The sequence below is a fragment of the Eumetopias jubatus genome, unplaced genomic scaffold, assembly GCF_037043125.1.
Source record: "Eumetopias jubatus isolate StellerSeaLion01/CBP00866 unplaced genomic scaffold, mEumJub1_p1.0 scaffold_17, whole genome shotgun sequence".
Classification (NCBI taxonomy): Eukaryota; Metazoa; Chordata; class Mammalia; order Carnivora; family Otariidae; genus Eumetopias; species Eumetopias jubatus.
Window position 1 is genome coordinate 41690046 of NW_028274823.1, and position 529330 is coordinate 42219375.

Here is a 529330-nt window from a genome sequence, read left to right on the forward strand (position 1 = left end):
TTGCTCTTTCTGAATTAATTGTACATTTTGCATTTTTAAAAATGATTTGTTTTGCTGGGGAAAACAATTCCCCAAGGGTACAGGGCTAACAGACTTTGGCACTGAGCCCTGTGTGCTCTGCTCAGTAGATTTTCCCTGAGGAAATCGGTGTCTTTCCATAGGGTGGCGATTTGGGGAAGACTCTTATTTAATGCATAGGATGGGGAGGCAGTTTTCTGCTCCTTCTGTTGTCATTGATAAAAGACGACTTGGTGTCTACTTCCTAATAAGCGCAGCTCGATTAGCTTCACACCAATTTAGAGTCTGATTGTTAAACGTTAATGTACTGGACCCTATAGTTTTAAATAGAATTAGAGATGTTTACAGCTTTGGTTAAATGCACCATGTATCTTCCACGTTAAACTTTATTACAAGTGTCCTCCATCAGCAAACAGAAAAAAAACTCATTATTAGCTGGTGCGTATGAGGGCCGTGGCCACGGCGGGCAGACCCAGATTCTGTTTTCCTTTATTACAGCCCGCTAGCTGGCAGGTGGGCATGATCGCTCCCTATGTGCAAAGATGGTTAGGACCCCAGACTCCCGGGTCTTGGGGGGGATCTGAGAGAATCCACGAACACCCAGGAATTTTTATGCAGAAGTTTGTGTTGCTTGTGTGAAAGCCTGATGCCCTCTTCACTTTTCTAAAGGAGTCCATGCTTCACATAAGATGGGACCTTTAGAGACTCTTTGCCAGGGTCCTAACGGCAAGGTCCCCTAGGAGCATCATGATGAAGTCTGTCACTTTACAGCTGGGGAAGGTAAGGAGTGGGAAGGGACCTGCTAGTTGGTGGCAGAGCCCGGTTGGAACCAAGCTTTTTTGTCGCCAAGCCTGGTGACCGTCCCCCCTCAATATCCCCACCCTAACCCCCCAATTCCACCACCAAGCTCTGGCCCCAGGCAGCCCACCAGTTGGAACGCTGGACATGGAGTCTCCAGCCCCTTCTCCTGAGCCCTATGTCTACCCACTAGCCCCCCTCCCCCCACCCCAGCACAGCCCGGGTCTCTCAGAAGCCAGTGTCCACGCCTGACCACATCATGAACACCCCGCGCCCCTCAACAGCTAGTCGTGCTGCTTACGAACACCACCGTTCAGCCCGTAACTAAGACAGGAAACCTGGCGTTGTCAATGGAGATGGAGGTCATGAACAGCAGCTGCAGACTTATTGCTGACTTTTGGAGAAAAATACCAGGGGCCAGGCACCGTACTGGGCACATTTTCTGTATTATCTCATTAAACCCATACCGTGCCGCCCCCATCTACAGACGAAAAAGCAGAGGGTCAGAGAGCTCAGCTAGCTTGCTCAAGATGGCAGAGCTGGATCATTATATCTCCCGTTTCACCTTTGCCCGCACCTGCCCCTCCCCTCCATCCACATGGCTCCTGCCTTCCACCACCTCTAGGCACCTCCCTCATGGGCCTCTGCATTCACACCCGACCTTCGCCCTGCCGTCTAACCCATTCTCCAAAATGCTGCCGGAGGGATGCTTCTCAAGTGCTGACTGCCTGCGCCACCACCCCACCCCCACCCCGCCCCGTCTAAAATACTGCTCACAACGGTACTCAGGATGAAGCTCAGCCTCCTAGAGCGGTCGAGGCCCCTCATGACCTGGCCCGGCCTCCCTTGCTGGTTCCACTACTGCTGGCTGCCCTCTCCCTTTACACCGTTTGCTCAGCCTAAGTGGGGCATCGGGGCTGCAAGAGGAGGCACGTCCAGCCGGCAGAGGCTGCACCAGCAGTTCTCAGAGCATGGGGAGTGGAGACCATGCCTCTGGCCACCGACTCTGCTTCCGCAGCATCTAGGGCCAGAGCCCCAGGACCAGGGAGCCCAGGCAGGGTCGCCGTGCTCCCCGAGTGTCACAGACACAGCTACTGGCTTTGGTGGCACAGTGGTGGCAAGCTCTGGAGCAACGTGCATTTAAGGCAGGAGAATAGGGAGACCTCTAGCTCTTGGGAGGTGCATGGGCTTTTGTCTACACTGGCAGGGTAAGCTTTGCCAGGACTGACCGTGGAGACAACCACAGGTAGGCTCCTCTGGGCCTTCTGTGATGTCAGTGGAGGGGCAAGCAAAGAAAGACGGGGCCTGCTCCTGGGCTGGGAGAGTACCACTCAAGTCACACGTCCCTGCAGAGGGACAGATCTTCTCTCGGCCCCAGCTGGCAACACGGGACTCCCAGTCGCCAGAAGCCGATGACTTGGCATCTAGGAACATGCCCTCTTTATAGAATGTTAGGACTTACAGGGCCCTGAGAGGTTGTCTGCTTAAACCTCCCCATCAGTGCCCCATCACTTTACAAACAAGACCATGACTTAAAAGGTCACAAATTTGACCCTTAGTGGTCATCAGGATCCCAACCCAGGGCTCACCTTCTTTCCATAAGTCCTTTCCCCCCAGCCTGTGTGCTTTCCCTCCCTGCCCCACCCCCAGAGGTCAGCGCATCCAAAGGTGACAGCTGACGGCTTCCAGCTGAAATGAGCAAGGTCAGTGTTGCAAGGGGGCGGAAGCATCAAATCCAGCAAGCTTAGCACCCCCACGGGAATTGCAGAGGGCAACACTCAGTGCCATAGATGTTTACTGAGCACCAAGTATGTGCCAGGCATCGAATGCAGAAGCCTGTACAAAGAAGCACAGCCGATGGGCAGATTATACTGACGGTGGTTACTGTTGGCAGGGTAGCCAAGGTGTGCTGGGCGCGGCTTTCTGGTGCTATGGGCCTCACAGCAGTCCCGAAGGAAGGTGGCAATTCCTGCTGTGTTATCACTGGCAGAAATGAGGGTCAGAGCATCTACGTCGCTTGCCCAAGGCTGCACCGTACATTGCAGAGCTGGATTATAAGTCACGGTTGCTCAGTGTCAATCCTGTGCTCTTTCTATTGTGGTCTGGCCCAGAAACACAAAGGAAATAATCCCCAATTGCCCTGGCAACGAGAAGGAGGAAAGGGTCAGGACAGGCTTTTTGGAAAAAGTGTCCATTTGAGCAGAGCTCCGTGGAGGGGCGAGAATCTGCCCAGAGGCAGAGGGCAGGGGGCTCTGTGGGCCGTAAATATCCCACTGCATGCAGAGCTCCTAGTGGGAAGGTGCATGGTGGGAGAGCGGTGGGGTCGGGGCGGGGGGGGCTCCTATCTGTCTCCCCTGGGGGACCGCGGTACACAGGAGCCAGGGCTGCCTGGGAAGGGAGATGGGCCATAGGCTGTTCAAGTGGGACTGCAAGCAGTGCACAGGCTGGGAGGGGTGCTGGGCGCTCTGCTTCCCCTCACAACCAGCAATGACGATCACCTATCATCACGCACAAACGGGCCAGTCAGGTTAGGAGAAAAGCTGCAGGAAAAAGATAATTTGGTACACCTGACGGATGGCAGAAAGAACAAAAAGATAACACTGCAGAGGAAAGGTCTTTACTGAAAGTCCCTAAAATTCTGGGATTCTGCCCATTCGCATCCCCAACGAAGGGAGTTGGTAGCCTGGTGACTTTCAGCTTTAGTGTGTTCTCTTATTTTGATAGATTTGGAATTTATGCACTTAACTGGCCACATGCTTGTTCCAGATAAGTGAGTAAAAAGGAGACCTTTGCTAATTGACCAGCTCCTCTGTTTACGGCCCGTGTGACCATGATTGTGGTAGGAAGGGAATCATGAGGGATCCATCCCGGGCTTGGGACTTCCTGTCCAGGGGGCGTGGTGGGGACTCACCACTTCCTCACTCCCCCAGTCCTTCTGGCCAGGCGCTTCTCCCCTCTCTTTGGCCAAGTCTGCACAGCAACACCGGGGCTCGGGGTAGGCAGCGCCTCCTGGTGGCCACGGCCGAGGACTTGCGGACCTCCCTTGCTCCCGCCTGTCCTTGGCCGGGACCTCTCCTCCGGTCTTCAGAGGCCGCTCCTTCTGCCTCGCCGCTGCATTCCCGCGCATGCTCGTCCTATTGCAACCTTCACCAAAATCCGCTCTTGGTCCTAGCATATTCACTCCCTTTCCCGCTCTCCTCATGCCTTCACTCCATTTGCAGGGAAAGCGGTTATTTCGTCGTGGGGCATAAACAGGCTAGGACCGGACCCGCACGTCCAGCCATTCTCTCTGGCTCAGGGGCCAGAGCCCAGATCAGAGCCTATAAATGGAGTTCTGTGTCTGGCGTCCTTTCTCCTCCCACACACTTTGTTTTCTTTTGCTGGTGTCCTGGCTTTTATCACTCTCAGTAGCATGAGCACAGGATTTAGTCAGAAGCTTGGGGTCCAAATTCGGAGTCTGCCTTTTAATTGCTGTGTGTCTTTGAGAAGCTATTTGAGCTCTCTGTTCTTCAGTGTCCTCCTGTGAAAAATGACCAGGGCCGACACCCTTTAAAGAGTTGCCTTCCTGTATGGAACAAGTGCGCCTCTGGAGGAGAGGGCAGGCTGGGCTCATCATCACCGCCCCTCCATGTGGGCCTCAGAAGACAGCGGGGAGGGGCAGGCATGTGGAGGGCTCCCAGAGGGGCTGCCCCCCAGGGGGGAGCCGCCCCAGAGCCCAGGGCGGGACGGGATGCTATGGCGCAGGGAGTTCTAGCCCCGAGGCTGGCTCTCCCTTCGGCTTGTTCCCACTTAGACTGAGGATGAAAAACGTCTACCGGTATTTGTTCGACCCACGTGAACATATGGAGCGCTAGGCCTGGGTGCAGAGTCATCTCCTTTCCTTGCTCCCAGGACCTTCCACGAGGTGCCAGCAACTGGCCTCCAGCTCCCGGCTCTGCTGCCTTAGCACATCTTCCTCCTCAGAGTGCTCACGGTTGGGGAACAGGACGAGGAGAGGATGGCTTTCTTCTCCCCAGGGCACAGTGGGTCCCACTCAGGGCAGCCCCTATCTGCTTTGTCACTGTGCTGTCCCTGCGACCTGTTGCAGAGCCTAGGACCCAACTGCTTCGCGATACCTAGGAAGGAGACGAAAAGTAGAGGACAGTGAAGGTATTTTGAAAACTAAAAAACGCAACCCACGTGGAGGGAATTTTTTTCCCTATAGATTTTATTCCTCCTGAAGGCATCCAAACCCTGTGCCCCAAACCTCATTATCCAGAGCTTCCACAACTCAGCAGAAAGACACTGCTATATTTGTCCTGTTGGCAGCCCCCTCTGCCAGTTTCCATCAAAGACCAGCCTGCAATCACATGCTTGCCGGGGGGTGGGGGGGCGCAGGTGGTGACGAGGCGGCTGTGGCTGGCTGCAGTCTGGCTGTGGTCCTGGCAGGGTGGGGGGCTTGGCGGGAACCCTGGGGTGTCGACCGCCTCAGAGGCCCACGGGGCTTCCTCTTTTGTGGGACAAGAAGGAGGCGGTACATTTTCCCTGGAAAACACTGGACCATGACGGCCAGGAGGCTGGCTCGGGGTTGGCCCCACCGCCTCAGAAACATCTGGAGTCAGAAGCCCAGAGCTGAGGGCTTGGGTCTGGGGGAAAAGTCCTTGCCTCCCTAGGAAGATGCCTGGCTTCAGTGTCTAGACGGGGGCAGGCTAATATGTAGAGGCTTAGGCAATATTTTATTTCCCCAGATGAAATCCCAACTCTGGAACCAGGTAGTGAGAGGAGCTTAGGCTTGTAAGTTGCTTACACTTTATAAAGGGTCTTCAGGTGTATTGTTTTTCTCCCCCAGATTCGACACCTAGTTTTCTAGTACTTTCTCTGGGGAAGGGCCAGGGTTGGTCGAATTTCCAGCCACTCTAGCCCTTCCCTTCTCCTTGACAAAAGCAGGGGTGTCAGCCACTGCCTCCCTGCACCCCCACCCGGCCCACCCTGTCCGGCTCCTTGTCCGTGTGGGGTAGCCTTTCATGCCCCCCAGGGACACCATGGCCCCGTCTGCCCTGCTGCTCACGCTGCCCAGCCAGCCTCGCTTCTCCTCCGAGAACCTCGGTGTGACCTTACAGCTCACCAACGGACATCATGCAGCAGAGAGAAATGGAACTTTTCACCACAGATGAGCCCAAGTAAGACCAACGTAAAATGGATTACTCTGCCTCCCATCACTTGAGCTTTCCCGCATGCCACCACACATCATCGACAGTGTCGATGGCCCCACTAGGATGCATGTTTCTTTACTTTTTACTTCTATTTGTTTTATTGTAATAAAATATACATAACATTAAATGGACCGTCTTAGTGGTTTGTAGTGAACGGATGCACTCACATGGTAGTCGATCATCTCTGCCATCCGTCTCCAGAACTTTTTCGTCTTCCAAAACTGAAACTCCAATCCCCTACCACCCCCGCCCTGAGTCCCTGGCCACCATCACTCTGCTTTCTGTCTCTATTTGACCGTTCCAGGTACCTCACGTAAGTAGCATCATTCAGTATTTGTCTTCTTGTGACTGGATGGCTCTACTTATTACCATAATGTCTTCAAGGTCTATCCGTAGAATGGCATGTGTCGGAGTTTCCTGCTTTACGAGGCGGAATACTATTCCATTGCATCTATGTTCCATGTTTAGCTTATCTGTTCATCCGTCCAAGGGCTCGTGAGTTGTTTCTGCTCTCTGGCTTCTGGAATAGTGCCACTGTGAATGTGGGTGTACAAATATCGGTTGGAGTCGCTGCTTTCAGAGAGTGAGTGCTTGCTCTGAAGCCTTTCACCATGACCCAGCGCAGGGCCTCACGCAGATGGAGTGCCCAACAGATACGCCCAAGCTGACTTGTTGCCACTTACCTCTTCCCTGGAGCAGTGGGTCCCATACTGCTGAGATGAAGATGCCTTTGGAAGTCAAGATTCCCTTTGGGGGACATTTGGAGATTGTGATACATTAAATCAATGATAACCAAGGATGTAATTTAGCAGTAAATTAGGTGTCTAATTTGTAGTTAAGAACATTCTATTTATTGAACTTAACCGTTGGGCGTGGGGCCGGTAAGTGGCTCGAATGAGAATGGGAGAAAACCTGCAATGTTTGGTTTTTACGGAGGAACGTTCCATAAGGTCATGCTTGCAGAGGGTAGTTTGAGATCTGCACCTGATTTGGATGCTCTCAGGAACACCAGGTGACTGATGGGGCCTCGTGAGGGTGCCCCGTACCCATCAGGCCTCCTGTGTGCTGATACCCAGCTCTCCTGTAAGCCAGCACCGTGGGTCAGCAGAGCCTCCCTCCCAGGAAATGCTGGTCTAAGTTTGTGGGCCCGAGTGGTCCAGCTGAGGCCACTCTTGTTTCTGCTCTTTGCGAGGATCCCTCAAGGCACGAGGGGCACAGGCCGGGGTAGGGTCAGGACGTGGTGGAGAGAGGCCTGAGCTGTCTGAGCTACAGGGAGCAGGGTTGGGCACTGAGTGATACTCCTCCCGTTCTTGAGTCTTACACGGTATTTCCCGCCACTTTCTTGCTGTTTCCAGCTTCTGAACCTCCCTGAAGATCGGTTTTCTCATCTTTGAAATGGACACGTTTCCTCTAGGGATGATGACCAGGCTCGATGAAGCCAGGACATTAAAGGGTTGGCGGACTCCCAGAGCGTGCCAAGTGCTCAGCACACGGGGGCTGCCGCTCGCCACCCTGCCGGCCCCCAGGGGCCCCCCTGCTCCGTCGCTGCAGGTGGCCCCGGCTCCCGTCTGCAGCATTCCCACAGTGCCGGCGTCCTTGGAGGCCCCGTGAGGGTGGGGCAGACTGTACGGGTAGTCACTGTGGAAGCACCATGTACAGAGGGTGGGGTCCTCGGGCCTCTTCCTGCTCCATGTGTCCTAGTGGCTGCCTCGGGCTCTGGCGGGGGCTGCGGCTGGGAGCCCCCAGCCGGCCTCTGCTCAAGCGACACTAATTGTGTCAGGGAGAACGGCTCACTAGAGTGGAAAATAGTCCTCATATATCTAGCTGAAGACGATAATGACCTTTTAAATAACAGAAGCAATTTTATTTCAATACCTCAATTACTCTGAACTCTGAAATGTCAAAGTGCTCGGCACTTTCAAAATAGCTTAATATAGACATTTATAGCCCTTAGACACAGCTAGTTTCTTATCTAACCTAATTATGTGTTGTACAGGAAATGGCGAGGCTCGCCATCTGTGTTATTTTTCACAGCGATCCCCACACACAGCCCCGGGCTCCGCCTGGAGTCCCATGGCTGGGTTCCTGCCCGGCCCGGGACACGCCGGCCCGGGAGCAGACGTGAGCGGGTCCCTGCTTGGGGGCAGGGGGCTAGGGGCCCGGCCTCAGCCCAGTGGGGAGAGGAGGAGGATGTGGGCCTCCCAGTTTGGGTAATGCCCACAGCGTTGCGGCCAGACTCCAGAGACGGCTCCCATGGACGTGAGATGCCACGGCCACAGGAACGGGAAGGAGTGGCCCACGAGAGCTGGTGGCGGTGGGGGTGAGCACGCTGCCTCTTCGGGTGGAGCCGGGGTGCTGAGACAGGCCAGGGTCACCTGGTCAGACTTGGCCAGACTGGAACCTCCTGTTGCTATTTTTTTAGAAGCCGCCCTCCCTTCTTCACATCTGCAGCGTACAGACCTCTGGCCATCCTGGGTGACGGGCTCCCTATGACCCTCCCCTTCATTTCTACTCTGCCCCGCCCCTGCTTCTCTCCATCACTCTGCCCCAAATCAAAGTCACCCCCCTCCCGCCCCCGTTGTTTCTTGGAAAAGCATGCTTCTGCTCCAGAGACTTGAACTGGCTTATCTCTGTGCTGGAATGTTCTCCCCCAACACCCACCTGGCTCACTGACTTGCCTGCTTCAGCTCTCAGATGTCACCTTCTTGGGGCAGTGATCTCTGGGTGCCCGGTCACGTGTCTCCTCCCCGCTTCCTTGCCCCTTTCCCACTTGCTTCTACTTGAAATGGCACCTTACTTACCAGGTATTTTCCTTATGTCTCTGCTGTTTGTCTCCTGGAGTGGAATGCAAGCTCCTTGCAGGCGGAGCTTTATCAGGCGCTGCTCCGTCTCCAGGGCCTTGACCGGCACTGGACACACAGTGATCACTTGGCGAAGAGTGTTCAGTGTTCAATGAATGAGCGGATGGGAGGCCAGGAGAACAGGCTGGAAGGTCCTGGGAGGAGACGGGCAGCCCACGGCTCTAGGCTGGTTGGCAGGCAGACACCGAAGGGCCAGCTTCGCCACTGAGCAGCTGTACAGGGCACCTGGCTAAGGGAATGCATGCCTTGCCCCGTAGACATTTCTACCCTCCAACAGGATTGGGTATATTCATGGACATTTCACAGATTTGGGAAATGAGGCTCAGAGAGGTCACGTCAGGTTCCTCGAGTTCCTCAGCTGGGACATTAGCCACAGTCTGTCCTCCTTCAAAGCCACGTCTTAGCCAGGGTCCGGTGTTCCCACCTGCTGGCCACGGCAGTGAGACTGCCAATCTTGGGAAGGTCCAGTTGTGTTTAGCTGGTTACCAAGTGTCCTGCCCGTTGCCCAGGTTCTGTCCCAAGAGGTGACCTGCTCCCGTTACGTTGCCCACTCTTTCTCTATATCTCTCACTCCCCTCTGTACCTCTGTCTTCCTTCTCTGTCATCACTGACCAGTGTCTGCTGGTCCACAGGCCACGGTAGCCCTGGCACAAGCAGATGGGGGCACCCCTCCAGAGCTCAGGCCCAGCCTCCCAGCTACGGAGCTGCTCTCCGCAGTGACCGCTTATTAGGACTTGGCAAGCCACTGGGAAAACATCTTTGTAGAACTTTTGAGGGTTCCTTTCAGTTCATCATTCATTTGTTCATCACACCTTCCTGGAGTGCCCACATGGGACCAGCCCCTCCTGGCAGTCGAGACAGACGTAAATACACAGGACATTATCTCTGATCTTTAGGACCTCACCGATGCTCAGGGGCTTGGTCAGGAAAGGGGACATTTCGCTCCCGAGTAATGGGCTGGGGTGGAGGCAACAGGGGAAGGGGCACCAGGGAAGAGTGTGGCTGGGGGCTGGTTGGGGCTTTGGTTCAGGTGCTCCCCTCCCCACAAACCTCTTCACCTACAACCAAGGTGGGATAAAGAGCCTTCCTTGGAGTCATTGTGGGAGGGTGCTGCCTTACCTGGGTCCACCCAGCCACGAGGTGCCCACTCTGGGTCCCTTGCAGGGCCGCGTGTCTCTGTCCCCTGCAGCAGGCCCTGGGCTCGGCACTTGTGCTCAGAGAGGAAGCAGGCACTGATAGTCTTCTACATTGGTGCTAGGACAGTTCAGGGGGAGGCAGACAGCACAGAAGGGCCCACCCCTCCCTGCGCTATGCACCACCCAGGTGACCCGTGGAGCACAGGGGAGAGAGAGCCACAATGCTTGGAAGGAAGGGCAGGGGAGGGACAGGGTGGGCCACATCTTAGAGTCAAGGAAAGGACATTGGGAGAAGCCCAGCAGGGCTCAGTGCTGTCCCGACAAGGACCTCCCGCAGCTCTTCAATATGATGCCGTGTTAGGCAGGGACACAGGCTACCCTGAATCCAGACCCCTCCAGCTGGCACCGGGCCCCCAGCCTCTCCCAGTCTCAGTTGCCTTAACTGTAAGACACGAGATAACATGAGACAACATGTATCTGGCTTTGCCCTCCGGCAACCAATTCTCTGAAGTGTGTCCCTCACTGTTCTGCCTTGAGTGTCCCCTGATGTCCCACTTCCTCATGAGCTGTGATCTTTTCATTTTGTCCTTGTCTGTCTCCATGACTGGACTATCAGCTCCCCAAGGGCAGGGACCTTAATCTGTCTTGTTTACCATTGTGTCGTGGACCTGAGAAGAGTCGATGTTGGAAAAGTAATTATGAATAGATGTGGAATGGGTTAGAAAGTGCCTGGAGGAGGGCATCACCCCCAGAGAATGGCTGAGCAATTCTTGCCAGCCACTTACTGACCCTGAGGGGTCTGGGTTCATGGGATCCTGGGGGCATGTTCTTTTGCCCCTGCGTGCAGTGCAGTGGCAGTGAATGCACATTTCCCAGGCTTTGAGTCTTCCCCAAAGTGCTGGGCCCGTGGTTGTAAATTAAAATAGGTTTGGGGGCCGGCCTGATGATGTGAACCTGATGCGGCTTGCAAAACCACAGCGAGAGGAGGCTGCAGGATCTGCTCCACACTGGAAGCACCATTCAAACCTCCCCAGGGCGTTCAGACTCAAAATAATGGTTCGCTCTGAACGGCCCAGACCTGAGACACCTGCAGGCTCTACCTGGCTCCTCAAACCGCCAGTTTCTGACCCTGCCCTGGTCCCAAGGCCCCAGAGATCCTCAATATGTGAGGTTGGGTGCCTCCTTCTCAAGGCAGTAGTGAATCACTATTCACTACTCTGAGCCGTAAGAGGCCAGGAGCACAACTGGCCGATCCCCTGTCACTGGTGAGGAGGAGCCTGCCCACTCTGCACCGTGGGACCCCAAAGTCCATAGGCTTCTCTAGCATGGGGTTCAAGTGAGGAGAGGGAATGCCCTTCCTTCATGGGCTTTCTCTGCTACGCAAAGGCGGGTCATTCAAATGGGATGACCCCTCAGTTCTTTCGGGAAGTTGCCTGGGGGTGTCATGTGCCCTTGGGAGCTGACTCTAGGGGTTCCCCTGCTCTAGCCTCCTGTGGGTGTCACCTTCAGCCCCTCAATGGCTCTCCACCTTCCTCACATTCTCTCACCAGGGCTCCATGGCCATCGGGGGTAGCTCATGCCCCTTGGCTCACTGAACCCCAATAGTGCTGTGTTTCACACAGAAATGGGGAGAAGACATCTCTCCCAATGTGGACCTGGCTTTGCTGCCTCCAGTCTTCCAGCAGAGGCCTTATGCCTAAAGTCTCTCCTTGTTCCTCACGGAAATGGCCGTGGGTACTTACCCAAGAGCAGGGTCAGTAAGTTGCAGCCCTGTTTTGATATAGCCTACAAGAGAAGAGTGATTTTTCCATTTTTAAATGTTTGGAAAAAAATCAAAAGAATAATAATACTTTGTGGTGTGAAAATTACATGAAATTCAAATGTCAGTATCCATAAATGAAATTGTGTTAGAACAGGCACACCTATCCCTTTACGTTACCTGTGCATGGTCTATAGCCGCTTTTATACTGGAAGGGAAGAAAGAGTTTATCTTTCTAGAAACTTCCAAACTGTTTTCCAAAGTGATTGTACCATTTTACATTCCCTCCCACTGTACAGGAGTTCCATTTCCTCCACGTCCTTGCCAATATTTGGTATGGTCATTCTTTTTAGTTTTAGCCATTTTTACAGTGTTGTGGCCTATTATTTGGTTTTAATTTGCATTTGCCAAATGAGAATGATATTGAGATCTTTTCGTGGGCATACTTGCCAGCCAGATACCTTCTTTGGTGAAGTGTCTGTTCAAATCCTTTGCATTTTTTTTTTTTTTACTCGGTTCTTTGTTTATTTTTTTTTCAATGAATTTTGGGAGTTTGAAATTTCATCTAGATACAAATCCTGGGACATATATGTGATTTGCAAATATTTTTTTCTCCATCTGTGACTTGTCTTTTATTTTGTTAACAGTATCTTTCAAAGAACAGAAGATCTTGAATTTGACAAGGTCCAGTCTACCTACATTTTCCCTAGTGGATCGTCCTTTCCGTGTTCTAAGAGACCCCGGACTGGGTGGTTGTAGGGGGACATGGAAAAGAGTTGTTGTTTGTCCTTTTATTTTTATGTAATTAGAAAAAATAGAGACTGTGCCTCAAACCTGTGATTTCACAGACATGAATGCTTAGAAGTTACAATTCACAGAACATGTAGAGTTAAAGACAACATTAAGGTCATTGCAGTTGATACAGATGGCCTAGAGAAATCATGAAGGTGGTACAGGAATGAGAAAAATTCTGGAAGCACTTGAATGAGGGGATAATGACCCAGCGAGGAGAGAGAAGACAAGGAAGGTGTTATTCTCTTAGCAGGCCCTGTGTGAGAAACCATGTTAATCAGCGTAATAACAATAGTAAGCCTTTCCCGAGCCCTTGCTCCGTGATAGGAGCTTACACGCATGATCTCATTGAATCTTCCAGCAGCCTGTGAGGTGGGGAATTGTCACTCCGACTTTACAGAACCCCAGGAAGGAAGGACAACCGGGGCAGAGGGGCACAGAGCCCAAGAGCTGCACGGAGTCAGAAAAGGTGATCTCACAATCTCTGCTCCCGCGGCCTCCAGGGTCCCGGACACCCGGTGCAGGGGGCCTCCTGAGACTTGTGCTCCAAGTAGGGAGGACCAACTTCCAGGTCCCAGAGTGCTGCTTTTTGAGGCAGTGAGTTCCTTGTTGCAGGAGGTATCCAAGCTAGTCTCTTCCAATACAAAGTGTTCAACCCATTTTTCTTTTGTATTCTTCCAGGAGCATTTAGGCCCACTCTTCATCCTTCCTGTTTTGTTGTGAGGTGGGGATGAAGCAGTCGGTCCCAGAAACCCAGGCACTGGAGAGTAAGGCAGGGTGCTGAGGCTCCGGGGCCTGGTGGCAGGCTGTTTACACCTCCATCTGTCCGTGACCCCCCAAGGAACAGGAGGCCGTGTGGTACTGCAGAGGGGGTGCTCTTGTCCGGAGCCCTGACCAGGTTCTGCCACTGCCCTGCTACACGACCTTAGTTACATCCCTTCCTTTTTCTGGGCCCTGGCTTCCCCACCTGTAAAACAGCAGAATTAGAGGTGCTGTGTGACCCCTGATGGCTACAGGCTCTTAGGGGTTAAGTTTCAGGCATCCGTGTCCAGACTCAGTCTCTCTCCGTCAGGCCCCAGCCTGGCTTGGAATACTCCGTGGTCCCTTGGGCAATGCTAGTGAATGAACGAATGAAGGAATGAAGGAATGAACAGACGAACGAGCAATTGCCTGGGTGGATAGTTAACGTAAGCCATCACTCTGCCGTCAGTGAAATCGCATCAGTGCCTACTGGCTGAGTGAAGAGCAGGGCACAGTGTGCCGGGCAGAGCGCTGGGCCAGGGGGACCTGGGGTCATGGCAGGGTGGGGGGTGTAAGGCGATCATTTCTGGCAAATGGCGATGGTGGGTCTTAGGCAAAGTCTGTATCAGCTGCTTTGCAGGCAGACAGCTCAGCCCTGGACCACACAGTGTTCCCTGAGCTTTCAGGGATTTGGGGGAAGGAGATAACTTGTGGAGAATCCTGTTTACTAAGAAGACTCTGAAGGTGCCACTGGCAGAGCAGCCCTAAGAATGAAATGGGAGCAACACACTCATGTGGGCAGACACACGCACGCACACAGGCACACGCACGCACGCACAGCTCGCACGCACACACGCACGCATACCCTGGATCTGCACATGTGATATGTACCCAGAACTTATTAAGGCAAAACTGATTTTGGCTTAGAGAGATTTGATTTTATGCTAAACAAATTTCATCAGGATTTTCATATGAAGAGTCTATTCCTCCCCAAATGTGCCCTGCTCGGATGCATGCTAATGTAACCAAATCCAATCTCAGTTCTCTGCAGGCCCGTGACTGGGTTCTCAGGACTTGGCTCCCAGCTGCTGGCTGAGCCTGGGGGAGGCAGCTGCTGTCCCAAATGGAGTCCAGAGCACAAAGGAACAAAACCAGAAGGTCAAGGTATGCTTGCCGAGAGTGAGGGCCAGAGGAAACATGGTGGTGGCACAAAGAACCCCTTGTGGTCCCTCCACCAGATTCTAGCAATTCACAGAAGCAATTCACCGTCATGCACTGAATATGATGGGCGTGTCGGGTCGTTGGGCAGGCCACCATTCTTCCTTGCCTCTAGGAGGTCCAGGGAGCAGGGCACGGGGACTTAACAAGTACAAATACAAGACATTCAGTTAAATTTGAACTTCTGATAAGCAATGAAAAGGTTTTAGGCTAAGTATGTCCCAGGTGAGCCCAAGCCTGTCCAGATAGAGAGGTGGGCACGGCTTGAGCCTTGCTGGGACCCACAGTTGGGTAAACCTGTCTCCCAGAGGGTTGATGCAAATGCACACCCTGATCTTGCGCTTTTGCAGACTGAACCGGAAAGCCCTGCCTTCCTCTCTGCAATTAGAGGGATGTCCATTGCACTGGATTCTCTTCCCTGGCTTCCCAGAGTTGGTAGAAATCCAAGGGTCAGGATGAGCATTACTGTGATGAATGGGTGGGAAAGCAGCATTTACTTGGAATGGTGAGCAGAGCTGAGGCTTTCCCAGGATGGGAGTGTGGGAGCCCTCTGCCACTGCAGTGGTGGGCTTGGGGGGTGGGGGCTGGTCTCACAGTTTTTTAAAATATTTATTTATTTATTTTGAGAGAGAGAGAGAGAGAGAAAGAGAGCCTGCGTGCACATGAGTGAGCAGGGGCAGAGGCAGAGGGAGAGGGAAACAGAATCTCCAGCAGACTCCCCGCTGGACGCAGAGCCCAGTCGGGGCTCGATCTCAGGATCCTGAGAACACGACCTGAGCCGAAACCAGGCATCAGATGCTCAACCGACTGAGCCAGCCGGGCGCCCCTGGTCTCACAGTAAGTAGTTGTCACGGGGAGGAGCTCAACTGGGCGAGAACTGGGCACAGCCACTGTCTCTGGCTAAGCCAGTGAAAGTGAGCGGAACATGGGGTGCCTGACCCCAGAGGCCAGGGAAGCCCCTCACCACCTGTCTTGAGGCTGCCGGGTAGGCAGCAGAGGGCAAACGACCTCCATCCCTGCCAGGTCCTGTCAATGTCTCCGAGTGGGCACTCTGGAGCCCTCATCAGCACGGCCTGGGAAACTGTTGAACATGCAGACTATGCCTTCTGCTCTAGGAGGGACCAGGTCACTGAGAGTTGGACTTGCATTCCAGGGTGTTCCTGAAGCAATGCTATCCTGCATGAACATCCCTGCTCCAGCCTGAGAAATCTCCGGGCGCGGGAGCGGGCTTCCCGTCATGCTCTCTCTGTGCCTCTCCCCAGCCCAGGCAGGGAGCATCCCTGAGAACAGGCAGAAGGGTTCTCTGTCCCCAGGACCCTGGCACAGGGCTGGGCTCAGCAAGAGAAGATACCGGTGAGTGACTGAATCTGTGATACATCGGAAGATGCATCATGTCAGGACAGGCAGTCTGTTGTCTGCTTCAGCCCTCCATAAAATAAACAGACACAACATTAATCTCATGACAGGCCATTCGGTAGACACCAGGATCCAATTTTACAGTTAGAGAAACTGAGGCTGCTGTTGGTAGGAAGTGGGAATGCTGGGGAAAGGGCTCAGGCTGCCGGGGCCCCGGGGAACTGCTCTTATTCATGATCCATCCTCAGATTCCAGTCTCCAGATACCGAGCTACATCCAGACTTCTTGGCAGGGCTCCTGGTCTGGGTTCCCCTCGTCACTGCTAGGTTTGGGGTGCTGGCAGGGGCCTGGATCCGCCTGACCCTCGCAGCTCAGCCCCGTCTGCTGGTTCTCCTGGTGAAATACAGAGGCCAGCAGAAGCCTGTCAGTCTGGACCCCGGCTGCTCCCGGGGCTCCCTCTCCAGCCCACCTGGGGCCTGCTCTGGCTGTCCTCCAGCATACTCGGCTTCTGACCCTGCTGGGGCCTGCAGCGGGGCCGGGTCAGCGGTGAGGGCTGGGATGGCGGGGGGTCCCTGGCCCCTCTGGATCTGTGTGCAGAGCGGCTTTCCTCCCCCAGCGCCAGAAAGCCGATCCCAGAGGCTTGCACCCGAGGCCCGGGGGGCACGTGGGGCTCTTGCTTTCCTAGCTCCGGGCCAGAGGCTGCTACCAGGCGCTCACCAGAGTCTCCCCGGACCCGGATGCTGGAGCGCGTGAACAGGGAGCCTTTCTCCTCCACTCCTCCTCTGCCTCCTGCTCGGGTGCACTGTGCCCACAGCTCCCACTGGCTCCCACCAGCTCCCACGGACGCTCCACTGCTGCCTGGGCCGCCTTCCCCCACACCGTCCCCAGACACGTCCTGGGCCTCGCCGGTCTCCTCCCGTCTCTTCTCACCTTCAGTCCCTTTCGCTTCCCCTCGCCAGCCCCCCCACCCCGCCATGGGGGCGCTGCTGCCGGGCCTACCGTCCCTCAGAGCTGCTCCTCGCCCCCAGGGCCACCAGCTCGGAAGGGCCTGCCACCACGGCTCATGCATTCATCTGTGCCGCCACGTCCATCAGCAACACGCGTGGAGCATCTTCTGTGAGCTGGGCCCTGGGGCATCCATCTCTGGGGTGGATGGACCATCTTTGCCCCCTCACTCCCGCTGGCCCTGCCCCACCGCCAGCCCACACTGGCGGCAGCCAGCCCCTGCAGCTCCTGGAAACACAGCCTCTCTTCCTCCCAGCCTCTGCGTGACCCACCTTCTCTCTTTGCTGGCTTGCTCTTTCTGGCTCCGGCCTGGCCTGCCCTGCGCCTTCACCGGTGTGGTCTCCTCTTCCTGCAATATCCTGTTCTCCACCTGCACACGGCTAAGTCACGTCTGTCCTTCCAGGCTTTGCTCTAAGGCCACCTCCTTCAGCCAGGGTCCTGGGCTGAATTGTGTCCCGCCAAATTCGTGGGTTGAAGTCCCAATCCCTAGGACCTCAGAATGTGACAGTGTTTGGAGATAACATTTCTAAAGAGGTAATTAAGGTAAAATGTCATGAGGATGGACCTTAATCCAACATGACTGGTATCTTTCTTTATAAGAAGAGGATGTTAGGACACAGACAGACACAGAGGGTGATCCATGTGAGGACGCAGAGAGAGACAGCCACCTACAAGCCAGGGAGAAACGCCGTGGAAGAAACAAACCCTGCCGTCACCTTGATCTTGAACTTCCAGGCTCCAGAACTGTGAAAAGTCTTTCCAGCCTGTGGCACTTTGTCCTGGCAGCCTGAGCAGACTACAACAGCCACAATATCGCCCAGGGCCTACCTTTGGGCACGGTGCATCTCTCTCTTTAGCGTTCCACCTCAAAGTCACGTTTGTTTGCATGGACATCTTAGCCCCAAGACTCCAACAGTAAGATCTGATGCCCTCCCCCACTTTTCCCAGGGATGTGAGGAAGCAAAAGGCAGTGTTCAGGATATGTTTGTCAAGTGAATGAGCAAGGCAGCCTTTGGGCCATCAGACCTTTCAGCCCAGGAAAATGCAATGAATGGTGTTTGGAAACATGACAGCAGGCCCAGCCTTGATATTTATGACCCTGCTTCTTGGCCTTCCTGGGGAGTGGTGCTCTCTGCTCTTCAATTTATGGTCCTTCGGTGCAGCCCCAGACTGACAAGGGGATTGCAAACAGGCTCTTTGCTAATAGCACATGCAGACAGTGCCGGGGCTGGTGTGATCCTTGGCCCTGGGGTCAGACACAGGCCCTTCTCATCCAGGGAGGGGCGCAACGGACCTCAGAAGCACCTCCTCCTCCATCTTGCCCTTTGCAAAGCCCTCGAAATTTACAGATAGATCACTCTTTCCTATCCATCCCTCACTCACCGTCTTTGGCATAGCTTCATGCCACCTCTATGTTCTTAAAATTTATCTATAAATCGACTCACTGCCCCCAGAGGCCGGATGACCCAGGCCATAAAACACTCCATTTTCTTGCCATCCCCAGGTCTGAGCTACGTTGGGTAGGGACACTCATCAGGGTCTCTCCAGGGCTTGCAGAAATATGGAAGGGATTGTGTTCCCTGGAGAGGAAATCTCAGGTAGGGGAGTTGTTAAGGAGCTTCATTACCCTAAATCCCCATGCACCCACCTGGACTTGACTTCATTGAAGAGGCAGTGAATTTCCTCTCAAGGAGCTCTGAAAGGCTGGGGGTGGAGAGAAGACACTGGAATAGAATGATGCCTTCGGTGCCCAATGACCGGACTGAGAGTGACCCATGCTCTGGAAGGCACTGGAATTCCTCAGAGGGGCTCCACTAACTACTTCACCTGCCATATTCTCCGTTGGAGGGCAGAAGTCACACAGCAGCCCAGATTCTTCCAGGATGAGCTCCAGCTCCAAATCGGCATGTGGACTGGGGCCCTTGACCTTCGTGTAAGGAGAGGCTCTGGGAAGAGCCTGCCAAGCCCAAGACTGTTGTGGGGTACAAAGACAGGGCAGGCATACCATGGTGGGGTGTCTCTCCCCCATCTCCCAGGCTGACATGGGCAGCCTCATGGCCACGTTCTGTGGCTCAGCCACAGAAGTAGGCCTCCTGGGTGTGGCCCCTCACTCCCCATGAGCCCCTGTCCAGCAGGCAAGCCTGCAAGACAGCCAGGTTCCATGGAGGGAGACAGGAAGGCCTGAGAAACACTCTGAGAGTGGGCTGTGCGTCCCTGAGGGCTTCTTGCCTTTCTAGGTATGGGAGGCAAACAACTGAGTGGAAAAGAGTGGCGATTTTATACTCACGAGCCCTCTTGCATCTGGAAAATAGTTGTTTTAATAAAGTAAAGAAAATCCAATATTTCCCATTAGTTTCTAGTAAGCGACCCAATTTTTCCCCCCACGTAATCAGCCCTCTGAAAAGGTGAGTCCTGTGAGTTCGTGGGCAGCCTGTGAGCAAGTCACGGTTTCCAGATCGCCACTCCCAGGCTCCCAAGGTGCTTTCCTTTTTATAGAGTGCGTCCTTGGACAATCCAAGGCCAAAGTCCCATGGGCCGTGGAGTGGTTCAGGGTGTGCAGCTCTGATGGCCAGGGGCCCCTTCCTCGGGGGAGACTCTCCTGAGCCCCGGGCACTGGGTCAGTCCACATTTGCGGGGTGCTGCTGCAGCTCAGGACACGTGCTGCTCGGCCAGACTTCCACCGTCTCTTTCTTCCTACCCTTCTGCAGACCAGCAGAATATTCTCCCCTTCTCATCGCCGACCAGGAGTCTGGTCTGGTTTCTTGGGAAGAGAAGGAATAGACAGGAGCGTTAGAGCCAAGGGTCGGCCCTCAGGCAACTGTGACACAGGGGGTTCAGTCCAGGACCCCGTAGGGCCTGCACCTGGCCTCCACCTGAGGCAGGGGGAGGGGCTGGGAGAACTGGAGAATGTTCTGACCCGGGGGAGGAGGACTTTTGAACTAGGAGGGTTGCGGCCTCCTTCATGACTACGGAGAGACACTCCAAGATGTCCAGGCTCCAAGTGGCAGGGTGAAGCCCAGACTTTTCTCTCCAACATCTCCAGGTGTGCCTGATGTCCCCCCAGCCAAACAAATGGCAGGGTTTCCCTCAGAGAGGTAGGGCTCTGGACCCTCTGTCCCTTTGCCCATGGCCCACCCTAGCCTACCTCACTTCAGCCTGGCTTCTAGAACACTTTGTGGGTCCCACCACCACGGACCCTGAGCCACCCACTCCAGGGCAGTGAGGGAAGAAGGGAAGCAGCTCTCAAAGGTCCATAGCCTCCTGAGGCTACACTTCGTAGTGTGTGGAATGGATTAATGACAGTAAGTACCACTTACTGCCACAGGGTAGCTGTGAAGAATAAAATACTGTCTATCAAGGGTGGTGTCTGACACTTGGCTCTTCTACACTGGCTTAGAGCTTTCAAAAGGCTTTTTTTTTTTTTTTTTTTTTTTTTTTTGTGGTGTAGGATCATCACTACACCAAATGTTATAATCGGTAGTGAGCCTCAGGAAAAAAGTCTCTCTATAGCATGAAACTACAAAGCCATATGCTTTTACCTTTTAGATTTCTTCATGAATTCATGGATATTTGAGAGAGAGAGAGAGAGAGAGAGAGGCAAGAACATGTGCGTGTTAAAAAAAACGTCCTAGGGCCCTACATGGGCACCTTGTTTGCCTCTTGTGCGTGGTGGGCCCTTCCAGGTCCCTGCAGTAGTGAGGTCACCTTCCAGGGCCAGGCAGCCTGAGACTAGAGCTGCGGGGGGCCTTTCCCAGGGGCGGCCCCGGCGCCCCCTGCTGGAGGCCTGAAGAAGCCAGGCCTTGGTTACCTGGACACGGCCAGAGCTGTCACCGCAGGGCTGGTCTTGCTGGGCTTCCCAGTCAAAGCAAGGCTGACATCCAGCTCTCGACACAGGGCAAGATTCTTCTCCCACCTGTGACCTGTGGGGGTCGTGCAAGAGAATCGTTCGAAACCCCGAGTGGGCTCACACACATGCACGTGTACGTCCACACGCAGGGCCACAAACACATACACACGTATTTATATTTGTGGTCAGCAACTTGTTAAATTGAGGGGGAAAATATATTTAATCTTGGCCTGTGCTGTTGCAAAAAGGGCCGTCCCAATTTAATTTGCAGGCTGTGATAGTTACATGTGCTGACGTGCTGCGGTACCCATTGTGTACCAAATTGGATTTGTGTATTATTGCTTTCTAAATTGCATGCCTAGTTCAGCAAAATTGTTCATCAGTGTTTACTGGCTTTATGCTTAATAAGATGCCCCACAATACCTTGCTGCCAGGATGTAATGCAGCCCGTAATTGCCTAGTAAAAATAAATTACATAAAGTCGGCATTATCAACTTATCTAAATCCTCTCACGCCACAACCAATAATTAAATGCTGAGAACGTTTTTTCAAAAAATATAACTCAATGATTGTTACTTCACTCATTTTAATGACTGCATTTGGGGACAGACAGTAATTCCTTCAGCATGGAAGGGTGAGATGGAGAGACATCGGCAGGGAACATTCCCACGAGGTCCCTCGGCAGCCGGGCGGGAAGATGCCGCTGGCCCAGCTGGGCCCAGATGGCCTCTTCTGTGCCCTGGGAAATGCATGCGCATTTTGTGTTTGTGCAAAAGTCCAAACAACAAGCCTTCCCCGAGCACTTTTTATGTACCAGATTGAGTCCAAATCTACGGGGCGATTCCTAAAATGAATTGTGCTCAACAGGGTTGGTCCTTGCTTCAAATGACAAATAAATGAATTCCAGGCAGAAATTAGATTTCATCTGTACACAAATGCAGCATTCTTAATATCTTCAAAGATCTCCTCTCTTGCCCCTTACGACATCTGAGGGATGCAGCGATATACACGCCAACAGGACACGTGTGCAAATATCTATGTGTCGTGCCCAATACTGTCGCTTTCCAGCCAAACCGTTTCGAACAATATTTTGAGAGCAGCAAGACCTCCACTGGCTTGGGTTTGTAAGCCTGCACATGGACTTGCTAGCTCCATACTGTGGCCCAGCCTGGTTTCCATGAATGTGTCTGCGCCCTCATGTCATTTCACCTGAATCCTCCCTTGAACTGTGATTACAACCCTGGCACGTAATTCTTTTTGACAGTGGTGACCTCAGGCAGGTCAGGGCAAACGGCAGGGGAAGGATGTGGACCTGGGCCTGAGGGGGCTCTTGCCAGCCTGAACCTGTCTTTGAGCTCCCTAATGTCATCAGCCGGTATATGGGGGGGGGAGGCTCTTTCAAGCCTGTGAAATTATAAGGACGACCTGCATTTTGTTGAGTAGATTCTTGCCTATGTCCTATTATTTTTCTGTCATCATGTTAGGATGTACAGGAGCACCTCCATCTCACGGAGTGGGGGAACTGAGGGACAGAGAAGCTGTTGGGGACAGAGCCAGGTCTAGAGCCTTGTCTCCTGCTTTTTTTTTAAAGATTTTATTTATTTATTTGACAGAGAGAGACATAGTGAGAGAGGGAACACAAGCAGGGGGAGTGGGAGAGGGAGAAGCAGGCCTCCTGCCGAGCAGGGAGCCCGATGCGGGGCTCGATCCCGGGACCCTGGGATCATGACCCGAGCCGAAGGCAGACGCTTCACGACTGAGCCACCCAGGCACCCGTCTCCTGCTTTTTATCTCATTTTCCATTGCTCTGGACCCCACCCCCAATGAGCACAATCTCAGCACAACTGCTGATCCTGAGTAGAAACCCATGAATACACTGGCACTTCCAGAATCAGCAGAATGTCTCTGAGGTGCCCTTTGTTCATCTGTCTTTCCATCCACACAGCATTCTTGTGCAGACATCCATTTATCTACCTTTTCTTCATTGGACCACCATAGCTCCAGAAACGGGCAGTGGCACGCAAGCCTGAATCGGATGCTCCCCGGCAGGTGTACCACAGACTTGTTCCTGGGCAGGCTAGAGAATAAGGAGCCTGTGCTAGCTCTCTTCCAAGACTGTGGCAGTCGGGGAGGAAGTCTGGCCCCTGCTCTCCAAAGAAGTGCTATCAGTTTCTTAGAATACACAAGCCCCACGCATTTTTCTTTTTACTCTGAGATGGGCTGATTCCCTGTAGTCCCAAAGGACCCTCGAGACACTAGGAATAATGAAGTGAATGTGGTTGTAGATCCTTGTGAGGTCACTGCTCTGGGTCAGCCCAGATTATTGACAAGTGTTTCCGGATGGCCCTATTTTGAAGGAAGGGAGTCCCTGTGCAGAGCCTGGGACCTAGTAAGAGCTGATCAGATGTCAGTGTATGCTTCTGTGAAGAAAGAACCATAAATGGATGACTAAATGACTCAAGGAGGTGTGGAGTAGTTCCTTGGGCACTAACTAACTAATTCAATGGGCACTAACTGAAAATGGCTACTCTTTTCAGAAGGCAGCCCTCAGCACTCTGGAAAATGCTCTCCCATGAAAGATCAGGGGTCCTGGGATGCAGTGCAAACCAGAGAGACTCATGATGACAGGAGACTCCACACTTCACGGTAACATGTTTCCTGTTGTCATACACACCAGGAAAGATGTCTCAGTCCTGGGCCCAAATCTTCGATGAAAACAGAGCTGAGAAAGGTTTGCTGCATTGGAGGAGGTGATGGTGGGGCCATTGGGACAGCTGTGGTACACGAGCAGGAGGTGATGGCTTTGATGGTGACCTTTGTGTCTATGGTCAGGGGGTGGTGCTGTCGATGGTGATGCATGGCAGTATCTGTGGTCGAGGTTAGTGTGGCAGTGTGAAGTGAGTCTGAGGCTGGTTGTGTCTGCTCTCATGGCAGAAGTGAAAACTGCAGTAGTCATATAACTTTGGGCAAGTTACTAAGCCTCTCTGTGCTTCAATTTCCTTATCCGTCACAAGGGTATCATAGTAAAATCTACCTCACACGGTTGGTGTGACAAATAAGAGAACGCATGGCAAGTGTGCACCATGGAAGCTGCTCCTGGTCAGCCCTCTCCCTCCAAGTTCTGTAATGGTGGCCATGCCAGCTGTGCTACCAGTGGCCATGACAGCAGAAGAAAGAGATTTCCCTCCTTTAGTACCATCTGCCACAACCCAAAGAGGGCTTTGGAATAGTTGTTCTCTTACTTTGGTGCACACCACACTTACCTGGGAACCCGCCGGATATGGAAATCTAACAACCCCCAATCATTTGCTGGGGTTTAAGGTAAGAACGGACCCAAATCTACATTTTTAATAAGGCTTCTGGGCAATGCTGATGCAGAGGACCCCCCAGACCCACTTTGAGGAGCTTGCCATGGGGTTGCGTGGGTTGAACCAGGATCCCCAGGGAAAGCTAGGGCACTATGGAACCACTTCCTCTCCCCAGGCATATGGCAAGGCCCCTCCCTGGCCCCTCCTTGCTCCTGTCTGTAGCCTGGCTGTCTAGGCAAGTAGGTATTTGGACCCAGGCCCTAGGCTGGGAAGTTTGTCATTGAAGAGTCATCCAGGCAGATGGAGAACATTAAACCAAGTTCTGCAAGGCATGTCCCCCCACCCCCACAATTCTGAAGCTCAGGAGGTGCTGACAACAACCATCACCACAGTTCACATGTCCAGGGAGCAGCCCAGAGCTCACTGGTCCCTGCATGATGGGGCCAGGATGCAACAGGACTTCTCCATGATGCTTCACATCTGCTAGGAGCTTGCAATAAACTGTGCTCTGTCCGCCCAACTTGTCAACATCCAGAGAGACCCGCTGGCTTCCCTGGGCTCTGTAGGCCTGAACGGCGCTACAGGAGGGGAAAGGAGAGGGAAGAATGAGCAAGGCAAGCGTGCCCCGCACCCTGAGCAGGGCAGGTACCTCTAGGGCTTGGAGGTGGGGCTGAGGTCTCCTCTGGTGCTGCCAGCCCGGGAACAGATGTCTTCATGTCCTCAGTCCTCCAAATCTGCCCAGAAAAGAGAAAAGGCCATGGCTGGGGAAATGATCCTGTCTGTAGGCTTGGGCCCATCCCATTCCCTCACGTCCAAGGGACTCTGAGGGAAGGTGGGGGAGCCTGGTCCCCTTTCACCTCCACTATTAGTGTATTCTCTGGGAAAGAGTACTTGGGCTTCAGCCGAGCACAGTTGCAGCTTGGATGGGTTCACTCTGCACTCCTGTGACAGGGCATCTGCCATCAACCTCAGCTCTATGGGTGACACTCAGCAGCTGGCTTATTGTCATTTTACCTAGCTAATGCCCTCTCATCCTGCTGCCGCCATCCCTGGAGGCCTCCCTCCCCACTCAGCAGCTAGGCTTCCCCATCCTCTGTGTCTGGCTCTTGGTCCCAAGCGCTCTTGTGAGCATCCTCAGGCTGACCACATATGGCTTCTTCTCACTTGCTGAGTCTGGAAGTTCCTTAGCCAAAGGACAAGGACCAGCCTCCCCTTAATGCTTCTGTGAGCTCCACACCAGGCCTAGCACCGCGCCGGGCCATCCCAGGAGCTCAATTATCTTCCTGGATGGATGAGTGCTGAGGGTATGAAAGACTCCCACTCATGACTTGGGGGCCTGTGAAAGAAATGCACCTGCTACTCAGACAGCCCAAGCTCCTCTGACTGACCCACAGCGTGGACCGCACCCCACCAAGCCCAGGCCTCGCTGACCTCTTCATGTTCTGGCTAGCCCAGGACGCCCTGCTCTCTTCAGAGACCATGTGCCCCTCAGAGCCCACAGATAAGGCTTCTTGAGGGGCCTTCCTCAGTCTTTTTTCTTGCTGTCATACAGCAAGCTTTCATACATATTTGTAGAATTCAATGGGCATTTTCTTGAATACCTTGTGGCATATTTGACATTTCCTTTCATAAACTGTGGAATTCAATTGACAGTTTCTTGAGTTAGCCTCTGAATGATTCCTTATCTTTCCTGTCAGTCTCAGAAAAATTACCTTGTTCTTCTCCTTGTGCTAATCCTCACACCTCAGTGTTTCTGTTTCCTTCTCTTCCTGGTTTCTTGCTGAGGGAGGATTCTCTCCCTCGCCATGGCCTTCCTAAGAGGATCCATGGCACTCTTTGATTATCCTGGTCATAGCATGCATTGCATACATGTAGTTTTTCTCTTCTCTTCTAGGATATGAGCATCTTAAGGGCCTATTACCATTAAGTTCTGTGTCCCCTATGGCTTGTATGAAGAGTTTGGCACAGAGCCAGGGTTAGGTGTTTAGATAGATGAATAGATGAACAAATATGTGGGTGGACAGATGGGTTCATTGATAAATGGATGGGTATATGGAAGCATAGAGCATTGGATGGAAGGATAGGAACAAAGGAATGAAGGGAGGCAGGGAGGGAAGAAGGAAAGGAGGAAGGAAGGAAAGAAGGAAGGAAGGAAGGAAGGAAGGAAGGAAGGAAGGAAAGAAGGAAGGAAGGAAGGAAGGAAGGAAGGAAGGAAGGAAGGTAGAGGGATAAATAGTTAGGCAGGTAGGTAGATGTATTACTGGATGGATGGATGAATAGATGGACATGTAGATGAATGAATGGATGGTAGATGGAAAAACGGATGGATGGAAGGATGCATGGATGGATGAATAGGTATAGAGATAAATAGCTGGATGGATTAGTGGGTGGATGGATGGGTGGATGGATGGATAGGCAAGTGTGTGAATGGATGGCCCAAATATTTCTTTTCAGCACTGGGCTATGTTCTTGTGCATTTGACCATTCGGCTTTCACACCTTGTGATAATAAGTGTTTATTTCATTACATGAGTATATGTGTATATAAAATTATACATACATAATTTCATTTATTTATTTATTTACTTTATGCCTGGAGGGAGACTTGCCTTTGCCCTCATTTGCTGCGGAGATCTGGTCTGGCCTGCCACCTGGCTTGAAATGCAGCCTATAGATTTAGACTCTTGGAAGAAGTGAGCAGAACAGAGAAAAACACTTTCTTGTACCATGCCTTCATTTTGCCCAAGACACACCTACCCGAACCATGCCGTCTTGACTCCCAGTGATGATGACATGGTTTGTGTCCCATGCTGGCCCCTCCAACATGCAGCAGCAGGTTATGGCTCCTTCAGGGCCCCAGGCGGTGGCGATGCTGGCCAGGGGTTGTCCGTTGACATTCCATAGAGACAAGTGGGCTCCCGCACAGGAGACAATGGTGCCCTGCAGCAGCGAGAGCCGGCTTTACTCCATGCTGGGCTCACTGCCTGCCCATCTGCCACTTGCTCAGCCAGTTTGTACATGCAATCACCCTTAACCTGCTATCTTCTGAAGACTATCCAAGCTAATATTGGACCTTCTAAGACACCTACTTCTTCCCAGATGACTCATCGGTCTGCTGTGTTTTCACATACTGCAAATTCCTGGCTATCTTCCTATTGCAATCATGTGTTTGGATACTGCTTTCCCTGACACAAGCTGACTGGCTCACCCTTTGGACTTCTCCCACAGCCCTCTCCCTGACCATATACTGACTGGCATAGAGTCAGCTTGGAGACTGCCCCTGGCTCTGGACATGGGACTTATACCTGGCTGGCTGGCCCTGTACCCATTAAGAAAATCTGGATATCACCTGGTGGAGGGCAAGGACAGAGGTTTGAATGATTGTATATGGCTCATAAAATTGGACAATGTCCCTCTGAAGGGAATTTCTGAGGAAAAATGTCCCCATTGAATCTCCTGTAATGGTTATGTCCAGAGTTTTCTTCTCAAGTCCTTGTCTATGTTATAGCCAATGGTGTAGTGGTCACTGTCACCGAGGTCTCATAAAACCAGCTGGAGCCATGCTTTTGAGCCTTGCCCTAACCACAAAAGGGATGTAGGCAACTCAGTGCCCCTCCATAGCCCCCTGGACTTGGTTCTGTCATGTCTTTTCCTGAATTGTTTGGTATAGAGTCTGCTTGAGGCCAAGGACCATGTTGATATATCTCTGCCCAGTACCTAGCACTGGGCCCAGCAGGCACTCAATTGGTGAACTCGGTTGGTTTCAGGACAAGTTGAAGTCAACAAGTTGTTGTCCTGTTGTAAGTCTTCTCTGAGGACTGAGGACATTATTCTTTATGGGTTTTATGCTCTCTCAGATCAGGGCTTTTTTCTTTCCTAATGCCTCCCCCAATTCATCTGTTCACCCACCATCCATCCATCTATCCATCTATCCATCCACTCTCTATCTGCCCATTTACCTATCCACCCACTCATTCTTCCAAATATCCATCCACCCACATACCTATTCATCCATCCATCCATCCATCTATCCACCTATCTGCCTGCCATCCATCTGCCTATTCATCCTTCAATCTCCCCATCCATTCATCTACCCATTTATCCATCTATCATCCATCCATCTGTCCATCCATCCATCCACCCTCTATCTGCCCATGTAACATTCATCCTGGATTCAGGCCTACCTGGAGACCACTTTTGACTAAAGTTGGTACCAGGAGCCTTCTTGAGCATCTCCCCCTCCTTCTATTATCCCCTTGCCCGGTCTATCCATGTGCTGGACTCCTGGGGCTTTTGTGAGCAGATGCAGAGGTTTTGAATCCTCAGGGAACCCCGTGCCCTATGATGGAGATTCCAGCCTGGGAGAAACTCCATATTGAGATTTAGATATATATTTCTCTAACTCTTTCTCTTCTGTCTCTGTCTCTCTCTCTCACACACACACATGTTCCTGACAGGCTCATCTATGGCAGCCAGCACCGAGGGACAAGCAGAAGCACTTCCTGCCATGGAGACCAGAAGCACCTGCTGAGTTAACACTGATTTGCAGTCAGTGAGCTGAATTAGTCAGTCAAGCCCAGCAGATCTCTTACCAAAGCCAACTTCATGCTTGTGCCAGAACAGACACTTCCCACCACCCCCACCACCCTGAGGGAGAGAAATAAAAAAGGAAAAAATAAAATCTAGACCCAGATGCTGCCCATGTTGATGGCTCCACTCTGTCTGGGTAAAGAATACTCCACACAGTCGGGAGCCTCTTCACATTCTTGGGTGGTCAGCCTCTCTTTGCCCCTGGGTTTTCTCTTGGGGCACTGCACCATGCTGCCAGGCAGGCTCCCAGACATTGAGAAGGCAGGGCCTTACTGAGACGTCACTGATGGCGAGAGCAGAGATGCCTTCTCGGTGGGTAGGCAGGCGGGCCACGTGGGTGAGTTGGTCCAGGTCCCACAGGATGCAGGTGCAGTCTCGGGAGCCACTCACCAGGAGGCTGAAAGGGACCGATGCTGCCAGGCACGTGACAGCCTGCGTGTGTCCGTACAAGGCCTGGAGACAAGAGGCAGAGCCACAGCTTCTGAGAGGGACTCTGAATCCAGCTACTTGGGGAGATATCTTGTCCTCCTTTTCTGGGTCCGAGAGGAGGAAACAGAGATTTGGGGTGATTCTGTGATTCCAAAGTCTGGGGTATGTGTGTGTGTGTGTGTGTGTGTGTGTGTGTGTGTGTGTGTGTCCATGCTGGCCTCTCAGCTCAGTTCCATCCATTCCTGGGAGTTGGGGCCCAGCCAGGGTGAATCTGCAGTCCTTTTATCATAACTGAAACAGAGGCCAGTAGCGCCCTCTTGCTGTGTGCTCAACTGCACTTGTCTTCCCTCTAGTCATAGGCAAGGACACTGATTTGCAAAGTGTGGCGTTCCAACCAGGTGCATAAGCATCATCGGGGAATGTGTTAGAAATACGAATTCTTGGGCCCTATCCAAGACCTACTGAATCAGAAACCCTGGGGTTGGAGCTCCAAAACATGGGTTTTCACAAGTCCTCCAAGAAATGTTTGTGCATGCTCAAGTTTGAGCATTACACCAAGGGAGCCTTGGAAACAAATATGCCTCTGCCCACTAAAACGGGAAGAAGGCAGGTCAGTCAGGTCATAGTGAAAAAAAATATGACTTTTCATGTGTGATGGGTCTGGGTTCATAGCCTGTCTGGCCAAGTGGCAGCAGGTGACTCAGGGCCCTGGTCTTGGCCCTCCGGTTGGCCTGCGCCAGGTCTGGCCTGGTTCATAGATGCCCACGTATCCAGATAGGGCCAGAGCCCTTGCTCCCCAGGACGTGTGCCAGAGGGGCTGGGGTGACCTGACACCCCTGGGCCCACTGCTGCTGCCAACAGTGTGGTTTCCATCACAACTGTCCCAGAAACTTCCAGGTAAGCCGGGATCTGAGAACTCCTGTGTGCGCCCCTGCTGGCGTCCTTTGGAATCCACCAGAGAAGTGTGGAGGTGGCATTCTGAAACATGATTACGCTGGCTTACCTAGTGGTAAACCTTCACCCTCAGGACAGATGACTGCTCACTCATTTGAGTCAATGAGGCTGAGCATCATTTTTCAAAGCTGTCACTTTGCCTGGTCACCGCAATTAAAAGTTCTGCCAGGGATTCCTGTTTGTTTCTAATAGGTCTTAATGTGGCACCAACCAGATGGTGCTGGCAAGGCTCTGGACGTGACCCACAGAAGATGGTTTGGGTCATCTTAGGAGACTGGAAACTATCTAAGTGAAGAGAAAAGCAGAGGCTTTGACCGGAGCGCTGATGACTAAGTTCTGACCTCAGGGGACACGTTGACTCTAAAGCGTGTAAGCCGGGGGACCCTGCAGTCAGGGCTGGGCATTCAGAAGGAGCTCTGAGCCCAAGTGCCTACATGTGTGCTGTCCATTAATGGTGTCAAGTCTGCTGCTTTCTGAGAGGAGGCCCTGGAGAGTGAGGGGGACCAGCCGGCATGTAGGCAGTGCCCATCCACCGTGAGGCACTCAGCCACCCCCTTCGGGAAAGGCTGGTGAAATCAGCAAAAGAGGACGGCAGATTTAAATGTGTTCTCTATTGGCTCTTTTGTTTTCTCAGAATACGGTAGTCCCCCTTATCCATGGGGGATGTGCTCCAAGACCCTCAGCAGATGCCTGACACTGTGGATAGTACCAAACCCTATGTCTACTGTGTTTTTTTTTCTATACATACATACCTATGAAAAAAATTAACTTATGAATTAGGCACAGTAACAGATTAATAGCAATAACTAATAATAAAGAAGAGTTACAACAACATACTGTAATAAAAGTTATACGAATGTGACCTCTCTCTCTCTCTCGAAATATCTTATTGGACACTGTACTCACCCTTCCTGTGATGTGATGATGTGAGTTGATGAGATGACATGAAGGGTACGACACAGGCACCGTGACACAGTGTTACACCAGTACTGACCTTCTGACAATGAGTCAGAAGGAGGAGCATCTGCTTGCAGGTCGGGGTTGACCGCAGGTAATTGCGACCATGGGAAGTGAAACCATAATAAAGGGGGGGGGAGGGGACTACTACAGTACCTGTCTATATGGCCAATTAAAATAACTTCACGATGTCATCATACCTAACTAAAGTAGCAAAAAATAAATAAAATAAAAACCTCTGGAAATAATTGCTCATGCTGGACACCTGTTTTGAGATGGGCACTCTGAGTCGTCGGTGACACGGTAAAACTATGGAGCCTCGATAGATAAAGCATCACGTCCCTGCTTGGTAATTCTACTTCTTGAAATTTATTTTAAAGAAACAATTAATCAGAAGCAAACAGCAATCTATATAAGTTGTTTTCTGCAGCACTATTTAAAACAGTTAAAATTTGCAAGTAATGTAATTGTTTAGCTTTAGAAGAAATGGTTTATTAAACTGTGGTGCACTGACATAATAAAACAATTGAAATGTAATTTTATGGAAATGGAATAATATGGAACAATTGAAATGTAAATTATAGAGACTGTGGAAAAGCAGAAACAATTTGATAGGCTGGGCGAAAATAGAATAAACATATCTACACAATGATCAGAATGGTATTAAATAGGTATATCTGGGGATGGCAGTATGCAACAAAACTTTTATAGGGATTAGAGAGAATTGTTCAACTTTGAAGTGAATTTGACATTTGTCTTTAATGTTGTAATATCTTTAAAAAATAAAACCCTCAAAAAACTGTCTATGAAACTACTTAATGATGATTTTGTCAACAAGCGGGGGACAGATCCCCTCACTGAGCAGCTGGTGGTCTGGGGGAGCCCCAAGGCCATGTCAGCCACCATAGGTAAATGAGAAAGTATTCTATTTTGCCTAAGAAATACGAGCATGTGGGATGGGATTCCCCATCCCTTTTCCTCTTGATTTATAACCAGGAGAGGATGATGAATGGCATTTTTATGCTGTCAATACCGGGGCTTTTACAGTTCATCTTTATTTCTGAAAGGGACCTCAGAGCAGCCGGGGGAGGCTGCTTCCCCGACTTCCCAAGGCCAGCTCTGCAATCAGGCTGGATCTCCGGCTATCCCCAGAGTGGTGCCTGGGAGAGGGGAAGGCTCCACAGAGTAATGCACTGTCTCTTCACTTAAGTCTGGAATTAGGATCCAGCCTCCTGACTGCAGTTCATAGAAAGGAGCAGGGAAACCCAGAACGATGTGAAAATGTGAAAAGGCAGGGTGCTCCGAGGCTGGCTTTGGAGGACCGCCTTGGAGAGTCTGGTGAAGGCAGCCTGCGCTTGGCCCACACTGCTGTCCCGGCCCAGCAGGTGCCACTGCTCCACAGGATTCATCAGCCCCCTCAGCACTGACTTCCTTCACCTCGTGTTCATGAGAGTCCACCGCGCACTGCCCATGCGCTGGGGGGTGGCTTGAAAAGCATCTAGAGAAACCCAGGATCAGTTCCAGTGAAACATGTGCAGTTTAGGAAATCTGGCCCATGGTGAGTTTTGTATGATTCGTTTGGGTTTTTGTTATCTTGGGTCTCTATGGCTAACTATAAAGCAGATATAAACACAAGTTGCACTTCAAGTTGAGGAGACCTAGTGGTACTCTCAGGCAAGTTCAAGGGTGCAAAAGCAGGAAGCGTGGGCTTAGAGTTAGATCGACCTAGATTAAAATGCAAACTCGCTCTTTCTGAGCTTCGGGTCTCTCCTGTGGAAGTGGGAATGATAGTGCCTGCTTTACAAGAGTAAACGAATGCACGCGTCGTAGTAAACGGTAAGGACACTGTACTTGTTCTCAGAGCAGCGGTGGGTCCTGAGGCAGGACCAGAATGAGACCATTGCCCCCTGCTTTTGCTCTAGTCCTGCATAACCACTTCTGTTCTGAAACAGCCTTTCCATTTCTGCCTCTAGCACCCGTCACTTAACTTCCTTGAACCTACTTTTTTTTCAGCAGTAAAGTTAGGATGATAATAGTACCTATTTGACAGGGCTGTTGAGAAGGCAAAATGTTCAGCATAAAATGTCCCTGGCACATGGTCAAAAACATGCTCTAGCGCAAGGAAACTGGTTTCATTGGCTCTGCGGCGCAAGCAGTGTCTCTCACGGAGGTGTGGGTCTCCATGGAGGCACCTGCCGTGCGGGCTTGTCAAATCCACTGTGGCCATGAAACCGTGGCCCTCTCATGGCACAGAGCCCTGTGCTGCCCCCAGTGCCTCACTGTGTTCTCTGCTCCTGAGGGAGGCAGGGCTTTCGGTGCTCAGGGAGTTGGGCCACACTAGGGTGCCGCACCCGCCCCAGGCACCATCCCCACCGAGGCACCATACCTGCTTGAGGTGCAGGCTTCTTGGGCGGCCTTTGGCTATGCTGAGCTCCCACACACACACCACAGCGCTGGTCCCAGAGGTGATGATCGTTGTGGGGGCTGGGCACACAGTACACAGACAGCGGCCCCAGGCAGCCAGGTTCTCGAAAGTCATTAGGATCTAGAGGAGACAAGCGGGATGAGCCCTGGTGCCCCGGCCAGCACAGCGCTGCGAGCCAGGACAGGGTGACACAGGGACAAAGGCAGGTCTGGATAGTGCTGGCTTGCCTGTGGGCCATGGGAACGGGGGGACATGTCACTTGTTTGGGAGGCTGGCTCTGGTGACAAAATCCAGACAGTCCAAGCCTGTGCCCAGGGAGCTCATACTCTAGGGATTGGGGAGAGACAAGCAAGCAGTAAGTCATGGGGACATTGTGAAAATCCCATGATTTGGGATTTTCATGGGAAGCACAGTGAGCCTCAGGGAGGCCAACGACAGCCTGAGGAGGTCAGAGACAGGTTTCAGGAGGGGCTGATATCTGGGACTAGTTTCAGGCTGCTTCATGAAGTGGTAGGGAAGGCTGGGGATGGAGAGACAGAGCTTGGTGGGCAGGGAGTTCATGCCATGTGATCAGTGGGTGGGAATTAGGGTGGGAGGGGAGGCGGGCTAGGCAAGGAACCTGGGAGGCTGCCAGGGCCCCAGCAAGAAGTGAGGTCACTGGATGGCCTGAGTCAAGGATGGAGGAAGACTAACCAGATGGTTGGCTTCTGGTACCGGCTGAATGCTCAGTGACTGTCCTCTGACTCCAAGCCATGACCAGGGCCAGAGGAACCCTGACTTCCCACCCAGGCTGAGTGAGAGTCTGAGTGGCCTCCATGTAGCCGAGTGGCAGAGAATGCTCTGAGGTGATGGCGTGCACTGAGAACTTGCAAGCTCCACTCCTTGGAACACAGGTTGGAGGCTTGGCCCACGAGGGCCCTGAGCGCAGCCGTACAAACCTCTCCCTCACAGGCAGGGGGCACGGCCGCATGGAGGCAGTGGGGTGTGGGCAGCTGTGCCTGCTTTGGGCCGGCCCATCCCCAGACTGCCTCTGCCCCAACAGACAGAGGCCGAGGGCCCTGCGCCTGCCCTGCATCCTGAGCCCGCCCCTACGCCCCACACCCACCCACCTTGTCGGAGCCATAGTTCCCCAGGCAGCAGCTGAAGTCATCAAAGCCCCAGCTGAAGGTCCTGTTCCAGAGAGGAGGCAGCAGCACCTTGTTCTTTTCCACGGCCAGGATGCTCTTCTCAGTAGGGACGATGTGGCCAATGGCTCCTTTGGGCGACTCGGAGCCTAGAGAGAAAAGGTACATATCTACCCCGCAGTTAGTATGGTGGAGCTTACACGCCAAAGGACAGCACCCCCTATCACTGGGCCCAGACAGGAGCCATGGCAGGTGACCCAGACTTGGCAAATCACCACCCCTGGCAGGAGCCGCTTGCTCGCCTAGGCACCACACCCGAGGGCCTTACTCCAGGGGCCGTGTCGGACCCTGGTCCTGAGCTGGGCCCTCCCCTGCCTTTGCACATACATGAAGCTCGCATGTGGCCACGCAGGTCTTCGTGTCTCTGAGGGCTGAGGCTGTCCGGGCAGATGACACAAAGCCACAGGAGCCTTGTGGGGGCTCTGCCCTTCCTGCCCCTCCCAGGCACCTTATCGAGCAGGGTGAGGTGTGCCAAAGACATCGTTCTTGAATTTGAAGGGAAAAAAAGGACACATCACAAAACCCCAACAAACCCAACCTTATAGTCCTTATACAACTCCAGAATGTTGCCCCATGCAGTGGGATTTCCCCAAAGCTGTGCAGCCCGCAGGTGGCAGATATCAGACTTTACACACACCGTGTCTCCAGGAAGCAGCCGGGCTGGAACTCCCACTGGGCTCTCTGCCCAGGATAGATGCTCTTGGCTTAAGGCCCGAAGGCCCACCTGGGTGCTCGGGAGCAACAGTGACTGTGGGTACCACTGAGGGGAGGCTGTACTTCCCTCAGGAAATCTGGGACTTCCTCACTTGGCTTTGGAGTGGGGAGGGGTGTGTGTGTGTAGGAAAGAGAGAGAAAGAAAGAGAAAGAGAGGAGTGTGTGTGTGTGTGTGTGTGTGCGCACGTGTGCGTGTGTGTGCGCTCACATATATGAAAGAAAGAGAGGAATGTGTGTCTTAGACAGACAGGTCAGTCTGTCAGGATCTAACAGAGGTGGTTCTGGACATTTCCAGAGCAGAGGCCTCCCCAGATTCCTTCTGTAACTAGAGACACAGCCATCTAAAGCCAGACCCCAAGACCCTGAAGCGTCTGTACCCCTGAACCTCCAAAGGAGCAATAGTCGCTGAAGGGACAACTCTGGGACAGGGCGCCAAACAAAGCAGAGCAGGCAGTCACCTTTGACTGTGACCTGGGAGGGCCTCAGTGCATGCAGGTTGTAGAAGAAGGGCTGTGGGTGGCTGGGCAGGCTCCCAGGCAGGACAGCATCCTTTCCAGGTGAAGGCTTGCCCACGGCGGTCCTGGCTGGGTGGGGTTTCGTAAAGAGCTGGAGAGACAGGGGACAGACAAAGACCACACAAGTCATTAGGGATGGATGGCCCAAGGCGGCGGCGTCCCCACGCAAGTCACAGCGGCACCTCTGCTCTGAGCGCTGCCTGGGCTGGGCTTGCTCCTGACTGAGATGAGCATAAAGAGAACTGTCTGGTTCAACCCTCAGATATTGCAGATGAGGGGCTTGGGGCTCAGAGAGGGGCAGCTACTTTCTCCAGCTCATGGTGCAGGACTAGCAGAAATAGCCCTCCTGGCTGCCAAACTGTCATCATTTCCACACTGCCTGGGACAGGATGACCTCATCGAGGAGCCCTGGTCCCTGGCAGAGCTGCCTCTCATATCATGGAGTCAGAATGACCCTCTTTCCTCTCTAGATCACATGTTTCTCCTCATTTGCTTGAGCTCTTTCTCATATATTTTTTTTCCTTTCCCTTGCAAACTCTCTGCAGGCACATCCATCTGGGCATCAACACAGAATTCTTTAATAGCATCCCTTCAAACATTCCAAAGAGCACAGGCAAACCCCATTAGTGGCCTTTTTTATTTTCATTTTTCTTAGATCTCTGCTGTCAAATCGTCCCTAATGCCAAGCTTTTTGCATAACCAGGCAAAACATGAAGTGCAAGGCCATGCTGCTGGCAGAATCTTGCTGCTGCCACAGAGGGCAGCTGAGGCCAGCTCTCCACCCTCCCCTCCCCAACGAGGCTGTTTTTTCCAGCCATCGGGCCCATGCTCCTCGATGGAAACATCCACCGGGTGCCACAATGGAGGGGTGAGAGCTGGCCCCAGCTGGCCCCAGGGGCAGAGGCGAGGCTCAGCAGGCAGCCAGGGGGTGGGTGGGTGGGGTTCTCACAGCGGTCTAGGCTCAGTGACAGCCCTTGATTACTGGTCTACCTAGTAAAGCTGGGTGGGTGATCAATACAAACAGAAATCAGAACAGTGATTTTTTTAAATGAGCATTAAACAAAGAATGTCCCTCCTTTGCACAGCAGAATGACTAAAGCACCACAGGCTAGAGGCCTGTCACAGCCTCGGCACGCACAACCCCCTGATGGCAAGTGCATGGTCCTGAAGTATTTTAATCCTGCCTCTAGTTGGGACCCCTGGAAGAATTCCAATTCTGATGATTACTTAGAAATATTTTTGTAAAAGCTAATATGCTACATCACTAAATAAAATCAGAATCTAAAATTGTGTGCACTCTGTGAGCATAGTGATGTGAAAATATTTTTTGCTTGTGGACAAGGGCGGTGAGTATATCACCCAGGACACAATCGGATGGGGGTAGCTAATATTTTGATTTAATTGCTTTATCTGGATTATTTCATTTCTCAAAGAAATGAAACCATTCGCTACCCGAGCCTCTTTCCTGAAATTCTCTCTTTCCTAAGAAGCATTTCCTGGCCAAACCCACATTTTGGATACATTGTCCATTCTCCAACTCACCCTTAGGCACTTCTCACATTGCCCTCCCCTGGGAACCGAGCAAACCTGGAGCATGTCACGTAAGACCAGGTAGAAAAGATGTTACTAGATTTGCACTGTGAGATGAGCCCATCCAAGCCTCATGGTTACATGTGGGTAAGGCTGCTGCCCAAGATGGCCCCAGAATTGGCTGGGCTTATGCACTCTTTTCCCAGCATGGCTCCTGACTTCCCAGGCTGAGACCCCAGCCCATGGGGCTATGCTAGTAGCCCAGATGGTTGTCCTTAGGAATAAAGCCTCTCCACGCTGAACTGAAGTTTGAGGGTCAACAAGGCTGGGATCAGTTAAATAAGCGCTCCTCTTGCCCACCATTCACCAGGATGTCACCATAAACATATAGCCTCATATCGCTACATGACAATCCTGATGCAGGATGGAGCCAGTGAAGCAAAAGGCCCATGTGAGACCCCAGCAACTTCCCCAGGAGCCCAGCGGGCAGAACTTAGATACTCTCCCACTGCTGGTGAATGGCATAGGCTTTGGGGCCAGCCAGATGGGGCTAGAGCTCTACCTCTGGCATCTGCAAAAGTGCATTTGTGGGCAAGTTACGTATTCAGCCTCTCTGGGCCTCAGCTTCCTGATCTGTAAAAGAATAATCCCTATACCCAGAGCTTATGAGGGGATTCGATGAGGGAATCATAATAGTAACTAACATTTGCAGAGTGCCCATCATATTTCAGGCACTTTCGAGCACTTAATGTCTCCATTTGTTGGCTCTTCACAGCAACGCTGAAATATAGACACATATATAGACAATTAAATCCTATGGATTTACTGTAGTGTCTGTCACATATATCAGAGGGGAATGTAGTCCTCATCATCATTAACGATGTCATCATCTTCATCAACATCAGATGGTAACAGAGGGGTAAGCCCTGATGTTGAGGGATGATGTAGGAAGACCATTTCCCCTCCCCAGTCCCCTCTTGTTCCTATCCAGGAGAAAATGTCCTCACTCTCACTCCCAAGCTCACAGTGCACACACTCTTTTGAGAAAGCAAGACCAAGAACATTGATGCTGTACCTGTTTGGGCACCTGTCCAAAGTTGCTGACAAACCCCAGGATGGTGCTCCTGATCAAGGGGTCACCGATGCTGCTGAGGTCCATTTTATCACCGTAGAAGTAGGGGTGGAAGGTATTAACAGCTTCCACTGCAGCTGACCCCTGCTGCTTGTACCCAAAAATGAGGTCTATCCAGTGGTGGAGGTTGGCACTGACAAAGTCACTTTCCAGAGCCTGGAACCAAAACCCAAAGAGCATGAAAAATGAAGGCCTCTCTTGGACTTGTGAGCCTTCTGCACAGATCATGAGGGGGCACATGCCTCAGGATGCTGGCTCTGCACAGGAAAGATGTGACATCTCACTGAGCTTGATGAGCACTAACTGGGCAGACATGTGGGCCATCCAATGACCATCCAATTCCCACCTCCAGCTAGTGGGAAGAGATCTGACTGCCCCCATAACCCTAGCTCATTCACTTCTCGCTATAACCGTGAGGTTCAGAATATCTATGTCTTGCAGTGATATCTAAACGGAAGGCTGAAAATCAAGTCTTGGGGTCCTGTTGAGATTGATATAAGAAAAAAGGAGAGCTGATTCTGACCAGAGATGTCAGGAGGTTGAGACTAAGTGTAGCAGTTAGGAGAACACTCTCTGGAGCAGGCTGGACCCCAGCCCTGCCATGGACATTTCTTAACATCTCTGTTCCTCAGTGCCTTCATCTTCTTCATCTATGAAATGGGGACAGTAATTGTACCTTCTTTGTGGAATTATGTGAGGTTTGGTTTGTGTCCATGCCTGTGCACAGTGAGCTCCATGTAACGCTAGCTACAATGATTACACTGAGCATCTACTAGGTGCCAGGCACTGGCTTGTAGTTTGATTTGTATCATCTCTTCCCATCCTTACCATTTCTGTTTCCTTATTATCACTCACCTCCTTTATTTCTTCATGTGGACTTGAGTTACTGTCCTTTATTTTAGCATGGAGAACTCCCTTTAGTGTTTTTTACAGGGCAGTTCTGCTAATGATAAATTGTTTTAGTTTTATATGTCCAGGAATATCTTAATTTCTTCTTTATTGAAGAATAGTTTTGCTGGCTATAAAATTCTTGGCTTATAGTCTTTCAGCACTTTGAATATTTCATACCACTGCCTTCTTACCTCTATGGTTTCTTGTTTTTAAAGAAGGTTATTTATTTGAGAGAGAGAGAGAGAGCATGAGCAGGAGAGCACAGGGTGGGGGTGGAGGGACAGAGGGAGAGGGAGAAGCAGACTCCCCACTGAGGAGGGAGCCTGGCACAAGGCTCGATCCCAGGACCCTGAGATCATGACCTGAGCCAAAGGCAGATGCCCAACCAACTGAGCCACCCAGGTACCCCACCTCTATGGTTTCTAATGAAATATTAACTATTAATCTTATTGAAGATAGCTTGTAAGTGATGAGTTGCTTTTGTTGCTTTCAAGATTCTTCCTTTGACTTTCCTTTTTGACAAATTATGATGTGTCTAAGTATAGATCTCTTTGAGTTTCTCCTACTTGGAATTTACTGAGTAACTTGGATGTATAAATTAATGCTTGGCATCAAAATTGGGATGTTTTTGAACATTATTTCTTCAAATATTCTTTGTGCCCCATTCTCTCCTTTCTTTCTGGTACTTCCAATTTGTGTATGTTGGTACGTTTGATGGTGTTCTACAGGTGCCTAGGTTCTGTTCATTTTTCTTCACTCATTTCTTCCTGTTTCTCACACTGGCTAATTTCAATTGACCTATCTTCCAAGTTCATTGATTCTTTCTTCCGCCTGCTATTGATCCCTTCTAGTGAATTTTTCATCTCAGTTACTGTACTTCTCAGCTCCACAATTTCTATTTGTTTCCTTTGCATAATTTCTATCTCTTTATATTTTCTCATTGTTATACTCTCCTTTAGGTCTTTAAACATTGTTTTATTTAATGCTTTGAATATATTTACAATAGCTGATTTAAAGTCTTTGTCTAGTAAGTCCAAAGTTTAGGCTTCCTCAGAGATATTTCTATTGACTGCTTTCTTCCCTCTGTATGAGCCATACTTTTTTTTCTTTACATGTCTCATAATTTTTGTGGAAAACTGGACATTTTAGATAATATGATGTGTCAACTCTGGAAATCAGATTTTCCCTTCTCCCCAGGGTTTGTTGTTGTTACTGTTTGTTATTGTTGTTTGTTTGTTTAGTGACTTTTCTGAACTAGTTCTATAAAGTCTATATTTTTTGTTGTATGTGGCCACTAAAACCTCTTCTCTGTTAGCTTAATGGTCATCTTATGATTGGATGAAGATTTCTTTAAAATGCCTAAAACCAGCTAGTATTCCAGTCTTTGCCTAGGGAGGGGCTTTGTGTGTATGTTAGGACATAGCTTCAGTGTTCAGCCAGGCAGAGGCTGCCTGGTAAAAACTCTGAGTTTACCTCAGATCCTGCTTGCACAGAGCCTCAATTTCAGCCAGAAGTGAAGCTTAGGACCTTAGGAGCATGAACACAGCCTTGTGCATGAAAGCAGCCCTACAGATGTGTGTGTCCTTCTAGATTTCAGGGATATTTAAAAAAAAAATTTTTTTATTACATTATGTATAGTCACCATATAGTACATCATTAGTTTTTGATGTAGTGTTCCATGATCCATTGTTTGCGTATAACGTCCAGCACTCCATGCAATACGTGCCCTCCTTAATATCCTTCACTGGGCTAACCCATCCCCTGGCCCCCTCCCCTCAAAAACCCTCAGTTTGTTTCTCAGAGTCCATCGTCTCTCATGGTTCGTCTCTCCCTCCAATTTCCCCCCTTCATTTTTCCCTTCCTTCTCCTAATGTCCTCTATGCAATTTCTCATGTTCCACAAATAAATGAAACCACATGATAATTGACTTTCTCTGCTTGACTTATTTCACTTAGCATAATCTCCTCCAGTCCCATCCATGTTGATGTAAAAGTTGGGTATTCATCCTTTCTGATGGCTGAGTAATATTCCATTGTATACATGGACCACATCTTCTTTATCCATTCGTCTGCTGAAGGGCATCTCAGCTCTTACCACAGTTTGGCTATTGTGGACATTGCTGCTATGAACATTGGGGTGCATATGGCCCTTCTTTTCACTACATCTGTGTCTTTGCAGTAAATACCCAGTAGTGCAATTGCTGGGTCTTAGGGTAACTCTATTTTTAATTTTTTGAGGAACCTCCACACTGTTTTCCAAAGTGGTTGTACCAACCTGCATTCCCACCAACAGTGTGAGAGGGTTCCCCTTTCTCCACAACCTCTCCAACATTTGTTGGATATTTTGAAGTTGTTTCAAGGCCTCCTAATAAGTAGCTCATTCCCTACTTTTTCCATTTAAGCTTTTTGATTAGTCTATTGTTTGCCCAATTATATCCACTGCCTCTGGCAGCCACAGTGTTGAACAATTGTCTCTGGTTTATTTTTTCACAAATGTCACCAAAGGGAAGGCTTTTGTACTATGCAGGCTTTGAGATCAAATAAAGACAGCCTTGCTGGTGGGGACTTTCAGGGAACCACTAACAGGTCAAATAATGACAGGATTCTGGATATGGGGCTTTGAAGGAGCTCCAACCCCATTCTTCTCCCTCCAATGACTGCTAGGTTGTTGGTTTCCACTGTTATTGTGGGCTGTTGGTTTTCAAAGCTACTATGGAGCTGAATAGGAGAAATGAGAATAGTGTAAGTTAAAACACCACAAAGTTTGCTGTCTTTACAAAGATTCAGCCATTTTTCTCAAAGGAATACTCCCCTGATTTTTCCAAGCCTCTGGTTAATTTCCCGAGTTCTGAAGAGTTTTTTTTTTTATGACAATCTTTGCCATTATTCTTATTGCTTTTATGGAGTAGAAAATTTTCAGAGATTCCTACTCTGATATTTTCACTGACATTGATCATTAACATCCGAACCCACTCCAACCTAATCTTTACTCCACCAAAAGAGGTCTCCCCACTGTTGTCACCACCCAGTTCCCCTGGGTCACACCCCTAACCTATATCTGATGGCATTGAATTTCTCTCCTTTGTAGCACTTTGTGCAGTTATAATTTCCTTGTTATTTGCGTGGTTATTTCATCAAGCTGCCTCCCCACTAGATCACTGGCATCTGCAGTCAAACCTGTAGAGTGAATCTGCTCACTCAGCCCAGGCCAAGAACTTTTCTGAGAACACCTTGGCAGAGAGCTGCTGCCACCTGAAGGTTAAGTTCACCTCTGGTCCAACTACTCAAGACCAGTGGGTTGTGGGAGAGATGCCTACCATTAATACATTTCCAGATGCAAGGATAAACCAGGGAAGAATTTTCTCCTTGCCAAGGGAGAAGAACAGAAGAAAGAATATAGCTTTGTTTTTACTAGTCAGGCCCACCCCAGATTTTTTTCTTTTTAGGTATAATTTACACATAATAAATTTCACCCTTTTTAAATGTATAGTTCAGTGTGTTCTGACAAAGGCATGCGATCATGTAACCACCACCATAACCGAGATATAGGACATTTACATCAACTCAAAATGTTCTCTTGTACTCCTTTCCCATCACCCCTACTCCAGACCTTAGTAACTACTGATCTGCCTTCTGTCCCCATAAGTTTACCTCTTCCAGAATGTCACATAAATAGAATCCCATAGATGTAGCTTTGAGTTTTGGCTTCTTTTGCTTAGGATAATGCTTTTGAGATTAATTTGTGTTGCTCCATGTATCAGTAATCTGTTTCTTTTTATTGCTAAGTAGTATTCCATTGTGTGGACATATCATTCGTTTATCCATTACCAGTTGCTGGACATTTGGGTTGTTTTCAGTTTTGGTAAGTACGAATAAAACTGATGCATATTTTTGTGCATGCTTTTCCATGGACATGTCTTTATTTCTCTTGGGTCAATATATACAAGTGGAATTGCTGGGTGATAAGGCAAATGCATCTTCAACTTTATAAGAAACTACTAATTTTTTTCCAAAGTGGCTTTTCCATTTTATTTTCTTACCAAAAATGTGTAATGAATTCTGATTCTCCCTATTCTTGCTTACTCTTGGTTTTGTAAATATTTAAAATTTTAGCCACTCTTGTAAGTATGTAATGTCATCTCCTGTGGTTTTAATTTATGTTTCCCTGATGACTAATGATGTTGCACGTATTTTCGTGGTTTATGCTAATGCATGTATTTGATCTAGGATATGTGTCCCAAGATGGCCTCTACCGCATCAAACTCTCTGGTTAAGAAGCCAAGTATTCCCCAGTCCTGGCAAATCTTTTGGCCAGTAGGAGCCCTTCAGAGCCTCCAGTCCCTCTCTGAGCTATACCTGAGCAGTATGATCCAGGCATGGCCGTGCCTACAGGGCCAGCGAAAGTCACTGACTTGACCTCCAGGGCATCCAAAAAGAGTGAATTTGCTTCCCCCAGTGATTCCCACAACAAACTGGCCCAAGGGCAAAGTCTAATGGAACTCTTGAGAGAGCCCAGAACACAAACTTTTTCCTGTTAACCTGGAGCATGGAGCCTAGCACCTTCTCTGGGTTCTCTAGACATAAGAGCCTCAGAAATGCTTGTCACTAGCCCTCTGCTTGCACAGAAAGCCTCCGTGGAGAAAATACTGAGGTCTTCATTCAGGATGCCAGGGCCTCGGATGTGACCCTGGTCAACTCACCTGTCTGTGCAGGCTGATGAATTTCCGAGGGTCCCCATCAGCCCAGAGAGGGAGTTGCACGTCTCCCAGTGCTGTCCCATCCTGCATGCAGCCTGAGTAGGGTAAGAAACAGCAGAGCTTTGGGTAAATGCGAGCCCAAACTGGGCTAGGAACAAGGGGGGATACATACTGTGCTATCTAGGATTTCTGATTCCAGGCAGATCAGGCTAAGAGCTATGTCCTGCACAGACTTCACTACTTCCTGCTTCTTCTGTCTGGTGTGTCCCTCCACGCATCTGCCTGGAATATTCCCACTTGGTCTCTAAGACTTTGACCCTCCACGAGGCCCTCCTTACTTCCCAAGCAGGTTTGTGCTTGATTCACAAGTCCTATAAGATGGCAGTGATGTGGTCATTGTTGTCTTCCACCCTACTATTCTGTGCCTTTTCATCTGGGTGCTTTCTATCCAGTGCTAGAGCAGTAAGGAGATAATCACACTAGCAGTAAGAGCTATCGTATTTTGAGCACCTAACTCTATGCCAGGGCACTATGCTAGGTGCTTGGCACACATCGTCTTATTGGATCTTCATTTAACTCTATAATTTATGCATTTTCTCTCCATTTTTAAAGTGAGGGCAGCAAGGGTTTTAGAGGCAGCTTCCCCAGACATTAGAAAGAGTCTGGGTCCAAGCCCGTCTCTCTCCTACCCATTAGCCGCACAACCTTGGGCATATTGCTTAATCTCTTTGGGATTCACTTTTCCTACCTGTTACCCACACTCACCCCCTCAGGGGCTGGAGAAGGATTAAAAGAGAAATATGCATAATGGGCTTAGAAAAACTCCAGGCACATGGTGGTTGCCCAATAAACATTAGTTACGGTCTTGCTTAAACCCTCCAGAGCCTTCATGGTGCAACTAGAATAAAACCTTCCCCTCCTCTCTCTGGCCTACAGGTCTGTGCCTGATACGGTTCTTCTTACTAGCCAGTCTCAGCTCACCTGTCACCAACTCAGGTGGTCCTTCCTGGAGACCAGAATAACACAGGGCCCTGTGAATCACTCTTGAACCATTCTCCTACCTTCTTTCTTCATAACAATTCTCAGCATCAGACAGTATTTCGCTTATATAAATATGTTTATATTTTCTCTCCCCTTCCTCCCTCCCTGTACAGAATGCAAACACCTTCAGCACAGTCGATTGCAGGAGGCCCAACTAAATCCCCAATGCCTAAAAAAGTTCCTGCATGCCCCTGTGTGCTGTTTGGAGGAAGAAGGAGGGCCCCGAGGAAGGGGAGCTCTGGGGCATAGGTGTGTGCTGGTGACAGTTCATGAGTGCCCTCCACAGGGTGAGTGATCCCTTCCCCCTGGGGAAAGCGGCCCACACCCTGCCTCAGGCTCTGACCACATAGCCCCTTCCACAAGTCACCCTGACGCAGCAGAGGCTCCCAAGGTCCACACCCAGACACCAGGGGACCTGCTTACAGGGGCCTCCTGAAATTGTTGTTCCTCTTGTAAACCAGTGAGAAGCCATAGTTCATCCTGAAGCACAGGAAAGAGGAAGAGGCACCAGCACCCCCACACAACCACCCTCAGATGCCATGCAGCAAGCAGTCTCCCCCAGGAGACCCAGAGAGTCCAAGTTGACCCATTTGTGGGCCATGGAGGAAAACGAGGCCCCAGAGGGGTCGGGGTTGGCCCCTGGTCCCGCAGCAGGGCAGTGCCAGACCTGGTTAAGAGCAGGTCTTCTCACTGCACATTGAGGCCTGGGGACCCTCACGAGATGGGTGGGACTGTGGCTCAGAGCCATCCTGGCAGCCCGGGGCCTCGGGTCCTTCCTTGGCTCCGACCTCAACATTGAGTGCCGCCATCAAGGGGAGACCTCACAGCAACCACTCTGGTTTGGTGAAGGGCCCGTTCACTTAGTTGCCCAGCAAAGGTACTGATAATGTTAGTCACTACCTGAGCTTCAGGGGAGTGATCCCTGCCTTGCCCAGCCCACCCCGGCTGCACCCCGGCCTCCACTCACCGAACTCCACGGCATTGCAGTTGACGAGAAACTCAGGCAGGTAGAAGAACTCTGGAGTCAGCTCCCTGACGTCACTCATGTTCTCTCTGGAGGCCGACTCCCATGCGTTCTTCACACTGTGGAACATTCTGTCTGCCACATCAAAGCTTCCGCCCTGTGAGGAAAAGGAGCCGATGTGATCACCTGCTTGTGGTGAGAAAGATGCGCAGGCACCGCCTGGGTGGGCCTCTCCTTGTCCATGGCCCCTGAGACGTGGGTTTTCACCATCCATTTACTCCCACATACGTTCGTTCACTGCTCTGTGCATGCGTGCCATGGTTTCTTCGTGCCTCTGGTCACTCGACCATTCTGGGGACCCTTGTGCTGAGGCTTCCCCAGAGGATACATGATGCACTGTTTATTCTCCATTTTAGAAATCCAGGCTCAGATCAGAGACAGGAAAAGCAGAGTCATTCATCCGACCATTCCCCACATCTGCTAAGGGCCCGCTCCGAATCAGGCACAGACCGGATACAAAGAACCCGCTACAGGACAGAGATCAGGTCAGCCATTCCATGTGGGATCGGGGCAAGTTCCTTGGAGAAGTGGCCCCCTGGTGAGTTTGCAAGCCTAGTGACAGAGAAGATGGCAGAGTGTTCTGAGCAGAGGCAAGGCCAAGGCCAGGAACAGAAGCAGAAGCAGAAGCAAGCAGGCTAGGTCAGGGCCCTGCGACATCTAACAAGAGAACAGGTCTGAGGATGAACAGCCAGAGGTACACCAGCCTCCCAGAGACAGGAAGCTGGCCCATGAAGACAAGATGTCTGTCCACTCTCCATGACCAGCCCTGGTTCCAAGGCCCATTTCCACAGGTGGCCTGATGCATCTCAAGCTTGGCAGCTAGGATTGGACCAGGTAAGACTTAAAACAAATTCTTTCCTTGGATTCTCTGCTCCTCTCATCCGGATCATCAAATCTCTTTAGTTGATGTTACCCTATTTATCAGGTGTCCTTGGGGGCTGGGAGGAGGAAGAAAGGTCTGGTCGGAGGAATGAGGGCGCTGGGGGCAGAGGGACTTCAGGAAAGAGGTTCTAAAGCGGGCTTTGGGTCTGTGTAAGTTTAGGGACACCCCCAAAACACCTGCCTGGGATTGGATACTTCACTTGTCCCCATCAAGGCCGGGCCTTTGTTCAATCAGAACTTGTCCTCCTTTTGCCAACTTCTGCAGAGTTCCCGTGGCCTGAGAACAAATGGGTAGTGCCCTCCTCTTCTCGGGGACTGAGGTTTCCCATCAGCATTTACCTAAGGAAGCTTTGGGGCAGCTGCAGGAGTGGATGAAGGGTAAAGAAGGGCCACAGCCTCCCCTTGGCAAGTCTGCCCCATGGTAGGCACTCTATACAGAGACGTTGGCTCTTAATCCTCACAGCAGGGGTGTCAGGAAAGAATTGTACTTCCATTTTGCAGACCAGAAAACTGAAGCTCCCCAAAGTGTACTGGTTTTCCCAAAGCTATCAAAGCAATCAATGGCAGAACTAGGTCAATCCCATGGATGCCCCTCCAAAGTATGCATTCTTTGCCCTTGTGTCAGTTTATTGGGGGAATCCCTGGGCCCGGGGCAAATGTGATCTCCCACGTGTGGGGCGAGAGGGGTCTCAGCTCTTTCTGCAAAGGGAGAATCTGCCACACTCCTGAGGCAGGCTACATTTGGACATCTTGGTGGGCCAGTCAGTTTTCTGAGTCAGACTTGAGGATCCAGGGAGGCCCATGGGTCATTCTCTGCACATGGATAGGGACACCGAGAAAGCCAGTTGCCCCTGGAGTTGCAAGAGAACACCCTACCTGGGCAGCTTAAGGATGTGGCTTTCCTCCAAGGTTGCTTTGCTCTTGGGTTGAAATTAGGGGATGATGCCCACCATCAGATTCAAATTGAAGTGGAAACAAAATAGGGGGAGAGTGTTTTTAAATAAATCTGCACCTAACAAGTGGCTCATTGAAACATATTAAGAGCTTTGCATATTTAATCTGCAGCCTGAGCCTTACATCTGCAGGAGATTGATGCCTTCTCGTCCTCCCAGATTCCTTTTGCAGCTTTTATGAGTGCTGATGGTAATCTCCTGAGAAACAATATGATTTGGTAATAAAAAGATTACCTGTATTAAATAAAAATAATATATACATAGGAAATATTGTTAGTGCTACAAATCTGGTTAAAGATATTACCACAAAGAAAAATGTTATTTTTTTCACGGCTGTCTAATGCATTTTAGCAAAAGTAATATCTTTAAAACTTAAGCCTGTATTATTTATAAAGGAAGCAATAACTGATTTTCCTATTTCCTATATTAATAAATGTATTTGCATACATTTGTTTCAAAATTAATGGGTTTTCTCACCTCTGCAATACAAAAGAAATGCCAAATTCCCTGGAAGAAAAAGTGGAGCTGCTTTGTTGCTTGTATTGTAAGCCTGTGGGTGGACACAGACCCTGGGGGCCTCCAGCAGTAAGTCTCCACCAGGACTCGATTCTCAGGAAAAGAAGGAAGGAGAAAAGGAAGAGAAGGCAGAGAAAAGGAAGGGAGAAAAGGAGCGAGGCAAGGAGGCACAATGAAGGTCTGCAGAGTGCCACCGTGAGGAAAGTCCAAAACAAAATAAAATAAAACCACAACAAAATGGAGTCTAGAGACTGGATGGAAACCAGATGATCAGAGAGAATTATGGAGCCAAGATTTGCTCCTTAATCTATTCTGCAGATATCCTCGAGTATCAAGAACAATGACTCCTAGGTGTATCCAATATGCTGAAAAAAATAATAGTGATATTATTATCAACGAAGGAACAACCTCTCGTTGGCAGAAAACTTTTCCCATGTGATGTTAAAAGGCTAGAAGACAAGGCAGCCAAGGTTGGAGGTTTCCGAGGCAAAAGGTACAGGCTTTGGATTTTATGTCCAACTGATATCACTCCTTCATGAAGAAGCCAGAAAGATATTCTGAATATTTAAGGGCTCAGAAACAATATAACCCTAAGTATCCTCCCTCAGTTCAAATACTTCCTAGAGGTGCAAAATTTTGCGAAGAGATGAATCAAAATTAAAAGCAAAATAACGGGGAGAGAAATGGCCAATAAGGACTTCTGTTGGACATTGGCAGGAGTTCAAATCAGAAGAAAGTCCATGATCATGGTACGTCTATTAAAACTGGAAATGGTCTTGAAAGGAATGTTCTGTGCCAAAGGCACTACTCCTATGTGCACCTGAATCCCTGGGTAAGCATTTCAAGAGCGACATTCTTAAACCCCTCTCCAGCACGGGTGGGGAAACTATGTTGAAAAAAAAAAAACACACTCAATTGTGGACCAAGACCTGCAGAGAGTACAGCAACTACATGTGCTCAAGGACACTTAAATATAGAGATTCGTACACTACGTGCTAGAAAGTCTGTTCTTCCTTTCCTGTGGGACTGACCCGAGTCAACCCACTGCCACATCCAGGTAATGGGATTGGTTTTATGAGGAGGCTGACAACCCATTGTCCTGGCGGATGTTCTTTCCGGTAATTTACAAGTATCCCATGTAACCCATCCACTTACAGGACCCTGTGTGCACATCAGTTGGTTTAAGCTGCTGTCCTCTGTCCTTCAAAGAGGGCACCCCACACTCTCCTCTGCAACCTCTGGGGTGACTGTTGTGGGTGTGCAAACATGTGTGAGCACGTGAGTGTGAGTGTGCGTGTGTGTGAATGTGTGCATGAAGTACCTCCTGCAGTGCCAGGCGTGCAGGAAGAGGTGCTCCAAGAGCCCCGCCCTGAAGCCCCTTTCCCTTGGCAGACTGGGAACTGAGGAGCTCAGGTGGGGGCCCGAACCTCAGTGTGCATGGAGAAGGTAACCAGGGGCTCTGAAGAAGAAAAAGAAAATTTAAAAGTTACTGGAAGCAGAAGGTGGGGTCTGGGGGGAAGTGGAGGTGGGGTCCTGGGACAGGGGCTGGAGGAAAAGAGCAAGCACATCATCTGGACAATTTTGAGACCCCCCCCCACCACCAAAGAAATAAAGGGGCCAATGTGTGCAGTTGAGAAAGAGCTGGGCTTGGCCCCTGGCAGGCTTCTTCAGAAAAGTGCCAGGCTCTAACACCCGACTTGGTAAGCTGAGCTGTCGGTCCAACAGAATTTGGGAAGCCTGTGTACCAGCTGGGCTGCCTTATCAGTCTTGCTCTCCATGGAGGGTGGGCTGACCCCCAAGTAGCCATTAGCTTTCCTTCCTGGAGGATGTGGACATTTACTCAATAGACAAAACCCACAAAGGTTTTGAAAAGCCTGCTGCCTACTCTTACGGGGAGGAGGGTGGACATATATGGAGCATTTAGAGACCAGCCAAAGGGCTCCTGTGCTGTAGCTCACCTCATCTTTACCACCTACTGAGGCAGGGGTTATTTTATTTTATTTATTTATTTATTTTTAAATATTTTATTTATTTATTCGACAGAGACACAGCAAGAGAGGGAACACAAGCAGGGGGAGTGGGAGAGGGAGAAGCAGGCTCCCCGCTGAGCAGGGAGCCCGACGCGGGGCTTGATCCCAGGACCCTGGGATCCTGACCTGAGAGGAAGGCAGACGCTTAATAACTGAGCCCTGGCAGGGGTTATTTTAAAGGAAGAAGAACAGAGGCCTGGTTATTCAACACTACCAATTAGAAAGTTCTAGAGCCAGGACTTTGTCCCAGGTCTGCCTGTCTTTATTACATGAGCCTTTTTGAATGCTCCTTGTTGTGTCAGCATAATGCTAATTGTGCCTTTGCTTTGGACACAGCTCCAGCCAGACCTCTGGCCTGGCATCCGTGGAGCTCCCACGTGGACCACTCAGGCCGTTCTCGGTTCTCTCTGCAGTTAGCATCTGTCTTACATGAAAACCAGCCATCTCGCCTCAGGTGGTTCAGAAAACCCTTCCCCACTGCTGGTAACAGCCGCCGTCACACGGGCTGCGACTTAATTAACACAGCACTTTATTTCAGGTTCTTATTAAATGTAACAGCAGCTGCAGCAGCACCGCCACTGTGCCCTCGCTGGGGCGCTGCCGCCTGGCTCTGCCCTGCCTAGGCGAGTCTCCTCGCCAGCCTCCCCGCCACTGTGCTCTTGCCGGGGCCGGGACAGGGGCCTGGGCTGTGGCCCCGGCCCCGGCGCGGCCTCCTGGGTGCTCTTGGGCCCCGGCTCCAGGTGGGCGAGATGCCCGAGAATGAGGCATGCCGGGAGCCAAACCTCTGGCGGGCTGCGGTCTCACACCTCCGTGGGGCGGGGGTAACAGCGCACGACCGGCTTGCGTCTCATCCCACGACTTGTGCATGTCACCGGCTCGGCTCGCGCTGCCCCTATGCCGGGTCTTCTGGACTGTGAGAGTCTATCATCGTAATACCAGGTTTGAGGCAGAAGATCAAACACGGGAACCATAGAGGAATGCAACGATTCCGAGAGCAGCCCAAAGTTAGTAAGATGCAAAAATGAAGGGACCACAGCACACCTTCCACCCAGGGATCAGAATGTGCTGCATGGCAATTCTAGGCCGTGTATGAGAGCCCCTCCTTCTGTCCACATCCCGCTCGGGGGGCAGGCCACAGTGCCCAAGGAATGCCGCGTATGCCTCTCGACAGTGCACCGGGCCACACCGGGTACAGCGCATAGACACATGGCTCTCTGCACCAAAGGCGATTCCTCCCACCAAGCCATTGAATGAGCAAGGAGGTCCCTCTGGCTCATTCACACTCATAGGCAAGAGGCAAAGCTTACTTCGTGCAGAATGGGGAAGCATGATTTCTGTCATGACTCTTGCATGCACACCTGGCTCCGGAAACACCCAACATTCTCAGTTCCCTGCTCTCCAGATAAATGAAATAAGAAGGGCTCATGCCTGGATTCTGCACCTTCTCCACCTTTCTTACTCTTCCCTACCCCATGGTCCACGCTGGGGAACGGAAGTCTAGTCTATCGAGAATATGGTGAGGCTCCTTTCCTTGTCACCACACAGGGGTGAAGCAAAGGTCTCTTAAGAAAGGAGGAGCCTGCCCCCTAGGAGATAGGGTGGGACAGAAGAAAGAGCCTGACTTCAGGAAGATGCCAGAACATTCCTAAGGAAGTCTTTGAAGACCCCACGACTCCCACAGAAGAGCCAGGTGCATTTCTCCCCAGATGTAGCCTTTTACCCATTCCCTTGGGAGCTAAATTTCATCTTTTATTCTAAGGAAAAAAGCAGAAGACTGTGGGGTTTTCTTATGACACACTAAAAGAGTCAGTAAAAATCACACATGGAGAGCCCAAATGATTTCAACACAGATGGGCCAACAGCCACAGATAGATTTGAACCAGGAAAAACTGGGAATCACATCAGACTTCAACACGGGAGTCAAAGGGCTGGAGCTAATGTGACTACATGTGTGCTACCCAAAAGCAGATAAAATTGGTTCTGACCATCTTGCACTGGTTTAGACCATTCAACCCAGTTTGGGGTGGTCATCCACGGATCAAACTAGCTAAAAAGAAAGCTCAAACTAGTTGTGACCAACTTCAGAGTGGCCTTAACCCAATATCTCTGTGGGTTTGCAGCACACCTGTTTCATCTGGCTCATGCCATCCTGGAATGCTTCTCTGCAGTCCAGACTGTCTTGAATTAGCTTAGCCCAGGGCGGACCAGCTTGGACAAGTTCAGGCTTGCTCAGGTTCGATCTGGCTGAGTGCAGGGAAAAGAAGTGAAGTAATAATGATTGATCACCTATGCAGTGTCAGGCCCTGAGCTAGGGGCTTTACCCACATTTCCTCATTTAATCTCAACAGCTCAGGGAGCTGTGCATATTTAGCCCTCATTTCCAGAGGTAAAATCACTTGCAGAAGATTCTGTATCTGTGAAGTAGCAGAGCTGGTGTATAAATCTCATAGCTGATGCCGTTTCAAGTTCACTCTGCCTCCTGTCCATGTGAGAGGACCCTTAGTAACAGGTAGAGATGGGGCTTTAGAGCATTAGACTGAAGGGACGAAAGAAAGCTTTTAAAGCATCCAGAACTGCCTGGAGGGAACGCCGTAGCGGAACGCATCACCATCATCATCGACAGTGATCATGGCTTCTTGTGGATTAATGAGCAACATCTGGATGGGATTCCTGGCACGGGCTATAGCTCTGGGACCATTTATTCTCCAAACCAAACTTACTTAAAATGCTTGTTGCCTAAGAAAGGCTCAGGGGAAGCACACTTATTATTTTTGAGTGAATTTCCAGGGAGAGGAGGTTATACAATGTCTAGACAATCCCTGCCTTTAAGGAGAGAGAACACTGTGCCAAGACACAGAAGACAGGAGGGATTTTGTTCCTAATCGGAGAAATCACCTTGACTTTGCCTACCCGTTCCCACCTAGGGCTCAGGAGTTGGATTTAGTGCTGACGTGGCCTTTGGTATCTCAGGGCCAAGGTCATCTGACCACAAAGAGTGGCCTTTTGGTGAGGTCAGACCAAAACCCCACAACTCCTGGAACATTCGCTCTTTCTTTTTGATGAACTTCACTATCGGAGTAAGTCTGTGCATATTCGTGGCCTGTTGCCCACCATGGCTCATGCCTTCCTCTTCGTAGGACACTTGTGAGGCCTGGAGCTGGTCAGGCCCTACACTTGGGCTGTGTGCTGCATTCACTTGGGGGTTGACTGAGGCAGCTGGCTGCAGCTGGGCTACCCAGTGGCTCTCCCCAGTCAAAAGCTGTGCCCCTGGGACAACCTGGGAAGCAGGATCCCAGTGATAAGGTCAGAAAGAAAAGAGAGAAAATAAACTTCTTGGCTGCCTGCAAAGGACTCCATCCCAGCAACCCCACGTGCCTTGGACAGTACCACCCATTCAGAGCCAGACTTGCTTACTTCACGCGGTGTAGGGCTGAGGTAAAACAGAAGGGGGGCCAGCTATATTTGAATTTCAGATAAACAACAAATAATTTTTTTAGGATAAAAAATTCACTGTTTATCTGAAATTCAAATATACCTGGGCATCCTGTGTTTTTATTTGTGAAATCTGGCAACCCTAAGCTGGCATAATGAATGGTCTCTTGGTTTATGGGTGGCTAAGTTGGTTAGTTTCTTTCTCTGGTTCAGCTATTCATTATTCAAACACTTAGTCCTTTTAAGCCTTTCAACTTGTACTTAGCATGGCTGTCTGCGTTCTGAAGTCACAAGTGGCACTCTTTCCCTCTTCCTTCTTTGGGTTTATTCTTCTAATTTCTGACCACCTACCTTCAAGGAAGTCTTCAAGCTTTCTGCTTTTCCTTCTCCACTAAAACCGACTTATGTTAAGTATTTTTCCCCCACATCTCTCATTCCTTATTTTTAGAGTCTTTCTGCAACACTGTTGGGCAGACATGCAGGTCACCGCAGGTCACTGATGCTGAGCAGCCTGCCTCAGCTGACTGCCCAGAATCCTGGAGCCAGCATCAAGTGGGAATCATTGGCTGAAGATTGGCTTTCTAGCCGGGAGATCCCTGCTTCACCCAAGCCCAGCCCTTAGTCTGTGAGATATAGTTGTGTGTGTGTGTGTGTGTGTGTGTGTGTGTGTGTGTGTGTGTGTGTGTGTATGGAAGGGAGCTCACCTGCAGAGAGCAGAAGGCCTGGGTATAGGGTGGCATCCGGACCAGGTAGGAGGTGACAATGATGGCCGAGGAATAGTGAGTACAGTAGTGGCACTGGACAGTCATGTCTCCTGCAATAAAAAGACATGTCTGGAGCGGATTTCCCACCTGTGCTGGGACAGACTGTAGACACACAGGCTCTACGATGCTCAAGCATGAGCAGCGGACACAAGCCCTGCTCAAGAGAGCATCTGCAGGCCAGTGGAGCCTTGGTTCTGCTTGCAGACGCCATTAAGATTTGGCCAGTAGCCACGGTGATGAAAAGCCCACTCAAGACCCTCAGCTGCACCCCCGAGTCCTCAGTTTTCTACTCCCAAAGATGTGGGCAGGGGCAGGCTCTGGGAAGGCTGTACTCAGGATTCGTGGGGAGACAGTACTTTGGTCTTCTGAGTTAAGGGGTATGTAGAAAGCCCCAGCGTGCCTACAATCCCACCAGCGCAGTCGGCAAAGGCCTGAACCAGCTCCCTGCAGCGACTGCTCAGCCATCTTGCCGCCATCCCCATGCCCAGCCTAAAGCCCTCCCTTGTGCCACGCAGGAGCTCTCTAAGTTGGTTGTTTGGGAGGTTGGTGGAGGAACTTGTACAAGGTCCCAAACGCAGTGGGCAGCTCGAATGCACGCCCAGGGAGAGATGGGAGATGGGAGAGAACGGTGATATCCCACGCTCCCCGGCCTGCCTCTGTGGAAGGAACCCAGCCACGCCTGGCAGCCAGAGGAACAGCACCTGGGCGGGGGACCCGAGAAGGGTCCTAATGATTGAGCTTCAGCCTCAGAAGGAAATAAGCAGGGCAAGGAGGGCCTGCCCAACCGTCCACATCCTCCCATCTCCCCTGAGCGAGTCTGAGTGCCAGCCCCACACAGCGCAGGGGTCCCGGGCTGTGCGGGAGGCAGCAGGAGTCTCCCTGTCCTGCTGAGAACGTGCTCGCCAAAAGCAGTGTCTCTGGGCCATGTAAGCCTTTCCAAAGCACAATGCCTCTGGTTCCCAAGGGAATTTTTCATGGTTCATGGATGCCTGCTCCTTCTTTTAAATTATATGCTTATTTCAAAGTATTTGAGAAAACCAATAGAGCTAGCATCAACTGCATGACAGAAAAATTTCCTTTTAAAATACGTTCATCAAAGTTCAGGAGTGAATAGACCTAAAGGAAAAAAAAATTAAGGCAATAGGAGTTCAAGTCGCACGTGAATGTGGCAAAAATTATAAATGTGATGTGCAGATGAACAAAGTTTGGGAAGTAGTTTCTAGAGTCAAGACAAATACAGGCTCCACCATTTAGAAGCTCTGATCTTGAATGCATTGCCTGAGCTCTCTGAGTTTAATTCCCTTCTCTTTGAAATGGACCGCTGTATTTAAGTCTGGCCTGTGCCTGGAATATACAGAGTGCTGAATGAATGTACTCCCTGAGTCTGGCGGCCCCTAGGTCTGGAGGTAGTAGCTCTTAGCATGGTAGTTCCCAGTCCACCCTGCACCTCACCACAGCCTTACTTAAATCAGAATTTCTAGAGGTGGGGCCTGGACATCAGTATGTGTAAAACCTGCTCAGGTGATTCTTCCATGCAGTCAGGATGCAGACCAGCAGACTAGAGGTATTCCCTATCCCAATATAATTGTGTCCACACTAGGTGAGAACCTAAATTGTTACCAACGACCATTTCAAGGCACTTGAATGAGCAACACTGCAGGGGAAAAAAAAAAAAAAAAAGTCAAGCTGGGATCTACCCACCTTCAGTCTTCTCAACTTCTTTAAACCTCTGGATGAATTTCAGCTTCCTTTCCTTGGTCTGAGCCCCCATAGGCTTTGAGAGATCACGGAAAGTCTTGGGGTTCGTCAAGTTCAATGTCTAGAAGGCAGACGTGTGGCTGGAGTTAACTCCCCTCAGACCCTCTTGTGCCCCAGCGAGACTTCAGGAGCCACGCTCTTTAGTTTTATGGTTCTCTTTATTGGTTTATCGTCGTTTGGTCTGACCCCCCTCCAGTGATTAGCAGGCGTGCGGGGGTTTTATGGCCCCAGAGCCAGTGATCCACAAAGACTTAATAAGGGAGAGAAGGAAAATAAGAGGAGGGGAAGATTGAGTTCACAGTGAACCTGTTCCAAGTTGACCCAAATCAGAACATCGCCACCGGTTACTGAAAAGAGACTTGGAAAAGAATCCCTGTTGTCAATGAGGTGCTTGGCTCCAGCCCTCATGGAGACAGCTGTATGCCTCAGGAGTTCATGGTCCTTGCCGGGAATCAAACTCTCTAGAAGTTAGAAGTCCTCTGTTCTGTTCGGGGAGGAAATGTGAGGAATGGCCTCCTTTTTCTGGAGCCCACTCCCTTCTGGGCAATGACAGCATGTAATGTCGCCCCTTCCTCTGTCCTGGGGAATATAATACAGAGCAGTGGAGACCTGAAGTTTTTAGGGCCAGGTGTCCTCGGAGATGTCTGCTTTTAGCAGAGATGTTCTACATTTTAGCAGAGGAGGTGTGTATCCCCCAGGATTTGTATGTCTGATAGAAAGTGTTTCTTTATACTTCTTTTCTTTTTCACCAACCGTGAACCGCTGCAGGCCCCCTGGGGAGGCAGGGCCTGTCCCCGTCTCAACACCTGCAGAACCGGGGGTGGGGGCAGAGTGAGGCAGGCGCTTCTCAGAGCCCTGTGACCGATGGCACACGTGGAGAGCCATCTCAGCCACTGCTGATTTTGCCAGGACAGAATGGGGCTTCCAACCTGCTACATCTCCTGATTTTCCAAAAGATATTGGAAATCCAGATTTTTAGGAGAAATCTCCTGCTTTTTAAATATGGGTAAGTAATCAAAATTTTGGGCTAAACAAAAGGGGCTGGTAAACCACCACTTTGCAACATGTGAGTTAAAGCTGGGATGTGCAGGTTTCATTTTTGAAATACCTCAGCCTCAGATGGATCATTAGGGAAATAAAAGGCAACATGCAGCTGGCGATAAAAGTTTTGTGTTAAATGTTTTCACTGGGGATGGGAGGTCACAAAAGACTGAGGCTCCCTCTCCCAAATCCTGAGTATCAGTCTTCCAAGCAGCCCTGGCTAGGCAGGACTGGCAAGGGCTGGTCTGAACCAGGACTTAGCCACCTTCTGTCCTTTACACACACAGCTCAACACCCCTCTTGATGGCCAGAGTCCAGGTGGTTGGGACGGTGCTTCATAACCAGGTCATTCCCGGCAATGTCATCCTGGCCTAGCTCTGTCAGCTTTCCTCCTCCCTCCCCTGCCTGCTGAGGTCCAGGGACAGCTAAAAGAGGGAGTGATCTGGCCTTGCCATCAGCCGCCCCTGTCCCAACATGTCTCAGTCCAGATCCTGAGTGAAATCCACACACCAACCTCTTGACTGCTGAAGTCAAGATACAGGGGGGTAGTTTGCTCTCTCTGGGTCTCTCTCTCTGTCTCTCTCCTATCCTCTGCCCCCCACCCCACACACGTTGATTCAAGGAATAAATTCCAGGGCCTGCTTCACTTGAACGACCAACATTTGTCCATGGCAGTGTCTCAGCAGATGGGTATCAGTTGCCTTGATAGTAGTAAGTCAGGAAGCCCTCTGGGGCTCCTGTTAGCAACTGTCCTCATCATGTTGATCATCCCACAGGTGGGGTCACCTTCCCACAGGTGGATCTGGACAGGAACCCAAGCAGCCAGACTCCAAAGACCTCCTCTGGGGTGAAGGGCCAAGCATGGAGCAGCCCTCAGGCCCAGGTGGACTGAACCTCATAGCAGAGGCTCTGCATGCTGATTTAGTATGCTCTGGTCTTCAGAGTCAGGAAGCCTCGGGACGTCTGAACAGCATCCATGCGAATACTATACCTGTGAGGTGTAGTCAGCCAGGACCCAGGGAAACACTGGATACTGCATATAGTCATTGTAGGTCCTCCCAGCCGCAGTGTTGAGGTGCATGAGATACTCAAAATTGCTGATGTCCCTTTTCTACCAGAAAAGACAAAGAGGAGATAAACCAAACACGACTGGCATCTTCCTAAGCACCATGGGGGTCCATTTCTCAGCCCTCTGCAGTCCTTGCTGTGTGGGTGAGAGCAGGCAGCACACACCTCCACTATTCCCCGTGCACCTTGCGCCCGAGCCAGGACAAAGCGGGGAGGCCACACTAATTCCAACGTGAACTGAAGCAAATATATTCAGGAAGCAAAGTTGGCCAGGAAAAAAAAAAAAAAAATACAGCTCAGCAGTCCAAAGCCAAGGATAAAGGCTTCTTTTGTTTAGCTGCTGGGTGTGATACTCAAAAGTTGATTAAAATAAGAGCATAAATGCTGTGGGTGAACTTACTGCTAACCTTTTTATGATTAAAAAAATAAGCTGATGGGGCACCTGGGTGGCTCAGTCGTTGAGCTTCTGCCTTTGGCTTAGGTCGCAGTCCCAGGATCCTGGGATCAAGCCCCGCATCGGGCTCCCTGCTCAGCGGGAAGCCTGTTTCTCCCTCTCCCCCTCCCCCTGCTTGTGTTCCTGCTCTCGCTATCTCTCTCTCTGTCAAATAAATAAATAAAATCTTTAAAAAAAAAAAAAGCTGGGCACCTGGGTGGCTCAGTTGGTTAAGCAACTGCCTTTGGCTCAGGTCATGATCCTGGAGTCCCGGGATCGAGTCCCGCATTGGGCTCCCTGCTCAGCAGGGAGTCTGCTTCTCCCTCTGACCCTCCCCCCCTCATGTGCTCTCTTTCTCTCTCATTCTCTCTCTTTCAAATAAATAAATAAATAAATCTTTAAAAAAGGATAAAATAAAAAATAAAGAAAAAAAAAAAGCCAAGGGGACCTTACAGTAGAAAGCAGCCCTCACCAAGAGACTGAATGATCTGTCTTCCTCTGGGAATTTAGGGACTTTCTTTTCTGTCCCCACCTATTGGGATAACACTCATTCTTAGGGCCTTAGAATGTAGAGTCAAGGTGGAATCAGGACTGTATTTGGGAAAAATCAGCAGGACCAAGGGGTGAATGAACAGTCCAGTATAGTTGTCACCTCTTATATAGGACCTATATGCTGTGCTCTCTCGCTTGGCCCTCTCGCTGGGAAAGGATTTTGGACAAGAGTGACCAGGAGTTAATTTCTTGTTGTCATTTGATCTCTATGACTGGCCCTTTTGGGGTCCCTGCCTTTCACTGAGAATCAGAGGCTAAATGTCCATTCATTCAAGCTGAGAGTCATGCATGTCTTCTCAGAAGAAGAGGTGAACACTGGAGCCCCTCTATACTGTGTCCATTTATACATATGTGTCTATCTGCATGGATGGAGCAAGTGCATACTCATGTACACACACACACACACACACACACACACACACACACACACACACACTACCCAGTTCCGGCTCCGGGCCTCAAGTACTACTTTCGATCACTAAGATCTTTTTAGGGAAATACTTGGGACATTTTGGTAAATTAAAAAATAAGATCCCTCCCAAGTCACCCACATGCTTTGTCTCTCCATCACTAGGGCCTGAGCTATTTCTGATTTGCCTTCCCACGGGGTTTCCTCAGACTTAAGAGTCCTCTACGGGGGTCACTATACCTGCCACCTCTGCAGCATGGTCCTGTCGGAGCCAGGGTATCTCCTGTGGGACAGAAAACGACGACGGTGACCAAATATCTCAAGGCACAAATGAGGAGAGAAGTGGGAATTTCTGGGGCTCTGTGGGACCAGGGCATCCAGCAGCTCTCCCAGTGGGGTGAAAAGATTATTATCTAAGCTCTGCCTGACCCCACACTACCCTCCTGAAGGTTAGGCTCTTGCAGTCACTTTTGCTGGAATATTCTACTGCTGCCTTATGTGTGGCCTGTGGGGAAGTCCTGGGGCCTTGCAGAAGCGGGCTCAAGCCTCACAACCCCACACCAGATTTCCCATAGCTATGCCTCAGCCTGCTTTCCCCATGTACATGTAATATACATGATTATAATATACTGACACGTGACTAAAATATATGGACGTAGTTTAAAAAATGTGGAAGGCCACAGAATAAAAGAGTCTCCAAACTATCACTCCTACTCAAGAAGTAGCCACAGTGAACGGTTTCCAGAATAGTTTTACCCCATGCCTGTCTATGTCCTTATATCGTTGTTGTTTTTTAACTGGCGATACGTGGCATAACCCCATCTGTGCTTTGTCACTGGCTTCGCAGCAGGGTGGAGTCAGCTCACATCGCTCTACAGCATTCATTTCTACAGCAGCAGGACCCCATTGTACAGATGGATCGGGACTGGTTGAGCCTGCCTCTGGGATGGGTTTGGTCCTCACAAATGACCCTTCAGTGACCAGCTTCAGACACAAATCTCTGGGTACTTGGGGAGTGTACCTGTGAGAGAAATTTCTGACAGCGGTTCTAGTGGGATAAAAAGTACGAGCATTTTCCAGTCTGCTACATATTGCCAAACTGTCCTCTTAAAAGGCTGTACTGATTTAGATTTCTACACATATAATTAAGAAATACAAACCAAACCAAAGAAATACCGTTTTTGACCAATGTGGTGGGAAAAAGTTTAGAAGGGCGACAAGATGTCATGCTGGCAAGGGCGCGGGGAGGGGTTTTTTCCACGTGAAATGCTGCTTCTGCTCAGCACGGATTTGTAGAGTCCAGTTCCTTGGCCTCTGTGGTATCCCTTGGTCCCTTTCCCAGCTCTGTTCCCCCCCCGCCCCCCGTCCCCATGAGACTCTCCTTCTGCTCTCAAGACCTTTGTTCAAGATGTTCCCCCAAACCCAACCACATCATGTCTCCTCTTTCCATCCCTTACCTCTTCCTTTGTCCCGTTCAGGTGCCCACAGATGCTACCCCACATGCATTTTATGTTCTACTCACGTGCACTGCGCCAGGGTCCTTCTGGCCTCCATCTGTCTGGACAAGGCCTGGCTGCCTAAGGGCCCTCGCGGGGGCAGTGCCCCTTCACCTTCCCACCACAGCACTGTCAGCCTATACTCTGTCTCAGGTTTCCCATCCCTTTTCATTCAGTTCTTTCCTTGGTAGGTTTTTTATAAACAGAATGCAGCTCCCAGGCTGGGGTTCACCTCTCCCCCACTTGCCACCCCCAGTAGAGAAATCATCTATTGCGTCCACTCTATCTAGGCAAACAATAGTTACAATGAACAGAAGCAAAACACAGTCAAGTTTATTGCTGTAGGTCGCAAAGGCTCAAGTGAAGATTTGGTTCTCTTGCTCAGTCTGTGAGCCTGCCACCTATCCCAGTTCTGGAAGGCAGGGTGCTTTGAAGGCTACAAACACGGGCAGAGCCCAGGCTGGAGACAGTGGGGGTCACCACCTTGGAAAGGACATGTGCTGAGCCTTCCTGAGGAGGTCGAGCTACAAGGATGTGGAGTTAGTATGGCAAAGCTCGCTAGTCTTGCTACTTTATTTTGTAAGTTTGACAGGGGAGCAGGAAATAAGGGAACAAAATGTACCTATTATAGTTCAGGAAATGAGAGACAGCCTGGGTCATTTTCCGTTTCAGAGAGGGTTCTAGAATTTTACTGGTGGCCTTTTGTGACATTGCCCCCAGGTGGAATGGTGTGCAGAAGATAGAGGCATGTCACCATCCCATTTCTCATTTCATCGGCTATGAGCTCCAAGGAAGATCCATCGTTCCCTTACTACCAGCAAAGGACACCGTTACCAGCAGTGCCAAGACATCTAACCAGAGGTGAGTCATAGTTTTCAACTTTTTATTTGTTTGTTTTATTTACGTGTTTGTTTTATGTTTCCATTTCCACTTCTGTCCTATTTCATTTGAGAATTTATGTGTATACTCCTACACAGATTTTTTCTTTTTTTAATTTATATATATATATATATTTATTTATTTATTTGTGTCCAGTTGACACACAGTGTTATGTTAGTTTCAGGTGGACAACACAGAGATTCAACATCTCTAGACGTTATGCTGTGCCCCCCACAAGTGTAGCTGCTGTCTGTCCCCATACAGCTCTAGTACAACATCACTGATGGTGTTCCCTACACTGTGCCTTTTACTCCCGTGACTTATTCATTCTGTAACTGGAAGCCTGTATCTCCCATCCCCTTCACTCATAGACCTAATAATAATAATGCCAATAATTATCACACGTTAAAGATTGCAAAGACTTTTTACCCGTTGTCTAATTTCCACAGTGACCCAAGAAAGCAGCCATTACTTCACATACAGATGAGGAAGTGGATGGGTGGGGCAAGGGAGTGGCGTCAAGCCAAGGGGAGTTCACCCCAAGCCGGCACAGAGCAGGGATCCGTGAGCCCCTGACACGCTGGGCTGTGCAAAGCATCCGCCCAGACTAAACCTTGACCCAGGGCCCTGACTCACAAGACAAGCTCTTTCCTCTGACGGGGAAAAGAAAACAAAAGTAAACAGAAAACAACAACAGCAAAAACCTTAGTTCTGGCTGACTTAGAAGGCAGTTACCTGACAAATTAGTAATTTGTGTACCTCTGGAGTTAAACAATGAGCATTAGTGAAGTCTCCCAAGTTATTACTGCATACCCATGAGATAAACATGAAGCTGTAGAGGCATTGAAAGTCTGGAAGGGTATAGAACAGGATGTTACCTCCAGATGCTGAAATTGAGCGGCTTTAATTCTCATGAGGTTTTACATATCTGCATTTTAAAATGTATTTATCTTCTTGTGCATTTTCTTCTGTAAAATATTGATTTTATTTTTGCTTATCTGTGTTTTATAATTTTCACATTATTTATTTTCTAATTTAAATGATGTACTTTTACGAATAGTCTAGTTAGAAATACACTGGGTCATAGGACTTCAGGTAACTTTTAATATTCTACTTATCTGAATTTGGTAATTATTTTAAATCCATTTATTGTCTAAATTAAATGACCTGTTTTCTTTTAGTTTTGCATTAAACAAAACAGTGGTGGTATCCATGTGTTTGAAGTTTTTGTGGTTAGCCATATTTTTATTTTTTAATTTCAACTATTTCCTTTTGCTTTTTTTTGTACTTTTCAAAATGTGTAGTGCTTGGATTCATTTTGTAGTTCAAATTATTTATTTGCTAATTATCTTACTTATTTCCAACTTGATTTGGGTAGTGCAATTTAGAGCATATTTATTTCTTCATTTCTATGTATGCATTTTCAAATTTTTCTACGAGGTTATTTTATTATTTGCATAATAGTTTTCATATGTAACTTTTTGCTGATCTTCTCAATTTCTGGGGATTTAATTTAAAGAAAAACACTGAACAAAAAGATGATAAATGTACAAATACATTTGTTGCAGCCCTATTCATGATAGCACCAAATTGGAAACAACAGGAAAAGCACAGTCCACCAGATTCAGTATTACACGTTCAATCGAAAGGTAGATTTTAGAAATTACACATCAGCATTTGACATAATATTAAGTGAGGAAAAAAAATGACTATGTAAACTGTATGGTTTTTACAGGCATTATGGTCATTCTGACTTCATAGCGTGAAAAGGGCACCAAGAGAAAACTGCAAGAAATAATTAAATTCAAATAAACAGATAAAAGAGAGCTCTCTCACAGATCAAAGAACTGAAAAAGCTATTTGGATAAACAACAAGTCGAGTGATAGTTCGTGGGACTCCCTCAATGCTTCATATAGAAGTAAGGTAATCTGTCCCTTAAAAGGGGCAAGCATAGCTGTTTCTCCCTGTTAGCAATGTCCACTTCTGGCGTGGCCAGGGCAAGCTGGCTCTGCCTGGTGGTGAAGTGCCCACCGCGCTGCTGGGGGTGGCCAGGAGGAAAGTCCCCCCCTGCAAGAAGCGGGAGGAGCCCAGGCCCGGGCGTCCCTGCCACATAGCGGTATCCTGGAGACACTGTCGCCTATTGTGTTCTCTCACCTTGCAGGCTAGCGTCAAGATTATGCTAATTAACTCCAGGTCCCATAGTCTCCTGTTGCCTGGTGACAAAGTTTCACAGTTGAGGAGGAGGAACCGGCAGGAACGGGGGTAAGTTTTTCTCTGGTGGTGACCTTGCATTTATCGATTTACTTGAACTCTGCCAAACAAACTCTGCTTTTTGCTCTCCTCCTTTGAGTAAGCAACTTTGGAAATGCTAGTTCTCTCGGTGTGCTTTGTTTACAAACCCCAGACATGAGCTAATTCATTATTTAGGGGAAGAGGAAGCTGGCCCAGAGCCCCAGGCTGGAAGGGCAACTAGCAGGGGCCCTAGCTGGGGACCCAGCCGGCCTTTCTTGGGTGCCCGGGGCCATGGGCCACCTTGGGAAAGACGGTGTGTGAATCTGTGGGGCTTTGCAGTCATGCTTGGGTCTCTTTCCAAAGTCTGTGTCTGGAGCATTTTGCTGTTTCACAAGCAGGGGGAGACTATGGAGTTTGAACTGCTTCTTAACCCCACCAGTGACTGACCCCCAAAGAAAGTGGAATGTGGGAGCTCTTCTTCACTCAGGAGGCTGGGGCCTAATGACTGCTGACTATGGTGGGGGTTGGGGGGCACAATCCATCTTTTGAGAAGTCTGGAGGCAAACCCTTGCCACAAGCTACCCTGAATGCTGGGACCCATTAACAAGCAGTCAAGTCCTGGGCTGGGCTGGGCCTTGCAAGGAGAGACTCTTCAAGAACAAACTAGAACACATGCCTTATGCCCCTATTTCCATGACAGGTGTAACAGGAAAAGGTAGGTGCTCCTACTCCCAGTCTTTGTGACTCTGGGCAAGCTACTTGGCCTCTCTGAGCCTTAGTTGCCATATCCATCCAGTGGAGATGAAAATCAATACATCAGTGGTTATAAGAATTACTTATAATGTCTGTAAAATGTCTAGCCTATAGTAGGTGGTCCATATAATCTACATACACTGAAAGCAGGAACTAAATTCAAATGTGTTAACAACTACGCAGTGTTATTGCTTTGCAAAGGGTCTGGCACATAGTAGGTTCTCAATATATTTATGAACCATATGGGATGTTATGTTATGTGAACCATGTCCTGAACACCAGCTCCTGCAGGATGAAATGGGGAGTCAGAAAGGTTAGGAAATGTGTACGAGGTCACATATCTAGGGAGAGACAGAGCTGCGACTGGTCTGTGACTCCCATGCCTTCTGGGCTTGAGCCTGAGCCTGCAGGGGAGACGGAAGTACTGGGACAGCCACTCCCCACTCTGCAGAGCACCTGAGCCCCACGGTTGTCTAGAGACCGATTTTTAGGGCCAAGTGCTTGGTGGCTCCAATTTCCTCTTGGGGACCCAAGGGTCTCCTACTGTTGCTGTCAAGAGGTGATGGTGACTTCATGCTTTCTCCCTCCAGCCATCACCTGGGTGATGGGAAAGTCAGACTGGGTGATGTTTCCTGGCCCCTGGTATCCCTAGAACAGAAGGTGTGCACAGAAACCTGCGCCCCTCCAGACAGGCATGATGGGCTCCCCGGCCGCACGATCCATCACCAGCCTTTCCATCCACTGCCAGTTCGATTCACTGCCAACTTCCATTTTCCTCCCAGTCTCACGTCACAGACCTCATCTCAGCCCCCAGAGCTAGGTCCAATAACACACACGCATGCTATCTTTGCTGCGATGGGTGAGTCTTAAGGATGGGGCTTGACCTGGTCTAGCATGAGAGTGCCACAGAATCTAGCTCTGTTGAGGCTAGTGTCTGGAAAACACGAGTCAGGAGCTTCCTTGTCAGTCCAGAGAGCCAAATTTATCACTGGACATTGTAAAATCAAATTTCATGGAAAAGCCGAGGGGCAGTTCAGCCCACAGACAAGACTGAGCAGATACTGGCTCTGCTTTGACCAGCGTGTGACTTTGACAGAGGACGTGCTCTGGAGGCTCAGTGCTTTATCGGTAAAGTGGGGTGGATGGACCAAGTGAGATAATACACATAACGCACTTGGACATAAAATTAGCACTCAGCACAAAAGAGGAACCATGTATAGAAAACGCCAGGCCTGCTAGAACGTCAGCCTGCGTTTTCTCTTTGACCCACACATGCAACCCAGACGACCATTCCTTTGATTCTGCTTCTACCACACATGGTAACTGTGCGCCATCCTTCCCCTCCACACCCTCTTGGTTTACACTATCTTTTGCTGCCTGCAAGTGGCTGTCTTCATCTACTCTTCTTTCTCTACCTCTGGAGACTTCCCAGCAGCCAGGGTGATGCTTCTAAACTTCTAAACAGGCCCTCCCAAGCTCTTTGTCTTCATTTTCTACCCCCTCCTTACTGGTCCTGCTCCAGCCCCCACGGCATCTCCCTTCTCCCCACCAGTAGGACTTTGCACCTGGTGCAACCCCCACCCCGGGGTGTTCTTCCCCAAATCCTCCTGTGTGGCTTAGTCCTAGTGTCAGCTCAAATGTCACCTCAGAGAGAACTTCCCTGACCTTCTTGGTCTAAATTAGGCCACCCCCTCCCCAATATTCGCTCCCTGATTCTTGGCATTCCCTTTGACGTCCACCAGGTTTTGATTTTTTGCAGAGCGTCTACACCAACTGAAATGTTCTTAGGTCTTTTTGTTTGTTTTTATCGATTGATTTGCCTCTCCTAAAAGAGGAGTTTCGTGAGAAGTCCAGCAATGTCTATCCTGTTCACTGCATCTCTTCCGGCCTGACCCTGACCTATAGAATGACTCAAATACAGATTGCTGAATGAATGAATGAATGAGCAAGTGAGTAGCTTGGGCTGTAGCAAGCTCTAGAGGTTAACAGTGGACAAAGGTATAATCATACCTTCTAATTGCTACTATGTTTTTTATCTTTTATTATTAATTTGTGTTTAAAAGGTTGCAAAGACTTTTGTCCTTGGGAATCCGCAAAGATTGTTCCACAAGTCTTACATCTGGTATTAATGACCAGTGGGGAGTGTCCTAGGGCTACTCACTGCAGGGAAGGGATCACTATGGTGCTGTTTGGTGGATCGACCAGCATGATTTACCATCACAAAGGCACTGACTGCGGGAGCCAGGTTACCACTCACTGAGCCGCTACACACTGGCCACTCAATGTATAGTCATCCCCGCATTTACTTTTCATAACAAGCTGCGCTTTTCTGACCCATTTTGCAGATCAGCAAACTGAGCTCAGGATTAAAATCAGGCTGGCAGTAAAGGTGGGGTGGAGCCCAGTTCTACTGGCCTCAAAGCGCCCGTGTTCCCTGCTGCCCGTGTGCCTGCCTTCTATTAAGTACTTTTATACACAACAGGAAGGAAGCAGACAAACTGGCTAATACCTGGTCACTAAGGTGCAGAGCTGCTCCATCCTAAACACAGTGCTGCTGCCTGCCTTGATCTTTCCTATCATGTCCAGCAGGTTACATCTAGCTGCCCAGAGTCAGAGAAGGGGTCTCTCTCACTGATGATAGGGCTGAATGCTTCAGTAAATAACTTCAGGTAAGCCCGATAAAGACTCAAGGAGGCATGGGAAATCTGAATTTAGGGAATATTTCTACAGAAAAAAAAATTAAGATTAGAAGCCACAGCATTTTCAAAAGACAGGTGCCTTACATACAAGCAATGAGCCCCAAACCAGCCTTTTGTGTCCCTTTAAAAATCAGCCCACGGAAAAAATAAATATAAATAAAAAAATAAAAAATAAAAAAAATAAATAAAAATCAGCCCACGGTCCTTCCAGTGGCCTTCCCCTCTGGATGGACAAACGTTAGCCACTGTTTACATAAATATCCTCCCCTACGTTGAAGCCTAGTTTGGGTCGCCAACACATAGAAGGCCATGTGGTTTGTGCATCACAGTCGTCTGTGGTGGGTCAGGGTTTTCAGTGCGGTGGAGGGCTGGCTGGCTCTGAGGGAACATCTCTGGAGGGAACGAGAATGGCTGCCTCCCTCCTTCCCCCACTCCACCACCCTCCCAGCATGGCCAAGCATGGGGCTGCCTCCGGCTTAGTTTGAATGTCTGCAGTTGGTGAGGCGCCTCTCGGGTGCTCCCCCACCTCCATCTGCCACTGTGGCTGGGCGAGTTGGGGTTCTCAACTAACAACCAGCACCACGGCTGCCATCCCGTCACCAAAGCTCCCCTTCACTAAGCACCTGTCACCCCCCCCGACCTTTTTCTCCCATACAACCCTCTCATCGCCCCACTCTACCTGAGGGAACTGGGGCTGGTGACACATTAGCAGGAAATAGGGAGTCAGGAGATGAGCCCAGCTGGTCCACCTCCAGGCCCGTGGCCCTCTATATGTGTGGTTCCTTCTCATCTTTGTCCAGCGAATATTTTCTCAGATGTCCCTCTTTGACTCAAATATGCTCACTATTTTAAAATCTCTTTCACACACACACACACACACACACACACACACACACACACACACACACCTATTTTAAACAGGGTGACATGAGTGGCTTTACAGAATTCATGCAATTGAAAAGGAAGTAGATGTGTGTGTGTTGTGTGTGCACGTGCATGTGAATGTGTTTGTAACTTTCTTTCCTGATTAGACATAGATTTTGTAGCCAATGCAGAGAACTTAGAAACTACATAGACATTTAAGAAAGAAAGTAAAAATAACCCAACACCATAATTTCCGGAGGGCATTTCTGCTAATATTTGGATGTTCTTCCATCTTTTTTCTTGAGGTGTTTGTGCATGCTCATGAGGGCACCGAGGTCATATGGGCACAGAATGTTTTCCTCATAACATTCTATCTCCAAATGTTTCCTTTCAGCATTTCTTGGAAAACGATGTTTTTATTTTGTTTTAGTTACTGTTGAATATTCATTTCATGCTGTGACTAGACAGTAAGTCATCAACTGTCCATTGTTAGATATATGGATTGTGTCCATTTGTTTTTATTATTTTAAATAGCACTGCCATAAACATATTTACACAGAACGTTTGGTTCTTATTTCTTGAAAAGAGGTTCTTAGCAGTGATATCTGAGCTGCCTGGTGAGCTGGAGTGGGGGGATGAGGGAGTCTCATCCCGAAGGTTAGCTGCATCTCCTCAGACCTCTTGCTTGATCCCATTGCTCTCATTCATTCCTACTTTTGGAAGCTTCTTTCCCTTTGGCCTAACCCAATTAAAACTTCATTTGTTGTCTTGCTAACCCGCTTCCCAGCCTCCCTGCACACTTAATCTCACAGCCAAAAATTTCATCATGCATTGTATCCATCTATTTGGACAAGTCTTCCTGTCCTCAAGGGTGTCCCACCCAGGGCTGGGTACACACTCGGTGACTAATATTTGGTGTGAAAGTGACGACTTTTCCCCACAGACCTCTCCCTTAAAAATAGTCTGCATGTTCTAGAAGCCCTTTCAAAGTAGGTGGGAAAACAGTGGGTCAAGAGGGATTCCACAGCAGTTGTTGAAAGCTGTGGAATCTGCAATGAAGCTGACCCCTTTCTGAGGTCATGGGAACTGAGATGACCTAGAATTCATTCATTTAACCAAGACTGACGGAGGGCCTCCTGCGTGCCAGGCACTAGGAGTTTAGAGTCTGTTTGGGGAGGAGAGCAAGGGACAGACAATAAAAGTAAGCACAACAAGTAAGCCTATTATAAAATAAGTTTTAGGTGATTACGCGTTATGGAAGAAAGTACAGCAGAGCAAGGAGGATTAGGGTGTGCTTGGGCTCAGTTTGCATCATTAATTGGGGGATCAGGGCAGGCTGAATTGAGACGTTAAATTTTACCCATAACCTTGAAGAAGTTGAACAGGTCAGTCAAGTAAATATCTGAGAGAAGAACCTTCCAGAACAATGAAAGAGCTGGAGTAAAGGCCATAAAAGGAGTTTGTGGGGGCAGGTTAGAGGAATGGCCGGGTTGGGTGGCGGATGTGGAGTGAGTGTGGGGGCGAGTGGTGGGGAGCCCCCTCAGGGAGGTGGTGGTGGGTTAGGCCATAGGCCCACTAGAAGGTGTCCAGCCCTTACTTGGGTGAAACAGGAGTCACTGGAGGGCTGTGCGCCAAGGAGTAACAGGGTGGGACTTGCTGTGGTAACAGAAATCCCCTGGCTGCTATGTCGAGAACAGATTGCATGGGGTGAAGACAGGTGCTAGGGGGCCACCGCAGAGGCCCAGTGGCAAACAGCAGTGGCTCAGCCCATGGTGGTGCCCAGGCATGTGATGGGAAATGGTAGGATTCTGGATTCACTTTGAGCACAGAGCAAGCAGCACGGAACCTAAGAGGAAAAGGGGTGTTGAATGTGATGCCACAGCTTGGGGCCTGACACACGAGATGCTTTTGCTGTCGGCCTGGCCAGAGGAGGCTGTGGGTGCAGCGGGTGGACAGGGAGCTCGGTTTTGGACACAATGTGTTTTGGTGTCTTTACATAGTACAAGTAGAAATGTTAAGGAGGCAGAAGGATACAAAAGTCTGGGATCAGTGGGCGAAGTCTAGTCAAGACACAAAAGTTGGGGAGTCCTTAGTGTATTTAAAGCAATGAGACTAGGTGAGATCACCAAGGTATGGGGTATAGACAGAGAAGAGGCAAGTGGCTTGGCCACGGCCCCCCGGGAACCCATGGCAGACACAGTTCTCATCCCTCCCTGCCATGTCTGGTTTACGTCCGGCCCCCTGGTGCTCCCACTCAGTGGGCTGCACGTAAGGGGTCCTGCACATGGTAGCCTCCTGGTGGATCCAAGACCCTATCTGAGAGCACACACTTCACAGCGAGGTACCAGCCCAGTACCACACTATGGCTGATGCCAGCCAGGAGGCTGGGTTTCCTCCTGTCTCAGGTAGAAATTAGAGAGGAGAGGGCACGGGCTTTTCTTTGATGGCCTTGGTGGAAGTGTAGGGACAAGCTTTCTCTCTTCGGTTTGACATGCCCTGGGGATTTTTCTCACAACAGCCAGAGCATCATTTGGAAAATAAGCCAGATCATGTCTGCTATCATTCTTTTTTGCTTATTTTGTTTTTTTTTTTAAATTGTGCCTCTGGCCTGCCTGCCTTCCTTTCTTCTCTCCCTCCTTCCACCCCCCTCCTTCTCCCCTGGGCTTGTCCCACCCCTCCCGTCTGCCACAGGGCCTTTCCATCTGATGTTTCCTCTATCCAGAACCCTCTCCCCATCTCCCTGGATCCTTGCTTCCTTCAGTCTCTGCCCAGATGTCTTCTTCTCAAGGAGGTCCTTCCTGGTCACCCTCTCCAGAAGCATATGCCCCCCTGCACCCCCCCCAAGCACCATCTCTGTTTCTTTTGTCTCAACGTTCTCCTCCTAGCACTCATTGCCACCTGGCATTGTACACTTCTTTGCTTTTGTTCCTCTCCTTCTTCATGTTGCTTGCTGTATAAAACCATGCCCATCCATGGCAGTTATCAGTTGTATATGTATATGCAGTTTTATATATATATATATATATATATATATATATGCAGTTAACCTATTGTTAATGAATGAATAAATCCAAAGGGCCACGGGAAGTTCAACTGTTCCCTTTATGGTTGATCTTTGGGGTTCCTCTTCACAGTATCTCATGGCTTCACAGTGGGAGGATTTATAGCCCCCTCGGAGCTGGGGGCCTTCCTACAGCAGATGGGGGCACCACATCAGGGTACCTGCCAGTGTACGCCTCTAGGGCACCCAGGGGTCCGTGCCATGCTCACCCTCAGCAAGTTCTCCCTGGGGCCAGACGGGGTACAGAAGAAATGCACACACCGTGGGGCACTTGTGAAGGATGAGCCCCATCTCTGCAATCTTGGGGGTCCTGTGCCTCAAGGAGCTATGTCGCCTTGTCCCCCAGGATAAAGTAATCTAAAGTTTGCGCCTGGCGAGGCAGAGATGCCATAGTAAGGACGCAGGGCTGTGGAGCCTGAATCAGATTTCTGCTCAATGGGAACCCTGGAGTCCTGGCTCCACTGTTGACCAGTTATGCTGTCCTGATGCCACTATTTCCCCCTCTCCCAACACACAAAAGTCACCACACAGGCCTCCAGGGCTCACTCACCCTCACCCAACCTTCAGAAGCAGCCACTTTCATGATCTTATTCACAGAAGGGGGAGCTGAAGCTCAGTAAGGCTCAGGGGACCGCCCAGGGTCCCCCGGATGGTAGAGGGGTCTAAAGCGCCTGTACTTTTCACCCTTCCAGGCTGCTTTTCAGAGCCCATTGCCTTACCTGCAGGGGAGGCCAAGGCTGTGAGGAGAAAATGCAATGACATCTATCTGGCAGTAGCAGTATTTAAATCACATTGGTTGAAATTGGATTAACGCTCATCTCTTGAGGTTTCCAGGTGCAAGGACTGACTGGTCCTTCCGCTTTCCTGTGTGTGGAGGTTGGTTTGTGTGTTTTGAATGCGTTCGCTGATGAACAAGGCATTTCTAGTCTGTTAAACTAATAATCTTAATATTTTATTTTAATTGTAAGGCACCTATTCCCTTTTGTTCCTTTAACAAATCCAATTAAAACACAGTACATTCAGAATTACAAAATAGATGCTATTAAACCAGTAAGAAATCATAATCTTTTGTTATTGGGCCATGTGACCCCCCTGGGAACTTTTGCTCCAAATAAAAGTTGAATTCTTATTATCCGCCAGGGGAAGGGGGCAGTTTGACAGATAACGACTTCCCAGCAGCACATGTGCAGAGTCACACTGGTGCTCAGGATGGAGAAGTAAATAATATTAAGGGTAGACAGAGCTATACATGCATAATAGCCCAGGAAGGTGGTTAGAGCTGTGTTGATCCGATTAACCAGATAACTGCCACATGGAGGGAACCTGATGATTTCCACACAGACACTCTGCTGCAGCTCTATTATCACGGAAAGAACGTTCCACCCAGAATAAGGTGAGCTGTGGGAACGTGGATAAACTACTTCATGCCCCGCTCTACCCCACGGCATCCTTATCTTGGGGTAGGAGGAAAATTCCCACCTCTAAGAAGAGTAGTGAGGACAGAATGAAATGGCAAAGGGAGGTGCCTTTGTGAAGGAGAAGGCACGATGTGCCTCTAAGGGTTGAGCATGCCTGTATGGGGTGGGGAGGGGGTGGAGAGCATCATATGACTGACATGTGGGGATGGCCTGTTGTCTGGGAAGATCGGACGTGCATCTTACAGGGGTTAGATTTTACAGTGAGCCCACACAGTGAAAATCAAACTTCTGGTGGTCTGCATACAGCCTCTCAGCGCCCCTACATAGCCAGCAGCCCCCCAGGGCAGAAGAGGGCCCCGAGTCTCTGGTGAGCACCTGGGGAAGGCGGTGGGCTAACATTCGCCAGCCATGCTGGATGAAAAACCTGTATCTTTACATTCTTGACACCTTCAGTGTGGCAAGAAGCTCACACCTGGGAGGCCTGGGGGATTAGTGTGGCTGAGGGACAACAGATTCCAAAGCCAGCGGCACACCTTTTTTGGGGACATGAGGGACAAGCAGCTTTAATTTCTGTTCCAGGTATATTTCGCGCGGGGAATGCTAGGATTCCAGAATGCCTTCTTCTCCTTGGAGTCAGGGGGCTGGCCATGTGCCCCCCAGGATAAGCATTTCCTACTGCTAGAGCAAAGTCAACAGTAGAAAGAAAAAAGAAAGGCAGCATAGTACAGCACGACGATCGTAAGCTTTGGTATCAGACATAACTAGGTTTGCTTTGGCTGTGCTGTGCTGTGTTACCTTGGGAAAGTCACTTGACTTCTCTGAGCCTCAATTCTCTTATTATAAAGACAGGAATGACACTTCATCATTGCTGTGCAGACAGAGGAAGGGCCCAGCCGCATGTCTGCAATTGTTACTTTGGTACCTGTCACCTGAGTGAATGATGTGGAGTGGATCTTCTGATCTTGATGTCAGAAAACTCTCACGATCATGGGGTCCCTTTAAGACCCCACACCTGCTGTCTGCATCTCTCTCCATCAACTCTGCCACGTGTCTGGTGGAGCTGTTTCTGTGAGCTCCACAGACATATTTCTGCTTCTAGTCTGTCCCTTATCCCTTTCCTAGCAATCTGTCCTTCTGTCCACAGGAAAGAGGGGCTCAACATAACACAGCTGGGGGCAGGAATGGAAAAAATAAAAGCACTTCATGTTTACACCCCCAGGGAGCCTATACTCCGGAAACCAGCTAACACTGTAAAGTAGACAAGCGCACAGTTCCTCACCCAGAGTGGGCACTGGACAAATGGCAGTTCTTTCCCCCAGCGCAGACTGTGCCCAAAGTCAAATATTAGTGCCTATTTTAGAGCCCTGGCCAGAGGTTCCAGACAGATGCTCTCCACAGACGGCCCCATGGTGACCACCCACATCTCCACCTGCCACCTGGCTGCTTATGAGAAGGTACAGCACATTTGGGGAAGGGGTGGAGGGCACAGGGAATGATTGGAAGCCATGTGGGCCGTCACGGCAGAGGTGAGGCTGGCCTCTTACATGTCCGGTGAATGGGTCTTATGAAAGTCAGGAGAGAGAATAAATGCAGTGCCTTTGGAATGAGTGATTCTATTGAAGGAAGTTTACATCATTTCCCCTTAAGAGACGGCCCACAAGCAAAAGATACTTCTCACTCGTACAGCATGAAGCTTGCTGTGAAGTTAGCTCCAAACACTGGCTGGGAAACAGCAGTGACTTTTGGGGTTTGGGTTCTATAGTGTGTCTATCCTGCATCTCAATGCATTAGTCAAAAGAGTGAAATAATTATTGTGAGATCACATTAGCAAGACGTTAAAGATATCAGATATATACAAAGTCAGTCTTAATTACAAATACAAAGACACATGAGTGCAAGGCACAAGATAAATTCTATTGTCATAGTGATGATAACACTCTTTACAACTAAAAAATGCCTGCAAATATTTTGATGGCATTAAAATATAGGTTGCCATTACATTTTTAATTTAGATATCCATGGGGTGTCCCACCATGCTGTTTGATTCACAATGACTAGATAGAAAAATTAATTAGAAATTAGAGTCAATCAACCGGTCCAGTTTTTCCAAAGTATAAAAACCAATTGTTCAAGACAAAAAGACCCAGTACACTTAAAAACTTCCTGTATTAGGGCTTCTCAGCTATTCATATGATACGAAATCTCTTATTTGTCTATCCATCCATCCATCTGTCCATCTGTCTGTCCATCCATCCATCTACCCATCTATCCATATTTATCAATTTATATCTCCTTCTCTGATTTCCAGCTTCCCTTGTGTGGGTTGTTGGTCCCATTCTGACATTTGAGGATTCTGTGAATTGATAGTATCAGACCATCTAACCAGTTTTTGTTGAATCAAAAGATCATGAGTTTTACACTTCTTTTGCCCACACTTGTTCTCCTACTCGTTGGGCAGAACTGGGCAGGATGCTGACCTTCCGAGTTGACTAAGGGAAGGGATATTCCTGGTCTTTAGGGGGCTTCTGGCACTGGTCCGCTTCCAGTGGTACTCAGCAGCTTAGGGGGTCCTCACGAACCCTGAGCAAATACAGTAACACCTGCTCTCCATAACCAAGAGCAAGGTCCCCAGGCAGGTAAGGTGGAAGATGTGTAAAGGGGGTGGGGGCTGATCATGCTTCATCTGGCCTGGGGCTGACTGGGGACCGAGATGTGCTGGGGAGGAGGTGGAGTGCGTTATCCTAGCCCCTGCTTTGCCTTGCCGGTAATTCACAAGCAGGCTCGGAGCCAAAGGGCCTGTTGGAGAGAAGCTCTTTAATGGAGAGGTAGTCTGTGGGCAGCTCCATGCTGCTACCTTCCCATCATTCATCAGAGCTGGAGGGCTTCTTATCAGGGTGTGGATGGGCTCTGGGGAGCAGGCTCAGCAGGGCTCACCTGGGTGGGTCTTGAGTCTATTGGAAGCATCCTTCTCATCCAGGGCCCCTCTAGGCCATGCTTATTGTGTTTGAGCTGAACTTTATCTTTGTGTGTGTGTGTGTGTGTGTGTGTGTGTGTGTGTGCGTGCTCTGCACTATTTTAAAAATTTTTTATTGTTATGTTAATCACCATACATCATTAGTTTTTGATGTAGTGTTCCATGAGTCATTGTTTGTGCATCACACCCAGTGCTCCACGCAGAATGTGCCCTCTTTAATACCCATCACCATGCTAACCCATCCCCCCACCCTCCTCCCCTCTAGAACCCTCAGTTTGTTTTTCAGAGTCCATCGTCTCTCATGGAGCTGAACTTTATCTTGAATGTAAGAAACTCTGGGGAGCTCAGGAGAATCAGTAACAATCTAGATTTTAGTTCTTTGAGCTTGGGGACTGGCCCTCTTTACTGCTCACCTGTGTAGCATCTAATAGGTCCTCAATTTACTTACTTGGTGAGTGAACAAATGAATGAATGCAGGAATAAGCGCATCGATTTGATTTAAATTAGTCCTGAAGGACTAACACAAGGATCATGAACAAAGGAAACTTAAATATTTGGTCAGGCCCATGGGATAGCATTGCCAAATAAAATACAGAACTATGCAATGTTTGGAGGCGCATGTATACTAAAAATCATCTGTTTATCTGAAGCTAAAATTTAGCTGGGAAAGTGTAATTTTATTTGCTAAATCTGGCAACTTACCATGCAGAAAAGTCACTGATAAACATTAAGATCAGAACACAGGATCCCTTGCTCTTGGCCCACCTTTCTTTAAATTAAGATTCCAACTCAAGTGCTGTAGGGTAGTTTCTCTGACACGCCACCTTGTGCAGAGGTGTTCCCTGTGCTGATACGCCCATGTACCAGAGCAATGAATGCCACGTGGTACATATCTGGATGCCCTTTACTGGGCAGACAGGGCTAAGTGGGCTACAAAAAGTCATGCTTTTGGAGGAGCATCCAAGTTGTTGCATGTATCAATAGTTTTGTCCTCTTTTCTGTTTCACAGCGTTCCGTGATAAGGATACGCCTCAATTTCTTTATCCATCCACCCACTGAAAGGTCTTTGGGTTGTTTTATTCTGGTTTTGGCAATCATGAATAGAGCAGCTATAAACACACATGCATAAGTTTTTGTGTGATCCTGAATTTTTGTTTTTCTAGGGTAATTACCTAGTTGGGGAAATGCTGGGTCACGGGGTAAGTATACAGTTCATTTTATAAGAAATTGCCAAACCGTTTTTCGGAGTAACATTCTGAATTCCCATGAGTGCTCTGGTTGTTCTGGTATCCTCACCAAATCTTTGTAATATATTGATTTTTAAGGGTTTTTTTGTTTTTTATTTTAGACATTCTACTAACTGTGTTGTGGTATCTGCTTGTGATTTTAATTGGCATTTTCCTAGCGACTAATGATGTTGAGCAACTTTTTGTTTGCCAACCATATAACTTCCATGGTGAAAAGTCTTGTTAAATCTCTTGGGCATTTTATTTTTTATTGTATTGTTTGTCTCCTTACTGTTGACCTTGAGCTCTTTATAGATTCTAGATAATAGTCCTTTGTTGGACATGTGATTTGCAAATATCTTCTTCCATTCCGTAGCTTGTCTTTTTATCCTTGATTTTTTTAACAGAGCGGAAATTTTAAATTTTGTGGAAGTCCAATTTGTCAATATTTTCTTTTAGGGATTGTACTTTTGCCTAACTCAAGCTTATGAAGATTCTCTTGTATGTTTTCTTTTAGATGTTTCCTGGTTTTACACTTTACATTCATATCTGTGATTCATTTTGAGTTTACCTGAGTTAATTTCAATAGTTTGAGATTATTCTTTTTGTATGTGGGTAACCAATTGTTCCAGCACTATTTGTTGGAAAGTTCATTGTTTCTCCATTGAATTCCTTTGAACTTTTGTCAAAAATCATTTGACCACTTGGCTATATTTGTGTGGCTCTATTTCTAGACTCTGTTTTCTATTCCACTGATCTATGTATGTGTCACTTCACCAATACCACCTGTTGTAATTACATGGTAAGTTTTAAAACTAGAAGCATGAATCCCTTAACTTTATGTTTTCTTTTTCAGAATTTTTTGGATTTCTAGTTCCTTTTCCTTTCAATATAAATTTTAAAATCTGTTCATTCATGTATACAAATAATCCTGCTGGAATTTGAATTGATCTTTAGACCAATTTGGATAGAATTGACTCTTAACGATATTGAGTCTTTCAACTCATGAACATGTTATATTTCTCTATTTATTCAGATCTTCTTTGCTTTATTTTGTCAGTGTTTTTTTCATCATAGAAATCCTGTACACTTTTATTACTTATGTGAAGTACACAAATGTTTTATTTTTTGGAGTTTATTATTTTTCAAATTTCAAATTCCAATTATTTATTGCTGGGAATATACAAGTTTTTTGTCTCTTTCCTTTCGATTTTATTGATTTCTTCTCTTTCTTTATTATTTACCCTATCTGCATGCTTTAGGTTTTTTTGCTCTTCTTTGCTAGTTTTTTGAATGGAAGTTTACACTATTGGTTTGAGACCTTTCTTCCTTTTTAAAATGTTCCTAGTATGAACATTTAAAGCTATAAATTTCCCTCTAATCACTGCTTTAGTTGCATACCATAAGTTTAGATATGTTCTATTTTCATTTTTCTTCAGTTCAAGACATTTCCTAATTTCCCTTGAGATTTCTTTGACTCACGAATATTTATAAATATGTGGTTTGTTAACTATTTGGAGATTCTCCAGTTATCATTCTCATATTGATTACTAATTTAATTCCATTATTTTCAGAGAAAATATTGCATTATTTCAATTTGTTTATATCTGTTAAGGTTTGTTTCATAACCAAGAATATAGTCCATATTTGTGAATGTTCCATGTGCACTTGGAAAGAATGTGTATACCGCTGCTAGGTAGAATTTTTTTTTTTTTTATTTTTTAGGTAGAATGTTTTAAGTGTTACTTAGATCCAGTTGATTGATGGTAATGTTCAGTTCTTCTATATTAGCAATTCTGATCTGGAGGCGATTTTGCACCCCAGTGAGGAGTTGGCTATGTTTAGAGACATTATTGGTTGTTACAACTAGTGGAGAGCTACTTGCATTTAGTGCATAGACTCTTCTGGCTTTCCGCTGCTAAATATCCTACAATGCATGGAACAGGGCTTTCCCCCATCACCGCCCCACCCCTGCTAACAACAAAGAAAATAAAGAATTATCTGGCCTCAAATGTCAATAGAGCCAAATTTGAGAAGCCCTGTCTGTTTTATTTATTATTGAGAGACAAATATTGATGTCTCCACCTCTAATTATAGATTTGTCCATTTCCTTTTTCAATTTTATCAGCTTTTGCTTCTTTTCTATCAAAGCTCTGGTCTTAAGTACATATATGTTTAGTATTTTTATACCTTCATGGTGAAGTGTCTCTTTTATCATTATGTGGTATTCTTTTTAATCTCAGGTAAATTTTCATGCTCTGAAATATATGTTGTCTGATGTTAATAAAGTCACTCCAGTTTCCCTTCAGTGTTTGCAGAGTATGTCTTTTTTCATTCTTTTAGTTTAACTTACTTTTGTTTATATAAAGTGGATTTCTTATAGATAGCATATAATTGGGTCTTGTTCTTTTATTATCCATTCTGATAATTATGCTTTGGGTTGGTGTGTTTAGGTCATTTTCATTTAATGGAAGTACTAACATGTTTGGATTTAGGTTACCATTTTAATAGTTGCTTTTGATTTGTTCCATTTCACCTTTTCTGCTTTCTTTTAGATTATTTGACTTCTAATTTTTTTTACAGTTTCGTTTTAATGCATATATTTCATTTATTCCTCTGTCTGTACATTGTTTTAGTGATTGCTCTGGAGATTAAAATATACATACTTATCTTTCCACAGCCTACTTAGAATTAATATTTTACCAAAGCAGTGTAAAAATCTTACCTACCATATAGGTCCCAATACCTCCCCCCATTATGTTGTAGTTGTCATATGTATTTCTTCTACCTACATTGAAAACCCCACCAAACAGTGTTATAATTTTTGCTTTCAACTGTCACACATATTTTAAAGATCTTAAGAGGAGAAGAGTAGTCTATTTATCAGATGTTTACCATTTCCATAGCTCTTCCTCTATTCCCAAGTCCAAGTTTCTTTCTAATATCATCTCCCTTTCATCTGAAGAACTTCCCTTAGCATTTCTTCTACAGCAGCTCAGCTATAGTAACAAATCCTTTTATTTTTCATTCATCTGAGAATGTCCTCATTTTGCCTTCATTCATCCAGGGTACCGTCATTCACTGTCTGCCTGACTGTTCCTTACTTTCAGCACTTGAAAAAATATATTTCCACTGCTTCTGGCCTCCATGGTTTCCAGTGAGGAACCTGCATCCATTCGCATTGCTGGCCCCTATAGATAATATGTATTCTCCGGCAAGTTGTGAATGTGAATTTTTTTGTTTTTAATTTTAAGCAGTTTGATTATATGTCTGAGTGTGGATTTTTTTAAGCTTATTTGTCCTCTTTGGAGTTCACTAAGATTCTTGCCTCTGTCATTTTTATTTCTTTTATCAACAGTTAAAAGTTTTTACCCATTTTTCCTTCAAATATTGTTCTGAACCACGACTTTTTCCTCTCCTTCTTCTAGGATAGACCTATCTATTGATATTGATATGTATGTATTTTAGCAGGCAATCACAGGCTACAAGTTCTGGCACACCTTCTGTAGATTCTGTAGACTATGATTACAGTGTCCATTCAGTTGTCAAAGAATTTTCTTTTTTTTTTTTTTTAAAGATTTTATTTATTTATTTGAGAGAGCGAGAAAGAGAGAGAGAGAGCACATGAGAGGGGGGAGGGTCAGAGGGAGAAGCAGACTCCCCGCTGAGCAGGGAGCCCGATGCGGGACTCGATCCCGGGACTCCAGGATCATGACCTGAGCCGAAGGCAGTCGCTTAACCAAGTCAAATATTATGAGCCACCCAGGCGCCCCAAAGAATTTTCAGTGCTATTCAAATCAGTACCTCTACCTGTACAGTGGTCTACCTCTCAGCTCAACGTTCAAAGCTTTTGGGTTCACAGTTTGGGATTAGGTACTAAAGATGCTGTTCAGGGTTTTATCCATGCATAGACATCTCAGGGTGTGTCCAGGAGTTCATATACAACGTAATTAAACGCCCTCCTCTTTAAATCACCTTTTGTGGCTCTAGGAGTGGTCTCCTTCCTTGGTCTTCTGAACAGAAATCTTGGGATTTTTATTTTCTAAATCTGCTATATACTTCTTGCCACTATTTCTGCCTCTGGGGCCAAGTGGCAGTAGGGTAGAGAGAAAAAAGCAACCTCCATGTCCTTGGGATTGAAGTTTGGTCAGAGACAATGGTTCTCCTCCCTCAGAGTTTTAGCTGTCTGCCTGACTAACTCTAGTGATACAGGATTGCCTGGGGCTCAGGCAGCAGAGGATGGAAAAAACAAACAGGGAAAACACCAGGAGATCTCCCTCATTCTCTATATGAACCCAGGAGACCCCCTTTCTTTGTTTTGGCCATAGAAAGGGGCTTTTCTTATAAATCTTTCCATCACCACTGCTGCAAAGTTGGTCTTATTTTGAGTTACTTTTCCAATCTGTCTGATACTGTTCATCATCTTATCCTCAGATATCTTTTTACTTTATCCTTCATCTTATCCTCAGAGAGCTGCTCCAGGAATTCTGTCTGGGACCTCTAGTTGCATTCAATAGATGAAACAGGGAAGAGTGCACTTATTCCATCTTAACTGTGGCTAGAAACCCAGCCTTCATTTTTAATCTGCTTTATCCTTTCTAGTTCCTCAATGTTGTGTGATATAAAAACTTCAATAGTGGTGAACACAGTACTGCCTTTGGTAACCAGCCAATTATGCCTGAATATGGTTAGTTCATTGTTTCTAAAGAACAGGTTCAGCTTTCAAGGCCTGCCTGAAGGGACATCAGTGCTGCTGAGAGCTAAGAATACTTTCACTGGTTTACTATGGAGATCGCCATCCCAGGAGGCTCTGATCTAGGACGACTTGCGTAGGGTAGGACCCTCTGACCTTAGCTAGAAATGGCAATAGCAGGATTGATAGTAAGCACCTGGAAGGTAATTTTTACCCACTTCCTTTTGATACTGAGGTTACTGTATGAGGAAAATGTGTGATGATAGACTCACATAGCCCGATTGCTGGTGCTTCATGTGTTTTGTAAAGTTGGTTCCTGATAAAGGGCCTGGAAGATGAACTATAGAAACTGCAGGGCATCTCTCCCACTCATCCCTGTGGGGAAATGGAGCTAATGCAAGCATCTGTCTCCTGACAGCATGCTTTTGTCCAGGGTGGGAGCTGGGTCCAAAATAGAAAATCAGCAAGCAAGAGTCACCACGTTTTAGAAGAGAGTCTCTAGAACAGGACAGGACAGTTTGCATCCTCTTTCTAGCCGAAGATCTGCCTCACTCCCAAGCCTCACTCTTCTTCTCTTTATAATGGAGACAATCCTATGGATCTTACTGGATTACTGGAGATTAAAAGGAGTATGTGCGAAGTTCCTGATAATAGTATTTAATAGTTAACATTAGTCAAGCTTTTACTATGTGCCAGGCACTGTTGTAAGCACTTTATAGCTTAGATAATTTACACTCCCCAAGAGCCTATAAGGGGGCTGTTTTCATAAATGAGAAAACCATGGCACTGAAAATTTAAGAAAATTCTTTAATGCAGAGCTAGACTTCTAAGCCAAGCATTCTGAGTCCAGAATCTACCCATGACTCTGTCCATTCTACTTCTCCATATGGCAGCAGTCATAACTAATGTTATAAACATAATCATACCTCTCAGTGCTGAGGTGTCTGCACTAGAATTGCAGTGTGAAGGATGTGAGGGAGGAAGTGTAGGGGGTAGGAAGTAGAAAAAGACAGCATTCTTTTACTGCCAGGCTCAACCCTGGCTCCTCCACACTCCTCAGCGAGGTGTGGGCACACATGTCCACTTGCGGGCTGAGTGAAAGACGCTCTTGTGTTGTTCCTGTTGCACTGCAGTGACAGCAGCTCAGGCCTGCCTGGTGCCTCTGGGTCCAGAAGGAAGGTGAGGAGAGATGTACTATGTAAGTCATTCTTAACTCCCACCAATTCCCTCCTATCTAGGCTATGCTGCTTCTGAGAACTCAGCAGTCCCACCCCTAGGGACTCATGGAATAACTGTAAGGAAACACTAGATTTTTGTGAGGGTCTGGGAAGTGACAGATAGCCAAGAACACACACACACACATACCCCTTGGTGGGGGAGGGGGATATGTTTGAGTCCAGGACAGTGGAGAGATTTATATGTCAGGGAATGGCCCAGCCAGAGGGGCATTGAGCATCCTTCAGCCGACCCTGCATCACCGAAGAGGACACTGAATTTGCTGAAGATCTTTGGCGAGGTGACTTCTGCTGATGCCCTAATGTCTGTCCAGGCATCTCTCTCCTTTAGCCACTAGCGAGTGAAGCATTACAACTCGGGGTGGGGGGGGGAGTCTAGTGCCCTCATGTCATCTCCTAACTAGACATATTTTCTCTTCTTGTCACAGTATATCTAGCAGTTTCTTGTGACTTTTCCCTCAAACTGATCACCAACCAATCAGAACAACACTCTTCAAACACACACCCTTACTAAAAGAACATGGCCAAGGGCAGGAAAGGCCCCAAGGGCAAGAAGATCACCCTCAATGTGGCCAAGAATTGTATCAAAATCACATTTGATGGGAGAAAACGCCTTGACTTGAGCAAGATGGGAATTACCAACTTCCCCAAATGTATCCTGAGACTGAATGATGTGGATGAGCTCGACCTTAGCCGGAATCTGATCAGAAAAATCCCTGAATCAATCTCCAAGTTCCAGAACCTGCGGTGGCTGGACCTGCACAGCAATTACATCGACAAGCTTCCTGAGTCCATCAGCCAGATGACTACTCTGCTCTACCTCAATGTCAGCAACAACAGGCTGACCACCAATGGGCTGCCTGTGGAGCTCAATCAGCTCAAGAATACCCGCACCTTGAACCTAGGCTTGAACCATCTGGACAGTGTGCCCACCACACTGGGGGCTCTGAAGGAGCTCCATGAGGTGGGGCTACATGACAACCTGCTGACCAGCATCCCTAAGAGCATCTCCAAGCTCCCCAAGCTCAAAAAGCTCAACACAAAGCGAAATCCCTTTCCCAAGGCAGAGGAGTCAGATACATTCATAGATACCATCAGGAGGCTGGACAACTTATATCTGGTAGAAGAGAAGGATCTGTGTTCGAATTGCCTGAAAAAATGCCGACAGGCCCGGGACAAGCTGAACAAAATCAAGACCATGACCACAACAGCACCGAGAAAGGCCATCTTTTCCAATCTGGTCTCACCTAACTCCATGGCCAAGGATTCCCAGGAAGACTGGAGGTGACCAGGGATCCTGACCCTGAGTCAGGAAGGGAAAAGGGAGGGAGAGAAGAAAGTAGGGAGTGGCATCTACAGGGAACTGTGGGATCCCTCCATTCTTGCAACAGCTCCTCCAGCCAAGCCCATAAAATACCTTTCCCTTCCTCCTTGGCTTGTGATTTTGTTGACCAAAGGCTTTTAGTTCTTTGCCTCTTCTCTCTTCTCTGCGTGCACATACCCACACATACAGGCACAATGAATCAGAAAAGGGCCATCCATCCCCTTTCTTCCCAGAATTCTCCTGCCTACAGCCCATGGCCAGGGCAGCCAACACTGCCGGCATGCTCTTAGTCACACTGTCACGCACTTCAGGACCGATTGCCAGCTCCCAAATGTGGAGTTGATTCTGCGGAAATGCTTTGATTCAGGGTTTTAGAGGTCAGGAATCTCAGAGCATGGATTGGTAGGAGGGCAAATGGACATTCAGTCTCGGGAAGGTGACAAAACTGAGCCACAGAGATGGGCAGATATTATCATTAAGTGTTGGCAGGTAATATCTTGGGCTGAAAGCAGTATTCTCTTGTCTGCACATGCACAATTTGTTCTGGGAGCTTTCTAGACTGAATATGCAAGCTCTTGACTGGCTGTAAATGAATGAGACTGCATTCCCATCTTATTATGTCCAATTCTTTTCCAGACTCTTGTGGGAGTAAGGAAAGAATGGGTGCAGGTATGGGTTGGTGCAGTCAATAAATAAATACCTTAGCGGGCACTGTGCTAGGTGCAGGGACTCTGTCTGGGGGGGTGGGGGGGGACTTGCCTTGTCCTGTGCAGACCAGTTGAAAGAAGACAGGACAGAATGTTATTGTCTGAGAAAGTTAGGAGATCAGGGCCAAGTGTATGCAGAGCTGGCCTGGCATAGAGAAAAGCCAAAGATTCTGGAGTTGGACAGATCTAGGTCCAGGACAGCTCTGCCTCTTTCTTTTCATTTCCCTGGACATCTTACTTAGCTTTGGTTCCCTCATCTGTAAAGTGGGAATAATACCAGACCCAACTGCAAGGGTTGTTGTGCATCTAAAGGAGATAGCACACAGAGTAAGTACTCAATAGAAGTCAGTTCTCTGTATGAACTAAAGCTTGGTACATCTCAAAGCTGAAATACTACTTTGGACAGTGTCCCTAGTCACACTAGATCTTTGGCAGAACTGACAGTGGTGGTGACAATTCTCATAGTAGCCGAGAACCTTCTCTGTACTGTTTACTCACACTCAATCATAACTTCATACTGCCTAAAAGGAAAGAATCAAGGAAGATATATTTAGGAAACTTTTTTTTTTCCTAATCAAGACTTTCCTATGTTGGTGGCAAGTTTTGTAGTGGTCAGTGGAAAAGCAGGGAAATCTGTTAATTCAGTGGGACTAGCTTGTTTCTTTTTCACATGAAAAAGCATAGCAGACAGCATACTTCTTCACTCCTCACTGCTTTCCTTTGTAATGCTTAGCTGTGACAACTCTTTCTCCAAAATCTCCGAAAATACGATTCAAAATTCCCTTTTCAGCTTTTCCCTTTATTAAATGTTTTCCATTATAAAAATAACAAAACCACAACATAGTTTTAAATATAACATCTTAAAGTATCCACAACTCTACAGTGTGAGCCAGCTATAATACTAACAGATTTCCTTACTGGTTACGTTTCTGTATGTATTTTTATATGCAGTTAAAATTACAGCATTTACCTCATTTTTATCCTGCTTTGAAATCTATGTTGTTACATGGTCTTAATAACCATAATTTAAAACATCTGCAAGCCAGTTGAACAAACACACATAAGTTACTATTGGGCATTCAAGTTGTTTCGTTTTTCACTAATAGAAATAATTTTGTGATGAAAGCCTATACGATGAAGACTTTAAAAACTATTTTGCATTATTTTCTTGGTGTAGCTTCATTATTGCAAATATGTTAAACAGTGTGTTTTTTATTTTTTATTTATTTTTTTATATGCAGGATGAGCCCAATGTGGTTTTTTAAAAAATTTTATTGTTATGTTAATCACTATACATTACATCATTAGTTTTTGATGTAGTGTTCCATGGCTCATTGTTTGCATATAACACCCAGTGCTCCATTCAGTACATGCCCTCTTTAATACCCATCACCAGGCTAACCCATCCGCCCACCCCCCTCCCCTCTAGAACCCTCAGTTTGTTTCTCAGAGTCCATCATCTCTCATGGTTCATCTCCCCCTCTGATTTCCCCCCCTTCATTTTTCCCTTCCTACTATCTTCTTCTTCTTTTTTTTTTTTAACATATAATGTATTATTTGTTTCAGAGGTACAGATCTGTGATTCAACAGTCTTGCACAATTCACAGCGCTCACCATAGCACATACCCTCCCCAATGTCCTTCACCCAGCCGCCCCATCCCACCCACCCCCCTCCACTCCAGCAACCCTGTTTGATTCCTGAAAACAGTGTGTTTTTTAAAATAATTTTTGATACATGCTATGAAATAGTTTACAACAAGATCACACATTTATGTATCTACAAGTAATATATTGGAGAATCTGTTTCACTGCATCCTGGTCAGCTTTGAGAGTATCATCCTTTACATTTTCCTCTTCATTTAATGTCTGAAGTGATTTACTAGAAGCCCTTCCCAAGATGAACGGAGCAGTTGTGTCTGTGAAGTACATGATGGGATGTCATGCCTTAGGCTCAGGAGCCACCACTAGTACATGGGCCCTTGAACATGTCCCTAAGGTAGCCATTTTGCTATTTTAGGTACTTCGTCTCTCACCAAGAAGTACAGAATCCATGCAGAGCATATGATCCAAACAGAGTGGTGGCCAGTTATTTGGATACTACCCATTTCCATTCCTCACCCCTGGAAACACTTTTTCTTTAGAATTAGTGTTCCCCTCTTAGTCACTCAAAGGATTGGCAGAGAACAGGAATTAAGAAAAAATGTCTCCCTGTGCTCCTAGGCAGGATCTTGTTCTGGACCATGAATTTGCCCCCTACTCCCTCTCCTGGTCTGTCACACCATACTTTTTCCATGGTGCTTTGTCCTCAACATCCTCCAGGCATTGATCCCGGATTCGCTGCCAACTGAGTGGTTGGTGTGCAAGATGACATTTATTTGCCATTTTTGGTCTAGGTGCTTTATAATGCTTTCATTCTCACAGCCATGTCTTAGGAAAGGGTTATAACTGTGTCTACCTTCACCGGGACTGATAAATAAATGGGCAGGGGGCTTTGATTTGCCACAGGAGATATTCATGTTAGACACCTTGTTAGTCAGGAAACCCTGGCAGTAGAATGAAGCAAAGAGTGGAGATAGAGATGAGTTAGGCATCGTCTTGCACATTTTCTTTCTTTTTTTCTCATCAAGGAAAAGGCTTGATGTTGACATTCCTTCATGCTCTAAAATACAGTCAGTTCTCTTTCCTGAAAATTGTATTAAGCCTAAAAACACTTGGTAGGAAAACCATGGGGTTTCGCTTTCCACAAACAGAACAAAAACCCTATTTAGGCTAACCCAGTCACTGCCCTCTCTGAAAGCCAGGCATGACCTAGGTGACCCCTCTGTGACCTCTGCCCTTGCTGTGTTTTGCCTCCATGACCTGGAGTAATTGCCTCAGTGTCTTGTGTCTCCATCCCCAGGATCCGTTCAACATCTCCCTAGAGTAGCTAACGGCAAAAACTTGAAGACTAATCAGCCAACAAGAATAAACCACTCTGAAGAAGAAAAGCCCTCGGTTAGGAGAAGAAAGAGAGTGGTAAGGGGAACATTCTGGAAGCCAGGCTCTCTGGTGCTGGCCAAGATACTGACTTGCTTCTTAAATTCACTCTGTCTCTCTTTGCTGTAGACCACCTGTGTGTGAAAATGACTTTGGGAAATATTTGGTGAATGTTTTTTACATATATAGAGGAAATGTTTAAGAAAATGATAGACATACGTCATAGAAAATTAAAGTTTTATAAGAAGACTTTAAGATTTAAAAGACTTACGGTTTTTATACTCAAACTGGTAAAGTCTCTATGCCAGTCCCCTTTGTTAAGTTATGTATGTATAATGCAATCCCTCAAGCAACTAAAATTTATACAAAAGATTCATACAAAGAAATATACTCAAAAATACTACAGATAAATCAAAGTAGAATTTTAACAAATCTTTCAGTAATGCACAGTTAGGCAAAAAGAAAAGAAAAGAAAAGAAAGCAGAGAAATGAACAACAGGGAAAAGTATAAACAGGGAAACAAAAAATAAAATGGCAGATATATATCCTAACATTTCAATAATTACATTAAATGTAAATAGTCTTCTTTATTTGTAATGGCCCCAAAATAGAAACAGCCAAATTTCTCTCAATGGGCAAATGATTAAACAAACTCTGGTATATCCGTATCGTGGAATACTATTCAGCAATAAAATGGAACATACTATTGATACATGCAATAATTTGGATGGATCTCAATAGCATTATTCTGAGTAAAGAAGGCCAACCTCCATGAGTCACATACTCTATGACTACATTTTTAGATCATTCTCCAAAGCACAAAATGATTGTGGTGAAAACCAGATCAGTGGTTGCCAGGCTTTAACACTGGTGAGAGGTGGTGGAAGGTGGGCAGGACCATAAAATGGTAGCACAAGAGATATCTCTGTGGTGCTAAAAACAACTGATTATGTTATAGTGGTGGTGGTGGTGGTGGTTATAGATTCTACCCATAGGATAAAATGACACAGAACTATGCACACATATTGTACCAATGTCAATTTCCCGGTTTTGAAATTGTACCATAGTTACATAAGACGTAACAACCATATGGGGGAAGTTAAGAGAAGGCTATATGGGGACTCTATGTATTATTTTTGCAACTTCCTGTGAATCTATAGTTATTTTAAAATAAAATTTTTTTAAACAACCTTGCAGCCTAGACGCAGCAAAAAACAGATCCTTGTACATCTTCCAAGTGCTAATTTATGAGTAAATATGACAAGCTGCAACCGTCCTGAAGAGCTAAGGCATTTCAGGAGAAAGAGCACATTAACCTCAGTTTGCCAGACTAATCTAAAATCATCCATTGTTGATTTTGTCCTTGAAGATGCTCTAAGAATAAAAAGAAAATGTATGGCTTCTTTACCCATGTTTCAGGTTTTCTGGTGGTGACTGGGCACAAGTAGCAAGTTGGGTGGGGGACCTTGAACCAGCGAGTCACTCTCTTCATAGTTCTGGGTTTTTACCCCAACACCTCCTGGCCCCATGGAAGCAATGTGACCAAGTGGAGCCGGAAGGACAGAGATGCCAGGCTAGGTGTAGACAGAGATGCTTAATTTCAGCTTCTACCTAGAAGTGGGTCTGAGGTCATGGCTAAGGGTATAGCAAAGAGGAGATGTGAGCCAAGAGAGATAAGAGTTACATGAACGGGGCCCGAAACCAAGGTCTATACATGATCCAGGTAGGGCTCGCTGCAGGTCACCAGACTCAGCTGCTCATGGCCAGTTGAGCCAACCATGTGAAACGTTCCTAAATGCTGGGGCAATGGTTATACCACCAGGTTGTTTAGTTCATCTCCGGTTCCAGCAACTCTGCTCTAGATGCCACGGTCTGGGTTGTGCAGTGTCTACAATTGCCTCCCCGCCCCCAGGGCTGTGCTTTCCCAAGAAGCACAAGGAGCACGTTTCTGCACGCAGTGATGAGGCTGAAGCTATCTTTATCAAAGTAATCGTGTACATTACAGATTCCTAGCCTCCCAGCTGGTCAACAGTGTTGATCCCTGGAAAGCAGGACTGAAGGAGCTGTCATAGGGAGAAGAGGTACTTGAATTTTAGCCTCCATGCTGCCAGCAGTGATGCCTCTGAGGGTGTGACTGATTGTCCTGAAAGACAATCATCTTATGGGAATTTATAACTTCTTATGGTTGGTTTTCTGAGCTCTTCGTCTTTCATTATTTTTCAAAGAGAATCTATAAAGGAAACTGTGACAACACTCAACTGTAAAACTCTGTGCCAAAAAATGCATTTCATTTTAAATGTTATATTTAAGTAAGCTATACAATTGAGAGAACATTTCAGAAACTACAAATACCCTGATATAGTCATGTCCCAAATATAAGCTCTGCTTCATACCTAACAGCCTACTCTAGCCCAGGGACACTTTGCCTTGATAACACAGCAAGGGAACATTTCAGAGATCACTATGGAAGGATGTCTCTGGCCCACTGAAAGGGGTGTGTGTGTGTGTGTTACTAGGTATTTATCCAAAGGATACAAACATAGTGATTTGAAGGGGCACATGCACCTCAATACTTATAGCAGCAATGTCCACAATAGCCAAAATATGGAAAGAGTCCAGATGTCCATCAACAGATGAATGGATAAAAAAAGATGTGGGATATATACACGATGGAATATTACTCAGCCATAACAGAGAATGAAATCTTGCCATTTGCAATGGCGTGGATGGAACCAGAGGGTATTATGCTAAGTGAAATAAGCCAGTCAGAGAAAGATAATTATATGTTTTCACTCATATGTGGAATTTAAGAAACAAAACAGATGAACATAGGGGAAGAGAATGAAAAATAAAATAAGATGAAAATTGAGAGGGAGGCAAACCATAAGAGGCTCTTAACTCTGGGAAACAAACTGAGGGTTGCTGGAGGGGAGGTGAGTGAAGGGGTGGGGTAACTGGGTGATGGACATTAAGGAGGGTACATGACGTAATGAGCACTGGGTGTTATATGCAACTGATGAATCACTAAACTCTACTTCTGAAATTAATAATACACTATACATTAACTAAATTGAATTTAAATTAAAAATTAAAAAAATAAAAGATGTGTGCTGTGTACAACAGAGATTTGCAAGAAGAACTAGATAGGCATCCAAGTTTTGTATTTCTCTGAATTTCTAAACTCTGGGCTCAGTATGAACTGAGAACATTGGGAAAAAATATAATGCTGGCATCCCAAAGAAATGTCTTCACAGAAATAAATCCAAATGGTAAGGCCTGACTTTTTCAGAGCATCAGTATAGAAGATTATATTTGACAGTGCTGTTTTTTCTTACCTTGTAAAAAGGGAACTTCCTTCTTTGGTACCCACTACCCTTTGGACAAGGACAAATTTGATATTCAGTGCCAAGAGAAAGTATTTTCCAGGAAAAAAAAAAAGTTCACAAAACCCCCTCTGCCTTGTTTTCTGTCACTGGAAAATTATATAACCCAGAAAAATTGTATTTTTTTTTTCTTAGTTTCAGGACAATGAGGTAGCTAGATCACTCCAGGTACCTGATCACATCTATTTTTTTCTCCTTTAAAGGAATTTTGGGGTCATTTTAAAATGATTGTTGTACCACCCCGACATCTAATAGTAAAACTTACGAGTCTCAGAGACAAAGAGAAAATCCTGAAAGCAGCTCGGGAGAAGAGATATGTAACCTACAATGGTAGAAATATTAGATTGGCAACAGACCTATCCACAGAGACCTGGCAGGCCAGAAAGGACTGGCAAGATATCTTCAGAGCACTAAACGAGAAAAATATGCAGCCAAGAATACTATATCCAGCTAGGCTGTCATTGAAAATAGAAGGAGAGATAAAAAGCTTCCAGAACAAACAAAAACTAAAGGAATTTGCAAACATGAAACCAGCCCTCCAAGAAATATTGAAAGGGGTCCTCTAAGCAAAGAGAGAGCCTAAAAGCAGCAAAGATCAGAAAGGAACACAGACAACATACAGTAACAGTCACCTTACAGGCAATATAATGGCACTAAATTCATACCTTTCAATAGTTACCCTGAATGTAAATGGGCTCAATGCCCCAATCAAAAGACACAGGCTATCAGATTGGATTAAAAAACAAGACCCATCGATATGCTGTCTGCAAGAGACTCATTTTAGACCCAAAGACACCCCCAGATTGAAAGTGAGGGGGTGGAAAACCATTTACCATGCTAATGGACACCAAAAGAAAGCTGGGGTGGCAATCCTTATATCAGACAAACTAGATTTTAAAACAAAGACTGTAATAAGAGATGAGGAAGGACACTATATCCTACTTCAGGGGTCTATCCAACAAGAAGATCTAACAATTGTAAATATCTATGCCCCGAACATGGGAGCAGCCAATTATATAAGGCAATTAATAACAAAAGCAAAGAAACACATTGACAACAATACAATAATAGTGGGGGACTTTAACACCCCCTGACTGAAATGGACAGATCCTCTAAGCAAAAGATCAACAAGGAAATAAAGACTTTAAATGACACACTGGACCAAATGGACTTCACAGACATATTCAGAACATTCCATCCCAAAGCAACAGAATACACATTCTTCTCTAGTGCCCATGGAACATTCTCCAGAATTGATCACATCCTAGGTCACAAATCAGGTCTCAACTGGTACCAAAAGATTGGGATCATTCCCTGCATATTTTCAGACCACAATGCTTTGAAACTAGAACTCAATCACAAGAGGAAAGTCGGAAAGAACTCAAATACATGGAGGCTAAAGAGCATCGTACTAAAGAATGAATGGGTCAACCAGGAAATTAAAGAAGAATTAAAAAAATTCATGGAAACCAATGAAAATGAAAACACAACTGTCCAAAATCTTTGGGATACAGCAAAGGCAGTCCTGAGAGGAAAGTATATAGCAATACAAGCCTTTCTCAAGAAACAAGAAAGATCTCAAATACACAATCTAACCCTACACCTAAAGGAGCTGGAGAAAGAACAGGAAATAAAGCCTAAACCCAGCAGGAGAAGAGAAATAATAAAGATCAGAGCAGAAATCAATGAAATAGAAACCAAAAGAACAGTAGAACAGATCCATGAAACTAGGAGCTGGTTCTTTGAAAGAATTAACAAGATTGATAAACCCCTGGCCAGACTGATCAAAAAGAAAAGAGAAATGACCCAAATCAACAAAATCATGAATGAAAAAGGAGAGATCACAACCAACACCAAAGAAATACAAACAATTATAAGAACATATTATGAGCAACTCTATGCCAGCAAATGAGATAACCTGGAAGAAATGGGTGCATTCCTAGAGATGTATCAACTACCAAAACTGAACCAGGAAGAAATAGAAAACCTGAACAGACCTATAACCACTAAGGAAATTGAAGCAGTCATCAAAAATCTCCCAAGAAACAAAAGCCCAGGGCCAGATGGCTTCCCAGGGGAATTCTATCAGACATTTCAAGAAGAATTAATACCTATTCTCCTGAAACTGTTCCAAAAAATAGAAATGGAAGGAAAACTTCCAAATTCATTTTATGAGGCCACCATTACCTTGATCCCAAAACCAGACAAAGATCTCATCAAAAAGGAGAATTACAGGCCAATATCCTTGATGAACATGGATGCAAAAATTCTCACCAAAATACTAGCCAATAGGATCCAACAGTACATTAAAAGGATTATTCACCACAACCAAGTGGGATTTATCCCTGGGCTGCAAGGCTGGTTCAACATCCGCAAATCAATCAACGTGATACAATACATTAACAAAAGAAAGAACAAGAATCCTATGATCCTCTCAATAGATGCAGAAAAAGCATTTGACAAAGTACAGCATCCTTTCTTGATCAAAACTCTTCAGAGTATAGGGACGGAGGGTACATACCTCAATATCATAAACGCCATCTACGAAAAACCTACAGCGAATATCATTCTCAATGGGGAAAAGCTGAGAGCTTTTCCCCTAAGGTCAGGAACGCAGCAGGGATGTCCACTCTCACCACTGCTATTCAACATAGTATTAGAAGTCCTAGCCACAGCAATCAGACAACAAAAAGAAATCAAAGGCATCCAAATCGGCAAAGAGGAAGTCAAACTCTCACTCTTTGCAGATGATATGATACTTTATGTGGAAAACCCAAAAGACTCCACCCCAAAACTGCTAGAACTCATACCAGTCAAGTAGCAGGCTATAAAATCAATGCACAGAAATCAGTGGCATTCCTATACACCAACAACAAGACAGAAGAGAGACAAATCAAGGAGTCGATCCCATTCACAATTGCACCCAAAACCATAAGATACCTAGGAATAAATTTAACCAAAGAGGCAAAGGATCTGTACTCAGAAAACTATAAAATACTCAGGAAAGAAATTGAAGAAGGCACAAAGAAATGGAAAAACGTTCCATGCTCATGGATTGGAAGAACCAACATTGTGAAGATGTCAATGCTACCTAGAGCAATCTACACATTCAATGCAATCCCCATCAAAATACCATCCACTTTTTTCAAAGAAATGGAACAAATAATCCTAAAATTTGTATGGAACCAGAAGAGACCCTGAATAGCCAGAGGAATCTTGAAAAAGAAAAGCAAAGCTGGCGGCATCACAATTCCGGACTTCCAGCTCTATTACAAAGCTGTCATCATCAAGACCGTATGGTACTGGCACAAAAACAGACACATAGATCAATGGAACAGAATCGAGAGCCCAGAAATGGACCCTCAACTCTATGGTCAACTCATCTTTGACAAAGCAGGAAAGAATGTCCAGTGGAAAAAAGACAGTCTCTTCAACAAATGCTGTTGGGAAAATTGGACAGCCACATGCAGAAGAATGAAACTGGACCATTTCCTTACACCACACACAAAAATAGACTCCAAATGGTTGAAAGACCTAAACGTGAGACAGGAGTCCATCCAAATCCTAAAGGAGAACACAGGTAGCAACCTCTTCGACCTCAGCCGCAGCAACTTCTTCCTAGAAACATCGCCAAAGGCACGGGAAGCCAGGGCAAAAATGAACTATTGGGATTTCATCAAGATAAAAAGCTTTTGCACAGCAAAAGAAACAGTCCACAAAACCAAAAGACAACCGACAGAATGGGAGAAAATATTTGCAAATGACATATCAGATAAAGGGCTAGTATCCAAAATCTATAAAGAACTTATCAAACTCAACACCCAAAGAACAAATAATCCAATCAAGAAATGGGCAGAGGACATGAACAGACATTTTTCCAAAGAAGACATCCAAATGGCCAACAGGCACATGAAAAAGTGCTCAACATCGCTCGGCATCAGGGAAATCCAAATCAAAACCTCCATGAGATACCACCTCACACCCGTCAGAATGGCTAAAATTAACAAGTCAGGGAATGACAGATGTTGGCGGGGATGTGGAGAAAGGGGAACCCTCCTACACTGTTGGTGGGAATGCAAGCTGGTGCAACCCCTCTGGAAAACAGTATGGAGGTTCCTCAAACAGTTGAAATTAGAGCTACCATTCGATCCAGCAATTGCACTATTGGGTATTTACCCCAAAGATACAAATGTAGGGACCTGAAGGGGTACGTGCACCCCAATGTTTATAGCAGCAATGTCAACAATAGCCAAACTGTGGAAAGAGCCAAGATGTCCATCGACAGATGAATGGATAAAGAAGAAGTGGTATATATACACAATGGAATATTATGCAGCCGTCAAAAGGAATGAGATCTTGCCATTTGCAACGACGTGGATGGAACTGGAGGGTGTTATGCTGAGTGAAATAAGTCAATCAGAGAAAGACATGGATCATATGACCTCACTGATACGAGGAATTCTTAATCTCAGGAACAAACGGAGGGTTGCTGGAGTGGTCGGGGGTGGGAGGGATGGGGTGGCTGGGTGATAGACATTGGGAAAGATATGTGCTACGGTGAGCGCTGTGAATTGTGTAAGACTGTTGAATCACAGATCTGTACTTCTGAAACAAATAACGCAACATATTTTAAGAAAAAAGAAAAAGAAGAAGACAGCAGGAGAGGAAGAATGAAGGGGAGTAAGTCAGAGGGGGAGATGAACCAGGAGAGATGATGGACTCTGAAAAACAAACTGAGGTTTCTAGAGGGGAGGAGGGTAGGGGGATGGGTTAGCCTGGTGATGGGTATTAAAGAGGGCACGTTCTGCATGGAGCACTGGGTGTTATGAACAAACAATGAATCATGGAACACTACACCAAAACAAATTGTGTAATATATGGTGATTAACATAACAATAAAAAAACGAAAAAAAAAAAAACGATCGTTGTACCTGCATTTAATTTCGTAGCAGTTTGCAACCCTTGGTGGAGGGTACAGAGAACTGTGAGTATAAGGATGTGTTTATTCACACGGACATTCTCACCAGCTGGCCTTCCCTGTCACTTCAGCCATTCTTTCTATTCCTCCGACTAGTCCTCCTCAGATCTCAGCAGAGCCTGCCTGTGGAGCTTTCTGGCTGCCAGACACTTAGCCGGCGAAGTGTCTAGCTGGCTTTCTGTGAGAAGCCCCTGGAGGCTTGCACAATCTTGTACACCATGAATATCTGATGATGCCACCATGCTTTCATCAGAATGTTCCAGTCTTGTACCACGGGGAGACACGGATGGATTACAGATCTCAGGTTCATCCAGGCTTTTGCAAGTACTTCCCACTTCGGATCCAGACCCACAGAACCTTCCTGGAATTCAGTTATGGAGACGGCCATTGTCTCCATGGGAATTCTAGGCAAAACTCTGGTACCCAAAAGCTCAGGTTTCCAGTATGTAGGGAATGGCCTGTAGAGGGGCCAGATCAGTTCTCAAAAGCTGGGAGCTGAAGATACAAAAACCTATAGCACAGGCCAAGACTCGGGCTAGTTTAAAACTCTCAGAACAAACTGCACACTTCTATCAGAGATGAGAAGCTCATGTTTCCTAGAATGTCCGAAAAGAAGAGGGGTATTTTTCAAGACTCATTGTGTGGATTGGACATTTCCCTTAGTTATCCAAATGGAAAATAATCAAGTTTGCTCAAGGCATGGGGCAATGGCCAGCCAACCCTCTGAAGGCTGGGGACCACTGTTGCCTTCCCTCTCTGAAACTCCCGAAGGTCCAGTGTGGCTGGTGGGAGAAGAGCTAGAGAGAAAGATGCACAAGGTCTGAGAGCACAGACAGCCACCTGTTTTTAATCAATTGTTCCATATACACGCCTACAAATACAGCATTATTACTAAAACTAAGCGAAGATACAGTATTTATTGAGCCACTACTATGAGCCCAAATCGGTTTGATCTCAAAGCCCAGTGCTGGCTGTTGCAACACAGTCTCACCAGGTCCCTGGCTGTTTGGGTGGTCCCAGAGTCTAGGACCAGTCCTCCCACTGGGGCTTCCCCATTTCATCAAAGCTCACCTTCCACAAGCTTAGATAAGCCTTTCTGTGGTGCATTATGCATTATTCCCAATTGACTCCAGAACTTTCCCATTTTATATATCCCAAGGCCCTCCATGCTTGGAGATATGCTGGGGCTGTGCCAGCAGGCGCAGAATGACCATGAAGATTCTGCTCCTATGGGCCCAGGGAGCCATCAGGGAAAAAATAAACAAAATGGAAATAAAATTAGCACAGTGCCCAGTCGTCCCACAGGTGCAAGGTGGTACACAGGTTGGTGTCTAGGGTCATCCCTATAAGGGAGTGAGGAGTAATTTCCACACCTGTGACTCATCCCCGGGCCAAGAATTCTCCTGACACTTGGTGGCCATTTTTGTACACATCCCCAACTTAGTGGCTGTAGCCACGGTTTATCTCCTCTTATGTATTCTTCCCTCTGCTTCTCCTTTGTCTGCTTCTCCTCCATCTGGGGCAGAAATTTAGAAGAGAAGCTTACCTGTGCAGACATAAGTATGTATGGTCAGGGCAAGGCGTCTCTAAGACTCTCAGAGCAACAGTATAGGAATGGACAGAGTGAGGTTCACAGCTGTGGGACAGACGGGTGCCCACTGAGTGATATCACAGGCATCGTTTATAAGAAAGAGGGTGATCTTTAGAGACAAATGGGGTTCAGCGAAGTGGTGTGTCAAAGTTGATGCAAAGAGAGAAAAATTCCAGAAGGAGAGAAAATGAGTGTCCAGCTCATGAGTGCTGTGGTGCCTGGGGAAGCTCTCCACATGGAGCAAGGGGATGGCCATCTGCTTTTGCTGGTCCCTCAGTATTCACCCTTCTTGTGATAATAGAGCCTTGATGATCTTAGGGAACCATAGCCCTGTCAGTCTGGTCTATGTTGTTGGTGGGACTGATCCTACTTCCAGAAGGTGGGTGGGCACAGGACACTGATCTGGCCTATGAAAACACTTGATTAGTTCTGGGATGGGCACTAACCTAACTTCAGCAAATGAATATCATTTTTGGGATTTTTGCTAAAATTAATGGGACAGAGCATTCCTCATGTGGTGGAATTCCTAAGTTATTGACTGGAGCTACTGGGGACATTGATGGCATTGTGCTTGGACAGCCTGCCAAGTACAGAGTCAACTCAAAGGAAATCCTCACTATGGGGTGCACACCTACAGTGTGCTGGGACTTATTGAGCCCAGAGATCCAGCCATGCTTGGAGCCAGACCTCTGTTGGTCTTCAGGTATATGAGGTGATGGATCTGCTTTTTGGCTTTGTTTAGTTTGAAGTGGCTTTACACGCCTGCAGTGAAATGTTGCAGAGAAATCCAAGTGGGGACATTAAACTTTACATGAAACATAACATGAGATCACCAGGGCTGATACGCACAACTGGGACTGTACCATTGTTGAACTACTGAAATATGCCCATTCTGGTTCGAAAACAGTTACCCCTCTTCTAGTGGCCCAGTGCTGCCTGGGCCTCCTGGGCCATCCCCTGTTATGCCCTGGACTTTCCCACAGTCTACAAACTAAAGGGTTATTGTCTGGCACAACAGGAAGCTTCTGCTGGCAGCTACTCCAACTGATCTTTTGAAGGTCATCAATAACCCCCCTGTTGCAAAATTCAATGGTCATTTCTTAGTTTTTCTCTTGCTTGGCCTACCAATAACATTAGATCACCAACACAGTTGACTACTGCCTCCTTGAACACTTTACTTGGCTTAAAGGACATCTTCCACACCTGCAGTCCCTCCTATCTTCCTGGCTACAAGTTCTCCATTTCTTTGGCTGGCTCCTCTCCATAGATTAACTTCTAAAGGTTGGCATAGCGCAAGGCACAATCCTCAGACCGCTTTTCCATGTGGACTCATTCTCTTGGTGATCTTAACCAGGCTCAAGGCTTTAAATACTATTCCAAGTTTCCATCTCACCTGGACTTTTCCCTTAAACTCTAAATTTATATACCCACTGGCCTACATGACACCTCCACCTTGATGTCTGGCAGGCATCTCAAAATTAACATGTCCCAAACTGAGCTCCTGTGTTCCACCATACCCCGAAGTAGTTTTTCCTGCAGTCTTCCCAATCCATTTTCCAATTGCTCAAGCCTAAATCCTTAGTCTTATCTTTAAGTCCTCTCTCTCTCTCTCTCTCTCTCACTCACGCACACACACACCACACCACACTTGATTTATCAACAAATCACAGCAGACATGGCTTCAAAACGTGTCCATAAAGAGAGCACTTCATACCATCTTTGTGCCCCCCCACCTCGATCCAAGCCGTCAGCCAAATCTCAGCTGCATTACTGCCAAAGCCTCCTAACTGGTTTCCCACTTCTGTCTTTGACCTACTGTGCTTATTCTTGACACAGAAGCCAGAGTGATTCTTTTAAAATATAAGTTAGGTCACAGCATTCCTCCAATACCGCCCACTTATTCAGAGTAAAAGCCAACGCCATTACCAGAAGCCCCGGAGGCTCGCATGAACTAGCCCCTGCTACCTCTCTCCCCTCTCTTCCCTGCACTCCAAGCACTCTGGCTTCAGCTGAGCCCACTGTGCTCCCCCTCTCCCCCCATGGCCTTTGGTTTGCTCTTCCCTTGGCCTGAAACGCTCCTTCCCTGTTACTCACATAGCTCCTTTCCCCACTTTGTTCATAGCTGAATCTAGATACTGCTTTCTTGGTGAGGGCTTCCCTTACCCACCCTAAGATTTCAATTCCTGCCTCTACCTACTTTGTTTTTTATACTTATACTTATTATCTAATATGCTTTGTATTTCACTCATTGAAATTGCTTCCTTCTACTTTCCTCAAGAAAATGTAAACTCAATAAGGACAGGGAAGATGTTGGGTGCTTTGCTTATTGCTCTGTCAAGCAGCAACCACCACATGTAACAAGCTACCGATAAATTATTGTGAATGACTTGGCAGTACCTGTTCCACAGTCATTATAAATACATATATTTTTATTATAAATACTTTGAATCTGCTGGGGACATCCCTCTCGACATAAACTCCTAGAGAAAAACCAGCAACCATTTCTTCTTCTCATTTCATTCTTAATTGAAATAAAAGCACTTACCAATCCTGAATGAGCCTTCCAGAGAACTGGGTACTTGTAAAGGGAGTGGAAGGAGGCTGTTAAGTATTTCATTCCCTGGCAAGGTACTCCATATCCCAGCTTCATAAGTTAATATCTGACTCACATTCCACCCTATGCTAACTGAGCTTCTCAGCTTTCGGAGAGTCCCCTGTAGGAAGGACAGAGCTGGGATTGCTCACAGCCCCCACATGGGGGGTCTGACACCAAGGCTGGGCCTGCATTGATACCACACCAGGCAACCTGCCCCGCCCACCATGGGCAGAGGGCTGATTCTTGCGTTTTGGTCTGAAAAAGCCACAGAGCTCATGGCATTTCAAGTCCCTTTGTAGAGGTTTAATTGGCAGAAGAAACCCCAGGAGGAGGACAAGAGTATGAGGATGGGCGAGAGCAAAATGAAGGGGAAGGTAGATAGATGTGCTCTTTGCATAAGTTCTCGACCATAGGATCAAACAAATGAAAACAATCAAAGCAAGGCCAATACCATGTCCAGAGAGCATGGCTTGACACCTGCCTGGGCCATTACCTTAGATTGAGGGGGTCCTCTGTGATGCCTTTCCCCTTCAAGCTGGGTTGGAAAGAGCAGAAGCTAAACAAAAAAGGAAATAATCATTCCAGCAGAGTCAAGACTCTTCCACCACCAGGGAGACATTTTTGGTGCCAGTCAAGAGGTAGGGTACATACTTGCCCCTCCCGCACCCCATCCTGTCCCCCAGATCATGAACACCAGACCCGGGTATACCTCTGCGACACACCCTCAGCACCCCCTGGCATTATACACTCTAGCCTTAATAAAAATGACAATAATAAAACAATCATTACAATAAAAATGATGCATGTTGGCAGGATGGGCCAGGCACTTGACAATTCCATTGCCAATTTCAGCAACCACTGAAAATGCCATTTAATTTAAGGCTCCTTGAAGCAGGGTTGGGTATGGTTAAACCAACATTCACTGCCGGAGCTATGGATATATAAAACTTCTAGATTAACTGTGAAAAACTGTGTTTAACACACAGAAATCACAGGAGAAATGGATGTGAGGTTCCACATTGCCTGTCTACTTCTTTGGTTTGGTTTAAAATGGAACTTGAAGAGATCCTTAGGAGACCATATAACAGCCCTCCTTGGAAGAGCCCACAGACAATGGAAATGTGCCCAGAGCTGGTGCAACAACCTCTCTGCAGGAGTCGTTTTCTCCACGCTGGCTCTGCCCTTTGGATCTGGCAGCTGGCCGTGGTGCCAGTTACTGGCCAGGGCCAACAGGAAGGCAAGGCTAGAACCTCTGAGCTCAAAATGGGGGAGTCAAATATCACCTCAGAACTCCCAGCCCAAAGTGAAGCTGAACCACCCCTTCTGTTGATCCGCCTTCTGTGTTTTCTGTCTACGGCTTTCCTTTCTGGCCCTTCTAGATTCTCCACAAATCTGTTTGTCTGTAACTTTAATAATGATGAAAAAAAATAACCATTAGTCTCAAAACACTTAAACACTAGCTTAAATTTCTTAGATTGATTCATCTATTGGGAGAAAGAAGTTAAACTAAAACAGCAGGCTTCTCTCTTTAAGAAAAAAAAGATGTTCCATGAAAAAGTGGGAAATCAGTTGTTCGGAATTCTTTCCAGCGAAATATGAAATTGGAACAACTAAAATTGGCAACTGGGATCAAAAAGAAAGATTAAGCCAAAAAAATTATTTGGAAAATTAAAAAAACAAAGCCAGAAGATTCTGGAAGGTCCATTAAACAGCCAGCTTCTTAAATGTGTTGTGTCCGCATAAGTTCTTCCCTCTTTAGTCATTACTGTCCTAAACTACTTCAGTCCGTGAAATGGAGCCTATTTCCCAGGATTTAGGGAAGGCACTTCTGCATCTTTCTCTGTACTTGGTTCCATGATTTAATAGCTCTGTAGGTCAGTAAGTCCTTCCTGTGTCTGACCTAAATCCTGCTTGCTGTGGATTTTGAGCACTGTTGAGAACAGTGTTCCTGAGAACAGAGCAGAGCCATCTCTGTTTTATAATCAGTTCATGATCATTTCTCTTGGAGGAAGATTTTCAAACCCTTACCTTTTGAAGACCTTATTCCGATCATTGTTGTGAAAGACAAGAAACTTGGAATATCCATTTTGGAAAAAGAGCTCCAGAGCGATGTCCTATAAAGAGAAACCCCTTTCACTGCTGCTGAAGTTGCCTGGAATGGAGAGACCCCAGGCCACAGAGCCACTAGCAATGGGTCGTTTGGTTCTCTGTGTCAGGCAACCCTTCCTGGTTGGTTCTTCCAACCTCCTCAGGGGGTACGAAGATCTTGGCAATGATGAAAAGGGGAGTCCCTGCAAAATGGGTAGGAGGGCAGGGGGCTTCAGACTTCCTTTGACTGAAGCAGGAAGCAAGAGCTCCACTCCCAGGATAAGCCAGGAACAGAGAGACGGAGGAAAGGGCCCGGTGATACCTTCAGACCCTTTCACTTCTGGGTCACGAGTTTGGCTTCCTGAACCAGAGAGTCACCCTATCAGAAACATTAGGGGAACCAGTTGGGTGGGTGCAACTTGCCATCTGGGCAGCACTGTGTGCCGACCCACGGACTTGCAGGCCCAGCTCTCTCTGCCCAGCTCATTTTGCAGAGCCAATTTGATGTGGCCATGCTGACCTAGCAAGGGTATTTTGTTAATGCCTAAATGAACTCTACATACGCTCCTCTCTTTTTCCTTTCTCGTCTCCCTCCCTGTCTTCCTTCTTTCTATTCCAAGCTGTGTAAATAACAGACTTGGAACAGCCACAGAAAGAGTCTGCATGGAGGATGACGCTCGGGGATGAGACGGGGTCAGGGAGAGGGTTCCCAGGCCTGGAGGCAGGGGTGAAGCCCAGGCATGGAGGCATAGAGGGGACGCTGCATCCAACAATAGTCAGGTCCTGCTTCCACCTGGCTGAAAGTGAGCTCTCCAAGTCCAGTTCTCTAGGCTCCTGAGCAGAGGCAAAGTATCTGTGATGATAAGCAAACCCCTCTGGCCGGGGGGTGGGTGCACAGAGGAGCCTCAGATATTTTTCTACAAATAGAAATCTAAATACTGTGCAAAACAGATGATCAAGATAGACATTATGGCTTCTCCTAGAAACCTTGAATAGCCAAGATCTGACTTTCTCCTGGGAGAACCCAAAAGAAATGGGGGCCTTGCTCACAAAGCTCTTCCCGCCCCCAAATCCCACCCTACTTGGCCATGCTCACATGCCCTCCTGCTTCTCCCTTCCACTACTGTCAGGCTAACCAAACATCTGGAAATCATCACTGTTTACTGAGGGGGACTGAGGGGGAAGAAACTCACTTACTGATACTTATATGCTACTACATATAACCTATAAGGTAGGCATAATCATAAAATAGTAATTTCGAGTACTTAGTGTGCCAAAAAATGTGCCGAATGCTATATATGTAATGGTGGAAGACACAAAGTGTGGTCGCTACAGCGGCAGAGCCACGGTCAGGATGAGGCCCATGCTGGCCACATTGCCCAGAACCCTCTGGGCAGGGCTTCCCCCAGCTGTCCCCTTCTCATCACTCTCCTTGCAAAGAAGCACACCAAGGCCAGGCAAGATGAGAACTAACACTTTGTGGGCAAAATCAGTGGACAGGGAGGAAGAGGGCTGGTCAGATTCTAGCAGCTTGCGGATCCTTTCTAGAATGAGCCCCCCTGAGCTTCAGTGTCAGAGAATCATAAGGACCCCCTCCCCTCCCTGGCAGGAGGATCACATGATGAATTACAGACCCAAAGACATTTACCAATAAAACACTCTTATGACTAGGTTGATTAGGGTCAAACACTGTCCCCCTGTTGGCCTTAGCAGAACAGAGACCTTCTAGAAAGGGTAGAGGAGAGATCAGGGCCCCTCCCCTCCTATAAGGGTGGTCTCTCATCTCTTCCTCTGCCTGCCACTGGGGAGGCCTCTGGACACAGATGCAGCTTTGTTACTAGTAAGGCTGGGCTGGGGGAGGCCAGATGTGTCTGAGGCCAGCAGGGGCTTCTCTCTTTGCAACTCAAGTGAGAAGCTTCAGGTTGTGCCTGCTGGTGGCACAGCCCTGCCTCTGAGGGGAATTGGCTCCATTAGCCCCTGGTGAGCCCTTGGAGGCACTGGCTGAAGCCCTGGGACCCTGGTTAAAGGGGACAATAAGGAGATCTCCAAACCACTTGGACCAGGAAATGCCTGGGAGTTTGGAGATGGGTTTGGCCATGGGGAGGGCAAAGGGCAGAGGCAGAGGTGGACCACACGCTCGGACAGGGCAAGCTGGCCCTTGACTCTCAGTCAACAGCTCTGTCATGAGGCAACGGAGCTGCCCTGTCCTGTATTCCAGAATCTCCAAGGCTGCTCTGGGCATGTCAAGGGGAAAATAAAGCAAAGAGGCTGGATCCTAAATGACGCACCAAGAGAGAGAAGGTTCCAACAGCCAAATAGCAGGAACTGGGGAAAGAGTGAAGCAGACGTCACAACTGCCAACCAGGAAAGCAGGCCCAACACAATTCACACTCACAGATGTGTCCCAAAGGGCACTGGGCGGTGCACAGGTGTGAAGGGGGTCACGGAGTGTGCCCCTCACATTCCGATGGGGCCTCACTAGCACCTGCACCACCCGTGCCATAAGCTGGCGCCCCCTCTTGCACCCTCCCCGCGGCATACCTGCAGTAGGAAGCGTGCCTGCCGGAGCTCCCTGAGGTCCCTGTAGCTGTGGCTCTGGCACGAGTAATGGTCAGAGGACCTGTCTTTGCTGCACATGTTGAAGATGAATGGATCACTGATGCTGGAAAGGAAACAGGACAAGCAGTGAGAGGGCGTGTGGAGGGCTCGTTCCCCTGATGGCCCCACGGCCCCGCCTGTGGTTCTAGAGACACTACTGACCCACTGACTCCTTCCTGAGCTCCTGCCTCTGTCAGCCCTGCCCTGGAACGGGATGGGGCACCAGTGTCACCAGGTGAGGGGACTGCCTCCAGGGCACACGGTGGCAGAGGGTGCAGGGTGTGAGTGTCAGAAGGTTCTCTGGGTACAGGGGTCCAACATGGGTCAAGGGGGTGGGGAAGAGTGAAAGACCCCAAAACACATGAGAAATTTCAGGCCAGAAGGCAAGGGCAGAAAGATGAAGAGCCTCCATAGAAAAGCCTGTGTTCAGTGTGGCTTCGGCAACATGGGGCCTTGGGTGGCCCAGCTACCCCCGAGCCCTAAAGACGTGTGCAGCGGGCTGAGAGCACCAGTGAGCTGGAGGACACTGGCCACAGCATTGGCGGTGGCCCCCAGAGCACTGGCCCCAAGCCAGGAGCCCTCTCAGAGGGCAGAATGACCCCCCTTGGGAAGAGAGGGAGAGGAGAGAAAGGGAGAATCATGAACTGGACTCAGATTCATCCCAAAGATGACAGTTTGTGCACTGGGAGTAACAGAAACACCTTTAGGGAACCAGATGAAGCTTTTCACCACCAATGAGCGGGGACTTAACAAAACTGATTTCAGTTATAGACTTACTTCTGAGTTATGTAGCAAATTTAAATTGTGGCTGCAAAGCTCTGATCAAATGCCCTTTAAGGACTGGCGAACTGGAGCGCACCCCCCAGCCCCGGCACTTCAACCCTCAAAGAAGCTTGTGTATCAACCACAGATCCAAAGAGCCAAGAGCTGGAAGAGCCCCTGCGTCCGCACAAGGCGGCAGGAATGGGTGAGAAGCTGGCATTCTGCCTCCTCCCCACCCCAGCTCCGAGGGTGGCCCTCCCCACCCGGCCTGCAGAGCAGGCCACTTAGGCCCCCATGTCATGCTTCCCAGGGGAAGCAGAGTCATGGGTGTGTCACACAGGTCAGCAGGACTTGTCCAATCACCGGTCAGTTGGGGTGGCCCAGCATCCGCAGTGCTCAGGGCTTGGACTTGTGCAGGATGCACATTTTGCCCCTGAAGGTAGAAGGGCAGGCTGCTCATGGAGACACAGCCTGAGCCTGTTGTTCAGCCTTCTGCACAGCCAGCCTTCCAGGATATAGATGCAGCCTTCCACAGCTCCTCCTGCCCCTTCTTAGAACAAGCCTCTCAGGTCCCTGCTCTGAGCCACAGAGCTATAGGATCGATCAAATACCAATGTGGCTTTGGTTCCGGATGCTTCTGCCTCGGTGCTTTAATTCAAATCTGCTGGCTAAGGCTTATGTCGCTCCGTCAGGGGCTAAGCTGAGCTTCCCCTGAACTTCTCTGACTCCCAGTGGGGCCATGGTGGTCATTCTGGTTCCTACCCTTAGCTCAGGTCAACCAGCATCGCAGGTCGAGGCACTGATGAGAATGACAGTGACACCTCCTCTGTGCTCCCGTAACCCCAGGCTTATGGGCACAACAGTAAACGTCGTCTCTACCTTAGCCACACCTCTCCTGGCAGACTATGAGTGAGTTCTCTGGGGCACAGACCCACGCGCATGGCTCTCCATCCTCCGCATCTTCCCTGGAGCTCTGGGCATGTTTGCTGAGGGGCTGGCAACTATCATGCCCTACAGCCTGCCAACCACGTCTGCTGTTTAACTTCATCCTCATAATGAACCCTTACAGAGTGTGTGTCATTATTATTCCCAGAGCAGAAATGAGGAAACTGCATTCCAAAGAGGAGAAGTGACTTTTCCAAGGTCAGGGGGAACTGGATTCAAACCTGGGTCCTCTGACTCTAAAATCCAAGCTCATTCACTAACACCTTTTCTCCTCTGAGGCAGAGAGGCTCGCTGGCTTTTACAGAGCTCTCTCCCTGCGAGCTCCCTCCTTTCAGCAAGCTCTCTGCTGACTGATCCTGCAACCTGGCATTCTGAGACATGAGGAAGAGTGCTCTGGAAAATGCTTTTAGGAAGGAGCTTTGAGGAGGAAATGCACTCATTTTTCTCCTACTTGGAGGGATTGAATAACCATATAGGGCAGGAATGCTCCGACAGACCCGAATGCTCAGGAAGACTAAACTCTAAAAAACATTATTGAGTTCACTAATGTAATCCAAACTGGAGTTCTGTCTTATGTAGTGTTAGTCACACACAGCTCTGACTGGGTTTCTTGGCCAATGCTGTGTACTGTGCATTAAGTCAGAATTCAAGCACCTAAGGTCAATGAATAGAAAGGAGGAGCGGATTCATGTTCTTCTTTAGGTACAGCTGTGGTCATAGTTTATAGGATGGTACTCACAGTGCTTTTGCCTGACAGCTATCATGACATACGCAAGTTTTCCAGAGTGGTCATAGTATAATTTGTAATATTCTTAACTAGGGAAACCACAGTAAACTAAGTGATAATCATATTGGTTGACCTGGTCTTTGAGAGTCAAAGTGGGGATTTCAGACTAAAATATTTGAAGTTATTTCTGAGGTTATCTGAATGTTGTCAGAATTTATACCTGTAATTTTAACCTGGAATCAACCACTACATCAAAAACTCTTTACCAGACTCAGCCCACATCTGACTTGCCTCTTTGTGTTTATGGAGTCTACCCCAGTGCCTGGCACAGTACAGAATTCTGGTAAGGATTTGTTGAATCGAATTCAACAAAGCCATGATGCTTCAGAATGGCTGACTGATGTGGAGAAAATACCTGATTATAAGCACCCTATCACAAAGAACCAGCTGGATGGCTTGGATTCCCACAGAATGAATCCAGTGCTGTACCTTGTGAGCTTGCCTGCCACTATTTTGGGTAGAGTAGTGTCCTCCAAGAGGGATATGTTGAAGTCCTAATCCCCCAGTACCTCAGAATGTGACTTTTTTTTTTTTTTTTTAGAAATAGGGTATTTGGCCCTAATCCAGTAGGACTGGCATCTTTAATTAAAGGGGAAATTTAGACACAGACAAACACACAGAGGGAAGATCTTGTGAAGGCACACAGAGAGAAGGCGCCCATGACTGGAGTGATGTATCTGCAAGACAAGGAAGGCCAAGGGCTACAGGGACACACAAGAGGCTAGAAGGAGCAAGGAAGGATCCTCCCCTAGAGCTGTGGAGAGACCACGGCCCTTGATTTTGGACTTCTAGCCTCCAGAACTGGGAGACAATACATTTGTTTTCTTAAGCCACCCAGTTTTTGGTACTTTGTTATACAGCCTTCGGAAACAAATATAGTCATTCTATTCAGGCAACAGGGGATCTCACTGAAGGCAAAATAAACCTTCTGGAAAGATTCTTACTTTCTGAGGAAAGTTCCAAAGTACACAAGTGCAATCAATGCTGGAGGATTTGCACTGTTCCTGAACTTTATCTGGGATATTTTTATGGTGCATCAGAGAGCCTCTTTCAAGGTCTAGTGCTCAACTATACTCAATTTGATGGCAGTCTTTTAGAGAGACATTTCAGGGTTGCGTTAGCTTTATTTTTAACTGGTTTATTTATGTATCTTCCTTAGTCTCCGTGGTCAAAATAAGACTTAATCCCCATTGATCTGACATGATCTAATAGCCAGTCTCTGAGAATCACATCTTCATGAGTGCTAGCAGTTTCTTAGGGCAGCAGACAAGACCTCAGATAGAAAGCACTGTCTGATTAACAAACACTTCTCTGAGGTCTGGTGACTAAAATTACTTAAGCAATTCCTAAATGATATTCCAGGGTAGTAATTTGTTCTCACACCACTCCTACTTGCATTCCAGAAAAGTACATCTCCAGACATGGGAAGTCTCCTTTGTCATTGCAAGTCAAGTGAATACATACAACCTGACAACGGGGCTTCTATTGAAAGTGCAGACAGAGTCAGTTTGATCATGATTAGATGCACCTCATAAACACAATTTACCTAATCAATAAGATCTTATCTAACACTAACTCGATTTAAACCAGAGGTCGAGAGTGAAGCAATGGATTCTACAAGTCATTACACGGGCATTCCATGCATAGAGGTAGAGTAGAAAGCTTTCATCAGCTCTCAGAAAGGCAAGTCTGCAGACCCATTGTCCATATTGATTAGTATCAATAAAACATGAGCAATAAGATGGGATGCATGTGCCAAGTATTAATTATGTTCCTCCTGCCTTGGAAAAGCACAGAAGACTCACAGCAATCGGTGAACATTTGGTATGAATAAAAGATGGAAATTAGCAGAAAGAAAAAGGCCAAGCATTTTAGAGCAAATCGAAATCAAGGGAGGGTGAGCTGACATACAATTCTTCCACACTCCTTAGACTCTTGCTTCCTGCCATAGGCTGGAAATGATATGACAACCAGGTGTTAAAATTCTTAGTTATTGGCAGGTTAAGACTCTGGGTTCTTCTGTTGATAGTCTATAATAGCGGTTCTCAAAGTGTGGTCCCAGACCAGTAGCATCAACATCAGCTGAGAACTTGTTAAAATCTCAGGCCCTACTGCAAACCTACCAAACTGGAAACTGAGGTGAAGATGGGTCCCAGAAGTCTGTTTTAACAAGCCCTCAAGGTGACTTGATATTAGTTTGAGAGCCACTGGGTTAAGAGGTTATCTTGTCCTCATTTGAACCTTCGCTAGCTAGAAAAATCAAGATGTCTTCATCCAAATGTATTCAAATGTGATGATCAAGAAGAAGCATATGACCTGACAACTGAACTCCTAGCAAAAGCGTAAACACAGTCACTTTGATTTTGAGTGGCTGTACTTTATAAACACAAGAGAATTAACCAATGAGAGCAACCTGAACCCAAATAGAACAAATATACTTGATTATAAAGAAGAACCTCTGAATTTCCTGCCAAAGACCTCTGGTATTAGTTGGTGTAAAAAAATGGCTCTTCAGCGCTGTGAATTGTGCAAGACTGTTGAATCATAGATCTGTACTTCTGAAACAAATAATGCAACATATATTAAGAAAAAAGAAAAAGAAAAAGATAGCAGGGGGGGAAGAATAAAGGGGAGTAAGTCAGAGGGGGAGACGAACCATGAGAGACGATGGACTCTGAAAAACAAACAGGGTTCTAGAGGGGAGGAGGGTGGGGGATGGGTTAGCCTGGTGATGGGTATTAAAGAGGGCACATTCTGCGTGGAGCACTGGGTGTTATGCACAAACAATGAATCATGGAACACTACATCAAAAACTAATGATGTAATGTATGGTGATTAACATAACAATAAAAAATGAAAAAAAATGGCTTTTCAAATTTCTACCCAAATCTCATCCATCCTTCCAAACCCAGATCTCAGCCCATGTCTTCCAGTAGCCCTCCCTCAGCACACTAGCCCCATGTCATCAAACATGAGCCCAGAAGAGTCCTCCCATGACAAATATTTTGTCCCATGAAAACAGTGTGCTCCAAATTCTTTCCAAAAGAACCTGTTTGTGCTGCCGAGTGCACTCGTGTGCCTCACTCAGCATGAGGGGCAGAGCCTGATGTTTCACACAGAATGAGCAATCAGTAAGCTGTTGAATGAGTAAGCTGATGGGACTGGATTCAATCACCCAAACAGCCTAAGGTGAGATCCCCCTTGTCTTGAGGTCCATTCCATATCACAAGAAACAGGAGGAGCTACTTCCTTGTTACCCACTCCAGATTTTAACTTTGGGAAACCACAGTCATGGATGCCTATGTCTTAAGGTTCTTCTGCTTTTTCTCATGGCTCAGTTTCAGGCCCAAATGAAGACCACAATAACACCGAGGTGGGAGGGCTGGGGGTAGGGGTGGCCAAGAAGGAAGTCAAGGCTCAGGGAAGAGTCTGCTAGAAGTCAGGAACTCACTTGGATAAGCAATGGCGGGTACAGTAGACATCCCCCACAGAAGAGAGTGTGAAGTTCTCGCAGATGTAGAAGTGCTGGTGGCCGAAGAGCAGGACCCCTTCGGAGACCAGATGGCCCTGCACGATCACCAGGGAGTACTTCTGTGTCACCTGGAGGGAGACAGCGTCAGTCAGTCTGTGTGCATGTGAAGCATGCCCATCATTCCTATGGAGGGCATGAGAGAAGGGACCAGCCGCCCACTGAGAGTTTGGAGGTGAGAGCAACACCTTGTTAGAGGGACAGAGCCACTGCTCGAGAGCTGCCCTGCTCTTCACAGTCTAAGTGGCCCTTCTATACCAAAAACACTGTTTTGTTATTTGAATTACCCAAGGCCACGCCCACCCCCACAAAGACACGTGGATGAGTATTTATGGCTGTACTGAACACATTGACAATCTTCCTCTCACTTTAAACCCCTCCACAGCCATGCAAAACATTCTGTAGTTAATAGTGAGGAGGGTTTTCAGGGTACCAAGCATCCCTCAGTTACAGAGGCAATGGAGATTGTTGGGGGGCCAGCTAAGTGGCTGAACCAGGACTGGAACAAGTCTATCCAGAACCACAAGTGTAAGACTGGCCCTGCTGTCTGCAAGGCCAAGGCTAGTCCAGGTATATGCAGAGGAGGCATGTGTTCCACCCAGATCCCTCCTTTCAGACTCAGGTTCATTCTCTCAGCAGCTGGAAATTCTGGAAGCTTTCCAAAATCACCTGTGCTAAAGAGAGTGCCTGGGCACAGGGCATGCCCCCTTCCTTGGCAGTCTCTACCCAACAACTGGTCCCTGCAGGGTAGGAAGAGTCACCCTGTTTCTCAATTCCACCCCACACCTCCAGCTTTCATGGAAACAACTGAGGCCTTGGCTGAGACTTCATCAGAGTTACACTTCTCCCTCTACATGACCCTGTGACTGTCACTCCCAGTGAATGTCCTACATGCACATCTCTGGCCCATAGCTGGGTTCCCAGGGAGCCTGACCTGTGTCTTGGTATGACCTGGAGTTCTGCGTGAAGTAAGGACTCAGTGGGTCTTTACGTGGAATAAATCCCTGAATAAGTGAGGGAATAAATGAATTCTAGATGACAGGAGCCCAGATGGACCAAGAGTAAGGCCAAGGCCAATATTTTCTCAGGTTAACTCTGTTCTAATTCCAGTTACACAAAAGAGAAACTGATTTTTTTTGTTTGTTTGTTTTACTTTCTAACATATAAGCATTGTAAACATTTTACACATACTAACCAATATAATCTTTACAATAAGGCAAGGGAGATTTTACCACTGGGGAGGAAAAAAAAAAAAAAAGAGTCTCACCAAAGATCAGTCACCTAGTAAGTGGTAGAGCCTGAGACTGAAGCTAAGCTCCCTACTCACTGTTGGGAACAATATTGGGACCACAGTGATGAAATCTGGAAAGCAGGCCTTGAATACCGGTTCTCCAACTCGTGCATCAAATGGGATAAGTCAAAGTCAGGGTTAAGACTTGAAAGTGAAGATTTGCCAAGGGTTTTTTGTTCCAAGACAAGCATTACCCACAGTCATCTCTGAATTATTTTTCCTAAGTGAGGACTAGCTAAGAGTCCTGGTACCTAAACCCCAAGCTTCCTGCAGGCAGCTGGCTCCCCTGGCCTCTCCTGCCTCCACCTTGTCAGTGGAGCTGGCCCTCAAACCACCTGCAGAGCCAGACCATGGACTCATTTCCAACTTTGTTCATTCATCCAGACAGTCACCTATTCAAAAGTTTGCACTCAGCACCTACTACGTGCCAGGCCCTGAACTGGGATTCGGAGATAGAGGGATGGATAAGATAAACAAGAACCTCGCCCTCATGGGGCTTAAAATCTAGGGGGGGAGACGGATAGGAAGCCTGCATGTCAACCAATAAACTATCACAAATTGGGATATATACTGAGAGGGAAAAACTAGGGTGATCACAACAGGGAAGAGAGAAGCTTAGAGGGGACGCTATTTTAGACAAACTCAGACCTGATGTACGGTATTGGGGCAGCCATGGAAAACTCAGAGAGCATTTGAGGGGAAAAGAACATCTAGTCCAGAGCCTAGAGGCAGGGAGGGCAGATCTGGGGAGCAGCAAAGAGGTCAGAGTAGCTGAGATGAAGTTGAGAAGTAGGCATGCTTAGATCTGGGGGTGGGGGGTTGGGGGTTGGACGTCTTGGTAAGGCCATTGGACTGTACGCTCCTTGCAACAGGAAGCCATGGGAGAGTTCAATTCCGAAAGAGGACACTGGCTGCTGGGTGCACAGTAGATCAGAAAGAGCCAAGAGTGGAGGAAACGTGATCAGTCATGTGGCCATTACTGTGGTCCATTGGAAGAATGATGACTTGGTATATGGCAGCAGAGACAAGTGGGAGGAAGGAGAGAAGTAGGGAATCTAAGCCAGAAGAGGTAGAATTAACAAGAACTGCTAACCAGACAAACTACAAAACCAATAATAACAATAATAATAGGAACAATTGAGGATACACGTCTACTCTGAGATTTAGGCAATTGAGTGGAGTCCTCCAGCTTCCCTGAGAGCCTTCCCCAGAGGCAAGCACCATCACCACTTTATTGTATTGAAGGATAAGCAGATGTGCCACCCCAAAATATGCCACTTTGTCATGACTATTTTGAGTCAAAGATACTTAAAAAACAGCAGGTACAGGAAGGGCACTCTGGTTTACCCTTTTTTCCCCTGAAAATAGGAGATAAAACTCCCGGGTGAAAAATGCCCTCCCTATATTAGGAGGAAAAGAACATTCTCAGCACCTAAGACAGATCAGACCTAGAGAAATATGTACAAATAAACGTGGTTGGACGAACCTCCTTTCAGCCTCCCTGTATACTTTGGTTAATTTTTCACAATTACTACACTGTGTTCAACTTGAGCACTTAGGCCTAATCACTTTTTGGGTTCTTCATTTTCCTGTGAAGACTCCCGTGTACCTGTATAAAAGTAAAATCTGTATTATCCTGTTGATCTGTCTTCTGTAACTTAATTCTCTGGCCTAGTTGGAGTCTAAGAGGTTAGGAAAAAAGTTGGACCTCTCCTACATTATATCCACCCAAAGAGATTCCGGGAGTACATAAGATGATTATACATATCCTTTTTATTTTATACAAATAGCATATTCATATGCTCACTGTTCTGCATCTAGTTTTTTCCCTTAATGGCCCACCTTGGAGACCCTTCCAAATCACTTTTTACAGAGCTGCTTCACTCTTATTAATAGGTACGGAGTATTTTCTTGCAAGGATGTACTAGAACTTATTCAACCAATCCCCTATGGATTCAGGTTGTTTTCAAATATCTGGATATTGCAAGCAATGCTGCAGTGACCATCCTTGGACATAGAACCCTTGGAACACACAGGATGGTGTGTTGAAAGATATATTCCTAGAAGCCAGACTGCAGATCAAGGGTGTGGGTATCTTAAATTTTCCTCTATTGCTGGACTGTTTCCCTGTAAGGTGGACCAATTTACACTCCCACCAGCACCATCAGGAGACTGTGATGCCAGCCTGTTTAAACTTTTCCCCTTATCCCTTTGTATAGAGGAGACCTCATCCTCAAGTTTGCACAGTGAGACGTAGACAGTCCCGGCACCAGTCCAGGCCTGTGTACCTCCAAGCCTCCCTCTCCCTGCAAAGCCCCACCCTCGTCCACCTTCTGTGGTGCCCACAGCAGGGGCGGGAGCACATTCCTATGAGCTTCTGGTGTTTTCCTTTGGGGAGAATTAAGTAACAACCAGAATAAACCAAACCACAAGAAAAATGTCTGGTGAGAGCTGGGTTAATAGCTTAAAAATTGATTCTGCTGGAAAAGAGTGGCATTTTAAAAACTAAAAAATGAACCCAAGTGAACTCTTACCTGCTCTTCCATTTAAAATTAGCCCTGGGGGGACTGCCTCCCAAGTTTACTCATGGTTAAGAAATCCCTCATGCCGTGATTCTATTGATTACTTTAAAAAAGAGAGGAACTTCTGCTTCAGAAGTAGAATTGTTTTGAGGTCGGCTAGATGATATATCATCACTCCTGGCAAGAAGATCACTAAGTATGTGGCCACACCTGGCCCCGTGTATGATAAGGAACAGATTGGCTGGAAATCCAAAAATCCCGGAGCTGAAGTTATAGGGGCAACAATTTGCTGGGACATTCCGTGGCAGCCCCTTGCCGGCATGTTCTCCTAGAGTCAGGCCTCAGTGTGCACATCTGCAAAAGGGGAAGATCCGGCTGGAGGTCCTCTGAAGCTCTTCCAGAATGATTAGTCTGCGAGTTAGTGCAATGCCCTAATTTGATGGGCAGAAAAAGTGAGATGCGGAGCCGTCCTATGAGATACCCAGAACAGAGCAGCTGCGTACATTTCCTTATATTTGTGTGCAAGATCTATTGCAAAGAAAGCTTTAGCTCCGCTCACATGGATCACATGTCCCTTTTGTACATCTTCTGCTTCCCTAGGCCCTGCTATCAGTGCATTCTGTTCTACTGGCATATGGAATAAGTATTCTAATTTTTCAAAAATGCACCGATTGCCACAAAAAAAGTTAAGTATAATAAGGAGAGAGACTATATAAATTCCATTTATGTTGGCTACCTGTGAACTCTGGCATCTAGATCACTTTTAAAAGGAGCATTTGGTCATACTAGTAATAAAAAATGTATCATAAAACAATAAGGAGATACTACTTTTATATCAATCTGGCAAATCTGAGAAGAAATAGAATGCGTGGACCTCTTTACAGCAGCTCATCTTTTCAGGCAGAGACAAGGAGCAGGGATGCCCCCTGCCTGCCCACAGGTGCCACTTCCACAGGCAAGCCTGCAAACAGCCAAGCCTCCCAGCCTTTCACGGCTGGCTCAGACGAGAACAAATGGGAAGGACAGAAATTGCCCTGGCATAATGAGAAATGTCCTGAGGACTGTTCAAAGCACAGAGTCTAAGGGAAACTGCATTTACTTAAGATTGCTCATTGGTAACTGACTGAAACTGGGGCACATTTCTAGCCAGCGCAGCTCTGAAAATTGCAAAACCTGGACTTGTGGATCTCGGGCATTTATTCAAAGACAATGAATGAGAATCACCTGGGCAGCTTGTTAAAGTTCATATTCCCAGATCACATTCCCAGATGTTCTGGTGCAGCCAGTACAGAGTGGGACCTGGAATCTGCATTTTAATAAGCAGCCTGGGTGGTTCTGATGCAGGTCATCTGAAGACCATACTTTGAGAAACTGACTCCCAGACACCAGCGAGGCTATGAAGGATGAGGTCTCATCTCTTATCAGCATATTGCTCATAACTCTTTCATTCGTTCATGTATTCATTTCCCAGGTCTGCACTGAATGTTTAGTGTGTGTCCCACACACTGGTAGGCTCAGAGGGAGACAAAGTACACCTTGACAATGCTCATGGTCTAACAGGAAAGAGACTCTCAACTGTCCCAGCATGGCATGGAGTGGGGGGGATACAAGCACTCAGGACACAGAAGGGGCTGTCTAGCCCAGACAGGGGTGAGAGAGGGAGCAGGGCTGACCTCCTAGAAATGGTCTCAGAGGACATGACCCAAGGCTGGGGTTAGGAGTAAAGGGGACAAAACCAGGGGAGAAGCATTCCAAGACACAAAGTCTTAAACTAGCTGGACATGTTTGGAGATCATAAGTAGTTGTGCACAATTAGAGTCAAAAGTCAGGTGTGAGTGTGTGTGTGTGTGTGTGTGTGTGTGTGTACACATAAGGGCTGGGGAGGGGGCAGTCCAGGGAGGTGCAGGGCCAGCTTGGGAGTGGCCTTGTGCACAAAGTATGCCAGCTAGAGTCACAGAAGGTGTTAAGTAGGGACATATACAGCTCTGCATCTTAGAAAGTCAGTTACGGCCATTCACCTATGGGAAGTTACCACCTAGAAAGGGTAACACACTTCTTCACTTTCTATAAAAGGCCTCATCTCAAAATACCTGGGAAGAGCTTGACACTGCTCTCTGCTGTCCAGAGCAAAAATAACTCCCTTTGCCCTGTTTCCTTGCAAGCAAACTCAAGCTAATATTTTACATTGAGTTTGTATAAAAAATAATTTTAGTTTTTCATGTAATTAAAGAGAATAGCAACAGCAAAAATACCTGCCACTTGAGTTCTGACTCTGGACTGGACTCTGGAAGCCCATTTGGCCAAGTGAAGCCTCAGCTCTAAGAGCACCTTAGGTGGCAGGGTACAAAGGGTCATCCCCAACAGCACAGTGGCTGACTCGGGCCCACAATTAAGATGCATTAAATATACCACTTCTCACGTCAAATGGAGCTATTTGCAGAGAAATGTGTTTGTGGTTCTGGGAATCATTAATCAATGACGCAAAGGTAGCACAGAGTAATTACCGTCCCAGGTATTGCTGGGGGCGATCAGAGCTCCCACGCAGCACAAAGGCATGAGTTAAGCTGCTGCCATTTTGGAGCCCCAGGCCTTCCTGCTTCGCCCTGGGGCCTCTGGCAGGGACAGGCCATCCAGAAGCCTGGAAAGAGGTTCCAACCTGGAGAGTCTCCTAGACTGTTCTAGTAAAGCACTTCTGAGGCAACAGGGGAGGAGAAACCGGGGGGCTCACTGTGGGGTGTTCAGCTTACACAATGGCTTGTCGGCGGCAGGTTTTCTGAGCATGGATGCAAACCCGCCACACAGCCCTGTTGAAGCCCCTGAGAAGCTTAGAGAAAGCACAGACCCAAAGGCTCTCATGGAGATGTCTGAATTAGGGGAGTCCCCAGCTTACAACCAATGCTGGCTACAAAATGTGTCCATACAGGCAGAAAGTGCCAGCCTGAGAAAGACAGAGGATACCACCCCCTCACTTTCCAAATATACACACACACCTGCCATGGGCAAACTTTCTCTCCTGTTGCTGGAACATGTTCAGGGGTCAAGGGTCAGTGGAACAATACCTCTTTCCTCACCATCCAGTTCCTATCCTTGACAATAAGGAAAGTCCACGGGGATGAAAGTCACGGTGGACCAGGGGCGAGGGCATGAGCAGTGCTCGGCACGCTGTGTCCTGGGCAGAGATGCCATGTGTGGTGAGGGGCCTGGAGGCCTGCCCGCCTGGGCCACTGCTAACCAGGAAGTTTACAAAAGAAGCACAACAGGGCCTGCAGCCAGCATCTCTGAGTGCCAATATGGGAGGGCAGTGGAGAGTTTAGTGTAGCTTGCTCAAGACAGTGAGCTGGGAGACAGTGGAAAACCACATGGCTTTCGAGTGACACAGATCCGAGATCAGATCCCAGCAAATTCAGTTAGCAGGCCGACTAGGCCCGACAGTCACCACCAGGGAAAGGGAAGTGACACAGCCACCCTCCCAGGCGTGACACTAGATGAAGTGCCGTAGGAAAGCCCACAGAGCAACAGCTCCAAACATCCAGCTAGTGACATTTTTGACAATTACAGCGACAAACAAAGAGCAAAGGGAGGCTCTGAGTCCAGTCTGAGCACTTGCCCTGTGCCCAGCTGCCCTCCTGAGCACGAATTGCTGGCATCGGCCTCCCTGGTGCTGCTGGTGGTGGATTTGCCGTGGAAGCCAGCCCCTGCTCAGTCATGCCCCACCTGCTCCCAGAGGGGGTCCCCCACTAGCCAGGTCCCCAGGAACCCAAGAGCAGGCCCAGGTTGTCGCTGCAGTCCATCTGCCCCTCCCTGAGCTCTGCACACCCGGCTGGCTCCCTCTTGACACAGCTGTGCTCTCCAGTTCGGCAGACCCTTCCCGAGCACAAATGCTTCATGTCAGCAAAGGGAAGGACAAGGGTAAGCGCAAGCCTGTCCCTGCCTGTAACGAAACCACAGGAAGCCTCAGCAGTAATGACAGCCATGTGCTGAGGCGGTGCTGGTGGCGGAGGCGGCAGAGTGTTTGGGCATGCACCGGACACCATGCAGAAGACAGCCTCGGCTACAGGCAGTGCGGAGTGGGTGGGCGTGGTCTGTGAGCGCCTGGCTGGTGGAGGTGGGGGGCGGGGGGCACGTCAGGGTGGGTCCATGCCTTCCACAGCCAGCCAGGGCCTGTTCCACGGAGAGCTCCTAGTCTAGACCTGACTCTGCTCTGCTGCCCCAGCATGTCCTTGGGTTCCTGAGGCCGGCTTCCTCGTGCTCCTTCCTGCCTCTCATGCTTCAAATTTAGGGACTCCCTCTGTTTCACCATATACCAATCCAGGCTCCAAGCCTGGCAACTTCCTTCTTTCTCACAAAATGTTGCATTTTGTGGTGGGTGCAGGAACTCCCACGGGGCCCCATCCCGGCAGGCCAGGTCTCTCATGGGCTCCTCTCTGATTCTCTGCCTCATTCTCCACCGTGGCAGCAGGATAACGGCCCCACTCAGGCTCCTTGAGTCTCACATCATGCCCAGACACCCACCCCTGCAGCACCTTGCCTCATAGGAGCACCCCAGGAGTCAGGCCCGGCTGGGGCCAGACTCCCCCACCCCCCACCAACCCCCACCATCAGGAGCCTGCCCCTATGCTGCCCTGGCTGCTCTCCTCCCACACCTCCTTCTCCAGGGAGCAAGTGCATCCAGTGGTTTGGTTCTACTGATCCTGGAGAAACTCAGGCTGAATTGGGAAATAACCTCTCCTGTAATTTACCATGAAACCAGAGGCAATAAGAACAACCCAGTGAAGTGAATCAAAACAACCTGTGAGGGTTCTAGAGGGGAGGGGGGTGGGGGGATGGGTTAGCCTGGTGATGGGTATTAAAGAGGGCACATTCTGCGTGGAGCACTGGGTGTTATGCACAAACAATGAATCATGGAACACTACATCAAAAACTAATGATGTAATGTATGGTGATTAACATAACAATAAAAAATTATTAAAAAAACAAACAACAACAACCTGTGCAAAGAACAAATGTCCAGATAATGGCAAGGAATCACCTTGACCTTACAACTGCTCAGTCTCTGGTTCTAAGGAGCTGACACTCGTCTGGGCCCCTACCCCCAGGCTGTCCCCTCCAGGCAAGCAAGGGATACACCAAGCGCTAAGTGGAAACAGGACTGCTCTCATTCTCAGCCCCTGCTGGGTTCGGCATGCTCTTGTCTGCACAGCCTAGAGATCCCTGCTACCACAACAAGCCACGTGTGGTGCTTCTGACAGCTTCCTGCTGTGTGACATGGAGACCAAGAAAGACTGAAGTTTAAGTACAAGACAGGGGAGGATGGGAGAACAGTCTCTTCTTGGTCCTGTCCTGCCTCTTGGGGGCTGGCAAAGTCAGTCACCTGTGGGCTTCAGGCTCTTGCCCCCCACCACCTCCAACACGACCCCTGAGGGAAATGCCACTGAGTAGGACAACCAGCAAAAATAAAACTCTCAGAGACCAGGACAGTTACCAAGGTCATCTACCTGCTGCATATACTGGGGCTAAGACTAGCTCTTGGCTGTGATGGTAAACTCCAGGTGTTGCCCTCAGCCCAGCCCAGTTAGGGCTGGAACCACCAGGCTGGCCTTGGGAAGTACATGGGAGCCAGGCCACCCACAGAAGCTCCCCTTGGAAGGTGAGGACATGGATTAGGTAGGCTATGGACCTGGAGTGATATTCCAAAGCGTCCCCTAAGAACCTTGTCCCTGATGTTCCCATCAGACACTAACGTAGGTGCTGCTTGAAAGAACCTGCAGAAGAAATTAAGGTATAGATCAGCCGACTTTAAAATAGAGAGATTGTCTTAGATGACCTGGTGGATCTAATGTACTCCCATGAGCCTTTAGCAGAAGAGGGCAGAAGAGTTGGCTGGTGGGAGAAATGTGATGACAGGGAGGCACAAGGGGGCCGGCAAGGTCTGAAGGGGGAAAGGACTTGACCTACAGTGGCCAGCGTTTGAGGATGGAGGAGGGGGCCACAAGGCAAGGGGTGTGGGTGGTCTCTAGAAGCTGAGAACGATCCCTGTCTGACAGGCAGCAAAAGAACGGGGACCTTAGTCCTATGGAAGCATTGGACCGAATTCTGCCAACATCTGCATAAGCTTGAAAATGGATTCATTTCCAGAACCTCTTGAAAGAAATGCAGCTTTGCCAACACCTTGCTTTCATCCCTGTGTGACTCCAAGCACAGGACCAGTGGAGCCTGTTGTGCTGGGCCTTTTGAGATAATAAGTGTATGCTACTAAGTTTCTGGTAGTTTGTTATGGCAGCAACAGAAAATCAATATACCCAGCAAAAGCAAAGCATTGCCATTGATCTGTTCTTATCAAAACGATGAAAATAACCAAAATGGACACATACGATCCAATATTTCCTTACCCTATCAAGAAAGTAGGAGGGGAGAGCTGAATGTGACATCTGCTTAATATGCATCCTTCCTATCATGGTTTCCCACCTTAACACTATAGACATTTTGGACTGAATACTTATTTTCTGGTGGAGGGCAGGACTGTCCTAAGCTTTGTAGGATGGTTAGCAGCATCCCTGGTCTCTGCCTACCAGAGGTCAATAGCATCCCTCCCCGCCAACTCATGAGCCTGAAAATGTCTCCAGACATTGGCAAATGTCGCCTGGGGGTAAAGCTGTCCCCTGCTGAGAATCACTGTTTTATATAATCTTTTAAGGGCATTAGACAAAGAAAAGTTTTTATAGAAAGAAAACATTAATCTCCTAGCTGTTTTTCAATTGATTACACATTTACTAAATAAGCATTTCTAAATGAACACACTATTATACTGATACATCCAAACCATTATCAGCTGTTTGTCCTCAGCAGCTGGGCATTATGAATACCACACAGTATATAAATGTATATGTATATGTATGGATGTTTTGATTTCCATTTTTAAATATTTTACAAAGTAGACATACTTTACTTCTATAATCAAAATAAAATGAACATGAATTTAACGGATCTTCATTCATCAGTGTTTACTGAATGTCTACTCCAGGCATGCCTGAGGTTAGGTACCCAGTGGTCCCTCTACTAAGGAGCACCAGTGCAGGGTGAGAGGCAGACAGCTGAAGTGGGGAAGATTAGTCTGTGTGCCTGGAGCAAGGGCAGGGGGTGATGCAGGGGGCAATGGAGACTGCAGGTACCCCAGGTCCCAGAGTGGGAAGCGGTTGAGATCGGCTTCAGAGAGTCAGCAGCCAGGGCGGTGCAGGTAGATGCACCAGCATGAGCGAAGTCATGGTAGCAAGGTGTGATAGGGACTGCAGATGTGCTCTATGCCTGGAAGCTTTGGGTTAAGCAGGTGTAAGAAGGATGACGCTGTTACAAGACTGTGTTGGTTAAACTGTGACTCCAGTCTGAGAGCAGCTAAGAAACTTGATAAAAGTGCTGCTAACCATCTGGCAATGCACTTCAATCTGGCCCCTTTCTATCCAACCCCTGCAAGGAGCAAATCCCAGCCTCACACCCCAGGGAGTCTCTGCAAGGAACCCGGCCCTGGAAAGGACATGCTTCATTTCTGCACCTGCTGATGTCCCTCACAGGCTCGCTGAGCTTGGCACCTGCTCCTGGAAATCCAGGCTGCTTACTCAGTGGCCCTTAGGTTGGATCCACTCTCATCCACCAGACTGGCCCTCAGCTCTCACACATTTCTCTCTGTGTAGTTCCTGCATGGCCTCTGGGCCACGCCCTGCCCGCTCCTTTGTTCTGCCAGTGCATCTCCTTCACTTACATCATGAATGGAAGAGTTAGTGGGTAAGACTCGGAGGCCCTTAAACCACCCAACCTTTAGCAAGGGAAGAGAGTTGGTCTTTAGTGGGCTACCTCACATGTGCCCAGCTCTGAGCAAGTCTCTTTGCTTCTATTATCCCATTTTAGCTCTACAAGAATTTTGTGAAATGGTCGCTCTATACTCCCTATTAAAATAAGAAAAATTGAGGCTCACAAAAGTTAGATAACATGAAATTTAGTATGTTGCCAAGTTGGGATTTGAGCTCAGGTCTGTTTCACTCTAAGACATAAGCTTTATCTTTCATCCCTTTCTTAGATTTGGGTAAGAGAAATCCTCTGCTGTGTCCATACTTTAGGGATTCCTCCGGCTCTTTTCCAGTCATAGCAGGGGGCCATGCGGTGGGTCCTTCAACCCCATTCCAGGCATCCTGCATCCAGACTGCAGACTTCCCTGCTAACTGTCCAGCCTGCCCCCTGGCCCGTGCACTCATCTTCTCCAGGTCTACCCTGCTGAGGGCTGACAAGGCCACAAGTATGCCCACCCCTAGGCCTGAGTGGGGGCCCAGGGGAGGCTGGTGTCAGGGTGAGAGTCTAGGCAAAGCCTGGACGTATAAGTTGAGTGTCCAAACACATCCACACCCAATGCAGGATGGATCCCTCAAGGTGGTCAGACTGCAGGCAGGGGCCCAAGGTGCCAAACAACAAGATCAAGAATTTTAAATCCGAAACTGGTCTTCCAGGTATTATAAAGGTCAGTGTTGGAAGGTAGACCATATTTCATGATAGTGTATTAGCTTGATTTAGATCTCTTTTTTTAAAGACTTTATTTATTTGACAGAGAGGGAACACAAGCAGGGGGAGCAGCAGGCAGAGGGAGAAGCAGACTCCCCGCTGAGCAGGGAGCCCAATGTGGGACTCGATCCCAGGACCCCAGGGTTGTGACCCGAGCTGAAGACAGATGCTTAACCAACTGAGCCACCCAGGTGCCCTTTGATATATATCTTTTTAAAACATCTCGATGCAGGGTTTGTCAGCTTCCATTTGTGCCCTTGCTCTGGGCCCACCAATTTAGAAGCATGCCTGCTCTTTTTGCTCATTTTTTTTTTTTTTTTTTTGTGAAGAGAAACATCACCTCCCATGTGAATGAAGAAAGCTTGATCTCATGTCTGATGATCTTTAAAGAAGAATCATGATGTGCTGTATTACCTTTTCATGATCAAGGAGCTCTTGTAAAATAACTTGTCTTTCCCGACACAGTTCCAAGAAATCTTCAGAGTGCAGACTTTCATGTAAGGCAGGGAAGAAGGTGAGCTGGGTGCAGTCCACCGCCAACTCCTCTCTCCCACTCTCGGCTTCCTTTGGTGTCAGCTCATCTGCAGCAGTATAAAGGGACACACGTTTTTGGCACGAGCCACCTGACCTCACGAGGGATGGTGCACAGCATGGGCCTGAGTCACCGAGAGAAACTGCAAGGTTTCAGGGCAGAGGTGAGTGGTGTGGATTTCAGCATGTCCCTCACTGTGTCTGAAAGTGGGAGTCACCTCTCTGACTCTGTGGTGCAGTCAACACACTGTTAGGTTGATTCACTCTGGAAGGTGTGCCCAGGTCTGGCTGCTCTGCAGCTCCAGTGTGACTACGGGGCACTACTTCAAAATTCACCCTTATTAATCAGTAGAGAAATTCCTTCTAGGGTCATTTAGAATCTGTTTCTTTCTGAACTTCACTTTATTCATTTTTTTAAAAGAGTGGGATTTTTTTTCTATTTTTTTCTAATTTATGGATGCACTATTATCTTAGTGTAAAAAACAAAACAAAACAAAACTTGGAAAACCCATGAAATTGTGAGAATAAATTTAAAATATTTGAGAAGTAAAACAAGTATCACTCATGCACCCAGATATAGTACTAATAACAACAGCTCGGATGTAGTAAGTAAGCTCTTTCTCTGTGCTGGATGCTTTTGATGACATTTTTTTCATCTACTCCTATCCGGTTGTGGATTCTATTTCAACCTCCCTTCACCATCAGGGAAAAGTGAAAGAGGCTAATTACTTTGCTCAAAGTCATATGGTCACAAAGAACTAGAGGCCGAATCTGAACTAAGTCTGTTTCTCCTCCCTGTTCACAATTTGAACAAGTTCTTCACTTCTAATATCTTTTCCAAACGTATATGTATATGCATGTGCATGTGTGTGCGTGCACACACACACGTGTGATTTTTTGACATGATAGGAATTATGCCGCATCTACAGTTTTTTTCTAGAAATTTTAAGAAGATTTTATTTATTTGACAGAGAGAGAGAGAGAGAGAGAGAGAGAGAGAGAGAGAGAGCACAAGCAGGGGGAGTGGCAGAGGGAGAGGGAGAAGCAGACTCCTTGCCGAGCAGGGAGCCCGATGCGGGGCTCAATCCCAGGACCCTGGGATCGTGACCTGAGCCGAAGGCAGACACTTCACTGACTGGGGCACCCAGGTGCCCCATCTTTTCTAGAATTTTTTAAGACTATATTACGAACACTTTCTCATTCCATTTAAAGCTCTTTGAACTCACCTAAAACGCCTGTATAACATTCTATCGTGTGGTTCTTTCATAATCACCTAATCCATCTCCAATTTTTTGGCGGCACAGTTTCTATTTCTACCATGAACGCACTGTGCTGTGATCGTGCGTGTGCACACCTAGACTGACTTCCCAAGCATGCACTCCTGGGCACAGACATTTGGGTGCCTGCTGAGCGCAGACCTACACGATTTCTGGATCCTACTCCCCCACCCTGTCCTCGATGTCTACTCGCCTAAAGGAGGCATATATGACTGCAAAGCTGAGGGGCTACTGGCCATTTTCTTTGTGCTAAGATGCTCACCTCTTTGAGCTCCTCCCCACCTGGGAGTCTCCCAACCGGATGAATGGAAGTGTCTGCTGCTTCCAGCAACAGCCACCACAGGCTTTTCCCTATGCGGGGAGAACACTGTATATATACAGACACCCAGGAAAGCACAGGGGAGAACCATAAGCCTTTCCTTCTTCTTCCCTGGCTGAGCTCCCTACTGGGGCAGGGGTCTGTATATCAGGACAAGGAGATTCAGCAGCCCATGCCCAGAGGACACCAGCACATGCTTTCCACCACCACAATCTCTGCAGACTCCCCCTCTGTTCTTGGAGCTGTGGGGCTTGGGGTAAAGAGAAGAGAAGCAAATGGGCATTACGACATTATCCCAAGTCCTATGCCACAGTGGGACCCCCAAATCAACCTGGAATCAGGGCCCAGCACCCTCACATCTGGGCGCTATTACTGCAGACTGGCAAGACAGCACACTCGATGCAAAATCCAGTACTCAGGTGCTAAATGAGACAAGTTAGATCAGCGCTCAGAAGTTGTCATTTGGTTAAGGATACCACACTAGCTACACCTCAGGAGACAATGAAACTCACAGACAGGGAGTGTTTGAAGAGAAAAGGCACGGTCTGGTAGAAACATAAAATCTGGAATAGAGTGCATATGTCTGTGTGTGTCTGCAGGTTGTATTTGTGTGTGTGTGTGTGTGCGTGTATGTTTGGATGTGTTCATGCCAAATGACCTCAGAAAATAAACCCTGGATTTCCAGCAAGCCAACTCAACCAAATTCCTCCATGAGAATTATACAAATAAAGAGTAAGTGTAAACATCAAAAATGATCCAAAGTATTTTTTTTTTAGCCTGGGAAATAATAATGACTATTATAGCTGTCATTTTTATAATCAGAATTCAGTGTAAAAAGTACTAAATATTTCTTTTACCCATTTTTACTTTAAAGCATTTTCCTCCCATGTATTTTGGGTCACATACTGAGCATGTATTTGTATTACTTGAGGACACTTTTAAGATCTCTCTGATATAGCAAATTGACAAGATAAAATTCTTACTGTTACAGCCTTAACATAAAATTCTTCGCCTAACAGAGAGCCAAGGTCTGGAATAGGTTCCTCCTCATTCTGGAGAGCACAGTAAGGAAAAGAGTCTTAGCATCACCTACTTTAGACTGGCAGCATTTTCTTCTTCAAAATATTAATTTCATATTAAATAAAACCAAGAAGTTGTTTAATTACGAATGAAAAATAGGTAAACTGATAAATGGAATACCTTGCTTTTCAACATCTGTTTCTGAAACATTGCCATTTCTGTCTTGGTTTTCCTGAAATAAAACCAGAGAAAAGAGAAATGAAATCCTGAAGACTACGGCTGTGCCCCCCACCCCATCACACAGACCCATAAACACACACACATGCACGTGACCCCCTGGAATTACTCATATACTAGAGTCTTAGATGCAAGTAGGGAGGGATGCTAAGTCCTAAAGGACCACAATAAAATGCAAGTATTCATGGTCCCGAGTCAAAGGGGAAAAAACCCACAATCTTCCATTAAGTAGGACTTACAGTAATTATCAAAGATGATGCCAAAGTGGGATTCAATAGCATCCTAGATGTCTGTGGTATGGGCCACCCTGGAGAGGGCACCAGGCACAGGACCTGGTGCTGGGCAGCCTGAGAGACTGGAGACCAGGTTTGCTAGCCAGCTTTTGACTTTGTCACTAGCAGAGAGGGCAGGATACTTATTTTTCCTGCCTCCACTTCCTAAGGAATGTATTGAGGGAAAAATACTACATAAAACCAGAGGTTTATTGATAGTACATTAAAAATTCAAGTGTCTACTGAATAAATGAAATATAATTTTTTCATTAAGTTTTATAAAGGATTTAAAGTGGATAAAAGATCCTGAGGTTACAGACTAGAGAATAAACCTGAATGTAGAACGAAATGGCTTGCATTCCAGCGTTTGGAAGGCTGCCTTTTAGAATATCTTGAATCAGAATTGTTCACCGAGGACGTGAAAGAACTATTGACAGATTTTTCCATATCCACTCCTAATCCAACTGGTTCCCCGTTCTTTAAAAGGCAACACTGTCAGTTTGACAACACAGAGTTCAAACTTCAACACAGCAAACTCCCAGGGACTACCTAGATTCCGTGGGTTGGGAATCCAATATGGCCTCAGTGCTGTTTGGATTACACAGGTCACGGGCTCAAGGTTGCAGAAATTGTCAAGTTCAAGATATTTCCACTATAAAACTCATTACGAGATTTGATTGTACAATAATGCCCATAGCAGTGCTGGTTATGACTGCTCCATGGTAAATGATTTGTACAAACAGACAATGGCCATCACTTGGCTCTTTGCAAACACTGATGTCCAGATTATCCCACTGGACTTTTGTGGATGTTGGTGTGATACTGGGTTAGTGGTGTCAATATGAACCACTCCACTAGTCATTCACTCACTCATTCACTTATTCAATTAGGCTGTAGTTAGAGCATCCTTTCTATGTACCAGGGAGAAAGAGTGTTTCTTTTCTTCTGTTAAATGGCATCAAAAATAAATTACAGCACTCCTACATTTAACTGTGCACATGATCTCTCCTGCCTGCCCATGCCAAAGCATTCCCAAAGCACTCCCGATGAAAGGAACATGAGAAGGAAAAGCAAAGGAGACACTTCCCTACACATTTCCTGCTTGGAAGCATCATTGTTTTGCTGCCTCAAACTCTTACCTTGAGCCTTTCTGGACTCAGGGTCTCCAGTGGAGACAAGCGTCTGATGCGTTTCCTCATGCGAGCTGGTCCTTCTCTCCAGTCCAGTTCCCACCTGGAGCAAAGTGTGGCTTCTGCCGTTTGGCCCCACAAGCCCAGCTCCCCAAAAAGCTGCTCCTGAATCCTGGCCCAGGCGTTGGCTGCCTTGATGTTGTTACATCTCTGTCTCTGGGAAGCAGAAGTACAGGGTCACTCCTATACACATTTCCTCATGGGCTTGGCCCCAAACCTCTGGGGGGTGAACAGACCAAGCCCTCTTAATTGTTCGAGAAAAATAACCCCCTCTAGGTGGCCCTGAGCACCCTGAGGGTGTGTAATGTACTCTGGAGCCAGGAACAGGCCAGGAAAAGAGATCAGTTTTTTAGCTTTGAGACCATTTAATCCAGGTTGGAGGAGGAGAAAACCATATGCTCTTTGGCCTTCAGAGCAATGTGACTGCTGGGTGCTGTGCAGAGCACAACTGGTCCCAAAGGTCCTGAGACTATTCGTCAGAGTAGACTGGACAGCTATTTTATAAACAGAACACAGAATCTCACCACAGTCCCTACTCTTCAAAATGGACAAGGAATTTTACCACAGACCCTATCCTTCAAAAATAATGCTGAGGATACTCCTGTCAGTGTCTGGACTGGAGGTGTGGGGGATTAGCAGATCTACCAACAATTGGTAGATTTGAACAGTCATTCCTGTCTCTGGACCTCAGATTTTCCAACTGACAAATAAGAGGTTTGGTCTAGATATTGTCTAAGGGTCTTTTAAATCCTAATATCATAGGACTCTAGAATGTTGAAGAATTCTAGAATGTTCATACAAGCCAAAACCTTTGATATTACTGAAAACAATCCCTTACCTACGAAATCTTCATAGTCTGCATATGTGACACTACATTGTCACACCTTCTGCTACAGTGTAACTCAAACCTTCTATAAAATACACCCCTAAACTGTTTTTGTATGCCACACTGAAGTTTTGGACCTCACCTGACAAGAGAACTTTGACACCTGTCAGTTTCAACAGTGGAATCAGCTTTGTCTGCAGGGTGAACTTTTCCAATTATTCAAATACTTAATGGTGTTTGCCCTATATTTTGATTTTAAGTTTTCAGAAAACTGAAAGGTGAAAGCATTAATGACAAGAAGCACGGATCTCATAAACTTAACATAAAGAGAAAAAAAAGTCATTATCATATATTAGGGCTGAGCCCCTCACCTGCTGTATCTCATTTCCTCTACCCAGTGGCACCATGAGTGAAACTTGAAACTTCTAAGAATTTCTATTATCCTCATAAAGAAATCAAGTTTGGGAGAGGAGAAATGATTTCTCCAAAGATCACCAGGTGATAGAGCTGAGATTCAAACCCAGTCCATTTGAATCCAAAACCTCTGCTTACGCCTGCCTGCTAGTTCCTTTCCCGAGGGCCTGAGGTCATTCTATTAACTCATGATTTCTGATGCTACTACTTCAAAGACTGGCATGGCAGACTTAGAGCTAGGCCCTATAAATCTGGGACATTTGGAACAGGTAAATCATTCTTGGAACTAGAAAATTCCCATGAAAAATATAACAGACAGGGTATCTGGATGGCTCAGTCAGTTAAGTGTCTGCCTTCAGCTCAGGTCATGATCTCAGGGTCCTGGGATCGAGTCCTGAGTCAGGCTCCCTGCTCAGTGGGGAGTCTGCTTCTCCCTCTCCCTCTGCTCCTCCCCCTGATTGTGCTCTCTTTCTCTCTCTCAAATAAATAAATAAAATCTTAAAATATATATATAACAGACAATAAAGTGCTTAGTCCATGGTCTTTGGCGTCAGATGAACCTGGGTTGTCATGATGTTTATGCTGTTCCCTAGTAGTCTAGGAAGCTGAAGCCCCCTCATCAAATGCAGTTAATAATATTATAATAATAATAAAACCATGGGTTTATGTAGGGCTTAAATGAGACAATATTTTCAAGAGTTTTATATGGTGACTTGCCTCATAAACAGTATTATTACTGTGAATAAAGCAAATCCTATTTCAAAGCAAGATCACTTTGTTTCTCCACAGTTCTTAAATTCATATCCAAAACAGTTACAGCATTTTACATAATACTCTGACTGGTTAATAAGGAACTCCAGAAAAATAATGTCTGTCCAAAGCCTTTTATAGGGATTAGGTTATACGAAATGAATACTCATTTGGGGAAAATATTTCAGCTCCCTGGAGACTGCTGCTGGGTTTGGAATAACCTATAGAGCTTCATAGAGGATGAACAATGGCAAGCAATGTTCACCCTGGCCTTAAAATTAGTCTTTTAAGAGTATCCTCTTCACCCCAAAAGATCTACCTACACAGCCTGGGGGTTCATGGCTGCCTGAGTCCTCATCACAGGGCAAATAAGTTGTCTGGAATACCTGTGGCCAGACAGATATGTGTCAGTGGTGAGACCCCTCAGAGATGAGTGATTGTTTAGTCCATGATAGAAATCTACAAGTAGTCCCAGGACAGAGGACATGAGATGTCCAAAGAGCAAAAGCCCTGAGTTCCCACACCTGAAAGGTGCTCTATGATGCCCATGGTTCTGCACCAGGTAAGGTCCTCTTTCAGTTTAAAGCTTGAGCTAAATGCCACACCCAGAGACTCAGAGGCAGGGTTTCTGGTATGTTAGAGGTAGCTATGATTTGGGGCTGAATGGAAACTTTTGGGTAGCATCGATGAGCTTTTCCTCTGGGCAACCAGCCCTTCCCTTCTTTTGGTCCCCCATGCTTTGGAGGGGCTGAGCCCAGCCCTGGCTTCAGGTTTGAAGGGCATCTAAGTCTGGCTAATCCAAGGGGTGGAGGATGATTATAGGATGGGCTAATGCGTATCATTCCCCGGGACTCGGAATGGGGCTCTCTGCAGTCCATCTGGAGCAGACGGTGCAGAGAGGTGGATGTATGGGTACACGGTCTGACAACCTGCCCCGAGCCAGGGTGCCTTTATGTGCATCAGCGGTGCCCCCTAAGGCAGAGGCAGCCCACAAGCATGAGTTCAGCAAGAAGACACGGCCTTTGTTTGTACAGTTAGTGGTTCCCAGGCTTTACATGAACGCTGCCTACTTCTAGGATGCACAGACTGAGGAGCAGAGTGTGAGGTCACCTCAGCTCACATGCTCCTCATCCATGTTCATGGGCGTCTTGATGTTGTAGGAATCTCATACATAGGTGTGTGGGTGTGTTGATGTGAATGTGGGGGGAGGTGTGGGAGTGTGTGAAATAAAGGAAGAGGGAGAGAGAGGAAGCTGACTGCTTAGAACAGAGCTTGAGTACCTGGATCCAGCTCTTCTTGAAGACTGCTTCCCCTAGATTTTTTAGTATGACATAATAGTTCATTTACTACCTAAGCCAGTTTGAGCTGAGTTCCTGATATTTGCATTTGAAAGAGCTATGACACTGCTGCTATGAACATTGTTGTGCAGGTGCCCCTTCAGATCCCTACGTTTGTATCTTTGGGGTAAACACCCAGTAGTGCAATTGCTGGGTCGTAGGGTAGTTCTATTTTTAACTTCTTGAGGAACCTCCACACCGTTTTCCAGAGTGACTGCACCAGCTTGCCTTCCCACCAACAGTGTAGGAGGGTTCCCCTTTCTCTGCATCCTCGCCAATATTTGTTGTTTCCTGACTTGTTAATTTTAGCCATTCTGACTGGTGTGAGGTAGTATCTCATTGGTTTTGATTTGTATTTCCCTGATGCCAAGGGATGTTGAGCATTTTTTCAATAGCCAAACTTTGGAAAGAGCCAAGGTGTCCATCGACAGATGAATGGATAAAGAAGATGTGATATGTCTGTGTGTGTGTGTGTGTGTCTGTGTGTGTGTATACACACACACATATATACATACAATGGAATATTACTCAGCCATCAGAAAGGATGAAATCGTACCATTTACATCCATGTGGATGGAACTGGAGGGTATTATGCTGGATGAAACAAATCAATCAGAGAAAGATAATTATCATATAGTTTCACTCATGTGGACTGTAAGAAACAGTGCAGAGGATCATAGGGGAAGGGAGGAAAAATTGAATGGGAAGAAATCAGAAAGGGAGATAAACCATGAGAGACTTTTACCTACAGTAAACAAACTGAGGGTTGCTGGAGGGGAGGGGGGTGATGGGATGGGGTAACTCGGTGATGGGCATTAAGGAGGGCACGTGGTGTAATGACACTGGGTTGTTATACGCAACTGATGAATTACTGAACTCTCCATCTGAAACTAATGAACTATATGTTGGTTAATTGAATTTAAATTAAAAAAAAAAGAAAGAGCTGTGACAAACACTTGATGGATATACAGAAACTGAGCAAGAAATGGCAACAGCCTGTTGGCCCCTAGAGAACCTAAGAGCGTGACAGATACTCTCACATACTAAAAGAAAGGTTACTTCTGGGATGGAAGACTTCTCGCAAAGAGCTTTAACCAGGAAAGCCTGGAATGTCTTAAAAACATCACAGAAAGAATGAAGCATTTCTGCACATTATGGTAAGGACTCCCCATAAGAACAGGACAGTCTGGGCATACAACAGAGCAGAACCAGAGCAGCTGGACCACAGGGAAGAGAACAAATATAATGTGGAAAAGGCAAAGGGGAATCTGGGCAGGGCCAGAGGAGAGGAAACAGTTTTTGCCAGTACTTCTGGAGTGACAAGAAACTGGGGAGACTGAATATTAGAATTGCCTGATTTACTGGTAATATAATGATGGGATATAATGATGCTTGGATTTACTTCCAGGGCATTGGGTAATGTGACCTTGTCATGCTGTGGGCTCCTGCCATCTGCAGAGACCTCTCAGTTGTGAGTAAAATGCCAAGGCAGAGAAATCTTACACCACCTATTACTGTGAGCCCTATGGGGCCAGAATCCCTGAGTCTCACTAGCACCACCCTCCTGGGGAGACCTCATTGAGTACACTTGGGAGAAGCTGTCCTTGAAGAACATGGCAGGTTTCACAAGTCTGATCTCTTTACAGAATCTGGACAAGGCTTTTTGGGAAGTGGCGTGGGGCCTTCACTGGGAAAATGTATTGCCCCTTATAAAAGCAGGGAGGATTCTCCAGACCCCATTATCTCTGGCAGAGGTGATTACCTCTGCATTCCTTTAAATGTTGAAACAATCTGTCTTAAATTTGGAAAGTATCCTTATGGATTATCCTCAAAATGCTGATTTTCTCAAAAATACCTCAAACAGTAAAACTCGACACAGCTTTATCAGGTACTCTCTGAACCCCATTCAGGCCCGCTGCTGAAAATGAGCCAGACCAATGTTCTAGAAGGCTGGATACTTTCCTTCTGGGCTCAGAGCCTCTGCTGAGGTTCTGTTCTTCCCCGCATGAACTTTCAATCTCAAAAACTCCAGCAGAAACTTAACAAAGTACCACACAGCGCATCTCTCCTAGCCATAAGCAAATCACCCAGGCTCTTCCAACCATAAGAAGAGAGATGTTCACACTCTTGACTGGATGCTGATTTGGACGTTTAAACAAACAACATCCTCTGTCTTGAAATGGAACAAGTGTGACAAGGATGTCCATAAATAAAGAATGCAATCCTAAACAATTCATCTTATATTTCCCCCCAAAACAATTGAATTTATTAGCCATGTTGCTTGTCCTGAAAGAAGTCAGTGAATACAAATGGCGGGACACTGGATATGCAAGGGTCTGCCCGAGGGGCACAGATAACATGCAAATAAGCCAGCAGGGCACCCATCCCACTGTGCAGTGCAGTCAGCAATGTTGGGGTTGGGGAGATGTCCCGGATGAGGCCCCTCTCCAGAATGAGGGTCTGTTTAAGACCAGCCTGTGCTGCCAGAGAAACCAGAATGCCTCGTGATCGCTTTGACAGTAGCATGTCCTGTAGTCCCCCAGACTCCTCTTCCAACCCCATCAAGTCTGATAAACTGCCCCCCTCCTTACAGAATAGCCACAGAGACTGTGTTGCTAACCTGCATGTTTCTGGGGCCCAGGCGGCCCATCTCATGAATCCCTAGTCCCAGGGCCATGTGGGGGCTCCTAAATGAGCTTATAGAGAGAGAATTAGACCAGGTAACTTGGCTTAAGTTGATCAGAGCCTATTTTGTTTCCCTGACATTTGGGCACCAATGTTTCACCCTTCCTTGGCCCCTCACTCCAGGCATAGCCCATGGTCCCTTACACCCTACTGCTCTTCTCTTTAGAGTAGAACATCCTAGTATTGACTTCATCACCTTGCTTATGGTTATTTCTCTACTCTCAGTCCGTCTACTGAGTTTTAAGAATCTTTCAGGCACAGCAGTGGCATTATAATCTCTGCTTTTCCTATACCTAGCATAGTCTTTGGAACAGAGAAATCATAAAGAAAATAATATATTTAGTCAGGTTTTAATACTATATGTTGTGCTCTATTATTAGCAACCATTTTTAAACAACATTTTGTTAACAACAACATTGACTAAAGATGAATTTCTTGGCCATTCCATAACCACACATGAATTCCCTTCCAGCTACTTTTGGGTGCTCTACACTTGTTCTTTAATCTTCACAGTTAGGCAGTATGATCCCGTCTTGGAGATGGGGACCCTGAGGTTCAGACTGCACGCATGGGAAGAGGCAGACCTGAGACTCAACCAGAGATCTCATTGGCATGACAGACAATGCTCTTTATTCTGACTGTCCAGAAATCACACCTAGAGAGGTGTTTTAACTATTTAAATCTGCCCTGATGAGTGGTGACCCCTTGCATTTCAGAGAAAATGCAAGAGCCCTAAGGTGGCAGTAAGCCCTATGTGCTCTGGTCATGCCTCATCTTCACCCTTGTTCGTCCCCAGCTCAGGTCACCCAGTCACTTCTTCTTCCAGTTAACTGGCCACATCCAGCTCTTTCCGGATCAGGACCTTCCCACATGTCCTCCCTTAGCCAAAAATACATCCTCAAAATACTTCAGCCCATCTTCCTCCTCCTTCAGATCTCAACTTAATGGTCACTTTCTTGGAGGGGGCCTCTGATCTGCCCAAGTTAAATTCTCCCCACATCATAATCTCTCATTGTACCTTTATTTGCCATGTCTCTTGCTTATCATAAGTAATAATGATCTATTTATTTGTGCAGCTATTTTATATCCCTCCATAGAGGTAGAGTGAAGCTACCAGAGAGTGAGGCCCATGTCTGTTCTCTGTACAATTGTGCCCCTAGCTTACAGCACAGGGTCTGAGGCACCCTGGGCTCTTGACACCTATTTACTAGTGGATGAATTAGTAGATGAGAGGACAAACATGCTACCTGTCTCCTCAGCTGCTCACAGCATGGGTCCAAATCCACTGCACAAGTCATGCAAGGAGAACTGAATCACTGCTGAGCAATTATTGACTTAGCCAACTAGAATTTAAACCAAAGGCCTTTCTGATTCTTTATTTCAGATTCAAGATAGATTCCAGTCTTCTGTGCAGAGAAAAGAGCTTGTTTATTACCTGCACATGATCTTTGTATAAAGATGCATATAGTTCCTGTCCTCTTCTTCTGTAGTTCTCAATACATGACACAAAATCCTGCAAAAGAGAGGAAACAAGTCACAGCTTAATGACAGTTGTGATTTTAGATGAGAACTTCTCTACTCTGACCAATTATCAGGGGAAATAACAGTTACAAGTTTTGTTGGTCAAATCAATCACAACCTCATAAATACAGACTTCACCTATGCTGATACCACACACACACACACACACGTCTACAGGTTACTTCCACTTCCAGCTATGATGACCTAGCTTATAACAGGTCAATCTTCCTCCCAAGAATAACTAGAAAAGTCATATTCGAATAATCTGCTTTAAGATAGCAGAGAGCTACCAAGAGAGCCAAGACTTCAGGAGTCAAGATCTTGGAGATAAGGAAAATTCACTGAGATGTGCCCAATGACCAATATCTATGATTTTTTTTGCCCCTGAGATATTTGCAATTTTGCAAATAACACAAAAAGTTGAGAAGTCAAGCAGAAAGTGATGGCTAAAAAGCAGAAAAGCTTAACAGGCTTTTGATCCTTTCAGGTGGCTAAGAAGACAAGAATTAGAATTCAGGCTCACCAAGACATGTAGGCCATAAGGGACCAAGAGTCCAGAAATAGGAGAATAAAGACAAGTAGGCCCAGCTTTCTGCATTGATGTTCTGTAAGCAGCTGCTGACTCATAAGCAGTGTGATTTGTAGAAACCAACAGGAGATGGGTTTTAAAGTGGGATTTCTGGGGAGCTGCACCATAGGAATAAAGGCAAATTGGAAATAGATCAGGTCTTAGGAAGCTGAAATCCAACTTCCAATGAGCTCAGCTTCTGAGTACACTATGGTGATCTGCCCCCACTCCAAATACATGCCTTCTCCTTTCTGGAGAAAGATCAAATGGAGAATTTTCATACGAAACGTTCAGTGGTCAAGCAGAAATTACCAAAAGGGCCCATAAAAAGGGCCAAGAGAAAAGCAGATAACAAAAAATACCCACATGTATCCAGGTATTAGAGTTATCACACATGGACCTTAAAATAATACAAGTAATATGGTCCAAAAAAAATGCAATATGAGACTTTTGCAAGAGATATGGAATCTATGAAAAATAACCAGATAAAAATTCTAAATCTGTGAAATGAACTAATTGAAATCAGAAACTCCATAGGTAAGTTCAACAGCAGAGTGGATACACCTGAACAGAGGGTAAGTGAACTTGAAGAAATATTCTTGCTAAATATGATGAGATAAAAATATGGACAATATTTAAAAATATGGAAAATATTTAAGAGATAAATACAGTTAGATACATATATAATAGACAAAGCATCTAGCATTATGTGGATTGGTGTCTCAAAAGGAGAGGAGATAAAATGGATCAGAAGCAATATCTGAAAAGTTAATGAGAATCTTCCCAAATAGATGAAAGGCATTGATCCAGATTTGAGAAATTCTATAATCCTGAAATAAGAAATATATAAGAAAACCACACATAAACCCATCACAAGGAAACTGCAAAAAAAAGACAAAAAATATTCAAAAAGACAGAAAAAACATTATATTATTTCTTTAAGAAGTGACAGTAAGAATTAGAGGCATTGAAACAATGAAACATTTTCAATTCCTGAAAAAAGAAAACCCTGATAAACTCAATTTCTACCCAGTGAAAATATCTTTCAAAAATAAAGACAAACTAAAACATTTTCAGGTGACACTGAATGTGTCACCAGTGGAACTCTACCAAGTGAAACACTGAAGGAGCTTTTTAGGTAGAATGAAAATAATTCCATATTGAAGTCTGAATCTTTGCAATGAATGAAAGACTATGGAAATGGTAAGTATATTAATATATCTAAATAAATATTGGCTGTTGGAAAATACTATAGGAATAATAATGGGATTTGAAAACGGGATTTGAAAAATGAAGAATTAAAATATATGAAAAAGTAACAGAAGATGGGCAGAGTAAATGAAATAGTGCTCTAAGTTTCTTCAATTAAGAATGAAGGGGGGGGAAATTGGAGGGGGAGACGAACCAGGAGAGGCTATGGACTCTGAGAAACAAACTGAGGGTTCTAGAGGGGAGGTCGTGGGGGGTTGGGTTAGCCTGGTGATGGGTATTAAAGAGAGCACGTTCTGCATGGAGCACTGGGTGTTATATGCAAAAAACGAATCATGGAACACCACACCAAAAACTAATGATGTAATGTATGGTGATTAACATAACATAATAACAAAAAAAAATAAAAAATAAAAATAATCTCTAAAGGCTGATACAAAAAAAAAAGAATTTGGAAGAAGGGTCTAATTTACATTAGACTCTAATAAAGCAAATGTGCATGCTGCTATAATTTCTAGGGTAACAACTAAAAACAAAATAAAAGAATATGTGACTTTCAGCTAATAGAAGGGAAGGACAATAACTTAAAGTAGTTGATAATATGTTGAAAGAGAAAAAAAGGAATAACTAACAGATATAAAAACAAAAAATTTTAAATAAGATGGACTTAAACTAAAATTGTCATTAATTACATTAAATTTAAATAGACTAAATGCTCCAAATAAAAGGTGAACACAGTCACATTGTATCAAAAAGTAAAACCTAAGTAAATGCTACTTACAAGAGACATTCCTTGAAAATAAGGACACAAAGGGTTGAAAGTGAAAAGATGGTAAAAAAAATAAACTGGAGAAACACTAACCAAAAGAAATCTGGTAAAGCTATATAAATGTCACTTGAAGTAGTCTTTTTTTTTCATTCTTTTTTTTTTCCCCCCACCTCCCTCCCCTCTAGAACCCTCAGTTTGTTTCTCAGAGTCCTTAGTCTCTCATGGTTTATCTCCCCCTCTGATTCCCCCCCTTCATTTTTCCCTTCCTGCTATCTTCTTTTTGATGGCTGAGTAAAATCCCATTGTGTGTATATATATATATACATATATATATATATATATATATATATATATATATATATATGCCATACCCCATACTCCATCTTCTTTATCCATTCATCTGTTGATGAATGCTTGAGCTGCCACTTGAAGTAGTCTTTAAAGCAAGAATTGTTACTAGGCACAAAGACGGATGTTTCATAACAATAAAGAATAAATACACTATGAAAGTATAAGTTCTAAATGTGAAACGTCTAATAACATAGCTTCAAAATATGTAATATATAGAACAACAGAACTAAAAGGAGAAATGAACAAGTCTACAATCATACAGGAAGATGTTAACTCATCTCTCAGTAACTAATAGAATAAGTTGACAAGAAAAACAGAGATACAGAATATTTAAAGAATATAATAAGCAAACCTGATTTAATCAATTGTTTTAAAAAATGCAGAAGATCAAATAATACAGAATACACAAATGGAATCACTACTGAAACCTGCCATAGGTTGGATCATAAAGCAAATGTAAAACAATTTCAAATGACTGAAATTACACAGAATATACTTTTAATAATTTTTATTTATTTATTTATTTAGGTAGTTAGTTAGTTAGTCACCATACAGTACATCATTAGTTTTTGATGCAGTGTTCCATGATTCATTGTTTGTGTATAACACCCAATGCTCCTGAACATAGTGGGATTAAGCCACAAGCAAATATATTTTTAATTCCCCCAAAATTTAAAAATTAAGCAATAATATTTTAAATAACCCATGGGTCAAAGAAGAAATCAAAATGGAAGTTAGAAAATACTTTAGCCTAAATTAAAATGAAAATATGACATAATGAAGCATGTATGATAGAGCTAAAACTTTTTTGTGGGAATATATGTGATCATCTATGGTATTATTAGAAAAAATAAGCATGTAAATTAACCATATATATCAAGAAATTTGAAAAAAAATTTAAACCCAAGGAAAATACATTTAAAATCTCCCCAGAAAGTCTGATTAAAAAAAAGGAAACAGGCAAAAATTACCAGGAGCAGGAATGAGAAAATGAGACATCATTCTAGATTCTACAAACATTTAAAGAACCATTATGAATAATTTTATGCTAATACATTTGAAATTTGGATGAACTAGACACACTTCCAGGAAAATATAACTTACCAAAATTGATACAAAAAAGAAATAGAAAGTCTGAATTGTGCAATATCTATGATAGAAATTAAATCTATAAATAAAACTCTTCCCACAAAGAAAATTTCAGGCCTGAGCATAAATAGTAGTTAGAGGATGGGAGAGAAAATTTAAGAAAAAATTTCAATTGAAATCAGCAATATGCAAAAGCATAATGTACCCCCACAAAATTAATACCAATCCTTCTTAAATTAAAAAAAAAAAAGAAAAATAGAAGAGGGAACACTTCCAAACTCATTTTATGAGCGTGGCATCATCTTGATACCAAAGCCAGGCAGACATCAGAAAAAAAGAACACCATAGGCCAATATTCCTGATGAACATAGATGCAAAAATCCTCAACAAAATACTAGCAGACAGAATTCAATAGCATATTACAAGAATAATACACCATGACCAAGAGGGATTTTTCCCTAGGATGCAAGGATGATTCAACATCTGGGAATCAACCAATGAAATACACCATATTAACAGAATGAAAAACACACACACACACACACAAACACACATAATCACCTCAAAAGACACAGAGAAAGCATCTGACAAAGTTCAACATTTACTCATGATAAAAACTCTCAACAAAAGAAGTATAGCAGGAATTTACCTCAACACAATAAAGGCCATATATGAAAAACCCACAACTAACATCATAATCAATGAGGAAAACCGAAAGCTTTCCCTCTAAGATCCAGCAGAAAGCAAGGATGTCTACTCTCACCACTTCTATTCAACATAGTACTGGAAGTCCTACCCAGAGTAATTAAATAAGAAAAAGAAATAAAAGACATCCAAATCAGAAAGGAAGAAGTAAAATTATCTCTGTCCGCAGATGATATAATCATATATGTAGAAAACCCTACAGACTCAACCAAAAAAACAAAAACAAAACAACATGTTAGAACTAATAAATGTGGTACACACACACACACACACACACACACACACACAATGGAATATTATGCAGCCATCAAAAAATGAAATCTTGACATTTACAATGACGTGGATGGAACTAGAGGGTATTATGCTAAGTGAAATAAGTCAATTAGAGAAAGATAAATATCATATGATCTCACTGATATGAGGATTTTGAGAAACAGGACAGAGGATCATAGAGGAAGGGAGGGAAAAATGAAACAAGATGAAACCAGAGAGGGAGAGAAACCGTAAGAGACTCTTAATCTCAGTAAACAAACTGAGGGTTGCTGGAGGGGAGGGAGATGGGAAGGGATGGGGTGGCTGGGTGATGGACACTGGGGAGGGTATGTACTATGGTGAGCTCTGTGAATTGTATAAGACTGATGAATCACAGACCTGTACCCCTGAAACAAATAATGCATTATATGTTAAAGGAAAAGAACTAATAAATGAATTCAGTAAAGTTGTAGCATATACAACATACAGAATTCAATTATGTTCTATATGCAAACAACAAACTATCTGAAAAGGAAATTAAAAAAATAATCCCAATCACAATAACAACAAAAAGAGTAAAATAAAATAAATGTAACCAAAGAGTTAAAAGACTTGTACACTAAACATTATAAAACACTAATGAAGGAAATTAAAGAAGACACAGATAAATGAAAACATATCCCTTATTCATGGATTAAAATAATTAATACTGTTAAAATGTTCATATTACCTAAAGTGATTTATGACTCAATTAATCTCTATCAAAATCCTAATGGCATTCTTTACAGAAACAGAAAAAGCCATCCTCAAGTTCATATGGAATCACAAAGACCCTGAATAGTCAAAGCAATATTGAATATGAAGAACAAAACCAGAGGCACCACATTTTCTGACTTCAAAATATATTACAAAACTACATTAATAAAACAGTATAGTATTTTTTTTTAATTTTTTATTGTTATGTTAATCACTATATTACACCATCAGTTTTTGGTGCAGTGTTCCATGATTCATTGTTTGTTCATAACACCCAGTGCTCCATGCAGAACGTGCCCTCCTCAATACCCATCACCAGGCCAACCCATCCCCCTACCCCCCTCCCCTCTAGAACCCTCAGTTTGTTTCTCAGAGTCCATCATCTCTCATGGTTCGTCAAAACAGTATAGTATTGACATAAACAGACACATAAACCAATGGAACAGAATAGAGACCCAGAAATAAATCCATGCATCTATAGTCAATTGATCTCCAACAAGAGTGCCAAAAATACACAATGGGGAGGTGGTGTCTTGTGTGTCAATAAATGGTGTTGTTAAAACTGGATATCTACATGCAGAAGAATGAAATTGGGCCCCTATATCACACCATATCCAAAAATCCATTATAATATGTGCAGAGACATGAATAGACATTTCACTAGAGAATATACAGATGACAACTAGGCACATGAAAACACGTTCTACATCATCATCCATTAGGAAAATGAAAATTAAAACCATAGTGAGAGAGGGGAGTGGGGAGGATGGGGTAACAGGTTGATGGGCATTAAAGAGGGCGCATGATGTAATGAGCACTGGGTGTTATATACAGCTGATGAATCACTGAACTCTACCTCTGAAACTAATAATATATACTATATGTTAATTAATTGAATTGAAATTTAAAAAAAAACCACGAAACCGTAGTGAGATATCAATATACACCTATCCAAACTGCTAAGATTAAAAGGTAATAACACCAAATGCTATGAGGATGCAGAGAAGTTAGAACCTTCATGTACTGTTGGTAAGAATGTACGATACAGCCACGCTGGAAAACAGGTCAGTAGTGTTTTTCAAAACCTTTGCAACTACCATATGACTCAGCAGTTGTGCCCCTGGGGATTTATCCCAATGAAATGAAAACTTATACTCACACGAAAACTGAAAAGCCATACATAAATGTTTATAGCAGCTTTATTCATAATAGACAAAAACTGGAAACAACCCAGATGTCCTTCAACAGGCAAGTGGTTAAACATATTGTGATGCATCCATACCATGGAACACTTAACAATGAAAAGGATGAATTGTTGGTTGTTGATACATGCAACAACAACCTGGATGAATCTGCAAAGAATTATGCTGAGTGTGAAAAGACAATCCCAAAAGGTCAGAGACTGTATGGTCCCATTTAAATAATATTTTGAAATGATACAACTATAAAAATGGAAAACATGTTAATGGTTATAAGCGGTTATGGGAATAGGGGGAAAGGTAGTGAGAATGGCCATCACAGGGCAACATGAAGGATTCCTGTGGTGATTGAAATGTTCCTGGTTGTGGTATTTACTGCAGTTTTGCAAGATGATACCATTGGGGGAGCTGGGTAAATGGTATATGGTATCTCTTTTCTTTCTTTTCTTTTTTCTTTTCTTCTTTTCTTTCTTTCTTTCTTTCTTTCTTCCTTTCTTTCTTTCTTTCTTTCTTTCTTTCTTTCTTTCTTTCTTTCTTTCTTTCTTTCTTTCCTTTCTTTTCTTTCTTCTTTCTTTCTTTTTCTTTCTTTCTCTTTCTTTCTTTCTCTTTTTTTCTTTCCTCTTGAGAGAGAGAGAGAGAGCATGCACAAGCCAGAGAGGGACAGAAGGAGAGGAAGAGAATCTTAAGCAGGCTCCAAGCTCAATGTGAATCCTGACACTGGGCTTGATCTCACAACCCTGAGATCATGACCTGAGCTAAAATCAACCCAAATCAAATTGTGGTAATACAATTTGAGCCACCCAGGCACCTTGGATTATCTCTTATAACTGCATATAAATCTACAATTCTCAGGATAAAGTTTAGCTTAAAAAAGTCATTGAGGGCTTTATCTTTACCATTCTAAAAAAAAAAAAATACTCATGTCCAGAATATATTAAAAACTGCTATAAATCAATAAGGAAGAAACCCCAGAAATACTCAATAGAAATTTTTAAAAAGAAAAAATTGAACGGACATTTAATTTTAAAAGATGTGCTAGGGACGCCTAGGTGGCTCAGTCGGTTAAGCGTCTGCCTCTGGCTCGGGTCATGATCTCAGGGTCCTGGGATTGAGTCCCACATTGGGCTCCCTGTTCAGCGGGGAGCCTGCTTCTCCCTATGCCTGCTGCTCCCCCAGCTTGCACTCTTTCTCTTTCTCTTTGATAAATAAATAAAATAAATCTTAAAAAAATAAATAAAAGCTGTCCTACTGGCCAACAGACATATGAGAATATGGTCAAATCATTTGTCATCTGGGGAACATAAACTAAAACCACAATGAGAATATTCAAAATTCAAATAGGCTAATATCATATTTTGATTATGATATGGAGCAATTTTGATTATGATATGGAGCAAATGAACTCTCTTACACTGTTATACTGGTACAACCATTTTAGAACATTGTTTGTTAGCATCTTAAAAAGTGAATATATGCATACTCAAGGAGTTAGAAATTTCATTCCTGGATATATACCCAACAGAGATTCATACACATGTATTCCTAAAGGCATTTAAAACAATGTTCATAACAACAGTGTTTGAAATAGTCCCTATTCAGTACTAGTCAGTACTATTCAGTATTTGAGTAGTCTGGGAACGATGCAAATGTCCATCAGTAATAGACTGGATACATCAATTATGTTATATTTATATATTGAATATCCTACAGTAATGGTTCTTAAAGTGGTCCATAAATCCTGGAGGTTCCTGAAACCCTTTCAGGGACTCTGTGAAGTAAAAGCTACTTTCAAAACACTGGGACATGTTTGCCTTTTTTTTTTTTTTCACTGTGTTCACTTTTGCATTGATCACCCAAAAGCAAAGGTGAGTAAAACTAGTATCATAATCTAAACCAAGGGGTTGGCAACAACTGTAGAATAATCACTGTGTGTATTCCTCACCACTAGGAACTCATAGCAGGAAAAAATCCTCACATAAGAATGTCATTGATAAAACAGTAGAAATTATTAATTTTATTAAATCTAACTTTTTAATACACTTTTTTAATAGTCTGTGTGATAAAATGGAAGTATGCATAAAGCACTTCTTCTGAATACCAAAAAACACGATAGTTGCTTTAAGAGAAAGCACTATGCAATTGTTAGAGTTAGAAGCTAAAATAGCTGCTTTTGTCACAGAACCTCATTTTTATTTGAAAGAATAACTCAAAGACAAAATTGCAGTTATTAAGACTTGAATGTTTGGCAGATATTTTCTTGAAAATAAACAAAGTAAAACTGTCATCTCAAATAAAGCAATCTGACACTATTTGCTGCCAAAGATAAAATTTAGTTTTCAAATCTTAAATATTAGAATGTTGGAAAACATGTATCTGCCTCTTTGAACTTAACAGTTTCCCAGTAGCTAAAAGTTTTTCTTATAAGATTGATGGTGACATGGTTTTTATCATGTTGCACAAGGAAGCATGTCAACATTAGGGAGACCTACATAACTCAGGGAGCCAATATTCCCAAAGCCTGTTAGGATGCATGTTACAAAATCATGTATGAGTTAAAATATCCATTCAAAGTTCAAAATAGATCAATACATTTTAATGTAACAGAGGACAAAAATTTCACTGATAAATGTTTCAACTAACCCTTCAGAAACTACTACTTGTTGAGTTTTGGTGTAGTATCAAAGAATGTCTACAATTTTCTGAAAAGGCTATTAAAATGCTCCTTTCTTTTCTAACTATGTATCTTCAAGGGGCTAGATTTTCTTCATATATTTCAACCAAAAAAAAAAAAATAGTACAACTGACTGAGTAAAGAAGCAGATACAGGAAACCAGCTGTCTTGTTACTAAGCCAAATAGTTATTAAAGAGACTTGCAAAAATATAAAACAATACTATTCTTTTAAAATTTTTTGTTTTGAAAAATAAAGGTATTCATTAAAAGTGTTATTTATGTTTAAATATAATGGGTTTATTACTGTTATTTTTAAATGAATTAATAAAGGCACTACTTTTTTAAATTTTGTTTTAATTTCTAATGTGATAAATATCAATAGATACAGTCGACATAATCAAAAGCTTTTTGGAGTCCTCAATCATTTTTAAGAGGGTAAACAGGTCCTGAGAATTACTGTGCTAACACTATGAAAATGAATGAATTACTACTTCATGCAATGATGTAGATAAATTGCACAAACATAGTGTGGAGTGAAATAAGCCAGAGAAAAGCATATATACTGTGTTATTTCATTTACAAAAAAGTAACAAGGTGAAAAACTAATGTACAATATTAGATGCCAGAATAATCCCTACTTTGGGGAAAGAGAGGACTAGTGATTAAGACGGGACGTGGTTTGGGAGTGCTTCTGGGTTGCCATTACTGCTGCATTTTTTTAATCTGGGCACTGGTCACATGTTCACTCTGTTAAAATTCTTAAATCTGTGTATTTGTGATTTGAACACTTTCTTCTATGTATATTGTATTTCGATAAGATAAAAAAATGTTTATCAGCAAAGACTCAAAAATATGAAAACAATACAATTTTAAAACCCCAGTTACAGTTTTGGAGTATGGGAATAGATGAGTCCTCTGTTTTCTTTTATTTCCTTTTTTTTTGGCAAAATTTTCTTTATTATTGCTGTTTACACATGTTTGTACACATTTATAAGTAAAGCAATCCTTATGAGCATCACAACTGACATAAAATGCTGACAAATTTGACTAATTTTACATCTAAGGCAAAAGCCCAGACTTCTTTCTAATATGATGCCTTGGAGACATGCAGCAGGAGAAGAGAACTCTTGGGGAACACTTGGACACAAAGCAGCTCCCATCAAATAGCACATGTGCTATCTTGCCAAAAAGGGGCGGGCCTTGTGTGGATGGCCCCAGAGAATTAAGTGGGACCAGCAAGGGAGTTTCAGGCAGGCAGACTTCAGGAAGGCATATGAAAAGATATCCAGATTTCCATGTTGCTCAGTGTTGCTAAATGAGAGAATGGGAGGTAGAAAGAGTAGAAGTCCAGGGACTTTGGTTCTTGACCCTTACTAGCCACAGTACATGGGCAAACCCACTTAAAGTTTTTGCAATCTGATTTACCATGTATAAGATGAGGTTCACGGTACCTCCTTTGACTATTCTGAAGAGATGTTATGAAGAGAGGATGAGACTGTAGGCTGAAAGTACTTTGTAAACTGAAAAGGGTCACCCAAAGAAACTATTTGTGGGTAGGTCATGGATAAGATCAGCTGCAAACAGTTGACCTAGATGGTCTCCTCAAACTTCACAATTAGATAAAATGCTGTATGAGCTAAGTTATAAATCAGCTTTCCTCTTCAAATAAATATCCCATCTACAATAGCTATAGCCCAGGGTTGTTTACATCCTTGCTCAGATACTTCATTTCTAATTTCAAATTTGCTCTCTATTGTTAAGTTCAGAAAATATTCATTGTTCACCTACTATTTTCCAGGCACTGGAGTACAAAGATGAACCTCATATCTGGTTTTATGGAGTTTAATGGAAGAGAAGGATGGTTATGAGCTGCCATGGCCAATGTTGAGCCAGCGCTCTGCATGGGACATGGTAACACAGGACCTAGTAAGCACACAGAAGAGGGGACCTTGTCCCGAATCATGTTCAGAGAAGGCTCTGTGGTTGAGACGTTGCTTTAGCGGTATCTTAAAGGAGGGTTTTAAATAGAAGTCTGATGTGGTCCATTAGCATTTTTGATAACTCACTCTTACGGCAATTTGAAAAATGAATTTAATGAAGGCAGGACTGGAAGTAGGGAGCCCTCTTAGGACACTACCATGACAGTGGGGCATCACGGGGTGGAATGAGTGAAGTGGAAAAGTCAAATTCGAGAACTATATGAAACATAAAATCGGTAGGAATTGGTGATTGTATGCGATGGTAAGAATTTCTCCAATATTTCCAGTTTGCCTAGTGAATTAAAATAGATAAACTAAACTAAGAAAAATTAAGAGTGATCATAAGAACAAGAGAAAGAGCAAGTGTAAATGATGTGAGGAGTTGCTGAATTTCAAGTGCTAGAGGTACAGCTGCACTTCCCTAGAATAAAGCTCAGGTGAGACGTCCAAGGTTGATATATTTGTGAGTCATGAGCAACCAGAGGCTAGGCAAACCTTGAGAGATGATAAGCTCCCTCATGGAGACTAAGTACAGAGAGGAAACCAATGAGACAAGGTACGAGACCTAGAAAACACTAGTGAAGTTCAGGTCAGGAGGAGAAAGGTTAGAGAGGTTTAAGAAAAATCAGAAAGAGATGTCATGGAAGCCAAGGGCCATGTAACCATAGTGAATGTACCAGAGAAGTCCTGTAAGATGAGGCCTGAAAATGTCCATGGGATGTGTCTACAGAATTGGTCGTTGGTAACTTCTGTGAGTTATTTCAGAGGAATGATGAGACAGCAACGAGTCAGCTAGAAATGTGGAGTTAAGACAGTGGAGTAGAAGGAGTATAGAGCAACTCATTCAAGAAACTTGACTCATGAAAAAGAGAAACAGAGGCGGAGCAGAGTCACACGATAAAAGGGGAAGAACATGACTCAAATGTATTACCAGGCTGCGGGGAGCTTGGCAGTAGGTGGGAGAAGGTTGAAAAGCAAAGGAAAATGTCCCTGATGGTACAGGTTCTCCAGATAAGCGAGAAAGGATAGGATTGGCAGCCCAACAGAGGTTGAACTCAACAGTTGGGAAGGAAGAGGCTCCTCATGCTCAGAGGTGAAAAGAAGGACCTAGCACTTTACACCTGACAAAGAAGTTTCCATATGCATTATCACATTTAATGTTTAGTCTTCTGACAAATCTGTATTGTGATTGTTCCCATTTTACAGAAGAGTAAAAGGGTAAGGGACTCCAACAAAACACTCCAAGGAAGTGCAGCACTGGAAGATGACTTCCTGGATGCTGCCATCATGTGTGTCTCCCTGACTCGCATTTCCACTCCTGTGTGTCTCCACAGTGCTAGGCAAATGTTACTTTCTTTTTGGCCTGTGAGACATTTCATGCTCTGGAAAGTTGTCATGCTCAGGATGTGGAGACAGGAGGTGAGCGATTTGGGTCGGTTCCAGGGCAGAGGCCCATCTGCCTGGGCAGCCGTGGATGTGGTATGTCAATCAGGGACAAATTCAGAGCAGAGCTCTGCATCGCTTACTGGAACTAAATAGCCTTTGCTTAGCAACTGCCTGTGTGTTAAAGAGCTTGGAAACCTCTGAAGTAGAACAAAGGGCCTCAGAAGGCCATCTGGAGATTTGAGAGGGATGCAGATCTGGTTTAGAGCCTGTGCCCCCTGCCCTCCCTCTGCCTCCTTAGGGAAGGGTTTGGCTACAGGATCCAGACCAGATCTTGGAATGGGGCATGGGGCACATCCTATTGGAGAGTCACCTGTAAGTGAGCTGACCTCAGCTTGGTGGGGTCCACCTTTGCCAGGGCACCCCTGGGGCTGGCCAGCTGCTGGTGATCCTCCTGGCCACAGTGCCTCACAGGAAGTACCCGCTGTCCACTGATGACGGTCGTTACACTTGTCTGTTTGAAGCATCATTAGCCTTGTAATCACAGCTATGTGGCCTCTCAAACACAAGGAAGGCCAAAATCTGAAGGCAGCCCCTCAGACCCTGCTCAGGAACTTGGGGCCAAGATTACAGTTAGAGGTCCTGGGCTCTCCAGCCGAGCACCACACATGCTGGGTCTGGGACTAAACTCTTCACCTGGGCTGTATCTACTGAGGGCTGATATGCTGCACATCTCTTTTGAATCCTCATCATTTTCATTGCTAGTAATTTCTTGCAAACTATTAAGATACGTACACGAATAGGTACTGACAAGATTTTCTACCATCCTATTTATAGTAGCACAAAATGACACAACATAAATATCAACACATGGAAGAATGGCTTATCCTCAATGAGAGAGTATTAGGCAGTCACCATAAATCATGCTCTCCCAAAGGACCACCACTAGCCCACATCACACCTTTGTGTCCCCTTTGGGCAGACACTGTTCCAGGCCTGGATGGATGACTTGAATAGTGTAACAAAGGCTGGATTTCAGCTTCCTTTTGCCACTCTGGCCAGATGTCTTTACTGCAGCCCAGGTGTCAAAAAAGATTTAATGATATGGAACCAGGTTTTTGATATATTCACATTTTCAAAAGGATGTCAGAAAATCATATGCTAACAATAATAACAATTAAATCTATGAATTTGCACAGAAAAGAAAACCTAAAAGAAAATACAGTATGCTAGTCCAATAGTGCTGTTTGCCAAATATTTCCAGTTCTCTCCTCCTGTAGGTACACGGCATGATTACCCTTCCTGCTACCTTTGAGCTATGTGATGCTGGGGAGAAGTGTGCAGAAGCTTGAAGGGCTCACGAGCAATTTGCTAAGTTCTTTTTTAATTGCCACAGCAACACTCAATGTTCTAGATGATGGCTGCTCCATGAGCCAGTGTCTCTGAGTGAGGACAAGGCATAGTAGACTCCTGGTCAACTCACACAGTACTTGCAGCACAAGTGAGAAACATGCCTTTGCTATTTTAGGACAATTAGATTTGGGGGGTGTTTGTTACTGCAACATAACATAATTTATCCTGAGTAATACACACTCCAAAAATGTTAGAATGATTACAGTGGGATGCATTAAAACACATAAAATTCATATGGCTTCATTTCTGTGATCAGTGAAAAAATATCAAGAGAGCTACAGTGAAAGCAAGTATGAGAGCAAATAAATACTCTCAGCAAAAAGCTGGAGCAATTTGAGCACAAGATAAATAACAGGCTTAATGGATTATAGCCCAAATTATAAAATAAATATGGGTGAGTCCCTCCTGATACAAATAAAAGATTGAAAAAATAAATAATAGGACAGAAGAATTTCAAATAATATATGTAGATGTTTCCCTCGCCAGGAGGTCACCCTTAAGGGTGGACTGACTTAAGGACTTGCTTCCAAAGAATCCAGTATGGGAGGGGAACAATAGGAACTCTGCAGCGGAGCAATCTGGCTGACACTACCATGACCATGTGATGATGTTACATGGGTGTCACGCGCCTCTGACCGGACACAATGTGACGAGAAGCACACTTCTTCTCTGTGATTTTCCTTCCAAAGCTCCACAACCCCAAGCTAATTATGAGAAAATATTAAACAGATCAAAATTGAGGCACATTCTACAAAATATCTGACCAGTACTCCTCAAAACTGTCAAGTTCGCGAAAAACAAGGAAAAGTCTGAGAAATTGTCACAAATCAGAGGAGCCTAAGGAGACATGGTAACCCAATGTAATGTGGTGCCCCAGACTGGATCCTGGATTTGTGGGAAAACTAGCGAAAGCAAAATAAGGTCTGGAGTTTAGTTACTAGTAACGCACCAATGTCAGTTTCTTCACTCTGACAAAGGCACCATGGTAATATAAGATGTTAACAACAGGGGAAACTGGGTGAGGAGTACATAACAGTACTGAATATGAACATGAACAAAGTATATGAAAGGTATTCCTAAGTAAAAAGTGTATTAGAAAATACAATGAAATTCTCACAACCTTTCCACCTAAACTCCATCATGAAACTGAGATGGAAGATATGAGTCACTGTTCTCCCAGTCGGACATAGTCCCACATTTCCCTTGGATGTAAACAACTCATTGTACTAAGTGTAATTCTCATGTTTAAAGACAAATAATTTTTGGTAAAACTTGCTCCCCCTAATTGCATGAGCCAACCACTTCATCAGACACTTAACAAAGAAATAGTAATTAATCCCCAAAGTGGTGGAAAAGCTGCCTGGTGGAAAATACAAGGATGGTACCAAATTCACAAAGTCATAAATGGTACTGTTCTTGATAAATAATATAAGGGAATTTTAAGAGTATCATTGACAACTTGATTTTCATTTCATGAACTTATTTTTAAACTTAACCCTATTTAACATGATTCCACTGTAATCAGTCTTCTTTACAATTTTTTGAAATTTCTAAGTATTCACTACTAATTCCACAAAGAAAAAGCAATAACCATGCTGTTTGATTTTAATGTCAAATCTAGATTCCTTTAACATCTGACTGTCTCTGGCCAAAGAAAAAAGAGACAGGTTTAAGTCAAACTCAGGTGAACTCCCATTCACCAAGGCAGGAATGAAACCAGATGTGGAAGAGACTCCCCCTCCCCTGGATCTCATGTTCTCATTGGTCACTCTCACTGTCACTCACCGCTCCCCTCTTCTCCATTGGTGGGGGCTGAGAGGACGAGAGATTTGATTAACAGTGCAATGTCACCGAGTGGCAGTGAGCAACAGAAGAAACTGGGTCTGTGTGCACACTTTGTAGTTAACATGAAACCATCATGAACAGTCTGCTCTTTCCTGGAACGCCTCCTCAGGGCTCCCATGGCAGAGCGGAAACCCTCTGAAAGCAGAACTCTGAATTACAGTGGCTTGTTTCCCACCAGCCCCTTTCCCCCGATTAGAATAATCTCCTCAGGGACACTGTCCATCTCTGTCCCCAAGGGCCAGGCAAACAGAGGCAACGATCAAAGTTTGAGAGACTGAAATGCAACTCATAGACCCTTGTCACTTTGCCGGCCGAATTCTCTGCAGCTGGTAATTCCCTGCCCAGAGTGAGACACTCCATGGGGTCAGGATTTAGGCGACCCTCAGTGTCAGTGGCAACACTTTCGGGTCTGGTCCTCATGCCCCTTGCACTTTAAACCCATCTGAAATTCAGTATTTTTCTGGTTGTGAAACATTCAATAAAGTTTTTCTGTTATGCCTTCTCTGTATAAGGCTGACACACATCTACCATTAAATATAAGTCCTTGGTGGAGACCTGGTTTGGGTTCCCTGACAAAAGCAATTAAATGCTTTCCCTGTTTGTGGTAAGCCATGTATAATATCTACATGTGCGCCCATCAAATGTTAGCAGACTGATAGGAAGAGGGGGCATATGCCCAATGAGCAAGGCACGGTCATGGTCAAGGGGTCTTTGCAGGATATCTACTCCGACGATTCGGGCCAGGAAATGCTCTTTCCTCCAAGTACCCAGATAATTGCACTTTTCTCTGCTATGGAGACATAGCCCCTGGATTCTTAATAAATGTCAAGCAATACTGGAGTAATAATCATATTTCCAGCAATAATGACAAACAACTCATGCTCAGAGTGGCTGAGGAGGGACCAGCTCACCACAGCTCAATTCATCTCTCGTTAAATTCACTCACATATTAATTTCTAAGATGAACGGTGGTTTCTAATTTGTCTTTTTTGAACTGTGATGTTTTTATTAAATTCAATTGTCCTGAGTACATGGAACATGACTACTTAAAAACAAACAAACAAAACACTCCAGTGTAGCAAAGGACAAAAGCTTTGGAATTGTAGGTACCGGGCCTTCTCAAGGAAGCCACCCTCCCTTCTCCTTGCCTCTTTCTTGGGTGTTAGGGCCCCCACAAAGTTCAGATGGATGGGAAGTGTGAGAAAAGAGATGTCTGCTGGTGAAGCCCCCAGTTTGCACTGCTGGGTTATGGTGGCACTGGTAAACTCATATGGCTTCTTTCTCTCCAGATGATGCCTAGCATGGAAGCAACCTGCACACAGCAACTAACATTTCAGAGAGAGAGAAAACAAATGGGAGCTGCAGTTTATAGGGAGGCTTCCTTCTTTCGGCTTTAAGAAGAGAGCCAAGGCCATTTTGGCCAGGACTACCCTGTCACTGCCCACCTCCAGAGCAAAACCCCTGGCCTGAGCCCTCAGGGGGGCCCTGGAGGCAATGGGGGCCCACAGCAGGAGTTACCTGAGGGCAGCCCTGACCTTATCCCTGTCCTCCTTGATGCTGTGCACACCTGCTCACCTCAGCTCTCTTGGGGGTCACACCCAGGACTGGCCAGTAGGCACCCACAGTGGGGCTGTATGCGGCTCACAGGTAACATAATCAACACCAACCCTTCCTTGTCCCTTAGGCTGGGTCCTCACACCTGTAGTCATTGTGAGGACAAAGAGAGCTGTGGCTATGCAGGGTCCCAGCCAGACTGGAGACAGCTTGGCAGGCTTTCAGAAGGGGCACGGTGTTTAAAGCCCAGGTTAAGCAGTTGGTCCTATGGGGGGGGTGGCTCTTCCAGGCAGACGGGCCCACATTTGCCCAACAGTACAGATGAGAGAAGACAGGGTGCGTTATAACAAAATACAGAAGTGGGTCTGACTTGCAGATGGTGTGGGACAGGGGCGAGGGGTGGGCTGAGAAAAGCAGCGAGATCAGGCTTCTGGCAGTGCAGTTGTGGGTCTGGGTCCTCTCCTGGACAGTGTGGGGGTACATGCTGGTTTTTGATCAGGGACAGGACAGGGTCAGATCGGATCTTTAAAAACTCACAGTGGAGGTGGCAAGGAAGTGCTGGGCGGGGCCATCTGCTTTGTTCTCCCTCTGTTCCTGTGCTCAGGCACTTCCACCTCTTGGCAGAAGCGTAACTGATGGGTGGGGACTAAATGTACGAACTATGTCGCCTCCTTCTCCACAAGGGCAGCCAGAAAGCTAGAGTACAGCATGGATGCTTGACTAATTCTTTATAGACTGCATGTTTATGATCTTCATTCCCTAGGAATTGGCTTTCTTCTTCTATTATTATTTTTCCTGATCTCATTTCTTTATTTTATTACATGCATTCTCATCTAAAGGTACCATAAATCCTCTGAGGAGTGAAGCAGGATATAAGTAAATACATGAAATTAAGTTAAGATAACCTGGATATGACATCCCACTAATGCCAGGCTAGCAGCTGAGCCACAAGGCAGATGGTCACAACTGTCCCTCTGCACCTGGAGGGGCCCCTTCCTCCCTACCAATTTCCCTCACAGCCTTCCTCCTCTCCCTCCTCGTCCTCCTCCTCCTCCTCTAGTTCAAACTCCTCCAAAAAGCCCAAGTGAGCCCCCCCCTCCTCTGGGCACCTCCTGAACCTTAACCCTTTGTTACAATGTAATGGTTTCACCCTCCTAGAAGACGGGACTCCCAGGTCAGAGACTGTATCCACTGGCCTTAAGCCAAGGGCCTGGGATATAAGAGGAAATCAATGAATGTGCATAGAACGTTGAAAGAGGGAATATCTGGAGAAGAAATGTGAGCTTAAAGATGAGAGAGACATGGAAATGTAGATGCAGATGGAGTCATAGACGCTGACATATTTTCTGATCCTCCAGAGAAGCTGGAAGGGCACATGACAACTGGTTCCTGCACCACACCGTCCTCCTGGACCACTCTCCCATTTGAGCTCCATGCTCCATTTATATACGGACTTCTCTCTCTCTCTCTGTTCTCCAATATACAAACTCACTTCCACCGTCAAGCCTTGGCACTAGCTGGGTTTGTTTTGGGAATCCACATTCCCCAGATGCTGGATGGTTCCTCTTTCCTCTCGACTTCATCATCGCTTCCAACCTACGGTGATCACAAGGCAGTCTCTAGCACATCATCTATTTCCTTCAGATTATGTCACACTATCTAATATTTTCTCATCTATTCCCTTTCGCTTATAGTTCTGTTTTCCCGAAACCAAGAGCAGACACCTCACCTGGCACCCCAGCCCATACAGAAGCTCCAAAACATAGAAATCCATGAGTCGGGGACCATCTCTAAGAACTGATCAGACACACGCTCATTCAATTGCACTTTTGTTTTACTCAACAACCTCAGCTACTCCCTTCGTCACCCCTAATTAGTAGATCAACCAGCACCCGAGGACCTCTGAACCTTTCTCCCAGGGCCCAGGACTGGACAGCCACGCTTCCTTCTGCTGTCCCCAACCTTCCCTCCTATGCCAGGCCACGGAGCCGAGTTGACACCAGCCCCCATCGGCAATAGCAAAGAGAAGAAAATTTCAGAACTTGCTGTTCTGAGACTTCGAAACACTTTTTTTAATTAACCAAAATGGTTTCTCATAATAGATGGGTCCCAGGGCGAGAAGGCGGCTGTAACTCACATGGCAGGCGCCTGGTGGCCAAGCTGGGAGCAGGCCCTAGCGGGTTGTGAATGGCAGCATCACCTTGGGAGGCCCCCACACTCCTCCTCTCCACGACCATCTGCCAGTTTCTCATTTATAGAGTTGGGGACATTTCTGTCTCATGAACTCAAAAGCATTTTTGCATTGATGAGTATATTTAAGTTTTAAAAACTCATATTTAGAGAAGTAAACAAAAATGTGTTTCCCCCATCCTTAGGTCATAATTTTTCAAAATTTCTTAGGATGTCGATACCTTCCCCTCAAACACCACATTAGTTTTTGGAATGCAGGTGTGTCTCACATTAGGAAATCTAATATACAAAAATCTGAACCTCAAAATAGATTCTTGGGTATAATTCGTCTTTAAAGTAAAGGACTATATTCAGTTTTCAAAAGGATTCAAACTAGGATTCCTTTAAATTGCCACACTCCTAAATTAATTTCAAATCTGTTTCAATTTACAAAATCTTGACCTATAGACATTTTTTTTTTCAGAAACCCATCTACTGTGATTCTTCTTAGATGCCATCTAAGTAGGGAGATCAATAAACAGCACAAGGATTCTTTAAATATGGGGTTCATGGGTTATTCATCTCTATATTTTTAGTGAGGAATGCTATGTCTATTCAATAAATTCATGTGTTGTTGAATGGCATGGGATGAGATATTTATGTACATTAAAATATTGGGTATTGAGCTGAAGACTTGGACCTCAAGTTACTTTGAAACAATCTTCAATGACACCCATCATAAATGGCATACGAACACAGCCTGATTTTATAATAAAAATAGTACAAAAGAGGGGTCCCTGGGTGGCTGTGTCAGTTAAGTGTCTGCCTTCGACTCAGGTCATGATCTTGGGGTCCTAGGATTGAGCCCAGCGTTGAGCTCCCTGCTCAGCAGGGAATCTGCTTCTCCCTCTGCCCCACCCTTCACTTGTTCTCTCTCTCTCTCTCTCTCAAATAAATAAAATCTTTAAAAAATACTAAAGAAGAGAAAGAAAGAAAATCAGAAAATAAATAGCAGAAGGAGAAGGAGGTGAGAAGATCTAGTTAACTTTTTCAGACTAGATGTTTCTGTTTGGATAGACATCTTTGGAGAAAGATGTCCCTAAAGACTTTTCAAACATAATTTAGATTCAATGCACCTTTCAACGGGCAGTGGTCAGGACCAGCTGTTGAGCATATTCCATTGATTTGTGGAACTTGCATAACCTCAGTGCCTGCTCTCTTGGAGAAAGTTCAAGCTATCATCTTGCTGCCAAAAGCAACTTTAGCCCCATTTCTTGTGAGGCTGAATGACCAGAAAAGCACTCAGGGGTGGCTTTGGCCTGCTCTCAGGTGGGAGAGCCCTTGGTGTCATGGTGCATTTGTGGAGCACGGTGACACTGCCACCCTTTCGTGCCAGTCACAGTTGAGGAAATGTGTGATTAGCAAGAGGCAGGACCACAAGCCAGCCATGGGATGAAGTGAGTTCCTGTTGGTATCAATTATTCATTTGTTGTGTGGACTTTGCATTCTTAAGAAGACATGATATGGCAGATCACATTTTAAGGTAAGTTTTAGGAATAAACAGTTGAGGGGAAAATTCTGATAGAGAAAATTCTATCTGTTCGCTGAGGTAGGTGCTTGCTGTCTACTTGAAGAAGGTCAGCATCATCTGATTTTAGCAGTGGGATCCCTCAGTCAGGCCAAGGTCTCTGCTAACATAGCCACTATCCTTTACATGAATGGGAAAAAGGAAGCCCCTTCTGGACTGACAAATGAGAATGAAGGCAGAGACCACCCCACAGCTCACAGCTTGCTAGCTGGAACAGAAGTCAGGGCCCACCCCCAAAACTGCCTATCTCTATGGAGAGCCCTGTGTGGGTTTCCTCTGGCATGATGTCACTGCTTGTCATAGTCCAGCCAGTCTCAGGTTCACCCACCAGTCCCTGTACCATGCTACCTGTCCCCTACCTGCCCCAGGAGACCAGCTTCTCTCTGCCTGGACTATAGGGATGTCGGCACCCATAATGATGAGCAGCTAGTGGTTCAGCAGGCTCTACTCATAGCCAACACTGCCATCGATCCTTTCACGAGAACAAGGGAGAACCTCTCTTACGCCACTGTATTCTCTCCACATTTATTTGAAATCTCGTTCACACAAAACTGAGGGGACTGGGTCTGGCAACACCTAAATCCATCCCTGGAAACATCATCCAGAAAGTGATTGGGGATGTTCAATATAATCAGCAGAGACTTTTCCTCCTCACTAAACAAATAATATCAGGTCAATGCTCAAATGGCCCAGTACCTTCATACTAGAAGATGGGGGAAGTGGCCATCCCACCCACTGAGCTCTGACAATAAACCATGAGCTTTAATAAAACATGGGCATTCCAGGATTTAATTGGGATTGTTTAAAAAATGAGAACCTTGGGGATTTGGGCATGGTGGCTTCTCTCCTGGGACCCTCTTTTCCAGCAAATGTCTGGGGACTCTGTGATGTTTCAGGAAGGGTCCCAATCTGATGAGGTTGCTGTATTTAGCACAACAGTTATAATATCTCATTATAATAAATTAAGTTATAATATTTCATCAGAAACCAAGGGGCCATCCTAAAAAGCCCAGAAATGTGAACTTGCAATCAAGGATGGCTGGACCACAAGTTTGCTCTGTGTGGCTTCCCTCTTTCCTGCGTAAGAAAGGGCCTGTGTGGGACCTGTGTTTAGCAAGCCACTGATTACATTCCCTGAATCTAATGTGACGGAAAGAATACATTAAAATACTTGACCTAAAACACCTTTAAAGGGAAAAGTCAGCTAGAGACTTAAGTGACAGAAAGTTTTTAGAAAAAAAAAATCAGCTGTGATTTTTTAAACACAAAAGACACAAACCAACGTATTAAATAAAATGATCACATAAGAGCAAAAGCACAAAGCACAGTAGCAAACCTATCAACTAAATACTCTGTGTCATGTAAGCACTCTAACCTGGCAATGATTCAAACACTGAGCAACAGAATGGCAACTTTAATATATACCATTAATAGCAAAATGTCTGCTTTTATTGAAGAAAAAAACAAAAACTATGTTGCTCTAAGCAGTTTTGAAATGAATATCTAATTCAAAACTTCCCCTGTGCATATAATTGCATGCTAATTTACATTTTAATTACTTCCTAAGAAATCAGAAGCATTTGTTGACAGTAGAACATAATGTCAACTTCACGGTGCACTGTTGGTGGATGCTTAATGAACTTAATTAGATAATTAGTGATGTTAATTATCCTTCTATTATGAAGATAAGGATGTCTCACAAATGATGCACTTGGTAAAGAAACATCATTAAAGGTATCAGTGTTTGCTTTGTTCATTTACTTCTATTTTTCAAACTCCTGTAACAAGGACTTTTGATAGACTAGTAACATTTAAGATTTCCTTAAAATGGAAAAAGAAAAGCCACTGTCTCCATCCACCCGTGACTGTCCTTCCCTCTTGTTCTGGATAGTAATGCTGTGTGGGTGATGTTGCTGCTCTTTCAAATCCTCTGCTGTCGGGACCTATCATCCACGTTCACTTCTCATACGGAGTTTCTTGATCCAGCCAACTCCTTCCTGGTCACCTCTTGATGATGATGTGATGAGTGGGTTCTAACATCAATTGTTTGAAGAATGGTGTGTGTGTGTGTATGTGTGCACGTGTGCGAGTATGTCAAAGAGACAGTGGAAATGAGAGACAGCACCCTGGTTGGGTGCCCAGACCACTTGAAAAAAACCTCTAGGGCAATTCATGCACGCATGTACACACATGTGCACAGGTGTTGCCCCAGCCTGGCTGCCTTCCCATGAGCCTACGATGCTGTGTCCCCGCCTCCATCCCCTGGATACCTTGCTCCCCTGGGAAGGTCCATTCTGGGTGTGGCATTGGAACACCTCTTCCTGCAAGACCAGGGCCATGATTCATGCTACGTAACTTCAGCATCAGTGAAAAAAGAAACTTCAGGGTTTGAGAAATAAGATAGTGGACCTCATCATTTTTTCCCTTTCTTGCTCCCTAATACATCTAACAACCAGAGAGTAACCAAAGTCCTTTCTGGAAATAATTCCAGTCCAGACATACCATGAAGAGCTCAAAGGCCAGGCTGGGGAGAGTAACACAATTTTTAGGGTCAGTTATCTCTGGAAAAGCATCAGGAGAAAGTAAGTCACTGGCAGCCTTGCCCACGGCAATTATAAAAACCAAGATTCCATTTAGCAGACGGCCTTAGTCACTGTGCTCACATCCATAGAGGGATTTACACTTTTCAAAGTCTCTTTTTAAATCATACTTGCATTTGTGTCCGAGCGGTTTTATTCCTCTCACACACAGTCCCATTTAATTACTTGCTCACTAGACTTTTCCCACCACTGAACACAGTGGGGTTTTCCAACAACACAGCATTGTGATTTCTCATCAAGTGCTTGATTTTAGGTTTTCTGAATCACTCTTCTCTTTCCTATGATTTCCGGTGGCTTTGTCCCTCCAGCTCCTCTCTTGATTTGCTGACAGAGGCTGTCTCCTTGCCCTTCTGCCATGCCAGTGAGAACGTACTATCAGGACCACACCCCTCTCTAGGTCCTCTGGCCTAATTTTAGAAGTCCTCATGTGTCTTAATTCCCCCCCAAATTTAGGCCACCTGCTTCCACACATTTCTCTTAAAGGCACATTCATCTCCTGGGAATATCCTTTCTCTCTTGCCCAAATCATCATGTTGAATTTACAACAAGTTTAAGTAAAACAGTCCCCATGACAATCTTCTGAATTTCAGATTTTTAAAATTTCTTACAGATTTTTGACGGAAACTCTCACAGCAGACAGACTCTGGGAACTCTGACTTCTGTTTCCACAGTTGCATTTTGACTTCCTCAGCTGCTACCTGCTATTCCACCACTGACTTTGCTTCATGTCAAAGCCGATTTCTTTCTATTTTCAAAAATCCCTTCTCAGCCCTGGGGCTCTCCTGCCCCATGAACCTTCCCCCCGGGTAAGTGACAGCTGAGGCTTCCTCCATAAGTGCCGTGCATGTCCTGAACTCAGAAGCGCCGAAGCACCAAAGTCAAAAGCATTGTGTCCTTGTCGGTCCCTCCCCTCCTTCCGGAGACAGGGGCACCAAGTTCTCTGAGGCTCATTGTGCCTTCAGCCTCAGCAAGACCAAAATCACACAGCAGCAGGAGACGAATACAAACATGCCAGAAAGAAAGACTAGGAACTGCTTGATCACTCCCCCAGTAACTGCTAAAGCCTTCCCATTCTGCACACTTGCTTCCCTTTCTGCAATTTTTATTTGGGTTTCATGATTTCTTTAAAGAGAAAATAAGTATACAGAAACATTTACGCATGAAATGATATGATGTCTGGGATATTGCTTCAAAATTATTCCATGCAGCGGGGAAAAGTGGGTAGCGATAGAGATGAGACAAGATTGGCCATGAGTCGAACACTGTGGACCTGAAGTGATGGATAGATACATGGGGATTCATCTTACTATTTTCTCTACTGCGGCATATGTTTGAAACTTTCCACAGTGATTTTTAAAAGAGATAATGGGTAAAGTGCTCAGAGTTGGATGGTCAAAAATGTCATTTCCCTTACCAGGGACCCGGGCCAGGGCTGTCCTTCATTCAGCTGTCACCCAGTTGCTGGCCTCAGCCAGCATCTCTTCCTCCACCAGGGGCAGGGCTGCTCTGTGTCTGAGCCTGGGACAGTGGGCCTGGGCACACAGTCAGGGAGGGAGCCAATGGCAAGTCCGCGGTCACCCTGCCCACAAAGGTGTCCCATCTCTGAGATCTTGGTTCCCATGCGTGGGCATGGACTGTCTTACAGGAGGCCCTAGTGTACCTGGTGGGCAGAGGGCTCACCCACGGAGCAGCCGTTAGAGACCAGGGACCTTGGAGCAAATGCATTTCGCTTTTGTGTCCTTGTCAGGCTAGGCAGAGAATTCCTGCCAAGAACTTGTCTTTGGTACTTTAGCAACTGCAGAGTGTCACCCCCGGCTGTGGTGATTTCTCATCCCTTCTATTAATTCTCGTACAGCCCTGGCTTCCCTACCTGGGCCATTTCCACTTTGAAGACAGCAACCGGAAGCTTGCTCGGCTATCTCCGAAAGCTGTAGAAACATGTGGACACCGGGCCTGGCCCTGCTCCAGAGGGTCTTACTCCTCTATAAGCCCCTCAGCTTTGCTTGGAGGCAGGAGTGTGCAACTCCCTCCTCAGATGGGGTCCACCTGGCCCCTGCATGGAAGAGCTGTCTGCACATGTACCACTGATCCCAGGAGGAAAATGGGGTAAAATCCTGCTCATGCTTTGCTGAACAAGACACAGGTCAGGCAGTTGCGCCCACCCAGCAAGATTCCTACCCTCTCATGGGCTAGAAGTGGGCCTGAACTCTCAACCCCCTTCCTCTGGCTTGTTCCTCCCATGCTCTGCAGATCCAAAAGAACCATGAGAATCACACGCCTCCCACACCTGCCACACCCCAGTGTCCTTTCTCCTCACTGTCTGATTACAAAGAGTCCAGGGCCTCTGTCTGTGGCAGCCCTCTTCTTTTGCTCAGCCCAGCCTTGGTTCAACAGAATTTTCTTGTGTGTTCTTTGATTTCCACTGCTCCAACCCCTGCCCCTGCAGCCTCCATTATCTCCCATCTAAATGATGCCACAGCCACCAGCCTGGCCCCTCTCAGCGGGGCTCTAACCTCCAATCCTACCCCTACAGACAGAAACGGACTGCTCCCCCACTACTTAAGCCCTCACTTCGGGCACATCTAGCATGAGCCATGGCGTCCTCCCTGCATCCCGGGGTGACCTCCATCATCCCCCTGCTCACAGGACTCACATCCCCTCATCCTCACGGCCCCTTCCCACCCAGCCTTTCATGTCCTGTCTGCCTGTTTTCTGTTTGCTAATGCTCTTTCTCTAAAAAAGAAAAAGAAAAAAGGGAAGACTGCCTACTACATACTTTGGAATAATTCTTCATTTACAGAAAAGTTACAAAGATAGTCCAGAGGGTTCCATCAACCCCTCACCTGCTTCCCCATAATGTTAACAACATACACTGCCATGGTGTGTCTGTCAGAGCTAAGAAGCCAGCAGGAGTTGCTGATGTTTTTTTCAACTTACTGTTAAAGAAGAAAGTCTAAAACTGGGTCGGCAAGTTGCACACAGTGCTGGGAAGAGGAATGACTGGCCGGGGTACACACTATGGGTTGCTCTAAGCTGAAGGGGGACATCAGGAGGCAGCTTCTGGGACAGCATCGTTGGTGTCTGGTGGCCTCAAGGGAGCCCAAGGTCCCAAGCTCTGTCTGACAGGCTGACCCCCACAGCCTTCATTCACCACAGGAGAGGCCATGACTCCACCATCTGATCCCAGAGGGGACCGTGATGGGGTCAGGAGAAGAAAAGGAAGAAGTAACATCCATCATACCAGCCTTGCCCCAAAGTTCAGCTAACCTGCCAAGAGGAAAACATTTTCCACTGAAAACAAAGATAGGTAAAAGGAATTAGGAATGGTACATCGTATGTCTCACTCCAAGGAGCAATTTATCAGTGCTACAAAGCTGTCAGCTGCTGACATGATAAGGAATAACATCAAATGAATAATGTTTCCTCCAAAACCAACTCCTTTAATTACAAGCCTCTTCTTTCCAGAAGAGAGACAGAAGATGAAGAAACACCAATTTCATGCACTTGTGCCTGAATAATGTCTCCATGCTGCTTTTTCCAGATGGCGACCTTCTCACTGGAGGGACTAATGATGTGGGCATATTTAGGCAAAAACCAATAACGGAGTCTTTAACCTTCAACAACAAAAAGCGTGTTGTACAAAATGTTCCTTGGGATACATTAGAAAATATCAATTACATTGCTCACTGAGGTGTAATCAGCTGTAATAATCAAAATTAATTTTTAAAAATAATTAAACAGACCCCAGGGCAGATAGTTGATGCTCTTCTCCTATGACATCACAGTCTACATATGTACCTGAGAAGTTGTGCCTTCTGTTAGCAACAAAGGCATCTCGCGAGGATGAGTGATGGATGCAGGATGTGAAGGCTGCTGAGTTTCATCTCAATGAAAAGAGGGAAAGCATTTTATTCCCTCGCTCCATACAGTTCTGCACACATTCTTCAAGAGCCTCTTATGTACCAGGCACTGTGCCCAGCCCAGAGCAAGTTACTGGTATAGGATGCTCCAAAGCAAAGACACAGTTCATTTTTAAAATTAAAACAGTCCACTTTGTTTCGAAACAAATTTGTCTTTTAAAAGTCCGCAAGATAATATGAGCTGAAGGAAGGATGACTAAATCAGATCGAAGAGGGACAAGGTTCAAACAGGAAGGCAGAAGCAGGGAGAGGGGTGTGTGCATGTACGTGTGTGCACATGTGCATGTGTTTTGCAGACATTTATGGCTCTGGGTATGTGCAGTTACAAGAGCTGGGCCACGGTTATCTCTCTGAGCTTCTGAGTGCCCAGATGACTGTGCCGAGAAATCTAAGTGTGACAGAGTGTTCATGAGTTGCTTTGGAAAGGCACAGGTCTTCCTGATGGTGACAGCTAAGGGAGATGTCACCCAGGGCTGCCCTCTCCCCACTTCAGTCCGGCCACACCGTCCTTTGCTGCCTTAGAACACCCCAGCACATGCCAGTCTCAGCACCTTTGTCTAATGGTCCCCTCTTTGCCTGACCACTCTTTCCGGAGAGTCCCTTCCTTATTTCTCTGTTCCCACGCCCCTTTCCAGAGAGGGCTTCTGACCACCTTCACGTAAATAGCCAGCCTCTCCCACTTACCCTGCTCCATTTTTCCTCATTGCAATTAACACCCTCCATATTTACAAATTATTTATCTGTTGATTGTCTATCTTTACCTCCTAAAATGCAGTCTCCATGAAAGCAAAGAATATGTCAGATTTTCTTTCTTCTGTAGCCTCAGTGCTTAGCAGGGTACAAAGTAAGTACTTAATAAATATTTGTTGAGTGAATGAATGAATGAATGAATGGAGACCTCAACTGATGTGGAAGACAGTATCTTCAGCAGCCTGCCTTCACCAAAGACAGCCAATTTAAAATATTCTTGCCTCCAGATCTCTCCATGTGAGCCCACAGCAAACTATTACAAGCCATTTGTAGACCTACAGGGCCTCAAACACTGCAATCTATTCCAGCTTCTTTCAGATGAACCATTTCTCAACCAGTCTCCCCAGCACTGAGAGGCAACAGAGCCATGCCAATGACAGTGACCTGGGAGGGGGTGGGGGACTGGCAAGAGGCACATCCCTAGCCCACAAGGGTTCCCACATAATGCATGCCCATGTCCAGCATCCCAGCTGTCGCTTCCCTAGCTTCCACAGCCAGACTGAACTGACCTCCTGGGGACAGAGCTGACTTGCTCAAGGAACGGAAGTTCCAGGATGAAGGCAGGGGAAGAGGGGCTGGACCCCCGCTAGTCAGGAGCAAGTGCTTGGGCACAGATGGGGATGCTCCAGCTTCTGGGGCTTGGCACAGCCATACCACCTGTGAGATGGTCCTCCCTTTGGCAAGGACTGATAAGGTAAGACGGAATTTCAGAAACTGTCTTCCATTTCTAAAGCCCTTGCAGTTTCCAAGGGCTTCCACAGGTTCTAGTGTAAACAGAACACAGTCCCAGTTGTAAGATCAGGAATTGAGGCTCTGAGAGGTCACAGAATTGCCCAAGGTCATGTGTGGCAGTACAGAGACAGGAGATCCTTTCTTCACACTGCCATTTCCTGGCTACAAAGCCCTTGACTTTTTTTTTTTTTTTTTTTAAGATTCAGTTTCCACATCTATATAATGGGGCTGATAATAGCTTCGTGATACACCTGTTACGAATCTAAATGAGTTGTTCACTCACTCAGTCAGCCAGTCAACAAGCTTACCGAGCAGGGTTTTCCACAAGCCAACATGCTGAGGACACAGCCTACCCTCAGTACTGAACACCAGGTGGTCACACAGCCCTGTCAAGTTCATTTTCTGTCTTCCGTTCTATGTTTGGTCTCTTTCCCCAGACGTCCTAAATCCTCTTCCTTCTGAAGCTTGGAAAGAGGAGAATCTCCTTCCCCTGCCCAGGCAGCCCTTACTCCCCTCCTCCCTAGTATCTGATGATAGTGCCCTCCCATCAGTCACTGGCCACAATGGACAACAGAGCCATGGGAACAGCAGAGCCCATATTCAGAGTAGGTGGTATTTGGAGTCAACCTCATTTTCCAAAGTTACATGGGCCGAGAGCTCCAGTTGTGTCATGTGTCTATCAACCATCTATCCCACCTCCCTGGGGAGCCCCTTCCCACAATTCCCCACAGTTTTCTATCCCATTGTGTAGATAAGGAGATAAAGATTCAGGGAAGTTAAGTAAATAGCCCAAGGTCTTCTGACCCTAAGGTCATGTCCATTCAATGACCATAAACTGCCTCTGAAAATAAGTCAGTGACCCCAACATTAGAATATGACAGATCGTGTTCTCCAAAAAGAGCCTCAGCAGTATTTCTAGTCCTACATGCTCTTGCAGAACCTTACCACTTCCCTACCAGAAGGTAGAGTCTATTTCCCTCCCCTTGAACTTAGGCAGAACTCTGTGCCTGTCTCGACCAAAGAAAAGCAGCAGAGGTGAATTTAGGTCATAGAAAGCAATGTGGCTTCCGCCTCTCTCTCTCTCTCTGTATCTCTCTGTCTCTCTTTCTCTCTCCTTCCCCCTTCTTTGGAAATTAGCCCTTGAAATCCAGCCACCAGGTTGTCAGAAAGCTAGGACACATGGAGAAGCTAGGTACATGTGTTCCAGCTAACAGTCTCAGCTGAGGTCTCAGACTAAAGTCAGGAGGAACCACCAGACGTGTGAGTAAATGAGCCTTCCAATGGTTCCAGCCAAGGCTCCAGACCTCATGGAGTAGAGGCACCTCCCTACCCGTTGTGTTCCAAATTCCTTATGACAGCATCCATGATCAGAAAAACTCATTGTTGGTGCTGCTGAATTTTAGGATGGTTTCCTATGCAGCTTTAAAGAAATGAATTTGAAAAAAAAACAAAAAACAAAAAACGAAAATTCAGCCCCACATAGTCAAGAGGATCCACCACTACATCTCCTGGTAAAGGTGCCAATGTTTCTGTCCCTCTTTGCTGAGCCCACACATACATCTCCTGCTGAGCTGCAAGCTAGGGCTCTCTGAGCATACCTGACTCAAAAGGAGAGTGGGAACAAGGACTGGTTTGGGTTTTAATGCCATAAGGAACACCTGCTCTTGGAGTTCAAGGGGAGCCCATATTCACTTCAAGTTAAAGCTAGCCTAAAACCTGGCTTCCCTAGATACAGTCTCAACTGGGAAGTCACATGCCTAACCTTCCATGCTCAGAAGAATATGGAATTGGATCATGTCCAGAAACAACAGAGAGAGAAGACATGACTTGTGGGGTTTGGAACAAATGCCTGATACTTCTCTAAGGAAAGGGGTCTGAGCTCACCTCTGTCTTGCACTCAGGGTCCTTGACCTGCCGCCCGGGCATCAGCCTCATGGCTGAAGACAAGCTGCCACTCCATGAAGACACTTTGCTGTGGTGTCCCACAGTCGAGCGACTGGTCAGCGACTTCTTCTCAGATGCTAGGAACAGGGAAGTAAAAATTGTCAGAGGTGAAGTTGAGAGGAGAGCACACACGATTTCTACAACTGGCTTGGCTTTCAAAGAGCCAGCCAGGGGCACAAGTCCAGTGAACCAACTCCAATAAGGAAAACAGCCCAGGCTACAAGCATACACTGCCATCTCCTGACTAAGACATAGAGGGCAGGTCACCAGACCCAGCTTAGACTCCTAGCTCTACTGACTCAAAGTGAGACGCTGGACAAATTAGCTAAATTGGGGATAATAGCATCTAACCTCGTTCTGGTGTTATGAAGAGTAAGTAAGATTATGTGTTCAAAACATAGGTCATCAAATATAGAGAATTTTCAATATGTTATTGTTGGCCAAAAAGAGAGCCATTTGTAAGCACTGAGGTCTATCTGACCACTTTATTCCCTATATGTGTATGGAGATAGATGTCCCATCTTATTAAACTTTTCCCTGAAATGGAATCTGACATTTTGACTTCAAATTACACATGTATACACATAGGCATGTGCATACATACATATTTTCCAGGGCTAGTTTGGAAAGCCAATGAAATAACAGTTCTATATCACCAGACAATGTGGGATGATACACATGGAAATAACTAACTCTTGAATCACTGTGAATTTTGTAATACTGGAAGACTTAAAACAAGTACATGAGCCATAGTTCAGGAGCAATGACCACTTTAAAAACAAAATTCCAGGTGGGTGGACTGGCTGGCTCAGTCGGTAGAGTGTATGACTCTTGATCTCAGGGTTGTAAGTTTGAGCCCATGTTGGGTGTAGAGATTCCTTAAAAATAAAATCTTAAAAAATTAAAACAACATTCCCATGCCTGCATTAACTAATATGAAGGGGGCAATGTTGAGTCACCAAAAGAATTCAAGGATCATTACTATCTTAGGGATGAAAACTTTCACTTGGAACATGAAGAACCTGGGCTCCAGGTCACTGTATGACTTGGTGCAAGGTTTCAAAGCTGGTAGGTGAATATCAGGGCAGTACCTAGAACCCTAAACTCTAGACTAGAACTAGAGTTCTGACATGGCATCCACTCTGTCTAAGAGATTACTAGAATCTGCTTGCATCTCTGGCTTTCCTTTCACCTAAGCGTTCATTCTTTGTGTGCAAAGATTTACAAGGTTTCAGTGACGTAAATCCCACCCACCAAAAGGATGAGAGAGAAAATCTGGTTGGAAAAGGCTCTGGGCCCTGAGTGGAACTTTGGGTAAGTCTGCATCTATGAGACCCAACAGTTCTGTTCCCTGGAGCCAAGTGGACAGAGACCTAAATAATGCTGCCAGGCCTTGAGCATCGTCTCCTCCCAGAGTGGGGTAATCTCTTCAATCTTCACTTCACTCTCTCCAGGTTTCACAGAGAGATCAATCTTGAAAGTGTCCTCCAGCTCCTGCCGCCTCTGTGCCATGAGCTGCTGCCAGAGGGTCCGCACCGTCTTTTGGATGTTGTGCTGGACTAACAGAGAGAGCATATCACACAGTCAGGATGGCCTTGGTGCCTCTCCCAGCAAGGGCCAGGAGATGGTGTATCATGGCTGCTTTTATTGAATCTTTCTTGAACATCACTCAAGCTTTGCAAGCTCCAGCCAGAAAACAGTCAATATGTAGACAATGCTACCAACTTCCATGTGAGCTGGCCTTTCCCCGACCCCTAACTGCCCACCACCAAGTCCTGCCTGCCTCAGATGTTCAGAGCTGGGAAATATTACTGATGGACACAGGAAGTCTCTTTCTCCTACCCCCCAAATTCATTAGATACCAAACAGAAAAAATACCTGTGTAAGCTCTAGGTAACTAAATACCACCTCCAATAGCTCCTTCTAACCTACCTTTTATGTCGGCTCCTCAAAAGAAAGGACACCAATCCCAAAACTATGCTTAGGGACCCAGGACCCAAGCCAGTCCTCATTCCTGACACTGAATCATGCTTCCCACCACCCAACAATCTCAGTGCCCTGGATTTGCCCAGATATGGACCAACCTATCATACCAGTTTTAACTGCTATGCCCTATAATTATAGTACCCTAAATGCCTAAATACCGTTGGATCTTGGACCACCGAGTCACTCCTCTAGTACCAGCCTCTATAGTCTATTTTTCTCACTCTAGGAGGATGGACATTTTTCTGCCCACTTTACTAGCCAAACCCAAAATATGAATGTCCATGTTGTAATTTACACTGTGTTGGAGTACACTTTAAACTCACAAGAGTTTTGGTGGCTGGAGCAATATGGCGGAGGAGTAGGAGACCTGGATTTCGTCTGGTCTCAGGAATTCAGCTGAATAGGGATCAAACCATTCTGAACACCTACGAACTCAACAGGAGATCGAAGAGGAGAGTAGCAACAACTCTCTGAACAGAGAAGCGACCACTTACTGGAAGGTAGGACGTGCGGAGAAGTGAATCCGAGGCGATATTCGGGAGGATAGACGGCGGGGGAGGGGGCCACCACCGGCCGCTTCTGGCAAGTGATAGAGCCACGGAGCACAAAATTGGACCTTTTAGAAGTCGGCTCCGCTGAGGGAGGTCGCTGCAGTGGCTAAGCAGGGGGTGGAATCCTCCCGGGACAGAGTGGTCTCAGGACCCTCGGCGTCACAGAAAGACCAGGGGTGCCTGAGTGCAGCAGAGCTCCCAGGTATCGGAGCGGGGAAGCCGGCTGCAGAGACGGAGCCCAGGCGTAGGCTCTCAGCTCGGGTTGCTATAAACTGTGATCCGCGGCCCAGTCGGGCCACTGCTCCCCCAGCAGGGACCCAACAAGCAGCAGAGCCGGGGAGACTCCCCTTCCTCCCCCAGGAGGAGCGGCGCGGGAGTGCACCGCAGGGATCTGCTGGGTTTAGAGACTCCACATGGGGTCGGGTGCCGGAGATAGAAACGCTCGGTCACAGGCCGGGTGAGCACGGAGTGCGGCCGGGGACCAGGGAGATGAGAGTGACTGCTTTTCTCTGGGGGCGCACTGAGGAGCGGGGCACCGAGTTCTCAGTTCCTCCGGGTGGAGATTGGGAGGCCACCATGTTCGCCCTGGTCCTCCAAAGCTATACCGAGAGCTTGCAGGGAACAAAAGCTCCTGAGAGCAAACCCGAGCAGCTTGCTTAGCCCGGACGGACAAGGGCGAGGCAATTCAGTCTCCGGCAAAGACATTTGGAAACCATGGCAACAGGCCCCTCCCCCAGAAGATCAGTACGAACAGCCAGCAAGCCAAGACCAAGTTTACCAATCAAGGAGAACGGGAGAACTCCAGCGCTAGGGGAATACTGCACATAGAATTCATGGCTTTTTTTTTACCATGATTCATTAGTTCATCAAAGTTAATTTTTTTAACTGGTTTTTTTCCTAATTTTTCTTTTTCCCTTTTTCAACCAACATCTTATCAATCCCTTTTTTAAAAAAAAAATTTTTTTTATTTTTCATTTTTAGAGTCATATTTTATCCCTTCATAGTAGTTACCCTTATTTTGGGCATATATATATAAGTTGTTCTCTCTTTAAAATTTTGAGATCCAGTTTCTTCTAACAGATCAAAATATACCCTAAATCACTAGTGTATGGCTTTGTCTAGTCTCCTGCCTGATCACATTCTCTCCCTTTTTTTTTTTAATCTTCCTCTTTCCTTTTTCAAACAACTTCTTATCTTATCAATTCCTTTTATAAAATCTTTTATAATTTTCATCTTTACAGTCATCTTCCATCCCTTCATTGTATCAACCCTTATTTTGTACATAGATAAGTCTTTCTTCCTTTAAAATTTTAGGAGGCACTTTTTTCTAACAGACCAAAATACACCCAAAATCTAGTGTGTGGCACTGATCTATGCACTAGCCTGATCATATTTGATCATATTCTGCTTTTTTTGTATTGTTCTGTTTTTGTTTTTATCTATTTTTCTCTTTTTTTTTTCCTCTTTCTTTTTTCTTTCTTTCCCTTTCTTTTCCCCTGGTTTCAGGTCTTTTCTGATTTGTATACAGTATATTTGCTGGGGATGTTGTTAACCTGTTAGCATTTTGTTCTCTCATTCATCTGTTCTCCTCTGGACAAAATGACAAGACGAAAAAAATCACCTCAGCAGAAAGAACAAGAGGTACTACCGTCAGCCAGGGACCTACTCAATACGGACATTAGTACGATGTCAGACCTAGAGTTCAGAATCATGACTTTAAAGATACTAGCTGGGCTTGAAAAAAGTGTGGAAATTATTAGAGAAACCCTTTCTGGAGAAATAAAAGAACTAAAATCTAACCAAGTCGAAATCAAAAAGGTTATTGATGAGGTGCAAACAAAAATGGGGGCACTAACTGCTAGGATAAATGAGGCAGAAGAGAGAATCAGCGATATAGAAGACCATGATGGAAAATAAAGAGGCTGAGAAAAAGAGAGATAAACAACTACAGGATCACGAGGGCAGAATTCGAGAGATAAGCGATACGATAAGACGAAACAATATTAGAATAATTGGGATCCCAGAAGAAGAAGAAAGAGAGAGAGGGGCAGAAGGTATATTGGAGCAAATAATAGCAGAGTACTTACCTAATGTGGGGAAGGAAACAGGCATCAAAATCCAGGAGGCACAGAGAACCCCTCTCAAAATCAATAAAAATAGGTCAACACCCCGACATCTAATAGTAAAACTTACGAGTCTCAGAGACAAAGAGAAAATCCTGAAAGCAGCTTGGAAGAAGAGATATGAAACCTACAATGGTAGAAATATTAGATTGGCAACAGACCTATCCACAGAGACCCGGCAGGCCAGAAAGGACTGGCATGAAATCTTCAGAGCACTAAAAGAGAAAAATATGCAGCCAAGAATACTATATCCAGCTAGGCTGTCATTGAAAATAGAAGGAGAGATACAAAGCTTCCAGAACAAACAAAAACTAAAGGAATTTGCAAACACGAAACCAGCCCTCCAAGAAATATTGAAAGGGGTCCTCTAAGCAAAGAGAGAGCCTAAAAGCAGCATAGATCAGAAAGGAACACAGACAATATACAGTAACAGTCACCTTACAGGCAATACAATGGCACTAAATTCATACCTTTCAATAGTTGCCCTGAATGTAAATGGGCTAAATGCCCCAATCAAAAGACACAGGTTATCAGATTGGATTAAAAAACAAGACCCATCAATATGCTGTCTGCAAGAGACTCATTTTAGACCCAAAGACACCCTCAGATTGAAAGTGAGGGGGTGGAAAACCATTTCCCATGCTAATGGACACCAAAAGAAAGCTGGGGTGGCAATCCTTATATCAGACAAATTCGATTTTAAAACAAAGACTGTAATAAGAGATGAAGAAGGACACTATATCCTACTTCAAGGGTCTATCCAACAAGAAGATCTAACAATTGTAAATATCTATGCCCCTAACATGGGAGCAGCCAATTATATAAGGCACTTAATAACAAAAGCAAAGAAACACATTGACAACAATACAATAATAGTGGGGGACTTTAACACCCCCCTGACTGAAATGGACAGAGCATCTAAGCAAAAGATCAACAAGGAAATAAAGACTTTAAATGACACACTGGACCAAATGGACTTCACAGATATATTCAGAACATTCCATCCCAAAGCAACGGAATACACATTCTTCTCTAGTGCCCATGGAACATTCTCCAGAATGGATCACATCCTAGGTCACAAATCAGGTCTCAACCGGTACCAAAAGATTGGGATCATTCCCTGCATATTTTCAGACCACAATGCTTTGAAACTAGAACTCAATCACAAGAGGAAAGTCGGAAAGAACTCAAATACATGAAGGCTAAAGAGCATCGTACTAAAGAATGAATGGGTCAACCAGGAAATTAAAGAAGAATTAAAAAAATTCATGGAAACCAATGAAAATGAAAACACAACTGTTCAAAATCTTTGGGATACAGCAAAGGCAGTCCTGAGAGGAAAGTATATAGTAATACAAGCCTTTCTCAAGAAACAAGAAAGGTCTCAAATACACAACCTAACCCTACACCTAAAGGAGCTGGAGAAAGAACAGCAAACAAAGCCTAAACCCAGCAGGAGAAGAGAAATAATAAAGATCAGTGCAGAAATCAATGAAATAGAAACCAAAAGAACAGTAGAACAGATCCATGAAACTAGGAGCTGGTTCTTCGAAAGAATTAACAAGATTGACAAACCCCTGGCCAGACTTATCAAAAAGGAAAGAGAAATGACCCAAATCAACAAAATCACGAATGAAAGAGGAGAGATCACAACCAACACCAAAGAAATACAAACAATTATAAAAACATATTATGAACAACTCTATGCCAGCAAATGAGATAACCTGGAAGAAATGGGTGCATTCCTAGAGATGTATCAACTACCAAAATTGAACCAGGAAGAAAGAGAAAACCTGAACAGACCTATAATCACCAAGGAAATTGAAGCAGTCATCAAAAATCTCCCAACAAACAAAAGCCCAGGGCCAGATGGCTTCCCAGGGGAATTCTAGCAGACATTTAAAGAAGAAATAAAGAGGAATTAATACCTATTCTCCTGAAACTGTTCCAAAAAAGAGAAATGGAAGGAAAACATCCAAACTCATTTTATGAGGTCAACATTACCTTGATCCCAAAACCAGACAAAGACCCCATCAAAAAGGAGAATTACAGACCAATATCCTTGATGAACATGGATGCAAAAATTCTCACCAAAATACTAGCCGATAGGATCCAACAGTACATTAAAAGGATTATTCACCACGACCAAGTGGGATTTATCCCTGGGCTGCAAGGTTGGTTCAACATCCGCAAATTAATCAACGTGATACAATACGTTAACAAAAGAAAGAACAAGAATCATAGGATCCTCTCAATAGATGCAGAAAAAGCATTTGACAAAGTACAGCATCCTTTCTTGATCAAAACTCTTCAGAGTATAGGAATAGAGGGTACATACCTCAATATCATAAAAGCCATCTATGAAAAACCTACAGCGAATATCATTCTCAATAGGGAAAAGCTGAGAGCTTGTCCCCTAAGGTCAGCAACATGGCAGGGATGTCCACTATCACCACTGCTATGCAATTCAATAGTATTAGAAGTCCTAGCCACAGCAATAAGACAACAAAAAGAAATCAAAGGCATCCAAATTGGCAAAGAGGAAGTTAAACTCTCACTCTTTGCAGATGATATGATACTGTATGTGTAAAACCCAAAAGACTCCACCCCAAAACTCCTAGAACTCATACAGGAATTCAGTCAAGTAGCAGGATATAAAATCAATGCACAGAAATCAGTGGCATTCCTATACACCAACAACAAGACAGAAGAGAGACAAATCAAGGAGTCGATCCCATTTACAACTGCACCCAAAATCATAAGATACCTAGGAATAAATTTAACCAAAGAGGCAAAGGATCTGTACTCAGAAAAGTATAAAATACTCATGAAAGAAATTGAAGAAGACACAAAGAAATGGAAAAACGTTCCATGCTCATAGATTGGAAGAACCAACATTGTGAAGATGTCAATGCTACCTAGAGCAATCTACACATTTAATGCAATCCCCATCAAAATACCATCCACTTTTTTCAAAGAAATGGAACAAATAATCCTAAAATTTGTATGGAACCAGAAGAGACCCCGAATAGCCAGAAGAATATTGAAAAAGAAAAGCAAAGCTGGCGTCATCACAATTCCGGACTTCCAGCTCTATTACAAAGCTGTCATCATCAAGACAGTATGGGACTGGCACAAAAACAGACATATAGATCAATGGAACAGAATAGAGAGCCCAGAAATGGACCCTCAGCTCTATGTCAACTTATCTTTGACAAAGCAGGAAAGAATGTCCAATGGAAAAAAGACAGTCTCTTCAACAAATGCTGTTGGGAAAATTGGACAGCCACCTGCAGAAGAATGAAACTGGACCATTTCCTTACACCACACACAAAAATAGACTCCAAATCGTTGAAAGACCTAAACGTGAGACAGGAGTCCATCAAAATTCTAAAGGAGAACACAGGTAGCAACCTCTTCGACCTCGGCCGCAGCAACTTCTTCCTAGAAACATCACCAAAGGCAGGAGAAGCCAGGGCAAAAATGAACTATTGGGATTTCATCAAGATAAAAAGCTTTTGCACAGCAAAAGAAACAGTCCACAAAACCAAAAGACAAACGACAGAATGGGAGAAAATATTTGCAAATGACATATCAGATAAAGGGCTAGTATCCAAAATCTATAAAGAACTTATCAACCTCAACACCCAAGGAACAAATAATCCAATCAAGAAATGGGCAGAAGACATGAACAGACATTTTTCCAAAGAAGACATCTAAATGGCCAACAGACACATGAAAAAGTGCTCAACATCGCTCGGCATCAGGGAAATCCAAATCAAAACCTCAATGAGATATCACCTCACACCAGTCAGAATGGCGAAAATTAACAAGTCAGGAAACGACAGATGTTGGCGGGGATGTGGAGAAAGGGGAACCCTCCTACACTGTTGGTGGGAATGCAAGCTGGTGCAACCACTCTGGAAAACAGTATGGAGGGTCCTCAAACAGTTGAAAATAGAGCTACCATACGATCCAGCAATTGCACTACTGGGTATTTACCACAAAGATACAAATGTAGGGATCCGAAGGGGTACGTGCACCCCAATGTTTATAGCAGCAATGTCCACAATAGCCAAACTGTGGAAAGAGCCAAGATGGCCGTCAACAGATGAATGGATAAAGAAGATGTGGTATATATATATATACAATGGAATATTATGCAGCCATCAAAAGGAATGAGATCTTGCCATTTGCAATGACGTGGATGGAACTGGAGGGTGTGATGCTGAGTGAAATAAGTCAATCAGAGAAAGACATGTATCATATGACCTCACTGATATGAGGAATTCTTAATCTCAGGAAACAAACTGAGTGTTGCTGGAGTGGTGGGGGGTGGGAGGGATGGGGTGGCTGGGTGATAGACATTGGGTAGGGTATGTGCTACGGTGAGCGCTGTGAATTGTGGAAGACTGTTGAATCACAGATCTGTACTTCTGAAACAAATAATGCAACATATGTTAAGAAAAAAGAAAAAGAAGAAGATAGCAGGAGGGGAAGAATAAAGGGGAGTAAGTCCTCTGGAATTTTATAGTAAGTCCACCAAGCTCTTAGTCTGACCAAGTCGCACAGAGTTGAAGAATGCAACCCAGAAATTACCACGGCCTATCCACTCTCCCAAAAATAAACAACAAATATAATGTACCATCACTCAAACTTGGGAAGTCTTCCTCTCCTTTTTCTCTCCCTTCTTCATTTGGAGAAAGAAAGACTTGATGATACGGAGTCATTCTAGGCTTGGGTTCCAATCCAAATCCTTCTGGATAACTAGGAGACAAGAGATTTTTCACTATGAACTCCACAGTTTCTTTGGGATCTTTCCATTGTTCTTTATTACAGATAATCATCCTCCAAACTTAGTACATATCAGCTGGTAAAACTTGTCTATTTGAGTTAAAGCAAACACCTCATGACAACTTCCATGACAGATATTATAACAATAACAATAGGAAAAATAGGAAAAACTCCTTTTTTTAAATTCCAGTCTTATTAAATCTAATCCATACTCCCAGCAGGTCCCCTGAACCTTCTCTTGGTTTCCCAACCATCAGAACTGGTCATTTGTTTTTGTAGATTCCCAAAATATTGAACTCTGCCTTTGTTTGGCACTGATCTCATCCCACCTGGAAGGGGCCAGGCCAGCTTCATGGGCCCGTGACCTGTGCAGTTGCACAGGGTCCACTCAGAAATGTTCCATGCTTGGGTTCTGCTGTCACTGTCTTGAAATCTTAATAATTTTTGAACAAGGCCCCACATCTCCATTTTTCCTGCACATGATGTAGTTGGTTCTAAGTGGAGGCATAGTGGTTTACATACTGTGTTCCCCATGAACCATGTGTTCTAGGGCTCCTAATCATGTTAACATCCACGTGCCTTCTTCTCTGGGCCCCTTCAGCCAACCAAGCAGAACACTCAGTACACGTTTGTGGATTGAACCAAAAATGACAAACAAGGAAATGAAAATATACCATCATATGAGAATGTCCGTTCTTTTTTTTTTTAATTTTGTTTTATTATGTTAGTCATTCTTGAAATTTCAAGGATAAAGTCCTTTTGGATTTGGAGGCCATTTAGCTATACAGAGGGATCTGAGAAAGGTGGAAATCCAAGCATACACATAAGTTGGCATTCCTCTGTTCTTACCTATGCTTCCAATATGGGTAGGCTTACTTCTTCAAACATGAGCAAGAAAGCAGAACTTCCCAATTTAACCCACCAAAAATGGATTCTTTTATTTCAAACAAATAAAATGACAAAGGCCTCCTCTGGGCTAGAAGGGTTTTCCAGTGATTCCCAGAGAGTTTTAGGACAAATCAAGTTGAGTTTTATAACATTCAATAGTCAGTTTGACAGGATTTTTGGAATTTTTTTCAAGTAATAAAACATAATTTATACTGGGGTTAAACAACAACAGTAGCAACAACAAGAAGACAAGAGCAAAGTATAATACCACATAGCCTTCCTTTCTTCTATGCTCAACATGGCTCTATTAATAAGAGATAACATTTGTAAGGAGTATGATGCCAAGGCACTGGTGATATAGAATATTGACAGAGAAAAAGAGGAAAGTGCATATATACAGAGAAATCTAACATATTTTCAAAATCTGGGCTTTAAGAAAAGAATTTAAATAAACTTAATTCAGGGGGTGCCTGGGTGGCTTAGTTGGTTAAGCGTCTGACTCTTGGTTTCAGCTCAGGTCATGATCTCAGGGTTGTAGGATCAAGCCCTTTGTAGGCCTCCACACTCAGTGCAGAGTCGGCTTGTCTCTCTCCCTCTGCTCCTCCCCCACCGCCATGCTCTCTCTCTCTAACAAATTAATAAAATCTTTAAAAAAATAAACTTCAGTTTATTTTTATTAGTATTTCTTATGCAAGTGTGCTTATGGATATCATTTTATATTATAAATTGTGTGCATATAGAAAATTATGCCTGGCTTGCATGATACAATTTATTACATATTTTCCCAGTCTAAGATTGCATTTATCAAATTTTAATATTTCTGAAATTGGGCTGCATCATAAAATCAATGTATATATTTAGTGTTGGGAGTTTTCTGCCCCTAAAATGAAATCAATAAGATATCTTACAACCTGAGAATTGTGGAAATGGGGTAAGTTATTATTCCATGATGATCCTAGTGGCTCAGTTACATGAAAAGATTTGAGGACAATCTACTATACTGTCAAACACTGCACATAATTTGGACAACCAGATAAACAAACAAACAAACAAACAAACTATATATATATATATATATATATATATATACATACATATACACAAATGATACATATATTCGAATTGACCCCAATCAAGTGTCCCTCTGAAGCTTGCTTTTCTGCATGGACCACTAAAAGGCAAGGAAACAACAAGCAGGAAGCTCTTACCTTCTCTCACTGAGCAGCAAAAAGCAATGCATGAGACACAGGAGGAAGCTGACGTTGGAATTATAGGTAGCAAAGATAATGTCCCAGTGTTCTTGTAGGAAGCCCAAGATGCTGAGAAGACTGAGGCACTCGGAGAGGGATTGCTGAGGCTTGGACAGGCAGTAAAGAATGACTTTATTTAAACTGCTGTATAAAGCACTGATGATAGTATCCCTTTGAGAAGAGGCATTCTCGATGACCTGTGTTGTAAACACACACACAGACACATATGCTTGTGAACACTTTGCGAGTTTTACATACTGACCCAGTTAACTATGAAAATGACACAATCTTAGATTCTGTTCTGTATTTCAAAAAAGTGATGTGATCTAAAATTAAAGTAGGACTACTTTCCTCTACCTTTGAGCTTCTATTTAAGTGAATGATCACTAAAGTAAATTCAAACATCTGGATTTATCAAATGCTTGTGTGGAAAAGAATTTTTTTAAAAATTAAAATAAAAATTAAAAAAAGAAATTAAAAGTTTACCATTAGCGTATTATAAAAACAGAAGGGAAATTCCTGAAATGCTTGTTACATGGTTGTGGTTGACCCTCAGTGTATAAGAACATGCTATTAATAGTGTCTAATTTTTTAATACATTATTAACTATTAATAGTAGTTATGTGTAGAGTGTTTACAATATTCCAGTTATCCTATTAAGCATTTTTGCATCGATTTACATGAATTGCCGCATTTAAACATCATAACAGCATGAAGTGAGCACTAAGATTATCCCACTTAAGGGATAAGGAGCCTGAGGCTCAGAGAGGTTAAGTGGTTGGCAAAGGTCAAACCCACCCCAGACACTCGAGTCATGCTCTTAACCACCATGTCATCTAAAGTAGATGGGAGGCCAACAAATTTTAGTACATGAGAAACTTAGAGGGGGGAGGCAGAAGGTCCTGATTCGTAGCCTTAACACCAATGGGTCCATCCATCTATTTGGCTTCATTGCTTCACTGTAACTAACAGATTAAAAAAAAAAGTCCTGGAGATCTAATGCACAGCACAGTGATTATAGACAATAATACTGTCTTATAAACTTTAAAGGTGCTAAGAGAGTAGATCTTAATTGTTCCCATCACAAAAAAGAAATGATAATTATGTGACTTGATAGAGGTGTTAGCTAACACTATGATGGTTATCCTGTTACAATCTATAAATGTATCAACTGTGGTATACCTTAAACTCACGCAATGTTATATGTCAATTATATCTCAATAAAAATAAATTTAAATTTTTTTTAAAGAATCCATAGTCAAAGATTATGTGCAAAATGTTTCATTCTATCAGAAAGATCATGTTAGAGATTGCTCTCTTAGAATTGTATAGCTAATATGTTAATACCTATGAATTTAAGTTTTATTTAAATCTGCTGGAAATTGGGATTCATGTTTTTAATCATCATCCTCTCCTGCTCCTCAGATGGGTCACATCTGTCAACCTGAAGTTAAGATTTGTGAGAGTCAAAGGCAGCGAGGAGAGAAGGATGGAGGATACATGCAGAGCGGCGTCTGGCCTAGCGCCCCCCTGAAGGCACATCAGCCCCAGGGGGTACCCACTCTTTGATGTTAGCTCTGAGTGTTTGCTTTGACCACTGGGTGCCGCTACTGACTGAATGTTTGCATCCCCCCAAAACACATACGTTGAAACCCTAGCTTCTCACTGTGATGGCACTTGGAGGCGGGGTCTCTGGGAGCTAAGTAGGTCATGAGGTCGGAGCCCTCATGGTGGGATGAGTGTGTCCTTCTGGGAAGAGACAAGAGCTTGTTTCCCTCTCTCTCTGCACTGCCTGAGGATTCAGTGAGGAGGTGGCCATCTGCAAACCAGGAAGAGAGCCCTCCCTGGACACCAGATCTGTGGGCACATTGACCTTGGAGTCCCCAGCCTCTAGAACTGTGAGAATGTCTGTTTTTTAGCCACGCAGTCGATGGTGCTGTCATCATGACCTGAACTAAGATGGGAGCTCAGCGGCTACTCTCATTTCTCAACACAACTTGCCGAGAATCTGATTTTAATCCCCTCAGAGCCAACAAGCCATATTTCTCCTGTCTTGGGGTTATTCTTGGGGTTATTCTTGAGGAAGCATCTGAATACGTTCTTTTCAGACTTGCCCGGAACTGTGCCTCAGCCAGACTATCACCCTAGGATAGCCCAGTCCTGGGGTCTGCGGCTGACTCCACAGACAGAAGTATTCTGGGGACACTGATGTCACCCTCTCTATGAAGAGGAAGGAGAGTGCCCTCCCCACCCCGGGTTCTGCTGCAGAAGGCATGCTGAGAACCACCGGCAGGAGTTACTGGAGGCAGAGTTCAGCTTTCCAGCAATCACAGACGCCCCACTGGTTGGGACCGCCTCGCACCGGCATGAGCTCCTCACACAGGGAGGGTTCAAGGCAAGAACGAATGGCCACTTACCAGGAAAAGTCTCTACAAGATGAGGACAAAGTAAAGGGTTCCCCTCTAGAATTTTGAGATTGTGTGATTCTGTGTGTGTGTGTGTGTGTGTGTGTACACGTGTACGATAAAAAAGGTGCACACGTGTATACACACACTTACATCTGAAGGTGTGTCTGTAGGCGTGCATTTGCTTGTGTGGGTGTGTATGTGGATTGACCCGGGGAGAGGACAGCACATGCAGGAATAATCAGACTACGGAAAAATACTCATGAAAATTTCAGGAAGGCCTAAATGTGACCCATGGAGGTGCATATTAAGAATGAAATGAAATAGGCCTTTTGGAGATAAGGAGATTTTTGGCCCTTTGTTGATGAGGAGTAACAATAACTAAGATTAAACCAACAATCACAATGAAAACCCAAAGGGGGAGTGTAGAGTCTAGGAGGGGACAGAGCGCAGCTGCCAGCACAGGGGGGCGCTGCTCCCACTCACTGAGATGGATCTCAAGTAGCCTGAGCTAAGAGCCCTGAAGTGCACTCAACACCCACCAGGTACTACCTGGGCCATACAGGTCCTCTTCCTTCCCGCCGCCCCCCCCCCCCCCGAGAATCTATTTCCAGGAAGGACAGCGGCTCCAACTGGACCAACTAGACAGCAGCCAGCAATGAATCAAACAGACACTTGGTGGGTCAGCAGGAGTTTTCTGCCCGTCCCCCCCGCCCCCCTGGCCAGCCCAGGGTTCTTACCACCACGATGTGGTCTGTGATGAAGAGAAGAATGTGTCTGGGGTCTGCCGAGAACATCCCACTGTACAGTTTCTCCACCAGCTTCTGGGTGAAGTGGGAGATGTTTGCAAGTGAAGGAGCAGCAGCTTCTGCATTTGGCTGAGGCTCTTTACTGCCTGGGGGTGAGTGAGAACACAGACCATGTCTGAGAAATCATCAGAGTCCAAATAGCCTTCTCTCCACAACAGTCCCCAAGCCCCTCACGGTAACCAACCACGACTTACCCACCTCCGTATACCCTGATGTAACCTTCTGCAGGCTCTGCTGCTGGAAAATGGGGTCTTATACACAGTAGGTGCACAATGAATACATGTTTTTCAAAGCAAACTGGTCTTGAACAATTTTGTCAGTGACATAAACTAAGTGGGGAGAAGGCACACCAGGGGCAGCATTTCTTCCAGGAGGCATTTGGAAGGGGGGTGGAGGAGAATTTAAGGCATAAGGTACTCGGGAAGGCTGTCATGGTGACCCAAGGCCCTGTCACTACAGGGAGCAGAGGATGACGCTGTAACGTTGATCTGTCTGTGCTCACCACCATGGCAGGCACTGTGCTCAGAGGGGGATGTGATGATCTCAGCTAATCCTTGTAACAACCTCTGAGTTAGCCACGGTTGCCATCCTTACTCACAGCTTCAGGCGCCTGCCCCGAGTCACACCGCTGTCTAGTGACAGACCCAAGAGCAGAACCGGGACTATCAGCTTATGCTTTTCACCATGCTACCTTACTGCCCTGCAGATGCTTCCCAAGAAAGACCAAAACTCAGGGTTGCCACACTGTGGGGCAAGGAAGAGTCTGGAAGACGAGCCATGTCACTAACGATTCTGTGGCTCAGAAACCATAGAGAGGAATTTATTGTAATCCTGTGGGGAAGGTATGGCTCCCTGGAACTAGGTATTCTGAAGGCAGCTTCAATCTCAACTTCTTAGGGACAATGGCAGCATCTTCATCCAGGTTTGTCTGTTGAAGAAACACTTGCTGTGGCCAGTCTTGGGTGCAGAGAACAAGATGCTGAGCAGAAGAATGTTAAATTCCAGCTGCCATCTTGACTTCCCTCAAGGGAAGAGGCCAATCCTACTGAAGCCAGAGGAGAACAGATTTGAGCTCAGAGGCTCTCTGTCTCTGAGTGGCCCAATGATGGCAGGCATGTCATGGAGAGGGGCACACATGCCTCCCCTGGAGCCTCTAGGCAGAGTCAGTGAGCTCTCATTGTGGATTCATGGAAGGACTGATGTGCAGGTGGAGGGTGGCTTCCATGGCCCTGCAGCACTGTGAACCAGGGGCTGTTTTTCCTGCTCAGCTTCCACAAGCTCTGGGTCATAAAGGAGGAGAAAGTCACCCCCACTCACCTCTGAGCATGGGCACGTTGCCTCCACTCAGCGTGTGAAATATTTCCATGGTGGAAAGCAGGACCTCAGACTGGAAGTCTCGCTTCTGTTGGCTGGTGGCATTGTCTGGAGAAGCCTGGAATCACACCGGGGACTAAAGAGTGGGCCACACAGCCATCACATCCACTTCGTGCCCGCTGAGCCTTCCTGTGTGGCCCATGTGCTAATACCACAGCTGCCGGGAGTGTGGGCTGCCCGCAGCTCACAACTGCCCCTTCTCCAGGGCATTGCCCTCTGCTGACAAAGTTCCCTCACCTGAGAGGTGACACCCACTTCCTGGGTGAAGGAGGCAAGTTGTGGAGGACCCACAGGCAATGACTACCAGGCAGGTACCTCAAGGTGGGGCCAACTCAGGCAGGCAGATAGCACGCCAAGTGTTCCCCTTGGGACCAGGCTATGGCGGAGACCATTTCTTAGCTTGCTTTTCCCGTCCCCCTCTGCTGCCTTTCTCTGCTTCTCCTGAGAGCACAGCCCCCAAATCACTTCCACAAAATCCCTGCTTCAGGCTCTGCTTCTAGGGACCTGGCAAAGCCCTGCCCTCATGCATTTATCCACATGCTGCTTGGTGAGCTCCTTGCCATGCAAGGGTCTGCAATTCCCACCACATCACTATAGTCCCAGGAGATGTTCTCAACCCCCAGCCGGCTGGCATCTACAGGCCTAGGTGAGTGCTCCAAAAAGATCCCGGGTCTCCCTGGGCATTCCCTGCCCTTGTGGTGCCCATGTCCTCCCAGACCTGCTCTCACAGCACACAATCCCAATACACCCTTTCCAACTCACCTCCAGGAGCACTTCCAGTGGCAGCCACTGTTTGGGGTTGGAGGCTACCAGCAAGAACTCCCTCAAGAGTAGTTGCATGAACTCCCTCAGCTGCTTCTGGGTAGGATGTGACTGGACAGGAGCCTGTAGACCCTCTGTGATGCCGTTGCCTTCGGCTTCAGTCCCAGGGCTCCTGGCATTCTGGGCAAGCTGAGTCATGGGCTCCTCAAAGGCAAGAGAACCCCCCCATGAGTGGCCTGCCCTGCCTCAGGGTGCTCTCGTGTCCACCTCTGAGGCGTGCACAGATGGGGTTCTCATCAAACCCAACATGTAAGGAAATCGAGGCTCTGAGGAGGAAGGTGGCTTTTCCAGAGTCCCATTGCTCATCAGGGGGCCTGCTGTGGTCTCTGAACACAAGGTAGGTGGGAGCCATGGAAAGAAGCTGAGCATGGAGCAAGAGAGGCCTGCAATAGTCAGTGATGAAGCCCAGGGTGTGAGCTCACGATCAAATGACGACCATGAGAAAGGCTCACGAAGACATGTGAGGCCACAGTGAGGGAACAGTGAGCATGGCAATGCCTGACAATGCCCCATGGGCTGTGTTCAGAGAGCCTGTCCCCACATCCTGGTGGAGCCCTCATCTTTACTGCCCGCCAGGCCCTGCTGATGTTGACAGACAGGACTGTCTGGCAAGACAAGGAGGACTTCCTCAAGTCCAGGCATCCAAGTCCCTGAAGCACCTTGGCCTTCACTTTCTCATTTTTATGTTTATAAAGATATGAGATCAATAAGGCAGGGGCTGCCAGCCCAGATTCCAGGGGGGACACAGGGTTGCTGAGGTACCGAATGACACACCCGAGGACATGCGGCTCCTGACTCCCGGCCCATGAACTTTTCATGCACATTCATCTGTCGGCACCTCCCTTTGCTCATTCATAAAATTAATGCAGCCGCTCTTAATTAAGCCATAAAATGAATTTAATGGCACCTAGGGAGGTGGTGACTGCATTAATTAGCTCCATGCGGCCTGGACTGGAAAGATGCCATTTATATTTACAGCAAATCAAAGCCTTTTGGCCAGCAGCCTTCTGCATAAGGAGGGCCTGTCGCAGTTTCTGTGCAACAAAGTCCTCTTGAAGCTGACTTGGAGCCAGGACAAGGCTAGGAGGTGTGGGGAGAAGCGCTTTGAAACAGGGGCCAGGAGTCCCAAGACAGGGTCTGGCTCCTCTGCAGTAGCTGGGGAGGTGACTTTGAGCCAGGCCTGCTCCCAGGCAGGAACTGTTGAGTGTGAGGAGGGAGAGCCCTGGGTCAGAGTGTGGGCTGCGGGCAGGCAGCCGGCTGGAACCCCAGCTCAGCAGATGGAGAGCCTGGCCTGCGGGCGTAGGAGCTAAGGTGGTGATCTGGACTAAGGATGTCAGGCCACAGACTTCAGGGTCCTGGCCCCCTCCAGAGGCCCTCATTTGGGAGATGATGAGGGGCAGCCTGCAGGATTGGCCTTCCTCCCTGATGGGCCTGGGGGCGCCTGGACTCTGTCCCATCCATCACCCCTCCGTGCTGCCCACAGCGACCTCCTTTGCTCTTTACTGCATCTTTTTTTTAATGCCTACTTTTCCAGTATGTTCCTTTAGTTTATATTAACCCACCAAACCATTTTATCTTTTTGCAAATCTTCTAGCCTTTATATTTAGTTTTTTCATTAAAACTAATTACTCCAATTTTATTTGGCCATTTAATTTTATTTTAAACTGATGGAAAGGACGCGGGCCTTGGGGTGAGAGAGTGAGGTTTCAATCTTGGCTCTGTCACTCATGAATCACGTAAATGCTGGCCTATTTCATTCTCTCAAACATTTTGTGAGATGGGTCTTACGGTCTTCACTAACTGCAGGAGAAACTGCTCAGCCCCACTTGGCCTCTCTGGATCTCACTTTCCCCCTTACAGAAACCACCTGCCTAGGGTGCTACTAGGGTTAGGTAAAGCACCAGGCTCAGGACTGTGGTAGGTGTTCAGTAGATGGCAGCTGTCACCACGAACACACTTCTAGAAAAGAGTAGCTGAATGAACACCTTGGTTCTATTCATTTGGTTGTTTAGCAAAGAATTATGGAGCAAATAGTGCATGCCCACACTGTGCTCAGCACGACTTCTAAACCTTCAGCACTGAGGGCCTTCTAACATGTTCCTTTAGCTATAGTTATGGATTTGCAGACATGCATCACTGGTTCACCCTCCCTGCTGGGGTCTCAGCTTCCTACTGCACCCTAGTAGGGGTGATGAGGGGATGTCTGCCCTTCCTCTCCTGCACCTGCCCTTCCCACTGTCCTTACCAGCTCCTCTCAGCTGCCGCATGCTCCCAGCCCACTGAGCTCCCTTGGCCTGTTGGGCCTCTCTTCCCATGGCCCACACTCACACCATGTTCTCAGGACCCAGTGGACCCTCTACCCTCCCAGCCTTGGCTTGTCTGGCTCTAAGCTGGGCCTCAGCAAACCCTCTGAATGCAAGGAGTCCCGAGTCATGGCCTGCAAACAGGACGAGGGGCGTGAGACCCAAAGACAGGACACTTCCTGTTCCCTGTCTCCTGTCTGGTGCATGGGCCACTGGTTTCCTGGGATGGAATTTGTGGGTTCATGTTAGCAGTGTGTGAGTATTCCATATAGAACTGGACTTGGTCTGCCACCAAATTTCTCATTACTCAGATTCCATGACAACTCAAAAAATGTCTGCATCTCAAAGATGAAAGTGACCCCAAGCTGCATCTCAGCCAAAAAAAGGAAAATTACCCACGTTGTTTACTTAATGTTTCAGCCAGGTTGCCTTAAAATGCATTTAAATTTGGGGTGGAATTTCACCCTTTGCCCTTGAAGCATAATGACACTCACCCCTGCTCTCAGTGGGCAGAGCAGTGACGTGTCCTACCTTGTGGGTTCCCAGAGGGAACGTGACTGCAGCCAACATCTGGAGGAACTCCGGGGCCCGCCAGGCAGGATCCTGGGGGTAGGTGCTGTGCACAAGGCCAAGGAACTGCAGCACGCTGGCCGGGAAAGTCCGTTCCCAGGTGTCATCTCCAGAGCTTCCTGAGGGCTGAAGGCACACTTCCTGAGAGGCCGTGCATGGGAACATGACTGGGGGCTGCAGAGGAGCCAAAGGATTTGAAGTCGAGGGCTTTCTGAGACAGTCAACAACACACCGAATTGTAGACACCTAAGTCTATGGATTAGCCCAGGATACTGGTCATCAGTTGGGAAAGGGTTTAATATGTGCAGGAATTGTTACAAGGGCTTCACACACATTCCTCTTCCCCCCTCACAATCACTCTCTACATTTACCCCTATTTCACAGATGGGAAGACAGAGGCGTGCAGAGAGGTTATATAGCTTGCCAAAGGTTACCTGACAGATAAGGGACAAAGCCAGGAATTGAACCCAGGCAATCTGGCTATAATGTGTGTGTGTGTGTGTGTGTGTGTGTGTGTGTGTGTGTGTGTGTGAGAGATATTATGCTAAGAAAGTACAGATCACACTTTTTGTTCCTTTTAAAAACAAGAATGTATTTAATTTTTATTATATACTCTTTTAGCATGTAATTAGGTGATGATATGCTTTTTTCTTTTAGCCACTTACCTATGACGAATTGCATCAATAGATTTTTTGCATTTTTGCAAAGAGATCACTGAGTCACTATGTTATTCTTTCAGTGCATGTCCTTATTCTGTTTGTAAATATTTTATTTATGATTTTGAGTGCATATTTATAAATGATAGTGGGCTGCAGTTTTCTTTTTGTTATATGTTTGTCAGGTTTTGATATAAATATTATGCTAGCTTTACTGAAAAAAAAACTGTTCTCCTTTCTTTTTATTCAAGAAGATGTTAAATCCATAATTCTTGTATTATTTAAGTTGTTCCTATGAAACTCTTGGGTCCCAATTTTTTTTTCATTATTGCTTTGTTTAGGCTCTTAAATGTCTCTTTGACCTTGTTTATATAATAGATATTTTATTCAGTTTTTACAAATAGTCTCTTTTAATTCATTTAATTTTCTGTATGATTATTTCTCCCTTCTTATTCTGTATTTGTAGAGTCATGCTGTCTTTACCCCGAACCCTCCCATTACCTAAGGAGCTGAGGACTTGTGGATTGATTTAAAGAACCAACTTTGGATATATTCTCCAGATTTTTTTTCTGTCTAGTTTTAAGCTTTTGATATTTGGCATCTTCATTTTTTTTTTGTTTTCTAGAATTAATGTGATTGCAGTTTTTAAAGACCTCTTGACTCAAATTTTTTAATGTCCATGTGGTTAAACTTTTTGTTTTTTATTGTTGTTATCCATTTCATTTTGTTTTGTCCTACTCAGAGAATATGAACTGTACACTTTCCTCCTTTGGCAAATTTACTCATGGTTCCATTATAGACCTAATGTTCAAGGAATTTTGAGGTTGGGTGCCTGAAAAAATGCATATTTGCTGTTTGCAGCATTAAGAGTTTGTTACCTTTCTAACCAGTTAATGTTATTTTTAAAAAGCAAGCAAAATGAATAACATGAAAGCATGTAAAATAAAGAAAATCTATAGTATGCTGAGAGAAGTAAAAAAAAAAAGAGAGAGAGAGAGAGACCAAGCATTTACATTATAATGTCAAACATAAAATGGTTATCTGGTATATTACAGATGTGACTCTTAAACTGGATTAAAGCCAAGACCCAACAGCTGGGGCTGTGAGGACTGGGCTGGGCACTCCTATACAAGATGGTGGGATGTACATTGGATGGAGGAACATGTATGTATAATGTCTAATGCAACCTTCCTGAGAAGTGGGTCCAAAAGAAAATACATGAAGGACACTTTGACCCACTATCCTACATCCCAGAATTCATACTAAGAATATCAAACTACAGAGAAAGGATATCTGCTCGAGAAAGTTTATTACAGACTTTTTGTAACAATGAACATTCTTAAAAACAACATAAATTTCCATGTACATGTATAGATAATTCCCAACAATATGTTGAGAAAAAAAGGCAAGAGGGGTTTATGTGGCTTAACCCTCTGTAAGACTATGGTATAATCTTAGGTGTCTGGAAGAACATTCCACTAAAGTTCACAGTGGTTATCCCTGCATGGGTGTGTTTCAGGTGATTTTTACTTTCTATTTTTCTCTTTTGTTTAAATTGTAAAGGGTAAGCATGCATCATTTTACAGAAGCTATAAGGTTTCCCCACACAGAATCAAGCCTCCAGTCAATGTTTGGGGTCTACAGAATGAAGTCAGAAGTTTTCAGTCTCCATGCAAATTCTTGTTGCTCTGGCTCACAATTACTCCCATTCACAGGCCACAAGGCCTTCACCCCCTCACACTTGCCTTCATGTCAAAAATGACCTCTCCACCTATCTCTAGTGGACCCTGAAGGCCTGAGTTAATGGCTGTCCATGTCATGTATGTAGTTGGTGGGCATCTGTCTTCTCTAACAGGTTTCTACCTCACAGCTCACTCATGTGTGAGGCCCACCTGTCACGGCAGAAGTTAACTCTTTGAGGAAAGAGGCCCCGTTCCACCCCCTACCAGCCCCTCAAGCGCCTGACCTAAAGCAGTTGCTCAGAAATGTTCCCCTGACTGAAGGCATTAAATCTCCCAGTGAAGAAACGCAAATATGTAAACAAATGAGAAATAGATGTCTTCTGGCAAGAGTGCTTAAACTCCACTAGGGACACTTCGGCTGGGTTTTCCACTGAGCACCCAAGTTATCACAAGGAACCCACCTTGCCTCTTCTATCAAGCATTCTGAATAACACTTGCTAATTATCAGCAAGAGAAGCTGCTGGAAAAAGTCAAGGTGACTCTTCCAAACTTGTCTTCCCATCAGAACCTCCTCATGAGATGTAGGGAATGGGTCTCACCTGGTTCATGGTGGCTTTCAGCATTTCCAGAAGCAGCAGGGCACCTTCAGTGCACAGCCCAGCCCGGAGGACTTCTTCATTGTGGTGCTTCTGCAGGAGCCACTGGAGCATGGTATCCAGGCTCTCCTGAAAGAGGGGGCAAGGGCTGTAGAGAGACATACGGAGGCACAACAAGGGGACTGGCTTTCCAGCCAGCACATCATGTTTCCCAGGGGGCCTGAGTGGGAAAGGCAAAACAGCACAGTAGCAGCCTAGGTGGCTAGCCCATGTGGAGACCTTCAGCCCCCTCAGTGGTGCATAAGGGAAATACACACCTCCAAGGAGATGCTGCAGACCCACCAGCAATTTACATCGAATTTAGCTCTTTCATTTGGTTTGAAATCACAACCAACTTTAAGGAATTTTTGTAAATGAGATTACAGAGGACATATGAGGAATTCAAAGTCTTTGGGGAAAGTGCCGAGTGTAGCAGAGGGAACACGGGGGTTGACCAGTGGGGCAATCTGACTTTGCCTCTTGAAAAGCTGGGCTTATGCAAGCTATTCAGCCTTTCAGTTTCCTTCTCTGTAAGATGAAAATTCCATTCTCTACCCCATGGGATGGTTATAAATATCAAGTGAAATAAAATATGTAAAACATCTATCACGGGTCCTGACATTCAGCAGATGTTTTTGTTCCCTATGATACATTCTTGGAGAAATAGAAATACAGTGTTTCAGTGAACCTAGCACAGCATATTAAGAACTTTATTTTGAAGTGTGATATCTAATATTATTAGCATATATCAAGATTTAGATAGGTCAAATATAAGGATGTGCAAGACAGGTAGATTTTCTAGCCTTCTATTTACAGAGCCATGCCCCTCCCCCAATTTCAACTCAGTGCAATTTAACTCAACTCAATTGAGACTGAGAAACAATTTCTGAATCTACTATTTTTCAGGCACCCAGGAAGGTAAGAAGTAGGGTCTGTTCTTGAGGAGCTCAGGGGCTAAGGAGAGAGGAAATCACGTAACTGTGTCAGTGCCATATAAGGGGAAGGTGTGCTAAGGCACACAGAAGGAATGAGTCCCCCTGTCTAGGGATCTAAGCAAGAGGTGGAATCTGAGCTGAGTACTGAGGGATGACCCCTCACCAGGCAGGTGACATGGGAGTAAGAGCTCATTAAAGGTACAGGGGAGGCAAGCACAAAGCAGCCGGTCTTATTGGAGAGGTGACTCAGGAGGTTCACAGCACAAAAGGCAGGCAAGCAAAGAAGCTGGTCAGGCACCCAATCACATAGGGTCTTGATGCCGGCTATGGAGTCTGAACCCGATCCCACAGGGGGGGAATCATGAAGCCTCGGATGTGGTGCAAATGAATGAGTGAGTGGGTGTATGGTGAGAAGGTATACGTAGTGAGTGTAGGCTCCTCTTTGGAGAAATTTGGCTAAAGAAGGACAGGAGGATGATGAATAAGACAGCAGTTGGTCAAGAGTGTGAGTCAATGGGGGCACCTTCTGGTTTTAGGTGGGACACAGTTCACTGTACATATGGCCTATGAGGAAAGATTCCATAGAAAAGGAGGTGCTAAAATACAGGAGAAAGAAGGGCCAACCACTGGTGAGGTCACTCAGGAAAGGAGCCTGGATCAGCCTGGAAGAGCTACCCTTTGCCAGTGGCAATAGAAAGAGGGTGATGAAGAGGGTCATGGCATAAACAGGGGGTGGAAAGTGGGGTGCCAAGGCAATGCCCCACTCTGGGGTCCTCCACTCCCACGGTGAGGTAAGTCATCTGAGCAAAGGGCAGCTTTAGGGCAGAAGACTTGAGAGTACATATGGTTTACACTAAAATGTAGGGGAATCGAGGGGCATGGCTAAGGTAAAGAGACATGTTTTTTCAGAAGGCATAAACTGAGGATCTAACTCTGTGGTGGCAGCAATTCCCCTCCCCGTGCCACCCCCATCATCACGTGACTTCTCTAGCCATGCCCAGAAGGAGAAAGCCTTAAAACACAGACCTGCTGGCAGGGAGGATGAGAGGCAGAGGCCCTGGAGCTCAGGGGATCTGAAGGGCTAGCCAAGGGGGTGGCACTGTGAGGGAAGGAAGTGGGTCAGAACACAACACAAGTTGGAGGAAGTGGATGGAGGTAGGGATGGAGAATCTTAGGGAACCGTCTTGGTCACATGGGATCAGAAAACCAGGGGTGTCACTCCCTCCCAGGGGCACTCCAAGAACCTACTTTGGGTCTATCCATCAGCTCTGTAAGTGGCGTCTGCAGGAAGAAGGTGGACACAATGAGGTAGACTTCCGGAATATGCACATGGTGGCCCAGAAAGTCCTTCAAGACGCGGAACCCAGGAAGCAGGCAGGGGCTCTGGTCAGGCATGGGGGACTGGCTCTTCAGGTTATCTATTGATCAGGTGGAAGGGGCACAAAATCCAACTGAGAACAATTGCTATTGTTTCTGGTCAATGTGGGGATTGGGCACACAAAGGAATTCCCTGCCACCTACCCATCCCATAGAAATGCCAGATAGAAATATATGTCATACATACATGGGCGTAAGAAAGTATTCAACAAGAGTTCCTTTTCCTATTCCTGACATACTCATTCATTCCTTCATTCATTTATTCAAAAACAGATACTTATTTAGTGTCTACCACCTTAGAGGAAGTAAGGCAACTTTATACTAGGCAATAGGGACATAGCATTTCAACAAAATATACAGAACCCTAGACCCTCATCAAGTACTTAGAATGTAGTGGGACGGAGGGACATTAAGGAATTAAATACCAAAATAAATATATGCTTGTGAACTGTGACAAGCGCCATAAAGAAAAGTAACTGGGGCAAAGAGAGTGTAACAGAGGCACCCTAATTCAGGTGGGACCCTCCTCTCCTGGAGGAAGTGGCATTTGAACTGAGACCTGAGAGATGAACCCACACCAGCCAGGAGAGCCTTGCTGGTGTTGTGGGTTGGGGGAAACATTTCAGGAAGAGAAAAAGAGCTCAGGAGATTTTGAGGAATGGAAGGAAGCCCCCAGCATCAGGAAAGCAGTGAGGACAAAAGAGGATCCTGACCAGGAAGTAGGAGGGGACTGGGGCTGATCGGGGTCAGGGGTCAAGGTGATCCTACTGCAAGAGCTGTGAAGGCCCCAAGCAGGAAGGAGCCTGCCAGGTCCTCACTCACAGCCCAGGATGAGGTGGCACCCCATCTCCTGGTAAAGGCCGCACACTCACCTATCATAATGTCCACGCCCTCAGAGCTGCGCTCCACCCAGGATCCCGCACAGAGACCATCTTTAAATTTCCCGCGGAGGGAGGGGCTCGCCAAAAAGTGCAGCAGCAGTTTCAACCCCAACACAGTTGTGCTGGGATGCACATGGCCCTGCACAAGGAGCAGGAACCAGTCAGGCCCCAGGTTCAGAAACAGCTCTTCCTTTATCCTGCAGGGGTCAATAAATGCAATAAATTATCTCTCAGTCTGTGAGCAAAGAACATGTCCAGAAAATACAAATAATGTCCAGCCTCACTTGTCACCTAGAAGAGGCAAATTCAGGTTAATCTGGATGTTTACTTAGTGAAGAACATGTTATATTTTTTAAAGAATGGTAAAATAAAATGCTGGCAAGGTTGCTGTTAAATGGCTGAATATGTTTATTAACAGCTGAAGGTAAATTGGCTAAACTATTCAAAGCAATTGAAAACTGTATCAACAGATGTACAAATGTTCAGGCCCCTTGATAGCCCTATCCACTAGTATTCATACTTACAGAGTCTGACTAGCCACCCATCTAATTATATCAGTACAGTCACATAAAACACATAATGATTAGTTAACTCCCTTTTCAAATCCATGGGTCAAAATTAATCTAAATGGAATAGTCCAATATTTATGCAACTTAGGTGGAGGAGCAAGATAGCAGAGGAGTAGGAGACCTAAATTTCATCTGGTCCCAGGAATTCAGCTGGATAGGGATCAAACCATCCTGAACACCTATGAACTCAACAGGAGATCGAAGAAAAGAACAGCAGCAACTCTCTGAATAGAAAAGCGACCACTTTCTGGAAGGTAGGACGTGCGGAGAAGTGAATCCAAGGCGATATTCGGGAGGATAGACAGAAGGGGAGGGGGCTTCCGTCGGCCGCTTCTGGCAAGTGATAGAGCAGCGGAGCACAAAATCGGAACTTTTAGAAGTGGGCTCCGCTGAGGGACGTCGCTCCAGTGGCTAAGCTGGCGGTGGAACCCTCACGGGACAGTGTGGTCTCAGGACCCTCGGGGTCACAGAAAAACCGAGGGATGCCTAAGTGCAGCAGAGCTCCTGGGTATCAGAGCAGAGAAGCCTGCTGTAGAGATGGAGCCGAGGCACGGGCTCTCAGCTCGGGGTTACCATAAACTGTGATCGGTGACAGTCGGGCCACTGCTCCTCCAGCAGGGACCCAACAAGCGGAAGATCCAGGGAGACCCCCTTCCTCCCCCGGGGAGGAGCGGCGCCAGAGCACACTGCGGGGATCTGCTGGGTTTGGAGACTCCATACGGGGTCGGGTGCCAGAGATAGAAACACTTGGTCACAGGCCGGGTGAGCATGCAGTGCAGCCGGAGACCGGGCAGATGGGAGCGATTGACTGCTTTTCTCTGGGGGTGCACTGAAGACCAGGCCCCGAGTTCTTGGCTGCTCCGGGGTGGAGATTGGGAGGCCATCACTTTCACTCTCGTCCTCCAAAGCGTTAGGGAAAGCTTGCAGGGAACAAAAGCTCCTGAAAGCAAATCCGAGCAGATTGCCCTGCCTGGACCGGCAAGGGTGAGGCAATTCCGCCTCCGGCAAAGACATTTGGGAACCAGGGCAACAGGGCCCTCCCCCAGAATATCAGCACGAACAGCCAGCCAAAACCAAGTTTACCGAACAACGAGAACGGGAGAACTCCAGCACTAGGGGAATACTGCACATAGAATTCATGGCTTTTTTACCATGATTCATTAGTCTTTCAAAGTTAATTTTTTTTAACTTTCTTTTTTTTTTTTATTTTTTCTTTTTCCCGTTTTCAACCAACACCTTATCAATCCCTTTTAAAATTTTTTTTTATTTTTCAATTTTAGAGTCATATTCTATCCCTTCATAATAGTTACCCTTATTTTTGGCATATATATATAAAGTTGTTCTCTCTTTAAAATTTTGAGATACAGTTTCATCTAACATATCAAACTATACCCTAAATCTCTAGTGTATGGATTTATTCTAGTCTCCTGCCTAATCACATTCTCTCCCCCTTTTGGTTCTTTCTCTGTTTTTTTTTTTTTTTTTTAATCTTCTTCTTTCTTTTTTCAAACACCTTCTTATCAATTCCTTTTTTAAAATTTTTTATAATTTTCATCTTTACAGTCATATTCCATCCCTTCATCGTATCTACCCTTATTTTGTACATATTTAAGTCTTTCTTTCTTCAAGCTTTTAGGAGGCACTTTCTTCTAACAGACCAAAATACACCCAAAATCTAGTGTGTGGCACTGATCTATGCACTAGCCTGATCATATTTGATCATATTCTGTTTTTTTTGTTTCATTCTGTTTTTGTTTTTGTCTTTTTCTTTTTCTTTTTTTTTTTCTCTTTCTTTTTTCTTTCTTTCCCTTTCTTTTCCCCTGGTTTCAGGTCTTTTCTGATTTGTTTAGAGTATATTTTCTGGGGACGTTGTTACCCTGTTAGCATTTTGTTCTGTCGTTCATCTAGTCTCCTCTGGACAAAATGACAAGACGAAAAAAATCATCTCAACAAAAAGAACAAGACGTAGTACCGTCTGCCAGGGACCTACTCAATACGGACATTAGTACGATGTCAGACTAGAGTTCAGAATCATGATTTTAAAGATACTAGCTGGGCTTGAAAAAAGCATGGAAGTTATTAGAGAAACCCTTTCTGGAGAAATAAAAGAACTAAAATCTAACCAAGTTGAAATCAAAAAGGCTATTAATGAGGTGCAATCAAAAATGGGGGCACTAACTGGTGGGATAAATGAGGCAGAAGAGAGAATCAGCAATATAGAAGACCAAATGATGGAAAACAAAGAAGCTGAGAAGAAGAGACATAAACAACTACTGGATCACAAGGGCAGAATTCGAGAGATAAGCAATACGATAAGACGAAACAACATTAGAATAATTGGGATCCCAGAAGAAGAAGAAAGAGAGAGAGGGGTAGAAGGTATACTGGAGAAAATTATAGCAGAGAACTTCCCTAATGTGGGGAAGGAAACAGGCATCAAAATCCAGGAGGCACAGAGAACCCCTCTCAAAATCAATAAAAATAGGTCAACACCCCGACATCTAATAGGAAAACTTATGAGTCTCAGAGACAAAGAGAAAATCCCGAAAGCAACTCGGGAGAAGAGATCTGTAACCTATAATGGTAGAAACATTAGATTGGCAACAGACCTATACACAGAGACCTGGCAGGCCAGAAAGGACTGGCATGATATCTTCAGAGCACTAAACGAGAAAAATATGCAGCCAAGAATACTATATCCAGCTAGGCTGTCATTGAAAATAGGAGGAGAGATACAAAGCTTCCAGGACAAACAAAAACTAAAGGAATTTGCAAACATGAAACCAGCCCTACAAGAAATATTGAAAGGGGTCCTCTAAGCAAAGAGAGAGCCTAAAAGCAGCATAGATCAGAAAGGAACACAGACAACATACAGTAACAGTCACCTTACAGGCAATACAATGGCACTAAATTCATACCTTTCAATAGTTGCCCTGAATGTAAATGGGCTAAATGCCCCAATCAAAAGACACAGGCTATCAGATTGGATTAAAAAACAAGACCCATCAATATGCTGTCTGCAAGAGACTAATTTTAGACCCAAAGACCCACCAGATTGAAAGTGAGGGGGTGGAAAACCATTTACCATGCTAATGGACACCAAAAGAAAGCTGGGGTGGCAATCCTTATATCAGACAAATTCGATTTTAAAACAAAGACTGTAATAAGAGATGAAGAAGGACACTATATCCTACTTCAAGGGTCTATCCAACAAGAAGATCTAACAATTGTAAATATCTATGCCCCTAACATGGGAGCAGCCAATTATATAAGGCACTTAATAACAAAAGCAAAGAAACACATTGACAACAATACAATAATAGTGGGGGACTTTAACACCCCCCTGACTGAAATGGACAGAGCATCTAAGCAAAAGATCAACAAGGAAATAAAGACTTTAAATGACACACTGGACCAAATGGACTTCACAGATATATTCAGAACATTCCATCCCAAAGCAACGGAATACACATTCTTCTCTAGTGCCCATGGAACATTCTCCAGAATGGATCACATCCTAGGTCACAAATCAGGTCTCAACCGGTACCAAAAGATTGGGATCATTCCCTGCATATTTTCAGACCACAATGCTTTGAAACTAGAACTCAATCACAAGAGGAAAGTCGGAAAGAACTCAAATACATGAAGGCTAAAGAGCATCGTACTAAAGAATGAATGGGTCAACCAGGAAATTAAAGAAGAATTAAAAAAATTCATGGAAACCAATGAAAATGAAAACACAACTGTTCAAAATCTTTGGGATACAGCAAAGGCAGTCCTGAGAGGAAAGTATATAGTAATACAAGCCTTTCTCAAGAAACAAGAAAGGTCTCAAATACACAACCTAACCCTACACCTAAAGGAGCTGGAGAAAGAACAGCAAACAAAGCCTAAACCCAGCAGGAGAAGAGAAATCATAAAGATCAGAGCAGAAATCAATGAACTAGAAACCAAAAGAACAGTAGAACAGATCCACGAAACTAGGAGCTGGTTCTCTGAAAGAATTAACAAGATGGATAAACCCCTGGCCAGACTTATCAAAAAGAAAAGAGAAATGACCCAAATCAACAAAATCATGAATGAAAGAGGAGAGATCACAACCAGCACCAAAGAAATACAAACAATTATAAGAACATATTATGAGCAACTCTATGCCAGCAAATGAGATAACCTGGAAGAAATGGGTGCATTCCTAGAGATGTATCAACTACCAAAATTGAATCAGGAAGACATAGAAAACCTGAACAGACCTATAACCACTAAGGAAATTGAAGTAGTCATCAAAAGTCTCCCAACAAACAAAAGCCCAGGGCCAGATGGCTTCCCAGGGGAATTCTACCAAACATTTAAAGAAGAATTAATACCTATTCTCCTGAAACTGTTCCAAAAAAGAGAAATGGAAGGAAAATTTCCAAACTCGTTTCATGAGGCCACCATTACCTTGATCCCAAAACCAGACAAAGACCCCATCAAAGGAGAATTACAGACCAATATCCTTGATGAACATGGATGCAAAAATTCTCACCAAAATACTAGCCGATAGGATCCGACAGTACATTAAAAGGATTATTCACCACGACCAAGTGGGATTTATCCCTGGGCTGCAAGGCTGGTTCAACATCCGCAAATCAATCAATGTGATACAATACATTAACAAAAGAAAGAACGAGAATCATATGATCCTCTCAATAGATGCAGAAAAAGCATTTGACAAAGTACAGCATCCTTTCTTGATCAAAACTCTTCAGAGTATAGGAATAGAGGGTACATACCTCAATATCATAAAAGCCATCTATGAAAAACCTACAGTAAATATTATTCTCAATGGGGAAAAACTGAGAGCTTTCCCCCTAAGGTCAGGAACGGGGCAGGGATGTCCACTATCACCACTGCTGTTCAACATAGTATTAGAAGTCCTAGCCACAGCAATCAGACAACAAAAAGAAATCAAAGGCATCCAAATTGGCAAAGAGGAAGCCAAACTCTCACTGTTTACAGATGATATGATACTTTATACGGAAAACCCAAAAGACTCCACCCCAAAACTGCTAGAACTCATACAGGAATTCATTCAAGTAGCAGGATATAAAATCAATGCACAGAAATCAGTGGCATTCGTATACACCAACAGCAAGACAGAAGAAAGACAAATTAAGGAGTCGATCCCATTTACAACTGCACCCAAAAGCATAAGATACCTAGGAATAAATCTAACCAAAGAGGCAAAGGATCTGTACTCAGAAAAGTATAAAATACTCATGAAAGAAATTGAGGAAGACACAAAGAAATGGAAAAACTTTCCATGCTCATGGATTGGAAGAATAAACATTGTGAGGATGTCAATGCTACCTAGAGCAATCTACACATTCAATGCAATCCCCATCAAAATACCATCCACTTTTTTCAAAGAAATGGAACAAATAATCCTAAAATTTGTATGGCACAAGAAAAGACTCCGAATAGCCAGAGGAATGTTGAAAAAGAAAAGCAAAGCTGGTGGCATCACAATTCCAGACTTCCAGCTCTATTACAAAGCTGTCATCATCAAGACAGTATGGGACTGGCACAAACACAGACACATAGATCAATGGAACAGAATAGAGAGCCCAGAAATGGACCTCAACTCTATGGTCAACTTATCTTTGACAAAGCAGGAAAGAATGTCCAATGGAAAAAAGACAGTCTCTTCAACAAATGGTGTTAGGAACATTGGACAGCCACCTGCAGAAGAATGAAACTGGACCATTTCCTTACACCACACACAAAAACAGACTCAAAATGGTTGAAAGACCTAAATGTGAGACAGGAGTCCATCAAAATCCTAAAGGAGAACACAGGCAGCAACCTCTTCGACCTCAGCCGCAGGAACTCCTTCCTAGAAACATCACCAAAGGCAAGGGAAGCAAGGGCAAAAATAAACTATTGGGATTTCATCAAGATAAAAAGCTTTTGCACAGCAAAAGAAACAGTCCACAAAACCAAAAGACAACCGACAGAATGGGAGAAAATATTTGCAAATGACATATCAGATAAAGGGCTAGTATCCAAAATCTATAAAGAACTTATCAAACTCAACACCCAAAGAACAAATAATCCAATCAAGAAATGAGCAGAAGACATGAACAGACATTTTTCCAAAGAAGACATCCAAATGGCCAACAGACACATGAAAAAGTGCTCAACATCGCTCGGCATCAGGGAAATCCAAATCAAAACCTCGATGAGATACCACCTCACACCAGTCAGAATGGCTAAAATTAACAAGTCAGGAAACGACAGATGTTGGCAGGGATGCGGAGAAAGGGGAACCCTCCTACACTGTTGGTGGGAATGCAAGCTGGTGCAACCCCTCTGGAAAACAGTATGGAGGTTCCTCAAACAGTTGAAAATAGAGCTACCATATGATCCAGCAATTGCACTACTGGGTATTTACCACAAAGATACAAATGTAGGGGTCCGAAGGGGTACATGCACCCCAATGTTTATAGCAGCAATGTCCACAATAGCCAAACTGTGGAAAGAGCCAAGATGGCCATCGACAGATGAATGGATAAAGAAGATGTGGTATATATATATATATATATAATGGAATATTATGCAGCCATCAAAAGGAATGAGATCTTGCCATTTGCAATGACGTGGATGGAACTGGAGGGTGTTATGCTGAGTGAAATAAGTCAATCAGAGAAAGACATGCATCATATGACCTCACTGATATGAGGAATTCTTAATCTCAGGAACCAAAGTGAGTGTTGCTGGAGTGGTGGGGGGTGGGAGGGATGGGGTGGCTGGGTGATAGACAGTGGGGAGGGTATGTGCTATGGTGAGCGCTGTGAATTGTGCAAGACTGTTGAATCATAGATCTGTACCTCTGAAACAAATATTGCAAGATATGCTAAGAAAAAAAAATAAAGAAGAAGATAGCAGGAGGGGAAGAATGAAGGGGGGGAAATCGGAGGGGCAGACGAACCATGAGAGACAATGGACTCTGAAAAACAAACGGAGGGTTCTAGAGGGGAGGGGGGTGGAGGGATGGGTTAGTCTGGTGATGGGTATTAAAGAGGGCACGTTCTGCGTGGAGCACTGGGTGTTACGCACAATGAATCATGGAACACTACATCAAAAACTAATGATGTAATGTATGGTGATTAACATAACAATAAAAAATTTAAAAATTTTAAAGAAAAAAATGAATTTAAAAATGATGAGTTTGGGGAATATAAACTTGCTAGAAGGGACTGGAGGGCAGGGAGGTGGGCAACCAAACTTCGGGGTTAATGGCTTAGCAAAGGACTCTGCCTCCTGGGAGCCAGAGAAGGGCCCATCTTTGCTGGGCAGTGTTCTCAGTGCCAGCTGTCAGACTAAGGCGTGAGGCTGTGGCCACTGGGCTAGGAGTCAAGAAACTGTCCTCTCTTCTATCCCTGCCTCTTTTGACTAACTTGATGACTTTGGCAGGGCTCTTGTTGAGCTCTGGTCATTTTTCTTGATGTTGATGATGGTGGTGATGATGATTGTAGTAATGATGGTGATGGTGATGATGATGATGATGGTGGTAGTGATGATGATAATGATGGTGACGGTGATGATGATGATGACAGTTGTAGTGATGATGATAATGATGGTCATGGTGATGATGATGATGATGGTGGTAGTGATGATGATCATAATGGTGATGGTGATGATGGTGGTGGTAATGATGATGATAATGATGGTGATGGTGATGATGGTAGTGGTGATAATGATGGTGATGGTGATGATGGTGGTGGTAATGATGATGATAATGATGGTGATGGCGATGATGATGATGGTGGTAGTGATGATAATGATGGTGATGGTGATGGTGGTGGTGGTGATGATGATGATGACGATGATGGCAGTGATGGTGAGATGATGATGATGACAGCACTTAGCTTATGAAGTACTTACAGTATCCCAGACACTGTGCTTAGGGCTACCCACATATTAACTTCCATCTTTAGCAGGCACTAATTTTATCCTCAGATAGATAAGCAGAAGAAGGCATAGAAGGCTTAACTAACCTCCCCAAGGCTCTGGAAGCAGAGCTGGGCTTTGAACCCAGGAGGTCCAGAGATCAGAGCCCCAGTGCTTAAGCACTACACTATATTCTCATTCAAAAAGAGGAACAAGGAAAGAGTTGGACTAGCTCATCTCCAGGGCATCTTCCAGTTCTACCGTGCTTAGATTCTAGGAATGCAGACTTTTAAAGCACTAGGCTTTAAAGTCTGTTTTACTGAAGAGTGACTCCCTACCCCATTCCTCTGTTTGCAAGGCTGTTTTACTGAAGGGTGACTCCCTACCCCATTCCTCTGTCCCCCAAACACACATACACACGAAAATGGCAACTCAGCAGGAGCAAGTATCTAGACTGACTTCCTCGCACTGCATTCTCGGAGTGAGAAACGGTGTCTGGCACACAGTAGTTGCTCAAGAAACAGTTGTTGAATGAATGACTCCAGAGTTGGACATAAAGCAGGCAGTCAAGGGGAGAGCGTTAATGCAATTTTGGGGTTACACATTGTTTTAAAGTTAATTGAAGGCAGATACTTCCTTTTCCAACTTGGAAAAGTAACTAAAAAACTGACAGTAAATAGCAGAAGAATTTGGCAAGCCTTTTCCTTGATAGATGTTATTTAGGCTAACCATTTCTCCATTCTATTGTCTGCCAAGTACAGGACATCAAAATCAGTAATTGTCACAACTGCCAAAACAATAACAATTACACTATAGCAATGGTGACAAAAGGAGCTTATTGTAATTATACCAAATCTGTTCTGAGTTACTCATGCCCATTGCACATTTGCATCAGAATATCTTAGGGCAAGGTCTGCTTTATTGGGTGGAGAGAATATAATTTTCTTTCTGACTGGTACAGGAAACACACTGCAGAAAACCGACTTGGAGATGCTAAACTTTTCATCAAGAAAAGGTTTTAATACTGCACCCTGTATGAGGCAACCTCATGCCAAATCGCTCTTCCTGGAGCTACTTACTCAGAGGACAGATGAAGTTGGGAGGAAGATATTACGCTGAACAGCATCTCCAGCAACTGGTTTCTGAGCCAGATTGTCTTTCCAGATGTTTGGCTTCCAGCTACAAAAAAGGGAAATTCAGATTTGAGAGAAAACGGATGTAAAGAGACATAATATTTGCTGCAGTAAGCAATTGTATTCACCAAATGCTTAGTTCACTCAGGAATTTAGGCATGGATGAGACTCGAAATTTTGGCATTCGAGTCTAGACTTCTATGCAATGCTTAAAAAGAATTTCAGGAAATGTTCCTAAAGTTCCGTTTAACCGGAGATTTTTTTGATGCTTCCCATCACCCCCCCCAAAAAAAATCCTAAAAATAAGGTCAAATTTATCTTCCAGTAGAAGAATGTTTTTTTCCATTATCATAGGCTGCAACATTTCTTGACCACCTACTACATGCTGGGAATTATGGGAGGCACTGGGAACAGAGTGGTGGAGATTTTTAGTACTCGATCTTAATTCCTGTTCTCAATGTGCTTCCAGGCTAGGCCTTCAGCATGCCGATGTCACACTAAAAACAGAGCTTGAATTGCAGAGTTCAGAATGAAGTCCATATAAGAAGGGGGGGTGACTAAATAAGCTTACTTTTGTCCCATTATCCATTCATTCATTCATTCCCTTGGTTAGCCAGTTATTTTACAAGCAATTCAGGGCACACAAACCATGCTGCAGAAATAGGACTGATGAGGCAGCTTGGAGAAGTGGGGTCAGATTTCTCTCTACTTGGATTCTGGCCCCAAAGGTCTTAATCTCTCTGAGACTCTGTTTTCTTGTCTGCAAAATGGGAATAGTAATTTCTACTATTCATTCAGGTTTGACCTAAGGATGATTTTTCTAGTTTGAGTAACACTGTCCAATAGAATCTTTTGCAATAAAAAGAATGTTTTATATCTCCCCTGTCTGATGCAGTAACCACTAGCCTCATGTTATTAGTGAGTACTTGGAATGTCACTAGTGTGACTAAGGAATTGAACTTTTAATTGTATTTAACTTCTATCAATTAAAATTTAAATTTAAGTGGCCACAGGTGACTAGAGGCTCCCATCAGATCTGGAGGGCCCAGGACAAAGTGGTCAGTAATGGTTCCCTTCACACGTGCCCTAGCAGAAGGAACATGACAGAGCTCTTGTTCGGCATCTGGTTGGGAGGAGAGAAACTCAAAGAAACAAATCACAAACCTGTGCATTAGAGTAAGTCCAAGGGTTTTAGAAGCAGAGGAGGTGACTTAACTGGCTTGGTGGGCCTGGGGAGGCATTTCTGCCTCCAGTGGGTGAAGCAGGAAGTGGGGTGGGACCAGGGAGGCATTTCTGCCAAGGGAACAGCACGTGCAAAGCATGGCTGAAGGGCAGAGCATCACACACTAGGATGTGGAGGTGCTTCAGAGTGCTGAAGTTGGGGCTCATCAGGGGAGCAAGGGTAGGAGAGATTCAACCAGGAAGGTAGGCAGGAACTGGATCATGAAGGATTCCACCTGTTGGCCTATAGGGAACTGAGTTTTATCCTGGAGGTCTTGGAAGCCATTCCAGGTTGTGAAGAAAGAATAATTTGATCTGATCGCAACCCTACTCATAAAAACTATGACCTCACAAGCCAGTACTTGGGAACAACTGCTCAGTTGTGGGTACCTTCCCCTTCCTTTGCCTCAGCCCTTCCCTCTACAAAATGGCCCCATGACAGGTGGCTCTCAGGGGTTCCATAAGGCTCATCCTGCTGCCTTCAGATTGGTGTCTGAAAGGTCTTCTCACCAGCCACTGAGGAGTCCAGGTCCCCATCCACGCAGATCTGCCTCTCGTTCACCGAAGAAGGCTTGAGGGTGTACACAACAAATAGCCCGATTCTTAATGCAGAGAGAGAAGGATACATTCAGTGGTGGGCTCAACCCATGTTTGCTCAACACGTATAAAGGTTTTGTACATAGATCCACCCAAATCAGCTTCAAGGGAGGGTTTGAGACGAATCATGTTATTCTGTCATCAATGCAATGTTTCCAAGGACTTCTAAAATCTGTCCAGATTCATCAGAGCAGTTAGCTCTGGCTCTGCCAGATCAACAGAACAGATATCAATGAGGATGGAAAAGGCTAAATACCATGCTACCTGGGACCCTCCTTTGGGAAGTCTGCAAAAAGCAGACCTATTGAGTCAATGGCTGATGAGGATGACTGTGCTCATGGAAATTCTCGAATTCTTGGCATAATGAGTGTGTCTGAGCACCAGGGAGCAGTGAGCACATAGCCCTGCTGGGGGTCTAGCAGACCCACCCCTTTTCTCAACTCTCTGCCCTGAACAGAACCTCTAGAAGGTTCCAAGGAAATGGAATCTGTCACTGCATTGAAGGGTAATGTTGCTGGGTCGAGTGTGGTCAGGAGAGAACTGGGGCCTATATTCTCTTGTGAAATAGTCCCAAGGCTCTGCCCATCCCCCTGGGAAGCCTGGCACAGTACCTGAGCAAGTCCTGGATGCTGAAGTGGCCCCTCAGCTGACAGCCCAGGATGGCAATGATGGTGGGGATCTTGGAGAAGGTGAGGCCCGGCTCATTGAAGAGGAAGACGAGCTTGGGTATAAGCTGTGCCTGGTGAGCAACTTCAGCATTCCGGGGTCCTTCCCTGTGAGCCCAGGAGAGAGGCAGTAAAAGCTTTTACTGGAATGAACCAAATTTGCTGTGTTTCTGCTAAAAAGGTTTCCTAGACTGGGCTTGCTCTGTGGCCCTCCGACTCCAAAGCTCTCTTGGCAACTCATCAAAATACTATCAGACACCCATTGAATATGTGTCTGCCAAGTGCCAGAGTTGCTCAGGGATGAGCCTCCCATGCCCTTCCACCCCCAGAAACTGCCTTCAAAGACAACCCCCAGTTATTGACTTTTAAATTCTAAGCCTCGGGGAAAACTAATGCCGGTCTCAGAAAACTCAGAACAAAGACAGCAGACTCGCGTGTGACCACGGAGCACTTCCCAACAGCCAGGAGCGCGGGGCCCTTGGTGAGTCTGTCTGGGTGTGTACTCTTCCTGCCCGCCCCAAACCACAAAGTGGATGAACACGCCACTGAGAGTCAAAGGGGAAAAAGACAGAATTCAAGCATCCACATCCTCCTTCTTAGGATAATCACAAATTCAATTTCCAGTAAATTCTCCACCCCCTCCCCCGCCAAAGATAAGTGTCCATCTTTTAGAAATAAGTACAGAAAGAAAGTGGGAAAGAAAAAAAGGAAGATGAAGGAGGGTGAATTGGGGTGGCTTGCTCCTTCTTGAGCTGTCCTGTCAGTACTAATAGGATAAATTCTGCCAAACTCCACATCCCTGATAGACACAGAGGCAGAACAAGCCCAGTTCTGTGTGTGGTTTGTATCCATCGGCCTAACATGGAAGATGTGCGCTCATCCGCCTACAAGCTCCCAGTGTGTTTTGCCCTCTTTCTTGTCACAGCACTAAGAGGCCTGTTTGTCTGTATTCCTTCTCCACGGGACTGGCCTTTTCTTCTTGAACTTCCAGCACTAAGAACTGGGTATGAAATGGAATGGGTTTGTAATAGACACCCAGTGAGTGACTGAATGAAAAGATGCTCACAAATATATTCCAAAACATCAAAGGTGCTAATGATAAGTTGAAACAGACCTCCATGAGGAGGCAGGTGGATGTGGGGGTGACCAGCCTGACAGGTGAGGAAGGAGATGGATTGCTATGGTGGCTTTCCTGCCTCCCTTTTCCCTTATTCTGATCCCAGTCCCTGGTTTTCTTTGGGGGCCTACCACGTTCTAACTCCCCTCTACCCTTTCCAGAAGTGAAGTCATGCCACATGACCCAAGATGGCCCAGTGAGACTCCATCCTATTGCTGAGACTAAGGAGGAAAAAAGAAGCCCTCTGTGTTGCCTGTGCTGGCCGAGGATATGCTCTGAGGAGCTGCACGGAGGCCATCTTGCCGTCTGCCCACATGAAGCCAGCACAGAAGAAAGCGTGGACAAGATGGGTGACAGGTCTAAGACGAAGCAGTGTGAGCGCCACCCAGGCACGTGGGAAAATCTGCCCCATTCCAATGTATGAGCCAATAAAATCCCCTTTCTCAACCTTCCTTTTGCCCTCCCTCCTCCCTTCCTTTTTCCCTCCCTTCCTTCCTTCCCTAAGTTGGTTTGAATTGTATTTCTACCACTTGCAACCAAAAGAGCCCTGAACAATTTAAAAAGTGACTTGGAGAAGTCACTTAGAGGGTAAGTGGGTTGAGGGGCAAATGGGACATAGAGAAGTGTTTTCGTTTGCGGAGCCCCTGAGAGGGTGCTAGCTGCAGAGCTGGAGAGTCCCCTCCTGGGGCCCAAATCCACCAGGGGAGAGACTTGCCCCACATATGTGAGCCACTGGGAAGGACACGGCCTCAGACTGAATATGTCCCCCCAAAATTCATACGTTAAAACCTAACCGTCAGTGCGACAGTATTCGGAGGTGTGGTCTTTGGGAGGTAAACAGGTCATGAGAATGGGGCCCTCATGATGGGATTAGTGCCTTTATAAAAGAGATGCCAGCGAGCCCTCACCCCTCCCACCAGGTGACATTATAGGGAGAAGACTGCTCTAAACCAGGAAGCAGGACCCTCACCAGACACCGAATCTGCCGGGGCCTTGATGTTGGACTTCCAGCCCCTAGAACTGTAAGAAATAAACTTCTGCTGTTTATATGCCACCCTGTCTATCATATTTTGTTACAGCAGCCCACATGGACTGAGACAGACGTGCTGCCACCTGGGAACACAGCGCTCTGGAAATGGGAGAAGGCCGTGGTTGCTGAGCCACTTCCTGTCCCACCCCCTCGGTTCCCCTTCTTGGTATGAAGCCATTAGTTCTAGCCCCCACCCTGCCAAAGCCTGTCCTACCTTGGTGATCGAAGGATTTCCGCAAGGTGGGAAAAGAGGGAGTGCTCCAGGTTGTCCGCTGTATTCATCCAGAGCTGGAGACAACAAGCACAGAGTGAAACCAAGACGTGTGTGAAGAAGGGACTCCATGCGGTGTGAGCAGTTACAGGGCTGAACGTGCTCTCCTTACGCTTGAAATCACTAACACCATTTAGCAGCTCAGGAATCAGACCAGCTCTCCCAACACCTAGAACTTAGAGGCTGCCTTTCCCGGGGGGAAGCTCGGACACCATTCCTCTCTTCCCCATCTCTGCTGCTGCCCAGTGCTTCCGTGGGAGTCGAGATTGGAACCAAGGACACCCGCCGTAACCTGTGTCTGGCCCTCAGCCCTGTAGCCCCTATAGCCACACACCAAATGCAGCTCATCCTCACTGGAGCCTGGAAGGCAAGTGCCAGTCTTCCCAAGTGAGAGATGAGGAAACAGAGGCTGAGACAGACCAGTTGAGGGACAGGTCCCACTCACCACCAGCAAGTGTTAGGACTGGAATGAGAAACTGAGTCTTGCCTGTCTGGTTTGATGCTACCGCGACCACGCACCCAACTTGTGCACACATCACTTTCTTCAGTTCCCTCCTTTGGGAAACGTGCAGCACAGCCCCCTCCCCTCCCACCTGGCCGCACTGCGAGCTGCACACTGAAGGGAATGCACTCAGATTCCAAGAGTGAACTTCATCACTCAGGTTGTTTTCATTCACAGTAGACAAAACGCAGCTGCTAACCGTCCTGTTGGGGCAAAGTGGATGGCGTGCCTTCAAGTCTCCTGTCTGTTCCCCTTTAGAGAGCTCTACTATTTCTTACTTGCAAATACTGACATTTCCTAGGGCCCAGAATGGAGAAGGTTCTGATGTGCGATTGTAAGAGTGCATTCAGGGAGCAGCTAAAAGAGCTCACACTTATATAAATGAGACCATTTTCTAGAGGCAAGAAGTGCCCTGCAAAGTCCTAAAACGGTATCATTATCTGCATGTAGTAGCTAAGAAGAGTGAAGCTCAGAGAGACTCAGAAACTTGCCTGGCGCCCCACGGTTTCTAACTGGCAGAGCCCAGCTTCAAAGCCTGGTCTGTCTGACCATCGAGCCCATCCGCTTGTCTCCTCACTGCACTCCCCACAGGCATCTCCTGCAGACGATGACCCATAGGGTCAATAATCGACCTCCCTTGAATCAAGTGGGTGACCGTGGCCCCATCCTCTCACTTCAGAGTAAAAGCAAAGGAGCCTCAAAGGACTCAAGTTTCTGAGGAGGCCCGTGAAGGTAGAGACCACCCCTCTGACTAGTCCCCACACATGCCACATAGAGAGCACTTAATAAGGACCCATCAAGTTTTTTAAAAGAGTGAATGCAAAGTAAATCAAGGTAAAATAAGTGGATAAGTGAATTGCTCTTAAGCCAGAAGCACACTAACAGATTTCCAGCTCCTGTTTGCACAGCCACTGCCTGGCATACACAGAAGAGGGCAGCTGCCATTTGGGACAGCTGGTGTGGGCTGATGTGGCCCCAGTAGGGATGGGGGTAGGTAGGCATGGCACCCCAACATGCAAGTCTGTAGAAGTCCAAGAGCCTGCACACTTGGAATGTTCATTCATGAAGTCAGACATTGAGCAAATGCTTTGTCCGACTCAGTGCCGGGAGAACTGAGATAATAAGATTGGACCAACCAATCTTGTGTGCCCGTGAGCCCTTACCTTTCCCACAGAAGCATATTCCCGTTTCCTTTCCAGAGCACTAGAACAATAAAAAGGTGCCACACCACATTGGAGGCTGCCTAGCTCTTTAGAAATTACATAATACCAAGTATCTGAATTTTGGGAAACACGGATAATTGAATCTTTTGGTTATTATCCTGTGTCACATAACCTCTGTACTGAGAACTGCATTGAGATGTCTGGATTAGATTTCTTTAAATATCAAATGGATAATACATCAGATTTTGCCTTCTCCCCACCCCTGGAACCACCTCACTCTCAGAATGGGCTGGCCTATCCCTTCTTCAAGGAACCCAAAGCCTCAACCTCCTGCCTTTCTCCTGCTTCTCAACTTCCTGTCTCTCCCCTGCTTCTCAACTTCCTGTCTCTCCCTACTTCTCAACTTCCTGTCTCTCCCCTGCTTCTCAACTTCCTGTCTCTCCCCTGCTTCTCAACTTCCTGTCTCTCCCTTGCTTCTCAACTTCCTGTCTCTCTCTGCTTCTCAACCTCCTGCCCCTCCCCTGCTTCTCAGCTTCCCGTCTCCCTCCTCCCTTTAAACTGTCTGTCCCAATTATCATGCATGGAATCCACCTTTTCTCTTGTAACCCACTCTTTTATCTCTAAACTTTCCCTCTTGATAGTGGGAAGGACTTGTCCCATCAACAGTGATTTTCCCACTGGTATTTTTAACCATCCTTTTCTGTTGCTTCCTCCTCCTCAGCCTAAAGCCAGACTCAGGTCCCTTAAGTCTTGAAACTTCGTCCCTTCTATTTTCTTCTCTTTTTTTCTTCTTCAAAAGCCCACTGACTGGCTTGACTCCATCCTCCTCCCTCCACCTCACTTCTGACTCCATTACTTATGTTTTCCTAGGCCTGTCAGTGACCTTCAGTTGACCTCCAAGTGACTTCCAAATTTTACACAGTCCTACAAATTACAAAATCTACAACTGAACACATCCTTGCCCTTACTTTACTTGATAGAGGCAGACATTTGGAAAAGTTCTCTTCTTTTTGAAATTTTGTCCTCCTAATCTTTTATTTCATTTCATTTCATTTTGTTTTACTTGGTTTTTTTTAGCTTCCAGTTTTTATGGGTTGCTTGTTTTCTTAACTCCAGCTTTAAAAGCACCAGCTTACCTAAAAGTTTACTCAGGGAGGGGTGGGGTGGTACCCATGGTCGTTCCAGGAGCAGGCAGTAGGAGGGTGGTGGGTTCCTCTGTGGGTAATTTCTGGGCCAGGCTGCTGGTGGACATGCTTTGGAGCCAAGCTGCCTGAACTCAGCCACAGCATTTTGGAAGGTACAGGTGTGCAGCCAAGGCATGCTGTCCTGTTTATCAGTGTAGTGAGGTCATTTACGCATGTCTCCTTTCCTCTTGTGCACTAGGAGCCTACATTCCACACCTGGCTCGCTTCCGGCATAACCCTCTCATCCATATCTTCAGACCCAGATCCAGGGCCTGGTTCAATTAGCTAATATTTTATTTAGGATTTTTGGAGCTATATTTATAAATAAGATTGGCCTGTACTTTTTCATTTCCCATACTGTCCTTTTTTGGTTCTGCAATCAAGATTGGCTCATAAAATAAGCTGGGAGCACTCTCCAGTTTCCTGGAAGAGTTGATAAGGCTGGAATGGCTGATTTCCTGACTGGCAGAACTTCCCTACAGACACCCTGGGCCTGGACTTGCCTTATGGATGTTGTTTGTAAGATTTTAAACCTGTGATTCTGTTATTTGATGCTTATGGGACCATTTGAGTTTTTATTTCTTTTTGAGTGAATTTTGGAAACAAATTTTCTTAGAGATTGTTCAAATGAGCTAAGTGTTCACATTTATCGGCACCAAGTTGCTGATCCTTTTTTCTTGTTGCCTTTCTAATTGCTCATTCCTCTGTGGTTATTCTTCCCTTTCCTTCCTAATATTATTTAGTTGTGCCTCCTATTTGTTTTCTTTCCCCCTTAGCCAATCTCAACAGGTCTGTCTGTGTTATGAGAACTAGTTATTGGCCTCGGTGACCCTTTCTATGTTTGTTTCTTTCCTTCTTAAGTAATGTTCTCACCTCTTTTTCCCTCCTTCTTTCTCTGAATTTTGTTTTTGTTCGTTTTTTGTTTGTTTGTTTGGGGTTTTTATGTTTCCATTTTTGTTTGTTCATTCTAACTTCTTGATCTAAAGGTTCTGTTCATTAATTTTAAATGTTCTTTTTTCTAATATATATACACTGATGACTATAAACTTTCCTCTAAATCTAGCTTTCACCAGCACACCGCCCCCCCACAGTGCTTTGTTATATGCAGTGTTATACAGTGTGTTCCTTTCATTCAGTTCGAAATCACTCCTAATTTGAATGATGAGCTTCATTAATCCTCTTTATCCCACTGTCTTTGTCAAAATTCAGGCTTCAAAATCTTCTATCTGGATTTCTCGAGCAATCTCACAACCCATTCTCCCTTGCCTTGGGCTCCTGCCACCAGAGTAATAGGCGTAAAATAAAATTCTAACATGTCATTCTTTTCTTAACATGCTTAGGTATCAGGAGTTTCGCAAAACTTAGCAATAACCTAAAACTTATCCATAAAGCCTTTAACCTAATAATTCAACATTGATCATTTATTCAAAGGAAATAGTTTTTAAAGCAGGGGAAATGTATGCACAGAACAACAAAACAACATTTATTCAAAACAACAATATGGGGGAAAATCTAAGACTTTGACAACAGGAGAATGGTGAAGAAACCAGGAACTTGCTATAAGACAGATATTATTCTGATTCATAACAAATCTTGTAAAAGCCCATAATAAATGTTTTTAAATGTGAAGTTCAGATCTTTATTTAACAAGCATTATTAGTGAGGGTCATTGAAGGAGTAGTGATGGAGAGTTGAAGAGTATTGCTTGCTGGGAGACTATGAGATTAAGAAAGGGCATGATATGATGGAGGGGACCTTGAATTCTTGATTGGACGGGTCTCACGAATGCACTTCTGGACTAACAGTGACTTGGTGTGCAGCAATACAGCACAGGTCATAAGGGCTTTCCTAGCACTCATGTGTTTCTAGTTTTAAATACCTCCCTCCTTTATTCTCTGGCCCCTTGTGTGTTTCTCATCTTCCTTTCTCAAGCCCTTTTCCTCCCCATTTTGCCTTTCCATGGACCAGGGCTGTGTCTTTGCCACTGTCTGGTTCTTAGAGTCCCAGACTTTGGGAGATGAGCTCTAGGGGGGGTTTCTCCCTGTCTCTCCATCTTGTAATGAGATGTAGTATTTACTCTTAACACAGGAGAATTTGGAACTGGAGTTCTGAGGAGAGAGTAAGGGTTGTGCTAGTGACTTGCTTGGCCGATGGTTTCTCTTCCAAAGGCATAGGCTCCAGAGCTTCCTAACATAGTCAGATGTGAGGAGCAGACAAGTGTCTTTTCCCTTTCATTAAAAGTATCTTAACCAAAAAAGAAAAAAGAAGAGTCCATAATAAGTATTTTTAATGTCTGTTATGTGAGAAAAGGCAGGACTTAAAATATATCTACACTATGATCATGACTATGATATAAAAATATGTATATTATGCATAGAAAGTACAAAAAAGCAATGCCTTAAAAGTTGACAATGGTCAACTTTTCTGCAACTTTAAATATTTAAAATTTAAATATTCTATAATAAGCATGTATCATTTTTTAAATTAAGAAAATCCATTTTTTGAATCCTTCTAGAACTGGCTAAAGCACACGTCCTGTCATGCAGCCTAGCATCTCCCACCTGTCTCAACTTCCTCCCCGTCCACCCTCACCTCTCCCTGCAACAAAGAGCCCTGCAGGCACCCTCCAAGCCACTTGCTCTCAAATCCCCATGGTTGTTCCCATCCCTCCTGTGTGCAAATGGCGTACACTCCACCTGGAATGTTCCCCCACTGAATGCATTCTGCCTAACTCAGCCCCAGAGTCCCTGATCTGCAAATCTGAACGGACTGTGCTCTCACCCCACTCCCCTGATGCCTGTGCCTGTCTCGCCGTGATGTCTAGCACATTGTAGTGTCACCTTGGTCATGTCCTGGGCCCAGGCAGCTGTGTCAAGAGGCTGGATCCTGGTTATCAGCAGACAGGACATGGCCAGTGCCTGACCCCATGGGCACTCTGGAAATGGTGCTTTGTGACTAGAGCAATCCACCCGAAGTTCTGTGCAGTACCCCTTACTTAGGCTCAGGCCTGCCCTCAGGGTCTCTCAGTCAGCACTTTCAAGAAGTATTTGTCAACAGCAAAGCACCATCTAAAGGAATTGGGGTATATATATCTTTAAGCCCATATATATATATGGTACCCTACAGTTTTAGAATCCGTTCCCAGATACTATCTGGTTTGACCCCGGCCTGTGAGGGAGAGGTGATGCTTCTCATTTCACACACAAGAAGACTAGAACTCAGAGAAATCAAGAGACTTGCCCAAGGCCACACAGCCCATTGATGGTCTCTTATTAATTACAAACCCAGGCCTCTGGGCTCCAAAGCCTTTGAGGTTTTCCCTCTCACCACCCTCATGACTACTGAGGAAGCTGGCCTGCTGAGTTTAGAGGAAGCTCCCGATGTTCTTTACCATCACACACACCCACTCCTTCGGGGCTAATGTCCAGTCTCCAGTTTACCTCAAAATTGCAGAGGATGTGTTGAAAGACGCCAACGTTGGTGACAGCAGATGACCCGAAGCCTAGTTCTGCAGTGCCAGCAATCGAGAGGATGAGCTGAAAAATTCGATGGTTTAGGAGAGAGGTCTTTTTCCTCAGGAGAAAAGCCATTATCTGAAAAAGTTAAAACACAGAGCAATTTCCTCGTGAATGCATCATTAGAACTCTTTCTCCTTCACCTGCTTGTGCCCACCAGCACCTGTTGTCAGCCCAGCCTGCAAGCCCTCTGCTCTCTGGTGCTACCTCCTTCATTCCCCTATTCTCAGTGGAAAACCACATACCAACTTCTGTGGCTGCTTCCCACCAGTGTCCACTTTTCTGTACTTGTGTACTTGTGTGACTTGACCTCTCACTAGGGACCCCCTGCTTCTTCCTGAAAATCTCCCCCTGTGTTTCCAGAATGCCACTCTCTCTTGGTTTCCTCCTACATTTCTTTCTTTTTTGTTTTGTTTTTTTTTTTTTTTTTTAGTTTCAGAGGTAGAGTTTAGTGATTCATCAGTTGCATATAACACCCAGTGCTCATTACATCAAGTACCCTCCTTAATGCCCATCACCCAGTTACCCCATCCCCCCTACCTTGCCTCCAGCAGCCCTCAGTTTGTTTCCTAGAGTTAAGAGTCTCTTATGGGGGCTCCTGGGTGGCTCAGTTGGTTAAGCGGCTCCCTTCAGCTCAGGTCATGATCCCAGGGTCCTGGGATCGAGCCCCACGTCTGGCTCCCTGCTCAGCGGGGAGCCTGCTTCTCCCTCTCCCTCTGCCTGCCACTCTGTCTACTTGTGCTTTCTCTCTATCTGTCAACTAAATAAATAAAATCTTTAAAAAAAAAAAGAGTCGCTTATGGTTTGCCTCCCTCTCAATTTTCATCTTATTTTATTTTTCCTTCCCTTCCCCTATGTTCATCTGTTTCTTAAATTCTGCATATGAGTGAAATCATATGGTATTTGTCTTCCTCTTACTGACTTATTTTGCTCAGCAAAATACTCTCTAACTCCATCCATGTCATTGTACATGGTAAGATCTCATTCTTTTTGATGCCTGAGTAATATTCCATTTAAAAAATACACACACACACACATATACATACAAACACACACACACACACCACATCTTTTTTCTCCATTCATCTGTTAGTGGACATCTGAGCTTTTTCCATATTTTGGCTATTGTGGACACTGCTGCTATAAACATTGGGATGCATGTGCCCCTTCGAATCATTATGTTTCTCAACCTGTTTGCAGTATGTCAAAGCTGTAATCATCAAGACAGTATGGTACTGGCATAAAAACAGACACATAGGTCAGTGGAACAGAATAGAGAACCCAGAAATGGACCGTCAACTCTATGGTCAACTAATCTTTGACAAAGATGGAAGGAAGCCAATAGAAAAAAAGACAAGTCTCTTCAACAAATGATGTTGAGAAAATTGGACAGCCACATGCAGAAGAATAAAAATGGACCATTTTCTCACACCATACACAAAAATAAACTCAAAATGGATGAAAGACCTAATGTGAGACAGGAGTCCATCAAAATCCTAGAGAAGAACACAAGCAGCAACCTCTTTGACCTCGGCCACAGCAACTTCTTGCTAGACATGTTTCCAAAGGCAAGGGAAACAAAGGCAAAAATGAACTGTTAGAACTTAACAAGATAAAAAGCTTTTGCACAGCAAATGAAACAGTTGACAAAACTAAGAGACAGCCTACAGAATGAGAGAAGATATTTACAAATGTCTTATCTGATAAAGGGCTAGTATCCAAAATCTATAAAGAACTTATCAAACTCAACACCCAAAAAACAAAAAATCCAGTCAAGAAATGGGCAGAAAACATGAGCAGGCATTTCTCCAAAGAAGACATCCAAATGGCCAACAGACACATGAGAAAATGCTCCACATCACTCGGCATCAGGGAAATACAAATCAAAACCACAGTGAGATACCACCTCACACCAGTCAGAATGGCTAAAAAGTCAGGAACAACAAATGATGGCGAGGATGTGGAGAAAGGGGAACCCTCTTACACTGTTGGTGGTAATGCAAGCTGGTACAGCCACTCTGGAAAACAGTATGTAGGTTTCTCAAAAAGTTGAAGATAGAGCTACCATATGACCCAGCAATTGCACTACTAGGCATTTATCCTCCTACATTTCTTTGTGTTCTTTCTCATTCCCCTTTACCAAATTCTGCATTTATAACCATCCCATCAATGTTGCTGTGTCACCAGGAAGCCACCACATCCCCACGAGCCCAGCTGCACCAGCATCTCACTTTAGGCTGCAGCCACGTGATGCGCCTTTCTGCTATGTCAGGCTCAGGGAAGCAACAACATATAAACTTCCATACCATAATGGAGGCACTGTGATCCCAGTGTCCCACACCCATCTCAGAGACTAATGAGAGGGATCCCACCTAGCTTTATGTCTCTGTTGACCTCAGTCACCCAAAAGTCAGGTTACGTACCCATCTACTGGCATCCGGGTTCTCACCCATCTTATCCACAGCTCAATTCCCTAAGCTTGGATCTGACACCATCCAGCCATTCTCCCTGTCTTCCCAGATATCCTCTCCAATCTGCTATTTGGAAGTCTTGCTTGCTGCTATAGACTGCATGTTTGTGTCTTCCCAAAATTCATGTGTTGAAACCCTATCCCCCAATGCAATGTTATTTGGAGGTGGGTCCTGTGGGAGGTAGTTAGGGTTAGAGGGAGTCATGAGGATGGAGCTTCATGGTGGGATTAGTGCCCTTGTAAGAGTCACAAGAGAGCTTGCTCCCTTCTCTGATCTCTGTCATGTGAGAATATAATGAGAAGTTGGCCATCTGCAATCCAGAAGAGGGCCCTCACCCAACCCAACCATGCTGGCACTCTGATCTTGGACTTCCCAGCCTCCAGAACTGTGAAAAATAGCTCTCTGTTATTTATAAGTCAGTCACCCAGTCTGTGGTATTCTGTTAAAGCTGCCCAACTGCCTAAGACAGTTGTGATCAGTGAATACTATCTTTTCAGACTGCTCCAGTCACTTCTTAGATATATCTGAAATCTGACCACTCCCCAGTCCCCTACCAAGACATAATTAGGATGGTTGAAAGTTGCTTGAGAAAAATCACACATACAGGCTGACTGGTTTCACTTTGCAGTAATAGTGTCAAATGCCAAAGCAGTCCTCATTTGGCCTCGTGATCCAACTCTGTTTTTCTAGTAAGCTGGTTTTCTTCATCCTAAAGATGAGGATTTCATCTCTTCTCCTCTCTCCCCAACCTCCCTTCACCTCCACCACCAACTTCACACTCTGCTGAGAAGACAGAACCCATCAGACACGAACGCTCTCATCTTTCCATACCAGATCGACTGATGCCTGGGTTGCACTCCTTCCTGTCATAAGTAGGGTCTCCATCCACGTGGCCCCTGGAACCCACCACTCACCTTCTTGAGAACATGGCTCCATGGGACAGCTCTTCTCTCCTAGCTGCATCCATATCTCTCTCTCTCTCTCTCTCTCTCTCTCTCCCCCCCCCCGTCACATCTTCCCACCGACAAAAATGCTCTAGTATTTCTCATCTTAAAAAGAACCCTCCCAGGATGCCTGGGTGGCTCCATCGGCTAAGGGTTTGCCTTCAGCTCAGGTCATGATCCCAGGGTCCTGGGATCAAGTCCCATATCGGGACTCATCCATATCCCTACTGCCTGGCACAGTACCTAGCTCTTAGGAGGTACTTGGTCAATATGAACTGAGTAAATAGATTCCATTCATGGGCCACTCCTTGTCTCTACCATCTCTTTCTTCCTGAAAAACTCAAGCAACATGGTCCTACATGTGATGTTGGCCACCTTTGTAGCTCTGTAGCACATTATCTCTCTCAAGGCACTCTGCTCAGGCAGAGAAAACACTCACTGAGAATTCACAATGCGCCAGGCCCTACACTTAGCGGTGGGGAGGCCACAGTGAGTGTGAGTGAGGGTTCCAGATCTCCACGAGACCGGAGTTTCTGGGAAGATAGCTGGAGAACATTCAAGTCACAGAGAGCATGGTAGTTCTGGAAGAGAACCTCAGACACTTACTGCATTCAATGTGTACTAAAATTATCTTGGTATTTGTCTTTTTTTGTTGTTTTTTTAATTTTTTTTTAATTTTTTTGGTATTTGTCTTATTTTATCCTTCTAGATAAACCCACGAGAGCAGGAAGTGCTATATGTACCTTTTTGGAAATTCTCACAATAATTGCCAAAATCCCTAGTCACAGCAGATCTGTATGAGCTGAAGTGGAACACATCCCATTAATGCTGCTTTTAACAACATGGTCAAAGAAAACTTTTACTATCCCCAAAGCCCCAAATCTTGAGTTTAATATAAACCCAGACACACCCATTCACTTATTACCAAAATATTTACTAAGTATCTGTTTGGTCTCAGTAATATACTGGCAAAGAATAAGGAAACACCCAGGCCTTTAGACAATTACAGTCTCACAGAGATGAGCAGTCATAATTACAGCACCGGGTAAGAGCAATGAGAATGGGCACATGCCTGGTGCCAAGGGCAGCCAAGAGATGGCCACACACTCAGCTCAGGGCTTAGAAGAGAGATCCCCTTTGCCATTTGAGCTTGACCTGGGGAAGAGAGGGAGATGGTACTCCAAGCCCAGGACATAGGTACACAAAGTAATATAATGCGGTTAGCAATCCATGACCATGCAGGGTTCAGGGAGGAAGGTGCATTGGCTGGACAGGAAATGGGGCTAAATGGGGCTGGAAGGACAGGCTGGTGGCCAGTTTTTAAAGGTCTTTAGAATCCAGTATAAGGAGTTTGGGATATTATATCAGTGACTGGGTGCCTTTGAAGGGTTTGCACAGGAAAAGAGGTATCATCAGGTCTATAATGTAGAACTGTGACGGGTATCAATGAGATTTGAGGGAGAAGCAGAAGGAATGGGCCACTGTCCAGCTGTGGCCACAGTCTAGGTGAGGGGGCATGTACCTGAGAAGCTTTCTTCTTCTCAGACCCTGACTTGGGGGCCAAAGAGACAGGGAGGCATTCTCTTAGCTCCTATTGTACCAAGGAACCACCACGGCCTTTGTACCCTAGTGACATTGTCTAGACTTTGACACTAGTCCTGTCCTTCATGATTTTCTTCCAGCCATGCAGGAAGGTACTCAAGGGCAGTGAACATGTCTCATGTGACCTCGCAAATAGTAAACAGCACTAACAATCACAGTTACTCTGAGCAGGCACTCTTCTAAACACTCAGCATGTATTAACTCACTTAATCATCACAGCCCTACAAAATAAGTGCTTTTATTATACCCATTTTACACATAGGAGATTAAGAACAAGAGATGCCTGGCACTTACAGAGCCCTTATTTTGCAGATATAATGCTCAACCCTCCACTTGAATTAAATGATCTAGTGCTCACTACAACCCCATGACACAGGTTGTGAGATAGTGGGTGAGGATGGAATCTATTTACTCAGTTCATATTGACCAAATATCTCCTTAAGATAGAGATATTAAGGAAACTGAAGCAGAGAGGGTAAGTAACTCATCCAAGGTTACACAGCAAGTTTGAGGAAGAGGCAAGATTCAAACCCAGCACCCTGGTTCCTCTGCCTGGGCTCCTAGCTATCACATTAGGTGCAAAGTAGGTGGATCACCAATGATTCCTGAATTCAGTGAAAGTTACAGGTATACAGGTGAGCACCCCCATTCTGATCAAAGTCCCTCTCTGCCTGGCCATCACATGGCCCCGTGCTGTGGTGACACTGGCTTTAAGAACCTTCCCTGTTAGTTTCCCTTCTCCAGAGGTTACCCTGGAGGGAAAGTTCCCTAGGGCCAGTGAAGCTCTTCTCTGCTCCTAGGTAATGATAGCCCCTTGGGGAGTTACAGGCTTGGATGGGAGGGTGGGATTACCTGGTACCCATAGATGTGCTGCATCAGGCGATCACACATGACATTGCTGGTCAGGACAGAGTGCAAGACTTTCACAGCTGCATACATAGTGTGGTCATCTGTCGCTAAGGAAATGAGGCCCAGGAGGATGGCTGGCCCGCCAATGAAGTCCAGGCTGCTGGCTGCTGGGATGGAGTGGAACACCCTTATGCCTGTGCCGGACAAAGGGGCATTCCATCAATACATCGCAGGTTCAGGGCAATGGCAAGTCCCCTGGAAGCCCGCACGGGCAAAAGAGCTGCAGGTGCCAGTGCCACTGTCCACTCACAGTAGAGAGGCCTGTGCATCTGGGACAGGCTGGGAGTGGGAGGAAGGGTGAGGTTTGAAAGTCTTAGCTCACTGAGAGATCCTGCCCTGCGTTCTTCCTGGGTCACCAAAAGGCTGAAACAGCCCAGAGGATTTCAGATCACTGCCTCTATCTCTGTCCGGAGTGCTGGGTGAGCCACAAGCTCTCTGAGCCTCGGGCCACTGGTGGCTCAGACAACCCCGGGCTCTTGTCTGCTCTCTAGATCCTGTGAGACTGCACCTTGCACCAACCTCCTGCTCTGCTCTTGCCCAACTGCACAACAAGCAGCAGTCACCGGCTGTTGTTTTTACCCAAACAACCACAACCATCGCCTCTGTCAAAGGGCCCCACCGTGCCCACTAGATAGGCTCCATTGTGCATAGATGCCAGCCTGGTTAAGCTGAGTTCACTAGCAACTGCCAGATGTGGCAAGGTGAACTGACCTCTATGCAACGTGGAAGGCTAACTCTCCAACAGGACTAAATCTCCAACTCTCACCCTCACTGGATAGCCGTTCAGAAGTCCAGGCTACACAAGCAATGACAGCCACATGCCCATCTTCCCAAATAGTAGTAAAAGGTCAAAGCCTGACCTACCTAAATGGCCCACAGCCACAGCTCCCACGGTTCGAAGAGGACCCGAGAAGTGGCCAGCACAATTTCTTAGCAAGAACACAGGCATGGCATTGTCACGGGATGAAATGTTCATCTAGAGAAATGAGCAACAATTAGTCCAAAGAAACATGCTGGAAGGGAAGAGCTTTTATTCATGAGGTCCTGGAGGGCAGGCACCCCAAGTCCCGGTCCAGTGTTGGCCCTCAGTAAGAGAAAGTCAGTGAATAAATAATAAATGAACCAATGTCAGGGAGACTGAAGCCAAAATTTGGTTTCCCATGCCCCACTACCCAGGCTGTGGCTCAGTCATGTGGGAAGAGCTCTGGTGGCGCAGTTGAGCCACAGATGTCCCACACGTCACAATGAAGAGCTAATGAGGGTGAGGTGGACCCAAGGACATGTGGAGGTGGAACGGAGCCACGAAAGCCAGGCTGCCCCCTTCCCAGTCCAGGTTGTCTAGACTCTGCAAGCCTTGGCGTCACTGGTCTCAGAGGGCTAGGCAGATGGGAGTCCGGGGTACTCTGTGGGTAAAGCACAGCTGTGGTGCTCAGCAAGACCTCATCCCTTGTTTACTGAGCCTCTTCAGTAAAGGGAGATGGCCCTCTGTCTGTGAGAGGGGAGAAAATGTAAACAAATCGGCCCCAATTCATCAGCATTAAGCAAGAGAGCACTCTCTGCAGGAATTAGGAAATACTTCATCTAATGGCATCTTCATCTACATACATGTCTGCTTGCTGTTTTGCAAGTTTGCTGTTTAAAATAAACAGGGCAACTCACAGAACATTTTGCAGGGTTGGGGGGTCAGTAGCGTCCAGAAAAGAGAAGCTCAATAGTGTTTTCAGTGTCTCAAACGTTTTTCAAACTCCATTTGTTCCTGTTCTCCAGTGAAGAATAAAGAGCACCTACTTTCTCCTCTGAGCAATTATAAATAAAAGGTTTAGTCTCAGGGGACGCTAATGGGTGGGGAGAGGCATATGCTATTTTAACAAATGAAATGGGCAGCACGCCTGTGTGCATCTGTCTCCACATGCACAAACATGAATTAGTGTTCACTTAAGCACTGAAAGCTGAAGCAAGCTATGAGATCATGATTCCAAAAGGGGGCAACAAGTGAAGGCAAAAGTCATACCTCTTTGGCAATCAGGCGGCTGTCCACCTCACTGTAAGTGTTTCTGATGTCTGTAACACTGGTGATGGAGGAGCTGGCTAGGTGAAGGCCAAAGGAAACCCTTTCCTCTGCAACCAGGGCCGTCACTTCTATATCAGGGTCCACTCCTAAAACAACACATCTTTGATCATCTCTACTCTCTTTACAGAAAAGAAAGTACAAGCTCAGTAAAATAAATAGCTATGGCTATATGGCGAAGCTATCATTGAGAGACTGTCTTATGTTGTTATATTGTATGTTTGTATGTTGTATGTTTATGTCACATGCTTGCCCCTATCAGTGCTTCTCTGACACTTAACAGAAAACTGTGGATAAATCTCACAGGATTAACCCTACTATAAAATAAAGGCATTCAAGGTGTGAAATCACTAAGCTTGAAGCATCTACCGAGGAGATGATATAACCTCACCCTCCAAAACCAAAATGCTGAGTGATAAGAAAGCTGACTTATTAAAAAAGAGAGAGAGAGACTGGGCTGAAAGCCCTAAGATTTTCAACGAGCCAAATGTCATGGTGAGCTTGGAAAGAGCACCCTGGTCCCTGGGTCAAGGAAAGCCATGCATGCTCCTGGAACCGCATGGCCTGAATAGCCAGTGGGCAAAATTTTGGCTCTAGACTTTACCTCATCGCCTGGCTCTGGCCAGTGCCATCTGCCAGAGGAAATGGAAGCTTGAAGAAGACATGGGGCCTGGAGACAGAAACACTCTACAGTGCTCAATCGCCCTTCACTATGCACAAGTCTTCTGTACATAAATTCATTCATCATTCTTCCCAGATGGGAGCTGACCCCCTTGACTTGATAGAGCACAGAGAACAGTACTCCCTACTTGAACAGCCAGCAATCAATAATGGAAATGTGGATGTGTTTGTCTGCCTGTTTAATAATTGAAGACAGAAGTATACTTTAGTTAAAAAGCTTCTTCATTAAAAGGAATGTAACTTATTTATCGCATTCTCTTCTCTCTTTCTTTGCTCCTGGTATTACCTACCCATTCTCCTCCATTATGTGCTTTGGAGTGGAAATCTAAAGGATATTGTCATTTCCTTTTCTGTGACATATTCTGTTGGGTTGTAAATTTATAATGATCCAATTACAAAGGTCTTCCCTAATGACTAACCTATGCTGAGTTTATTCTTTATAAATATGCTATAAATAACTGGATGTCCATTTAAAAAATAATACCAGCGAGATCATTATAAATCAAAACACTCCATACCTTGAGCATGCACAGCTTGGAAGTTACCACAGTATCTTGGGCCAAGTTTGTTAATAACTTCCAGAGTGTCCACTGAGATGGCTTCTTCAAAGAGGTATGTAGGGCCAAGACGCCATATTAATGACGACTTTTGTTTCCAAACTTGAGGGGTAGCGATATATCCATAAACATCCACAAATGAAGATGGATCCATTGAAAGGAAAGGCCCTGGTAAGGCCTGAATATACAACATCTGTTGAAATTAAAAGGATGGAGGTAGGGGGAAAGGGAGAGATTTAACCTCAGAATTAATCAAATAAACACCCGTGGATATAAAATTATATACCTTATTCCCTAAAAGTAAAAGCTTCTTTTTATCTACAAACATTAAAAAGCTCACTCTCAAAGCTGAGAAACAATGCAGGAAAACAGTTTACAAAATGCTGGTGGGAGTGAAAAACTGACACCGTGCCTCTGGAAACAAATTTGATGAGGAATATTAAGAGCCACTAAAATGTTTATCTTTTGTATTCCAGTCATTCCACTGAGAACCTAAATGTCCAGTATTTGCACATCCATTAAGTTTTATGTACTAAAATAATTACAGACATATCCAATTGGAAAGGAAGAAATAAAATTATCTCTATTTCCAGATGACACGTCCATGTGGAAAATTCCAAAGAATCTACAAAAAAAAAAAAAAAAATGCCTAGAACTAATAACAGTTCAGCAAGGTCACAGGATATATGATCAACATACAAAAATCAATCACATTCTACAGGCTAATAATGAACATGCAGAAACTAAAATTAAAAACACTATCATTTTCAATTGCTCAAAAGAAAATGAAATATTTAAATAAAAAATGTATGAAATCTACATACTAAATATTCAAAAATGACAATGAAAGAAATCAAAGAAGACCTATATAAATGGAGAGGCATACCATATTCCTGGATAGGAAAACTCAACATAGTAAATATATTATTTCTCCCTAAAATGATCTATAGGTTAATACAGTTCCTAGCAAAATGTCAGCAGGCTTTTGTAGACACAGACAAGCTAATTCTAAAATTTATATTTGAAGGTACAAGCCCTAGAATAACTTAAACAAATAGCTTAATTCTTCTTTTTCAAAAAGAAGAGTGATTTTGATTATCTTTTTTGAAAGAGAAGAATTAAGTGGGAGGCGCCATTCTAACCAATATTATTATAGAGCTTATTACATAGCTACAATAATTAAGATAGTGTGGTCTTGGTAGGGGTATAGTCACATAGATCAGTAGAACAGAATATAGAATCTAGAAATAAATCCATACAAAAGTGCCCAACTGATTTTTGATGAAAGTTCAAAAGCAATTCAGTGGAGGAAGGGTAGCCTCTTCAACAAATGTTGCTGGAACATCTGGACATCCATGGGCAAAGAAATGAACTTCAGCCTAAACTTAACACTTCCTACAAAAGTTAACTCATAAGAGATAACAAATTTAAATGTAAATCTAGAAAACTTTCAGAAAAAAACACAGAAGAAAATCTTCTGGATCTAGGGCCAGGCAAAGAGTTCTTAGACTTGACACCAAAAACATGAGTCATAAGAGGAAAATCTGATGAATTATACTTCATCAAAATAAAAACTTTTGTTCTGCAAACTCCTATGGGAAAGAAGATGGAACACAAGCTACTGACTAGGAGAAATTCTTTGGCAAATCACACATCAAAGGACTAGTATCTAAGGCCGAGCGATGTTGAGCACTTTTCATGTGTCTGTTGGCCATTTGGATGTCTTCTTTGGAAAAACGTCTGTTCATGTCTTCTGCCCGTTTCTTGATTGGATTATTTGTTCTTTGGGTGGTTGAGTTTAAGTTCTTTATAGATTTTGGATACTAGCCCTTTATCTGATATGTCATTTGCAAATATCTTCTCCCATTCTGTCAGTTGTCTTTTGGTTTTGTTGACTGTTTCGTTTGCTGTGCAAAAGCTTTTTATCTTGATGAAGTCCCAATAGTTCATTTTTGCCCTTGCTTCCCTTGCCTTTGGCAATGTTTCTAGGAAGAAGTTGCTGCAGCTGAGGTCAAGGAGGTTGCTGCCTGTGTTCTCCTCTAGGATATTGATGGACTCCTGTCTCACATTTAGGTCTTTCCTCTCCATTTTGAGTCTGTTTTTGTGTGTGGTGTAAGGAAATGGTCCAGTTTCATTCTTCTGCATGTGACTGTACAATTTTCCCAACACCATTTGTTGAAGAGACTGTTTATTTTCCATTGGACATTCTATCCTGCTTTGTCGAAGATTAGTTGAGTAGGGGGTGAGAGGGATGGGGTGGCTGGGTGATAGACACTGGGGAGGGTATGTGCTATGGTGAGCGCTGTGAATTGTGTAAGACTGTTGAACCACAGACCTGTACCTCTGAAACAAATAATACATTATATGTTAAAAAAAAAAAGAAGATAGTAGGAAGGGAAAAAGGAAGGGGGGGGATTGGAGGGGGAACCATGAGAGACGATGGACTCTGAGGAACAAACTGAGGGTTATAGAGGGGAAGGGGGTGGGGGATGGGTTAGCCTGGTGATGGGTATTAAAGAGGGCACGTATTGAATGGAGCACTGGGTGTTATACGCAAACAAGGAATCATGGAACAGTACATCAAAAACTAATGAGGTAATGTATGGTGATTAACATAACATAATAAAATAAAATTTTAAAAAAAGCACTAGTATCTAGAATATATAGAAAACCCCCTAAAACTCAAGAGGAAAAACAATCAATCTAATTAGAAAATGGTCCCAAGACATGAACAGATATCACTTAAGAGGATATACAGATAGTAAATAAGCACTTGAGAAGATTTTTAATCTCATTAGCCATTAAAGAAATGCAAATTAAAAACACAATGAGCTATCACTACACACCTATCAGAATGGCTAATATAAAAAACAGTAACCACACCAAATGCAGAGAAAATGGATCACTCATCTATTGCTGGTGGGAAATGTAAAACGGTGCAGTCATTTTGGGGAAATGATTTGGCTGTTTCTTATAAAACTAAACACACAATCACCATATGCCTCAGCAATTGAACTCTTAGGCGTTTATCCCAGAGAAATATGGACTTAAGTTCACACAAAAACCTGTACACAAATGTTCATAGCAAAACAAAGAAGATAAAAAACCAAAAAGGAAAAAAATGTTCATAGCAGCTTTATTTGTAATATCCAAAAATTGGGAACAGCACAAATGTCCTTCAATCAGTGAATGGTTACATATACATCCATATCATGGAATACTACTCAGTGATAAAAAAGAATTAACTATCGATGAACGGCAACAATTTGGATGAATTTTCAGAGAATTATGCTGATTAAAAATCCAATCCTAAAAGATCATGTACTGTACAGTTTCATATATATCATATCCTTGAAATGACAACATTCTAGATTATGGGTTGCAAGGTTAGGGACAGGGATAAGGGAAGGAGGTGTGGTTGAGTGGGAGTGGCTGTAGTTTTAATTTTTATAAAAGGGCAACACAAGGGAGCATTGTGGTGACATAAACATTCTGAATCTTGGCAGGAGTCACGGACATAGGAACATACACGCGTGATAAAATTGTGTGGAACACATACACATATACACAAGTATAAGTAAAACTGGGATATCTGAACAAATTAGCAGATTGTATCAATATCAATATCTTGGTTATGAAACTGTTCTACAGTTTTATAAGATGCCACCATTGGGGAGAAACTAGGTAAAAGGTACACAGGATTTCTTGCTATTATTTCTTACAACTACATTGTAGCCTACAATTATCTCAATAAAAATTTCAATAAAAGAAAACTAGTTAACAGAGTATCACAAATTTTAAAATGATAATTTCAAAGCTTATGCGGGTAAACATTTTTTAACTAATACTAAAAATTAACTAATATACAATATTTTCTATGTAATAAAGTCACAGCTATTTTTTTAAAGGGAAAAAACTAAAAGAAACTACAAACTATGGTAAGATAGAAGGAATATAGGCATTCTTTCTTCTTTTCAGTATTTTTCAGGTATTTCAAAATGTGTTTATATAATTTTTATAATGACTATAAAATCACCATATCCACATTTATGTATATAAATACATATTTTTCAAATGAGAGGTCATACAATTTCAGAAACAGTCTCTTTCTCTCTGCCAATTAAATGAGATTTTCAAACAAGAACAAACCAAGTTTTCAGTCACCAGGCCTGCCTAGAGTGCGGTCCACTGTGCTCTCTTTCCCCCTCCCCTCCTGCTGGGCAGGGACTTCTCTCTCTCCTGCACTGAAGCTCTGCCCCACCCCTGCAATCCAGTTTGCCTTTTTTCCAAATTCCTACTGCATATACTCACTGCACCATCTGCACTGATTTACAAACATAAGATGTCTCAAATTGCTCCCACATCATTTTGCTCAGGCTGCTGAAATACTCCCCACCTTTTAAAATTTAACTTATCTTCCCTTGGAAATTAAAACGAAGTCTCTAATATTAGAGAACCATCGTTAAGCTGGGTCATCCCCAACCTAAGCTCTCCCATCTTGTTCTTGCTCAGCAGATGTCTACCTCTAAACACAGGCCTTCCCATTTATCCCAGTTAAATTTCACTTGCTGATCCTGAACCAACTCGTTGAGATCATCTTGGAAAGTCAAGTCTGTCTGACTCAACTCTTGGTCATTCCCCATGGCATGTTTTGGCATATCCCTGTGGCTCCACACCACTGCCAACCTTTCTGCTGACTGACTCTGGCTTAGCTGGTCCCATGAGGTCAGTTGTTCATCCATGTACCAATTCACTCAACCACACAATCATCCAGTCCGTCTTACTCCTTTTAGCTATAAATTCAATGCAATTCATCAAATACTTATTGCATGCTTACTGTGTGTCAGCCCCTGTGCTAGGTGTGAGCAAGGTCCAAACATCAATAGGACTTGTTTCTTAGCCTCAAAGTCCATGAACTATTTCACAGAATACCGGCCTATTCTATAAAACAAAACAGAATACTAATATGTTTTGCAAAATAAGGAAAAACAAAAAACAAAAACAAGCCCACTCTGTAATCATACCTGAACAGATAATAACAAAGACACTGTGCAACCACAAAAGTAACCACACTTTCCACCCTGGCTAGCGTGAGTGATACTGCTTTTTTTCTCCAATGACAACTCTAACCTGCTCCATTCCTCCTACTTCCTGGATAAAAGTTCTGAACACACACAGAAATCAAATTCCCTCTTTCTGACAGCACACAATTGAGAACAGACCAACCTCCACTTTTTTGACTCTTCCCCAAATCACCTAAAATAAGCCCTATCTAAGCTCCTTCCAAGTCTTTGTTACCCCACAGAACAGAGTGTCCCGCTACAGCAAGCTTAATAAATCTAAGTTTTATACTATATGCACACTCCTGGAGGTATTTGGCTGGTGGGCATGGACAGTTCCTAGCATCTAAAACAGTACCTAACAAAGAGTGGGTGCTCCAAACTATTTAATGAGGGAAGGAAGGAAAATAAGAAGGAAGGAAGGGAGGGGAGGAGAGGGGAGGGAAGGGGAGGAGGGGAGAAGAGAGGAAGGGATGGGAGGGGAGGGAAGGGGAAGGGACAGGAGGAGAGGGGAGGGAAGGGGAGGGGGGAGAAGAGAGGAAGGGATGGGAGGGAAGGGAAGGGGAGGGGACAGGAGGGGAGAGAAGGGGAGGGGAGGAAAGGAGAGGGAAGGAGAGGGGGGGAGAAGAGAGGAAGGGATGGGAGGGGAGGGAAGGGGAGAGGACAGGAGGGGAGGGAAGGGGAGGGGGGAGAAGAGAGGAAGGGATGGGAGGGGAGGGGAGGGGACAGGAGGGGAGGGAAGGGGAGGGGAGAGGGGAGGGAAAGGGAGGGGGGAGAAGAGAGGAAGGGGAGGGAAGGGGAGAGGACAGGAGGGGAGGGAAGGGGAGGGGGGAGAAGAGAGGGAACGGAGGAAGGAAAGAAGGGCTAGTATCATCAATGATTTGAGAAAAGAGTTAACCTCATGTTTTGGAAGACCTATTTTTGTTATGTTCCTGCTGAGCCTTTCTGATTACCACTGCCCTTTTTTGATAAAACAATTATACTAGAAGATAGGATTGAATTCATCTTTAGTGTTATATCGAATTTAGGTTGTTTTAACCTAATGACTCTCAACATGGGGTGGTTTTTGTCCCATAGGGGGCATTTGGAAATGTCTGGAGACATTTTGGTGGTCACAACTGGAGAGACAGAGATAAAGATGCTACAGCATCTAGGGAGGCCACAGATGCTGCTAAGTATCTATCCTACTATACACAGAATGGGCCCCTACAATAAAGAATTATTGAGCCCCATGTGTCAAACTATCAAAATGGGAAACCCTATTAATTTAAGGTTCTCCATTCTGGCTAAATATTAGAATCACCTGAGAAACTCTGAAAACATTACCAAATTACCCGGCACACAGAGAGATCCTGTTATGATTGATCTTAGGAACAGCCTGCACAATAGAACTTTAAAAATACTTTCCGGGTGATTCTAGAATGCAGCCTAGGTTGAGATGCTCTCTCTAGAACCTGGGCGAAATTCTGGCTGCACTCGCCCTCTGGTGTCTTCTGGGCCCTTCTCTGTCTGGCTGCTTTGGGAGCTCTAACAGTGTATACCAGAGCACACCTGCCACGTCCCTCATCTCCCAGCTTCCTCTCCCTTATGCCTCAGGACTTCAGGTGACTCTAAATGGCAGTGATGAGACACCTCCTCTAGCTATGTGTTCACATTTCATTGCCTTCTCTAAGCAGGGAACCATCTTTTCCTCATCATTCTTGCTGTAAATCTGGTAAGAGGTGTTGGTGTCCTTGCAAGCCTTAGTGCCTGGCTTCTAAGTGTAGCGTGCAGTCATAATAGATTCACCAGGAAGCTTCTTAGAAAAGTAGAACCTTCGACCCTGCACAGACCTTCCTGGGGAATCCACAACTTTAAGCTGTGAAATGCCTTGTTCACTCTGGTCCCTTATAATCTCTTATGACTATTCTTATTTCCATGTTTCACCTTCTGCTCTGGTTGTGTGGTTTTCACTCCAGTTTCTGAAGAATTTCCATTTTCTTGTGTTTTGGGTTTTTCTCATGTTTGAGCTCAGCTGAGTGTTCTGGACAGCTAGGGGGAAGTTTCATCAAATACCGACCCTGCTGCCAAATGAGAACGAGGAACGGAAGTGAGACCACTCCAGATGGTGTGGCCAGAAGGCATCACGGTGGGGCAAGCAGAGCTCGGGGCAACTAGCTCACCTTGGCTGAGCTGGTGATCTGTCCATCCAGATAGGTGGAAACGGTGCAATTCCTTTTCATTTCCTTGGTGACAACCACAGCCAGGTGGTGCCACTGACCACAGTCCAGCAGCTGGCCACACTTGACCCGAAGCTGGCGTCCGGCAGAAGGCTCAGGATCATCCTCGGGTTCCATGACGTCTGCAAGAGAACACAGACGCCACACCTCGCATGCATTGTAATGCTGCAGCAACCCAGGAGAACCAGGGCCTTGTGCCGAGGAGCTGTGGCCTAGACCCCCTCATGACATAACCACAACAGCAACTATCGTTGCTTGAGGTCCTGCTTTGTGCCAGACACTAGTTTAAGAACAGTTACAAATGTCACTTCATTTCGTTTTCACAGCCCCCCTTTGAGGTAGGTGCTATCACAATCCCCATTTACCCTCCTGAGGCACAAACAGGTTATGTAACTTGCCCAGGGTCGGGCAGCAGGACTCAAACCCAGGCGTCAAGTTTGGGTCTACCCCACAGGAGACTGCCTCTGCAGCGATGCACATCTGCCCTAGAGTCCTCAGGAGGGGGAGGGGAGAAGCACTTGTGCTCTGTGACAATGATGCCAAGCCTCCCCTGGGGCCTTCTGAGTGTCTCTCTATGAAACAGTGACATTCTTAGGGGACACAAGAAGAACAGGCCATTTCTGGCCATCACAAGGGGATGAGCTTAGAGAGCTAGGCAGAACTCTAAATGGCAGGCTCTGGACCAGCCACCAGCCACTGAAGGAGGGTTGGTCTCCCAGGCTCTCGTGCCAAGAGCTGCTGACTTAGCTCCATCTCCCCCAAGTGTGGGCAAAACCAGCTCCAGCTCCCAACACCTTACCCAGGGGCTGAAATGCTTTCTCTTCTGTAGACACAACCAAGGAGAGGTCGTCCGGGCACAGGCTGACAGAGAAGCAGACGAAGGGCTGCTCAGTCCTGGCCAAGTGACGCACCAGGGTTAGGAAGCGCAGTGGGTGGCCCTCAATGACTGTGCTGTGTCTGCCGATCAGGAACCAGCAGGAGAAGGTCAGCCCCCCAGACGGAGGGAATGACCTGGCAGCACCTGGAGTCAGAACACAAGCATCCCCTTAGACTTTCTCCTGCCTTGTAATCTTGTCTAGAGTCATCATAGCTCTGATTCAGCCCAGGTGTGGCCCTACTGTGTACCAGCTCTGTGCCTGGTCTGACTCATGCCCACTTTATGTCAACCCTACACCACAGAAACTCATCCCGTTATTCATACTTGCAGGAGTAAGTCATATTCCCACCAGGACTTGAGTCTAGATCCCCAAAGCCTCTCTTTAATTCTACCCCACATATTATTTCATGCCACCTTGCCAAGGGTGTGAAAAGGGGGACAGAACCCTGCAGATGGTCACTACTGGCTGATCTAAAGCTGGGCAGTATGCTATGTGAGGCAGAGAACACCAGCCTCGCTCAGCTGAACCTTGTATGGGGGAGTCTCCCTATAGGGAAACCCATGTCCTCCTGCCCCATAACAGGGTTGGCAGTACAGAGCAGGCCTGCCGTCCTCCATGAATTAGCAGAATCAGACTTGGTGCCCCGTGCAGATGGGCTGTGAATGCAATGACTCCTCAGCACCCACCATCCCAGAGAAATCCTGGTTCTCCTGAGGGTGCTTAGCTCAGACAGCACTGGGCACTTGCCCTGTCCTGCCCAGCCAGTTTTTAACTGAGCACAGCACTGTGCAAAGCCTGCCGGGGCTCAGGTAGACCAGATTGCCATTCACGTAGAATGTATATCCTTCTCTGGAAAGAGACCTAAGGCAGGTTGTGGTGTTCGTTTCAACTTGTGTCAATCACTGACAAAATGAATCCAACCCAAGACTCCGCCATCGAATCACCACTGAGTACCCCCACTATTTGCAGAGTCATGGCTGGGCCCTTGGGATCCTCCTGCCCTAACACAAGCATGACAAACTTCAAGAATGACTCATCTACAGATACACAGATATAAGGCCAAGTGGAAGTCTGACACCAAGGCTCCCTCGGCACTGGTTGTGGAGGCAGGGTGAGGACAGCTCAGCAAGTTGAAACCCCCGAGAATCACCTACCTGTCCCAATCCCTCCAGAGACCAGATACTCTGTACTGCTGCCCATAACTATAGCCAGGGTCGGAATAAACAAACAGCTGGAAACAGAAAAGTGCTCAGATCAGTGAACTGCAAGCCAACTTCTGGCTGTGACATCTCCCCTCTGTCCCCCTGCAGGGCCTCCCTCCCTCCTACGCCATGAGGACAAAAAGCAGCTGATGCTGTTACGAGGGCTCTAAGAGACGGAATTCCCACTGGATCCCGAAGGGGAGGGCGTTCCCGAAAGCAAGCCCACCAGGGGAAGAAGAGGGTCATAGCACTCCATGGCTGAGGATGCTGGTCCCAAGAAGCCACTGAGCAGACAGGGTGTCCCTGGCCCAGACATTTTCTGCTCCTCAGTGGTGAGAGCTGATAAGAACTATAGTTCTGTGGTCAATATTATAATTTATCAGAGGCACTGGGAAATTAATAAAGTACATTGCCATTATAAGAAAGCCTATCCTACCCATAACCTTCCATGGACATGTCAAATTCCACAAACGATGGAGCCAGGACTGCCCTCTGAGGTTGCAGGTGGCGCGGGGAGGTCATGGAGATGAGGCTCAGCGAGGTCTGAAGGACGGTGGTTGAGTCCTGGGACGTCCCCGAGGGCCTGAGGGCCCGTGTGGCTGCTGGGCCGGGGCCAGCATCCAAGGCTGCTCCCGCGGGACCCTCAGCTGTCCCTGCTGCGGCAGCCTGAGACCCTAAGGCAACAAGCCAGAGAGAGATGAAGAGCCATGTCCCTGTTCAAGCATTTCCACTGCTCTTCTGACAACAGCCCCAGTGTTTCTGCCACAGCCCAGAAGGAGGGCTAACCTAACCGCTGTGAGGTGGCTCTCTCCTGACTCAGTAACGCTGAACTGCAGCAACAATGCTCCTCCTACAAACTTCTTCTCCCTTCAGTCCACCATTCCCCACAAACACCCCCTACACACACTTTCCAGCTTGCCCCACTGGTGGTCGCTCATGGCGCTTCATCCTGGCTCTCTCACCTCCCCACCCACAACAGCCTGTCTCTCTGAAACCTCTGCTCCCCGCCCCTGGCTGCCAGCGTGAGCTGACTCGCCATCCATGCTTTTCAGCTGGGCCTCCTTGCCTTCACGTCCTTCTGCGATCTCATATTCGGTATGCTCACAGCTTTCTGTTCTTTAAGCTGCTCCCTGGAGCCAGCAGCCTCCCCGGGACCATGCCTGTTACTAGGGATCCCCCCAATGCTTTGGCCTCTTGACTTTCTGGCTGACCTCTGAACTGTGAGCTGTGCAAAAAGCCATCACTGGCACCTCTGCCCAGGCGCAGCACTAGGTACTCGAACATGCAGTGTGTCATGAAGGAAACCCTATCGCTATTTCCGTGATCTGCACTTAAGGGGTCAAGTGCATGCTCACCATCACCTATCTTATGTGAGGGTGGGGGTCATCCTTTTCCTTCCAGATCTGGTCTTGCTCTGGGACCAGCAATCCTGCTTTTCCTTATTTGCTCCACTGTGCAGCAGACAGTACCATTTTTTAAGTCTGTCTGCTTCTCACCTGTTGTAAAGTCTCCCTTATAAGGGATGCATATTCTCTTTAATTCCCATTAACCTGTTCCTGTTCTTTCCCCTGTCCTCACCTGAGCCTCCAGAGTCCCCTCTGTGCACACAAGATGAATGGAGGATTTTCGTTGCAGCCGACGGAGGTGAAGGAATTCCAAGACTGAGAAACTGTCTAGGTTATAACATACAAGAGAAAGAAATGAAGAGCTTTTATGGGCAGAAGTGTTCTCCAGCTTTCCTAAGTCTCAGCACCTTCCTAAATCTCAGTGCTCCCTGACCCCCTCCTCCACACTTTCCTCTCTCTGCCTGGAAAACTTCCCTCAAGCCATGCAGAAGCAGGGTGTCCCTGGCCTGGCACCCAGACCACAGAGCTAGTGTGTTTAGGTGCCTTTGACTTAACCAGTGACCAGCTGGGAGCCTCAGACTGAACCTTGAAGGGAGAAAGAGTTTGCACTCCTTTGTTCTGTGTCTGCTCGGTCTGCTCTGCTCTGTGCCTCTCCGTCCTGCTCAGCTTTCCAGGGAACAGGTGCCTTCCTGGACAGGCATGCCAGCAGGAAGTTTCCCTGAGCATACAAGGGAGCACTGCCTATGTCCCTCTCCTTGTCAGGAGTCCCGGCCCACCCCTGCTCCTCACAGCAGCCCAGCTCCCTGCGGTCTGGCTCCTGGGGGTGTCAAGCCCTCACAGCTCCCATCCCTCTCAGCAGGGCATCCTCACATGCCCTCTTCCCTCCTCCCTGAGCCCCGTGAACGCCAGCACAGGCCTCAGGCCTAAGCCACCCACTGCCTTGAAGCCCTGCCCCTTCCCACCCGCTCTCCCAAATGTGGCCCTCCTGATTCACGCAGCTCTAGCCCTGTCCACTGAGCATCCCCCACAGCGCTGTTCTGTGTTGTCTGCAGGACCCTCTGACCCTTGTCCCCTCTGCCCCAAGACTATCAGCTCCACAGGAGGGGCCTTGTCTGTTTGGTGGGCCTGCCGACTATCTACATGGACACAAGGCTCCTCCCTGGACTCACAGTGTCCAGTGCTGGGAAGGGCCATGCCCTGTAGAGGGGCGGGGAGGAGGGGGCATGGGGAGACCTGTCCCTGTGCACTCCTCCTGTCCACTGTACCTGAGCACAGCTGCCAGTGGCTCAGCCACGTCTAACACACGGCACACAGTACCTTAACACGTCTGGTTCGATGGCTTGGGAGGCAAGCTTTTCAAAAACCCTGATGAGGCCCGAGTTCAAGGCGCTGGGGCTGGTGGTCAGGGCCCTGTGGCAGGAGGCCATGAGGGTCCTAAGCATCCCCGCCTCACACATGACCTGACGGTTCTTCTCTGACTTCACCAGGGACTGGATGTGACTGGCCACGGAGCACTGGATCTCCTGGGAAAGCTGAGAGGTAGCAAAAGCAAGCAGTGAGCCCTTGAGGTCAGAATATTTTGTGGGCAACTTGGATCGACCCCCAACCAGGCCTCAAATAGGTTGGGGGGCCAGGCAACTGCACCCATGCAGCCTGTTCTCACTGCACCCCGTCTGTCTCAGGAGTTCTCAGGTGTGCCCTCGTCCCGTGCAGAAGGGGTCAGCTGCCAAAGAGGGACAGGCTTAAAACAGAGACTGTGAAGTGCCAGCATCTGAGAAGCTGCATCTGCCCCAGAGACATGGTGTCCGACCCAGGCGATGTTTAAGCAGTTTCTGAATTAACTGCTAACATTTAAAGGTCTGGGGACCTTACCTAAAAGTCCGGACACGTGGGCTCTCTCAAAAGGTAGGAAGGCCGGGTCAGACGGGTTGCAGTTCTGTGTCTATGAGGGGCAGCCGGGGCTGGCCAGTGGCTGTGCCTCTTGTGGGCCCCTAGCAGTCGTGTGTTGGAGTCCGCACCCCTGGCACAGAAGGTGCAGCGTGCCCGGGAGGCGGGCCTGCAGGTAGTGCCCACGCTGACTGGCTGCGGCTGGACCAGACCACACTCAGCGCCCAGGCCAGCGCCAGCCGCAGCTCTGGTGCCAAACACCCTCAGCCCGTGCTGTCGTCCCCCCGACACCTTCCAACTGTCCTTCGTCCACCTCTTAGACATGGGCAGCTGGGGTGTCATCTCACCCTTACTGGTTTTCCAGGCACTTGAGTATCTTTATGTCCTTGAAGTCCACAGAAGAGAGCACAGAGAGTCAGCTCAGTAAATATATGAGCCAAATACATTGCTTTTGCAACCTTGCTTTCTTCATAAAAATATAAACCCCTGGAATTCCCAGGACTCTGTAGATATACTCAGGGGTGGGGATGTTGGGGGAAAGGGGTGGAAATTCCTCTAAAAAACCTCTTAGGACTGCCCACATTCTCTTTTACTGTTGTATCTGATATGGTCTAAAGTAAGAGGGATACCAGTTAGAACTTAATGGAATTTTCCTGCTGTGAATACTATGGAGCCTCCCCCAGACCTCCTTCTCCAGGTGGGTGTACCCATCACCACTCCCCCCTTCTCTGGAGGACTGAGCTCCCCTAAGTGGGAGCTTCCCTGCCCCACCTGTCCCCTGCTATGTGACCCCCATATGTGTTCATGCATGCATACACATAAATGCATATGCACACATGTACTCGTGCACACCTATGTACACGTGTGCACACGTACATGCATGTGTATACACATAAGCACACATGTGTATACACATGCCCACACAGCTATACACATACTTGTGTGCGTGCGTACATGCACGCACACATGCATGCAAATATGCACACATCCACGTACCACGTGCACACGCTCACACACACACACACCAGACCATAGCCCATGAGGTCACACCCTTCAGTCTTTGTGGTGCAATCCATGCCTTAGAGCCCTGCCCTGGTGGCTCAGGCTGAGGTTGGACCTCAGCTGACAGCACCATCTGCTTCCTCCACTCCCCTTCCCTAGTCCCTCCCTTGAAGGATCTGATGTACCTGTACCCCTGTCTTGGGCTCCACTTCCCAGGAACCTGACCTGAGGTCCTGGCGTGCTTTTCATATTGCACACCTTTGCCCTAGTTTTTGGTTTCATGAAAAGAGATCTCTGACAATGTAGATCATGTCTAGGTTAGTCCACAAGTGTAAAGCCAGGAGTAACCACAAAGGCACTAATCTGAATAATCCCTCTCTAAAGATGACTGGCTTCTTGTCCCATTGAGTCGCAGACCATCTTATATGCACATCCCCGCCCCCCGCCGGCCTTGAGAGCTTTCTTGGGGTCCTTCCCTGCTTCCCCTTCTTCCCTCTCTCCCTCAAACAAGTTGTAACTGCCTCTTCACTGTCAGCTCTGGGTAAAGTTTTAGGCATTTCAAGATTAACACGACATCATCCCTGCTCTCAAGGGAATCATGGGCTACAGGCAGGACAGGTGAGGGGACAGTCTCAGCACAATGACAAACGAGCTCTAGCAGAGGATTTACAGTGTCTGGGAGGGAGGGGTTCTCTGCAGCCCCTCACACATTTTACAGAGCTCTTGGATTTAGAAGGGAATCCAGGCCTGGCATCTCCTGGCAGAGCCAAACTTTACCCTGGGATGAGAATATGTCCTGGGTATTCGGGATGTGCCAGGCCCCAGTCTAAGCATTTTGACATGTATAGATTATACAGTCCCTGTGAGGAACCTATGACGGAGATACTATTACTCTGCCCATTTTACAGATGAGGAAACTGAGCCTAGAGAAGTACCTTGTTCAGGCCACGTGGTAAGGGCAGAGCCTGGCTTTGACCCCAGACTTCATGCTCAGGATCACCTCATTTCCCATCTCTACCTCACACGTGCAGAGATTTGGGAACAGCCTGCTACAATGGTTGAGAGTATGTTTGTATCACTAAGGGACAGAAATGAATAAGATGGCATTCGTCCACAGGCCACAAACACCGCTTGGTAGCATTTATGTTTTAAGGATTAAAATGTATTGGGACACATATTTACACCGTTTATCATTAGTGTTTAGATTAAAAAAAGTGAACGGGTCATACAGCTCACCCTTCACCCTCCCTTCCTCCTTCCAGGAGCACATCACCTAGAGCTCCTGTCTCAAACTGATGGCATTTAGTGCAATTTCCATCTTTACAATATCTTCAGTAACTCTTTGAATTTAAAATTTTAGACTATCTTAATTTTAGTTTAAAATTTAAACTACATTAGAATGGTTTTTTTCAGGGCCATCGCTCCCAGGCAGGATTTTGTCATTCTGAATTGTCACCACTTTGCCACCATCCTTGGTGCTGAGGGAAGAGCTCATCATTGGGAGAAGATGGTCCCTGTAATGGACCGGATGTCTGTGTCCCCCAGGACTCATATGTTGAAACCTAACTTCCAACATGATGTATTTGGAGGTGGGGCCTTTGCGAGGTGATTAGGACATGAAAGCGGACCCCTCCATGAAGGGGATTAGTGCCCTTATAAAAGGGACCCCAGAGAGCCTTCTTTCACCTTGTGCCATACAAGGACACAGTAAGAATCAAGCCGTTAATGGGGAAGTGGGCCCTCACCAGACACCGAATCTGCCAGCACCATGCTCCTGGACTTCCAGCCTCCAGAACTATGAGAAATAAGTCTTGATTGTTTAGAACCCACCCAGTCTATGGTATTTTGTTAAAGCAGCCTGAATGGACTGAGACAGTCCCATCCCTGTCGCTGTGGTATTGGCACCGCCAGGGTACACTGCTAGAGACAACATACAGCCCGACGGGGACCAGAGACAGAAGGAAAAAATGCCAAAACTCACTTGCACTAAACAATTCCATCACTTTTACTTTGAGGAGTTCCTCCATGTGGAAATCTGCCCAGCCTCCTTGACTCCTTTCCCCAGATCTTTCTTCTGCTGCTCTCAGGGTCCCTCCCTGCATCCCACACCTCTGCTTTTCCTCTTGTCTCCTCCTCTCAGAACACAAAGGGAGCCTCCACCCACTTCTTTGAATCTTCCCTCTTCCAGAACCTAGATTATTTGGTAACTGCAGTCTTTTAATTTGGGGCAAAAGTTGGGGAGACAGTCTGTATGAAGCAAGATGCAAAAATAACATCACAATGTATTATTAATAAGAATTAAAAAGAAATGTCTACAATCTCCAGTTTTTATTATCAGCAATTCACTTATTACTCTGAGGGCTTTTGGCTTTCTTTTTTCGTTGTTGTTTGCTTTTTTTCTTTTTTATCCACCAGAGAAGAGCTATTTAAAATCTAAATATGCAAAAAAGCAAAAAAAAAAAAAAGCGAAAGTTTTCAAAAGGGAGAAATGCTGATCTTGTCTAATGATGCCACAAGTTTACTCCAAAATTGCTCAATACCCCATAATGGAGGAGGGAAAATTGATCATCCTCATTATCACTGCAGCTCTGTCAATACCAATATTGCCTTGTTTTGAATAAAATGTGCTGTTTTTTTCAATGTTGGTTCCAGTAAAATGGGGTTTTAGTGAAAATATGAGCAGTAGCAGGAAACCAGTCTGGTTTCTCCCCCTACAAATGGATTGATTTTCCTAACGCATATTACTTCCAATGCAGGCTAGGGGATGGTGGTTCAATTAGGACTCCATGGTGAGCACGTGAGGGTCACCAAGCTGGCCGTCAGGCTGAACCTGCAAGGCAAATTATCACAGAGCGATTTGCGGGGCAGCCTTCAGGAGTTTTTTTACTTTCTCCACTTGACAGTCGAGGCTTCAAGTCTATCCTTGTCCAGCTGTGGATGTTTGTTGTTCTTTATCTCTCCTCCCCCAACCCCCCGCTTTCTCTTCTTCTGGTCCAGATTAATACCGTCCCAGAGCCCAGTGAGGGCTGGGTCCTGGTGGGGTGGGTCATTCCCAGGAGGCATGGGCTTTAGACACATAAGTCTATGGTGTGTCCTGACACAGATGTAAAAACCATCAGATGACCATGTCTGCTTCCCCCCAGATACTTAGAAAGAACCAGGGAGTTCTATTGAGCTACTCAAATTTGGATGAGTTGCTTATCCCAATTTGGTTGAAATGTTCTTTGATGATTTTGGAAAAGAGATGGTGTAAGTTAAATGACCTCAGCTCTTCAGAAATAACACAGGTAAATAGGGCCCACAGGTGGGTTTCATTTGATAAATTAGTTATGGTTATTTTTGCTTGCTTAGAATTAGTTCTTTCTATACATGGGTGTAAACTTTCCCTTTTGCCACAGTCCCCATCAGCCTGGTAGACTCATTTGCGGTAGCCACATGGCCTTGTAGATGTGGGAGTTTGTGATCTTGGTTTATGTGTAAGAGGCCCGAGTCCCACTGAATCAGTAGAACCCATGTCTAAAAGCATGGCTTCCTTGATGCCCTTGAATAGATTTGCAACTAAGACTTGAGATGCATGTGGGTGCCTGCTCCAAACCTTCTGCTTCCTTCACAAATTATATGCATATGATGTCTAATGCTATCAGGTAGCAGAAGCCTAGGATCTTGTATTTATAAAGTATTTGTCTCTTTCCAACTTTACCTCATCCTTCCCTTTGGTCCACCCCATGCTCCAGCCCTGGTAACATTCACTCCCTTTGACAAATGTGTCATGCCCTTCTTGACTGATGCCCAAAGCTGTCAATGTCCTTTCCAGCCCCATCCCTTTACTGAGCTCCTACTTATTATTCAAGAGACAAGTCACATGTTCTCTCACCTGAGAAATCTTTTCTGATTTTCCCAAATAGCACTGTCCATAATTCAATCATAAACACTACACTCTGATGGCTCACTCAGTAGATATAGATAGATAGATAGATAGATAGATAGATAGAAATAGATCTCTCCCCACCACCCCCTGTCCCCACCACACTGTGAACTGCTGCCTGAGACAATGACTCTTCACCCTTGTTGCCCTAGCACCTGTCTCTGCCTCAAATGCAATAGTTGCCTACTAAGTGCAAGCACAAGGGCAGAAAGTGTTCTAGAACATAGGAGGTACACCTAACCCAGAGGGCTGAGTGTGCTCAGAAAAGGTGATGCACCAACTTAGTGTTGGAGGATAATGAGGAGAGAACCAGGCCAGGAGGAAAAATGGTCTTTCTGGGAGTGGGGACAGCACATGCAAAGATGAAGGGGTACAAGTGGGCATGGCCTTTCAGGGCAAAGCTGGAGAGCTCAGGCATAGTCTGGCTTTCCTTCTGTTTTACTGCCCCCTATTTAAGTGAAAGTGCCTTTAGGCAGGAAAAGTACCCTTCCCGACAGCCACAGGCCTCACCATTCCCTATTATTTCCAGCTACACATTTATTTTACCTTCTTGGCCCCAAGACATTGAGTTTGCAACCCATGATCTAGGCCAAATCTGAGTAGCTGAAACAAAGGTGTGGAGACTGGAAGTAGCCTACATCAGTCACAGAACTAATGATGGGAAAAGGGACTAGACACAAGGTCACCTGATAATTGGGCCAGAGGTCTTATACAACTTTAATTTCTACTCCATCGTTCCACGTTCATTGTGTTTTGCTTTTGATCCTTTTGGTCGTCATGTGAGATTATGTTTATTTGCTCTATTTAAGAGGCTACCCTTAAAAGTAAACTGGATTTTGACCAGGATTGGCATTTTCCCACTTAGGAACAATAGAAATTTGGGGGGATGGGGTTTTAGCGTGAAAGAGGATAGGATACCTAAAATTCAACATATTTGGAATTTCCATTGTGTCATAATTTAACAAAATGAGACTCCTACTTTACCCATTTCCTTGCTGGAGGAAATGGCTCTTTTCAAATAGCACGCCCTTACACAATGCTACCCAGGGCTATTAATGCTGTCGATATTTTAGTTATTTGAAACCCATACAATTAGTTCATTGTGTTTGAAATGCAGGCTAATTCCAGAAAATGGTACCCTTTTCCAAATTAAGACATGAATAAGTTAATAGACAAATGCAGCCCTAAGCCCAACCTTTTCTCTGTGCCATCAGACCGTGTAGGACATTTCTGTGGCAGTAGAATCTGGAACACACCCAAAAGTGACTCGCAGTGCCGGCTGACTGTAGATCACACTGTCTCTGATGCTCAGGTCTGATCATGTTGTTGCTTTCCAACAGCCTCCCATGGCTACCACATCCATACAGGAAAAGCCACTTAGCACAGAGGCAGGAGGTCCAGGTGCCTGGCATCACAGACATCTACCACCTAGCAACCGTGTTAACTCTGTCACTCAACTTTTACAAGTTTCAAGTCCTCATCAGCAAATGGGAATACTGATAGCTACCTTGCAGGGTTATTATAAAGATTAAGGGATAAAATGTTTGTAGAGTTTCTGGCAACTAGTAGCAGTAATTCCACCATTTAGCAAGTGTTTCCCATGGTGCAGGGTATGTTCTGCTCACCATGCTAAGGACTCATTGCATTTAATTCTCACCATAATGCCACAAGGATGATGTTATTACCCCCATACTACAGCAAAGAAAGTGAAGGATCACAGAGGCTCATCATTTCCCACTGCTGTGTGACTGTTAAGTGGTGAGCTGAGATTTGATGAAATTCTGCTGTCTTCAGGGCCTAAACTCTGCCCTCATATAGCAAGTGTTCAGTAAAGATTGTAGTGCTTGTGATGATGATGAAGGTGATGATGATGATGATGGATGGTACCCCAGTAAAGTTCAATTCTCTCAGCGTGGTATTCAGCCCCCTTCATGGTATGGCTTTGACTGGACGCACTGCCTGTCTTACCCACATGGTCTATCCTAGCCCAGCTGAACTACTCAAAGTCCCCAGATGAACATCTTGACTTGTGCCTCTCTCTGTGGATGAGCTTCTTCTCTTCCCTCCCTCCTCCACCTGATCTGGCATGGGTGTGTCTTTCCTTTACAGTCTGGCTCCAGTGTCCCCAACTCTCTGTGGCTTTCCCTCCCCTCTGTCCCAAGGCCCAGTGGGCAAACCTCTGTTCTAGGCATCAGAGTGTGGTCTTACTGTCTTCTACACTCCTCTCCCTAGCCACCCTCAACTCAGACTGTGAGTTCCTGTGACATTCATGTCTGAATCCCCAGTGGCATCTAGAAGGTGCTGAGCAAAATTACTCACAAGTGCACATGGATCACACTGGTTGCTCGAACACAGTGTGAGCTCCACCTCTGCTAACCAGGATCTGGCTTCCCACCCTCCGAGTCACGGTTGTCCTGAGCACAAGTAAATACCCCTCTGCTAGGGACTGAATAAAGGCCACAATCCTGATGAAAGCAGAGCGATGCTGGGGACCAGAGAGCCCTCATAGGACCATTCCTACAGCAAGACCCTTGTGGCTGCTGAGCGTGCTAGAAAGGGAAAATGTCTTCTTTCCAATTAGTTGTTTCATTCTGAGGCCAACTCAGCTCCCAGAGAACTGAGCTGGACTCTGTTTCTGCCTCATGCTTAGGACAGCAACATTCACAGCTCAATTCCCACAGTCCAGTTTTAATACCGGGGATGACACAGCTGTTTTATCTTTCCAAGAGCAGCATGTGGTCCTAGTGTTTTGGAGGCGGGGGGGGGAAGACAACTTTTGGTTGTAAGTAAAACAAATTTCATGTGGCCATAATTATAAATAAATCAGACCACCCATATATATAATTATTTAAGTTGTCCCTCCTGAAATGACATCTGTACCATGGAAAGCCATCAATTTCTCGAGCATCCATCAGATAGGAAGGTGGCTAAGAGTGTAATGCTGGGAACCATCAGGCCAACCTACAGGGAGATGAGGGGAACTCATATTCCATCTTTTTAGTAACACTGCCATCTACTGAACCTTCCTGCACCAAAGACGCGGTCCTGCAGTCCTTTTCATTCCAGCATTTTCCTGTGTGGTCTCGTTTCTCATTTGATTTACTATTCTATTGATTGTTATGAGGTTTCCCACCCCCTCTTTCAGAAACTAATTACTGTAATTATTGAACTTTTATTAGCTGCTGATTGGGCATCTGCAGAAAATATTTGAGAAAATGCACCACTACATTTCATTTGCATTTTGAGAGACAGCGAGGGAGAATTAGACCTTCCCTAAATTACTTATTGTGACCTGAATAGAGAAAAAGAATCCTACCAGATGGAATTCTCATTTGCATATTTAATGTGTCCGAGTACCATCACAGAGGAGTGGAGTCCCACTCCATACACTAATGTGACAAGGAACAGAGTTTATCTGAAACTCAGGTTCAGCCACACAGTTTCCATGCACTAGCAGCCGAGAGAGAGGCCACACTCTCAGCTCTGCATCACTTCATTGGTCATCACTGCAGTGGAGTTTGGCACGACACATCCATCGGCAACCATCTGGCTGCTAAGGCCTCCTAAACCACTGGCTTGGTTGTTCTCATTCCAGGTACACTGCATGGCTGGAAATATAGCTAAGGAAGCCAGACATCCTTACAACGAGGCTATCGCACCTGGAAAAATGTACAATGCCAAGAATTCTTGACCTTACATTATGCAAAAGCTGCAAAGGTGAGAGACCTATTCACCAAACACACCTTGATCTGGGGCCTGGGAATGAGTTCCGGACCTCCCCTCACCAGCTCCATGACCATAGGAAGTTACACAACTGTCTTGAGCCTCAAGCCCCTGTGATGTGGGGAGATTCTAGTGTGCTGGGATGAGCTGTTATGAATACTAATGAAACAACATGCCTGGCACAGAGGTAGTCCTAAGTGTGGATTAGTGTCCAAAATGCTCCAGCTGGGCCCTGTCTTGAATACAAAGGTAAAGAAAGTAAAGTCCCAGACTTGAGACAACTCACGACTAGAAGACATGTAAAGAACTAGAAGACACTTTATTTCAGGGTCAAATATTTTTATCTACCAGTTGATGCTTAAGGCAAGTAAGTGTTGGTCTTAAAAGATGACCCCCAACAATTCCCTCTGTCCTCTACACTTATGTAACCTCTCACATCAGTAGAGGAGGCATATGGCCCTTCCCACTGAGTCTAAGCTGAACCTGTGACTCACTTTGACCAACAGACCAATGCTGTGGAAGCCAGGCCAGCTTGTTCAAGGCCTAAGCCTTTGGAGGGCCTGGCAGCTTACCCAAGGGAACACTGAGCTTCTGTGTGACCTGATGGAGAATTCACTTGCAGAGACACAGATAGAGGCCCAGATGGAGAGGGTTACAGGGAGGAGAACCCAGAATCCTATTATGACAGCTCAAACCAAGGCCCCAGACATCTGACCCAGCCCAGGAGCTCCCTGTCATTGGAGCCAGCCCTGGAGGTGCCAGCTGTGTGAGTAAAGAAGACATCTTAAATGGTCTAGGCCACCCAATACCATGTGGTGCAGAGATGAGCTGTCCCTGCCTCACCTGTCTCTCGCTGTGAGAAAGAATGACATAGTTTGTTAACTGCGCAGCAGTTTGTTACACAGCAACAGGTAACTAAAGAAGTGATCAAGCCCATTTTATTCCAGCCTACTGCTTTTCTGTAAATGTTGAAAAATATAAGTGCATTCCATTTCACTATGAGATGTGTGTCCCTATTCATTGGTTTGATCATTACTTCATCGTCACTTTCCAGCAAAGGAACAGGAACCAGAAAAAAGATTCCAGTTACAAAGGGACACAGAGACATGGAAATAGGTCCATCCTTTTTTGCAACCCTGTATGAAATACTACAGAATTTCCTCGGTGAAAACAGTTCCCTTCCTTACACATCAAGGCTTTTGCTCCCCCGCTCCACTTCTCTCATTGATTTCGGCGGGCTTGCAACATTTTACTAGGTCACTGTCATTTTTGGGCTGTGATTAATAACACCACTAGTGTTCATTTCTTCCTAGAACATATCACTTCCTTTTTAAATCCTGGACAAAGCACAGCTGGACCTGCAACCCCTGCCCCTCATTCTTCCTATAGAAGCCTCTGCTGTGCAGGGGAAAGACCAGGAGACCTGCCACCAGGTAGGACCACATTTAATACCAGGTCCACCAACTGGGAATCCTTAAGTCATGTAAATTATCTGAGCCTCTGTTTCCCCACTGGTGAAAATGGAGACAAATAATACTCCTGAGAAAACTGCTATGAGGATAAACCGTGAAAGCGTCCAGCTCCACGCCTGGTTGCTCAGTTCAATTCATTTCCTTTCAACTGCACTCATCAGAGCGTGCATTCTCCAGGTTTTCAACAAGAATTGCCTTGTTCTGTTACTCAATCCTTTCACCCTGCAATGGAGCCCCTCGTTCTGCCAGGACAGGAACTTGGGGGTTGTCTTTGAGTCTCCCTCTTCCCACTCCCTGGACCCGTTCATCTCTGGGTCCTGTGATCGTCTCTCCTCTCCTTCACACTTGCCCAGACACCACCCTAGCTGAGCTACCATCAATGTGGTACTTACTACAGACAGGGCTTCCTACCTGCTGTCCCCATTCCCAGGCCATTCCCCATGCAACAAACAAACAGATATTTTGATACAAAAACCTGGTAGAGTCATCCTCTACCCATCTGAGAGGCTTCTTACTGCCCTTGGGATAAAACTCCGTACTTAAGCAGGGCTCCAGCCTTCCTGTGCCTGCCCCATCTGGCACATTTCCCACTCCCCCGCTTTGCTCCCACCCCAACCGCCTGCAGCAGGCTCCTTCCTGCCTGGTTAATTGCTACTCATCTTTCAGGGCCCTGCTTAAATGTCACCATCTAGGAGATGGCTTCCCTGACCTCCACCTCTTCCTCTAAATTAGATTTAATCAGGTTTTCCCCCACCTCCATTCCATTATTCTTTCTCAGCATCCTATTTTTCCCCATTATCATCACTTGTCCCAATTTGTAATTGTATATTCACTGATGAGCTTATTTATTTAGTCTGTCTGCACTGGCACCATCTCTTGGTCCCCATGATGGACACAGGATCCATGGGTGGGCAGTGTCCATCTTGTTAACTTGGCATGTCCTGTACAGAGCACTGAGCCATGATCACAGCCAGCACCTGCAGGATGGATGACTAGCTGGAGGGCGACGGACTTCTGGCCCCACCAATGCCCAGCGCTGCCCTTAGTACCCAGGGATTGCCTCATGACGGTTGAATCATTTCAGCTAGTTTTTGTTTGGCTGTTGCTTTTAGAAGGTCACTTCACCAGCAGAAATGACCTGTTTCAAATGACCTTGGAAGGAAGGGTGGCAGAACTCAATCAAGGGTCACAGACATACTGAGTCTCCCCTGCAGAAGGTGCTTCACAAGGATGGCCCTGCTGATGCAGAGTACTGAGGGCAAAGGCAAAAAAGAAGTCTGGCCAGAAGGATCTTAAATGATTAGTCATGTGAAAAAGACAAATACGTGTGTTCATCAACAAGTACCTGGGGGTGGTCTGCATGGTACAACCGAGGCAGCAGTCTCACCATGATGCACAGGACCCCGGGGTGCATGATCACAGCATCCCCTTCATCCACCCTGCAGAGAGAGGGGAGGCGGGATATCAGATTTGAGTTTTCTAGTCTCTTCTGCTTTTCACAAACCTTTCTGAATCTTTCTCAGACAGGCCATAATACACATCCTCAGTCTACCACTTATTATCTATATAACTGAACTAATTAATCTAAGCCCAATTTCCCCAACTGTACAGTGGAACTCACAATACCATACTTCTCTCAGAGAGACACAGAATAATGCTTTTGGGCCCCAGGACACAGTGGCTGGCTCCACAGTTGATACTCAACGCAAGTCAGTTGCCTGGTCCTCTCCCTTTCCCTCCAGACATAAAGGAGAGGGAGAGGCTCTCATTTTATGTTAAACACATACACACAAGTGTTTCTTGATCCCTTCAAGATGGTATAAGCAGACTCTACTCAGCCGTACCCACTGAATGCAACTCAAAACTCACATGGAACACATAAGCAGCTCTCTGATGACTCTGGAAAGTAAATGGTAGCACAGAAGGAAACCAAACCCAAAGCGCCATGCAACTGGCATTGAATTTCCTGGAGTGTCCCCCTCCAGAATTCCTTAGCATGGGCTCAGAGGGCATCTGAAAACAGAAATGTGCATCACATGCAGATGAGGACAGAGCACCAAGAAAACGTATCTGTTTCTGGCCTAAGGAACAGGAAGGAGGCTCCTAGAGGTCACAGAGCATGGAGGAGAACCCTTGAGGTTTTCGTTTTGGGTTCCTTCACTCTTTCTCAGCCAGCCCCCAGGCAACCTCACAGCAGCAGTGGCCAGGCAGATGTCTGAATAGCTGGGAGAAGATAATCCTTCTCTCTAACCAGAAGAACTATGGTTCCAGGAGTGTAGGCAAAAATCTCCATTGCCCTTGTCTCTCTTTTTCCTTTCCCTGCTTGGCACCAGAAACAGATGCAGCGGTAGGAAGTACATGGCAAAGCAGGGAAACTAAAGCCTCAGCTTCCTAGACAGAAGAGAAGGAAGAGGCCCCTGGGAGCCATAAAGTGTTGGGGAGACAAGAGGAAGAGGCTTAATGAAGTCAGACTATGTATCAACCTCCAGGCTCAATTCTGAGCTGCATGTGTGGATCTGACCCTGAACCATATTCCAAAGGCTTTGAGAACTGAACTCAAGGGTAAAGCACCACCCAAGACTGGCTACTTCATGGGGCAAATAGAGAATAGATAAAATCTCACTGCCAAGTCTGTGAAACCAAACTGATACTGGAAACATGGTCCACAGAAGGTGGGCAAGAACTTGCAGACTGAATCTAACCTGGTCGATTGCCTGGTAAAACAAAATAATTAACATTCTCCAGATGTCAACAAGAGCCAGAGTTCATAACATTCAAAATGTCCAGGACACAATCTGCAATTACTTAGCATAGAACAAATCAGGGAAATCTCAATATCTCACACAGAAAAAGATAATCAACAGATGCCAAGCCTGAGATGACGCAGATGTTGGAACTATCAGACAAAAACTTTATTTTTTTTAATCAGACAAAAACTTTAAATCAGCTGTTTAACCACACTCTAAGGAATGAGGGTGAGTATTATTGAAATGAATGAAAACCTAGGAAGTCGCAGTAAAGAAATGGGAGCAATAAAAAAGAACCAAATGGAAATTTAAGAACTGAAGATACAGTAACAGATTTAAAAATCTCACTGAATGAGAACAATAAAAGAATGAGTTGAGACAGAGTCCATAAATTTAAGGACAGATCAATAGAAATTGCCCAATCTGAACAACAAAAAGGAAAAAGATTTTTTAAAATGTAAGAAATCTTCAAGCTCATGTGTAACAATACTAAAAGATCTAACATCCCATTGTAGGAGTTCCAGAAGAGGAGAAAGAGGCAGTGTAAAAAAAAAAAAAATGTTCAGGAAGGTTTTAGCCATTATTTCTTTAAATTTGGTGTATATAGAACCTTAAAGATTCAAGAAGCTTAGCAAAGAAAGGAAGAAAGAAAGACCTATAAAAAAGGAAAAACATACAATATTTGTGGGTTGGAAGATGTAATATAGTTGTCTCAATTCTCCCCAAATTCATCTATAGATTTAACCCAATTCTAATCAAGATCCCAACAGTTTTTGTAGATGTAGGCAAGCTGATCATTATATTTACATATACTAGAACAACCAGAGACAAAGGAACTAAAATAAGCAAAGCAATTTTAGAAAGGGAGAATACATTTCGAGGACTCACATTTGCTGGTTTTATGACTTATTACAAAGCTACAGTGATCAAAATAGTATTAGTGAAGGGCTAGACACACAGATCAATGGAACAGAGTCCAGGAAAAGACCTACACGAATATGGCCAATTGATTTTTCACAAAAGTACAAAGATAATTCAATGGAAAAGGATAGTATTTTCAACAAATGGCATAGGAGAAATTAGATATCCCAATGCAAAAAAATATATCTTGACTTAAACTTCACACCTTGCAGTAAAAGAAATTCAAAATGGATCACAGACCTATACAACTTTTAAAAGAAAACACAGGAGAAAATCTTGGTGACCCTGAGCTAAAGCCCAATGAAAGAAAACATTAATAAATTGTACTGCAGTAAAATTAAAGATTTTCATTCTGTGAAAGTCACTTTAAAGATGGAAAGACAGGGGCACCTGGGTGGCTCAGTCGTTGAGCCTCTGCCTTCAGCTCAGGTCATGGTCCCAGGGTCCTGGGATCGAGCCCCACATCGGGCTCCCTGCTCAGCAGAAGCCTGCTTCTCCCTCCCCCACTCCCCCTGCTTGTGTTCCCTATCTCACTGTGTCTCTCTCTGTTAAATAAATAAATAAAAGCTTTAAAAAAAAAAAAGATGGAAAGACAAGCTACAGATGGAGAAAATCCTGGCCTCCACACAATGGAGTACTACTCAGCAATAAAAATGCATGAACAACTCATACAAAAAACTGGATGGATCTCAAAGGCCTTATGCTGAATGGAAAAGGCTAGCCTCAAAAGATTTCACATTGTATACCTGCATTTATACGGTATTCTGGAAAAGACAAAATTATAAGGACACATCAGTGGTTGCCAGGGGCTAGGGGTCGAGAAAGAATTTGACTATCAAGGGGCAACATTCAGGAACTATTTGAGGTGATGGGACTATTCTGTGTCCTGATGGTTCAAAATTAAATGAATGAAAACCCATAGAACTTTACAGCAAAAAAAGGGACTTATACTGTGTATAAATTCAAAAGTTAATAATAAAAATAAAAACAAACACACAAAAAACCCATAAATCTAGGGGCGCCTAGATGTCTCAGTCGTTAAGCGTCTGCCTTCGGCTCAGGTCATGATCCCAGCATCCTGGGATCGAGCCCCGCTTTGGGCTCCCTGCTTAGCGGGAAGCCTGCTTCTCCCTCTCCCACTCCCCCTGCTTATGTTCCCTCTCTCGCTCTCTCTCTCTCTCTCTCTGTCAAATAAATAAATAAAATCTTTAAAAAAAAGCCTTAAAACCCATAAATCTAATTCCAATTATAAACATCTGATTTTCAAACATCATGCCCATAGTGCTATTCTTACAACCCATTGTCCTTGGCACCACCAGCCTTAAAAGGATGGCTAAGGTACCAGGAGTGAACGTATTGGAGTTAATTTATTCAATTCAACTGAACAAATATATATTGACCTAACTATTTGCCAGGCACTTTGGATACATCTATAAATTAAACAAACTGAAGCCCATACCCAGGATGTGAGAGGGGGAGTGCAGATAATAAAGATAAACATAATAAATATGTAAATCATAAATAACAAAAGTTATTGTGTAATGCATACTACATTATTGTAATATAGTATAATGTATTAATATAATATTACCATGAATAAGTAAATTACATATTATGTAAGTGCCATTGCAAGAAAAAATTTGAGCAGAGAAAGAATGAAGAGTGCTAGGGTGGAGGAAGGAAGCAATCTGCAATTTTAATTTGGGTGGCAGAGCTGGCCTCCTTGAGAAGGTGACAATTGGGCAGACTTGAAAGAGGGAGGCAGATATCTGAGGGAAAAGCATGTCAAGCAAAGGGAACAGCCAATGCAAAAGGCCCTAAGGTGGGAGTATGTCCAGCATGTTCAGGAAACAGCAAGGAAGCCTGTATTACTACCTTGATACCAAAGCTACACAAAGAAAAAAAAGAAAAAAGAAAACTACGGATAATATCCCTAATGAATATACAGGCAAAAATCCTCAACAACATACTAGCAAACCAAATCTAAGAGCATATTTAAAGAATTATACACTATAATCAAGTGGGGTTTATCCCAAGAATACAAGGGTATGAGTGATTCAACATAAGAAAATTAGTCAAGGTAATATACTATATTAGAAGACAAAGGGAAAAAAACAAAGGATTGTCTCAATTGATGCACAAAAAGTATTTGACAATATCCAACACCCTTTCATGATAAAAATACTCGGAAGACTAGGAATCGATAGGAACTTTCTCAACATGATAGAAGGCATTTATAAAAAGACCACAGCTAACATATGCAATGATAAAAGCTGGTCCTCAAATTCATATGGAATTGCAAGGAACTCTAAATAGCCAAAACAATACTGAAAATGAAGAACAAAGTTGGACTACTCCCACTTCTTGAATTCAAAACTTAACTACAATGCTACAGTAATCAAAACAGTGTGGTACTGGCTTGAGGACAGACACATAGTCCAGTGGACTAGAATTGAGAGTCCTCCACAAGGATCATTCAGTGGGGAAAGAATAGAATCATCAGTATACATGGTGCTGAGAGAAGTGCATAGCCACATGCAAAAGAATGAAGTTGAACCCTGGCCTCACACCATATAATGGATCAATAACCTAAACATAAGAGCTAAAACTTTTAGGGAGAAACACAGAGGTAAATCTTCATGGCCTAGGATTTGGCAATGGATTCTTACATGACACCAAAAGCATGAGCAACAAAAGATAAAATAGATGAAATAGATTTCATCAAAATGAAAAGCTTTTATGCATCAAAGGACATTATTAAAAGTGTGAAAGAATAGCCTACAGAATGGGAGAAAACATTTGCAAATCATATATCTGATAAGTGTCTATTATCCATAATATACAAAGAAATTATACAACTCAACAACAAAAAAAGAAACAATTCAATTTAAAAATGAGCAAAGGACCTGAATAGATATGTCTTCAGAGAAGATATACAAATGGCCAATGAGCACATGAAGATGCTCAACATCATTAGCCATTAGAGAAATGCAAACCAAAACCACAATGAAATTCCACTTCCCACTCACTAGGATGGCTATAATTTTTTTAATGGAAAACAAGTATTGGTGAGCATCTGGAGAAATTGGAATCCTCATACATTGCTGGTAAATATAAAACTTGTTCAGCTACCATGGAAGACTGTTTGGTGGTTCCTCAAAAAATTAAACATAGAATTATCATTTGATCCAGCAATTCCACTCTTATATATTTACACAAAAGAACTGCAAATACTCAAATACATTTACACACATGTTCACAGCAGCACTGTTTACAATAGACAAAATGTGGAAACAAGCCAAGTGTCCCTCAAGAGATGAATGGATAAACAAATCGTGGTGTACACCTACAATGGAATGACATTCACACATAACAAAGGAATGAAGTACTGATATATGTTACAATGGGAATAAACTTTGAAAACATGTTAAGTGAAAGAAGCCAGACACAAAAGAGGGCATATCGTATGATTCTATTTATATGAAATTTCCAGAATAGGTAAATCCATAGAGACAGAAAAATTGGTGTTTGCACAGGGTTTGGCTGAAGGAATGTGCATATATATAGGATTTTTCTGGAATATTTTGGAGCTAGACAGGTGGTGTCTAGGCACAACGTCATGAATGTACTAAATGCCACTGAGTTGTCTGCTTTAAAATTGTTAATTTCAGGCGCGCCTGGGTGGCTCAGTCGTTGGGCATCTGCCTTCGGCTCCAGTCATGATCCCAGAGTCCCAGGATCGAACCCCGCATCGGGCTCCCTGCTCCGCAGGAAGCATGCTTCTCCCTCTCCCACTCCCCCTGCTTGTGTTCTCTCTCTCTCTAATAAATAAATAAAATCTTTTAAAAAATTGTTAATTTCATGTTATGTGAATTTCACTTTAGTAAAAAAAATTAGACATTTAAAAAATTTTTTTCAGGAAAAGATGCCCAGGACCTGGGGCAGAAGTTCTTAAAGTTTAATGTGCTTAAAAATAACAAGAGGAGCTTTAAAATACCAAACAAACAAAACAGATCCCTAAACTCCAACCCCAATGATTGTGATTCGGGAAATCTGGTTTATGAGACTGTATTTTAGCAGCTTGACAACTGATTCTGATGCGGGCAGGTGGGCTATAGGCCACACTTGGAGAAGCATCGCTCTGAGGTGTGGATCCCAAGAGCAGGAATGAGGGTAGGGGTTCTGAATGCCAAGGAGGGCAGACAGTGGTATCCCACATTATCTAGTGTTCCTGGATGGCTCACATCTTGCAAAAGACCTGTGCACGTAACTGAAAGTTATAATCCAAAATTATATACATGATTATCTTTATTTATCAAGGCCCAGAGGTGAGGACAGCACAAGAGGGCTGCTTGGTTGAGTTTTACAAAGTAAGAGTGATGTCATTTCTTTTGAAGAACCCAGAGGCCTGGAGGGGGATTAGAACCAGTGGGACCACATCACATCACGTCACATCACACAGAGCCCAAGCTTGGCTATCCCCAGCCCCCAGCCCAGTGACCACAGCAGTAGCACATGGTAAAGATGGTGCTCAGATCTGGGGATTTTTCCTGCTTAGCTGTGGAAGCCAGATTATCCCTCATCCAAATTCTCAGGGCAGGATGAAGCTACTCTATCTCTTCTCACTACAGCTGGTGGATTCCTGAGTGATTCATTAGAAAATTAAAAGGAATACAATCTCATTTTGGCAGTCTGCACAGGCTACTGCAGACAACCACCACCTTCTCCCAAGCCAGATCTTCCACCAGGGCTTCCCTGTCAGGGCCTGGGCCAGCCACTCCTCCCCCACGCTCATCCCATTGGTTACCAAGGCCAGGACATTATGTCCTAAATAGGTCTCAAAAGGTTCTCCTGTTAGCAGCCTGCTGTCTGGATGCTGGCCATCGCCATCGCTGGGGGGACAGACCTCCAGCTCCTGCCTCCCTCCCCCTCCCCATGCGCATTTCTATGCATCTCTCCCCCTTCACACTCACATACACACACACACTCACACACTCATATTTGTACACATGACCACACGCACACATTCATACTCGCTCACACTCTTACACTCACACATACACACACCAGAGTGGCCTCTGCAACATGTCTGCCCTCTCCCCACAGAATAATATCCCGCTGCCAGCCCGAGGGCCATTCATGCCTGGACCCCTTTCCAGGCTCACGTCTCAGCACCGCCCTCAAGTGTGTGGCTCTGAGTCTCTGTAATCCCTGCCAAGGCCCTGAGCTTTCCTCACTCAGCATGGCTGATTTGGGGTCTGTCTTTCAAGCCTGGGAATGCCCTCTCCAACCCCTCCCAATCCAGGTACCTGTCTCTCATCGCGGCTTAGCTCAGAGATCTCCTCACCCAGAAAGGCCCCACGGAACCCCTCTCCCAGGCTGTGTCACGTGCGCTGCTCTGTTCCCCCTTAATTTCTGAGGCTGCTCTGGATGGCATCCACCACACAGGTGTAATGATCTGCTCACATTTCTGATTCTCCCACACCCAGGTGTAGGGCTGGGGCAGGGGTCATTTGTCCCTTCCCCCAAGTACTCACCAGTGCCTGGCCCCGAGTGCCTGGCCCCAGTGCTGGTATTCCCTGCGTGCTTACTGAAATTCTGGACTCGCATTCTCCAGACTAGATGGCTCTACCAGGAAGGGAGCCAGAGAGGTGCAGGCAGGAGCAGGCTTCGGAAGGCGGAGCCGTGCCACCGCTGTCCAGGAGCCACGTGAGGGACGCGCTAGGGCAGCCATCCTGCGGCAGTGGGGGGACGGGCTCTGCACCAGGCCGCACGGCAGCTCTAACAGTCAGCCCTCCCAATCTCAAAAGCCACGACAAGAGGGAAACCTGGGTGGCTCAGTTGGTTAAGCATCTGCCTTCAGCTCAGGTCATGATCCCACGGTACTGGAATCCAGCCCCCCTTCCGACTCCCTGCTCAGCGAGGAGCCTGCTTCTCCCTTTGTCCCTCCCCCTGCTCACGCGCACGCACACGCGCTCCCTCCCTCCCTCTGTCTCTCTCAAATAAAGAAATAAAATCTTAAAAAAAAAAAAAAAGGGACAAGAAACCGTAGTCCTCCCTTACCTGCAGGGATGCCTAAAACCTCTGAGAGTACCAAACCCTGTATACCCTGTTTTTTTTTTCCCTATGCATACATACCTATGAGAAAGTTTAATTCATAAACTAGGCACAGTAAGAGATTAATAGCAACTAATAATAAATAGAAAAATTCTAACAATATGCCGTAATAAAAGTTACGTGAATATGGTCTCTCTGTCTCTCCAAATATCTTCTTGGACTGTACTCACCCTCTTGTGGTGACGGAGGTGATTAAATACCTAGAGATGGAGTGACGTGGATGACGCAGGCGTGTGACGCCGCGTTAGGCTACTATTGGCCTGCTGACGATTGGTCAGAAGGAGGATCCCCTGCTTCCAGACCATGGTTGGCTGCCAGAAGCGAAACGGCCGAAAATGAAACCTCAGATGGGGGTCGCGGCCGACTAATGCATTGCGATTTAAGAGAAAGCTCCCCGCAAAGCCGCAGCTCCACAGAAGGGAGGACAGGCTTTGGGCAGATGCCTCCTGCCCAGCTGGGTTCTCACACCTGAGATGCTCACCCAACACCCAATGTACTCACATGCACTTGCACACACACAAGTACCCACACACGTGTGCATGCGCACGCACACACCACACCGTGGCCTGACCCACTCCTCGCTCCACCTTCACCTCCAGGCCCTCACTGTGGATCGGCTGGCCAAGAAGGATGACACCCATCTCAGGTAACAGGACCTGGTAAATACCAGAGAAGGTCCACATATGGTTATCACGACTGCAGCCACCATTTATTGAACTACATTGAATGACATTGGGGGGGTGCAGTTTGAGTGTGGGGTGTGTGTGCGTGTGTGTAGAGGGGTGTGAGGGACGTGGTGTGGGGGTGTTCTGTGTGGTGTATGTATGTGTGGTATGTGTGTGTATTTGTGTAAAGGTCTATGGGGGATGTGGTGTAGGGGTGTTCTGTATGGTGTGTGTGTGTGTGTGGTGTGTGGTATGGGTGTGCTGTGTGTGGGGGTGTACATTTCATTGAGATTATATATTCTGTATCTTGGACACTGCATATGTATTTGGGCAATTCCCTAATATATAACTTCCATTTTGTGAACAAGGTTACTTAAATCATAGTTGTTATAAGAATTAATGCTTGTGACTACTGGGTATTTACCCCAAAGATACAAATGTAGGGATCCGAGGGGTATGTGCACCCCAATGTTTATAGCAGCAATGTCCACAATAGCCAAACTGTGGAAAGAGCCAAGATGTCCATCGACAGATGAATGGATAAAGAAGATGTGGTATATATATACAATGGAATATTATGCAGCCATCAAAAGGAATGAGATCTTGTCATTTGTAACAACGTGGATGGAACTGGAGGGTGTTACGCTGAGTGAAATAAGTCAATCAGAGAAAGACATGGATCATATGACCTCACTGATATGAGGAATTCTTAATCTCAGGAAACAAACTGAGTGTTGCTGGAGTGGTGGGGGGTGGGAGGGATGGGGTGGCTGGGTGATAGACATTGGGGAGGGTATGTGCTATGGCGAGTGCTGTGACTTGTGCAAGACTGTTGAATCACAGATCGGTACCTCTGAAACAAATAATGCAATATATGTTAAGAAATAAAAAAGAAGAAGAAGATAGCAGGAGGGTAAGAATGAAGGGGGGAAATCGGAGGGGGAGACGAACCATGAGAGACGATGGACTCTGAAAAACAAACTGAGGGTTCTAGAGGGGAGGGGGGTGGGGGGATGGGTTTGCCTGGTGATGGGTATTAAAGAGGGCACATTCTGTGTGGAGCACTGGGTGTTATGCACAAACAATGAATCATGGAACACTACATCCGAAACTAATGATGTAATGTATGGTGATTAACATAACAATAAAAAATTTAAAAAAAGAATTAATGCTTGTGGAGAACTCAGCAGAGCAGCTGGCACACAAGTACTTGGGAGACAACAGCTGTGATCACGATGACTAGCACCATTCTCATCTCCAACCCTCACCTCAAAACAAGGTGGATACTTTTATTACTGCTGTCTTCAAATCAGGAAATCGAAGCTCAGAGAGATAAAGCAACAGGCCCAAGGAACATGGCCACTAAGGCATAGAGCATTTGGCCTGAGTCCAAGGCCCACAGCCTCCACCCCTCCTCCCTGGAGAGCAAGGCCCACTTTGCACAGACCGGTCTGAGCCAAGGTACTTGTCCAAGAAGATGCCAAGTGTTCATGGTAGGTGAGGTTGAGCACCCTGTCCCCCATTCCCAGCCCACCGCCCTGCCTTTATCCTCCAGATTCTCTCATGAGAGGCTAGGGTTTCACTTATTCTCTAACCATTAGGAAAGGTTGAGGGTGATGTATTTCTTTTAATGAGGAAAAAATTGCTCTATTTATGAAATCTGAGTCTCATACATTTAAAAATTACTCATCGTGAAACCAAGATGACATCTGACACAGGATTCATCTGTAAAGAATTCAGGCTGATGCCATCTATAGGTTAGAGACCAGCTTTAAACTGTAAACTATTGTGTCAGAACTTTTGGAAAATCATCACCATTATTGTGGGAGTTCCCAGAAGAAGCAGGAAGAAGGCGCACGTGCGCGCGCACGCACACACACACACACACACACACACACACACACACACACACACAGGTTTTGAAAATAGACCTGGGATCAGAATCCAGTTGTATTGTTTACTTACTAAATGTGTGACTTTGGCCATGTTACTTATCCTTTCTTAGCCTTGGTTTCTTTATTAGTAAAGTTCTAGGATTGGGAGGGAATTAAATGAATAGAAGTGTTTAGTGCTTAGCTCCCAGAGACATTTGAAAAATGACTATTGCTTCTCGTCACTCAATACCATTTACTAATGTCTTCTGGTGCTGACAACTATTTCCCTGCCCTCTTATTTCCCTGCCCTCTAAGAGCTGGTAGAATAAGGCTCAATGCTGAGCTACCAAGTTGACCTGCATGCTTTCCAGGTGGCCAGGGTAGAGGCCTCCTCAAGGATGCCCTCCCCCAGGATAGAAAGATCAGGGAGCCTCAGAAAGGGAATTCTCCCCAAGATAAAGCAAGAAGAGAGGGGCCTGGAATCTGGTCAAGGCCTGGCTCACAAAGTGCAGCTGTGGTACCACTGCAGTGAGAAATGTCACCATCTTGAGAAAGAAGAACAAAGCAGGAGGCATCATGCTCCCTGATTTCAAATGGTATTACAAAGATAGAGTAATCAAAATAGTACGACATTGGCATAAGATACATAGATTAATGGAACAGAATAGAGATACCATATCAACCCACATATATGTGGTCAATTAATTTATGACAAAGGAGCCAAGACTATATAGTGAGGAAAGGACAGTCTTTTCAATGAATGGTGTTGAGAAAAAACTAGACAGCCACACACAAAAGGATGAAACCGGACCACTGCCTTACACCATACATAAAAATTAACCCAAAATGGATTGAAGACTTGATATGAACCTAAGACCTGAAGCCATAAAGCTCACAGAAGAAAACATAGGCGGTAAGCTCCTTGACATTGGTCTTGGCGATGATTTTATGGATTTGACACAAAAAGCAGAAACAACAAAAGCAAAAATGAACCAGTAGAACTACACCAAATTAAAAAGCTTCTGTACAGGAAAGGAAACCATCAGTGAAATGAAAAGGCAACCTACAGAATGGGAGAAAATATTTGCAAATTGCATATATGATAAAGGGTCAATACCCAAAATATATAAAGAACTCATACAACTCAATACCAAAAAAATCCAATCAAAAATGGGCAGAATGGGGCACCTGGGTGGCTCAGTTGGTTAAGCATCTGCCTTTGGCTCAGGTCATGATCCCAGTGTCCTGGGATCAAGCCCCGCATTGGGCTCCTTGCTCAGCAGGAGCCTGCTTCTCCTTCTCCTCTGCCTTCTGCTCCCCCTGCTTGTGCATTCTCTCTCTCCTCTGGTATCAAATAATAAAACCTTTTTTAAAAAAATGGGCAGAACATCTGAAGAGACATCTTTCCAAAGAAGATATATGGGTGATAAAAAGGTTTTCTACATCACTAATCATTCAGGAAATGCAAATCAAAACCACAATGGGCCCCCACCATGACACCTGTTAGAATGGCTATCATCAAAAAGATAAGAAATAACAAGTGTTGGTGACGAACACTCATGCACTGTCAGTGGGAATGTAAATTGGTATAGCCATTATGGAAAACAATATGAAGATTCCTCGAAAAATTAAAAATAAAGCTACCATATGATGCAGCAATTCTACTTCTGAGTATTTATCTGAAGAAAATGAAAACACCAACTTAAAAAGATACATGCACCCCTATGTTTACTGCAGCATTCTTTATAATAGCCAAGATACAGGAACAACCTAAGTGACCATCAATGAATGAATGGATGAAGATGTGGTATATATACACAATGGAGTATTATTCAGCCATAAAAAAAAGAAGGAAACCTTGTCACTTGTAACAACATGGATGGACCTTGAGGGCATTATGCTAGGTGAAATAATTCAGAGAAAGGCAAATACCATATGATCTCACTTATATGTGAAATCTAAAAAAAAAAGAGCTCATAGATACAGAAAATAGATTGGTGGTTGCCAGAAGCAGGGGATAGAGGGTTGGCAAAATAAATGAATGGAATGAAAAGTTACAAATTTCCAGTTTTAAAATAAATAAGTCATGGGAACATAAGGTACAGCATGGTGACTACAGTTAATAATACTATATTTTATATGTGAAAGTTGCAAAGAGAATAAATCTTAAAAGCTCTTACCACAAGAAAAAAAATTGTAACTAGTGTGATGATGAGTGTTAATAACTAGACTTACTGTGGTAATCATTTCCCAATATATACAAATATTGAGGGGTGTCTGGGTGGCTCAGTCAGTTGAGTGTCCAACTCTTGGTTTCGGCTCAGGTCATGACCTCATGGGTTGTGAGATCAAGGCCCACGTCGAGCTCCACACTCAGTGAGGAGTCTGCCTGAGATTCTCTCCCTCTGCCCCTCACCCCACTTGAGGGTTTTCTCTCTCTCAAATAAATAAAGTCCTTAAAATATATATAGATAGATATTGAATCACTATGCTTTATACCTGAAAGTAATATAATGTTATATGTCAATTATACCTCAACAAAAAAATACATGAATAATTGCCTTATTTGATGGATTAGTTAAAACTAGTTTTAGATTAGATTGATGGACTGCCCAAAATTAATATTGGACAACAGGAATACATACATTAGAAATATAAGTATACATTTAAGAGTTAAATTAAGTGCTTACATATTACATATGTAACACATATGTATTGGAAAGAGGTTAAAGATAAATAGCAATAGTAAACAGAGTAAATAGTTAAACATTATGAGGATGACTGTTAAATTATTTTAGGGTAACCACTAGAAGGGTAAACCACTGAAAGACTAACAGAGTATAAGATCCAAATTAGTCAGTGGGAAAAATTAAATTAAAAAATTAAAATTCTAATAATTCAAAAGAAGACAAGGAAAAAATCAAAAGAAAAAATGGGACAATAGAAAACACAAAAGAACAAAGTAGAAATCATTCCAAACATATTAATAATTATAAAAATGTAAACAAAGCACATGCTTCAGCAACCAAAAAATACCATGCTGGGTTAAATGATAAAATAAAGTGAAAACAAAACTAGCTCTTTAGTGTTGACAAAAGAAACACCTAAACCATTAGGACCCAGAAAGCTTGAAGGAAAAGAATTTTTAAAAAATTTCCAGGCACATACTAACCAAAAGAAAGCTGGTGTAGCTTTATTATGATTAGACAACATTGTTTTTATGGCAAAATGTATTATTAGGGATAAAGAAGGTCACCATATAAGGTGAAATTTTTTGATTCTGCAAGATGATAAAAAAATTGTAGATATGTGTGATTCTAATAGCCTCAAATATAAGGCAAAAATGAACAGAAATTGATAAATATATCACTATAATGAAAAATATCTAACATAGCCTAGTAACTGATGTGTCAAGCAGATTAAATAATCTGAAAATTTGAAGAAGACAGTAGACAAATTTGATATAAAGGACAGAAATAGAACATTGAGTGTAACAACTGGAAAATATGCATTCTTTTCAAGCACCTACGGAACACTTACGAAGATTTATCACATTGGAAGCCACAAAGTCAAGTTCAACTAATTTCTAGAGGATTACCATCATACAGTCCATCTTCTCTCATGATGATAAAATTAGAACTCTACGACAATGGAAAATGACCAAAAATACTCTGTAACTTTGGAAATTCACAATCCAAACAAGATTCAAGAATCAAACTATAAGTCACAAAGGAAATTAAAATATTTAGGACTAAATAATATTGAAAGTGCAACATAATGAAACTTGGGTGATACAGCTAAAGTAAAGTGACAGAGAAATTTCCATTTAAAAAGAGAACCGAAAATGAGTCTCCTAATCAATTAAATTAAGGAGAAGAATACCAGAATAAACCCAAAGACAGTAGAGGACATAATAAGAACAAAGAAATGAAAACAGAAATAGAAAACATATGTAGGAGAGGTAGGAAAAGCTGAAAGTTGGCTCATGGGACACGCTGATAAATAAAACTCTGTCAAGAATGCTGGGGTGCTGGGGGGCAGGGGAGAGAAAAGACACAAACGATCATGTCAGGAGCAAAAAGTTAAAAAGATACTGTGAACAGCCTTATGCCAGTAAATTGAAACTTGGAATGGGAAAATGAACTTGAAAAATTACTAAGAATGATTCAAGAAGAAATATAAATTTATTCTCACAAAAATAAATCTTCTTACAAAAAAACATTGGGCTTATGAGGTTTTTACTGGCAAATTCTATCACAAAGCTAAGGAATAGAAACAGTAATCTTTATTTACATAAAGTCTTCCTGAGAATAGAAGAGACAACACTGCCCAACTCCCGTTCTGCCACTACCATAAACTTGATAGTAAAAATAGTCAAGAAAAGAGTGTGAAAGGCCAAACTTTCTCATGAACAAAAGTCCTTTTAAAAAATTAGCAAATCAAAGCAGCAATAAATACTTCATGAGCAAGTTGGTGTCTGCGCAAATGCAAGATTAGAGAACCAATTAATTTAGCAAATTAGCTGGAGAAACAAGAACAATGATATGATTATCTGCAGAGTTGGAGATTTGGCATCCATCCCCCTCACCACCGACTCCCAACACTGAAGTCTGGCCAATCCAACATCTTTGGATGAAAGTGCACAATGTGTCTCAGAAGGGCATCCTGTGGCGGTAAACGTCAGATGGTGTGGAGAGAGGGGGTAGGCAGGATAATTTATTGCAATATTAATTTGTGTTTTGTCATTGCTACCTTAGGGGAATAAAAAAGATAACCCACAATTGCTGTTATGCTCTTTCATTTTCTTCCCCTGCCACTCCAAAGGAAGGAAGGATGTTCTTTGTGCTCCCTTGCTTTAGTGGAAGTCTGTCTTACAGGAATGGAAGTAAAGCGTGTCTACAAAAGTCTGGGCTCATGGAGGAGATGGGCCTATGAGGTAAGCAGAGATGATTGTTACAAAGAGTGGAAGCAGTGAGAAAGAAGAGGAGGAACCAGTGATGGGGGAGGACACCATGGTTATCCTGCAAGTCAAAGGACCTCATCACAGCCCCAGCAGTGCAGGGGAAAGGGGGGACAGTGGGTAAGCTAAGGCTTCCAAAGGCAAGGGCTGCCCGGCACACCAGGGCAGCTGGGCACAGGCACCAAGCCTCCCCAGAGCAGCAGCTAAGATGGCAAAAGAGAAAGGGAGCTTATTGGCAGAGTTCTGCCCTTGGTTTCCAAGATCTGGAAAGCCCCCCGGGTCTTGTGTAACTCAAAAGCATCCTCTAATCACGTATTGACTTGGATTGGTGCTCTGCCAGCTCCCAAGGTAGAGGAGACTGGAGTTGAAGTTAACTTGATTTAAAGGGAAAAAAGTCACGTGACATTTTTGCGCCACCACCACCACCACCACCACTACCCCACCCCACCCCCCCAGTTTGTAGGTCTAGGCTTCTGACCCACTACACATGCACAGGATATTTGGAAGAAAACAGGAGAGAGAAACACACTGATGACCCAATTACAGAAGCAGGCAGCAAAGCTCTACCTCTCCTCCAGGTCTGGCCACTGCTTGAAGTTTCCTTGGGGGTCCCTGCCAGCGTCTTCCTTCTGGGCATTCACAACTGGGTCCTGCCCAGCCCTCGGGGACTCCTTCAGGTCTTTGCGTAGGTGAAGGGTGCCGCTGGCCATGCTGTCCAGAAAGCTGAGGATCTGGAGGCAGCTCTGTATCTTGGGTGGGAGTGAGCTGGCAGAGGTAAAGGCCACACTCAGCAAATCAGCAAATGGCCTGGCCTTTGTGTCCTCCCCGGAGTGCAGAGGGGCTCCCTCTTCCTCCTGGGCTCCAAAACAGCCCAGCAAACAGAGGTCCTCGGCCAGCTTCTCAAAAAGCCCGTTCCTCTCGAAGAAGTCACTATTGACGGGGTCCAGGTGCAACGCCGCAGACAAGGCACGGAGGGTGTGCAGGACAAGGTCCAGGGTTTGGCTGGGGGACACCATCCTCCACGCCTGCAGCGGGGGCTCCTGGAGAGACCCCTCCAGGTCAGAGAGCAGGGACAGGAGTCCATTGAAGCCACTGGACACTCTGAAAGCAGCACGGCCTTTGGGGGTCTCCAGGATCCTAAGCAGAGACTGAAACACCAACAGGATAAAAATGAGGAAAGCCCAGGAGGCAGCTTGTTAACGCCAAGCTCCAGCACACCCCTACCAAAGCATTGCATGTGTTCTTCCCTGTTCAAGTTGTGGTAGCAGTGAGCTACCTGAGGGTGATTCTGAAACAGTGGGGTGTCCACTTCGTTCCTCTTCCTTTTAGTTTAGGTCCCCCTCAGTGCCTCCTTTCAAATGGCTGCTGTCAAAGTCTATGCTCAGGGACAGGGTTGGTTTCCTGTCCTGGATCTTAACTTCATTGCATCTCCCTCCAGAGAGCCTCCTTTGACCACTGGCTTGTACTCACCCCAGGCCGAGTGCTCATAGCCCCCTTTCATTTGTTGAACCAAACTCTCTTCACACTGTCATGAAGTTACTTGAAAATTGTCTTCGCCCTCCACTAGACTGAATCTCTGTGAAATCCAGCAACTTACTGCCATGGAATGTAGCAGGCACTTAATAAATATTTGCTGAATGAGTGGGATGAACCATCTCTTTTATTGCAAAGAGGACTCACAGTGAAATCTATATAAAGTAGCTTATCATTATTTATCTCCCTCTCTGTGCAAACATGAGTACCTCTATTAAATGAAGAAAGATGGTAAAATGAATCTACTTAATATCTGGTGTAAAAATATGAAGGAATCAAGGTAGAAGAGAGAAAGGTTTAATGGAAGGAAACAGAACTATAGCTTACAGAAGAGACCATGTGCGGAGTTTAGGCTATCATGGTAGCCTCTGGTAGAATCTACCTTCTCCAGATCACCGAGATATTACTAGACAAACTTTTATTTCCTTCTAAAATCAGACATTTATTGAGCACTTACAATGCACCATCCATTGAGGACAGTGTGTGCTATACATTAGGTAGTTGACAAATGTTTTGGAGGGAGGGAAGGAAGGAAGAAAGTAAGGAAGGGGGGAAGGGAGGAAGAGAGGGAGGACAAGATATGGCCTAACAAATTCTGAATTTGGCTCAAAACCCAGGAAAGTTTGACTTTATAGGAAGTTCCTTAAAAGAAGCATGTAGACTGTTAAAGCAGGTTCTCCAGAAGGGAGATGCGCAGTGATTGTGAAGTTCATGGTGTAGCAACACTAAGGCTTCTAGACAATCAAGGCCTTTCTCTGGGTAGACAGCATCACTGTAGCAGCCTGCTCCTACACCCCACACCCCTGACCCGTTGTCCTGGGGCCAGGACAAGCCACACGCAGATCGGTTACATCTGTGCCTGCCTTGTGTGAGCAACTCACTCCCAACAGAATATTATTTCTTCCACCAAGTTGGAAACACACTCTAACCTGGAAGTGTGTGTGGTGGTACTGGTCTCTTCCCATCAATTGATATTCTGTGTGAAAGGATGAGCACTGGTATATGGTACAGCATGCATTGCATTGTCTGCGTCTGACCTTGTGCCTGGTCATGTGACTCATGCCTTGGAAAAATCAATCAATCACCAAGACATTGGGAAATCTTGAGCTCTAGGATGTTAAGCCCTCTAAATTTATAGGAGTGCTTTCGGTGGCTCCTGAAACCAGTAGGAGGTTGTTGAAGGTAAATGAATTGAATGAAGCTCTGCTGTTTATCACAAGGACAGATGACAAAACAAATATGAAAAAGGGAGAATGATCAAAAAACAAACAAATCAAATTCTAGGCACTTGTCTGAGCACTGGGTGACCACCAAACTCCCCTCTTATTTAAGAAGCCACCTTCCCTTCCAATCATCTAATTTGACACCAGATATCGTTCAAAAGGACTCCATCATTCAAAGATTATTGAGAGCAGGTATTTTCAAAACAGAGCAACCCAATGAAAGTCCTTCTTAAGACCCATGTCTTGCAGAGGGTCTGTCCCCTGTAATTTCTAGATGGCTCCTTTCTCTTCCTGTTGGGAGAGGGGAGAAGAAAGAAATGGCTGTCCTTAATTGTTGCTTTGTTTGATTTATTAAATTCAGAATCATTATCTAAAATGGGGGTAATCTCATTAGAACTTAGACTGCTCTATTATTTCTTGGGATGGGGTTAATTTCATATTTGCAGAGTCATAAAGTAAAAAGTCCAAAATCCAATTACAAAGGCTTAATTTCATAGCAACTAAGGAGAAACATTTCTATCATAAAGGAAAATAAATACTGTGCTACTTCGGGAAACGATTTGTCAGGAACTGGGGGCCTAGGAAGAGGGTCTCCATTACTGTCATTCAACTTTGCATGATAATGCATCACCGAGGCTTGTGAGTCGGTGGAAGGGAGTAAATTTAATCAGCTGAAGTCAAAGTAATCAGGCTAGGGTTGACACATTTCAAGAAAGGTCAGCGTTAAGCACATTTTCTCCTCCTTAACTCAGTTACCATGTCATCGGCTTGGAGTTAGTATTCCTCCAGCTTGAATCTATAAAATGGATGTCTGCTGCAAAGCGCTAACTATGTTAGGACTAACAGGATTTATTTCACATTCTATTATGTGTTATTCCTCATAATTTTCCATGTGTCATGCTGGAAGACTCGTGAGGTAATGTGATTAAGTACAGAGTTGAACAGCTAAATGTATATTAGCAGATCAATCTGAATTTGTGCATAACCCAATCACAGCCCCACTGGCAGTGGAGAGGAAATTCATTTGCTTACATTATTCTTTAACTCAATTATCATTTGCCAGGATTAGGTGGTGAAGTTACATGTGCTTGTGTGTTGGTATGGAAGCGCCACACCACTGGATTTTGGAAACTACTGCCCAAAGTTGGGTGTTTCTGAAGGATTTCTCTCCTCCAAAGCAGCTGGCTGACTGTCTCAGGGAAGGGAAGTAAGGGTCACACCTGGATATGGATGCATGTCAGAGATGGCAAACCTTGGGGCGGGGGGCGGGTACTGCCTTTGAGGTCACCCCACCCCATCACTTCCCCCCATCCTACATCTGACTCATTTTGCAGGCATGGTGTTTTGGGCAGCGTACACACTCAACTTCTAAAAAGGGAGATCCAGCCAGAAAGAACTAATTTTCCATCTTTCTAAAGTTCCAATGGATTCCCAAGATGTTTAGAACAAAAGCAGATTCCATCTCAGACTCCAGCAAACATTGGATACTCACTCACATGACTCAGTTGTGGGCCAGTCAGGAACAGCCCCATGTCTCCCCATCACCCACTGGAGCAACAACGTGTCTACAGCCCTGGTCCTGGGAGAGCCCTAGCAGCTCCAGGCGCCACCCCCCAACCACCCAGTAGTAACTTGGCACCCAGCAAGAAGATGGCACATTGAACACAGGGTATGACTTTGTTAAATAAGCTTACACAGTGTTAATCCCTTGACAGCGAGATTCTGAAATGATACTGAATCTGTAAAACACCAGAAAGACTTTACATTGCTAATTCTAGAAATTCAGTCCTATTACCCAAGGGCTGACACTCCAATAAGGTGCCTCTGGGCCGCAGAGTAAATAAGGTGAACTTTTCATGAGCAAAGCAGGGTACTCTATAACGGGCACAGAAACACTCATTCTCTCCAAGCAAAGTAAAGCCAAAACTTTCCTCTCTGTGGATCTGTTTGACTCTCAATATGAAAATGCCAGAAACAGATGGGGATTCCAATAATTCACCCACCAGGAAACCAAAGTCCTGACTACTTTGATCATGCCTTCTCTGTTGCTTATCAGCATAAAGCTCGTGTGAATCAGGCCAAAGACAGACATGTGAGAAAAAAAATGTAATAACCAGCATGCTAAAGAGGAAAGATCCCTAGATTTTAAGTCACTAGTCTTAGATTCAAGCTCAACTCACAATTTATATTAGACACTTTCTGGACATGTCCCTGCTGGAACATTAAGACTGGACCACATGAAGTTCAAGTCATCCCGAGCTGTAAATTGCCTTTAATTCTTGATATCTCTCTCCCTTACTCTCACTCCCATGGCCCTCTCAGTCCCTTTACCTCACATGATCATGGGACTCTAGTATCTTTCAAAAGAAGTTAACTTTTTGTTTTATATAAGTCCGGTTTTATTTCACATAAAACTGATTTCTTTGGCTCTATAACTAAATCACTGTTTTGGTTTTGGTCATCTGTGAAATGCATGGTAATTATGGTCATTCTGACCCTTTTGGATTGGCTTCTCGTGATGCTTTGGCCATGCCAAGCACGCAAGCTCAGGCCACGTGATGATGGGAACACGCATGTCAGACAATCACATGACAGTGACTGGCTCTGTGGAGAAACAAGTAAGTAAAAGAAACTGAGCGCCATCCTCTAAATGTTAAAATGGTTTTGTACAGAAATAGTCATGGCTGAGTAAGCCCACTGGTTTAATTTTGGAAGTCAGAGCAACTCCATATTTTTTTAAAATTCACCGATGATCAAGGGTAGTACGTCACTGAGACATGAGTGTGTGTTGTGCACAGGGTTGTGCTGCACAAGTACATGAGAGGCCCCCAGGGGGGTACTTGCATTTACATCTGCTCTTCTCTTCAACAGGATATAACAAAAGAGAGGGAATTTTAAAATACGTGTTAAGGCCACAAAGACAAAAGGAATGGAAAAGCAAGAACAACAAAATTGTAAGGCAGAAGGGATGGTGGTGAGGGCAGGTGCTATCGCTTTAACTGTGTTAAAATTATTTGATGATCCTTAACAATGTTACAAAAACAAAAACCTATACTCATCTTGGCTACCCACAAGTGACACCCCAGTTTTACTACTCCCCCTCTGTCCTCTGTGGCCAGGCCTCTGCCTGCCCCTTACATCCCCATCCCAGCTCCAACATCCTCTTCTGCAAGTCTTCCTCAACATGCAGGGCAGCATCGGGCTCTCCTACTCCTCTGCTCCCGTGGCTAAGCCTGTGCTCAGTACCTTCCAGGGCACGACCACAGTGCATCACAGTGATGGTTCACTTCTTATGAACCCCAGTCGCTGTGTGTCCCAGGCACTCGGCCGCTAGGGGGTAGACACTCACTAAATGCTGGTCAACTAAACAAGGCAGCTGCTTGGCCACCACTAACTCAGACTCCACTTCCCCAGTTGACAGTGTTGCTGCGAGATAGCTGCCCAGCCAGACTACCTTTCCTGGCACCCCTCGTATCCAAACAAGTTGTGCCCAAAGAAAGTTGGACAGACGCTCACGTGTGCCAGGTGCAGGCCTGCAGAACACCTCGTAAACTCTCCGTGCTCCTTTCTTTGTCTCCTGGCTAGATGAGATGCCCAGATGACAGCTGTCCCTGAATGGTGTCCCCCTCCACCGCTGATTGGACCGGACAAAGGAAAGAAACTCCCCGTGTGTCAGGCTGCTGAGGATGTGGGATTTCTCTGTGATAGCAGCTAGTGCTCCCCTACCTGGACAATACAGTGACTGAGGGAATGCCTGCACAAATGCCAATCACTGACTACCTGTCCGTGGGAAAGCCCATCACAAAGGAAGCCTTGATGTCACCTGCAGAAGATCCAGTTTCAGCTGCAGCTCCCCTTGAGTGGATGAACACAAAGCGCCCACAATGATGCTCATGTACTCCTCGGCGTTGATGACTGAGAGCTGCTCCAAGATGCTGAGTGAGGCTTCCCGGTACCACTCATCATCCAGGAAGATCTTGATGAAGGGCACCATGCCGTGGTCTTTCAGGACAACTGCAGACCAGACAGACAGTATGGGGCTAGAGCAATGGGGCCTCAGCATCTTAGTTTTAATGACAACAAAGCTTTCTCTTACAACATCCAAGTTTGTTTTGTTCCCTTTATATGCATGTCCTCTGCCCACTAGAAACTCTTTTTTTTCCCCCCAAAATCCAACCCACTGTTAAAATGAGAAGAGGAAAAGAGAAGCTGAAGCTGTGGAGCAATTAAAAACAAACAAACAAAAAAACCGCTTTTTTATTCAATGTAAATTCTGCTTTTGAAATTTTTTTTCAAAAAATTTTTCAGTGATTTTTTTTTTTTTAGAAACCTACCTAATACAAACTTTAACTAGATAATACCTCTGTCCTTTATTGCCACTTAATATCCTAACCCAGGGCCAATGGCAATTCTCTCTCTTTTCTGCCAAAATTCTTAATGAAAACAAACCAGAATTGAAGTTATGAACATACTTAATTCTGAGCTAGTTTCCTGGAGTGGGGGGATTAAAGAACTTTGACTAGTGGTATACTTTTGTTTAAAAGTAATCCTAAGAATTTCTTCTGCAGGATTGTTAGTTGGTGTGATCACGTGTGGAATAAGAACTAGGAAGTAACTGAATCATTCAAGTGGCATGATGTGGATTTGAGCTTGTCGACTCCGTGAGACAGGATCTCTCCACTTGTGGGCCAGGTGGCCCTACATGGAAATCACCTTGGAAGCCTGTTTTAAAGTAGATTCCTGGGGTGCCTGGGTGGCTCAGTCAGTTAAGCATCCGACTCTTGATCTCATAAACTTGAGTTCAAGCCCCACACTGGGCTCCATGCGGGGCATGGAGCCTACTTAAAAACAAAAAAAGTAGATTCCTGAGTTCTACCTTGACCGGCTACTAATTAAATCTCTGGGAGTGAGCCTAGGAATATGCATTTTAACCAGTACCTCCAGAGAATCTTTTATAGTCTAACAATAGAGACTCTGCATATAAAGTAATCATTCACATTTGGTATCATTGATCTATGAGGGGTTCAGATAAAAACATCCCAAATCATCAAACCTATTGATGTCCCTTTGTTGATACATCTGCTTCATAACATAATATATACACATGCATAGTTAATGCACCTGTTAAAAAAAAACCACGGAAGTCACATGATCTTAGGAAGCTAAAAATGTTTTGGATGGATGGAGCTACTAAGTTCATCATGGGCTGGAAGCCTCTTAAAAAGCCTTCCTTTACCTATATTTTACAATTCCGATTTTTTTAAAAAAGCACCTTAGTCGGTGCAGCAGGATATTGATAGATTTTACTTGAAAGAAGTGGGGAGCATTCTGTGGTCTCATAAATTTAGGATATCTCTATCTCAAACTTATTTAGCAACCTTAAAGGTAAAATCTGTCAACCAAGATGTCTATGAATTTACTGATGATCACTGGACATCAACCAGCAAATGGACATTGGCCACAGCTTTAATGTTGGTTATTCCTTGGATATAACCTTGAAACACTGACATAAATCACCGGAGACAGTTAATGTTTTACCAAGCAGTGACAAGATGAGTTTGGAACCATCCTTACCTGCATTCCGTACTGAGCCTCTCAGAAGTGTGACTATGGTTCTCAGCATCACACAGGTCAATTCTCTCTCTGTATTCTGAACACCAAGCATGGAGTCTTTGTTTCCTGTTGTATTTAAGAAGCAACAAAGAAAATCTTAAGTACACATAGTATGACCCCAAATCTCTGATTCCATTAGTTTTCTATACCCTTAAGGGAATGAGAATATAATGCTTCTATTATAAGGGAGCATGCATCCCAATTTAGAAGAAGTCACCCTATAACTCCTTATAGCCATGGATCTCCAACTTAAGCACATCAAAATCCCCTGGAGGGCTTGCTAAAATCCAGAAGCTAGAATTCCTCCCCAGAGTTTCTAGCTTAGGAGGTCTTAGGTGGGATTCTATAATGGCATTTTTTTTAAAGTTCCCAGATGATGCTGATGGAGCTTCTATGAGGACCACTCTTTGAGAACCACTACTCGACATAATGTCCAAAGCCCTCCTCTTTGACTTCCCTTTGGACAGTTTTATATTTTGCCATTCATGCCTGGGATGGAGGACTGCCAGCTCACACGTGTGGTGCGGAGAGGCTTGACAGATTCTGGAGCGGATGGGTGTTTCCAATAGATTTATGAGGGCAAACCAGGCCTGTGTGTTCACTGTTGAGTCCTGAGTGCCAGAAAAGTGCCTGACACAAGAGGGAAGCCCAATACCTATTTGGGGAATGAATGAATAAATGAATGAATGAATGTAGAGTTCATTAACCAGGAGACAAATTATCTAAGAAGAATAAGAAACAATAGAAACACTAGACACTATAACAATAGAAACATAAATAGTGTTATAACATCATAACAATAGAAAGCACAAAGTAAGACTGGATACATCAGCTCACAAAAAAGTTCCAGTTCTGCTGGGAATGGTCATAGGTCTGAGGATTGGATTTAAAAGGAAATTCAATAGCAGGCTGCTGAGAAGCAATACACAGTAAGGTAACACAGAAACATTAAACAAAAAGACTATGCAAAGGGCAGCAGAAAAAAAGCACATGGCAAAATGGTCTCCAAGGCCCAGCCCAGAGGCCCAGATATGTAAAGGTGGGAGCTCATCCTCAATCTTGACCCGATTTGCAAACACTCCCAGGGAGATGTGAGGCCTTCCTGGCCTCCCGAAGTTACCTGTCTATCTCAGTCCTCCATGAAGTACCACAGAAGCCACAGGGGAGAAGACAACTAACATTTCTGGAGCACCCGTGATGCTCCAGGTGCAGCGGGGAGACCTCCCCAGTACTTCCTCATTTAATGCTGACCACATCCTTATGATGTAAACATTCTTGCACCCATTTAATGGAGGAGGAAAGCGGCTCAGAGAGGTTAAGTAACTTGCTTAGGATCACTCAGCTCGTAAGGAACATGACCAGGATTCCCATCCAGGGCTGTCTGGCCCCAATGCCCATACCCTTTCCCTCAGCTTCTTCCCCTCAACCAGGGAACAGACAGACAGATGACGTTAGCTTGAGTCTGAAGCCCAATTCCAAAAGGAGCCAATGGGTAGAGGGTCTTCAGCCCCTCCCAGCCAGTGCAGAAAGGGAAAAGGCCAAGAGGTGGGAAGAGGTAAGTGGCTGGATTCAGTGTCCTAGTGTGCCTTATCTAAGCTAAAAGCCCAGAGGGGCAGGTACAGGAAAGCCAGGAAGAACTGGGAAAGGAGTTCTCATGCCCTGGCTCCTATCCACAGGTTGGTGGAGGTGGGGATCATGGACAAACCACAGCAGGGTGTGTGCATGGGGCATGGTCAGGCAGTGAGAGAGCCCAGGCCAGCACTCCCGCCTGGACAGAAGGGAGCCTGGAGTCCCACGGAGGCAGCAGAGGCTGCTGAGGTTGAGAGCCCAGGGCCAAGGTAGGGGTGAAGGGATGTTGCCAAGGAGCCACAGCTGCCAGAAGGACCCAGAAGTGGGACAAGACCTGGAGGGGGAAGCCAGGCAGCAGTGATCACTGCTCCAGGTGGGAGATCGTTGGGCCTGATAGCACCGAAAGGAGGCTGTGTACCAGCTGACCTTCCCCAACACACACACACACACACACACACACACACACACACACACACACACACACACACACACACACACGTCCCCCCACCCTCTGCCCTGCCAGAGCCCCAGGACTCTCTGAGCTCCCTTGCCCCCCTGACATCTCTCCATCTACATACTCAGACACCATCCAGTGCAGGAGATACCTGCAAGCTGAGAATTCATCAGGCCTGAGTTAGTCCCATGAGTCTGTTTAAAGGTACACCCATCCCTCTGGCCTCTTCCTGGGGAAGATCAGTCCAGTTACAGGAAATAGAGGGGCTGCCTGCTCTGCAAAGCCACGTGCCCCTTGTCCAACTCTCATGGTGCCAGGTGACACGGGCACGGTCACTTTTCCTGTTATATCAATGGGTGGCACAGTGGCACGCAGACCCCCCAGCCTGCTCCCCATACCCCTCCCGATGCTCCTGGGAGGCACCTGACTTCCTCAGGATCTTGGCCCGCTTCCGCAGCTGGGCCAGCAGCAGGCCCAGGAGACCGGAGTCCCGGAAGATGTCAGTGAAGAGGAGGTCCCTGCCGACTATCCTGAGGACACTCTGCAGGGCCACAAGGGTGCAGGGCGACTCAGGGCTCTCCTTGATCAGGCACTGCACCTTCCGCAGGATCTCGTGGGGCACATAATGCAGCTCAAACACCAGGGCCTCTAGCAGCTGGAAGAAGTGCTTCTGCACTGGGGCTGCCTTCAGGGGCACGATCTCCACAAACTGCGAGATGGGCTGCAGGGTCCACTCCAGCAGGAAGAAGTTGCGGGCATTCCAGGCCCACATGGTCCTGATGGCTGCCAGGACTTTGGTGCAGAGGACTGTGTTGCCGGCTTTGTGGAAAACATTCTGTAGGACTTGGAAGGCCTGAAGATTCTTAATGGTCACCCCTGAAGAGGAAAGAAGGAATAATCCTGCAGGTCATTTCTCCTGCCTGTGCCTAGAAACATGTGCTGGCATTGCCATTAGGAAATACCATTTATAGTTTCTATTTTCCAGCTCCTGTGGGTAAGTGTCTATCAGAAGTCCAGAAAAGCCAGTTGCCCAGAGTGTGAGTAAGGCTAGAGTTGCATTGTCCAAGACGTGGTGGCTCACAGAGCCCTGGAAATGTGGCCACCCACCTGGGATGTTCCATGAGCGTAAGAACAGACACTGGATTTCTAAGATATAGCACAAAGAAGGCCCCAAAATGCCATTAACAATTATTTATATTGACCGCATGTTGAAATGGTAGTATTTTGGATACATTAGGTTAAATAAAATATATTATGAAAAATAACCTGTTTCTTTTTATTTTTTTAAATATGGCTACTAGGCCATTTAAAATTATGTGATATGTCTCGCGTTATATTTCCTTTGGGCAGTGCTGGGCTGGAGGTTTGGTTTTAATCAATTAAAATCAAATGATGTTGAAGATTACTAAGCAACGTCAGTTTCATTTCTAGCCAAGCGGCTAAACAGAGACACCTTCGGAAGCCATCCCCTCCTGTCTCTCCAGCTCAAGGGTGAAGCCTCATCTTCTCTTGCTCAGGAGACGCTCCATCAGAGAACACCCTGCCTCCAGGCCTCCCTGCCTCAGACCCCAGAGATGTTCCTGAAACACCACGCTCTGGTCTGTTCCTATCTCTGTGTCCATTTCCCCAGACTCGCCCGGATGTTTGCAGTCCCTACATCTTTCCTCGGGCTGTACTTTCTGCCTTTGAACTTTATCCTCTTCTTTCTACCTGGGCGATCCACTCTGAGCCTTGAAACCTCACTTGAATGGTTCCTTCTGGGCAGAGTTTCCTGACTAATCCAGACAGACCCAACCCATCTGCCTGGTGTCACCACTGTCCCCGATGCATTTGTCAGCCAGTTACGGAGGAGATCATGGTTCAGTGTATGTGTGACCGTCTCTACAGAGACATTTGAGGGAGCAGATACCTGCCTGGTCACACTGGTGCCTCTGCAGCACAGCGTTCATCAAGCAAGTAACCAAAGAGCTGAGGAGGCCCTGTCTCTGAGCCTGGGTGGCTGTCTTGGGGACATCAGAACTCATACATGAGCACACGTTGCAGAGTAAGCCACGGCAGAGGTGGGAGTGGAGGCTAGAGGCTCCCTCCATTACCTGAGAGGGTCTTTGCATTTAGTAAGCAAACATTTCCTCTGAGTCCCACCAAGACATCTAAAAAAAAATTCTAAAAAGGGGAGATTTAAAATCCATAGGTAATCTCCGCAAAGGCACGACAGAATCACTGACAGGTGCCAAGCATTGAGAAAGACAAGTATCATATGACCTCACTGACATGAGGAATTCTTAATCTCAGGAAAGAAACTGAGGATTGCTGGAGTGGTGGGGGGTGGGAGGGATGGGGTGGCTGGGTGACGGACAGTGGGGAGGGTATGTGCTATGGTGAGCGCTGTGAATTGTGCAAGACTGTTGAATCACAGACCTGTACTTCTGAAACAAATAATACATTATATGTTTAAAAAAAAAAAAGAAGATAGTAGGAAAGGAAAAATGAAGGGGGGGAATCAGAGGGGGAGAGGAACCATGAGAGACTATGGACTCTGAGAAACAAACCGAGGGTTCTAGAGGGGAGGGGGGTGAGGGGATGGGTTAGCCTGGTGATGGGTATTAAAGAGGGCACGTTCTGCATGGAGCACTGGGTGTTATGCACAAACAATGAATCATGGAACACTACATCAAAAACTAATGATGTAATGTATGGTGATTAACATAACATAATAAAATAAAATTAAAAAAAAATCACTGACAGGTGCCAAGCATTTGTTTCTTCCCAAAGAGTCAGGAAAAGATCGTGTAGCATTTGTCAGGGCCCAGTGCCAGCCACCACCGGGCCCCCAGAGACAGAAGATGACCCACCAGAAGCCTCGTGATGGAACTTGAAGCCTTCCAGCTGAGGGTACGTGACACTGTCAAACACCTTCAGCTCTGACCTCCCACAGGTTGTCAACCACACCACCAGGTTGAGGAGCTCCTCCAGGTGGGGATCCACTTCGCTCTGCGTCAGCCCATCGTACCTGCAGGGACAGACAAGGCAGCCATGTTGGCTCACGGCGCTCCTCACAGGGATGCAGAAGCAATGCCAGACCCCCAGAGGTCTCCACCAGTTTAGCACCAAAAGGCAAGGGGAGCGCCCTGGATAAAAGTCACTCTGCAAATGTCAGCCTTAGGTGTAAGGACATACAGTCGGAATATATAGAAACCTGTAAAGAGTTAAGCATTTGCTCATGGGAAGGCTGCTTCCTCTGCCTGAACCCACCCCAAAAGACATGCACACCGGCAGAGCAGGGGCAGCCCCAAAATGAGAAATTTAATATTTCAAGTGGGCAAACAAAACTCTGGGGAAGTAATCAAACTTTATTAGACTTCCTTATGCTTATGTCAAGGTTGAGTATTATTTTCATTCTTAGCTACTTATGTGTAGGTGGGCTACCTTTCTCTTCTTGTGGAGGAGGGTCTGTCTCTCTCTCTCAAATCTTATTCCAGCTCTGCCATGTCAAGAGCAAAGGTGCTTGCAGTATGACTTCAGGTAAGGCAGAAAAAAAAAAAAATCCAGTGAGCTGAGATGGGTCCTTCCTGACACTCCCCGGATCAGGCTCATTTCCCCCTCCTGGCTTCCACAAGAATTCTGGAGAAAACCAACCACCCAGTTAACAGAAGAAATGTCTAGGAACTGCTATGCTGCTGACTTCTTGGGAGCAATAACCAGGTGGTCATGATCCGGACCAGTGTAAAACCTAGCAACCCCACAGGAACATTTATTCTTAGCGTCCCTTTGGAGGAAGGCCCTCAAGGTGTTGTCATCTAGTCCCATTCTTTAGGGGCTTCAGCCCCCTCAACCAACTGTCCCTTCTAGACTAGAAACCTGACTCTGCAGTCAAGTCTGTGAAGCACAGTGGGAAGCCATACCCCATGGATGAGAACGGCTTCTCATATTCACAGAGCAGAGCACAATGGAGTATATGTGGCCCTGCCCTTAAGCAGCTTCCCCAAGAGCAATGGAAAAGTTGGAACAATCAAGGTATTTCTTTGATTTCCATCTCTTGTCTTATCCATCCCTGGACCCGACCTGAAAATAATACAGCAAGTGAGAGTGGAGGAGATGAGTCCTGACCCAGCTCAGTTGTGTCTTCATTTGGGTTTCTCATAGTCAAAGATTTGAGAGAGAGAAGGTAGTTCATTTGGGAGTTGAACCAAAAACTTCTGCTAGTGGAAAGAGTCTGTAAGAAGAAAGGGAAGGGAGCCAGGACAGGAGCATTGTCAGGTAAGCACCCTGTGGGGCAACGGGAGTGTAACACTCCTGGGGACTCTGGGAGGCAGGGTAGAGATGTCCCACCCAAGGGGCAACTTTCCTGGGTATTTATACATCAGCTCCTGCCAGTCCTCAGCTGAGGGCTGTTTCTGGGGGATGACTCCTCAGCACTCCTTCCAGCCCCGAAGCATGTAGGCAGAGCTGGTTACAACAGTCCCAGAGAGCTCTCCAGCACAGAGATGTGGGTTCTGATAGGTGGCTGTCAAGCCAGTGGGCATGCGTGTGGTATGTACCACCAAATAAACTTGGTGATTCCCCATCCATTCTCAAAAGAACTGGCTCCCAGACCCTGACGCACCTTGAATTATTTTTGCAATAAAAGTCTCTGTGGCCATGCTCTATACAAATTTGTGCTTCAGAAGATGTTCAAAGAAGCCTCAATATCTGTCTTTCTCCAAAGCCCCCCAAATGATACTGAGGACCTAGGCTTTGGCAGTTTCTTCCCCACCAAGGACAACCACTTACCGAAGTAACACTTTGAGGAGGAGAGGGTAGCCCTCCCCATTCTCAAAGTCTAGGAACAGAGCCGAGGAGACAGGGTAGGAGTCCTTCACAAAGGCCAAGATGAGGTTCACTGCCTCGCTCACCTCGGGAGCGGGGAGGCTGTCCGCAAGCTTGGAGAGGTTCTGAAGGGAGAGCTTGATGCAGTCCATGGCTGAGGGAAGAAAACAACCCTGTTGAGTTTGGAAACCATAGCTTTTCTGCCATGGTCGTTGGCTCCCCGCCCTCCTTTCAACTGTATGTATCAAGATGTAAATGAGAATTCAAAAACACTTTTCTGCTGGGTCTTGAGTCAAGAAGGAGTCTCCCCCATGGGAAGTACAATCCCAAGAGCCACACTCTGCAGGCCCAGATGGAGAGCAAGCGAAACAGGAAGAGAAAGGAAGCGTCTTATAGCCGGCTGCCCCTAATTCCCAGCATGCAGTGGGGCAGGAAGGGTGGGTCCATCAGGTCATGAGCTACACAATGCTGGGCACTGAGAAAGACCTTCTTAAGGAAGCATCTCCGGAGATGCGCAGAGATCAGCCTGATAAAAAGTTCAGGGAAGGATATAGGAGTACGTAAGAAGGTAAGGGACCAAAAGATGGTGTGTTTCCACTACTAAAGTACCCGGTGTTTGGCACCCAGAAGTGTGAGCCACAAGGGAGGGGGAGGAGGGCAGGGCCAGCTCATGTGTGGGCCCTGGTCCTGGGACTTGCCTGTTACATTACCCAGAGCTGTGAGAAGCCAAGGGGAGATTTGAGTCAGAAGAGAGATGTCACTGGATTTGCATTTCAGTGGATCACTATTTTTGGAGCTCTTTCACCTGGAGAAGCCTCTTCTGAGTGCCAGGAAAGACACACCAGTGGATCAGGAAAAATATCTACTCGATAACATGTGCTGTGTCCCTCAGCTGCAAGGCTTCAGATGCCCCCAGTGTCTGCATGATGGGCAGGTCAGCCCCAAGAGCTGCGGGCTTGGCAGGTAACCACAAGGCCAGCTCTTTCTTCCAGACCTTCTCTTCAGCCTCTATGCCCATGGAAATTACCCATTCCGAACCTAAGGGAATCCTGGGCTCAGTGCTCCAGGTGGCAGGCTCCCCACCAAGGTGAGAATTTTCTTTTCTGGTTATTGTCTTGGACAGCTAACAGTAATGACACAGTGAGAGACCCCTGCCGCCAATGCACGCAGCTTTTTCTCGGGGATCTGCCTCCAGCCCATGGGGGTTATCTGGGCTGCTGAGCATCTCAGGCCCAGCTCAGCTCAGGGCCATTACTGCTGGGCCCTGGCCTCACTGGGAGCCTTGAATCCCTAACCTGGGGCTGACGTTTGGTCCCTGGCTCAGTTAAAGTAGGGCAATGGGCTTGTTGAACTCTCTCAGCTGTCGGCAACGGACTCCCCCTGTTACGGGGGGCCCCAGAAAGAAGACAGATCAGAAGGCAAGGGTTTACTATCCCCATTTTACAGATAAAAGAACTGAGGCACACAAGCACTTAAGTGCTCAAGGTCATTCAGCTATGAGAACAGGAGGACAGAGCTGGAGTCCACAGCCCAGCGGTCTGGTTCCAGAATCTATGGCCTTAACGCCTATTTATGCTGCCCAGAGCAGAGCTGAAAACACTGGATTGGGCATCTCCGGGTTTAGAATGTGATTCTCCTGTTTGTGAGTTAGGGAGCTGGGCAAGTTCTTCCACCCTGTCTCCGTTTTCCCCTTTACAAAACGGCATTAATATTCATCTCAAAGACACAGATGAGGTAATACACAAATGGGCCTAGCAGGCTTAGCACGGTGTCTGTTTGATAGCATGTGTGCAGTAAATGAGTTCCCCTTTCCTTTCCTCCTCCGATGGAGCACCAAAATAAATAAGAAAGACAATTTTGTAAAGGAAACCAAGCAAAAGGTCATCTACTGGGCATAGATGAGCATCCGTGAAGACCTTGTTTGTCCATCTCTTTTTTGGTTCCAAGGTCTCACTGTAGAAAGTGGGCCTATATCCCAGCCCTTGTCTCCTGGGGTCATACCTTGCAGGTACTGGATGATGCCGAGGTTCTGGGCTTTGGAGATTGCCCTCAGCACACAGAAGGTGGGCTCCTTCCAAAAACAGCAGCTGTGTTCCCGAAGACAGGTAGTGGCAATCACTAGAGATTGGAGCTCATTTCCTGATAGAAGTCTCTCCAGTCCCTGAGACTCACTGCAAATGTTCAGCAACATCTGGAGAAAAAAAAGAAAAGAAAAGAAAAGATGCCTGGTTAGGAAGCCTCCTTCCTATAACAGATTTCTTCCCTACTTTTCCAGAGGCCAGAGGCGTATGTATCAGTGCAAAGGATGGGTTGTATGGGTCACACTCTGCCCGAGAGCATCATGGTCGTCAACACCACCTAGAAAAGGGTGACACGGCATGGGCTAAAGTCTGCAGTTTACCCTTTCCAATTCAGAATAACAAAGAAGGGTTTGACTTAGAGAGTTGTCCTTTTACATAGAAGTGCAGGAAAAAAATGTCATCAAAAGTTAAAGTATAGAATTAATAGGACCCATTGCTATTTAAAAAGAGATGTGCTCCAGGGCGCCTGGGTGGCTCAGCTGGTTAAGCGTCTGCCTTCAGCTCAGGTCAAGATCCCAGGGTCCTGGAATCGAGCCCCACATCAGGCTCCCTGTTCAGCAGGGAGTGTGCTTCTCCCTCTCTCCCTGCTCATGCTTGCTCTCTCTTTCTCAAATAAATAAATAAAATCTTAAAAAAAGAGAGAGAGGATGTGTTCCCAGATCCCTGGTTGGCACTCAAACCCTACTTCTCATAAGATCATGAGCCTCATCCTATAACTTCCTCTCTGGGCCCTGTGCCTCCTCCCCAACAGTCTCCCTACGGCTACCAGAGGGCCTTCTGATAACTTCCTGCCACTTGGGGCAAATCATGGCTCACAGAGTTCTGTGCAGACTAGCCCACCTCCTCGCACCTGCGATTGTGTGCAGCCCTCCCTTTGGCTCTGGGTGGTCTAACTGGATCTCCTTCTAGTTCGACAAATATGAAGAGCTCCTTCCATCTGAATCTATTAGCCCCTTCTGAGCACAGTGACAGAGTCCAACCTGGACAGCCACAGAGCTGGGCTCCACACCCCCTCTGCTGGCCTCCCCCGCACGTGGGCGTGGCCATGTGACCCTTGGCTTGGACACCACTTCTGCTCCTGTCCCCTCCCCTCCCCCTTCACACCTCCGCTACAACCTTCAGCTCCGTTCAATGCCATTTCCTCCCGACAGCCTTCCTTTATGCTTTGCTATAAATCAGGTCCCTTGTCCTCATTTCCCAGCACACCTTCCATTTTTCCTTCAGAGCACTTAAAAAATTGGGACACTGCTATTTAATTACATGATTATTTACCCTGTTTGGCTTCCCCAACCTTCTGTCACTTCTACGAGAGAGGGTACTATGCTTGCTGCTGGAACCATCGGTCCGGTGTAGGGCAGGACAGGGGAGGAGCTCCATATATTTTTGCGGAATGAAATAAGGAAAACCCTGAGGAATGCAGCCATGGCCTATCACTGTGGCTCGCAATCTACCCATACAGGGATCGAACTCTGAAGGCAGGGCTGCACTAGTTCTCTGTAGGACACGTAAAAACTACGTGGTAAAGATTTGTCCAAGTGCCCAGGACTGCATCCCGGCCACCACTTAGAATATGATTCATATACAGATAAATGATGCCTCAGTTTCCAACAAATGCAGCTTAAGGGATAACCTACCATAAGTGAACCCATGAGATAACTTCTGATAACGATGATTCCGGCTTGAGAATGAATCTCAAATGGATGCTAATGTGAATGCACATGTGCAATGCACAAACACACTTGGAAATTCCCAAAAGCTCTTAAGCACCTGCTCTGTGACAGGGTGCCCCAAGCCTCTGGCTGCAGAAAGTTGAGTAGGACACAGGGTCTTCCTTACCCTCCCCTGACCAAGGTCTCCTCCAGAGAGGCAAGAGGAGTTTTCTGGAGAATGCAGCATCCGGGAAGCTGAGAAAGCAGAACTGGTCAGTAAGGGGGCAGGGAAAGAGGTGAGAAGTTATGCTAAAAGTTGCTGCTGGTAGTCAGAGAGGATAGGAAAAATGGGGAAGGACACCAGAAAATTGCATTTGATGTTTAGAAGCCTGAGATAGGTTCTGGGAGGGGGAAGGAGGTGACCTGACGAAGTGGTCTTGGGAGCCCAATCCCAGCCCCCCACCCACTACCTCTGTGCCCCTGGACCCACTTTCACTCACCATACTTTAGTTGACATGGAATCAGAATTGTAATACTACACACACCCTGGGATGGAAGAGAGGGCTCAGGGAGGTGACAGGTGTGAGGCCGTGGCACGGGTGGGTTCAGGGAAGTACTCGGAAAATGTTGGCTACCCTTATGCAAGTGCAGTTAGCGTGCTTGTCCTCAGAGGAGGCAGGGGCCAGAGACAGGAGGCTCCACATGCTGGGGAGGACAGGCAGGGCCTGGGAATGCAGCCTGGAGGAAGAGAAGCTGCTGGGGCCAAGTGCAGGAGGAGGAGCACACTTTTCTGGGGGAGAACGAGGGATGCAATGAGATGGAGAGAGAAGAACATCCATTTTCCAAATGCACAGGATTGCTGGCATCTGCAGAGCATGGGGACCAACAGAGGAGCTGGCCCTCCAGGAGGACAGAGTTGCTTCAGGGCTATGACTGAGGAAGATGAAGCAGAGGCAGGTCTTGGCCCGGGGATGTGGAGCCCTCCTCTCACTCACCTGCACAAACATCCTCTGAACTTGAACATCACTCTCAAAAAGCTCATCCTTTTCCAGAGGAAAGACAAAGAAGAGGTAAAGGCACTGCAGGAGCAGGGCTGGAAGGCCAGACTCAGCAACTCTGCCCAGGGTCTCCTGCAAGGGAAGCACAGACGTGACCCACGGCCGCAGAGCCCGCAGAGCACTCCTCCAGCCCAGACCGGCGCAGTCCAGCCCTGCGGCCATTTTAGCCAGGAACATGGGTACACCCTGTCCTCTCTCTGGGCAGCACATTCTCAAGTTAGCGTGGAGACCATCATCCGACCCACCTAGGGCGGCTGTGAAGATTACATTTATGTAGAGTGTATACTATGTGCTCGATTAACATGTCTTCGTTTACAGGATAGCTAATAGGAAGGAGGGAAAGGAGGAATGAAGGGAGGGAGGGAGGGACAGGTGCAGAGCAGAAAACAAGGGCTTTCCTACATGATCACACTACTGATTTGGGTCGGTTGCCTCCTGATTAGGGAATTGGACACTCACGAGGGCATGGTTCATAACAAGGGCAAACACCTAATGCAGGACCTGAGCAAGGCCCTTCCCATCCCCTCGTTCAGGTCTGAGACTTCCCCAAGACCGAAACAGTCCTATAGGTGAACACTGATAACCAGCATGGCCAGACAGAGGGGAGAAGACAGGAAGTGGGCAGGGAGGGGACCAGCCTGAATATGGAGCTTCCTGGAGCCTTTCTGCCACGTGCTCTGCCTGAAGCTGCCCCGGGGGTTATGGCAGCAGCAACATCTGCATGTGTGTGTGCACGCGTGTGCACATGGGCACACGTGTGTGCATGTGGGCGCATGTATGGCATTAGTCTAACGCATACTGCCCGCCCAACTTCCCACCCAGCAGACTAATGTGACAGATAACAGTGGCAAAATGAGAAAAAGGGAAAGGAAGAATGTATGGTCTGGGACAGAACCAGAAATATAAGGCAGGCTGTTGGTCCTACCCTTCCCCCTAGAAGCTTCCAGTACGCAGTAATGGCCATGGCTCTGCTGTGACCCGGCTTGTGGGGGGGCTCCCCTGTCCTCCGTGCTGCATGGGCTCTACTGAAAGCCAACTGCTTACTTGTCTCACTGCTTTTCGGGCTGGCTGCTCACGGTGGAAGACAAGCCCTTAGGTTAATTTTTACCACCAGACTATGAACAGTCCTGCCCTGGGGGCAGAAAAGCTCCCGCCCTGTGCTTCAGGCTGCCATGCTGATGGTGGTCCAGGCGGTTTATGTAGAGCAAAGGCCAGCGGATCCTCCCTGCAGTGAGCAACTGCACACCAAGCTCCTCTCACAGCTGCACACACTGTTTAAGGTGCCCAGCTGAGGTCTGTGTTCACTGTTAGCCTCAGGCGGGCCATGCCCCATCTGGTTCCCTGCTGCTCCCAGCACTGAGCGCCAGACTGGCATGCAGTGGGCATTCTCACCAGGCACATGAGTCTCTGGGCCTGCCCTGTCCAGGACCCCTGGCCATTTCTGCTGCTAGCCACAGCTGCCGGGGACTGCTTCTGCCTAAGAGGACACCAGCCATCTGCAATCCACTCACAGGGAGGACATGTCTGCAACCAGGATGGGTCACCGTGGGAAGGGAAGAAAGAGAAGCCAGTCTCATTCAGGCACTGTCTCTGGGCAGGTGTGGGACTGGTGCCTAAGGGGGGGCTCCTTCAGTCTGAGTTTAGCAGGAGCCAGTAAAGAGCAGTGGCTTGGAGCGCAGGCTCTGGAGTCAGACAGAGAGCAGGTACACAGGATGGTAACTAACATGGCTTCATAGTCTGACTCAGAGGGTTTAGGGAGTTTAATTGACCTGCACGGGACACATCAGCCTTGCCCCGACACAGGAAACTGTCCACACACATCAGCCATTGTTAACCCCTGCACTAACCCGAGAACTAAGGCATTATCCCCCATTCTAAAATTAGCCACACAACTGTGTCACAGAAAGGTGACAATTTGCCCAAGGTGACACACAGTTTGTCAACTCAGAAAAGCAGGATTCGAAAATGAATTTCAAATGCTCAAGTCCATGTTCTAGGTCAGAAGGGAAATAGGGCAGGAGAAATGATAAATCAGTATCATAGCAAAAAAGACACTCTGGAGATGTTCCATTGCCCTTTGCTGGGACTTCCTGCTGCACATGGATATGGAGCTCCCAAGCTGGGGCCCAAAGGGCCTGGAACTTACCGAGTTTGTCCCCGTGAGCACAAATACTGACTTCAGGAGCAGGTAGCCATCCTGATCCACATCCCCTTTCCACCGCAGCAACTGCCCAGCTGCCTCCCTCGCTTGCTCTGGTAATAGCACATGAAGGAGAGAAAGCATTACCAGCAAGGCGGTGCAATGACCTGCCCACCCTCCTTTCCTCCCCTTGGCCTCCTTCCCCGTGAGATATGCCTTAGCATCTTTAGGGCACTTCTGTCTCCTTTCCTCCCCACAATGCCATCTTTCACCCTCTGCCAGATTAATCTCCTGGGAGGATCGTCTTTATCATGTCACCACCCTTGTTCAACAACCATCAATGGCTCTCCATTATCAAATAATAAGAAGCTCCTCAGCTATTGGACTTCTCACAATCCAGAGTCTTCATGCCACCTCCACTTCCTATATCCTCCAGCCCCATATATTGCAGAAATTCCTGCAATCTACACCATGCTCAAGATATTCCTGCCCCCTAGAGTTCCCTCCTGCCCCTCAGACCCATAGTCACCATGAAACTGCCCAGCCTCCAGGTCCAGCTCTAGAAGCAGAAGAATGCAAGTCAGGAGACCCCAAAACAGAAAACATGCTTGGCTTTGGCTTCTGTGTCTTTTTTGGATCAAACTATTCACTCAACACACGGGTGTACCTTTTATCCCCCTCCCAGAGACCCTGGTCCTGGGTGTGTGTGTGTGTGTGTGTGTGTGTGTGTGTGTGTGTGTGTGTGTGTGTGTGTGTGTGTGTGTGTGTCCCTCCCAGGAGCAGCAGAATTCTGCAAGTCCCTCTTCCCTCCTCTGCCAACCTTTCCCTTCATTCCCAGCATCCTCATTGGCAGAAGTGAGCCTGTGGTGCTCTCTGGAAAGCACCACTCAGACTCCACTAGAGAGCAGAGAAGGGCTTTGCAGGAGTCCTGGAAGGAGCATGCAAGTCTGTTTAGCTCTCCATAAAGTGTTCTCTTACCTGCTGGCTTTCCCACAAGTGCCTTCTGTATCTCTTGGGCAAGCTGGTTAGAAGTATCTTCTGCCAGCCTTTGGAGACTGGGAAAGCAGATGATCCCCACAGAGTTTTCCCAGGCCTGAAGTGCAATAAACAGGATTCCAGCAAAGATGCCAAAGCTACAAAGCAAGGCATGAGAATCGCCTTGCCGCTCTCCCTGCCAGCCCAAACCAATGGGTCACCTCACTGTCCCAGGTGTATCCCAAAGGCCACCAAAACACCTACCCTAACAGCTTCCACTGTATCCCTACCCTAGTGCCTGTGGATTCTTCAACTTCTGCCCTGGGCCCTGAACATCTGCCCCTGAACTCATGCTGCTGGAGTGTCAAATACACATAGTCCAATCCATTGCCTTCCTCCCAAATCTATCATATCCTGTCTCTGCGAATGGTTCTACCAAGCACCCAGTTGCCCTAGTGGGAAATTCCAAGGGTGATTCTCTAGGTCCCCCTCTCCCTCACCTTACCCCATCAACTGCTACCTCACTGATTCTCCTCTTGCATGCTTCATGCTTCTCAAACCTTGTGCAGATATCGTAGTTTAAGTCATACAGTTATTTCCTTTGATAAATTCTAAAGGGTGGGATTGCAAGTTAAAAGGGCATGCTGCTTCTTTTTTTTTTTTTCTTTTTTTAGTGCTTTGGTACATATTACTAACTCATTCCCCAGAAAACATTTACCTGATTAGCCTCACCAGGGGTTCCATGGGAGGGGACTAGTTTCTGTACACACATTGTGCACTGTCATGCATTTTTATCTTAAATGAGAATATCAATTGCAGTCTTTTGATTACTAAAATAGATGAACACTTTTCACGCATCTTGAATTGCCTGTTTTTACCCTTAGCCTATTGTTCCATTAGGTTTTTCACTATTTTCTTATTTGTTTTAAAAAGCTCTTTATATATAAAAAAAATGTTAACACTTGGTCCATAATACTATTGTGATTTTTTTCAAATTTGTCATTTTCTCTTTTAATTGGTACCTTCAGGTTTTGCTGTACAGAAATCTGAAATTTACATGAAATGAAATTTCTCAATCAATTCCTTTGTTTTCTAGCTCTAGTTCCAGGCTCAGGAAATGCTTTTAAGTCCAAGTGGTCGTGGTCACTTTTAATCTCCTATTTCTTTTTATTTTTAATTCTTTAAAATTCTTTCTTCTCGGGGCACCTGGGTGGCTCAGTCGTTAAGCGTCTGCCTTCGGCTCAGGTCATGATCTCAGGGTCCTGGGATCGAGCCCCGCATCGGGCTCCCCACTCGGCGGGAAGTCTGCTTCTCCCTCTCCCACTCCCCCGCTTGTGTTCCCTCTCTCGCTGTCTCTCTCTCTGTCAAATAAATAGATAAAATCTTTAAAAAAAAATAAAATTCTTTCTTCTCTGTTCCTTCTCTAGTTCTATCCTATTTGGCCATCTTTCTGCCTTGGACTTTTTCTTTTATTGTTTAGGATATTATTTAATAGAAGTCATTAATTTTAAAATTCCACTTAGGATGCCCGACACTTTTCAGAATTTCCTCCCAGTCTGCTTTTCATTAGAATTTTCTCCCTTTGTTCTCCTGTGTTGTCACAGGCAGAGTTTACTAGTCCCGGGATGAGGAGAGTCCTCTCCAGACCAACAGTCAGAGTGGAGTGACTCTTCTGGGCACAGGACTTGAGTTCCTCGCAACTTCACCTTCCCAGTTTCCCACCTCCCCAGGGAGGTAGGCTTCTGAGCGCATTCCTGGCAATTAATGGCCTCAACAAAATACAGTTTTGCTGGATTGCCATCCACTGCTTCTACTCACCAGCCATATTATTAAATTACGTTCCTGCCAAAAGATGTGACTGAGTTTTTTAAAGCTGAGAGTCTCCTTCTAGAAGAGGTGAGAAAAACATCAAAATTCCAGAGGGAAATGTGTTTCCTTGCTGTAGACACCATATTTATTAAAGAGTAAAAACATTTTAGAAATGTTCTCTATATTAAATGATGCTACATACAAAGGAAACAAGCCACAGATTGGGAAAAAATATTTATAATGCATATAATGAACAAAGCAATAGTGTCCAGATTCCTACAAATTAATTTTAAAAAACCTGATTTTTTTAAAACAGGCAAATGAAACAGTAACTTATAAAAGATACAATAAATAACAAATTACTAATAATCAGGAAAATGCAAATTAAAAGTACAATGAGATATCATATTTTTCAGGTTGGTAAGAATGTAAAGCCTGACAATACTAAATGTGGGAAAGGACCAGGAAACCCACATGATCTACTGATGGAGCACAACTTGCAGAAAACGCCTTTGAAGTCCAATAAAGTTATAGGGGGACACATCCTATGGCCCAGCAATTCCCTTCTAGGCATATTCCCTGTAGAAATGTTGGCACATATACACAAGGAGACATGAACACGAACTATCATGCACCTTATCTGTGATTGTGTCACATTGGAAAAACTCAATGTTCATCAATAGGACAATGAATGAATAATTTGTGGCATGCATATGTAAGGATACCATATAGAACTGAAAAAGAAATAGAGCTACATGTATCAATATGGATAAATCCAGAAATAGAATGTTGGGTGCAAAAAGCAAGTTGTAAAAGTATATTACAGTCTTGAGTCTATAAAAACCTGTGAGTTTACAGATAAATTTCACAATAATATCACTTATGATTATTAAAATGCATTCATATTATTGTATAACTTGGATATATATTAGATATATATATTTGAATATACATAATACATATTGTATCCATATAATATATTCAATGAATACATATATTCCCCCACAGGGAATGATAACTCAGCAGGGTGGGGGTTTGCACTGGAGCAGGGCAGAAAGGGAATGAGCGCTAGCTAGCACGCATGCACAGGTGGTGTCAGTTTATCTGAAATGTTTTGTTTCTTTTATATGGGTGGTGAGTACATGGATATTTATTTTGAACAAAACTTTGTACCTGAAATACTTTTTTTATTGTCTTCCCTACAAATGGACAGAGTTGCCCCTTTCCTTTATAAATAAGAAAGCAGTTCATCAGAACATTGCTAAAACTACAGACATGCTAGGGACGCCTGGGTGGCTCAGTCAGTTGGGTGTCTGCCTTTGGCTCAGGTCATGATCCCAGGATCCTGGGATCAAGCCCAACGTCAGGCTCTCTGCTCTGCCAGGAGCCTGCTTCTCCCTCTGCTGCTCCCTCCTCCCCTGCTAATGCTCTCACGCTCACTCGTGCTCTCTCTCTCTCTCAAAAAAATAAAATATTTTTTAAAAAACCACTACAGACATGCTAGGTCAATATTAAAATGCTATTGCACATAGTAGACCTTCAACAAATATTAGATAAGTGAATACGTGATTATGAAATCCACACTACGCAGATTGATGGCTGAATGTATTGCATGCTGGGTTTGTGCCAATCGTTGGACCGAGCACTTACGTGCATTGTTTCCATTAATCCAGGACAACCCTTTGAGATCAGTATTGTTATGATTATTCCCACTTCACAGAAACTAAGGCTGAGGCAGGAGAGTAAGCCCAGAGAATCAGGTGAGCAGCAGAGTGAAGAGCTGAGTTACCTCACTCATAGCCAAGGAGCATGTGCATAGCTAAGAAATTTAAGGCTGCCACCTGGAAACTGGCTATCACCTGGAAACTTGAATCCCCGGAAAGAAAACATCAATCCTTTTGGCTGGGAATTTCTGGTAAGATTATTTCCTCCCCAGGACTGAGAACTCTGCTATGATGTCTTCCTAACAAATTCCTGTCCTCCTCCGTGCACTGGCAAACCCCTCAAAGACCAATTTACAGGCAGTTGACTCAGAAGCATCTAGATCGTCTTCAAGCAGTGGGACTCCTGCAGGCACTCTACAATAAAGTAAATTGGGCCACTGTGAGCTGAACAGTAATTGTACGCTCAGCCAGATTCTCCCAAGGCTCACACTCCTTCCTGGGACCGCAATGGGCACTTCTGGAGGCCACGTTAACTCTTTCAGGCCACTGGGGTGTTGTTTGATGCACAGAGGCAATCATTTACTGAATGGTACCATGGAGACCCCCAAAGAGTTAAGGCAGCTTCCAAAAGGACTTATTTTTTTTCCCCAGACTGGGACTTGCATGCTGGGAGCATATTGCTCAATATTTTTTTAAAATTTTTATTTACTCACATTATCTAAGCTGCACCATCGTGCCTCGTGGCTGTCTCTCCCATGGAAGAAAGAGAATGAAAATGATGCTGTGGCCTCCAAAGAAAGACGAGGAATGACAAAAGCTCTTGAGGGGATGGGAGAAAACCCCAGCTTTTGAATGACAGAACCTGGCTGGTTTTCAAGGATGGCTGCAATGTTAGTATTTCTTCGTTACCACCAAGTTTGGTGGTTTGGTCTTTAAGTGAGCTCAAAACATTCCAGAGACTGTATGGGAATTTTCCCTGCTTGTGTGACACAGTTGACCCTCTCTGTTGTAAATTTTTTTTTTTTAAATAGGTTAGAGCGCAGGTCCGCACACTCTGACCAGTGGTCCGCCTCTAAGCCATGGCCTGTTTTTGAAGATCTTATTTATTTATTTATTTATTTATTTGACAGAGAGAGAGCAGCAGCAGGGGGAGAGGGAGAAGCAGACCCTCCGCTGAGCAGGGAGACTGACATGGGGCTCAATCCCAGAACCCTGAGATCATGACCTGAGCCGAAGGCAGACGCTTAACCCACTGAAGCCAACCCAGGCGGCCCTGTTGTAAATTGTTTTTAAAAAGTGATGTATCAAAACTTTACTTGCACACACACAAAAAAAATGTTGTTTCTCCAAGATGGGAAGAAGCCACGTTGCAGGCCCCACTCTGAGGTTGGGTAGATCGGGGATGGACAAAGAAGAGTATTTACCTTCACTGCCCCCTTGGGACACTACATTTGGAAACAATTACTGCTCATCCTTATTATTATATTTAATGTTTCTTCTCTCTCTTCCACTGTCAGTTGGGTCCACACGTGGTTTCTACGAGAATGATTGACCACACTCAATGGTGTAAACTCTGCACCACTGGCAGGGGGGTTAGTCTCAGAGTACCTGTGCTTACCTGTGTATCAGCACACCTGCACACACGCACGTGCACAAACACACTCACTGCCCACGTATGATCAAGTTAGTGATAATTCTAAGCCCTCCACACTAGGAAATGAATGATTCCCCCCCATGTTACCCACTGTCCTGGCTATAGATCGCTCTACAACAAACCACCCTCAAATCGAGGGGCTTATTTTTCTCATGGATCTGTGATTTGACAGCTTTTCTGTGCATCGCTCAGCTGGGGCAGCTACCGGGGCTTGAGCTCCACCCGCCAGATGGCGCATGCACGTGGCTGGTAAGTTGGAGCTGGCTGTCAGCGACAAGATCGGGGGCTTTGGTTCCTTTACACGGAGGCTTTTACTCAGGGCTGCTGAGACTTCCTCACAGCATGGAAGCAGATTTCAAAGAGTGACCAGAAGTGACAAGTGACGGGGACAAAAAGCTGCAAGTCTCTTGAAGCCTAGACCTGCACATGTCATTTCTGCCCTATTCAAGTAGCCAAGTCATCACAAATCCCAGGGAAGGGGATGTGGATGCCACCTCTCGAAGGGAGCAGTGTGGACCCATTCTCAGCATCTTTAATCTGCCACATCCACAGAGCTACCTTTGTCCCCGTTGGTCCCACCTCCCAGATTGTCTGTCCCAGACAGTGAGGAATTTTACAGTCACTGACAGGGTTTCCCTATCTCTCAGCCTGTTTTCTCTCAAAGTGCATATTCCAAGAACAATCTCAACAACTACATCTATAGTTTCCCTGTGTCTATTATTACTGAATATCTCTGAGCAATCTGAGGACCTGCAGCGCTTCCTTTTCCCCCAAAGCAAACTCAACCAAGGGCCAGCAGGATCTACCCAGGCTTGCTAGAGAAAGGCCTTCTTCTCTTGGTGTGAGAGCCTCTGACAGGGAGGGTTCTAGAAAGACCAAAGCCTAAGGCTCATTTGTAGGAACACAATAGCAGTCCCCTGAATCCTTCCTGGAAACACTGTTCTACACACTGAGAAGTCATTAGTTCTGTGCTGCTTCCTGTGTGAGGCAATAAAACCTCGGTCTCATCTGCAACATCCTGGAGCTATCCACGCATCACATGTAGAGGACATGAACGCTTTTCGTACCCAGTCGGTATGAGCCAGGCAAAGCCGTCTGTCCAGGGAGTCATGGGACAGGGAAGGAAGTCAAATGTGCTCTATTCTACAAACCCCAGCAAGGCCTGAGTGAGGGAGCCCAGGGGCTAATGACACAGGCCTGGACAGAGTGTCCCAGTTAAGTTCTGCTCCTCATGAACAACTAGGTGACCTCAGCCAAGTTATGCAACGTCTCTAAACCTCCCTTTCCTTATTTGCAAGGCTGGGATAAAAGTGACACACACTTCATGGGGTTATTATGAGGGCTTATCAACACTAAACAAAATGCCTGGTTTAGGTAATTAGAGCTTGGTGAATGTTATTAGCTATTATCAATGAAAGTGCCCAGCTGCCCTGGCTAAGATCCCCTCCTTGACCTCTGGAGGGGATCGATGGAGCCGGGAGGAGGAGAGCCTGTAGTTCTGGATAAGAACTTCCTTTCTGACTCATCCTTCCAGAGCAGTTTCTCATCGGGGTTCCAAGGTCCTGAAATTCCATCAGGTTCTTCCTTAATATCAAGATACTCCCCAAATTTTGTGTGGGTTCACTTTTCAACAGCCTTGTAGTTGCTCCTCCACTCAGGAGGCAATGGGGCTGGGATTTGCTACAGAACCAACCAAGGCCATCCTTGTGCTTGCCGATCAGTTAATGCAGAGTTAGGGAAAACACTGTCCTCTGCTGTGGATTTGGAGGAATCAAATAGGAGAGAAAGCCAAAGAGGCTGAAAGGAAGTTCTTTGGAAAGAAGATGGGAAAGAAGCAGCTCTGAGGGAGTCTGCCATACCAAACAGTCCTTGTTGCCAAATCTCAAGAGTCACTAGGTCGAGGCAGGTGGGGCCACTAAGGCAGGGCACTCACTGCTGTCAACCTTCCCCCGAGCCCTGACTACATCTGGGCTGCCCCTTTCATACTGCCTCTAACTGACACAGGGCCCAGGCCAGGCAGGCGAGAGCCCACAACCCAGGGACACAGCCTTTTCCAAGCAGGGAAGGCAATTCAAAATCCCTTGTGTGCATTGTCTTAAAACAAAGAATATTCCAGATCATCCTAATTTCCCTTGAGCCCAAAGTGAAAAGAGTCAGGTATAGAGAGTTGAGCTCCACCAAACAAAGTAGTCTAAGACTCCTTTAGAGCGCTCAGTTGTCTCAGAGCCCAGTGGGGGTGTGGTTGCCATGACAACCAGTTTATGACTAAGGCTTTGGCATAACTTTTTATTCTTTAATTTTTTGTAAGATTTTACTTATTTATTTATTTATTTATTCTAGAGAGAGAGAAAGAGCACAAGCAGGAGGGGCAGAGGGAGAAAGAGAAAGATTCTCAAGCAGACTCTGTGCTGAGTGTAGAACCCAAAAGGGGGCTGGATCTCATGACCCCAAGATCATGACCTGAGCCAAAACCAAGAGTCGGATGCTTAACTGACTGAGCCACCCAGGTGCCCCTTTGGCGTAACTTTTTAAATCCTCGTATTTCCAAGGGGGTTATTTGTAGATAACCTTGAAGAACACTGTTTTGTGGTTAAAAAAATCAGAACAGAGTGGTTTCAAGCCCGACTTCCTACACAAGGACCTGTATTCCAATGGATGTTGTCAGTCTTCATCCACACCTCAGATTTTATCTGCACTATACTCGGGAAAAAAAAAAAAAATCCTCTGACCTTCCTGTGTTCCTTTGCATTGAACCCTTCATTAAGAAGCCTAAGGGTTCGGACTCTGGTGGGGTTTTCTTAGTTAGAACTTAACAGAAACAACAGGTTTGTACACATGTAGGACTTAATAAAAGAATATAGATTTTAGGCAATGATAAAAAGCTTGTAATATTCTGCTTCTGCGGGGTTCATCAGAGGTGAGCTCCGGGGACTCAAAACATGTCAGATTATGTCAGCAGTTTGGGGACTTGTGGAAATGGGATCTCAAACTGCACACACACAGTAAGTATCCTGGAGGCTGGTGGAAACATAATGGGGACCATGTCTGCTGACCATGTGCTGTGAACTTTACAATCATTATCTTCTCTCACCCTCACAGACTCCCAGCAAAGTGTTATTGATTCCACTTTATGGATAAGAAAACCGACATTGAGCAATATTTAATAATTTGTTCAAGGATGCACAGCTTATTAGCAATGGAGCCAGGACTTGACACCGTCTCTGTTTGACCTGAAAGCCCATGCATTCAACAATAGGGCCATTATGCCTCTAGTTACAAGAGCAGGGCTTGGGAAACATGACCAATATCAAAGTTCAGTAATAGGAACTGCTTGTACGCATGGGGTCACAAGCTCAAATACCTTCAGGTCAGGCAACATAAGTGAGTAATGTGGGTTGGGTGAAAATATTAGGGAATGGAAGACTGGGGCAAACTGAGAAACAGAGACCATTTTCTGTCTAAAAGGGGTGCCCCTAAGCATCTCCATCCAGTCATCAATATTACATCTACCAAAATTTTCAAGAGAAACTGGAAATGTGATTTACATGTGAAAACTTTCCATTTTGAAAAAAAATGGCCACAAATTCCTTCGTTAACCCCTACAAGCAAACAAGATACATTCTGGATGCCTTTTAGTATCCTCCATTCTGGACTAAACTCCACAATGGTAAAACCTCTGTCTATCATCTCAACTCTCATAGCCCCAGGCCCCAGCACAGGGTATAAGAATTTAAGAAACATGTGTACAACAAATGAATGAATCCTCAACTCAACAATCTGGAAAGAGGTGAAGAAGGACTAAGCTCTGGCTCGTGAATGAGAGTCCTTTCAACAGAGCCACGGCTGCCCATTGGATGGCAAAGAGACAATGCAATGGCCAAGCCCACACGCGTGGGGAGCAGCAAATTTTGGTGGGGGGCAGGAGGCTGTTCCCATTTTTCCTTCCATAAGGCAAAGTTGACCTGGGAACTGGGGGAGACTAAACCACCCTCCAGAAGCTAGAGTTATCAGGGCAGGGAGGGCTAGGAATGGGAAACCTGAGCTGTCTTTCCTTACCCAGTTCTTCTTTTCCAGTACATTCTCTATGTGCCAGTTATCCAATCTGTGAAATGGAATGGATGGGGTATACAAGTCCAAAAGATGGAGGAAAATAATGAATTCATGGACAGTAGGTTAGTCGGCAAAATTTTTTACAGAAGGACATGCCTAAGTACTCAGTGCATCCTAGAAATACGATCCCAAGAAGATTCCGATTCACCTTCGGAAATCCTTAAACATTTCTGGTTAATAAGTTAGATGAAACAAATCAACAAGGGAGTTTCCCAATGAAAACCTGCCAGGTCTCAATCTATCTTAGTCTAGTTTCAAATGTGAGAAGTATCTCATATTCTCTATGCTTTGAATGTATCTATATGGTTTTGTTTTGTTTTGTTTTTTAAATAATAACCCCAAATCAATAGTCAAGCAAAAACTAAGTCCTCATAAAAAGATGTGTTTCCAACTCTGCAACTAAACTTCCCAACATATTCAACTATAAAGCAGACTTCACTGGCAGGACCTTTGTTCTGAGACAACAAAGGGAATCCTTTGTACCCAAACTGTCACCAGCTGCCACTGTCTAGAAGGGCAGCTCAGTGGACAGGCTGGACTTCTCTCCCATGCTGGTGGCCGGGTTCTCCCAGTCCTCACTGTTGACATTGCTGGTGTTTGAGCTTACCTGCCATCCCTGCAACCCAGGACACGCATTCTTTCCCTAGCTCCAGCTGGTCTTCCTCTGGCTCCCACATTGGGATTGTGGTTGAACAATATAATTTTTTCAACTAAGGAGACAATATTACTCAAGAGCCAACTGTCCTTTCCAACTCTTCCTCATCCAGGAGATGAGCCTTGCTTGCCATCTTTATTAAATAGCACAACGCTCCCCTCTAAGAAACCCAGCAGGGACCACTTGTGATGATATTAAAACCACCAACTCCAGCTTCCAATCATCCCAGAAGTGTCCCCAGAGCACTGTATCATCTTCTTACAGTTTCAAAAATAAGAATACCGACCTTCAGGAACAGTGGGAGGAGATTCAACAGGCTCTGCTGATGTTCAGCCGGGCTCCCATGAGCCAACTTCTGGTATTCCAGAAATTTCCTTTCTAGCATCTCCCAGAGAGCAGTGGGACCAGGAGATTGCCTTCCATGTAGGAAGTCAGGCTGAGCAACATCAGGCTGGCCCTCGGTTTTGGAACCTGGATACTCAGCTCTGTCTTCAGCCCTTGAAACGTCTTCTACCTCCATGCCTTAGCAAAGCAGATCTGAATTCAGAACAAAAAACAAAAATGTCAAGTCCTGTCATAGCACTTCCTGATGAGGCCGGGTGTGGGACAAGGTACTGTACTCACTCAGTTCAGTTCCTTTTGAAGATGGTTCCGCTAAGAATCTGAAACTGAACAGACGAAAATAGGAAGACTTTTTTTTAAAAGAGATTCTGACTTAGATGTGACTTAATGGTGACAATCTAACATGTGCCTGGCACTGTGCTGGGCTCTTTACACAGACTCAGGAAAGAAATGGGTATTTTTTCTTTTCTCTGTATAAGGAAGGAAACTGGCTGGGCCAAAGGCATATGGGCAGCTAGACGTCCAGTTGAAATGCAAACTTTCCACACCAAACCTGGGGTTTTTTTGTTGTTTGTTTTGGTTTTGTTTTTGCCTGCTGCTGTTCCTCCCCTAAAAGGCTGAGTAAGTTGAAGGGATATGTGCAACTGTCACCAATATTTGTACAGGCCTGTAATTCTGTATCATCAATGGTAACTTCCTTCAACCACATTAGTCTGAAAGGACATAGGTTCTTCACTCTCAGCATTATTTGATTCACATTCCATATTGTTAGAGAACTTTGTCTTCAAAAGGACTCTTTAACCACCCCCATGCTAACTTAAAACAGCTCCTTTATTAACACACACAGGGGTGGTGTGTGCAAGCTGCAGATCTTGGGTCAGTAGGCAGGAGGACAAGAACTTATGCAGTAAAAATAGCCAAAGACTGATTGGCCAGAAGGGTAACCTCAAGAAGATGCCTTTATTTGTGTCCTTGACTTTCAATTGTCCTAGTCTTTAGTTGAGTCATGACTGACTCAGCACAGACAAGATTTGTTTGCTGCGTGTCAAGAGTATAGGACACTCCATGTGGGGCCTGGAATGCCCAGGCTTCCTGCAAAAATCCCTCCCCAACCACAATGTCACCATGTAGGAGTCCATTCTGGAATCTGGCCAGTGACCAACAACCACCAATCATGGCATAGCAACAAGAGGGGTGGGCACACAAAGATGGATCCACCAGTGTTCTGCTCTGGGCTGCAGCAGCTGAGGGCCGATGTCATGCTTTATTTTTAGCCCAGCATATGCTCCCTGCAGGCTAGAATGGGAGTGGATAAAGGGTCATGTGGCCAGACACACTATCCCTCTTTGAAACATTCTCACCCTTTATGTAGACAACTCCATGAGTCCCTCACGCTTCTTCCAACACACGTGCTTAGTACTCTCAAACTTCATTTTCTTATTACAAAAGCCATGTGAGTTCAGTGTCAAAATAGGAGAGGAACCAAGTATCGGGAAGACTATCAAGTATTAAAACAAAAAGCATACCAGCCTTGAAAATTCCCTAAGCAGACAGAACCAGTTTAGTCATACAAGCAAAGCTTAATTTAACTTATTTTGCAGAACTAACTTGCCCTCAGTTGTCTCTTGCTTACACATCTGGAAATCAGGAGCAAAGCTTAAACTGTTTTCCAAGATTGATATGAGGCAACCATCGACCAACTGCCTGTCATTTAAGAAAATTCTAACATTACAACCACTTGCTGTGAAAAATAAAGTCACTGCTTTCTCACTATCTAAGCTGCTTTATAACCATATACCCCTGAGCCTCATTCTATGTTTTGGGTTGAGTGTTCCCACTTTGCAAACTGTCTTTTTTGGTGTGTGCACAATCAATTTTCACTAATTACTATTTCAGTGATGCACTGGTTTTACTTTGGCTGTTTCTGAGCTTTTGATACCAGCTTGCCTATACCAAGAAAAATGGCTGTTGGTATTCCAGCTTTTATCTATGACTATGTTGTTTAATAAAAAACATCCTCCTGATATTGTTGAAGCAAACTTTGAATTTATACTTTTGCTTTTGATGGTTGGTTGGCTGGGGCTTGGTGGGAGTTTTGTTTCTTCTGTTGGGGTGACCCTCAGGAGCAGGTGGTGGGATGCCTCTTCCCTGACCTGGACCAGGCTCCTGTCTGGTTTTGTTGGTTTATTATTCACTTATTCCTCGGCCCTCCATTCCCCACTTTAATTCCCTTCTTCCCCACCCTGCCCACCCTGCCCCACCCCAACATGGGTCCTTCTCTAACATGGCACAGGTGACATGCTTTCTGAATACAGGCAGTATGAGTTCCCCGAATGACCTTCTGCATCTTTTTTGCAGCTCACTTTTTCGCTCAGTGTATGCCTTCAGACCTACCCATGTGGCTCTGTGTTTGTCAGCTTTGTTTCTTCTAACTGCTGCCCCATGTTACAAAGTGGGCATCACATACCTATCTGACTTGTTCACTCCGCAGTCATGGCCAGATTGCCCATGACTTCCCGTACTGCACTCAATTTTGTTCTGGACATTCCCATCCAGGTCCCTTCATGGGGCTGCGTGTGACTGGCTCCAGGTATGAACTTGGGAGCAGGAGGGCTGAGTCAAGGTTATACACCTGCTTACTTTAACAGAGTACCACCAACAAAGATGCTTCCAGAAAGCTGGCACCAGACCACGCTTTGCCCACAGCCTCCATCTCACCAATTACCCGGCTCTCTAATGTCTGCCAATCCGATTGAAGTAAAGTGATCCCTCATTGTCATTTTAATTTGCATTTCTCTCTAATGAGCCCGAGCATCACAGATGCCTCTTAGCTATTTGCAGTTCCTTTTCTGCGAACTGACTATTCATAACCTTTGCTTATTTTTCCTTGCCTGTCTTTTTCTTATTGTTTTGAGGAAGGATATTCTAGAAACTTGTCCCTCGTTGGTTTTAAAAATCACAAATATCTTCTCTCAACCCATTTTTCTTACAAATTAGTTCATAACTTTTTTGTCACAAAAACATATCATGAATATTTGCCATGTTGTTAAAGACCCTCTACATCTTCATTTTGAATGGCTGATGGTGACCATAAGAGTCATGTTGATCCTTCATTTAATTAATCTCCTGTAGGCATTTAAGTAGTTTCAAATTATTCACTGCTATAAATAATACTATAACAATAGGCTTTGTGTCCAAGTCTTTGCATGTATCCGTGATTAAATAATAGATTGTAATGCCTTCTTAAATTCCTACAATGGAAATAGCCAGATCTTGACATGTATTTTTCTTTAAACACTGCATCAATGTATAGTCCTCTGACCAAGAACACACAAGAGTTCACACTTCCTTACTTATCATTTTTTAATTCTTGCTTACTTGGTAGGTTACAAAGCAATGGCATCTCTGCTGTATCCCGCCATGTATCTTGCTGTACTGTGTTTCTGTCTGTCTGCAGCTCAGTCTCCTTCAGGGGTCCCTCCAGTGGCTTTCTGGAGTCAGATGGCAAGTGTTCTCATTTCATGAGCTCCCTGTAGGAGACCTCAGCTACTCCCCTGAGAGCCACACATCCACTGAATATTAGCTCCATGAAGGAAGGCACTGCACCTATGTCAGTGGTTAGCATTGCATAGATGCTCAACAAAATGTTACTGTAAAAATGTATGAATGAATGGACAAACTTATATACTGATGGCACCCAGACCTCTCTCTGTAGTCCAGACCCCTCTTCTAAACAAGTTCTCTTTTCTCACTTTAAGATCTCTACTTGGATTTCCCCCAGACTCTGACAATCTCTATGTCCCAACCAAACCACCAACTCCATCATCAACAGAACCAGTCCCAGGTCCAACACAGACATCCCAATGCACAGGATGGCCATTAGGGCCAAGCTAAGTGTTGCCTCCAGCACAAAAAAAAGTCATGTTGTAACCACACCTTCAGGCGCTACTAATAGATCCATTCAATAACACCCCTCTGCGGGCTTGCCGCCATGCCACATTTTCAGACCAAGCAGGTGAGGAGATAAGGTGAAAATATGGTCCTGGGAAAAGTGGCTGGATATCCAAGGGAGATATCAGAAACCACTTCAGATTTCCTCTGAAATTAAGAAGCTGTATTTACTGAAGTGAAATGTTTGAATCACATTCTCTTGAATAGAGATGTTTTCAAAATAAGAATTTCTAACAAAAGGGGATCCGTGAAATCCCAGGGAGAAGTTGTCTACCTCAATTGTTAGGCTGTGGCCATCCCCCCTCCTGGTTCTGCCCATCACCCGAGACCTACTTTATTTGTAAGAGGAAGGTAACTGGGAGTAACTAACCTCTCAGGGCTATGTGACAAATGGCAAGAAGAAATCATTCTAATCCACTTCATTATCAAAAGTGCCTTCTTACCTCTGTAAGAAGGTGCTAACACTTTCGTATCCTGGGCAAAATGGAATAAGTTGGGGGTAGGGTCACTGGGGTAGGGGTGAGGGTTTAGAGTGAGGCAAATAAGACACTCACCTCAGGCACAAGATGTAAGGGGACCCAAAAAATCTCAGTAGCCAAGATAAATAATGTTTTAATGCAGTATCTTTAAAAATCAAAATTAATGCCAAAAAAATCCATGATGAGCAAACATCAAAATTTCAAAAAGAGCCAGACTCTCACCCAGCAGATGCCTGACCCCACCCACTGGCCTCACTTGATAAGAATGGGAGCTGAGGGCATTCTGTCACAAAAATCAACAAGTTGAACAAACACCACTCCAAGACTTCCATAGATTCTACTCTAATACACACAGCATAGCAGCCACGAGCAGAGACTCTGGAAGCAGATCTCTCCAGTTTCAATCAATGGGCTTAGACCAAGTGGAGGAAACATATCATGCCTGTGTCCTCATTTATAAAATGGGACAATAACAGGACCCCTCACACGGTGCCGGGATTAAGTTAGTGCTTGGCAAATGTCATCATTAGGATGGGGGGATAGACGATCATTTATTGGTGCTTCTATAAATGCCGGCACCACTTCACGTAATCTTCCTACCTTCCAGCAATGTCAAAGTTATCAGCCTCAGTCTGCAGCTGGTACCGAGGCTCGGAGCAAGGAAGTGACCTACCCAGGGCCCCTTTGTCAGTCAGCAGCCAAAGCAGAGTCCATCCTAGGTCTGCAGACAACAATGCACACTGGAGGCTAAGCTCAAGCAAGGGCTGGTTTGGGGCCCTGGGTAGACAGAAGGGCTTGGACACCTGCTTGGCAGGTAACCCAGGCTGAGGGAAGGCATGCCTCCCTATAAAGATTTCTTGAAGAGATGGAAATTTGCAGGGCAGAGCAGGGCCGGGGTGGGGATGGGGTGAGGTAAAGGGAAAGATGGCTTTGGCAGAACCAGAGGACTAGAAGCGGTGGGGAGTCCCAGGGGTCTCCAGGTCGCATCTCTGCCAGTGAGCTGTTTCCCAGTCAGGCTCAGGGCATGTGACACACAGCACCGTTTAGTCATGGTGCCTCACTCGCCCAACCAGGCAGGCTAGAGGCCTTGCTTTCCTGTAGCATGCATGAGGCAGCAAGAGAGAGGCACTAGGCAGGAAGCTGCCCACTCATGCAGCCCCCAAGCACAGGGGAGCCTCAGGGCTGGGAGGGGGGGGTCCCAGGGCAGGGGTCCAGTCCCAGCTGGGATGCTGTGGTGCCTTCACCAAGTGATTTCCCCTCTCTGACACTAGCTTTCTCCTCATTGAAATAGCCTCGGTAATCTCAGTTCTGCCCTCTGGCCTTTATGCATTGACCACAGAAGAGACATGAGGCAGTGAGTCATTGCAGACTGGCTGGAGAGGCGCCTGAGGGGGCTGATGGCCTGTGGCTGTGTGTGGTGGGCCAGTGCAGAAGAGGGGTTCCTTGTCTGTGCATATATGCAGGGAACCAGAGGAGGAGGCTACAGTGACAGTACAGGGAGCGATTCCCAGGGAGTGGCCACGTGTGCCCCCAGAGATAGGGATCACTGCCCCTCCGCACTCCCACCCCACTTACCCTGCATAAATCCACAGCATCATTAGAACTCTGCTTAGGGACGTGTCAGAGGCAGAGGGCCCGGGGCATCCGGCTTGTAGCTGCGCACTGGAGGAGAACATCTGGAGCCTGGAGAATCAGCTGGGTTGCTGATGTTTGGGCTGCTAAACCAGCGTTCTATTGACTGTTTCCTCCCTGACTTTCTGAGAAGTGACTTGCCAACAGGAGAAATCTCCAGATATAAGATGTGATTTAGCAGCCCCCTTGGAGCTAAGGTGCCAGGAAGCCATTCTGGGGAAATGGAGCAAGAAGATGTGTGGAGCCACTCTTTAACACGGCAGGTCACAGGGAAGCCTGGGACTCAGTGTCTTCTGTGGAGAAGCTCAGACCTTGTGACAAAGAGCTGCTATGATATGATTTGAGGTAGAATTCCTCCCCTTGTTTCTCATCAGCATACGTGACTCTTCCTGCCTGTGGGTCGTACACCCCGGGGTACAGAGGCATACCTGTTTACCATCTACATCACAGGCAATAGCCCCCAGGCCCCGGATCTGGGGGAGCCTCTAAACCAGACGATACAGAACAGAACAGCAACTTTCCATGCATGGCTATAAATGATCTGTTTTCCTTTCCACTCGTTCCTCGCTGCATGTCAGCAGATCCAAACTCTCTTGCTCCTGTGTCAGCAAGGACCTGGCCTAGACCTAGAGCTCTCAGAAAAAAAATAACAAAGCCAATCTTTGTTATTTTTAAACACACGGGCAAGGTGGGACTAGGCCTTGCTGCCTCTTCCCCACCATTTCCTGCTAACAGGAGAGCTTACAAGTTAAAAGTAAATTGAAAAGGAGCTGTTGTAGGAGAAGTTACAGTAATACGGACGCTCTGTTCCCTCCACATCCTACTGTAGTTAATCAGAAGCACTGAGGCAGACACTTGGTGGACTGTAGATTAAGACACTGAGATACCTATTAGAATGTCTCTAAAAAACAAACACAAATTGTTAAGTGTTGGCAAGGATGCATAGACACCAAAACTCGCACCCTGGCTGATGCGAAGGCAAATAGTACAGCCACTTTGGAAAGCAGCTTGGCAGTTTTTTGAGAACGTTAAACACATACCTACCCAGCAGTTATGCTCCTGGGTGTTTACCCTAGAGAAATAAAAACTTACATTCATACAAAACCTACACATGAATGTTTATACTAGGTCTATTCATAGCTGCCCAAAACTGGAAACAACCTAAATGTCCCTCAGGGGGTGAAGGAATATACAAACTCAGGTATATCCGTACAATGGGATGTTCCCCCACAGTAAAAAGGAACACACTACCGATCCACGCGACAACCTGGTGGACCTCAAAGGTCTTAGACCGCGTGACAGGAGCCAGTCTCAGAGGCTACATACAGTGTTATCCCATTTCCATGACATTCTGGAAAAGGCAAAATTCCCGGAACAGAAACTCCATCAGTGGCACGAGCACCCATGAGGCGTGAACGTGGGCAGTAGATAGAGATGTCACCATCCCTTTGCTTCTGCCTCTGCTGGAGGTTCCCCGAGAGCCTTGACATCGAGTCACAGCGCAAGGACCCCAGCCGCCTGCGTGCTGCCTGCCCCAAGCCCTCTTCAGTTAGCAAGTGTGCCCACCTTCTCCATCAGCCAAGGGCTGAGAGCTCCCACCGGCGGAGGAACTGTGGAGCCCAGGGGCCTACATCCTGCCTCAAATGACTCGGTTATTTCCAGAAGTTGAGGACTCCCCCATGAAGACTAAAATGGGGACTCTGATTGACAGGAACTGGGCAGCCTGCACCTGCCACGGCCTTCATAACTTCCTTTTTCTGATTCCAGTCCCAGTTAGTACACACCTCTGCAGTTTGTGCAACAGCAACAGAATGTAGGAACTCCCTGTGTCCTGCAGGAAGCTCCCTGGTTTTGTATCTCGGTATGTGCACTGACTTCCACATTGCCCGAAATAGCCGGGGAGCAGTTCCCCTGGCCAGACCCTCCAAGCTTAGCTGCAACCGAGCTGTCACCGTCTGCACAAAAGATATGGGCTAGCCGCAGCCCACGGAACAAGAAGCCCAGCCCCCCTAATAGGGCAGCCAGTCCATTGTAGGAGCTAGTCGGTGGCTTGTTCTCCACCGGAACCTAAGGAAGTGCTGCTCAAGGACACCTGGCCATCACTGGATGAGCATCTACTGGCAGAGCTGTCCGTGTTCTCTAATCTTAGAAAACTTGTAAGGTAGATATAATTATTCCCATGACACAGAGGGGGAAAGCAAGACTCAGAGAAACTGACATTCAGAGAAAATTGGTAACTTATCTGAGCTCAAACTCCTAATAAGCATCAGAATCAAGGACAAACCCAGACCTCTCTGGCTCCGAAGCCCTTCACGCCCGTCCACCAGTCCAGGTTGGCACAACACAACAGAGGTAAGAATATATCTTGAGGTCACCTTGGGCTCTAGCTGGAAACTCTTACTGCTAGCAGCCCTGCGAGGGTTCCCTGGCTGGACGTGCAAAGGTGCTGCTGATCCCTGGCCGAAGGAGGTCTGGTGCCCGGTCTGCCGTGTGGTCCCAGCTCACACTGCAGGCCAGCTGGCCCAGAACCAGAGGATCTCACCATCCCCACAGGCAAGAGCTGATCTCCGAGAACCACAGAGGCCCACAGTTCCTGAGCCCGGGCCCGAGGTGGGCACCCTCCGGCCGGCCCCTCCTGAGCTGCCAGCAGCAGCACACCCAGCATTAATACTCAGCCTCCAGAACAAGCCACCGGAACTGTGGCGCTATACAGCTTTCTCTGTGTGGCGGGTCGTTTGATTATTAAACATGGAAGGAATGGAACTGCCCCTGGTCCACACCCTCGACCTGAAAGCTCACACTCAGGGGTGCAGGTGACTCACTTCCCCACCTGTAACACGAAGCACCTGGAATAATGCTCTGTAAGGGTCTGTCTGCCAATGAAGTTTTACTTTTCCCAAATTAGCTTCATGTTCAGAGCCTTTACATTCCTCCTCTGACACTTGGATATGTGTTTAACCCAAAAGAGTGTCCTATAAGCCAGTGAGTTCCTGGATGTGTCCAGGAATATTTTCTTACTCAGACCTAATTCTTCTACGTGCACAGGAAATGCGAGAATGGCCCTGAGGAGGATCAAAAGGAGTTAAGGAACCTCAAAATAGTACACGAATGGATGAGATGGATTGCCTGCCCTCTGCGGGGCATCTCCTGGCAGCCCAGGGTGAGCCCACTGTTGCTTCATCTCTTCCCCAGCCTTGCCCTGGCAGGCCTCTCTGCCTCCAGTCTCCCCACTGTCTCCCACTCATCCCACAGCAGCAGACTGAGGAGCACAGCTCCATCACGTCACTCCCTTGTTCTATTATCCTCAATGGCTCCCCATGTTTCCAAGGAACACTGTCAAGCTCTTGGCCCTCAATGACGTGGCCCAACCTCCTTCCTTGCCTCACTTCCCACTGCACCTCCAATGGGGTCTGGCCAAATGAACTGTTTACTCATAATCTGATCCTTTGCCTTTACTCAGGATTCTCTCCCTGGGATGCCCCTCCTTTAGCTCCACATAACCCAGTCTCGTCACCTTCCAAACACAGCTCCTGGCTGCCTCTTTGGCCAGGCATCCCTGATGCCCCAACCGAGAAACAACCCTCTTCTTTCCAACTTCCAAACTCCCAGCACCACTGAGCTGTCCTGTGATTAGAAAGTAGTCACTACCAGCACATAATGAAGCAGGAGAGCGAGGTTCTTGTCTCACAGAGTTGAAGAACGAATCTCGTGAACAAAAGAGAGTGAGCAAAGTGATAGAATTTTATTAAGCAAGGAAACAGCAAAATCTCTCAGGAGTGAGAGGGATCCCAAACAAGTTGCCCCTGAGGGCTTTTACGGTTGGTCTTTTATTGAAAACTGACCAGGGAACTTAAATCTTTTTAACGTCTCTACCACTGATAGCACCATTGAGTAAGGACTGGTGATAACATCTTTAATGGCTTACTTCTTCTTTAGGGTCTGGTCATTTCTTGTGGTCACAATGTGAATACCAGAAAAGACCCCACATCTGACGCCCAGGGCAGGGTGGTCTGGTTTGTTCTCTTATCTCTGGTTTTGTTAGGTCACAGCATTTCTGGGATTTGGGGTGAGCCTTACCAGGTCGTCCCCTATCTATTCCTCCCTCCCTAGGCCCCCTCCCCCCACTTCCTCAATGACAGCACTTCCCAGTCTTCAATCCTACATCCACACTACAAGATCTCGCTTAGTAATTACACCCAGGTGTTCAGGGTTATGATCACCTCCAGGGGCAGGTGAAAGGGGGAGCCTGGTTGTGAAAAGCTTGTGCCCCGACACCGTGTGGGGAGTCAAGCAGAATAAAAGTGAGTCCCAAATTTATCAGTATGTACCGCCTATAATAACTGGAGCACCCAACACTTTCTTCCTTGTGTGATCATTATTCATGAATACACTTTCTCTTTCTCTTTCCTACATTTCCTCAACTCCAAGTTTCTATCAATGATAAAATGACACAATTATTTAATTGTGTGGGGGGAGGGCATCATCACATTAAATACACATGTCAAAATTGAGACTATTCAGACACTTAAATTGTGTGAGGGAAGAAGTATTTCTTGGAACCAAGGTAATGTTTTAGATGGGAGATTCTGAGAGAGATCCCTTCTGCAAAGGGAAGCAGTGGAATCACTCCGGGGGGGGGTAGCTTCCCCCCATTAATTTACATAATTAAATGTTTCCTGGAGGCAGGTATGTGAGAGCTTGTTTGGAGGTTCTAGCAGGGGAGCGCAGCTGCTCGTATACCCTTGACCGAAGAACGGTCCTCCTCTATCAGGGAAGGTCGTCCTCTGCGACCGAGCGCGCAGCTTCCGGAGGGACGCGCATGGAGTGGTGAGGGAGGAAGGGGACACCCGCCTAGCCAGCCAGATCAGTGGAATCAACCCTGGCGATCAATGGGGTGACAGATGTCGCAGTCAGATCGCCCTCACACTAAAAGTTACAAGGCTCTGTGTTCTGACTGCAGAGTACTGCCCCTGCTTCGTTTGTTTTTTTCCCCTTTTAAATATATGGACTTTTGCCCATCCTGATTGGATCCTCCTGGCAGCAGTCCCTTCCCCCCCGGCACCCCCAACCCCGTCCCTCACCCCTGCAGCTGCTGCACGTGCGCTGGATGCACTACAGAGGTGAGAGCCTCACGCACCTATGAAGGAGGTGGACGACCCCCCGCAACCACTCCAGCAGAGGGGTGCTCTGCATGCTCTGGGCAGAAACACAGGAAGAGCAGCAGGGTCATTGGGCCCTGGTTTAGTCCGTCCATCTCCCAGCCAGCCGCCCCTCGCTCCTCCATCTGGTTCCCACCCAAAGAGTGGAAGGAGGAAGGCTGTGGGCTCACTATAGCATGCTTCGACCTTACTGACTCCTGATATGCTCTGACCAGCCTCCCTAACAGTTTCTTCATGTGTGCATCTTTATTCATCTGTGCTTATATATCTCTTTATATTTTGTGCCTATCCTTTAAAAAAGCCATATTGGAGTGCTACTTGGGCGATATTGTTATTACTACTGTTATTATTAATATCATGTTAAAAACACAAAAAGTAACAGCTATTTCCCTTTTTTCTGCATATTACTTTTCCCGTAGTATATTTGACTTATAACTGATGTATGAACTGTTTCATTGTATCAGTCGTCCGTCATCATATCATAAACATAGGCTGTGTTGCCTTTTCCCTTAAATTATCAGGTTTAATGACCAACAAGTGTGCTCTTGGTCAGTTGCCTATAATTGACTCTCTCACTCGCTAGTCACGGGATGCGTGGGATGTCTCTGCTGCTGTTATGGGCAATGCTGGGATGAAAAGGATCCCCACACAATATTTTTGTGAATTATCTGCACAGATGAATTTTCAAAAAAAGGATGAACCATTTGCTAAAGGGGAAGAGCAGTTTTCACACTTCTGCCAAACCTTGACTATTCCTTTCCAGAAGTGTTTCCTCAAATCACAGTGGTGGTGGCACCTAATTCAAAGTGCACAGGCTTTAAGTTCAAATCCCAGCTGAATCACTTACTGTCTGAGGATGAAGGACCTTACTTCTCTGAGCCTCCATTTCCTCATCTGTAAAATGGGAGTAACGAAACTGAGCTCCTTGCGGGGATTAAATAAGATGGCAAATACCAGGGCCCTACCCAGTGTCTGCTTTATTTTAAGTACTAAATCCATTCCTCTTACCCTCCCTCCATACTTTCTTTCTCCCTGGAATTATTTGGGACAAGTGGCTTTTCACTTCTCTGGCTTCGCATCCTTCTTGAGCTGTGTTTCCCACAAAAGCCTCTGGCCATGGAACATGAAGTACCTCTGAAGGGTACTGCCCAGAAGGAATACAAAGCCAGCCACAAATTCAGGCCACATGCGTAACTTAAAATTGTTTTGGTAACCACATTTAAAAAGTAAAAGTAAGGAGCCGAAATTAATTAAGCCATTTATTCAAATATATTTTTAAAATATATTTTATTTAACCCAGTGTATCCAAAATATTATCATTTCAATATGCAATCAATATTCTTAAGTATCAATTAGTTCACATTCCTTTTTCTTGTTGTCTGTAACGTCTTTGATATCTGATGTGCATTTTACACTTACAGCACATCTCAGTTTAGACTGGCTGTATTTCAGGTGTGGTTCGAGGTTTCTGTGTTAGTACAGGTCTAGACTCTGAGATGTAGCTTCTAACAGGTGTGCAGATGCTTCAAATGGGGCCATCAACCAAGGGCTTATGAGTGTTGCCTGGAAACATCATTTCAGTTGCAAAATGCCCATGTATTTTGATGGTTTGCATAACAAATGGAAATAAATGCACGTCCCCACTTGGCAATAAATAAATAAATATAAATAAAAAATTTTTAAAAGCTCTATAGTGTGGCTCAAGAACTCTAAGGAGCTCATCTTCCTTCTTTCCCTGCTGCATAAGATATCCCCCCTCTACCCTCCAGGTGACCAGGCTGTCTTACTTTTCTACCATGAGGGTCACACGGGGACAGGGGGTGCCGAGACTTCATTTCTACACTTGGTGTCTAATATACATCTCTACCTTTATCTGTTCAAACCTACATTCTGGAATAACCACCACTTTGTAAATATATTCCTTCTACCCCTTGACCTAGCTCAAAATGTGACAATTCCATTCTTCCTGCTGCTCTGGAGTCATTTTCAACTTCCCTCTCCCACATACTACACTAAAACATCAACAAATTTCACACTCAGAAGGTATCTAGAACCTCAGCACTCTGACACTTCTTTTTTTTTTGAAAGATTTATTTATTTATTTGAGAGAGAGAATGAGAGAGAGAGAGTACATGAGAGGGGGGAAGGTCAGAGGGAGAAGCAGACTCCCCGCTGAGCGGGGAGCCCGATGCAGGACTCGATCCTGGGACTCCAGGATCATGATCTGAGCCAAAGGCAGCTGCTTAACCAACTGAGCCACCCAGGCGCCCCTTATTATCTCTACTATCACTTTGGAATGAGCCATCAATACCTCTAGCCTGAATTAGTACAACATCCTTTTAACTGATAGTCTTGCTTCTTCCTTTGCTACCCATAGAACAGCTAAAATGATTCTTCTTTAAAATGCAAGCATACATCAGCAAGTCAGAAATACATATTTTAGTGACAGTTAAAATGGTATAAAAATATACACCACTTAGGAATAACTCTAAACAAAATATGCACTATTTTATAGGGAAAATTATAAAATGTTATTTAAATATTTTAAAGAACGTCTAAATAAATGGGGATATAAACCATGTTCATGAATTGGAGGAGTCATTTTCATAAAGACAATATATCTCTCCTAATTGCACTTTCAATCAAACCTGAACATAGCTTTTTTGTAGAGTCTGATAAACTCTTTCTAAAATTCATATGAAGGAAGAACGTACCAAGAATGTCAAGACAGAACGGAAGAAGAAAAAAATAGATTCTTTTCAGATATCAAAATTTGTTATAAGCCTAGAATAAATCATTACATAGTACTGTCAAAAGGATAAACCAGTGGACAGAATAGAGAGCCCAGAAACAGACCTTCATATACATGACAACTTGATTTACAACTGAGCTAGTATAGATCAGTGGCTGAAGAATGGCCTTTTTATTTTTTTTTATTTTTATTTATTTATTTATTTATTTTTAAGAGAGAGAGTGAGCACAAGTGGAGAGAGGGGGAGAGGGGGAAGCAGACTCCCTGCCGAACAGGGAGGCTGATGCAGGACTCGATCCCAGGACCGTGGGATCATGACCTGAGCCGAAGGCAGATGCTTAACCGACTGAGGCCCCAGGTGCCCAAGAATGGCCTTTTTAATTAATGGAGCTAACACTCTTGGCTATCCATATGGGAAAAACAAAATAAAATAAAATATTACCCTTTATCTCATACCATACAGAAAAATCATTTTTAGATGGGACAAAATACTTAAATATAAGAGGCAAAATTATAAAAGAAAATAATAATGTAAGAGAATAATTTTATGACTTCATAGTGGAAAAGAATTTCTTAGATAACACACGTATATCACAAAAGAAGGTATGGATAAATGAAGCTCATTTGAGATTAAGAAATTAGATTAGCAGAACTTGCAAAGGATGTAATGAGACAAGGCATGAACAAGAGAAAAATATAATATACATATCTGACAAGGGATTAATATCCAAATATGTATTAAATTATAGAAAGTCAGTAGGGTAGAAAAGACAGATGATGCCAATGAGCAATGGACAAAAGATTTGAACAGGAAAAGTAATCCACAATAGCCAATAAGCATATAAAGAGATGCCCAACCTTAGTAATTCAGGAAATGCAAATTAAAAACCTAGGTAGATTGTCATTTTCACTAGATTGGCAAAAATTAAAACTCCAGCAATATCAAATGTTGGTGAGGATGTGGAGCAACAGAAACTTAAACGTATTGCTGATGGGTGGGTAAAATGTTACAACTGGTTTAGAAAGCAATTTGGTATCATCCAGCGGGGTGAAGATATGTAAACCTACCAATTCCACTTCCAGGGCATATACCTTAGGGAATTCTTGCACAAGTACCCCGGGATATATGCACAAGTGGAGTCCTAGCAATACGTTCTAGTGCTGGAGCACTTGACAGCTTATAAGAGAAAAACAAAAACCTAAAAAAAAATCCCAAGTGCCCACCAGAATTAACTTGGGGAAATATATTGAGATATATTTATATACAACAAGTAGTAAACATGAATGAATTAGAAGCACATGCAACAATATGAAGGAATTCCAGAACCATAATGTGGAGCAAATGAAGCAAGTCTTAAAGGATATTTAATGCCTATTTACAAAGTCCAAAAAACATGCAAAACTAAATAACACATATTTAGCAATTTAAATATATGAAGCAAAACTATAAAGAAAAGCAAGGGATCAATAAGCCCCAAATTCTGGACAACCAAATTCTCTGACGGGAGAGGGAGAAGCTAAGCCTATGAAGGACCTCAAAGGTGCTGACGATTTAAAAAACAAAACGAAACACCTAGGTGATATTTCTTATACCCTATATGCTGTTTCTAAATTTTCTTTCCTACTTACTCACCGTTTAGAAGTTGCCTAAGTCTGGGGGAGTACAGCCCACGTCCTCACGCTGAACAGGAAGGCCCTCCCTCACCTGACCCCGTGACATCCCTCTCTGGCTGGGTTACCCAGCCTGCCCCTCACCACCTCTGCCCTGCTGGCCCCCACCAGGCCTCCTTGCACTGCACCTTGACATTCTCTATTCCCCTGCCCGAGAATGCTTCTCAAGAATCACAGGGCTCAGACCCTCCCTTCCTTCACGGCTCCACCCAGAAGGCGCACACATTCCCGGCCTCCCGAACCCCTGCTCCCAACCGCCTGCTCCCCAGCCCACTGCACCAAGCAGCACTGGGCCCGTCCACTGGCCCCAAGGCCTTTAACAGTGCTGGCAGGAAGTGGCTCTCCATAAGTGTTTCTCAAATAATTGAATGGGTGTTTTTGCAGAATATCATGTCCACATCGAAATATCCTTGGAAAGAATAATACATAAAATCCCGAGTTGCTGGATTAGCTCCTCATCACTTGAGAGAAGTTGGGACAAAGGATTGGTTCAGTGTTCTCTAAGGTATGATTTCAGAAGAGAAAAGCAGATTCTCTGTGAGCCATGTGGTCCTGCTTATTCAGATAACGCTGGCGTTTCTAGGGCTTGATGTGGTAATTCACGAGGAAAGGGAGGCCCGAAGAGGCACCTACTTACCAGACCCGCGGGAATGACCACTGGACCTGGACAGAGCTAGCTCTCTTGGTGAATGGGCTGAAGTGGCCCACGCGGCTCAACACCCTTCAGAGGCCCGTGTGGGGGCTGGGCAGGGGGGGCTCACAGTGATCTTCCTCCCTCCATCCCTGGGATTTAGCACAGACAGGCCCACATCCAGCCTCTCCCAGGTGTGGCACGTCACCTTCCTTAGCAGAAGCGTGAGGAAGGGCTTGACCTGAGGGAGGAGGATGAGGAATGAAGCTGGAGTGCAGCCTGGCCCAGCAAACTCCCGCAGTGAGAGACACCCCAGCAGACCCAGGCTTTTGAGCGGCCCCCACCACCTGCACCGCCCATCCGGCACACACTTCCTGCTCATCAGCCCACCTCCTCTCCCACATCCACAAGCCCAGATCAGGCACTGGTTGTCATGTGTGCTCCCATGCCCAGCTTTCCTGGAGGCGGCCAGTAGGCCCCTCCCTGACAGACAGGACCTCCATGCCCACCTCTGGCCCGGCATGGCCTGGCCGAGAACAAGGTGACCTACCCAGAGGTGTGGTGGTCAGGGCCTGCAGACGTCAGGTGGCATGGGTGCCCCCAGCCCCAGCCAAAGCCCCTCAGGCCTGGGGGAAGAGGATTCAGCCAGCATTGTTAGTCTCCAAAAATGTTTCACTATGAATCACTTGAGCTGCGTTTCTGCTCATTTCCTGGAGAAAGCAGAAGTGGAGAGTCAGCAAATGCCTGCTTCTGCCCATTACCCAGACATTAACAGAACTGCCTGAGTTCTGGTGGATGACTCGGGCCCTGTAGAAAGGCCCCTGAGGGCAGTATGCTCAGTGGTCAAGCACTGCTGGCTGGGGCCAAGGACAAAGAGGAAAAGCTAGTGAATAGTGGACACACAATTTAGCCCTGTGCTGTCCAGCTGGACTTCCCCTTGAACCTCTGGTAAAACACAGACAATAGTGGTGCTTAGGTGAATTTAGTTAGAGATGCGTCTGAAGTGCATCCATGGACACTGCATGGGGTCATCAGCCTCCTCTCTCTCAGGCCCAGAGAGAGCTTTTCACTTGGATTCCTTCCTCCTGCATCCTCAGACTTCTGTTGTACTACTGACCAAAGGAGTCCTCCAGTGTTAGATGGCCAGCTGTGGGTAACATTGAAGTCATGATGAAATAAAAGTTTAAATAATAGTATGAGGTCCTCTGAAACTCAGCAACACAATGCTCTTTCCTTCAGGTATATTCACTTGAATCATTTCATATCACCTATCCACAACATCATCCCTGTAGCATCAGCCAGCATGTCCACCCAAACACAATACCTCCCTGTGCCACATGAGCAAAAGCGGTGGGTAGCATGAATGCCTGATCCTTACAAGCTAGCTCATCTCCTGTTCCTAGTTCACAACCAACTGACCATTCATAAGTAACTAGAAGTGAGGGGCAACATCCTTTCTTATGGGAGGCAAAAAGGCTCTGACATTGGTTCAAAAATGAAAACACAGTTATAACAAAACTCAACTCTTGCCAGTGTGAATGTGCCAGGAGACAGCAGCCAAAATGGGAGAACTGTCCAGTTTAAGCCCTAGGCCATATGCCCCTGCTGACCCCAAGCCCATTCCCCAGAGAGGGCAGAGGTACTGGCATGCTTACTTGAAGCTTTCATTTCATGGGTACAAAGGAAGCTACACTGGAAGCTGGAAACCCGGAAGCACAGGAGGGGCAACGTGGGGTCACCCTGAGACATACCACAGTGCATACAGCAGCACAAGAATCACCTTGTCAGGCAGGAATGGGCACCAATGTTTTTAAAGCAACTAATTAAAATCTCTGCTTATACTATTTCCAAGATCCATGATGCGGTATACTGTGCACCACTGTGTGGAAAGAAACGTTAATTTTCTGGGCAGCTGGGATAAGACCCTTCCCCAGGAAGGAGAGAAGTTCTTTTGGTGACTGAAGAGGATAGGTTGTTAGAGGCTGGGCTCCTGGGTTGAAAATCTCAGTTGAAATTGTCACTACTGTACTAAAACAGTTAACATCTTTACGTTGTTTCTTCTTTGTGGGATTGAACGACTGTGATGTCATAGGAACAAATCAAGTAATATTTGCAAGTGGGTTTTTAAACACTAGAAAGAGCTGTAAGAGTATGAGTTGTTATTACTGAGACACTTGGCCATGCTCGGACACTGAAGCAGCCAGGGAACTATGAACTGTTCATGTACATGTGTATTTTTATTGAAGGGAAATGTGAGATTCTGTGATTTTTTTCTAAAATGTCCAAAAATAGCAATTATACTTCTGCTTCCATTTATGACAACGTAACTGTTACAGAACATACCCTCCCACTGAAAGTAACTCTAAATATATAAGACAACTGTTTCCTGCATTGAGTAGCAAAGCAGAAGACAACAGTCCTTGGGAAAAAAAACACAAAAGGTGAGCCCCACAGTTGCCCTGGCTTTCTGCCTATGGCTACTTCCTGACAAGGTGCAAGCATGCGGAGGCCCAGGGGCAATAATCGCCCTGAGCTAAAAATGTGTAAGACGGAAGGGGCTGGAATGTTCAGGGCAGAGTCCTGAGAAGAATCTGTTTTGTGGGAACTCATCATGTGTGTCCTTGGCCAAGGGTTGCCTGTGCATGTATGGGGTAAGATTTCAAAAGACCTAGATCACCTTCTCCAAGGCTGGGAACTGAATGGAGGTAGCAGAGATTGGGCAGCGTTAGGAAGGTTAGAATTACATCCCATTCAGATTGGAAAGACTTCACTGAGCATGTTGAGAATTTATCTTACAGTCCAGGAAGACCACACGAGAAGTAAGAACTGCACCCTAGAGCAGGAGCCAAGAACTAGGGACAAGTTCAAAACTGAAATAGAAAAGTCCTAACAAATAATGAAAGCAAACCTGGCAGAACCAAAAGGAGATTCCAGTAGTTAAACTGCCAACCAGAACAAAACTCATCATCTTTTAATGGAAGAAAACATAATGCAGCATCCCTTCAGTGTAACATCTACACTCTCTAGCATATGACTAAAATTAGTAGAAATCTGGAGAAATAGAAAAATGTGACCTATAACAAGAAAAATAACTGTCAATACAAACAGACCCCAAGATGAACCCAATGTTGGAAGTATCACCCAGGGACTTTTAAAGCAGCTATTAGAAATATATTCAAGGACTTAAAAAGAAAAGATAGTCATAATAATTGCAAGGCAGGAAATTTCAGCAAATAAATGGAAAACATAAGAAGATTGGAATGTAGAACATCCAATAGGAAAAAGACAGTCTCTTCCACAAATGGTGCTGGGAAAACTGGTCAGCTACATGCAAAAGAATGAAACTGAGCCACTTTCTTACACTATACAGAAAAATGAATTCAAAATGGATTAAAGACCTAAATGTGAGACTTAAAACCATAAAAATCCTTGAAGAGAGCACAGGCAGTAAGGTTTCTGACACCAGCCATAGCAACATTTTTCTAGATATGTCTCTTGAGGCAAGGGAAATAAAGGTAAAAATAAACTATTGGGGCTACATAAAAATAAGAAGTTTCTACATGGCAAAGGAAACAATCAACAAAACTAAAAGGCAACCTATTGAATGTAAGGAGATATTTGGAAATTACATATCAAATAAAGGGTTAGTGCCCAAAATATATAAAGGACTTACACAAATCAACACCAAAATAATAATAATAATAATAATAATAATCCTATTTAAAAATGGGCAGAAGAAATGAACAGACATTTCTCCAAAGAAGACATCCATCCAGATGGCCAACAGACACATGCAAAGATGCTCAATATCCTTCATCATGAGGAAAATGCAAATCAAAACTACAATGAAATATCACCTCACATCTGTCAAAATAGCTAAAATAAAAAACACAAAAAACAACAAGTGTTGGTGAGGATGTGGAAAAAAAAGAACCCTCTGGCACTATTGGTGGTAATGCAAACTGGCGCAGCCGCTGTAGCAAACAGTATGGAGGTTCCTCAAAAAGTTAAAAACAGAACTACCCTGGATCCAGTAATCACGCTACTGGGTATTTACCCCAAAAATACAAAAACACTAATTCAAAGGGGTACACACACCCCTATGTTTATAGTAGCATTATTTACAATAACCAAATTATGGAAGTAGCCCAAGTATTCATCAATAGATGAATGGATAAAGAAGATGTGGTATAAGTATGCAATGGAATATTATCTGGCCATAACGAAGAGTGAAATCTTATCATTTGCAATGACATGGATGGAGTTAGAGAGTAAAATGCTAAGTGAAACAAGTCAGTCAGAGAAAGACAAATACCATATGATTTCACTCATATGTGAAATTTAAGAAACAAAACAAACAAGCAACAAAACAAACAAGCAAAGGGGAAAAAAAAGAAAGAGGCAAACCAAGAAATAGACTCTTTAGAGCAAACTGATGGTTACCAGAGGGGTGGGAGGGTGGGAGGTTGGGTTAAATAGGTGATGGGGATTAAGGAGTGCACTTACTGTGATGAGCACTGGGAGATGTATGGAAGTGTTGAATCACTATATTGTACACCAGAAACTAATGTAACACAGTATGTGTTAAATAATAAAATAAGAGAAGGACAAAACAATGTAAATTTTAGAACCAAAAAGTACATTTGAAATGAAAATTTTACTGATGGCCAACAACAGAATGGTGACTGCAATAATAATAATAATAATAATAATAATAATAATAATGAATTTGAAGACCAATCCATAGAAATTATTCAATCTGAAAGAGAAGAAAAGATTGAAGAAAAATAAACATGCACTCAGTAGCCTTTGGGACAATACCAAATGGCATAATAGATGTGTAACTGAAGTTGCAGAAGGAAAGAAGAGAGAGAGAAGAGTAAAGTATTTGAAGAAATAATGTTTGAAATTTCTAAAGTTTGTTGAAAAGTAGCAAGTTGCAGATACAATAAGCTTATTAAGTCCCAAGCATAACACAGTGGAAAGAAACCCACACTTAGGGACATTAGAGTCAAACTCCTAACGTTGAAAAAGAAAAGGTTATCTTAGAACAGAGAAAACTAGTATTACATACAAGGGAACAAAAACACAACCTTGGACAGATGTTTTGTCAGGAAAAAATGGAAGTCATAAGACAACAGGAAAATATCTCTATCATGTTAAAAGAAGAAAACCAGAAACTGGTAACACATAACTCTTTAGTCTATGAAATCCTTAAAAAATGAGAATGAAATTAAGTTATTTTCAGATTAATGACAACTGAAATCATTCATCTCCAGAAGACTTGTACTACAAGAAATTCTAAAGGGGGGCACCTGGGTGGCTCAGTCTGTTAAGCATCTGCTTTCAGCTCAGGTCATGATCCTGGGGTCCTGGGATTGAGCCATGAGTTGGGCTCCCTGCTCAATGGGGAGCCTGCCTCTCCTTCTCCCTCTGCCGCTCCCCCTGCTTGTGCTCTGTCTCTCAAATGAATAAATAAAATCTTAAAAAAAAAAATTCTAAAGGAAGTCTTTGAGGCTGAAGGGAAAAGATACCGGAAGGAAATGTGGATCAACAAGAAGACAAGAAGAGCCCTAGTAATGGCAAATATAATCAAACTAGTTACTGTTTCTTACTTTAATTTCATTAAAACACTAGGACAGTTTAAAACAAAAAAAGTAACACTGTACTTTGGAGTTTATACCATAACTACAAGAAATATATGACAGCAGTCCCACAAAAGATGAGGAAGTGGAAACATGCTGTTGCAAGCCTCTCACATTTTACATGACATAGTATTTTATTAACTCTGTGTAATAAAATTGAGATAAGTTAAGGATACATATTTTATTTATAACTTTGTGACAAAGATACCAGGAAAGTCAACGTTCAGTTCTAATCAACAAACTCTGAGCATCTATTCTGTGCTAGATCCCAGCTAGACTCTGGAGAAACAGAGATGAGTAAACAAAGCTTCCATTAAGGTTATTTCCTACAACACTTACTCAAGTGGGCAGGTGGTTCTCCCTCAGGTAGTGATTCAGGAACACAAGTTACTTTGTCCTTTAAAGTCTTGTTGTCATCTGCATCCCATCAGCAAACCGGGAAAGTGACAACCTGTGAGTGGCATGCACTACTTTGGTTCCCATGCCACTGTGATTGTATGGCCATGTCTAAGGGCAAGGAAGGCTGGGAAGTACAGTTCAGCCATGTGCCAACCTTAATCCTATTATTAGGAGAGAATGCATTTTGGTAGTCTCCATCATACTCTCTTCAGACAGCTTATGATCTACACTTAGGACAATAAACAAAAAGATAGTGTTTTCCTGACTTTTAAAATAAATCATGTTAATTTTATAAATGATGCAAAAAAGTATAAAGAATACAGCATAAAATTAAAATCATTAATATCCTAAATACCATAAACCACTAAGCAATAACTGATGTGAGAATAACATTTCGTTTTTTTCTATGTTTACCAAAATATATTTCTTTGGTCTTCTTTTTTTTCTTAACAAATTTAAAATCATACCATATATTCTGCTTTATAACATGTTGGGTTTTTTTCTCACTTAATTCATCATCATAAACACTTTCCCATTTCATTATTACAATGTATTTCTTACAACAAGTTGGGATCAAAAAGAAAGAAGACTGTTTACGTAGCAGTGGGACATTTTTTTAAATCTGAAGATAAAGCAATTTCCTTGAATTTTCACGTTCCCTGAGAGGATTATGATAAACTCCAGAAAAAAGAGAGGGAATCCAACTAGCAAACTGTACTTTCTTGGAGATGGAGGATGTGAATACTGTTGCAACCGGGAAGGAACCCTACAAGACACCTGGAGCCTGAGGAGTAGCGGTAGATGCTGTTGGTGATAGGAGGAGACTTGGAGAATGACAGGGCATCAGGAGACTACAAAAGGTCAAATACTTCTTTGAATTTTCAAAAATAGCTGGAAGGTAGAATTTACAACTCCACATTGATAGTATTGACGTCATACTCAAAAAGGTACTCACTGAGAAAATAAAGAAGAACCATAAGCCATTATTCAGTCAAATTTAAGCCATTCAACCCACTTCAACTAGCATAATGATTTGTCAGGACCAGGTATTAAGCTGGGTTCTGCAGACACAATAAGAGAGAAGAATGCCTTCCTCAAGGAGCTTTAAACCCAAGAACAAGTCCTTTAGGCTAAGCCTCATTTATTTTTGGTGGTTGAGAAGGTACAGGCATCACTAAGGATGTGAGCTTCAGTAAGGCCCTGGACAAAACCTTTCTTGATTTACACTTCCATTTATCCCACTGCCATCTCCTTGATACCACCATATGCCTGCCACCATGCTTGACACCTATGGTGATAAGATCCGGTCTGTCTGCGGGAAATTCATAGACATCACACACATCATGCACAGACACACACCTGTCATGCCAAAACGGTTTCATTTTAGGGAAGTAGGAATAAACAGCTGAAACTTCTGTTTAACTCTGAGTGCCTTTATGCCCTCCCACCACTGTTACAGCACTGATGGAAATAAGGTCCTCCCTAAAGAGGCTCCACTTTGCAGGGAGATCTCATGAGACCAGAGGGAGGATATCAGTGAGGAGCCGGCTTAGGAGGGGAATGGAGTGCAGCTTCTGGCAATAAGGAAGGTAAGGGTATATTTTGAAAAAAGATTCATGGGAAAGAGAGTCATTTCAAGAAATAGTACTGGACCACTGTTGTTCAACATAGTACTATAAGTTCTAGCATCGGCAATCAGACAACAAAAATAAATAAAGGGCATTCAAATTGGCAAAGAAGAAGTCAAATTCTCACTCTTCACAGATGACATGATACCTTATGTGGAAAACCCAAAACACTCCACCCCAAAATTGCTAGAACTCATACAGCAATTCAGCAACATAGCAGGATATAAAATCAATGCACAGAAATCGGTTGCATTTCTATACACTAACAATGAGACAGAAGAAAGAGAAATTATGGAGTCGATCCCATTTACAATTGCACCAAAAACCATGAGATACCTAGAAATAAACCTAACCAAAGAAGCAAAGGATCTGTACTCTGAAAACTATAGAATACTCAGAAAGAAATTGAGAAAGACACAAAAAAATGTAAAAACATTCCATGTTCATGGACTGGAAGAACAAATACAATTAAAATGTCTATGCTACCCAGAGCAATCTATACATTCAATGCAATCCTTATCAAAATACCATCAGCTTTTTTCACAAAGCTAGAACAAATAATCCTAAAATTTGTAAGAAACCAGAAAAGACCCTGAATAGCCACAGGAATGTCGAAAAAGAAAAACAAAGCTGGTGGCATCACAATGCGGGACTTCAATATCTATTACAGAGCTTTCATCATCAAGACAGTATGGTACTGGCACCAAAACAGACACATAGATCAATGGAACAGAATAAAGTATCCAGAAATGGACCCTCAACTCTATGGTCAACTAATCATCGACAAAGCAGGAAAGAATATCCAATGGAAAAAAGTCAGTCTTTTCAACGAATGGTGTTAGGAAAATTGGACAGCCACATGCAGAAGAATGAAACTGGACCACTTTCTTACACCATATACAAAAATAAATTCAAAATGGATGAAAGACCTAAATGTGAGACAGGAAACCATCAAAATCCTAGAGGAGAACACAGGCAGCAACCTCTTTGACATTGGCCACAGCAACTTCTTGCTAGACACATCTCCAATGGCAAGAGAAACAAAACCAAAAGTGAACTGTTGGGACTTCATCAAGATAAAAACTTCTGCACAGCAAAGGAAACAGTCGACGAACCCAAAAGTCAACCTACAGAATGGGAGAAGATATTTGTGAATGTTTTATCAGATAAAGGGCTAGTATCCAAGATCTATAAAGAACTCAAACTCAACACCCAAAAAACAAAAAATCCAGTCAAGAAATGGGCAGAAGACATGAACAGACATTTCTTCAGAGAAGACATCCAAATGGCCAACAGACACATGAAAAAATGCTCCACATCACTCGGCATCAGGGAAATACAAATCAAAACCACAATGAGATATCACCTCACACCAGTCAGAATGGCTAAAATTAATGTCAGGAAACAACAAACATTGGTGAGGATGCAGAGAAAGGGGAACCCTCTTACACTGTTGGTGGGAATGTAAGCTGGTGCAGCCACTCTGGAAAGCAGTATGGAGGTTCCTCAAAAAGTTAAAAATAGAGCTACCCTATGACCCAACAATTGCAGTACTAGATATTTACCTCAAAGATAAAAATGTAGTGATCCGAAAGGGCACCTGCACCCCAATGTTTGTTCCACAATAGCCAAACTCTGGAAAGAGCCCAGATGTCCATTGACAGATGAATGGATAAAGAAGATGTGTTGTATGTATATATAATGGGCTATTACTCAGCCATCAAAAAGATGAAATCTTTCCATTTGCAATGATGTGGATGGAACTAGAGGGTACTATGCTAAGTGAACTAAGTCAATCAGAGAAAGACAATTATCATATGATCTCACTCATATGTGGAATTTAAGAAACAAAACAGAGAAGCATAAGGTAAGGGAGGGAAAATAAAACAAGACTAAATCAGAGAGGGAGACAAACCATAAGAGACTCTTAGCCATAGGAAACAAACCGAGGTTTACTGGAGGGGAGGAGAGTGGGGGGATGGGGTAACTGGGTGATGGGCATTAAGAAGAACACGTGATGTAATGAGCACTGGGTGTTATATACAACTGATTAATCACTGAACTCTGCCTATGAAACTAATAATCACCATATGTTAATTAATTGAATTTAAACAAAATTTTAAAAAAAGAAATGGTGCTGGAAAAACATGGATATCCATGATGAATATAAATCAATCTTGACTCTTACTTCACACCATGTACAAAAAAAGAGAAAGAAACAAAAACCCTTAAACAAAATAAATAAACAAACAAAACATAAGGGGTTTCTTAGACTGAAAGAGTTAAAACTATAAAGCTCCTAAGAGAAAACATTAAAAAATATCTATGGACCCTGAGAGGAGGAAAAGTCTTCCTAGACAGGCATTGTTAGACAATGAAAAGACAAGTCACAGTCTGGGATTATATTCCCAAAGCATATATCTGACCAAGGAAGTAACAAGAACATATACGGAACTCCATCAAATCAATAATTAAAAGATTTACAACCCAATAAAAAATGTACAAAAGACTTAAATACCAAAAAAATTTTAATATATAAGACATACATATATGCATATATGCATATATGTACATGAATATATACATACAAGTATATACAAATGACCAAAAGTACATGGAAAGGTGCTTGACATTATTACTTATCAAGTAAGTGGAAATTAAAATCACACTGAGATGACTCAGCACACCCACCACAATGGCTAAAAAAAGATTATTAACATCAAATAGTGAGGACCTGGAGCAACTGGAATGCTCCTACATTGCTGGTGGGAATGTATAATGATACCACTACTTTCATAAACAGTTTAGTAGTTTTTTATAAAGTTAAACATACACTTAGGTGACTCAGGAATGCATTCCTACCTACTGACCCAAGATAAAATAAAAATACATGTCCACACAAAGATCATGCATGAATGTTCATGATAGCTTTATTTATGATAGCTAAAAACCAGAAACAACCCAAATGTCCACCAACTGGATAATCAACAAACAAATCATAGTATATTTATATAATAGAATTCTACTGAGCGATAAAAAGCTCCTACCATCAATACACTCTTCAACATGAATGAATCTCACAGACTTTACTGACTAAATAAAGCTGCACACAAAAAGTGCATTCTGTGATCCCATTTATATGAAAAATAACCTATGGTAACAAAAAAAAAAAAATCAGACAGTGGTTGCCTCTGGGAAGGAGGTATGGAATGGAAGGAGGCCCTAAGGAAGTTTCTGAAGTGATGAAAATATTTTATGTTTGATAGATATGGGTTACATACACAAATGGAGCAATTTTTTTGAATCATGCATTTCAATATACATAAAATTTTACATTAAGAAATGATTAAAATAAGTAGGGAATAAGATATAAATGAACCCTTCTTCCTAGAAACATCGCCAAAGGCACGGGAAGCAAGGGCAAAAATGCACTATTGGGACTTCATCAAGATAAAATCTTTTGCACGCAAAGGAAACAGTCCACAAAACCAAAAGACAACCGACAGAATGGGAGAAAATATTTGCAAATGACATATCAGATAACAGGCTAGTATCCAAAATCTAGAAAGAACTTATCAAACTCAACTACCCAAAGAACAAATAATCCAATCAAGAAATGGGCAGAAGACATGAACAGACATTTTTCCAAAGAAGACATCCAAATGGCCAACAGACACATGAAAAAGTGCTCAACATCACTCGGCATCAGGGAAATCCAATTCAAAACCTCAATGAGATGCCACCTCACACCAGTCAGAATGGCTAAAATTAACAAGTCAGGAAATGACAGATGTTGGCAGGGATGCGGAGAAAGGGGAACCGTCCTACACTGTTGGTGGGAATGCAAGCTGGTGCAGGCACTCTGGAAAACAGTATGGAGGTTCCTCAAAAAATTGAAAATAGAGCTACCATATGATCCAGCAATTGTACTACTGGGTATTTACCACAAAGATACAAATGTAGTGATCCGAAGGGGTACATGCACCCCAATGTTTATAGCAGCAAGGTCCACAATAGCCAAACTGTGGAAAAAGCCAAGATGTCCATCAACAGATGAGTGGATAAAGAAGATGTGGTATATATACACAATGGAATATTATGCAGCCATCAAAAAAAACGAAATCTTGCCATTTGCAATGAAGTGGATGGAACTAGAGGGTATTATGCTAAGTGAAATAAGTCAATCAGAGAAAGACAAGTACCATATGACCTCACTGATATGAGGAATTCTTAATCTCAGGAAACAAACTGAGGGTTGCTGAAGTGGTGGGGGGTGGGAGGGATGGGGTGGCTGGGTGATGGACACTGGGGAGGGTATGTGCTATGGTGAGCACTGTGAATTGTGTGAGTCTGATGAATCACAGACCTGTACCCCTGAAACAAATAATACATTATATGCTAAAAAAAGAAAAGAAGATAGTAGGAAGGGAAAAATGAAGGGAGGGGGGAATTGGAGGGGGAGACGAACCATAAGAGACTATGGACTCTGAGAAACAAACTGAGGGTTTTAGAGGGGAGGGGGGTAGGGGGATGGGTTAGCCCGGTGATGGGTGTTAAGGAGGGCACATATTGAATGGAGCACTGGGTGTTATACCCAAACAATGAATCATGGATCACTACATCAAAAACTAATGATGTAATGGATGGTGACTAACATAACATAATAAAATAAAATTTAAAAAAAATTTTTTTTAAAAAGAAAACATAGAAAGAAAAAGATATAAATGAACCAAAAACGGCAAAGTGCTGATCGAAGTTGAATGTGATCCATGGGTACAATGGGTACATGGGTTCATTATATTATTATATTTACTTTATGTATGTTAAAATATTTTTCATAATAAAACTTTTTTTAGAAGAGAAAGAGAGCAAGAAGGGAAGGTTAGGTATACTACAAATCAAAACATACTCTATATCTTCCATCATGGGAACAGTGTTCTCAGGGATAAATAGAGGGAACAGTGGAAAAGAAGACCCAGAAATAGGCTCAATCAGGTGTGCAAATTTAGTATACTCAAAGGTGGCATCTCACATCAGTGGGGAAAGATGATCTATTAATAAGTGGTATTAGGACAACTGGATAGAAATAAAAGAAAAAATAAAATTAGATCATTTCTCACAACTCAATAAAAGCCAAATGAATCCACTGTTTACATGCAAAAAAAAAATTAAACAAATGCTAAAGAAAAAAAATGAAAAGCATTCACAAAACACCTGGTAGATGCCGGGGGCGGGGCGGGGGGGATATGGTTCCAGAGAGGTGACCACAAAGCAGGTCAGTCCCAGGGAGATGGCAGGCTCGAGGCCAGGGACCCAGACCTCCAGTGAGAGCCCAAGGAGGGGCCGACGTGAAGAGCTAGGGTTCCAGGAGCAGGCACAGCTGGACAGTGGGGCGCGGGGTCCCAGAGGCTGCTTGCAGGCCTGGGGAAACCAGGAGAAACCAAAGTAAAACACAGGTTCATTTCATAAGTGCCTGGAGCTACACCATGGAAGGGATGAACTGCCTTCCGCTCATTGCACCAGGCCAACCACAGCTGCAGCAGCTGAACTGGGGGTAGGGTGGAAGGAAGGGGAGGGGGCAGAGGAGGAGGGGAGCATTCTGCCTTGGTGTGGCATCTAGAACAACCATGGCAAGCCCCGACTGAATCTTGGACACAGCCGGCAGCAGAAGGATGGCGTGGCAAGGCCACAAGAGAGAGGGGTTAGACCTCTAGATGATGGCCCTTCCAAAATTCTACCCAATCCAGGAGGGGCTGCTTTTCCATCTCCAAAGGCCCCATTCAACCCTTACTGGCTACAGAGAACTCGCCCGAGGGGAGGGCCTGAGAAGAATTGACCTTGGAGCATCAGGACCCTTGAAGACTCTGCACCTCGGAGAGAATGGGAGTGCTGGGAGCTGGCTAGCAGAGGGCCGGGAAGGAGGGGGTAGGAAGGCAGAGACATTCAGAGGCCAGCTGGGAACGTGCAGGAGGCCACGTGCAGGAGGCCACGTTCCAGTGCAGGGAGGGCAGGCAGGGCAGGCGGGGCAGGGACGCCTGGACGGAGTTGTGCTCAGCTTTCCCGGGCTGTCACCAGGAAGATGAAGGAGGGAAAGTGGCCCCCAGGGACCTGCTAGGCACCTCCAAGGCCTGGCTGGGAAGTAAATCTGACCCTGTGGGCAAACCCCGAATGAAGACAGCCACACTGTGGCCATGGCAACCACGCCCTTTGACAGCGGGGAGGGAGGATGGGGTAGAGAACAGAGACACAGTTTCTGGAGGCAAGACTTGTCTCTGTTGTCCTTGGAAGCCTGGGGTAGGGTCTGGGCGGGAGGTGTGTCCTCCGCCCCCACAGGCAGGAGCCTGAGTGCTCCTTCCACATGCCTCACCGGGTAAGCCCTTGCTTAGAGGTGCAGTCAGCGAGTGACCGCCTTCACCGAAGTGAGCAGGGGGTGCTGTTCCTCTGGTCCCTGCTTCCCACTGCCTGTACCATTCCACCTACTCCCTTCCCCGGTCCACGGCATCCCCGGTGGAAGACGGCCACGCATGGCTCCTAAGTGTCCTCTCTCACGTGAGCTCAGCCTCACATGACAGAGACAGCTGCTCCCTCCCCTCACATCTCCATTTGGATCTGTAAACACCTGGACCAACCAAATGTGGCCTGCGTGGGACCTGGGAAGTGACTGCGATCAGGTCACTTTGGGGTCACCATGGTCAAGTCCCTGGATCAGAACAATCACTGGTGGCTCACCCTGAGCACAGCTGGCTGTCCCAGCTGTGACTCCATGAGGGGCTGGGGGCGGGAGAGCTGCACAGAAGGCTGTCTCCTCCTGCATCCTTACAGCCTCATACCCAGCCAGGTGCTCATGCCCCCAAAAGGTCACTGCAAGGCAGCAAAGCCTGTCCTCTCCTTGAGCAGAAGGAGACAGAAGGGAATACAGCCACCTTTGAATGAGGGGCTGCCATGGTTGACCCCAGAGGAGGGGAACCAAAGGCCTGGAAGGCTGGGGGTGGTGGGTCCAGAGTTGCTGATGAGGTTAGATGCGCTACCCGGGGACTGTGCGGAGAGGCAGGGTGGAGCAGAAAGAGCAGAGTGGCCGAGCTTCCGTTCTTGGAGGTATGAGCTCGGTCAAGGTCAGATGCCTCTGTGGAGGAGCCTCCCTCCCAACTCCTGCCAAGATGGACTGAAGTGATATAGAGGAAGGGAAGCACCTTTCTCCATGTCCCAGGGCTGTTCTTCGGGTCCCAACTCCTCCGCAGCCATCCTGGGGGCCTCTGTGCTTTGGCATCTCCCCCTCCTCCCCCGGACAGTGACCTTTGGTGACTGGGGAAGCAGCGGGAGCACAGCAGGTGCCGGCTCCATGCTTCAGTAACCACTTCGCCAGCTGGTGTATGGTCCCTGTGGGCCTCCACTCAGGCATGGCTCCAGGACACGCCCTGCAGAGAAAGGCAGAGCAGGAGGGGATCGGCGTGAGCTCTGAACATTGAACTTCAACAGGAGCAGGGCTGCCACCGTTCCCATCAAAGGCACCGAGCCCTTGCGCTCAGAGAGGGGGCTGCAGGACCCTGCCATCCTCCCTCCCGGGAGCACCATTCCCGGCAGCCAGGAGACCTATCAGAGGAAGGGACTGACCACGTGCTCCTGTAGGCAGGTGGTTGGGGGGCGTGGAGCAGGCGGGGAAAGGTCATCTCTGGCCCATTATTTAACTGTGTTGAGACTGTCCCTTCATCTGAAAATGAAGAAATTACAATTTCATCGGATTTTGCTTTCATGAGAATCAAATAGAGCTCACACCTCCAAGAACGGAAGCTCGGCCACTCTGCTCTTTCTGCTCCACCCTGCCTCTCCGCACAGTCCCCCGGTAGCGCATCTAACCTCATCAGCAACTCTGGACCCACCACCCCCAGCCTTCCAGGCCTTTGGTTCCCCTCCTCTGGGGTCAACCATGGCAGCCTTTACAAGTGTGTAAACTGGCAGGTCAGGGCACCCTCCACTTCTCAACAGTTCTGCTTCGGGGCATTCCTGGGGGGCGCTCATGCTGATATTGGTTTAACTATATCCTAATCCTTTGCTGCAAAGAGCAGGAATGTGCCAATTTAAGCCATTAAAGTGTGGGACTCAGAGTAAGGTGTCTAAGCCCCCTGAGCCTCCCTTTCCAATACATATATTTAGGGTAATGGGATTTAAATACTAAGAATGTACCTATGGCAGAGTGTGATGTTCAGCATATTGTGAATATTTGCAGTGTAGACAAGCACAAAATGTGACCACTGCTCAGTGTTAGGAGAGAATCCCCCTGGCTGGCAGGGGGAAAGGGGAGAGCCAAGGGAAGTGGATGAAATGTGAATGCAGGATATTTGTGTATGTGGTCGAAAGCAAAATATACTGTAAAAAAAGATTACTGCAAAGTAAATGGGGTCCAGGATGAGGAAGCAGAAGTTGCTTTTTTAATACTGATGTGGGTTTTTTTTTTTCACTTATAAAACTATACCTGCACATGGAAGCAAAATTCAGCTGATTTAAAAACACAAAAACTGGCTTCTCTTTTACCTGTGGTCATTTTCACCTTTGCCCAAATGATCACTAAGAGTGATTTCTTGTAGATCTTCTCATGGTTACCACTACAACTTTAATACCTCTATTTAAGGGTTAATTTTAGACAGTACCTTTAGACCTTCAGAAATGAAAAACAAGAAAATTAGCTTCCTGGGGTGCCTGGGTGGCTCAATCTGTTAAGCGTCTGCCTTCCATTCAGGTCATGATCCTGGTGTCCTGGGATCAACCCCCACACCGGGCTCCCTGTTCTGCGGGAAGCCTGCTTCTCCCTCTCCCTCTGCCTGCTGCTCCACCTGCTTGTGCTTTCTCTCTCTCTCTCTCTTTCTCTGTCAAATAAATAAATAAAATCTTAAAAAAAAAAAAATGGGGCGCCTGGGTGGCTCAGTTGTTAAGCGTCTGCCTTCAGCTCAGGTCATGATCCCAGGGTCCTGGGATCGAGCCCCACATCGGGCTCCCTGCTCTGCGGGAGGCCTGCTTCTCCCTCTCCCACTCCCCCTGCTTGTGTTCCCTCTCTCGCTATGTCTCTCTCTGTCAAATAAATAAATAAATAATCTTTAAAAAGAAAAAAAAAGAAAAGAGAATGAGCTTCCTTCCCTTATTTTCTTCTTCCTCTCTCATACTCCTTCCTGATTTGTAATCATATATTTATTTTATTCTTCTACATGTTGCCTTTCCAACTTTGTTCATCATATTCTTATAGTTCTTTCTGGCAGTTGCTTTCATGACTTTCCATAGTACATTCAGTCTTTGATTACTACATCAAGACAGTATTAGCTGCTGTGAAAGATAAAATACTAGCCTGGTTATTTATTCATCCTCTCTCATCCCCTTATATTTCTTATATTACTGTTTTCATGTCCTCGTGCTTTAAAATCTTGTGTTAGCTGACGACAAGTCTCTTAGTTGCTTTGTCGATAGGTTGGCCCTAAAAACTCAATAACTATTAAACAGCATTGACAATAGTGTAGTTTCACACAATATTCATTGTAGAATTAAGAAACATGATTGACCCAGAGAGAAGAAAAGTACTCCTCTGTCCTTAAAACCTTGAAGTTAAGTTGCATAAAACTCATCATTAAAGCAAAGATAGTAAGTATTCAAAATGTACTCATTTCGTTACACTTTACTCTTGTGCTTCTGAGGTTATTGCATCTGTGGGGGAAACTGTATAATGACGGGCTGCCACACACCTCCCAACTCATGTTGGTATTTTAAAATTGACCCTGGTGGGAGAATTTACACCGTGGAAACTGGAAAACACTACAAACAAGGCCTTGGTTTGTTATTTTGTGGATTAGACTTAAGAAAGTGGTGGGGAAATTGTTAAAAATGCAGATTACGTTTAAATTGGGCCGTGTCTATAGCCATCACATTGTGAAGAGCATACAAAATTGAGGAAATATTTTTCTGGTGTTCAAAAACAATTATCCAGTTCAACGAAGTCACTCAAGCCGTTGACAACTGAGGAAAGTTCTGACATATGTAGCACGAAACCTGAAAATGGTTTCAGTTAATGAATATCATCTGAGAAAGAGTTCAGCAGTAAATTACATATCAGACTTAATCACCGTAAATTATTGGGTAAAGGACTGCAGATCAGGGCGCAACTCCATTTGTCAAATCGTGGTTGAATTGACACTCTAGTTTGGCTACAAATTCAAAAATTTGGCAAAAAGTAGTAACAGCATTCCATAAGAATTAATTGACTAAATGGAATTTGCAGTTGAAAATTGTATGCTTTATTATTATTTGTAAATTATTATTATTTGTAAATTTATTATTATTTGTAAATATTATGCTACACATACTTTATATCAGGAAAATTATCATAAACTGAAATAGATAGATAGATGATAGATAGACAGGCAGACAGACATATTTTTGAGAGCTGGTAGTTAAGGGTTTACCAGCACACCACTGTCTCACAGGCTTGCTGACCTTATCATCACATCACATAAGAAATTAGGAGAATATGGAAAGGCCTCCTGCTCTCGTGCTCCAGGGCCAGTGTGGTCCCAGGGGGCTATAGGACTCTCCATAAGGATGACTAGGACTTGGCACTGAGGCCAGGGAAGCAAATGCTGGGAAGCAGCAGGGTTAACAGGGCAGATCACTCCTCTGTGCCTTCATCCACATTTCTAAAAGGAGGCTGCTGATCCGTCCCCCCAAGCTCATAGGGCAGTTGTGAGACTCCATAAATATCATGGCCATGCCACTGTGCAGGCCCAGTGGCAATATTCACCCATTAAGAAAGGTGCCCTCGTCCCCACCACCAAGTACCAGCAGGACCCATGGCTCAAACTCCCTAAGGCCACCCGCTGCCGGGCTTGCCTGGAGACCCTGGGAAGCTGCCAGCACCGGGGCTGTTGCAGGAGCTGGCCTGATTCTGACGCAAGAGAAAGAAGCAAGGAGGGGAGGCCACTTCTGCTTTCTGCTCATACCCACCGAGGTATCTACCCGGAGAGCACATTTGAATTCTCAAACCTCAGCCACAGGTTCACTTCAAGTTTTAAGGGAAAATTTATGGGCAGTTTCATTATAAGTCATTATAGCTAGGTCCTCTGCAGAAGTACTTTTCTGTGTTTCCAGAGAACAATGAAATGTGGGAATGATCGCTGTAAATATGGGTGGATGTGACAACCACTCATGGAGATCGATTGTCTTTTCCTTCCAGAGGTTTCTTGCAGAAAACCCTAAACTTAAAGTATTTTATTTACCCTCTGCGAATCTGTCTGAAGGAAATGACCCAATATTCAGAAACAGCTTTTTATATACCTGCCTCCAATCCTTTTCTAAATAATGTAATGATGTGGGAACGTAAATAAATGCAGGAGCAGAGCAAACCTTTATGCAGAAAGGTGCTCTCTGCATGGTGGAAATAATCTAAAGTGTTCTGTTTTAGGGGACTTTAAAATAACATATGGTCATTAATATGCCATTTCAGAGGTTATTTTTAATGCCATGAGGAAATGCTTGATTAGAAATGTTAAGTTAAAAGCCAATGAGCAGCATCATGGCCGTAAGCCTCTGGTCCAGATCCAAGAGCCTCAGTTGGGTCCTGCCTCTGTCCCTCATTAGCTTCCTGACCTGGGGCAAGTCCCTGCAATTCCTTAGGCCTCAACTTTCTCAGCAGTACAATGGGACCATAGCAATACCCTTCTTCATAGGCGGTTGTGAGGAAAAAGGTGAGAGGATCCACAGCACCTGGCACATAGTAAGTCACTGACATCAGCTATAAGTAGCCCTGTTACTGCATATCTGGCAAAATCCATCCACATAAAATACTGCAGCGGACTATCACCAACTGCCCCCTAGTGGCTACTGCTGCATGGAGCAACCGGGCGAGATGCCTTGTTCCTGTTCCTGCCTTTCTGCGGTAGGATTCTCTATCCTCCCCTGCCCTTGAGCACCCTACGCTTTCCCTACTGCTCATCCATTCTGCACATCACCCTGTTATAGTTGCCTCCTTGCTCTTCTTGAGTCAGGGACTCTCTCGTTCATTTGTGTGGCTCCAGCCCCAAGCACAGAACCTGGCAAACAGTAGGTGCTCAAACATTTGGCCATCAGATTTTTCCAAGTTTCGTTGGACAGTGTTTCAGATATCCACTGCCGTATAACAAAACATAATGGCTTAAAATAACAGCGAGTTGTTGCTTCTCATGACTCCGTGGGACCGGAGGCACACAGGGCTCAGCTGGGTGGTTCTGCTCCATGTAGTGTGGGCTGAGGGCCACCAGCGACATTCACCTGGGGTCTAGAGGGGCTGGAAGGTCCAAGGGGTCCGATTCACATGGCTGGTGCCTCGGTGCTCCAGGTAGCTTCTCTTTCCTACATGGCCTGTCATCACTCACTAGGTTGGCACAAGTCATGAACAACATGGCAGCTGACTCTCTGAGAGAGAAAGTGATGCTGACAGGCTTCTTAGAGGCTATGTGCAGATCTGTCACAGCATCATGTCCACCTCTTGATGGGAGAAGAGATAAGCATACCAGGAGGGGGAAGCTTGGAAGGCCATCTTTGGAGCATCTGATACCTGATGAATAGAAAAAAAGGAGGAAAACTTGGGGTAAAATTAACACTAGCTTCAGCTGGTCTGGAGCAGCATTAGTTGAAATCTTGCTGTTTCTGTTCAGAGTGGCATCGAGTCCAGGGAAGAAGGGCCGTGGCATTCCCCTCCCCAGGAGCAGCCAGCCAGGGGCTCTCCCCACAGGAAGGCTGTGCTCTACTTGGCAGTAAGTGACCATAGCCCTTGGCACCTCTGGCCCCTCAGAGAAGGCTGCCCAGCCCAGTCTCCCCAAATTCCCTGAGCCCCAGCACCTGTGTGTTCTGTCCTGTGGGGGAGACCAAGGTGAGTAGGGCAGCCTCCACATCCTTTGAGAGCCAATCTCTGCTGGAGGGGAAGCACATTGCCATGGAGACCCAGACACCCATGCGCCCACATGAGCACTGACAGAAAGTGCCACGTGTCCAGGGAGGAGAGGGGTCCCTGCCTGGGACCATGCTTTGAGCATCTGCAATAACCCAAATATATACAACATACATCTGTTAAAGAATACATGGGTGCCTCTGTCCCTCGAGATTTACACAAAGTGCTGGCCCAGCATGATCCGTGGCCTTGAACTTAAACATCTGTGTGTTAGACTAGCACTGTCAAGAAGCCACATCTCTTGCCTGACATCCTCAAGAGAAAAAAAGCAAATGTCATGGATTTGGTTGGTAGGCTCAGGTTTATCTTTATAGGTCGTGCCATGGCTAGCATGGACACTGCTTCAGTGTATGGTGAGAGACTGAATATGGAAACCGTAGAAAAAAATCTAATTAACTTTTCAAACCCTTCCCCTCAGAGCACTTGAAAGTGGGAGATTCTCCACAACAAAATCTCATTTCCCAATAGTGCCAGGCATCCATTTTCTAGTTTCTCTTAGAGCTCAGATTCATAGTCCCATAGGCACAGCACATCCGTGCGATATTCACAGTGGTTCTACATAGCAGCTTGGAAATGTTCTATAATATTAAACAATTCACTTGCTCCTAAATGCATATATGTAGCTCTAGACATAACATACACAAAGTGTGACACTGATCCTTCCCAATGGCCACTAGATGGACAATCAACACCAGGGTTGCCAATAGTTTAATTTGTATATTTTATATTTTTTAAATCACAATAAAAATTTAGTTTTGTTCAAGGAGTTTTTATTTCAATTTTGTATTCATTAATTATCATATACATTTTGCCTTTTGATCTTTTAGAGAAATATTTAAAAGTGATTATATTAGCAAAGTTTTAACTTCCTAAGAAGACCTTTCTACGAACAAGACAGAGGATCATAGGGGAAGGGAGGGAAAGTTGAAACAAGACAAAACCGGAGAGGGAGACAAACCATAAAAGACTCTTACTCTCAGGAAACAAACTGAGGTTTGCTGGAGTAGAGGGGGTGGGAGGGATGGGGTGGCTGGGTCATGGACACTGGGGAGGGTAGGTACTATGGTGAGCGCTGTGAATTGTGTAAGACTGATGAATCACAGACCTGTACCCCTGAAACAAATAATATATTATATGTTAATTTAAAAATTAAAAAAAAAAGAAGACCTTTCTATGTAATAGATTAGGAATGTATATTATTGCTATTAGTGAATATTCTGTTTTAAAACTCTGTATTTTGAAGTGATTATAGATTCATAAGAAGTTGCAAAAATGTTACGGAGAGGTCCCGCATGCCCTTTACCCTGTTTTCCCCACTGGCTACCTCTCAAAACCAGGAAACTGACATTGGTACAATTGGTATCATGCTATGACATTTTATCACATTGGTAGATTTCTGTAACTGCCAAGAGACAGAATTATTCCAGCGCCACAAAGATCTCCTCGGTGCTACCTCTTTTGTAATCATACCCACCTCCTGCCCCCTCCATCCCTAACCCTGGCAACCACTACTCTGATTTTTATGTATACAATCTTGTCATTTTGAGAGTGTTATATAAATGGAATACAGTATATGGCTGTTTGAGATTGGCTTTTTTCCTCTCAGCATAATACCCTTGTGATCAATCTACTTTGTCATGTGTATCAAAAGCTCATCCTTTTTCATTGCTGAGTAGGATTCCATGGCATGGATATACCACATTTTAACTACTCACCTGTTTTAACCACTTTGAATGCTTTCTCTTTGGGGCTGTTACAAACATAGCTGCTTCAAGGAACCTCCCTTCTCCTATCCTCTCTCCATGGGGATTGGTGGGGGTTGATCCCACCCCTCAGCAGTGGATGGACACATGACCAGCGTCCATCAGATGCAATTATTCTCTGCCCTGGCTGCAGCAATGTGTGTGTGGAGCATAGTGGTCCAGCCAGAGAGCATATCAAGTGCAAAGGCTTTGGGACAGGAAAGGAGTTAAGCGACCAGCCAGCCCAGAGCATAATGCTAGTAAGGGGTGGGGCTGTGCGGGGTGGCGGGGCGGCACGGGGGGGCGGGGTGGCGGGAGGGGGTGGTGCGGACAAGATGACACGGAGAAACAGGCAAGGATCCCTCAGGAATGACCTTCTGAGATCTGGAGGGGAGTTTGGACTTGAGACTTTCATGATGAGTGAGGTGTTTTAAGCAGAGAAGTGGCACATTCCAATTTACTGTTTCCTGCCCTGTGGAGAATGGCCCAGGGATAAAGAGGCACGTGTAGAAGCCAGTAAGGAAGTCTCTGTATAAGGCCAGACAAGTCGTGGTGGCAGCCTGTCTAGGGTCATAATAGTGGGGACAGAGAGAAAGGGATGGATTGGGGATATACGTTAGAAATAGAAGTAATCATAAGGCTTCCTCATGCAGTGGGGCAGAAGGTGAAATCAAGAATGACCTCCTGGGATTTTGCTGAAAGTTAGTGTGGGCAGTAAGATTTACTGACATGGAGAAGGAAGCAAGCTTGGGACAGGATGGGGCACCAGTGTGGGACGTGTTAAGCCAACTGGTGAGGGTAACGGGGCAGTCAGAAAAGGGAGCCTGTAACTTAGGGGTGCTATCTGTCAATACCAATTTGGGGCTCATCAGATGATCTCTTAAAACTTGGTAGAAGTGGCTAAGATGACGGGGAGAGTGTGCAAGAGAGAAAGGGCCGAGGCCAAGGCCCTGGATTTAGAAATTGTACACCGCATGGACAACCCATTTCTCCAACCCCCTGCAGAGCTAAACTTGATACAAAAAACATCAACCACAACTGTCATCACACGCTACCTTTGTTTCATGTCTTTAATTCGTGCTTTTCAACTTTTTTGTTTTCTAATCATATACATTTAGCACCATATATTTCCTTTGAGGAACCATGTTAGCTAGCTACCTACGGTAAGTCTTAAAATGTGTTGTTTGTGTTGCATGAGTTCCTAATTATTTTCTGATTTCCATTCCAATATCTGATTTGAGACATAAAAAACAATGAGTTTTTTGGCGTTCCAACATACATCCTTTATTTTCAGCTCTTTTTTGTTACTGATACTTGATTTTATTGCACTGAGGTTGGAGAACTGTGAATAATACCGATTCTTCAGTGTTGATCTGTTGTGCCTTCCTTTCTGATGAGCTATGTGCTCAGCTTCTATCAACATTCCACAGGGAAGGCTTCTGTGAATATCCATTACTTCGAGCTTGCTCCTTGGGTTGCTCAAAATCTTTACTTCTCGGGCACCTGGGTGGCTCAGTTGGTTAAGCGTCTGCCTTCAGCTCACATCATGATCTCGGGGTCCTGGGATCGAGCCCCGCATCAGGCTCCCTGCTGAGATAAATAAATATCTCCCGTCAGATAAATAAATAAAATACAAATCTTTACTTCTCTACTAATTTTTTTTAATTCTGCTTGTTCTGTTGGTTTCTGAGAGTGTTGTCATAAAATGTCCACTGAGCTTGTAAACTGGTCAGATTCTCCTCATTAGGTCACAAGTTTGTGTTTGCTTGTTTTCTTCCTTTCAAGCTTTTTTAGGGGCTTAGAGGTTCAAGACTTTTGTATCTCCGTGAATTGTTCTTTTTATTGTCTTGTAATGACAATAAAATTTACCCTCATTAAAGCTTCTCCTCAAAACATCTTCTGTCTTGTTACTAGCAGCACAGCACTTTTCTTTTAGCTACTCTTTGGGGGTATATCCGTTTCATTTATTCTCAATATTTCGGTGTTCTTATGTTTTAGATATGTCTCTTGGCAAACAGCTATAATTTGAATTTTTAAAAATTCAACCTAAGTAACCTGTACTTTTTACTATATGAGCCTAATTTGTTCACATTTACTATGATTACTGATATATTTATACCTATTTTTTACCTTCTTTTGTGTTTCTATTTACCATGATTTTTCTTTTAAGTTTTTTTTCCCCCTTTCTTCCTTCTGTTGAATTAATTTTTCTTGGTTTTGCTTTGTTTTGGTCTTTATCTCCCTCTACTGGTTTGGAAGTTATATTCTATATCTATTCTTTACTTGTTATTCTTAAATGTTAACTTAACCTTAAGAAGTCTAGAGCTAGTTGACGGAGGAAGGTGGGTGGGGGATGGGCTAGATGGGTGATGGATATTAAAGGGGGGCACTTATTGTGACGAGCACTGGGTGGTGTATGTAAGTGACGAATCACTGAATTCTACTCCTGAAACCAATATTGCACTATATGTAACTAACAAAATTTAAATTTAATTAATTAACTAGTTAATTAATTAAATAAAAAGTCTAGAGCTGAACTGTGCATTATAGCAGGGCTACTAGCCACCTCTGGAAATAGCCACATTGGAAATGGGATCAATGGACAATTAAATTTTTCATTTTAATTAATTTTCATTTTAATTTAAAAATTAATACACAATCCCGTTGTTGGAAAGCTTTTACATATGCTTGGAAAAATTTGGGTAGGTGAATTGTCTTTTTCAACTCTAAATCTTGTGAAATCTAAATATAGATGAAATATTTCCAGTGAAAATTTAGCATCCAAATGAGATGTGGTATAAATGTTAAAATACACACCAGATTTGGAAGGCTTATATAAAAAGAATATAAAATTTTTCAATGATAGTACTTATATTGATTTTATGTTGAAATGGCAGTTGACCTTTGAACAACATGGGTTTCTTGATAAATATAGTAGTACGGTATTGTAAATGCATTTTCTCTTCCTTAAGATTTTTTTAATAAAATTTTCCTTTCTTTAGCTTCCTTTACTGTAAGAATACAGTATATGATACATATGGTATACAAAATATGTGCTGATCCACTATTATAAGTAAGACTTTCAATCACAATAGGCTATTAGTAGTCAAGTTCTATGGGAGTCAAAATCAGAGTTTTGACTGTGGGGGGAGGTCAGCACCCTGAGCCCCCACATTTGTTCAAGGGTCAACTGTATAATATTTTGATATATTATATTAAATAAAATATATTATTAAACTATTTCCTCTGCCCTTTTTCAGCGTGACTACTAGAAAAATTTTAATTGCATGTGTGGCTCACATTATATCTCTATGAGACATGTTCATCTGGAGCTCAAGCCCCAGGGAAGGACCCAGGAGTCTGGAGGTTCTAATTCTCCCTCCATTCTTCTCTTCCATGTTATTAGATTCAGTATTAGTCGTTGTTATGTGCAATATCCTCTCCACCTTGTTCTTCGTGCCCCCATCTTAATTCATTACTCTCATTTCTTTTATAAACAATAATGACTTAGATTGACCACAATGTCTGCCGACTTCTTCGTCCACCTGTACATTTGGCACCCCAGGTTTTCTTTGCAGGTCAGCTCTTTCCATAGACTTCCAGAGGCCATGCTGCAGGCCGCATTGTGTCTCTCGGTGTCACTAATGATACTGAAGACCCGGACCTGGGCAGAGACCCACCTGCCACAGGTGCCAGGACGTCCACGGCTCTGTTTGAGTACAGCTGGTGCACTGTGGCTTCTTCCACCTCAGGGGGAGCTACTGTGGGCAGGAGCCACTGAAGGCTGCTGGGTCAAGCCTGAGCTGTGGACAGACGAGCAGCCTCCAGGGTGATGCTCTGCTCAGCTTCCACATCACGCCGGCCTCTCTGTGGCTGGCCACCATGCTCACACTGGCTTCTGACTCAGAGTGGGACTTCCGACAAGCAGCACCTTGCCCATTCCTCTTAATCCTCTCCCAGAATGTACTTCTGATTATCTTGGCCACACTCTCTGGGTCCTACCTGACCAGAGTCATGGTCAAACATCTTCTTCTCTCTTAAGGACTTAGGGGGCCATTCCCCAGTGCCTGTGCCACTCATCTCAGCCCAGAAGGCCAGGTCATGGACTGCCGGCAAGCAAGTGAGGCACTCGTTACCTCCTTTAAACTTGCACCTGGCTTGCCTCACTTGACTCACCCTTGCCCCAGTCTTGAATTGCCCAGAAGTATGTGTTTCCGGTGGGTGCTGCGCAAGTCACTGCTCTGAGCCCCCTCAGGCCTACAGAGCCCTATTCTGTAGGGCCATCAGAAGGGCTATCAGAAGGGCTTCCTCAGAAATGATAGTATGGGGTGGGGGGATGGGTTAGCCTGGTGATGGGTATTAAAGAGGGCACATTCTGCGTGGAGCACTGGTTGTTATGCACAAACAATGAATCATGGAACACTACATCAAAAACTAATGATGTAATGTATGGTGATTAACATAACAATAAAAAATTATTTAAAAAAAGAAATGGTGGTATGCTGCTGAAAACACACACACACACACACACACACACACACACACACACACCCATAAGTAGTGTGCTGAGAGCACCATCGTGTGGCCACAATTGCCAATTACAGTCAGGATTGCTATCTATCTATCTATTATCTATCTATCTATCATCTATCTACCTACCTATCTACCTATCTATTATTTTTTTGAGAGTGAAAGAGTGTGCACGTGTGGGGGTGGATGGGGGAGAGAGAGAGACTGAAGCTTCAGCAGGTTCCATGCCCAGTGCGGAGCCCGAGGCAGGGCTCAATTCCATGACCCCGAGATCATGACCTGAGCTGAAATCAAGAGCAGGACACTTAACTGACTGAGCCACCCAGGCGCCCCTTACTCTACCTATATTAATTAGTTCCGTGCTTCTTCTGTTCAATAATGGGAAGCCCTCTTCAAAAGAAGGGGAGACAATCCCCTGACTCCAGCATCAAATTAAATATTTATATCCATAAAATAATATATATCCTTCTAATGTTTATAATTTATAACAACTAAGAAAAACAAAACTTTGCTATGGAAAAACAGACAGAAAGTCTCCTAAGATTTCTTAATGCAATTTGATCTACAGTGTGGTTCTGGCTGAATTTGTGATTGCTGGGGTTTAACAGCTGATTGATAAGAATCTTCCAGAGGATCATTGTGACTACTATGATTTCTGGGGGCTTCCCTTACCCAGGACCCTAACTTCACAGAAGCCAGTCAGCCCACTGATGGTGACAGGTTCCTGGCTAGGACTGAGGGTTCCCACTTCATCCCCTGGGAGTCTCCAGAAAAAGGCCCAAGAGGCAGCCATAGTATGGCTGCTGGCTCCTGAGACCCAGAGCACCAGAGTCCAACAGAAACATTAAAGATAGGCACATTCTCTGCCACTTGCTGTCAATTGCATTTGAAGTACAAATGAAAACTCAGGCCCTGACATCACATAGGAGTATTTGACTGTAAGGTAGTCATCCCATCTTTAAAAATGGCTTACTCTTTGATGTGTAATGTGAATTCAAATGCAGGACATATAAAAATGTGCAGGAGACCCGGTTTGAGAACAAACACTGCCCTGGCTAATGTTGCGTCTGACAACGGAGGAAACAACCCTTCCCGGGCCCCTGTTAAGTGTAGCTGCATCATGGCCATTAAGGCAGGTCCAGAGCACTTAGCCAGGTGCTTTGAGAGGCTTACCTCACTCAATCCGCACTGCCGTGATGGGGAGCAGCACTCAGAGAGTGCTTACCAGTGACCCAGGTATAAAGTGTCCAGGTAGGAGTCAAAACCACCTTTGCCTGACTCCAGTGCATCTGCTCCCTCCGTTACAGCTCCCACGCCTCCCCCAGCAAGCCTGGAGCAAGGTAGTAGCCCTCCACAGTGCATGCCCAAAGGAGGCCTAGCACGCTGCTTCGCAATCATGCCCACGGTAGCCGTGGGAATGGACAGGGTCCAAGAACAATACACCACGCCTTGCTTCTCACAGGCCCTGAGCTCTGGCCCTGCAACAGCATGTGTGCCTCCTTGCCTCTGCCAGCAACTACTCCATCACAGCCCACCCCACCCTACTCTCAGGGGCTTCCAAGGGCAGTGCTTAGGGTAGATGACGGGCCTGCCTCTGCCATCATCATCATCTCCCTGAGGCTGGACTGACCGAGACTCCAACCCAGCCCCAGCTCTCCCAGATGCCAAATCAGACTTTCTAAGATTTCCAGTCCGTGGCCAGCCACCCTGCTTTGGTCAGGGAGGACAAGAGCAAAGGGCCACACTGAGTCCAGGGAAGGGGGGAGGCCGGCGCACCCTCACAGGAGGGGGCTGCCCACCAGAGCCACTGGGAGGCCAGGTCAATAAAGGCTACCTTCCTGTTGCTGTCCTTGACCTTGGCTTTCAAAGGATTTTTAATCAGCTGGCCTTGGTTTCAAATCTCAGCAACACCACTTGTAATCTGTCCCCTTGGAAAATTCACTGAACCTTTCTGACCTCAGTTTCTCAAGTGATGCTGGTTCTTTGGAAAGTGGTTCAGAGCCCCCGAACCCCCACGCCCCAACCTGAGGGCTCCTGCCCTGCTAATGACCTCCAGCCCCATCTTCCTGCCCAGACTGAAGACACAAGACTGGCTAGCTGTGCAGAATTCAGGAAGACCCAGGGTGGAAATCCCCAGGAATCCTACACACCCTCCCAGCCACAGGTGGCCCCCAGGAAGGTGAGGCTACAGGTGAGGGTGGGGAGGGTGCGAGCCAGCTGACCCGGAGGCTGGGAGCCCCTGAGCTGGGACTGCGAGGGAGGCCACGGTCCCCGGGCATGCGAGGCGGTGAGTGCTGGTGCCCGCCAGGGGGCGCTCCGCACCAAGTCGAACTCCTCGCGGCCTTCCGCCGGCCAGCCTGCCGCAGCCCCTCCTGGCAGAGGTTAGCCTGGCAGGGCAAGACTTTCTCAGGCGGGGCAGCCGCAGGCTCTTAGCAGGCCAAGGACGGCCATCAACGCATCGTCCCCAGAGGCACCGAGGAGCCAAGGAGCCTGCATCTGACTGATGATGTTGGGCCTGGACAGCTTCTTCCTGGTCCTGCCCGCCTCCCCTGCTCACATGGGGGACCAGGGGGGCAGGGCCACGGCGACGGCCACGGGGTGAGCAGAGGGGGCAGGGAGGCCGAGCGCTCCCTCCAGGCGGTGTCGGAGGAAGGATCCCAGGCAGGCTCTGAGCGGCGGAGACGGCGGTGTCCGGCCCCGGGTCCCAGGTGAGCAGACCCCAGCGGGCAGCACCCACGCAGCTTTCCTGGGCGTCCGCCTGCCCGGGCCCGGATGCCCGCCAGGTGGTGGGTGCTCGTTGGCACGGCTCCCGTGCAGGGGCAGCCCGAGGCTGCGGGGGATGAATGAGGGGCCACGGGATGAACACGTGCTGGGGCCAGTGCAGGACGGCGGGACCGTCGGAGCCCTAGAAGGATGGGGTGGCCGTAAGCCCCGAGCACCGTGGGTTTGAATGCCCCACTTCCACCACGTTAAACTGTGGTGGGGTGACCCATGAGTCCACTGTAGTATTCACTTCTGTGTACTGTCATGTTAATGTATCTGCTCCACAGCTGGGCCTACCGAGTGCTGGTTGTCATTATTAATAATGCCTGTGGGGGCGCCTTGGGTGTCTCAGTTAAGTGACTGCCTTCAGCTCAGGTCATGATCCCGGAGTCGCAGGATCGAGTCCCACATCGGGCTCCCAGCTCAGCAGGGAGTCTGCTTCTCCCTCTAACCCTACCCCCTCTTGGGCTCTCTCTCTCTCTCAAATAAATAAGTAAAATCTTAAAAAAAAAAAAAAAATGCCTGTGGGCATTTGTGCAGGGCATACCGGCCTGAGTCCAGCACGGCCTGGTGCTCCCAGCACCCTCTCCCGCGGTGAGCCAGTTGGCTGTGTGGCCGGTGCCAAATAAGCTGCTCCTGGCTGAGTCATCCCTCGGCTCCCCAGGACTGCCTTGCAGGGTGCTGCTAGGCACCAGGAGCGCTGCCCCCACTCTGCTGAGCTTACCTGGGATGTGGCTTGCCCTTGAACACTGCTGCCAAGAAAGATGGCTGAGGGTAAGGGGAGGGCTAGGCTGGGTGCTTGGAGAGCAGTTCTGTCTCCTCTGCCCCTGAGGTTCCTCCCACTCTCCCTGCGGCCAACAAGCAAGGCCCACCATATCTGTCCTTCCACCCCTGTTTTCCCCAAAGCAGAATCCCATGCCCCAGAGCCTTGTCATCCTCACTGCAGGCTGAGGTCTGCGAAGGCCCCTCCTCTAACCAGAGCCTTCCTGGTACAATCACACTCCCCACACCCCCACACACATGCACTCCCCCCATGATGTAAATGGGGGCCAGTGAGGGGCAGAGACCTGCCCAGGGCATATGGCACAGCCAGGACAGGGGCCCAGCACACTGGTTCCCAGGGAGGCCTCTTTGCTCTGTGATAGCAGGGCTGACATCTGGCCAGGAGGCAGGTAGGGGCTGAGAACAAAAGTAAGAATGATCATGTCCAAGGGGAAGAACTGACATTTTACACACACACACACACACACACACACACACACACACGGGGTCAGTCTCATCTGTCTTATCCTTACAGCAGTCTGCAGTGGGCACTGTATTTGGAGCCGGCTCCCCACATTGGTCAAAGGGCTCTGGCATCTATTCCAGCATCTACCTCTTTCCTGTACCAGCCCAGTGCACCCAGCTCCTGGGATGATACCAGGTTGGTTTAGCCAATACGTACATCTCATTCCCCAGCCATCTGGACTGCTTCAAGGATGGATTTGGTTGCCCAATCAAAGCCACAAGGCAAGAGGTATTTGGGAAGGTAGGTAAGGGAAGCTTCCCAGCATTTCTGAGAGAAACACCAAAAGATATGTTCTCTTCCTGTTAGACATGAAGGAGAAAATATTAGCTCCCAAAGCTTGGCATCCAGCATTTTTTAATAATTAGGAATCCTTGGTGTGGATGAAACAGATACCCAGGAAGCAAACAGGGGAAATTGAGGGTGGGAGGGAACCAGACTTGGTTGACATTATCAACTGCTGGATCCAGCCATGCCTGAGGTTCATATTATGAGGCCTTTCCCACTAAAGGAGCCAATAAATCCCCCCTTGTGTTTGAAGCCAATTTCAATTGTCCTTTATGTTTCCAGCAACTGAAAGTTTCTTACCTGATTATCTTATTTTCACCAAAGATAAAATCGATACTCAGAAGGTATAAACACCAGGTTGCCAGTTAAAATAAGAATAGTCCATTAAATCTGAATTTCAGACCAACAGTGAATACCTTTATAGCAGATACTATGTGCCATGCAATATTTGGAACACACTTACACTAAAAACATAACTGGGCATTCTGTATTTTTATTTGCTAAATCTGGTAGCCCTATTCCAGTAGCTTGTCCAGATTCACACTACTAGAAAAAGGAAAAACCTAGACACAGACCAGAGTTTTCAATTCTAAAGCCCCTATTACACCAGGTCATAGGAAGGGCTTCTTCCTGTCACTTTTCATTCCCCTCGGCCACCCTCCCAGTCCTGTGTGCTTGGAGAATACAAAGAGATGTCACGCTGGGTCCCTAAGGGTCTCCAAGTCTGTCCCAGCTCCAGAGTTCTCTGCTGGCCACTCTGCTGCTCTAGCCCCTGGGCTGGGCTGCACGCTGGCCTCTGGTCTGGCGCCCTGCTGCTCTCTCCAAGGAGTGTGGCTTCTTTGGCTGCCTGCTGTCCCAGGTCACTCCCCGGAGGCTCCACCTGGCGATTCCTCTGTACTGGCCCTGTGCTCCCCCTAGAGAGACCGGTGGCTGGAACTGTCCACAGAAGGCCAAGGCTGGTGCATGATGACACCGCCCCATGCGGTCTAGGACAGTGCTGTCCAGTCCAGCAGCCCACAGCCCCGCTTCCACTTCATGTGGCCGTGACAGCCTGAGTCCCTGCTCTCCCGCAGCCTGTGGGGGGAAGGGATCTGCCCACACCGAGTGCTGGCCATGCTTGTGTTATCTGGATGGCGGGGATTGGTTCTGCGATCACAAACACGCTACATGGGCGGTACTGCAGAGACAGGGGAGCAGAGGAGACGAGAAGGGGGGTAGGAAGAACATTCTGGGGGCTGTCCTCCCAGGGGATGCTCCTGGCCTCTGTAAACTCCCTATGTATTTAAATGGGACAGCACCGCCCCCTGGGAACTGCCTTTCCCTGAGATTGCCAGGACCACGACGTCAGGGGCGCCTGGGTGGCTCAGTCGTTAAGCGTCTGCCTTTGGCTCAGGTCATGATCCCAGGGTCCTGGGATCGAGCCCTGCATCTGGTTCCCTGCTTGGCGGGGAGCCTGCTTCTCCCTCTCCCTCTCCCCCACTTGTGTTCCCTCTCTCGCTGTGTCTCTCTGTCAAAAAAAAAAAAAAAAGACCACGATGTCAATGACACGGATGGCTGCCTAAACGTCACTTGGCAGTTTCCCAATCGGGATTTTCTTTCCGATTTCCCACACGTGGAAATGATGCAGGGATGGCGCTGAATTTTCCAGCAATGGAACAAAAAGCCTTATTGTTAGCAGCCAGAGTACCAGGCTGAGGGTCTGCTGCTGGCTGCTGTGGGGGCTACGTCTCTCCGTGAGGGCGTGGGGACCATGTCCTCGGTCTCCTCCCTAGCAGGACTGGGGCCCGCACCAGCTGGGAACCATAGACAGCATCCCGGCAGTCTCTGCACGCTTGCAGGTCATTGTCTGTAGCCACTTTCTAGACTGTGTGGGAAACACAGCTCCTTCTGAATCCAGGTCAGCTGATGGACAGGACCAAGCAGAGCATCTGACATGTGAAGGGCTTTGCTATTTTGCAGCCTTCCTTGTCTTGTTGATGCCCTGCTCGCCCGGAGGGGCAGTTGTCATTATTGTTCCCATTTAACAGATGAGGAACTGATATCCAGCAGTCCGGTGACTTGCCCAAGGCCATTCCAAGATCCCTGGGCCCACTTGTATTTAAGGGACTAATTCCTCACAGCAAGGCTTCTTGTTTGAAATCCAAGAAAACACCAGATAAAGGGCATTCTAAATATATTTCCTTTCTATAGATGCTGATCTCCTGTTACTGGAAAACAGGAATTAGCTTGTCTGCTTGAGGATGTGGTTGGTTCCTTATAAAAAGGATACACAAGAAATTTGCACATAGTCTGCCAGCTTCATTATGCTGCCGACAGCTTCCAGCAAAAGAAGAACATTTGCAGCCAGATATTTCGGTAAGAATTTTATTTTATTCTATCTGGAGTATGATTACCTTTGCTCTTGGCTTCTGGCTTGAGAGATGGGGTCACTTGGCTGAGAGATGGGGTCACTCGAGGAGCTGTCTTGGTCCTGTGGGCTGGAAGCATTAAGGGGCATCATCTGTGGTCAAGGCCTGGGCACTGGCTGATGGTGCCCACAGACCTCACCCCTGAACTTGGGAGCTGTTCTGTGTCTGCCTGAAACACAGAGCCTTCAACATGACCGTGATCGTTGGAGGGATTTGAGTGCAGTGACTCAGGGCTCTGATGACATTCAGAGTCTGGAAGGACCACCATGCCCAGCACTGTGGGGACAAGAGGCAGGTCCTTCACGGAGAAGAAGGTACATCCTACAGCTGCCCTGTATCCTGCTTGGAAGCAATCCAGCCAGGCAGTTGGTTCAGTAGCCCCCAGTAAAGTGCCAGGAGGTAACTGAGGCACAGTGAGACACCCCTCAGGGTGGGTCACGTGCAGGTGCCATGTGGGTGGTTGTGCAGCTGCTTGGGGGGACGGGGAGCACACAGATGCTGGCTGGGTGGTTGCGCCGTGGTGTTTCATGTTCTTTGGACCTGGACACTTCCCGAAGATGATTGAAATCCCAGATACCAGAGGAAGAAACGCAGACAGTGGTCTTTAATCTAGCTCTACATTAGAATCATGAAGGAGCTTTTAAAAATCCCCAGATATTTTTAAATACTTGGAGATTGGTCTGGAGTGGGTTCCAGACATCGGCATATTTTTCGGTTCCCAGGTGAACCTCATGTGTGGGCAGGGCCCGGAACCACCCGACTGAGGCTGGGGAGCCTTCAGATGGCACACAGCAGCCCGTGCTGGGGTCTGAGTGGGCATGTGTAGGGATGAGGAGTCAAGCTCTGTGTTCACAAAGCCAGGTCGCCTGGATCTGACACTGGGCTGGAGATGTGCTATGGGACACCGCTCATAATGTGTCATCTCCTGGATTTCCCTTTCTGCAGTAGGGATGGGGAGCAGCTGAAATTAGCCTTTAATTCTGTTTACTTCCAATGCATTAGGGGTCTGTAAAAGCTCCAGATATTTTCCCCTCAGTTGGGTTTATAGTATCATCTGATTTGAAAGGAAACGTCACTTGCTTTTGTGGAAGCTTCTGGCCACCAGGTTTTCATGGTATACAGATACCCATCCGCCCCCACCCCCTCTCCCCCCTCCTGGCTTCAGAGTACCGATGCTAATTCTTTAAGGAAAAGACAAATGAGGTATTGCACGAGATACCTGAATTTAAAGAAGTTGGTTGAATTAAATTTTTAAGGGCAGTGAAATTCACATAACCCAATCAACCATTTTTAAAGCGAGCCATTAATTCAGCGGTGATTCGTACATTCATGATGTTGTTCAACCATCTCGTCTCTCTAGTCCCAAAGCATGTTCACCATCCCAAAAGAAAACCCCATACCCACTGAGCAGTGGCTCCCCACCTCCCCCAGCCCTGGCACCCAACGATCTGCTTTCTGTCCCTAAGACATATCTATTCTGGATATTTCATATAAATGCAACCACACAGCATGTGTCCTTTTATGTCTGGCATTTTTGGGTTCGAGTGACATGTTAGAGATTGATCACATGGTAGCATGCTTCAGTACTTCATTCCTTTAGACTTAATTAATTTTAAAATCATTATCTGACCACAAACAGCTTGGCAGCTTTATAAAAAAGGATCAGCCATGCTGTTCTGTAGAAGGCTTCTGAAAATAGGAAAGTTGGCTAGCAGAGGGGAAGCAGTTTCTCCTCATCCTTGGTCTCTCTGGGTCGGCCATTCTGTCTCTCTTCCTCTCCCGATTTCTCTCTTTCTCTCTGTCGGTCTGTCTGTCTCTCTCTCTCTGACTTTCCTCTTCTCTCGACTCTCTCACCATAGATTCCGGAGGAGGTCATTTGGGAACGTGAGCTTGCTTTTAATGGCTATTTCCAGGGAATTGGGGCAAATGGGAGATTCTTTGGGGTTAAACTGTGATACTGTGCTTCATTTCTTCACTCTGCCCAGAGTTTTCTTGAGTCAAGGACCTGCCATGTAGCAGGAAGCCAGAAGCAAGCCAGCACTTTGGTCTCTTATTTGGGGAGACCTGGCTAAAACTCTCACCCAGCCATGGGCACCACCACTTGTAAGCTTTTCCTGTGGCACGATCCTGCCCGTTCGGACCAGCTGCAGCCTCTTTGCTCACCAGCTTCCCACGCTGCTGCCCACTGGCCTACCTGGTTCTCTCCCAAGGACTTGTGGCTTCTCCCAGTTAGCTGACCCTCCTGGGTACTTCCCACCATGAGTAGCCACTACAAGTCTGAATCATGTTGGGCAGGAAGATGGTAACCTCTGCCCATACTGGGCCAAAGAGTCCCGAAGGAAGGCGGAAGCAGCTCTGAGTCCAGTCATCCCTTGAGGACCCCAGCTCCTTGGCCCACAAGCTAACCTTCAAGACCAAGGAAAGGGGGCTGCTTGGACTGGGCATCCTCCATCACACCCCACCCTGGTGCCCTCCAATTCTGGCTTTGCTCACTTGGTCTTTCTCTGGAACATCTCCTCTCCCCTCCCTGCTGTGGATGGCAGGGACATGAGGAAACTGCAGGGACCCAGGTGGGGAGGAGAGAGTGTGGGTGAATAGGAGACTCAGAGACAGGGGAACTGAAATCGTAGGAAGGGAAGTAGTAGGTGGTACAGGAGAGGTAGGATGATGCCATGTTGAGAAACTTGGACTCTTTTTCATGGGCAGTAGGGAGCTATTGAAAGTTGTAAGTGTAGGACTGATTGGATCAGATTTATAGGATACCTGAAACTTAAAATATTATATGTCAACTACACTTCCAATTTAGAAAGAAAGAAAAATAGATCAGATCTGTGGTTACTGGAAGTGGGGCAGGGGGAGAGGGAATTGGAGGAAAGTGGTCAAAGTGTACAAATGTCCAGTTATAAACAAGTCCCGTAGAGGAGTAGCGCGTATAACACGGCAACTCTACTAACACTGCTGTATGATATATTCAGAAGTTAAGAGAGGAGATCCTAGGAGTTATCATCACAAGGGAAAATGCATTTTTTTCTTTTTCTCTTTTTTTTGTACCTACTTGAGATGGTAACTAAATTTATTGTGCTCATCATTTCACCATAGATGTAAATCAAATTATATGCTGTATTCCTTAAACTTAGAGAGTGCTGGATGTCAATTATATCCTAATAAAGCTGGGGGGCAGGGAAGAATTGTTTATAGGAAGAATGATGTGGCCAAAGTATGTGAAGTCAGCTGTCACCTAGATTCTTACAAAGACCTCCTTACTGGTCTTCCTGATGCTACCTCTGGCCCATCCATCTCCTCCCGATATTGCAGCTGGAGCAAGGCTCTTAAAGCCTAAACCTGATGAGAAGTGGCACTCACTCAGCACATCCCAATGGATTCCCATGTCTGTCCCCCAGCTGACTCACCATTACCCATCACACTATCTCCTGTGACCCCCACTTGCTGAACACCAGCAACATGGCTTCCTCGCTCTTCCTCAGATGCCCCAGGTCTTTGCATGTGCTCTGCCCTCTCTCCGGAGTACCCTTCCCCCCAGACATCCACACGGCTCACAACTGACCTCCCTCAGACCTTTACCATCTTCTTTTAAGGCTTTCCCTGACCACCTGTCTGTGTCCCAGTAGGATAGGTCATGCAGTAACTGAGTCATGGGTCACCTGTCCATCATAGTGACTCAAACACCCAGGCTGATGAAATAATCATGTCCCGTGGTACTGGCGGCCAGGCCATGGGGTCAAGAGAGAGACTGAGCTCTAGAAAGGTCTCAGGTGAGCAATGCAATCCTCAGTCTGGGAGTCCCACAGGTCACACTCATTGCCAGCTCATTGTCCAACTACCCATAAGGAGTCCAGGAAGTGTCATCCTACCATGTGCCTAGAAGGGGGGAATTGGAAGTATTTGGCAAATGCCACGAATGACTGGACTATTTGCAACCCACTCTGACATTCCTACCCTTCTTCCCTGCCTTATTTTTCTTCACATCATTTATTATTATCTCATATGTGTATGTATGAATTTATTTTTTAAAGATTTATTTATTTATTTTAGAGAGAGAGAAAGAGAGTGAGCACAGGGGGAGGGGCAGAGGGAGAGGGAGAGAAAAACTTAAGCAGACTCTGTACTGAGTGGAGAGCCCGACCTCGGGCTCATTCTCATGACTCCGAGGTCACGACCTGAGCCGAAACCAAGAGATGGACGCTTAACCAACTGTGCCACCCAGGAGCACCTCATATGTGTATGTATTTACTTTACATACTTTACTTGAAATGTAAAATTCACCCATTCTAAGAGTACAATTCACCCATTCTAAGTGTACAATTCCATGATTTTTAGTATATTTGTAGAGTTGTACAACTATCACCACAATCCAATTTTAAGACATTTCTATCACCCAAAAAAATTCCCTGGTGCACATTTGCAATTAATCCCTACTCCCACTCCAGGCCAAGGAAACCATTGATTTGCATTTTGTCTTTATAAATTTGCCTTTTCTAGACATTTTATGGAAATGGAATCATATATTATGTAGTATTTTGCATCAGGATTCCTTCATTTAGCATAGTTTTTGAGGTTCATTCATGGTCTTGTATATATCAGTGGTTTGTTCCTTTTTAGCTGAATGGTACTTCAATTGTACAGATGTACATTTTGTTTACCCACTCACTAGTTGGTTTATTGTTTTATGGCCTAGCATATGACTATCCTGAAGAATGTTCCATATGTACATGAAAATAATGTATATTCTGCACCCATTATAAGGAGTGTCCTATAGATAGCAATTAGGTCAGATTGGTTGATCCTGTTGCTCGGGCCTTCTATGTCATTGCTGATGCTCTGTCTAGTTGTTCTAGCAATTATTGAGATGGATATGAAATCTCTAACTCTTATTATTCAGTTGTCTGCTATCCATTTGTGCCTCATGTATTTTGAGGCTCTCTTGCGTGTGTATATATTTGTAATTGTTACCACTGCCTCCTGGCCTTGATTGGGCAACCAATCCATCCCTGCACCTGTCTCTCGTTGCCCCTCACCCCTCACACCACACTGACTCACGGTGAGGAGGAAAAGCAGGTATGTTAGTTTGCTCTAGCTGTCACAATAAAGTGTCACAGGCTGAGTGGCTTAAACAACAGAAATTTATTTTCTCCTAGTTTTGTAGGCTAGAAGTCTGAGGTCAAGATGTTGGCAAGGTTAGTTTCTTCTGAGACCTCTCACCTTAGCTTGCAGATAGCATCTTCTCCCTGTGTCTCTACGTGTCTTCCTCTGTGTATGTCTGTGTCCCAATTTCTTCTTCTAACCAGTTATGTTGGACTAGGACCTAATGACTTCATTTTAACTTAATTACCTCTTTAAAGACCCTACCTCCAGATACAGTCACATTGTGAGGTGCCAGGGGTTAGAATTTGAATATATGGCTTTTAGGGGGAGATACACCCATAACATCAGGAAGGAGCCCTCTTGTTTTCGTGGGCTCCGAGTTGGCAGCCCTGAGGCGTCTGTGCCCCAGGAACAAGGAGGCTGGGGAGAGGCTCGGCAGAGCCCCTAGTGAATGTCTAGACAGAAGCTCTGCCAACACACTGCCCACTGGGGAGCCAAGCGGAAGCCACACTTACCCACCCCCAGGGACTGAACCAAGGAGGGGCTGAGTCAGAGGGTTTCCTTAGGGAGCCATTTCTTACGATGATTTCTGTTCCTGCACATCTGGGAGAAGTGATTTGACCCTGAGGATGATTGCAAATAACAAACCACAGAGAGGGCTCACAGCCCTTCTGTGCTCCGCAGCTCCTCCTCCCCTGCAGTCTCATTTAATGCTGCCCCTGCTTCCTGGGGGCAGAGCAGCTCCCCCTGTCCGGGAGATAAGGAAGCTGAGACTTGGGGAGTACTTTTTGACTCCTGAGGGCACCCAGCCAATGAGTGGCAGAGGCAGGACTCAACCCAGATCTGAGCTGACCCATCTCTAGTGCTCATTCACAGCTGAAACTCTGCCTTTAGGGACATTGACCACACCCTTGGCCACAGCCATCAAATCCCCCACCTGAATCTGAAACATGCCCATCCAGCTCCCCCACAGTAGGACTGGGTTCTCTCAGTGCAAACTGGCTTCTCTCAACAAGTTAGAAGGCTGTCAGTGCCAGCCAGAGACCCCAGAAATAAGGAAAGAAGGAAGAAGCATCCTGGTGACCTGGGAGGAAAGTGAAGATGAACATGGGAAAATAGATGCCCATGGCCTTGACCTTCAGATAGCTGCCCTAAATGCCATCTCAGAGTCAGGGCATCCTGAAGACCGGTTCTGCCCAGTGTTCTGTTAAGCAGTGGCCCTCCCCCCTCTACCCAGACCTCTGCTCCCTCCTGCTCTTTGTCCCATGTTGTGATCCAACTCCTGTTACCTTACCAGTGCACAGGGAAAGTCAACACTCCCACCTTACTGCTGACATCATTTTCCCAATTCTGAAAAGATAAGACTAGTCTTTGGAGTAAGCCAGGTCTAGATGTAGATCCTAGGCCCACCACTTACTCTGTGAGCTTATTCAGGTTACATAATCTCTCCATTTGAGTTCCTCACTATAAAAGGGAGATCATGAGAGGTCATATCACAGAAACTTTATAAGGATTACATATCTAATAAAAAAAACAGAGTGTTTAAGGGAGGGCACAGAGTAATTCTTGAATGAATAAGAATTTCTGTCCAGACAAACCATTGGATTCTACTATTAATCTTTGGCTCTGAGCTGTTGCCTTTGACAATTTTTTTGAAAAGAAAGTGGAATGATCAATTTGTGCCTGATGGAGACTCTGTGTAGGGGCATAGGGACCCTCTCCTTGGAACCAGGCACCCTGTCTTATTTCTCCAGTGTTCAGGGAGTGCTAATTCAATACCAGTCAACTGAGGGTCCCAGAGAAAGTCAGACTGTCATAGAGATGAAAGCTAGCTGGGACCATCAAAGGTGGCCACACCTGGGAAGTTCACTCAAGGGTTCTCTAACGAAGGGTTGATAGTTCATTTAGTCACTCAGTACACAATCGTTATGCCAGGCACTATTCCAGGCACTGGAGATACAGCAGGTAACAAAACTGATAAAAATGCCCACTTCCTGGAGCTCGTTCATCACTTGTTACAATCTAATGGTGAGATCTAAAGGAAGCTGTTCTTTGAAGTCTTCCATGTAGATCATGGGCCTCTGGGAGGTGAATCAGGATCTTCTAGGGACAGGAAGGTGGGAGGTACAGTAGGAGTTGTTTGAAAAAGAATAGTCATTCTGTAGCAGCTATAAAATTTGACATGGAAAAAGCTTGGAAATTGTCATTTCCACCCATACAACAAGGAAAAATGTAAATGAACTTCAAATCAATGACTTTTCTTAGACTCATCAGAAAATAGAGGTCCCAGGGCAAACCACCACCACAAATCTGGAGACATTGGGGAATTTAGAAAATAAAGCCAAGATCAGTTTACCTGAAACAGAAGCCACTGGAATCATGATCTGGTATGAACACTGAAATGCTAAATTTGACTCCCTGCTGGAGGCGGGCTCTAGATTAGCTTGAGAGTGAGAAACTCCTGAGGGCCCAGAATCAGCCAGTGGGAGGGGCACACTTTCGTGGGCTTTACCTCCAGGAATGCCACCAGATTCTCAAGATGAAGAATCAAGAAAAATCCCTGTATGCTTTGGACAAGGGGAAGGGAAAAGTAACCATTGGGAAAGATGACCAGAATGTTCTCCATAACAAAGGCCTGCCCTCCAAGTAAAACCACTTACCAGAGCCATAGTGACCTGGTGGGAGGGTAATTAGCCAACCATCTAGACTTCCTTCTTACCTCAGGGGAGGAAGAAAAAACAGGGGGTGGCCTATTTAATACTTCTGAGGGTCAGAGCCCAGGGACTCAGGCCCACAAAAAGCCTGAGAATTAATCACAAGATTATAAAATGCTTTCCGTCCTCACACCTCACCAACACATCAGCTGGGCTTGAGTGTAACAGTGCATCACAGCTGAAGGAGCTGCAAACAGAGGCTCTATTTAGGAAGGAGTTCTTAGGGAAACCCAAAGACCATAGAGAAAGGAAAAAAAAAAAAAAACAAGGAAGTCAGAAAAACTGAAGCCCCTGGCACTTACAGTTACCATCAACGTTAATCACAGCACTGTGCCCAGCCAGATTAACATAAAACCTCAAACCAAGAGCTACTCACTTCACTTTCTGTTACCCAATACATTATCTATGGCTTCCAACCAACAATTACAAAACATGCTAAACAGCAAGACAAAAAACACAGCCTGAGGAGAAAAACTAAGCACACATAAAGAGCTTAGAAGTCACCACTCCATCCTAAGAACAGGTACAAGCTGAACAGATTGGAAAATCAACCACCCTTCTGGGAGCCGTAAGAGAAGGGAGGACACAGGGCAAACCACTGCCTCCAGGATTGGAGACAGACAAGCAAGCACAAGGAGTCACAACTACAGCAGAGCCTCACATGTCGATGCCATCGTGGGAACCAGTCCAAGCAGAGGGAAACCTACAATGTAGCTGATGAATTGCTGGAGGCTCAGTGTGGACGGCTCTGAGAGTTAAGAACTCCAGGGGGACCCAGTCATAGGGGAGCCCCACAATACTGTGCGATCTACCTCCAGGAGCCTGGCCAGGTTCCCACAGTAAATATCAGCAGGAGGAGAGGAAAAGGAACCATTTTTGACTAGTGTGCTCTGTTCTTAACAAGGCCTGACGTCAAGGGAAACTAGTTCATCAGAGCCCAACCTGATGGAGTATGATCAGAGCCTTACTGACCAAAAGAACATCAATACCCAACTCCAGGCAGCTCTATCCAAGCATCAGAACCAGACTCAAACATGGCAGAGATTTGGGAACTGTAAGGTGGAGAATTTAAAATAACTATGATGAGTGTGTTACGGACTTTCTGATGATACCATGAGTTATCTCACAATGGCTGTGAGGTGGGAATTAGCATGGAGGAAGTTTATGGGGACCAGCACCTGTAAAGAGTCAGCAAGCAGGACTGAGCAGAGGGAGAAGCTGGACTATGATGGAGGCACAACAGAGCCTCAGTCAACTGCACACTCAGCCAAGGCTGGGGTGGGCGCTGGGGGCTGTGCTGAGTCGGGGCAAGAAGATGAGGCCTTTATACCCCCACAGTGACTAGCCATGGGTGGCAGCTGCCCCCAGGAAGGGAGGATATCTTAGGTGAAGACATCTCCAGGGCAGGCAGAGGAGGGGGGCTGCATGTCAGTCCTCGGGACACCCAGGCTACACAGCAGAGCCCATGACAGGCCATCTCTAGATTTTCACAGTTACAAACAAGGCTGTAAATGCACTTTTGTCTGCAAGATAATGCATCTGCAGGATACAGCCCCCCCCGGGGGCCAACCTGCTGGGTCAAGGGTGAGCCCTCTGTTCCTCCCCGAGTCCTGTCACTGGGCATCAGCTGCCTGTGAAGGGTGGTGTTCATCTCTTCACTCAGACTTCCTGGGCTCATGGAAGGCAAGGCAAGCTCTGACCCTCCCCGCGGGACACGTGACTATGCCCCCACATCTTACCTGGACCAAAGAAAGGAACTCTGGGGCGGGGGGGGGGGGCTGCATGGAGAATGATGAGGAGTTTAGGCCCATTTTATGATGAAATCCTGTCAGTTATGAATATGCTTTAACAAATATTACTGAGTCCGTGACCTGATGACTTTCAAAAGTCTTTATCCCTTTTTTTTTTTTTATTTTCAAAAGTCTTTATCCTTTAAATTTGCTAACAAGGTAACCAGGGAGAATGAAATGCCTTGAAAGCAAATTTCTGGGCCTGTCAGTGGTTTGGGGGCCTCCGGGGTGGGCGGGTGCAGCTCACGGAACAAGCAGTCAGCTCCATCACACACGTACCATCTGGTGGTGATGGTACGTGATGGTGCTCACTACAGAAGTAGACGGAGCCATCTGGTATCAGACACCCTGGCAGGCTGGGGTGGAGATGCTGGCTTAGCCCCTGCTTGCGGGTGACCTGGCACATATCACTTACCACCTCTGGGCCTTACTTTCCTCTTAGAACAGGAATGAACAAGACCTTTTTGGAGGGTAGTATGTGTGAACCATGATATCAGGGCTTGGCGCGCGGTATGTGCTCAGCAAATGGTAACTGCTAACATAGGATTACCCCAATCTGCACTGAAGGGAGGTGCTCCCACCAGGGCACAATATGCTCCTTACCGGCGGGGCCGGGTCTGCGTGAGTGCATGGTTGCGAAAGCAGGGCCATCCTCAACAGAGAGGGCAGGCTGGATTCACGTGCCCGCTGCGAGCAGGGGAAATAGGCCTGATGTCAGTCCCCTGCTGTCACCTCTGGCTATTGCCCTTTCTTTGAATCCCAGGGTACTGTGTTCAAGCCTTAGGGACTGATTCTCCAGGCAACTCACAGTATAGGGCCAGGGCCCTGAGGCTAGACAGTACCTTTTTGCAAATGACAGAGGTACCCTTCTTCAGGCTGAGCCAGCCCCAGGCCCAGACCACAGAGCATGGCCTGAACAAAGCCCCGTGCATCTCTTCTGCAAGGCACACTGGCAGCTGGGCCCAAATGCCCAGACCCACAAAAGGGTTCTTACAGTGTGTACCCCAAATTATAGGTTTGGGGTCTTCTGTGAATCCCTTGGGATATTGGCAGAGACTGATATTCAAAATTGCAAATTTGGAGACAGGAGAAAGATGCCATGGACACAGGCCCAAGCTGTTCCCCATGGCCCTGCCCCCAGAGAGACCAGAGCCTCTGCACAGTCCCTGGTTCTTTGCTCTCTCCCAAGCCCTGCCCTGGACATAGGCCCGGGAGGGAGTGTGACAGGCCTTGGCCTTGAGGGTTCATATCCAGAGGGAAGATGAGAGCCTTGGATATTTGTCTTACCCTCTCTGATTCTGACACCTACTGGGTACCCAACAATTCAATTCAATTCTGCATCAGCTGTTCAAAATTAGCACCGCCCCCTCAGGTTACAGTCCCGGTCCCACAAAACTGCCCCCACTTCAGACACTAGTTGCCATGCCCAGACACTTCTGTCCAACTTGACTACAAACTCAGGGATTCATGTGACCCACTTCTCAGCTTTAATAATTGCTCAAATGGCTCACAGAACTCACAAAAACGCTTTGCTTACTGTTACTGATTTATGTTAATGGGTACAACACGGGGACAGTCAAACGGGAAGAGATGTGTAGTCGAGGCATGGGGTGAAAGTAGCACCCCATAGCTCCCTGGGCATGCCACCATCCCAACATCTCCAAGCCGGAAGCTCTGTGAACTCTATCATCTGGACGGGGGAGGGGGGAGGGGGGGTGGGGGTGGGGTTTGTGGAGGTTTTATGACATAGGCATGATTGATCCAATTATTGGCTGTTGGTGATTGAAATCAACTTCGCCTCCCTCCCCCATCCCCAGAGGCAGGGGTGGGAGTGAGAGGCAGGGCTGAGAGCTCCAGCCCGCTAATCATGTCTTGGTTTTCCTGGAGGCCAGCCCCCATCTTGAAGGTCTCTGGGGGCCTAGCTTAGACACAGGTGTGATCGAAAGGGGCTTGATATGAATAACTAAGACGTTCCCATTGCTCAGGAAATTCCTAGAGTTCTCAGAGTTCTGTGCCAGGAACCAGGGACAAAGACCAAATATAAATTTCCCATTACACATGCCCTCCATGCGAGTGTCCTAGGGACGAGGACTATGTTCTCCCAAGTTGGATCCTTCCACGGTTCTCGGCACTGGACTTTGTGTAGCATTGGTTGTTAACAAATGCACATGGAGAAGAAGGGGTTTGAATGTCTCCCACCTTCCTTGAAGCCCCAATGGTGTTGCCATGGTTTTGAAACGGGGCTTCAATTCTGAAGACAAAAACTTAACAAGTGTCAATGTAGCACTTCCTAGAAGCTACCATTTATTGAACACCTACTCAGTATTAAGCTTCATCTATGTGTTCACAGGTCATCACCATGGCCCCGAGGGCTGGATATCATTAGTCCCAAGGAGGATCTGAGAGGCTACGACTCAGGGGCCGTTAGGATTCAAACCCAGCCTGTTTCTCGCCAACCCCCTGTCAGGTGTCCTGGCTGGACTCAGGGCATGAGAAATTCAAAACCAAGGAGGTCTGGCTGGGCAAGTCCATGTTATAACTGGGTGCAATTTGGGGGGCGGGTGAGGTTAGCTATTGCAGTATAACAAACCATAAAACTCAGTGGCTTCAAAGCGTAAACAGTTATTGTTGCTGTTGGGTCAAGCTCTCACGCAGTCTTCTGTGCTCTGCCAGCATGTCCACGGTGGGGATGCTGGTAAGGATGGCCTCCCTCATTGTGTGACAGCTGATGGCTATCTGCTAGGGCAAAAACTGGGGTGATGGGGCCACGTGTCTCTCATGGATGCAGAGAGGGCTGAGGGACTTGGGAGATTTTTGCAATCACTGTACCACAGGAGGGATATGGCTGCTTTTAAGAATTGGATACTTGTTTTCCTGGATCTCTCTTGGGGCTAGATTTCCTGGAGGCGAGCTAAGGGTTTGGAGAAGCATTTTCTGTTCTAGGTGACATGTTGTGCATGTATAAACCCACTCCTTTGCTAGGACCCTGGGGTGGCTGAGTGTGGATGGGTATGGAGCAGAGCCTACCTCCTGGGAGCCTTGAGGCTGACACACCAGCCTGAGCCAAGCCTGGGCCAGAAGACAAGCCCAGCAAAGCAGGTGTGTGAGGGTGCATACTGAGGGGATGCCCCTCCTTTGCAAGAAAGGGCAATTTAAGCCTCTAATTCCTGCTAGACTCAGCCATCTTTAAGTTGAAGGAGAGTTGGGAAAGCACTTCTGAGTGGAAATGCAGAATAACAGCGCTGGAAGGAACGACTCTTAACTTGGGCATATTGCAAATATCAAGTGCGTGATTTTGAAGCCATTCAATGCATTTGCCACGTGCCCTGGTGTCAGTGTCACATTATGATTCGGATGTAAATCCTAGGGACAGATGGATCTGGACTTAAATCCCAGCCCCACCCTGACTCTCTGTACTTCCTCCATTAGGCCACCACAGCCCTCAGCACCATGGGAGGTCACAAGGGCAGCTAACTCAGAGTGATTTGAGCTAAAGTACTTCCACAGTTGTGTGTACTCATAAATGCAATTTGATCAGAACATATTCATCCCTGCTGTGAAGGTATGAGTCATGGGAGAGGAGCTCATTTGTGAGACTTCCTCTCTGACCTCTAACTTTCCCACAGCCCCATTATCCCTGTTTTACATATGAGGGAGCTGAAACTCAGAGAACACAAGCCACAGGCCCAAGTTCTTGGAGCTACCTCAGAGCGGATGGAGGATTTGAACTCAGGCTCGTGAGATGTAAAGTCTAAGTAATCTCCTCGACTGCCCGGGCCTCCCTTGACTGACTCCTTCTAAAAGACCTCTGGTGACCAGATCCTAGAAGAGCATAATGGTCACAAGACATCATGTGTTTTGTGTAGATATTTTACCTACTCTTCACTCAACATGATGGCTTAGGTGTGGTTACCTGAGACTCAACCTTATTTTCAGGGAAGCAACAATTGTTAATAGGAGCAGGGCCTCCCATTAGGGTTCGAATGTGGCAGAATCCTTTCACCCTGACCACACTGCTCAACATGCTTTTCTCTCAGTGACATGAGAACTTATCTTTCTCAGAGTTGGCTCAAAATGGCTATCTTTCTATTGACCCAGTCATGTTCTCTCAGATCTGGAAGATACCATCGAAGTTATCCAGTCCACAGGAAAATGCTGGAAAATGACTGCATTTTCCAGAAGAGGGAAAAGATCTGGACTGGATGGGACTCAGAACAGGTGCTTAACATCTATATTTTCCTGGGTTGTCTGAAGAGATGTTCGTAGGCCCTTTTATTTAATCCTCTCAACAGTGCTGGCCAGATGGTATTCTTGTCCCCATTTTAAAGAAGAGGGAACAAAGGCACAAAGAGATTAACTGATCTGTCCAGGGTCCAACCTCTTGTCAGTGGCCAACCTGGCATTGGAAGTCAAGTGTGGTTACAGAGGCTGATTCAAGAAAAGCAACTGAGAAATACACACGCCTACCTCAATATTAGGGAATTGTATTTCACAAGGAGAAGAAAACACTCTAACCACTTGTCATTTCAGGAAGTGGTATTCTGTGATTGATTTAACTTCCTCTTGAGAAATGTAAGAGCAAATGAGTCACAGTGACTCCAGGCCAGGTTCCTCTTTTCGGGATGTGCCCCAAAACATTCTTGTTGTGGCAGTTTCTATGTCAACTTGCACCCCCCCACCACCCAGAGATTGGACCTGGTCTTCTCTGAACCAGGAACTTGGTGATGAGTCCAGATTTCTTTAGCAGCAAAGTCACTCCTTTGCTCCGAAGGGTTTGAAGGGCTAGAGGTGTCCCCTGACCTGGACAAGGGGCCTGCTGGGCTCTCCTCCGTTGTTCAGTCCATTTTAGTGGGTTTGGGGCAGAAGTGATACACCCTCTCTCCACAACCAGTCCCAGCCTTCCACCAAGGCACCATGGCAAATTTGCCATAGATGGCTCAGCCATTCATTCAGTGAATAGTTATTAAGGTCCCTGGAGACACAAAGCTGTATAAGGGATGATGTGGTTTCTGGAAGAAAGCCTAGGAAATTTAAGACATACTCACAGAGCTAGGTCAGAACTGTGACCATGCAGCCTTCCTTCACATTGCTACACAGACACAGATGCCAGGCTGCTTTGGCCAGCACTGGGTGACCAGTTGGGAGCAATAGAGAGCAGTAGGCGCTTCCGAGGGCCCCTGAGCTCAGAGGCAGCCAGGATGGTCTGTTGAAGGCTGGTTGAAGGCTGGTTGAAGGCAGAAGGGGAAGGCAGAGCTCATAGAATGAGGACCAGACAGAAGCAGGAAGTCCCCAGAGGTGGCCAGGCTGGGTCAGCAGGCTGCTGGTCCCTGATGGAGCCAACAGAAGCATATTTTGCCTATAGTTACCTCTGGACCAGAGGCTCTTAGAAAGGGGGCTGAGAAGCCATTGACCAGAGTCAGTATTTTCTGAGAATAAACACTGAGCATGGGGAAGGGCAGGGAGATGTGCCACCCCTGGTGATGAGGAGCCCACCCCCAAATCAGCACAGGTCCCCACACTGGGCAGCAGCAGATGGTGACAGAGGAGTGGGACTCACGGACAGCAGGGCTAGAGTGTTTTCCAGAGCTGTCACAATGTGGTGACTTCATGACGGTGAGCACACCCTGTGTGAGGGTGAGCCTGTGGATACGTGTCATTCTATACATATACACACATGTGTGGGTGGTGAAGCCAAGTTCAAGGGGAAGTGTTCAACTGTGTCTCAACCTAAGCGTGATCATGTGCCTGGGACAGAATGTATGTGTATGAGTGTGAGTGGGAGAGTGTGTATGTAAGACTGTGAGGGTGTGTGTGTGAGTGTGCGTGCACATGTTTGCCTGTGTGCATGCACACATATGAGCGTGTTCACATGTGAGTGCATGTGTGAGGGTTAGCAGTTTCATATGTCTGCCTCCCCCTCTCACAAGATTATAGGCTCTTTAAAGCAGAAGCCCTGCTTGTCAGGTTACCTGTTTCATAACTGACATAAAGGAAGCCACATACCTACATTTTGTGGAGTGTCAAATATGTTCCAAACATATGCTACCTGCTTCAAATCCTGGTCTCATTTCATCTCCATCACCACCCTGGGAGGTGATAATTGCCGCCTCCATTTTGCAGCTGAGGTGACTAAGCTACCGAGAAGTGAAGTGGCTTGTTAGATCCACTCAGCCAGTGCATGGTGGGGCCAGATTTTGATCCCAAAGCCCAGGCTCTGTCCGTGATATCACACCGCCTCCCATAACCCGGCAAACAGAAACCAAGAATGATAAAAGCTAATCAGATGATAGAAGCTCATCGGAACGTTGGGTCTGCAGAGGGCTGACCGGGGCTCTGAGCCCTTGGCACTGGTATTTGGTGTGTGCCAAACTGTAGCGGCTGCACGCCTAAGCAGTGGGCACGGCGGGTGTCCCCTCCAGCTCACTTCCTCTGAAGTCACCTCCCCCCTCCACTCCCTGTTGTATTTACATCAAGAGACTGCCTGCTGAGTTACGCAGAGCTGTAAACAGAGAAGCCACATTTGGGAAGGCTTGAAATTATTGACCAAAACACAAGACTCACATGCCAAAGATGTCAAAGCAAACCGCAGACTAGTGAGCAAACTCTTTTAATGTGCAGTTCAAATAAGTGTGTTACCTTCATCAGTAAGAACATAGATTTCATGGTGGCTGTTCCTGAGGATATGTCATATTGCAGAATATCTGTTACCTCCTGGTATGAGAATTCAGCTGTCGGGGCCAAAATCTTGGGAAAGAATGAACAGTAGTGGTTCTTCGCAGAGTTTACTGGGTTGTCAGTGCACAGCTGGTTCTTGCTCATCGTGTTGTATGCTTATACACACTCTTGTACATGTCCTTATATAGTGTTTGGCAGTTTGCAAAGAGCTTCCATGTACACAGCCTTCCTACCTTAGCATGGCCCATTTGGGTTGGGCAGAAAAGAAATTATCATCTCTGTTTGATGGATGAAGGAACAGGCACAGAAAAGTTAAGGGACTTGCTCAAAGTTACTCGGATCAAGGCTGGTGAAGCCAGGAGTCAGACTCAGGTCTCTAGCTTTTCATCCTCTCGGCTCCCCACTGTGAGAGCTGTTTTCAGCTGGCCACAGCAATCATTTCCATTTTAGTTTAGTTGGAGCCTTAGTCATCCCTTGCCTAGATCATTCCAATCCTCCTGCTCAATTCTCAGCCTCCAATACTCCCAAAGAGCCACCTTGAACCCCTTGCGAGCCATCCTGTTATGAGCCAGCCTCTTGGGTGGGAAGATAGATGAGCCCGGATGCTGTGAGTGGAGAGAAGGAGTGTTCCTTCCCTCACAGAGGTAAGGAACAAAGTGGGTAGGGTACAGAGTAGGGAGCCACCCCTTTACCCATAGACAAAGACATTTAGGACCAACTTTCACATTGAAGTCAGCAACCATGACAAGTGCATCTACCTGTGTTGTGGCCAAAATCACCACTGCACTGGAGCTTGATGTCCAGGCCACATGTTTGGGCTATTCTGGGTGCCTTGCAATTCCATATAAATTTTAGAATCAGCATGTCAATCTCTACAAAGAAGTCTTCTGGGATTGTGTTCAATCTGTAGATCGTTTTGGGGGGTATTGCCATCTTAATGTTAAATCTTTCAATCATTGAACATAGAATGTTTTTCCATTTATTTAGATCTTTTCAGCTAAATTCCTTTCAACAGTGTTTTTTGGTTTTCTGAGAATAAGTTTTGCATTTGTCTTATTAAATTTATCCATGTATATTTTATTCTATTTGATGCTATTATGAATGGAATCATTTTTTTAATTCATTCTCAGATTGTTCACAGCAAGTGTGTAAAAATACAATTGATTTTTGTATATTGATCTTGTTACCCTTCAATCTTGCTGGTCTCATCTACTAATTCTGATAGTTTTTTAGTAGATTCCTTAAAATTTTCTATGTACAAGATCATGTCATCTGTGAACAGAGATAGTTTTACTTCTTCTTTCCTAATCTGGATACTTTTATTTCTTTTTCTTCCCTAACTGCCTTGGCTAGAACCTCCAGTACAATGTGGACTAGAAGTGGTGAGAACAGATATCCTTTTAAATCTATTGAGACTTGTTATGTGGTCTAGCATTTGATCTGTTCTGGAATGTGTTCCGTGTGCATTTGAGAAGAATATGTATTCTGCTATTCTTGGGCAAAGTATTCTATAAATGTCTGTTAGGTCTAGGTGTTTTGTAGTGTTGTTCAAGTCCTCTATTTCCTCATTGATGTTCTATCTATTATTGCAAGTGGGATATTAAGGTTTCCAATTACTATTGGTGCACTATTTATCTCTTGAGTCTATTTTTGCTTCATGGACTTTGGTGCTCTATTGTTAGGTGAATATATGTTTATAATCGTTACATATTCCTGATGTACTGACTCTTTTATTAATACATATTGTCCTTCTTTCTCCCTTGTAATAATTGTTATCTTAAAGTATATTTTGTCTGAATTTAGTACTCCACCCCAACTCTTCTTTGGTTACTGTTGGTGGGGGTTTCTTTTTCAGTCCTTTCACTTTCAACCCATTTGTGTCTTTGAATATAAAGTACAGTAGTCCCTACTTACCCATGGTTTCAACTTCCCCAGTGTCAGTTACCTGTGGTTGAACATGGTCTGGAAGTAGATAATCCTCCTTCTGATGTTATCAGAAGGACAATACTAGCCTAACCCTATTCACATTGCCTATGTCATTCACCTCATTTCATCCCATTACATAAGTATTTTATCATCTCATATCATCACAAGAAGAAGGGTAAATACAGTATAATAGGATATTTTGAGAGAGACCACATTCATATAACTTTCCATACAGTATATTGTTATAATTGTTCTCTCTGTTTATGAATTGTTGTTACTCTCCCACTGTGCCTAATTTATAAGTTAAATTTTATCATAGGCATACAGGTATAGGAAAAAAACAATATATATAGGATTTGGTACTATCTGTTGTTCAGGCATCCACTAGGGGTCTTGGAGCATATCCCCCATGGATAAAGGGGGCTACTGTAAGTCTCCTTAGACAGCATATTGTTGGTATCTTTTTAATCCATTCTTCCACTTCAGCCTTTTAATTGGAGAGCTTAACCCATTTATATTTAATGTAATTACTGATAAGGAAGGATTTACTTTTGCTACTTTGCTACTTTTTTCTGTGTCACATATCATTTTTTGTTCCTCAGATCTTTAATTACTGACTTCTTTTGTGTTAAGTAGATATTTTCTGACATACTCTTTTAATTCCCTTGTTATTCCTTCTTTTACTATATATTTTTGGGTTATTTTCTTAGCAGTTGCCTTGGGGATTACATCTTAATTTATAGCAATCTACTTTGGATTAATACCAACTATACAAAAACTTTTCTTAGGTATCTCTATCCCCACACACATATTTATGTGTGTGTTACATCTTCATACACTGTGTGCTTTATACATTGGGTACTCATCACCATAAATTTGCCATTATTGTCTTATACAGTTATCTTTTAAATCAGATAAGAAAAAAAGAGAAGTTACAAAGAAAAATACATTAATCCTCTCTTAAATATTTACCTGTATAGTTTGTTGCTGTTCTTTATTTCTTCATGTGGATTTGAGTTACTGTCTAGTGTCCTTTCATTTCAGCCTGAAAGACTCTCTTTAACACTTCTTGATGGGCAGTTCTGCTTGCAATTAGCTGTCCTAAGTTTTGTTTATTTGGGAATGCGTTTTGGAAGAATAATTTTGGAAGAATAATTTCAGCAGATATTGAATTCTTGGTTGACAGGATACTTTCTTTCAGCACCAAAGGCTAAATATGTCACTGCAGGTTAAAGGAGGGTAGAGTGTGTGTACCAGGTACTCAACAAAGGGCAGAGATGCCCACCCAGACAGGAGTTGAATTTTGAACAGATGAGGATGAAAGAGTCTGGAAGGAAAGAAGTGTCTGTCAGAGTGGGAAGACCCCATCCAGCTGCCCCTTCTGGGAGAGCTGAAATGACTGTCAGTCATAACCCATGAGAGCCTCCCCCGGGAAACAGGACAACAGGCTGCGGAAGACTGCAGCCATGGTTAGGAAGTATAGTCTGTGGTTTCTAGTCTGAGACAAGCAATGATTAGTTTGGTGGCCTAATTGGGGAAATAAGGAAGGAAATACCATCTGTGAGAGAATAGACACATGGGAGATGCACCATCTGTGCTGAGTCAGGAGGATCAGGAAGTGAGAGAGAAGAGGAATATGGAAACACGGGCTGAGAAGCATGGTAGGGGCACCAGCTAGAAATCTGTGAGCTACAAGTCACTGGAAGGCAACCCAAACCAGCTGAAGCCAGAAAGGAGAATTTATCAGAGTTATATTGGAGATTTACAAAATCTTTTGAGAGCTGAAGAACTAGGCTTGTAGAATGGCCGAGAATGATGGTGGCTCCAGAGCGCCTAAAAGCAAGAAGCACAAGTATTCTTTTCTCACGGGACAGCATGGCCGAGACCCCTGCCAGATACCTCCCCCGTACTGGAAGCCACCACTCTCACAGCAGGACATTGTCACTGCTGCCAGTGCTGGGAATTAAATTCTAACCATCTCTCAGACTTTTTGTGATGCTCAAGATTGGATTAAAAACCAGGCAGGGGCATCTGGTGGGCCGAACCTTCTGTCACCTGGCCACCACACCTGACTGCCTGCAGAACACAGCAGATCTGTGTTCCTTAAGGTTTCCAAAGAGGGAGGTGAAGGGAGATTGCCCCACAATAGGAAAGGGCTAGATATTGTGCAGCCCCCAAAGAAGTTCCATTCCACCATAACAAATGAAGAAAAGAAAAGGTGTAATTTTGAGAGCAAGGGACTCTTGAGTGGTTTTGCCAACTTGGAGAGAAGAACCAGTGAAGGAGGGAGGGATTAAAGATGCAAAAGGAAGGGAAATGTCTAGAAGGAGCAGAGGGAGGTTATGTGCCAGGGAGCGGGTCAGTCTGCCCAGAGGAGAGGAGCAAGGGGCAGGGCACGTTGTGCAGGGGAGGAATCCTGACCTTGGGGAAAGGTGTGAGTTGAGGGAGAAGTCATCTGGGAAACTTCCATTCTTTCCATCTGTCCCAAACCCAGCCTTTGTACAATAAGCAGGTGTTTTCACGAGGGAGAAGACTTGTTTTTCAATAAGGCAAAACTGACCAAAGTGGTGAGTCATCACTTTCTAAAATCTGACTCTTTTGGAGAGTGGAAAACATTTCAGACCTGCTTCCTTGCTGAATCCAAGTGAGGACAGGTTTTGCCATTTGAGATTGGGCAGGCAGTAGCCCCGCCACTGGGTCTCCCGCCCCTGCTTCAGGGGAAGAGTGACAGCTCCTTGGAACCTCAGTACATTGTATTTCCAAGACTCAGAAACCCACTAGTGAGGTCACATTTCCCTCTTTCCTCTCAGCCTCTGCCAAAAGCAGAAGCTCAGCAGGGGATCTTGCCTGGGCCAGGGTGTCAGGCCTGTGGGCTGGGGTTCTTCCTGCCTTCCCCTGGTGCTCTGGGGGACCCCACAGACTCACAGCAAGGCCGTCCCACTGTCAGCTCCACACACTCTCTAATAGAAGCTTTCCCTTCTAAGAAACCCACAGTGAGACTTTGCAGCTCAATAAAATCTTTATCTGAAAGCTTCCCAATTAAATGGGGAGCTCAGACACTTGGCCAAGTAAAGATTCTTAAGTGAGTAGTATTTGCCTGAACCCAACATTTACAGAGACTTTAAAATGAGGCTTTTGAGCTCCATAGAACCCCTGTGTGGTAGCTGTCCAGAGCCCCCTTTGAGAAAGGACTCCCTGCCCAGCTGTAGGGAGTGGGATCATCGGACAGCCACTGGCTGTTAGCTCTTTTAGGGTCAGCTTCAGCTTTCAAGCCAACTCCATGCTTTTCTTGAGAAGGCCCCTAGCCAATGACTGCAAAAGGCAGTGGTACACAGCCTCTACCCAAAGCCAGACGCCCTGTTAGGCCCTGTGCTTTGGAGCTCCCCACAGTGCTGGCAGAGATGCCATCTGGTCTGCTTGGTGCTCCAACACTCCCCCTCCCACCCCACTCCCGAACAGGTGTTAATTCCCAATAAAACTCTCATCTCAGCATCTGCCCTAGAGAACCCAGCCAGTACACCACTCACTCATCCATTGCACACAGCAAACCCCCGACCCTGGACATCAGCTGCCTGGACGTTAGCCTGTCCAAAGTTGAAGGCGATGTGTGATCAGCGCAACAGTGGAGGTTGGAACAGAAGGCTGTGTTGTCTGAACCCGCTCAGTATCCTAGGCCACCTCTGTCCCGATATCAGGGCTGCAGAACTCTAGAAACCATGCCCGAGGCTGCAAGTCACAACTGAGGGGCTTTCCATGCAAAGCCTCCGTGTTCTGGTCTCCACCCTCTTGCTCTGGTCTGGTGTGTCTGGGTGGTTTTGCAATACCCGATCCTGGATTCTGCATCGTTGTCCTTCTGACTCTCTGGCCAGAAGCCTGGGACACCAAAGACGCAAAAAGTAGGAATCCAGGGCTCTAGACCCATTCTGGAGGCCTGGGCTACGTATGGAGGCTGTGCCGTACACTGAAGTGTGTGCACGAGACTGAAATGAGAAGCCAAGGTAGGCATCTGAAGGAGGCATTGGGCCAATGGCAAAGACAGATATTAGGCCTAAGGCCACAGGACTGTGGCACAGTGGGCAGGAAGAGAGGCCCTGCTCTCTGGGACGGAGCAGCTTACAGCACCCAAGTACCCGCAGGCAAAACCAAGGACATGCTCAGAGTACCAGCAAGGCAAGGCCACCAAAGTGGCAGAAAAGTTCACCTTTGATGAATCACACACAATCGTGCAATTAAAAACTCTAGAAAGAACACTTTAAATTCAGTATATTCTTAAGTTTTGTTTATAGTTTATATTTAAGTTATGGGTTATAATATTTAAATTATGGGTTAATTTTTAAATTATGGGTTGATTATGGGTAATAATTATGGGTAATTTAAATTTTATATATTTAAATTATGGGTCAGGTCTTCATCAGCCCTGGCAAGAGGCCTTTTAGAAGGTTCCTGTGGCCTCAGGCATGGGAGATCGTAAAGGTGCTGGACTCTAACCATGGACACCAAGCAGGGAGGGGACACTGAAATAGGGTCCAAAAGGAGGCATCGAAGTCTGGTAAGCAAAGAAGGGCAGGCGGAGGGTGTGTGTGGTGGAAAGGTCAGCTGGAGTCATGAAGAGGACCAAGTAGGTGATGGCTCTCCCTCCATAGCCATCCGAGTTGTTTCCAGGTTGACAGTGGGTCTTGGCCTCACTCAGTCATTCAGGGGCTCAGACTGCAGGGCCTCTGCCTCCTCCTCCTTCCAGGTGGCCCCAGAAAAGGGAGACAAGCCTGGAGGAGTTGGAGGGAAGAGTCCTGTGGTCCAGGCCTAGAAGCAGTTGTATCATGTCTGCTCAGAAACAATAGCCAGGACACAGTCACACGGAACTGTAAGGAGCCTGGGAAATGTAGGGCATCCGGGCATGCCTAGGAGGGAGGGGAGAACCGGTCTGGTGCATAACTAGCCTCCTCTGCCCACAGCAAGGAGTCAACAGTAGTGGGGCACACAGGGTCGACAGGGTAGGGAATGGCCAGAGGTGAGCTGGCAAACACCTCACAACTGGCTCTCTGGAAGGAAAAAAAATTTAAGTCTGGATTGATAGCATGTGCTAATTTTCTTGGTGTAAATACTCCCACCACCATCCATTTCAAACTACCAGCATGATCACTGAACTAGGCGCTGCCAAGAGATGTGTGATTACAGCCCAACAAACAGATGAATTAGGGTTCTTGAGAGAAATGGAACCAACAGGAGAGAGCTAAATATCTCTCAAGAGTGTAATAAGAATATATACATATTTATGTGTACATACATACTGTATGTTATTGAGGCTGAAAAGTCCCAAGACCTACAGTTGGCAAGCTGGACACTAAGGAGGGTCAGTGTAGTTCTAGTTCAAAGGCCAGCAGGCTCAAGACCCAGGAAGAGCCAATTTTCAGTTCTAGTCCAAAGGCAGGGGAAAAAAACCAATGTAGTCAGGCAGGAGAATTCCCTTCTATGCATGGGAAGGTGAGCCTTTTTGTTCTTCTCAGGCCCCCAACTGATTGGGTACGGCCCACCCACATCAGGAAGGGCAGCATGCTTTATTCAGTCTACTGATTCAAATGCCAATTTCATCCAGAAACACCTTCACACACACACTGAGAATAATGCTTGACCAAATGTCTGGCTGGGTGCCCCCGTGACCCAGTCGAGATGACATACAAAATCAACCCTCACAATAGTGTTTTCACCATGCAGATAGAAGAGGTGCAAATAACCTTAGGAATGTAGATAATACTGGGGCACCTGAGTGGTCGATGGTTAAATGTCTGCGTTCGGCTCAGGTCACGATCCCAGGGTCCTGGGATTGAGCCCCGCATTGGGCTCCTGGCTCAGCAGGGAGCCTGCTTTTCCCTCTCCCTCTGCCTCTCTCCCTGCTCATGCTCTCTCTCTCTCTCTATCTCTGTGTCTCAAATGAATAAAAAAAAAAAAATCTTTAAAAAAAAAAGAATGTAGATAATACTAAAATGTAGTAAAATAATTAGGAAGTGATGTGTGTTAGGTATGTTTGTTTAATCTGATTTATTTCACTGTAAGTTTATAAAATGTAATCTCCAATAATGCCTGTGTTAAAATTGCAAAATTCCTGAAAACTTAGCAATCAGCTCTCATTGGCATTTGTTCTGGCCAGCTGTTCCAGCACACCCCTGGGATGGACAGGAGTGAGATGCAAGAGAGCTGGAGCCTCAGCCTCCTGGCAGCAGGGACAGAGAGCAGTCGAAGCAAGAAGTCAGGGGACTCTGGTCCTGGTGAGCACTGCACAGGCATCTCAGACCCAGGGTAGCAGTGTTTTCTCCCTCTGCCTCCAGAAGAGCACGCTCTGTCTTCTCTGAGGTTCTAGAATAGGGAAGCAAGTTTCTGCTATCTAGATGACATCTTGGCAAAAAACAGAGAAAGGCTCACCCTCCTGGCAGCATACCCCTCCAACAGAGGTAGAACACACAGCTTTTCCAGCAGAGCCCAAACCCAGCCCTACTCCCCTGTCTATTGGACACCTTTGTATGGTGAACAGGCTATACAACCGTACCTGTAGCTCCGTGTGGAATGGAGCAGTCTCCCACTGAGACTTGGGAGAGGGGCCCCTTCTGCTTTCTGACTGGGAGACTGATTTACAAAATGTGTCCCTTTCTGAGAAGACTCCCTTGGGGTGACAGCAGGTAGAGACTACCTCTGGTGTCCCCACGCTCAATGATATGCAATTATCTTCTTTTTTTAAATTTTATTTTATTATGTTATGTTAATCACCATCCATTACATCATTAGTTTTTGATGTAGTGTTCCATGATTCATTGTTTGCATATAACATCCAGTGCTCCATGCAATACGTGCCCTCCTTAATACCCATCACCAGGCTAACCCATCCCCCCACCCCCCTCCCCTCTAGCACCCTCAGTTTGTTTCTCAGAGTCCATCATCTCTCATGGTTCATCTCTCCCTCCGATTTCCTCCCCTTCATTTCTCCCTTCCTTCTCCTAAAGTCCTCCATGTTAATCCTTATGTTCCACATATAAGGGAAACCATATGATAATTGACTTTCTCTGCTTGATTTATTTCACTTAGCATAATCTCCTCCAGTCCCAACCATGTTGGTGTAAAAGTTGGGTATTCATCCTTTCTGATGGCTGAGTAATATTCCATTGTACATATGGACCACATCTTCTTTATCCATTCACCTGTTGAAGGGCATCTCGGCTCTTTCCACAGTTTGGCTATTGCAGACATTGCTGCTATGAACATTGGGGTGCACATGGCCCTTCTTTTCACTACATCTGTGTCTTTGGGGTAAATACCCAGGAGTGCAATTGGTGGGTCATAGGGTAGCTCTATTTTTAATTTTTTGAGGAACCTCCACAGTTTTCCAAAGTGGCTGTACCAATTTGCATTCCCACCAACAGTGTAAGAGGGTTCCCCTTTCTCCACATCCTCGCCAACATTTGTTGTTTCTTGCCTTGTCAATGTTATGCAATCATCTTCGAAAGTAGTGGTTCTCACCCCTGGCCACATGCTGGATCATGGGAGGAGCTTTTACAACTCCCAATGACCAGCGCACATGCCAGACTAAACAGGACCCAGTGGCAGACGGGACACAGAAATGAGTTTTCAAAGCTCCCCAACATGCAGCCAAGGTTGAGAGCCACTGACCTGAAGCTGTGCTGGAGCTGGCCAGTGACGTTGGTGGGTAACCACCTGACCGAGAGGTGTGCCTTCCAGCAGCTGCCTTTGGAGAGTTCTGCCCTCCCAACCCTCCTACTCACCCTTCAGCGCCTGGCCAAGTCTGGCCCACAGCAGCCTCAGAAAATGTCAGGCAGGAAACTGGGGGAGACCCAGGACCACTGCTGGGGGAGCAGTGCGGGATTGGCAGGGGCAGGGCCGTGGGGAGAGGACCGCCTCTCTGCTTCTAGTTCTGCAGGAGGCCTGTATCTTCCCTTTGTAAACTTCAGGAAGGAGGGGGCGCTAATGTCCCTTCCAACTGGACCCCATGGATCCCCTCATCCAGAGAAGTCCAGGGAACATGGTCTGAGGGCAGGGAAAAGGAAGAGCTATGTTGCCCGCACCCCCCCCACCCCCATCCTCCATCGTTCTCGGGTGCAGAGTCCAGACTAGCTCTTGCCCTGTTCCCAGCTTTACTTCTGGGTTTGAGCCCAGAGCCTCCGTGGTTTTGTCTGAGTCCAACACTGATCCCGGGAAAAGCAGGCGGGTGAGAGCAGCGACTTAATGTCATTGGGGGAAACAGCTGCACAGGAAAATCAACCGGGGGTGGTTTCTCAACCAAAACAAGTATGAGTGGACCCAAACTAAGTCTTCAGGGCATTTTCCTCTCTCTGGCTTGGAGGACGTGGTCCAGGCTGCATTACTCACAGGGCTTCAGGATTGCTCAAGACATTGTCACTGGCCACGGGACCTCATCCTGTGACCCTGATGTCAACATGAGACTTTCCAGATCTGTATCCTCCCCACTCCTCCCGGGTAGCCTGTGTCCCAGACTGACCCGACCTCTACCTGGCCAGAAAAGAAAAGAAGAGCAATTCTGTCATTCAGTGGTGTTTCTTGGATCTGTCCCTCAAGCCAGTATTCCTCCCAGGGCTCGTGGCCTGAGTCCAGCCCTGAGGCTCAGGACTGGGAGTGCAGGAGGGGTGTTGGGCAGTCTGTGAGACACACAGCTAAGAGCCCTGGGGAAGTACTTAATGGCTCCTTCTGGTGGTAGAATCAGGAGAGGTTCGCAGGGACTTGCTCAGAATAATCGGGCTTGCATAACTGAAACTGTGGGAAAGGACACTCCCGAGAGAGGGAACCATGGGTGCAAAGGCACAGGGGCACGCAGGGGCTGCACGTGCACGTGGCCGTGTGTAGCTGCAGCAAGAGATAGGTCACGGATGAAGGCATGGACCGGACCATGAAAGGCCTTGAATATTATCTCAAAATACTGATTCCTCTCTTCTGAGGAGTGGCTGAGGGCCAGAACAAGTGACTGGATGCTGAGTAAGACAGCTTTGTCTCCATGAACTCTGCTTTCTCCCTGCCCCCTGGCCGTTGGACCCCCACATCCTGGTGAGTCCTTGACCTCTCCAATTCTCCCCTCCTCTCTGTAGGCCAGACCCTGCCCTCTCTAGCATGGATTGCTGCCGGGGCTAGACCCCTAGCCTCCAGAACTTCTGGACATCCAGCCACCAGAGTTGATTGCACATTAATACTTCATTCGGGGATCAATGGACATGGGGGCACTCTGAGGATCAGGGAGGGAGCATGGCCATTCAAACAGAGAGGTCATCTTTCACATCCCTCATCTTCAACTAAGAGGACCACACAGCACTCAGATGCAGAAAGACCCAGCCCCAGGTACAAATGCCTAACACAGCACACGGGGTCATTTCAGGTGCACAAAAGCTGGTCCTCACCATCCAGCAAGTTCGTTGAGGACTCTCAAGCCAAAAACTGCTCACATGAAGTGGTTGGAATTTGGGGATTTAGAGAGACCTGGCGTCACAGAAGATCATCAGCTGTAGACACACTGCCCCGGGGTTCAGATTCCGGTCCTGACAGTATTGTGTGACTTTGGGCAAGTTATTTAACATTTCTGTGCCTTATTTTCTTTATCTGAAAAGCCATGACAATAGCACCTGCCTCAGAGAATTTGAGAATTAAATGAGATACGGAATATAAAGTACCAGCCTTAATGCCGGGCATGTAGTAGGCACCTAATAAATGATAGCTATTACTGTGATTGCATTTCTTGGGCAGTTTTTAGGCTCTTGAGGCTGAGCTCTCCAAAAGCCCCACTATTCATTCTTTAGAGTTATGTTAGTATTAAACGGAAGCATGACAATTAGCAGATTCACTACTCAGTGAACAGTTTTTGAGACCCTACCGCGTGAGGGGCCCTAAACTAAGTGCTTCACGTGCATTCTGATTGCTGTCACCTTATTAAGGCTGCGGAAACATCCCTAAGGGGCATCCCTCCACTTGCTGGGCCCATCCCTGGGGAGGATCCAAACACCGGCCAGGCTGCGAGCTCTGTGTAAGACACACCTGTCTTTCACAGTTGAACTGTGAGCTCGGAAACCGCCTCCTGGACCCCCCTGGCCGGAGACATCAGACAGAGCGGGTCCCATTGGATGGGCGCTGGAGGGGGCCTTGGCCGGGAGGGGTCTCCCCTTTCTCCCCAAGAGCGCTCTCCGGGGGGGGTGGGTGGCTGGGAGTGCTTCGCACGACAGGAGGGCGGCGGCGGCGCGGATTTCCAGCGGCCTCTCTTTGCCGGCGGCGCGCCGGACTGGCCCTCCCCGCGCAGTGGGCGCAGTGGGCGGATCCGCTCGGGAGCCGGGAGCCATCCGACCCGCCCGCGGGGCTGGGCCCGGGCTGCACCGCCCTCCTCGCGGACCCGCCCGCCCGCCGGAGGGGAGCAGAGCCCCACGCGCGCGAGGCTCCGGGATGAGTAGTGCCGCGTGCGCCCCGGGGCAGAGGGACAGCCAGGCCGCCCCGCCCTGGCCCAGTGATTGATCAGCAGCCCTTACCGAGCCTTTTACTGGTTCGCTTGGATGGGAATTAATTCTGGGATGGATAAATAATGCATTGAGGTTGGTGTAGTCCAAGGCAAGTCGTCGGTCGGAAGCAAGGAGTGGGAGCCCGAGGGAGCCTCGCCCGTAAAGCCAGCAGCCATGGGGGCCCGAGCCGGGCAGGAGGGGCAGTTGGGCCAGAGGAAGAGAAAAGGGAAGTGGATGACAGCATGATCGGCACAAGGACTCTGGACTGGCGGCTTCTGGAATATGCTGAGCCCAAAGATCAGGCAAGCCAGGAGGGGTAAGTCCAACTTCCTGAGGCGGGTCTGGGCACAGTGTGTGTCTCTTGGCTAACACGTGCAGACACTTAGCCTGCAGGCACTTAGCCGGCTGCTACACTGGGGGTCAGATGAGGTAGGCATTCCAGACGCATCCTCCTGATTGACATGCCTGCCTAGTGAGGCTCCTGGGGCCTGTGGGAATCAGACCTGAGACGCACAAAGGCAATGGCCATTTCAGTGCTGTAGCCAGCGTGCAACCCTCACCCCATCTTCTGTGTTTTGCTGAGTTCCTGAGTTGCTCAAAGTGACCAGGTGACAACTTGGGGAAAACTTTGTTTCTTTACTAAAAAGGACGTGCTTAACGCTCATGATTTGCCCCAGCAGCCAAGACACAAGTGGCCCTCACTAGGGAGGGCCGTGTCCTGGCTTCTGGAGACGGCCAGGTCCAAGGGAGAGTCCTCACTCCTGTGGCCTGGGACGGTGCTCAGTAGAGCCTGCAGGAACTGCCAGGGCTGGGCTGCAGGAAGCAATTCAATTCCTCAGGCAGGCGCTCCCTGGGAGGAGAACTCCCCAGAAGCCGCACAGCCTGGACATGAGAGTGCTGAGGGCACAGACCTGGAGATAAGTCAGAGATGGGAGTCTGGAGAACCTTGCAGGATGATCTTGCGGGACTGGGCTAGTGCCCCAGCCGGCCTGTGTCCCTGCAGAGTGGCCTGGAGACTCAGGACAAGTCCCTGGACTAGGGACAGCATCCAACTTATTGGCCAGTGTCATTTTAGTTAAGAACATCTGTCTTTTAAGAAAATAGAAAGTGTCTTTTCAGGTGGCCAGTGTTTACGGAGGGCTGAGCTTCCCTTTGAGCAATGAGTTATGAGGACAGGTGTTTGGGGGTGGGTGGGACATCTGCCTGCAGAGGTTGGAAACAGCATGTCTTGCCCAGTGTGTGTGTGACAGGGACCCTCCAGCCTCCCGTTAGCTCACAGGCAACCCACCCATCTCATTAGCTACTAACGGATGACTGCGGGGTGGGCTGGCCCTCCAGAGCATGGTCACGGCTGTCGGGACCCCTCTGTGGGGTGCTCCAAATGGGCAAATCACCTGCGGGCCCAAGTGGGCAAAAGCAGGCTGTGCATGGCTCTGCTGAAGGCTGGGAGTGCAATCTAGTGACCATATAAAGGGATGGGCCAGGCCATGCATGCCCTTTAAGAAAACTGAAGTCTACCCTCCCAGGCCTGTCTAATGCACTAGTCACTGGCCAGATGTGGCTCTTGAGCCCTTGACATATGACTAGTCCCAAATTGAGAAACATATGCACTAGATTCTGTTGACTTGGCAGAAAAAAAAGAGTGTAAAATATCTTACTAATAATAATATTGAGAACAGGCTGAAATGACAATATTTTGGATATGTTGAGTTAAATAAAATATTATTAAATTTAACTTCACCTGTTTTTTTACTTTCTTATAAAGCAGCTACTAGAACACTGATAATTACAATTACATATGTGGCTCACATTATATGCCTGTTGCATAGTCCTCGTCTAGAAAGAAACCAGGGCTTCAGCAAAGGGGCTCTCAGGAAACCAGCCTTTGAAATCCCAAACTTCTCACAAGCAGTTGCCCTAGGTCAGTGGTTCTCAGCCAGGAGTAATTTTGCCCCGCTTGCCAGGGGACGTTTGGCATTGTCTGGAGACATTTTTGGTTGTTCCAACTGAAGGGCCCTACTGGCTTCTAGTGCATAGAGAACAGGGACACCGCTAAACATCCTAAAAAGCAGAGGACAGGCCCCGCAACAAAGAATTACCTGGCCCCAAATGTCTATAGTGATAAGGTTGAGGAACAGTCTACTTAATGATATTATCTGGTTGGATATGTTAAAAGATGACATTTATGGTGTCGCTTGTCAGCTAACCACTTACCGCAACAATGTACGATCATAAACTGTGATAAGAAGCATTCTGGGAGCATATACTACAAATGTGGCATCCAGAGGAAGTAAGAAGTCCTTGAGCTGTGAGCTGGGAAATGGCAGGGACCTAACTAGGCAAAGAATGGTGGAAGGACAAGGCCACCTTGCAGGCGGGGAGCAGCATGCGCAGGTACCATGGGAGGGGTGGGGCGCTCCAGAGCAGGAGGCTGGAGCTGGGGGCAGGGAGGGGCAGCAGGCACAGCACGAGGCTGGAGATCAGGTTGGGAACTGGCTCATGTAGGGTCAGGCTTGCAGCTTGTTAAGGAATAATTCTCCCTGGTGACATTTCTGGAGAAATACCAAAATCCTGCGTGCGTGCGTGCGTGCGTGTGTGTACACGCACGCGCGTGTGTACCTTTAAGTAATTGGGCTGTGGTAGAAGTGGTAGAAAGAAGAGCTCAAATCAAAATTCATCCCCCATTGAACCTTTTAGAAGCAGGGCAGGATACATGTTATAAACAGAGCAAGTCAGAGTATGCAATCACAGCCCTTGGTATCCAGATACTGCCTTGTCCAGGCTGCTCCAGACCATCCATATTCCAGATAGACTTCCAGCCTACACCACTACGTGGATAGGCTGGGTTGCACGAAAAAGACTGGGGTTCCTTTCTGAGATAGTTAATAAAATCAGCCTCAGCCAGCTCAAAAGCCTCTGGGGTCTGGCCTAAAGGCTGCTGTGCAGATAGGGCCTTCCCAGGGACCCTTCCTCAGAGCCATGTTGGCTGTTAACTTCCAGGAAGGCCCCCATCGAGGCCAGCCCTGAGGGAGTATGCAAAGGCTGCCAACACCCTGAAAGCTGTCCTCAGGTCTCCTTTCTAAGGAGGGGGAGATGTCAAGATTGAGAACCTCCCACAGAAAACCCTATTGCCACTTACCTGCATATAGAACTAGTTTGATCAACTGTCATGCCCTGACCAAACTCAATTTCCAAGAAGTTAGAGGCAAAACAGGCAGATGTCAATATATGGACACACACACACACACAAGAAGATGATAATTCAAAAAACAGGCACCCAAACTAGCTACAAGTAGCTCAAAATAGGCCAAATTCAAATAGTATGCTTGGTTTTAAGTGCATCACACTATTCAGACTGATTTCAGGAAGTTGGTCCAGATTGGCTCAAATCAGCATTCACTGGCCCTTAATACGATAAGTGTTTTTAGCTCACCATTGCTTTCTTAGGATCAGTTCAGACTCATCCTAGCTAGTCATGGCCTGTTGAAGCCAGTCCAGGCTATTTGGAGCCAGCTGCAGTTCCCTGCTCCCCCTTGGCTCAGGAGGGGGTCTCCTTCCAGAGACCCTTTCCTATCACTTTGCCCCTGCAAGCTCTTCCTCCACTGATTCCCATTTCCACATTCCCAGAGTAGGACTAGAAGAGACAATTTACCCCTACCCTTGCCAATTTTCCCAGAAAAAAAATAAGATAAATTCACTAAAACTCCTTGAATGTATTACATATACAGTGGAGCAAATCACAAGTCCATGTGCTTTGTGACACTGTGAAAGTTGCAATTTCTTTTTTCAAGATAGAAAATAAAAACATAAGACAGGTGCCTTCTGTCCTGGGAATAGGAGAGGAGGAGCAGTGGAGGCTCATGCCATACCCTCAGGCCCACTACCGCATTCTGGGCATCCTATGCCCTCCATGCTCCCTCCTCTGCTCACAGAGCCCCTGCGAGCACCTGGTTAGAACCAGACCTGGTTCCCCATCTCTCCAGCCATAGTCAGAACAGAGCCCTGGAATACTTTACCTTGATGCAGCCCCATCTGGCTGGGATTGTTCCCCTTTCTGAAATCCCACTGTACTAGGACTTAGGTCTTCAGAGACTGGTATGTTCTGTCAGTCTTGATAGAGGCTTATTGCTCTGGCCTTGCCCTAGTCCACAAGGATGAGGGATGGGGGGCAGCCCTGTCGCTTTATCTTCTGAAGAGCTCTTGACTCTGCCTGTCTCACTGACTCTTATGCCATCACCCACCCCCAGCCATCATCATCTCTCACCTGGACTTTGGCAATAAGACTGCCTCCCACCCACCCTCATCCATTCTCCATTCCAAAGCCAGAGCTACCATTTCGAATGTAAATCCAGCCATACATTCACCTCCAGCCTCTTCCCCAACTTGGAATCCTTCAGTGGCTTCCCCATTGCTCTTAGGGTTAAAATCCAAAGTCTTACCAAGGCCCACAAGACCCCTCTTACAGTCTAGCCAGTGGCTACCCCTCCAGCCTCCTCTCCCTCTCCAGGCTCCAGCCACACTGGCCTTCTTCCTGTTCTTCAACTGTTCCATGGGCCTCCTACCACAGGACCTTAGCACACCATTTTCCCTATCTGGAATGCCTCTCTCTCTCTCTCTCTCTCTCTCTCTCTCTCTCTCTCTCTCTCTCTCTCCTCTCCCCCCTCTCCCTACACACATGCATTCCTTGACTCCTACTCACCCTCCAGCTCTCAGTTCAAGTGTCACCAGCCAGGAAAGTCCTCCCACACACCCCAGTCTAACCTAGGTCCTCTGCTGCAAGCTCTCCTTTCTTTACAGCATTTACCTTGGATGATAGATATACACTCCCAAATGGAATTATCTGATGGGTATCTGTCACTCCACTGGACTGAGTTCCAAGAGGGCAGGAACCATTTCCGGTTTTGAATATCATTATACTTCAAGGCCAGGCACCTGAAGGAACTCAATACATACATTTTGAATGAATGAATGAATGAATGGTAGGGAAAACATTAGCCTGGGAGGCTGAAGAGCCATCTCTTCCCTAACTGGTCCAGGTCCTTAGGAAAGTCAGCCCCCCGCCCTTGACTGACTTATATATTGCAAATATTTTCCCAGTGTGTTGCTTGCCTTTTACTTTTCTATTAGGGTATTTTTCCCCCCAGATGTACATCAGTTTTTAACTTTTATGTTGCTATTCTATCAATATTTTCTTTCAGAGTTTCTGCCTTTGTTTAGAATATTTCAAAAATAAGATTGATGTTGCTATTAAGGAGGCTCCTTCTTTTAGAGGAAATCATGGAACTAATGGGCCATGCTATAGCAGTTTTAGCTACCTTTCCTAGCAGGAGTATCAGTGTCTTGGAAGCCTTGATGAATGGGCAGAGCCTGGTCAGTACTTTGGGGATGGAGAGAGAAAGCTCTAGAAGATGAAGTACTTTCAGCGACCTCATTGTTCTTGATTTTCCCCACAGGAAAGTAAGCCATCATATATTATGTGTCTTCCATGCTCTAGGAATTAATTCTCGTAACTACACTATGATGAGACATCAGTGCTCCCATGTTAGCAGGTGTGGAAAGAGCATCACGGGGGCCCTGCCAATAAGGGGCAGCATTCGTACTCACGTCTGTCCAATGCCAAGGCTTCTGACCTCTCTCCCTGACCCAAGGCAGGGATCCACACCAGCCAAAGACCCCTGACGGTAGCCCTGCATGTCCCCAGGAGGGCTATACATCCTTTGAGTCTAAGATGCAGTGATGTATTTTTATTTTTATTTAATTTTAAGTTTAAAAAAATTTTTTAAACCAACATGCAGTGTTATATTAGTTTCAGGTGTACAATATAGTGATTCAACAATTCTATATGTTACTCAGTGCTCATTGCGTAAGTGTCCTCTTAACCCCCTTCACCTGTTTCACTCATCTCCCTTCCCACCTCCCCTCTGGCAACCACCAGTTTGTTCTCTCTAGTTAAGAGTCTGGTTTTTTGTTTGTCTCTTTTTTCTGTGTTCATTTGTTTTGTTTTTTAAGTTCCATGTATGAATAAAATCATGGCATTTGTCTTTCTCTGACTGACTTATTTTACTTAACATTATACCCTCTAGATCCATCCATGTTGTTGCAAATGGCAAGACTCCATTCTTTTTTATGGCTGAGTAATATTCCATTGTATATATATCACATCTTCTTTATCCGTTCATCTATTCATGGACACTTGGGTTGCTTGCATATCTTGCCCTTGTGAATAATCTGCAATAAGCATAGGGGTGCACATATCTTTTCAAATAGTATTTTTACTTTCTTTGGATAAATTCCCAGTAGTAGAATTACTGGATCATATGGTAACTCTATTTTTATTTTTTTGAGGAAACTCCATACTGTTTTCCACAGTGGCTACACCGGTTTGCATTTCCACCAACAGTGCACGAGGGTTCCTTTTTCTCCACATCCTCTCCAACACTTGCTTCTTGTGTTTTTTATTTTATCCATTCTGACAGGTGTGAGGTGATAGCACATTGTGGTTTTGATTTGCATTTCACTGATGATCAATGATGTTGAGCACCTTTTCATGTGTCTGTTGGCCATCTGTATGTCTTCTTTGAAAAAATATTCATGTCTTCTGCACATTTTTAATTAGATTATTTGCTTTTTTTTGGTGTTGTGGTGATATTTTTAAGAAGATGCCCACTGAATATGAACACATGGAGATCAAATTTAGACAACTGTTGGAATATTTAAGGTTGAATTATTAATATGTAGTAGAAAACTAAGCAAATGAAAAAAATAAGACAATTATGAACTCGAGGGAAAGCAAGTGATGCATGAAAGGAAAAATTATTATAGTATACTACATAGCTCAATTGGGACTAGCAATTACATAGTGCAAATTAATAATGCAAATTTGGCATGTTGAGCAAATCTAAATTACAGTATAACTATGTTGAGAGGATGGAGTGGGTGCTTATGTGTGGTGGGGCCAGGGGAGTGAGAGAAATAAAATCCTCACTTTCCATAGTGACAAGTCAACAAATAATACTGAAAAGAGAAAAATCAAGAAGTGATTTGGCATAAAAACAAACACATAGGTCAATGGAACAGGATAGAGAGCCCAGAAATAAACCCAAGCATATATGGCCAATGAATTTATGATGAAGGAGCCAAGAACAGATGATTGGGAAAGGCTAGTCTCTTCAATAAACGGTGTTGGGAAAACTGGACAGTCACATGCAAAAGAACAAAACTGGACCATTACCTTATACCATATAGAAAAATCAACTCAAAATGGATTAAAGACTAAGTAAGACCTAAAACCATAAAACTCCTAGAAGAAAACATGGGTGGCAAGCTCCTTGACATTGGTTTTGGTGATGAGTTTTTTTAATTTGATGCCAAAAGCAAAGGCAACAAAACACAAAAACAAAAATAAATGCAGGACCACACCAAACACAAAAGCTTCTGCACAGCAAAAGAAACATCAACAAAATGAAAATGGGAAAAACTATTTGAAAATCATATATCTGATAAAAGCTCAATATCTAAAATATATAAAGAACTCATGCAACTTAATCGAAAAAAAAATAAAATCCAAACAATTCTATTTAAAAATGGGCAGAGGAACTAAATATAGACATTTTTAAGACATACAGTCACCAACAAGTACATGAAAAGGTGTTCAACATAACTAATGTCAGGGAAATACAGATCAAAACCACAAGAGATACCACCTCATAACCTGTTAGAATGGCTATCGTAAAATAAACAAAAAAGCCCAAGAGATAACAAGAATGTGTTGTCTCCAGTGAGGTTGTGGGGAAGAGGGAACCCTGGCATACTGTTGTTGGGAATGTAAATTAGTACAGCCACTATGGGAAACAGTATGGAGGATCCTCCAAAAATTAAATATAGAACTACCATAGGGTCCAGCAACCCCACTTATGAGCCTATATCCAAAGGAAATGAAAACAGGATATCAGAGGGATCTCTGCCCTCCTATGTTCATTGCAACACTCGTCACAATGGCCAAGACATGGAAACAACCTAAGTGTCCATCAGAGGATTAATGGACAAAGAAGATGTGGTGTACAGATAGGTACAGTGGACTGTTATTCAGCCATGAGAAAGAAATCCTGCCATTTGTGACAGCATGGATTGATCTTGAGAGCATTGTGCTAAGTGAAGCCAGAGAGAGAAAGACGAATACTGCTGTGTGGTATCACTTATAAGTGGAAACCAAAAAAGGCACTCACAGAAACGGAGAGTAGAAAAGTGGTTGCCAGGGACTGGGGGGTGGGGGGTGGAGGGCCGAGTAGGGAGAGTTTAGTAAAAGGGCATAAACTTTCAACTACAAGACGAACAAAGTCTGAGGATCTGATGTAAGACACAGTGACATAGTCGGTGACACTGTATCGTGTAATTGAAATTTGCCAGCAGAGTAGAAGTGCTATGTACTCCCCCGCACAAAAAAGATAAAATATGTGATGTGATGGATGTATTCATTAACTAGATGCGGGGGATCAAAGGGGAAAATGGTAGTAAATGAATACTGTTAGAAGTGCGGAGGTAAATACCAAAAGGATCAAATGAAAAAGGATGAAAGTGACTGCCTCTGGGGGTTGGGGAATGGAAGGTGGTAAAAGAGCAGGAGGATGCCAGGTTTCACACCAAGGCTTGTAGGACTACCAGAGATGTGGTTGAGGAGTGATAGCCCTGAGATCAGGTAACCTCATACCAGTTCAAACTGAGGGATTGCTCTTAAGGGTTGACCGTGGGGTTCACAGACCTCTGATTGCTTGGTTCTGAATAGGGCGGCCTTCCAGGATATGCCCATGGTGACTCCAGGTCGCCCCCCCGCCCAGGCTTGTCCACTGACGTCTCCCTAAGGCAGAACACCTCCATGGCCCTGAGAGTGGGACAGCTTAGGGACAGTAGCCTGCTTAAGTGACACAGTATCTGGCTTTGCCTGAGACTCAGAGAGAGGATCGAGGGCTAGGAGAGGGGCCAGGGAGTGGTCTAGGAGAACAGTTTCTAGAGAGTGGAACCAGGGTCTGGGCCAGAGGCCAGGTAGGGACTAGAGGCCTCCCAGGCAGCAGCTTCTGGTGCAGAAGGAAGGCCAGGATAGACTCACCCAGTGGTCTCCTTATTCCAGGCCCGGCCCTGGCACCACTGCTCAGGGCTGTCACCTTCCCCGAGGGTTCAAGTGCCCAAGCCTAGACGTTCTCTACCACTGGCTGGGCCTTCTACCCCTGCACAGAAGACTGAGCTTTCTCCGATCTCTCCTTCCAGAAGTTCGTTCAGAAATGAAATGAAGTTGCAGAAGCCCTCAGATGAACCTAAGTCTAGGACCAGCCCCAAGGACCTGGTCAGAGGAAATAAAATTCCCAATTTGAGGATCTTTGGACGACAGTGGCCTCAAAGTACATTGCCGCCTGATTTTTTTAAAATACTATTTATTCTAGGATTTTCATGACTCATTTCCAATATTTTCCTCATTTTTAAAATTGAAGCATAATTTACATACAGTAAAATGTGCAGATCTTAAGTGTATAGCTCTGACCACCACCCAGGTCAAGATACAGAGCCTTTCCTTTAACCCCAGAAAGTTCCCTCCTCTTTTCCCCATCCCTCCTCGCTCTCCTCACAGCCAGACAGACAGACACTCTTCTGATCTCTGTCACCATGAATAGAAATCATGATATAGTGGTTTTGCCTATCCTTAAACTTCATATAAATGGAATCGTAGAATATGACTCTCTCATTACTAACACATCAAAGGCCCTAGAGGGCCTTTGCACTTTTCTTCTCTAGGGAAGGAAGGAAGGAAAGTCAGAAAATGTCTGCTGAGCATTCAGCATGTGCCTTATACCAGCCCTATGAGTCAAGGGAGAAAATGGAAGCAAGATAATTTAAGTAAAATGCTCAGAATCACACAACTAGTAAGATCAAAAGCAGCTTAACCACAGGACTCTGAGGCTCAAGAAACTTCCTTCCCCCAACATAGGCCTGCCCAGAGGTGAGGGCTGGATGGTGTCACTGAGCAGCTTGGGCCCCAGCCATGCCAAGCTATCTGATCCCTGGGAAGCACCCGTTTCCATGGTATTCACTGTGCATCACCTAGTGCGGGGACAAAAACAGAAGACGGGGTCATGCCACCCACTTTGTCCTGGTGTGTCTCAGATTTGTTCAGCTGAAAAGGCACCCTGGCTGAGCATTAGGCTAGAAAAAAGGGAAGGACTCCGGCTTCGATAGGAAGAGGAGAGTGGGTATCCTGTGGAAGTGCCCTCACGAGTGGGTGCAGCAGGGCTGGCCATGGGTACAAAGGTGTGTGGTGGGTCCAGGCGGGCCTGGCCCCCTCCACGCCTGCTGATGCTGAGGAATCCCAGCCTTGGCTGCTATTTTATTTCAACTTGCCATATTTCCGACAAAATTAGCCATCTGGAATACTGCAGACGCAGACACCTTCACCTCCCTTGCTTGCATTAGGAGTCACACATAGATTGCTGACCAAATATTCAATAAGAGCGATAACCATAGCTCACATCTATTGACCTCGTGTAACCATACTTTAGAACAAGCACAACTCACAAAGCAACTTTCTTCGTGCCTGCCACTGTACCGGGGGGCCAGGCCTGCCCCTGCCCCTGCCCAGCTAAGGCCCCGTGACAACTCTGGCCACTCTTGGGTGATGATTTGCCCTAGAGTCACTTTCGTTTGCAAAATGCAAGACCACTTCAATGTTTCCACGTCCATCCCAGGGCTGCAGAGCTGATTTTCGCCCACCTCTTTGAAAGTGTGCTTCTTGGTCTGGCCCTCATTTAGAAGGTCACATCTCTCGAGTCTCCGTGCCCTGTTGGAGTCTCCATTTCTATGTCCTATGACAACTACCCTGTGTGGAATCTCCTTTCATCTTCAAAAGACCCCTAGTGAGAGGCCACCGTTGACCCATTTTTCAGATGAGGAAACTGAGTCCCAGAGAGCTAAAAGAACTCGCAGGCAGGAAGAGTACGGGCCAGGAGTGGCAGTGCTGGGGTTCAAAACCCAAAGGCTCTTGAACGCCATTGTGCACTTCCTTATTTATGCAGTAGGGCCCTCTGCGGGCAGCAGGAAAGAAAGCCTTCTCGGGCAGAGAAAGCCTCATGAGTCAAGACCAGAGGCGCAGGCCCTGGGCAAGCTGTGGGCCCTGGGTATGGCGGCAATGCTGAAAGGCAGGGGGAAAATGGTGATGTAGCCCGGGGAAGAGACCCGTCCCACATCCAGGTAGGGCTTTAAACAAGGGAGTGACGTGGCTGGATGGAGCGTCAGACACTGATGCTCACTGCAGGGTGGGCAGTGTGTCTGCAGAGAGTGGCTGAGAACAGGGAGAGAGCCACTGTCCAGTAAATGCTCTGGGAGCAATGGCGTTTCCCACCTGGGAGGGGGTGAGGGGACAGCGGGGCTGTTGTGCAGAGCCCATCTACTCAGAGCACTCAGCTGCTACCAGCTAGGTTCCCCTGCTTCTGGACACTGTTCCAACCCCCAGAGTGTGTCCTGGAGAGATGCACTGTGAACCCAAGCCTCCTTTCCCCTGCCTCTCCTCCCAGATCCCAGCTGATAGGAAAACTGAGGGCTTCACCTTTAGAAGATGCCCAAAGTTCGTAACACCAGCACTCTTAGGACACAGGACACTACCAGATGCTGGGCCAGAGGAGCTCCAGGCTGGACTTCTGGCCCCAGAGAACTAAGAGAGCTGGCCACGCTCTTACTGTTTGAAGGTGGGAATAAATGATTTATTTGCAAGACAGGCCTGAATTGGGTTAGGTAAGCCTGGGCCAGAAGACTGCCTTGAGCTCCCCCACCAAGACAGCCAGGGACATGCCCTGACTCTGCTGAAATCATCAACAGCCTCAATGATTACTTAACCAAGGGTAGAGAATATATTGATCTAAGCTAATGGCTTGTAGGCAGACAGAAATGAAATTTATAATCGATACTGAATTACATTGACTCCACCGATCCCAGGCTCCTGGTGAATGGCCTGCTGATCTTAACAGAACTGGAGGTATCGAGGCTGGGCCAGGTGCTCTGGTGCAGAGAGAGGAGAGAGGCTTCCAAGGCGCTCAGCCAGCGGTAATAAAAAAAACAGTACTGACCACCAATCACTCAGCGCCTCTCCCTTTCCAGAGCACTTTCAAAATACCCTTCATTTCATCCTCACCAAAGTCTGAGAGGTAGATAGGATTTGTATTTTGCTCCGATTTTATATGGAAATCTGGGGGACTGCGAGAGGCCAACAGGCCTCAGACCTCCAAATTCTGTACCCCTTCTGTGACCTCACATAGCCTCTCCAGACCAACCGTCAAACCAGGAAAAGTAGGAAAACGACAGTTCGGCTCTGAGCTTTGTCTCCTTGCTTATCACTTCTCTGATTATGGGAATGGAATCAATGATCTCATGCCCTTTAACTTTATAATTGGATGAAAACAGGCCGAGGGTAGGAGAAATCCTGTTGGTAGATTTCTTCCAAACCAAGAAGATCATCTAGAGAAACACAAGGTCTCTTGGATTTGATCTTCCCCATCTTCTTTGAACTTGAGGATTCCTGTCTCATGTTCGTTCATTCACTCAGCAAGCATTTATTGAGAAGCTCAGTGCTACAGTGTGGGGATCCAGGCCCAGGGAGGGCACCTTCCCTGGCCATAAGAAGCTCACAAATCAATATGGTGCAGAGATATCTGGCCAGATGTGTGTGCCAGTCATGACGGCAGCATAATGGATGGAAGTCGACCCCTCTGCTTTGAGAAGCTCCTAGAGGAATCTTCACGTGGTAGGAAACAGCTACACTGATGCCTCAAGAGTGAGTCAGGACTCATCAAGCCAGCAAGTACTGAAATGCAGAGATGTGGCATCAAATGACCTATGTGGGGACCAGTCATTGGCTTGGAAAGAGTGAGGTATGTGGTGTGAGAAGGAGGTGAAGCTGGGGATCTGGCAGAGCCCTGGCTCACAGAGGCCTTCTCCTCATCTCCACTTCATACCCATGTCAGTGATGGCTAAGGCACGGCCTCTTCAAAGGAGACGCAGCAGGAGCGACATGACTGTGTTGGTGGTTGGAGGTCCAGCTTGTAGATAGAAATGGATGGAGGTCCATCAGGCTTGTCTTTCTCAGAGGAAGAGTTTTTTCATTAGTCTTGAGTAGGAGGGGTTAGAGTATAGTCTGTTCTAGGGGAGAGATGTGGGTCCTGTGAGAGTCAGTGTTAAGAGCTGGGGAGCCAGAGTTCCCAGGTCTGACCTCATGCTCTCTCATCCTGCATGGCTTCCTGTGCCCCCTGCTGGCCACACCCCTCTTCTCCCGGCCTTTTATAGTGCAGGGGATGAAAAACTTTTCCTCTACCCTCTTAAGTTCTGAATCTGGGACCTGCTAATTAAACTGACAGAAGACCCAGTAACAGGAGGAAAGACAGTTAAACCCCAGGGGCAGTACATTGTGGGATGGTGATTAGGAAGTGTATGATAGATAAGGTTATTTAGCAAGGTTTGTTATTCAGATGACAGAGTCTTACTCTCCTCTTCCTTGTACAGGAGTAGGAGAGGCACCTATAAAGGAAATACATACCTTTCTTTTAGGCAGAAAGGGGAAAGAAAGAGAGCTCCTTCGGTGTTTGGTATTTCTCAGTTGCCTGCAACTCAAAATACTCAATGGCCATATTGCCATCAAGCAAGTGGCATATTTTGGGGGGCATAACCTGATCCCCTCCAATGTTCACTCCATTCTTTCATCCAGCTTCAGCCTCCCCACTGGCCTCCCAGCCTCCCAGCCTGACTTCCTCCTGCCGCCTACATGTTCCCATGTCCCCTTACATGTGCTGATGACCATGAGACCTTGTGTTTGGGCATCTCTGCTCCCCCTTTCCCTCTGCCAGGGCAGGCCCATGCCTTTCATCTCTATGCCCCCCGTGGCTAGCACTGGGTGGATGCCCAGAAGGCCTGCATGAATGGATCAATGAATGCCAGATCCAGCTGAATCTGAGGGACCGTGCTACAGGGAAGCATAGATCAAGGTGTTTGGGTGTTTCTCTGCCTTCAGCTCCCTCTTGCCAAAGACCAGCACCAGTGGAGCGGGGAGGCAGACCCAAAAAGAGCCAACAAAAATGGCTTTTAAGAATGTGATCTTTTATATTGATTTTTTAAAAATCATTAATCATTATGAAAAAATCCCAACTTTCTAGACAGCCTCAGCACTATCTTGGAATTTGTACTTAAGGGAGTAGGTTTTCCCCCTTGCTGTCTTTCATCCTCCAGGCCCTGAAGTGAGATCCGTTATGAGGGCCTGGCTGCTTCTCTAGTCCCTTTAGATGCGGGACCTAACAGAGAACAGATGACCAAATGGAGTCCAGACAGAATGCTGGGTAACAAGTGGAAAAAAAAAAAGTAGGGGACACTCAAGAACCCTGGTGTAATAAATCACCGTGGCTCGAGCCGTCCATATTCCCAGGACAGCATGGGCACCTGACGAGGCCCCCTCGCCCTCTGCTGCAGATTGCATTAACGTTATGAAACTGTCTTGTCCCGCCCTCCAGATTGCCCCTTCCATTACCTCACCTCTCTGTTCAATCAATCTTTCAGCCTCAATACTTACCCTTTAAATCAATTCCACTCTGAAAGCCATCTTGCTAGTTTTCCAGCCTGGCTTTAAAATCCCATTGACTTGTATAAATCAATTATGTTTTAGCTCCTGGGCGGCCACTCCTCCATGCTCCTGGGCTTGCACTTACAAAGCTGCTGATGGAAAATCATCCCCAGGCCGGCTGCAGGGCGCCCAACCCCAGTGTGCGCTGCTCAGGCCAGATGCTCCAGCAGCTGCCCAAGGCTGATGCTGCTGCCACAGGCCTATTCGAAAGGCCTGGAAAGCAATCGGGTATGTTAGGTGGGGTTCTCCTAAGTAGATCCTGAGATGAGGATTGTCATGAAGTCATTTATCAAAGAGGTGCCCCCAGGAGACACCAGTGAGAGGGCGGGGGAGCAGGACGGGGAAGAGAGCCAAGCTTGGTAGAAGCCCAATCCAGGGAAGTGTCAGCCTGAGCCTTCTGGAATTTTGAAGTGTGAATTACACATTTTTACCCCTCTGAGTGGCTTCCAACTAGAAACCAGGCTGCAGGAGTTTTCAGGATCCCACACCCAGGAGTCTCAGGCCAAGGGCTGGTGGCTGGGGGCATGTAAATTCCCAGGCACTTCTGGTTCTCCTAGTGCAAAACCGTCTCCATGAGCCCCAGGACAAGCCTCCAAAACAGTCCTGCAGCCCTGAAACCCACCCCAGGGTGAGCTGCTGGAAGTAAAGCAGTAGCGATGCGGGGTGGGGGGGAGGGGGAGGTGCACATAAAAACGGGGAAAGGGATCCAAGGGAATCCGGGCAAAGCTTCAACATGATCTACAATCTAAGGTGTCTTTGATGTGTTCTAAGCAATTTGTAAGCTTCAGCACTTCGGGAAGCCCCAGTAGTTGTACCACTGGGTGGTTGAGTGACCCACACACCCTCACTGAGCCCCTCCTTATGTGGAGGGAGAGCAGATAGGCTGGAGAGGACCCAGGCTCCACCAGAAGGGCTCACAGAGAGGGGCCCCCTGACCTGGTCCCCTGGAAGGGCCACAGATGGGCCTGGGTCCGGGTCTGTTCAGTCTGGAAGCTCCTCCCTCGTCTGTGTTGAGGTCCACAGCCTAGTGTGATGCTTGTCACAGTTAAATATTTGTAGACATTTATCAATCTAGTGATATTTTACTTGTTATTTTAGATCTCCTAAGGAGATCCCGTTCCATTCCAAAAGAACTCTTTCATTTTGCAGTGTTTATTTTCATTTACTTTCAGTAACACGTGCGTTCCTTCCCCATGTGAAACGCACACGCCCACAGCTCCGTCTTCCCTCTACAAACAGTCACCTTTAGGGCTGTGACGTGTTTTCTCTGCAAATACATGCACCCACCACAAATACAATGTGATGTCCTTTGTTTGGGGGTTGTGTTTTTTCTTCCCTTTTAATAGAGGTTTACATTTTGTGTGTTGTGCCGTAACTTGCTTTCTTCCATCACTGTAACAGAATTTAAGTAAATGTTAAAATAAAGCAGGAAAGGGAAGCTGGGAGGCTTGTGGGTGCCTTTTTAAAGGGTGGTCAGGCTTTCCTCAGTGAGAAGGTGGCATTGAGTTCAGAACGAAGGGGCTGTGAGAAGCCTTGCTGGGATGGGGCAGTGGCGGGGAGGCGCAGGTGCAGAGCCGGGCAGCTGGTGCATTGCCGGCTGGTCTGAGGGACAGCAGAGACCAGTGTGGCCAGGGCTGGGAAAGCCGGAGAGGTCGCATGGCCAGGGCCAGAGGACCCCTGTAGGCTGTACTGTTGGTTCTGACTTTTACACTGAGCAAAACGGGGAGTCCCACAGGGCTTCCATAGGGAGCAATATGCTCTAACTCCCATCTTTAAAAACGCTGGCTGGCTGCCCGTTAGAGGCTACAGAGGGGGTAGCAGGGTGACAGCCTGCAGAAGAGTTCCAGCAGGAATTCAGGTGAGAAATGATGGCAGGCTGAGGATGGTGTTTCCACGGAATGATGGCAGAGACCATGGGAGCAGTAGGGTCAGGGCCCGGAAAGCCTGGGAGTTCCGCTTCGGGCATGTGACATTGGCAGTGTCCTGTAGACAGCGTGACAGAGAGGTGGGTCTCTGCACAGCCGCCTTGTGCCCACGGATGGTGTTTAACCCCTGAGACAGAAACAGATCCCTGAGACACTGAGTGTGGATAGAAATGGAGTCCAAGGACAAGCCCTGGGCTCTGGATTGAGGCAGGAAGGTGAGACAGTGTCATGGCCAGTGAAGGAGGGGAGGGTCAGGGAGCATGGTCTTGGAGCCCCAGGGTGGAAATGGCCCTGGAGGAAGGAGGTTACCAACTGGATCCAGTACCACCAGGGGTCAAGGAATGGGAGGACTGACTTGACTGTGGGATTGAGCCATGGAAGGTCACTGCCACCTTGAGAGGAGCAGTCTGAGTGGGGCAGAGTAGGGGAAACCTGACTGGGTGGGGTCCCAGAAGCACAGGGAGCAGTTGGGATGATGAAGAAGTTCTGGAGCTGGATGGTGGTGATGGTTACCGAGCAATGTGTACGGAGTGAATGCCCCTGAACTGTATACTTCAAAATGGCTAAAACGGTAAATTTCATGTTATATATATTTTACTAAAAAGAAAAGGGACCAGGAGAGGAATTAGAGAAAAGGGACTGAAGACATCTCTTCTGAGGTGCTTGATAAGAAGGGGGACTAAACATGTTAGCTTACATACATTCACCTCGTTCTGCTTAACTTCTGCAAAGCATCTTACAACGTGAAGACAGCACAGTCTTTTTGGCCATCTTCAGATTGTTGGCCATTTGGGGTTTCCGCATTTTTAGGGATCACACAGAGAGCTCCAAGGGCATCCCTGTGGGTCACTGCCTGTGCACTCGTGGTTCTTTCTTGGAGGACAGAGGCAACAGGCAGAATTGCTGGGTTGTAGACTATACACGTTTTTAACTTTAGTAAGTACAACCCAGTTACCCTCTGTGTAGTGGCTTAAAATTACTCACAACCCATCTAACACATGACATTACCAGACTTTAAAAAATTTACCTGCCTAAAAGTACAGTCCTGTATTATCTTCTGGCTCTAGTTTGCACTTCGTTGATTACTCCTGAAATTCAGCATCTCTGCACATCTCGATTGGCCATTCTTATTTCCTGTTCTGTACATTACCTGTTCACGTCTTTCATTTCTTCAGCTCCGAGAAACGAAAGCTCCCCACTTCCTTGGTAGGCACGGTCGTGAATCAGGGCCTGATGGGCCGCCCCCGCCTCTCATTTTGTCCTAGCAACACCTTGATGCTGCTTCCACTTTGCCCTTATCTAATAACAAATGAACCTTGGTGCACTTAACTTCCATTTCCTCCACCTGGAGTTCTGACGTCTCCCCGGGAATAAGGACTGTGAAGACGTAGCAACTTTGCTCCCTCCTGGGGAACTCTGTGTGCCTGAGTGTGTGTATGTTTGCCAGTGTGTGTGTGTGTATGTGTGTGTGTGTGTGTGTGTGTGTGTAAGAGCGTGTACGTGCATGAGTGTGTGAGTGTGTGCATGCATGAGCGTGTGTTTGCAAGTGTGTGGGGGGCTCCCAGGAAACACCAAAGACTCAAGGTACTGCGCTGTACCTGGAGCGGTTCCGTAGATTTGGAAGGCAGAAATGAATGGATGAATGAATGAGTGAATGGTTGTGATGTGAGCAGAAGAGCCCTGACTGGGAGGAGGGCGGAGGGCACCCTCCTTCCCCGAAGTCACGAGCTTGCCCTGGGCCTGCTCCTGGGCCCTCTTGGGAAACTCGCATCAGGTCTGGAGCCTCAGAATGTCCAGCCTGCTTGAGTTGAAAGCTTTGCCTAAGCATTTAAAGCACTGAATGAGTTGACTCAATGAAATGCTGAGGACAAGAACAGTGGTTATTAATAAATCATAACAATGATTATTTTCCTTTCAAGACACTCAATCAGCCTTATAAGAAATAGTATCCCTGTGATTGATCAGCTGGGGAAAAGCCTGGGCTGGTCAGGCAGCCTAAGCAGCATCTGCCAATGAATGAGGCCACAGGAGCTGGTTCTTCCTGTCTTCTGAGGGAGCCTGGGGCAGGGCAGGCAGGGATCTACTCAGAGACCAGTGCAGGGCAGACCCAGCCCCGTTGCCCCAGGAAACAAGCCCCAAGCCCCCTGCCTGCCTCCTCCATACCTGCAGCCCTCGGGAGGGTAGTGCCCAGGGCCTGGGGATCAGGGCCAAAAACACGGAGGGAACAGCAGATCACTCACACTGCAGTCATTTATTTCTTTCTGGGCACCTTCTGTCCACTAGGCTCAGCATCTAGTGTTCTGTGCTCCGAGAGCTCAGCCTTCCTGGGAAGACAGGCCTGGATAGAGACTGTCTCTGTGGAGATGGCCCAGGGCCCGGCCGAGGGCTCCCAGCATTCCTCAGTGTTGGGGTGCACTGATGAGCCACTGAATTTTTTTTTTCCTTTTCTTTTATTTATTTTTTTTATTGTTATGTTAATCACCATATATTACATCATTAGTTTTTGGTGCAGTGTTCCATGATTCATTGTTTGTTCATAACACCCAGTGCTCCATGCAGAACGTGCCCTCCTCAATACCCATCACCAGGCTAACCCATCCCCCTACCCCCCTCCCCTCTAGAACCCTCAGTTTGTTTTTCAGAGTCCATCATCTCTCATGGTTCGTCTCCCCCTCTGACATACTCCCCTTTTCTTCCTCTCCTGTTATCTTCTTTTTCTTTTTTCTTAAAATATGTTGCGTTATTTGTTTCAGAAGTACAGAACTGTGATTCAACAGTCTTGCACAATTCACAGTGCTCACCGTAGCACATACCCTCCCCAATGTCTATCACCCAGCCACCCCATCCCTCCCACCCCCAACCACTCCAGTAACACTCAGTTTCTTTCCTGAGATTAAGAATTCCTCATATCAGTGAGGTCATGTGATACATGTCTTTCTCTGATTGACTTATTTCACTCAGCATAACACCCTCCAGTTCCATCCACGTCGTTGCAAATGGCAAGATCTCATTCCTTTTGATGGCTGCATAATATTCCATTGTGTATATATACCACCTCTTCTTTATCCATTCATCTGTCGATGGACATCTTGGCTCTTTCCACAGTTTGGCTATGGTGGACATTGCTGCTATAAACATTGGGGTACACGTACCCCTTCGGGTCCCTACATTTGTATCTTTGTGGTAAATACCCAGTAGTGCAATTGCTGGATCGAACGGTAGCTCTAATTTCAACTGTTTCAGGAACCTCCATACTGTTTTCCAGAGGGGTTGCACCAGCTTGCATTCCCACCAACAGTGTAGGAGGGTTCCCCTTTCTCCACATCCCCGCCAAAATCTGTCGTTCCCTGACTTGTTAATTTTAGCCATTCTGACGGGTGTGAGGTGGTATCTCATTGAGGTTTTGATTTGGATTTCCCTGATGCCGAGCGATGTTGAGCACTTTTTCATGTGCCTGTTGGCCATTTGGATGTCTTCTTTGGAGAAATGTCTGTTCATGTCTTCTGCCCATTTCTTGATTGGATTATTTGTTCTTTGGGTGTTGAGTTTGGTAAGTTCTTTATAGATTTTGGATACTAGCCCTTTATCTGATATGTCATTTGCAAATATTTTCTCCCATTCTGTCGGTTGTCTTTTGGTTTTGTGGACTGTTTCTTTCGCTGTGCAAAAGCTTTTTATCTTGATGAAATCCCAATAGTTCATTTTTGCCCTGGCTTCCCGTGCCTTTGGCGATGTTTCTAGGAAGAAGTTGCTGCGGCTAAGGTCGAAAAGGTTGCTACCTGTGTTCTCCTTTAGGATTTTGATGGACTCCTGTCTCACATTTAGGTCTTTCAACCATTTGGAGTCTATTTTTGTGTGTGGTGTAAGGAAATTGTCCAGTTTCATTCTTCTGCATGTGGCTGTCCAATTTTCCCAACACCATTTGTTGAAGAGACTGTCTCTTTTCCATTGGACATTCTTTCCTGCTTTGTCAAAGATAAGTTGACCATAGAGTTGAGGTTCCATTTCTGGGCTCTTGATTCTGTTCCATTGATCGATGTGTCTGTTTTTGTGCCAGTACCATACTGTCTTGATGATGACAGCTTTGTAATAGAGCTGGAAGTCCGGAATTGTGATGCCACCAGCTTTGCTTTTCTTTTTCAGTATTCCTCTGGCTATTCTGGGTCTCTTCTGGTTCCATACAAATTTTAGGATTATTTGTTCCATTTCTTTGAAAAAAGTGGATGGTATTTTGATGGGGATTGCATTGAATGTGTAGATTGCTCTAGGTAGCATTGACATCTTCACAATGTTGATTCTCCCAATCCATGAGCATGGAACGTTTTTCCATTTCTTTGTGTCCTCTTCAATTTCTTTCATGAGTATTTTATAGTTTTCTGAGTACAGATCCTTTGCCTCTTTGGTTAGATTTATTCCTAGGTATCTAATGGTTTTGGGTGCAATTGTAAATGGGATCGACTCCTTGATTTGTCTCTCTTCTGTCTTGTTGTTGGTGTATAGGAATGCCACTGATTTCTGTGCATTGATTTTATATCCTGCTACTTGACTGAATTCCTGTATGAGTTCTAGCAGTTTTGGGGTGGAGTCTTTTGGGTTTTCCACATACAGTATCATATCATCTGCAAAGAGTGAGAGTTTGACTTCCTCTTTGCCGATTTGGATGCCTTTGATTTCTTTTTGTTGTCTGATTGCTGTGGCTAGGACTTCTAATACTATGTTGAATAGCAGTGGTGAGAGTGGACATCCCTGCTGCGTTCCTGACCTTAGGGGAAAAGCTCTCAGCCTTTCCCCATTGAGAATGATATTCGCTGTAGGTTTTTCATAGATGGCTTTTATGATATTGAGGTATGTACCCTCTATCCCTCTACTCTGAAGAGTTTTGATCAAGAAAGGATGCTGTACTTTGTCAAATGCTTTTTCTGCATCTATTGAGAGGATCATATGATTCTTGTTCTTTCTTTTGTTAATGTATTGTATCACGTTGATTGATTTGCGGATGTTGAACCAGCCTTGCAGCCCAGGGATAAATCCCACTTGGTCGTGGTGAATAATCCTTTTAATGTACTGTTGGATCCTATTGGCTAGTATTTTGGTGAGAATTTTTGCATCCATGTTCATCAAGGATATTGGTCTGTAATTCTCTTTTTTGATGGGGTCTTTGTCTGGTTTTGGGATCAAGGTAATGCTGGCCTCATAAAATGAGTTTGGAAGTTTCCCTTCCATTTCTATTTTTTGAAACAGTTTCTGGAGAATAGGTATTAATTCTTCTTGAAATGTCTGATAGAATTCCCCTGGGAAGCCATCTGGCCCTGGGCTTTTGTTTCTTGGGAGATTTTTGATGACTGTTTCAATTTCCTTAGCGGTTATAGGTCTGTTCAGGTTTTCTATTTCTTCCTGGTTCAATTTTGGTAGTTGATACATCTCTAGGAATGCACCCATTTCTTCCAGGTTATCTAATTTGCTGGCATAGAGTTGCTCATAATATGTTCTTATAATTGTTTGTATTTCTTTGGTGTTGGTGGTGATCTCTCCTCTTTCATTCATGATTTTGTTGATTTGGGTCATTTCTCTTTTCTTTTTGATAAGTCTGGCCAGGGGTTTATCAATCTTGTTAATTCTTTCAAAGAACCAGCTCCTAGTTTCGTTGATCTGTTCTACTGTTCTTTTGGTTTCTAGTTCATTGATTTCTGCTCTGATCTTTATGATTTCTCTTCTCCTGCTGGGTTTAGGCTTTCTTTGCTGTTCTTTCTCCAGCTCCTTTAGGTGTAGGGTTAGGTTGTGTATTTGAGACCTTTCTTGTTTCTTGAGAAAGGCTTGTATTGCTATATACTTTCCTCTCAGGACTGCCTTTGCTGTATCCCAAAGATTTTTGAACAGTTGTGTTTTCATTTTCATTGGTTTCCATGAATTTTTTTAATTCTTCTTTAATTTCTTGGTTGACCCATTCATTCTTTAGTAGGATGCTCTTTAGCCTCCATGTATTTGAGTTCTTTCCGACTTTCCTCTTGTGGTTGAGTTCTAGTTTCAAAGCATTGTGGTCTGAAAATATGCAGGGAATGATCCCAATCTTTTGGTACCGGTTGAGACCTGATTTGTGACCTAGGATGTGATCAATTCTGGAGAATGTTCCATGGGCACTAGAGAAGAATGTGTATTCCTTTGCTTTGGGATGGAATGTTCTGAATATGTCTGTGAAGTCCATTTCGTCCAGTGTGTCATTTAAAGTCTTTATTTCCTTGTTGATCTTTTGCTTAGATGATGTGTCCATTTCAGTCAGAGGGGTGTTAAAGTCCCCCACTATTATTGTATTGTTGTCAATGTGTTTCTTTGCTTTTGTTATTAATTGCCTTATATAATTGGCTGCTCCCATGTTCGGGGCATAGATATTTACAATTGTTAGATCTTCTTGTTGGATAGATCCTTTAAGTAGGATATAGTGTCCTTCCTCATCTCTTATTACAGTCTTTGTTTTAAAATCTAGTTTGTCTGATATAAGGATTGCCACCCCAGCTTTCTTTTGGTGTCCATTAGCATGGTAAGTGGTTTTCCACCCCCTCACTTTCAATCTGGGGGTGTCTTTGGGTCTAAAATGAGTCTCTTGCAGACAGCATATTGATGGGTCTTGTTTTTTAATCCAGTCTGATAGCCTGTGTCTTTTGATTGGGGCATTTAGCCCATTTACATTCAGGGTAACTATTGAAAGGTATGAATTTAGTGCCATTGTATTACCTGTAAGGTGACTGTTAACTGTCTGTTGTCTGTGTTTGTTTCTGCTCTTTCCTGCTTTTAGGTTCTCTCTTTGCTTAGAGGACCCCTCTCAATATTTCTTGGAGGGCTGGTTTCATGTTTGCAAATTCCTTTAGTTTTTGTTTGTTCTGGAAGCTTTTTATCTCTCCTTCTATTTTCAATGACAGCCTAGCTGGATATAGTATTCTTGGCTGCATATTTTTCTCGTTTAGTGCTCTGAAGATATCTTGCCAGTCCTTTCTGGCCTGCCAGGTCTCTGTGGATAGGTCTGTTGCCAATCTAATGTTTCTACCATTGTAGGTTACATATCTCTTCTCCCGAGCTGCTTTCAGGATTTTCTCTTTGTCTCTGAGACTCGTAAGTTTTACTATTAGATGTCGGGGTGTTGACCTATTATTATTGATTTTGAGAGGGGTTCTCTGTGCCTCCTGGATTTTAATGCCTGTTTCCTTCCTCACGTTAGGGAAGTTCTCTGCTATAATTTGCTCTAATATACCTTCTGCCCCTCTCTTTCTCTTCTTCTTCTTCTGGGATCCCAATTATTCTAATGTTGTTTCGTCTTATCGTATCACTTATCTCTCGAATTCTGCCCTCGTGATCCTGTAGTTGTTTATCTCTCTTTTTCTCAGCCTCTTTTTTTTCCATCATTTGGTCTTCTATATCGCTGATTCTCTCTTCTGCCTCATTTATCCTAGCATTTAGTGCCCCCATTTTTGATTGCACCTCATCAATAGCCTTTTTGATTTCGATTTGGTTAGATTTTAGTTCTTTTATTTCTCCAGAAAGGGTTTCTCTAATAACTTCCACGCTTTTTTCAAGCCCAGCTAGTATCTTTAAAGTCATGATTCTGAACTCTAGGTCCGACATCGTACTAATGTCCGTATTGAGTAGGTCCCTGGCTGACGGTACTACCTCTTGTTCTTTTTGCTGAGGTGATTTCTTTCGTCTTGTCATTTTGTCCAGAGGAGAATAGATGAATGAGAGAACAAAATGCTAACAGGTTTACAACGTCCCCAGCAAATATAGTGTATACAAATCAGACCTGAAACCAGGGGAAAAGAAAGGGAAAGAAAGAAAAAAGAAAGAGAAAAAGAAAAAAAAAAGATAAAAACAAAAACAAAACAATACAAAAAAGGCAGAATATGATCAAATATGATCAGGCTAGTGCATAGATCAGTGCCACACACTAGATTTTGGGCGTATTTTGGTCTGTTAGAAAAAAGTGCCTCCTAAAATTTTAAAGGAAGAAAGACATATATGTACAAAATAAGGGTTGATACAATGAAGGGATGGAAGATGACTGTAAAGATGAAAATTATAAAAGATTTTATAAAAGGACTTGGTAAGATAAGTTGTTTGAAAAAAGAAAGAAGATTTAAGAAAAAAAAAAAGGAAAAAGGGAGAGAATGTGATCAGGCAGGAGACTAGAACAAAGCCATACACTAGTGATTTAGGGTATATTTTGATCTGTTAGAAGAAACTGTACCTCAAAATTTTAAAGAGAGAACAACTTATATATATATGCCAAAAATAAGGGTAACTACTATGAAGGGATAAAATATGACTCTAAAAATGAAAAATAAAAAATGTTTTTTTTTTAAAAAAAGGGATTTATAAGATGTTGGTTGAAAAAGGGAAAAAGAAAAATAAAAAAAAAAACAGTCAACAAAAATTAACTTTGATGAAATAATGAATCATGGTAAAAAAAAAAAAAAAAAGCCATGAATCTATGTGCAGTATTCCCCTAGCGCTGGAGTTCTCCTATTCTCCTTGATCGATCAACTTGGTCTTGGCTTGCTGGCTGTTTGTGTTGATCTTCTGGGGGAGGGGCCTGTTGCTGTGGTTTCCAAATGTCTTTGCCGGAGGCGGAATTGCCCCGCCCTTGTCGGTCCGGGCTAAGGAAGCTGCTCCGGTTTGCTCTCAGGAGCTTTTGTTCCCTGCAAGCTCTCGGTACAGCTTTGGAGGACCAGGGCAGAAATGGTGGCCTCCCAATCTCCACTCGGAGGAGCCGAGAACTCGGGGCCCTGCTCCTCAGTGTGCCCCCAGAGAAAAGCAGCCACTTCCGTGTCCCCGGTCTCCGGCCGCACTCCGTGCTCACCCGGCCTGTGATCGAGCGTTGCTATCTCTGGCACCCGACCCCGCGCGGAGTCTCCAAACCCAGCAGATCCCTGCAGTGCGTTCCCGCACCGCTCCTCCCCGGGAAGGAAGGGGAGTCTCCCCGGATCTGCTGCTTGTTGGGTCCCTGCTGGGGGAGCCGTGCCCCGACTGGGCCGCGGATCACAGTTTATGGCAACCCTGAGCTGAGAGCCCGCGACTCTGCTCCGTATCTGCAGCCGGCTTCCCTGCTCTGATACCTGGGAGCTCTGGCGCACTCAGGCACCCCCGGTCTCTCTGTGACCCCAAGGGTCCTGAGACCACACTGTCCCGGGAGGATTCCACCCCCCGCTTAGCCACTGCAGCGACGTCCCTCCACCGAGCCAACTTCTCAAAGTTCCGATTCTGTGCTCCGCGGCTCTAGCACTTGCCAGAAGCGGCTGGCGGAGGCCCCTCCCCCGCCGTCTATCCTCCCGAATATCACCTTGGATTCACTTCTCCGCACGCCCTACCTTCCAGTAAGTGGTCGCTTCTCTGTTCAGAGAGTTGTTGCTACTCTCCTGTTCGATCTCCTGTTGAGTTCGTAGGTGTTCAGAATGGTTTGATCCCTATTCAGCTGAATTCCTGAGACCAGACAAAATCTAGGTCTCCTACTCCTCCGCCATCTTGCTCCGAGCCACTGAATTTTTATTGAGCTCCTACTATGTGCTGGCCCTGTTCAAGACATTATAGGGGGTATGGAAGGCAGGGCAGGTGTATTCTGGGTCCTACCGGAGCTATGCTCTTGTCAAATGAGACCCTTTCAGGCCCTGTTGTAGTAGAAGACAATAGACAGAACGAGAGATGTGGCACTAGAACATTTTGTAAAGCCAGATTCCCCACTAGAGACCCCAGAGGGTCTTTAGAAGGGTGGAAGGTCCTACACAGCCTTTACAGATTCCCTAAGAAGAGGAAAAGGAGAATATGCAAATAGACAGGAGGCCTGAGCCAAATTCTTCACCCACAGGGGCCCAGGTTCCGTCAAGGCTCATGTTAGAAATCTCAAGTAATTAAAAAAACAAAATCCTAGCACCGTTGACTTCATTTTACCATTGATCCTCAACCTATTAAAGGAATTTTAGAGATGAAGAAACTGAGACCCAGGGAAGAAGCAGGGGACACACCTGTCCCCTCTCCCACCTCAGTCCTCTGTCAGACTCCACCAGAATACTGGGGTTGGGGTAACCCGAGTGCCCAAGCCCCTAGGGCCCCATACAGCCCTGGGCCCTGGAACGGGATCAGTCAGTGTCTGGTGAATCCAGCCCTGCTGCAGGCCCTGTACAGCTTGAGATGGGACGAGAGATGGAGGGGCAGGTACAGCCCTGGGAGCTGAGAGGTCCTTCCCGATGCTGTGGGGTCGTGTCAGGCACAGGCCCCCAGCTGTCTGCCAGCAGCTCCGCCCAAGGGTTTCTTCCTGCAGAACAGCTGAGGTGCAGAGCCGAGGCGGAGCGCAGCGCAGACCCCAGGCGTGGTTCTCTGGGCACCTGGAAATGGAAGGGCAGCTTTTCTAGGGCTGCAGGGACACTTCTAGAGAATTACTAAGGCTCATTCGAGAGGAGAAGGGGGCCTAGGTGACCAGGAGACCTACGAGGACCCCAGCTGCTCCCCCACCCCCAGCCAGCTCTTCCAATCGGTTAAGTGAGCAAAGAGAGCGAGCAGAAGCTTTATACAGGGAGTGGAGCTGATGCAAAGATGTCCCCCTGATAAGTACCCTGGTAACAGGGTGAGCTAAGACAGTAACTAAGTGTCATTTCATACTACTAAATTATTGAGTAGGAATGTTCAAATTATGACATTTCATATTGATGGCTATGAAGCAAGTGCTACACTGGTATAATTTTGTGTGTTGTAATATATCCACACGCCATTTTTAGAAGGAAGGGTGTAATGGCACCTAACCAGCTAAAAGCTGTAGAAAAGTCCATGCCTTCTGTCCCGTGAGCCCGCCCTGAGAACCCATCTCCAGAAAACAGTTCTGCATGGAGACACCCACTGCACCATTTCCATTAGCAGGATCCTCACTGCCATGGTAACCAGTGACGGGGCACCACATCCATGCCATCCGTGCACTCTGCCAGACGTGGCCATCTCTCCTCCCGCAGCTCACTCTGGAGGGTCAGGTATCACCCTCCCCCATGCTCCCAGCTTGCCTATCAGCCCACTGAGGCACAGACAATTCACAGAGCTGGCCATGATCCTGTATTTCTTCAGCTGGACCCCATTGTCTCTTTAATTAAATCACTAACATTGGAAGGACTCCAAATACCCAGTGATGAGGGAATCTTTAGGTAACTCACAGGAATAGTAAACAGCCACAGAAATAAAGGAGGGAAGTAGAGTTTAATCTAGTACACATTGGTACTTATGGGGCCCAGGACCCGCAGAAAGGTGGGGAGCAAAGGTAGGGAGCAGCCCGTGAGTTCAAGAGCAAGTGAAGCTCAGCCCTTGGCGCAGGGCTTCAGAGGTGGGCCACTTCCCTGGAAGGAGGAGCCGAGTCGTACCACCTGCCTTCTCTGATTTGCCTTCCCTTTAGTCTCTGAGAAAGACCCTCTGCCCTCAGGGATCGACAGTCCCTCTTCTGTGCATTAGGGTGAGCCTGGAAACAGGCTGCTTGCTCTCTGGGCAGAAGCACAGACAAGACAAGGCTGAAACATTGAGCACTGCCTCACCACAGCCGAGGGAGGGCAGCGGGGAATCAAGGTGGAGAAGGTGCGGACTGACGTAGTCTGGGCTATCACAGAAGCTCAGAGTGGCAGAGAGGATGATGTCTCCCCTTAATCCCCCTGCTGTCGGTGAGCTGACCCCTTCTAGAGCAGGGCCCATGGGATGGCCTCCTTATTTTTTGCTCCTGTAAAAGTGGCCAATTCAGGATTGGATCCCAGGCCATATGTCACTCGAGGCAAAGCTGGGGACCACCAAACTATATGATCTCCTCGGTGAGCAGTTGAGTGTCATGGCACATTTAATGCCATGGTAAGACACAGACATACCTACTAATTAGGGTGGGCCCAAGTAGCCCATCATGTTTGACAAGCATGACTTACATCCATTCCCTGAGCAGCATGTGGTGAGGGCCACACATGTAGAACTGGGTAAGACATCATGTCCTCCCTGCCATGCACCTCGGTCTGCTGGGGCAGAAAGGCAGCCCCAGATAATGGCAAGCCAAGGTCACATGTCCTGGTAGGGGAGGGGATGACTCTCTGAAGGAGATTCAGAAGGAAGTTTCTGCAGAAGAAGTATCTGAGCTGGAGCTCACCAAGCATCCAAAGCCAGGAGTTGAGTGAGAAAGGGATGGAAGAAAGGTCCATGTTAGTGGGACAGCATGGGCAGGGGGTAGGCCAGGCTTAGGGAACTCAGCAGTCACTGGTATAATGGGAGGAGCTCACACACACGCACACACACACAGAATGGTACAACGCCAGAACTGTGGGTCACAGGGAACATGCGTTCCAGTCAGAGGTTAGGCTCCATGGGCTAAGAATTACACGTGTGATTACATTTAGAAGAACTGTCCTTCATAAGTCCAGGATGGCTCCTCCTGGCTACTGCTGCCACAGTATGCTTGATACTGGCCAGGGAGGGGAGAGGAGCTTTTCCTGAGACAGAGGAGAGGGGGGAGGTGGTGGGCTAGAGGAGGGTCAGTAGGGGACCTGTTGTGAAGGGCAGTACCAGTCCCGGCAGGGTGCCGGTCAGTGGTGTCAAGTGGGGAGCAGAGGAAGCCTGCCGGGCAGAAGGGCTGGTGGGCACTCCGAGACGCTGAGGTTGGAGAGATGGCCCCTTTGCCCGGCCAGGGAGCCATAACAAGTTACAACCAGCAGCTGAATCAGAGGCCCCGCTGTCTAGGCCCATTCTGCCAAGATGATCCCAGTGAAGCAACAGGGTAGCTTTTGGGGTTCTGGGCAATGATGTTCAAGTCTGATGCCTCCAGAGAAGGGTGCCGTGCAGAAACCAGGGAGGGGGACTGATGGGGCCAGCTCCCTCGGGGCCTGAGTGACAGAAACGCTGGTGGAATGTGAGCTCCAGGAAGACCCAGATTTTTATCTATTCCTTATTTCACTGCTTTATCCCTTGCACCTAGAACAGTGCTGACACATATGGGTAACTCAATAAATAGCTGCTGAATGAGTACATGGATGAACTATTGAACAAATGGAAAGATGATGGATGGATGGATGGATGGATGGATGGATGGATGGATGGATGAATGGATTTGTGGATAGATGCATGCATTGGTGGGTGGGTGGATGGATGTGCGCATGCATGCACGGATGCATGGATGGATGAACAAACCGGGGGAAATGAAGAACCTAGGAAGCTAGAGACATAGCATAAGCTAACCAGATGGGCAGGCTGTGCCCCTGGCCCAGGTGGATACCCCTAGGCAGCTGCTGCTGCTGCTGAGGTGTTCCAGCCCATGCCCCTTGGAATGCAGGGGGCGTATGCCAAGCACCATCATGTCCTGCTGGCCTAGGCTCCCATGCCCTGGCCACAGGGTAGAGGGGATGCCAGAACGGGGGGGTCACGCATCCTTCATACTCACTGTGTGTGTTTTTGGCTTCCAGCCCGCTCCAAAAGCCTGGTGATGGGGGAACAGAGCCGCAGCCCGGGGCGGCTGCCCTGCCGCCGCCAGCTGGGCCCCGTGCTGAAGGAGGGCTGGCTGAAGAAGCAGAGGAGCATCATGAAGAACTGGCAGCAGCGCTGGTTTGTGCTGCGTGGGGATCAGCTTTTCTACTACAAGGACAAAGACGAGACCAAGCCCCAGGTAAGAGACATACGTCTTGTGTCCTGGGCCATCATGGCAGGGCCCAAGGGGGGCTAACCATGCCCAGGAGAGGGGAGAAGGCAGAGAGATCCTCCTGTCTGGGCCTCTGCTCCTCAATCCCCCAAGCCACTGACTTCACTCACAAGTGGCACCTCATCAGGATTTCCAAAGTGGTTTTTATTCTCAGCCCCCATGTTCCAGGCATCCTAGCTTGTTTTACTGAAGCAAATCCACAGCTCGAGTAATGAACGTGTCTCCATAGAATGTTGGTAGAGAGCATCTTGCACAGCTTAGGAAAGCAAGTCTTCCCTAGGTTCTTTTCAGCCTCTTGGTAACATCCCTGTTACTTCCACTGTCCAAGGACATGGGTACCCAAGACAATTCTAACCTCAAACTGAAATCTGGCTTACCGTGGAGCCCCCGTGTCCAATGCCTCTGCTTTTCAGTGGCTGCTTCCGTGTTCCGCCAGTACTGGAAGATCCGCCTGGTCTGGGGTTAGGTGGGTGGGAGCCTGTGCACGTCTCAGCAGGCCTCCCAGTGTAGAGCTGGGGCCTGGGGGGCAAAGAGGTTGCTCAGTGATGGGCAAGGTGGGAGGAGGGACCTGGGCACAGCCTGAGATCACGTGGCCATCACAGTAGGGGGATGGATGACCTTCCCGCCCCTCTCAATTTTTCTGAATATGTCAAGGGGAAGCATCAGTTGGGTGCTAGCATCTGTTTAACCATCTCCAGTATTTGGGACCCTCCCTTAAAAATGGAGATGGGGGTGGGAAGGAGCAGGCCTCACTCCCGAGCCTTCAGTGGTAATAGTGCATAACGTTCTGTCTTCGCTATTATTCTAACGGTTAACTTCTGTTTGTGAAAAGTGATACTGGTCTCCATCCATGACAGTGATATCACGTCTTCCCTTCTAAAATGTATCTGAGTTAAAAATCAAAAAGCGTTGGGGTGCCCGGGTAGCTCAGTCAGTTAAGCATCTGGCTCTTGATTTCAGCTCAGGTCATGATCTCGGGGTCATGGGATCGAGCCCCGTGTCAGTCTCCATGCTCAGTGGGGAGTCTGCTTCAGGATTCTCTCTCTCCCTCTGCCCCTCGCCAAGCTTGCATGCTCTCTCTCTCTGTCTCTCTCTAAAATAAATAAATAAATCTTTTTTAAAAAAATCAAAAAGTGTTGCACAGCAATGTGGAGGTACTTAGTGCCCCTGTGCACGTCCCAGCAGGCCTCACACTTAAAAATGGTTAAAACAGTAAGTTATACATTATGTAGATTTTACCACAATAAAAAATAAATAAATAACAAGTGTGAGATTCTTTAAGGAAAACTTTTCCATGAATGCTAGTACAGAGGAGAAGTGGGTTGGACACAAATCACGAAGCTGGATCTGAACTATAGCTTAAGAAACCCTGATCTTGTCCAGCTTCCCCGGTTGCATAAGGAAGGGAAACGACCCCAGAGAGGTCGAGTAGAACAAATAGAAATTTTGGAGTCAGGCAGATCTGCATTTGATCTGAATGAGGTCTAGCATGCTAGCTTTATGACTTGGGACAAGTCACTTACTTTTGTTTTACTTTTGGTTTTATCACTACTAACTGGAGACATTATTCCCTAGGTCACAGAAATGTGCTAAGGGTCAGATTATAGACCATATACAGATCTGATTGCAAATCCTAGCCCATGGGTGGGTACCCTCATGCTTCCTCAGCCCTGCCTTTGCCTTGCTCCCTGCCTCCCCGGCCCTACCACTGAGCCCACTCTCCAGATTGGGCACCACATTTCTGGCTTGCCCACCACCATTTTCCTTCTGGCCTTTACTTCTTGTGTTGAAGACCCGCCTTGGCCCTTCAATGATCTCTTAGCTTTCCTGCCTGACCTGTTAGTGTTATATCACTCTGATGACTGGGAAAGTTGCCAGGGTCCCCACCCTCTTGGGGCCCTGTCTGTGGCCCCTACCATCATCCCCTCCTGGCCCAGCCCATGGCACCATCTCCTGGGAGAACAGTGTGTTGATGCTGGGCGAGCCCAGTGGACAAAAGGAACACACTGAGTTGGCCTAGGCCATGTGGTGGACCCCTGCCCCAGGCTTCCCCACACATTCCTTATGGCGAGCCGGAGCTGGCCCTTGCCCATCAGATGCAGCTCCATGAGGAAGCTCTGTCTCCTGGATTTCCTAAACTGGACACTCCTCTCCCTCACCCACCATCTTTTCCAGACTTCAGTGGGTTCTGGTGGAAACAGCTAACAAAATGGTGGCATCCATACCCCCAGTCATCAGCCTGGGCACGGGAGGAGCCTGGGGCCCAATCCAAACTAAACCAGGGCATTCATTGCCAGAGAGCCATTGGATCTCTAAAAGGCCCCAGTGTCTCCCAAAAGATGCCAGCATCATGCCCAGCACCCCTGTTTTGGCCTCTCTGGGCCTGGCTGATGCCTCCAAATCCTCTTGGGACACTTCCTCCCATAATTCCCCCTCCCCGACAAAACCTGATGGTAACCCTGTTGCACAGGTTCCCAATCAAAAGGAGACTGTTGGTTAAATTGGACTCATTTAGCTTCTACAGTATGATCTCAAACCCGCATGCCTGCTGGCAAAATAGCCCACACATTTCCACTTAATTGCATGAACTACATGTAATGGACTAATTCTCAATATCTGGTTCCTGGAAAAATGTGCCCTGCTCACTGTTTACAGTGACAGAAGGGCCCAGGCAGTAAGCACCGTTCTGATAGACAGCCTGTCATCTGTCTAGCAGACATAATTGTGGAGAGCAGGGGCGTCCAGCTACCCTTGATGCTGCCCAGAGCACATAACCCATGATGGGGATGACTCTCAGCCCATATTCTTATTCTCTCTCAAAGCCCTATCGCTTCCCCTGCCCCCTTCTAACTAGTAGAAAGACGAGCAGAGAACATAAGAGCATAGAGACTGGGAAAATTCGAGATGGAAGCAAAGCGACTGCACAAGGTCGGATGGGAAGACTAGGCAAAGGTGTTTAGAACAGAACCTGGAAATGTGCCCCCGTCCTTCCTGCTTTTCCCAGTGCCTGTCAGCAGACAGACTTTATGGATTCCCTAAGATAAGATTCCAGGTTTTTGCATCTTAGTGGTTTTCACTTCAGCTGGAAATGTTTCTTGAGCCATGGAACCTCCCGCCACACTCTTTGTTGAGCAACCCGGTGCATTTCTGTAGTTCGAGGACTCACTTTTAGTCTAGTGATCTGACATCCAGGTCCTGCACTTGTGGGTCTCTGGGCTTTGAATAGAAATGGAAAGTATGACTTTCAAAACATAGGATGGAAAAAGAATGTAACAAATTAAATGCGATCAATTCAACAAGTGGGCAGAAAATGGGAGGAAGGAAAAAAACAAGAGGGGAAGGTAAATAGAAAAGAAAAAAATAAGCAAATGGGATGGCAAGGAATAGGTACAACCATTGCCGTCATCATAACAAATGGGACTTGGTCATATTCACCTGAATCTTAAAAGACAGTGGAAGATTGGCTTTAAAAAAGAACAAAACAAAACACAGAAAGGTTAAAAAACAGAACAATGGAGAAAAGATAAGGCAGCAAGCAAGCAAAAAGAGAGCAGATTTAGCAACATCAAAAGCAGAAATAATAGAACTCAAGGTGATAAGAACAAAAGGGAACAAAGAGAAATATTTCATAATAATACAAATAACATACTGAGAAAATACAGCAGCTGCGAATGTTTATGCTCTTAGTGACATAGCTTTGAAGAATACATAAACAAAGAAAAACAATACTCATTGTCCTCCATTTTTTTCAAAAAGTGAAATTATAGAGGGGCGCCTGGGTGGCTCAGTTGGCTGGGCGTCTGCCTTTGGCTCGGGTCGTGATCCCAGGGTCCTGGCATCGAATCCCGCATCGGGCTCCCTGCTCAGCGGGGAGCCTGCTTCTCCATCTCCCACTCTCCCTGCTTGTGTTCCCTCTCTCACTGTGTCTCTCTCTTCCAAATAAATAAAATCTTTAAAAAAAACTGACACTATAGAGACACATTCACTGGCTATAGTGCAAAAGAAAGACTTATAAATTAAGAACAAAACGATAGTGAGTGAAGGTGTGTGTGCAAAAGAGAAGTTCTATACATGCGGAAATGAAACATATACTTCATGGGGCGCCTGGGTGGCTCAACTGGTTAAGCTTCCAACTCTTGATTGTGGCCCAACTCAGGACTCAGGATCTCAGGGTCGCGAGTAGAGCCCCGCATTGGGCTCTGTGCTCAGGGGGCGTCTACTAGAGAGTCTCTCTCCCTCTCCCTCTGCCCCCCCCCCGTCAGGCACATGGGCGTGTGCTCTCTCTCTCTCTCAAATTTTAAAAAACACACACTTTATAATACCTCCTAAATTAATAAAGAAATCAAAAGTTAAATGTAAACTTCTAGTTAAAGATGACAGATTTAAAAACCCCACAACTCCAGGGGCGCCTGTGTGGTTCAGTCAGTTAAGTGCCTGCCTTCAGCTCAGGTCATGGTCCCAGGGTCCTGGGATCGAGCCCCTTGGGGAGTCTGCTTCTCCCTCTCCCCCTCACCTGCTCGTTCTCTCTCTGTCTCGCTCTCTCTCTCTCTCATATGAATGAATCTTTAAAAAAAAAAAAAACCCACAACTCCAGTAAAGAGCACTGACAGGTGCTTTTGAAGGTGTGAACACAGCTAGTTGGAAGGGACAGGAGACAGCCACCATCACAGCACTCTGGATGCTAGAAAACAGATGGGCAAGAGGTAGCTGACTCAGCAGACCCCAGGGAGCTCAATTCTAAGCCAGCACTGGGAGAGCACAGAAATCTGTCTGCTTTGCAAAGCAACACCCCTCACCTCCCACCAAAGGTTCAGGAATTGGCAAGACCACTTAACTCTGGAAATGAGGGCAAAACAGGAGCCAAAACCAGGAGAACTGGTGGAAGGTCAGCTTGAAAAGCAGCGAGGTCCCAGATCTTCTGAACAACCTCATGTCGAGCCTGACCGTCCTCCCTCTCTGGTGTAATCCTGGAGTTGGTTCTCCAGGAGGGCTGGGAGAGAGGCACTCCAGGCTGAGGACACCTGCCCCGCCGTGGGCGGGAGCACCATCTCCAGAACAGGAGGGCAAGACCCAGGGTGACGGGCTCCAGTTACTCGGCCCTCCCCGTCTCCATCCCACAGGTGGCTCCCAGGCCCCAGCAGTCAGGAAGAGCCCTCAGGAAGGAAATGAAGAACTTTCACTGAAGAATCTAACAGGCTGAGAAGAAAAAAACAAAATATACCGACAGCCGGGCTTCCCCAGTGAGGCAACCCCAGCCCATCTCTCTCTGTTTGCCTGCCGTGTAGACAGTTCTGTGCCGCCCCTCATATAGCTTTCCCATCACTGTTTACAGAACCACTCCTAAGTAGGGGCAAAGTGCTTGGGGTCACTACACATTTCAGGAAAGAGTCTCATGTGAAGGACAGACGTGCACGTAGGAAAGAAAGAAAAAAAAACAAGTTGGAGGCAATGAAAACCATGCAGGGGGAAAACTCTTTTTTTTTTTAAAGATTTTATTTATTCACTTGAAAGAGAAAGAGCACGAGTGGGGGAGGGGCAGAGGGAGAAGCAGGCTCCCCACTGAGCACGGACCTGGGGCTCCATCTCAGGACCCCAAGATCACAACCTGAGCTGAAATCAGCTGCCTAACCAACGGAGCCGCCCAGGCGCCTTGGGGAATAAAACGTTTATATAAAACTATCTGCAACATCCTCAGGACAGACTATTAAAATGGACAGTCAGAGAAAAAAACCAGTTCCCAGAACCCAGAAATAAAATGCCAGAAACAAAAACCCAAGGGAAGGGTTGGACGAAAAACGTGACACAATCTCCCAGAAAGAAGAGAGGGAAAACGGAGAGGAAAAGAGAAGAGGTAACCCAATGTCTGAATGGGAGGAGTTCTAGAAAGAGGGAAGAAAGGAATCCTCATGGAGGGGCTTCATTTAGCTTAAACTTCCGGCAGGGGCGTGGAAGCCCTGAGCGCTGACCCACAGAACCACTGTCACTGTGGACCTGCTGGAAGCCACCTGGAGTGGGGGCATAAATAAAGCGAAGTCTCTGCCTTCCGTGCTGGGAATTCCATCAGTAATGCTTAGAATTTTCATTCAAGACATGGTCACGTAAGCATATTATTTAGAAATGAACATAAGGAAAGAAAGAAAGATGCCCCGTGGGAAAGAGCCGAAACTGGAGGCTGAGATCTGGACCCCGTAGATGGGAAAGAATTGCTGTCTTAAACCCCACCTTGTGGCACAATGTGATTCGTTCAGCTGTGTTGAGATAGGACCTTAACTGGAAAAGCGAGTGAAATAAAACTGAAATAATTTATTTGGGAGCTTTCAGAATATGAGCTGCAAGGAGGGCATGGAGAGTAACGGGGTGACCCAGACACTTGAGACTTATCTGTATTCTTTTAATTTCTTACAGTGAGACTGTATTCATTTAAATCCATACCTTAAAATTTTCTTAATTTAAACAAGAAAAAGAAAAACTCAAGCCAGAGAGGGAATGTGACAGGGACAGAGCCCCAGAAGGTGGATGAGCCGAGGGGTCAGAGGGCTCCCTCTTCCAGACAGAGCCTCTGAGCCCAGCTGGTCTCTGCATAGCTGGCCGTGGCACATTGGAGGTGCTCAGAAAATGCACTTAAAGTAAACCTGGGGGGCCTGTGTGTCTGGCAGCTCATGCCCAAGGAGGGAGCCCAGAGTCTTTGAAGACCAAGTATGAGGCTCATTGTATTGGCAGGAACACCAACCACAGACAGGATACCAGAAGGTGGATGTGGAGGGGCTTGGGTGCTGCATCCAGGAGGCTGGGTCCTTATTCTGTCAATGGTGTTAGGGGGCTCTGAAGGTTTGGGGGCTCAGACTTGGCCCTCAGAGCTCTGAGAGGGAAGTCATCCAACGGCAGCACAGGCAGGGGTTGGGAGGGAGGCCAGGCTGGAGGCCAAAACACCATTCAGATGCAGCTCTTGTCCTGACATCTGGTGTGGCCTAGAAAACCATGGTGCCCAGAGCAAGGGGATGAGGAGGCTTGGCGGCTGCAGAGGAGAAAGCATGGCAGGTGCCGCCCGCAGCCTCGAGTGGCAGCGTCTCTGATCTATACCCCAGGAAGCTGATGCAGCCGCAGGCTTTCGCAGGGATGATTTAAAAATCCCTGTTGGAGAACAGCTGGGTTTGTTTTTGTTTGTTTGTTTGTTTTTCCAGGAGAATAAGTGATGAGAAGCTGGGCCATGGGAGAGGAGATTGATTTAACGTTTGATTTAATTTCGAGTAAAATCTTGGTATTGGCAGAAAGAAAGACAAGATGGATGGGAAAGCAGATATACTTCTAGGAGCGAACATTAACCCTGGACAGTCAGAAGCCAGAAATCTTAAAGAAGAAACCTCTGGGGAGGGAAGAGAGGCCATCTGACCCTAGAGCTTGAAGGTCCCAGGGAATGTGCCAGCATGCAGCCAGGCACTCCTGCCCTCTGCCACTGCGTACCAAACGTGTACAGCACAGGGAAAGCGGTGCTGTCATGAGCTGGTCCCTCGGGTCTTTGCCCCTGGAGAAGGTGCCTGGATTTTTCGGATGAGGGAAGTGGGGGCTGGCGTCAGCCTAGGTTAACAGGTAGGCTACCATAGTGCCTGAAGTCACAGATGTACAGCGGGTCAGCTAGGGGGCAGCTCTTTGCAGGGCTGCTTAATGTCTGCCCACAGAACCTCTCAACCTTGCCTATGTCAGACTCTGCCCACCACAGCCCTTATCTCAGCCCTGTCTGGGGGCATAATCAAGATGCTGTCAAGGCTGGTCAGAGCCCATCCTGTGCTCACAGCAAGTCACGGGGCAGCCCGTGCCTCAGACACTCCTTCCGAGTCTAGACCTTGTAAATCTGACTCAGCTGGAGTTGATTTGGCGCACACTAACTGAGCATCCTTCGTAGGTTGTCGGCTGTTGCTCAGCCCAGCCCCAAAGATGAGGATGCTGAGGATGCTGTTGTTGCATTGCTGTGGTTTTATAACACTTCCTCAGCTGAATGTCTCTTCTCCGTTCTGGACTGTCAGCTTCATTCAGGGGGGCTTCAGTTGATCTCATCCCTTCTCTTTTCCCACCACCCAGCACAGGGCCAAGCACGTAACTAATGCTCGGTAATATCTGATGCTTACATGAATACAGGAAGGAAGGAAGGAAGGAAGGAAGGAAGGAAGGAAGGAAGGAGGGAAGGAAGGAAGGAACTGAATGAATGAGTGAATTCTGCACGAGCCTTGTGTTGGATCCTCAGTAAGAAAATATTTCATCGTTTTTGGAAAATGCCTGATACTTGGCAAGGAGCTTATAGAACGGCCTTCCCCTATTAGAATGTAAGCTCATCAAGTTCAGAATTTTGTCTGTTTTGTTTATAACCAGTCCTCCTTGTGCAGAACAGTGCCTGACACAAAGTAGAAACTCAGTAAACACTTGTTGAATAAACATTCATGATTTCCTTTGAGCCTCCCAGCAACCCTACCAGGGCAGGTACAATTCATTTCCATCGTACAAATAGAGAAAGTGATGCTTCCCACGGTGGAGTGGAAGCTTGTGTACTATAATTTTCCATATTTGGAACCAGAGAGCCTGAGTTCAAATCCCATTTATACCACCTATGAGCTGCAGATGCGAGGGAGATCACTGAAGCCCTGCCCCCCTTGCTCCCACTTTTGGTGTGGTGTTCTGGGCCCTGGCTGCACCAAGGGTCAGACGATGAAAGTTGGTGGTGGTGGTGTCAATGCTGCCCAAACCCTCAGAGACAAGATTTGTCCAATCCTTCAAGAGGGATCTAAAATAGAAGAGCTCCAAAAAGTGTTAAGAAGGCTTCTAAAATGCTATAAACATCGGGGTGAAAAACAAACTGAGGGTTCTAGAGGGGAGAGGGGTGGGAGAATGGGTTAGCCTGGTGATGGGTATTAAAGAGGGCACGTTCTGCATGGAGCACTGGGTGTTATGCTCAAACAATGAATCATGGAACACTACATCAAAAACTAATGATGTAATGTATGGTGATTAACATAACATAATAAAAAAAAAGGAGAAGGCTTCTAAAAAAAAAGAAGAAGAAGGCTTCTAAAATGAAATGTGAAAAGCAAGTGACAGATCCAGAAAGTGAGGACCACCCAAATCAGCAAGGCTCTCTGAGAGCAAGCATGCACATGGTCCACACTGCCTTCTTCAATTAGGAGTCCAGGCCAGTGGGTGTCAGGACTGCTATGGGCACCCAGTGTCTGGACCCCAGCAAGCCGTTTTACAGAATCCCACGTGATAGGGAAGAAGGACAGATTTTTGGAGTTTGGCTTCACTGCTTTCTAGCGAGTAACCAGAGAAGGGATTTCCCTCTCTGAGCCTCCGTTCCTCGGTGTGAGATGAGAATAGCCATGCCTACCTTATAGGACTACCCTGACAGTGAGATTCAACATGTAGGTAATCCCCTAGCGGTGATCTTCTCTCCTGGGTGGAACTGTACCAGCAAGCCACCCAGCTCAGTCAAGTAAGAGGAGTCCCGCGGCATGGACCATGGCCCTGATCTTGGCTGTGCCTTACTCCGTGGGTTTGAATCCACATAAAAGCAAACACTTATATGCCTTATGAACCAGGTATAGTTCTAAGAGCTTCCTTTTTAACTTGCTGTCATGCTCACAGCAACTGTACAAGGTATGTGATAAGATCGTCTCGAAGGACAGCCACCACCCGTTCCTGTACTCCCTCCCTCAGCGTCCACTGCTCCTCCCAACAGGAACTGGAATCTAGTTCCCCTCCTCTGTCCCTGATGAGACAGAAGTGATGCTGGGCAAGTGCCAGGTTCGGGCCCCCGAGACTCCAGGCAGTTTATGCTTTTGCTCTGGAAAGCTGCTGTGTCCTATGAGGATGCTTGAGTTGGCCACACAATGATGAGGAAACACGAGGAGGAGAGAAACCACAGGGCCCAGACAGACGAGTGAGGCCTCCATGGACCTTCTAGCCTGTCCCAACCATCAGCTGCAGACAGCTGAGGGGGTGACCGTTGACTGTGCTGGGGGTGGGGTGCGGGGGGCGGGTGCAGGGTGGGACTGCCAGCGGTGTCCTGCCTGCACTCCGGGCCATGGAATCATGAGAAATAATGAAAAAAAAAATCAGTTTTTTAAGCCACTAAGTTTTGGGGGTGGTTCACTCTACAGCAATAATTGACTGAAACAATTGAGGAATGATCATTATCAGAGACAAATCCCACTTTCCAGAGAAGGAAACTGAGGCACAAGAAGTGCCTTGCCTAAGATCACACCAAGCTAGACAACATGAGCACCAAGATCTAAAACTAAACAATCTGACGGCAGAATCCACTGTCTTAGTCGTGATGCTGTGGTGTGCTCTTGATGATATTGAAAAACCAAAGACACTCTTGGTGAATTTGCAGAGGTGGGAGGGGCTGCAAAGGTGGAAAACAGCACTGAGATTCAAAATAACCTGGCCAGGCTGGTTTCATGGGAAATTGTTAAAATAAAATATAAAATCCTCCCTTTGGTTCAAAAAAATCACTTGATTTCTCAGATTAGAGAGACCTAGGTTAAGAACAGGCTGAATTAGGCAGAGTTAAGAGTTGAGATCAGCTTCAAAGCTCAGTATAGACTAACAGTGAGCTGTGGTTGCCAGAGGAACTGGGGACCATGCGTTGTGTTGAGATGCACAGAAATTAGAACAAGGGAAGGGAAAACCCATTAAGCTCTGCCATGGGCAGACCGGGTCACAATGGTCACATGATAGCCCCTCGAAGCACACACTTTCAGCGCAGCAGGACAGCCAGGAGGGCGAGGGGTCTGAACACCTATCCACATGGGGGACAAACTGAATAAATCATCTGGAGAAGACAAATCCTGGAGAGGGCACTAGTTCAGGCAGGGCACCTCACGTGAACAAGACTGTATCTATTCTGGGAACCTCCAGAAGCCATAGCCAGGACAAGTAGAATTACACAAAGGCCACCATGTCCCCCCATATGGGAAGAACCCTCTGTACCAGTGGAGTGGTCTGCTGCTCAGGGCTGAGCTCCAGTCCCTGGTGCTGTGCAAGCTGAGGCCAGACCACCACTTGGCTTCAGAGAGAGAGTTGGTCATCGAGTGGGAAGTTGGCCAGAGATGATCTCTGAGGACCCTTTCAACTCAAAGCCAGAAGGTCAGCGAAGACCTTACAAGATAAAGAGGACTGGAGGCACAATAGCTAGAGTCAGCCAAACCATAGTGGTTTGCAGAAGTTCCATCCTGGATGAGTAGAACACAAGGTTGAAGAAGCAGCCTAGCTCCAGGGGTCTGACCCAGAGTTCCTGCTGTTGGCGCCACTCTCGGTCCTGGGTGGCCATTTGGTAAAGAGCTCCAACTGTGGCCCTGGCCAGGGTCTTCATGGAGACATGGCTGGTGACAAGAGAGCTGATAGATATAGACCTTGATGCCATGGGACCTTTGCAGTTGGTGTGTCCAACTGGTCACCTTTGGCTTAGTGAACTTGCCCCTGACTTCCTGAGAACATCTGGAGAGGCTGACTTCTCTTCTTCCTTCCTACTTTCCACCTGCAAATCTCTGCACAGAAGAGCAAGTGACTAATGACTTCCCTAGCTGCTACCATAGATCTTGCCACAGCAAATCCCAGTTTATCTCGCTGTGCTCAGAAGGAACACACGAGTGTGACGGAAAGGTGCTGAAGTACCGCAAAAGCTCTGCTCGCTGCCTCAGGTTAACGCCAGAGCTACTGAACAGGTGTCCTCCGCAGGGTGTTCGAGGTCACCGTGAGCTAACTGGGGACTGATGGTAACATTACCGTTAGTGCTGCAGAAGAAAAACTAAATAATACATGTTTTCTTGTGCAAAACATCCTTAGGGACAACTTGGAATGCTTCTTTCGCAAAGAATTACTCATTGGAGTCTTTAGAAAGAGAAAGTCATTTATTGAGGATCAAACATCAGAATTTGTGGCTTTTCTTAAAGGAGGCTTTATATTTTTGAAGCTGTTTGAGAAATATAACTTTCTACTATTAAACAGATCAAAATGAAAATTCTAGTCAATTTAAATCAACTAGAAATGTCTTTCGTAGATTCAAATTGGTAAAAGCAGCCAGCTGGTTTTTAAACAATTTTTAAACAATCTTTGGTTAAAACACTTTTTTTTTCTGCATCTGGCATGTGAAGGAAAAATACATGATTGAAGGAATCATCCCAAAATGTATGTTTTAAAGCTTATCTTGACCGTACAGCAGTGGTTTTGGAAGCGGGCCCCCAGAATAAGGAGACCAGCGATATCTGTGGGTACCTAGCACTAATCATTATAGGGCAATATTTGCCACTGTTCTGGGGAAAGAAAACCAAAATACTAAGAGGCCTGATGACACACGCAAGAATCTATAAACCGCAAGTGACAAGTGTCTGGCTGCCCCGAATTCTTTTGTACCCAGTCACTGCCTGCAAAACAGATCTTCACCTTCTCCAGAGGATGTCTGTGTTTCCCTGAGTGCGGCCTGACTGTTGATGCACAGGTAATGAGCTTCTCTCAGGGTCTGCTCATTTAAGTCAGCACGGGTATTAGCCTACAGGCCTTAAGTGTCTCCCACTTAAAATCAATCCTTTGGCTTTCAATTGAACCCAGTTAATTTACAGTAAGAGCTACAAGACTGATTGGTAAATTGCTAGTTTTGTCTATTACTAGGCAGAAAAACAAATCAAATGACATTGAGGCAGCATGGAAAATATATTTTATTCATTGTTTAGACCGGAATAACTTACTTTTAATTATATCTGGGGCATTCTAGCTCCTTAATACAATTGGTAGACTGCCGAGCAAAATGGGCGAGATTGGGAGGGTCATTGTAGGACTGCTGCCTTGCCTGGGCCCCTGAGGATAAAGGGAGCATTTCCAGAATGAGCAGCAGCTTTTTTTTTTTCTTTTCTTTTCTTTGTTATTTAAATTCAATTAGCCAACATATAGTACATCCTTAGTTTCAGATGTAGTGTTCAGTAATTCATCAGTTGTGTATAACACCCAGTGCTCATGACATCACGTGCCCTCCTTAATGCCCGTCACCCAGTTACCCCATCCCCCGTCCCCTCCCCCCCAGCAGCCCTCAGTTTCTTTCCCATAGTTAAGAGTCTCTTATAGTTTGTCTCCCTCTCTGATTTCTTCCCATTCCATCTTTCCCTCCCTTCCCCTATGATTCTCTGCGTTGTTTCTTGTGTTCCTCATACGAGTGAAACCATATGAAATTGTTATTCTCTGATTGACATATTTTGCTCAGCATAATACCCTCCAGTTCCATCCACATCGATGTAAATGGTAAGATTTCATCCTTTCTGATGGCTGAGTAATATTCCATTGTGTGTGTGTGTGTGTGTGTGTGTGTGTGTGTGTGTGTGTGAAAATTATCCAGAAAATGGATAATTTTCTTTATCCATTCATCCATCGATGGACATCTGGGCTCTTTCCATAGTTTGGCTATTGTGGACATTGCTGCTATAAACATTGGGGTGCATGTGCCCCTTCGGATCACTACATTTGTATCTTTGGGGTAAATACCCAGTAGTGCAGTTGCTGGATCGTATGGTAGCTCTATTTTCAACTGTTTGAGGAACCTCCATACTGTTTTCCAGAGTGGTTGCACCAGCTTGCATTCCCACCAACAGTATAGGAGGATTCCCCTTTCTCTGCATCCTCGCCAACATCTCTCGTTTTCTGACTTGTTAATTTTAGCCATTCTGACTGGTGTGAGGTGGTTATCTCATTGAGGTTTTGATTTGGATTTCCCTGATGCCGAGTGATGTGGAACATTTTTTCATGTATCTGTTGGCCATTTGGACGTCTTCTTTGAAGAAAAGTCTGTTCGTGTCTTCTGCCCATTTCTTGACTGGATTTTTTGTTCTTTGAATGAGTTTGAGAAGTTCTTTATAGATCTTGGATACTAGCCCTTTATCGGATAAAACATTTACAAATATTTTCTCCCATTCTGTCGGTTGTCTTTTGGTTTTGTGGACTGTTTCCTTTGCTGTGCAAAAGCTTTTTATCTTGATGAAGTCCCAATACTTCATTTTTACTCTTGTTTCCCTTGCCTTTGGAGACATGTCTAGTAAGAAGTTGTTGTGGCTGAGGTCAAAGAGGTTGCTGCCTGCATTCTCCTCTAGGATTTTGATGGATTCCTCTCTCACATTTAGGTCTTTCATCCATTTTGAGTTTATCTTTGTGTATGGTGTAAGGGAATGGTCCAGTTTCATTCTTCTGCCTGTGGCAGTCCAATTTCCCCAATACCATTTGTTGAAGAGACCCTCCTTTTCCCATTGGATATTCTTTCCTGCTTTGTCAAAGATAGTTGACCACAGAGTCGAGGGTCTACTTCTGGGTTCTCTATTCTGTTCCATTGATCTATATGTGTCTGTTTTTGTGCCAGTACCATACTGTCTTGATGATGAAAGCTTTGTAATAGAGCTTGGAGTCCGGCATTGTGATGCCGCCAGCTTTGGTTTTCTTTTTCAACATTCCTGTAGCTATTTGGGGTCTTTTCTGGTTCCATACCAATTTTAGGATTATTTGTTCCAGCTCTGTGAAAAAAGTTGATGATACTTTGATAAGGATTGCATTGAATGTGTAGATTGCTCTGGGTAGCATAGACATTTTAGCAATAGTTGTTCTTCCAATGGAATGTTTTTCCATTTCTTTGTGTCTTCCTCAATTTCTTTCATAAGTGTTCTGTAGTTTTCTGAGTACAGATCCTTTACCTCTTTGATTAGATTTATTCCTAGGTATCTTATGGTTTTTGGTGCAATTATAAATGGGATCAATTCCTTAATTTCTCTTACTTCTGTCTCATTGTTAGTGTATAGAAATGTGACTGATTTCTGTGCATTGATTTTATATCCGGCCACGTTGCTGAATTCCTATATGAGTACTAGCAATTTTGGGGTAGAGGCTTTTGGGTTTTCCACGTAAAGTGTCATGTCATCTGTAGAGTGAGAGTTTGACTTCTTCTTTGCCAATTTGAATGCCCTTTATTTCTTTTTGTTGTCTGATTGCAGAGGCTAGGACTTCTAACACTATGTTGAACAGCAGTGGTGAGAGTGAGCATCCCTGTCCTGCTCCTGACCTTAGGGGAAAAGCTCTCAGTTTTTCCCCATTGGGAATGATATTCTGAACAGCAGCTTTTGAGAGAATCGGCATGAGGTGTGCCTTTCTCAGCAAACACAGCCCATGCCCTTTGGTGGCGGTCCCCTCCGCGGGGCCATTGGACGTAGGTCAGTGCACAGGAATCTCTACCCTGTTTCTCAGACTGACCTGTTCTCAAGTAAACAGTACAGTGGCCGCTCTCAGAGGCACCACAGACCCCGGAGCACAGTACTAGTTGCAGGGCCTCAAGAGCAGTAAGAAAACCAAACCGTGTCCAGCCACAGGAGTTCCCCTCCCATTCAAGGCGAGCCCCTGGACCCAGCATCAGCACTTGTCAATAGTGCATATTCCCAGCAGAAACAAATTGCTGAGGTAGTGTGCTCCGAAGCATGGGCCAGGCTGAGCAGGCAGGGTCAGCCTCTGGGACAGCCTGTTTATCGTGGGGACAGAAGGCTGGAAACAAGGCAGGGACAACCACGTGGAAGAGCATGGCATTGAACCGGAGACCCCGGGCTGTAGAGAGGCCCTGTGTCCCCACCACCCTCCCCCCGCCCCAGCCCTCAGCCTTCTAGTTCCAAAGGAACAACAGAGCCTTTTCCAAACCCACCAGGCAGGCTCCAAAGAGCTAAGGGCAGGGTGAGCAACGAGGTGGACAGAAATCTATACCAACATCCGCACAAGTCCTGGGTTGGAGAAAATACTGGGAAGAGGCGGGTGGCCAGCGAAGACCCCCTCCCCTTAGGAAGCTCAGAACTCACGCCGCTGGTGGCTCCTTCCTGTGTGAATGCCTCGCCCTTTATTGCAGACATCAAGTGCCCCGGGCCCCCGATGGGATCAGACTTATCTCTGTTTCTCCCTTAACCCCTCCACCCGGAAAATCAGGTATTTTAAGGAGGCGAAGAGGCCTACCATTGGGTCCAGTGAGCCAAGGAGGAAGAGGGGTCATTTTCATGCTGTGTTCAGGGGAGATCCTACACAGGCTGGGCATTTGCCAGGGACTGGGGTGGTAGCCATGACCCCTCACTCACAGTGATCTATAGCCTTGCTGGTTCCTTCCAGTGCTCCAGTCCAAAAAGTCAGGCAGGAAGGGGGTACTACATGGCAATCACAGCTCAAGGCCAGAACCCAGACCTTCTTCTAAGGCCCACTCGGTGCTTCTGACCATGAGAGTGAGGCAGCTCCCCCACACCTCCTAATACCACATCACAAGTAGATGGGCCTGACTCTCATTGCGTTTCCCTCCCAACATCCAATCAGAGAAGCAAGAGAATAATCTTTATTAATTAAACAGCTTTACTTTCATAAAAATACAATGTTTAAATAGTACCATGATTCTAAAACTTTGTGTGTGTGTGGCCAAGTGAGCAGTTTTTGGGATAAAATTATCTAAATTTAATCTCTCAAAATAACTTCTAATTAGTTATGATAAATAACGTTCCATGGTCCTGAAATCCCAGCACCTAAACACAATAAAAAGTTTATCTTTTGCTGTGGACCAGGGGCAACCTCGTCTATCTGTCAAGGCCTCCAAGACTGACCTGGCAGGGCAGGAAAGAGAGAAAGCTGGAGGTCATTCCTGCCCAGTCCCACTGGCCAGAGCTTTGTCACCACTAGAAGTTTCGGGAAAGCCCCTGTATAAGCATTCTAGTCCACTGGTCACAAGCATTAATTGCCCTGTATCCCTAAAAGACTACTCAATACTCCAGGCACTGTGGGTCTGACCCAGCAAAGCCAGGACACTATATCTCATTAGCACTGCCTTTGCACTTTCCAACATGCATCGCATTTCATTCCCATGAACTTGGTCACAGGCATTAGGACACCCACAGTGATGACAAGGGCCCCGGGTGGAGCAAGATTTTAGCTGAGGATCCGGGGCACAGCCTCAACCCCACCACCTCCTGCAAGACTTGGGATCCCGGGAGATGGGGCCACCTAAAGGGATGGCCCCAGAAATGACTCAGTGCAGGTCAGGGTAGATGATCTGGGCTGGGGTCTAGACCAGGAACCTGGAGCGGCACAGAGCTAACTAACTGCAGGGAAAACCGGGACCTCAGAAAGAGGACCCACACCCCACGCAAAGGACACTTCCTCAGAGGTTGGGATTAACTATTAGCTATGAGGCCAGAGGGTTCCTGGGGGCTCTGCCCAGACCCCATGCTTAGAGCCGCAAGTCTGCCCCAGGCCCCAGGCTCACCCTTGGATCCCAGCTGGATCCATCTTCATGGACTTAGGCCCTGGGCTGGGAGGCTCCACAGATAAGGGATGCAGGGACTGTGGACAGCTGGGAAGGTGCAGGGAGCTGGTGCTCAGCCCCCAGAGCCCCTGCTTCCTGCTGGAGGACACAGTGCTGTCCCTTAGGGTATACCTGCTGACAGGCGTCCTGGGGAGACTAGGTAAATCAGAGTGTGGGGACATGGGGAGCATACCAAATGCAGCATTACTCTGGAATCTGCTGGGAGAAGCTTCGAGAACAAGTCCTTAGCAAAGACATCGGCTGAACAAGTGACTCATCTCAACCCCCTAGGGAGGGAAAGTGCCCCAGCCAAGAAGCAATTTGTCTCCAACTTTAGGTTGCCTTTCTTAATATCTGCATTTTAGACAGTAATAGCCATGGTTACAGGCTTGTGTGATAAGGAAAGGGAGGATGTTCCCTGCTTGGCACTGAACTTCATTCTGATCTGTGTTATTTAAAATTCAGAGTGGTTCAGTTCCTGGTTGAGTGTCAGAGGCTAAGGCTTTTTAAGATTGATCTGAGGCTACAATCAGAATTACAGGAGATAAGGAACCTTGAGTGATTGCTTTTTGAAATGTGTCTGCAATTTCCTAAGACGCTGCTGGTGGAAAATCTTATCATGTCCTTGCTAAGGAGCATTTCAGAAGTTGGTTCTTCAGTCTCTCTCTAGACAGGGTGAAAAATGAAGACTTTCCAGAGAGCCAGCCTTTGATCAGGCCGGAGAGAGAGCTCAATTAGAGTGTGAAGTTCTCAGGACTATCATGAACCCCAAAACTCAGGCTAGTGGGGGGGGTGCAGGCATCCCAGGCCCTGCAGGAGGTCCCCATAGGGCTGTCATCACAAACTGTGAAGGAGGAACCGTACCTTCACCATCCTGGGCCTCCTGAGTCTACATCAGACCTTATTTGGGGGGCACCAGCAATGGTATTATAGAGGAAGGGTTGTTCCCAGAACAAACTGGTATAGTGGCCAAAATAATCTTTACAATAATAATCAGGACAATTACTCCTATTCATTCAGCCTTAAGTGCTTACAAAGCACTGGCTGAGGCAGCAAAGGACAGAGGTTAATATCCTCATTTTTACAGGTAAGAAACCCAGGGCTCAGCCCAGAAGGTTCTTGAGTCCCACCTAAGTGATGATGTCACAATAATTATAAATGCAATGTTTATAAATTATTAAAAATACTTATAAAATAAGTATAATTATTATAAAGCTGAAATGATTTTTTTTAAGATTTTATTTATCTGACAGAGAGAGACACAGCGAGAGAGGGAACACAAGCAGGGAGAGTGGGAGGGGAAGAAGCAGTCTCCCCACTGAGCAGGGAGCCTGATCCTGGGATCATGACCTGAGCCGAAGGCAGATGCTGAACGACTGAGCCACCCAGGCGCCCCAAGCTGAAATGATTTTAAAGTGTTTATATACATTCTAACTCCTGAAAAATGGTCATCGGTGGACTCTACTCCTCAGTTATGAAATGATTCATAAATCACAACCCAGGGCTGTCCAGACGTTAGCTCATAAAATCTTCAAAACACGGCCTGTGACAGTGGAGGAAACTGAGGCTTGCCTGTCTGTGCTGGACCCTAGTTGTTAAGCTCTCACTAAGCCGCTTCTACCATGCTGCCGTCCTGGGTGCTGCCCCAGCCCGGCCCCACTCCAGGCCCTCTGCTCACTCTGTCCCATTTGGTTCCCAGGGAACCCCATTGAACAGAGAGGGAAACTGAGGCTATTCCAGGCAAACTTGTTCACATGCTTCCTGTTGATTAGCAGTGGGGTTGGGATTGAAACTAGATCTCTCTGAAGCACACACCTGTGCGGTGTCCTTGACCATCCCACCCCACCCCTCCCCAGACTTAAAATGTCATCCTTGCTTGCCTTTTTGCAACGTGGGTAAATCCTGGGGGTGAGACATTGAATGGAGACAGATGAATAGAAATCTTGGTCACTGTTGCTCCTGTGGCCCTCACTGTCCCTCCGGACCGAGCTGAGGCCTCCGGACCACTGGCTGCCCTGGGAGCTGTTGCCACGAGGGGTCATTTTGCCTAGCAAGCTGCAGCAACCTGGGGGGATTGGGGAGGACGGGGAGTTGGGCAGAGGCTGGTGCACTCTGGTCAGAGGGCTTGGAGAGTAGCCCTTACTAGATTTTTGTCTGACACAAGTTGGGAGACCTGAGGAGGAAGGGAAGATCACTGTCCTTTTCCTGAGAGTGACAGATGGACTTTCCGGCTAAGGTCATGCTGGGCAGGCTGGCCAGGCCCTTGACACGTTAAGTGGAGGAGCGTTCTTTTGGGGAGTGACAGCGGGAGAATAACAACAAGCCATCGGGTGTGCGCAGTGCCCTGTGAGTGATCTGACTGCCTTTTGTTTTTTTTAACTTTTATTAAATTTCCTTATTTTGATGCCAATGCTGCAGAGCAAACCGTAACGCTGCCTCTCCGATCTGTCCCACACTGCAAGCTGTCAGGGCCCTTTCTGTGTGGTTAGGACCTTGTGGGTTCTTGAGAGAGGCTAGTAAAAGCAGTCGTTCTACAGTTATTTTTTTTTTATTTTTATTTTTATTTTTTTTTTACTTAACAATTCCGCTTAAAAGCCTTTTGTGTCTACCTCATTCTGGAGGGCTGTACCCAAAATCATTGAACCACTCCCTCGTTGATGGACAAGTAAGTTGTTTTCCACTTTTTCTGTTAGGAAAATAATGCTACAGTGGGCATCATTACATGTGTATCCTTATGCGTTTGTCTTTCCTTGGAACAAATTCTCAAAATTCAACACTGGGTTAAAGGGGTGTTGAATTTTATTTATTTAAACATTTATTTTAGCATTATTTTAGAAATTGCAAAATCGCTTTCAAAAAGGCTTCATCAAACCATCATCCCATCAAAAGTGTATGAGAATGCCCAGGGGTGTGGCGGGTCTTTTCCTGAGCTTATTTGCCACCCTGATATCTTCTGTGGTAAAGGATCAGTTCAAATCTTTGCCTATTTTTAAATTGGGTTATTTCCTCATTATTAAATTTTGAGAGTGTTTTATATATTCTGGGTACAAATCCTCAATCAGACACATGATTTTCAAATACTTTCTCACTCTCATATTTTCTCTTATTCCTCATTTCTTTTATTTCATAATTCATCTTTTCATTCTCTTAGTAGCTTCTAAGGAGCAGTGTTTTTATTTAAATAAGTCACGTTACCAACTAGTCGTTTAATGAAGTGTGCTTCTGATGTGATGTCTAAGAAATCTTTGCCTAATCCAAAGTCACAAAGGTGGTCTACCAGAAGTTTCGGTCTTAGATTTTACGTGTAGGCTAATGATTCATTTAAATATACGTGACATGATGTGAGCCATGGATCAAAGTTCATTATTGTTGCACACAAATATGGATTTGTTCTACCACCATTTCCTGAAGACACTATCCTTTCTCCACTAGATTGCATTTGTGCCTTTGTCAAAAATATACAACTAATATCTATATATAGATATAGATATTATATATGTAACTGATATGTATATATTTATATATATATAAACTTCGTATTGTTTCATTGATCTACTTGTCTGTCTTGACGCCAATATCACAATGTTTTGATTACTGTAACTTTATAATAAGTCTTGAAATCTGGCAGTATTAGACCTCCAACAATTGTTTCAAAATGGTCTGGCTTTTGTAGGTCCTTTGCGTTTCCATATGGGTTTTAGAATCAGCTGGTCAGTTTCTACAAAACACCCACTGGGGTTCTGACTGGGATTGCATCACATCTAGAGGTCAGTCTGGGGGGAACTGCATCTGAAAGATGGCCCAGGAACACAGTGTATCTCTCCATGTATTGATACCCTCTTTCATTTCTCCTAGCAATGATTTACAGATTTCAGTGTACCGATCTTGAACAGCTTTTGCCATATCTGTCCCTAAGGAGGACTCTGAAAAACAAGCTGAGGGTTCTAGAGGGGAGGGGGGTGGGGGGATGGGTTAGCCTGGTGATGGGTATTAAAGGGGGCACGTTCTGCGTGGAGCACTGGGTGTTATGCACAAACAACGAATCATGGAACCCTACGACAAAAACTAATGATGTATGGTGATTAACATAACAATAAAAAATTATTAAAAAAATGGGTTTGAGTTTCAATTTCTAATTGTTCATTGCTGGTATCTAGAGATATGATTCAGTTTTGTGCATTTCTCTTGTACCCTGCAATCTTGCCAAACTCATTTATCAGTTCTAGTAGCTTTTTCTGTAGGTTTTCACCAGATTTTCTACATAGACAATTATGTTGTCTGTGAAAGCACTTTTACTTCTTCCTTTCCAATCTGGACAACTTCTCTTTTTCTTGCATTATTATAGCAGCTGGGACTCCAGGACAATATTTCATAGGAGTGGTAAGAATTTAAACATCATTGTCTCAATCCTGGTCTTAGGGGAAGAACTTTTAGTAGGGTATTAGCTTTTAGTTTTTCAAAGATACCCTTTATCAGGTTGAGGAAATTGGTTTTTATCCCTAACTTGTTGAGATTTTGAATCAGGAATGGATGTTGAATTTTTTCAAATGCTTTTTCTACATCTATTGAGATGATCATATCTTTTCTCTTCTTTACTTTATTAATATGGTGAATTACACTGATGGGTTTGGGAATGTTAAACCAACTTTGCATACTTGGGACAAACCCCAGTTGCCCATTATGTGTTTTCCTTTTTATATATTGTTAAATTTGATTTGCTAAAATCTTGCTGAGAATTTTTGCATCTATGTTCCCGAGGGATATTAATCTGTAGTCTCCTTTTCCTGTAATGCCTTCAGCTGGTTATATATAAAGATAAAGCTGGCCTCATAAAATGCATTGGAAAGTAGGTCCTCTTTTTCAATTTTCAAGAAAAGTTTGGGTAGTATTGGTATTACTTCTTCTTTAAATATTTGATAGAATTCACTAATGAAGCTGTCTGAGCCTGGAGTTTTCTCTGTGGGAAGATTTTTAACTACAAATTCCATTTCTGCGTAAGATAGGGACTATTTAGCTATTTCTTCCTGAGTGAGCTTCAGTAGTTTCTGTCTTTTTGGTCCATTCTACCTAAGCTGTCAAACCACTAGCATAATGTTGTTCTTAACATTACTTTATCCTTTTAATACCTGAAGACTCTATAGTGATGTCACTTCTCTCATTCCTGATATTGGTAATCTCTTTTTGTTCCCTGATTAGTCTGACTAAAGGCTTATCAATTGTATTGATCTCTTCAAAAAACCAGCTTTTGGTTTCATTGATTTTCTCTATTATTTTTCTAGTTTTCATTTTATCTGTAGCCACTCTGATCTTTGTTTTTTCTTTCTTTTACTTTGGGTTTAACTTGCTTTTCTTTATGCACTTTCTTAAGGTGAAGGCCTAAGAGGCCTTTCTTCCTTTCAAATATCAGTATTAAGTGCTGTAACTTATCCCTTAAGTACTTCTTTTGCTCCACGCCCAGTGTGGAGCCCAACCTAGGGCTTGAACTCACGACCCTGAGATCAAGACCCTGAGATGGAGGGTCAGATGCTTAACCAAATAAGCCACACAGGCGCCCCCCTTTAAGTCCTTCTTTAAAGGCATTTTACAAATTTTTGTGTCATGTTTCCCTTTTTATCCAGTACAAAGTACTGTTTACTTCTTTTGTTTCTTTTTTGACCTATGGATTTTTTACAAGTATGTTAATGGGATTTCCAAATATTTGGGGATTTTCCAGAAATCTTTCTGTTATTGATTTCTAACTTCATTCCACTGTGATCAGAGAACATGTGTTGTATTTAAATTATTTTCCCTTTATGGAGACCTGTTTATGGCCGTCATAATAAAAGTTTCCTGTGCCTTTGGAAAGAATGTATGTTCTGCTTTGGAGGGTGATAGCAGTTAGGTCAAGGAAGTTGATGGTATTCTTTCAGGCCATCTATATCCTTACTGATTTCTTGTCTCTGTGTTCTATCAATGTATAAAATCAGCCATGTTGAGGAGGGGCAAGGATTTCTATCACAGAAGTTGGCAAACACTACACATTTATTTGGTGGCCTTATTTTCCTCAGAGAGCCTATGGCTAAACATTTGCCAGCAACCCCACCCCCACCCGCCAGACCCGGTGCTCTGTGTTTTGACAAGCTCTAAGGTGATTCTGGTGCCCTGCTCAAAGTTGAGACCTGCCCCGAACATCTCCACTGGGTGCTTCCTATGGACCCCTTCCGTGTCTTACTACTTAACTGTCGCAAGAGGCCTGGGAAAGCACACTGCCTCAGCTCCCCTGCCTCTCTCCCCACCCCCACTCCCATCCAGTGCCTGAGCACGGCACTAGGATCAAAGCTATGCTCTTGATGTGTGCAGGCAGGAGGGATCTGGGCGGCCCAAAGCCAGTTCTAAAGTCATCTTGCTGTGGTAGGAGTCCACTGGGATTCACCCAGTGAGAAGAGAACAGTGGGTCCCAAAGTCCAGGCTGGCTCCCCACGACAGCTTCTTGCACAGAGTCAGCCCGCAGCTGCTACCGCAAATGAGAGGCAAAGCACTCCCGCGTCAGACATGGCTGGGTGCGCCCCGGCTTGCCCTCGCCAGCAGTGGGACGAGGAGCTGCTCACCTTACCTCTCCAACCTCCCCCTGCTCGTCCAGGAAGATGAGAGTAGTACTACCTGCCCCATGCGGCCTCCAGAAAGATTAAATCCAATCATTTCAACAAAGAGCAGGGAATATCGAACAAGCTCCATAAACAGTAGCTATTACTGTTTTTCTGTGTAGCTGGAGCAGAAAGTAACGTCCATGTCAACAATGTTATTCCCATTTTATGGATGACAGATTTCAAGGCACAGAGGAATAAAGCACAGTGCCCTGAATCACACAGTTACTGAAACAGCAAATACCAGAGGCCATCCTATTAGCCAGCGATGGGTCTTGTCCACGCCCTCAGATGAGCACGTTTCACCATCCTGGGGCTGCACTCCTAATTTATTTCCAGTAGCTCCAGATTCCCTAGCAAGAAAGTAACTGATAATTCAGTTACAACAATTACTAGCTGGTTCTCTGGCTTATTGCCATAATTTCTCTAAAGCAAGTCTGTGTGGGCAAAGACGTGGTCCTGCCTTTACATTGCTTCTGCAAGAAAAGGTCTGTCCAAGGGTCCCTGCAGCACCACACCCCAGCAGCCATGGAAAGGCTCCCAGGAATTGCTGGGAAATGGTGGTGTGCGGAGATGAGCGCTCTGTGAGCACACGAAGGAGTTGGGAGCGGGAGGCGACATGATCGTGCCCCTCACCTGGGCAAATGCAGATAGATGCAAGGATGCTTTTGCTATGTGCCAGGCACTGCTGTAAGGACTTCCCAAGTACTCATTCATTCAATGCTCACAACAGCCCCACAAAGTACTATTATTATCCCTACTTCATGAATAACAGAACTGTGAGGTTGCACAGAGGGGTTAAGCAATTTGTCTGAGGTCACACAGCCAGTAAATAACTGAGCCAGGATTTGAACCCAGACAGTTAGGCTATAGGAATGGAGTTTAAAATAGGTTTCTCATGGAAAGAGCCAAAAATGTATAGTCAGAGTCACCTGCTGTCTTAAATGAGCAAACCTGAACATGAGCAAAATGAAGAAAAGCCACAGCAGAGATCAGTCACTAACAGAGAAAGGGAGGCTCTGCCTAGCCCTGTGGGTGGGCAAAGGGCTGGTGTAAAGGTGGTTGTGACATCACCCCATCTAGAGCAGGACCCCCTGAACATCTAGTATCTCAATGCCCCTGAGAAGTGGGAGTTACTGTGCCATTGTCCCAATGTGGAAGCTGAGGTTCAGAGAAGTTAAGTGGTCTGCCTGAGGTCACACAGCCCAGAAGTGTAGGGCTAAGACTCAAACCCAGCGTACTTGTCCCTACACCCCATTCTCTTTCTCTGCATCTTTTATAGTCTGACTACTGGATTCCAGCATCGGAGAGTAGGGTGGGCTCATCCCCTGTCATGTACACACACAGGTACCCTAGGCACACGGTGGCATGATCTGTGTGGGGTACCTCCTGTGTGGTAGCTGACTCCCACTGAACAAGAAATGAAATCCCACCCACTGGGAGGGGGCAGGGCTGGACTCACGGATCTGTTGATCCTTCCTCCCATGGCCGTCAGCTCGGGGCCAGTTCCATACAAGAAGCCAGCCCCGGTGTGCCAGCATTCCTGTCCCTGACCCTCTACAGCCTTAAACTCAGGCCCCAGTATCCTGCAGATAAGTGCATTGGAACGGGCATTGAGGGGGTGTGGATGATGGGGGCCTTCCTCCCTGCTCCAGATTCACGTTTCCGTGCCTTAACCAAGGAGTAACAATTCCAGGCAGTCCCGGCCCTGCCTGTGGGCAGACTCTTGCAACGGTGTGTGTAAACCACAGTGCCCACCCCACTCCACCAGGGACCTCAGGTGGGCTCCTCGCGCTACCCAGTCTGACCCCACAGCCCCGCCCTCTCTCTCCAGGAGCCCTTTCCCCTCCATCTCATGCCTCCTGTGTTTGTGTCTTGTCTCTTCGTTTTAGGGATTTATTTCTCTACAAGGGACCCAGGTGACTGAACTTATTCCTGGCCCTGAGGATGCAGGGAAGCACCTCTTTGAGATCAGTCCAGGTAGGCCTGAGCATCTTTCGGCTCTGTGCTGGGGGCGGGGGGGAGGGGGGCTTGGTGCTGGTGGCCCCAGTGGGGGCATCACCAAGCCTCTGGCCCATAAAGCCGACCTCCTTCAGGATGCTCCTCCCTGTAGGAACATCAGCACTGTCTCCAAAGACGACTCAGAAATTTGGGCCAAATCTAAAGAATATTGTAAATTTGGGCGAGTATTAGAAAATCCAGTCGGGGCGCCTGGGTGGTTCAGTCGTTCGGCATCTGCCTTCGGCTCAGGTCATGATCGCAGGGTCCTGGGATCGAGCCCCGCATCAGGCTCCCTGCTCTGCGGGAAGCCTGCTTCTCCCTCTCCCACTCCCCCTGCTTGTGTTCCCTTTCTCGCTGTGTCTCTGTCTATCAAATAAATAAATAAAATCTTGAAAGAAAGAAAGAAAAGAAAAGAAAGAAAGAAAGAAAGAAAGAAAGAAAGAAAGAAAGAAAAGAAAGGAAGGAAGGAAGGGAGAGAGAGAGAGAGAGAGAGAAAGAAAGAAAGAAAGAAAGAAAGAAAGAAAGAAAGAAAGAAAGAAAGAAAGAAAGAAAGAAAGAAAGAAAGAAGAAAGAAAGAAAGAAAAGGAAGGAAGGAAGGAAGGAAGGAAGGAAGGAAGGAAGGAAGGAAGGAAGGAAGGAAGAAAGAAAGAAAGAAAGAAAGAAAGAAAGAAAGAAAGAAAGAAAGAAAGAGAAAGAAAGAAAGAAAGAAAGAAAGAAAGAAAGAAAGAAAGAAAAAGAAAGAAAGAAAGAAAGAAAGAAAGAAAATCCAGTCAACTGAGTAATTAGCTTTTGGGCAAGAGGAAAATATGGGTTTTTAAATTCACAATAAACACAAGGGAAACCAGTCAATGGGGACATCTTAAGGCAAAGATCCAAACACAGGATCTGGATCATATACAGATAAGTCCAGGGAAAACCCACCAGCACAGGTACAGAGTGTTAAAGTAAGCTCTTTGGTGAATCTCAGAACAGAGAATGGCAACGTGGTGGGAGGAAGGGAAATATTTTAACCCAAGGAGCCGTGTCGTGTTAGCAGTTACAAAACCATCTTTTAAAATTCCCAGTTTTAAAATGTGATCATTGCAGAATGAAATAGATGTGTCTTGAAGATGAGCCAGTCTGCTTCTAGAAGGGCTGCTTCCTCAGGTGCTGTTTTTCTACCTCGGCTTCCCTCAGACACAGAGCCTGAGACAAGGCTCTGAGCAGTTTATTCAGAGGGGATTCCCACAAAGTAGGGGGAAGGGAGCAGGGAGGGAGGAAAGCCATGCAGGGTGTGCTAGTGAGCTGACTGCTGCTGTGGGAAACCAGGTTCGATTCCAGCAGGGGCGGTGGAGACTGTGGGGAGCCAGGTGTGGACGTGTCCCACCCCTGGAGTGAGGAGGCTGGGGGTGACCCACCTGCTTCCACCGTCCCACTATTAATTCTGCCAGCGGCCTCCCAGGAGCTAAGTCCGGCATCTCTGGCCTGCCCGAGGCATGGCCAAGCTCCCTACAGACACAGAAGCCTTGAGGGAGCATCGCCCTGGTGCTTGGGAACAGCGACAGCTGGGGCTGTGGACAGGGCATGGGTGACGGACAACTAGTCATCCGGTGCCACCAGCGTGCCGTCCACATTTAGACTTCCTTCTGGGAAGCAGTGGCTGTGAATCGAGTGTGCCAGGGTCTCCCTGGGATCTGTGAACCAAGCGATTTACAGTCTCCAATCAGTCTGAGGGGTTGAGCCGACTATCAGTCGGGCACCAAGGGAGGGATCAGGCCAGGCTCAGGCCAGCCAGCCGCAGCCGGTGAGGAGCCGCAGTGAGTGCAGCCAAGCCTGGGGCAGGGCCCTGTTCACCTCTGCTCTGTCCACATTGGGAACTACAGAAGACGCAGGCAGAAGGTGACGTGCAGGGAGCCCCTCCCCAATTTCATGTCCTGGATGCAAAATGCAAGAACCCATGGTTTCATTTGGGTTTTCCTACATGGGTATTTAATCTACTGCAAAACTCTTGGTACTAAAACTGCACATTGGAAAGGGGCAACAGAGGGGTCCTAGGGTATGGAGTGGAAAAGAGAAGCTTGGTCGACTATGGAACGGGGGTAAAGGCTTCTGCAGAGAAGATAAGGAAGAAATGGAGAACGCTGTGAGGTGGACAGGGCCCGGCCCATCTGCGGGAGGGGGAGCAGGCCCGGGAAGGGAGGCTGGAGGATGGGCCAGGGGCCCTGGGCTTGGCAATCGGGGACGAGGAAGGCCGTGAGGCTGGAACTGAAAGGGAGAGGTCAGCACACCCTTGCCATGAGCTCAGCAAGGCCCTGAGCGTGTGCCCCAAGGACCAGATGGGAGAAATCACCAGTGTGCATGCTCTTGGTCTGGGTCAGAGCTATTTACAAGGATTTCTTTGCCTGTGGTGGGAAGAAGACCCATTTGCCATGTAAGGCAACATTCATAGGTCCTGGGGATTAAGATGTGGACACCTCTGTGGGACCATTATTCTGTCTACCCCATGCTCAAAACATCCCTCTAAGGGAGGAGTCCTTTTATGACTATTTTATTTAAAAAGACCCTGGGCGTTAGAAAGGATAAACAGCTTGCCCAAGCACGCGCAGCTAGATGGTAGCAGAGGTCAGGGCCGGTATCCGGCGCTACCCCCCTGCCTTTGCACACACAGCCCTCCTGAAGTCCTGGGGGCCAGGTGGGGGTGGGAGTGGGAGCGAAGGCAGCTGTGAGGCGGCTCAGGGAAAGTGGGTCGGTGGTGGGCAGAGAGGCGTCCAGTCAGCCTTTGTGGAGTACTGAGCAGGAAAGGCTCAATGGTCTCTCTGGGCCCATCGTTGGAGCTGCAAAAGGCCAGGTGGGGAGTGTGTATTACCACACCCAATACCCCAGAGGGGAACACTTAACAACTCTTAGAAATGTGGCAGAACCCAAGTAGGATAATGCATAAGATCAACTACATGAATTTTTAGTTATAGTTCTATTTTTGTTCTTCAACAGTATAAAAAAATCCCAAGTTGCATCAAGATAGAATTAAAAGAGGCAATAGAAGAGGGGGGGAAAATTATACTGTGAGCGCCCTCTAGTGGAAAGACCTGCCAATTACACGACAGGCCTTGCAGGTCCTCCTACCCGCACCCCGCAACCCCACACACCACTATTTCAACCAGGCCACACCATGATTGTGGCTGGGCTCCCACAGAAACTAAGTGGTGGGACTGAAGCTTGAGCCACCTCTAAACCAGAGTCTAAACCAGAGTCCTGGGTCAGGTGGAAGGAATCAGGTCCCAGAAAGGGGCTAGGACTCAAGGACCCAGGGTCTCCTAACCACCTGGCCGCTTCTGCCCGTACAGTTAGTTGCTTAGTGTGATCTTGTGGTTTGGATTAAGATAGATATAGATAGATATAAACATAGATATTTGATGTTCACCCTGGTTCCAGGCACATAGTTCCTAAAACCCTCAGAATTTCCTAAGTGAAGAGAGCGGTGAGGTGTCTTCTGTTATGGTAATGAGACGACTTTTGGAGAGCCCCCGGGTCATCTAAGGATGGATACTGGTGGTCAGGGGAACCAACCAGGTGTTTAGAAGATTGGAGCTTTCAGGTCGACTTCCAGGTAGGGAGAGGGGCTGAATATTGAGTTCAGTCACCAAAGGCCAGTGATTTAATCAGTCATACCTATGTAATGAAGCCTCCATAAAAAAACAAACAAACAAACAAAAAGGAGCGGGTTTGGAGACCTTCCAGGCTGGTGAACGCGTGGAGATCTGGGGAGGAGAGGGCACACACGGAGGGCAAGGAAGCTCCACATGCCTTCCCACATTCCTTGCCTTATGCAGTTCTTCCATCTGGTTGTTCCTGAGTTATATCTTGGTATAATCAACCAGTGATCTAGAAACGAAAATGTTTCCTTGAGTTCTGTAAGCCACTCTAGCCAATTAGTCAAACCCAAGGAGGGCCTTGTTGGAATCTCAGATCTGTGGCCCAATGGTCAGAAGCACAACATGGCCTTGGCGATTGGCATCTCAAGGTGGGGGGAGGCCGTCTTGTAGGACTGAACCCTTTACCTGTGGGATCTGACATTTTCTCCAGGTAGATAGTGTGAAAATAGAGTAAGTTGTAGGATGCCCGGCTGGTGTTGGAGAATGGCTTGGTGATATGGGGAAAAACCCACACACACTATAATTAGTGACCATAATTTTACCTGGCAAACCCCACTGCCTCCCGGCCCTTTGAAAGCTCTGTCCCTTGCAGACTTGATCCTGCTGGGCTCCCGGTCCTGGCAAAGTGGATATTCACCCCGGGCCATGTTTAGGAGTCCCTCCATATACACAGGGACTGAGTGAGGAGTGGAGAGGCCTGCTTTGGTACTGTGGACAGAAAGAGTTGCTTAATCCACAAGATGCTTGTGTCTGATGGAACAAATTAGGTAATCAATAAAGCAAGCGCAACTTGTCTCAAATATTCTTCTTCCGGTATTAGCGCAGTGTTACCAAGGGGAGGGAGGTCAGTTGCCTACAGGGGTTTAGATGGGAGCCCTAAGTCTTTCTGGTGAGTCAACTCATGACTACCATGTCTCCTCCATCACTGGTATGTCTTTCAAGAGTCCTGATTGCAGGTGAAGCCAGCTCAGGCTAACTCAGGCAAAGGGAGAATGGGCCAGAGGTTGTGGGGCCACACAGAATCACCGGGAAGCTGGGGAGCTACCTGTGGAAGGGGCAGGCAGCAGGGCCACTCAGTGGTCCTGGAGACAGGAACGGAGCGCAGGTCAGTACTGTGAGCTGGAAAGGTTGAATCCTAGCGGACTCCTCAGTCCTGGTATCGATTGCTCAAGTCGTGAGTCTTGGTGTTTGTGTTTTGGCCACAGGCCTGTGCCTGGTGACACTGGGATGCTAAGGAAACACCTGTACACTCCAGCATCTGGACAGACCCTCCCACTGAGGCTTCACACAGTGGGAGCAAGGAGCCCCCAAAGGGACCCTGGTGCCTTCACAAAGGGAGGGGAAGTGACCATCTCCACCCAACATGCACTTCACCAGACACAGTCTATGGTTCTGTTTTCTCAAGGGCCAGTTGTCACGTCATTGGCCTTGGCCTCTCTGCACACCGGGCCCCAAGATGGGGTGCCTATCCAGGTGCATCTCCTCCTGAGAGCGCAAGGACCTCAGCATATGGGGCTGAGGATGAGCCCTTGTGGGACATGAAGGGCCGCTGCCCTGAATCTGAGGGGATGGACAGAGGAAAGTGCTGTCTCCTTGAGCAGGAAGACACAGAGGATATAATGGCTACTCTGAAGTCTGGGACCCATTCCCATGGCGGAACGCCTGTCTGCTTTGGGCCCGCAGACTATCTTTCTCAAGATAAAGCACGGCAGACTCCAGTGGAGGCCGCCCAGTTCAGAGGCCTGGCAGGCATTCCACTCTCCCACGGAGCTCCCGGACTGCCTCCCCTCAACTCCTTGAACACCCTGCGGGCAGCCAGCCCTGGGGGGAGGGGTGCCTCTGACATCTTGGGTGTTCACCTCTAACCAGGGTTGGGGGGTTGAGGTTATAGGCAAAGCGAGCAATGGCACTGCATGGAATTCAGGGAGCTGTCAATTGGGCCCAAACGTGGCAGCGAAGCAGATGTTCCCCAGGGGCAGGCTGGTGTCTGCGTGCAGAAAGGGGGCCCTGGGGAGAGAGTCAGGAGGCCGAACCCAGGCACCACCTCCCTTCACGCCTGCTTTCTGCACTCTCCCAGCAGGGCGTGGTGTCCCCATAGCATCTGGCTCTAGCTGATGTTCCAGACTGCCCATCTCGCCAGGAGTCAGGACAAGTCACTGAACATCCCTGTGCCTGTGTTTCCTCACTTGTAAACTGAGGGTAGTAATAGAGCCGAGGGCCTCGGGTTTTGGGGAGGATGCAATGAGATACCCGAGCCTGGCTCATAGGAAGTACCTGCTATTTTTACATCCTTCCCTCCTCCCTGCAGTCTCTCTATTTACCGTCATTATTAATCATAACAGCACAGTCACTGCTTAGCTGATACCTGCAAATCAATAATTCCGATACAGTGTGAGTAGTGCTCTGACAGGCGTCCCCAGGGCTGAGAGCCCAAAGCTAGGAGGGAGGGTGACTGGCCTGGGGGGTTAGGGAAGGTTTCACTCTTCCAGATGACCTCCAAGGTGCCACCCAGAAAAGAATGGGTTCTAGCATTTTCTCACAGCTGCCCGGGGTCTTTGAAGCCACTGTGGGCCCTGAGCGTGCAGCTGCCTGTCCTTATCCGGCCAGCAGCTTGGAGCAGTTAGGAGGACTGCCACCCACTATCTCTGAGGCCTGACCTTGAAACGAAGCCAGCGCACACAGATTACCCCGGAGAAGTAGACTGATACCGCACTCCTGACCTCCACAGAGCATCACTCATCTCATTAGCCGCCTCCGGAACGGGATGCTGAGCTCGGCCTATCTCAGCACCTGGTACCAGCCAGCCTGCGTATCAGCCTGACCTCACGCGGCCCTGCTGAGTTTGCCTGCCGAGCACCAGACGATGGGTAATGACTAGAAATGAAATCAGATGAGAAATTTCACCCGTGCTCCTCACCCCTGGGAGTGGGAGAATCAGCAAGTCCGAGAGTGGTTGCTTGGACTTCCCGGCTTTGTGGTCCGGCCCTCCTGTCCTAACCTCACTCTGCCCAACCAAACACAGAAACGGGTATGGGAAGCTCCCCCCCGGGTCCCTGGAAAGAGATGTCCTTGAAGAGGAATGTTCAGTTCATTCTTTTGGCCAAAATCAGGCTCCAGAGCAGCTCTGTTCCATAGAAACCTAATGCAAGCCACGTTTGTAATGAAATGAACCATCCCGTTGCTCAGTGACACCAGCCACATTCCACATGTGTCTGGTGAACCGAGGTGCCCAGTGAGCTGCAATGAGGAGGTGACTCAGTGCAATGCTTGGCATAGAACAGGTATTCAGCAAGCACCCTTAAAAGGAAAGAGAAGTGGGGAGGGAGGAAGAAGAACTGGGGAAAAGCCTGGGCTTTGGAGGCAGACCCGGATCCAGCTGCTCACTGATTCGGAGAACTTGGACCAATCATTTAAATTCTGAGTCTTCTTTTCATTGTCTGGTAATAGAAAATAAGCTTGGCAAGATAGCTGTGACCATCAAGTGAACTAAGATATGTGGATGTGCAGAGGACACTTCCCCACCTTCTGCCACCTGTTCTCTCCCTCTTCCTTCCTTCCTGCCTGCCTTCCTTCCTTCCTTCCTTCCTGCCTGCCTTCCTTCCTTCCTTCCTTCCTGCCTTCCTTCCTTCCTTCCTTCCTGCCTGCCTTCCTCCCCTTCTTTTTCTTTCTCCTTCCTTCCTTCCTTCCTCTTTCAACTCCTCTTTTATCTGCGATACACAAGCAAGCTTCAAATAAGATTTCAAATTTCTTTAGTCTATTGTTTAAAAAACAGGAATCCTAGCTCTATAGCAGTTATTCTCAGACTTCCCTGTGTTCCAGAATCCCCTGGAGGGCTTGTTAAAACCAGGCTGCTGGGCTCATCCCCAGACTTACGGATTCCAGAATTCTGGGGTGGGGACTGAGAACCTGCATGTACAACCATCACCTGGGGAGCCCAGGTGATGCTGATGCTGCTGGTCTGGGAATCACACCCTGACGGGTCAAAAAAGAACTCACAAAAGAAAAGAATACATTTCCTATTGAATACCTTCCTCAATGGCACTGTTTTCTTGCTTGTTGAGGAGAGAGCCCTGCATTTTTTTTTTCCTTTCTCAAAGATTTTATTAAAGGTCTTTACAGATTAAAATCCAGTCTCCAGATCCAGCTGCCAAAGAGACCCTGTTATGCTGTGGGTACATCTCTGTTCTGGGATGGGGGTGGTGGGCAGTATCTCATCTTTGGGTTCCACAATGCTCCCATGATCCGGCAGAGGCTTCTTAAGGCCAGTCTTACCACTTGGGTCCCAGGGAAGCATGACCTTCACTTTGATGCCCAGCACACCCTGTCTGAGCAGCACATGGCTCACAGCAGTGTCAACGTGGTCGTTAACAGGGTCCCCACAGTGAGTCATCAGGCCATCCACAAACTTCATGGACTTAGCCCTCTGTCCTCGGAGTTTCCCAGATACCACGACCTCACCTCCTTTGACCCCACTCTCCATGATAAACCGCAGTACACCATAGCAGGCCCTCTGCACAGCGAGGCCTCCTAGGAGTTTGTAACGCAGAGATTCTGCCTGGGCAACAGCACACAGACCTCTTGTGGCCACCGTTTCGGCACAAAGCGCTACACTGCCCTCAAGGAAACCAAACCTCTTCTGAACCACAGCAGTCAATTCCCGGATCCGCCAGCCCTTCTCACCAAGAACATTCTTCGTCCTGGTGGCCAAGATAATGATTTCTGTCCTGGTTGGTGTAACTCGGACCTCAACCCCGGAGTAGCCATCTTCAGCCAGCTCCCGAGTGAGGAACTCATCCAGTTGAGCTTTGAAGATGCCACCAGCGACAAACTTCCCCTTCTTGGAAATTTGCACTGCCATTTTGCCGCCGTGCGCCACGGAAAGGAAAGGTGAGCCCTGCATTTTTATTTTGCATTGGACCCCACTAATTCTGCAGCCAGTCTGGAGGACAGTGGAAGAGCAGCTGCAGGGGTAAGAAGCCCAGAGGCTATGTTTACAGAGATGAGTCTGGAATAAAGAAGGTGCCATCCGGGGCTGTGGCCAAGTCTGGCACTGTGCTAGGACAGACTGATGCAAACTGGCTGCCTCCAACATAGGAGGAGGCTGGAGGCCACCACACTTACCGGCAGCTCTGAGCTCCCCGCCTCAGACCCCCTCTCCACAATAAGCTTCTTTAAGGATAGAGTTCAAAAGCCAGACCCAGCATCTACTAGCTCTGTGACCTTGGGCAAGTTGCTGACTTCTCTATGGCTCAGTTTCCTCATGCACAAAACACGGATAATTAAAGTATCTACTGCTTCGGTTAGGAATGGGGGTGAAGGAGTTGGGTGAGACTGGAAGGGGTAGCAGAGGGAGACTCAGGATGATGGTACAGTTAAGTGTCTTGACTCTGGTGATGGTTTCATGCAATAAAATTGCATAGTGCCCCCCTCAACACACACACACACACACACACACACACACACACACACACACACACACGCACGAGTCCAGGTATAAGTGGTGGAATCTGAATGGGCTGTGTGGATCATACCAAGGTCTGTTGCCCGGTTTTAATATTGTCCTGTAATTACGTAGGATGTTTCCCTGGAGGAGGCTGGGGGAGGGTGCACAGGACCTCACTGTACATTTACATTTCTTTGCAACTGCCTGTGAATCTAGAATTATTTCAAAATGAAAAGATTTTAAAAAATACCTACCCACCCCATAGTGCTGTTGTAACATTATGCAGCTATAGCTTAGGGTAATATCTGTGTTAAATATTCCATGAAGTTTGACAACTAATATAACAGGGTGTCTGCAAGATCAAGAAACAGAAGATGAACTTATTTTTAAAAAGTATGTAACCTTCCCAAATAGCATATTCAGTGTGCTTTTCTTCAACCACCAGACACCTTTTCGGATAAAATGCCTCTGGATTTAAAGCAATGGCTCCAGTTGTTCATCTTTTAAAAAGTATGACAATACCATACGTTCTCCGGATTTTGTAACTTTTTGGACACACTCAGTGGTGTGCTTGTCGATGGACATTGTTTCTTAGAAGTGTTTCACCTGACAATGCATTAAGATTATTATCTGAAAATCTGCCCAGCATGCTTTTCAACAGTTTACCTTCACGTTTCCTGACTTTGTAGACACCTGCGTGTGACTCTCCTGCCCCTCACGAGTCTGCCCACCTTCTGTGTGGTTTGCCCCTTGCACGTCTGGTCCCAGACATGTTTGCCGACTGACTTGAGTGAAAGACCACTCACCAAGGAAAACCTGCTAATTCCTCCAAGTGTAACTGATCATGTTCCTGGGGCAGCAACAGAAATTAGTTCCTCATGTTAATATTTTTCTGCAGGACACAAGCAACATGAGATTCTTTTTTTTAAGGTTTTATTTATTTATTTGAGAGAGAGAGGCAGGGGGAAGAGAAGAGGGAGAGAGATAAGCAGACTCTGTGCTGAGAACGGAACCCAGCGCAGGGCTCAATGTCACGACCCTGAGATCATGACCTGAGCCAAAACCAAGCATCAGATACTCAACCTCCTGAGCCACCCAGGCAGCCCACAACATGAGATTCTTGAGGTGATTTGTTGAGTTTCTTTTTAGACAGGAAGTGAGAAGGGTACTCTACCACGTATTGGCCTAATCTTCCTAACACCCTGGTGAGTGGACATAACGTCCCTGTCTTACAGATGTGGAAACTGGCACAGAGGGGCGACTTGTCCAAGGTCACAGAACTAGTAGAAAGTGGAGTCCAGGCTCTATGCCGCTCCAGGGTGTCACCCTTACACAGGCAGGTGCTAGGTACCAAAGCTCTGAGACATGGAGGGGCACAGACAGAAATTCCTCAGCTAGAGATACCGTATCCGATAGGGAAGGGGCAAACGTACAGGAGGCACGCTCCGTGCCAGCTCAGAACAAAGATGTTGGTAACATTCTTTACAAGTGATCTCAGCGAGACTAAATCTCCAGATAAATTAAGATGAGGGGAGGAATGTGGCAGGGGATTAGTGGGGAGGGGGGTGGTTGGAAGGCCCAGGTCACCTCCAAAAAGCCAAGCCCAGGTACAGAGCCTCCTCCAATGGGGAGCCTTCGGCTTAGGAACTTTCTTAGACAAAAGGCCAATCTTTAGTCTAGATCATTCCTACACCTGGTGTGGTCCGTGGACCTGCTACATCGGCATCACCTGGGAGCTTGTTGGGAATGCAGATTCTCAGGCCCCGCCCAGAACTCCTGAGGCAGAATCTGTATGATAGCAGCATGTCCTGGTGACTTGTGTGCACATTCAAATGTGGGAAGCGCTGCCTTCGAGGCAACCAATGCCCACGGACTGTGAGCTCCTGCAGGCAAGGATTGCGCTTATGCGCTCAGAGCCTGGTGCCTGACTTCTGACGGTGCTTGATAAATTAAACCAATGAAGGAGCAATAATTCAGAGCAGGAAGAGAGCTGAGAGTGGTGGTAGAGAGAGGCAAACAAGGACAAGAAATTGGGTCTAGCTCTTGACCCCCCAATTGGGTCTAGCAATTGACCCCCCCAACCAGGGCCAATTACCCAGGAGCGGACTCTGGCCCACAGGAAGAATGGTGTTTGGCTCATGAAATATTTTTCAAAGCAAAAAGTTTTACTTATGGAAAATATCGATTTCGATAGAGTAAATGTGGGTCTGCTTTATCCGTATGAACAGTGAGCAGCAGCTCAATAACAGGTCCCTCGGAGACAGAGCTTGATGGCTCTCCATTTGGCTAAAATCCCCACCACTCCCTAAGGTACCCCACCTGCTTCCACGGTCCATCATCCATGCCTGATCTCTCCATAAAGGTTTGAGTCCGTGAACCCTAGTGTGGCTGATCATAAGCTCAAATCACAGACGGCTAGAGAATGATAGGTGTACGTTGGCTGAATCATTTGACACCTCCAGGCATTCCTCGCATGGGGTTGTGGTTAAGGGCGAGGTGTTCATCACCCTGTGTGAGATTCAGTTTTGTCTCGGCCTCTTCCCAGGTCTAGGGGCCTGAGTGAGTCACCTAATCCCTCACGCTGCGGGCTCTTCATCCGTAAAATGGCCTCCATAGAAGCAGAGCATGAAGCCCCACGCCTGGCACATGGTTAGCCGGAGCTAATTCGCAAGACATTAGCCCTTGCAGCTGCCAGAGCAGGATGACACACAGGTATACAGACGGGCATTTATTCCCTGAATTGCTAATATTTCCACATGAATGATGGCAATTATTCATTAATGATTACGTTAATTATCAATATGTTCCCTATAAAGGTGTACCTATTCCATAAATGTTTGAAATTCAGTGAGGCTAAATATTTTATACACTTGAACACGTATACATATCAAAAGCCTGAAATAAAAACATAAGCCTATGAAATAGAAGCATTAAAGATATACCAGCAGATTAACTTAATAAAATAGTCAAACATAGCAGACCAATCCCCAAAAAATCAAGAAAATTTTAATAATCACGAACACTTGGAATGAAATACTATTTGATGTTACTCTTGAATCATGAGCCTATTTTTGTGCTCATTTTTTTTCTAGCTGTCACAAAAAATTTTTCACTCTGTGCTGGTGAGGAGAGTGCTCCAAGCTAAATTTCAAGCTAACTCCAAATATTATCCTTTGAGTTCTTCATCTTCAAATAATCCATTTCTCCTTTGATACTTTAGAGATTTTTATTTTTTCCCCCTTTTTTGTTGTTCTTAGAAGCAACTACATCTTTTAATTGATTAGTAGCTCTGGTTTTATTTCAAAAAATGTTTTGGGATTGCCTTCATCTTCTCGAGTGTTCTGCTGGGTGGGTGAAGATCCCAGTGGGTCGGGTCGATGGATCGCCTGGAGCAATCTCTAGGCTGTTGGGTTGGGGGGTCTTTGAACCAGAACAAGTTTTATGGTGTGATAGAGTCACCTTGGTTTTCTTCCTCCCGTCTGGATGATGGAGAAATAGAAAACCACTTTCTAAACACGTTTACTTTTCCTGGATCCAAACTTCTACTGCGGGTTATCCCGTGTGTAAATGATTCCAATTTTTTAAAAAAATATATCACAAAAATGCCCATAGTTCGGCACTTTTATTTTATTTTTTTAAAAAGATTTTATTTATTAATTGAGAGACAGAGAGAGAATGAGTGGGAGGGGGGACAGAGGGAGAAGCAGACTCCCTGTGGAGGTGGGCCAACATGGGACTCGATCCCAGGACCCTGGGATCATGACCTGAGCCGAAGGCAGATGCTTAACTGACTGAGCCACCCAGGCGCCCAGTTCAGCATTTTTTAAAAGCACATTATTCTGGGGGCGCCAGGGTGGCTCAGTTAAGCATCTGACTCTTGATTTCAGCTTAGGTCATGATATCAGGGTTGAGAGATAGAGCCCCACATGGAGCTCTGTGCTCAGCTCGGAGCCTGCTTGGGATTCTCCCTCTCCTTCTCCCTCTGCCCCTCCCCCTCCATGCTCACATGCATGCATGCGCTCACGCTTTCTCTTTCTCTCTCAGGAAAAAAAAAAAGAAAAAGGAAAAAAAAAAGAAAGAAAAGCACATTATTCTGGAATACCAGAATGTTAAAAACTGGGGTTGCAATTAGTTAAAAGACTGCAGATTTAGAAGTTCTTCTGAAGGTCAGTAACCGTTCTCTGGGTTGCCAGGGCACAGCTCGCCCTGATGCTTTACTGAGTGCGAGGAAACAGAGCTGGGGAGGCCAAGGCCTTTATTTGGAAATCGGGTCTTTGCCTATGTGATTAGTTAAGATGAGGTCCTGAGTAGTGGAGGTGCTAAGTCCAGTGACTGGTACCCTTACAAGACGACGATCTGGACTCTCAGACACACGAGGCAGAAGGCCCTTGAGGATGGAGGCAGAAACTGAATTGATGCAGCCATAGGCCAGGGAATGCCAAGAATTTCCGAGTGACTCCAGCAGCTAGTCTAGAGGCCTGGAAGTCCAAAGGCTTCCCTAGAGCCTTCAGAGGGAGTGCGGCCCTGCCTACACCCTGATTTCAGCCTTCTTGCCTCCAGAGCTCGGAGAGAACATATTTCTGTTGTGTTAAGCCACCTGATCTGTGCTAGTTTGTCACAGCATCCCTAGGACCAATACCTTCACGGAGTGGGAAAGGAAGCTGCCAGAGCCTCAGGCCCTTCTCAGCAGGGCCTGCTTTCGCTGACCTTGAATCTGAGCCACACTCTTAGGAGCCAAAACCCGGAAGACCTGGCTCCTTTTCCTTCCTTCCTGCCCCAGTGGGTGGCCCACCTTCCCGCACCCCCTCTCTGCCCAGCTCTTGCACACAGGCAGCGTGCTACTCCAGCCGCCACACCTCAGTCCCTGGGCCGGCAGCGTCCCCCCCCGCCGTGACTTCCACGTGCTGTCTGTGATTGAGTGGAAAGAGCAGAGAGCTATAGGAGTCCAAGAGACCCAGGAAAGAACTGGCTTTTCCTAGCTGTGAGCCCTGCCTTGGAAAATCACCCCGTCTGCCCAAGCGTCCTTGGATGATGATAAGAATGGCCTGGATGGGCCTTGGTAGGGATGCACATTGCAGGTGCTCCATATGTGTGAGAACCTCCCTCCCTCCCAGGGTCAGAAGAGTTGAGAATCCCAGCATCCTGGAGAGCCAGGCTTTTCCCGATGGGCTTGGGGCAGGACTAGAGCAGGTGGAGACAGGCCAGAACACACCCTCAGTGCGCAGCTCCTTCCTCTGGGGGGAAGAGGCCTAGCGAGGGAGGTGGGAGACACCGGTCTTCATCACAGATACACAGGCCCCGGGGCTGAGAAGGGGCGTGCAGAGCGGGAGGCTCCGGTCTGGTTGCCTGTGCCTGGCACAGAGTGGTACCCCACAAATACGTGTCAAAGGACGAATGCTGCAGCAGGAAAGAACAGTCCAGCAGATGTGCCAGAGGGCCGGCGAGCCAGCCCACCACACAAGAGCCTGCGTGGAAGGAATGTGCAGTGCAGAGATTTCTTTGTTTTAAGTTGAGAGTAGCTGATCTTCTTTGTTCTGTGAAGGGTCACTCAAGTGGCCCTCTTGGGTATGCAAATGCCTGACAAGTGTCCTGGGATCAGTTTGTAACGGGGGGACCTTTTGTGGCTGTGGGTGGTGGGTTCTATTTTTTTATTTTTTGAGCATCTTGGCAAAGATTGTGCCTTTCCCTATCCTGCAGCAGACAGGGGGATTTTGCTGGGAGAGTTGGTGGAGGAGAAATGTGTGGACTGATTTGCACCGAGAGCCCAAGTTTTCTAGAAGGAATGAGATGGTTACACCCATAAAGTGTTTTCACACTTTTTTGACAACGAGAAATAAACATTACATCCCACCCCAGGGCCCAGGCACACGCTGAAGCAAAGGTTTCACAAAACGGCTTTATTCACATATGCAGTGTCCAGTGGCATTTTTAATTCTATGTGATTCTATCTCATTTTTAAAAATACTGGTCAAGACCCAGTGAGTTGATTTCATGATCCCCTAATAGGTTGAGCCCATACTCTAAAAAACGCTTCTTGGTTTTGGAGTTCAGGAGATCTGTTGGGTGGACCAAGGCCAGGCTGCAGGAAGGACTCTGAGGCCATGGAAGGAGAGGCCTTGAGGGTAGTGAGCCCCATCCAGGGCTGAGGAACTAGGGAGGTGAGGAACAGTGGTCCTGGGGGCTTAACAGATACCAGAACTGCTTCTGACCCAGCTATCTGAGACCTACTGGTCCCCTGGAAATTGTGTAATTGTGTGTGTGTGTGTGTGTGTGTGTGTGTGTGTGTGTGTGTGTGAGATCTGACAGAGGAGGTCTGTAGAAGCTGGGGGATGGTCTCCCCAAGTTGGGGGGCATGTGCCAGAGGTTCTGTGTCTCTGGAGAGACTCGGCAGCCCTCTCCCTCCCCATGGGGGCATATCTGTGATGCCCAGCAGCCCATTCCCACACAGCTGTAATCTTGTGGCCCCTACCGCAGCCAGCTTGGGAGGGAACCGCCCCAAGCTCACCATGTTGGGGCAGCCCAGCACCCCGTGGGAGTGACCAAGTGAGGGAATCCACAGTCGTACCCCAGAGGCCCTGAATTATCTGGCAGGGAGCCCTCCCGACTGAGCAGGATGCTGAGGCCTGGATGGAACACCCAGGAGGAGTTACAGAAAGTGGCCCTTCAGTGGCCCTCTGGGATACGCAAAACCCTGGGGAATAGAGACTCTACCCATCCCCACATCTATGCTTTAGGTGCATGGCCTATGCTAGCTTCTGCTCAGTAGCCTGATGGGCATGGGATAGGACAGAAGTGGCCTGGACACTTGTCCACCAGAACGGAGAAACGGGAAGCCGAGCTGTCCTGCATTTTCTCCTTCAACAACTAGGTGGCGGCAGCAAGCACAAGTACTCCGTCCCCTTCCTAAGGACTCTGCATCCCCATCTCCCTCCTCAGGGGGAGAATTCTCCCAGTCCAGCCCCTCCACCGGCCCAGCACCCCATCTGCTAAGAAAGGGAAGGCTGTTGGGCACTGAACTTGTGTCAAGCTCTTTTCTTAGCACCCCAGTTAATCCTCACAGTCCTTCGGGACCTTCAGCCCCATTCATTGTCCCCATCGAAGGACTGAGGATCATCCGAGATGTTGCAAATCGGAATTCATTGCAGACAGCCTTGGCATCCGTTTCAGTATGGTGGCAAAATACAAGCTTGGGCATCAAATCGCCTGACTGCCTCTCATGGCACCTCAGCCCCCCGAACCCCAGGGGTTCAGCCAAACCTGTTTCTTTTTCCTATGGCCATGCAGACTGTTTCCCAGCCTCCCCATCCAGTAAGACAGGTCACATGACTGAGCTTTGGACAATGGAATGTGGGTGGGAGTGCCGATATAGGCTGCTCTCAGCCCCTAAAACCCTGCGGTCTCCCTGCCCCCTATTCCCTTGTCTGACAAACAGATGGAGAGGGTCCAGAGGACGACACCAAGGTCCTAGGAGGAGCCTGGGTCCCCAGGTGACCACATGGAGCAGAAACCCCTCCCCCTCTTCCCTTCATGCTGCTCTACACAAGATGGTGACCGGAGCAAGAGAGAATGTTTATAGGGTTAAGCCATTGACATTTTGCAGTTGTTTGTTACAGTAGCAAGCATTAATTACCTGATTAATGAGCTCACTTTCTTATCTGCAAGTTGGGGTGGTTCTCAGGGTGGTTGTGTCAATGTTATATGTTGTATGTAAATCGCCAAACCTGGGGGCTGGCACAGTGCAAACAGTCAAAGGCTCACCCCCTCCGGTCCCTCCCCTGCACTGTCAGCAGCCACAACAATAATGGTGACAACAGCAAGAAGGGCGTGTTAAGCCCCAGTTGACAGAGCCATGCCTCTAGCTAGGTGGACCAGACAGCAGGTGGGCCAGCTCAGGGTGGAGGGTCTCATTTTCTGTGGCATGTGCAGATGCCAGGAGCCTTCAGGGGTACATAGGTCCTGTCTATGCAAATGCTTTGTCTCCTGGAAGTCTACTCTAACTGTGGAGACACACCATCAGGGAGGATCTGTAAGTGGGATGCTGAGCTAAGGGGATCATACACGCTTAAAGTGACAGATGAGAGTCACGCTGCCTGTCTCTTCTCCTTACTAGCTGTGGGACCCCAGGTAAATCACTTAGCCTCTCAGTGCCTCAGTTTCCCCATCAGTAAAATGTGGATATAATAAGGTTCTTGTGGAGATTAAGTTAATATATGTAGAATGCTCAGAACAGTGCCTGGCATACAGCAGGTGCTCAGTATGCGTTGCTCTTCCTACCAAAGCAAGTATCCCACTTAGTAACTCCCGGTCAAGCAGCTGAGACCACCTTCAGACCCTAGTGTGTGGAAAGGCCTGATGCCAGTGTCCCTCGAGGAGGTACTGCTGCAACTGTCCAGGCCCCTGGTCAGGGGGCAAAAGCCCTCACGACCAGGGCTGTGGCCTCCCGCTCTATCCCATGCTGCATTTCTCCCGGGGGCGGGAGAGGAAAGAAAGAAAGGCAGAAAGAGCAGGTGGGGGCAGGGGTGGGGGTGAGACTCCAGGAAAAGACAATGGGCTTTGTAAAATCCCTCTCTGGGCAGTCTGGCCAAGTTCAATGGCTGCAGGCCACATGAACAGCAAGAAAAATGTGGCCCAGGAATTTCTCCCCAACCATTCCCCTTGTCTTTCTCTGTGGGAATTTGGAGCTGCAGACACATTCCTTCCATGAACAACGTCCACAGAAGCTGAAGACCCATTGGCCAGAGCTGGGGAACCCGGCTGGCCAGGCACCTCTGGGGCTCTGCCTCCAGTGCCAACCCCCGCCCCCAGGAGTAGGCATGGCAAATGTGCAGGAGAATGGTCTCTCGCTGGCCGGCTTCAGAGCCCACTCTGACCTCTGCCCAGCACTGCCCACACCTCTCAAGAGCCAACTGTCTGGACAGTTTGTGCAGCTGCTTTTCCCTAATCTGTCACCCAGAAGTGGAAACTAGCCATCTTGGACAGAATCCCTACCTCTTCCAGCCTCTTAGAGATGGGAATTCACTTTTTTCTAAGCCAAGTACTTCCTGGCTTAATAGGAAACAATTTCCTAATGCTCTAAAGTTCTTTTAAAACAGAGGGCTGCAAACTACATAAACCCACAGGCCAAATATGGCTTACCACCTGCTTTTGCAAATAAAGTTTTATTGAAACACAGTCACACTCATTCATTTATGTACTGTCTATGGCTGCTTTCATGCTATAAGGACAGAGTTGGGTAACTGCTGTGGAGACCATGTGGCCTGCAAGGTTTAAATATGTTCATGATCCACCCCTTAGAAAAAAATTACTGACCCTTGGTTTAAAGTAGAATATATTATACTCACTTATTTACTTATACTCCTATGTTATTCCACAAAGGATTTGAGATGGCTTCTAATGAGAGCACTTAGTATAAAATGAAGGTAACACAATAGTAATAATTAAAAAAAAAATAAGGACCAGAGAAAATACAAATAAAAGTAGAAAAGCAGGGGTGCTTGGCTGGCTCAGTAGAACATGCAACTCCTGATCTTGGAGTCATGAGGTTGAACCCCATGTTGAGGATAGAATTTGCTTAAAAAAAAAAAGTAGAAAAGCAAAATCAGCACACACAAGCATGGCTGTGATGGCCTACCTTAGGGCCTTCATACTTGCCAAAGCCAAACTTTAAATTTTCTCTGAGCTTCCTGGCAGCCAAAGGAAAAAAGACAAATAGGAGTTACGTCTCATTAAAGGAAAGGAAAAAGCAGACCAGACCTTATGGAATCCACAGCCTTTTCTAGCATAAAGCAGTGTAGGCCTGCTTCAAACAGACTCTACCTTCCCCAGAGTCACATCCTTCATTAAAAAAAAAAGAAAGAAAGAAAGGAAGGAAGAAACCAGAACATGAGTCTGTAAAGTGAATAGCAACGGTAATGCTGCTGATGACAGGTAATATGGGAAGAGGGGTGCTAGTGAACACATTTAATCAGATAGTGAAATCCAAACCTGTTGGCTTCCATGCACTGTGGTAGAAGTGCACAGAACATATTTTGAGATAAGGGGTGAGCAGCCTCCCTTCTGCTTATCATTTCTGCAGGTCTGTTTCAGGGCAAAAACCAAAGCTGACTGGAGGTAGCCCCGACTTGTCACTGACTTACCTTTCAGTGCCTAGCACAAAGCAGGCCCTCAAGAAATGCTTGATGTGGGGTGTATCTGGCTCGCAGATTTCCCATGAAAAGTGAGGAAGTTGTACTAAACCATAAAGTCTTTCCAGTTCTAGAACATCTGTGCATCTTGGTGGTGTACACATGGTGTGGGCACCCTGGATTTTGGCCAAAATCCTACCACAGATCAGAACTTGATGGGAGGAGAGGATGCGGGGGGAGGGCAGCCCAGGTGGAGACCCTCACCTCCCAGAGGCAAGAGGCAGGGGTCTGGTCACTAGGGAAGGTGACCTATGGTGGTCAGACTGCCCGGATTGCAGGGCAGGCTCTCCCACCCACCAGCTGTGTGACTTGGAGAGCTCACATGGCCTGAGCAGGTACCCATAGCCTCTCCTGTGAAGGAAGCATGCTGACATCTCCCCATCACCTGGCTGCTGTGGACAGGAAAGGAGATGCTAGTGCCAGTATGAGAGAGGTTTGTGACATGTGGTCTACAAAGTGCCTTTGTCTTCAAGACGCCCCTTCTACAGGTGCCGAGGCTGCCAGGAAGTGGCCCTGACACTGAAAAGCTAACAGAGCAATGAGCTTCCCGTGGCTTTCCTGCCAGGCGTGGTCCAGCCCTTCACAGGGGCTGTCTTTTCTATCCCATGTCTCACCTACAGATACGCTTTAGACCCATGGGGCACTGGATTCAACACCAAGTGTTGTCCCTTTCCCCTCCAGAATATCTCCCAGGGTCATTAACAGCTCAGGCTCCAAAGCAAGATAGGCCGGGTTCCAATCAGAGCTGACACTAATTAGCTGTGGGACCCAGTGCAAATTACTTTACCTCTCTGTGCCTCAGGGTCCTCCACCTTAAAGTGGAATTAATGACTATACCTCACACATAGGACTGCCTTGAACTCGAATGGAATGTCGAGCTCTTGGCCTAGCACACCGGCCCAGCCCAACAGTGCTGGCAATCAGTACTACATACTACTCCCCAGGGTCCAGTTGTGTAACTGCATCACAAACCACCCCGGGGGTTATTGACTTACAACATCTGATTGGCTCACTATTCTACAGTGTGGGCAGGGCTCGGCAGGCCCAGCTCATCTTTGCTCTGCATATATCGGCTGGAGGATGCATTTCCGAGGCGGCCTCGCTCACAGGGCTGGAAGAAGAGGTTGCTGGCCTTGGCCTTGGTTCTCCCTGTGGTCCCTCTGTGCTGCTAGGTTGGGCTTCCGGGAGCGTGGCAGGCTCAGGGCAGTCCCCCCGCTCACAGGGGGAAGACAGTTCACCCCCAGAACTGGCCCAGAGTCACTGCTGTCGCCTGTGGGTTAACGCAGGTCATAGGGCAGCGCAGATTCAAGGGGACGGGCGCACCCAGGTGGGAGGACGGGGAGGTGTGTGTCACCAGGGCCACCCTGCTGACAGACATCCCACCTGGTCTCCTCTTCTTCCTCCTGCTGCGTTCCCCCCTGCAGCGCGCAGATGGCTGCCTTTTGCTTCTTAGCTTCTCCCTGCTCCCGGTCGCCCCTTTCCCGTCCCTACTTCAGTCCCATGCCAGGCTGATGAGTCAGAATCACAGGCTGCCTCATTTTCCCCTACCCTAGATGCCCCGCTGCACTTTCCCACCCCGGAAACTTGCTCTTCAACCCTCTCACAGCACCGCACGTCGGAGGAGCATTCTTAAGCCATCCTTTGAGGAGCTGGTCTCCTCCTCATGTCTCAATGCTCATCTCAAAAAACCTCTGCTCTGACGCCCCCCTCAGCACTGGGTCACTGCCCGCCACCCAGAGTTCTCAGGGTGTCCTCTTGGCCTCTGCAGAGCTCAGGCCTCGGGCTTTCTCACGTTTAATTGTGTTCAGTCATTGTTTGGGACAGAGATGAATGAATGAATGAATGAATGAATGAATGAATGAATGATCCATCATAGCCTCCAAAGCTACACCTGTGACTAAGATGCCATGACCCCATTCCTACCATTCTCCTGAGCTGCCCAAGGCTGCACTCACACCTTGAGATGGTACCATGAGAGTGCCTTGGGTATGTCAGGGAGGAGCAACCAGACCCATTACAGAGAGGTAGAAGGACCAGCTCCTGAGTCTCCTAAGCAAATCCCTGAATGGCCTAGGGCATTTCTGGAACCAGGAGCTCAGGCTGCATAAAGCCAGGATCCTAGCAGCAACAGTAGCAATAGCATCCTTCCTAGAAACAACCCCATATCCTCACTTTGAAATGGAATGAAGCATCAGAAGGCAGAGCCCTGGGTGGATGGGGGTAGCCCCAGCCCCAGAGTCTTTGTCCTCCAAATCTGGTATCCAACCTTCCTCCCAGAGCCTACTGCACTCACTGAAAACCCACCCCCAGATTCTGGCTCTGCTTCCCAGTAGTATGCAGGATGTTGGCCTTTCAGCTCAGTAAGAGATCTCAGAGCCCCCTATTACCCTGACTACTCTCCTGGAGTGGGGTGGCTTGAGCTCATCTGGAGCCTTGCACCACTGAGTATTCCTGATCTTTTGGCTCAATTCAAGATGGTTTAGGGTCATGATCAATTCAGGGAGCAGAGCTACATTCACGGAGTTTGGTTTTTCAGGCAAATTCCATGCTCAGTATGTGCTTTTCCAGTTGCAGCCCATACCTCTCTCCCTAAATGAGTAAATGCCATCTACCCATCCACCCATCTGCCCACCCACTTACCCACCCACCCATCCATCTATCCATCCATCCATCCATCCATCCATCCATCCATCGACCCATCTATCCAACCATACATCTTGGCTCTACCACTTACCACTTCATTGGTCTTGGGCAAGCTTCTTCACCTCCCTGAACTTTTGTTTCTTCCTCCGTAGGTTGAATCTAATGTCATCTACCTCATAGGATTGTCCTATGGTAAACTGTGATATTATCACTTGTGAATTGCCTGGCACCTGGTAGGAAGCACACAGTGAAGGCTATTTTTTCTTCCCTTTTAAGGAATAGACACATAACTAGAAAACTATAAAAAGACAATGAATAATCAGGAATTAAAGCATGTGAAAACAAAGGCAATGATACTAAAAGCTCTTGTCTTGCTTTCTGTCTCCTAAACTGCCCTGGGAGTTGAGATTAAAAGTCACTTTGAAAAGTCGAGTATCCAAAATATATTTGAACGGTTCAATGGGGATGCTGACCCTCTATAATAGGCTCATTTGAAATGATCCTGCTTTGCTACTTCCTCTTAGAAAGATAAACAAGCAGCCCACAATGGCTGCTGTGATGTTTTCTTTTAAATCTTGCTTTCCAAATGTAGGACTTGGCCGTTGGACAATCACCCGGGGGCTCGCTCCCCGCACATGCTCTCCCTGAATGCAGGGAGCTCTAGCTTGGAATTCCTGGGGCCTCATTAAGCCCGCTGTGACTAAGTGATCTTGCCTGGTGCTAAAACTGTTTAAAATGACTTGGCAGCAACCATAAGTCAGGTCTCTCCGTTTTTTCTCAGTTCCTCCCTCTCTGTAACCCCCGCCTACATGTCATGAAGTGAAAACATCTTTCTTTCTGGATCTAGTGCAGGACAACCCTTCTCTCTCCCTGAAAAAGCCTCATCCTTGTCTTTCTGGAGATTAAGGAGAGGGAGGCAGAAATCTGCCCCTTTGTTAATCTCTCCTTTGAATAAGACTTAACTCCTGGGAAAACCTCTTCTCGGCTCCAAGTCCTTCTTTCCGCCGATTCCCCCCCCCCCCCCCCGCCACCGTCACCCCAACCCCAAGTAACTGTTCTACTCTAGCCACAGGCAGCCTGGACTAGTGGCTGCTCTCCTCCTGGACCACCTCTGTTTTCCCAAGAGGTAGGGCGGAAGGGAGAAAATCCCCAGTAAGCCAAGGCCATCAGAGGCTCACCATCGCCCTTTAGGCGCAGGAACAGATTCCGGGACCTGATGGGCTGAGAAAGAACCTGATATTTAATTACACATTATGTAAATACACCTTTCTTTTAAGAAATTAGACCACTATCAACATGCTAAAGTCTCTTGACACCATCTTTCAATCTGTTCTTGTCACTCACCCTCTCCGCAGAGATTTTTCTAGGCCCCAGCGCGGAGAGCAGTGCCGCACACCGAGTGACCATCCTAGTACTATTTTGTAGGTGTATGTATTTATGTAGGTGCTTCGAATCCATAGATCTGTTAGCTCCAGCTCCCTACTTTGATACAGTATTTCGTTTCATGAAAATGCCAGTGTATTTGATAATCCTTTACCAATGAAATTTTGATTTCATTTTTTTGCTGTTACAAACAAGGCTGTGATGAATGGCCCTGTACAGGTTTACTTGGGCACATGGGCAAGCATTTCTGTGGGGTGTGTGCTGAGAAATTGGAACTGCCGGGCCCAGGATGTTAGCATTTCTAGTTTAAAAGAAGCAGCTCACATGTTACCGTCCAAAGTCATTGCACCAAAAGTACCCGTTGGCCCAAACCTCACCAACACTTGACAACGATGGGTCACACAAGATACTTAGTGACCTGCTAGCTGTGTTCTTTATATATGTATAGTAAATATCTATAGATTTATGACTAGATCTATTATATCAACTCATTTATTCCTCAGAAAGATTCATTGGAGCAATTCTATTATTCTCTCTGTCTTATAGACAGGAAAACAGCACAAAATGTTTAAATAACTTGGTACCATCAAACCTTTAATTTGCGCTAAATGACATCTGAAACGGTGTCATTTCCCTCATTTTTCAGGTGGAGAAACAGTCTCAGAAGGGAAGTGACTTAGGAAGGTCACCTAGTCCAGAGGTAACGCAGCTAGGTCTGGGGATAGCTTGGGCAAACACTTTTACTGCTGCTGCAGTTGTAGAGTTCAGGTGAGCGGGCAAAATGAGACCCCCCCCCCATTCCCCCAGTGACCCAGGAAGTGACTGCTTAGAGGACGCAGAGGGAGGGCGGCGCCGCCGCCGCACAGCACACAGCAAGGCACCCTTCCTTCCCTCCCGCGCCGCCCAGAGGTCAGGCGAGTGTCGCCCCCCCACCCCGCGGTTGGCTCCCGGCGCGCGGAGGAGGGAGCCGGAGACCTCTCGGGCTCGCACCGCGCCCCCTGGCGGCCCCTCGCGGGCGCGCAGGTCGGCACCCCGGGAGAGTAACGGGCCGCGGGGAGGGCGCCCGCGAGGGCAGGGAGCCGGCGCGCGGAGATAAAAGCGGGCTGGCGGCGCGGCCGGCGCAATCTGCGCGTTCTCCTATTGATTAGCAGGGTCTGCCCGGAGGCCGGGATGCCCGCGGCGCGGGGCCGGAACGGAGCGTGAGAGCCAGGGAGCAGCCGACCCGGCGGCCCCGCGCGCAGCCCCGCGCCCGGCTGGGCACGGCCCGCGGGCCGGACCTCGGCCGCCCGGACCCGGGAGCGGGGCCGGCAGGAGGCGGCGCGGCGGGCAGCGGAGCCGAGCGGCGAGCGCAGGCGGCTGCCATGGGGCTGTGCTGCTGCAAGGACTGGAGGGGACACCTGCCGGCGCCCAAAGGTAACTCTCCGGCGCGCACGTGCGCCGCGGGCTGGGGACCTCAGCGCTCGGGAGCGGGACGCGCGCCGCCGGCTCCCTCCAGCTCCTGCCGGGGGACGCCAGACCCGCCTCGTGGAACTTGTTCGCCACTTCTCCAGGGCCGCCCGCCACCTGCCTCAGCCCTGGAGAGGGTTCAGGTGTGGCTGCAACTTCCCGAGAGTCTCCGAACTTCGGAGCGTGAGTCCAGGTGCTCCTCTGGCCGCGCGGAGCCCGGCTGGGGGCTGGGGTCGGGGCCGCCGGGCCGAGGGGGGGAGCAGAGCCGAGCCGGGAGCGCCCGCCCTCTAGGTCAGCCAAGTCCATGGCTGGGGCGGAGGAGCCCCCGGGGCCCGGCCCCGCCCCCAGGTCCTCTGCAGACCGAGCCTGGCCAGCCGCCGGCACCGCCTCTGCGGCTTAACCGCCGGGAGCGGGACCTCCATTCTCCTTGCCCGCCTCTCTCACAAACTTGGACCCAGGGACCCTGACTCAGAGTCTTTCAAAAGTCGCGGCGGAACGTGCGAGGGGAGCTGCTTGTGGAATGCAGCAGACTTGGAGAGGGCTCCAAGCGGGGAAAAGGGCTGAGGAGCCGGCGGTGGCGGCAGCCTGAGGTCCGGCCTCCTTCGGGCAGCGGCCTTTCTGGCTTTTAACCCTTGACTGACTGAACCTGAACCGATCCTTGTTGATTGTCAGAAACTTAGTAGTGCGTCGCTTTACTGCAGCGCTTCCCAAACTCACCTGACCCTAAAACTCACCTAACAGCCCCCTCATGAAGCATGCAGATCCCCGGGCCCCACCCTGACCTGCTGGATAGGCCCTGCGAAAGGGCCTGCGAAGCTGTGTTTAAGGACTTCCCCAAGTGACTGCCATGACCAGTGAGTTGGGAAGCCTTGTATGTAAACCATAAGGTCAGTGTATGCTTTCCCAGAATGGGCCCCAGGTCCTGATTTCTTGAAAAATATATTCTGGATCCAGATAAAGGTATGATTGGGTCAAGCAGCTTGAAGGACTCTTGTCCAGGTGACAATGATGCCACAAATGTACAGGTTTGTTTCACAAAGGGTTTGAGATAGCTTATAACATGTATGACAAATAAACATATTTTAAAAACGGAACCGGATTCTACATTTAAACAGACCACATTGAGCAAAGAGAGAAAAGAGCCCAGTTAATCTGGCCATAAGATACTATCTGTGGTTGAGACTTTCTGCAGCCAAAACTGAATAGGAAATGTGACTAGTTGCATGGTTCTCATTGCCCAAAGCAACAATTTTCTTAGCGTTTGATTTTGAAAAGCAAAAAGGAATTTTGCCTGTGGGGCTTCATGTTTGAGGGGAGAGGAATGAGCGTTAGTGAGTCTTGGCTGTTCCAGGAGCCAGGGCATCAGCAGGACCCAGAGGGCAGTGTTTTGCTGCATGCTGGCTGAGGGCAGGTCTGAGGGAGACCACTGCAGGGAGGATTTCTCTGGGGGCTTGGCTGGACTGGAGCTGCTTTGGTCTCATCCTGTCTGACCCTTCTCAGTAAACAGGGCAAGGGGTGGAGCCTGGGTCCCAGAAGTGAGGGTCGATTTACAGGGCTTTGGTTAGGGAGGGTACTTACACAATTAGCAGCCCTGGAAGGGGGCCATGGGCATCTCCTGCTAGCTCTGTCTTCTGGAGCCGTGGATGCCCAGGCCACACCCATCCAGGTGAGGAACAGGTCTGGAGTAGGACCTGTTGGGTCCTTGGGGATGTGGTGCTGTGCCTTGGGATGGCGTGGTCGCCATCTAGCCAGCTAGCCACAGCAGCCTGGGGTCAGGGACCCAGTCTGAAGGGCCCACATGGTCCCGCAGCCCTTGTAAATTAACAAAGCTTGTCAAGTCTGGAGCGAGAGTGGGTAGGGAGCACTGTGATGAGTGGGTCCAGAGTGGGTAGCCAGCCAGCCACTGCCAGGTAGGAAGGATTTTCTGTGGTTCAGGGAAGGCAGATATTTGTGGGTTTTTTTTAAGTGTAAAATCTCCAAATGTTTAAATATTGTTGCCTCATTTAATAAATTTGGCCAATCTGGCTAGGCTGGAACAGTTTGGACCATTGTACAAAATGAGTTCTGCCATAAACCCGGAGGGGGGAGGAGTGGTTCCTTAGTCAAATAATCTTAGAAATCATGAGTTATCAAAATTTGGACGGTTTTTCACTGTGAGACTCCTCGGTGCGTTTAACACATCGGTGCCATTGTGCATCTCCAGGTCGGGTGGATTGTAGGTACAGTCTCCAAACCTTCAGCCAGGGGACCCGCTTTCCATGGAGCACCTCAGCACCCATATCTTTGGACACACTTTGAAAAATGTTGCTTCAGAGAGTAAACCGACTCAGTCGTCATAGCAGTGACGTGGTGTATCTGTTTCCAGGGGGTGTGTTGTGTGTTTAGCTGCTGCAGTGAGCTGGGTAGGGAGCTTTCTGACTTTCCAGACCAGTAATGTGTGTAGGTATTTCATTTAAGAAAAGATCAGAAGAAAGTCTATTCGTCACCGATGTGATTTAAAATTTCCCAAGACAATAGCTGTTGTTAATGGATTTCGTTGTTGGAAATTTCTGAAACAAAACTTTTACAACAGAATATTTGACTATGTTATCCCTGTGTGAAAGTGTACTGTATAAAGCAGAAAAGCTCAAGTAATAAATCCCATGAAAAGAGCAGAAGACATCTGTCACGTGCCAGAGTCACCACGGCGGATCTAGTCATCATGCCTTTATATCCAAAGCCTGGCACTCCCTCTGGGAGACACCTGCTCGCCCTCTAGTTGCGGAGCTTCGGGTGGGCAGTGTGGACCTGGGGAGGGATTGCTGCTACAGATGCTTTTCAGACATGATACGCAGTGATCCTAATCACACTTACTATCACACACAAGACAGATCACTGCAAATGGGGCAGTCCTGGGTCCCGGGTGCTCCTGAAGAAGCTGAAAGGTCCGTGAGCAGGATCTGATGTGTAGAGAAGGATTACCCCTCCTCAAAGCAGAGGGCAGATGTACTTGATCTGAACTCTGAGAACACTTTGATTTCATTGTTTCTAGGCAATGTTTCCGGATGCTTCCACCATGTAGAGCTCTACGGTGGGTCTGTTTAGTGGCAAGTTTCATTTTCTTCTACTTTGCCCTGTGGTCCAAGGCTGAGACTCAGAGGAAGAGGTGGTCCAGGAGTACAGCACTGAAGCAGCTTTTGTTCAAAGCTGGGCGGGCCGGGGGGTGCGCACGAGCAGACCCATAGGCCCCTAAGACCTTTAAGGTCCACTGGCTCCCTGCTGCCTCTTCATCCCAAATTCATCCCCAGATTCACCCTTCCTGCTGGTCTCAGCACTGGGAGCCCTCCTCTGTTTCCAGGATCTTGTCCCCTGTCATGTCCCCTCTCTCCCCAACACCCTCATCTTCCTTTCTGCTGGCTCCTTGTCAGCCCAGAAACCTGCCCCAAGTCACTCATCAGAACATTTTTTAAAAAGCCAGCTTCTCACCCCCGTGGGCATCACAAGTCCTACCCTTGTCCCCTCTCCCGTCCAACACCAGTGCCCAGGAGCAGTCAGCCTCCCTGGCTGCCCCTTCTCCTCGTGGACTTCTCCCTGACCGCCCCCCCTCTACCCCCACTGTGCTGGACCTTGTGAACCGTCCTGGCGCTCTAAGCATCTGGGAGCCTGCTCTGCCCCCCGCCTCTGCCCTCCTCCTGGCCCACAGGGGCTGCCCCTGCCCAGCCCTTCTACCTCCTCTTGGCCCTGCCCCCTTTAATGCACCGAGTTCAGCTGGGAATTCTGTTTCATCTTCTGAGCTCTGTCTATAAGTCTCCCCCTGGAAATCTCACCCAGGGCCCTGATAATTGTGCTCACTTTTAAGCAAACAGCCCCCGAAATCCTTCGCCCCCCACCCTGCAGTACCCATCTCCAGCCTGAAAATCCAGAACTCTACTGGAGTCCTATGCACTCACCTGTCTGTTCTCTTGGGTTCCTGGCTCACAGCCCCGCCTGCTGCTTCGTTTCCCGTGATCAAAGGCTGACAGCATCTGTGATCCTGCCCAAGGCAGTGTCCCCATCCCTGCCCCCAAGGCCTCCATGATGCCTGTGCCCCTCAGCATTTTGCCTGCGCTGGCTTCCTGACTGGTCAGCCCAAGTTCATCTTTGCTCCTTCTAGTCCACTGTCCAGGCCAGCTCCTGTCACACTGTGTCCCTCCTCCAGCTCTGCCCCGGGCCCAGAGTGCCTATAGAAGAAAGCCCAGCTTCTTCGCCTTGCTGGCATAGCACGCACCCCCATGCCCTTCCAACCACCCTGACCACCTGGACCCCTCTGGGCCCCGCATGCACCACCCCCTCTCCTAGAGCCTTTAGCCAGGCCCGAGAGGGGTCAACCATGGGGGAGATGGGCTGCACCTGGAGCCCCAGTTCATTTCATTCTTTCCAGCGCCTGATTGGTCAGGGTCTGTTGCCCTTAGCTGGCTATGGTGTCACCTCTGCACTCCAGCGCCGTGCTCTGCAGACAATCTATGCTCAGTGCATGGAATTGAGCTGGAGGAGATAGTCATGCTCACCTTTGCCTGTTTGTGTTGCCAGACTCCCTGGGGACCCCAATGGCACCCACTATGTGTGTCACTCTGCTGCGCTAGGCTGAGGCGCAGGGCATGGCCTCCGTGCCCCTTTCCTAATGCACAAAGGGCTTGTTGGGGCACCCGGCGGCCTGGGTGCAGAGGCCGGTGGGCCAGGCTGGGCACCCTGCAGGACAGGCAGGCGGAGGTGTGCTCTGTCCTGGGGAGAGGCAAGGCTGTCAGTGGGTGGAAGTGGTAGAACTGGTTCTCCTGGGTAAACTCCTATACAGGCCCTTGAGCCCACCTTCTGGAGAGGGTGCCGTTTCTCATAAACTCTTCCGAGATTGCTAATAGACAGCTGTCATCCAGGCTTCTGTCCGTCCACGTAGCCGTTATCTGTTGGGCACCCACCCGGCGCCTGGCCTTGTGCCCAACTCCAGGATAAAGAGTTGAGGAGGGTGCAGCTCTGCCCCCGGGGTGCTCAGAGCCTGGTTGGGGTGGAGACCCCGGAGAGAGACAGGGACACTGCAGGCTGAGGAGAAATGCAGGGAGAACAGCCAGCCTCGCTGCTCTGGGTGGGCCGGCGTCCCATGCAGCCTGGAGGTTCGGAGAATGCCCGGAGCAGCTGATGCCTGAGCTGAGTCTTAGAAGGGGAGCAGCCCCCCAGCAGAGAAAATAGGGAAGGGCTTTCCTGCAGAGGTGTGCAGGCCGAGGCGTTCGGGCGGCGCAGGGGTTCCTGCCTGTCTCCGCAGCTCCCTTGTAGATGCTCCTCCGCTGACTTCTGCCCCCACCCACTCGGCCCTCTTGCTGGCAAACCCTTCAGAGTCACCATTTTTTCAGCCCAGCCTGGGCTCGGAGCACCAGACCTGCTTGACACCTCCATGGGGTTCTCCTGGACTGGACAGTGGCCAAAGCTATTCAGGCTAAACCTGAACTCTGGCTTTTTTGTCTTTCTGCTCTGATTTGCCGTCACCAGCTCCTGCCAGTTCTGTTTCCAAAATACACCTGAGTCCCTCTGCTTGTCTCCATCCCAGGCCAGCACCCGGGTCCCAGCCACCTGCATGCTGCCCGGGCTCTGACAGTGGCCTCCTGATGGGTCTTCCCGCGTGGACTGTCCCTGCTCTTGTACATTCTCCAGCAGCAGGCTGTGCCTGCTCAGGCTGCCTGCGGGATCTCATCGTTCCCTCCTCACAAACACTCTGTGATTCCAGGGGCATTCACAGCCGCAGTGCGGTCGGCAGCCCCCCCCACCCCCCCACCCCCCCCACCCCCCGCTCACCAGCCTGCGCTCACACCCAGCCCACTTTCAGGACCCCTGGGCCCCTACGTTCTCTCCACCTCTGGGGTTGCCCATGCTCTTCCCTGCCTGCAGCCACCTTGCCCCTGCTCTGGACCTGGGGACCCCAACATTTGGCTGGGCCTAAGTGCCTATCTTTCCTGAGAGCCTGACCCCTGTTATTTGCTCACTTGCTGTCCTATACTCTAACTTGAAAACGTATCACAGTGCATAAATATACATGTGTCTGTTTGTAAAATCTGTCCTTCTCAAAGGAGCTGAATGCTCCCTGAAGGCAGGGCAGGCTCTGTGCTTTGCTTGCTTCTGGAAGGCTGGCAGAAGCCGGGCTCTGTGGGAGCACTGAAGTGTGACCTGACCTTGAACACGGTAGAGGCATGACAAGGACAGACATGAGGCCAGACTGACATGTCAGAAGGTTAGAGCCTCCTACTCCAGGGGCTGAGTTCATGGCCCAGAGCCCTAAGGCCTTCAGTCTGTAGCTCACAGTTTGCCTGGGTCCCACTCTGTTTCCGGAAAGCGTCCCTCTTTGTTCCCTCTTCCCCATTCAAGTGTCCTGGGCAGCAGAGTGCTGTAGGTTTTTCAAAAAGGGAACCAGCCTCAGGCAGAGGATTTGGTTCCTTTTCCTGGCCAGGGGACCCCAGGCCACCCCTTAACCTCGCTGAGTCTCTGCATCCCCACCCGTAAATGGGGATGAGAATGCTAACCTCAAAGAGGCCTATTGGTCGTTCTAGCTCCACCCCTTTTAGCTGGGTTACCACTTAGAACCTCAGTTTTCTCCTCTCTTTGTTAAAGAGGGAAATCGGCAAGACTAGATGATCACTAAGGTTGTGTAAGCTTAAATCTCAGACTGAGGAAACCCAGAACTGCTCCATGGTCCTAGCGGCGAGGCATTAAGAAGGCCAAATGCCGGGGCGCTGGGGTGGCTCAGTTGTTAAACGTTTGCCTTTGGCTCAGGTCAGGATCCCAGGGTCCTGGGATCGAGCCCCGCACCGGGCTCCCTGCTCCGCGGGAAGCCTGCTTCTCCCTTTCTCCCTCCTCCACTCCCCCTGCTTGTGTTCCCTCTCTCGCTGTGTTTCTCTCTGTCAAATAAATAAATAAAATCTTAAAAAAAAAAAAAAAAAAAAAAGAAGGCCAAATGCCTCTTCCTCTCTGCAGACGGGCTCCGCCGGGGGTCATCTCGCTGGGAGCGGAGGACAGGGATTTGATACTGCAAGGATAGATCAGCAGCCCCCACTTGGATGAGGCTCATGAGCGGGTCTGTTTAACCAGCACAAACCCGCAGCTGACAGTGCTGGCCCCAGAGGGGAGCCAGTCCTGGGGGAGCTGGAAGACTCTGACCTTGGCCATTAGGGCAGCAAGCCTCCCTGAGAGCTCAGTCCTAAACTCCTGAAGGGAGAGGGGAAGAAAATGCCTAGGGCTGTGTTTTCTGGTCTTGTTAGCCTGTGGGCCCTTGCACCTGTAAGGTGGCGCTCTTCAGGAATGCTGGGACCAAAATCCGGGGCACCCCAGTGAAGTGAATCCCTGAAACAGTTTTCCTAATCTACCTGCTCCAGTCCAGCTACGTGCATATCCTTGCCTGAATTACAACTTTTGCTGAGCTCCTCTCTTCTCCCAAACATCCCATCACCACACTCTTTTTAAAACAGCTTTAATGAGATATATTTCACATATAGAATTCATCCTTTTTGACTGTACAACTCAATAGATTTTAGTATATTCAGTTATGCAATCATCACCTTAATCCAATTTTAGAACATTTTCATTACCCCAAAAAGGAACCCTATATCCCGTACTCGTCACTTCCCATTCCCAAGACAACCCTCCCCCCTTTTCCTGCAGCCCCAGGCAATTACTTTTAGGCCATTTGTGAATGGCTTGTTTAACTTAGTGTAGTGTTTTCAAGGTTCATCCGTGTTGTAGCATGGGTCACTATTTCATTACTTTTTATGGCTAAATGTAGTCCATGCTATGAGTAAGACACATTTTGTTTATCTGTTCATCAGTTGGTGAGCATTTGGGTTGTATTCTGCTAGTATTTTGCTGAGGATTTTTGTATGTGGATTCTTCAGGAATGTTGGTCTATAGTTTTCCTGTGGTGTTGTGTTGTTGTTATCAGAGGAACCCCGGCCACATAGGAGGTGGGAACTGTGCACTTGCCTTTTGTATTTCTTGGAAAAGTTTGTGAACAATTGGTTTTAATGCTTTAAACGTTTGTTGGAATTTACCCATGAAACTGACTGGTATTAATTCTTTACATGACTGGTAGAATTCATCAGTGAAATATTTTGGGGAATATTTAAGTTATCCACTTAGTCTTTTGTCACATAAAGGTTTATTTAGATTTTCTATTTGTTCTTGTGTCAGTTCTGCTAGTTTATGTCTTCTTAGGAATTTGTCTTTTTCATCTAACTTACTTCACGTGTTGGCATACAGTGTTCATAGTATTCCCTTATAATTCCTTTTATTTCTGTAAAGTTGACAGTGATGTCTCCTGTTTTATTCTTGATTTTAGTAATTTGAGTCTTCTCTTACTTTTTTCTTGGTTAGTCTAGCTAAAGCTTGTCGAATGTGGTTACCTTTCCAGTGAACCAACTTTTGGTGTTTTTTCTTTTAATTTTCTCTATTCTAGTCTTTATTTTATTTAAACCATTTCCAGTCTAATCATAATTATTTCCTTCCATCTGTTTGATTTGGGTTTGGTTTGGTTTTTCTCTAGTTTCCAAGGGTATTATAAGCCTTGTTATTGATTTGAGATCTCTCTCCTATCTATCAAAGTTATTGATTTGAGATCTCTCATCTTTTATAATGTGGGCATTTATAGCTATAAGTTTCACTCTAAGCACACTGCATCCCATAAGTTTTGATATGTGGTGTTTTCATTTCAATTCAACTCAAAGTGTTTTTAAAACTTCTTTTGTGATTTCTTCCTTGGTTATTTAGGAGTGAGTTGTTTAATTTCCACATTATTTGTGAATTCTCCAAATTTCCTTTCCTTATTGATTTCTAATTTAATGCTCTGTAGCTGGTGAGTATATATTCATATTTTTATTCAATCCATTGAGATGTTTAAGACTCGCTTTAGGACCTAGTGTAATGTCTATCCTGGAAAAACCTTCCATGTGCCCTTGAGATGAGGGTGTACTCTGTCCTTGTTGAATGGGGTGCTCTATGGGTATTTGTTAGGGCTACTTGGTTCCTTGTGTTGTTCAAGTCTTTTGTTTTCTTACTGATTTGCCGCCTCATTCTATCCATTATTGAAAGTGGATTGCTAAAGTCTCCAAATATTATTGTGGAATCCCACTTCAATTCTGTCCATTTTTGCTTCATAATTGTGGAGCTCTGCTGTTAGGGGGACATGCGTTTATAACTGTTGCATCTTCCTGCTGCATTAACCCTTTTATCATTATAAAATGTTCATCTTTATCTCCAGTAACATTTTTACCTTAAAGTCTATTCTGTCCCATATTTGTATAGCCACTCTGGCTCTCTTGGGTGTTGTTTACATGGTACATCTTTTTCTGTCATTTCACTTTCAACCTGTTTGTTTTTAAATCTATATATGTCTGCTATAAACAGTATATAGTTTGTTTTTTAATCATTTACATTTACTATGATTACCGATAAGATGGATTTATGTCAGCCATTTTCCTATTTGTTTTCTATGTATGCCATGTCTTTTTTGTTTTATTACTGCCTTCTTTTTATATTAAATAGATATTTTTCTGTTGTTTCATTTTAATTTCCTTTTTTTTAAAGATTTTTTAAAAAGGTTTTTTATTTATTTGAGGAGTGCCTGGGTGGCTCAATCAGTTAAGCGTCTGCCTTCAGCTCAGGTCATGATCCCAGGGTCCTGGGATTGAGCCTGCTTCTCGCTCTTTCTCTGCCTGCCACTCCGCCTCCTTGTGCTCTCTCCCGGTCAAATAAATAATAAAATCTTTAAAAAATTGTTCTATTTATTTGAGAGGGAGAGAGAGAGAGCACTCGCGTGTGTGCACACAAGCGGGAGGAGGGGCAGAAGGAAAGAGAGAGATAGGCAGGCTCCCTGCTGAGCAGCGAGCCCAGATGGACACGGGGCTCATCCCAGGACCCTGAGATCATGACCTGTGCCACAGTCAGGCACTCAACCAACTGGGCCACCCAGGTGCCTCTCCTTTTGTTTCTTTACCATATTTTTAAAGTTATTTTCTTAACGATTGTTCTAGGGATTACAGCCTGTTCTCTCCCCCTCCTTGTGCCATTATTATCATACTAATTACATCTTTTATGCATTACAAGCCCATCAACACGGTTTTATAAGTATTGTTTTATGCAGCTTTTAAATCCGATAGAAGAAAAAAAGCTACAAAAAATACATTTTGACTGTCTTTTACATTTACCTGTATAGTTACCTTTATTGCTGCTCTTTCTTTTTTTGTGTAGATTCAAGTGACCATCTAATGTTCTTTTCATTTTGCCTGAAGGACTCCCTTTAGAATTTCTGGATTCTGCACCTTCAATGCTCAGGTAGTTTATGACTGTCTTAGTCTTCACTCCCTGCTTGCGCGTCGCTGCTCAGAAGTGAGAGACTGGGGACCTCTCAGGTCTTTCCTGCTCATCAGCACAGCTCTACACGTGTACATGGGCTTCTAGATCTCCAGAAATAGGTCAGGGCTTTTCAAAGCCCCTGGTGGATTTCTCCGTCCCCCAGATCTTCCTTTTGGCCAGCCTTGTTTGCCCAAATTAGTCTCACAGCTTTAAATAGTTGTAACATGATAAGGAATTAACCACTGGTTGTTTTTGACAAATGCCCTGGACATAGGGCTTTTCCAGAGTGAGTCAGGTCGAATAATGACGGTGCTATGTAAATGGGGCTTTCTCAGGGATCTAGACAGATCAAGTTGCTGCAGTGCTCTGGGGCGGGGACTTTGTGAGATGCTAGGTCATACCCAGGGAGGTATGTGAGCGGTTCTTAGGTCTTCCCTGGCTTACACTTTGTTTCTCTCACCTAAACGAGGTGGATATGAAGTGGGGAGTTGGAGGTGAGTTAAGGTGCTTGAGGGCTTGGTTGCAGGGAGGCAGTGTGAAATGTTGGGAGCTCGTGGAGCTTTGCGTTGGGCAGACGTGGTTCTGAGTTTTGGCTGTGCCGCCTGCTGTCTGTGCGGCCTTGGGACAGGTCCCTTGTCCGAGCCAAAGAGGAATACCTTTGCAAACTGGAATACCGACAACCTAAGCAAGTTGTGCGAAGGGAAGAATTACCTTGGCTTCTGTACGGAAGGCAGCTGGCACACCAGAAAATGCCCAATAACGGGAAGGATGATTCTTTCACTTGAGGCTTAGGGGAAGATTCTAAAAAATGATGAGTCCAGTGTTGCCCTGTTGAAATAAAAGCACTTACAACACCTACCCCTCACTGTGTGCCGAGCCCTGGGCTCAGCACTTCACAGGTAGGGGTGCGCTGAATCCGCACAGCAGCCTTCAAGTGGGTTCTGGTATGTATGTCATTTTAGAGACCAGGAGACGGGCATTGAGTTCCATGCCCGAGGCCGCTCCGAACTGGGAGTCCAACCCAGGCTGCCTGGCACCGGAGTCTACACTCCCAGCCTGCGCTCTGCATTTCTTTCACTTACTACCACCTGACCTAGAGCCAGGCCTTCACCTGGACAACCAGCAGCGGGGAGCCTACGCAAGAGTCAAACAGAAAGCAGCATGGGCCCTGTGTCCACGAAACTTGGAACAGAAAGCTGGACACCCCTGGTCACATCGGCTTGAAAAGAGCCAAAGGGCAGTCACACACCAGCAGCTTCTCCTTTGTGGCTTCAGCTGGGCTAGGTTCCTCTCTGAGGATCAGTCACACACAGGGCCGGCTTCCCCTCCAGCCCCCGTTGGTGTTCCTTGTAGGGCAGGGGCCGCGGTGTCCCTGAGCCCGCCGGGGTGCTCACGCAGACTGAGGCTGCAGTCGGGGTCCTACGCTTCAGCCCCCTCAGTCAGCTCCACAGCCACGGGCGGGGTTGGGCAGTCACAGGATGCTCACTGAGACTGACCGAGGCCTTTCAGGAGCAGGCACCCCCTGCCCCAGGGTCCGTTCAGTCTTTTCAGACTCGGATGGGCCCGTCCCCGCCAGTGATGTCACAGTGGCCGCTGCCCACCTCGCATGTGACCATCTCTGCGAGAATGAGAACGGAGCGCAAGGTGTGGGCCAGGAGCCCTGCCGGTGCCCTCTGTACCTGCTCCCCAGCCTTCTTCTGCGGCCTCCCTGAGGAGGGCCCTAACCTGGCAGGCTCTCAAATTCCTTCCTGCCCAGGAGGCCTGCAGCCTTGGCCAATACTCAGATGGCACTTACCAGAAAGGCTAGGAGGTTTGTAAACTGCAGAAATACTTCCAGGCCACTTAGTAAATCGTTGCTGCCCCCAGCCTCTTCAGAGCTTCCCGGCCTCCCCGGACCTCCCCAGGCTCCCCGTTATCTAGCACCTGAAACTTCAGGCCTGACCCCACAGGGCCACCTGGGCCTGGGTGTGGGCTTATGGCCCCGCCTGTTCTGATTGGGCCTGGTCCCTTGGGTCCAGATTTTGGACCCCACCCAGTCAGTTTGCATCAACATCTTCTGGAGAAAAGAGCCCCTGAACTTGGGAGCAAGGAAAGATCTTTGAGATGAGATTGTTTCCTTCATTTACTGATCAGGAGAGTCAGATGGAGAGAGGTCTCTGTCGCTCTTCCAGGGCACACGGCTCATTGGGACAGCGTGTGAGCCCCTTACAGGTTGGGAGTGCAAAGTAGGGGGGTCAGCAGGAACGGCCTTAGAGTCAAGGCACCCTGGTAGCCAGTCTGGACTATGCCACGTTGACCTGCGTGCCTCCGGGCCTCGGTCCCACCGCGGGGAGAGCACCACCTTGCCTGTTGCCCCTGCCTGAGGCAGTAAGGTTGTACAGGAAATGGACCTGTGTAGGATGAGTGCCCACCAGCACCAAATGCTGCCTTCCCCCAACGGCTGGGGCTATGGAGTAACACCAGCACCTTCTAACTTGGCAAGGTCCCAGGGCCATGTCCAGGGCCACCTGCCTGTGAACAAGTCACTACCTTGTCCCAATTCAGTGTGCGGAATAAGCAAGCTCTTTCCCAGGGAAGGCCTCCCAGGGGAGGGTTAAGGAGAACATCCACCATTCAGTACAATGATCAAATCATCAGTCCTTATAGATAGAACATCTGGAGTCTGAGGCAGTGAGCTGAGAGGTCCTCAGACATCACCTAGCCAGACCTTCTCATTTTCCAGATGAGTTTTTTAAAAGGCCCGAAAGAGAGGAAGTGACTTGCCTAAGGCCACCCAGCCTGTCAGCAGCCCAGCTGAGACTCCCACCCGCAGTCCCTTGAGGCAGGGGTCCCTTGTGCTCTTGGGTCTGAACAAGGCTTCCTAACTTCATCCTAAGTTAGTCCCTTTGGTTTGAGGGCAGGTTGTGTGCACAGAACAGGGCTGGGCCCTGACAGAACAGGTATGGCCCTTCCATACTTCGGGGTTGGATGGAGGGGAGGGGCAGAGGGGCAGGACAGATACAAGTTATTCAAGGCATGGTGGAGGGCTGGGCGTAAGGGGCTAACAGGTGTGGGGCAGCCACCCTTTCCTGCTGCCGCTGACAGCCGGACGCACAGTCAGCCCCTTGGCTGTGGTCGCGGCTCAGAATGTGCCACGGGGGTCAGGCAGCTCTGTAGTGATCCCTCCTCTGTCGTGTCAGCATGTCCCAAGTACCGGAAGGGACCAAGGGGGCTTCGATCTGAGCCTCTCCGCTTTGCCACAGGCCTGGCGCACTCTGCTGTCCTGCCTTGCTCATTTGCAGCAACTCCAAGGCCCTGATGCCTGATGTCTTTGTAGATTCACAGGGTCAAGAGGGTTCTCTTTATGCCTGCCAGGTTTCTCGGCCGGCCGTAGTTCAGAAACATTTTATGTGTGGAATGCACTCAGCCATTAAATAAACGGCCTTTCATTTGGGAAGGAAGCGGGGCTAACACTTGGCAAGTGCCTTGGTGCCAAGCACAGCGCATGCGGTGCCTCCGATTTTTCTACCTACCCTGCGAGGGGGGGCTGGTACTGTTGGTCTTAGAGAGGAAGACATCGAGGCTCTGAGAGTTAAGGAACCAGATGTCACTGGTCACACTAAGTTTGAGGCTAGCTCCGAATGACCCCCAAATCCCTGTTCTTTTTCTTTCTTCAGCTGTCTTTCAAGTCTCAAGAATGGACTCTTCTGGAAAGATTCCAGTTAATAGTCCTTGGCTGCCAGGACTATGAATCTTTGAGGTTTCTCTGGCTACCTAATAAAGTGATTTGTGATGAAAACCTAAGGACATCCTTCCTTCCTGTGTCCGCCTCCCCTGTGACCCCCAGGACATCATCGGAGCTTACAGATCCGGGAGTAGCAGGCGCCAGAAAGATGTCGCATCCCCTCCTTTTATTTGCAAGGTCTGGGGAGCTGCTCCTTCCCAATAAATTCCCAGGAAGCCGGCCATCAGAATTGGGTGATGGGGGCAGGGCCTGGGTATGTCTGGGGGAAATGAGGCCACGGAGCCCCGGAAGAGGCCAGGGTCACCCAACATCCTGCCCTACCTCCCCTGTGAGGCCCCATTGTCCTCCTTGAGCTCCCAGGCTGGCCCGCCCTCGCCACTGCCGCATTCATGAGCTGGCTCTGAGGCCCATTCTGAGTTAGTGCTATTTGTAGAATCTTCTTAAAATACCACAACAGTGCCATTCACAGAGCGTCTGCACAGCGATCGATGGCAGAGGTTGGAACAAAGCTCTGCTGTGCTCGGCATCCCGTCTGGGCCCTGCCAGAGGGCACCCCTCCGCCCCACTGATGGGGGTGCTGGGGCTCTCCCTGTCTTGGGGGCTCCCAGGCAAGGCCCCTGGGGTCCAGCATGGACTCTGGTCCATCGCTCTGGCCTGGAGTGGGCCCTGGGCCAGGCTGGCCAGCCAAGTGCAGGACGGCATTTAGCTCCCCATAAGTGACAGTGTGCCCTTCCCAGCGGCCACCCCCCAGCAGCCCAGGTCTGGTCAGCCCTGTCACCAGGCCACACATGGGCTCAGCTCCGGTACAGTTGGGTGGACAGATGAGAGCAAAGAAGTGGGGGTCATCGGAGAGGGAGCCGAGAGGTAAGGCTTTTGTCCAGAAGCAGGGCCCCGGTGTTCTGGTGTTTGCAGGTGGGCGTTCGTGTCCTCCCCACCCACAGCAGGGTCCTCATCAGCTGCTTCTCTGCCCTCCCCGCAGCAGCACCCACAGTGCATTCTCAGGAACATGTGAGCAGGGGTCCTATTAGCAAGCGAGGAGCTGAGTGGGGGTGAGTGTTTCCTCTGGTGTTGGACAGCCCCCTCCCCAGCCTTGCCAACGGACCATGCGCTGGACAGCTGTTCCCAGACAGAACCTTCAGGCCCTCCCTCACTGGGCTGCTAGCTGCCCAGTGATGTTCTAGCTGGACCTTCCTGTGTCCGCTTCAGGACCTGGGTACGGCTGGAGCCCCATCTGGCCAAAGGGCTTGATGTCTTCTCAACGTTTGTCTTCCTCCACTGACGCCTAACCATGTGTTGCATAGAAAATCAGATATTCCTCCAAAAGGAGGCAGCTTAGCCGACCCAGCTGCACCTGAGGCCAAGAGCCTGCAGCAGACCCGCTATGTGTCTGGTGGTTGCTGGAGAGACCCCCTCGCTGCCCAGAAAGGTCTGGCAGGCCAGGACCCAGGAACTCCCTCGTTCGGCAGCTGTGCTGGCCAGGACTGATGTCCAGACTCCCGTGGTGGGTCTTTAAATGTCCTTGGCAGGTCTCCGACAAGTCCCTGGTAACAGCTGGTCACAGAGGACACTGGGCCACTCTCTGACCAGTGATGGGGGTCATTACACACAACTACAGCACAAAGTGGGACTCTTGACAAGGGCCCTGGCTGTGCAAACCTGGGTGAGGACCGGGTGAGAGACTGACACCCCCGGGACGGTTTGGGGATTCTCGCTAAGCACCACGTAAAGAACAATACCCACCTCAGTGTGGATAGTGGCCAGCCCAGGGTTGGAGCCCTGGCAAGTTGAGCTGGAAGCTTACCATCCTGGGAGAAGGCAGGATGCCCTGGAGAGGGGGGTCCTCCCTCTGAGACGGGCAGGCCCCCGTCATTCACTGACTGCAGCCTTTCAGGCAAGGAGCTTGGCATTTCCATGCCTCAGTTTCCCTATCAGTAAAACGGGATCTGTAAGGCCTAGTGTGGGGCTTGCTGTGGGACTGAGCGGGGCAGGAAGGCCTGAGAGCCTGGAGGAGTGGAGGTTTTGCCCCTCAGTCCTTCTGGTTCTGCTGAGGGGGAAAGCAATGGACACCAGATGGACAAGGCATAAAATCTCAGCTCTGGCTCTCTGGCTGGGAGACTTTGGGCAGTTTTTTTCTGTAGAAAGTGGAAAAATAAGTACTTCCCCAGGGTTGTCTTAAGGCTTAAATGTGACAACATGAGGCCACAGGGTTGTGCAACTCCAGGACGGAAGGGGGAGGGGGTTGCTGAGGCAGGGATTCACGTAAACTACAATGTGAACTGGTGCCACCAGAGGGCGCCATTCATTTAGACTACAATGAGAGTGGCTGCCTGGAAGAGGGGGCAAGAGGGATGCCATGCACTTAGACTACGTGAATAATAGTAATAATAATAATGATGTGAATGTCCTTCTCCGGGATGACATTCATTAAAACTATAAGATGAATGGCTGCCTTCAGAGGGTTCCTTGCTCTTAGACTAGCATGTGAATGGCAGCAGTGTCTAGGAACTGGACGAGGGAGTGGTGCTGGTTAGCAGAGAACACATTTAGCTTCCATCCTTGCAAGACTTCTTACTGGTGTGGTTGTTTATACCTGGCCTCCAGGAGAGAGGCAGCTTATAAAGACAGTGTTTTGTTTTGTTTTGTTTTGTTTTAAGAACCAGAAGAATTTGGGTGAAAAGTGTGTGGAGAGAACATTTAGCTGAAGCCCTGAGCTCCCACACACCTGCCGGAGGTGGCTGGGCCCGCATCTGGCTGGGCCTCACCAGAGCCCCGCCCCCCCCCCCCACCGCCCCGGCAAAGGAAAAGAGCACTAGTGAGAGATCCGTGGTGTCCATACTAAATTAAGGGAATTTCTCAGGTGCCCAACATAGATTCTGTGCCTCAACAAACGTCCACGTGAGCGGCTAGAGCAGGCAGAGAGGAACTGGGAACTGGGAGGTTGCGGTGAGTGTGCGGGATTGGGTGAGTAGAACATGGGTGTGGAGCCCCACAGGCCCCGGGCACTTCTGTGCCATTTGGCAGGTCCCTTTCCCTGAGCCTACCTCTGCACTCAGCCCTTCTCCCCAGCTGGCAGAACTACTTACAGGTCTTTGGCTACATTTGCTGCCAGCCACCTCCAGGCAGCCCTCCAGACCCGCCACTCTGTGCCCGCCTGGCCTTGGCCAGGAAGCCCAACTTGTCTGGGGGAAGTAGAAATGGTCACCCTAGGAATTCTGCTTTCCCTACTCCTCCGGGCTGCTGGAGGGAACGGAGGGGCCTGCAGGCCTCCTCCCCGCCCCCCACCCCTCACCGGGGAGAGTGCCCGTGAGGTAGAGGTTTTGTGATGCAGAACAAGAGAAGGGGCTGACGACCTCCATAATAGAGCGGAGAGGCAGGGGAGGAGCATCCATCTGTCAAGTGGACCTCCTCCCAGATTCTGGAGTAGAGAGCAGATGTCTTTTTTGTTGCCAATTTGTCTTCTTGGGTTGTTTCCCAGTCTGTGGCTGACCCGCCTGCCCTTGGCTCCCTGAGGACGCGGGCTTAATTTCTGCGTCCCCAGTTCCTAGCATGCCGCCTGGCAGGATTCAGGTTGTGCCACGATAGGACCCAAGAATGTCCTTCAGGGCGGGCTGTTCTCAAACACCTGTTCCGAAGGTCTGTATCCCGTACCTGGGGACAAACAAGAACTTCTGGTAAACGGAGAAATGAAGATGTAGCCATGGGCTGGCCGCCACCTCCTGGTGTCAATCATAAGAATCCGGGCCAGGCCCTTGAGCGCAGGTCAACCCCTGCTCTGTACTCCAGTCCTTCCCGGGTGATGCCAGTCCAGGGGCCTGGGTGCAGGGGGCTAACCTCCGGGAAAAGGGCAGCGATCCCTCCTCAGTCTGTGCTTTTCAAGCAGCTGGGTTTGAGCCCAGGTGGGGTTCAGCTGGGAAGGGGATGAGAACGGAAGCCATCAGCATTTTAAAAATTGGTGATTACAATTACAAAGTGATTTTTGTTTATTAGATTTTGTCTGAAGTGTCCAGTTCCTGGAGAGAGTGAGCCGGGTGTGGTAGGACCTGAGACGCCCTCTCCTCTCATTGGCATTGGGCCCAGTGCCTGGAGGTTGACCCTTGTTCTGCACTTCCTCTGGATCACTACCACCACCACGACAGACAGATCCCGAACCAGGCACTCATCGCCCCCTGCACCCCTCCCTGGAAACCTGCCACCACCTCCTATCTACCTCCCGACTGACTCACAGCCTCCTGGGTGTGCTGAGCCCTGTAGAGGATCTCAGAACTTTTCCTACCCCAGGGCCTTGGCAGTTGCTGCCTGCGCCCTCAACCCTCTGTGCCCGGACCAGATCAGTGCAGGAAAACCAGCCCTTCTTGTCACTTAGTGCGTGGCTCAGGGGCCCCCTCCTCAAGTGGGCCTTTACTGATCCCCTGCTTAAGTAGCAACCGCACCCCATCTTGCCTTAGTCACCCCACTTGAGCTTGCCTCCTTCCTTGTCCTGTCCACTTCCCCCAAGAATAAGCTCCAGGAGGGTGGGGCCTTGCCTGTCTTGTTCACCCATGTGCCCCCCCCCCCCGCCCCTGCTATCCCTGTGCCAAGCACAAAGCTGGCATAGTAGGGTCTCCCCGAGTATCTGTTATCCCTTTGAAAGGAAGAGGCTCCCTACCAGTGCTGCACAGGTCACACCCTTCAGAGCCGGTGGGGAAAGGGGAGGGGAGGGGAGGGGAGGGAAGTGGAAATCTCTGGGGACCACCCTTGACCAGTGGGTAACTGGAGCCAATGGGTAGCTGCTCCCCTTTCGTCCCTGGGCTAGGAGCTCATGGGGTGGCAGGATGGAGCCCCTGGGCCCCCAGAGCAGCAACCTGGTCCAGCCCACATCCTTCTGGGCTCTGTCCACTTCCCGCGTTCACTCCCTGCCCTGCACCTCTCCCTGGGGTAACTTCCCAAATGCACCAGCACACGAGCTCTTGTCTCGGGCTTTGGTTTTGAAGAGCCCAGGCTGAGTGGAGTTAGTGGGGGGGACATACTCGGTAGTAATACAAAGTAGCAAAGGTTCCAGTTTCCCGCAGTTAATAACAGCTCCCATCAGCCCACAGTGCTTTGCTCACTCATTTAACGGATGTGCTGATGCACTCACCGGAGCAAAAAGTTCTATCAGGTGTAGGAGAGGTATTGGATGCAGCTCATACCCAAAGAATCCTAGAAGTGAGCCCAGGAGGGTAGGAACCCTGGGGCTGGAAGGGGACCCGGCTGGGTGTGGTCGGAGGAGGGGTCCTAGGTGCACGCCAAGCTTCCACCACTTACTAGATCCCAGGGCTTGGGAGCCTTGGCCACTGGTGAGGGCTTCTCCTGCACACTCTTGTTGGGAGGGGTACAAGCCTGTGCCGGCATTGGCAGCCTGAGGCCCAGCAGGAGCAGGGAATCTTCCTCCTCCCAGCCCCACACGCAGACCTTGGAGAGCTCGAATCCGAGGGTTTGTAAGGAAGGTGGCACCGAGTAGGCTTTTCATAAATGTTAATTCCCTTGTCCATCCCTAGAATAATGAATTAAACCATTATTCCCTCCAGGTGACTCAGCATAAATTGCATTCTTTTTCGTTCTAAGTGTCAGGCCCACCCCTCTTCCCTTACAACTCCCCACCCTTGAGCCATGCAGAACCTGCCCTTCCTCTGGCAATTAGCATACTGCATTTGAATACGGTGCTATTTTTCACTTGTTTGTTTTTTCTCCCCACAAAGGTTATTTTTAAAGGGGGGGGCAGGGGGACCTGGCCTTACCATCAGCGGTTTCTTCCAGTCCTGGCCATGCAGCCTTCCCACAAACTACAGTCTCAGCCCCCACCCCCCCAGACCTCTGGAATCCTGCCTAAGTTTTCGATGGTGGTGGTTTTGCATGTGTGTCTGATAATGGTCCAGGCCAGTCCTCCCCACTGGGCTGCATTCTCCAAGGTTTTGTCACTGCCGTGTCCCCAGCACATGGCACCGTGCTTGGCACGTGGTAGACTTGTAATACCTGTTTGTGGAAGAATGGCATAAGGAACACTGAGAGTGGGCGAGGGGGAACAGTTAAGGAAGGTGAAGGAGAAGTGGGGCTCTTTGAGCTGGGTCTTGATGAATGATGTAGGAGTTTACCAAATGTAAAGTGGAAAGGTGTCCCAAGAAGAAGGGAACAGCATGTGCGAAGACAGCGAGGCATGAAGTGCATGGCATATCCCGGGAACAAGAAGGGGGGCAGAGTGCTTGGAGTGGCCATCCTGAAAAGGAACACTCAGCTGATCACAGAGGAGCCCAGGTGGGAAGCAGCCAGCTGGGACACCTGAAGGCAGAGGAGGAAGGCCGTGATGTGGAATTCTTACCAGGGAAGGGAGAGATGTGACTTGCATTTCAGAGGGGACCCTCTGGCCAGGCATTCCCCAGACAGCCCTACATTCTTGCTTCACTTCTGCAATTGTCCCTTGTGAGAAAAATCACAGTCCCAATTCCCCCACGGGTGCTGCCTAGGGCAAGGTCAGTATGGATTCCCTAAAAGCCCCAACATCCCCAGAACCACAAAAGATTTCCCAGGGAGATGCAGGGTTTGAGAAATGAAACTCTGGTGTGGGATGGGCTGGCAAGAGGGGAAGTTGGAGCTCAAACCATTTGAAGAATGTCTGGGGCATTTTCCTAAGTTAAAAGTACTCAAGGGGCCCCTGGCTGGCTCAGTCGGTGGAGCATGCGGCTCTTGATTTTTGGGGTTGTGGGTTCGAACCCCACATCAGGTATAGAGATTACTGAAAGATAAAATCTTAAAAAAAAAAAAAAAGTACTCAAAGCACCAGGCAGATCTAACTTCTCCAGGACCACACACAGGAACTACCACCTCCCTTCACAATAAAAAGAAATAATCTTTATTCAAGAAAGTAATCTGTGCCCATAAGACACACACACACACACACACACACACACACACACACTTACACACTTCAAAGAGTCCTTAGGGAGAAGTAAGCCTCTCTGTTCCCGAGCCCCCTGCCTCCCCTCCTGAAGCAAGCCCGGGCCCCTGCGCCCAGTCCTGCACTCCTTGCAGAAATGGGCTCACACCACCCCGCCCCTATGTACGTGTGACTCTTGCAAATGGCAGCTTACTGGTCACACTGTTTTGTGCTTTCTCCTTAATAATGTGTCATCCCCTACCACATATCCTGCCACCCTTTTTTTTTTGGGGGGGGATACATAATTTATTTACTCAGTACATTATTTATGTAACTTGATGGACTGTTAAGTTGTCCCCAGTTTATTCTTGCTGCCTCCTTATGCACATGAGCGAATTTATCCACAGAGTAAATTCCCTGGAGGGAAGAGATTGCTGGCCATTTAAAATTCTGATATTGTCAAACTATTCCCTAAAGAGATACAAAAATCTGCTCCTACCAACATAGTGCACCCCCTCCCACCCCTTGGTGAGCTGGTTCAACCCCCACCCCCCAGTGACTCCCAGCTGCCTGTAGGCCCATTAGGCCATTCCCTGCTGAATGCACAGCCTACAGCCCACCCCCTCATTGCCCCCATGGCCCACAGGTGATGGGAGGCTTCTTTCACTGTCACTTTATATGAATTCTGTTGTCATTTAAAAAAGTTAAAAAAATAAATTCTATTGTCATTTAGGTTTTTCTTGTTTTTTTTTTTTTAAGATTTTAATTAATTTATTTATTTGACAGAGAGCACAAGTAGGCAGAGCGGCAGGGAGAGGGAGAAGCAGGCGCTCCGCGGAGCAGGGAGCCCGATGCAGGGCTCGATCCCAGAACCCTGAGATCATGACCTGAGCCGAAGGCAGAGCCCAACCGACTGAGCATATCACTGCGTTTTTCACCTGACAGTATCTAGCAGAGAACATTCCAAATCTGGGCATTAAGCACATCCTCACAGTTTTTAATACCCACAGAGCATCACATTTGATGACTGTCTGTCCATCTCATCTCCTTTTGTCATTTGTCTTTTCACTTTCTTTTCTTTGCCCTGCCACTTTTGTGGAGTAAAATTTTCTTTTGTGGTCTCTGGTGGTTTGTGTCATATGTCGAAAGGCCTTCCCCGGTTTGGAGATCATAGGGAATTCCTCCCACTGTTGATCCTTGTGCTTCCGTGGTTTCATTTTTCATCTTTAAAAATTTGGTTCAAGGTGAATTTTTATTTTGTTGTAAGGTGAGATATAAGGATCCAACTCGGTCATTTTTCTCCAGGTGGCTGTCCCTTTGTCTCTCTTCCATTTATTAAATAATGTCTTGTCCTTGCACACTTGAAATAACTCTTATTTCCAAACTCCAGTGCGTATTTGAATCTATCTCTGCTCATGTACCTAGGGACCTGGCTGGTTTCACTTACCCTAGCTGGATACTTGACTCCGTTTTAATAAATTGGTCTCACTTCACTTTTTTTCTTCCCAAAATGCATTTGCTGTTTTTGTTACGAACTTTAGAATCAACTTGTTTAATTTAAAAAGAAATGCTACGAGTACTTTCTTGTGTTCAATGTATAGATGAAATCCGGGTGAATCAGTATCCTATAATGTGGGTTTTCCTATTTACATGATGGTGTTTCTGTTTCTTCTAATTTATAAATAGCTTGTGGTCTCTGTATATTAATTCTCCGTCTGGCCACCTTACTACGATCTCTTACTGCTTGCAGTCGCTTTCAGGTCATTGACTTTGGTTTTCCACATATATAAATAACAATAGCAGTAATAATAACACTGTACCTTGCCTCCAGCTTTTATTGTTTGATGTTCTTTCTCCAATCTAATTGCACTGCCGAAGACGTCCAGGAAAATGGGAAGCAGCAGTGACGGTGGTGGGCCGACTCCTGTCGTCTCTGGCCTTGACAGCAGTGCTGCTGGTGTCTCCCCATGAACACAGCACTGGTTCTACATCCATGTTGAAGAAGGGGCCGTCTGTTTTTATTTCATGTAAAATTTCCATCAAAATGGATGTTAAACGTTGTGAAGTGCCTTCTAAGGTTTTTCCTTGGAAAAACAGATTCAAGAAAGCCCTGAAGGGACCGCGGGGACCTGAGCCTTTCCTCCAGTCACTGGGACACCTCCTGATGTTCTGCCCTCCACCCCTCCCAGCCCCCTGGGCCTGTGGCAGGCACGGCCGCCCTGGTGATGGAGCAGAGGGGGAGGCGGAGTGTTTAGGACCCCGCCCCCCCCAGCTTTCAACATCCTCTTTCCTGGGTCCCTCTGCCTTCCCTCATCTCCTTTTTCTCTCACATTTATGACAATGAAAAGGCTTTCTAGAAATGCAGAGGTGCGGTGTTAGTCTCTTCTCATCCCCCTCCCGCTGAGGGCTGCTGCCAAGGAGGGCACACAAGATACAAGCCCGTCTCTTTGGAACCTAATCTCAGAGGTGACATCCGTCACCTTTTGCCATTTCTATTCATTGAAAGAAAGTTACTAGGTTCAGCCCACATTCCTGATGCCAGGAAGCAGGGCTCACTGGGGGCTCTCTCAGATGCTGCCCACCACAGAGATGGAACCAGGAGGACAGATCCTCAGCCCGCAGGAGTGGAGTGTGAGTGGCCAACACTTTAGGAGACCAGCTGGCGTGCAGTTTCGCCTTGCTGCCCAGGGCCGCTGTAAGCCGCCCTCAGTTAGTCACGTGACCTCAGACAACTTACTCCGCCTCTGTTTTCTCATCTGCAAAGTGACTCATCACTGTACTGTCTTAGAGGGTCATCGTGAGGCTAAAATACTGAGCTACGATGTGCAGTTTGTAGAAACTATGCCCAGAATATTGTGAAGACCCAATAAAGGTTGGATGTTGTCCTAAGCGAGATTGCCTGTCACTTCCACAGAGCTCTCCATGTGTCCCCACGGTGACCACTGCCATTCCTTGAGTTCCCACCCTTTTCCAGACACTGGACCAGTCCCTGGGGATACCAGCCGGACCAAGGGTTGCATGCACCGCTCCCATGAAACTTGTCTCCTCTCACAAAGACACAGTTAACAAGTAGAGAAATAAGCTAATTTCCCAGTGTGATAAGCTCTACAGAGAAAAGAGTACAAGAGTCATTGGGCAGGAGGGACAGTTATTTGACAGGGGTTCTCCCCTGGGGAAGGGGAGAGTTTCTGTAGTGACATCTGAGCTGGGATGTGAAGGCACAAGGAAGCTGGCCCCACAGGGACCTGGGAAAACAACCTTCTGAGCACCTGTAAGTGCAGACGTTCTAGTTGGAAGAGAGTGCGTCTGAGGAAGAGAGAGTCCAAATGGCTGAGGGCAGTAAGGGTGGGCAAGTGGGGGGACACGTGGTCAGGGAACCTGGAACCCCAGGGTCACAGGAGAGTTGGGTTTTATGCCAAGAACAGTAGGCCCTCCGAATAATTTTAAGCAGATATGCTTTGTTCTTAATTGGTTGCTTTTCTTTGTTGAAGGGAGGGAGGGATGGATGGGTGGATGGATGGACAGATGGATGAATGGGTGGGTGGATGGATGAATGGGTGGGGTGGATGGATGGATCGTTGGGTGGGTGGACAGACAGATGGACAAATGGGGGGGAGAGATGGGCACATGAACAGGTGACATCAACACCAGTATGGCCTCTTACCAGAGTTTCACACCCGCTGCCTGCCCCAGCCCTTTAGGAAATAACTTCAGAGCTTTCTGTGGTCCAGGTTCTGACACGGTGTCCTGGAAGGAATGAGTGATACAGGAGATACAGCCAGGCTGGGCAAGGGGGCTGTCTCCGGCTCTCTTTGTCTCAAGGATGGTGGAGACACCATAGGGATGGCAGCTGATTTCATGGAAAGAGTCCCAGACAGCTAAGTTCGAGTCCTTACTGTGCCAGGCGGGTGGCCCTGGGCTGCTGAAAGTTCCCAGGTCCCGGGTTTCCCTGTCTCAGGCAGGGATGGTGGTGGCTTACAAAGCCTGTGCAGGTGGCATGCCCAGCTCATGGCTTCCTTGTCTTCCCACTGGAACGATCCGGTTAGTTACTGGCCTCCTTTTGCCCATGATAAAATGAAAACTGAGAGATTCTGTGGCCAGTAAGCGCTTATATTTCTCAGGCTTCTTCCATGTGTTCATTGAGTCCCCACCAACCCACTGAGGTGGGCTCTGAGTCTCCAGTTGGCCAGGACCCTGAGGCACAGAGTTGGTGGGGCTGGGGGTCCAGCCCTGTGCTCTGGGGCCCTGGCGAGCTAGGGGACTGGAGAGACACAGCAGCAGGCAGCAGACGGGCCGAGGCCCTTGCTGAGCTCTGGGTGGGGGAATGCAGGGGAGGGAGCGCGCAAGGTGGCGGGCGCAGGACACCTGCGCTGGGATTTCCGCGGCTTGAAACCCTGCGGCCCCCGCAGCAGCGGGAGGGCCCCGCGGGGATCCGGCTGGCTCTGGCCTCCTCCTCGCCCCGCCCCAGACAGTCCCGGCTCTGGGGGGCTGAAGAGTGCAGAAGTTCCCCAAAGGAGACAAAAAGGGCCTGGCCGGGTGCCCGCGGCAGAGTGCGGGAGCCACCGCCCGCCAGCGCGCCCCGCCTCCGTCGCCCGGCGGGCTGTGCCCAGCGGTTGCTTCTGCGGCCACAACCCCGTCCCCCTCCACTGCCACACCATGCCCTTCTGCCCCGCCAGGCATCTGAGGAGGAGCAGGCTTCAGCCCAGGGGTAAGTGGGCAGCCGGGGTCAAGGGCAGGCTGTGGGGACACGAGGCCAGGGGTGATTAACCCTTGAAGGGCCAGCGGTGTCGGGTGACTCCAAGCAGGTCAAAAGAAATGAGCAGAGACAGAGGACAGGAACCCAAGGGGCGGCTTGGACCCAGGTTGGGGTCAGCCTGGTGTGGGTTGGCAGGGATGGGCAGGGAGGCAGCCGCTGGAGACTGCAGACAGGGCAGGCTGGCTCCTAGGCATTGATCCAAGCTGGCACTGTTCCCCACGCCCACACACACAGCCTCAGCAAGTCTGAGGGTGGAGGTTCTCCCCCGCCCCTCCAGCCCCAGCTTTGAGGCTGTCCCGTAGCCACCAGCCCATATGGCTACTGAGCACTTGAAATGCGGCTAGTCTGGGTGGGCTGCTGGTGCAAAATACACACTAGATTCTGAAGACCGCGTATAAAAAACACATTAAAATTAGCGATTACAGATTGAAATGAATGGTACTGTTTTAGATGTGTGGGGATAAATATATCATTCAAAATAATTTCACCTGTCTCTTTATACTTTTTAAATGTAGCTACGAAAACATTTAAAAACGTACATGTAGCTTGCATGATATTTCCATTGGCCCACAGTGCCTCAGACAGCTGTATTCCCACACTTGGCCTTCACCCCTGGGAATCCATCAGTGGGGCTTCCCTGGGGCTCACCACTCCCCTGGGCTCCCAGTAGAAAGACGGAGGGCCCAGTGGCTGGTCATCTATTGCAGTTACTGTCACCTTTAAATAGTGACTTCTTTTATTTTTTTTTAAACAATTTTCTGTAACTCCTGGCCTAATACAGATAGTGTTTGATTAATTACATCGGAATGACAATTTTTTCACCTGAATGTCCTAGAATGAGTCCTTTGCACTACAGTAGTTTAAAAAATGCTTTCATAAATATCATTTACTCTTTTTTTTCTTTTTATTATAAAAAATTTTTATACGGAAAAGTTGAGAGAGAGTGGTTCCTGTCCTGGAACCCCTACCAGGATCCACTGCATTTTGGAGTCACCCTCTCTCCACCAAAGCCCCTTGCATGGGTGGAAAGAAAGGCTCATGCACAAAGGGAGTTTCTTAAACTGAGGAGCTCAGAGAGGAAGAAAGGCCCAGCTGGAAACAAGAAAAGCTGGATTGGGGTCCTGGCTGGGTCACCTGGGAGCCAGTCCCTTGAACAGAGTGGGGGCAGAGTCAGGAACCAGTCTGCCTAGGGTCCTAGTTCACTGATTTTACAGCTTGGACATGCTTCTAAACATCTCTGGGCCTCAGTTTCCTTTCCTGTAAGATTGGGATAATGGCACCACTTCCTTTGTGAGTGTTCAGACGTGATGCTCATCGATTCTTTGACATCACACCTACCTTAGAGCGAGTGCTTTTTGTGTGCCCATCACCTTGGTTCTGCTGCCACTGCAATTAACCTTCCATTCATCACAGACTCTCTGCATGCCCTCCCCGGGCCAGGCATTGCTTGGTGTGCTGGAGTTGCTGCTAAGATGGACGGAGTGGGGTGGCCCAAAAATAAACAGTATAAATAAGCATATCACGTAAACACATAAACTATATGTGTCCTGGATTGTGCTAAGTGCTGTGGAGAAATCAAGGCCGGGAAGAGGCATGGGTTGCAGTGGATGATGACATTTAAATAGGGTGATCAGGACAGATGCCCCAAGAAGGCAACATTTGAGGACAGACCTGAAGGAGGCAAGGTTGTGTCTGGGAGAACAGCTTCTGGGGCAACAGCAAGGGCAGGGGCAGAGACCTTCAGGCAAGAGCATGCCTGGTGGTTTGAGTAATGGGAGTAATGGCTGAGAGCTGAGGAGAGAGCAGCCATGAAAGCCATGAAGTCAGAGGAGTAGCGGGAGGGTTGGGAGGCTGGGGTGGGGTGGGGGTGGGAGGGAGCCGCCTGGCAGATCATTGTAAGGACTCTGCTTCGAGGGCCACTTTTTGCTTTGAGCAGAGGCGTGTGAGCTGGTGTGGGTCTTACTGGGCCACTGTGGCCACCATATTGAGAACAGACCGTAGGGGCAAGCCAGGGCCTAGAGACCACACCAGTGACCCAGATGTGAAAAGACGGTGGCCAGGACGAGGTGGAACAGTGAATAGTGGTCAGATTTTGAATATCTTTTGACAGAGGAACCAGGGAACTTACTGATAGGAATGGATGTGAAATGTGAGAGAACAGAGCTGAGGGTGTATCTGGTTTCCACTTGAGTAGCTAGAAGAGGGAGTTGCCCTGACCAGAGAAGGGGAGGGTGGGGCAGATCCAGAGTGGCTTTCGTACTAGGTAAGTGGGAGGTTCCTGAGACATCCCGGTGGAGCTGTGGGGCAGGCAGTGGATACTGGGTCTGGAGGGCAGGGGACAGTGAACTCGGAAGTCATCAGCATAGGGATGGCATGGTCATCACAGAAAGTCTTGAGACTGCACAGAGGACAGTGTGGGTCAGTGTGGGGACAAGGAAGGGGGGGAAGGCCAGGTGACCCTAACCTTCTGCCGGAGGTACCTGATTGCCTGGCCCTGAGGTAGGAACACAAGAGGAGGCTGGCGGGATAGAGAAGGTCGTGATGATTTTCAGACCAGCCGTACTCTGCCTGTGGGACGTCACACAACTGTTGAATTGTAAAAGACTAAATTTAGACTCAGAGGAAGCATACATTTGGTTGCTCTATATCTGATTCTTAACTGGGGGAAGTTCTGCCCCCCAAGGGACCCTTGGCAATATATGGAGACTTTTTTGGTGGCCAGCCTGGGAGAGAGGGACAGGCTGCTATGGGCATCTGGTGGGAAGAGGCTGGGGATGCCGCTAAACATCCTTCTCTGCACAAGACCACCGGTCGTCACCCCAGGGAAAAAGTATCAGTAGTGCTGAGGTGGGAAAAGTCTGCTCTCTGTTGTAGTTAACTGAATGTGATAATAAAGGCGAGCATTTAAAGAGTGCTTGTCAGAGGCCAGGTGCTGAGCTAGGGGAGTAACTCCTTTCATTCTCCTGAAAAGGTAGCAGCCAACCTACATTTTCTTCACCATCCAGGCTGTGGGGTGTGACTGACACTTGGGGACATGAAGTCACCGCGCTCCCCCTGCTGGAGTCGAGGGTGGGCCCCAGGTTGGGCTCAGCCCCGTTCAAGGAGGCCTCAGAGGCCTGCACCTGTGTCAGGATGGGCTGAAAACAGTGGCCACACAGACTGGTTTAGAAAAGGACAGGGGAAAACCAAAAACAGTAGCAAGAGATCCTCCGCTTTCATGATGTACTTCTTCCTGAAATAATTGGCTGTTATGATTTTTTTCTTTAACTAAAGCTAAGACACCTCTTTCCTAAGCAGCAGAGGAAAAAGTCCACATAAATAATTGAATGCTGTAGAAAACCCCAGAGTTTGCCTTAATGACCTATTTTATCTTCCATGCATTGCCCTCCACTGCCAGAGGAGGTTCTATATTATAAATAGAGAATGAGTGTGTAGTTGAACAAACCTAGGTTTGAATCCTGGCCCTTCCACTTGTTTGCTTGTGAGCTAAATGTGTAACTTCTCAGAGCTTCAGTTTATTCATCTGTAAAATGGGTTCAGTAACACTCCTTCCTATGGTGTTCATGAAGACTAAGTGTGGCTGTGTTTTAAGCATCTTGCACGGTGTTTTACATATAGTAGGTCTTTAAAAAGTGGTAGCAGGTCTTTCACTTTTGGATAAGATGGAGCAACAGGGACCAATTTGCTCTCTCACCTAAACCGCCCCCCCCAAGAAAGGACAAGTCATATGAAACATTTAAGATTCTAAACATTACTCAGTGAAAGGCTGTGATCCCCAAAAGATGGGATGCAAACAAGGTGAGCCCTACACATGCCCCAGCTTACTGCCTTGAGAAAGTTCCAGGCTGTGATGCAGAAAGGGGAAATCCAGGTGGAGCCCATTAGACTCCATGCATTAAGGACACAGAGCCTAGAGACGGAGAGACCAAAGCATCTAGAGTTTTCAGGATGGAATACCCAGGGGAAGGAGCTGTGTGCATGTGAGGAAATGACCTGAGCCTGAGGAAAGAACCACTGGAGAGGATTCCAGGCAGCAGTGTGCCCTCTCACACAGGGCAGGGAATAGTGCCTGACCCCACCTGCCCTCCTGGAAAGCCTCATGATTCATGGGGCATTGCATAGAAAACACAAAGGGTTTTCCCTTTGCAGTGGGGAATAATTAGCTCTCTCCTGAGTGTTCTGGACCCACCTAAGAAGCCTTAGAAGCGAAGTCTGTAAGGATCAAACCCTTTCCAAGTAACCTAACTTCATCCCAGAACAGGACTCAAGAATCTTTAGAGGAATACACAGATGTTCAGCACCCAACCATTTAAGAATCACAGTGTCTGGCACCTAATAAAAAATATCAGGCCTGCACAGCAGCAAGAAAATAGGACCCACAATGTGGAGAAAAATCAATCAACCGACACCAACCTAGAGATGACACTATTAGAATTAGCAGACAGAGACATTAAAACAGATTTTATAACTGTATTCCATAGGTTCAAAAAGTAAAGTAGAGACATGAAAACTATTTTTAAAAAGACCCACATCAATCTTCTGGAGATCAAACCTAAAACGTATGAGATAAAAATATACTAGATAGAATTAATGGCAGGTTAGACAGAGAAGATGATAAAAAGATTGATAAATTGAAGATAGCAATCAAAATTGTCTAGTTCTCTGTTGCTGCTGTAACAAATTACGACAAACTCTTGGCTTGAACAACACAATGTATTATCTTCTTGCTCTGTAGGTCAGAAGTCGGACACAGGTCTCCCTGGGCTTAAATCATGGTGTCGGTAGGGCTGAGTTCCTTTTGGAAGGTTCTAGTGGAGAATCCATTGTCCTGATTTTTCCAGCTTCCAGAGGCTGCCAGTCTCTCTCAGCTGCTGGCCCCCTTCCTCCATCTTTGAGGCTAAAAATGGCCATTGAGCCCTCACGTCGCATCACTGTCACCTGTACGTGGTCAGATTTCTCTCTGACTCTCCTTCCTCTACTTTTAAAGACCCTTGTGGTTACAGTGGGCCCATCCGTATAATCCAGGGGGATCTTCCTACCTTAAGGCCCAACTGATGAGCAACCTTAATTCCATCTGCAACCTTGATTCTTCTTTGCCCTGTAGCCTAATGCAGTCACAGGTCCCAGGGCCTAGGAAGTCGGTGTCTTTGGGGACTATTGTACTACCTACCACACTATCCAAAAATAAAACACAGAGAAAAGAGAATTTAACAAGAATAAACAGAGTATCAGTGAGCTCTAGGGTAACTTCCAGTTGCTAATATACATGTACTTGGAATCTCAAAATGGGGAGAGGGGACGGAAGAGTATATTTGAAGCCATAATGGCCCCACATTTCCAAATTTTATGAAAACTATAAATCCAGAAATCTGAGAAGCTCGATGAGTCCTAAGTACTAGAAACATGAAGAAAACTATACTGAGGCACATCATAATCAAATTGCTCAGAAGCTGAAAAAGATGAAAGACACATTACATGCAGAGGAACCAAAATGCGGTGGAGCCGGGGAGGCAGCCAATTTCTCATCAGAAACAGTGCTCAGAGAACGCTTACCAGGCCAGACCATATTCTGGGGCAAAACCAAGTCTTAAAGGGATTTAAATCATACAACATGTGTTATCTGACCACAATGGAATTAAATTAGGAATCAATAACAGAAAGATTTCTGGAAAATTCCCCCAATTTGGAGACTAACACATTTCCAAATAACTCATAGGTCAAAGAAGAAATCCAAAGGGAAGTTATTTGGAGTTGAAAATATTTTGAGCTGACTTAAATGAACACAACACAACATACCAAAATCTGGGGGCGGGGTGCCTGGAAGCAGTACTTGGTGTAGCACTAATCACTATAAGCAACTAGAGAAAGAAGACCCAATGAAACCTAAAGTAGACGGATGAAAAGAAGTCACAAAGATCAGAGATGCAATCAATGAGCTAGAATACACATTTGCAGACTACAGCCTGTGGCTGGCTCCCTCTTTTTGGAAATAAAATTTTACACAAACACAACTGTGCCCTTTTGTTTACATATTGTCTGTGGCTGCTTTTTAGCTACAACAGCAGAGTGGGTGGTTATGGCAGAGACCATATGACCTGACAACCTAAAATATTTACTATTTAGCCCTTTAAAAAAAAAAGTTTGCTAACCAGAAACACAATAAACAAAATCTGTAAAACAGAAAGCTAGGTTTTTGAGATCAAAAAAATTGGTAAGCCCCTAACAATACTGATTGATCAGAGGGAAAAAAGAAGACACAAATGATCAACGTCAGAAATGAGAGAGGTGACATTACTACAGATTCTCCAAATGTTAAAAGGATCCTAAGGGTATATTATGGACAACTTTCCGCCAGTACATTTGACAACTGAGATGAAAGAAATTCCTTGAAAAACACACACTACCAAAGCTCACTCAAGAAAAAATACATGTATGTATTAAAGAAATGGGATTTGTTATTAAAGACCTTCCCACAAAGGAAACTCCATGTCGAGGTGGCTTCACCATTGCATTCCACCAAATATTTAAAGTATGAAATAATAGCAACTGTACACAAACTCTTCCAAAAAAATGAAAAGGTAGGAATAGTTACCAGCTTATTCTGTGAGGCCAGTGTGACCCCAGTACCCAAACCAGACAAAGGCCTTCTAGGAAAAGAAAACCACAGACCAAAATCCCTCATGAATACAGATGAAAAATTCTCCAGCCTGAGAAAGGGCATCTACAAAAATTCTACAGCAGATCTACTTACTGATGAAAAGCTTGGTGCCTTTCCCATCAGATCAAGAATAAGAGAGGATGTCTGCTCTCACCACTTATGTTCAGCATTATGTTTGAGGCTCTAGTCAGTGCAATTAGATAAGAAAAAGAAATAAAAAGCACCCAGATTGGAAAGGAAGAAATAAAACTGTCTGTGCAGGTGGCCACCATCACCCGTGTGGGTGCACTGGGAGGTCAGCGGAGAAAGGACAGTCTGTTCCTCAAATGGTGCTGGAAAAAGTGGACATCCATATGCAAAAGAATGAAGTTCAATCCATGCCTTGCACCAAATACAAAAATTAACTCATACACCTAAATGTAAATCCTCAAGCCACGAAACTTCTAGCAGAAAACTTATGACCTTGGGTTAAGTGAAGATTTCTTAGATACAACACCAGAAGCACATTCCATAAAAGAAAAAAAAAATGGATACATTGGGCTTCACTAAAATTAAAAACTTCTGCTCTTGTAAATATACTCTTTTTTTTAAAGATTTTATTATTTGACAGAGATAGAGACAGCGAGAGAGGGAACACAAGCAGGGGGAGTGGGAGAGGGAGAAGCAGGCTTCCTGCTGAGCAGGGAGCCCAATGCGGGGCTTGATCCCAGGCCCCTGGGATCACGACCTTAGCCCAAGGCAGATGCTTAACAACTGAGCCACCCAGGCGCCCTTGCTCTTGTAAATACACTCTTAAGAGAACGAAAAGAAAAGGCACAGACAGGGAGAAGTATTTGCAGAGTATAGATCTGATAAAGAACTTGTATCCGGAATATGTAAAGAACTCTCAAAACTCAATAAGGAAAAAATGAACAATTTCAAAAATGAACAAATGATTTCAACAGATATTTCACTGAAGAAGATACACGGATGGCAGTGAAGTACCTAAAAAAGATGTCCAAGATCATTAGTCATCTGGGAGCTGCAAATTTAAACCCGATGCTCTACCTCTGCTCACGCATCAGAATGGCTAGAGTGAGAGGACTGACCACACCCGGTGCTGGCGAGTGGAGCCCTGGAGCTCTCGTACTCTGCTGGCCAGAACGTAATGGTGCCCTCACTTGGGAAATCACTTGTGGCCGTTTCTTAAAAAGTTGAGCGTGGGTATATAAAAATATGCATAAATAAACATTCACAAAAAGTTAAACGTGCAGGCTCAGAGCCTCAGGAGGGCAGGACTCTAGGCAGGGGCACAGCTGGGCAGGAGAGCACCTGCCGACCTCTGGGCAGGATGGATCCAAGTTTGGTGGGAACTTGAATGAAGCTTATGCGACACGAGTGGCTCTCTTAGGGAAAAAGAATTTAAAACGTGAAGTCAAGACTAGGTACAAAAGTGCGTACTTAGGACAAGCAAGTAACTACAACAAATTCTTGGAGTCCTAGATCCCTTTCTTCTGAGTCATCTTGAGACACTGGTTCAGAGAAACTTCTATAGAGAAGCTTCCTGGTGGCACCTGGCTTCCCCCCAGCCCCCACCTCAGTGGCAGCGCCCACACCCCGTGAATGACCACGGCAGCCCACCAAACCATGGGGGCCACCTCTCCGGCTTCGGGCTCTGCTGTCTCTCCCCTGGCTCCTCTCCGCTCTGCCTCCACAGCCCTGCTGCCCAGCGGGGACAAGGCTTGGGTGTGCAGAAGGCATCCTGGGGTCCCAGCAAGCTTATCTCCTTGCTTGCCACCCTCCTGAGCTTTGGGCCGCACGGGCCTCCCCAGACTGCTGGCCTTGCTCGGTGCCCCCTCAGCGAGGACGCACCCCACCTGTGCTCTATCTCTCAGAGCACTCTCCTCTGCTTCCTGGTCCTTCGGGGCTTTGCTGTGACCACTATCAGACTGACCCCTGCAGGCTGTCTTGTCTGTGAGGGGTGACAGGATTGTGGGGTGGGTGAGAGCAGGGATAGGTGGAGAATTCTGGAGCGTTCTGCTTCATGCTGGTTTAACAGCAAGGCTCTGTAACGTTGCTACTTCTGGAGAACCGGGTCTCATCTTCAGGCTGTGATGTCAGAGCCTAAGTTAAAAGCACATAGTGATGTTTCACTGTAATCAGGAGGTGGAAAGCGGATTTAAAACACAATACGGGGTGCCTGGGTGGCTCAGATGGTTGGGCGTCTGCCTTCGGCTTAAGTCATGATCCCAGGGTCCTGGAATCGAGTCCCGCATCAGGCCCCCTGCTCCTTGGGAGCCTGCTTCTCCCTCCGCCTCTCTCTCTCTCTCTGTCTCTCATGAATAAAAAAATAAAATCTTAAAAAAAAAAAAAAACACAATACGTAGTGAGGCTACTCCGGGTTCTGTGCTTCTCCAAGGTTGCCTCAGATCTGAGTGCTTTTTCCCTAATAGTGGGGGCTGGGGGTGCTCTAATGATTTCCATTTTGATGTGGAAATGTAACAAAGACCAAGGTATTACACTGCAACCTGGAAGGGCCCCAAAGACAGACAGTGGGAAGTGTGAAAGGGGTGGGGGCAGGGGGCAGGGGGCTGCCAAAACAGAACCAGAAGCCTGGCCGTTGCGGAGAGGTTTGGGAGAGGCGGCCTCCTCCCACAGCAGGGAAGAAGAGGCTCACTGGCCTTGGGGTGGAGAGTGCTGTCGCGGTCGCTGTTGCACGGGTCCTTGCAGTAAGCCTGTGTCTCCTGTCTTGCAGGTGGTGCTGGGGAGCGGGAGAAGGTGCCGGCCACCCCCGAGGCGCTCCTGCTCATGGCCAGCTCCCAGCGTGACATGGAAGACTGGGTGCAGGCCATCCGCCGGGTCATCTGGGCCCCACTTGGCGGAGGTACTGCCCGTAGATCGCATGCTCACCCTCTAGAACCCTTGCCTTCAGGTAATCATGGCCCTCCGCCCTGCACTGAGCCCGCAAGACCCCTCTCGCCCAGGGCTCACTGGCTGAGTCCTGAGTGGCCTACAGGAGGCAGGCTGTGCTGGACTCGTCTGCTGCCAGCCCCCAAGAGTCACACCTCCTGTGCGCCAGGGGGGTGGCGGCGGGGGACATCAGGGCAATTTTCCAAAACATGCCCTCCTCTAGTGAGACTCCGGTGGCGGGCGCATGCCTGCCTCGCTGCATCCAGAGCCCTGCTGGACAGTAGACGTCCGTGAGGTGGTGTGCACTAGGCGCGGTGTCCCTCCCCCTGCCGTGCCTCGCTGTAGCCACATGGGGCCCCTGTGCTACGCACACAGCCTGCTCCCGGGTCCCATCTCACAGCAGTAGCCGCCATTTACTCCCTCCGCCTTGACTAGGAGGACTGATTGGGTGCCTGAAACGTACCCGCTCTATTCCAGGCACTAGGAGTTCAGTGATAAACAAAATAGAGGATTCCTCCACCCTCCCCCCATCCTTCGTTGGCGGGAGACAGATAATAAGCAGTAAAAGTGTCACATGATGTCGAGTAGAGAGAAACGTAATGAAGTAAAGCTCAGTAGGATGATAGGGGATGCTGTGTTAGATGCTGTAGCCCAGCCAGCTCAATGAAGTGGCCAAGAGAGCCAGGGGAATGCTGGGTGAGGAGCATTCAGGCAGAGGAATCAGCGAGTGCAAAGGCCCTGAGGTGGGAATGAGTGATGTGAACACGGAATCTTGGGAAAGCCAGCGGGTCTCAGGGAGTGAGGATGGGAGAGTGGAGGACGTGAAGCAGGAGAGGTCACCGAGGCCTTGGGGACGTGGTGGGGATCTCAGATTTTGTTCTAAATTGATGGGGCACCAAGGAGGGCTCTGAGCAGGAGAGAGACACAACCTGGCTCAGATTTATAAAGGGCCCTCTGGCCGCCACGTGAGCAGTGGAGCATCGAGAGACAAGAGGGGGCGCAGGAGGCTGAGACAGCCCTCAGACACGGGTGAGGGGGGCCAGGGCTGGCATGGGAGTGGAGGAGACGGTGAAGCGAGCCCGGCCGCAGGGTTCTGAAGGTGGAGCTGCCGGGCTTTGCTGAGGGACGTGGGGTGCGAGAGAAAGGAAGGATGGCCCCTGGCTGTGCAGTTGCTGTCTCTGTAGGTTGGTGGCCCTCTGCAGTCATCAAGAAAGAGCTTGTAGGAGGGGTCGTCCTGCGGGCCGGGCTGGGGCCACCAACTCCCTGCTGAGTGTGGAGACCAGGGGCTGCTGGCCTGTGACCGGGCGAGCCGTGAATGTCCCCTCTCCCCCGCACAGTGTCTGAGTGGTGGACGGTCAGGCGGTGGCAGAAGCTCGCCTGTGGGGGCCTGGAGCCCATCTCCAGACCCCGGGTGCCCTAGAGGCTGAGCCCTTTCCTCACGCCTCACCTCGCCATCTCTCTCGCTTTTGCCATTGCCGGCCGCGGCCTGCCGGACCACCCTTCTGAGAGCCATGAATCCTCATGGAGGAGAGCCGATAGAATTTCCAAAGTCAGGTGTTCTCCTGCGTGTCATAAATGGCCTCACCCTGTTAGCCATGGCCTCCCTGCCCCTGATGATCGCAGCAACTTTGACCCCAGACCCAAGCCCACCCAGGGATTTCTGCAGCCTTCACAGACTTCCTTCAGTGCAGGCTGGTTGAAACTGAACCCATGGAACGAAGTAGAGCCCAAAGACAGGCCCTCATGCAGCTGGACTTTGATGATGACAGGTGCCACCTTTGAACACCGGGGGAAGGAGAACACCCAGGCCTCCTGAGCGCAGGTAGAGAGAGATTTTTTGCAGGAGTTCCAAAAGTCATTAATCTTGTAGGAAAAGGCTGATAAATTGTCCTCCACAGGATGAAGAGCATCTGTTCTTAAAAGGCAGATTAGGAAAATGAAAAGACAAGCTCACACGGTGAGCTTTGCGAACTCCCGCAAAGACAGACAAGCCAGTAGAAGCTCGGGCAGGAGACTTGAACAGGCACTTCACCAAAACAGAAATCCTCGTGACCAGTGAACCCAGGCAGCGTGCTCCACCCACTGGTGCTCAGGGAGGTGCGTGGGAAAGCACTACACCCGCCAGAAAGCCTAAACAAAAAAGGCGGTGGTACCAAGTGGTGACACAGACAGCTCCAGGCACCTGTGCAACTCGCTAGGGAGACCTGCAGGATCTGCGACGGTCGATGCTAAGCACGCGGAGGCCCCAGCAGCTCCACAGCTCTGCATGTCCTGGGTGGAAATCTGGGCGCACGAGGCACCTGGCGGGTGCAGTCTGTTAGGGGTCTGACTCTTGATTTTGGCTCAGGTCGCAATCTCAGGGTTGTGAGATCGAGCCCCACATCCAGCTCTGCACTTAGTGTGGAGTCTGCCTGAGATTCCCTCTCTCCCTCTGCTCCTCTCCCTGCTCGTGCTCTCTCAAAAAGCAAACAAACAAACAAACAAACAAAACAGTGCTCGTGACTTGTACAGGTCACGCGTTCCCAGCAGCCTTACCCATGCCAGCCGGACACTAACCCGGTGTTTGGGAACAATGCACTGAGTAACTACAGATGATTCGTTCTCGCAGCAGAAACCCACCAGCGATGAGAAAGAATTAACTACGGCTCCACCTGGCAACACGCATGAATCCTAAACACGTACGGTGGGACTCGGGAGGCCCAGTAGCATGCTCTAGGTATAATTACGTTTCTATAAAGCTGAAAAATAGGGCAGCAGGAAACTGTATTACTTGGGGATAGATAATGAGGCAGCAGAAAGAAAGAAAGGCAGAGAAATGAATGCCATAAAAGCCAGGATCGTGGTCCTAGTTGCACCGGCGTTCACTTTACGATAATGTGTAATCTGCACACATACGCCTGAAATACATTTCTGGATATACACGTAATTCAATATATAAAATATAAACAAAAATAAAGAGAAACTAAAGGCCCATGAGGCTACGTAATTTGCCCAAGACTACCCAGCCCGTCAGGGAGCAAAGCTGAGAAACGAAGGTGGGTGCTCTGACCCCAGACGCCGTCGTGCTTTGACTTGGACCGCGCAGGGCTCTGGCACAGCCCGTCTGCACGGGGAGCCGGCTTCCGGCCACACGTCTGCGTCTCTCTCTGTCTTTCTCTCGCCCCCTCCCTCCCGGCCTCCTCCTCTGTGCTTGAGCACAACTGGGACCCTTCTCAGAGTCCCACGTAGAACACAGATGAGTCCCTCCCAATGCCCCCCAGCATTTATCAAATTTCTCGGGCTGTGTGCTGAAGAACGTGGAAGAATTAAGACAGGAACCATCATCAAAGGCGCTTATCTCCTTTCTACCCGCAGCGTAGAGGAAACGCAGAAATCCCGGGAGTTAGCGATGCCAGACGTGTCTGGGCAAGCCGCGGGCACTCGCAGGTGGGCGCAGTCAGCCTCTGCAGCTCTCTTGGCAAAGCGGTTATTAGCCTGGGTTCCCCTGGAAAGGAGGCTTAGAGGATCAGTCCTTTCACTGTTCCTCACGGAGCCCGGGAGCCCTTTCAGGCATGTTTGTTGTGGCAGAGAACGGGCCACCTCTGACAGGCGGGAGCGGGCAGCCTGCCTGCTGCAGTCAGGGGAGAGCCCAGCCGTCCCCACAGAGAAAGCGGGGGGCAGATGCACGGGGTCAGCGGAGCCTGTTACCGTGGATGGCCTGCCCAGAGGTGGCCCTGACCGCGGTACCTCTTGTCTGGGCATTCATTCATTCATTCATTGCGCCAGTCATTCATTCATTCACTTGGGAATGTGTTCTAGGGGCTGGGGGTATAGCAGTGAGCAGGACAGACAAGGTCCATGCCCTCCCTCGTGAAGCCCCCATTCTAGAAGGGAAACCAGGAAACAAGTGAGATAAGGAAGCCCATTGCAGGTTAGACGACAAGCTCAGTGGAGAAAGACAAGGTGGGGGAGAGCAAGCAAGAATGATGGGGGTCGGAGTTTCAGGACCTTTGAGGAAAGGCCATGAAACGGTGAATTACACGCGTATCTGGGCAAAGAGTTTCGGGGGCAGAGATGGCAGTGTCCGTGCTGGAAGAACAGCAAGGAAGCTGGTGTGCCTGGAGCAGAGTCTGCGAAGAGGGCGAGAGCAGGAAACAGGTCAGAGAGGCAGGGGGTGTAAATCAGCAGGGCCTTGTCATCATGGTGACCCTGGCTTTTCCTGAGTACCTTGGTGCCATGAGTGGGTTTTGAACAAAGAATGGCAGAGCCTGACTTGGGTTCTGACAGGATCCCTTTGGCCACGTGCTGAGAAGAGATCAAGGACAGAAGCAGGGCGATCGGGTGAGAGCTCATTATTCAATAATGCCGGTGAGAAATGGTGGCAGCTTGGTCCTGGGTGGTATTGGTGATGAGATGTAATTGAATTCTTGATATATTTTAAGGGAAAGGCAGTAGTATTGCCCTGATGGAATGGAAGAAAGGTATAAGAGAATGGGAAAAGTCAAGGGTAATCCCAAGATGTTTGGGTCCAGGCCATTAACTGAGATGAGAAAGACCACAGGAAGTGCAGTGTTTGGAATGAAGATTGAGGGATCATACTGGGGCTTAGTCTGAGAGACCTGTTAGAGACTAAGTTTAAATGTCCAGCAGGCAGTTAAACATTTAAGTCTAGAGAATTAGAGGACTGGGTTGGAGAGAGAATTTGGGGGCTTTTGACACATAGATGGGGTTTGAAGCCATGAGGCTGGGTGAGACACCATGGAACAAGTGTAGGGACAGCAGAGGACCAGGGCTGAACCCTGAGCTGCTCCCAGGTGAGAAGTCAGGGGCAGAGGAGGAGCCAGCAGAGGGGGCTCAGAAGTAAGGGAGAGGAGCCAGGAGTGAGTTGGGGATCCAGAGCCAAATGAAGAGAATGTCTCGGGAAGAAGGAGCAGTGACAACGTGTACTGTGGACAGATCAACGAGAAGAGAATGGACGTTGAGCACAGTTCCCGCTGCCTTGGGCACCTGTGGTTCTGCCGGAGTGCTGGCAATAAAGCCCGAGAATAGTGGGTTCGTGAGAAAGGATAAGAAGGGAACTGGAGTGTGAGAATAACCAACTGTTTCAAGAAGTTTGCTGTAAAGGGAAAGGGAAATGGGACAGTAGCTGGAGGGGAAGTCAGGTAAAGAGAGGGTTGTTTTGTTGTTGTTGTTGTTTGAGTTGGGAGATAAAACAGCAATATGAAAGATTGATGGTACAGCAGAGGGAGAGAAGAATGGCTGGAGCACCAATAGCTCTTGTGGATCTAGGTGCAAAAATCCTCAACAAAATGCTTACAAACTGAATCCAGCAATATATGAAAGGATCATATACCATGACCAAATGAGATTTGTCCCAGGAATGCAAGGGTGGTTTAACACCTGAAAATCAACAATTGTAATACATCAATAGAAGAAAAGACAAAAACCACATAATCATCTCATAGACTCAGAAAAAGCATTTAATAAAGTCCAGCACCCTCTCATAATAAAAACATACAAGGGCCTAGGGATAGGAATAGAAAGGAACTTCCTCAACTTGATAAAGGGTATCTACGAAAAACTCACAGACAACATCATACTTATGGAGGAAGACTAGATCCTTCTGCTCTGAGATCGGGAAGAAGACATGGATTCTCACTTTTCTCACTTCTATTCAGCACTGTACTGGAGGTTCTGGCCAAGCAATTAGACGAGAAAATGACGTAAAATACATCCAGATCAGAAAGGAAGAAAGAAGTAAATGTATCTCTTATTTGCAGATAACATGATCTCATGTACAGAAAATCTTAAGAAATCCACTAGAAAACAATTAAAAGTCATAAAATATTCAGCAAGACTGCAAGATATAAGGTCAGTACACACAAATCAATTGTATTTCTGTTCAGGAGCAGTGAGCAAACTGAAAATGAAATTAAGACATCTTCATTTACAATAGCATCCCAAAGAAAAGAATACTAGGTGGGCGCCTGGGTGGCTCAATCGGTTAAGCGACTGCCTTCGGCTCAGGTCATGATCTCGGAGTCCTGGGATCAAGTCCCATATCAGGCTCCCTGCTCAGCAGGGAGTCTACCTCTCCCTCTGCCCTTCACGCTGCTTGTGCTCTCTCTCTCTCTTGCTCTCTCTTAAATAAATAAATAAATAAAAATCTTGAAAAAAAAGAGAATACTAAGGAATTAATGTAACAAAAGAAGTATAAAACTTACTACTCTGAAAGTGACAAAACATTTTTGAAAGAAACCGACACAAATCTAAATAAATGGAAAGGCCTCCCACGTTCATGGATCAGAAGACTTGATCTTGTGTAGAGGATAACACTTTCCTGTGGATCTCTGGACTTCTGTGCCCAGCTCTGGGAACAGGGGCAGCACCTCCTAGCCAGCTCGCTGTGAGAGGGGAGAGGAGGGGCCCATAGAGTAGCTAGGGCTCCCTGACATTGATGGGTGCTTGCATGGGTATCTGGAGAGGACTGCAAGCCCTCGGGGTGGGTCTGATGTGCACAGGAAGGTGCTTGGCGACACCAGTTGCACTCATGGGTGAGGGGAGGCAGAGTGAGCACAGATTTCAGCATTGGGCTGTGTTCTCATGTGATCTGGCACTGCCCTTGGCTTGCTGTGTGACCCTGGGTATGCCAGTTACCCTCTCTGTCTTTTTCTGCAAAATGGGAATAAGTGTCTTCTTTGCAGGATTGTCATGGGAATTAAGAGAGATCGATGCCAAGTGCTCAGCACTCTTTTTTTTAATAACTGGATTTTTAAAAAAGATTTTATTTATTTATTTCAGAGAGAGAGAGAGAGAGAGAGAACAAGCAGGGGGAGCGGCAGGCAGAGGGAGAAGCAGGTTCCCCACTGAGCAGGGAGCCCGATGCGGGGCTTGATCCCAGGACTCGGATCATGACCTGAGCTGAAGGCAGATGCTTAACGGACTGAGCCACCCAGGTGCCCTCAATACTAGGTAGCCCTGACTCATTCAGCAAACACAGCACACCTGCCCTCTGCAGGCAGGGAACGTGCCAGGGCAAAAGAGAGATCAGACCACTCCCCAGATGGCCACTAACCAGGAAAGTTAAATCACAAGACACAGAGCAGTGGTTCCCAAGTGTTCGCTAGCATCAGAGTCGCCCAGAGGAAGGCCTGTGAAAGTAGACTGCTGGCCCCGCCCGCCCGCTTCCAGCTCACTTGATGCCCTAGAATTTGTATTTCAGACAAGTTCGCAGGTGCTGCTAATGCTGCTGGTCTGGGGCCCACATTCTGTGAACCTGTGAGTGCAAACAGCAGTTTTAAATACAGTGGTGAGGGCAGGACATTCAGTGTTGGGAGGTGAGAAAGCGAGCAGGGAGGTCTGGTGGAGGCGCACCAGACCGAGGCAAGAGCCTGGGCTGCAGCAGAGCACGTCCGATGTGATCTTGAACCAGCGTGGAGGCAGGTGGGCCTGAGGGGCGAGGGACAGGGCAGATAGGAAGGAGCCTGCGCCCAGGCCTCCTGAGCCCCTGCACGGACTTAGGCTCCTACTCCCAAGTGAAAGGGGCAGGGGGCATTGGAGGGCTTTGGGCTGAGGAATGACGGCATCTGATCTACAGCTGAACAGGGCCATTCTGACTGCTGACCCCCGTGCCCCCACCCCAGGGACAATGACGAGTTGAAGCCAGGACACAGATATTTGGGCTTCTCTGGGCAAGAGTCAGGGGTGCTTTTGCTTCGGTGGGTGGCAGTGAAAGTAACCGCGTTCTGAGTCTGTTTTGAAATAGGACCGACAAGCCCTGGATGGGGGTGTGAGAGACCGGGGGCCGCAGGTGGACTCCGAGAGGTCCTACTGAGAGGCCTTGGGGACAGAACTGTCCTTAGCCAAGAGGGGAAGACTTGACATAGAGCAGGTTTGGGAGGTCACGGCAAGACCGCAGGTCCATCTGGACACGTTTGAGTTTGAGGGTTCTATTTGTCATTAAACCGGGACAGGTGCTGCATGGGCAGCTGGATGCAGGAGTCTGGGGGCTAGCGCTCTATGACTAGTTGCACGGTAACTATCCCACTCACAGACCAGCAGGCACTGCCTAGCACAGCCCATGTGGTCATCATGTTAGGCCTGCCAGAATCCTCTCTACCACCCCCCCGCCAAATTCCCCAGATGGACGGAAGTCGGCAGGTGTGCTCCATTTAGAAGGCCCTGGACTCTTCTAGACGCTGCCCTTCTTCCTTGGTTGTGGCCCTATCACTGCGGTCTCCGCTTCCCTTTTTACATCACTACATCTATAGTCAGACTTCCCTCCGCCTCCCTCCTAGGAAGCTGACCTGGATGATCCGGTATCATCTCTCCGTCCTTAATTTAGTCATGTCTACCAAGTCCTCTTTATTAGGTAAGATAACGCAGTCACAGACCCCAGGGATTAGGATTTGGACATTTTAGGGGGGTCACTATTTAGCCTACAACACCCATGATAAACATCAAAATTTTAAATAAAGACGGGATCCGTGGGGTTAGGGTGAGGCACTCCCGAAGTCTCTGCAAGAGCAGGATTGGAGCCTGTCATTACTTAAAATTTTGATAACTCGTTCATCATGGATTTTTTTTGCATTTAATTTGTATTTTTAAAAATAATGCAATAAAATATTTATCTTATTGAAGTTTTTGACACCTCCTTAAATTCTGCACCTGTGGTGAGTGCCTCATATTGCCTCATCCTAGCCCCAGCCCTGCTTAGTAAAGCAAGAAGAGGGGCCCTGCGCTGCCCACTCAGCTTCCAGCCGCAGGGCTCCCCCAAGCCCCTCCCTTACAGAATTCTGCCCACAGACCCCTGTAGACCTCTGTTCCTCCTGCCTAGTGTTGCAGAGCCCCCAGCTTTGCTTTTCTTTCCACCCGCCCTCCTGGTATATCCCTGAGGCTGGCTATCCATCCCACTCTTCAGACTTTGGAAGTATGGGATTGTGGGCTCACTTCACTGGGACAGCATCCTGCCCCGGAAAGGACGCATCTCTGCAGAAAGGTAATTTAGGTTTGGATGGACGGTCTGCCCATTTACTAGCTGTATGACCTTAGGAAAATTCCGTAACCGCCCTAGCCTTTACCAGCCACGTCTGTAAAATGGGGACATTAATACTTAGCTCTCAGGGATGCACTAGACAGACACCTGACTTTAAGTCCCAAGCACCAGCTCTGCAGGCAGGAGCCCAGCTTTAGATCCGAGCTCGGCACTCCCCCGGCTGGGTGACCCAGCCGAATTACCTGACCCTCCTGGGCCTCCGCTGCCCCACCGGGAACACCTGCGTCCCAGCCTGCGGGGGAATGGGAGCTGCTCGAGCGAGTCTTCCGCACCACCACCCCCCCACCCAGAGGAAGGGACCCTCGTCGGGAGCTGCTGCTGGCATTCGTTCATCCGGAGCCTAGTCTCATCGAGCATTCGGGAAAAGGGGGTGAGACGTCTGAACCGGGAGCTCTTCCCGCGGGCCAACTTCAGGCGTGGCATCTCAGGAACTCGCGAGTGCCGGCCCTCCCTCCAGGGTCCGGGCCCGGGGCGGGCGGGCGGGCGGCGGGCAAGACGCTACCTGCGCGCGTGCCGGGCATTCCTGCGCCGCCGCACCGGGCGCGCCATGGGCCTGATGCCGGCCGCGCGGGCCTTCTCCCGCTGCTGCGCCTGCCCGCCGCCGCCCTGCCGCCTGCCCGCCTGCTGCGCGCCCGCCGCCCCAGGTAGCGCGGGACGGGGTGTGGGGAAGCGGCGTCCCGAACCCCAGCCCCGGGGCGACGAGGGTGCGGCGCATCCGTCTCGCGGGGGCGCGGCGGGGAGCGCGTGAGGGTCGGGGTGCCCGGAGCGCAGCCGGTGGGTCGCCGGGCCTGGGGAGCGGGGCGCGCGTGTTCGCGGCGAGAGGCGGAGGTCGCACACCCCTCCTATCTTGTGCCGCGGGGTGGCGGCCCGGAGCAGAGCGGGGACCCGTCTAGGGTCATCCCCGCCACTACTGAGGGGACCGAGCGGGGTAGGAGCCCCGGGCTCCCGACTCGAAGCGCAGTGCTCGGCCCACGTTTGCCGCCTCCCCCCCCTACCCCGGGCCTCAGGAAGGCCACTGTGCCGGGGCGTGGGGCTGGCTACCACCCGGGGGAGAGGGATCCCCTGCCCTGGGGCTGTCTCGCCCTGGTCAGGACCCCGGCGGCGAGGTGATGTTTGCCTCTCCCTGTATTTCTCTCTCCTGGCTGATGTCAGCCTGTTGGTTGGTGAGGCCTGGTTTCAGCGTCCCTCCCCCCCCCCCCCTCCCCCCGGGGCCGCTCTGAGACTGCATCTAGAGCAGGGCCAGGAGCATGGACACACACCCGTGCGGGAGGGCTGGGTTGAGAAACCTTGGCAGCAGAGCTGAGAGCAGGAAGGGACTTCCCAAAGTCTGCAGCTCTGGAGAGAATTAAGAATGTTTTTCCTCCTTGTGTCTTTTCCCTGATGTGGCCTGGCCCCCTCCCCCATCCTGCTGCCCCCCAACTAGACAGAGCCCCAGGAGAGCCAGACAGGCCTGAGGTCTCCGCTCAGGAATCCGCTTCAAGAGGGAACACCAGCTTCTTTCCTGCTGGGGCCTTTGGAGCCCACAGAGGCCTGGCCCTGGGCCGGAGCTCCTGGGTCAGGAGAAGGCCACATGTGTCATGCACCTGCTTCAGTGTGCCTGTCATGGTGAGCTCTGCCATGGCTGCTCATAGCCCCATGAAGTGGCCGAGAGACTGAGGACTGTGCCCAAGGTCATCTGGGACAGGGGTGTGAGCCAGCCGACTGCCTGCCAGTGGCCTGTGACTTCCTGCTCCTGCATGGGCTTCTGGGGCGAGGGGAGTGAGAGTGGGGTTTGCCAGGGAGAGCAGGCAGAGGGGAGGCCCGGCGCAGGCCGGAGCCCAGCAGCAGGTTCATCCAGAGGGAAGGCAGCCTCTGCCAGTTTCCTCTCTGGTGGCAGAGCCGGTACTTTGTGAAGAGCGTGGGCTGGGACCTCGAGGAACCCGCACACTGGCTGGGTTTCCAGGGATCTGACGAACCTACTGGAACTGGTTCTTGGCAAGGCTACCCCTCCGAGATGTGCCAGGAGGGCTGAGGAAGTTTAGGCGGCTGCTCCCAGCCCCACCCGGCTCTGCCAGAGAGACCCTGGCCTGGGGAGGGTAGGCAAGGCCCTGGCGGAAGACGGCCCGGCCCTGTAGCCTGAGTGCGGGTGGCCCCCGGGAGGAGGACAGCTGGGAAGGAGGCCCAGGAGGCTGAGCTGGGGTGAGCTTTTCCTGCGGTGCTCCAGAAAACCTCTCTCCCCATAGGGAGGTGAGGGGGCAGCTTGCACCTGAAGCCTGCACAGTCTCCTGCAAGGCTCCCCACAGCCTTGCTGGGAATGTGGGCTCCGTGCCAGGCCTGGTGGTGCCTTGGGCAGGGCCTCAGGGCAGCCTCTTAGAGACCGTGCGATCATCCCGTTTTATAGATGGAGAAACTGAGGCCCAGGAAAGGAGGCCCCTCCTCTCCTCAGTAGCTCAGCTGGGATGTACACCCAGACCAGTGCACATGTAGGCTCAGAATCTTTGTCTTCATGGCCTTCAGTCGTGATTGTCACCTGCCTGTGTCTCCACACCCGCCCCCGCCCCCCCCCCAGCCCAGCCCGGTCACCAGGCTCAGCACTTGGAGGGCCTCTGGGACAGTGTTGTCATATCCCAAAGCCTCTGGGCAGCACAGGAGGTCAGTGCTCACCACTGTGGCTGGTCGTCTTCAGCTCTGCTCCCTTGGGCCCTGCCTCCGACCCCTGTGGCCCCGGTCAGACCCCCACCCAGCTCTACCCTCGGGCCTGGGGCCTCTGCCCCCATGCCCCGCGCCCGCCTGCCTGTCACCTCATCCTTACACCCCAGTGTCCATGGCACCTCCTCCCCCTAGTCGCCCCGATTTGGAAGCGCCCCGAGCCCTGTGGACTTCCCTTCCCTGGCTCCCAGCCCTGTGTAGGAGGGCGGGGTGAGTGGTGAGGAAGGGTTCCCAGGGGCGGCCCTGGCTGTGCTGAGGTTGGGAGGGGGCTCTCAGAGCTGGGGGCCCGCGCTGAAGCGGCTGCCCTCTCTCTGGCCCAGGTCTGTACCCCAGAGGAAGGTGGGGCAGGGCCTGACCTGCCTGCCACGGTGCATTTCCTCCTGGGCGGTGGGGGGGAGGGAGGCAGCAAGGGGCGTTCAGCTGAGTAGGCCCCGGTGGGATTTGTGTGTCCCCAGTCCTCGGGAGTGGACCGAGGCCGTCCACTCCCTAGAGCAGGGTGAGGCGCAAGTGTGAGGGGGGTAGAAGGGTGGGTGGGCGGATGGAGAGACAGAAGGATGGCAGATGTCCCGGGGACAGGAGATGGGAGAGCAGGAAGGGCTAGAGCCTAGAGGAGGCTGGATGGGATTAACCCAGCTTTGTGGATCTCTGGAGGGAGTTTTAGAATTCTCCTCAGTGTCTCTCTTCCCTGACTGTGGCCTTCAGTCACCTGTGAGCCCAGCGTGGGGAGCTGAGTGCAGGAACTCTGGATGGGTCACTGTCCTTCACTCGGTGCTCCCAGGTGCTCCCAGGCCAGCACTAGCTCGGGACTGCGGTGGGGGGGTGGGGGGGGTGGCTCCCAGTGAGGATGCGGGCAGAGGTGAGGGTTCACGCACTCACAGCTCACATGGGAGGGGACATCTGAGCTGTTCCCGAGGGCTAATAGGAGATTTGTGCAGACTGAAGAGGAAGGAGACCTCCAGGCAGAAGTCGGTTAGGGTTAGGTGCACAGGCCGGGCAGCAGGAAAGCAGACGCATTTAGGGCGAGTAGTGGGTGGAGCTGACAAGAAAGGGACGTGTGCATGAGCGGGGAGGGAGGCAAGAGGCAGGCGCTGAGGGTGCAATGCCAGGCTAGCCCCCTCCCCTTTTGGGGACCCTCTGCTCATGGGCAATTCCCCCTGTATGTCCTCTGCCCGCTCGTTTGAGGCCCTAGCAAATGACTCAGGTCGTGAGAGGCATGGGTCCCCATTTCTGCCTCCTGTGAATCAGGACCCCTCTCCTCCTTCATCCTGACCGCAGTACCCCTGGGGGACGTCTGGGCCATGGAGGTCAAAGCAAGAGGGGTGAATTCCTGTCCGAGCCGCATGAGTGAAGTTTGGGCTGGGTGTGAGGCAGCAGGGCGCAGTGAGGACTGGGGAGGGGTGGCAGGTGATGGGCTACCACGGGCACAGGGGCCGCTGGACTCCGCCAGTGTTGCCGTTTGGGAACTCCGGCCTAGGACTTCCAGATCTGTGGATTTTTTTCAAGAGAAGCTGGAAATTCAGATTCTTATATGAAATCTCCTGATTTTGAATAACTCATATTAAAATGGTTCACACATCACACTAGCTGAACAGGAGCATTTGGCCCCACGTGGCCCACTATTGAGCAGAGGTCACTGTGCCCTGAATGAGGTGAGAGGGGACAGTGGCTCTGTGGCCCCGGGACCAGCAGAGAGGCCCGGGCGCTGTTAGGGGCGGGCCCTGGGGGCGCCTCAGACGGGCTTCTCAGGGCTGCCCCAGGCAGCCACCATGCCAGTCTCATGGCAGCCTCAGCCCCTGCTCTCGATGCTGTTGACTGGCCCGCCAGGCCCCACCCCTGTGGGCAGGGGCACTGGGCTCTCCCCCTGAGTCCCAGAAGGCAGACAGCTTTTCCTTTCGTGTCCTGTTATAGTCTCCGCTTCACCTCTGCCCACTGCCCACTGTCTGCACGAGCAGACCGGGGAAATGGGAAGCGGGACTGGTGGGTGGGTGGTAGCCAGGTATCCAGCACCAGCATGGGTGGGGAGCAGCAGTGTGGCCTAGAACATTCTCTAGGCCCGGAGCCAGCCTGCGTGGGTTTGAACCTTGACCCTGCCACATGCTGAGTGAATTTGGGCATGCGTCTCCGTTTGTCCGTCTGAGAAAAGGGGATGGTGCTGATAGTGATGCCGGTAGAAGTAGTCCCTCAGTTATGGAGCTGCATGAGAATCGTGCCCTGGTGTCCGGGCAGTGCCTAGAGCAGCACCCCGCACCATGAGTGTTCCGTGTTGACTGTGTCAGCACCCACCCCTCAGGCATACGTGCACGGACGTGCACACACACGCCCACTTGCACGCATGCACGCACCGCTCCCTAAAGCCTTGACAGCATCACTGGATGCACTCCACATGCGCATGTTTTCTAGAAGGGACAAGTCTCACCCCCCCCCCGCCCGATTCTGTATGCTTTGTCCTTGGGTCAGGCAGGGGCAGAGGAACTTTTACTGAGTCCTGCTCTATGCCAGGCACTGCGTCAGGGACGGCACTGCATCAGGGACTGCTGTAGCTTACGTCAAACTCGCCACTGTGTGGGGAGCTGAGTAGGTGCCCGGAGTCCTGCCACTGCTCCATGGCAAGGGAGAGCTCGAACTCTCCCCTGGCTCGCTCACCATCCCGGCCTCGGTAGCCACGTGCCTGCACACAGTGGAGCTCTGGCATCGTGCCTCTGGCACACCCCAAAAGCGCCCCTGCGGGGAAGGTCTCTGCATCGTGCATGCATATGGAAGATGTTGGGCATTTGAAAGTCCTTGTAGAGCTTAGGGCAGGGAGAAGTGTGTTTCTCCTGTTAGTGTCACTGTGTGTGTGTGTGTGTGTGTGTGTGTGTGCGTGCGTGCGCGCACACAACAGTGCTTTATGGACCTCAGCTGCTTCTGCTCTTTGCCCGGGCTGCCAGGAACCTCTCAGCTGGTTGTATATTTAGTTGTCATAGGTCTTATCAGTCTAGAGTTCCTCTACTTCTTCCTCTCTCCCTCCATCCCTCATTTGCTTTCTTGTCCTATGCTTTGGATCTCTTGCTTCCGTTTTTTTGTTTTTTTCGGTTTTGTTTTGTTTTGCAAATGTTATTGAAATGTAGCATACAGGAAAGTGTATGATTCACAACTGTACAGTTTAATGATTTTTCTCAAAGTGAATATAGCTGGGTAAGCAGTGCCCAGGTCCAGAATCAGAGCACTACCAGCACCCCAGAAGCCCCTCGGATCCCTCGGACCCCTTCCAGTCACTGACCCACCAGGGTAACCATGCCCTGCTCTGGTTTTGCCAGTTACACAGGTGGAGTCATGCAGTGTGTACTCTAGGTCTGGCTTCTCACGGTTTTTTTAACTTTTTTTTAAAAGATTTATTTATTATTTGAGAGAGAGAAGGCATGAGCAGGAGGGGCAGAAGGAGAGGGAAAGAGAATCTGAAGCAGACTCCCCACAGAGCGCAGAGCCTGATGCTGGGCTCGATTCCACGAGATCAAGACCCGAGCCGAAATGAGGAGTCAGACGCTTAACTGAATGCGCTACACAGGCGCCCCTTTTTTTAAAAACTCTTAAAAATTGTTGGTAAAATAGAACTAAGATAATATTTACCATCTTTACCATTTTTAAGTGCACAACTCAGTGGCATTAAGTATATTTGCAATGTGCAGCCACCACACCATCCAGCTCCAGAACTCCTTCATCTTGTAAAACTGAAACTCCGTTCTCATTAGACAGTAGCTCTCCATCCCCCCATCCTCCAGCCCCTGACAACCACCATTCTCCTTCCTGTCTTTAGGAATTTGTTATTCTAAGTACTTCACATAAGTGAAATCACACAGTATTTGTCTTTTTGTGGCTGGCGTATTTCATTGACACAATGTCCTTGAGATTCATCCACAGTGTAGAGTGTCTCAGTTTCCTTTTGATTTTAAGGCTGAATAATATTCCATTATATGTATGTACCACATTTTGTTTATCCATGTAGCTGTTGATGGACACTTGGTTTGTTTCTACCTTTGGTTTTTGTTTTGTTTTGCTTTTTCTAAGCAAGCTCTCTGCCCAACATGGGGCTTTGAACTCACGACCCTGACATCAAGAGTCACGTGCTCTACCAACTGAGCCAGCCAGGTGCTCCCTACCTTTCAAATATTGTGAATAATATACTATGAACATGAATGTACAAATGTCTGTTCAAGTCTTTGCTTTTGGTTCCGTTGGTTATTTACCTGGACGTGGAATTGCTGGGTCATATGGTAATTCTGTTTTACATTTTTGAAGGCACCTCCCTGTTTTCCGTAGTGACTGCACCGTTTCCATTCCCTTCAACAGCGCACAAGGGTTCCAGTCTCTCCACATCCTCGCCAACACTTGCTGTTTTCTGGGTTTTTTTGATAGTAGCCATTCTAATGGGGTGCAAGGTGGTACCTCACTGTGGCTTGACTTGCGTTTCGCTAACGATCAGTGGTGCTGCGCCATGAGTATGTTTTCACATCAGTGTGTCATCTGTCTTGTTGTGTGAGCTGTGCACCATCTGTTTTTGTCACCGTCTGGTTCTGCACAGTATGAGCAGACCGGGACATACCCGCTTATTCTACTGCCGATGGGCATTATTAGGTGGTTTTCCATTTGGAGAGATTGCAGAGTGCCGCTAAGAACATTCTAGGGTGCCTCTTTTTGGGGACATTGTCCTGGGTTTTTTAAATGTAAGCCACTCCTGTTTGGAGGTTAGTGTTGCATAAATAAACCGATAAAATGCATGATGCCTATTCCCTGAGGGTCCTCTAAAGGTTCCTCAGGCTTAGACAAATTCCGTAGCACAGGACAAGCCCCCTGCCCGCTGTGCCCTCCTGCTCCCTGTCCCAGGTGGCCCAGGGTCCAGCTGCCTGGTGTGTGCCCTCCCAGATTCTGATTTGCTCCCTCAGGAAAGAGCCACTTTGGGCCCTGACAGCGCCCCCTGCCGCCCATCGTCCCAAGCGCCCTTCCCCCACTGCTGAGCTGGATCGCTGAGGGCCTGACCAGCTCCTCTCTGTGCTCAGGGATCTTTGGGCAGCGCCTGGAGGACACAGTCCACCACGAGCGGAAGTATGGCCCCCGCCTGGCCCCCCTGCTGGTGGAGCAGTGTGTGGACTTCATCCGGGAGCGTGGGCTCACCGAGGAGGGGCTCTTCCGCATGCCCGGCCAGGCCAACCTGGTGAGGGACCTGCAGGATTCCTTCGACTGTGGGGAGAAGCCACTGTTTGACAGGTGAGCTCCTGGGGGAGAGCGGCAGAGGTGCGATCACCTGTCTGTTCCCCAGGACGCAAGCTCCAGGGGCCAGAGGTGGGCTGGCATCCAGGAAGCGTGGCAGCGGGGTGGTGGGTGGCACGGCTCCCCACAGTGGTGCATGGGCTCAGTTCGTGCCCCCCCGCTACCCCCGTGGGCAGAGCACCAGGCACAAAATCACTGCAGCAGCCCTGGGCCGCCTCTCCGGGCTGGGGCCTGCCACAGACGAGGCACACTCGTGTCTACGCAGGCTCTTCCCACGGTGGATGGCTGTAAACCCAAGCCAGACAGGGGAAAAGAAGGGCCTCTGCTTGTTCCATTTGGGACTCCAGGCCTCCTGCAGGGCCTCCCTCTGGGCTCTCCTTCCTTGGGGTGATCCATGCCCAGGCCCCTTCAGTGGCAAGATGGGGCAGCAGCCCCCCCATTTTCTCAGGCAACGGGGCTGGGGAGTCAGTGCCCATCCCAGCCCATCACTGGGGCTTCCCGGGTCCAGGGCCGCACTGTGTGGGTAGAGTCCACTGCACTGAAGAGCCCAAGGGCCGTGACCCGGGAGGTGGGGCGACCTGGGTCCTCCTCTCCCTGATGGCACCCCACCCATTCTAGAGCAGTTTTCATAGGAAGTTCTTCCTGTATCAAGCCAACCTTGGCCTCCGTGGAACTGCCCTTCTCAGATCTGCCCTCATAGTCAAGGCCCTCTTCTGCCCCCAGGATAAACCCATGGGTCTCTGCTGGCAGCCCTGGCCTTCCCAGCTCTTCTCTCGGGGCAGAGCACCCCCGTGCCTCCAGCTTCTGCCAAGACCCATCACTGCAGCTAGGAGAGTCTGTCGATAGATGTGGAGCCTGGGACTGACCCCATTCCCAGGGGAGGTCTGCCCTTAGGAAAGAAGAGAGATTGAGGAGTGGAAGCGTTTTCTTGCAGGAGGAGAAACTAAGCCTCTCGGGTTAGCCACCTCTTTCCAAGTCACACAGTAAGGGAGGAAGCTGACTTAGACCCCTGGGCTGCCCTGTCTGTGTACCCAGTCCCCTTCCACCACATGCTGTGAGCCTGGTCCTGGGGGGAGGGAGCGGGGCAGGTGATGGCACCTGCCCTAGAGGGGCTCCCAGGCTGGGGGGCCTCCACGGAGCTGTGGGCCACAGAACATTCTCCTTGGGTGCTGGGGTAGGGTGTCTGGGTTCAGCGTAGGTGTGTGCAGGAGGGGAGGGTGGGTGAGGGGGTTGCAAGAAGTACCAAGAAAAAACCTTAAGCCACTGTTCAAAGGGAGAGGCTCTGCAGTGAGTAGGGAAGGAGGGGAGAGGGTGAGGAAGTGTGTTTCTAGAGGAAAGAAGGTGAGGCAGTCAGAGTGCTGGGCCAGGATCCCTAAACCAGAGTGGGGCAGAGGATCGGGACATGGCTGGCTGCAGGGACCTGTGGGGCAGGGGGCTGTGAACTGGAGCTGCTGGGACTGGCTAGGGGCCAGGCCTCCCAGGCCCAGAAGCACTGAAAGCTGAGGGTATGCAGGAGGAGCCAGGGTGGGGCTCCAGAAGGGAGCAGAAGGGTGGAAGGGCTGCTCTGAGTCCACTTGCCCAGGACAGAAAAGCTTTCACCTCCCCCACCAAGGGGAGACATATCAGTAGGGCCTTGGCCACACGTCTGTGCTTTCACTGTCCACGTCTTCCCTGGGGGCAAGCCTGCAGATCCTCCTAGCTTCCTGCCCCTCCACTCAGCCTCCTGCGGCTCTAGTTCCTGCAGTGGCCAGCACTGAACCCCCAGGGCTCCAGCGGGGGAGGGGCCACTGGGCTCGAGCCTGGGTGCCCCCAGGGGCCGTGAGCACCCAGGAAGTGGGCAGTGTTGGCAAAGGTGGGGAGGGGGCCTGGGGGAAGGCAGTGGAGGGCACGGGCAGCAGCATGCCTGGCTGGAGAAGGTAAGTGGAAGCAGAGACGGGGGCTGCGTGGCCAGGCCAGACTCAGAACCACCAGGCCTGAGGCAGGGACGGGCCCTAGGTCTGTGGGCCTGAACTATATATGGGTATATAGATCCCTAGAATCCCAAATGCCATAGCCAGAAGGGACCTTAGGGCTTAACTCAGACCAGCCATTGACAGCCAGGGCCAGGTGGCACGTTAATGGCATAGCCACATTCTCCTGGCCCCAGGCTCATCTTTCCTGAGTGCCTGCCATGAGGGAGATGCAGGCTCAGGGTTTAAATCCAGGGCCCTAGAAAAGCAGATGAAATACCTAGGGCCCAGGCCCATCCAGGAAAGCAAGCTTAGAGGAGGTGCCAAGATAGTAGTCCAGGACCTGAACTCGGTGGCCAATAGGCCCAGGGTTGCTGCCCTCCACTGGGCAAACCACCTTGGGCAGCTCCAAGCTGGGGCACAGGAGACTGAGGCCTCCAAGAGGACGCACAGGACACTGGGGCGCTGGAAATAGCGTGATGAACAGAGAAGCCCAGGCATGTGTAATGTGAATAGGAACCCAGAGGCTGAGGGAGAGGGCCTGACCTCTGACCTGCCCGGCCCCCTAGTGGCCAGTGCCCAGGGATGCCTGCTCTTGCCAGGAGCTCAGCAGGCCAGCCTGGCAGGTGCATTTAACACGGTCCCTCCTTCTGTTGGTGGGCCAGTCGGGGAGTGGGGGGAGCAAGCTCAGGCTCACATCATGTCGCACGTGGACATGAGAGTGGAGGCTGCCCCTGGGGGAGTGGCACAAGGTGCTGGCCACTCCTGGGCTCCCTGGTGTCCCAGGCCTCACGCATGTCCCCCTGCCCACAGCACAACAGATGTGCACACGGTGGCCTCTCTGTTGAAGCTCTACCTGCGGGAGCTCCCCGAGCCCGTGGTCCCCTTCGCCAGGTACGAGGACTTCCTCAGCTGTGCCCAGCTGCTCACCAAGGACGAGGGGGAGGTTAGTGGCTCCTCGGGACCCATCCTGGGAGGCGGGCCTGCTGGGAGGTGGGTGTCTGGAGCAGGGCACAGACAGACATTTAGTGACTTTCGTGGCCCACAGATCCTGGCCTACAGCCTGCTGTATGAAGGGCCCGGAGCATCCTGCTCTATGTATGTCGGTGAGGGGGTGGCTGGAGCACTCTGCTGTGTGTGTGGGAGGGTACCTGGAGCGTCCCCTGTCTGTGTAGGGTCCTTTCTTGTGTGCAGGCCTCGTTCTCCGGGAGCGGCAGTTACCTCCTAAAGCAGGCTGAGTTCCAGTTGTGGTTCTGAGTGCCTGGGGCCCAGGTGTGGGCCCCAACACAGTAGGGACTCCTGCTGTACTACCCGGCTCAACCTCAGGCTACCCAGGCCAGCGACAGGGTTCAGAAATCACCAGACCTTTCATCTATTTTATATCCTGCCTCCTCCCAAAAGAATCTGAGGCTGCTTCCAGGACAGAGGGCTCCCACGCCCACCCTTGCCCTCTCCTGCAGGTGCCTGCCTGCAGCCCTAGCCGGCTTTGGCTGGGGAAGGACCATCTGTCGGCCTTCTGGCCCTGTGGGAGACGAGGGGTCTTTACCTGGCGAATATTTGTGCCTCCCGAAGTGTGCTGAGCCGTGGCCTTGACACTCCTCCTTTGCCCTGCAGAGGCATACCCTTCACGTCAGTTCCCCAGAAGTAAATCTGCTTCCCCAAGGCTGGCCTCCCCGCTCCTCAGAGGGAGATGGAGGTGGGGGCACCTTCTGGCCACCTGGGGACTGGTTGCATGGGCCTTGGCTGGAGGCCTAGACTCAGATTCTTGCCCCCACTCCCAGCCCTCCCTCCAGCCTGGAGTCTCATTGCTGGCCTTTGAAATGCTGTTTTTCTCTTTCAATCCCAAGGGGACTCTGGAGTTGGCTAAACAAGTGAGCAGCCTTCCCCTGGCCAATTACAACCTGCTCAGATATATCTGCAAGTAAGTGACTAGGGGCAGGGAGCTCCCCTTCCCTGCGCTCTGGCCCTGCGCCCTTCACAGAGGGGGCCTTGGTCATTCTCCCGCCCCATCTCCCCCCCATGTGCTGATGGAGCCAGCGAGGGGCATAAAAGAACACAGCCCCTGCGCTCATGGAGCTCACGGTCCCCGTGGGAGCAGGCAGTGTTGAACAGTCCCCAGGGTAGCATTTCTGAAGAGAAGGGACACACCCTGTGTCCCTTCAGCCTTCTCTCGGTGCCTCCCGCCGTCCCCTCCCCCAGGGGTCTGCCTCCCGAGCATACCGGCCTCGACCCAGGTGCTGGGAGAGGGCATGCAGTGCGCCTGAGGGGTCCGGGCCTTCGCGGGCCTCTGTCCCCACTGCAGGCGGGAGAGTCATGTGTCCTGCTTCCACACTGACAGTGGGCCCTTGTCCCGCCGGCCTCTGCTTCTGATGGCCGTCTCCTGCCCCTCCGAGGGGGAGGCTCTGCCCTCTTCTGAGTTTGCCAGGGGCAGCTGGCTACGCCCAGCAGCCGTGGACACGCGTGGACATGGCTGGGCATGGAGGCCAGGCAGCTCCCAGCAGATCTAGCATCTGCTTCTTCCTTACTGTACAGGTTTCTGGATGAAGTCCAGTCCCACTCGAATGTCAACAAGATGAGTGTCCAGAACCTGGCAACTGTTTTTGGACCCAACATACTTCGGCCACAGATAGAAGACCCGGTAACCATCATGGAAGGTAACAGTGGAGGTGTGCGTAGCGGTGCTGGGTGCTGCCCAGGGCTGGCCCGTCCTTGGTCGCAGGCGTGTCCTCAGGAGCATTACCCTGCATCAGTCCAGCCCAGGGCCAGGCTGGTGGGAGGGGGCTCTGTTCCAGGGGGCCCTCTCCTCCCCCTCCCTGACCCCATGGGGTCCAGCTATAAAAGGAAAAGGAACTTTGCCCTGTGGATGGGGTCACTGGGAGCATTAGAATGGTGGGAGAGGCTGGGGGATGGACAAGGTCAGTGCCCGTGCCCTTGAACATACACTGATGTTTTTGCTTTCCTTAAGTAAATGTTATTAAGTAGTTGTCACAGGCTCCTGGATGTCAGAGCCGTACCCTGGGGAGTAAATAATGACAAAAAATAGCAATAGCAGCTGTTTGCAATATGTGAGGGCCTCTAGGAGTGCCTTCCTGTATCACCTCATTGTCAGCTTCACGAGCTCGTGACGTGGTTATTGCACCCCTTTCACAGATGGGAAAACTGAGGACAGGAGAGGCGAGGTGACTGTCAGCCAGGTTCGCCAAAGGGCACAGGTACAGGCTGTCCCGGAAGCTAGAGCCCGTGCTCGGAGGCCCCGTGGAAGACTGTCTCGGAGCGGTTAACGTGGGAGTCCTGCTGCCCACGGACGGGAGCCCCACAGCCGGTTCTGGCTGAGGTGTGCAGAGGCAGGCCAGGACTCACGCAGCACAAAGCCAGCTGGAGCTGCTGCCCCTGGCACCAGGCAAGCTGAGGCCGGAGTCGCCATTCCGTGCTGAGCATGACCTGGGAGAGATGGGAAGGTGGGGGTGGGCTGTGGAGCTCTGTGTCCCCCCAAGTCTAGGGTGTGGCTCTTGGGGTGGCACTCTCCCTCGGATCTCCCCCTCGGCCTGCCTAGCTCGGTCTCATCTCAGGCCCCCCAGGTTCTCGGCCTGCCAGGTGGAACAAATGCCCAACAGCAAACACTGAGTTCCTGCTTCACCCAGTTTTCTGGCTAAGGATTCATCATTTTTTTCCAGGATTCTTAGTTACCTCTAGTGGGAGGGTCCAGCCAGCCACCCCTCCTTATTACCTGGAAACCTTCCCAGTCTCTGGTCTTTGGTGGAGGGTAACAGGAGGGAACGAGGCAAGCAGATAGGTACCATGGTCCCATTGTACTGCCCCCCCCCCCTTCATTGCTGACCCCCAACCCCCAGTGGCAGGAACTACAAGCACCACAGGCTGCATCTCAGGGGCCGTGGCCTGGAGAAGAGGTGTGTGTGTGTGTGTGTGTGTGTGTGTGTGTGTGTGTGTGTGTGTGTGTGTGTGTGAGAGAGAGAGAGAGAGAGAGAGAGAGAGAGAAGTATAGGGTGGGGGAGGGCGGGTTGTGCATGTTGTGGGGCTGCATACATTCATTTGTGTGTTGTGACCGTGTGTGTGTGTGGGGGGTGTCCACTTGCACCTCTAAGGCCTCTCTGTCCCTGACCCAGAGCCTTGTGCCCCCCAGAGTGCGGACAGTCAGGCACAGCCCTCCCTGGCAGTGCAGGGGAGTAGCGTGGGCAGGGGCAGCCGAGAAGGCTGTGACGTCTAGGTGTCAGTTTCCAGTGCCAGCCTGCCACTGGCTCGCTCTGCGGCCTCAGTGGGTGTAGTGCCTTCCTCCCCACACCCAGAGGGCGTGTGGGCTGGAAGCACAGTGCCCCCTGTGTGTCCAAGGAAGGGGATTCGTGGGCAAGATTCTTCTGTCTGTGCTAGATTTGGACGGTGTGGTGGCTGAGTCCTCTCTTGAGGGGCAGCCTGGTTCTGGACTGCAGGCACCCTGGGTTGGCTCTGGTCTAGAGAGCCTAGACTAGAGACATCCGTAGCCAGGCTTTCTCACTCTCTCTTCTTGGCAGGCACTTCTCTGGTCCAGCACCTGATGACCGTCCTGATCCGTAAACACTGCCAACTCTTCACTGCAAGGGCCGAGGAAGGGCCAGCCTCCCCGCGTGGGGGCCCACCGTGCACAGTGGGATGGGGCTCCGAGGAGGTCCCGAGGGACGGCCAGCCAGAACCCAGCAGCCCCAGCAGCCCTGGCCTGCCATCACACAGGACCTCGTCTCTGGATGGGGCCACTGTGGCAGCGCTGTCTAGAACCTCCCCCACGGGCCTGGGTAGCCAAGGCAGCCCTGCCACCACCATCCCTGGGAAGAAAGTGCAGACTCTGCCCAGCTGGAAGTCTTCTTTCTGGCAGTCAGGGTCCCGTTCAGGGAGCCCGAAGGTGGGCAGCTCATCCCTGGAGGTGCCCATCATCTCCTCCGGAGGGAACTGGCTCATGAACGGGCTGTCCTCCCTGCGCGGCCACCGCCGGGCCTCCTCGGGAGAAAGGCTCAAGGACTCAGGCTCTTCGCAGAGACTCTCCACTTACGACAATGTGCCCCCGCCCAGCGGCCTCTTTGCCAGCACCCCCAGTGTGGCCAGCACAGCGTGGTCGGGGGCCTCCTCTTGCGAGGCGTCGGCCAGAGGCTCGGTCAGCAGCTGCACGGCCTGCCGGGCCAGTGACTCGTCCGCCTGCAGCTCCCTGCATACCGAGGGGGCCCTTGAGCCTTCCCCCTTCCCCAGTAGCAGTGAGGGCCGTAGATCCCCGGACCTGGGCCCTGGCCTGGACGAGGTGGGCACCTGCATCAGCAGCAGCGAGCCCAGCGACCGAGGCAGCCCCCCGCAGGACTATGCTCGCTGCTCTGAGGCTCTCCAGGGCCTGGTCACGGAGCTCAGGGCGGAGCTGTGCCGGCAGAGGACTGAGTACGAGACCAGTATAAAAAGGTAAAGGGCTGGGCGCCTGGGTGGCTCAGTTGGTTAAGCGACTGCCTTCGGCTCAGGTCATGATCCCGGAGTCCCGGGATCGGGTCCCGCATCGGGCTCCCCGCGGGGAGCCTGCTTCTCCCTGTCACCCTCCCCCCTCTCATGTACTCTCTCTCTCATTCTCACTCTCTCAAATAAATAAATCTTAAAAAAAAAAAAAGGTAAAGGGCTGCAGCCATGGGGTGAGTGCGAGGCTGGCACCCCCAGGGCCGGGCAGAGCCCTTGTGGCCAGTGGCTCATGGGGCACCAGCTCTGGGTAGTCGGCCTCTGGCTCTGAAAGCAAGCCTCTCTGAGGCAAGGCTCAGAGCAGCCAGCAACAGGAAGCCACTTTTCTGGGAGAATGCCCCCAGAACAGGGCTGGGAATGGAGGGCTGGGGTCCTATGTCTGGAAAAGCTCAGGAGCTACAGGGCCTGGTGTGCAGTCAGAGCTCCATAAATGCCTGCTGAATGAGTGAGTCAAGAGTCTCAGCCTGAGCTGCTCAGAGCACCTTTAATGGAAGGGCTCAGCATAGGGGTCCCTGTGTGGCCCTCAGGGAGGAGACGGGCCCCCTGAGATGTGCATGGACCCGAGGAAGTGTCCATGTGCAATGCAGGCCCCAGGCCAACCCGGCTGGCTGACCGTGGTTGGGCCTGATATGGAACGAGGACTGCTTCCAGGATTGTAATCCAGTTTCCTATGAGGCGGGAGCTGGCTGTGCTGAGCCCTGCCCTCCTTAGGAACCTTACCTGGTCACAGGAGGATGCCTTGTGCCATATTCTGAGCCTTGCAAGTTTGCTCACAGATGATCCTAGTTTGATCCTTCCAGCCTCCCTGGGAGGAGAGTGTATTCCAGCTCTGAGGCACCAGGTTCTCCAACCAAGGTCACCAGCAGAGCCTGCGCTGGCCAGTGCGCCGTGCTTCCGCCAGCATCTCAGGCTTCTTAGCCCTTGGCCCCAGCTGTCTGACTTATAAATCAGGCCCTACCCACTAGCAGAAGTTGTTTGTGGGCTCTGACATCCTCCTTTCCCCATCAGAGACAGTGGAGGTGAAGGGGTTCCTGCTTCTCACTCTGGGCCTGGGATTTCTACAGGGAGCTGGAGGGGCAGCGTTTGGCCCTTTTGTTCTGCGGGAAGTCAGGGAGGGTCACAGCAGGTGATGTCTGAGCCAGGGGCTGAAGGACCAATAGAATTGGGCTGAGCAAGGAGGAGAAAGGACACATGAGTAAACCTGTGAGGTATACAACTGGGGGGAAACCCCCACAAAGGTGAGCACTGGGTTGGAATTTACCAGGCAGCAGGAAGGTGGAACACCCTGCAGATACGGAGAAAGATGGTTACAGCTGAAGATGAGCTCACAGACAAAAACTACAGGATACGTGGCAAGTATTACCAGGCGGAGGCTGTCTTCATACAGCCTCAGAAGAGGTCAGAAGCAGCTTCTCACTTCTTTAGCTCTTTGTGGAGTCAACTTCAGCTTCTCGCTCTTTCACCTCAGAAGCTTGGTTTCTCAGGGGAAAATGCAATGTTGTTCCGTGGAGGGCTCTAGATGAGACTGCCTAGGGTCGATTCTCTGGCCTCGGGTGACCTCACCTATTTGTCGTGAGGATTAAGTGCCACAGTGGATGGGAGTGCTCAGCACAGGGCCTGGTGCATCCAGAGTGCTCAGGGAGTTTTCACTGCTCACACTTCCTCCTGCTTGGTGGCTTGGAGGTGAGCTAAAGCTCGCAGAAGCAAAGGGATGGCAGCAGCAGCCCTTGTAGGACCCTCGCTAGCAGAGTGGTCTGTGCTGTCATCCTGGTTGGAAGGGTGGTCTAGGGAGAGAGGGGTCTGCCCGAGCACATGAAAGAATGGAGCCCCATCCAGCGGGTCTTTGGGGAATACATCTGCACACAGGAGTCAGTCAGCACTGGGTCTGGTCTGGGGGGTTAGGGGAGGCCAGCTTTCTGCCCTGCCTCGCAGGACTCAGAACCCCTCCCCTGTGCCAATTCCTGTATTCCCAAAAGAGAATTCACTGAGTGTCTATGATGTGCAGACACTGTATGAGATGCTGGGGACACAGCCAAGACCAAAACTGATCAAAACCTCTGCCCTCATTCTTATTTGGTGGTGGTTGAGGGTTGGAGGCGGAGAGAGACCATAAACAAGATAGATTTTAAAAATCTATGGTATGTTAGAAGGTTAGATAAAGGAGGAGTACAAAGCAGGGTGAAGGGAAGGGAGCATGGCGGGGGAGAGGGTTGGAAGGCCATGCTGGGACAAGAGGGAAGGCCAGGTGCGGAAGCCCAGGGGCTGTGGTGGGAGAGGCAGGTGGAAGAAAGAGTGGGGATCAGGGGAGTGTGAGAAAGGGGGGTGGAGGGCAGAGTGCGGGGCTCTGGCTAGATACGTGGGTAGCATGGACCTAAGGGGCAGCAGTCAGGATAGAAGAGCCAGATTCTGAACATATTTGGAGGGTTTCGCTAATTGGTCAGATGTGGGGATGAAAGAAAACTGACTTAAGGGACAACCTTTTTGTTTTGGTGGAGTAACTGAAAGAAGGTGTTTACCGAGTGGGACACCAGGACTGCAGAAGTGGTTTAGAGAGAAGAGTCAGGAGCCGCCTGTGGGCCTGTTAAGGTGCAATGCTTAGGAAGTTTGAGTGGAGTCCAGTGAAGCTGAGGGGTTGTCAGCATGGAGATGATACTTTGGGTCTGGAGATGGGATGAGGTCACACAAAGAACCACACAGAGCGGAATACAGGAGGCTCAGGCCCGAGCTTGAGAGCCCCAGGGCGGAGAGGAAGAGCGAGCGAAGAGGGGGCTGGATCCAGAGGAGAAGCAATGAGGGGTGTGTGGTCTGCCACTGACCTTGGGGGTTCCTCGGTCTCACAGCACGGCCCGTGCTCCGCAGATGGCGGGCTGGGGCGCGGGCCGCTTTCCTGCCCTCTTCATGCTTTGTGTTAGGGGACTGAGGGTGGAGGCCTGGGCCTCATCCCGGGCGGGGTGGGGGTGGATACTTACTCCAGAACACCCCGCTGCAGGTGCCGCGCTGTGCGGTCTTTGTCCACTGTAGCTGTAGCTCTTGAGGGAAGGGCTGGCCCTGCATTTTTTCAGAAGGGACCCCAGGACTCAGAGCCGTTTGTGTTGCTTCAGAAACAGCCGGCTGGGGCTCAAACTCCAGTGTGTGGGTCCCCAGGGCCAGGGCTCAGCATGCCCCAGAGGCCTTACAGGAGGTAGTCATCTGGTCGAAAAGACGGGTGTGCCAGCCTTTGTAGAGTGTGGGGTCAACATCCAGAGGAGCATGTCTGTGGGGAGGATCCAAAGAAGTGTCACTGAGGGTGGGACATTTGAGCTGGGGCGTGAAGGGCAAGGAGTAGTGGAGGTGACAACCTGACCGGGGTTTCCCCTGAGTCGCGGTGTCTGGCTGGGTTCTGGGGGGCCCTGGTGGGGGGCAGCTAGACGGAGGCTGGAATATAAGGGGCCTTGCAGATGAGCGAAGGCGAGGGGACAGTTTCCTACTTCCCTCTCCATTTGGGGACCAGGTCTGCTTTCTGCCAGCCAGCAGCCCATTCCTCAGTGGACAGTTGGCTGGGCTGGAGGGTAAGTGGACTTTATATTTTAGTGAGGACTCAGGGAGGCCCCCGCCCCGGCCTTGAGCGCCGAAGGGCCAAATGCTCATGCTGGCATTTCTGGATCACGGGCTGAGGGGAGGTCCCCTGGGGGTGAGTGCCCAGGTCTTTTGAGGAGCTGATGAGGCCTGTGAGGGCTGTCCCAGAGCCAGGTCTGAGCCTGCATGTGTCCTTCCCCTCCGCGGGCCGCCTGACCAGCTCCTTTGGAAGGAGTACACGCAGGCACATGTTTGCTGAAACCCAGCCAGCCAGAGGCTAAAACAGTGTCTTTCTCCTTGATTTTAAAGACTCGAAGAAGGTAGTGCCAACCTGAGGAAACGAATGTCATGGCTAGAAGAACAACTGGACCAGGAAAAGAAAAAGTACACAATGCTGGAAATAAAGCTGAGGAACTCAGAGCGGGCGCGGGAAGACGCGGAGAAGAGGAACCAGCTGCTGCAGAAGGAAATGGAGGAGTTTTTTTCAACCCTGGGAAGCCTGACTGTAGGGGCAAGAAGTGACAAAGCCCCAAAGTGAAGGAGTAGAAAGAGCTCCCGTCCACAGGGTGCTCGCCCGCCTCTGAGCAGAGATGGCTGCCAGCCTCACAAGGAGCCACAAGGCTCTGCAGCTTGGACATGGGCTTCAGTGGTGCCAGGAGCTCTGGAGCCAGCTGGAGGGAGGAGTCCTGATGCCCCCAGGGGGGACTGTTGGGAGCCCAAACCCCACATGGGATCTGGATGCTGTTCCCACCATGCAGGGCCTGGCAGGTGTCTCGTGACCACCAAAACAGATGGCACCTGGGATCTGGGTAGCCCACTGGGCTACTTTTTTGCATTCGTTATTAAATTTGCTACCATAGCATGATGTCTGGATGCCTGACTCCTTTATGGTCATGTAGAATGGGGGTTACCGAGTTGCTCACAGGGTTGGAAGTCCCCAAGGTGTGCCATGGGTGGAATGGCCTAGGCTTCAGAAGTGGGTTGTGAAGCTCCTTGAGGAACACCCAGTGTTGTCACAGTCACTGAAGCTGGATTTATGCAAATCTATGTTTTGCTCCATGTTCCCTGTGCCCAAGGCAAGACGATTTTCCTCAGTCAGGCCTGCCTTCCCCCTCTGAGCCACCTGGGCCTCTGCAGCTGGTATCTGGCCTGGAATTCCTCTCAAGCCTTCCACCATAACCTGCTTGCCTTTGCTTGGCCCCACATCTGCTCCAGGGCCAGAGCCCCTGAGTCAGAGCTCAGCATGGGCACTCTATACCTCACTTCTGCACCCGGGGGTGCGTGGGGGCACAGTGGGTGTTTGAAGGAAAAGGGAGCCACAGGGACGGGAAGTGCCCATTCTCTGTCCTCCAGGCGCCCCTCAGGCTGGGTGCCGTTTCCCTGCAGACTCCCCTTCGAGCTAGTGCTAGTCCCTCTCCCTTCCATGCCCATTTTACCTTCTTTAGCTCATCCTCAGACTTCAAGCCTCCATCAGGGCAGAGCTTTCAACCAAGTGTTTACCTGGCCACCACCACACATGTGCAGGCCTGGGCCAGAGCTCCTAGGGATGGGACTTAGGGAGCAACAAAGGAGTGGCCTGTGAGCGGAGAGGACTGGCATTGCTTCACTTACTCCTGCTGACAGTGTCCTTACATATCACCTCTTGCTAACCTGAGCACCAGAGTGCCCCAATTTCTGATCACTATCTCTGGAAAAGTCCCTCAGGCCCAACCACCCATCCACCTAGAGTCGGGTATAAACTACAACACTGATGCTTTAAATGCCAGGGTCTTGGTTCTCCTGAGAAGAGCTGGCTTCCTACCATGATGTACAAGCCCACAGGACCAAGACGGCTGGTAACTCCCATAGTGGTGAGGCAGCCTGACCACAGGCCTTCTGCTGAGCCACCCATGGCCTTACCAACCAGGAAGCCAGACGCCTGCCAAGGGCACCCAGCAGCACCAGCAGGCAAGAGTTCTCTTGAGGAACTTTGAGGCGGGGGGTCAGTGGAGAGCAACACCCAGATCTACTCTCAGGCGATCTGCAGCAGATGATCTGGGTGACCAGTTTCCCCAGGAGGTAAAATATTGCTCTCCCCTCTATTCAAGGAGAAAGAGAAAAGAAATTGAAGTGACTGATTTCCTCAACAAGATAGGAACTGGTCCCCAGGCCCAGAGGGGAAACAGGCTGGGAGAAAACAGGGGAACACCAGTGTATTTTTATGGTCCTGGGTTCCCCACCATAGTCCTGGGGTTGTACCAACTCCGATTTGGAGGGAAGATACCACCAGGCTATCAAAGGAGCAGGAAAGACAAAAGGGGGTTCACACGATGGAAAGGAAGTTTGTCTGCTCTTAGCCGTTCATAGCGGCAAAGGCTCAGCTTCCAGCCAAGGCCTGGCCAAAAGCAGCTCGTGGACCACATCTGCCACCTGCTGGCAAAACTGGGATCTGCAAAGGCAATTTTTCTCTGAAAATCAGTTGGCAATATTCAGTAGAAGTTCCATCCTCCGGTTTCCATTGAACCAGCATTTTCCATTCTATCTGTAGAACAGACGGACCTCTACCTGTGAAGCACGTTCGGCACCAGGGCCAGCGGACTTTGGCCTCGTACCCTGTCCCTACCCACTTAGGTTCCCCCAACCGAGTTACATTTCAACCACCTATTCCCGAACTGTGGATTCAAGTTGTACCTATTAGTGTAATGACATTTCAAATTAAGTAAACCAATGAATTATGAGTGTGAAAATATAGGAAATTAATGTTTTGAAGACCTTTGCGTTTTTGGAATGCTTTAGAAAGAGCAAAGGCAAGTTGTTAAAAAAAATTGCTAAATTGTGGATAAATCAAACATGCAATAGCATAAAATTGGCAAAAATCTAGCATTCTGTTCTTAGATTACTTCAAAAGTGTTTTAAAGTTTGTGTTTGGCTTTAAAGCAAAAACTGGAAGTTTTAAGTCTCATACTAAACAAAAAAGGAATTGGCTTAATAACAAATGTCCATTTTTTTAAGAGTAGTTTTTTAGGGTATGTGTGTGTGAGAGAGAGAGAATTCCTTGTTTTACCTGGCTGTTGAATAATGGGACCAGGCATGACTGCTGTATACTTCACACTGTAAAAGGGCTTTGGAATGGAGTCCATGTATAAATGTTCCCAGGCCTGTGGGCAGTAAATGGAGTCAGTAACAAGAACAACATGTCTCATGGACTCCCCCTCCTTTTAATGCAGGGCCCCAGCCCCCTGGAGAGTTCTCCTAATATCCTATGTGGTCCTATCACAAAGGGACAGTTTCTCATTTATATGAGCCCACAGCTAAGTAGATATGATAGTGCTGCTGTCTCTTACATCCTTGTCTCCACCAAGAGCCCCCACCTTTGCCAGAAACCGCTGCCCTTCCTACCAAGCCCATTGCTGCTACTTCCATGCCCCACCAAGCCCTGTGACAGGTGGACCTATGAGGTGCCAAAACTGTGTGGTGGTTGGTGAGAAAGGAGAGCTACAGCCTCAGAAAGCTTTTCAGCACAGAGCAAAGAACTTGGGCTGGGTCTGTGCAGCTGGAAGACCTTGGAGAAGTTAAGCTTTGGGGGTCTCTGCTCCCTCCTATCTAAAATGAGGATAATCTCAGAGAGTGGTTGCTGCCCCGGCAGGTCTACGTGTCTCACACGTAATTAGGTGACGTTATTTTCTGCACTTTAGAGCTGAGTACACAGAGAAGTTAAGGGCCTGGACCACAACCATACACAAGTCAGTGAAGGAGTCAGGCTTCCATCCCAGGGAGTCTTAATTAAGAGCCTGTATTCTTACTTACTCGTCCAAACTGAAAAGATGCTGGCTTGATAGTTTTAAAACGTTACCCCTATCATATTTTAATGATGTCTGTGCACAGGATGCAAAGTAAGTGCTATAAGAGACCTCTAAATCAGACAACGGCAGAGGTCAGGGAAAGGTCCCTGACAGATGTGACACCTCAACTGTTTTGTATGCTGATGCGCATAACCAGAGCAAAAGTGGTGTGTGTAAGAGAGAGAGAGACAGGGAAAGGAGAGGGGCGGGGGAGGATGGAGGGCTAGAGAAGGTGGCAAGGATCTGGTCACGGAGGGTGGGATATGTTCTTAACCCTTATGCTTTAGGAGAGGATTTCCCTGGGGCATATTATATCCACTATAGAAATCCACAAGGCCTTTCAATTTTTTTTTTAAGATTTTTTATTTATTTGACAGAGAGAGACAGTGAGAGAGGGAACACAAGCAGAGGGAGAGGGAGAGGGAGAAGCAGGCTTCCTGCTGAGCAGGGAGCCCGATGCAGGGGCTCGATCCCAGGACCCTGGGACCATGACCTGAGCCGAAGGCAGACGCTTAATGACTGAGCCACCCAGGTGCCCCCAAGGCCTTTCAGTTTTGTGGGGCTAGAAGGAACAAGACCTAGGTTATGGCTTTCATAGAGCTTACATTCCAATGGGGTAAGACGGAACATAAAGAAGTATTAAAAAGAAGACAACAGGTCCCAAATGGAGTCACTTATACTCAGCCACATACCACGAAACCAAGACTTACAGTTTGGGCTCTCCCAGACTAGTTAGGTCATCTGCCGGATAGACCCCAACCATCCCCTGCAAGAAAGCAACCTTACAATAACCAACCTGCTTTTTTGTCTAGTATAATTTCCTGCTCCCTTCTGCCTATAGAGTTTTTCATTTTTTACAACTCCTCAGAGTTCATTTCTATCTGTTAGGTTGTATACTGCCCAATATTTATGAATCATTGAATAAAGCCAGTAAGATCTAAATTTACTTAGTTGAATTGTTTTTTAACAGAAGTACACATAAACAAGATACATTCAGATTTTAATAAGTGCTCTGAAAAAGGTGATCCCAGGACCTATTTTAGACAATTTGGTCCGGAAGTCCTCTCTGAGGTGAATTTGAATGGAGACTAAAGGACAGACAGGGCAGCCATGCAACCAGACAGCTGCAGGCAGAAGAAAAAGAGCTGTAGAAGTCTGCATGGGTGCTGGCACCAGGCACTGTGGACAGACAGGGCAGGAGCCAGGCAAGGCCAGACACTGTAGGTAGGGCCTTGTCACCCAAGGTGGAGTTATTTTAAGGGATATAGAAAAGGCGTTTGAAGGCTTTAAATCAATGGACGTGAATTGGCTTGTATTCCAACAAGGCTCTTTTGGCCACTGGCAAAGAGTGGATAAATTTGGTGGGGGTGACGGGGAGTGGCTGCAGGGAAGCTAGTCCAGGAAGTGTGGTCCAGGCCAAGTGTAGGAGAGTGAGAGGCCAGCAACTAGACAAGAAGACTGAATGAGGGGTGAAGGGAAGACACCGTGCCCAGATCAATCTTTATAGAGGTCCTGATGTCAATAGGAGCAGAAAAATAGGTAGCAGAGTGAAAGGGGGTGATAGCCTTTTAAAGATGGGAATTACTAGAGCATGTTTGCTGCTAAGAATGACTCAGTAGAGAGGGAAAGATGATGAAGAAATGAGGATGGTAATGAGGAGAGCAATCCGAAAAAAAAAAAAAAGCAAGGAAGTGGAAGAGTTGGCTTCTGAGATAAGAACTGGGAAGACAGAGGACACGGACATGGTTGCAGACAGGTGTGTGAAAATGCATACTAAAGTTTCTAAGAAGTCCTGAAAAATGATGAACATGCTCACCTGTACCTAGGAGCCCCATAACTTACTTGAACACAAAAGCCTTTATTCACATAGAACTTCTCAGTCTTCACTTTGTAACCCCTGTAGAGCATTGTGGTTACAAACTGAAGACTGTAGCCAGACTGCCCAGATTCAGATCCTGGCCTCACCACAGGTTGGTCAAGTAGCCTTGAGCAAGTTACTCTGCTTCTCTGTGCCTCAGTTTGATCACAAGAGAGGAGAAGAACGGTTCTTACCACATAAAGTTGGAAAAACTCTGTGAGCTCATAAGAAGCACTTAGTGCCTGGCAGAGAGTAAGCACTCCACGAATCTTGTTACTAATTCAAAACAGAGCCACCTAGAACTGGTGCTAGGTATTGAGTCATTGAAGGGTTTTAGGAAGGATAAAGGCATGATCATTACTTTGGTTGCACCATCTGCCCATCCTCCACTTCCACATCTCTGTCTTCCGTTAGTGATCTACTGGTGTCTTCCCGGTTCCCTTCTTCCATAGTAACCACTTGAGGCTTGGCATGCATCATTCTTGATGTACCCTGCACCCCATCTGTCATTGCTCTTGGTGGAGAGTTGTGTATTTAGGTTTCTAAGGCAGCTGGTAACAGATGGGGGGGCATATCACAGTCATTCTAATTTTGTAGGAGTCACCTTCTTTTCCCTCTAACCTCTTCTGAGAAAACAAGAGCCTCAGAGAGTTTAGGCAACTTGCTGTAGGTGAGGCAACTAGTGTGAAGCCAGGATCCTACTTTAGGTATCTGACATTAGAGCCCATGCTCACATTACTACAGTCATTTCAGAGAGAAACAGCATCGATGATAGGTCCTAGTCATTGGCTTACCCAGCCCAACATTTATTGAACGCCTACCTCTCAGGCATTATTTAGGAGTCAAGACAGGTTCTTCCATCCAAGGGCTTCCAGAGTGAAGCTCTAGCAGAGAAGCACACAGGGTGCCCTCACAGAACGTTACAAGGCCCACAGTATGTTGCTGTCTTATATCCTGTGGAAAAAGAAGTGGGGAGTGAACAAATGAATAAATGAGTTAGCAAGCATGCACCAGGTATATGAAAGAAAAAGTCATGGCAGGGAAGGTTCGTCAGAGAATTATCTGAGCTACGTCTTAAGCAATGAGGATTTAAAATAGGCAAATGCAGGAGTAAGCAACCAAACCGTGTGCACAGAGATGTAAAGTATATGTCACAGAGGAGGTTCAGCTGGAATGGGGAGAACGGCAGGAATGTTACATGAAACAGAACCAAAACAAAATGTTTAACTGTTCTAATTATAAAAAAAAAAATCAGTATTGATTTTGAGGCATTTCTCTCAAATGAGGCATTTCTCTCAATTACTCTTACCAACCACACAAAGACTGGAACTACTTGGGATGGAAAAAAAATGACTTGGAAGTTCAGAGTGTACAAAAGTTCTCAGGTGGGAGACCCTATAAAATTCCTCCTTTGCTCTTCGACATTTCTCTACATTAAACCATTTCTGTTCCTTTCCAAGGTTAAAGCAATTGCATTTGCTTACACTGATTGTTTTTTATAAAAGTACATGAAGTCATCATTATGGTAGCCCTGTGAGACCATCGCCCATCCTCATGTGACAGATGAAGGAAGCAGCACCAGGCTCAGCAAAATTGAGACTTGTCCAAGATTGCCCAAACTCTCCATCTTGAGCTCAGGCTAACCTGGATTCACAGGATTCAGTAGGTCCCATCCTCTCTGGGACCTTGTCTTGTCAAGACACATTTGTGCTTTTAGTTCTTCCTTTTCATTCTGATCCTTCAGTCTATTTTTCTCAAGACATGTCATGATTCTATTTCCTGACTTTTCAAAAGTCCTCTTTACTGCTGCTTTACCAACTCAATCATAACTATGTCCCCACCTATCCAGGTAACCCTAAGTCTTACATATGTTATACCCGACAGGAATCCCCTTTTTCCTTCTGTCCACAAAATGACACTAACGGAAATGGTTTATGAGCCATACAAGCAGATGACACAGACCTCACAATGGAAGAGACTGGAGAGGTGTGTAGGCAATAAGGGAGAAATTATTCCTTTCTTTCCACCCTGAAACATTAAGTGGCAAGCTGATGCCATACCTGACGTGTGTTCCATCACGGTCTCTTCAAACTATGATGTACAAACTGGAAAATACATTACTGGATGTTACTTTCCCTGCACATCATCTTGTGTGCTACCAAATCCTTCGGGCTCAGCCCCAAATGCTAATCTTGGCCGTTTTACCTAGCTAATGGCAACCTGAGTCCTCTCTCTTCCATTCTCATTGTGCAAAAAGCTCCCTCAGCTGAGTATCTTTGGCTTTCCGGTCACCAGACCTCCAGTCTAAACAGCTTGCTCCCACAATCCGTGTCCCTCCTAAAACAAAGGTCACATTACTTTCTCACAAACCACAAGGTACTACTGCCTTTAAAATGAAAATTTCTCCAAATGTTTCAATTCTGATCTCCAATTTCTCAGACTTCTCTCTCATTATATTCTCTTCATATACCCACATTCATGCCAGGCCATTCCACCTTCCTTGCCCATGCACACACTTTTAAAACTCCTTGCTTTCCCGACAGATGTTGGCGGGGATGTGGAGAAAGGGGAACCCTCCTACACTGTTGGTGGGAATGCAAGCTGGTGCAACCACTCTGGAAAACAGTATGGAGGTTCCTCAAACAGTTGAAAATAGAGCCACCATATGATCCAGCAATTGCACTAGAAACTAGAAATGTCTTTCTCTGGCACTACTGGGTATTTACCACAAAGATACAAATGTAGGGATCCGAAGGGGTACGTGCATCCCAATGTTTATAGCAGCAATGTCCACAATAGCCAAACTGTGGAAAGAGCCAAGATGTCCATCGACAGATGAATGGATAAAGATGTGGTATATATACACAATGGAATATTAGGCAGCCATAAAAAGGAATGAGATCTTGCCATTTGCAACGACATGGATGGAACTGGAGGGTGTTATGCTGAGTGAAATAAGTCAATCAGAGAAAGACATGTATCATATGACCTCGCTGATATGAGGAATTTTTAACCTCAGGAAACAAACTGAGGGTTGCTGGAGTGGTGGGGTGTGGGAGGGATGGGGTGGCTGGGTGATAGACATTGGGGAGGGTATGTGCTATGGTGAGTGCTGTAAATTGTGCAAGACTGTTGAATCACAGATCTGTACTTCTGAAACAAATAATGCAATATATGTTAAGAAAAAAAAAGAAAAAGATAGCAAGAGGGGAAGAATGAAGGGGAGTAAGTCGGAGGGGGAGACAAACCATGAGAGACGATGGACTCTGAAAAAACAAACTGGGGTTTCTAGAGGGGAGGGGGAGGGGGAAGGGTTGGCCTGGTGATGGGTATTAAAGAGGGCACGTTCTGCGTGGAGCACTGGGTGTTATGCACAAACAATGAATCATGGAACACTACATCAAAAACTAATGATGTAACGTATGGTGATTAACATAACAATAAAAGAATTAAA

General features: G+C 47.1%; 3 protein-coding genes across 24 annotated transcripts; 2 read left to right on the plus strand and 1 right to left on the minus strand.

Annotated features, from left to right (window-relative positions):
• Positions 1-19171: 19171 nt before the first annotated feature.
• Positions 19172-314370, minus strand: WDFY4 (WDFY family member 4). 9 transcript variants are annotated; one of them, XM_028098639.2, is made up of 62 exons: positions 314259-314370; positions 297378-297628; positions 287203-287317; positions 286231-286337; positions 284022-284156; positions 281298-281487; positions 279261-279450; positions 277343-277500; positions 274914-275366; positions 272429-272533; positions 270678-270868; positions 264666-265246; positions 248160-248253; positions 236123-236337; positions 235038-235132; positions 233896-234133; positions 233412-233488; positions 232179-232400; positions 231323-231501; positions 224062-224293; positions 222806-222951; positions 221659-221770; positions 220738-220928; positions 214794-214946; positions 208448-208521; positions 206033-206194; positions 205335-205426; positions 203550-203649; positions 193961-194166; positions 192960-193129; positions 190741-190866; positions 187765-187929; positions 184871-185074; positions 184052-184166; positions 182666-182820; positions 179479-179717; positions 177234-177355; positions 169302-169487; positions 167869-168005; positions 136396-136473; positions 128898-129104; positions 127430-127481; positions 124517-124683; positions 111668-111816; positions 105666-105786; positions 103065-103150; positions 101530-101592; positions 60191-60233; positions 58480-58599; positions 56391-56508; positions 54630-54739; positions 46056-46209; positions 44051-44142; positions 38404-38616; positions 35742-35889; positions 34495-34679; positions 33347-33505; positions 28894-29073; positions 26788-26970; positions 24681-24765; positions 20685-20796; positions 19172-19637 (listed from the first exon to the last, which is right to left on the minus strand). In XM_028098639.2, exons 2-62 carry the CDS (start codon positions 297609-297611, stop codon positions 19571-19573), a joined length of 9558 nt encoding a protein of 3185 aa, XP_027954440.1. In that variant the 5' UTR covers positions 297612-297628; positions 314259-314370; the 3' UTR covers positions 19172-19570. The 9 variants fall into 9 exon arrangements, with proteins under 9 accessions (XP_027954440.1, XP_087876359.1, XP_087876360.1 ...); XM_088020233.1 differs by having other exon boundaries at positions 184871-185071; positions 187765-187977; XM_088020234.1 differs by having other exon boundaries at positions 34495-34658; positions 187765-187977.
• On the plus strand, positions 64091-92254 carry LRRC18 (leucine rich repeat containing 18). 5 transcript variants are annotated; one of them, XM_088020238.1, is made up of 5 exons: positions 64091-64249; positions 64488-64588; positions 77491-77526; positions 83910-84765; positions 92075-92254. In XM_088020238.1, the coding sequence occupies exons 4-5, from the start codon at positions 84002-84004 to the stop codon at positions 92097-92099; spliced, it is 789 nt and encodes a 262-aa protein (XP_087876364.1). In that variant the 5' UTR covers positions 64091-64249; positions 64488-64588; positions 77491-77526; positions 83910-84001; the 3' UTR covers positions 92100-92254. The 5 variants fall into 5 exon arrangements, with proteins under 5 accessions (XP_087876364.1, XP_087876363.1, XP_027954445.1 ...); XM_088020237.1 differs by lacking the exon at positions 77491-77526; XM_028098644.2 differs by lacking the exons at positions 77491-77526; positions 92075-92254 and adding an exon at positions 88412-89895 and having other exon boundaries at positions 64092-64249.
• A 32841-nt stretch (positions 314371-347211) lies between the features above and the next one.
• On the plus strand, positions 347212-521062 carry ARHGAP22 (Rho GTPase activating protein 22). Of its 10 annotated transcripts, XM_088020052.1 has the most exons (11): positions 375953-376374; positions 390742-390927; positions 406070-406269; positions 432153-432240; positions 492095-492271; positions 509005-509212; positions 511978-512110; positions 513012-513085; positions 513697-513818; positions 515691-516597; positions 520507-521062. In XM_088020052.1, the coding sequence occupies exons 1-11, from the start codon at positions 376341-376343 to the stop codon at positions 520733-520735; spliced, it is 2358 nt and encodes a 785-aa protein (XP_087876178.1). In that variant the 5' UTR covers positions 375953-376340; the 3' UTR covers positions 520736-521062. The 10 variants fall into 10 exon arrangements, with proteins under 10 accessions (XP_027954320.2, XP_087876179.1, XP_087876178.1 ...); XM_028098519.2 differs by lacking the exons at positions 375953-376374; positions 390742-390927 and adding an exon at positions 347212-347304; XM_028098520.2 differs by lacking the exon at positions 390742-390927 and having other exon boundaries at positions 375955-376374.
• The last annotated feature ends 8268 nt before the right edge of the window (positions 521063-529330 follow it).

Excerpts from the sequence above, each read along its gene's own strand:
- LRRC18 (XM_088020238.1), top strand. The coding sequence starts at position 84,002 with ATGGCCAAGGGCAGGAAAGGCCCCAAGGGCAAGAAGATCACCCTCAAT. Across the intron at positions 84,766-92,074 it reads GATTCCCAGGAAGACTGGAG|GAATTTTGGGGTCATTTTAA; the intron begins GTGACCAGGGAT and ends TCTCCTTTAAAG.
- WDFY4 (XM_028098635.2), bottom strand. The coding sequence starts at position 297,611 with ATGGAGGTAGAAGACGTTTCAAGGGCTGAAGACAGAGCTGAGTATCCA. Across the intron at positions 127,482-128,897 it reads TGAGTCCAGAAAGGCTCAAG|GAAAACCAAGACAGAAATGG; the intron begins GTAAGAGTTTGA and ends GTTTTATTTCAG. Across the intron at positions 101,593-103,064 it reads CGGAATAAGGTCTTCAAAAG|CTTCTGCTCTTTCCAACCCA; the intron begins GTAAGGGTTTGA and ends TTTTTTGTTTAG.
- ARHGAP22 (XM_088020052.1), top strand. The coding sequence starts at position 376,341 with ATGCTGAGCCCAAAGATCAGGCAAGCCAGGAGGG. Across the intron at positions 406,270-432,152 it reads AAGACGAGACCAAGCCCCAG|GGATTTATTTCTCTACAAGG; the intron begins GTAAGAGACATA and ends TCTTCGTTTTAG. Across the intron at positions 512,111-513,011 it reads TCACCAAGGACGAGGGGGAG|GGGACTCTGGAGTTGGCTAA; the intron begins GTTAGTGGCTCC and ends TTCAATCCCAAG.